We start from the raw sequence: 576,716 nt of genomic DNA, 5'->3' as shown, positions 1-576,716 counted from the left end.
ATCTTAAGATGACTGTAAGCTATTAACCTAATAAATTCCCATTATAAAAGCCAACACATTTCTGGAATATTTCATGGACAGCATTGAGCAAACTGAAACAGTGGGACCATTTTGAAAACTCTAATAAGGCCTGTGGATTAGTTAATAGTATTGTATCAAGGTTATTTTCCTGGTTTCAAAAACTGAACTATTTAAATATTAATGTTAACATTAGGGGATACAGGAGTTATCTACTATTTTGACAATTTGGGGAAGTCTAAAATTATTTCAATATAAAATTTTAAAAAAATTTCTAGTTAGTGAAAAAGTAAGCCATAAGGGAGAGAAGATATTTTGAAATACACGTAATGGACTATAGTCTCATATCTGTAATATATAAAGAGCTCCTACACATCAGTGAGTAAAAGATACACAGCTCAACTGAAAATAGAAAGTCCTTGAACAGATACTTTACAAAAGAGGATAGACAAATGGCCTATAAACAAATGAAACAGTAAAAGATCACTACACAGCTATGGGAATGGATTGAAATAAAAAAGAAATGGACAACACTAAAAGTTGGAAACAGCTGAAACACTCATGCAGGGCTTAGAAAACTGCTTGGTAGAATCTACCAAAATTTTATGTACACATAACCTATGAGTCAACATATATGTAACAAAATGCAGGTTTATAGCTCCAAATTAGAGACAGCCCAAATTTGTATAAATAGGAGGAGGAGGAAGAGAAAATAAATTGTGATAATATTCGTACACATGGAATACTATACAGCAATGAAAATGAACATATTCCTGCTGCATGCAACATGAATGGATCTAAAAAACATAATGCAGAGCCAAGGGAGATAGCCACAAAAGACTACACACAGTGTAATTATATTTATACAAAAGACAAAAACAGATAAACTGGTCTGCGTTGATTTGTCAGAATGGTAAGTACCTTAGGGAGGGATTAGTAATTGGAAGGTCGCATGAGTGTGGTGTCTAGAGTGCTAACTATGTTGTAATTTTCATTTGGTTGGTAGGTCCATGGGATTATCCACTAGGAAAAAAATTCATCAAGCGTCACATTTAAGATTTGTAAACTTTTCTTTGTGTTTACAAATTATATTTTGATGTAGAAGTTTACTTTAGGTAGTGAAAAACAAAACACCCAAAAAGGTGATAATGTGGGATGGCTGCCTTTTTAGTACACCTGAAGCATGATTGTTCAACATCTGGGCTTTACAGACACATACACATGCACACTCAGTGTCTCTGGATGCATGTAAAAAAACCTGTCTAGAATCGGATTTCCAAGAATTAATGCAACTCATAGTAATGGACTCAACGATGGGAGCAAGTCCCACTGGAGTCTCCCAGCTAAAGGTCTACAGGGAAAAAAATGTCTACAGGGGCTGTATCCATATTCATGGAGGGCCTGAAAGGGGGATGCCCTGAGAGCTGGGAACACCCACTGGGAACAAAGGGAAGACTGTCCCTGCTAGTTTGCAATCACCATCCTGGTTGAAATTTTCCTCCTCTGTAAACAAGGGATAAAAATGCCAAACATTTTTAAAAAGCTATATGTAACATAGAAGAGGGGATCATTATTTCTTCGTAGTAATGAAGAAAAAATGTGTAAAAGGCCATCATGATAGAAGAAGAAAATTTAGAATGAACCTATATAGTTTTTAAAAGACAAAAATTATATCTGTGAAAAAGTATTTGAAAGGGGAGTTGATAAGTCAAAAAGAGTCCCCACAGTTTAGAAATGAAGCCATAGAAATTTAAAAATCCATTGTGGAATTGAAATCTACATTGGGAATAGTTAGTGCAGAATCTTTTATATAATATAGGAAAAAAGAAATGATAAAAAAGAAAATAATAGATTTGGGGGATGGAATATGAAGTTGTGAATAACTGGCACTTTTGAGATTGAGCCAAAAAAATGCATGAGATTACAGATTATAAAGGAAAATGTTCTAGGCAAAAAGAATAAAGTGAAAAGTTCTGGGCATGTGCTGGTGAACTTTTTTATTGCCAGTATAAAAACAACTTAAAGTTTTCAAGCAAGAAAAATAAAGCAAGTTAATTTGTAAGGGCACAAAATTTACATTGGTGCTAAAGGACCATAGTGAAAGTCCTGATGCTCAAAATACCTATAAGGTGAAGCCTAAGTAATTGTTAAAAATTAATGCCAAAATGAAATATAAGAATGAAAAATAATTCAATGATATCTTAGGTGAATATTCCCGGGTTTTACTGGTGAGGATTGGGAAGTAAAATAATATTAAATTAATACTCATTTTATTGGACTTAATAATTAAGAAAAAAGAAGTTCAAATTTGATGTTGAAAGAAAAGGTTATATCCATTAAACACTGACTCTACATTGCCCAAATCACTAGATAAAATGAATATATAGATACAATTGAAGTCAATAGATATATGTATATATAACACTGAAAATAAATTCAGCAAAATGCTGAGGTTATCTCTAGTTAGACTATAGGTGACTTTCATTTTCTTTCTTGTGCTTTGGTATTCTTATAAACAAAAAAAATGGTATTAAAGATACAAATCAATCAAAGAAAAAGCAACTAATATTTTTTGTTCATAAATGGGAAAAAAGCAGAATCAGGTTGCTACCCAAATATTCAGCTTGGTTTGTTTTCTTATTGCACCTGTGAATAATTATGGATATCTAATAGGACTGTGGCAGAGAAATCTCTGAAACTGTTTCAAAGTTCTAAAAATATTGGTAATGTTGAAGGTTATCTCTTCTTTACATAGCCAGAAAATCATTTTAGGGCCATTAGAACTGTCTTATGTAATCCTAAAGGATGTGTCATCATCCACCTTTGAAAAGTTAGGCCAATTACCTTAAGTAGAGTATCACCTGTGATCACTTTCCTAACTGTATGCAAATGCAAGGGGAAAGATGGACTATAAATAGCTGAAGGTTTAATTCCAGATTTAGATTTAGTCTTCCTGTGAGCTAAGCTGTGCCACAGTACATAACAAACATGTTTTTACTCTAGAGTATTCAGATCAAATGTAGTAACAATAATACACACAATATCGTCCATAGCCATAACCACAAAATACCCAAGAGGCTTCTTTCATGTCTGTCCTCTAAGCCCACACCCTAATATTGCTGTCTGGATCTCACCACCCAGTTGTTGAGAAGAGGAAGGGAAAGACCATCCAAGCAAAACTGTACCAAGTCAGTGAAGAGATAGGTTTGGTCCCAGATCTAGAGAAGTACTTGTCTAAAGTACCCACTTCTGGGCCTTCCCAGGATGGGTGCTGTCTCCCCTTTGGAAGGCAACCTCAGGCCCATTTTATTGTAGTTGATTTGAAGGCAAGACAGGTCACTTTTGAGATAGACATTTGAAGAAAAAGATCAAAAGGTGGAAATCATTGGAAAAAAGAAGTTTGTCTTCACAAGACCCATTGTATTTATTGAAGAAGTTTCAGAAGGAGAAAGAGAATTGATGGAAGAGAGTCATTACTTAAATACTAAGAGAACTCAGAAGATTGAGGCAAGATGGTGTTGTGTTAAGTGGTCACTCACCACCTCTCTTGCAATAAAGGGCTGAGAAGGGACAAGACCCTGCTTGAGTGAGAGCTGTTTTGGGAACTCACAGAGCAGGAGACTTCAGGAAATCAATCTGGAGGGAACAGGACAAAGAGATAAATAGCCCAAGGGAAAACCATGAGTTTTTTGACAGATGGTTGGAAGTGGATGGTGGCTAAGCCCCACCCTCAAGGCAAAAATCCTCCCTGAACCCCCTGACTCCCACCAGCCACTTAGGAGCTTTCTCCAGGAGTAAGAGGGTTCTGGCAAAAGGTGGAGAGGGGTTTCCTTTCTATGGGTTTGTTTACCTGGACCCCCTTTAAACTTTAGGGAGCATACTAGTTGGCAAGAGGTGACCCTGGGAAGAAGGGAGAGGTGAATCTGCTTAGGCAGCCTGATTTACCAAGCCGACCTAGGAGAGAGGAACTTGGACTTGGAGAGGACCGAGTCAGGCAATTTGACAGTTCTGGTGCTGAAAACTATTAAAATCCCAACTCCCTTGAGGGAGGCAGGCAGTAGGAAGCACTTAATAAACTTCCAGGTGCCTATTTAGGCACCCCCCTGGGAAGAGGGAGAGGTCTGGAAAAGGGTTGAGAGTCATTTCTCTGCAGTGAGTTCAGATACCAATGTCCCACTTGAATTTCAGAAAAGAACCCAACCTGACCAGGAGAAGTGAGGAGGGATCTGATAAATACACAAGTTAATTATCCATTTTCCTAGGTCTTACATAGTTCCTCTCCTACCTTTTACTATTATTATTATCCTTTCTTTCTTCTTACCTCTTCTCTTTCTCTGGCCCTAATATTTTTCTTTCAAGGAAACATAGACAACTGCAAGGAAACAGTTTAGGAGGAATGAAGTATCAAAGAGAAAACTTACCACACAAACAAAAACAGCAACTAAATAAAACCCTAGAGAAGAGAGAGAAACTGATCAACTGAATAAACCCATCAAGATAAAGAGATGCCTAAATACCAACAAAAAATATAAACCATACTAAGAAACAGGAAGACATGGCCAAGTCCAATGAATAAACTAAAAACCAGGAGGAGATGCAGAACATTGGAGCAACTAATAGAGCTGTCCAAAAAATATCATGAACCAACTCGATGAAGCGAAGGAAGAGATTAGGGATATTAAGAAGACACTGGGAGGACATATTGGAGAGATTGTAAACCTACATAAAAAGATAATGGATATGATGGTGATGAAGGCACAATCCAAGAAGTCAAAAATACACTGGAAATACATAATAGCAGATTTGAACAGACAGAGGAAAGAATTAGTTATGTGAAAGACAGTAAGTACATCTGAAATCAAACAGGTAGCAGAACAGATAGATAAAAAGATAGAAAAATTTCAGCAGGGATTAGGGATGTGGAAAAGAACACAAAATGCTCAAACATACACATCATTGGCATCCCAGAGGGAGAAGAGAAAGGAAAGGGGACAGAAAGAGTGTCAGAGGAAATAATGGCTGAAAACTTCCCAATATTATTGAGGGAAATGGACGCATATGTCCAGGAAGTTCAGCACATCCCAAACAGTATAAATCCCAACAGGTCTACTCCAAGATATATACTTGTCAAATTGTCCAGTGCTCAAGTCAAAGAGAGTATACTGAAAGCAACAAGAGAAAAGAGAACCATCACATACAAAGGAAGCTCAATAAGATTAAGGGCTGGTCTCTCAACTGAAACCATGAAGGCAAGAAGGCACTGATATGACATAGTTAAGCTGTTAAAAGAAAAAAAAAAAACTTCTAGTCAAGAATTCTCTATCTGGCAAAGCTAGTATTCAAAAACGAATAGAGAATCAAAATATTCACAGATAAACATAAATTAAGAGAGTATGCCAGTAAGAAACCTACCATTCAAGAAATACTAAAGGGAGTGCTTCAGGTTGAAAGGAAAAAAACAGGAAAGAGAGAGTTGGAAGAGAGTATAAGAAAAAAAGACAAAAACAAAAAGAGAAATAAAAACAAAACATGACATGCATAAATCCAAAGAAAATATGACTAACGTAAGTAATTCCTTGGCAGCTCTAACACTGAATGTTAATGGATTAAACTCACCAATCAAGAGGCAAAGATTGGCAGAATGGATAAGGAAATAAGACATATCTATGCTGTCTATAAGCAACCTACCTTAGATCCAGGGATTCAAGGAGGCTGAAAGTGAATGGCTGGAAAACAATTTTACAAGCAAACAACAACAACAACAAAAAAAAGTGAGAGTAGCTATATTAATAGCAGACAAAATAGGCTTTAAATGCAAAACTAAGAGACAAAGAAGGACACTATATATTAGTAAAAGGGTAATCTTTCAAGAAGAAAGAATGATCATAAACATTTATGCATTTAAGCAGAGTGCCTCTTTATACGTGAGACAAAACTGGAAAAACCAAGTAAAGAAATAGATGCCTCTGCAATTACAGTGGCATATAGAACAACATTATCACCTTTAGACAGAACATCTTGACAGAATCAAAAAAGACTTTGAATAATATATTAGAGGATGTGGATCTAATAGATATATACAGAACACTACACCCAAATACAGCAGGATATACTTTCTTCTCAAGTGTACATGGATCATTCTCCAAGATAGAACACATGCTAAGCCACAGAGCAACACTTAATGAATTCAGAAAGATCAAAACTAAACAAAGTAGTTTCTCTGACCACAATGGAATGAAGCTGGAAATCAGTAAGGACCAGATAACCAGATTAGGCACAAATATATGAAAGTTAAACAACACACTCTTAGACAAACAGTGGGCCAAGGAGAAAATTACAAAAGAAAAAGGTAACTAACTTGAAACACATGAAAATGACAACACAACATATCAAAACCCATAGGATGCAGCAAAAGATGTACTGAGAGGGAAATTCATAGTCATAAACACATAATTCAAAAAAGAAGAGCTAAAATCAAAGACCTAACTGCACACCTAGAGGACTTAGAAAAAGAGTAACAAACTAACCAAATGAAGTAGAAAGAAGGAAATAACAAAGATTAGGGCAGAACTAAATGAAATAGAAAATTAAAAGCAATAGAAAAGATAAACAAAATTGAAAGTTGGTTCTTCAAGAAGATCAATAAAATTGACACACCCTTAGCTAGACTAACAAAGAAAAAAAGAGAGAAGAAACAAATACACAAAATAAGAAATGAGGAAGGGGATATCACCACTGACCTCACAGAAATAAAGAGTATCATAAGAGGATACTTTGAAAAATTATATGCCAATAAGAAGGGTAATTGAGAAGAAATGGAACAAATTCCTCAAAACACACAAGCAACCTACAGTGATGAAAGAAGAAGTTGATAAACTCAACAGACCAATCCCAAGTAAGGAGATTAAATTAGTCATTCAATCTCCCAAATAAGAAGAGTCCAGGACCAGATGGCTTCACGGGTGAATTCTACCAAACATTCCAGAAAGAACTAACATGAATCCTGTTTAAACTCTTCCAAAGAATAGATTTAGAAAGAACATTGTTTAACTCATTCTATGATGCCAACATTACCCTAATACCAAAGTCAAAGAATGATGCCTTAGGAAAGGAAAATTACAGTACAATCCCTCTAATGGACCTAGATGCTAAAATCCTCAACAAAATACTTACTAATTATATTCAACAACACATCAAACAAATTATATGCCATCACCAAGTGGGTTTCATTCCTGGTATGCAAGGACATATCAACATAAGAAAAGCAGTCAATGTAATACACCACATAAACAGATCAAAGGAAATAAATCAAATGATCATGTCTATAGATGCAGAAAGAACATTTAACAAAACACAGAAATGTTTCCTGATAAAAACATTACAAAAGATAGGAAGAGAAGGAGACTTCCTCAACATCATAAAGAATATATATAAAAAAACCACAACTAACATCATATACAATGGTGAAATCCTGAAAGCTTTCCCTCTAAGATTGGGAACAAGACAAGGATGCTTACTATCACTGCTCCTATTTAACATTGTGTTAGAAGTACTTGCTCAAGCACTTAGGCAAGAAAAAGATATAAAAGGCATTGAAATTGGAAAGGAAGTTGTCAAAATTTCAATATTTGCAGATGACATGATCCTATTCATAGAAAGCCCTGAGAAATCTATGACAGATTCTAGAGCTTATAAATGAGTTCAGTAAAGTTGCAGGTTATAAGATCAATGCATGAAAATTAGTAGCTTTTCTGTAACCAATAATGAGCAATCTGAGGAGGAAATCAAGAAAAAAATCCCATTTATAATAGCAACTAAAAGAATCAAAACCTAGGAATAAATTTAACTAAAATGTAAACAACTTATACACAGAAAATGACACAACACTGTTAAAGGAAATCAAAGAAGACTTAAATAAATGGAAGAATATTCCCTGTTCATGGTTGGGAAGACTGAACATCATTAAAATGCCTATCCTACCCAAACTGATCTACAGATTTAATGCAATCCTAATAAAAATCAACATAACATTTTTTTTTTTACCAAATTGGAAACACTAACTATAAAATTTATTTGGAAAGGCAAGAGGCCCCAAACAGCCAAAGACATATTGAAAAAGAAAAATGAAATAGAAGGGATCACACTACCTGGCTTCAAAACATATTACAAAGTTACAGTGGTCAAAACTGCATGATATTGGCACAAGGATAGACATACCAAGCAATGGAACTGAATTGAGAATTCTGAAATAGATTCTTCCATATACAGTCATCTGATATTTGACAAGGCCACCAAGCCCACTCAACTGGAAAAGAATGGCTTCTTCAACAACTGGATATCCATATCCAAAAGAATGAGAGAGGAACACCATCTCACATCTTATAAAAAATCATTCAAGATGGATCAAAGATCTAAATATAAGAACCAAGACCATAAACACCTTGGAAAATAATGTTGGGAGGCACCTACAGGACCTTGTAATAGGAAATGGCTTCGTGGACTTCACTCAAAGCACTAGCAGCAAAAGGAAACAATAGATAAATGGGATGTCTCAAAATTAAAAAGTTTTACACCTCAAAGGAGTTTGTCAGGAAAGTGAAAAGACAGCCTACCCAATGAGAGAAAATATTTGGTAACCATATATCTGATAGGGCCTAATACCCAGCATATATAAAGAAATCCTATATCTCGAAAATAAAAAGGTGAACAACACACTTAAAAAATGGACAAGTGATTTGAACAGACACTTCTCCAAAGAAAAAATACAAATGGATAAAATGCACATGAAAAGATGCCCAACATGATTAGCTGTTAGGAAAATGCAAATCAAAACTACAATGAGATACCATCTCACACCCATTAGACTGGAGGCCATTAAAAAAGCAGAGGACTACAAATATTGGAGAGGATGTGGAGGAATGGGAACCCTCATCCACTGCTGGTGGGACAATAGAATGATCCAGCTATTGTGGAGGACAGTTTGGCAGTTTCTCAAAATATTAACTATAGATCTGCCATATGATCCAGGAATTCCACTGCTGGGTATACATCCAGAAAAACTGAAAGCAAGGACATGAACAGATATATGCACACCAATGTTCATAGCAGCATTTTTCATTATTGCCAAAAGTTGGAATTAAACCAAATGACCATCAACAGATGAATGGATAAACAAAATGTGGCATATACATACAATGGAATATTACTCAGCTGTAAGAAGAAACCCAGTACTAACACGTGGGATATCATGGATCAATCTTGAGGACCTTATGTTGAGTGAAGCAAGCCAGTCATTGAAGAACAAATATTACATGATCTCAGAGATATGAATTAAGCAAATTGAACAGACTTGGAGAGCTAGAGTCTGGAAGACAGGTTTACAGGAAACAGAAAGTGAGGGAAAAGGTTGTGATCCAATACCCATATGGGCAAGATCTATGATAAGGTGGAAGTGAATAGTTGTGCAGTGAAGGGATATGACAGGGATGTAGTGATAATATTGGGTTGGGTGTTGACAGGGGGTAGGGTGGAGTGATGGTTAGGCTATTGTGTCAACTCAGCTAGGTAATTGTGTCCAGTTGTTTAGTCAAGTAAGCACTGGGCTAACTGTAATACAAGGGCATTTATGGACTTAAGTCACCCTTGACTTTGCTGCAGTTGTAAATCATAGATAGCTGGTTATAATGACATCAATCAGGGAGATTGCCATCAGCAATGAGTGATGCTTAATCCAATCAGTTAATCCCTTAAAAAGGAAGTGATTCCAGCATTGAGGGAAATTTTCCCATCTCATCTTTGGATAGCCAACATTTCCCAGAATTTGTCAAGAATCTTCATTGGACTTTCATCAGAGCTCCTGGTTGCAGCATGCCTGTGGAACATGGACTTGTGCATCCCCATGGCTGCATGAGAGACTCTGATAAGTCTCTTACTATGGACAGATATCCCTTATTGATTCTGTTTCCCTAGAGAATGCTAATACATCTTGGTACTGGGAGTGGTTCTTGAGGAACAAAGTCTTAAACATGGGGTGTCTGAGGTGGCTCTGGGAATTTTGCAATTATCCCTCTACACTAATTGGACTCAAGGGTACTGATGACTCCCTTTCCAATAATGAAGAGGTTGCTAACAGTCCATGGCATGAGTTGGCAATCGGGATACGCAAATTAGCATCATTGGATTCCCCTACTTCCATGCTTATAAGAAGCACAGATCTGGGTGAGAGTGTTTTCAACACCTCAACAGAGTTTTGTGGAGTCAAACAGTATAATGATGTTGGCTGGCTCCTCCTAGATACTCTGAATATTGTTACAAAAGAAAGAGATGAGTTAAAGCTTTCAAATTTGAAACTTAAACACTGAATGGATGATGCAAACATTTCTATGTGTGCTCTGAAAGAAAATCTTTTCTCCTGTAGCCATAGGCTCAAAATATCTGAGAACCAAACCCAGACTCTTAGTACGAGTAGTGGAGTTACAAAGGAAACTAAAATCTCAACTCCACAGGGTTTCTGCAATTAAAGTGAAGGTATTGATTGGAAAAGAGTAGAATCCAGAGAATTGGGATGGAGACATATGGGATGATGATAATATTGGTGGAGACATTGGAACCCTGACTTCTGCTGAGACTTTACCAGATAAGCCTGCCATGGCCTGCCCTGTCCAGACCACACCTTGTCAACCTTTTATCATCTAGAATCTGGCCTGCCCCAGGGAGTCTGAAACAACTTCCAGCCCTGAGGTGGGTACCAGCCAAACTGAAGCTTACCCTACCCAGCCTTTGGCCTGCCCCAAAGAGCGTGTACCTCCTTCCAAGGCACATACCAGCCAAACTCCAGAATGCCCTGAAGCCTCCAGTCTGCCTTGAGGAAACTGCCTTCAAACCCCTGCCTGGCAAGATTAATCCTGCCTCACCAGAAGAAAATGCAAGGGAATGCCCTGAGGTCAGTAGCTTGCAAGGCATTTCTAATCCTTCTCCTTACCCACCCCCACCACCTCTCTTGTCTTCGAGACCTATTACTAGACTAAAATCACAACAAGCCCCCAAAGATGAAATATAAAGTGTGACCCATGAAGAAGTAAGGTATACTCAAAAAGAACTGCATGTTGTTTTCCAACTTATATAGACAGAAATCAGGGGACTAAGTGTGGGAATAGATACTAAGGGTATGGGATAATGATGGAAGGAATATAAAGTTGGATCAGGCTGAATTTATTGATATGGACCCGGTATTAGTCAGCCAAAGGGGTGCTGATGCAAAATACCAGAAATCTGCTGGGAGTTATAAAGGGTATTTATTTGGGGTAGTAGCTTACAGTTATGAGGTCATAAAGCATAAGTTACTTCCCTCACCAAAGTCTATTTCCACATGTTGGAGCAAGATGGCTGCTGATGTCTGTGAGGGTTCAGGCTTTTTTGGTTCCTCTGGGCTCAGCTCCTCTATTTTCTCCACAAGGTCAGCTGTAGACTATGAGGTTCTCCAGGCTTTGCCTCTCTCCAAAAGGTCAGCATTAGACTATCAGGCAAATGGCTCTGTCTCTTTCCCCAGGGCTCCAGCTTAAGACTTCAGCATCAAACTCCAACATCGAAACTCCAACATCAGAAAACCCACAGCTCTGTCCTTTGCCATGCCTTTTATCTGTGAATGCCCACCCACCAAGGGGCAGGGACTCAATGCCCTAATGAAATGGCCCAATTAAAGCCCTATTATAATGTAATCAGGCCCAGGTACAGATTAGATTACAAACATAATCCAATATCTATTTTTGAAATTCATAACCATATGCAACTGCTACAGACCCACTAAACAGAAATTCTGGACTCAAGCTGTAGCTCAAGGGGCTAGAAAGGCTCTAACAGTTTGTTTGGGTGGCTGATTGAAACATGGGCCAAAAGATGGCCTAGCATCTCTGAGGCTGAGATGCCCAATTTGCCCTGGTACACAGTAGAAGAGGGAATTCCAAGTCTTAGGGAGATTGGAATGCTAGAATGGTTTACCATTTGAAAGCTGCCCACTCACCCCAGGAATGTCCAGTGGACACACCTTTAATCAGGAGTGTGAGGAATAAATTTGTAAGACTAAGTCCATTTTCCCTGAAGAGCTCTGTAGTTGCTCTTCTCTGTAGTCCAGATACTACTGTAGGGAGGGCTGTGATGGAATTAGAATCCTTAAACATTATTGGGATGATTGGAGATCAGTCTGGTAAAAATCAAGTATTGGCAGTTAATCACCAAAGACAAGGTGGGCGTGGCTACAGCAATGAAAGGCAGATTCAAAAAAGCACTCAGAACAGTCTGAGTTGTGTAGAGTTACAACATTGGCTAATACATCATGGGGTACCTAGCAATGAAATAGATGGGCAGTCTACTAAATTCTTCAGGATCTGTATAAACAGAGGAGTTCTGAGTCGAGTGAACAAAACCCTAACTCATATTACATGAGAATCATGGCCCCTTAATCAATTCCCAGACTTTAGACAGTTTACAGACCCAGAGTCCCTTGAATAATGAGGAGGCCAGGTCTCCTTGGAGAAGGATCCTGTTAACTGCCCAAAATTTATACTGTTAATCCTTCTCCCACCTCTCCCTAAGAAGATCTATGGCCTTTTACCAAAGTAACTGCATAGTGGAAAAGGAAATGATTAAACATTTTGGGGATTATTAGACACTGGATCAGAAGTGACATTAATTCCAGGAGACCCAAAATGTCACTGAGGTCCACAAGTCAGAGTAGGGACTTATGGAGGTGAGGTAATTAATGGAATTTTAGCTCCGGTCCTTCTCACAGTTGGTCCAATGGGTCCCCGGACTCATTCTGTGGTTATTTCCCCAGTTCCAGAATGCATAATTGGAATAGACATACTCAGTAACGGACAGAATCCCCACATTGGACCCCTTACTTGTGGAGTGAGGGCTATTTTGGTTGGAAAGGCCAAGTGAAAGCCCCTACCTAGCAAAATAGTAAAACAAAAGCAGTACTGGATTCCTGCAGGGATTGCAGAAATTAGTGCCACCATCAAGGATTTGAAGCATGCGGGGTAGTGATTCCCACCATGTCCCCATTCAACTCTTCTATTTGGCCTGTATAGAAAATTGATGGATCTTGGAGGATGACATTAGATTATCATAAACTTAACCAGGTGGTGACTCCAATTGCAGCTGCAGTCCCAGTGGTGTCATTGCTTGAGCAAATCAACATGTCCCCTTGTACATGTTATGCAGTTGTTGATTTGGCAAATGATTTTTTTCTCAATTGCTATTAGTAAGGACCACCAGAAACAATTTGCCTTCAGCTGGCAAGGCCAGCAATATACCTTCACAGTCCTCTTCATGCGTATATCAACTCTCGAGTCCTATGTCATAATATTGCCTATAGGGATCTTGATTATCTCTCCCTCCCACAAGACATCACACTGGTCCATTATATTGATGATATCATTTTGATAGGGTCTAGTGAACAAGAAGTAGCAAAGACTCTAGACTTATTAGTAAGGCATTTGCATGTGAGAGGATGGGAAATAAATCCAATGAAAATACAAGGTCCTTCCACCTCAGTGAAATACTAGGTGTCCAGTGGTGTGGGGCATGTCAAGATATTCTTTCTAAAGTGAAGGATAATCTGTTGCATCTGGCTCCTCCTACAATGAAAAATAAAAGGGACAATGCTTAGTTGGTTTCTTTGGATTTTGGAGACAATATATTCCTCATTTGGGTGTGCTACTCTGGCCCATTTACTGGGTATCCAGAAAAGCTGCCAGTTTTGATTGGGGACTGGAACAATAAGAGGCTCTGTGTCAGGTCCAGATGCTGTACAAACTATAATACCACTTGGGCCATATGATCCAACAGATCTAATGGTGATGGAAATTTCCTTGGTAAATAGAGATGCTGTCTGGAGCCTTTGGCAGGTCCCTATAAGAGAATCACAAAACAGACCCTTAGTATTTTGGAGCTGATATCTACTTCCCTTTTGAGAAAGAGCCTTTGACCTGCTTCTGGGCCTTAGTAGAGACTGAACGCTTAACCATGGGCCATCAAGTTACCATGAGACCTGAGTTGCTTATCATGAGCTGGGTATTGTCTGACCCACCAAACCATAAAGTTGGGCGTGCACAGCAGCACTCCACAATAATGTGGAAGTAGTATATATGAGATAGGGCTTGAGTAGGTCCTGAAGGCACGAATAAATTACATGTGGAAGTAGCCCAAATGCCCATGGTCGCTACCCTTGCCATGTTACCTTTTCTTGCCCAGTCAACAGCTTTGGCCTCTTGGGGAGTTCCTTACAATCAGTTGACTGAGGAAGAGAAAACTTAAGCCTGGTTTACAGATGGTTCTGCATGATATGCAAGTACCACCTGAAAGTGGACTGCTGCAGCACTGCAGTTCCTTTTTAGGATATTCCTGAAGGACAATAGTCAGGGCAAATCCTCCAGTGGGTAGAACTTCAAACAGTGTACCTGGTTGTTCATTTTGTTTGGAAGAAGAAATGGCCAGAGGTGTGTTTGCACACTGATTAATGGGCTATTGCCAATGGTTTGGCTGGATGGTCAGGAACTTGGAAGGAACATGATTGGAAAATTGGTGACAAAGAGGTCTAGGGAAGAGGTATGTGGATTGACCTTTCTGATTGGGCAAAAAACATGAAAATTTTTATGTTCCACATGAATGCTTACTAGAGGGTAATTTAAGCAGAGGAAGATTTTGATAATCAAGTAGAGAAGATGACCCCCTCTGTGGCTAATGCTCAGCATATTTCCTCAGTCACTCCTGTCATTGCCCAGGGAGCTCATGAAGAAAGTGGCCATGGAGGTAGGGATGGAGGTTAAGCATGGGCTCAGCAACACGAATTTCCCTTACCAAGGCTGATTTGGCTACAGCCACTGCTGAGTGCCCAATCTGCCAGCAGCAGAGACCCACACTCAGCCCCTGATATGGCACCATTCCTCGAGGTGACCAGCCTGCTACCTGGTGGCAGGTTGATTACATTGGATCACTTCTATCATGGAAGGTGCAGTAATTTATTTTAGCTGGAATAGACACATACTCTGGATATGGGTTTGCATTTCCTGCATACAATGCTTCTTCCAAAACTGCCACCCATGGACTTACCAAATATCTTATCTACCACCATGGCATTTCACACAGCATTGCTTCTGATCAAGGAACCCATTTCAGAGCACATGATGTGCAGAAATGGGCACATACCCATGGAATTCACTGGTCTTACCATGTTCCCCATCACCCTGAAGCAGTTGGATTGATAGAACGGTGGAATGGCCTTTTGAAGACTCAATTACTTACAATTACCAACTAGGTGGCAATACCTTGCAGGGCTGGGGCAATATTCTCCAGGAGGCTGTGTATGCTTTAAATCAGCATCCACAGTTTCTCCCATAACCAGGATCCATGGGTCCAGGAATCAAGGGGTGGCAATGGGAGTGGCACCACTCACTATTACCCCTAGTGACCCATTGGGAAAATTTTTGCTTCCTGTCCCTGCAACCTCAAACTCTGCTGGTCTAAAGGTTTTAGTCCCAAAGGAGGAGTGCTATCACCAGGGAACACAACAATGATTCCATTGAACTGGACATTAAAACTGCCATCTGGCCACTTTGGGCTCCTCTTACCTCTGAATCAACAGTCAAAGAAGAGAATTACTGTACTGGCTGGGGTGATTGATCCTGACTATCAAGGGGAAATAGGTCTGAATCTACAAAATGGGGGTAAAGAAGAATTTGCCTGGAATTCAGGAGATCCTTTAGGACATCTTCTAGTACTGTCATATCCTATGATTAAAGTCAATGGAAAATTGCAACAACTCTATCCAAGCAGGACTAACAATGGCCCAGAATCTTCAGGAATGAAAGTTTGGGTCATCCTTCTAAGCAAAGAACCATGGCCAGCTGAAGTGCTTGCTGAGGATAATGGAAACATGGAATGGGTAGTGGAAGAAGGTAGTGATAAATATGAACTTTGAACACATGACCAGTTACAGAAATGAGGGCTATAATGGTCATGAATCTTTCTTCCTTGTTTCATTATGATGATGATTTTATATGTACACAAAATGAATTTCTTTGTCTTCTTCCCCAAACTTTCCCCATGTCATGTAACAAGTCGTATCCATTTCATGTCATGGTATTTGAGGATGTCAAGTTTGAGAGTGAATATTACACAAGATCTTCTACCCTATTTTGTATGGAATTAATGCGTTTCTGGTTGTATGCAGGAGAGTTGAACATTGCTAAGTGGAAATATATATATGCATGTCTGTTATTGTTTTTACTTAGAGATTAAGTATGGTTTAAGGTAATGTGTATGGTTGCTGAGTTGACAAGGGGTGGACTGTGATGATTAGGCTATTGTGTCAACTTGGCCAGGTAATTGTGCCCCGTTGTTTGGTCAAGCAAGCACAGGGCTAACTGTAATACAAGGACATTTATGGACTTAGTCATCATTGACTTTACTGCAGTGGTAAATCATAGATAGCTGGTATAATTACATCAGTCAGGGAGATTGCCATCAGCAATGAGTAATGCTTAACCCCATCAGTTGAATCCCTTAAAAAGGAAAGTGATTCCAGCATTGAAAGAGAATTTCCCAGCTCATCTTTGGATAGCCAACATCTCCCAGAACTTTTCAAGAACCTTTATTGGACCTTCATTGCAGCCCCTGGTTGCAACCTGCCTGTGAAACCTGGACTTGCACATCCCCACAGCTATGAGAGAGACCCTGATAAGTCTCTTACTATTGACAGATATCCCTTGTTGATTCTGTTTCCCTAGAGAACCCTGACTAATGAAGGTGGTGATGGTGTGTTGGATGGTCCATGGAACTGGAGAAAGGGTTGGGGAACGGAGGAGGTGAACACTAGGAATTGGTGGGTATGTGGTTGAAACTACAATTTTGGGACAGCTCTTGACAATATGAGAAAGAAGGGATACTGGTTTAGGGTGTTGGATGGGGGGCATTCAGGACAGGGCACACCTGTGGCAGTCTTCTAGAGAATGTGCAAGTAAACATTTTGTCATAGCATGTTGCATCAGTGGGTGGAGATCCACATAATGAGCAGGAAGGAATTGGACTTCCTTCCTGGGGAGATATGTTCTCAAACAGAGGGGTGGGTGTTTCTTGAAAGCATGGGTTGTTCCTAATAGGGGAGGACAGACAAGTATGTCAAGCTCTCAGTGTTGTTGCAAGTAACTATGAATCTTGTCCTTCATGGAGTGTAACCTGGTGGTTGCTGTGGGCCCTGAGGGGAGGGGAAGGGAGGCATAGAGTAGATGGAAGAGGAGGTATATAGGGAGTAATGGAAGTGTTCTGCATGATCTTACAATGATGGGTACAGGCCATGTTGAATTTCATAAAAAAAATTATATAAATATATGGTCTAGAGTGTAGACCATAATGTAAACCATTGACCCATGGTTAGTGACTATGTTTTGGTATTTGTACATCAGTTGTGAAAAATGTACAATCCACATATAAAAATGGTATTGCTATGGGAAGGGGTAAAAAAGGGAAAGATGTAGGGTATATGAGTCCCCTGTGTTCTGCATGTGACTTTACTGTGACCCAAAACTTATTTGAAGACAAAATGAAAAAAAAAAGTAAGACACTGGGAAAGAAACAGAAGAAAATGAGGCAAAAAGTAAAAAAAATATTTAAAAAGTTTTCATTATTATTTTTTAAAGATTTATTTTATTTCTCTCCCCAACTCTACCCACTCCACAACCAAGTTGTCTGTTCTCTGTGTCTGTTTGCTGCATGTTCTTCTTTATCCGCTTCTGTTGTTGTCAGCAGCACAGGAATCCGTGTCTCTTTTTTGTTGCGTCATCTTGTTGAGTCAGCTCTCCATGTGTGCGGCGCCATTCCTGGGTAGGCTGCACTTTCTTTCGTGCTGGGCTGCTTTCCTTATGGGACACGCTCCTTGTGGGTGGGGCTCCCCTATGTGGGACACTCCTTGTGCGCATCAGCATTGTGCATGGGCCCACTCCACATGGGTCAAGGAGGCCCGGGGTTTGAACCGTGGACCTCCCATGTGGTAGATGGACGCCCTATCCACTGGGCCAAGTCCACTTCCCTTCATTATTTTTTAATATCCCACTTTTAAAATTTTATTTCTAAATTATAATGTATCTCATTACTTATGCTAAATCTAGCATTATTATTTAATTTTCCTATTAATTGTATTTGGCAATATTCTTAGCTTCATTTTTGAAGAAGGTTTCATCCATGGAAGAGTTAAAACTGTGGTGGGGAGGATCAGTGGTGTGGGGTGTCAGTGATGTGGGATACATGGGAGGAAATTCACCTGGGCATACATATAAGGTACATAAATGTGTTCAAATGTTCATGGGGCATTGTCACAGTGGATGGAGATTCCCACAATAACCGAAAGAATATTGAATTCCCGTCCTGGGGAGCTCTGCCACATTCTCTAATGGAACAACAGCAATCCCCCAAGTGCAAGGCAATGACTAGTGATGAAGGAATGTCCACTGATGGGCCCTTAATATTGATAATTATGCTTATTGGCCTTTGCTCTTAAAATAGCAACTTAGAACTAGTGCTGTAGTGTGCCTAGGAGTTATCTCCTGAGAGCCTCCATGTTGCTCAAATGTGGCCTCTCTCTAAGCCAAACTCAGCACATAAATGCATTACCTTCCCCCCCAGGGTGGGACATGACTCCTGGGGATAAGCCTCTCTGGCACTAAGGGATTACTGCCAAACACCAAGGAGCAATGCAACTGGCAAAGAGGTTAAATAAAAGGGGGAAAATGTAAAGACATATGAGTTTATATGGCTAAGAGACTTCAAAGTGAGCCAGGAGTCATCCCAGAGGTAACACTTATGCACATCTCAGCAGGATCTCATAGACTGCCGGAGTAGATGCTACCCCAAATAGTGGGGCTCCTGAGGGCTCTGGAGACACCCAGGTCTTATGGTCATGGCAGATAGCTCTGGAATGTGGTGTCTCGCCAGTGGGCCCTACTTTGGAGTTTGCATTCCTGAGTGTGAAAGAGTTGGACTTACATGTGACTTCTCTACACATGCTCTTCTGTCCCTTCTATTTGAACTTATAGCTGATGCTGGAGGTGGTAAGTGTATGTTCAAGAGACTAGAATCTTTGGGCTGTCCATGTGCCAGCTGGGGCCTGAGCCTCAGTGGAGTTGCAACACTACTCTCCAGTTCATTGGACAGACCCAGGACAGCTAACAAGGAGGTGAGGATGGACAACCATCACACCAAGGAACCAAGAGAGTCTACAACCGCAAGCCAGAGAGTCCCATCCATCAGCCATAAGGGATTGATGCCCCATCTCAATTAGAGGTGGAGTGGGCATTGCCATCCCAGAATCCTCAGGATTGGGGAATAAAATATGAACTAGAGTGGACTTACTGATATTCTACTATAGACTTACTGTGTGATTCTAGCAATGAAAGAAATTATATCATTGATGTGGAGACAGGCCACTGGAGTTGCTGAAGGCAGGGAGAGGGAAAAAGGGATTTAATATGAGGACATTTTTGGGACTTGGAATTTTCCTGAATGACATTGCAAAGACAGACACAGGATATTATATATCCTGCCATAACCTACCAAATTGAGTGGGAGAGAGTGTAAGATACAATGCAATGTAAAATATAATCCATGCTTAGTGGCAATTCTCCAGACGTGTTCATCAATTTCAATGAATGTACCACACTAATGAAAGAAGTTGTTAATGGCGGAAAGGATGGGAGGTGTGGGGAGTGGGGCATATGGGAATCTCATATTTTTTTTGGTAACAATTTGTATAATCTAAGTATCTTTAAAAAATAAATATATATATTAAAAAAATACTGACAGAAAATTTCCCTGATATGAAGAAAAATATCAATCTGCATACTGAAAGGCCTAACCAGTTTCCAGTAGGATGTGTGCAAAAGATATTGAGGGATGGTAAAAATTCTTGAGCTCTGTCAGGAAAATGATCTGAAACTTGGAAATAGGCAAAAGAGATTGCTGATTGTTCTTTCTGTGCCGAGCTGGTCTTGACATTTTACTGACTAAGTTATTTTGCAAGTTCTTAGTAGCAGAGGTTAATGTGTGGATTTTTGTCTGGTAGAGATGAAAATAATTTCTACTTTGTAGAACAGATACACCCAAAGGATATAATTTATTGCCCTGTAAAGTAGTTTGTATCTACCATAGCAACCGTAACATTCCTTTAAAATTACCTGTGTGTATCTACCTTCTTTAATGCCTTTTGAATAATTTTAACATCTTACTGGTCTTTCATTAATTAATGAGTTGAATAAAGTCATTCATATTGCTCACTTTATATTGCATGCTTTTGCCTTTTTGAAAATTATTCTTTAATCGTTTTGGAGATCATCTATTAAAATATTAAAGTAGACTCACCTGAAGAAGCAGCATTGCTGGAGAATTGCACCTCACAGCCTGCTTAAACTCAAGCATCTCTTTTATTGCCTCCTGGAATAAATTGTAAGCAGCAACAGAACTTTAACGTTGCTGACATTCTGTTTTTTCTAGTTTTCGCCCCTCCGGCCCCTTATTGATTTTTTGTTTTTGCTTTTTCTGGTTTCTGCATGGTCAATAATATTATTCCCTACTGGTGGCAGCAATGATTGGGGATTTGGTTTTATTGTCTGCCATTTGGTGATCTCTGTCAAATGGATGATGGATGTCTAGTCTCTGAAGGGGGAGAGATGACAGAATCCGATTCGTTCATATTTTTCTGTTTGTCTACTTGTGAGCTCAAATCAATGAAAAATATTTCATGTCTACTGGGAAGGGCAACAGCTCTTGAGATCTGAACAGGTGAGTTTTTGTATTTCTCAATTTACTTTTGAACTACACCTGTTGTAGAACTGAAGTTAAAAGCTGTGTGTCCATGTGTTTGTAATTCAGAAAAGCCTCTACATCTTGCATGTTAAAGTAAAATATTTTCTTTCTTCTGGAGGGTATTAATAGATTAGACTACAGTGTCTATTAAATTAAAAGAAGTCTATTCTGATTGGTTTATAGAGATAAACAACAGCTTATACAAATCAAATAATCCCATAATTCACAGAAAAGAAACTAATCTTTTAATACTTTAAATGTGCTAGATTTTTGAGAAAGGAATCCTTACAGAAATTGCTAGCACAGAAACAGTTTAAGAATCCAAGTTCATATAAGTAAGGGGAATCTTTATAATAAAAGTGAATCTTTGGATGAATTACACTGGTGTAATTATTTTCTTTGATTTATCAGTGTTCAGTATAATATAGCATCTTTTTTTTTTTGGCAAGATTTGGGTGCATTTTTCTCATGAGGAGACTTAATTTGAACTTACTAAACTTCATACAGTGGTTTACTAATTAAATAAACCAGCATCACAGATCATAATGCTTAAGATTATAAAAGTATGCTTGTTTTAATAATTCTTTCATAACTCTGACAAAAATTTTTATAGCAGTAATTATGTTTTGAAGTGTGTCAGTTTGGAAATGATTTTTAAGATCCTCTGTCAACTTAAAACCTTGGAATTTTAAAAACTGCATTGATCAAAGGATAGTGGATACCCAGAAAATTTATAAGTTGCATTGGTAGAGAAATATTGATTACTAAGCATAATTTCAAGTTCATATGATTTTACTTCTGATTTTGATATACTATATAGTGGCTACGTCTTTGGGATATTCTTGTTAACAAGTGTTTTATTTTTGACACTTTATGAAGGTATAAAGAGATGTGTGCATCTGGAGAACGTTTTTTCAGTATTCACATGTTTTGTTAGACTGATAAAATCCTTAAGTATGATGTATTTTTCAATTTTTATCTTCTTGTTTTCTCTGTGAAATGCAGTTGTTATTTTAGGTAAAATTTATAATTAATATGGATGTTTGAGACTATCCTAGGGGAAATAATGACAGGGAAATATAACTGTGTATGTGCCTTAGCTTTCATGAAAAAAGGAAAGCAATCTTGTTTAAAAATGTCAGTTTAACATTCTTTATCTAAGTTCTTTATCTAACTTTATCCAAGTTCTTTATCTATCCTTTAAACCCATCGCTATATGCCATTCCCTAGTAAGGGACCATGACATTATATTGGGCTTCAAATTTCGGGGAGTTCTGGATCACAGAGTGTTTCAACAATGGCAATGGAGGGATACTGGTATGGGATACCAATGACAGGTGATATATGGCTGACAGGGAGCTGTACAGAACATATGTCCAGGGTGCATGGTAATGATTGGATATACTCATAGTGGCAACAATTAAAAACCACAGCAGGGGGGGTACTGGGTTCCTGGCCAGTGGTGCTCTGTCGTGGTCCCTAGGGGAGCAGCGACAGTCTCCCAGGTACAGCGGCGGGGACCGGGAGGGAGTGAGGGTTCAACAGTGAGCCCCTGATGCTAATGACTATGCTTGTGAGCTGATAAACCTAAAATAAGAACAAGGCCTAGAGCAACATTGTGCCTGGGAATTTCCTCCTGTCAGCCTTCATGTTACTCAAATGTGGCCAGTCTCAAAGCCAAACTCAGCATGTAAATGCAATGCCTTCCCTCCAGCGTGGGACATGACACCCGGGGATGAGCCTCCCTGGCAACGAGGGACCACTATCAACTACCAACTGATGATGCAACTGGAAAAGGACCTTATACGGAAGGTTCAATGCGGATCAGCAGAATATCCATGTCTACATAAAATAACATGACTTTAAAATGCTGTTTGACCTAAAGTAAGGGGGAAATGGAAAGGAGAAATGAGTTTATATGGCTACAAGTTTCTAAAAAAGAGTCTGGAGGCTGGCAGAAGGATTGCCCTCATGCACAACTGAGCAGAGTCAGAGAGACAGATAAAGCAGATACAACCCCCAGATATTGGTTCCTTTGAAGGCTAAAGAGACCCATGAGAGTTATGGTCATGGCCGATGGGGTTAACTACCAGGGCAGATGGCCCCTCTTTGGAAATGGTGTTTATGTGTGATGAATCTGGACTCAGATGGGATCTTCCTTCATAAGACTTTCATGCTAATGTGCTGGAGGTGCAGTTAATGTTGGGGTTTAAGATATATTTAGGGGATTTGAATCTCTGGACTGACAATGTGATAGCCTGGTCCTGAGCCTCAACAGACTCCAGCACCTACAATCTGATTTATTGGACTTACCACACTCAGCTAAGATGGAGTTGAAGAAGGACAATCACCACACCATGGAGCCTAGAGTGATTACAACTGAAAATGGGAGGATTGCATCCAGCATCCATGTGGAATCTGAGCCTCCTCTTGACATAGAGGTGCAATGGACACAACCAATCCAATGTCCACATAGAAGAGGTGGCATTGGATTGGGAAAAGTGGACATGGTGGACGATGGGCATGGGGAAAGGCAGGAAGAGATGAGAGGTGGAGGCGTCTTTGGGACATGGAGCTGCCCTGGATGGTGCCTCAGAGGTAATCACCGGACATTGTAAATCCTCACAGGGCCCACTGGATGGAATGGAGGAGAGTATGGGCCATGATGTGGACCATTGTCTATGAGGTGCAGAGGTGCCCAAAGATGTACTTACCAAATCCAATGGATGTGTCATGATGATGGGAACGAGTGTTGTTGGGGGGGGATAGGGGGGGTGGGGGGGGTGGGGTTGAATGGGACCTCACATATATATATATTTTTAATGTAATATTATTACAAAGTCAATAAAAAAAAGAAGAAAAAAAATGTCAGTTTATTCCAGACTATGAGAAAGCATTTGAAGGACAAAACCAGAGCATGTATAACTAGTTGTAAAGGATCTGAGGGAAGTGAATTTTAGTTGACTTGAATTACAGTAACAAGAATCTCAAAAAAAACTATGAAATGAACTAAAATTTTGGCAAAGTTTAGTCTGTTTTGATGGGTTTATTCACCAGATAATTTAAGGAACAAAAAGGAGCCTGTGAATCTTTTGCTGCCAAATATTATATTAGTATAAAACTAGAATTTAGCTTTCTTTTTGTTAAAATGAGATATTGGTCACAGAATGCTTAAGAAGGGATAGTAAAAAGTTATTCTGCCTCCCCTGTGAAATCTATTCAGATAGCAGAAATTCCATATCTCAGAATAATTTTCTCTGTTTGTGTTTACTTTTGTGGGAAACTTAATTATTTTTTAAAGCAAAAATAAAGTTCAAAGATTCCTCACTTGTGAAAGTACTAAGGTTCCTTATAATCATGTTACCTTCTTTGACATTATTTTAAAATATTTTATTGCCACTTTGATTAAATAGATAATCAAGTACTTATTCTCAGCACCCATGGTGCTATAGCTTTAAAAAGTAACCAAATCTTCTCTAATAACTCCTTTGATTTTGCCTTCCCAAGTTCAGATGCTAGAATTAGAAAAAAAAAAACAAGATGCCTTTTCTACCTAAAACTATCTTTGTTCCCAGAGGGCTCCTGGACAATTTCAAAATTTTTTATTATTTTACCTTATAAAGAATAATGCTAGAAATAAGCATGTTTGTTTAGTGTGTGCCATATTTCACAATTAGCTTGACACTGTTGTACAAGTTATATGGGAGGAATTGTCAAATCAGAAGACATGTTCACTCTTCCCTTGGTTAAGTGTGTATAGGTAAAATGTTATTAATATCAACATTTCAGAAATTGTACATGTGATAGAAAGGCCCTGGAAATTTACCAATGCTGTCATTATTCTTACCCATTGATCAAATGCTTATCTGGCTATGATATAGTTTGTACTGTATCCCAATACAAAGACTTTTATTTTCCTCTATTCCAATACTTTGGGTCACTATAATAAATTAACCACAACCATTCAGTTTCATTATTAAGCAGGTTTCATCTTCCCTCTGAGTTTGCCTGAAGGCTTTTCTGCAAATTTCAGAATAATATATGTATCTTCAACAAAGAAGGACAATATCAGCACCACATGGGATGGATGACTGTACCAGCTACTCTAAACTATTAATACCTCAAAAAATAAATATTTCAGTATATACTTCCAACTTTTCATTGCTTAGACCACTTTCAGATTTTAACCAAAGGACAGATAATTTCCAGGACTCGTTTTACTCCTGAAGCAGCTGTCTTTTATGAAGCAGACTGTTTTGCCCAAGTTCCAGTGGAACAAGAATTAATTACATAGTACTAAATGAACTTATATGGGTAATTCAGTGGTGTTTATTTTTTGAAATATTGCTAGTATTATTTTAAAAATATTATTTATTTATTTATTTAATATTATTTTTAATGTTCCATTTTTTATTGGATGCATGAGAAAAGCTTTTTTCTTTCTCCATAAGGTATCACTAGCTAGTAGATGTTGCTTTTTGAAACTGAAATAAATATTAAATGAAATATGATTCTTATTGACCCTTCAAAATTCAGAAACACTTTTACTGAATTTTCTTCCTTCATTAGCAATAAAATTATGAGTAGGAGCAGTAAAACTTTGTCCTCTTTTTTTTTTTTAATCACTTTATAGTTGGACCAATTGATTGAGCAACTGAGTCCATACTTGGAATGTCACATCTGAAAATAAATCTCAATCAGGAATGACAAGTCTACCATTAAGAAACAAGGGTTGACTTAATTAAGGAGCCAATCTTATCCCTATGAGTCACTTCTCAGAAATTCATTTGTTAAAGGACTCTAATCGAACAAGAAATGAGCCATATCAGAAATTAAGAGAAATTGGAGAGAAAACAGTGAGTAGAAGTTTAATTTATCTATTAAATACCAAATGATAGGTTATCGGCAAATGCCTAAGAACTAAATTGGGACTCTTGAAATGGGAGGGACTTACTACGAGAGACATTCCAATAATAGTAATAATTGGAGGAGAAAGAGTAAAAGCATTCCAAAGTTCTCATGGGACAGGGAGAAGCATATGAAGTACTCTCAATGTTTTGGGATGGAGGGGGAGGCAAGCAGAATTATATGTTTGTGAAGGAAACAGTTGGTATCTTGTTTCTAATAGTAGTGGAGACAAATGCATCTGATTATGAGAGCAGGGAAATAGAAGAGAGTCCTTAAAGGAAAATATGGAATAAATTCCAAAGTAATAAAGGAAAAAGTGAAATGAATAGCAATTTAATTTTACCAGCAAAAAAAAAGAATGGGAAAAGGAGGCAACTGCAATGAAAAATTAGTAATAAACATAACGCAAGTTGGAAGGAATAACACAAAATATATTAGTCATTTTACTAAGTATAAATGGGTTATAGTCAGTCATTAAAAGAGAGACTAACAGATCAGATTAAAAACAAAACACAGCCACATGATTCTTAAAAGAAACATCCTTAAAGCAAAGTGATATGGAGTAGTAGAAAATAAGAGTAAACAAAGAAAGATCAGACAAATGTAAAGAAAAAAAGTAGACCTGCATGATTACTAACCAAAACATATGATTTAATGTTAATGGCATTAAATCTAAAAAATAGGAAAAATATGTGATAAAAGGCACAATTTGTGAGTAAGATGTAACTATCAAAAACTTTTATGCACCAAGTAACACATAAGTTGAATAAATAAAAATTGCTAGACGTGCAAGTAGAATAGTCAGTGGAAGACTTCACCATATCTATTTTAGAAATAAGGACATGGTGAATTTAATAATACAATTAATAAGAATCACTATTTCAGAGAAAATTATTTTTTTATTTATAGACTCATACATTTGGCTACAAAGAAAGTATTTAAAAATCAAAACATAATTTTTAGTTGTCTTATAGATGTTCTTTAGATGTTTTACAAGTTACATACTGATTGTAATCCTATAAAATTATAAAAAATAAAAAAGATATCCAATAAAATCTTAACAATGTGGAAATTAAGAAACATATTCATAGATAATCCCCCTGATCAAAAAGAAAATCACAAGGAAGCAATTAGAGATCACCTTATTCCTAAACCTAATGGGATACAGTTAAATTTGTGTTTCATTGTTAAAGATGAAATAACAATTAAGCCAAACAGTGTAACATTGGTCCAGGTACAGTTATGGAGATCAATGGAACAGACTAGACATTCTGACAACAGGCTCAAGAACAGATAAGATTTTACTATAGTGAAAGCAGCATTTCACAGCCATGGTGATAGGGTGAATTACTCAATAATTTTTAGGGTTCCATTGGTTATCTACTTGGAAGTAAGATGGTTAGCTCTCGTAACTTGCACTATACATCAGAACAATTTCTTGAGAAATTAAAGACTTAAATGTTCTGAGGGAAACATATAAACTCTAAAATAAAATATAAGTGAATATTTATAAAAATCCTGGCATATTGAAAGTCTTTCTAGCAGGATTCAACACAAAAATAAAAATGGCTAACAAGTTTGATAGATATCAACTCCTAAACATTTAATACTTTCATATTTCTAAGACTTCATGAACAAAATTGAGAGGTAGATAAACTATGAAAAAGTATTTTCAGGATAGCTGATAAGCAAGGGATTAAATTACTGAATACATAATATAATACTATATTTATATATTATCTTTATATATGATATTTACATAAATATGTAATAAATATAATAATATAAAAACAGACATCATTTTGACAAAATGTATAATGACCTGTATTCATCATTGCAATGTCATTCAGAACAATTCCAATGTCCCCAAAATATCCCATGTTACACCTATTTTTCCCTCTCTCTCCCCTCAGAATGTCTGGCAACCACTATCTTTATATCAGTGTTACAATATCTTCTATTACTAGAATAATAATAAGTGTACTTTAGTCCATAGTTGCACTCCCCCTTATGTTTGTTCATTCCTTAGTCTTGAAGATTTTAGGATGTTGATGCCCACTCTGCTTCTGATTGAAGTATATATATGAGGTAGGTGGATGGAACTGTCTTGCATTTTAAATTTGCTTAGCTGGACATTGCATATTTTATTAATTGTCAGATAGTCTAAGTTTAATTTTAAATTCATTGAAATATTTATTCCTAAGTTACTTAAAAGCTAACTTCAGGCCCTAAAAGCCCAAGAAGAACCTTTAAGAAGTGTTCTTTAATATTCCACAGAAAAAAATTTCAAACTGTTTAACTGCTTATTCAAACTCATTTTCCTAAAGTCAAAAATATGAGAGCATGAAACCTGAAAAAGGTTTCTCTTCTCCAAGTAACTCTGTGATGTAAAACCTTTTTTAAAATGTTCTTTTTTTTGGCCATGTTTTTAGGTATTGCTTCTATGCAGCCACTTACCTATTTTTAGTGCCAGGCCTGGGCAAGCCTGTGACGTACAGAAGGACATGGTGAGTCCTGGGTAGTATCTGGAAGGTGGTTCTTGAGGCCCTTGTGTTCCTAAGTACAGAGTGACCTAGGGGATTATAAACTCCCAATAGAGCTGTGAGTGAGAACCTTTAAAATCAAGAACACTTTCGCCTTCTTGGGAAACTTTACCTTAACTTGATCAGTTTTGATCTTCGCTCACCCCATCCCCCCCACCATCACCACCAAGATCAAGGAAGTATTCTAGGAAACTTCTTTTTAGCTAAACTATTTGCACTCAGAATCCTTGTCATTCTCTTTGATGTTGTACAGATTTAGAGAGGCCTTGAATCTATGGAACTTCCGTGTAACAGGATTTATTAGCAGGGTTCACCATGTTTACCTTTAATTTCTCAAACAAACTCCTAGCATCCCCCTGAATAAACATTTAAAGACATCACTGACACCAATGCTTTACCTATACACTCCCTCACACCCCAACCTCATGCCCCAACCTTGCCTCCTCCCATACCATTTTGTTAATCAATTTTCCTTTCTCTTCTTGATTATTGGTGATTCTCAGAACTTTTTCATAGGTTGCATGATTTACAGCTTTTCATCACAATCCTTTCTTTTGGTGAATGAATTAGCCCAAGTTTTAGTGTGATATTCTCCATTTTCTCATCCAGATATATGGGCAGGTGCTCGGCCACTGAGCTACATCCACCCCCTCTATTATAATTTAATGCTGTCTCTTACAAAGAGTTTAAAAATCACTCTCACTGTTTATGCATTTATAGAATATGATGGGGTAATACTTTTCTTAAATGCCTCAACATTAATATACCTAGCAAAAACCTTAGGCTAATGGATAATGCAGGGTCTTATATGAAAACGATTGCATATGACCACCTTTTGTGGGCAGGCATTTGACATGCTTTGGATTTTGTCATGTAGGCAAAAATGTTTCAAAATTGAAAGTCCATGAGTATTGAAGTTTCTGTAATCAACGGCAGTAATGTTCTACACTCTTTGTTTTTCTTTTGTAGTTGATGGCAAGTTGAATATATTTTTAAATATTTGCAGCCATCTGTGTGTCTGCATGCTTGCTACAGTTTGAAAATTATAATAAAAGGCACTTTATAGATAAATGATTTATGAATGATTGCTAGATTGAACCAATGGATGCATTAATGATCCATTCACAGCAACATATTAGAGACTAATTTTTAGTAAGCTCTGTTGAGAAATCTGTATTTAAGGGAAATTACAAAAATGGGAAAGGGCATTGGCAGATATTTTACAACATTTCTGTGGAAGGGCCATCTGTGAATCCTCTGGTTATACCAAGTAAGAAAATGCCTACTTTACCTATAGCCTGCTATTCTTTCTTTATCTAGGAGCTCTAGAATACTAGTTAGGCCTCCTCTGTATTTATCTTCTAATGTATATTAGCTGAATAGCTCCATAACATAAGAAGAAACAATTAATGACCTTTTCCAAACCTCAGAGAAAATTCACCAGCTGCATGCAAAGGAGCCTCTAGGTTCAAGGAACTTTGGTTCCAGGTACTGAAACTATCTCCATCTGCACAGAACTTTATTATTAGCTGTGCTTATTAAAATAATTTTCATTTCATTAACATGATTTTTAATATTCCAGGAAGTTCTTGCCCAGATTGATAAAATTGTAAATAACTTTATTGCTGGTTTCAGAAACTTTTCCGAAATCTATTGATCTGAATACTAGACTTTTCAACTTATTCTCAACAGAATAAATATCCTCTTCTCAGGGTAATAACATCAAACGACTCTTTACAAGACTATGTTTACCAATCCTAAACTATTATGTCAAAATTTATCAAGCCCCCTCACCTCACCTGCATTAAAAATCTGCTTAAACCAAAGCCCCCAAATTTCATAAATATTCTATCGCTGCCTTCTTCCTTCTGTAATGCTTCTAAGACAGTCAAAGGAGCATTATTCCTTACTGCATTAAGAAATAATAAGTGCAGCTTTGCTTTATTATCAGGTTATTTTGGTGGCATTTCAGGAAGCCAGTATTTCATAATTTAGACAGAAGAAATTATGAACTCACAATGGCTTATTCCAGTTGTTTAAATGATATAGTTTACTTTCTGAAGAGAAGTTCTTAGGTTGTTTAATCATGTAATGTAGTGATGTGGTGGAGCTGTCTTGGATAGGCTCGCACAGCTGGTTAAATATTTAGGGACTTCTCAAGCTGGTTGTTAAGCCTCTGGTAGCTTAAAACTGGCCATGGTAAGAGTATTTACAGCATGCAAATTGGCAAAAACTACAAATCGGGGTTTTTTTTTTTTTTAATTAAGAGAGGTGGTATACCAGCACAGCACTGGATTAATTTCATGTGGAATCTTCAAAGGATATTTTGCTTATATTGGGAAATAGAGATTTTTAAAAATCCCCTCTTTTGAGATAATGAAAACTTTAAAGCCCTATAATCAGAAATGCATTTATATTTTTTCTATTACATAAAATTTATTATGGAGGATGGTACATATACCCAGCGGACAATTTGCTAAATCTCATGCCCCTGTTAGATAATTTCACAGTGATGTTACTTTACTGTACTATTGATACAATTTCAAATAGGTAGATGGAATACAGTTAGGGACTTCAAGTTACTCAATATATGTCAGAAATTCTGCTTTTTAAGGAGCAAAAATATAAGGGAACACCCAGTTGGGAGGGGAATATTGATCCCAAATGTCCTTTAGCCCCATTTCAGGGGAATGGCTCCACTCACTGCTCCAATCTACTAGTTTTTAGCTCAGCTTCATGAGTCACTCCTACTGCTCCTGACTTCTGGGATTCTCTGCTGATCTTGGTTTTTCTGTGGTGGCAGAGAAGCTCTGTCAATTGAAAGAGTTTCTAACTTAAAAAAAAAAATGTTTTACTAATAACGTTAAGAAAGCCCAAAACTATAAAATACCATGGTGATCCAGTGCTCATAATTCCTGACCTCAAATGCAAAGTCATTCTTTGCTTTTCTTCCTTTCCACATTTCCCCTGACCTTTTTCCTATATCTTCCTTCCTCTGAGGTGGGGAAAGGACTGGAGTGGGAATTGGGTAGATTTCCCTTCCTTGGTGAATGCTGGGTAGCAAATAAGTGGATGGGGCATTCCTGACAAGATTTATCCTTTCTCTGGGAACAAACTGTCTAGAGGAATATGTGACAACAATGGCCAAGGGAACGATTGAACGCTCTGTCTTTCTTATTTTCTTTTGGTTGTTGTAAGATGCTGAATTATTGGAATGAAATCAACCCTAAACCCTGGGTGAATTTGATTGATAGAGGCCTTAAAATTCAAACATAGTTATTGTGCCCATAACTCTCCTTGAGCTTGGCAGCAGAATAGAGCATCTTCTTTTTCACTGGGTAAGTTCTAAAAAAATATCTCCCGAGATCCCTGGCTGGATGATCATCTGTAGTGTTTCTCTCCTGCACATGGACCTTTGGTTTTCTAATTGAGAGAAAAACAGAAAGAAAAGAAAAGAGGGATCATTGGAACTGATCTGTAGATGTTTATAAAATCAGAGAACATAAAGGAACCTTTGGGGTAAACTATACCAGCCACCTCCTCTGATCCCCAGCATTAGACAAGGTAACAAACGGTTGAAGTCATTTCCTTAATGTCACATTAATTACAGAAATAAGACCAGATAGAAATAAGAGAGTTTCATGTTATTAGAAGTTATGGACTCCAAAGTTACATTGGTTTTCAGAAGTAAGAACTGGTGTGATGTTGGGTATATAAATATGTATTTTTAAACTTTTTCCATTTCTCTTCTTCATATTGCTTTCTCCTTTTCCCTTTTTTCCTGTTTCTTCTATCTTTAAAATATGTACAGTTCTCACAAAAATGAACAAGGTTAAGAAAAGAATAAAATAACTTCTGCTTCCCTCCTCCTAATGTTCTGAGATCATTTGTGAGCAATTTGACAATCCATATTAGAGAAAAACATGAATTTCCTTGAATAGATCATCCAAGCCGCAAGTCAAGATAATGTGGGAGTGGAATTTCTTTATAATGGGTTTTCAAAAGAGGCTTCCAACAGGGGACACTGCATATCAATTTCTCTCTCTGAAAAGACACAGCACATTGAATTAATTTACTACTTCTTATCCTTAACAAATCCATTTTTCCCTCTCTTCCCCTCCCCCACTCCCACCCTACTGTTTTTGCTGTCTGTGTCCATTCACTATGGGATCTTCTGTATCTATTTCTCTTTTTGTCTTCTCTTCTGGTCTTTCTCCTCTAGGTTTCACCAGGATTCTATCCTGGTGATCTCTGAAATGGAGATAGGTTCCCTGTCAATTGCATCACCTCAGTTCCTGGTCTCTGCTGCTCTTCACCTTGACTCTACCCTTCTCTCTTTTGTTGTGTCATCATCTTGCTGTGTGACTCACTTGTGCAGACACTGGTTCACTGCACAGACACTTGGCTTGCTGCATGGGTACTCGGCTCATGGTGCAGGCACTGGCTTGCCATGCAGACACTAGCTCACCATGTGGGCACTAGCTCACCATGCTGGCACTTGGCTCACTGCGCGAGCACTTACGTGGGCACTAGGCTTGCCATTTGGGCACTCAGCTTGCCACACGGGCACCAGTTCATTGTATGAGCATGCTTTCTCTTCTTCTTTTTCACCAGTAGGCCCCAGGGATTGAACCTGAGTCTCCTCATATAGTAGGCAGAGGCCTTATCACTTAAGCCACATCCACTTCCCAACAAATCAATTTTAATGATGCATGTTAATAAAACTAAATCCACCCAAAGAGTACAGTCGATGGTATTTGATGTAATCGCATATTTGTGCATTCATCACTTCAATCATTCTTAGAGTGCTTTCATTATTCCAATAATAACAATAAACAAAAAAACAAACAAAAATCATTACCTCTCAATCTCTCCATGCTGTACACAGTTGCTATTTTTTTTCCTTCTCTCTAGTATATTTGTATTTAAATTTTGTAAAAATGGTCTTTTATATCCAATATCACCCATATTCATGTTTTACATGAGGTTTTACTGTCTTATAGAGTTCCATGTTACTGTTTTTAGCTTTCCTTCTAGTAATATATATGTCCTTAGACTTTCTTTTCAACCACTGTCAAACCCATATAATGGCTCTGCTAGTTGCAAACACCATGATATGCTTTCACCAGGAAATTACTTTGAAATTAGCCACATTTGTGACTTCTTTCTGGTCACGAGGGTGTCATTCCATAAATTGCTCCTTTAATGTTCCTTAGCGGCTGGAAAGAATTAATGAAGCTACTAGAGTAATTTGCACACTGTGAGAATCTGTCTATTTTTATTTTGTCAAAAGGAAGACAGTTTTGTATAGTAAACATTTCTGAGCAGTGATTCTGTTTTGTTTATTTATTCAGCAAACATTTATTGTGTGCCTCCTGCATGTAGGTTCTTAATGAGGCACTGGGGAAACAAGAGGAGCAAAAGCAGTCTCTGGCTCCAAAAAAATAATTCCAATGAGATAGTAGCAAGTTACAATTAAATATTGTTATGGATTTATCACGTACCCTCAAAAGACATATTCAGGTTCTAACCCATGGTCCTGAGTATGTGAACCGTTTACAAAAAGGAATTTTGAAGATGTTATTAATTAAGGTGAGGCCAAACTAAATCTGACTCAAATATGACTGCAAACCTTATATGCAGAGGAAATTTGGACACAATGGTTGGAGACAGAATGGAGATGAAGGGTCATGTGGTGGGTGTAGGGATTGCATTATGGATTCGTGGCAAGTCACCACCAGCATGCTACAGACTTCTGAGGAAGAATAGCTCTTCTGACACCTTGATTTTGGACTTCTGGCCTCTAAAACTTGAGGGCAATAAATTCCCGTTCTTTAAGCCAACCAGTTCATGGTACTTTGGTACAGCAGCTTGGAAAAGTAAGGCAAATATAATGTGATATTGGCTCCAAAGAGACAGATGCAGGGTTACCTAAATAGACTGGGCTACAATGGTGGTAGTGACGAAGGTGGCAGAGGCAGGGGTGGTGATGGAAGAAGAAGAGGTGGTGGAAGCTGTGTGGAGTGATAGGGACTTTTGATGGATCCATTGGGAGTCACAGAAAACTTCTTAAAGAAGGTAATTGCTAATTTGAGTTGGGAAGGATGAGTTGGAATTAGCAAAATGAAGGAGAAGCATGTTCCCCTATTCCTTCCCTTTATTACCCCTAACACATATGGAATGCATTTTAATTCAAAACTCCAAATAGGCCAGCATGAAGACAATTCTAAGGGTTTCTATAAATTCTCATTGAAGGCTCAGCTTGGCTCTCCTGATGTGTGGTGTGCATCTCATGCATGCGTCATCACAGCTCCCTGCACATTTGTAACCTATTACATTGGAGAATGTATTACATGCCACGATTTGGCCCCCTGTCAGTGCTTGATTCAAAGCAATACCTTCTCTATTGCCTTTGCTCTAGGAAGAAGTATGCCATGCATCATCCGACTGCCCGGTAACACTGACATTTTTATATATCCCTGAGAAATAATTTTTGTAGCTGAAAGGCCAAAAACTTTGTAGAGCAGGATTTTGGAGAAATAAGCAAAATAAAGACAACCTGTTAAATTCTCTGGTGTTGAGGCACTTTACAAAAAAACGGCATTCTGGGGTCTAAGACCATTGAGGTGAGAAAAATGATGCATGGGGCTGCCACATAAATCTCATTTGTGTCCTATAATTTTTCACCTGCTCCAGGTCAGGTGGGATTTAAAATGCCTGGTGCCTGGCTAACAGGAATGGGACGGTCAGGATATTTCTCATGGGAACTTCAGAAGAAATGTAGACCTTTTATTTCTCTCTTGACACAGGGACCAAGAAACCACGAGGTCATTCTTGATACCCTGGCATCTATTGGGCTCTGCTTAACAGGTCCACTTCTAATCTTCTGGACAGTTGTTTTTATTTTAGTTCTCACCAACATGTTCTCTGTTTCAATTCAAAATATTCTCTTCAACAGCCTTCCTAGACTTCCTAGACATCAAAGACTATCTATTAATAGGTATATATATATATACACACACACACACACACATATATATGTATATGTTTTCTTGCATGAAATTGACTGCTCATAAAAGGTACTGCAACTTTGTAGTACTTGAATTAAATTTAAATGATCAGGTAGTAGTGTTAAGTGTTTTCTGATATTGGTGGCTTTTATTTAGTGGGTACTTACTATGTGCCAAACATTGTACTGGTTGATCATCTTACATTACAGGAGACTTACACACTTACAGCAGCCTGGCCAGGTGAGTATTACTGTCATTTCACAAATACACATAAATGTTAGCAGAGGTAAAGGGATTTCCAGAGATCACATATTAGAAAGCAGGAACATTATGATTTGAACCAGAGCCAATGTTCTTCCTGTTAATCAGATTTCAATCTTTCATAGATGTGCATATCTGAAGTGGACTTGGCCCAGTGGTTAGGGCATCTGCCTACCACATGGGAGGTCTGTGGTTCAAACCCCGGGCCTCCTTGACCAGTGTGCAGCTGGCTCAAGCACAGTGCTTAAGTGTGCAAGGAGTGCCCTGTCAAGCGCTCAAGGGGATCCCCACGTGCAAAGAGTGCGCCCAGAAAGGAGAGCCACCCAGAGCGAAAGAAAGTGCAGCCTGCCCAGGAATGGCGCCGCCCACATGAAGAGCTGACACAACAAGATGACGCAACAGAAAGAAACACAGATTCCCAGTGCCGCTGATAAAGATAGAAGCCGTCACAGAAGAACACACAGCGAATGGACACAGAGAGCAGACAACTGGGAGGGGGGGAGAAGGGGTGAGGAAAAGAAAAGATATATTGGAAATAAAGGAAAAAGGGAGAGGAAAGGATACTTAGGAGGAGGGATATTAGTTTGAGCAAGATTGTGATTATCGTCTAAAACTTGGGTAGGACCAGGAAACCTGGGTAAGACTGGGAAGTCAGGGCTGGGAAATGAGAGAGTACATATGAGTAAGTGGGGGAAACGGTACAGGGATTGAGATGATGCTTAACCTTCTGCTGGGGGTGAGCTCTGGAAAAATGATTTTCCCTCACTTTGGAAAGAAAAGAATCACTGAATGCCCTTGTTAGGATTGTATTTCTATTGAATGTCCCAAAATCTATATATGTAAGAACACCAGTAGCAAGCAGTAGCAAAAGTAGGCAAAAATCCATGAATTTTGCCAGAAGTTGTGATATATGGACAAATTTGTAACTATTACCCCCTCCCCTTGCCCTTAGAAAAGCACCTGGTGTACCAAATTTCTTCAACCAGAAATCCTTCAAGGCACGGAAGGTAATAGGCCTGACCATTGATATGGACTCTATGGGATCTGGTAAATCAGCTAATGATTTCCATAACTTTTCCAAGGTTTTAGTAGCACTTTTCACTTTATGTTTTCTCTAGAAATAATATATTTTTACTTGTTTTTCAAGTCCAAACAAGGCCCTTTGTTTATTTACTAAAGGATGGTTCAATGCAGGATGTCAGCTTAGAGAGAGAGGTAAGCAGGAGGTAAGGAACAAGCCCTAGGTTGTTCAGCATGTGTCAAGGTTTCTCATAAAATACACGCGTCTGCAGGGACTATGCCAACTCAACAGTAAACAGCAAGGCCAAATGCAGGTGGCAGGCTGCGGTTCTACGTAATGATTGGTTCTCATTTCTGATTGGTTAAGCTTCTATTCCAATTTAGCGGGGCTCATGTGGCACTTGTTAAGCATTCTCCCTGGAAACTAGGCCAGCTATATTATTTGTGGGGCCCAGTGAAAAGTGAAAATGTGGGACCTCTTGTTCACAAAGCAGGAAAAGAATGCCTTTAAAGATACTAAAATATAAAGTTCTTTCCTTTATTTTGTGGTTTTTCAACTTCTCACGGTACTTTTTATTTGCTTTTTAATGTCATTCATATAAAGAAAAATTAAAAATTTTAATTACTGGAATGTATTCTACTATTCATTTTTATATTGTGCAATGTCAGTTTTAAATGCCAGTATAAGCACATTGAACTTGTATGCCAAAATTTAACAGCAGACTTACAATATTCTTATTTCATAGCTCATGTTTGCACATGTATGTTGTTCTGAGAAGAGCAGTGGAAACAAAATTAACTCACCTGTTTTTACTTCACTTCTCAACATGCACATTCTTTCAACACTCTCCACATTTGGTTTACTGATGAATAAAGAAATATTAAAGGGAAAAGGAGGGAAACGGACTTGGCCCAGTGGTTAGGGCGTCCGTCTACCACATGGGAGGTCCGTGGTTCAAACCCCGGGCCTCCTTGACCCGTGTGGAGTTGGCCCATGTACAGTGCTGATGCGCACAAGGAGTGCCCTGCCACGCAGGGGTGTCCCCCGCGTAGGGGAGCCCCACGCGCAAGGAGTGCGCCCCTAAGGAGAGCCGCCCAGCACGAAAGAAAGTGCAGCCTGCCCAAGAATGGCGCCGCCCACACTGCCCATGCTGCTGACGACAACAGAAGCGGACAAAGAGACAAGACGCAGAAAAAATAGACACAGAGAACAGAAAACGGAGGGAGTTAAATAAATAAATAAATCTTTAAAAAAAAAAAAAAAGGGAAAAGGAACTGTAGGTTTCCCAAAATCTTTCCCTATCCTTCCAAGCCATCATTTGCAGCATAAGTGGCTGGCTAATAATACTGGGAAGAAACACAAATAAGTAACACAAATAAGGGTAGGATCAGGTACGTCCTCATTTGGTTCTGTGGTAGTTTGAGATTATTTTATGAATCCCAGAAGGAGAAAGATTATGTTTTTAAACTAATCTGTTCTTATGAGTGTGATACACATCTTAAATTCAATTGAGGGGCCTCTGATTAGAATACGTCAGTGGGGCATGATTCATGTTGAGTCTCCACCTTCTTGCTGGGTCTGATAAAAACAAAGACACTCTGAGAGAGACACACAGACACAGGAAAAGGAAGCCACCACTTTTTTTAAACAAATCAATTTTATTGATACATATTAATAAAGCATAAATTCACCCAAAGTTGTACAATCAATGGTATTCAGTGTAATCACATATCTGTACATTTATCACTTCAATCTTAGAGCACTTTGATTATTCCAATAATACTAATAATAAACAAAAAACAAACAAACAAAACTCATCACCTCTCATTCTCTCTATGCGTCCCCTGCCGTACCTAGATGCTATTCTGTTTCCTTCTCTCTAGTATATTGGTATTTATATTTTGTAAAAACAGTTTTTATATCCAATATCATCCATATTAGTGTTTCATATAAGGTTTTACTATCTTATACAGTCCCATGTTACAGTTCTTAGGATTCCTTCTAGTAATATACATGACCTTAAACTTTCCCTTTCAACCATATGTAATAGCTATGCTAGTTATAAGCACCATGATAAGCTTTTGCCATTTCTACTCATTTCCAAAGATTTATAAAAAAATCTTTTTACCACAGAATAACCCTCAGCTTTCCATTCTCTACCTTAATTCTCTTTCTGGTAACCTCTATTCTAATTATTAACTCCATGAGTTTACACATATGTTTAGTCATAATAGCACAATCGTATAGTATTTGTCCCTCTATGTCTGGCTTGCTTCACTCAACGTAGTGTCCTTCAGGTTCATCCATGTTGTTATACGCTTCATGACTTCATTTCTTCTTCCCACTACATAATATTCCATTGTGTATATACACCACAGTTTATTTATCCATTCATCAGTTAATGGACAGCTGGGTTGTTTCCAACTTTTGGCAATCATGACTAATACCACTATGAACATTATTGAGCAGATGTCTGTTCATGTCTTTGCTCTTAGTTCTTCTTCATATATACCTAATAATGGTATTGCTGGGTCACATGGCAAGACTGCCAAACAGTCCTCCACAGTGGGGCTGTACCATTCTACATTTCCATCAACATGGAAGTCACCATTTTTCACCCTGCCATGTGAGAGAGGACTAGAGGATCATTTACTCATGATGCCCCCAAGAGTCTGGGTCCACAGAGAAGCCCAAGAGGAGATGAGCCCTGCTATATGCCTGATAACTGACAGTTGAGCTCCAGGAGTTGGGCTCCAAGAGATGGTAGATTCTGGAGAGGAAGGCAGAGACCTTGGCAGAGATGGGTGACCATCTTCACCACATGGTAGCTGACTTGGTGAGAAAGTATCTCTGATTGTTTGGATATTTTATAGCTTTGGAAGAATAAGGCTTCACCCCAAATAAATTCCCTTTATAAAAGTCAACCCATTCTTGGTACTTTGCATCAGCAGCCCTTTGGCAAACTAAAACAAGTTCATTGCTTTTTTTCTGCATTTGAAGCAAATTCTGGTTCAAAGAGATAACATGGCTTCTCAGACCTGTCAAAGTCTATACTTAGTCGTAAACATAACACACTTACCTCACACTCACTTTGAGTATTGTTGAACTTCCATATACCATGGATCCAATGGAAGTCTGTGGTCACGAGGCATAATAGTGCTATATGTGAATGGGACAGCAACAATAGCAGACGTACTTATTGTGCGTATCTTCTCAGTTCATACACATGCTCCACTGCTCCTTTACTTACAAAATACAAAGTCAAAGATAAAATAATGAAGAGTTTCAAGATGGCAACAGCACATTAAACCAAGGATGAAGCAGACCCATGAAGCTGGTCCTGCCGGGAAAGCAATAAAGCCTAGGATTTAAACAGCAACAAGATGAGTGTTTGGTGAAAGTGATTCCTTGAGGGTGAAGAAAGAAAACAATAAGAAAGAAACCAAAGCCCTTTGTATATCCTAAAATAAGACCACCAGAAGTACCAAGGTTGCCATATTGGGTGCGGTGGTTTGGAATTGTATGTATCCCAGAAAACCATGCTCTAATCCATTCCTGTGGATATGAACTTATTATTAAGACCTTTTGATTACATTACTTCAGTTAAGGCATGCCCATGGTGAGTCTTAATCCTTGTACTGGAGTCTTTTATAGACAAGATGAAGAAAGAGAGAGAGGGAGGGAGGAAAGGAGGGAGAGAGGAAAGGGGTGGGAGAGAGAGAGAGAGAGACAGAGAGAGACAGAGAGACAGTGAGAGACAGAGAGACAGAGACAGAGACAGGGACAGAGAGCCATAGAAGCAAGAAGGTGAAAGCAACAAAACCCAGAAGAGAAGGGAGAGACCACAAGTTGCTGCCATGTACCTGGCCATGTGACAGAGGAGTTCAGGATTGCCAGTCGCTGGCCATCACAGAGAAGACATTGTCTAATGATACCTTGATTTGGACATTTTTCTCAGCTTTAAAACTCTAAGATTGCAAGCTAATAAATTTCCATTGTTAAAATCCAAACCATTTCATGGTATCTGCTTTTGGTAGCCTTGGAGACTAAAACATTGGGGGTGTGGGACATACAGCAGACAGGAACCTCTGAATAGCAGCAAAGCATCTGTTAAGGTCTCTAGTAAAATCCTTGAGAGTAGCTGGAGGAATACATGGGCTTGACCCAAGTGATTCAATTGAACCTGCCTACAAGCTGCTAATGTGCAAATTGATATCAACACTAAAAGGAGTCTCCAGCTTGGGCAGCACGATCCCAACACTCTATTACCTTGCCTGTTTGGTCAATATTTTACTCAGTGACTTGGGAAGGCATGTATGTGGAGTGGAACTATGAAAGAGAGGGGGCACGTGAAATGAGCAGGACATAAATATTAATAATAAAAAAAAGACCTTGGCCCATCATCCTATCCTTTTCAACTAAACTTGGAAAAATGTAAAATACTACACTAAGTCATGTAAACTAAGCACAGGTATAAAGTGTGGGAAACATGGATTCATATTTGAGCTTGTAAAATAGACCCAGAGGCTTTATTATAATTATTGCAAACATTATGTGAGTCAGCAACATGAGGTAGATGGAATAAAATTGCTAATTTGCTATTGAGCCAAGTAAATAGACATATAATATCTGCGACCAGGATGGAAATAATGAAATTCAACCCTGTACTCTGCAAGTCACACCTGTGATATTCTATTTAGTTTTGTGTATCATATTTAAAAGTGATATAATCAAAGACTGATTATTGAAACTGAGTAGGAAAGGGTAGGGACTCAAAACCATGTAATTTAAAGAAATGGGACTATTTAGTTTTATAGAAGGACGTTCAATGGAGAGGGAGAAAGGCCAAATGGAAGGTGTTTTTGAATGCTGGAAGAGCTCTCATGCAGAAGAGGAATTAGATTAGCTAATTTAACTGAAGTATGAAACTAGAACCAATGGCGACTACTAGAATAGAATAGACTTCAGCTCAATGTTAGGAGAAACTCTGAATTCTAAGATCTTTTAAAGAGGATGTAAGATGCTTTGATGTTTTGGGAAGCAACAAACCCCAATTGCTAGAGAAGGAATGTGGTGTTATCAAAAAAGGTTAAAGTGTGAAGTTAGACAATCAGGTCTCACTTTCAGACCTTGACACTTACCAGTATGTTCTAGTAAGCTGCCTAACGTCTCCCAGCTTCAGTTTCTGATGGAGGATATCTAATTTTACTTAGAGGGATATTTGGAGTATTAGAGAAAATCTATGTAAATCCCTTGATACAGACTAAAAGCTATACTGTTGTTACAGGTTAATTTGATTACAGTAGTAGCTACATATAAGAGTGGTGACTAGTTAAACTCTGAGCAGTTGAAAAGATTGAATTTGCAGTTCCTATTTAATCCTGAATCCCCATGATACTGTATAGTTAGGATCCTAGAGCATTCATGAGAGAGAATGAACATTGTTCATTGGAAGTTGATTTCTATTTGCTTGTTCTTTAATTAAATATAAAACTTTTTATTAGAAAAGGTATAGGCTTACAGAAAAATCAGGCAGAAAATACAGAATTCCCATGTACCCTCCCATTATTAACGCCTTGTATTAGTGTGGAAACTTTGTCACAATTGATGAAAAAGTATTATTGGAATTGTACTATTAACTTGTCCTTTTTAGTCACTATTGATTTTTAAAAAGTCTATTCCATTTCAGAGGAGGCAATGAGGATGTTGTTCTCACAAGATATTGAGTGTGGATTTGCAGAAAGCATATATCATTGTTACATGTACATGAACCTAGACCTCAAGATATCTATCTGAAAGCCTTTAAAAAGCAAGAACTTGCTTATAATAGTTTTTATCAAACTTTTTCCTTTACTTCCTCTATCATGAAAGCTAAAATCATAAGAATCTGCCTACATAAATATTCTTAGAACTTTCCTAATGAAATATTAAATTTTATATGGAGGGTATAAATATGGTATTGCAGTTATTGATAGTCCAAACAACAACAACAAAAAAGATTTTTGAAAAGCAAATGGAACTTAATCTGTTGCAACCCTGAACCAAAACACCAAAATTCTCATCTTGTTCTCTGAAGTCTTGTTCTCTGCAGCATCTTTAAAAAACCAAGGTGTTCTCTAGCCTGGGTCAGATGCAGCCATAAAGGATTACAGAGACCAGTGCTCTTGCACCCAGCCAAGTAGGATAGGAGATTCCATTTTATAATTGGAATAACATTATATCAGCAGTAACATTTATTGAGCACTTTCCACATGCTGAGTGCTAGGTCAAGCGCTTTATATTCTTTCATACAGTCCTAGCAGCAACCCCAATGCAAGTATAAAGTATACCATTTTTAATTTATAGGTGAGATACCAAGTACTGTGAGGACTGAGACTGTGTGTCTCTTACTCAGTGCACTGACCCTAAGGGCTTAGCTGAATGCCTGGTCTGTTAGGTACACAAGAAATATTGGTTGAATTAATGGACAGATGAATGAACAGGTACCATGAAATGAGTTTACTTTATACAATGGGAATTTATTAGCTTACAGTTTGAGACTGTGAGAATGTCCAAATTAAGGCATCATCAAGATAATACTTTCTTCCAGAAGAATAGCTGTCAGCGATCCTTGGCTCCTTTGACACATGGCAAGGCACGTGGCGGCATCTGCTGGTCTCTCTCTTCTCTTCCTGGTTCTGTTTATTTCAGCTTCTTGCTCCTGTGGCTTTTCCCCGCTCCCTTTCTCTCTGTATTCATTCTGTTTATAAAGGACTCCAGTAAGAGGATTAAGACCCATCCTGAATGAAGTGCATCACACCTTAATTGAAGTAGCCTCCTTGAAAGGTCCTATTTACGATAGTTCCACACTTATAAGAATGGAAAAGATTTAAGAACATGTTTTTTGGTACATACAACTTCAAACCACCATGCAGATGAAAATGTGGAATTTCAGAAAGAACAAGTACCTGAATCTACCTGTTAGGAACTCTGAATTCCAGGCACTCTACAAGATAATATGGATGGTAATAGCACTTTCATACTGAAGAACCACTAAACATTTGGTAATTGACGTTGGGTAAATCTGAGAAAAAATATTTTTACTGATATTTATTTTCTCTAAATATATTGATTATTTTTATTTGCTTTTTAGGAAACTTGTTCCACACAAGTTAATTCCATGCCTTTTACTATCTCAGATACTATTTTGAGAATAGCCTTTAATTCCTCTGATTCTGTGAAAAATATATGGGAGACAGAATGAAATTATGTAGACCTGGGTTTGGATCCTGGCTCTACTATATATACACCAGCTAAGTGACCTTAGGCAAGTTACTTAGTAAAGGTAACGTTTCTTCTAGTTTCTTCTTTTTTTTTTTTTTTTTTTTTTTTTTAAATTTTTTTATTTTTTATTGACTTTGTAATAATATTACATTAAAAATATATATGTGAGGTCCCATTCAACCCCACCCTCTCCCCCCCCCCAACAACACTCGTTCCCATCATCATGACACATCCATTGGATTTGGTAAGTACATCTTTGGGCACCTCTGCACCTCATATACATTGGTTCACATCATGTCCCATACTCTCCTCTATTCCATCATGTAGGCCCTGTGAGGATTTACAATGTCCGGTGATTACCTCTGAAGCACCATCCAGGGCAGCTCCATGTCCCGAAGATGCCTCCACCTCTCATCTCTTCCTGCCTTTCCCCATACCCTTTGTCCATTATGTCCACTTTTCCCAATCCAATGCCACCTCTTCTATGTGGACACTGGATTGGTTGTGTCCATTGCACCTTTATGTCAAGAGGAGGCTCAGATTCCACCTGGATGCTGGATGCAATCCTCCCATTTTCAGTTGTAATCACTCTAGGCTCCATGGTGTGGTGGTTGTCCTTCTTCACCTCCATCTTAGCTGAGTGTGGTAAGTCCAATAAATCAGATTGTAGGTGCTGGAGTCTGTTGAGGCTCAGGATCTGGCTATCACATTGTCAGTCCAGAGATTCAAATCCCCTAAATATATCTTAAACCCCAACATTAACTGCACCTCCAGCACATTAGCATGAAAGTCTTATGAAGGGAGATCCCATCTGAGTCCAGATTCATCACACATAAACACCATTTCCAAAGAGGGGCCATCTGCCCTGGTAGTTAACCCCATCAGCCATGACCATAACTCCCATGGGTCTCTTTAGCTAGTTTCTTCTATAGTGTCTTTCTTTCTCTTTCCTTCCCTCCCTCCCTCCCTCCCTTCCTCCCTCCCTTCCTTCCTTCCTTCCTTCCTTCCTTCCTTCCTCCCTCTCTCCCTCCCCTCCTTGCTTCCTTCATTTTTCTTTCAAATTAAATGAGATAATATGTGAAATTTTCTTTGCATGTCATGGACATTATACTTATTCAACCATTAATGATTAAGTAGTAACATAACATATGCTAATTGTAGAAAAATTAGAAAATATGAAACTATTGAAAAAATAATGAAGCATGCATAATCCCATCCTCAAAAATTAGTATAGTCAGTAATTTGTGCTTTCTTCAGTTTTTCCCCCCTCCAGGTACATTTAAGAATAGCTAAGATAGTAGTGCATATATAATTTTATGAACAGGTTTTTTTTGTTTGTTTGTTTGTTTATGTCAGTAGGAGACTATTTTGATTAAGAGATAAAAGCTGAAAAAAGTCAGGAGTGTCTTCCACATTAGGGCATTTTGACTCTATATTCATAGACCCTAATTGGGCACTTCTTTGTGTCATAAATTACTTTCTGCTCAAGGATTAATGAGGTTGAAGTGTTCCTCCTTAGAATATCTGGAAGGCAGTAATCATTCTCTAATTGAAGAATAAATGTCTAGTTTTGCTCTTCACTTTTTCCAGGACTGTGCTAATCAGGAGACTGGATCTTTAGGCTTACAAATAATTAGTGATGGACATTGTGCTCTAGTTGTTCAATAACCTTCCCTTTTCCTTTTCATTGCTTTCTTATTAGTAATCAAAAGAGAAATTGCATCAAAGGAGTTGAATATACATTTACATGACTTGAATACCATTACCCGCTTGTGAGTTACTCAAGAACCTGGGAGTATTTAACTTGAAAACTGGGCTTGTAAAGATGACAGTGGGATTGTCTGTAACAAGGACCACACTCAGTTGCAAGGAACCAGTTGTGAAAATATGGCATGTGGCTGTTTCTTGCCGGCTGTGTTTCCCAGAGTGCCTGAAGTTAAGGTCAGGTTTGTGAGGGGTTGGTGAACTTGTGCTTTTGACTTTCACCATGTCTAAGGAAAGTGCTGTTTTGTCAAAATTACCCTTACTATTCTCAGGAAAGAGGGGAATAATCCATTATCAGTCACTGAATTCTCAGAGCAAAAGTCCTCTGACCTATAACAATTCAAGAAAGAAAAATAAAAAGCACAAAAGCACATATTCATAGAAGTTAGGAACCATTGACCATGGCTTTTCCAAATACCCTAACTGTGCTTTATTTCTGGGTAGAGTAGATTTTTCAAATCATCATCATCATCATATTTTGGTGTATATGTATGTGCGAGACAGCAACTACTTGACTTGCATTTCCTGTCAAGCTGGCGGATGTAGCATGTATGGGATTGACCTTCATCAATACTAAGAACCATTTTTCAGGAGGACTAAAACGCTTTTCTGTAGTTAGACTGAGTTTTATGCTGCTTCTTATTCTTTACTACCTAGCACAGTAGAAAATGGAAAAATAAAGTGTTTTTCTAGCTCAGAGGGACTCGTGAACCCACACATTGTCTTAGGATGGGTCCCTCAAAAATAAGGATTTGTGTGTAGAGTTTCTTTGGAGAGGAAACCAGGAAGCACTGATAAGGGAGTAGGGCAGTGAGACAGGGAAGGGAAGGAAGCCAATAAAGGGTGAGTTATGGATCAGTTTACTACTATAGACAACTGGAACTCAAGCTCACTGGGCAATTCTGAAAGAAAAGGTAGAATATGCCTAGATATTTCCACCCCCCTGAGGAAGAGTGTGTTGGGAGGTGGGGCAGTTTTTAGATAAGCACCTCTATCACCATAGATACTCCTTTATTTCTTCCAAGATTTCTGTCCTTGCTTACATCCTTAGAGTGTATGGCTTGGTTTTTTAGCTTACTTTTTATCTGTGTGAGAGCCATTTCTTAATTTTTGTATTTAAATTCCAAAATCATAATAGGAAGGAGTTGTCATGGATAAAAACAAGTTGAATCATTCATATTCTCTTATTTGATTTCATGAAAATGCTGGTCCTTCCAACCTGCTACTTTTTATGAATCATTCTGGAGGAAGCCCTCCTCCTAGACTTGCCTCTGCATGCCAGTACCCTATGTTAGAACCCTTAGTCCAGCTCTTTTCTATGTCCTTATGCTATACACAGTACCTGGAGAAGGCTGAGGGAATAGATCCTCAGAGGGTAACTTTGAGGTCAAATTTACACATACTCAATCTTCTTAAAGCAAGTGAGACTAACACCTTTGAGGATTTGAAATTGTAGAAAAATCTTTCCAATTGGAAACCTGCTTGGTTGATTTTATTAAAAATAAAAATTTCAATCTTAGTCTTAGCTGCAGATTCAGGATGACTGCTTTAGGGATGTACTTTTAAGCACTGGATTTGATTTGGCAAAGAAAATAATTGAAAAAGCAAAAATTATATAATTGTCTCTTTAACCAAAGAAGTGTTGAATGCACCCAAGGATTACAGTTTTTTTTTTTATTCACAAAATACTTGTCCTACAAGAACACACTGTCCCCCATTCAGAGAGCCTTTTGGATTCTGCAAACTTTGCAGAGAAATACAAGGCATGCGGGAGAGAAAAGTTTTATAGCATCTCAAACAATAGCAAGTGGCAATGGAACACCTGTCAAATGAATCTGGCTTTCATTTTAGCAGCAGTAGCAGCATCACAGAAACTTTCAAGGTGTGATGAATTATTATCCACCATCTGTTTTACAAAATGTTAATTCTTCTTGAACCAAAATTACAGTCCAGCAAATGAGCTCTTAGCAAAGCAACAAGTCATCATTCATATGAGACTATAGAGAGATGTTTAGCCGGAAATTATTAGCACAAAATGAGTTGCTGGAAATAGAGTGTAATCTTATTAAAGACCAGAGAAAATGGTCAATTAGATAATGAGACACAAAATAAGCAATCAGCTATAGGAAGTAGGGAAACTTGTGTCTCTAGAGGTTAAACTAGAGGATGCTTCTTATACTGCTTGATCTTTTAGGAAACAATTACTGGCGATCTTTATAATTTTTTTGTGTGACATTTGTCCAGCATGGCTATGAGTGGTGCCCCACAGTTGAGAAACATAGTCATCCTGGGTTTTTTTTCAGTCCCCTGTGATTGTAGTACCCTCATTGTACAGAGGATATGTATCTTCCTTTTCTTTTAAATCTTCCTCAACTCTGCACACAAGTGTTACATAATGAATACATAGCAAACATAAGAAAAGACAAATGGAGAGTTGTCTAGGGACTATACTGTAATACTTTTCCCTAAACATAAAATTAAGTTTCTGAAAACCTTTTGAATAGGGTCAGTTTTAGTAGAAGAACTTAGGTATAAACAGGAATGGGTCTAAAGTACAGCTCTGAAAGCCCTTGTTAAATCTATTCCTACATCTATGGTGATGCCTGTCTTATGTCTGTTTGTGCTTTTATATCTATATCCACATCTGTAGCTATCTATACCTATATATTTACAGTAATTCAAATGATTCAGAGCATGTTAAATGAACTTTATATTTTGCATATTTAAATTAAAAATCATCAATTCGATACAATTAATTTCAATTTCTTTCATCTTCAGGTGACTTTCTGAGATGGCGTTTGCTGATATTACTGATGATTTTGGTCATAAACAAAGAAGAGAAGTGAATTTTCATGAGAAGAGCAAGTCCCCAAATTTTTGGATTTCAGGTCCTTCAGTTTTCTTTATGATATTCTGAGCTTGAAATTGTGAGATTGTTTCTTGAGAAGGTATACCAACTCTTGGGTGCGTTTGAATGGCACTGTCCAAAGGTCAAAGCACATCTTTTTTTTTTAAGTAAAATTTTATTGAAGTATATCATTAGAACATGAACATACATAAATAGTAAGCATAGGGTAAAATTTTTGAATTTTACAAAGCACACATGTACATCATCATACAAGGCTCCCATACATCTCCCCACCACCAATACACAGTATTGCTGTGAAACATTTGTTTTAAACTATGAAAGAGCATCATCAAAATATTACTACTAACTATAACCCATATCTTATATTTGATGTATTTTCCCCAACCCACACAATTAATAGTACCCTATATTAGTATTATATATTTATTATTGTTCATGAGAAACCATTCTCATATTCGTTAACCACAGCCCATCGTCTACCACTGGATTCCCTGTGTTATACAGTCCCAAGCTTTGCACAATCCATTCAAAGTGTGCACCCAGTGGCTCTCATGTTTATCACAGACTTGTGCTGTCATCACCTCAGTCAATTTTAGAACATTTTTGTTACTCCAAAAGGAAAAATCCCATACTCCCTTAATATTGAAATAATATCTTCTTGCCATTGCTGCAAAATATTCCAATCTTACTATTAACTATCATCCATAAGTTATATTATTTGTAATTTTCCAGGGTACCACCATTTTCTTGGCTTTTGTAAAAGAAGAGAATGCTTATATTTATACTATTAACCACAGTCTTCATCCACTACTGACATCACTGTTCTACTTTCCCTAGACTATTCTCTAGTTTCCTTTCATTGGCTTTTATATCCACAGGCTACGCCTTTCAGCCACAATCACATTTATCCATCAGCAGTTAGTTATACTTACTATAATGTGTTCCTTTAAATTCTATTCATTTCTACACTTTCACAATTAGCCTTATTAATATTGCTACATTCCTTAAGAATCAGCTCTCATTCTCAACCCACATTCTATTTCTTAGTAACCTATACTCTAGAGTTTACCTCTGCAAAGCACGTCTATTTTAACAGCATGTTATTGTATGTTTGTTTGCCGCTCACAATTTAGTTAGAGAACATTTGGAAGAATTAATAAAGGTCAAAGAGTAAAATAAGTCATTTACAGTACTGCCATCCTAAAACAGCCATTAGCATTTTGATACACATCCTTCTAAATATGTATTTAAAATTTTCCAGACATCATTCTAATAGCATAAGTGAGGTTAAAGCAACAGTATTTATCTCAAACTTCACTGGCTTGTAGCCCAATGTAAGAGCCTGAGTGCTCCCTCAATACTTCACCAAGTTATTTTGGGCATGCCCAGGGGTGAATTCTGTGGGCCCCAGCAAGCATGTCTTCTGAAGTCCAAGTCCGCTCTCTGCAAAGTCACTTGGACCACTGCCCTTTAGCTTTCTTATTGTCTTTATCTTCCTTGAGAGCACTATGTTCATGCTAAGGGAACTGTCATTAGGTCCCACTTAAACTTCAAAACTTTGAGCTACCAAAATGGACTGAATGTGCTGCAGTCCTCACTGTAGCGGATACTGTGTTCCATGCCTGCCTGCTGTGCCACTGTTTGGCACCTGGGCTCTCAAGCAAAGGTGCTTGGCCTCATGCCTAATTGAGGGTTGACAAAACATCTTTTGCCAAAATCCTCATCTCTTTTCCTAGGGCTTAAACACAAAAGCATGGGGACTGAGGAACAAACATCTGCTGCTTTTTGTAGCTTTTTTTCTCTGCCTCTCTGTGCCCAAATCCTCTCCTAGTAGGATGCTTCAGTTTCTCAAAGACTGCCAATGTAAAAATGCCAGAAATGGGAGTTTATTTGGGGCAATTTATACAGTTGTGTGGCTGTGAAAATGTCCAAATCAAGGCATCATCAGAAATGTTTTCTCACAAAATGTTGTCTGCTAGCAGATCCTGGAGTCCTGCCCCATGGCAGGGCAAGATGGCAGAAGTGCTGGTTTCTCTCTGCTTTCTCCTGGAGCTCAGCTGTGGCTATCTGACATTTCTCCGTGGGACTCATTTCCTTGAGCCTCTCAGGGCTTCTCTGTCTTTCTTCAGTTATGGATGAACCTGGAATTCTCTCTCTCTCACACAGCAGGATTAAAATGGTAGAGCTCCCTTTTCTGTGTGCCTCTGCTTTCAGTTCTCAGTTTATATAAGACCTTGTCACACCAACTTGGGTCATGCCTCAGTGATGTGTTCCAGTCAAAAGCCCTAACTCCATCTAATCAAGTGATCTAATAAAAGGTAACTTAACTGAATTTAGTGCAATAAAAGGTCCTCAAACCCACAGGAAAGGATTAGTTAAAAAACATTTTTTTTTTCTGGGATTCACCAAATTCAAACTGCAACACAGGACATTTTCCTAATGCATATTAATAAATGCAAACAGATGCCTCTACTGGCCCAATGATATAATCAGATATCATTGAAATAGCCTTTAAATGTTTGTTTTAGCTAGAACTTTTATTCCTTTGCTGTAGAAGGAAACTTCAGTCAAAGGATGTCAAGTTAAAAAAAATTAAAAAGAGGTTATCAGGGTTCCCTCTTTCTCTCTAATTCTCATTTGGGTTCCCTTCAAGTAGTGGGTATGATGGCCACAAATAGCGTAAGATTCCCACCCTGAAAGTTTAACAGAAGGAGAGGTATTTATTTCTTTTGGCTCTGACAAAAGTGTCACTGAAGATTCTGATGTTCCTGGTTTAGGTACTGTGCTTACTATTTAACAAAGCACTATATTCAGGGGCTGTGCTACCCTGACTGACTACAGTTGGGTTGTCTTCCCACTTCAAGGGCTGTAGAGGGTTAGAGAAGTCAGGGCCAGGCCCATCAGTAAATACTCAAGGACTGCAGATAATTATTAGAATCAGAGTAGAGAAGAATTAGTTTCCAAAAAAGATACTAGACAGACAATGAACAAATATAGACTAATATACATATTTTTTGTGTTCATAGACTATAAACTCCATGGAGGCAGTGCTTTTATCTACTTTGTTCACTATTATATCCTTAGAGTCATGTTATATATTATAAAAACTGTTTTTCACTTAACACTACTATATCATGATCATTTTCCCATGTGATTCAATAATTTTCTATGATATGATTTTAATGGATCTATAGCATTCTATTGTTTAGATATGCCATGATTTATTTAACCAATACTGAATGAAGGTTATTTATTTTGTTTGAATCTTAAGTCTTCATAAAAGCAAAGCAATCACCAAGGACTGTTACATAACCTACCCGTTCTTTTTAAGATTTTCTTCTTCACCTTCATGGTGTTAGGCAAGACAGGTGGGGTAATTTAGGACACAAACATTTAGTTTATTTACACTGATCTTGATCTTTCAAAAGAGAAACAACAGGCCCTTCCCAACCCTATTACAAACCTAGTCTATAGCTCTATGATATCATTCTTTGTGTCCAGCATAAGCCCTTCCTAAATCATGCACTGGTCTTTTGCTAAAGTGGCATTTGTGACTCTGCCCTGACTACTAATTACTTCATTTGCATTTATACTTTCTAATTTTAATATATTAGCATGAGAAGGAGTGCTATTGTGTAGTTTGTTTCACCTGAATCTTTTGTTCCATTTGATCATCCTCCATCCAGTCCAAGACCACAAATGCTTTACGGTCTCCTCTTTTTATTGCATTACCTAATCCCCACAGTCTCACCAACTGTGCAAACCTACTGAATTTTTATTAATTAACCTTACTATCCCTACTTTAATGTAACTGACCAATGCTACCCAACCAAAAGAAAACATGCAATGTACATTGAAAGATTCTTTTTTGTAAAGTCTCTGCATCTCCTCATATAATTGTCTCGAATAATTTATACACCTTGTCCAAAAGCCCTGCTTTATTTATTTTATGTAGTTTATGGATTTAGTCATTATTTGTTTTTAATAACAACAAATTTCTATAGAACATTTGTTTTACTTCAATGTGTTTTGCAAAATGCTGGTTAATGTTTTTATGATCTTGAGCTCTTCTGTATCCTGACTCTTCTGTATTTGGATTCCTTTACAGGGCCAGCTCTATAAATAAACTTTGTATTCCGTTTTTCTAGTAAGGGCAAGGATATTTGAAAATCCTTCATGGGACTGCATGTTGGAAATGGATCCCTTATTGTGTGGCATCATGAAGTTTCCTGCGTTTCATCACTAAACTTTCCCCCTGAGAACTGGAACCGATGATCCTTACTGTCTAAACACTCTATGTTCAATATCATTTGGTCTTCTAAAGCACCACATAATAATGATATATTTTCACCAGATTTAGGAGCCTGTCACAGACTGTACAGGCAGCAGGAGGTAGAAGAACAAGCTTGGAAGTCAATGATCCAGAGTACCAACCCATCTTGTGAGGTAGTCAGCAAAACAAAGCAGTGGCCATTTGGAGTGTATGCAGTGTATGGAAAAGATGGAGGCAATTCCTTGTGTACTTAATGAAGAATTTGCAGTTGTGATACTAATACTGCAGATGCTCTCCTCCTCTCAAAGGTGAGCTCTTCCAAAGATGTCTTATACATCGTTGAATCTCCAGTGGCTATGTAACCATAGGTAAGATGCCTCCTGTGGCTGGATCTGTGGCCAGAGATTTATATAATCTCAGTGAATTTCCATCACATCCTCAGGGATCAGCACATTTAAAAGACCGAGGAAGAGAAGTTCTGCATGGTAAACAGATAGTGAAAGAAGGAGAATCTAGGTCCAGGTCTGCCTGGCAACACAGCCCACAACTGGGACGCCTTTAGAGTACGTGTCAGGATTGTGGGCTCTGGAGCCAGACTGCCTGATCTCAAACCCTGGCTCTGCTGCTCACTAGCTGTGTGACCTTGGGCAGTCACTTAATTTCCCTTGTCTCTATTCCTATGATGTAAAATGGGGATGATAATAAACTAACCTCATAAAACTATTATCAGTTTAAATGCTTTTACAAGACTACCTGGCACATACTAAGTTCTCAATAAATAACCACCCAGTAACCATTATTATTATTATTATTATTTTCCCATGCTGCCTTTCTGTAAAAGTTGGTTTTATGTCTTAGCATGAGAGCACTGAGCTCAATAAATGGGAGGGAAGTTGAAAACAGACTATGTAGGATATCAAAGATGAATTATTGCATGACTTCCCATAGTATCTCTTAGAATCTTTCCTTCCATTATGTTTAGATTTTGCTCTGGCTCAGTTTAAGCTATTCCCTGAAAGAGACAGACTGTACTAAAATTCTACCTGAGGAGAAGTTTCAACACTAAATAGTATGTCTATTCATAAGAAACTCATAAAAATTCATGAAAATTTTCAGTTTAAGATTATAATTGATACAACCACAACAACAAAACACAATAGTTATACAAATTTGCTAGCTCTAGTTGTTTCTATTTATCAAGCTAAATATATAATGCTGACTATTTTAATCTATTAAGATTTTCATTTTATAATATGCTTAATAAATGAAGTCTTTCTCTACAGACAAACTCATGGAATCTAATACATCTATTTTTATGTTTTCTTGATTAATAATTGGGTAAGTATTAAAATTAGAATGGTCTTTTCTTTTAAGCAAGAGAGAATTTATACTTATTGCACTTCTTGCTTGACTGAATTAATTTTGTGGAAACTTCTAGTGCACAACTCAACAGTAAATCTAGAGACACATGGTGTTGATCTTTTCTTTTAGGATTTGCAACTGTTCTGTGGGTGTGGTTGGGCATTAATAGGATGTGGGGGCATTGGGAGAGATTATTATGTTTTATATATTTTGTTTCTTTCATTAGAAAAACATTTTTGGAAGTGCACAGATTTTTTTTTTTTACCAACAACATGAAATTAATCTTTATATCTAGAAAAAAATTGGAAAAAAAATCATAGCCATCTATTGCTTCCTGAAACAAATTTTAAAAATGTCTTTGTGGATACTATGAATAATTATGTTGTGTGTAATTTTGTTTTTCTCACTCAGAAAACTTGAAGCTCTATTAGTTTTAACTGCATATTTTTTTATTATTCAGCTTTATACATATTTTCTATAACTGGCACATTTCCAATGTATAATTTGATAAATTTTGACATATGTATACACCTATGACACATCACCACAATCAAGATAGTGAATATATCTGTCATCCTGCAAATCATGCATGCTCCTTTGCAAACTGTTCCTCCTGATCCACCCTCAACCCAGGCAACAACTGATGTGTTTTCTGTTACTATGGATTCATTAAAGTTTTATATAAATATAGCCATATAGTACGACTTCTTTTTCATCTGTTTTTCACTCAGCAAAAGTATATATATATATATATATATATATATATATATATATATATATATATATATAAGATTTATTTATTTCTCTCCCCTACCTGCCCCACCCCAGTTGTCTGTTCTCTGTGTCTATTTGCTGCGTGTTCTTTGTCTGCTTCTGTTATTGTCAGTGGTACGGGAATCTGTGTTTCTTTTTGTTGGGTCACACAGCTCTTCATGTGTGTGGCGCCATTCCTGGGCAGGCTGAACTTCCTTTCGCGCTGGGCGGCTCTCCTTACGGGGCGCACTCCTTGCACGTGGGGCTCCCCTATGTGGGGACACCCCTGCGTGGCAGGGCACTCCTTGCACCGCATCAGCACTGTGTGTGGGCCAGCTCCACACGGGTCAAGGAGGCCTGGGGTTTGAACCGCGGACCTCCCATGTGGCAGATGGACGCCCTAACCACTGGGCCAAGTCCCCTTCCCGTCAGCAAATGTATATTGAGATTTATCCATGTTGTTCTGTGTATTAGTAGTTTGTTCCTTTTTAATAACAGTAATATTCCATTTATAAATATTACTACAATTTGTCCTTTCACCTATTGATGGGCATTTGAGTTCTTTCCAGTTTCTGGCTATTGCAAATAGAGTGTCTATGGACGTTTGTGTATATATCTCTATATGGACATAAGCTTTCTTTTATACTGGATAAGCACCTTGAAGTTGAAATGCTAGTTCAAATGGTAGTTGTACATTTGATGTTTTAAAGAATTGCCAAACAGTTTTCCAAAGGGGTTGCACCATTTTAGATTCTCATCAGCAGGGTATGATGTTCTAGTCGCTCCACATCCTCATCATCACTTGGAATGGTTAATCTTTTAAATTTTTCAATAGGTGGGAAGTAGTATGTCATAGTATTTTAGTTTGCATTTCCCTAGTGAGCAATGAGCCTGAATATCTTTTTTTCTGTTTTTTTTATTCTTTACTTTAAAAATAAACTTTTAATTTTAGCAGTGTTTTGGATTTACAGAAAAACTGCAAAATAGTAGAGAGTTCCCACATAACTGATCCCTAGACTCCTCTATTATTAACATCTAATAATTTAAACTTATTTAAATTAATGAACCAGTATTGCTATATTACTATTAACAAAAGTCCATACGTACTTTATCCAGACTTCCGTACTTTTAACCCAATATCCTTTTAAGTTCTAGGCTCCCATCTATGATATCATGTTATATTTAGTAGTGATGTCTCCTTTGGCTGCTCTCTTGGCTGTGATAATGTTTTAGTCTCCTGGCTTCTAAAGCAAATACCATGCAATGGATTGGATTAAACAATGTTAATTTTGGCTCATGGTGTTTGAGGCTAGGGGAACTCCAAAATCATGATGTCATCAAGGTGATGCTTTCTTCCATAAGATTGGTGTTCTGGGGCTGGCTGCCAGTGATTCTGGAACCTTGGTTTTTCTGTCATGTGGCAATGCACATGGTGGCCTCTCTGTCTTCCACATTCTCTTTCTGGCTACATTGACCTTAAACTTCTGGCTGTTCCATCTAACTTTCTCTCTCTCTCTCTGACCTTCCCTGTTAAGATTAGTCCCCTTTCTGATTCAGCTGGGCCATAGCTTAAACTTCTGGCTGTTTCCTCTAACTTTCTCTCTCTCTCTCTGACATTCCCTAATAAGATTAAGATCCATTCTGATTCAGCTGGGCCATAGCTAAACTGAAATAACCTGATCAAAAAGTCTGATTATCAAGAGTTAACATTCACAGGAATGGACTAAATTTAAGAACATGTGTTTTTGAGATACGTAATTCCAAATCACCACAGATGGTTTTTTAACATTTTCCTTATTTTTAATGACCTTGACAGTTTTGAAGAGTCCTGGGAGGTATTTTGAAGAATTTTCCTTAAATGCTATTTGCCTGATATTTTCCCCCTGAGTACATAGAGTTTTTGTGCTTTAGAGAGGAAAAATGTTGAAGTCAAGCACTATTTCATCACATCATATCAAGGATACATATTGTCAGTATGACTTATCATGATGTTACCCTTGAAAACCTGGATGAGATAGTGTTTGCCAGTTCTCTCCACTGTAAATATGCTTTTCACCCCCTTTCCTTACTGTGCTCTTTGGGAGGAAGTCATCGTGCATAGCCTACACTTAAAGAATGTGGAGTTATGCTTCACCAATTGTAAGTTGTTATATCTATATATATTATTTGGAATTCTTCTGCATGGGAAATTTGTCTATTCTTCCCCACTTATTTATATATTTTATCAGTTGTTTATATAAATATGCTCTAGGCTTATCTTGTATATTTCCTGCCCCAGTCCTAGAATCAGTCATTTTTCCAAGGACCTTTGGTTCTTTTTATTGGACAGTGGCATTATGTCTTAGTATGTTGAAAGATGCTGGGAGCAATATACCAGAAATGGGCTGACTCATATAATGGGAATTTATTAGATTAACAGCTTGGTTCTGAGGCTGTGAAAATATCCAAATCAAGGCATCATCAGAGGTGCTTTCTCACCAAAGGTTGGTTGTGGGTGATCAAGCATGTGGCTTTGTCAATTAAAGATGCCTTCTCTCCAAGCTCAATTGTTAGTGATTGGGCAAATGGCAGGGCATAATGGATGCTCTGCCCAAATTAAGGCAGGTGAAACTCTCCCTGAGCTCAGCTATTGGCAATTGAACATATGGATTCTCTCTGCTCTCCCCTCGAGACCTTGTCTCTTTCAGCCTCTTAGTGGCTTCTTTCTGTGCCTTTGTGCTCTGCTGATTCCAGCCTCTGGCCTCTGGGACCTCTCTTTCAGTCTCTCGGTGTTTTTCTGTCTCTCCACTTTTTCCCCGTGTCTCTGCTGATTTTAGTCCTCCATTTATAAAGGACTCAGCAAGATGAACAAGACCCATTCTGGGTCCCACAATCCAATCGAAGATCCTCACCTGAAGCAATCCAATCAAAAGGGTCCCATACTCACAGGAATGGGTTAACCCCAAAGTTATGATTTTCTGGGATCCACCCAGCTTCGAATGGTCGCATTCCACCCTCTGGATCCCAGAAAGACATGTTCTTTCCATGTGAAAACTGCATTTAGTCCATCACAATATTTCAAAAAGCCTTAAATCATTTCAGTAACAATGCTAAGAACAAAGTCTCATCAAAACCAGTTATAGGCATACAGTCTGTCTTGGGGCAGAATTCTCTTCCAGCTTTGGACCTGCAAAACTTAGAAAACAAGTTATCTGCTTCCAATACACAGAGGAGCGACAGTCATAGAATAAACATTGCCATTGCCATATACCCATAAGGAGAAACTGGAAGGTAAACGGGTCGTGGGTCCCAAACAGTTCTGTAAACCTGCAGGTTGTACTCCATTATATTTCAAAGTCTGAGAGTCATCCATAGAACAATGGTATCTTCTCCTTGGGGCCTCATAGAGCAGGAGTCCCACCCCTTCCAACAACTTGCCCAGTGGCCATTTCTTGGTTTCACCCTTGTGAAGCATATGGGTGGTGGCAGAGCTCTAGGCCTTATCTTCCAAGAGTCTGGGGTGACACCCAGACTCTCACCAATCTCCGGGGCATGTGTTCAATCCCCTCAGAACAGTGGAGTGAGTGTTCTAACTCTCCCTATGCCCGGGAAAGGTGCTCCACCCTCCCTAAAGCCTGTGGTGGCAGCACTCCCCCTGAACAATGGGGTGCAAAGACTGTCCTCTTCATATGCCTGGGCAAAGTCACCCTTTCTGCATACATGGGTAGGTCCCTCTCTTGGCCCGAGAAGATAGCTTAAGTCCAGACCCAGTTTCTATGGTTTTGACCTTGAAGTCTTTTTTCCTTCAATCTCTCCCTTTTCTGTTCCTTTAGCTCATGCTGACAATGGTTTCATTCATAAAGATCGCGCAAAAAGCTTATTGGTTTTGCGTGCAATTCACAGGGATCCCAGCCATCAGACATTGGGCCATTCCACAAATCCCTTCTGGATAACTACATTTCCAGTCCTGACTCATACTGAAATGACTGGCTGGTCCCATGTTCAGTTAATTCCTCACATAGTGTCCTATTCTCTGGGGACTTGTTTTCTGGAAACTCAGAATTTTCCAAAACCATCAATTTCTGGTTTTCTTCATATGCAGGAGTTCAGTCGTCAGCTTATTCCTTTCCTCTTGCATTTTGCTATAAGCTACAAGGAGAAGCCAGGTCACATTTTCTACATTTAGTTTGGAAATCTCCTCAGCTAAATATCCAAACTCATCACTTTCAAATTCTGCCCTCCATCTAACATCAGGAGTCAAATTTGCCAAATTCTCTGCCACTGTAAAGCAAGGGTCACTTTCCTTCCAGTTCTCTTCAAAGCATTCTAGGTCTTTTCTATCAAAATCTCACAATTTTTCCTGAATCTATACCTTGCCCTTTTATAAAACTGTTCCAACATTTTTGGTATTTTTGTAGCAGCAGCATTCCATTTTTCCAGTACAAATTTCTGTTTTAATTTGCTAAAAGCTGCTGGATGCAATATACCACAAATGGGTTGGCTTTTATAATGGGAATTTATTAGGCTAAAAGCTTACAGTTCCTAGGCTGTGAAAATGTCCAAAACAAGGCATTATCAGAGACACCTTATCAATGGTCAGCTGTGGGCAGTCAGGCATATGGTTTATCTCTCCCCTCTCCTCTAGGTCTCATCTCTTTTGGCCTCTTGAGGATCTCTTTCCATGCCTCTATGCTCTGGGTCCTCTTTCTCAGCCTCTTGGGGCTTCTTTGTCCCTGCTGCTTTTTTCCCTGTGAATCTGCTGCTTTTAATCCTTTATTTATAAGGATTCCACCAAGAAGACCTAGACCCACCCTAGATCCCACAATCCAATCACAGACCTTCAGCTGAAGCCGTCCAATCAAAAGGGTCCCATACCCACAAGAACAGATTAAGCTTAAGCACATAATTTTCTGGGATGCACAAAGCTTCAAACTGTCACATATTAAAAATCAATATCTGCATCCCCAAATCCTCAAGATTGAGAAGTGAACAAACATAAGGGGGGAATGCAACTATGGATAAAGTGGACATTATTATTATAGCAATGCAAGAAGTTGTATCATTGATATAAAAGGCACTGGCCACCAGAGGTTCTGAGTGGAGGGAGAGGAAGGAATAGGTGTAATATGAGAGCATTTTTGGGACATTAGAATTGTCCTGCATGACATTGCAATGACAGATACAGGCCATTGCACATTTTGGCAAAACCTATAAAATTGTGTGGGTTAAAGTGTAAACTATAATGTAAACTATAGTCCTTGGTTAGTAGCAATGTTTCAATATGTTTTCATCAATTGTAACAAATGTACCACACTAATTACAGATGTTGTTAATGGGGGAAAGTGTGGGAGGGGAAGAGAGTGAGGTATTTAGGAATCTTCTGTATTTTTGATGTAACAATTATATGATCCAAAGCTTCTTTAAAAATTAAAAAACAAAACAAAACAATATCTGGGTGCTATTGTGTCCTCAACTGATAGAACAAGGAGATATATGTGTGTGTTCTAACACATGTATACACATTTGTCTAAAAATAATTCTGTATGTAAAAACTGTATCTGTATTGAGGTAGACATGAGTTTATACTAATGTCTACAACTCTAATCCATTACCACATAGATCCTTCTAGCTTTCCACCCTTGTGTACCTATAATTTCCCATTCCAACAATAAGAAATCTGGTTTGCACTACCTGCCACCTATTTTGTTCATTGTTCAATTCCAGTGTACATGTATAGTGCTTTCAGAATTAACTGTCCTTCCATGGGAAACAACTTTTATTAGCTAGAATACAGTGCTTAAGCACAGTGCCTTTTGCCTTTACTCTTATAGACTCCACTTATTTCCAAAGTTACTTGGGTCAGCACCTTATACCCCGTCCTTCAATAAAGTTATTTCATATATTTGCAATATTTTTAGATTCTTTCATTCCATCCTGTATTTTCTGCTGTGATCTTCTGACCTCCTGAATGATTAAAAAAAATTTTTTTCATAACTGAAGTTTACTTCTTTTGCTGAAAAGCTCTATGGGTTTTTACTGTCTCGTATTCACCATTATTGTGAATATTGTACAGAATAGTTTTACCATGTTAAGAAAATCCCCTGTGATTCACTTACTTAACATCCTCTCCCCTGAATCCTTGGCAACCACTGAGCTTTTTACTATCTCTATAGTTTTGCCTTTCCCTAAATATCATATAATTGGAATCATATAATATATGGCTTAAAAAAAAGTTTTGTTCACACACCATACAATCAATTCAAAGTGTACAATCAATGCTCTCAGTGTAATCAGAGTTGTGTTTTCATCACCACAATCAATTTTAGAACATTTTCATTTGCTCCAAAAAGAAAAATCTCTTACCCCTTATCTACCCGTTACTGATCCTTAGTATTGGTGTGGTATCTTTGTTACAACTGATGAAAAAATATTACAATATTACTATTAACTATAGTCCATAGTTTGCATTAGATATTTTCCCCCATATATCACCTTATTACACCTTTGTAAGAATGTTCTTCCATGAACTAGAACAAATGTACATCACTCTTACAAGGTGTTAGTGTGTAGCTTTTTTAGGATTTGTTCTTTCACTTAGAAATATGCACTTAAGTTTCATCCATGTCTTTCTGTAGCTTGATAATTCCTTTTTTTATTACTTAATAATCCACTGCATGACTGTAGCATAGTTTGCTTACCCATTCCTGTATTGAAGGGCATCTTGATTGTTTCCAGTTTCGGGTGATTATGAATAAAAGCTGTTCTTAATATTCCCATGCAGGTCTATAGTTTTCAAATTAGTTGGGATAATGTTTTCTTTAAGAACATTTATAGGTTCACACTTTACATTTAGATCTATAATCCATTTCAAGTTAATATTTGTGTAAAATTTAAGGTCTTTTTTTTTGCCTAGGGATGTTCAATTTTTCTGGAAACATTTGATGAGAAGACTATCCTTTCTCTATTGAATTACCTGTATTCCTTTGGTAAAGTTCAATTGACTATATTTTTTTGAGGCTATTGTGGGTTTTTTATTCTGTCCCATTGAGCTATGTCTATTCTTTTGCCTTTATCATGCCATTTTGATTACTGTAGCCTTATAAGAAGTCTTGAAATAGGATAGCTTTAGTCTTCCAACATTATTCTTTTACTTTTTCAGAATTTTGTTGACCAGTCAAGCTTTTTACATTTCCTTATAACCTTTAGAATCAGTTTGTTGATATCTACAAAATAGCTTGCTAGTGGTTTGAGTGGGATTGAATCTATAGATCAAGTTGAATCTAAAGATCACGTTGGGAAGCATTGACATCTTAACCGACAATATTGAGTCTTCCAGTCCATAAACATGGAATATCACTTCATTTATTTAGATCTTTGATTTTTTTCATCAGTGTTCTGTAGTTTTTCTCATATAGGTAGGCCTTGTTCATATTTTCTTACATTTATATCTAAGTATTTTATTTTTAGGTGCTATTACAAATGATATTGTCTTTTTAATTTCACATTCCAGTTTTTCATCACTCATATATACATACAAATACAGGTATATCTATACATATACGTATATGTGTGTGTATCTATATATATATGAAAGCAATTGACTCTTGTATGTTAATTGTGTAACCTGCAACCTTTCTACATGTTCAAATGTTCATTAATTCCAGAAAGTGTTTTTGCATCAGTTCTTTGAGATTTCCTGGTAAAAAAGAATGTCACCTGTGAATAGAGACAATTTCTTTTCTTTCTTTCCAAACTTTTTTTAAATTATTTTTTTTATTTTTAAAGAAGTTTTAGATTAAATAAATGTTACATAAAAAAATAAGGGATTTCCATATGCTCCACTCCCTTCCCACACTTTCCCACATTAACAACATCCTTCATTAGTGTGTACATTTGTTACAATTGACGAACACATATTGAAGCATTGCTACTAACCATGGACTACAGTTTACATTATAGTTTGCATTCTGTCCCATACAATTTTGTAGGTTATGGCAAAATATACAATGGCCTGTATCTGTCACTGCAATATCATGTCTTTTCAATCTTTTATTCCTTTTTTGTCCTTTTCTTGTCATATTGTACTATCTAGGACAATAGTTAGTCTTATTAAATTTGAAGGGAGAGGAAATTTTTCTTTGCTTTCAAATTTAGTGGGAAAGTTAACTGAGGTTTTTGGTAGATGTACTTTATCAATTTGAGAAAACTGCCCTCTAGTCTTAGTTTGCTAAATGCTTTTTAAAAACCATGAATGGCTTTAGATTTTGCCAAATGCTTTTTTTGTGTCAACTGACATTATCCTATGATTTTTCTTCTGTTGTCTGTTGATGTGGTGGATTATATTGATTGATTTTCAATTTTAATTATTTTTACTTTCTTCTTGCTTGCATGGTTTCTGATGATAAATGTACTGTAATTCTTATCCTTGTTCTTCTATAGACAAGGTATTTAATTCTCCTCTGGCTTCTTTCAAGATTTTCCATTTGTCTTTGGTTTTCTGCAGTTTAAATATGATATGCTTAGTGAATTTCTTTTGGTATTTTCTCTGATTGATGTTCTCTGAGATTCCTGGTTCTGTGGTTGATGTCCATCATTAATTTGGAAAGTTCTCAGTCATTATTATTTCACTTTTTTCTTCTGCTCCATTCTCTAGTTTGCTCCTTCTGGCATTCCAATTATGGATGTTTCATCTTTTGAAATCTCACGGTACTTGTATATTTAGTTCTCTTTTCAGTTTTGCTTTTCATTCTTTTTTCCCTTTATATTTCAGTTTGGGGAGTTTCTATTGACCTATCTTTAAGCTCAATGATTCTTTTCTTGGTCATTTGTGTCTACTGATGAGACTATTAAAGGCCTTCTTCATTTCTATTGCAGTGTTTTTTATTTTTAGCATTTCACTTAGGTTCTCACATAGAATTCTAATCTCTCTGTTTATTTTATTCATCTGTTCTTTCATGTTTTCCACTTTTCCTGTTAGAGTTTATAACATATTAATCATAGTAATAGTTTTTCTAAATTCCCTATCTCTTACTTCCAATATCAGTGTTATATCTGTATGTGGTTCTGATGCTGGCTTTGTTGCTTCAAGTTATTTTTTTTTTTTCCTTTTAGTGTACTTTGCAACTTTTGTTGAAAGCTAAACATGTTGTATCAGGTAATGGATACTGATTAAAGGCTTATAATGTGAGAATTTATGTTAATCTGGATAAGAGTGGAACTGTGTTTGCAGTAGCTTTCGATGCTAGATATTTCCAATTCTTCTAGTACTTTTTTTTTTGTCTTGCCTTTTGATGTTGGGCTGTCCTAAGTGCTCTTCCTCAGAGAGAATGTGTCCTGTAGCTCTTTCAGCTGTAATCCATTATTATCATACTGGAGCCCCATTGATATGGTGGAAAGGTGTGGGTGGAGGGAGAGAATTCTATAATCTTTCTTTTTTTAATTTTTTAATTGTTTGTTTTGAAGATACATAGATCACATAAAATGTTACATTAAAAAATATAAGACGGTCCCATATACCCACCTCCCCACTCCCCCACTATTCCTCCTACATCAACAACTTCTTTCATCATTGTGGCACATTCATTGCATTTGGTGGATACATTTGGAACACTGCTGCACTGCATGGATTTTAGTTTCCATTGTAGTTTATACTCTCCCCGAGTACTTTCAGTGGGTTATGGCAGGATATATAATGTTCAACATCTGTCCCTGCAATATCATTTAGGATAACTCTAAGTCCCGAAAATGCCCCACATCACATCTCTTCTTCCCTCTTCCTGACCTCAGCAACTACCATGGTCACTTTCTCCACATCAGTGCTACAGTTTCTTCCATTACTAGTCACAATAGTTCTATAGTAGAATATCAGTAAGTCCACTCTAATCCATATTTTATTCCTCTATCTTGTGGACCCTGGGATGGTGATGTCCACTCCACTTCTATATTGAGAGGGCGCTTAGATCTGACATGGTTGATGGATGTGATTCACCTGCTTGGAGTTGTAGGCTGGTGTAGTGGTTAACCATCTTCTCCTCCTTGTTAGCTGACCTGGGTAAGTCCAGAGAACTGGAGAGTAGGAGTTGCAACTCTGCTGAGGTTCAGGGCCCAGTTGGCACATGGACAGTCCAGAGATTCAAGTCTCCTGAGTATATACCAACCCCAGCACCAATCACAGGTTCAGTAAAAGTGACAGAGGCATTTGTAGAAAGGTCACATCTGAGTCCAGCTTCATCACACTCAGGAACACAAATTACAAAGTCGGGCCCACTGACAAGGCACCGAACTCCAGAGCCAGCTTCCATCACCATAGAACTGTGTGTCTCTGTAGCCCTCAGAAGCACCAGTACCTGGGATTGCATCTACTTTGGTTGTCTCTGGGATCCTGCTGAGGTGTGAGTAAGCACAACCCCTCTGGTGACCTTCTGACTCTTTTTTGAAGACTCTTAGCCATATAAGTTCATTTGTCTTTACCATTTCCCCCTTTTATTCAAGGTCTTTTTCTAGTTGAATCACAAGTTAGTGATTGGTAGTAATCCCTTGGCACCAGGGAGGCTCATCCCTGGGAGTCATGTCCCATGCTGGGGGGAATGTAATGCACTTACGTGCTGAGATTGGCTTAGAGAGTGGCCACATTTGAGCAACATGGAGGCTCTCAGGAGATAACTCATAGGCACCCTGCATCTCTAGCCTAGTTCAAATTTCAGGTGCACAGGCTCATAAGCATAGTCATCAATATCGAGAGCTCCATTACTAGACCTTCTTAATTGGTCTTTGCCCTTGCACTTGGGGAATTGTTGCTGTTCCATTGGGGAATGTGACAGAGCTCCCCTGGCTAGGAACTCAGCACTCCCTCAGTTGTCATTTGTAATGGTAACTACTATGAAAATACCCAATGAATATCTGAACATTTTTATATACCCTATATACATGCTCTGGAGAACTTGCTCCCAACCATGTGTCCCCCATCAGTAACAGCCCACACCAGTGTTCTTCCCCTGCTATAGTTGAATCCCTCTGTGTTCCAAAACTTCTTCAAAAATGAAGCCTATCATAATGCCAAATTCAATTAAAAAGAAAATGAAATAGTAATGATAGGTTTAAAGATTAGAAATAGAATACGTATTAATTCAGAAAAACTAAAATAAAGTAAAAATAAATTGGGGTATTAAAAAGTAAAAAATAGCATAAACTTTGTTTTTGGCATTTTGCCTTTTATCACTGTATAGGTGTTGCCCTGTATGTACAGTGACAAGGCAATTTCTTTCATTTCTTCCTCATTGTCTATATCCTTTTGTTTTTTTATTTTTAATTTTGTCTTCAAAAGAGTTTTGCATCACAGTAAGTCACATATACAATATAGGGGACTCCCATATATCTAACATCAGACCCCTTTTCCCCTGTCCCAGGAATGATCTTTTTACATGTTCATGTTATATTTGGTGCAGCTGATGTACAGATATTGAAACATAGCTACTAAACATGGTTCCATTTTGGTTTATATTTTAGACTGTACAATTTTCTAAATTTTTAGTTATTTTATGGTTTACATTTTAGCCTATAGGCTTTCATACATTTTTGGTGAAAATTAACATGTCCTATATCCATCTTTGCATGAGCTTGTGGAACACTTCCATTGCCCCCTAGTTACCATGCTTTCATCTATTCTATTTCTCTCTCTCCCTCTCTTCAGGGTCCACAGTGACAACCAAGCTTCACTGCTTGAAGGTCCAGATTCACAGATACTTGCAACAATGTTGAGGGCTTGACATACTGGACTGACCTCCCCTATTGGGAGCTACCAATTCTCTCGAGAGACACAATTCCCTCCGTTGGAGAACATTAGGCCTCCCCAGGTGTGGTACACCTTTCCACTCATTGTATGGATCTCCACCCAATGATATAACACACTATGATAAGATGAGCACTCAATCAGTCTTTTAGTGGGCCCTTTTGGTATTGCTTCTCCTTTATCCTACCCTTCCCCACGTAGATGAGAGAAAAAAGGCTAAGGAAGCCTGGAGTCCCAGGGCTCTGGAACAAGATCTGGTAAAGGATATCCACCCCTTGCTTCCCCCCACCCCCACCCCCCACCCGGAATGTAAGCCTTTATCATGAAGAAGGCTCTGGGCATATTTCTTTTTTTTTTTTATTAATTTTTTTATTGACTTTGTAATAATATTACATTAAAAATATATATGTGAGGTCCCATTCAACCCCACCCCCCCACCCCCCCTCTCCCCCCCCCCCAACAACACTCGTTCCCATCATCATGACACATCCATTGGATTTGGTAAGTACATCTTTGGGCACCTCTGCACCTCATATACATTGGTTCACATCATGGCCCATACTCTCCTCTATTCCATCATGTAGGCCCTGTGAGGATTTACAATGTCCGGTGATTACCTCTGAAGCACCATCCAGGGCAGCTCCATGTCCCGAAGACGCCTCCACCTCTCATTTCTTCCTGCCTTTCCCCATACCCTTTGTCCATTATGTCCACTTTTCCCAATCCAATGCCACCTCTTCTATGTGGACACTGGATTGGTTGTGTCCATTGCACCTTTATGTCAAGAGGAGGCTCAGATTCCACCTGGATGCTGGATGCAATCCTCCCATTTTCAGTTGTAATCACTCTAGGCTCCATGGTGTGGTGGTTGTCCTTCTTCACCTCCATCTTAGCTGAGTGTGGTAAGTCCAATAAATCAGATTGTAGGTGCTGGAGTCTGTTGAGGCTCAGGATCTGGCTATCACATTGTCAGTCCAGAGATTCAAATCCCCTAAATATATCTTAAACCCCAACATTAACTGCACCTCCAGCACATTAGCATGAAAGTCTTATGAAGGGAGATCCCATCTGAGTCCAGATTCATCACACATAAACACCATTTCCAAAGAGGGGCCATCTGCCCTGGTAGTTAACCCCATCGGCCATGACCATAACTCCCATGGGTCTCTTTAGCCCTCAAAGGAACCAATATCTGGGGGTTGTATCTGCTTTATCTGTCTCTCTGACTCTGCTCAGTTGTGCATGAGGGCAAACCTTCTGCCAGCCTCCAGACTCTTTTTTAGAAACTCGTAGCCATATAAACTCATTTCTCCTTTCCATTTCCCCCTTACTTTAGGTCAAACAGCATTTTAAAGTCATGGTATTTTATGTAGACATGGATATTCTGCTGATCCGCATTGAACCTTCCGTATAAGGTCATTTTCCAGTTGCATCATCAGTTGGTAGTTGATAGTGGTCCCTCGTTGCCAGGGAGGCTCATCCCCGGGTGTCATGTCCCACGCTGGGGGGAAGGCATTGCATTTACATGCTGAGTTTGGCTTCGAGACTGGCCACATTTGAGTAACATGAAGGCTGACAGAAGGAAATTCCCAGGCACAAAGTTGCTCTAGGCCTTGTTGTTATTTTGGGTTTATCAGCTCACAAGCATAGTCATTAGTATCAGGGGCTCACTGTTGAACCCTCACTCCCTCCCGGTCCCCACCACTGTACCTGGGAGACTGTCGCTGCTCCCCTAGGGACCACGACAGAGCACCACTGGCCAGGAACCCAGTACCCCCCCTACTGTGGTTTTTAATTGTTGCCACTATGAGTATATCCAAACATTACCATGCACCCTGGACATATGTTCTGTACAGCTCCCTGTCAGTCATATATCATCTGTCATTGGTATCCCATACCAGTATCCCTCCATTGCCATTGTTGAAACACTCTGTGATCCAGAACTCCCCGAAATTTGAAGCCCAATATAATGTCATGGTCCCTTACTAGGGAATGGCATATAGCGATGAGTTTAAAGGATAGATAAAGAACTTGGATAAAGTTAGATAAAGAACTTAGATAAAGAATGTTGACTTGAAAAAATTCCACATCCTATTTTTTTTTTTTTTTCCCCCCCCTAATTATTCAGCTTTTCTTCACAGGAGTCCTAGACCACAGCAATGTATATATATAATATACAGCACTCCCACACATCCACCAGAAAACCTTTTCCCTTCCACAGTGATACTCTTACGTCCTATTCATATCATATTTACTTAAAGTGATGTACAGAGTCTGAGACATTAGCTTTCTAACAAGGTGACATCTGTATTTACATTATGGTGCATACTTTAGGATACACAGTTCTTTACATTTTTAGTTATCCTATGTTTTACATTATGGTTTACATTATCAGTCTGTCATCTCCTATATGTTATGGTGTAATATTACATGTTTTATATCCATCCTTGTGTACTCTCAAGAAACTCCTCTCTTACCCCCCATTTACTTTGGTTCCACACATTTAACGTCCATTTTCCCTTCCACCTTGGTGCCCTCAGTGATAGCCAACCTCCGTTTCCTGAGGAGCCACTTCCAGAGATAGATGGAATAGTGTTCAGGGCCTAACTTGCTCAACTGCCCCAATGCCCTGGGAGCCACCCTTTCTCTCGAGGGATACAGTTCCCTCTATTGGATGGCATTAGTCCTCCCCAGGATGTGGGTCCACCCCCACTCTCACTACTTGGGTTTCTACCCCATGGTGTCACCCACTCTGGCAGAATGAGCATTTAGACATTCCCCAGGAGCCCGTCCTGCATCAGACCCTCCCCTCCGAGCATTCTAAACAGGTAACCCTCTTTATTATATTTTGATATGATTTTCTCGGCATTTTACTCTCCACCAACACCTGACCCTCTCCTGGTTCGTATGCTACCCCTCCCTCCCCCCACTTTTGGGCAACGTTACCCACCCGTCCCTCCCCAGCCACCCTCAAACCCGCAAAGCCCCAAGCAAAGGCAACCCCTTGCCCCCCTTTTATCTCTTCTTTGTGTTCATACTTACCACCATCTCGTCTTAAATTCCACCCCTGCAGACATCGGCTCATATCCTTCCTCCACCCTCCGATTTCCTGCAAGCCTATCGTTCAGTCTCTTGCTATCTAGGGCAGCTTGTTTATTTCATATCATTGAGGTCATGTAGTATTTGTCCTTCAATGTCTGGGTTGCTTCACTCAACATAAGGTTCTCAAGATTCATCCATGTTATCACATGTGTTTGTAGTGTGTTTGTTCTTACAGCCGAGTAGTATTCCATTGTGTGTATATACCACATTTTATTGATCCACTCGTCTGTTGATGGGCATTTGGGTTGATTCCAACTTTTGGCAATAGTGAACAATGCTGCTATGAACATTGGTGTACATATATTGGTTTGTGTTCTTGTTTTCAGTTCTGCTGGGTATATTCCCAGCAGTGGTATTGCTGGGTCATATGGCAAATCTATGGCTAGTTTTTTGAGAAACCGCCATACTGTTCTCCAGAATGGTTGGATCCTTCTGCATTCCCACCAGCAGTGGATGAGTGTTCCCCTTCCTTCACATCCTCTCCAGCACTTGTATTCTTCTGTTTTTTTCATAGCTGCCAATCTTATGGGTGTAAGATGGTATCTCATTGTGGTTTTGATTTGCATTTCCCTGATAGCTAGAGATTTGGAACATTTTTTCATGTGCTTTCTTGCCATTTGTATTTCTTCTTCGGAGAAGTGTCTGTTTAAGTCTTTTTCCCATTTTTTAAATGGATTGTTTATCTTTTTATTTTCAAGATGTAGGAGTTCTTTATATATGCAAGTTATAAGTTTCTTATCAGATATATGATTGCCAAATATTTTCTCCCACTGTGTGGGCTCCCTTTTTACTTTCTTGACAAACTCTTTTGAGGTGCAGAAGGCTTTAATTTTGAGGAAGTCCCATTTATCTATTAGTTCTTTTGCTGCTCGTGCTTTTGGTGAGATATTCATAAATCCATTACCTATTACAAGGTCCTGTAGATGTTTCCCTACACTGCTTTCTAAGGTTTTTATGGTCTTGGCTTTTATATTTAGGTCTTTGATCCATCTTGAGTTGATCTTTGTATAAGGTGTGAGATGGTAATCCTCTTTCATTCTTCTACATATGGCTATCCAGTTCTCCAGACACCATTTGTTGAATAGGCCACTCTCTCCCAGTTGAGAGGGTTTGGTGGCTTTATCGAATATTATGTGGTTGTATATGTGAGGTTCTATATCAGAGCTTTCAATTCGATTCCATTGGTCTATATGTCTCTCCTTATGCCAATACCATGCTGTTTTCACCACCGTAGCTTTATAGTATGTTTTGAAGTCAGGTAGTGTGATTCCTCCAATTTCGTTTTTCTTTTTCAGTATGTCTTTGGCTATTCGGGGTCTCTTTCCTTTCCAAATAAATTTCATAGTTAGTTTTTCTAGTTCCTTAAAGAAGGCTGCATTGATTTTTATTGGGATTGCATTGAATGTGTAGATCAATTTTGGTAGGATAGACATCTTAATAATGTTCAGTCTTCCTATCCATGAACAAGGAATAGTCTTCCATTTATTTAGGTCTTCTTTGATTTCCTTGAACAATCTTGTATAGTTCTCAGTGTATAAGTTCTTTACCTCTTTAGTTAAATTTATTCCTAAGTATTTGATTTTTTTATTTACTATTGTGAATGGTATTTGTTTCTTGATTTCCTCCTGATCTTGCTCATTATTGGTGTACAGAAATGCTACTGATTTTTGCGCATTGATCTTATAACCTGCGACTTTACTAAACTCATTTATGAGTTCTAGAATCTTCGTTGTAGATCTCTCAGGGTTTTCTATGTATAGGATCATGTCATCTGCAAATAATGAAATTTTGACTTCTTCCTTTCCAATTTGAATGCCTTTTATTTCTGGTTCTTGCCTCAGTGCTCGAGCAAGTACTTCTAAGACAATGTTAAATAGGAGCGGCGACAGTGGGCATCCTTGTCTTGTTCCTGAGTTTAGAGGGAAGGAGTCTAGGATTTCTCCATTGTAAACAATATTGGCTTTAGGTTTTTCATATATACTCTTTATCATGTTCAAAAAATTTCCTTGTATTCCAATCATTTGGAGTGTTTTTATCAAGAAAGGGTGCTGTATTTTGTCAAATGCTTTTTCTGCATCAATAGATATAATCATGTGATTTTTTTCCTTCAATCTGTTTATATGGTGTATTACGTTGATTGATTTTCTTATGTTGAACCATCCTTGCATACCTGGGATGAATCCCACTTGGTCGTGGTGTATAATTCGTTTAATGTGTTGTTGAATACGATTAGCAAGTATTTTGTTAAGTATTTTTGCGTCTAGGTTCATTAGAGAAATTGGTCTGTAATTTTCCTTTCTTGTGATGTCTTTGTTTGGCTTTGGTACTAGGGTAATGTTGGCATCATAGAAGGAGTTGGGTAATGTTCTTTCTGTTTCGATGGTTTGGAATAGTTTCAGCAGGATTGGTGTCAGTTCTTTCCGGAATGTTTTATAGAATTCACCTGTGAAGCCATCTGGCCCTGGGCTCTTCTTAGTTGGGAGATTTTTAATAACTGATTCTATCTCTCTGCTTGTGATTGGTTTGTTAAGATCATCAATTTCTTCTTTTGTCAATATGGGCTGTTTATGTGTTTCTAGGAATTTGTCCATTTCCTCTAGATTGTCATTTTTGTTGGAATATAGTTTTTCAAAATGTCCTCTTATGATAGTCTTTATTTCTGTGGGGTCAGTGGTGATATCGCCTTTCTCATTTCTTATTTTGTGTATTTGCATCTTCTCTCTTTTTTTCTTTGTTAGTGTTGCTAAAGGTTTGTCAATTTTGTTAATCTTCTCAAAAAACCAGCTCTTGGTCTTGTTTATCTGTTCAAGTGCTTTCTTATTTTCTATTTCATTTAGTTCTGCTCTTATCTTTGTTATTTCCTTCCTTCTTCTTCCTGTTGGGTTACTTTGTTGTTGTTTTTCTAATTCCTTCAAATGTGCAGTTAGTTCTTCAATTTTTGCTCTTTCTTCTTTTTTGATATATGAATTTATGGCTATAAACTTCCCTCTCAGTACTGCTTTTGCTGCATCCCATAAATTTTGGTATGTTGTGTTATCATTATCATTTGTTTCAAGGTAGTCATTGATTTCTTTTGAGATTTCCTCTTTGACCCACTGTTTTTCTAAGAGTGTGTTGTTTAATTTCCAAATCGTGGTGTGAAATCTGGGCTTCTTTCCCTTGCAAATCTCCAGCTTGACTCCACTGTGGTCAGAGATAATGTTTTGTATGATTTCAATCTTTCTGAATTCGTTCAGCCTTTCTTTGTGGCCTAGCATATGATCTATCTTGGAGAATGATCCATGTGCGCTTGAGAAAAATGTATATCCTGCTGTGTTTGGGTGTAGCGATCTATATATGTCTATTAGATCGAGCTCCTCTAATATACTATTCAGATGTTTTGTGTCTTTGGTGATTCTCTTTTGAGATGTTCTGTCCAGAATTGATAGTGGTGTATTAAAATCCCCCACTATAATTGTAGATGTATCTATTCTTTCACTTAGTTTTTCCAGCGTTTGCCTGACGTATTTAGAGGCACCCTTGTTAGGGGCATAGATATTTATGATTGTTCGATCTTCTTGACAGATTTTCCCTTTGACTAAAATGTAGTATCCTTCTTTGTCTCTCACAATTGTTTCACATTTAAAGTCTATTTTGTCTGATATTAATATAGCTACTCCTGCCTTTTTTTGGTTATTGTTAGCTTGTATGATTGTTTTCCAGCCTTTCACTTTCAATCTCCATGCGTCTCTGGGTCTAAGATGTGTCTCTTGTAGACAGCATATGGATGGGTCATATTTCCTTATCCAGTGTCCCAGCCTGAATCTTTTGATAGGTGAGTTTAATCCATTGACATTCAGTGTTATTACTATCAAGGAATTATTTGTGTTAGCCATATTTTGATTGGATTTGTGTTTGTCATATTTTGTTTGTATATTTTTTTTGTCTTTTTTGTTGTTGTTGTTGGTCTTATACTCTCCTCCAACTTTGCCTTTCCTGTTTTTTCCTTTCTTCCTGCAGAACTCCCTTTAGAATTTCTTGAAGGGGAGGTTTCTTGTTGGTATACTCTTTCAGTTTCTGTTTGTCTGCAAATATTTTGAACTCTCCATCATGTTTGAATGCTAGTTTAGCTGGATAGAGTATTCTTGGTTGGAAATTTTTTTCCTTTAGTACCTTGACTATATCATACCACTGTCTTCTTGCCTCCATGGTTTCAGAAGAGAAATCAGCACTTAATCTAATTGAGCTTCCCTTGTATGTGATGGTTTTCTTTTCTCTTGCTGCTTTTAGGATTTTCTCTTTGTCTTGAGCATTGGATAATTTGACAAGTATATGTCTTGGGGTGGGCCTGTTGGGGTTTATGACTTGTGGAGTGCGCTGTGCTTCTTGGATATGTACATCTGTCTCTTTCAGTAGATTTGGGAAGTTTTCAGCCATTATTTCCTGCAACACTCTTTCTGACCCCTTTCCCTTCTCTTCACCTTCTGGAATGCCTATAATACGTATGTTTGAGCGTTTTGCATTGTCATTCAGGTCCCTAAATCCTAATTGGATTTTTTCTATCTTCTTATTGACCCCTTCTACTATCTGTTTGATTTCTGATGTACTGTCTTCCACATCACTAATTCTCTGCTCTGTCTCTTCTAGTCTGCTGATATTTGCTGCAAGTGTATTTTTGATTTCTTGAACTGTGGTGTTCATTCCCATCATATCTGTTATGTTTTTGCGTATGTCTGCAATTTCCCCTCCAAGTGATGTCTTCATGTTGTTAACCTCTTTCATTACTGCATCAAATTTGTCGGTGATAAATGTTCTGAGATCTTTCATTGCTTGTGCCAAGTTTTGCTCCCCTTCGTGATTATTGGTTTGTTGATTGGATTCAGCCATGTTTTCCTGATTATTGGTTTGGTTCGTAGATTTTTGTTGCTTTCTGGTCATCTCTTTATTTTGATGAATTTAATCAGTTCCTTAGCTTCTTTGTCTGCTCTTGGAGGTTAATTAGTTGTTATTTTTGCACAGGTGTTATATCTTCTCTTTGTCACTTTTTTCTTCTTATTCTAGTTACTTGTTGTTGGTTAAGTTCACTTTAGAGGAAAGTATTAGTGTTGGGGAAAGGCAATTGTGTAAGCAAGGGAAAAGTGTAAAGTTGTATTGGTGATGTATGTTAATAAAGCAGGAATATGAGATCTGGAAGGATGGAGGTTAGATTCATGTAGATTGTATAGAGTTATAGCTGTAGGTAGAGTACCTTTTATGAAGTTGATGACTGAATTTGGGAGGAATATGGTATGAACTACACAGCTATTGTTTTCATGAGAGAGGGAAAAAGAAAAGAAAGGTAATAGTTTCAAGAGTGGATAATAGACAGAAAACAGAACAAAGGTATTAGAAATTAAGAGTTAGACACTTTGTGGATCAAAGAACGGGAGGTGGGGGGTGGAATATAGGAGAGACAGTAGATGATAGTGGATATCAAGATGCAGGGGAAGGGGGATAGTGTAGGTAGCCTAAATCAGTTCACACAGAAATGAGGCAGTGGAGGATGGGAAAACCCAGCAAATGTGAGGTGTTCCCTGTAGCACCTATTGTATACTTGAATTAAAGTAAAAATAAGTGGAAGATGAGGGACAAGAGGGAAAGAGAAAACCGAAAAAAACAAAAAAAAAAAAACAAACTAATTATAATAAAGAAAAAAGAAAGGCAAGAAGAAAGGAAGAAAGAAAAAGAGGATGGGCAAACGGTGGGGAACGGATAGGGAGAAGAGAGATACAGGTACACACGTGTCACAATTGCAACACTATCTAAAACAACAACTTCCCCCCGCTTTGCCCTAAAACCCCCCGTCTGTCTGCCCAAATGGGTCTGCAAGCACCTCCCTTCCCACAAACCCCCAATAGGCCGCCCAGGGCCCACGAACTCCCCAGTACTGCAGATGCTCAAAAAAAAAAAAAAAAAAAAAAAAAATTAAGTAAAATTAAAAAAAAAAACAAACAAAACAAAAAACAAACAAACAAAAAAAAAAAAACAAAAAAAAACAGAAACCCCTCCGCAGGCCCGGCTCCGCCCGCCGCGGAGGCTTGGACCGGCTCTGCCGGCTCCTCACGCCCCCTTGGCCTGGCCTGGCCCCGCCCAGCTCCGCTCGCTACAGCGGCCCAGCCGGCTCCGGCATCCACCTCCCGCCACCGCGGCCTGGACCGGCCCTGCCCGGCTCCGTACCCGCCGCGGCCTGACCCGGGCCCGCCCGGCTCCAAACGCTACCGCGGCCCGCAGCCGGGGCCTACACCGGCCCCGCCCGGCTCCAAGCGCTACCGCGGCCCGCAGCCGGGGCCTGCACCGGCCCCGCCCGGCTCCAAGCGCTACCGCGGCCCGCAGCCGGGGCCTGCACCGGCCCCGCCCGGCTCCAAGCGCTACCGCGGCCCGCAGCCGGGGCCTGCACCGGCCCCGCCCGGCTCCAAGCGCTAGGCTCTGGGCATATTTCACTAGGTTTACTCCCAAACTCCCCTACCACCAGAGCCATGAGAGGATCTTTCTGTGATGACCTGCTGGGCTATCTGGAGGTAAAGTCCATGAAAGTGTAGCGTCCTTCTAGGCCTGTGGCTTCCAGGAGAATTTCTCACTCTTTTTCTAGTCAACACTCAGTCTTTATCGATTCTTTAAAGTGACCATTTAAACGTTCCTACAAGTTTATGGCCTCTGTGGCTTCTGCTATACGTATGCAAATTTTGGTTGCCACTCTGGATTCACCTGATTCTTCAGGTTTTGAGGTAGTGGTTTGCCTAGCGAATTCAGCTCTTTAGTGGGCCAAGAAAAGGCATTGCTTTTCATTTTGTTTAGCTTTTTCTTGTAAGGATGAGGTGAAGCATTCCAAGCATTTTACAATTGGCTGAAATCAGAAGCCCACACAATGTTTTTAGATCTAATTATTTTATCTTATAAACTTCTAACCTGGTGTTTCTTTTTTTTTTTTTTTTAATTTCCCCTCCCCCCTTGCAGCTTTTTGCTTGCTGTCTGCTCTCTGTGTCCATTCACTGTGCATTCTTCTGTTGTTGTTGTTTTTCTTGTCTCCCTTTTTTGTTGTTGTTGCATCACCTTGTTGAGTCGGCACTCTGTGACATTTGAGGGCCAGCGGCACCTGCAGCATGTGGGCAAGCCTGCCTTCACAAGGAGGCCCTGGAATGCAAACCCAGGACCTCCCATATGGTAGGTGAGAGACCAACTGACTGAGCCACAGCTGCTTCCCTAATTTGGTGTTTCTTAATGCTGCATGATATGTCTCTCTCATGTTTACCTATTCTTTCTCCCCTCACCTCCAACTCCCCACCACTATGTGTATACATACTTGTCCTTTTCCTCTGTGGACTCTTTGAGAATTTCTTATCCATCTTTGTTTTATAACTAGAAGTTTTATAGTTTTTTTTTCTTAATTTAAATGTATAATTCATCTTGAAATTATTTTCATGGATGTATTTTGTTCATTTCTGAGTGTGTGGTCATTTTTTGAATAATTCATCTTTTCCCCACTGATAAAAATATTGCTCTCTTTTTGCATACTAAATTAAAAAATATATTTGATCTACTGCTGAGGTCTCAAATTTGTTCCATTCATTTATCAACTTACTCCTGTTCCAGTACCTAATTTTCTTCATGTAAATTTTATAGTCTAGAGAGTTACTAAGAAATGTGGTATTTTAAAAATAATAATGCATTAATTGTATAGATTATTTTAAAGATAATTAATGTTTTTCAATATTTATTTTTCCTCTCAAAGAACAGACATGTCTTTCTATTTATTCATCTTGAATTGTATCTCCTAGTACATTTTAAAAAAGTCTTCACATAGATCCAAATTGCTTCTTAACTTTATTTTAATTATTTTATCTAATCATTATATTTTTTTTCAGTGTTATTTATATATAAGAAAACAATTGATTTTGGGAAATGATAATTTTGTAACCAGTGATTATACTGAACAATTTCTTTGTGTCTAAGAGACATTTATTTGTCTCTCTTGGTTTTCTTGTTATATAATCATATCATATTCAAATAATGACAATTTTGCCTTTTCCTGTCTACTTTTGCTCCATTTATTTCTCGTGTAATGTCAGCAACCAATAAATTTTAGAAAATTATTAAGTAATAGAGTTCCCTTTATTGTAATAGAGTATTTTTTTTTTACCATAATTTCACACTATCTTTAGTCTACAAAGTTTTTGGGGTAGAAATTTTATTCTGATACCCAGCACAGCATAGGCTTAAAATAGGTATTCAGTAGGTAGTTGTTGAATGATTCAGGCAGGGTAAGGTAGATTAAGCTGAGATGAGGTTACTAGGCAAATGCCCCATGCAAAAGCATTAGCCTGGCTAAGGTGAGTATTCTTGAATGTCACAGAGACAGCAAAAGTGCCTCCTCCCAAGACCCATGAAAGTCTCTTTGAGTCCCATAACTGGAAACTGATTTTTGACCACCATTGAGCCCTTGAAGATCACTATCTTTCAGGTCTGTTTCAAGTGAGTTAAAGTGAGGGGACATTCCTGTAATGGCCCATCCTTCAGGCACAGCTGCCCTGGAAGATGTAGTTTTAACTTTTCAAAGATGATATATACATGTAGAAGGTTGATATCATTTATGAGTTCCAAAAATAGATATTGGATTATATTTATAAACTGGTCTGTTCCTCTGGGCATATTAGATTGCATTAACTTCAGAGGTTTTACTTTTATTTGATTAAATTATGATTAAGGCTTTGATTGGGCCACTTCAGTAGAATGTTGAGCCCATGCGTCCTTGGTGGGTGAGGACTCACAGAGAAAACGACAAGGTAAAAGGGAGAGTTGGGGTTCTGATGCTGGAGCCCTGGGAAGTAAGCATACAGGAGAAAAACACAGAGGAATAGAGATGGCTCCTTAGATATAGCAGAGGCTTTGGGAAGAGAGAGAGCCTTATATTCTAAAGCTGACCTTGTGGAGAGAATAACTGTAGCTGAGCCCAGAAAGAAACTAACCCAGGGGAGAGAAAGAAGCCTTATGCTAACCTACATCTGAGAATGAAAGGAGTTGGGACAATGGAGCCTTTGGAGAAAGTAAGACTAAACTCTTGCAGAGACCAGCAGCCATCTGGCCAATAGACTTTGGTGACGGAAGTAACTTAAGTTTTATGGCCTTGTGATTGTAAGCTTCTACCCCAAATAAATACCCTTTATAAATGCCAACAGATTTCTGGTACTTTGCATCAGCACCCCTTTCACTAATATAATACAGAAGAGAAGTAGCAAGGGAGAAGTAGAAGTGCTTTGTGGAATTTATACAACCATCTTGCAGCATGTATCAGGACATCTTCCCAGAAGGAACAATCTTCCCCAGTATTGATGGACTGTAATGGTGGTCCTATAATGAGAGTGTGGATATGGAAGGCAGCAACTTGGCTTTCTCATGCAGCAGCATAAGGGCTCTTTGAAGCATGTGGAGTTCCAGCAACATATCAAAGGTAGTTCTGAACGCTCTCTCAATGGGTCTTCCTGGAATATGATCAGGATAATGGAGCATCAGCAATGGGCAGCATGAAAAAACAGCTGCAGATTAGAATGGGACCAGAGAGAGAACAACTGCAGCAAATAAACCAAAGACACTTGAATATTTGGATTTTGGGCTGGAGCTAAATAACCACAATTTAATGGGTTTTTGAACAAATGGGCAAAAAGATTTGTCCTATCAGAAATACCTAAGGGCCTTGCCCTGTGGCCCAACAGATACCCATCTGTTGTTTTGGGTCTAGCCTCAATAACCCAAACATGGTTGTCTAAGAACAGTGCTCTCTTTTTCAAGTCTATTCCAGTATGTCCTTTATCATGCATCCTTATTTCAGAGAAGATTGCTTCTAGCTTCTCCATTAGAAAAATGAATATTATGATGGATTTCATTTTTCCATTGAAGTTAATTGGCCATAGGCAATAATAATAAGCAATATATCTAGTAGGGAAAAAAAGCAGACCAAGGTTGTTCACAAATTGCTTTGGGGAAGCAGAAATCATGGTTCATTTAAGAAACTGAGGTTTCTGATTATCTATACTTCTTGAGGCAGGCAGGGTGCTTCACAGAGCCTGATGACTTATCCTCAAAAGGGGTTTGTGTATTCGTTCTTTCATTTATTCATTCACTCATTTATTTGTGGAACTCTTTTTAAGTATATGTCATATGGCAGGTATATCATGTGCAAGGAACTGTAGATTCAAAGCTGAAATACCAATCTTCTCTCTCAGGCTAATGTGAATAATACATCATTTTCCTTTCTTTATACAGTATATTAAGTGGATTTTAAAATTTTTGTTCTTAAACCTCTATGGAAATCTTAAAGAAGCAATGTACCCTCTCCCCAGGGAAAGGCACTAGTGCCTAAGTTTACATCCAGTTTCAGGGGAGGTGCAGTGACCTGCTGCCGACTTGTTCAGTTCTCAGTTTACGAACTCCCAGAAATGCAGTGGTCTCCTCTGGATTGGTGGCAGAAGACTGAGTTTCCAGCATCGGAATAGTGAATGTTATGTTCTCTGACCAAGATCTTTGACATCTCGTTCAGTTTTAGAGCCCATCTGTCTCTCTTTTAATTTGAATTCTAGGCCAGTGTAAAAATATTACTAAACAGTAGTGAGGGTTTGCTTGGGATGGAGTCTGAGCATTTTTTAATATTGCCTGTTGGTGGAATGTGTTTCTACAGCAGCATTCCATTTCCTGAAACCAGATTTGGTTGGATTAATGCAAGGTCTTGCCTAGGATCTCATGGCTTTGGTAATGGTAATGTTAAGGTCAGAATGCAGAAGTCCTGATTGCCAGTATTGTGCCTTTACCACCGACTGAATCTCATTCCAGACCCTGATTCAACCTCTAGTTCTTTCTTCCGGCCTGAAAACTTCATATAATGTTCAACGGATACCTTTTTTCAAATGAGTTATTCATTTGTTTACCAGAGTTGCTAGAGACAAATGCAGGTTTAGCAAGGTGTTTTCTTGATTAAAATGAGAAAATTACTCCCTCCCCCCCCCCTACAATTTTAGAGGCAAAAACAGAAAGAAAGCATTTTAAAAGAAGCACTAGAACACAAGTAGACGTATTCCTAATCCTGACTTTTTAGCAGTCTTCTTAAGAGAAATTGTCAGCATGCTCACACATAAATACTTTATCTGTTTAAGAGATAAAACAAAACTTTTGTGTGTGTGTGATCTACCAATAAATACAGATAAAAACAGTCTTTTTGTAAAAGACAGTTTTCTGGACAGAGTTTTCCTTTCCATGATGTAGGACTTCATTCCCACCCAAATAGAATTTAAAATGCAGAAGTAGGAATTGAAATGCTGACAACCTACAACCACTGAGCCACAAATGGGCATCATGATGAACTATCACATTTTTTAACTTTTAAAATCTTCAAAAGCCTGGTTTTATTGCATATCTGTATTTTACCAGAGATAGCGTATGTTCAAAGCCTTAAATAACATTTTCTTTGTGTCTAAGGACCAAAGGTTCACCCACTATAAGGTCCAGTAGTAAATTCACAAGGTTCACAATTGAAGGAAAAGTTTTAACACAGCTTTGGTGTCTGGTCCAATAGAAATACGGTGCATGTGCTGTTAAGGCAACTGCAATATTAGATAGCAATTCCTTTTAGATGTGGCTTCTTACCTAAACCAAGAATAATCAATGCCATGAATCATTTTAGGTGTCACAGCCTTTATAGGGTCCATTCACTGGATTTGATGACATGATATCATTTAAAAGTCATTATTATATTTAAATTAGACTCTATAAAGAGAAAGTCTTCCTTCAAATCCATGTTTTCTTCCAGAGGGTGTGAATGAGGGGTAGGCTATGAAGAACACTGCTTTGCTCCAGATATAAGGCTCAAAAAAGTTAACTATCAATGTAGGTGTATACCATGCAAGTTCAAGGATATCTGAAAACAAAATGCACAGGGCTTGATGTAGGGAAAGCATTCAATACATTCAATTGCTATCTACTCCTACTCCTATTCTTTTTAAAAATTTTTGAAAGTTTTAAATATATAATGGCCTGTATCCATCATTGCAATGTCATATAGGACAATTCCAATGTCCCCAGCATGCCTCCACATTATACTTATTTTTCCCTCTCTCTCCCCTCAGAACCTCCAGTGGCCACTGCCTCTACATCAATGATAAAAGTTCTTCCATTGCTAGAAAAAAAATAAATTTAGAGTAGAGTAATAGTAAGTCTACTCTAGTCCATTGCTCATTCCCCAGTCTTGAGGATTTGGGGATGGTGATGCCCATCTCCTCCTACTCTTACTGCTACTATAGCTTTTCCAATCAGCTTTGTAAAAAGTACTAATTATAATTCATATCCATCACAATGGAAATGAGCCTAAGGTCATTTTCACATTCAGTGTGAGAAATGCCTCAATCTCTAAAAGAATATATGCCTGCCAAGAAGAATGTAATAGTAGAGGAACTCCTGATTTTAAGTAAAGCTGCTAGCAACAATTTTCCAAAAATTTCTGAGCATGTTGACAGCGTCTCAGGGTTAGGAGTGCGCATCCTTGTTTCTCAGAAGTTGCTCTGGAGACTTAGGTTTGAAATAGCAAACAATCTATGTGCTGATGGTGCTTTTAGAGGAGGGTAATAGAGGTGGGGAGAGGGATAAGGAGCATTATCCTGGAAGATTAAGAGGCAAAACCCTTTCAAAAGTTTAGATCAGTAGTTCTCAAATGCGTGTGCTTGTTGAATATACAGATTTTTAGAACCCAGCAATTTTTACTGAGAAGGCACAGAGGAGGTACCAGGAAACTGCATTGTGAAGAAACCCCGCGTGATTCTGATGAATTGATTCAAGCTCCACACTGAGAAACACTAGAGAGCCTGTCCTACTGTGACCTGTGTGTTAATACTTTCAGCTTTCATCCTGAATAATAATTTATAAAATATATGCATCCTGTATCCATGGGTATTATTACTTTACTTTTCAAATCGTAGTACATGGACACTTTTGGTTTAAAGCCAAGCCAAAAAAAAAAAAAAAAAAAACCCAAGCAAAAGAATTATATTAAAACATTCAAATGATACAACTTCAGCATTACAATTCACATTACAACAAACATTTTAGTGTTGTGCAAACACAGAAGATATCTTAGTAAATTTTAATGGTGTATGAGCAACTAACTACCCCCGCCTCCATAAAAAAATCATCAAGTCCCAGAAACATAGATCATTAGTTTTCAAATGTTGATGATGCTCAGGATACTTTTCCTGCTTTGTTGTCATCAACTCCTCAACTACTTTGGTCAACAATTATTAGCTTCACAATTAACAGACTTTCAAAAGACACAAAAGTATAGTGCTTTTGATCAATAATAGGCTCACAGAAAACTTAAATGGTTGTTACACAGAAGTCACACTGGCAAAAAAAACCCACACAACTCTTTAGATTGATGGTACATTGCTTATACCATATAATGGTATAGTTAGGAATACCTTCCCTGTCACACTTAGGTAGACATCATTTATTGGTCATGTCACTCTTTCCATCTAAATTGGGTGCTGCCTCAGAATTCTTCTCAACAAAGGTAGTCACTATGGAGCTGTCAGAGTTGGCAGGAGAGTGAAAAGTATTTGCCATAACTGCCCCACCCTAACTGCAATGCACACAAACACACACACACTCAGATACTTTCAAAACAGCAGACCATATAATCCATAGTGAAGTATAGTCTTGGTAGGAGACCCTGTGTTTCCATAAATTATATCAAAGGCAGCATTTATTTGCTTTTGAAAGGAAGCATGGGTTTCATGTGTTTTCTTAACATTTTGGAGACACTGTATTTTCTACTAATATTGGCACATTTGTTCATAAACATTCATTAGATAGTTCACATCTGTATTAGTCAGGGTTTTCTAGGGAAACAGAATCAACAGAGATACCTGTTAACAGCAGCAATTTTTTAAGTCTAACATGACCGTGGGGATGTACAAGCCCAAGTTCCACAGGCAGGCTACAAACCAGGGTTCCGATGAAAGTGCAGTGAAGGTCCTTGATGAGTTTCTGGGTGATGTTGGCTGTCCAAAAACAAGCTGGGAAATTCTCTCTGAATGCTGAAATCTTTTCCCCTTTTAGGGCATTCAAATGATTGGATAAAGCTTTACTCATTGCTGATGGCAATCTCCCTGACTGATGTAGATGTAATCAGCTATCTATGCAGTAAAGTGAGTAAAGTCCATACATGCCCTTGTATTACAATTAGCCCAATGCTTTCTTGACCAAGCAACTGGGTACAATTACCTGGCCAGTGAACACATTAGCCTAATCATCACAATATCTACCCATTTTTCAAAAAGAAGGGAGTGATTCTGGTCTACATATTCACATCGTATCAAAGTGCTATGGAATCAGAAATCCCACTTCACTCTTTGAAGTTTCAATTTCAAACAAACTAACAAACAAAAAATCATAAACTATTTTATGAAAGCATCATGTATCTCAACCACTTTTATGCTTAGCTAAATTTTATTGTCTGTTTCCATAAAATTTTTATTTGTTAAATTATTTTTATAAAATGTTTTAAATTATAAAATAAAACAGTTTCAGTTTAGAAAACAGAATAGTCAGAAAATTACGTAAAAGGAAAATTACCTGTAAAATCACTACCCAATGATAACCACTTCTGACATTTTGGTATATTTCCATCCATTGTATTATAAACGTATCTTCATGAGAAAGTCCTTTTCTTTTCTTTCCGTGCAATATCTAGCAAGATAACAATATCTAGCTTATTCTGGCCATACTATTTGCCTCTTGCATTTTAAATGTGATTTTTCATGAGCATTTAATTTAATATTAGAGTATGAAATTAAATTACCGTTTCAAACTATATGGTTATATGTCTCAGTCTGGATCATCTAAAAAAAAGATGCTAAAATGGGATTAAACCTGTAAGGATATTATTAAGAGTGCCTGGTTCAGAGTAAATAAGGTGGTCAGGAAAGGTTGGCACAGTCATCATATTGCCATGTTAAGTTCCCCTTGGGTGAAAAAGAAAGGGAGAGAAGGTTGGATGGAAGTGTCCTAGATCTCTGTGATGCTAAAGGAGATTTGGCAAAGCTGAAAGGGAGTCCTCAAGCCAAAGTCAGCAATCAGAGGTGTCCCCTGTCTCCTAAGAATGGGTATTGTAATAACATATGTATATAATATAATATATTGCCACATTCATTCATTGGCTGGGAGCTGTCTGTGGGCAATGAGGCCTCAGTGTCAACCCAGTGATGGATTTCAAGTGCAACAGCTGGGCCTTTGGTCCATTCCTTTCCTTGTAGTTCAAGGTCAGCAAAGCACATTCTGATAATATACTACTTCTGTCACATAGATATATTTATTTACACAGGTTGGAAGAGCACCTCCTCCATGGTTCCTGCGAACCTTTCTTCCTTTGGGAAAAGTCAGAAGAAGGTTAGTGGGATGAATGATAGCCTCTGTTACTGCAGTTGGTCTCAGGGTCACAATGGCACTTGGGCTTTCCTTCAGTCATGATATTAATACATTCTAAGAGCACATAACTCTATCGCATAGGCAAATCTTGGTGGCTTACCTGAAAATTGGTACATTTTGAATAATGTTGACGCTTGCACATTGCAGAATATAGTGGAAATGCCTGAAGAGATGATTATTTAGTGTTCCATGTTCAAGAATATCATCTCTACCAGGGTCCAAGAACAGCCCCAAAACTGTTTTTTAAAGGGTTGATAATTCTCTACTCCAGTTAACATGGCCTTGCTATAGAATTCCAGGGGCCTGAGCTGTGATTTTCCTATTGTATCTGTTCTCCTGTTGGGTTTCCTGTTGGGTCACTGCAACTTTTTCCACTCCTGACATCTCCAGTCCCATAGGATCTGCCAAATTTTATGACTCAAAATGCTTTCAAAATAGCCTGAACCTGTCTCAGAGCCCTGTCCTACTCCTGGACTCATGGAAAGCTGGAAACCCTTCATATCCCCTGGTGAAAGGGCTGGGGCAACAGTCCTAGGTGGATGTGGACTGCATCACCTCCAGAACCCAAAGGGATAAACTAGTTCCTATGTTTCCTTCTTTGTGCTTGATGATGCAAGATGAAGAAATTTGTCTTTTACTTTGGAAGGGATATCTAGACATACCCTAAGCACCAACTCCCTAAAGACTTTACTAAAGTGATCTGTCCTAATATGTAAAATATGAGCAAATATAATCTACATATGTCACAAAATTTTTACTATAAAAAAATTAAGAATGTGTGTATTAATTTGTAATATACCATGGCATATGGTGGTATTCTTTAATATGCATACAGAATTACCTAATTATGGCTAACTATGTGTGTATTTTGATTTTGAATTTTATGTTAGCAACATCCCAGGGGAACAGAGCTATCTTTACTTTACTGAAACAGAATTTTCTCTAACATTATTTTGAACCAAGGCAACTTGGAGCTGATTTAATTATGCTGCAGCATTCTACTGTGAGTTGACCACCAAGAGATTTTTCCTTTCACCTATTAGTGAAACTGTCTACTGGGTAGGAAGGCTGTTTTCAATCAGCAGCATAGGATGGCATGATTGTTTTAATGAGGGTCAATTTCCATTTTTCCTGCCTTGTTGCTGCATAATGTTTCACAACAGATATATATGCTCTTTATTGTAATGTAATTCTCTTGGGCATGTCAGTGGTAAAATGCTGACTCCGTGTGGAAAATATAATTCCATAGCTATCCTTTTTTTGAATGGAGCAAGCTTTAATTGCCACATATGAAGGTATGAACAGCTGGAATAGATGGCAAAACTACAATGATCTGCATATGCTTTCAACATCGGAAAATTAAGTCCTTTGTGAAATGTAATTTTCTTACTTATCTACTGGCATTTTTATTCCTGTCAGGGAAATAGGTCTCACAGTGTCTACATCCAGAGTGCTAACCTGCAAAATAATAAAGAGGGATGGTGTGGGGAAGCTGGTGATGGGGTGATGGGAGATTAGTATCCTGCTGAAGGGATAACACAATTACCCTGTTCAATATTAACCACCCATAACACCATTTATTTGATAAAGCCCAGCCCTGTGAATATTTAACTTTTACAATGTTTGCTTTACTGATAGTGGGTCACTTTCATATGAAGTATAGCCTGTTGCTTACTGTTAATTAGACCTGAGTTGACCTTCAGAATTTAATATTCTTTCAACAATGATATGTATAATTTACTATGTGGTAACATACTTTCAAAATGTGAGAAAATTAGGATTTGAAATATCACAGGCATGGAAAGAATCTTGATAGGTCCTATAACTTATTCATTCAATTGTCTTTTGCAAATCTTGTGCATGCTAGGTGCTGAAGGACATTCAGCGAAATATTAGGCACCTTCTGTGCTCTTATGTACTTGAACTCTACTTTTAGAGAAAAATGAAAGGATTTCATAAGAATACAAGGCATTGCTGGTTGACAGACAATAAGTCCTTTCTTCATGCAGGAAGCAAAGACCTAGCCATAGTGGTAGCAGCTGGATTGACCACTGGAGGTAGGGGAGGGCTTTGGTAGGCAAGGAGCTTGGATATCCAGGAGGACAACACATGCTGGAGAATTTAAGGGCTCCATGGACAGGTTTGTAGGTCAGCCCTCCTCACAGCTGGTTAAGGTCATTCCTGACTGGTGTGAAGTTGAAAGTCCTCACAGTTTTTCAGAAATGATAATGGCTGAGACATTACCTTTCCCCCTTGGAGGAATACATGCTTTCTTTGATCTAGTGATTTATAGAAGGCTTCTGTGATATGAACATAGGCTTATCTTCTGCTACTCTCCTCAAAGCACCCCATGTTTAGTCACACACATTGCTTCCTGTTCCTGGTGGCTTAAGCTTATGAACTGGAATTACATGAGTAATTACACGAGCAGGTGGAGAAGGATAAGCTAGAAAGGGAATCTGAGGCCAGTTGCATGATGTGGTTTTGTGCTATGCTTAAAAGCTAAGATTTTAATCATTAGAGTGTTGAGAAACCACTGATGTAGTAGGCTTTTAATCAAAGGAATCATAAAATTGGGTTTGCATTCTGAAAAAGGCAAGTACAGTGGCAATATAGTATGGTTATTAAGCACCAGAGTTCTGGAGTTAGACTACCTGAATTTGAATTCCTTCTCTGACCTCATTAGCTCTGCAACCTTGAGCAAATTTATTAACTTCTCCAAACCTCAGGGACCTTATCTATAAAATGTGAATAAAAACCATTATCTACCTTATAGGTATGTTTTGAGGATTAAACAAGATAAGGCACGTAGTGTGCTTAGATCAGTGCCTGGTACAGAGAGAGCATTCAGTATGCCTTAGCAGTTAGTATTTTTATTAAAACTAGAGCAGTAGTATGAAAGATGGATGATGACTCTGTTGGCAGGAGCTGGAAGTCCACAGAACAGCTAGGAAACCATAGCTGTATTTTAGGAGAAGCATTGAAGAAGGAATTAAGGCAATGCATAAGAATTGAGAAGTGCAAAAAATTTAGTACCACGATCAGTGTAAAGTCACTAGGACTTGGTGTCTGAGTAAATGTGTGTATTAGGGGTGGTGATGGGAGGGCCTGAAGAAGAGGGAAAATTCATGGATGGATCTAAGTTTACTGGCTGTGGCCATTGGGGGATTCTGGTGTCATTGACCAAGATACACACTAAAGAGGCCAGCAGACTTGCTGATCTCCCCTCCATAACCCCTGCCTGCTGCTCTATCGATGACGTGCACTTCCCATGCCTGATAGCTTTCCCCAGTGGAAAGAGCAAAGGAGATGGAAGAGCTCAGGAATTAATGCCCCCAGCAATAGCCCTTGACCCTTGCTTGTCAGGAGTTGGTACGTAATGCCTCAGTGTCTTTGCGCCTCAGGTGAGAGTACGCTGAAGTTGTGCTCTACCCCCAGAGTTCTCCAGTAGGACTCAGCTCTTGGTTCCCATAGTGGTAACTTTGATAACTAAGTCTTTAGGGCTGCCTTCCCTTCATCTCACTGCTCCAATTCCTTAGTAGTGTCTCCTGGATCACTTTTAAAATAATTGTTTGCTCTAAAAGCCTTATCTCAGGGTTTGCTTCTGGAAGAAATCAAACCAAGATATTGAGGGAGGTGAAAGAGCCAGGGGGAAGAGGAAAATAATTCATATTTTACATATTTTGAGGGGAAGATGCCTTTGGGACATTCATGCAAACATGATTTAGAATGCAGTTAGAAATAAGGAACTGAAATTTAAAAAATAATTGGGGTCTGATATTCTCTATTGGGGAGTAAATTGCAAAAGAATGGTAGTTGAAATCTTGGGAGATGTTCCTTCAAGTGTAGTTTGTAATGTAGAAAGTTTGGAAAAGCTAGTGAAAGTGACTACAATGGTGTGCTTAGAATGAGAAGAGTAGAATAAGAGAGTGATGTTATGGAGGTCAGAAGATAAAATTTTTCAGGAAGGCGAGATAGAACTTTCTTATTAAAGTATAAATTCTTTTAGGAAAAGGCTATATTTCATCTTTGAAACTGCTGAGTTACCTTACTTATAATATTTACAAAAATATTTTGAATAAATATCACTTCTCTCCACCCCACTGTAAAGATACAGAAGATAGTAAGGTGAAGCAATTAAGGGGTTTAGTTGAGGTAATGAAATAACACAGTATTTTCTGTTTCCTGGTAGGTTAATTTACTGTCTTTTTTGTTCCAAAATGAATTCATATTATGAGAAAAGGAGTCTGTATTCTATGAGAGGCTAATCCCAATTCAACTAACATCAGTTCATTTGGGCCTGGGGTTAAGGTAAAAGGGGTGGAAGTTTTCAAGGAAGAGGAGGAAGAAGGAATAAAAGAACCTTAAGCTACACAGTTGCACAGTTCCAATCCATGCTCACCCTCTTCTTCCATTACTGGTTCTTTATTATTCTCCACCATTACTTTATTACTGATTCCTAGCTTAGAACAGGAAGTTGTAACATGGTATTACCATGTTTTTCTTTGTCTTTGAGTTTTTTTTTCTTTCTATCTAGTTGCATCATCATCTTTTCTTGGTGCATTGTTTTGCTATATATGGGGTGTACCTCTCCATGCCCCACAGTCTGGGACACCTTTTTTCTTTTTGTTTTTCACCAGGAGGTCCTGCGGGTAGAACCCAGACTCTTCATACGGTAAACAGGAGCTCAATTGCTTGAGCCATAGCTGCTTTCCCCTTTGAGTTTTAATGTCTTCTTTTTTTCTTTCTCTGTAATTTGGGATAGTACAAGAAACCAAAGCTTTCAGTTCCTCACATTGCAACAAATTGCTCTTCGTTATGAAATATCTCCAAACTATAGTCAATGACTTACTTATTACAGGTAGGTTTAGATGCAATGAAATTCCTGAACTTCCTAAAAAAGTTGCACTGTGCTTAGGAATCATAGGAGGATTTAATTTGTTGGGGAAAGTGTCATTTATATTTTTATGAAGAAAGAGTGCAAATAGTTGTCTTGGATGCAAACACTTGTCTTAGATGTAAGGAATTTCCTGATATCTTTTGTTTCTTTAATAATTTGTATCTGGCCCATGAATGTCTAGAAAAACTTGTTTCCAAATTTACTAGAATGTAGAAAAAGTGACTCCTTGTTGTAAATAAGAGAGGTGGACTTAGTTGTTTGTAATCAGGTCGGCCAATTTTATAACCTCTGAAAAAATTGTTTCCTTTTAAAAATATGTATTTATTATTTAAAGAATAATATCTGATCAACTCTATATGTTTTATTCAGGGTTCAGCACCCCTAAGACAAGAGTCAATGCTCTGCTGCCTCCAGACATATCTTTCCTACATTGTCTACTGTTATACTAAGCCAATTACCCAGTTGTCTTTTCTCATTTATATAAAACCATTAAAACAGTGTCCTGCCCTATGCAGATACAATAGGCAATCACTGACAGTTTTCCACTTAATTACATGCTTCACTGAAAGCTTCTTGATTGAAAATATTCCCTTATAATCTCCTTTGTTTTATGCTCATGATCTCACCTTCATAACATAAGGATGATAAAGAAAGATCTGACTCAACAAGATGGCTTTTTTTTGGGTGGTAGCTGTACCTGTCACTTCAGTGAAATATGTAACATCCCTGCCCTTTACCTGAAGTCTAAGGATGTTGAATCTGGGTTCTCCCCTGCGGCTCACTGAGTCTTTCATTTTCCAGAAAGTATTACTCAGCCCTTGGGTTATGGCTTCTCACGAAGCTATTATTCAGAGGCCAAACACCTGCTTTCATTGTCCTTTTTCGGTGATTGGAAGAAACAAAGTGACCATGACATTTCTGTTCAGCTTTTGTTTTCTCAGTATTCTGACCTCCTAGTCATTGGACCAGTAACTAGTGAGCTCCTGCAGCCCAAATGACATGGCAGGAATCCCTCAAACAGTTTATTGGTAAAGGATCACAGAAATGCTGTTCAAACAATAGTGCTATTTATTTGATCTACAAACAACTTTGAGCTCTAGTTGGGCCAGTAAGTGCTTTGAAATGAAACTTTTGTTTGAATTCTTGTTCTTATGTGACTGAACTTTTAATGCCTGAATTCTTTAGTTGATGTCATGTTATTACTATGGAGCAATAATCATGGGCCACTGTGTCACCTCATCAGAAAGAAGCTAGCTATTATGGTCAGCATTCATTTTTTTTCCCCCAATTTTTTCCTTCAGAAGAGCTGGCTAAAATAACAGAGTTAGATCCATTTCCTTTGCTTAAAATTTTAGGCCTGTTAAAATAAAATTACTCCAAGGGGAGAACCAGCAAGATGGTGGTGGAGCAAGGAGCTCCTAGAGTCAGCTCCTGCTACAGGGCACTTAGCAAACACCCAGAGCTCGCTGGAGTTAGATGAAGCAACTGTTTGGGAGCTCCAGGAGACCAGAAGAGCATTCTGCAACATCCTTGGGGCAGTGGAAGGAGGACACTGCCCATGAGCAGAGAAGACTTATAAGTAGAGCACTCCACATCACAGTGCCCATCCTCCGCTGGAGGCACAAGCCGCCTCAGGAGCTGTTCCGTGGCTGGAATTGAAAGTTCCACTTCCTCGAAACGGAGGAGGAAGAGACAGTTGGACATCAATTTCAGCTATGATGAGGAAATTCAGTGGGCTACAGCAGCTAAGGTTTGAGCCTGTCCAGGTCAGAAACAAGCTGGAAGCTGCCATCTTAACTCCCCACCTGGCATGAGGAGAACCGCAGTGGACTGAAAATCCCAGTGCTGGTGGGAACTGGCTTCTTTCCATCCAGATCATATTGCAGGTCTAGCTTAGGCCCCAGTGCCACCTCCAGCAGGGAGGAAGCTATGGGAACCTGCACCAGTCTATCTGGGAAATTACCAGCCAAGCCATGGAGGCCCGTGATTGTCCTATTCTGGTGGCACAAGCCACCCCAGGAGCTATTCTATGACAGGAATTGGAAACAGGGAAGGAGGAGACAGCTGTCTGCTGATTTCAGCTACCGACTGGGAGACTTGGCTGGCTAAGAGATAACTCTGGGAACAGCTGGGGTAAGAACCAGCCCAAGTCAGAAAGAGGCCAGTAGCTACCATTCTGACTCTGCCCTCAGCCTGAGGCGAAGCTGGACTGACAGTTTCTTTCACACAGAACAGTCTGCAGCCCGCCTAGGCTTCAGTCCCACCTCTGGCAGGGAGGAGGCCGAGGAGCCCTGCACTGGCCTATACAGGTAACTACAGGGAACTTTGCCTGGAATAGACTGAAAATCAGAAGTCTACCAGGGCAACTGCAGTCATCTTAGGCCCGCACTGCATAGATTGCTACCCACGTCTGCAGCTCCATCCCTGCCCCAGGTAGGGTAGAAAGGGATGTGAAGCTCCATCAGTCTCTCTGGGCAACTCAGCCTGGGCCTGCACGTGGATTTTTCCACATAGCTGTGACTCTGTCCCTACCCCTGGCAAAGGAGAAAATTGGAAGAAGCTTCATTGGTCCCTGGTGCAATGAGGGCAGCTTGAGTCTCCACAACTTATACTACCAACTACAGGCTTGGTTCGTACTGCATAACCAGCAAGTGAGACATAATAGGAAGCCCTAAACTAGAGAGAAAAACTGCACTCAGAAAAAATGCTCTAATAAGTCAGATGAGAAGACACCAACAAAAAATTACAATCCACACCAAGAAACAGGAAGCTATGGCCCAGTTAAAGGAGCAAGATAAGCCTCCAGATGACATAAAGGAGTTGAGACAACTAATTATAGATGTTAAAACATATCTCTTTAATAAATTCAATGAGATAGCTAAAGAGATTAAGGATATTAAGAAGACATTGGATGAGCACAAAGAAGAATTTGAAAGCATACATAGAAAAAAAATAGCAGATCTTGTGGGAATGAAAGGTACAATCAATGAAATTTTAAAAACATTGGAATCATATAATTGCAGATTTGAAGAGGCAGAAGAAAGGATTGGTGAGCTTGAGGAAATGGCCTTTGAAAGTGAACATACAAAAGAACAGATGAAGAAAAGAATGGAAAAATTTAACAAGGTCTCAGGGAAATAAATCACAGCAAAAGGCATGCAAACATACATATCATGGGTGTCCCAGAAGGAAAAGAGAAGAGAAAAGGGGCAGAAGGAATATTTAAAGAAATAATGGTAGAAAATTTCCCAACCCTGTTGAAGGACATGGAGATCCCTGTCCAAGAAGCACAATGTACTCCCATTCGAAAAAATCCAAATATACCAACTCTAAGACATACTCATCAGAATGTCAAAGGCCAAAGACAGAGAGAATTCTGAGAGTGGCAAGAGAAAAGCAACGCATAACATATAAGGGATATCCAATAAGTTTAAGTGCTGATTTCTCACCAGAAACCATGGATGCAAAAAGAAAGTGGTCTGATATATTTAAGATACTAAACTTCCAGTCAAGTATCTTATATCCAGCAAGACTGTCTTTCAAAAATGAGGGTGGAAATAGGATATTCACAGATAAACAAACTGAATTTCTAAGAAAGAGACCAGATTTTCAGGAAATACTAAAGGGTATGCTAGAGCCCGAAGAGAAAAGACAGGAAAGAGGGGCCTGGAAGAGAGTCTAGAAATGAAGATTATATCAACAAAAGTAACTAAAAGTATCAAAAGAGTGATGAAAATAAAATATGACAGATAAAACTCAAATAGTCAGGAATAAACTTAACCAATGATGTAATGCACTTGTATTCAGAAAACTGCAACTCAGTATTAAAACAAATCAAAAAAGCCTTTAGTAACTGGAAAAACATTCCATGCTCATCGATTGAAAGACTTAATATCATTAAGATGCCAATTCTACTCAAATTGATATACAGATTTTATGCAATCCCAATAAAAATTCTACCAGCATTAAAGAAAAAATTGAAAACATGATCATTTAATTTATTTGGAAAGGTAAAGAATCCTTAATAGCCGGAAACATCATAAAAAGGAAAAGTGAACCCTCATCACCAGACTTTAAATCATAATACCTACCTATAGTGGTAAAAGCAACATGGTACTGGCCTAAAGACAGACACAATATACCAAAGAAACCAAATTTATGGTTCAGAAACAGATCCTCACAGGTATGGCAAGTGATTTTTGACTATGCTGTCAAACTCACACAGCTTGGGTAGAACAATCCATTCAACAAATGGTGCTGAAAGAAGGAAAGAGGACCCCTATCTCACACCTTATCAAAAAACTAACTCAAAATGGATCAAAAAAACTAAAAATAAAAGCAAGAACCATAAAACTTCTAGAAGAAATTATTGGAAAATATCTTCAAGACCTGGTGGAAGGTTGTAGATTCTTAAAGGAGATAAGAGAAAGACTGAGTGGACTACTGATGTTTAATGTATGTAGAAGTTTTAATTAGCTTTTCTGTAAAAGTGTGGAAATGTATAGAGTGGATGGTAGCACACAGTGAGTAACAGCTAGTTTATAAATGGGGATGTGACTGAAAATGGTAGTCTAGTTATGTAAATGCCAATTGACAGAATGCTTGAGAATAATCTAGGAACTGAATAGCACAGTAAATCAAGAGGTAGGTGAGAATTGTGGTTGATGATACCATTGCAAGAATGTCCTTTGTTAGCTAGAACAAATGTATATCACTACTGCAGGGTTTTGGGAATGTGGAGAAGCATGGGGAAAATACAGCTGGAGTGACCTATGGACTGCGGTTAGTAGTAATAATATAATATTCTTGCATCTATGCAAAAGATGTACTGTTTGATACTGAGGCAGAATGGAAAATGTGAGCCAAATGTACACTATGGACATGGCAATAAACAGATGATATTATTCTATCTGTGGCAAATGACACACTGCATTGTGGTGTGTTGATGGAGGGGTGTTTGGAAATTCTGCATATGTGTGTGATTGTTTTATAAGTTTACAACTTCTGCCATAAAAAATATATTTAAAAAATAATAATAGGGTGGGTTGGGGGAAAATACACCAAATGTAAGATGAGGCCTATGGGTAGTAGTAAAATTTTGACCATATTCTTTCATAGTTTGTAACAAATGTTTCATGACAATGCAAGGTATTGTTGGAGGGTTGATGTATGGGACCTCTGTATGATGTTATGCATATTTGCTTTGTAAGTTCACAACTTTTACTATATACTTGTTTATGTATGTTCATATATAAATGATATAAAGATATATAGGAGAAAAATACTTGTTTAGTAGTGGATATTTTTTTTTTATTGATTTTGTGATAATATTACATTAAAAATATATATGTGAGGTCCCATTCAACCCCACCCCCCCACCCCACCTCTCCCCCCCCCCCCCCCCCCCCAGCAACACTCGTTCCCATCATCATGACACATCCATTGGATTTGGTAAGTACATCTTTGGGCACCTCTGCACCTCATAGTCAATGGTCCACATCATGGCCCATACTCTCCTCCATTCCATCCAGTGGGCCCTGTGACGATTTACAATGTCCAGTGATTGCCTCTGAAGCACCATCCAGGGCAGCTCCATGTCCCAAAGACGCCTCCACCTCTCATCTCTTCCTGCCTTTCCCCATACCCATCAGCCACCATGTCCACTTTCCCAATCCAATGCCACCTCTTCTATGTGGACATTGGATTGGTTGTGTCCATTGCACCTCTATGTCAAGAGGAGGCTCAGATTCCACATGGATGTTGGATGCAATCCTCCCACTTTCAGTTGTAATCACTCTAGGCTCCATGGTGCGGTGGTTGTCCTTCTTCAACTCCATCTTAGCTGAGTGTGATAAGTCCAATAAATCATATTGTAGGTGCTGGAGTCTGTTGAGGCTCAGGACCTGGCTATCACATTGTCAGTCCAGAGATTCAAATCCCCTAAATATATCTTAAACCCCAACATTAACTGCACCTCCATCACCTTAGCATGAAAGTCTTATGAAGGAAGATCCCATCTGAGTCCAGATTCATCACACATAAACATCAGTTCCAAAAAGGGGCCATCTGACCTGGTAGTTAACCCCATCAGCCATGACCATATCTCCCATGGGTCTCTTTAGCCCTCAAAGGAACCGATATCTGGGGGTTGTATCTGCTTTATCTGTCTTTCTGACTCTGCTCAGTTGTGCATGAGGGCAATCCTTCTGCCCGCCTCCAGACTCTTTTTTAGAAACTCGTAGCCATATAAACTCATTTCTCTTTTCCATTTCCCCCTTACTTTAGGTCAAACAGCATTTTAAAGTCATGTTATTTTATGTAGACAGGGATATTCTGCTGATCCACATTGAACCTTCCGTATAAGGTCATTTTCCAGTTGCATCATGAGTTGGTAGTTGATAGTGGTCCCTCGGTGCCAGGGAGGCTCATCCCCGGGTGTCATGTCCCACGCTGGGGGGAAGACATTGCATTTACATGCTGAGTTTGGCTTCGAGACTGGCCACATTTGAGTAACATGAAGGCTGACAGGAGGAAATTCCCAGGCACAATGTTGCTCTAGGCCTTGTTCTTATTTTAGGCTTATCAGCTCACAAGCATAGTCATTAGCATCAGGGGCTCACTGTTGAACCCTCACTCCCTCCCGGTCCCCACCGCTGTACCTGCGAGACTGTCGCTGCTCCGCTAGGGACCACGACAGAGCACCATTGGCCAGGAACCCAGTACCCCCCCTGCTGTGGTTTTTAATTGTTGCCAGTAGTGGATATTTTGACAATGCTCTTTTTTTTAAAGATTTATTTATTTATTTTATTTATTTATTTCTCTCCCCTTCCCCCCCACCCCAGTTGTCTGTTCTCTGTGTCTATTTGCTGAGTCTTCTTTGTCCGCTTCTGTTGGTGTCAGCAGCAGGGGAATTTTTATTTCTTTTTGTTGAGTCATCTTGTTGTATCAGCTCTTCGTGTGTGCGGCCCCATTCCTGGGCAGGCTGCACTTTCTTTCGCACTGGGTGGCTCTCCTTACAGGGCGCACTTCTTGCGCGTGGGACTCCCCTATGTGGGGGACACTCCTGTGTGGCAAGGCACTCCTTGCGTGCATCAGCACTGCGCATGGGCCAGTTCCACACGGGTCAAGGAGGCCTGGGGTTTGAACCGCAGACCTCCCATGTGGTAGACAGATGCTCTAAACACTGGGCCAAGTCCGCTGCCGACAATGCTCTTTAATCATTAGTTAAAAAGGTTTAAAACAATGCAAGTTATTGGTGGTAGGGTGAGATGTTATATATGTTTATTTGATGTTATATATATGTGTTTGTTTTGTAAGTTCACAACTATTATACATTTATTGGTTATGTATGTTTATGTATGAGTGATATATTTCAATAAATTTAAAAAAAAGAAAAAAGTTACTCCAAGGAGAAGAATTTAGAATTTATTTATTAATCATATATATAGTGTTATACATATGTGAAAATGTTAAAGCTGTGAGGAACCTGAGAGACAAAGGAAATGAGGCACAGAGGTGAAGTGACTCCTCTAGATATGAACTGTTTTTATTAGAACTAGTACCAGAACTAGGGTGACTCCGTCAGTACCCTGCTTATGAAGTCCTTTCATGAGAACAAGTTGTGATAGGAAAAAGAAAGAGCTTAAAGGTGCTAGAAAAGAAAGGCCATCCTGAGAGGGCAAAGGAAGCTGGGGAAGGGTAGGCTGAGATTATTACTACAATAGTTTTTCTGAGGGCTGGCCTAGTAGGGCAGAGTGCTCTTGCTTCCTTTGTTAGCCAGGGAGGCATCAGATACCTCAAGATCAAAAGTGTTTGGTTGTCTTTTAAGACTGAACTATTTCTAAACAAACTTTTTGGGTTTCTGCCTGAAGCTAGAGAAGGAACAATTTAGTTTAGTCACAGTTGGTGGAAACAAAGTGTTATTTGAGTTTTTACTTAAAGGCCAGGCAGAAACTGAACAGATTAAGAGAGCTGGCAAGGGTTAGGGTGTTGATTAAATGTGCCTTAGCTGTCTCTCCTGAGTGGAGTTTTGGAGATTAGTGGGAGACAAGTTTGGTAAGGTGGAGTGGGCCTTGATGGAGACCCCCTAAAGGCTCCCCATGGTGGATCTTGTCAAGTCCCTGGAAGGTTCCTAGATTGGGTAGTAAACTGGGAGGAAGATGCTAGAATTCCCATGACGGGGTGATACCTTGGCAACCTTATGAAGAGGAGAGATGAATCTGTGGGACGAAACCAAAGCACAACTGATCGTATTTGAGACAGATTTAATTCAGGAGAACAAGGGAAACACACCTTCAATATTTTCAAGCTGGGGATAAGAGTGGTGCCACTGATGAATCTTATAAATCTTGGATTAAAAAATATAACACCAACTGGTGAAAGTTCAATAGCAGGGATGAAAGGAAAGGAAAAGGAAACAATGATGATAGTATGGCCTTTTACATACTTTGGCTCCTGCCCTATTTGGTTTGTCACCTTCCCTGGTTGAGTTGGGAACAGACTGGGAGTGAAAATTATATCCCACCTCTCTCTTCCCAGCACATAATATAGGGGCATGTATGAGGTGCTTGGTAGAATGACTTGAACCTGAGTATCTGGGACAATGGTAATATTATAACCATGAAAAGAGGGAGTTTAGGTGAAGAAGGAATATAATTTAGAAAGGTTACATTTATGGAAGTAGCAGGAATCTCATATAAATATCCTATGGAAATACTGGCTCTTCAGTGAAAATGAGGCCCAATGATGGAGTTGGGAATTGGCAGGATGGGCTGGAGTTAAAGTTTTGCAATTGTATGAAGTCTGAGAACAGGAAATCAGACAGGGAAGAGTGGAAGGTTTAAACTTAAACCTTTAATTCCCACCTGAATGCTGTCTAATAAAAGAAACTACACATAAATCCATTGTTTAGCATTGAGTTTAGGTGCTTCTGTTTGCCTGGCAATTTTAAATGATTCCCTAGTTTACCTGATTTAGCTTTTCTCTTCATTTATATTCTCATACAACAAAGCATAGCATTGCAACCTGATCAAGAAGACGAGAAATGCCTAGAACCTCAATCACCTTGCTTTCCTCAGCAAGGCCCATTAACCTTGAGGCAACCACCCTAAGAGGAGGACTTAGAGATTAACTGAAAAATAAGAAAGAAATATTTTTTAAATAAGGAAATAAGACAATAGTGCAAAAGAAAACTTCTGAGCCAAAGTAATGTGGAGCTGAACATTATTATTTTTTCTTACTAACATCTGAAGAGTGAGTAAGCCAATAGAGAGCACAAGAGAGAAGATTATGGAAAAATGTGATTGGAATGTCTGGAAGATTAAATTATCTTTTCATTTTTTGCATTTTAAAATAGACAAACTTTCAGATTCTGAAATATGTTCTGTTTCTCTAGGGAATTATATTGTTAAAAGTCCATTACGGTTTCTTTCTTGATATTGATGTACTTGTTTGGTCTGGTGAATCATGGCTGAGGACTTTGCAGCACAAATCAAAAAGCACTTAGTGGAGATTAGAAGAGAGTTGTGCAACAAGGCAGGAGAGCATCTGTGCTACACAAGCATCTGTCAAAACCACGAGAGCCAGATTTACCTGGAACCCAGACACAAACACAGGGTCTGAATGAAAACTGAGTGAGGACAGAGTGGAGAGAAATGTGGCTAGGGAGGTAAGCAGTGGCCAAATTATATAGTCCTTGTCTGTAAACCCTGTTTAAAGAGTTTGGACTTTTTCTATGGAAGCAAAGCAATCCATTCTCTGTTTTAGAACATTCTGTCTGAGTGAAGTATGGTGACTGGATTGATACAAAAATTGGTGGAACATTGACAAGGAATGTAGGTGAGAGAAATAAGATTAAGGCAGTGTGGATGGAGAGAAGTGGGCAGATTCCGGAGCTATCCAGAATCACAGGACCAGGTGAGGGGCTGGGTGATTTTCAAGAATGACTCGTAGACTCCTCCCTGGCTTGAGCAGATGGGCAGATGGTGGTGTGGCCCTTTAAGAATGAGAACACAGGAGTGGATACCTACTCTGGGATATGTGTAGATATGTGGAGCTTGAGGGCTTGTAAAAGATGCAGGTGAATAAATTGGGCATTTTTCAGTCGTTCATGTGATGAGAAGGCAAGATGGTGATGCTGTAGTTTTTGAACCTTTCTGAACCCCCCCTCAAAACTGATCAAAAGATAGATAGGAACCACCACCACCAGCAATGACAACAAGAACGCATGGAAACATCGATAGAAAATGAAGGGGTGAGATAACTCATGAATCTCAAAATACAAGTAGGTGGGGCTAAAGCACCAACAGTCATGAGAATTGAGCTATATGAGCCACTATGTGGGGAAAAGTAGGAAAGGCGAAGGGAGAGCCAGAGAATTTAGCAACTGACAATGTGCTTCCTTTCAGTGTGGAATGTAACAGGCTTATCTGAGCAAAAACTAGGAAAAGGGCTCTTCATGTACAAGGCTCCAGAAAGTGTGAGGGGGCTGTTGGAAGGTTGGATGGTGCTGGGGAGTTCTGCACCCTATGAACTCTTGACATTAACAGACCAAATGAACAGAGATCTTCATTGAGGACAAAGTTGGGAGTAGAATCCAAATTGAGTGGGGCAGAAAGTCTAGTGGCAAAGGAAAGAGAAAGTCCAAATAATAGTGGGGGAAAGGGACAGAGGAGGAGCAAGTGTGAGGCCATATTTGCCAAATGTTTCTCTTTTTTTTTTTAAATTTTATTTTATTTATTCATTGTTTTAAAAATATTACATTAAAAAAATATGAGGTCCCCATTCACCCCCACTGCCTCCACCCCACCACTCCCCCCACAGTAACACTCTCCCCCATCATCATGACACATCCATTGCATCTGGTGAGTACATCTCTGGGCATCGCTGCACCCCATGGCCTGTGGTCCACACCATAGCCCACACTCTCCCACGTTCCATCCAGTGGGCCATGGGAGAACATACAATGTCTGGCAATTGTCCCTGCAGCACCACACAGGACAACTCCAAGTCCCGAAAATGCCTCCACATCTCATCTCTTCCTCCCATTCCCCACACCCAGCAGCCACCATGGCCACTTTTTCCACACCAATGCCACATTTTCTCGATTATTAACCACAATAGTTCATGAATAGAATATCATTGAGTCCACTCTAATCCTTACTGTATTCCTCCTTCCTGTGGACTTTGGCTTAGTTGTGTCCATTCCACATCTATGTCAAGAGGGGGCTTAGATTCCACATGGATACTGGATGCAATCCTTCTGCTTTCAGTTGTAAGCACTCTAGGCTCCATGGTGTGGTGGTTGACATTCTTCAACTCTATGTTAGCTGAGTGGGGTAAGTCCAATAAATCAGAGTGTAGGAGCTGAAGTCTGTTGAGGCTCAGGGCCTGGCTATCATATTGTCAGTTCAGAGATTCAAATCCCCTAGATATATCTTAAACCCCAGCACCAACTACAATTCCAGTAAAGTAGCATGAAAGGCTTGTGAAAAGAGATCCCATCTGAGTCCAGCTCCATCACACAGAAACACCAGCTCCAAAGAAGGGCCAACTGACATGGCAGTGAACTCCATCTTCCATGACCATAGAACCTGTGGGTCTCTTTAGCCCTCAAAAGAACCAATACCTGGGGTTGTATCTACTTTAACTGTTTCTAAGACTCTGCTCAGGTGTGCATAAGGGCAATCCTTCTGACAACCTTCAGACTCTTTTTTAGAGACTCATAGCCATATAAACTCATTTGTCCTTTCCATTTCACCCTTGATTTAGGTCAAATAGCATTATTAACTCCTGTTATTGTATGTAGACAGGGATATTCTGCTGGTCCACATTGAACCTTTAATTCAAGGTCATTTTCTAGTTACGTCATCAGCAGGTACTTGGCAGTGATCCCTCGGTACCAGGGAGGCTCATCCCTGGGTGTCATGTCCCATGCTGGGGGGAAGGCAGTGCATTTATATGCTGAGTTTGGCTTCGAGACTGGCCACATTTGAGTAACATGGAGGCTGTCAGGAGGGAACTCTTAGGCACCATGCTGCTCTAGGCCTTGTTTTTATTTCAGATGTATAGGCTCACAATCATAGTCATTAGTATCAGGGGCTCACTGTTGGACCCTCATTCCTTCCTGGTCCTTGCCGTTGCACCTGGGGGACTGCCGCTGCTCCCCTAGGGACCATGACAGAGTCCCCCCTGGCCAGGAACCCAGTACGCCCCCAGCTGTTGTTTTTAATTGTTTCCACTATGAGTATATCCAAACATTTCCATGCACCTTGGACACATGCCCTGTATAACTCCCTGCCAACCATATGTCCCCTGTCAATAACATCCCATACCAGTATTCCTCCGCTGTCATTGTTGAACCACTCTGTGATCCAAAACTTCCTGAAAAGTGAAGCCCAATATAATGCCAGGTTCCCTTACTAGTAAAATGGAATATAGTGATGAGTTTAAAGGTTAGATATAGAATACATATTGATTTGGAAAAATTCTACATCCTATCTTTTTCTTTTCTTTTTTCCTAATTATTGAGCTTCTCTTCACAAGAGCCCTAGATCACAGTAATTCATATATACAATATACAGTACTCCCACATATCCATTATAAAACATTTTTCCTTACACAGCAATAATCTTTTAACTTATTCATATCATATTTACTGAAACTGATATACAGATATTGAGACAATAGCTTTCAAACAAGGTAACATTTGTGTTTACATTGTGGTTTATACTTTAGGCTATACAGTTTTCTAAATTTTTTAGTTATCCTATGTTTTACATTAGGGTTTACATTATTAGTCTGTCGTCCCCTATATGTTTTTGGTGTAATATTACATGTTTTATATCCATCCTTGTGTACTCTTGTGAAACACTTCTTTTGCCCTCACATTTACTTTGGTTCCATCTATTCAATATCTATTTCCCCCTCCCCTTGGGCCCCACAGTGACAGTCAATCTTCATTTCTTGAGGAGCCATGTTCAGAGATACTTGCAACAGTGTTGAGGGCTTGACTTGCTCAACTGCCCTAATGCCCTGGGAGCCACCCGTTCTCTTGAGAGATACAGTTCCCTCTATTTGATGGCATTAGTCCTCCCCAGGATGTGGGTCTACCTTCACTCTCATTATATGGGTCTCTTCCCAATGGTATAACCCACTCTGGCAAAATGAGCATTCAGATATTCCCTAGGAGTCTGTCCTGCATCAGATTATCCCCTTCGAGTATCTTAAACAGGTGACTTTCCTAATTATATTTTGAAAAGGTTTTCTCAGCATTATACTCTCAACCAACACCTGATAATCTCCTATATTTGTATGTTGCCCCACCCTCCCCCCAATTTCTTGGGCAATATTATCCATCCGCCCATCCCTAGCCCCCTCAAACCCACAAAGCCCCACCCAAAGGTAACCCTATGCCCCCATTTTATCCCTTCCTTGTACACATACTTTCCTCCAGCTTATCATAGATTTCATCCATGTAGATGTCAGCTTACATCCTTCCTCTACCCCCCAATTTCCTGTAAGCCTATCTTCCAGTCTCTACCTCTCTGAGGCAGCTTGCTTATTTCATATCATTGAGATCATGTAGTATTTGTCCTTCAATGCCTCGGTTGCTTCACTCAACATAAGGTTCTCAAGATTCATCCATGTTATCATGTGTGTTTGTAGTGTATTTGTTCTTAAAGCCGAGTAGTATTTCATTGTATGTATATACCATATTTTATTGATCCACTCATCTGTTGATGGGCATTTGGGTTGATTCCAACTTTTGGCAATAGTGAACAATGCTGCTATGAACATTGGTGTGCATATATCAGATAGTGTCCTTGTTTTCAGTTCTGCTGCGCATATACCCAGCAGTGGTATTGCTGGGTCATATGGCAAGTCTCTGGTTAGTTTTTTGAGAAACTGCCAAACTGTCCTCCAGAATGGTTGGATCCTTCTGCATTCCCACCAGCAGTGGATGAGTATTCCCATTTCTTCACATCCTCTCCAGCATTTGTATTCTTCTGTTTTTTTCATAGCTGCCAATCTTTTGTGAGTAATATGGTATCTCATTGTAGTTTGGATTTGCATTTCCCTGATAGCTAAAGATTTGGAGCATTTTTTCATGTGCTTTTTAGCCATTTGTATTTCTTCTTTGGAGAAGTGTCTGTTTAAATCTTTTTCCCATTTTTTAAATGGCTTGTTTATCTTTTATTTTCAAGATATAGGAGTTCTTTATATATGCAAGTTATAAGTCTCTTATCAGATACATGGTTGCCAAATATTTTCTCCCATTGTGTAGGTTCCTTTTTACTTTCTTGGCAAACTCCTTTGAGGTGCAGAAGGGTTTAATTTTGAGGAAATCCCATTTATCTATTTGTTCTTTTGCTGCTCGTGCTTTTGGTGTGATGTTCATGAAGCCATTTCCTATTACAAGGTCTTGTAGATGTTTCCCTACACTGCTTTCCAAGGTCTTTATGGTCTTGGCTCTTGTATTTAGGTTTTTGATCCATCTTGAGTTGATCTTTGTATAAGGTGTGAGATGGTAGTCCTCTTTCATTCTTCTACATATGGATATCCAGTTCTCCAGGCACCATTTGTTGAATAGGCCATTCTCTCCCAGTTGAGAGGATTTGGTGGCTTTATCGAATATTATATGGCTATATATATGAGGTTCTATATCAGAACTTTGAATTCGATTCCATTGGTCTGTGTGTCTCTCCTTATGCCAATACCATGCTGTTTTCACTACTGTAGCTTTGTAGTATGTTTTGAAGTCAGGTAGTGTGATTCCTCCAATTTCATTTTTTCTTTTTCAATATGTCTTTGGCTATTTGGGGCCCCTTTCCTTTCCAAGTAAATTTCAAAGTTAGTTTTTCTAGTTCCTTAAAGAAGGTTGTGTTTATTTTTATTGGGATTGCATTGAATATGTAGATCAGTTTTGGTCGGATAGACAGCTTAATAATATTCAGTCTTCCTATCCATGAACAGGGAATATTCTTCCATTTATTTAGGTCTTCTTTTATTTCCTTGAACAGTCTTGTATAGTTCTCGGTGTATAAGTTTTTTACATCTTCAGTTAAATTTATTCCTAAATATTTGATTTTTTAATTTACTATTGTGAATGGTATTTGTTTCTTGATTTCCTCCTGATCTTGCTCATTATTGGTGTACAGAAATGCTACTGATTTTTGCACATTGATCTTATAACTTGTGACTTTACTAAACTCATTTATGAGTTCTAGAAGCTTTGTTGTAGACCTTTCAGGGTTTTCTATGTATAGGATCATGTCATCTGCAAATAATGAAATTTTGACTTCTTCCTTTCCAATTTGAATGCCTTTTATATCTGGTTCTTGCCTCAGTGCTCGAGCAAGTACTTCTAAGACAATGTTAAATAGAAGGGGAGACAATGGTCATCCTTGTCTTGTTCCTGAGTTTAGAGGGAAGGATTTTAGGATTTCTCCATTGTAAATGATGTTGGCTGTAGGTTTTTCATATATACTCTTTATCATGTTCAAAAAATTTCCTTGTATTCCAATCTTTTGGAGTGTTTTTATAAGGGTGCTGTATTTTGTCAAATGCTTTTTCTACATCTATAATCTAATTATGCAATTTTTTCCCTTCAATCTGTTTATATGGTGTATTACATTGATTGGTTTTCTTATGTTGAACCATCCTTGCATACCTGGAATGAATCCCACTTGGTCGTGGTGTATATTTCATTTAATGTGTTGTTGAATACGATTAGCAAGTATTTTGTTAAGTATTTTTGCATTTAGGTTCATTAGAGAAATCGGTCTATAATTTTCCTTTCTTGTGGGGTCTTTGTTTGGCTTTGGTAATAGGGTAATGTTGGCATCATAAAAGGAGTTAGGCAATGTTCCTTCTGTTTCGATTTTTTGGAAGAGTTTCAGCATGATTGGTGTTAGTTCTTTCCGGAATGTTTTGTAGAATTCACCTGTGAAGCCATCTGACCCTGGGCTCTTCTTAGTTGGGAAGTTTTTTAATGACTTATTCTATCTCTTTACTCGTGATTGGTTTGTTGAGATCTTCAATTTCTTCTTTCGTCAATATAGGCTGTTTATGTGTTTCTAGGAATTTGTCCATTTCTTCTGAATTGTCATTTTTGTTGGAATATAATTTTTCAAAGTATCCTCTTATGATAGTCTTTATTTCTGTGGGGTCAGTGGTGATATCTCCTTTCTCATTTCTTGTTTTGTGTATTTGCATCTTCTCTCTTTTTTTCTTTGTTAGTCTCGCTAAAGGTTTGTCAATTTTATTGATCTTCTCAAAAAACCAGCTCTTGGTCTTGTTTATCTTTTCAAGTTCTTTTGTATTTTCTACTTCATTTAGTTCTGCTCTTATTTTTGTTATTTCCTTCCTTCTTCTTCCTGTTGGATTACTTTGTTGTTTTTTTCCTAATTCCTCCAAATGTGCAGTTAGTTCTTCAATTTTTGCTATTTCTTCTTTTTTGATGTATGAATTTATGGCTATAAATTTCCTTCTCAGTACTGCTTTTGCTGCATCCCATAAATTTTGGTATGTTGTGTTATCATTATCATTTGTTTCAAGGTAGTCATTGATTTCTTTTGAGATTTCCTCTTTGACCCACTGTTTTTCTAAGAGTGTGCTTTTTAATTTCCAAATCATGGTGTGAAATCTGGGCCTCTGTCCCTTGCAAATTTCCAGCTTCACTCCACTGTGATCAGAGATATTATTTTGTATGATTTTGATCTTTCTGAATTCATTAAGCCTTTCTTTGTGGCCTAGCATATGGTCTATCTTGGAGAATGATCCATGTGCGCTTGAGAAAAATGTATATCCTGCTGTGTTTGGGTGTAATGATCTATATATGAGTATTAGATCCAGCTCCTCTAATATATTGTTCAAATATTGTTTCTTTAGTGATTTTCTTTTGAGAAGTTCTGTCGAGAGTTGATAGTGGTGTATTAAAATCCCCCACTACAATTGTAGATCCATCTATTCTTTCACTTAGTTTTTCCAGCGTTTGCCTCACGTATTTAGAGGCGCCCTTGTTAGGAGCATAAATATTTATGATTGTTCGTTCTTCTTGAAAGATTGTCCCTTTCACTAATATGTAGTATCCTTCTTTGTCTCTCACAATTGTTTCACATTTAAGTTCTGTTTGTCTGATATTAATATAGCTACTCCTTCCTTTTTTTGGTTATTATTTGCTTGTAAGATTGTTTTCCAACCATTCACTTTCAGCCTCCATGATCTCTGGGTCTAAGATGTGTTGTAGACAGCATATAGATGGGTCATATTTCCTTATCTAATGTCCCAGTCTGAATGTTTTGATAGGTGAGTTTAATCCAGTGACATTCAGTGTTATTACTTTCAAGGAATTATTTATGCTAGCCATATTTTGATTGGACTTGTGTTTGTCATATTTTGATTGTTTTTTTCTTCTCTTTTTGTCTTTTTTGTTGCTCTTACACTCTCTTCCAGCTCTGCCTGTCCTGTTTTTTCCTTTCTTCCTGCAGAACTCCCTTTAGAATTTCTTGAAGGAGAGGTTTCTTGTTGGCATACTCCTTCAATTTCTGTTTATCTGTGAATATTTTGAACTCTCCATCATTTTTGAATGCTAGTTTAGCTGGATAGAGTATTCTTGGTTGGAAAGTTTTTCTTTTAGTACCTTCACTATATCATACCATTGCCTTCTTGCCTCCATGGTTTCAGATGAGAAATCAGAACTTAATCTTATGGAGCTTTCCTTGTATGTGATAGTTTTCTTTTCTCTTGCTGCTTTTAGAATTTTCTCTTTGTCTTGAGTATTGGATAATTTGATAAGTATATGTCTTGGGGTGGGCCTGTTAGGGTTTATGATGTTTGGGGTGCATTGTGCTTCTTGGATATGTACATCTGTCTCTTTCATAGAATTGGGAAGTTTTCAGCCATTATTTCCTGCAACACTCCTTCTGACCCCTTTCCCTTCTCTTCTCCTTCTGGGATGCCTATAATATGTATGTTTGAGCGTTTTGCATTGTCATTCAGGTCCCTAAATTCTAGCTGGACTTTTTCTATCTTTTTATCGATCAATTCTACTATCTGTTTGATTTCCGATGTACTGTCTTCCACATCGCTAATTCTCTGCTCTGCCTCTTCTAATCTGCTGTTATTTCCTGCGAGTGTGTTTTTGATTTCTTGAACTGTGGTATTCATTTCCATCATATCTGTTATCTTTTTGCGTATGTCTGCAATTTCCCCTCCAAGTATTGTCTTCATATTGTTAACCTCTTCCTTTACTTCATTAAATTTGTCTGTGATATATGTTCTGAGATCTTTAATTACTTGTGTGAAGTTCTGCTCCCCTTCCTGGTTTTTAGTTTGTTCATTGGACTCAGCCATGTTTTCCTGATTACTGGTTTGGTTTGTAGATTTTTGTTGCTGTCTGGTCATCATTTTATCTTGATGGCTTTAATCAGTTCCTAAGCTTCTTTGTCTAGTCTTGGGGATTAATTAGCTGTTGTTTTTGTGTAAGTGTTATATCTTCTCTTTGTCACTTTGTTCTTCTTATTCTAATTTCTTATTGCTGGCTAAGTTCACTTTGAAGGAAAGTATTAGGGCCAGGGAAAGGCAATTGTGTAAGAAAGGAAAATGTGTAAAGTATTATTGGTAATAAATGTTAACAGAGCAACAATATGAGATCTGGGAGGATGGATATTAGATTCATGTAAGTTGTGTAGAGTTATAGCAGTAAGTAGCATACCTATAATGAGGTAGTCGACTGAATATGGGAGGAATATGGTATGAATTAAAAAGCTAGTGTTTTCATGAGAGAGGGAAAGTGAAAAGAAAGGCCATAGTTTCAAGAGTGGATAAAAGACAGAAAACAAAACAAAGGTATTAGAAATTGAGAGACAATTTGGGGTTCAAATAAAGGGAGGTGGAATATAGGAGAGACAGTAGATGATGGAGGATATCAAGATGTGGGGGAAGGGGGATAGTGTAGATAGCCAAAATCAATTCACACAAAAATGAGGCAATGGAGGATGAGGAAACCCAGCAAATGTGAGATTTTCCCTGCAGCACCTTTTGTATTATTAAGATAAAATAAAATAAGAAGAAATAGGGAGAAGAGAAAAAAAAAGAAAAGAAAGAGAGAAAGAAAAAGGGGGTGGGTGGGTAAAGGGAGGGGAACAAGTAAGGAAAAGAAAAAAAAGATATAGAACAACAACAACAGCAACAACAAAAAAACCCTTAATAAGTGAAAAAGAAAACAAAGACCTTGGGGGATACAATGGGAGAAAAGACTAGGAGATAATGCAATGTTAGCAATCAGGACAATAAAAAATAAAAAATAAAAATAAAACAAAACAAAACAAAATAAAACAAAAAAGAAAAAATGCAAATGTTGAGGGCTAGGACATTCAAGGACCTCAGATGGACCTCAGGGTGTGGTGGATTCAGGAATGGAAAGTCTGTGATATTGCAGACTCAAGAGGCGTGAGTCTCTGGGGTGTGGGCTACCAGGATTTAGGGGACACAGACCTGGCAACCTCAAATCTGGTTAACAGGGAGCCTGCGAGCACCACAGTGCAACACAGCCTTCAGTGATCCCCGCAGCTGGGTGCCAGCCCTATGGGGGAGGTCACATCCGCAAACTCTGACCTATGTGTCAGAAACCCGCAATTCACCCTCTCACTAGGGTCTCTTCTGTGGCTGTATCACCAATTCGACTTCAGGACACCTCCTGCCCTGCAAGCCCCTGAAACAGCCAGATGGGGGTGCCTCTACACTGCAGCCAATTTAATGACACTGCGGATCAGCAGCCAGGCCCAGGGGGCAGGGCTCCAGCCAGAAGTGCAGATATCAGTGTCTGAAACCGAAAATCCCACGCCTTCGCAAAAGATTCCCCTAATCGGCTTCCAGATGACTCCCACCCTGAAAGCCCCTGAAACAGCTTCCTGGTGATGTCTCTTTATTGTGAGTGATTTAAGACCGCTGCAGATTGGCAGCCGGCCTTGGGGGCGGGGCTCTAGCCAGAAGCGCTATTATTCGTGCCAGAAATCAAAAATTCCCTGCCTCGCAAAAAACTCCCGTTTGTCTCACCAAATTGGTTTGCGAAGGCCTCCTGCCCTGTCAGCCCCTGAATAGCCAGCTCAGGGTTTATGAATTCCCCAGTACCACAGAGCCTCCAGAAAAAGCCTCTGTGGTGCCAGTGCCCCGGTTCCACCCACCCCAGGATGGAGCTGTCAGGCACGCAGCCCCTAACTCCATTTAATAGAACCTCAATTTTATCTTTTGCATGAATTTTCTGTTACCTTCCCACCAAATCGATGTCCAGACACCTCCTGCCCTGCAAAATCCCAAAATAGCCTGGTCCTGAAGAATTTCTAATGCTGCCCAGCTGCTTCTTTGCAGGAGAGACTATCAGGTGCACTCACTCAACCATCATCTTGCCCCGCCCCCCCCAAATGTTTCTTGACAGAGACAAAAAAGGTAGCGCAAAAGCTCTAAAGCTATTAAAGTCACACTGGTCTCCATTGACTCAGCACACTGGAACTTTTCTTAAAAGTACAGGCAAATCAGAATCACTTAACATGATCAGTAGAAATGGACTTCCATCACATCCTGTACAATTTATTGGAAGGAAAATACTAAGCAGAAAAACATTTTTATAGGCAATCAGGTAAAAACTATTAAGTAATATTTCAAAACAATTTAAAAGAAATTTAAAATTTTTTGAAATGGTGAAAGAACAGCATAAATTGGAATTGGAAAATCTCAGAAATGAAATGATTGGATAAAAGGTAGATTTGAAAAAAGAACTGATCAAACAAAAATAAAAATAATTAGAAAAAAGAAGAAAAAAATAATTTTCTAAATGATGACTAATTAAAAGGAAAAATCAGATAACATCATGGATGATACCATAAACCAAAGATGTTAGGAAAGTCACAGACACCGTTGCCCAGACCTTACTGACCTTACTTCCTTCCCTGGGGAAGTCACAGACATATACTAAGTGACCATCCTCTGGCCTTTTGCTACCCCCACCTGCTACCCACACCTTCTTTTTTGTTGTGTGCCTTCCTACAACCTAGAGGAGATGTTAAACCTAAAGGAAAGGTCCTGCCAGGTCTTAAATGTGGAAACCAAGAACAAGCAGCCCCAGATGCTTATCCGAGCAGGGGTTCTCAGTGACAGGGCCTGCAACTCTCCGGGGTGGATAAAAGCCACCCTCACCGAGTATACATTTTTCTCTCTTCTCTGGGGTGAAGTGGGGTGAGTGGAGCTATCTATTGACCAAGAACTGGAGCAATTTTCAGCTATCCTGAGACCAACCATGGTGAGACTTCTTCCCCTGCTCTTTTGGATGATGTTAGTGACAAGAAGATATCTTTGGAGCAAGTTACTACAATGGTGTGTCACAGATATCTGTGACCTCTGTAATAGAAGCTGGAAAGAAAGAAAAAATGAAAAGATTAAAAAATTGAAGACAAAAGTAAAAAGACTTCACACTTCTACAAAGGTGTGTCTGTGGTTCCCTGTCCTTGGACATGCAAGAATTGGAGGCAAAGAGATAAAGACTTGGAGAAATCTGGAGCTAACTTGCTCCCCATAGGCTCAAGATTACCCTTTCCCACACATAAAATATAAAAGAAAAATGAATAAATAAAAGCACAATAAAAATACTTCAGAGATAGTTAAATATGTATATGTAGGCAAAAAGCATGCAATCTACATATGAATCCCCAAAAAACTAGCAAAGCAATATGGCACAAAATAAAAAATAAAATAAAATAAAATAAAATAAAAATTTCCTGGAATAAAAGAAGTCTTAAAACTTTACCATGTTTATGAGATAATTTTCTCAGAATAGCAAACACTAAGACATATTCTTTTTTTTTTTTTTTTAGCATGCATTTTTTTTGTCTTTATTTTTTTATGTTACATTAAAAAAATAGGAGGTCCCCATATACCCCCACCCCCCTCATCCCACTCCTCCCCCCATAACAACAACCTCCTCCATCATCATGAGACATTCATTGCACTTGGTGAATACATCTCTGAGCACCGCTGCACCTCATGGCTAAGACATATTCTAATAAAATTATTGGACTAATAAGGAAAGAACATTCTTTCATAGTTATCAGAAATAGTATTCAGATCAATTATAAAGGCAAAAAATTCATAATGAAATTATTTTTAAAAAATAATGATTTGTGGCAGAATAGTATCATAATTACTATATTCAAGGAAAGAAATGTAAGTCAAGAGTTTTATATTCTGCAAAATTGACTGCCAAGCCTAAAGGCACTAGATAACTTGTTTTAAGGTAGTACCAGGGAGTAAACACAGGACCACATACATGGGAGAAGATGCTCAACAACTGAACTACATCCACTCCCCAATGAGAGTTGTTGGGTTTTTTTTTCCATTTTTATGTTTGTTTGTCTTTTTTGCTTTTCAGATGTACCAGAGATCGAATCTGGGATCTTATACATGTGAAACAGGAACTCAGCAACTTGAGCTACATCCACTTCTAACAGGTAACTTTTATGAACATGTAAGGACTCAGGGAATATATTTCCAACAACCTTTCCTGAGAAACTTTAGACAACTAAAGTGATTGGAGTGCATTGCCTATATATTTACCTGTGAGCATTGAATATACGTTTACTTGTAGAACTGAGACTAAATGCTGGGCATAAAGGGGACAATGATGGCAATATTCTGACAATGTAGATGCAGCACGACTCTAAACAAAGGTGAACAAGAATGGGGCACATACATAAAAGGTAGCATAAACTCACTACTGGACTTAATAGTTATTAAATTGGTATAAAATGTTTTATTCCTAATCCAATGCTGGAGGAGGGGGAGCGGAGGAGAAACAAAAGGTAACTAGTTATTTTCAGTATTGGTCATAGTAGGGAGCTGATGTGACTCAGTAGTTGAGCACCAGCTTCCCAAATCAAGGTACCAGTTCCAATCCTTGGCCTTGGTACCTCAAAAAAAAAAAATTGTGTTGTTTTAAGTCACTAAATTTGTAATAATCGGTTATAGCGTCAATAGAAAATAGATACAGTTAGTCTAGATTTCAGTTCAGCTTCATAAGGTTTATGTTGGATATTTGTGAATTCGTATTCAAAATCTATTCTACCCTCTAGTGCAGTGGATATCAAACTTCATTGACTCTGATCCATACAGTCCATATGATCATTTTACAGCATAACATGATACACATATATATACTAACCTGAAATAAAAAGCTTTACAAAACAATCCTCCCTAAGTACAAAGGATACAATGATCTATCTTATTTCATTTCCTTAAAAAGCCATTGATTTTATGGCCCATTAAATAAATTGATTTTATGACCCATAAGTAATTTGCAATGTAGAATTTGAAAAATGCTTTTCTAACATGCCCTCTTGCCCAGCAAAATTATACTAGAATACTAAAAACTTTCATTTCTGGGATCCTCTTGATCTAAGGGTCCAGATGTGATTTTGTTGGGCCAATCAACTACATTTGCATGACATTAGAGGCCACATTTCAACTCTTGTTGTTTCTTTGGAAAGCAGAGCTATGGAAGCATTGGTGTTTTTCCACAGTGGAATTCTTGTGTCCAGACACTAGTTTTGTAGGGGTCATGTAGGGCTTAGAGCATAGCTAAGGCAGTGTGCTTCTGGGGTCAACATTTCCAGTAGCAGCTTCCTGATTCTCCAATTTCCTGATTTTAACAAAGGAAGCAGTTCCCTTGGCAGGTCAGTTCTGAAGTATATATTTTTATCAGTGTCATTCCTCAAAGCCCAGTCCAGAGCCTGAACCTCTAACTCTACCACCGATTTTTTAAAAAGCACTGAAAGCTCTTTATAAAGTATTCTTTCTTCTGAAAGTAGTTTCTGTCTTTTGCAAATTAACCCTCTTGGTACTGTATTATAAATCTAAAAAATAATCAAGTGAGAAGATAAAAGATGTCGACAGATCACATCTACAAGTCCTGGACGGGACTGGGTCTCAGGGTGATGGAGTAATATTCAAAGATGCAGAAACTTCCTCTTTGGAGCAACTCCAGCTTTGAATGACTATTGAGTTTGGAGGGGACACCAGACTCTTAATGGCCTTCATTCATTTGAGTACTTACTTCATTCCTTTGAGTTCCTTAAAAAAAATACTGTGTGTGATATAGTTGTTTGAAAATAGTTGGGATACATATTTTCAGTTTTAGGTGTTTTTTTGTTTGTTATTTGTTTTTGTTTTTGCGTTCTTTGGTCTTTCAGATCCCTTTGGGGTTATAAAAGCACAGATTGACTGTATGTGCAATTCATATGTGTACGTAATTTGAGAAAATATGAAAGATATTTAACTACTGGCATGATCCAGCACTGAGCTATTGGAATAGAGAGTATGGATGTTGGCCATGCAGGCTATGCAGCTGAGCTGGCACCCTGGGGACTGACAACCAATCCTGAGTATTAATAACTTGTTGCTTGTCCAGGAAGAAATAAGTTTATTGTTTACAAAAATAAAAAATGATGAAATAAATGTAAACATAAAAAGATAAGAAGTTGGGATAAAGGAAAGAAGAAAATGTGAAAGACAAGATGAAGCCTAGGGAGAAATGCATTTTAACATGCATATCATAAGGTCTTGTACACTCTTTAGGGAACAGCTGGAAAAAGAGAGTGCCTCTCAACACAGTCCACAAAGGGCCACTGAACCTGTGAGAGTTTACTGTTCTTTTTTTTTCTATGAGGCCAGTCACATCTATAATCCAGATTGACCATCTATATGTTAACCATGGGTTGGCTATATGATTACAAAAATTTCAGAGCATTTTTCATTTCTGGACACAAAATTTTCCCTGTGCCCTCTCTTTTTCCAGAGGACAGAGTGAAAAATAAACGAGAAACAGCTTCTGTGAATGCAGAAAGCAAATTTGAGTTCAGCTTCATTATGGCAGATTTGATCTGAGTTATGGCGACCACTTAGGTATCATGCCTTTATTAGCGATAAAAGCTAGGTCTGTTTTCCAGCTTTGGAGCCTTGCCTAGATATAAATGATCCCTAATAATCATCAGGCTGACTGCTTTGTGCTCTCGTTCTCTTGTTCGCCAAGTATACATGAAGCAGGATAGTTTAGGGAATGAAAGGACAAATCTGGGATCTGGCAGAAACATGTGGCCATGAAACATGTGGCCATGGAACCCACCTGAGCCAAAGAGTCCTCCCCCCTAAAAAAGCTGCTTGAAGAACCTTGAGGGAACCCCCCTTTAGAACTGGATTTTGTGCAGGATCTAGGCAAAGCACCAGATATTCTCAAGGGGACTTGTCATTGGCATGACCCCTTTAGGGGGGAAACTGACAGGTGGAGTAATTAAAATAGCAAACAATGGGGAGAAATAATTAATGGTTTAAAAAGCAAGCACACAATAAGAGGTAGCATGGACATCATCATCCCAGAATCCTCAGGATTGGGGAATAAAATATGGACTAGAGTGGACTTACTGGTATTCTACTATAGACTTATTGCGGTTCTAGCAATGGAAGAAATGATTTCATTGATGTGGAAACAGTGGCCACTGGAGCTGCTGAAGTCAGGGAGAGAGAAAAAGAGGTGCAATATGGGGGCATTTTCAGGACTTGGAAATGTCTTCAATGACATTGCAACAACAGATACAGGCAATTATATATCCTGCCATAACCCACAAAACTGAGTAGGAGAGAGTGTAATCTACAATGTAAACTATAATGCATGCTTAGTGGCAAAGCTCCAAAATGTGTTCATCAATTGCAATGAATGTACCACACTAATGAAAGAAGCTCTTAGTGGTGAAAAGTGGGAGGTGTGGGGAGTGGGGCATATGGGAAACCCTTATATATTTTTATGTAACATTTTATGTAACCTAAGTATCTTTAAAAAAAAAAAGCAAGTGCAAAAGTTAAATCATCCCTTCTTTCTCTCTCTGCCTGTACCAACCTTTAAGTATACCTGGGACCTATAATCTGTTATTTTCTCCCATTCCTATTCTATTCTCTTATTTCTTTAATAAACTATTGGCTTAACTAAACCCAGATGTTCTTAAATTCATTTATATAACATAGCCAAAAACCTAGAGGAAATCCAGCAACATACAAATTTGCTTTGTAGAGTTTAATCTAACCACTATATTCTTTGAAATGCTTAACTTGAAATACTTACTGAGGGAAAAAAACTCTAAGTGAATTAAGCCTTAGTGGCTTAATGTTGGCACCTTTAAATTGGAAGCTCTGAGCAATGCTTAAAGAGTTTAATGTCTGAAGAACAGTCCTGGCACACAGCAAGTGCTATAAAATTAACTGCTCTTATTCTGTACAAAAACAAGTATTAGAAACATTTCCCATTCCCCATATTAGTCCTCATATTCAAAGGACAATTGGTTATAGAGATATGATCACCAACAATCCCAGCAAAATCATTAAAGCTGTTTTTGCTCTTGAAACAAATGTCAAAAAACAGCAAGACTTCAGTCTAACTGCTCATCTCCCAAGTAGTTGAAATAAAAGGGTCTGCTGAGCCTTAGGGTTTAAGTCTAAAGCCAGAGATTAATGCTAAATGCCTTTTAAAGAGATATTTTTCCTCAGGCTTAATTAATCCTGGGGCTACTGGAAAATTATAACAAAATATAGGAAGATATATTTAGGAGTCTCCCAAATAGAGTACTTCATGGTAAAGTTTGACAAATAATCACCACACCTCCTTAAGAACATATGACTGGAATTGACATCCATAAACCCTCCTTGCTAATAGTAAAGTAATAACAATAATAAATAATAACAACAACAGTCAGCATTTATCGAATGCTTATTATGTGTCAGGTGCTGTGAAATACTGCTAATAAATCAGAAGTATGGATTACTGCATTATGCAACCCTCACAACTACCTGAAGAGTTAGAAACAGGCCTCAAAGTTGATGAACTGAATAAAGAAAAGTAAATTGCCTTAAGTTTCATATCATATCTCATACATGGGGGAGCATATTTCTAACCCAGGCCATCGGACTCCAGAGTCCCTTAAGATTTTTTTAAGTCGTATGCCCTGCTTTCCTACACCCGTACAGTTGAACACACATGAATAAACTTTCCACTTTGACTTCTTGGCTGATTCAATGGCTCATGATAATTATTTCATGTGTGAAATCTACTTACTGTAATTAGAATTTCTAGTTGGTAGGTTAATACAAAAAGGCCATGGGTAAAGGGGAATCATGACAAATGATATATACATTCACCTAATCAGATTCCTCTGGTGTCCTTGAGGGCAGCTTTTATGCACAACAAAGATTATTTGGAGATTACATTTGTATTAATTCCCCAGCTGCTTAAAAATACTATACAATGGATTGACTTAACCAATGGGAATTTATTGGTTTATACTTTTAAGGCTAGGAGAAGTCCAAAATCAAGGCATCAGCAAGGTGATGCTTTTTCTTAGAAGTCTGTGGCTGTTTGCCACAACCCTTAGACCTTGGTTTTTCTGTCACATGGCAGCACACTTGGCAGTGTCTTCTCCCTTCTCTTCTGGGTTCCTTTGAATTTCAACTTCCATCTTATCTAGACGTACAATAAACATTCCCATGCCATAAGGGAGAAGGAAAACTTGTCAGAGATTCCAAAGAAGTCTGAAACAGCAGGGTAAACTCCATTGGATTTCAAGGTCTGAGAGTCACCTGTGGCTTGATTCTTTGTCCTTCCAGCCTGATGGAGCGGCAGCCCAACCCTTCCCAAAGGCTTGCATTGTGCTCATGTTCCCCTCAAAAACCGGAGTAGAGGTCCAGCCCTCTCCAAGCACACTCTCTGTGAGCACCATCTCTGAAGACTGGGGTGGCGGTACTCTCCTTGAACAGCAGAGCACAAGGCCTGCCCCTCTAAGAGCAGGGTTGGATCCACCATTTCCATGCATGTGGGTGGGCCCACTTTCTTGACCCTGGAAGATCTTTTCAGTTTGGACCTTTGCTATTTCATTGGCTATACTAATTCTGGATGTAAAGACAGTGACAAAAATCTGAAGTCCTGTAACTAATTTGTTGTCTACCATTAACACAGAATTTTGACTTGAGAAATTTCTCTAAGGCACAAATATATTTTATAAAAGAATATTGGTTAGATTCACCCACATTTTGATAGAATAGGATACTGATTTGCATTATTTCACCTATTTTCAGAAGAGGGAGAAACACTTTCTTCTCAATATTTAAACATTTAACCTTGAATCTGCTATAACCAGAAGTAATATTTCCAGTAGCAACTGGAAGCAGATCACCTAGTCTTTAGAAGCGTACGTACTATTGAACATATCTTGCTCAAGATCCATAAAACACCTGCCCATTTTCTTTTATTTACATCAGTTTTCTTTGAAAAATTGAACAAAAATTTTACATAATTTTAATGATTGAAAGGTGATTAAATAAAATAATGTATGAGGCACTTAGAGAATTCCTTCCAACGGAATGTAAATAAAAGGTGCTGCTTGATTTTTTGTCTATCTTCAATCACCTTTTCAGCAAATACTTAATGAGTGCCAATTATGTGCCAGGATTTACAGGAATTAGGGAAACACTTCCTGATTTGTTCATCAAGAGTCAAATCGCCCAGCATGCACTCTGTGCCAGTGGCTGGGCTGGTGGCTAGGCCCACAGAATAGATAAGGTAAGGCTCCTTGTTTCAGCTCAGTATTTCAGAGCTGACCATGGACATCTGGCCGTGGCATTCCAGTCATCTGCAGGGTGGACGACCCAGATTCCTCTTGAAAAGGAATGTTGTGACGTTTTAGAATTGCAACCAAGAGCTGCTCCTTTTCAAGCCCTCCCCCTCCCCAAACCACAAAGGAAATACCATTCACTACAAGTGTTTAATAAGTGCTTTGAATCATGCTCTCCTTTTTGGGAGTCATTCCAGTCAGGATCTTTTTCCGGCTTTAACTGCAGTTTACTGGATTACAAGCTAATGTTGACTAGCTGGTAGAGATGGTATCTGTCTCACTCACCAGGGACCCCCCACATCTACCCTGTATCCTACTAACAAGAGCAACGAGACAATGGCTGAGGGAAGCTGCACTGCCCTTGCTTTCTCCTCAACACTGATTTGCTTTAGCAGAACACTCACTCATTTGCTTTTTTTTTTCCTTTTTTTAAATTGATTTTGTAAAAATATTACATTAAAAAAAAATATGAGGTCCCATTCAACCCCCCCACCCCCACCCCACCACTCCCCTGCCACCACGCCCCCCTAGCAACCCTCACTCTCATCATCATGACACATCCATTGCATTTGGTAAGCTCATCTCTGGGCATCTCTGCACCTCATGGTCAATGGTCCACATCATAGCCCATACTCTCCCCCATTCTATCCAGTGGGCCCTGGGAGGATTTACAATGTCCGGTGATTGCCCCGAAGCACCATCCAGGGCAACTCCAAGTCCCAAAGGCGCCTCCACCTCTCATCTCTTCCTGCCATTTTATTCAAAAATATTTACTGACCTCCTTATTGGCTGGCATTGTGGTAGGCGTTAGGGATTCGACATGGAATGAGAGGTGTGAGTGCCAACTTCCTGCAACTTTGTAGGGGAAGAGTGGCACTCACTAAGAGAATAAGCTAACAAATAAAACAGCTTCAAATTGTGATCCACGTTAAAAAGAAGCCAAGGGGCCAAGAGAGGGAGTCGTTCTTGGGGGGAGGGGGCAGGCTGGGAGTCATCACTACTCCTAATGTTTACTTCTCAGAGGTCTGTGAATAGATAGGAAATGATGTAAAAAGATTGCTTTAAAAAAACAAACAAAAGGGGCATGAAGCAGTGGTTCATGCACAACTAGTTTCTCTAGAAACCTTGACATGCTGGTTTCTGACTCCCAGACAGAGCCTTGGCTTTCCTGTATAGCACTGAAGTGCATTCTAGGCCCGATTGAGCTGACAGAAATCTTCTTCAATTAAAATGACCTATAGTACAGAGACAATGCTGCCTGTGGAAATGTTCCCAAAGGTTCAATGATTCAAAGAAAAATGGCTCTCAAATTAAAAAAAATATGCCAGTTATGTTTTCAGCTTTTAATATCATTTATATGAATTCCATACTGAACTAGTATTACCCAGAAAAGCACCTATGCTGACTATACAATAACATAGAATTCACATTACTGATTAATTCTTTCTTCCTGGAAGGTTAATGAGCATCTTGGTATAGGTGTAACTAACACAGTGCTACACATATAAAAGGCATTTCAAAATATTTGTTGGGTGCTATGGTATCTGAAGAACTATACCTACGAGCTATAGCCTGGATGTTTCGTTGTTGAATGAGCTGCTAGTAACCTGCATGTTTCACAAATTGTTCTATGAGAGATTTCATCAAACAAGGAGTGTATGTGCATTCACGTGCCACTTTTCAGGAATACTTGTATTATCTGCAGAAGTTAGAGCAAAATTGAAGACAGCTTTTAAAACATAAATGAGCTGGTTTTATGGCCACCTTCTTTTTAAGGGTGAATTTTAGCATTTACCTTATAATGACAGCCACTGGGTCATGTTGATGGCTGGTTGCCAGCTGTGTTGCCTGTTGAGGGTTCACCCACATACATCCAAGCTGACAGGTCAGAGCAGGGATGGGCCAGGCAATGGAAACAAAGCTATATACCAACACCCACAGTTATTTTCCTTGCCTGAACATAAAGCTGGAGATGGGCAACCTCATAAAATAAATAAACCTGCTCGCCTGCCTGGTGTAAACAAGGTGGAGGAATAAACTTGGCAGAATTTTCCTACATCTGAATTGGGTGTCCAGATCGTAAAGAAAGCCCTTTGTCTCTCCCCAACTCCCTCCAAAAGCTTCATTGATAGGATGCCACTCTTGCTTTATGATTAGCCCAGGGTGATTTATAGAAGCATGGATTTTCCATAGCAAGAAAAAAGAGGACAGAAATGGAAGAAGATGGTAAACATCCTGACAATTGTTTTTATTTCCTTCCTTCCTTCTTTCCTCTCTCGTTCCCTCCCTGCCTCCCTCCTGTTCTCCCTTCTTCCTTCCTCCTTTCCTTTCGTTCTTTACTTTTCTCATTTTTGTAAGAGATTGCTTCCTTTCCTTCTGCTGTCATCTCTGGGGAATGAGCAAGGCTGTCAGGGGTAAGATATTACCTGGCAGCATTGCCTGATTTTGTTGCAACACAAGAAAGCGATGTACTCATTCTTTACCCTTGAGGGAATGAGCAGCAGGTCCCAGCACCCAGTCTGACTGACACCAATGCATCTACCTAGGTCTCAGCTTTAAAAACTCCCAGCAAATTGGCCTGAATCCAGGACAATTTTATTATGTTTCTTTGGAATTTCGGAATCTTTAGACATCTATAATTACACAGATGCTGAGGGCGGGCTTTTGACATGTTTTACCCCTTGAGTGAACTATGGATTCATAAAAGCCTCCCCTATAACTTCTGAGGTGAATCCTTCTTCCTATCACTTTCCCTGATCATAAACGTCAGGTAATTGCAGTGATAAAGTGACTAGTAATTTTTCTCAAACTTTAATGTGCACAAAGCATCCAAGGATGATGATTCCCATTCATAGGTCTGGGATGAGTCCCAAGAGTCTGCATTTCTAACAACCTCCCAGATAATGCTGGTGCTGGCATCCCCAGACCACATTAAACACTTGTGTTTCAGAATGAATTCTGGAGTATTTTTCACGGATATTCACTATTCCTATTTTTCAAGGATATTTACTTTTGCCAGTTCCAATCTGAAAATGTGTCTCTAAGCAATGTTGAGTGGGTTGCGTTAGTGAAGTTCTGCAAAAGAGGTTGAAAGATGAATGAATACAAAGAATAATCTACCCAAAGCTAAAACTTCCTACAGGCTAAAGCCATTCACTGCCTTTATAAATCTAGTTTTTTTTTTTTTGACACAAGGAAAGTTTGGAAAATCACACAGAAAACTCAGTGACCTCAAAAAGGGCCACTGCAGTAAACAGGATACCCAAGGCTGAGAAAAGAACATGCTTCCCTTATCTGTCAGTTATTCCTTGTAACCTTGAATGACCAATTGACTTCTTTCGGCCTCAGTGCTACAGTCACAAATTGTGGAGCTAAGAGAGTGGTTCCTTCATAACACAGCTTGAAATACTGGTGAGGTTCTTTATTGAGCTTATACAATCAAAATTATGATGACTTGCATACTACATTTTTGTTACTATCATGTTGCATTCAGATGGAGCTAGGCAAATGTGTAAAGACTATAATTTTGAATACTTATAATAGTGCTTACTATGTGCTAGATATCTCAAATGTTTACCAGGTGTAACATATTTACCCCCACCCACCAAACAATTCTATGAGGAAGGTATTATTATTATCCCAGTTTGATGGATATAGAAACAGAGGTACCGAAAATATCAGTAACTCCATCCTGTATCAAATCAAGCACATGGACTTTTATGGTAAGAGGTTGCAAGTTGGGGGCCTGCAGATATGTTTCATTTGATCTGCCTGGAGTTTTTGAAAAACAGGAACATCTGACAGCTTGTGTTCCCACACAGCGGTCATCAGCCAGAGCTGAATACTGGTTCTGCTTTTAGATGGGCGTGAGCTCTCCAGTTCCTCATGGTTCTCACTTGGCACATTTCACAATGTTTATTGCTTCCTGGCTCCAGTGAACATTTGAGTTTGCAATCCTTGTGTGCACTGTACACAGATTTTTATCTCTATAACTAGGAATCACTATCCTTAACTAGTATTTGTTGAGCTTTCATAGGGATGGAAGTCATTCTTCTGGGTTCTAAGGTCATATCCAGGGACATATCACCTGACTGTCAAGATTTCTTTATGCTGCGATCATATACACATTTTCAGTTTTAGAAGTCAGTATATTTTCTGCAAGTACCATCAAGATGCATAGTTAAGTAACAGTAATTGTGAATGGGTGAGACTGCACACTGATTTAGCAGAAATTTTGGTTTGATTGTGACCCATCTTGGCATTCTCCACTTCTTCTTGGAGTTGCCATTTTGACGGCATCTTGTTGTTTGCAATAATTCATGCAGTAAGAAGCAGAAGGCGCCAGAAAGGAGAATAATTTCAAAGATTTGTAGGTTAAAGGCCCCCCTGCTATCCATATATAGGGCAAGTGAGGTATGTAGGGATTTATGCTATTCAGATGTCTTATCTTTTTAGGAAAGAACTGGGTTGTCCTCTTAAAGAGTTACTTGAAGAAAGACATTTTCAAATCTATTTGGAGATGGTTAACTCTTTATGTCCCTGGCCTTTGGTTATCAAAGATATGGTTCTTTTGGACAGAATGCCCACGCCTGGGAATAGTCAGATGGGAGGGGTGTGTGTTTGTGTGTGTGTGTGTGTGCGTGTGCACACAGGAAGGTCTATTCTGAGGAGATGGATCCCTTTTGACAGGAGCACTATCTTTTTTCAGTCCTGAGTGAGCAAAGAATGGTACAGTATATATGTATAAGGCAGGTGAACATCCCTTTAATTAGCCTGAAACACTAGCTGGCACAGAATTCTTCTGCTTCCAGGCAATCGTGTAAGGGTGGGAGATTAGGAGAGAGCTCATTCTTGTTCCTGAGGACTTCCAGGGTTGCTGGCCTCTGAGGAAGCAGAACCTACTATAGATCTCTGTGTTCTCTGACTTCTGCAACCCCTTAGCAAAACTCTCTTACTCTCCATTTGGAAGCAATTTTACAGGTTGCATTTTGAACTGTCAATCCCCAAAGAAGTGTCAGAGCCTCCACCAGCCCATTCATCTCCAAGGGCAGTGGGGGGCAAGAGCAGTAACACTGGGCTTGTCCTGGACACTGGAAGAGTGGAAGCATCTGCAGTGGCAAAGGCAGAACTCAGAGGTCATGGGAAGGGAAAGAGAAGAGTGCAGGCTGCTGCTGAGGGCAAGGCAGAGGAGCCTAATGAGGGTATAGGAAATGGAGCTACAGGTAAAGGGCTTGTGAAGTGTGTAATGTGGGGAAGGTATACAATAAGAATAATAGCAATAATAATAGCTAACTTTACTGAGGTCTTAGCAGGGGATGGGTCCTGCTTTAAATCCATTTGGTACAATTATTATGATTTTACAGAGGAGGAAGCAAAATCACAGCAAGTTTAATACTTTGCCCGGTGTCACATAGTAGGTGGTAGAGCTGGGATTTAAACCCAGGCCATCTGATTTTACCACCCAAGGTTTCAAAACACCCTGCTGTGGTGATTATAAGAGAATACAGGGGAAGGAAAGGAACAAGCAGAGGATGAGCTGGTTAGAAAAGGGGCAAAGTGAGAAGGGAAGTGAGAGTTCTGCACCCTCTTTGATCACAAGACAGATGAAGGCCACCTGAGACTTGAAATGAGCAGCCCTAGGCTTCTGTTTTTGTTGCACCACTTGCTAATGTGGCCTTGAGTCCTGATTTTCTTGTCTTCAAGATATGAGTTATAACCTAAGTAAATGCTTCTCAGGATTAAATGAAATAAGGTAGACAGAATGCACTTTGGGCATTACTGCATGCTTTGCTGTGGTGGGACTTAGATGTTGAGGTTCTGTTTTTGTTAACGCAACATGTAGGAACTTAAATTGAGCGTTGACCATTGTACCCTCATGCATGGCAAGTCGCTATCCTGTGAATGCAATTTCTTGGCTATATCTCTTTGTTCCTGTTGTTGGGTAGTGCTGTCATCTTCTTTATCTGGCTCTTGCCGCTCTGTTGATTTTTCCAAGTGTCTGAAAGAGCAGTGTGTTTTCTTCCTTTCACAGGATCAGGGATCTTGGCCTCTCAGGCCTCTTCTTATTGACCATCCTGTTAGAAATTGTCATTGCTAGAGATAAAGGTAATAATGCTACTGCTCTATGAACCCAGCAGCCACTTTGATTCCCAAGGACCACATTTTTTTGTGTCTTGCCACAGCAGGGTCATTTGTTCAATGTCAAACAGAATTGATTCTTCTTTTCAGTGACTGATACCATCTCAGAGTTTTCACTGTTCTTGGTGCTGTTTAGAGGATGCTCTCTAATTGAATGAACTGGGTAGAGGAGTGTGGTACATTGAATCATGTACCCCAACAAAGGACATGCTCTTAATCTTAAGAAATGTTCTTAATCACACCTACCTTCCTGTGGGTATGAACACCTTCTTAAATAGGACCCTTTGAAGTTAAGGGTCCTTGGTAATAATCTCATTAAATTAAGGCATAGATTCATTTGTGAATAGATCTTCTAAAACCCTATTTAGGTTTGGTCAAACAGAACAAGGTGGGTTTAATCTTAATCAACTATTGAAGGAATTACAGAGAGAAGCAGAAGGCAGAAAAAGCCACGGAGTAGCCAGAGGTTGGTGGAAGCTGGAAGAGCAGACACAAGGAGAAAGAGATTACCATGTGATGGGGAGCAGAGCTACTTATTATGACAAACCAGCACCGGAATGCTGTAGACTTTGGGTAGAAAGTATGGCCTAGCCAACACATTGATTTGGGACTCCATGGCCTCTAAAATGGAGTCAATAAATTCTTGTTTAAGTCAACTCATTGTATGTTATTTGTTGTAGCAGCTCTTGCAAACTAAGACAAGGGGGAAGGGTGTGCACGATTGAGAGAAGAGGAAGTAATGATGTCACATTGTTTCTCATTTCAACTTTTCATAGGTTAGTTCAATACATCAGTGAAGGCACAGCAGTGACAAAAGCAAAACTTAATGCCCTCTGGTCTCCCTTTTTGGGACCTGCTCTGAAATTCACATCACCTTCCTGCTCCTGTTTCATTCTCTGCAGGGTGTTAATTAATCCTTTCTTGAAATGTCACTGCTTCCACCAGTGTTTGATTTTTAATAGGAAAGTGGTGAAGAAAGTGGAGGCTTTAGGTCCCCAAAAGGTAAAATTTCAGGTTTTGGCATAAAATTCCTAGTACCTAAAGTTTCCAATTCTGGGCGTTTTCACTTTTGACTCCCTCTGCTTCCTTTGCGCTTCTTCCTGACCATCAATTGGCTCATTGCTTCTCTCCTTTCAGGACTCTGCTCAATTGTCATCTCCCCAGAGAAAGATTCACTTGTCTCCCTATGTACTCTGTCTCCCCTGCCACCCAACCCTGATCTTGCCTTAATTTTTTCATAACACTTATTACTTGCATTATATTCTATATTTGTTAATTATCTGTCTATCCTAAATAAAGGAATGTAAGATGAATGAGTTTAAGGGAATTATCTGTTTTAACAATCACTATATTCCATATAAGTGTTTTATGAGGGTTTATTAGATTTTTTTTCATATATAATTTTTAATTTTAAAGAAGCTTTAGGTTACATAAATGTTACATAAAAAATATAGGGGATTCCCATATGCTCCACCCCCTCCTCCTCCCATACTTTTCCACATCTTTCATTAGAGTGGTACATTTGTTACAATTGATGAACACATATTGAAGTATTGCTACTAACTGTGTACTATAGTTTACATTATAGTTTACACACTGTTCTGCACAATTTTATAGGTTATAACAAAATATATAATGGTCTGTATCCATCATTGCAATAACATGCAGTACAATTCCAATGTCCCGAAAGTGCCCCCAAGTTACACCTATTCTTCCCCCTCCTTCCCTTCAGTACTTCTATTGGCCATGGCCTTTCTATCAATGATAAAATTTCTTCCATTGATAGAATAATAATAAGTCTACTTTAGTTCATTGTTCATTCACCGATCTTGAGGATTTTGAGGTAGTGATGTCAACTCTTTTCCTAATTAGGAGAGGGCTTAGATCCCATGGGGCAGATGGATGAAACTATCTTGCTTGTAGTTGGAGACATTCTCTGTTCCTTGGGATAGGCTTTGTCCATCATCATCTCCTTGTTTGTTGTCCAGGGTGAGTCCAATGAACTGGAGAGTAGGAGTGACAACTCTGCTGAGATTCGGGGCTCAACTGGCACATGAACAGACCAAAGACTTAAGTCTCCAGGACATACATTTAACAAGTACAGTGCTAATTATGGGCTTAAATAAAAGGAGCAGAAGAGTCATGTTTAGGGAAACTATAAATGAGTCTAACTCTCTTACACTGGGGAGCATAAATTCCAAAGTAAAACCCATTGACATGGTGCTGAATTCCTGAACTTGTCTGTCCTGCTTATAGTGGTCTGGATATCTCTAAAGCCCTCAGAAGCCCCACTGTTTGAGGCACTGTTTACTGTGACAGTCAATGAGATCCTGCTGAGACATCCATAAGCGTAACCTCTGTAATGACCTCCCAACTCACTTTGAAAAATCTTAGCCATAAAAACTCATTTGTATTTAATATTTCCCCCTTTCGGTCAAGGTCATTTCTAGATGCATTGCTAGTTGGTGCTTGGTAATAATCCTTTGGTGCCCAGGAGTTTCATCCCTGGGGGTCATGTCCCATGCTGGGGAAGGATGTGGTAGTGCATTTGTATGCTGAATTTGACTTAGAGGCCACTTTTGAGCAACAAGGAGACTTTCAGGAGGTAACTCTTAGGAAATATATAATACTATTCTAAGTTTCAATTTCACAAAAAAAGAATCCTAAGTACAATGATCAACATCAAGGGCCTGGTGTCATGGTATGTCTTTTTTCATTAGGCACTGCCCATGTCCTTGGGGAATTCATGACCTTCTATAAGATTTTCTTTTTTATTCAAGTAAGCCATTGCAAAGTTTTCCTGGTGCTTCTTAATTATGTCAGATGTGATATGTCTTTTTCTTTTTCACTTTTTTAGGTTCATTATTTTCTTTTAAATGTTACATTCAAAAAACATGAGGTTCCCATATACCCCCCACCCCACCCACCCCACCTCCCACATCAACAACCTCTCCCATCATTGCGGCACATCCACTGCACCTGGCGAATACATTCTGGAGCACTGCTGCACCAAATGGACAGTGGTCCACATTGTAGTCCACACTCTCTCCCAGTCCACCTAGGTCAACTCCAAATCCTGAAAATGCCCCCACACCATATCTCTTCTTCCATCTCCCTACCATGAGCAGCCACCATGTCCACCTTCTCCACATCAGTATTACAATTTCTTCCCTTATTAATCACAATAGTTCCCCAGCATAACACCAGTAAGTCCACTCTAATCCATACTCTATTCCTCCATCCTGTGGACCCTAGGATGGTTATATTCAGTCACCCTCTATATCAAGAGGGAGCTTAGATTCCACATGGATGATGGTTGCAATTCTCCTGCTTGCAGCTGTAGGCACTCTTGGCTCCCTGGTGTGGTGGTTGACCCTCTTCACCTCCCTGCCAGTTGGCCAGGGTAAGTCCAAGAAACCAGAGGGTAGGAACTGCAAGTCTGCTGAGGCCCAGGACCTGGCCATCACATGGACAGTTCAGAGATTCAGGTCTCCTGAGTATATACCAACCCAAACTCCAACCACAGGTCTGTTAAAAGTAACAGAAGAGGCATGTGTAGAAAAGTCATATCTGAGTCCAACTCCATCACACTCAGGAACACAAACTCCAAAATAGGGCCAACTGACATGGCATTGAACTCCAGAGCCATCTGCCATGACCATAGAAACTGTGGGTCTCTGTAGCCCTCAGGAGAACCAGCACCTGGGTTTCCATCTACCTTGGCTCTCTCTGGTACCCTGCTGAGGCATGCAGAAGCATCACCCCTTTGATGACCTCCCAACTCTTTTTTGGAGACTCGTAACCATATAGACTCACTTGTCCTTTCCATTTCCTCCTTTTATCCAAAGTCAAAAAGCAGTTTTAACACTTTATATTACATGTAGGCTGAGATATTCTGTTGGTCTGAGTTGACCTCTTTATTCAAGGTCTTTTTCTAGTTACAACTTCAGCTGGTGCTTGGTAGTAATCCCTTGGTGCCAGGGAGGGTCATCCCTGGGAATCATGTCCCACATTCGGGGGAAGGCAATACATCTACATGCTGACTTTGGCTTAGAGAGTGGCCACATTTGAGCAACATGGAGGCTGTTGGGAGGTAACTTTTATACAACCTGCAGCTCTAGGCCTAGTTCATATTTCAGGCACACAGGCTCATAATTGGAGCCATCAATATCAAGGACTCATCATTGGACCATCTATCTTTGTTGGTCATTGCCATTGCACTTGGGGGATTATTGCTGTTGCATTGGGGAATGTGATAGAGCTCCCCGTCAGGAACTCAGCATTCTCTCATCAGTCATTTCCAAATGAAACCCACTATGAAAATATCCAAACATTTCTATGTACCCTGTATACATGCCTCCCAACCATGTGCAGGCCACCAATAACATCCCACACAAGTGCTCCTCCCCCACCTTAGTTGAACCTCTCTGTAGTCCAAAACTTCTTCAAAAAGGAAGCCCAATATATTGCCAGGTTCATTAATAGTAAAATGGAATATAGTGATGGGTTTAAAGGTTAGATATAGAATACATATTAATTTAGAAAAATTAAATAAAGGAAAAATAGATTGGGGTATCAAAAAATGAAAAAATGAAAAAGCTTTGTTTTTGACATTTTGCCTTTCATCACTGCTATAGGTGTTGCTCTGTATGTACAGTGGCAAGGCAATTTCTTCCATTTCTTCCTCAGTGTTTACCTCCTTTCTTTTTTTTTCCTAATCATTAAGTTTGTCTTCACATAAATTTTAGATCACAGTAATTCACATATACAATATATGGTACTCCCACCTATCCAACATCAAACCCTTTGTCCCTTCCGCAACAATGATCTTTTCACATGTTCATATATATTTGCTGCAGTTAATGTACAGATATTGAAACAATAGCTTTCAAGCATTTTTCCATTTGGGTTTACATTATGGTTTATATTTTAGACTATACAATTTTCTAAATTTTTAGTTATCTTATGTTTTACATTATGGTTTACATTTTAGCCTATAGAATTTTATACATTTTTGGTGTAATTTAATATATCCTATATCTATCATTGTATGATCTTTTGGAACACTTCCATTGTCCCACAGTTACACTGATTCCATCTATTCAACACCTCTTTCCCCCTCCCCCAGGGCCCGCCATGACAATCAATCCTGATTACTTGAAGGACCATTTTCAGAGATACTTGCAACAATGTTGAGGGCTTGACATACTTGACTGCCCTAACCCATTGGGAGCCACCAATTCTCTCAAGAGATACAATTCCATCTATTTGAGAACATCAGTCCTCAACAGGATGTGGCTATACCTTCACTCTCATTGTATGGGTCTCCACCCAATGATATAACCCACTGTGACAAAATGAGCACTCACACATGCCCTAGAAGTTTGCCTTGTGTCATATGCCCCTCCTTAAGCATCTTAAACAGGTAACCTTCCTTATTATATTCTCTAGAGAGTTTTCTCTGCATTATAATTTCAACCACATACCTGACATGTGATATGTCTTTATACTCATATAGAGGTGCCTATGTTTTTAGTATTTTGCTTACATTTATTAATTGATTAATTCAATACAATTTTAATCATTATACTGAGTATACGAAGATAAACAAGGCACAGTCTCAGCCTTCCAGCTGCTCACAGTCCAGTGGGGAAAGCATATGAGTAAGAGACAAGAACAAAATAATGTGAAGCTTTGCAAGACAATTATGCATTTTATCAGTACAGTGATACAGATGATGCATTAATGAGGAGCCCTAGGGGAATGTCGTACCAGGCAGAGAAGATAGTAAGTATAAGGTCAGGAAGGTATGAGACGTCATGGCAAATTCATTGTACTGCACATAGTTCAAAATGCCTATACTGGATCACTTGAGAAAATACTGAGTAAGATGAAAGATAAGCCAGAGAAGGGGGCCTCCCATGTGGGAAGCAGGTGTTCAACTGCTTGAGCCGATCCACTCCTCACCCAAAAAAGGCTACACTAAACAGAATTCTTTTTGTTGCTGGTGATAAACTCAACTCAAACCAGTTTCAGCTAATAGAATGTATGGCCCAGCTAGTCCACTGAGAGAAAGGATAGGAAATGGTCTTGCATCCAACTGCACCACAGATGGGAAGCCTTAGGACTCTTTCTGGTTCTCCTTTTTTCTGCATGCTGGCTTCATTTTCTCCTGATATGGATCATTAAGTCAGTGGGAGAGAAGACTAAAGACATCTCTTGGCCTAATATTGCACAGCTTTTCCAATAGAGAGTATCAGGTTTTCTTGTTCCTAACTTCCTCTTTGCTTCCAGGTAAAAAAAAAATCTCAGAAAGGGCTCCAGGTGGACCAGTTTAGGTCAGAAACACATTCTAACCTAATCCCAGTGTCTGAAGTGTAGTAGTTAAGAGCATAGACTCTGGACCTGCCTGCCTGCATTCAAATTTTTACCCTCTCATGTGCTAGCTATGTAAGGCAGTGGATCAGACACAACAGTCATTTTCCTTTGTGTGGATTGAAGGGCACCTGGAGAATCTGGCACTGAAAAAGTTAACAGTGACATCCAAAGCAATGGCAGACATGGAAACCAAACAGAGTTGCATCGTGGAGTGAATGGGAGATGGAGAAGTACACAGTGAGCAAAGATGGTTATAGAAGCTTGGTTGCAAAGAAGAAGGAGAGGGTAATGTGGTTATAGAGGGATTACTGCTTGCAAGTTTGAAAAACTGAGGGAAAAGATTTTACCATTATTTCTGTATTAATAGAGCCAGTACAAAAAAGAGGGTAATAATGAGGTGAAATCAGATGAGTAAGCACAGGACATGAGTGACAGAAGGATACAATTAAGTGTTCTATCTGGAAAGCTTAGTCTTAGACAAGCTCAGACTGAAAGAAAGAGGAAAGAAAGGTATGGATGTGGATAAATTTATAGGTGGAAGGAAGGGTAAGGGTGGAACGTAAATTTCTTAAACATCTTTGCATTTGTCAGTTGTTAACACAGTACTGGCATAAAATCAAGAGTAGGACTTTGATGTAATGAGAAGGATGTAGAGTAAAGAAAAGGAGAGAGGAGTAAAACATAGATTAGCTTTGGTGCAGAATGGAAAAGATGCCATTGGCCCACATGTAAAGATACTTCTTTTTCACACCTTGTCTAGGATATTAGTCAGTGTTCCATAGAGAAACAGAACGGAAAGACTTTATCTACCTATCTATCTATCAAGATTTATTATTATAGGAATTGGCCCTTGTGATATGGGGATTGGCATGTCTGAATTCCATAAAGTAGGTCTCAAGGGGAAATTTTATAAAATGGGATTCTGAAATCTGGCAGATTTGAAATCTGAGAGAAGACCTCAAGCTGGAAACTCCAATAAAGGTGAAATTGTATTATCTAGGAGAAGCTGGCTGGCAGAAGAAGAAGAGGCAGGAATTCTTCTTTCTGACCTCTGAAATCCTTGATTCAGCTGTTAGACCTGCAACTGATTGGATAAGGAGACTCCCCTCATTGCTAAGGGAGATGCCCTTTGTTGCCTATAGATGCACTCACCCATAGATGCAATCAACCAACTATAGATGCTAACCCATCTATGGAATACTCTCACAGTCAAAGCACTGAGAACCATAACCTAGGCAAGTTGATACCTGAAATTAACCATCACATAGGGTCTATGAAATCTTGAGAGAGTGTGTTTTCTTCCACAGAGTTTAAAAGAAAAGAGCAACTATTGATTTAAGAGATAGGCTTTTTTTTTTTTTTTTTTTTTTTTAGTTTCTTTGTTCTCAGTGCCTGAACCATTTGGAATTTAAATACAGACACAACTTCAGAGAGTCTCTTTTTTTCTCTTAATTTTGAAAAAAAAGTTACATTAAAAAACTATGAGGTCCCCATATATCCTCCACCCCCCTCACCCCACTCCTCCCACATCAACAACCTCTTTCATCATCGTGGTGCATTCATTGCACCTGGTGAATACATTTTGGAGCACTGCTGCACCACATGGATAATGGTTTACATTGTAGTTTACACTCTCCCTCAGTTCACCCAGTGGGCCATAGCAGGACATACAATGTCCAGCATCTTTCCCTGCAGTACCACCCAGGACAACTCCAAGTCCTGAAAATGCCTCCACAACATATCTCTTCTTCCCTCTCCCCAACCTCAGCAGCTACTGTGGCGACTTTCTCCACATCAATGCTACAATTTCTTCCATAAGTAATCACAATAGTTCCATAGTATAATATCAGTAAGTCCACTCTAATCCATACTCTAGTCCTCCATCCTGTGGACCCTGAGATGGTTATGTCCACTCCATGTCTGTATCGAGAGGGGGCTTAGATTCCACATGTATGATGGATGCAATTCTCCTGCTTGCAGCTATAGGCCTCCTCGGCCCCCTGGTGTAGTGGATGACCTTCTTCACTTCCCTGTTAGCTGGCCAGGAGGGTAGGAGTTGCAAGTCTGCTGAGGCTCAGGGCCTGGCTGTCACATGGACAGTCCAGGGAGTCAGGTCTCGTGAGTATACAACAACCCCAGTGCCAACCACAGGTCTGGTAAAAGTAACAGAAGAGAGATGTGTAGAAAGGTCATATCTGAGTCCAACTTCAACACACTCAGGAACACAAACTCCAAAATAGGGCCAACTGACATATTATTGAACTCTAGAGCCATCTGCCATGACCATAGAACCTGTGGGTCTCTGTAGCCCTCAGGAGAACCAGTACCTGGGTTTGTACCTACTTTGGCTGTCTCTGGGATCCTGCTGAGGTGTGTATAAGTGTGACCCCTCTGATGACCTCCTGGCTCTTTTTTGGAGACTCATAGCCATATAAACTCATTTGTCCTTTCCATCTCCTCCTTTTATTCAAGGTCAAAAAGCAGTTTTTAAATGTGATATTACATGTAGGCTGAGATATTCTGCTGGTCTGAGTTGACCCTTTTATTCAAGGTCTTTTTCTAGTTACATCATCACCCGGTGTTTGGTAGCAATCCCTTGGTGCCAGGGAAGCTCATCCCCGGGACTCATGTTCCACACTGAGGGGAAGGTAATGCATTTACATGCTGAGTTTGGCTTAGAGAGTGACCACATTTGAGCAACATGGAGGCTCTCAGGAGGTAACCCTTAGGCACCCTGCAGCTCTAGGCCTAGTTCACATTTCAGGTGCACATGCTCATAAGCATAGTCATCAGTATCAAGGGCTCATTGTTGGACCATCCTTCTTTATTGGCCTTTGCCATTACACTTGCGGGATTGTTACTGTTTCATTGGGGAATATAATAGAGCACCCCTGGCTAGGAACTCAGCACTCCCTCAGCTTTCATTTTTAACTGTAACCACTATGAAAATATCCAAGCATTTTTATGTACCCTATATACGTACCTTGGAGAACTCCCTCCCAACCATGTGCCCCCATCAATAACAGCCCATACCAGTGTTCCTCCCCTGCCATATTTGAACCTCTCTGTGGTCCAAAACTTCTTAAAAAATGAAGCCTAATATATTGTCAGGTTCTATTAATAGTAAAATGTAATATAGTGATGGGTTTAAAGGTTAGATATAGAATACATACTAATTTAGAAAAATTAAAAAAAGCAAAAATAAATTGAGGTATCAAAAAATGAAAAAGCTTTGTTTTTGACATTTTGCTTTTCATCACTGCAGTAGGTGTTGCCCTGCATGTACAGTGGCAAGGCAATTTCTTCCATTTCTTCCTTAGTGTCTACACCCTTTCTTTTTCTTTTTCTTTTCTAATTATTAAATTTGTCTTCACAAAAGTTTTAGATCATAGTACTTCATATATACAATATATGGTACTCCAACCTATCCAACATCAAACACTTTGTCCCTTCTGCAGCAATATCTTTTTACATGTTCATATTCTATTTGCTGCAGCTGATGTACAGACATTGAAACAATAGCTTGCAGACATGGTTCCACTTGGGTTTACATTATGGCTTATATTTTAGACCATACAATTTTCTAAATTTTTAGTTATCTTGCATTTTACATTATGGTTTACATTTTAGCCTATACACTTTTATACATTTTGGGTGTAATTTAAAATGTCCTATATCCATCATTGCATGATCTTGTGGAACACTTCCATTGCCCCACAGTTACACTGATTCCATCTATTCGATACCTCTTTCCCCCTCCCCTCAGAGCCCACAGTGACAATCAATCTTCATTACTTGAAGGATCATATTCAGAGATACTTGCAACAATGTTGAGGGCTTGACATACTCAACTGCCCTAACCCATTGGGAGCCACCAGTTCTCTCAAGAGATACAATTTCCTCTATTTGAGAACATCAGTCCTCCCCAGGATGTGGGTACATCTTCACTCTCATTTTATGGGATAAAATGAGCACTCAGACACTCCCTAGAAGCCTGCCCTGTGTCAGATGCTCCCCTTAAGCATCTTAAACAGGTAACCCTCCTTATTCAATTTTCTAAAGAGTTTTCTCAACATTATAGTTTCAACCACATACCTGACAATTTCCTATGTTCAAATGTTCCCCCCATTCTCCCCCCAATTTCTTGGGCCATCTGACCCATCCTTCAGAGAGTCTCTTGCATTCAAAAAGTGTGTAGAGAAGTTTTTTAACTTTAACTCTGATTTTTCCCTTTCTTTTCCTTTGTTTCTTATATCTCACTACATATCATCAGTGCAGCCAGTCCTTCTCCAGTCTAACCAATGTAACTTTTCCTAAAGGTGTCTGAAATGGCCAAGGGTGAGATTCAGTGAGTCAAAGATGATACTCTAAGTGCCTTCTCTGTTCATAAGACAGGACTACAGGAGAAAATAAGATAAAGCAGTGGATTTAGCTGGAAGCTTATAAAATGAGATTGAATAGAGGAAGTTTGTAATGATGCAGTTCTAAAGTTACAAAAGAGCTTTAATGGTCTTCTGCTAGATAGAGCAGCAGATTGGGTAAAATGCATGTTTCATGTAGCATATGTATAATTATTCATTTAAAAATGTTTCTGAAGCACAGTAACCTTTCAAATATATTAATTTGAATATCAAGAATAATGTACAGATGTTCCAGTTACTGGGCACTGTTATTTACTATAAAAGAAATTAGAGAACAAAAGGTCATGTAACTTTTTAAGGTGCTTTGCAAATGTTTCCATAATCATCATTCTGATAAAATATAAAATATTTAGGACTCAACTTTGTCATTTCACAAAATACTTGTTAATCCTTTCATGCTAGTAAATTTTATGATCATAAATTATCCTATCCTTCCTCCCCACTCCCTCCCACTTTTCCTCCCCTCCCCTCCCCTTCCCCTTCTGTGAGTGTTATTAAGCACTAATTAAATGCTAGAAACTTTATTAAATACCAGGGATCATCCATGAGAAAACATTGTCACTACCCTCAATGAACTCACAGACTGGTCAACAACATCTGACTCAAATGTCACTTAGTTCAGGAAGGCTTTCCCAGACTTAACCAGTAATTGTTTTCTTCCTTTCTATGTTCCTATAGCTTCTTATTTTTACCCCTATTGTAGAAATTCTCTTAGAGTTTTGTAATTATATTCTGGTTTTGTTTCTTCCCTTGAAAGAAAGAGAGCAGAGATTATGTCATTTTCCTCTTTGTATCTTTTGGGAAACAATTTTCCATGGCATTTCCGCATGTCTTATATCAACTTTTGTTATGGACTATCTTTTTAAGGATGTCTGTACAGTTAGCTTTGAAAAATAGAGAGATGGTCTCACCCTGAGGCAGAGAGTAGATTTATTTCTTGACCAGGATAATAAAAATACTATCTCCCTTGGCCCAAAGGTTGAGCAGTTTTTTAGCAATCCTCTTTAAAGTATTCAGGTTTCCTAAACTCCTATTCAGCTGTAACACAAACCCACTGTCTGTGTGGCATCCACTTGGGACTCTCTCTGGATTGTCTGCAAAGAACTTTGGGAGAAGGGCAGCCTGTGTGAGCATGAAGCTCATGCTGCCTGCAGTGCTCTGAGTAATTAAGACCGTTGTCCTGACCTCAAACTCTCAGTCTAGCACCTTCTGTCAGCATCCTCTAAACTGCGGCAGGTTAACTTGTTAGCTTGCACGTCAGTTTAAAATCTCAAACCCTTCACAGCACTAGATATTTGCTCCAACATCTAGCATATTGCCTGGCACAGGGGTTTGAACTAGATTTTCAGTCTTGACTATGTCTAGTTTAGCTGTAATCTGATTTTATTTTGGTTATGAACTGAATGTCTTCAATATTTTTCAGTTACTGGCCGTGTTATCTTGAGTTTCTTAATCATTCTATGCTTCAGTTTCCTTGTGTGTAAAATGGGAAGAATGAGAGTATCTACCTTCCAGTGTTTGTGACGGACGTGGAAAGGCTTTTCTCAGACTCACGTTCCCAGAAGGACTTGCTGCCAGCAAGAGGTCTCCAGTGGTCTAGCGTTAGCAGCAGCCTCACCTGCAGCCTGCTGACCTGAGTTTACACCCTTCCTTGGGCAGTCTGCATTCAGTGGCTGAGTGCTGTGGGGAGCTTGTATGAGAGGACCAGCCATTTTGGCTCCAGAAGGGACAACTCAGTTGTGCAATGTTTGCTTTAGAGTTCTTTGTCAGATTGACTGGGGTTTTGTCAGGTGTGTATGTTAATTAGGGTTCTCCCTCTGCCCAACTGTGCTTCCTTTTTCTTCTTTTTGCAGGTTTTGATCCCTAATAATCATATTACCAAACTCTGCCCCAGCATCTGCTTCTGGAGAGTTCAATATGCATCAGGGTTCTTGTCAATATACTAAGAGTACTAAGTATCAAGTTTGACTTGTGTCTTAGTTTCCTAGAGATGCTGTCACAGCACTCCATGAATAGGATGGCTTAAAATCAACAGAAATGTAGTGTCTCACAATCCGGAGGCCTGAAGTTCAAACTCAGGTGTCAGAAGGGTCATTCCCCTCTGATATCTGTAAGGAAGAATCTCTTCCTGGCTTCTAACAGTGGCTGGCAACCCTTGGTGTTCCTTGGCCTGTGGCATAATTCAATCTCTGCCTCTGTTGTCACATGGTTGTCTTTTCTCCCTGTGTCGTGTCTCCTCTCCTATTCTTATAAAGACAACAGTCATATCAGTTTAAGGGTCCACCCTACTGTAGTATGATCTCATTTTGACTTATTAACCTTATTTCCAAATCAAATCACATTCTGGGCTACTGTGGATTAGGACTTCAGGATGTCTTTTTGGAGACACAATTCAACCCATAACAGGTGTGTCAATCACTCAGTCCGGTCCTTGAACACAGTTGTTGCACATTAGATGTTAGTTTACTATTAGCTCTCCTTAATATTTTTATTATCATCAACTATTTGGAACACCCTGGAAACATGGTCCCTGATTCTAAGAATATTTGTGCTTCCAGGAAGTAAAGAGCAAAAAAAGATGGTGACGCCACTCAAAACCATATCATAAGATACCTAGTTGCGATAGTTAATCTGAAAAAGGAAAGCTTAGAAAGAACCTGGTAGTTATCTGTCAGTACCCAAATAACTGTGACCTTAAGGTGAGATTAAACTGATTCAGGTTGAACCCAAAGTATCAGAACAAGGGCAAATATAGAAGTTACAAAGAAGCAGATTAGGGTTCAACATAAGGAAATTTTCTGAACATGGCTGTTGAAAATGGTCCAGGCTTTCATAGGAGGGTCCCTTACCAGAAACATTGCTGAGGGGATGTGAGACCTGATGATAATGAGTGGGAGGGTTATAAAACAGATAGCCTCTAAGATTACTGATTGGAGAAAAATTTAGAAGTCCATTAGAATGCAGAAAGCTCATGTTTACTTTTTCAATGTTTCCAAAACAAATCTCTTGCAGTTGTTAGCTGTATACTGTTGACTCAGTGTGAGTGATGAGCCAACTCTTAGTGGCAAAGATATTGATTTCTGCCACTATTGGCTTAATTCATCTACACTGTAGTATATGTGTTCAAATAGATGACTAAATATCAACACAACTTAATTGTGTAATGGAATGCCTTGAGAGATGAAACTCAAAAAATAGGTATGTATTTATCAAAAGATACTGTCATAAAGTTTCTAGAGGGCACTTTTTGCTTTGGGAAGACTACCTGAGTGGCTCCTTTTGGTAATGGAGATGTAAGGTAATGATCCTACCCCTGAATGATCTGGACTCCCCACCACCTCCCCAACTCCTTTTAAAAGTCTCAGAGGAGGAGATGGTCAACTTTACCAAGGGATCAAAGGGCTTTCTGAGGGGACACATCTTTCCAGCTCCTGATGACTTTCCTTTCTCTTTGGAAGTTGTTGAACCATGTCTGATGTACTGGAATGGCCCTGCCTGTGACCAGCCTTGAGATGAAACTCGCTGGAAAGAAAGTTGAGCTCTGAACAATGGGCCAGGCTTATCAACATGGTCTAGAGAGTTAGTGCAAGCTCAGCATATGGCTGACTGAGAATTCCTGCCTCATATGGAGGTCTGAGGAAAGTGTGTGTGTGTGTATGTGTGTGTGTGTGTGTGTGGCTATGCATGTGTATGAATATGTTTGGGTCTCAGAGGAAGGCAAAAATAATATCCTTTTATCTTGTTCCTTACTCACATTTATTTATCCTCCTTTAAACCTTTTCTCTTTGCAGACCTGGGGGTGAGAGGATAAACTATTGCCAGATCTCTTGGTCATAGGCTCCTCCTTTTTAGCATTGGGCAGACAGTGGTCAGCAGGAGTGTAAGATGGTTTCATCACCTGCAGCCAGTTCTGGCTGATGTTAGGCCCAGCTGCATTGTTGCAGTTTGGATAATGCAAAGTTATACACAATAGACATGGATTTCTATACTTGTGTGCATGTATGTGTGTGTTTGAAAGTCCACTGTCAGACTAGATGTTTTCAGTCCATGTTGATGGAGAGAAGACAATGGCATAACAATTCAAAACCAATTTCTTTAGTCAACATAAGCACTTATCAAAAAAAGCCCTTTTGTAATTTTTCTGAGCAAGCTCATACGTGTTTTCAGCTTTAAGTATTGCAAAGTCTCCTGGTGTGCAAGCTCAGCAGGGTATCCTATTTCATGCTATACAAACTGGCCCACTTCCTTTTCTTTGGTTATGTTAACCTGAAAGACACACTTCACTTTTTTTTTCCTTACCTCTGCTTGATTTCTCTTGGGCAATCATTCTAAGATTTGAATATAAAGAGTCCAGTCTCCTGAGGGAGACTTTCTCCAGTTTCCTGTAATGCTTTGTGTGGGGAGATCACAGGTAGTTGTAATACTGGTGAGAGAAACTGTCTTTTTCTGCTCTCTTTTGAGAAAGTACCATAAGATGAACTGGTTTTGGAGGTAGCTCATACTTGGTTTTACCACATCACTGCCAGAATCCAAGAAGCCTGAGTGGATTTCAGACAAACCAAGCCATATTTTAGACTCGGATTAATGTTCAGTGCCATATCAGGAATTTGCCACGGTGTTTATTGCTCCTTTGTTAGTTTAGGATTCTTCTTCAGGTGGTGAGTGTTCCCTGTTAAATGTGAGACATTTAGTCATAAACTCAATAAATTTCAAACACAGAGATGTTTGTTCAAAAATCCCAGCCTAAAAGTCTCCTGGGATTATGGTGAATCAAGAACACAAGGAATTTAATTTTTTTAAGCCCTAGTGAAAATGGGAAATGAAGATCCTCTAGATAGTGATGGCATTATCAATGACCACTTCTGCTTTAAAGGAAGCAAACATGATTTAAGATTCCTAGGCCCATGGGCACTGAGCATGACACCATTTGTAGAGGATCTGGAACAGAAATTCCTGCCTAACTCTATTTGTTTTGCCAGACAATGTATAAAAAATTAATTCAAGGAAAAGGAAGAAATTTTGCTTACCATCCTCTGTGATAACACAGGAGCTGATGTTTTCCCAAATGCTTTGGAGTTTAGAGTCGTAACTACTCAATCCTTTGAAGTAGCTGATAGGAATGTCTTTGAGGTCTTTAAAGGCTAAAAGCTGATTCCCGAAACTCCTAGTATCTGGAACTCTTCTATTTACAAACACAACTAGCCAAGAAGACTCTCAGCAGAAGAAAGAAAGAAAGAGATGAAATTTAAAAAATTAAATTAAATTAAAAAAATAGAAAAAGCAGCATTTTACATTCAATTTCCATTCAGCTTTTTTGGAAGTGTTTCCCTTTATATGTAACCTTTGAGTTGGACAATTCTCCCCCATAGGGGTAAAATTTCTTGTCACTAATAGGAAAGAAATACAATAGTAGATTTGGGTCGGTGGAATTTTCAGTTAGCCACTATTAGGTAACATAGGAAATGGGCCTGATAAAAAAATAAAAGGATCCGCACAGAACATATCCATTTGTCCACAGAGAGACCTATAGCAGCACTGTTTAAATAGCTACAAACAGGAAATAACTTATGTCTCCACCAGTAGTTGACTGATTATATAAATCAGGGGCAGTAAACTATGACCTGTGGGCCAAAGCCAGCTTGCAGCCTGTTTCTATGAAGTTTTATTGGAATGTAGTCACACCTGTCAACTATGAATTGTCTTTGGCTGCCTTTGCTCTGAAATGGCAGAGTTGAGTAGTTGTAACAGAGACTATATAGCTCACAAAGCCTAAAATATTCACTATCTGACTGATTATAGAAAACAAATTACCACCTCCTGATATAAATTGTTGCACGTACATTCATTGGAACACTATGCTTCTATTAGGAAGAATGCAAAAGATTGGTACATGGTGATACGAAAATATATTTGATATCAAGAAAGAGTGATTCAAAATAGTGTATATATAAGTATCTGAGCATCTCATTAGCCTAAAAGCAAAAGATATACATATGGATTAAACTTTTCTGGAAGAGTATACTAGAAACTTTTAATAACAATTATCTTTGGGAAGTGCAACCAGGAGGTTGGAATGGAAAGAAGGAGGGTGAAAGGGAAGGAGGAAGAAATATTCACTTTATATGCTTCTAGGTTATTTAAAATTTAAAATACCCACCTATTATGTTTGTAATAGAAAATAACCTAAATTAGATTCACAGAAGTAATGGGTGTTTGTTAAAAACATTTTTATTTGTAGCATGAATTAATGGAATGTTTAAGGGCATACTCATAATGCCAGTTTTCTTATATATATTTTTGTTGAAAGTCTAGGTAATATCTGCTATTTCTTTTGATGAGTTAACAGAGAAAGTATTGTCTCACATTTAAATATCTCTCTGCAATTTTAGATTCACTATTTGCTTCAGATGATTAAAATTTACCTCTTCATTAATTTAGTGACAAAATCATTAAGGCATTTCATTCCAATTAAACAGTTTATATTTTTTCATATATTTTTACTGTGAAGAATTTCACGTAATAGCACTGTTTTCAATGTAATTTATAAAGCAGATTGAGCATGGAGGCAATTAAAAGAGGTACTGCTTTAGAAGACTTAGATCCAGAACTTTTAGATTCTTAGGTCACAACTGATCCTGGAAAAAGGCACACAATCTGTGAAAAACTAGAAAATATGGGCCTCAAACAAAAAAACATCAAGGTCGCTTTCAGCGTGAAAACCCTCTTCTTTGGACCTAGTGCCTGTTTTCTCATCTTTAAGATGGGGATAGCTATACTTCTTTTGCCAACTGCATAGGAGTTTTGAGAGAATTAAATGAATTAATTCATCCAAAGAAATCTTAAAATTATAAACCTCTATATCAGCATTTTAAAAAATGTGATATTCACCAGATGATTTTCAGGGGATACTCTTTAATGAACACTGCTTTGTATTTTAATGATTAAATATTGTATTTAATGGTTATATATAACTTTACAGAAGTAAGAATGTAAGTCAATTTAACAATATTAAATACCCAATGCTACAGGTGGAATGCAGAGATGGCAAAAATCATGATGATGGTATGTGAATAACAACTTCAGGAAACTGCCTTATAGATGTAAATTTGATTTGGATTTTCATAGTTTATCATATGGTTCTCAATTGGGTTTGGTTAATCTGCTGTGCCTGCAAACATACTGTGATAAAACAAGATATATGAGGCCCTTTTGCAACAAAGAAAGAAAGAAAGAAAAGAGGTAGAAACATTTAGGAAAGGATCCCCATTGAGGCTGAAATACCACCAATGCAGGGCCCATAGACCCAAGTTAGTGTATAAGTTGTGAGGAAGATGAGGAGGAGGAAGAGAAAGAGGAGGAGAAGAAGGAGACGGGGGAAAATCAACAGCCAGATGACTCAAGAGTGCCTCTCAAAAAGACCCACATTTCCTGTAAGTTAAACTTAGGCACATCATAGTAAAGAATGTTCTGGAGATGTATGATTCCCATGATGTGACTCCAACTGCATATCTATTCTGATGTCCTCAGACCCACTACTCCAGTGAGCCACCATCATTAAAGGTGTTAGCAAATAGGAGCGAAGCGTGGCCTCAGGAAACCCATCTCTGTTCACAACTGTCTTAGTTTCCTAGGGCTGCCATAACCTAGCACCATGTACTAGGTGGCTTAAAACAACAGAAATTTGTTGCTCTAGAGGCTAGAAATATGAAATCAGGGTGTTGAGAGGATCACGTTTCCTCTGAAGTCTGGAAGGTGGAATCTGGGCAATGCCTCTCTCCTGGCTTCTGGCACGGCTTGACATCAATTCATGTGTTTTCTGCCTTCGGTCATCACACAGTGTTTTAACCTCTTGTCTCTGTGTCCAAACTTTCACCTTCTTATAATGACAACAATAATTCTGGATTAGAGACCAACCAAATACAGTTTGGGTCATTTTAATTAATAACATTTTCAAGACCCTATTTCTAAATAAGGTGACATTTATAAGACTGGGAGATAGGACCAGAACATATCTTTTGGGGTGACACAACTCAACATATTTTTTTGGGTGACATAATTCTACTCGAATATGATTTCATGACTCTCAGTAACAGAAACACACCAAGCTCAGGCTGAGGGTAAGTGTTGGATCAAAGGTGCCGATGTTTCTTTGATGACATGGAAAGCAAAAATGTCAATACAGTGATGAAGTCACCACACTCATCCTTCCAAGCCTTTTCCATACTGCCTGGCAGACTGCTCCCCAGGAAGAGGGCGCTTCACCAAGATTCCTGTCCATTGTTACCTCTCTTCTCCCTAAACCCGGCTTCTGCCTGAGAACAGTTCATTATGTTGCCTTATCCAATGTTAAGCCCTTGACATAGGAGTACAAAAGCAAGCTACTGGATTAAAAGGTGAGGATTCAAAAAAAAAAAAAATAGAAAATAAAAAACAAAATAAAACGAAACTGGTTTATTGGACTTGCCCCAGCTAGCTAACAGGGAGGCGATGAGGGTTAACCACCATACCATGGAGCGGAGTGTGCCTACAGCTGTAAGCAGGAGAATTGCATCCATCATCCATGTGGAATCTAAGCCTCCTCTCGATATAGACATGGAGTGGACATAACTATCCCAGGGTCCACAGGATGGAGGAATAGAGTATGGACTGGAGTGAACTTGCTGATATTCTACTATGACACTACTGTGGTTAGTAATGGAAGAAATTGTAGCATTGATGTTGAGAAAGTGGCCATGGTGGCTATTGAGGGTAGGGAGAGGGAGGTAAAGATATGATGTGGGGGAATTTTCAGGACTTGGAGTTGTCCTGGGTGGTGCTGCAGGGACAGATGCTGGACATTGTATGTCCTGCCATGGCCCAGTGGGTGAACTGGGGGAGAGGGTAAACTACAATGTAAACCATTTGGAGCAGTGCTCCAAAATGCATTCACCAAAAGCAATAAATGTGCCATGATGATGAAAGAGGTTGTTGATGTGGGAGGAGTGGGGTGAGGGGGTGGAGGATATATGGGGACCTCTTATATTTTTTGAATGTAACATTAAAAAAAAAAATAAAGAGAGATAGAGAAAAAACTTGAGGATTCCCAGTCATGCTGCAGAGCAGCTCCAATCTGCCCTCTGCTTAGGAAATGATAACTTCTTGGTCTCAAGTAACTGCCTGTGTGACCACTATTTTTTTATGCCTCTGCAAATTTAGATGACTCAAGGAACAGCTTTTGCAGTGGTTTAGAGGCAAGTTGGAGTATCTATACTGATTATTTATTTTAAAATCTCTTTAAGTCTGCCATTTAATCCTAGCAGGGGAGTTGAGATTTTTCAGCCACACATAGTGATTTTACTCCTCTGGAAACTTATATAAATTACTAAGCTTTTTTGAAAAGAGAGCAAATCGAGTTCTACACTGTAATCAAAAGCAAATATGCCAATTTGGGTCTATAGAACAGTATTTTTATCAGAAAGAACATTAAGTTTAGATCAGTTATTCGTCTAAATTAAGGAAATCAGGAAAGGGAGTAAGACTAGCAAATTATCTTTTCTGATGGGAGAAACGAGTCCTATCTTGGATTTTTTCTTAATCGTCTTTCACAGAGTAAAACCTAGTTACTAGGATACGGTCATGTGGCAGCATCTTTATTAGAAATCGTGTGGGAGAAAAAAAGGTCAGAGGCTCATTTCCAATAAAGGTTTGACAAGTAACATGGAGAAAAGGGCAGGAAGGAATTGAAGTTTGTGGTGATTTTTTATACCAAGATTTTGAGATAATAGCACTGATGTGAAGGGGAAGTCTCCAGAAATATATTTTATTAATTGCAGGACTCAAAGAAAAAGAGATAAGGTATCATATTATCATCAAAATTAAAACCAGGAAGTCTAAAATGATACATAAATATCAGGTAAAGAACAAATATTCCATCATCTGTCACTGATGAAAATTTTCTTAGTTCAACCCTATCCAATTCCAAGAGCTCTATAATTATATACAGAAGTCACACTGCCTGTTATGATTATTATCACTATTTGAAAATACTCAGTAGCTGAAGGGCTAAAGCACTGTAGGAAACTTTTCAAGATCCAGCTGTCTTTCCTTCAACAAAAGTCCGTGGAGAGAGCATTTTCCCTCTGAACTGGTTCATCAGATTAGAGATATGGCTATATAATTTGTACTAGTGAAAATTTCTTTGAATTAAACCCTGTCTTACTATTGTCTTCTAACAGAATCAGAGATATGCTAATGAATTACCAAAACTCATATAAAGATGAAAAAACTCTACAGTAAAAAAGTCCAAATTATTAACAATACAATTTGCTGAGGGAAAAAGAAACTGAGAAAATAAAAAATTTTAATATCCCAGAGCGTCTTGCTTTATTTTGCTTTCCCTGCACTTCTCCGGCACCCTCAGCTGCCTCCACAGTCTCATAGAGAGGCTGAGTGGGGGTGGTATAAAGCCTGCACATTTTAGCTGTGAATAAACCTGGTATTGAAACTCAGTTCCATCTATTTCTTATCTGGGTGACTTTGGGCAGATCACATAGCTATTCTGAGGGTTCAGTTTCTTCAACTATCAAATGGACTTAATGCTAATTTTCAGGTCTATTATGATAATCAAATGAGATTATATATTAAAACTGTAGGTATTTTATAAGTCTCAGTTGCTATTGCCATTATTATTACTATTAGAGTTTCAAGGGGCAGCCAATGAAGCCCACTCCTCTTCCTTAAGTGTGGAATTAATTGAGAAATAAAGAAGTCAGGTAGACTGGCCTCAGATTTCTTATAACTGCTGGCCTGAAGTAAAGGACTAGGTGTGGAGCTCCAGGGGCTTGGTAATAATTCACCTAGGAATAAAATCTACCCACTCAATCACTACCTAGCTGGATATGGACAGGTCTCTAAAGTCACAGTAAAGGGTGGACCAGAAAGCATCCTCCTACTGGCAGGACTGCTTTAAAAGAGAAAGAGCACCCAGAGGACAGTCAGGCACTCCCAAATGCTTCTTCCAAATTTACGTGTCATACCTGCTTTCCCTGGAGGAGCAAGTGTAGGGGTGGAAAGAAGCTTGAAGTCCCTCCAGGCAGAAACATAAGAGGGAGGGGCCACAGAGAGTTCTCCTTAAATAGAATTTTGATGCCTATAATTCTAGAAAATTGATTTACCACCTATAATACTGTGATGGTTAAGTTCATGTGTCAGTTTGGCTAGGTTATGATGTGAAGTTGTTTTGAGAAATATTGAAATAAAATTTAAGGTTTCTTTGCTTTGTACAATGGAATTTGGCTTACAAACATTTTTCATTTTGGGACAGTACAGAATGACTAAGAGTGAAAGCTATCAATGAATTAATAGGACACATTTTAAAACCTCGCCATTCTGCATACTTTATATTCTTTATGTTCCTGGGAAAGCCATTTAATTGCTTTCTGTTTCACTTTTCCCATCTGCAAAAAAGGGATAATAACAAATTTATGTAACTAGGTTGTAATAAGAATTATGTGAGATTACATATTTAAAGCACTCAGTACACTGCTGGTGTATTGCAAACTATTGATATTTGTTAGGCATGTTTTTACTATCATCTTTGCCATAAATAATTATTTGTAAACACAAACAACATTTAATATTTTAAAAAATTTTAGCTGTTGATATTTCCAAATGACTAAAGTATGCATGAAATTTCATAAAAACCTGAAATCCTACTATCATAATCGAGGAGGAAGGAGAAAACATAAATTCTGTTTTGTTTGGACAAAAACAAGGCAATAATTTGCATAAATTTATTTCACTACTAACTTCAAGTATTTGAATATTTTAAAATGTCACAGTGCTTTGGTAATAATTATAACAGTTTACATTGTATGGCACTTGTTCTTTTCAAGACACTTTGCCAGCTGCTGTCTTTAATTCTCACAGCTACTTTATTATAAAAGTTATTTACATATATCACATTCATACAGTTCTTCTCTATCAGAGTCAACAACATTTGTACAAAAATGGAAATTTGAAAACTTTTATGCCAAATACTCTGAAGATTTAATGTTTTTTCTCTACATCTACTTAACTCCTTTTGTCTGGAAGTTTACTCCTTTGACAAGAACCAGCTCAGGTACACAGACCAGCTCATTTCTTTCTAAAACAATTTTCACTATAAATTATTTCAAAAGCACACAGAAAAAATACACAAATATTAATGAGTACTTATGTACCACAATTGGCTTTTTCAAACTTCATATTTTGTTCTGCTTTCTTTTAAGTTTTTGGTTTTTAAACAAAACATTAATGATAAAACTGAAGTTCTCTGTACATCCTTTTCTTTCCCTTGGCCCTCCCAGTGCACCTGCTTTTACTGAATTTGTTACAGTTTTGCATTCTTTAAACTTTATACAAATATTGTATAATGTAATTATTGATATAAATTTCATTTTTTCTCAATTTCACATATTGAAACAAATCCTTATTGACTAATGTAGAACTACATCATTCATTTGAGCTGTTGTATACTATACCTTTGTCTGAACATTCTCATGTTTCTAAACTTTTGCTATTTAGCAGATGCTGTCGGTTATTTGTCCTCAGGTCATTGGCATTCACCTGCCTAGGCTGAAGGCTGCTATTGCAGACAGCTGCTACTCTGTGGCGGGCTCTTGGTCTGGCCTTAGGAGCACACTCAGCCCTCATGCAGGACAGCTGAAATGGCAGAGTCAATACCTGAGGCAGCCTTCACTCAGTGACAGATAAAGCTGGTGACAAATACGCTGGCTCTCTCCACTCCTCATGAGAACCGACTCTGAGGTGTGTTTCCCACCAGATTCCCCTCAGTTGCCCACAGTGGTCATTTGCTAGTGAGGTACCCTTTGGCTTCGTGCCCTTCTATCTCTTACCTCTCACCTTCCCCACTCATTTTTCCTGGGCTCACCCAGGAAACTATATGCACTCAAATCCTTCAAGATCTATTCTTGGGAACTCAAACTAAGGCTCCTTTAATAACATTCTCTCAATGAACGTGCTGCAGTTGGACATTTCTCCTTAACCACACAAATTTCTCTAGGGCAGGGCCAGAAAAATACAGCCCTGGGATCCAAATTCAGCCCATCATCTGATTACATAGACAGTGAGGCAAGAATGGATTATATATTTGTTAAACAGTTAGAAAAAATCAAAGGACAAGTATTTTATCACATGTATTATTGTCTGAAATTCAAATTTCAGTGTCCATAGATAAGGTTTTGTTGGATCACAACCTTGCTCATTTGTTTACTTTTTACCTTCATCTGCTTTCACGCTATGATGGCAGAGTTGGGTAGTAGCTGTAGAGATGAGATGGACTGCAAAGCTTAAAGTATTTGCTATCTGGTCTATTACAGAAAATGTTCACTATCTCCTGCTCTAGGGTATGTCTTAAAGTGGAATATTTGTGTCCCAGATAATGTATATAAATATATATTTAAATATTTTAAAATATTTTATATGTTTATGTGTGTGTAAACATACATTGTGAACATTGCCAAATTGCTCTCTGAAGTGTTTCCATTTCTCCATATCCTCACCAACATGTTTTTTTTTTTTTAACACCCTTTTAATACTAATATCTACTTTTAGAAAAGAAATGTTCTTATCTTGGCTTATTCTACAGGCAATAGTAGCTAGAATTTTGCTTTGTTTTGTTTTGTTTTAAATACCTTTATTTTTATGGTTGACTTCAATTTGTGAGAGTGAGACTGATTTTCTGAAATTTATGGAAGTGATATAAGGTTTCCTTTTTAAAAAACCAAGGAAAATGATTAAGCTGATTTAAAGATAATTAAGTATTTAACAGAAAGCTAATATGTAGATGTGGCAGAAATCATGAAGGTTTATTGTGAATGATTGAAATTTGCGAATCAGCCATGCATGGAAATTTATGATTGTGATTTAATCCTTTAATCCACTCACTTGCTAATTGTGTGTTCTTGGACAAACTATTTATCCTCTCTTGGTTTCAGTAAAAGGAGATAATTGCTGAAGCTGCCACATCTCTCTCACAATTTTATTTTAGAAATCTACTGAGATTATAAATCAAAGAGTTTAGGCAGGAGAATAGATAAGTGCAAACAGAGATGAGGGTTCTGGCCTATCTGCCAAGGAACCAGAATATGAGTGAGAACACTGATGCAAACACCCATCCTATCCAGCTCACTGCAGACGAGTTGAAGCAAGGCCTGTGTGAAGCTAGACTCAAGGGGAAAAAAGGTCAGAGGCCTTGTGCTAATCGACCCATACACTCCTCTGGCGACATCACTTCCAGAGATTTATTAAAGAAATACCTGGAATATGCCAAGAGGTAGAAACTACACATGATTGTAGATGAGATTTACATGCTCTCTGTGTTTGATGAATCCACCAAATTCCAGTGATCTGAGCATGGAGCATTTGCCTGATGTCAACCGGACCCATATGATCTGGGGCACCAGTAAGAATTTTGGCATCTCTGTCTTCCACTTTGGCACTCTGTACACACCCATCAAAGGGGTAGCCTTTGCTGTGAGCTCCTCTGGCCACTTCACAGCATCTCTGGCATGGCCCAGCATAAGCTGTGTTGGTTGCTCCAAGATAGAGATTGGATTGACAAAGAGTACCTGCCCACCAATTGCTCCTGGCTCCAGGTAGCTCACAAGTACATCACAGACAAGCTGAAAGCTCTGAAGGTCCCCTCTCTCAATCATGGCTCTGGGTTCTATGTCTGGTTCAACTTGAAAAAGTACCAGGACACATGTACCTTTGAGGAAGAGTTGCTCCTTCCTAGCCACTTCCTAGATAACTAACAAGTTGATGATCACCTGTGGCAAGAACTACATGTGTGAGGAGCCTGGTTTTTTCCGCCTCAGCTTTGTGGATAAGTCTGGCCTGCTAAAAGTGACCATGCATCGGTTCTGTCAGGTGCTAGGGGAGCAGCAATGGAGTTGATTTTTAGTTCAGTGCCTGGAGGATGCAGTGAGGGAGTAGGCTGTCTGCCTCGGCCAGCTATGTGCTCTGGGAGCTCCTGATGTCAGCAGGTGGTCTGGAAGTTGGAGGTGTTGAACTGGTTCTCTGATTGACCAAACAGTGGGCTCCTCCAGAAATGGTCTCATCTGGCCTAGTTGATTCCCTTGGCTGAGCATCTGCCATTTTTGGAAGATTTTCACCTTTGCTAGCCATTGTATGTGAGCAAAATGAGTAATTTTACTAGGATGGAAAAGCTGAGAAGGCTCTTGGAGTAGGATAAAGGTGACTCCCTGGGTCCCTATTAAGATGGCTTATTTTTGTATTCAATACTTAATAAATTCCAATCCTCTTTAAAAAAGTAAAAGAAAAATAATACCTACCCTACCCCTCTATTTATACTTGTAGAAATTTTATTGACTGCTCATTGGCTTTATTTCACAAATATTTTACAGATTCCATTCTGTCCATCTTCCACAAGGTCTTCCTCCAATGAATCTTGATATGATTTTAAAATGTTCTTTTACAACATATGACCTCTTCCACCATCTATTAGCTGAAATACTCCTATATTATAGACAGAGACTGTTTTACACAATTGGCATCTTTTTCAGAATCTAGCATTGTTTCTTGCTCATAATACCAACAAATCAATATGTGTCAACTTTAATTTTTTTTGATAAGCATCCATAATCTTTTTAAGTGTTTGCCCTGTTTTTGTCTACCTGGCCAAAAATATGCAATCTTATTCTGGTGTGCAAAGCTCTGTAAGGGACCTCTTCCCACCTCTTCAGGCTCATCCTGTAACATCTTATGCCTCCTTCTTTTTGCTTTAGCTGCACTTGTGTGCTCCTTGTGGCAGCGGGTCTTTGCAACCTATTGTTCCAAGTGTGTCAAATAATCTCTCCTCTCCCTTCATTTATTCATTTTTCCTCATTTTCAGATTTTATTTCAATTGTCTTTACTCCAGAGAAACCCTTCCCTACCTTCTTGACTATGTCAAGTTTCGCTCTTGTATTCCTTATAGCAACATAGATTTTTTCATTGCCAGCATTTATCACAATAGCAATTTTACATTCATTTGTGCTATTATTTGACTGTTAGTGCTATTCATGAAGCCATAATCTTCATAATGACATAGGGATATTTGTTTTCCCTCACCATTGTATCTCTAGCACAGAATATAATGCTGGGTACATAGTAAGTGCTCAATAAATATTTGTTGAGTGGCTGACTGAATAAATAAAGCATTGTTTTGTCCCCTGCAAAATCAAATCAAATGTACTGCCCTGCTGTGCTCTCATCTTCCATGATCAGCAAGGAAATGCATATGAGCAGGGGCAGAAATTGAGCTTTGTCTGATTTAGCCGAACTGTCTGGGAAAATTTTCAGGGTGTCAAGACCCAAGTCATAGGATCCAAGAATCAGTGACTTCCTGCAGCAGTTCTTAGTGACCTGCTACCATGACCCCGGTCCTCTGAAACCTATATTTTTCCCAAGCAAATGCCAGGATGCCATCAGTGATAGTTGGATTCCAGCTGTGGGTCACTCTAAATATCTCCAGGTACAATTTTGTTTTAAATTTCTATCTAAAAATAATCAGGTTGTTGAACTGCAGAAGAATAATACACAATTTAAATTCCAATGCCAAGTGGCACATTTATGTTCAAGAACAAGCAATCTTGTACTTGGTTTCTGACATAAAAAAGACCGGTCTTTTGGTGAGACATAAATTACAGGCAGTCCTGTAACATCACTCATCTAACCAAGGGCAGCCTTCACATATATAAACATATGGATGTAATTATTATTTAACACTATATTTAAGAGCTTCTTTTATAGCTAACAACACTAGGCTTAATTACTACTTAATAGTCTCAATAGATTATGGCCATTTTTCACCACAAAGAGGATTTTCAAAAGTACTTATCTTTTTGCCACTGCAGTAAAGCAGTTGCTTGTAACATTCCCTAACCCCCTCTTTTAAAATTTTTCCATAAGGATCCAAGAGCTTGAGTCTGAGTGGAGAGAAAATCTATTGATTTCAGGAGTCCATATTTACAAGCCCTTACTTTAAATGCCCTCACAGTATAGCTTGGGCAAGGACACGGTCTGTGAACAGATGCTCAGAGTTGATAGGATGTATACACTGGCACTGCTTCTCTTCATTTGGCTGGGCCAGGGTCTCCTTCAGCTGCATTATCTGATGTCTTTCCACAACCCAATCAGCACATGTGACACTCAGGGCTACACAATTGGCCTATAGAACCAGTGCGACTGAGCATTACCTTCGTGATCTAAATTTACCTCTTCAACTCTTAGAACCTGAGAGTGAACTAACCAATGCTTGCTTTTAACCAGAGGAAGTGATCAAGCAAATGACCTGGATAATATGGCTATGGTATTTGTTTAGTCATTGACTTAATCAGAAAGAATCATTATTGCAGAAAATGTTGATACACAGTCCTGGATTTTCTAAATTAACGAAGCCTCTCGTTTCCATTTTCAAAGAGTGCCACTGGGTGTCATTCCTGTTTAATGTGACATTGTTGCTGGGTTGGTATTGGGTTGGCACAAAAAAGGTATAGGGGGAAGGTGCCAGTCAATACCAGAGTGGCCCAAGAAGCAAGAGTGCCAGAGGAACATCTGGCTTAGAGATACAGCTGCTGTGGGGAAGGCTCTTATTCTCACAGATTGGGTGATAAAATTCAGTGAGGCAGAACTTATATTACCATGTATTTCATAATAACTTTCTAGCGCAGTGTTAGAGCAGTGGTGCCAGGACTGCTATTTACAGCAGTACCATTGTGTTTCATTTTATTTTGCCTGATTGCTTCACATTGCGTTGTGATGAAATTTGTGCAGAAGTTTTAATCAATAAGACATTTTTAACATTTTTAATAGTGAACTTCAGGAATGGTTGAAAATTGAGACCATGACAGTAGAAAATCTCTGTTGTGAATAGATTTCATTTGGTGGAATAAACACCGATGTGGAAAGTTTTAAACTATAAAAAAGATATAATCCCATATCAACAGTGGTTATTTCTGCCCTTAGGGTTCTAGATGATTTGAAATTCTTCTTTTGGCTTAGCTTGATTTTTAAATACTTTGCTTGTAATATGAAAGTTTACACACATATACATACATGCATGCATGCATGTGTGTATACATACTTAGATACATACATTTAATTAGCTATTTTCTTAGAGAGAACTGTTTCAAAGAGCATCTATTTCATCTTCCAGGGTTTTGTCTCAAAAGTGTGTGTTTATGAGAAGAGGAAAAGGCATAATGGGAAAGGTTGAGAAAGATAAAAAAGGGAAGCTCCACTGATTCTCTTTCTGTCTGTCTGAAGTGACTTCCCACTTACCTTTTGATATCCCATTTTCCTCTTAGATCATACCTGGCTTTCTCATTGTAATGACACTTTCCCATAGCTTTATGGCTATGAAATTCAGCAAATGAGAAATTAATTATTTGGCACACTAATAACTTTCTTGAGACTGCAGTAAATGTCTTCTACTCATGTGCCTCATGAGTTTTCTTTAGAGGAATTTATGGTTTGGAGTTACATAACTGAGAACAACATGTGCTTAATCTTAATCCATTCCTGGGGGGTGTGAACACATTGTGAATAGGTTTTTTTTTTTTAAAGATCTATTTATTTATTTCTCTCCCTTTCCCCTCTGTCCCCTGCCCCGGTTGTCTGTTCTCTGTGTCTACTTGCTGCGTCTTCTTCTTTGTCGTCTTCTGTTGTTGTCAGTGGCACGGGAATCTGTGTTTCTTTTTGTTGTGTCATCTTGCTGCCCATCAACTCTCCGTGTGGGCAGCACCATTCTTAGGCAGGCTGCACTTTCTTTTGCGCTGGGCGGCTATCCTTATGGGGCTCACTCCTTGGGTGTGGGGCTCCCCTACTCAGGGGACACCCCTGCATGGCAGGGCACTCCTTGCACACATCAGCACTGCATATGGGCCAGCTCCACACGGGTCAAGGAGGTCCGGGGTTTGAACCGCAGACCTCCCATGTGGTAGATGGACGCCTTGACCACTGGGCCAAGTCCGCTTCCCTGTGAATAGGTTTTTGATGCTGTTACTTCAGTTAAGGTGTAACAACTGAATCAGGATGGGTCTTATTCCTATTATTGGAGTCTGTTATAAGCAGACTGAAATTCAGACACACACAGAGAAAGCCATGGAAGAAGCTAAAAGTCAAAAGAACCCAGAGAAGTCAGGAGAGGCTGTCATATGCATTGCCATGTGACAGAAACATTAAGGACCAAGGGTCACCTGGCAGCCAGGTCCAGAATGCCACAGTGTTCTGGGAGAAAATACCACCTTGATGATGCCTTGATTTTGGACTTTTCCTAGCCTCAAAACTGTGAGCAAATAAATTCCCATTATTTAAGACAACTCATTGCATAGTATTTACTTTAACAGCCAGGAAACTAAAACATTGGTGTTGTGGACATTGTTGTTTGCCTACCATATAGTTATTCCACCTCAACTCTTTCCTTGCTAACAAAGCCTAGTGTTTGTTCAGGTATTGGGTGAACATATCTTTAATGAGAGCCTCTCCAGCTGCAAAGGGTGGGGTAAGACATGCTTTCTAGCTTAAATTGTAATTCTTATTTCCTTGCTAGTGACTGGAGTAAACATGAATATGTGACACAATCCTGTCCAATTAGATGTAAGTGAAAATGTATGGGGAAGGGGCTGTTGGGAAATTTTTCTTGCCCTGCTTTTTCCCCCCTTGATTTCAATGTTGTTACATGATGATGACAACCTTAGAACTGCTGTAGCCATCTTGTTACCATGGCAGAATAAAGGGCAAAGTCACCATATTTAGGAAGGCAGGTGAGAGAGAGAGAAAGAATCTGGGTCCCTGTTATTGTTATGCTCCCAGAATCTTCTACTTCTGAATTTCGTGTTGTGAGGTAATAAATACCCTAATTGCTTAATCTGCTTTTGGTTGGATCTTTCTTACTTGCAGCTAAAATCATCCTATTTCGACCTGTAATCAGATTTCAAAATGAGTGTTTATATTTTTCTTTCCTATAGGAGATAAATAATTCAGAAAAGTGATAATTGCTACTTGAATGAACCCAGTCTTGATGTCATTCTCACCCACCATAAAACGCTTATTTTAAGGGGAAGGAATACACACATACACACAAGAACATCTCCCCCCACCCCTTACCAAGTACTTTAAAATAACTGGTGATTTGACACATTTGAATGAAGAATTTTGAGTCAATTAAAATATATATCAATAAAGTAAACATTAAATATGGTATATAACAGACAATAGAATACCATGCATATGCAACCATTAAAAACAAAAAAGTAGAATTAAATTGATTTACCTGGAAAGATCTTCATTGTATATTTTTAAGTGGCATTGCATATTTTTCCTTGTATATATTTAAAAGGCAAGCTGCTTACCTATATGTACAAAATATTATTTCACACATGTGCATATGTATGAATGTATGTATATGTATTATATTTTCATTTATATGGTTTTATAAAGAGAAAAGATTTCAGAAAATTATACAACAAATAGATGGCGGTATGTATTTGGGAAAGGGAGCAAGATTGGGGGATAGAAGGAGGGTTTTGATATTTACTCTCTGGCAGAGTGGGCATCCACATTCCCAAATCCTCAGGATTGGGGAATGAATAATTTACTAAAGTAGATTTACTATTATTCTACTATAGACTTATTTTTATTCTATCAATGGAAGAACTTATATCACTGATATAAAGGCAGTGGCCACGAGATGCTCTGAGGGGAGGGAAAGGGAAAAACAGGTGTAATATGGGGGCATTTTCGGGACATTGTAATTATTCTGCATGACGTTGCAATGACAGATACAGGCCATTATATATTTTGTCATAACTTAAAAAATTGAGTGACAGAGTATAAACTATAATGTATACTATAATCCACAGTTAGTGGCAATGTTTCAATAGGTGTTCATCAATTGCAACAAATGTACCAACTAATGAAGGATGTGGTTAATTTGGAAAAGTGTGGGGGAGGGAGTACAGAATATGGGAATCCCCTTTATTTTTCATGTAACATTACATAAATCTAAAGTTCCTTTAAAATAAATAAATAAATACATAAATATTTACTCTCTATATTTAGGTATGAATTTTATTGAAATAATTTATTCACACATTATCATGCAATTAAAATATAAAAATTTCACAAGCCTGGTTAAAATATTTACAATTTCTTTTAATCCTATGATTATCATTTTTCTCCTAATCCACTAAACAAAAAATAATCATACCTAGTTTGCTTTATTTATTAGTATTTTAAGTGACATAAATATGTGAAGTTTTTTCATGCTGTTGAGCACTACCCCCTACCCACACAACCCTATTAGGTTCACATCTCTCACATTTTGTGGGAATTTCCTATTGTGTGTAGTCTAGGAAGGATGGACATTCCCTGACCTCAGATTCTCACTTCTGGTCTTTACTATGGAATCTGAATGGCCAAATCCTTGGTTCAGCCAGGAGTAGGAGGTACCTGCTTTGGGGACTCTTACTTGAATGATTCAATATGGAAAGAATGTTTGGGGGCAGATTGATCACTGAGGAGTGCAAAGGACCAGATGTTTCCTGCAGCAGGACAAGTCCCCTGTGGGGCGGAGGCTGCACAGATTTCAGAGCCCTTTGGTTTCTGTCTGCTCTCCAAGCCTGGCCCTGAGACCCCCTCATATCTTTCCAAATCGTTCCCTTTCTGCTTATGATAGCTGAGCTGACTTCTCCTGCTGGCAGCCAAGAACTGACAGATACAATTAATGTTAACTAAAATGGATATGTCTCTTTTTCTGCGTGAGATGATCCATAATCACTAAGCATATCCTATGGGAAGAGATAATTCTTGGAATATGAATGTCTGCTTCACAGTTCTAATTTGTGATTTGCACAGCACCAAGTCAGCTGTGGGTCTTCCTCAATTTAATCATAGTAATGATGATGCATTGTTCTTTCATATCCCTCAGGCTGCTTTCACTTTTGATTACATGGAGAAGGAACAGAATTCTCACAAAGACAAAATGAATCAATATACTTTTCACCTGGACTCTGACTTTTCAAAAATTCCTTTTGAAACTTGCTTTATAGTTGTAAATTACGGCCTTGTAGAATGATTGTCATTGTATTAGTTCCTAACGGGACCTCAGTAATTATCTAGGTGCCTACCCTAATTTTACAGATAAGAAAACTAAAGTCCCTAGTAGTTAAGTGACTTACCCGAAATCACAAAGCTATTTAACTGCAAAACTGGGCTTAGAATTAAAGTCTTCTGAATCCCAGTCCAAAGTTCTTTCTCTGGAGGCCTCTCTCAAAGATTTCATGACAAAACAAAACATGAAAGAAAGATGAAGGAGCTAAATAAACTACTTTGCTTTCCAAATAAATAAATGCATAATGATGCTTTTTAGCCTATGGCTAAATAATAGAACACCTTGCATTTGTTTCTCTTACATCTGTGCTATATTAATTAACAAGTTTGAGGAAACTCTGCCTTTATATTAACAATCAGAAAAAATAAAATTTTTTTTAGATATTTCTTTTTTCCCCCTCTTTTCCTTAATTCTACATATCATATGTATTTTCCTCTGGTATATTCAATGTGGTTCATAAACTGAAAATCCACCTTCAGTATTTCCCCTTTCTTTCTAAAAAAATTCACTGTAACCTTGGGTCCCAGTTAACTGGGACAGCTTTCACTCTCTGGGACAGTCGACTTATCTCCAGGCTTTGCTTCTTCATATTATTTTTCCTTTGTTTGTGTGTCTTGCCTCCTCAATGAGATAGTCCTCTTAGAGGACCTTCAACAAATATGTTTTTCATTCAACAGACATGTACTGAACATCTCTAATATGACATGCACTTTGAAGGGAATTAGTGACACAAGGATGAGAAGAACTGAACCCTGCCCTTAGAGAACTCACACTCTACTTTGAGCAACTGAGTTTTGAAGTGGCAGGTCTTAAGAAATGACACATAATCAAACTAAGCAGGGTACTGACTCTTCTTAAACAAGTGCTATATCATAAAGAACCCTATATTAAACCCTATATTAAAGTGTTCCATTCAGAACTTCCAAGTATGTTTTACTTTGGGCAGTATACAGAGGACTTTATAGTAGTCTGTGAAGAAAATTATACCCATAATGAGGACAAAATTGCATTTATTCCTATAAGGAATGAAATCTCTAATATTACAAATTGGTCATTTGATTTCTAGTATGTCAAGACAGAAGGTGTACATATTTTTAGCAAGAGTTTAGAACAGATCTATGTGAGACAAATGGTGGCAAAAGGACTGAAATCTCTGTGAAGAGGAAGCATAAAGTCTATAGAGTAATAGGATGCCATGTTATGGGCTTAAAGTCACTGTTGTTCTGGCAATGTTATTGGAAGGATCCATGTTTTTGATGGCTATACAGATTCATTCATACATTCATTCAATATATATTTTGTGAGTATAGTTTTTTGCCAGACACTACTCTAAGCACTTAGACACATCAGGCAAAGATGCCTGGCCTTCTGGAGCTATATTCTTGGCAGAGGAATGCAGAAGATAACCAAAATGGGTGAAGAATATGAAAATGATATAGCATGTTGGAAGGATATAAGAAATAGAGAAAAAAGTAAAAAGGAAATTGAGCATAGTAAAAGGGATTAGCAATGCCTAGGGTGGAAAATTTTAAAAAGTGTTGAGAATAGTCCTCATGAAGAAAGTGACTTTTGAGCATAGACTTGAGGAAATTGAGTGAGCTAACTAACCACAGTGGTTCCTGGATGAAGGGCATTCTAGAGAGATTCAAGAAACTCTAAGATGGGAGTAAAAAATGCTGGAGTAGCTGGCATGGAGAGAAAGTGTGGTAGGAGATGAGATCAGATCAGAATCAGATCAATTAGACCTTGTTATTACCTTGGAAGGACTTTGGCTTTTACTGTGAGTGAAAAAAGGTGTCACTAGAGAGATTTGAATAGAGGAGTTACATGATCTCATTAACACTTTAAAAAGTATCACTCTGGTGACTCTGTACACCGGAGGAGCAAGGTGGAAGCAATGTTCAATTAGGAGGCTATTGCATCAACTGAGGATAGAGAAGATGACAGCCTGATCCTGGTGGTAGCAATTCAGATGTTGAGAATTATATTACTCTATTTTTATCTTGAGGGCATAACAAACAGGATATGCTGATGATGGATGCGGGATGTGAAAGTCAACGGTGAGCCCAAGGTTTTTGTCCTGAGTAACTGGAAGTTTACAGTTGCCATTAATTCAGATGAGAAAAACTTTGGATGGAGCAGTTATGAAGGGCATGATGAGGAGATCAGTTGTGGGCAGACTGAATTCCAGGTGTCAATTAGACATATAAATGGACATGTTGAGTAGGAAATTGGATATACACGTTTTGTATTGTATGAGTCCTCATCTACAAGTAGGCAATAATTTGTTATGGGGAGTAGGAAACAGCCATGCCAAGTTAGTGAGTCAGTGTTTCATTTCCCTAATGGGTGACTTGAGGGGAAGAAGTAACATTTTAAAAGGGATTTTATTTCATCTTGCTGAAAATGATCAACAAACACAAGAGGAATAGAAAGGAAAGTTGAAAGAACCCTTAATACCAAAATCTGGATGAAGGATGAGGAGTTGTTGAGGGAGTCAATGCCAGGTAAAGCTTGTATATTCTTGTCACTTTTTCTGATTTCCAGGCAGTCACTGAGAAGAAGGAAGTACAGACTCTCAGAGACAGCCCCCAAGTAAATGCACAATACAGTGATTATAGACATAGGGCATCACCAGGGGCAAGGTGGCATTTTCATGCCATTCTCAAAGGAATACTGGAGAAGTAGACAAAGATTTCCTGACGGGTTCCAGGAAATGGATCCAGGTAGGCTTATACAACAGAAAATGTTAGTCTGTGCCTGCCTGACCTCTGTAGACTTTTAAAATTCAGAACTGATAATCTTAAATTTTGAGATTGATTAGCACATTAGGATGGATACTCAGCTCCTTCCCTTACCTTTTTATCCCACACAAATTCCTAAACTTTGGCTTGACAACTGGTTTCTGAGGCTGTTTGGTTAAGTTTGGAAGGGTCATTTTATTCAACCAAAGAGTTAATCCAGTTAAATTTTTCAGTCCAGCCATATATTTCTAGAGGATTAACTCCAAATAAGCTATTTTATTTTCTTCTTTCCTTTTATTTCTCTGTAAGAAAAAGGAAAGGAAGGATGTGTAACCTATTGCAGAAGGTGGTATAACTAGAAATCCATATAGATTTTGTGTACATCTCCCAGAATAGGAACAGTATCTTGTAAAGGACACTACAGGATTTTGACATAACAGCTGCTGGGTAATCCTTATGGATATGAGATTTCCTTAATACTTACTTCCATTGCCAGGACTGCAGGTTGAAGAAGATGGATTCCAGTGTCAACACAGTTAGAAATAATGTAAAGTGCAGAAAGGTGGAGTCCTGGATATCAGAAGAGGCTTGTTTATCTGAAAATGGGGGTAGGAGTGGTAGTTCTTAGAGGGCAGAGGTTGATGTAGTACCAAATTATGTTTGTATACTAACTGACATACAGATGGGTTCCTGTCCTTAATATTGATGCCATTACCACTCTTTTGTTTACATGATTCAACAATCATTCAACTGAATCATAGCATTGTCCTCTAGGACAGGCTCCCTTTCCTCTGTCTTCTGCTTAATATATTTAGTAGGGTGGTTATATTATGGTTCTCAAGAGAAACAGAACCAACAGGATATATGTAAATATTAAGAGATTTATAAGAGGAACTGACTCATATGACCATATGACCATGGGAACTGACAAATGCAAATAATATAGGGCAGGTCACATTTGGAAACTTGATAAGGGAGACATTGAATTCCCTAGGAGAAGCTAACTTTCTGGAGTAGATATAAAAATTCTTTCTGACTGCTGAAAGGATAATTTCCCTCTTTAAGGTCTTCAACTGTTTGGATGAGGAGATTTCCATCATTGCTGAAGGCAATCTCCTTTGTTGATTATAGATAAAATTAGTCATAGACGAAATCAACTGACCAATGATTTATATTCATGAAATATCTTCACAATAACAATCAAACCAGTGCTTGCTTGATCAAACAACTGGATACCATAACCTAATCAAGTAGACACATAAAATTAACCACCACAAGTGGAAATAATTATTGCATACCAAAATCCACCGAAAGAAACTCTGGAGAAGATTTTCTTGGAAAATTACATCTATTAGAAAACTATGTATTTTGCAAGGTTGGATTTTGAAAATTTTCAACTCAATGGCAGAAGTGAGTGGAAAAATGAGATGAAAGGGAGCGGTGAACTATTTGAAAATACAGAAGCTTCCCTAAAACAGAATATTATAAAAATATATTCAACTTCTATTATATCAAAGTTTTCTTTGATAAGAAAATAATATTTTTAATGTCTTCCCAGCAAGTAAAATTAACTCTTCAGTAAGGTGTGGCTTTTAAAATCCGGACATATGGAGGCTTATCTTAGACCAAATAGCACACTTCTAACAAGGTAATTAATTACCTGAGTAGGGAAGGCAATGTTCACATAGCTGACCACCTCCTTCTTTTTGCCCTTTCCAGCAAGCCACATTGAATCATGCAGGCATCCTAGGAACAGGAAGAGGCAGATGTAAAATTAGGGGAAAGAGAAAGTAAGTTAATCAGGAGGAGGTGGGCATAAACAGGCTACTTCCTCTCTTTTCTCCACATTTCAGCCTAGGTGGGTGGCCCCTGCCTCTCTCTCCTTCACCATTTTGAGATTCTGCCAGTCATGTCCTAGAGGAGAGCACCAGGTATACTGATCTACTCAGTAGTTAGAAACCCATCTTCTTTTCATTCTCCTCTTGCCCCATTCTTTGACCAAGCTTCTGGATCCAAAGAATTATAAGGAAATTGGGAACAAAAAGGAGGAGTTGTTTTCAGGTTATTTATTTCCTATTTTACCATTAGAAGTAAAATACTTCCTTAAGCTCTTCATGTGTGTTATTTCATTTAAAACTTACAGCTTCCCCTGCTCTGCTAGGTTTTGTTACCAATATTACACACAAGAAGAAACAAAAGCACAGAAAGTTTTATAGTCTTGTTCAAGATCACACAAAGTAAGTAGTAGAAGCAGGTTTCTAGCCCATACTTGCTTGAACTCTCACTTCCTCTATCGAACACTTTATTGGGGATAAGGGCATCCAGGTTTTGAATTATGACACTGCTGTAAGCACCCACTCTATCAAGGAACATACTCAGGACTTCTGCTTCTACCCAGATTAGAGTAACTGGGTCCAGAGTTCACTATAAACAGCTAGAAAACTGAACAAATCTATGAAGAAAAAACTATTTTCAGACACTGGACTTGAAAATAGAAATAAATGAGGTGAACACTACAATTTTTTTTATTACTTTGAGGTATTTTATGACCCACAGTACAGAGGTGGAACCCAAACAAAGGTATTACTGAATTGAGAATAAAATGATTGGAGTTCAGGAAGATTGAGGTAGCTGGAATCTAGTGAGCAGATTACACTCGCAGAGAAACAACTCCAGAAATTTTCATTGAAATTCTCTCTTGATTATATTGCTGAATACTAAGCCAAAAATGAGGCTAGAAATGGAGCAAATATCAAGCTTTAAGCTGAACCAATTCCCATAGTTCATCCTAGGCTGGAAGACATTCAAATTCCAACCAGTCAGAGTAGAGAACCCTCACTGAGTAGCCAGAGCATACTTTAGAGACCCCAGAAGGGTTTAAACTTATTCCACCCTAGCAAGACTTAAAAATCTTTCATTCAAAAGCATAACAGTTAAAATGTCCAGCAAACAATTAAAAGTCATACATATGGAAGCTAATGTGGCTTAACCAGTTGAGCTACTGCCTCTCACAAGGGAGTTCCTGGGTTAAGTTCCCATGCCTCCTGAAAAAACAAAACCAAAACAACAAGCAAAACAATTGATAAAACCAACTCAGGGAAGCCAATGTGGCTCAGTGACTGAGCACTGGATTCCTGCATATGAGGTTCCAGGTTCAATCCCTGGTCCCTGTACCTAAAAAAAAATTACACATGAAGAACAAGAATATGTGACCAATAACAAAAATAATACAGATGGTGAAATCATAAAACTAAGACAAGATAGACTTCAGGCATTAAAGGAAGATAAGAAATTAATGATGAGAGAAATGGAAAAAAACTCATAGAAATTGTAGAGCTAAAAAATATATTTCCAAAGTGAAAAAATTCAATCGGTGGTAATAAAGCAGGTGAACACTGAAAAAAAAGATCAGTGAATTGATGACTTAGCAATAAATTATCTGAACACAAGCAAAGAGAGAAAAATATCTGAAAAAATGAACAGAGTCTCAATGACCTATGTGACAATATTAAGTAGTCTAAAACACAAGTCAATGGAGCCTCAGAGAGCATAAAAATATTTGAATAAATAATGGTTTAAAATTTCCAAATTTGACTGATCCAATAAGCTCAATATATTACAAGGAAAATGTAAATACAAAGAGAACCATGCTAAGGCAAATGAAATTCAAATTGCTAGCAAATCAGTGATAGAGAAAAATCTTTAAAAATCCATTGGGGATGAAAAACACAATAGGTACAGAAAAGCAAAGAATGACTTAGACCTTCCATCAAAAACAATGCAAGCCAGAAGACACTGGGATGGCATCTTTAAAGTTCTGAAAGTAAAAAAGTCTCATTCTAGAATTCTATATCCAATGAAATGATTAGTGGAAAATAAAAGCAAAACAAAGACATTTTTCAGACAAACAAAAATGGAAAGAATTTGTTATCAACAGACTTGCATGAAAAGATAGGTAAAAAGATTTTGATCTTTTGATGCCAACTGGAAACTTGGACCTAAACAAAAAATTAAGAGCACCACAAATGAGAAATATTTGTATTAATATAAGATATTTTAATTTTTAAACAATTCCTTTAAGAGATAATTGAAATTGAAAAGCAAAGATAATATCAATGTACTTAGGGGATTACAAAATTTATGGAAATAAATGCATGGCAGCAATAGGATAAAAGATGGGAAAGGAAAATGGCAGTATACATGGTTGTAAGATTCTAATATGTGGGATATGAGGGTGATCTGGCTGTGACATTTGCCAGATCTCCAGGGTTGATTTGGCTGATCCGGCCGGCTAGGCGGGTGTCCCCTTCCTCCCTCACTGCTCCATGTGCATCCCTCCTGAAGCTGCACACTCGGTCAAAGAGGATGACCCTCCCCACTAGAGGAGGACCGTTCTTTGGTCATGGGTATACAAGTAGCTGCGCTCCTGTTAGAACCTCTAAACAAGCTCTTAAGATTCTTATGTGTGAAGGGGTATAATATTATTTTATTTTTTATTTTAATTTTTTAAAATTTTATTTTATTTATTTTATTTATTTCTCTCCTCTCTCCCCCTCCCTGCCCCAGTTGTCTGTTCTCTGTGTCCATTTGTGGCGGGTTCTTCTGTGTCCATTTCTATTCTTGTCAGTGGCACCGGGCATCTGTATCTCTTTTTGTTGCATCATCTTGCCCCTTCAGCTCTCTGTGTGTGCGGCCGCCACCCTTAGTCAGACTGAACTTTCTTTCGTGCTGGGCTGCACTCCTCACAGGGCGCATTCCTTGAGCATGGAGCTCCCCTACAAGGGAGACACCCCTGCGTGGCACGGCACTCCTTGTGCACATCAGCACTGCATGTGGGCCAGCTCCACACAGGTCAAGGAGATCCTGGGTTTGAACTCTGGACCTCCCATGTGGTAGGCAGCCACTCTATCCATTGAACCAAATCTGCTTTCCATTAAGGCATGCTGTGGTAAATTCAATATGAATATTGTAAAGACTAGAGAAATTATTGGGAAAAATATAAAAGGGACAACTAATAACTTAATATAAAATATAAAATGAAATAATAAAAAATACTTGATCCAAAAAAAGCAAAAGAGGAAAAAGGGAACAAAGAAAAGATGGGTCAAATTAGAAAAAAATAGCAAGATGGTACATTTCATCCCAAGTATATTGATAATTACATTAAGTGTTGAAATCTAAACATGTCAATTAAAAGTAGAGGTTGTCAGACTGGATCTAAAAGTGAGGCCCAAGTATAAATTATACAAAAGAAACTCATTTTAAATATATAGTAATAGACAGGAGAGAAGTAAAAGCATGGAAAAAGATATATTGTGCTAATGAAAAAAACTTGATGTGGCCATGTTGGCACCAGACAAAGAATATTTCAGGACAAAGAATACTGACAGAGGTGAAGAGGTATTTTCATAATTACGAATGGATAAATATATAAAAAAGATAGAAGTATCCTAAATGTTTATGCAGATAACGACAGAGCTTCAAAACACATAAAGCAATAGAAAGCAGAAGTGAAAAAGAAATAGGTAAACCTATAATTACAGTTAAATATTTCAACACTACTTTTTCAGTAATTGATAGAACAAGTGTGCTGAAAATCAGTAAGACTATAGGAGATTTGAACAACACTATCAACCAACTTTACCTAATTGACATGCATAGAATACTCCACTAAATGACAACAGAATACACAAATTTTCTTTGAAATGTACAGAAACCATATACTGGATAAATAGAATGAACAGTATATATTCTAGGACATAAAACAAATCTCAATAAACTTAGAAGGTTTAAAAATCTTACAAAATATTCTTTCTAGCAGAAAAGATTAAACTATATATCAGCAAAATAAAGACATTTGAAAATCCCCACACATTAAAAAATGAACAAGATTTTTCTAGATAACCCATAGATCAAAGAAAAAATACAAGGGAAATTAAAAAATAAATGTAAATGAATGAAAATATAAACACATTATATGAAAATTTATGAGTTGTGGATTAAGAAGTGTGAGAAAATGATTTATTGAATTAAATGCTTATATTAGAAAAGAAGAAACGTCTTAGATTGATGATATGTTTTCTCATGAAAAGGCTAGGACAAAAGGATAAAGTAAACCAAAAATAAATGGCAGAAGGAAATAATGAAAATCAGAGCAAAAATCAATAAAATAGCAGGCACACATTCAGTGAAACTAAAAAGTGGTTCTTTGAAAAGATAAATAAAATGAATAAACCTCTAGAAGGAACAATGGTTAAATATAGAAAAAGGACACAATATCATATCAGAATGAAAGAAATGATATGACGAAATGATACAATAGATATTTAAATGACAATAAGGAAATATTGTGAACTTTGTACCAGTAAACTTGACAATTTCAAAGAAATGGATAAATTCCTTGAAACACAATAATTACTAAAACTGACATAAAAAACAACAGAAAATCTGCATATCTATACATTTACTAAAGAAATTGAGTTCCTAATTTAAAATAGTCCCACAAATAAAATACCAGGCCCAGATGGCTTCACTGGTGAATTCTATTACATTTAAGGAAGAAGTAATACAAATTCTACAATAATCATTCAGGAAATAGTGGAAGAGAAAATACTTCCCAACTCTTTTTATGAGGTCAGCATTACCCTAATATCAAGAACCAAACAAAAACATTGTAAGAAAAGAAACTAAAGATGAACATCTTTCATGAACATAGGTTTAAATGTTCTTAAAAATTATTAGCAATATGCAAAAAAGAATAACAACTCAGGATCAAGTGGAATTTATCTGAGAAGTGGAAAGTTGGTTTAACATTTGAAAATCAAAGTAATTTACCACATTACATTAAAGTGAATGAGTAGATAAAGGGAGGAAAGAAAGGAACCTGATAATCTCATTAGATGCAGAAAAATAATTTGAGTAAAACCAACACCTATTCTTGATAAAAAAAAAACTTTCAAAAAGCTAGGAGTTGAAGGAAAATAAGATCCAAATAAACTGAGGAACATAGCAGATTTATTAGTTTAAGATCCATTACTTGAATACCCTAAACTAATATTTGAATTCAATACACTCTAAATCAAAATCCCAAGACATCTTTTTTTTTTTTTTTATTTTATTTTATTTTATTTTATTTTTTATATTTATTTATTATTATTATTTTTTAATTACATTAAAAAATATATATGAGGTCCCATTCAACCCCACCGCCCCCACCCCCCACTCCCCCCACAGCAACACTCTCTCCCGTCATCGTGATACATCCATTGCACCTGGTAAGTTCATCTCTGAGCATCACTGCACCCCATAGTCAATGGTTGTAGCAATTGACAAGCTAATTCTAAAATTTATAGAGGAATATGAAGGACTTAAAATAGTCAAAAGGATTTTCCAAGAGAAGAACAAAGCTGGATGACTTAAATAACCTGAATTCCAGATTAACTATAAAGAAACGGTAAGTGATATTGGTGTAAGGATGGACCCATAGATCAATGGAAAAGAATAAAGAGTGTTCAAAAGTAAGCCTTTACACATATGGTCAAAAGGTTTCAATAAAGTGCTAAAGTAGCTCAACAGGCACAGGATAAGGTTATTTATTTTTGATAAATATTGCTGGAATAAATGGATATCCACATGGAAAAAGCAAACCTCCATATTTCACATCACTCACAGTTGGATTATAAACCAAAATGTAAAAGTGAAATTATAAAATTTCTAGATGAAAACATGGGGTAGGCAAAAATTCCTTAAACAAAAACAAATGAACCATAAAGAAATAAATGATTAATTTGTTTTCATTAAATTTAAAACTTTTTCTCTCAAATGATACCATTAAAAGAATGGAAAGAGAAGTCACAGACTGGGAGAAAATATTTACAATACATATATCTAACAAAGTTTTTCTATCTAGAACATATAAACAACGACTACAACTTAATAATAGTAAGATAGGCACCCTATAAAATGTTGGCACAAGATTTGAATAGACACTTTACAAAGGAGCGATACAAATGACTAATAAGCACATAAAAGAATGTCAAATAACATCATAAGTATAAGGTAAGTGAAACTCAGAGTCACAGGGAAATACCAAAACATATCCAATAAAATGCTTGAAACTCATAATTTATGACACCAAATGTTGGCGAGGGTGTGGAGCAACTGAACACTCATCCTTAGCTGTTCTGAGTATATCATGGTAAAACCTCTTTGGAAAGGTTTGGCAGATTCTTTTAAAGTTAAATAGAACCTTACCATAAAACCTAGCAATCCCCAATCTGGAAACAACTCAAATACTCATCTCAAGGATTGTTAATTAGCAATAGAAAAAAACAATCTGCTGATACACTACCATTATGGGTGACTTTCAAAACATTATGTTGTACAACAAACTATATACCGAAGATCACATACTGCATTTTTCCATTTATAGGAAATTCTAGAGAGGCAAAAATAATTTCTAGTGACAGAAAGCAGATCTGTTGTTGTAGGAGGCTTAGGATAGGGATATTGTCTTGCAATGGCACAAAGGGAATATTTTGAATGACAAAAGTGCACTATATCTTGATTGTGACGTTGGTTACATGGGTCAAATATATTTTAAGTACCATCTTAAAGGGGTCATTTTATTGTATATAAGTTGTATTGCAAACAGTATCAAGTTGATTTTTTTAAGGGCACACACCAGAAAAGGCTTACCACCTTTTGATTTGAATTAGTTCCATAGATGTTTCTCAAGAGATTTCTGGTGAGGATAAGAGTAATGAAAGTCTAGGAACTTCATTGGGGGACAAAAAGGAAAAAAAGACAGCACTGGAAATTATACAGTTTGCTTTCAACACCCTTCTACTTCTTGTATTAATTCTTTTTTTTTTTCTTCTAAGTTCTTATCTTCCTGCCTCTTCCTTTAGATGGCTAGCCAATGTTCCATTATTGCTCTTTAGCTGGTAGTTAATTAATCCAGCTAAGCAGAGGCAAATTTGCCTTGAGGCCAATTAAATTTAATTTCCAGAGCTCTTAACTTTTGTAAGACACTTGAAAGGCTTACATCTTCTCCTCCTGGGATGTGGGATTCAGGAAGGGTGCAAAATAATCTTGGTGGTGTTCCTGGAGCAGCAGGTGGGGAAGACAATTCTGCCAGAGCCATTTCAGCATCCTTCCATCCTTGGTGAACCTCACAGGGCATCTTTGATAAAGGAGAAGGATCAGAACAAAACACTGCTCAGTGCTCTGCTCAGCTGCCTCCAGGGCACAGGCTCCTTGTTAGGTGAATGGGCGGAGGAACTGGGTCATGGTGAAGACCTGGCTAAGCTGGACCATCTGCAGCAGTTGCCTCATCAACCACCTTTGAGGTAACAATGAGAGAGATCTAAAACAGCGCTCTCAGAAGGCTCATCCTCTGGCAGGTGGTGACACCTCTGAGCACAAAACTGTGTTTGGATGTAAAGCTTGAAGCACCTTTTCTAAACTACTGATTATAAAACTAAATTCAGTCAACCTTTCTATTTTAAAGACTAAATTATCTTGCTACTCTCTTTATAGAAAATAGTTAAATTTTTGCCACATGAAGAGGCAATTAAAGTGTATGTGGCAAAAGTGTGAAGGAGAAGAAAGGGATTGTTAGAGGTGGTTTGGGCAGCTAATAATTATATGATTTTTTTTCATGGGTAGTGTTTGTGGTATTTGTAAGCATTTAAAATGTGATGCATTAAAATATTCTTTTATTAAATTTTGTAGTTGTGACTTGTATTCATTTTTTGAAAGAAGTCCCTCAAATTATATAAGCTGCAGTGCTACGAAATCTTAGACTTACCCCTCTGAGTTATTCCCCTGTGTCCTACAACATTGAGTTCCATATTTAACAGTTGGAAGCAACAATAAAAAAATTCCTGAATTTATGAAGTGATAAAATTTCTATTAATCTGACTTATACACATTCAATATTGAGGGGAAGATGAGTAAACAGAATTTAAAAGCTCTGGTTTTTTGAGTTATATTTCCTGGAATACAATCTAACTTTACCAATTACTACTTCCATTTCTTTCTATTATAAAATGAGACACGTAATAGCAATGACAGCATCTATCCCTGAGAATATTGCTGCAAGATAACTTAGGTAGTGTGCTCAGCACATTTCCTGACTCAATAAATGTTTAAACATTCATTTGACAAATATATACTGAGTACTTACCTGATCAAGGTGGTTGGGATACTACAGTGAACAAAACCAAGAATCCTGTCTTCATAGAGGTTATATTCCAGCTGGTGTGAGTCAGACAATGTATATTAAACATAATGAAAAAGTAAACTGTAATAGTCATGTTAGAAAGTGATAAATTCTATAGGAAAAAGAAAAAAAAATGGCACACAATAGGAATGGGAGTGCATGAAGGTGGACAGGAAGGGTTACAATTTTAAAACACAAGGTAAATCTTATTAAGTAGAATATATATGGCAAAGACTAGCAAGATGAAGGAGATACCAAGGTGGAGATCTCGGGGAAGGATTTTTCTGGCAGGTGGAACAGCCATTGCAAAGGCATGTTTGAGAAACAGCAAGGAGGCCAGTGTGGGCTGGAGCAGAGAGAGTGTGGAATGAATAGAAGGAGATAAAGTCAGAGAGGTAATAAGGGAACACATAACATAGGGCCTTTCAGTACATTATAAGGACTTCGGGTTTCACTGTGAGTGAAATGGGGAGCCTTTGAAGTGTTCCAATAAGAAGAGTGGTAAGATCCAACTTATGTTTTAAAAAGATCAGTGTGGCTAATGGTTGGAAATTGGGTGGAAGTGGAGAGAGTGGTGAGCAGTCTACTACAGTGATCCAGGTAAGAAATGATAGTGGGTAGGAGCAAAGTACCAGCAGTGGAGGTGATGAATGATGGTTTGGTTCTTGATATTTTTAGAGAATAGAGTCACCAGAGTTTGCAGACATATTGCACATAGGTTGTGCAAGAGAGAGGTGTAATCAAGAAATGACTGTACAGTTTTGTGTCTGAACAACAGGAAGGAATCCTGTGCTCTTGGAATCATCATTGTCTCTTCTCTCATTTATACCCTACACAATTGGAAGGCTAACAGAGAAGTAGGTCTGGGTTTTTTTTTTAAAGACATTTAGTTTAGTCTGCGTAGAGTTTGAGAGGTTTGTTAGACATTCCAATGAAGATGTAGATAGTTATATATACATGTTTGAGGTTCTGGAGAGAGGACTTGAATAGAGATATAATTTGGGGCACTTATCATTTAGATGGTATTTAGAACTGCAAGAAGGGGTGAACCCTCAGCAAAGTGAGTGTAGATTGAGAAGAATATGAAGGACTGAGCCCTGAAATGCTCCACCATTAAAAACTGAGAAGCTACTAGCAAGCAAGTCTGAGAAGGAGTGGCCAGTGAAGGAGGAGAAAACCAGGAAATGATGATACCCTGACTGTGAAGAGAGCAGAGTGTGTCAAGGAGAAGATAGTGAACAACTGTGTAAAATGATGTTGATAGGTGAAGTAAGATGAGGACTGAGAATTGTCTATTGACTTTAGGAAATTGGAGGTCATTGGTTTCCTTGAAAATTCCAGTTTCAGTAATTGTGGGGTTTTTCTGTACTCACCCTGAGGGGAGAAAGTTTAAAAGGGAGCAAAAGGACTCAGTGAAAGTGAACATAGATAACTGTTTCAAAGGATTTCATTGCAAATGGAAATTGGCAACAGATGGGTAAGGTGGGGTCATGGGAGGTTTTAATTTTTCTAAAGTGAAAAAAATAACATTCATATATGTTGAGAGGTAAAATAAAATGATGTAGGACAGAGAAGGGAGAATTGTTGAAGTTATGTCCTGAGTAGGTGAGAGGATGGGATCAGTGCACAGATAGATTGATTATCATTGGGTAGGAAAAGGCAAAATTTATTTATGGTATCAGACAGGATGAGAGATAATGTAGGCAGGTGCTTGTCAGTGAGAAAATGTAATAGTGGAGTCAGATATTTCCCTTCTGATTGCCTCAATTCTCTCAGTTAGTAGTATACAAAGCTATCGCCTGATTCTAAGAATGGGGAGGAGTTACTGGAGTTTGGAAAGAAGGGAGACAGAGTTAAATAGTCATCTAGGGGAATGGGAATATGAATAAAATAGGGGAAATAAATGTATTACTAGCTGTACTAAGGACCCAGTTGTGATTAGTGAGTTTAAAGTGAAACCAGTTGACTTGGTTGGTTGTCTTACTTCATCCATGTTTAGCTTCATGGGTAACATGGAGAATTGTATTAAGTCAGACTGCAGCTTACCAAAGAAATAAGACAAAGAGAGAGGAGACAAAGGTGTTGGAAGTGCATGCAAGAAGATGATTATAATGGTTGGCCATGAAATTTAAGCTGAATTAAGAAAGGAGATGAAAAGGGGTGGGGAAAAGATTTGAGTGAATGGATTGGTTGTCTCAATGGTATCATAGGACTGTTGAAACTAAGGTTTCTGGAGGGAAAGATGTAGAAAATAAGGCTGTTAGAAAATAGAATTCATGGAGTTCAAAATATTGAAGGATTTGTAGTTATTGCTTATGATGAGATTCACAGTAAAGACTATGGGAATGGAATTTATGTTAAAAATGGATGCTTGCAGAAATAGTGCTTAACTAAGAGAGACAGATCCACAAAGCTGCGGTTTTAACCACCGTAGCAGAAAAGAGGGGGCCCTATAGCCTTCATATCTACATGATGACTGACTTTCCTTGCAGGTAAGTTTTGCTGGCCTTATTCTCTTACCCCACTTCTACTCTGCCTCAGGCTCAAGGACAATGGTAGGTTACCTTCCAAGTTTGATTTTTATTACAAACTCTTTTTCAGTGAATGGTGGACTTGAAAAATTAATACAAAAACAGAATTCAATATCATTAATTTAACTAAAAAATTGTTCAAATAAAAACTTTCAGAAAGAGGGAAGACAGAGATGGAAGCAGCCTTTAAAAGCTCTGAGGGGTAATTGCTTTCCCAATTAGACTCACAGGCTGTCACCCTAGCAAACTCATGGTCAACCCTTCAAACATCATGTCACGAGGGATCTGCTTGTCATTTTGACTAAGTGGTTCAGAGTGACTCCTCTTCAACTGCAGGTCACTGTGACTTTTCATCTGAGAAACTGATGGGTTGTCAATATTGGCTGAAACAGGCAAATGCTGTCCTCATGTACAACTCTGCCCAATGAAACTGACATTCTCCACATTCAGAAAAATTGTCCTTCACCTTCCCCAGGATTTGTGTATATTTTCTGCTCAGTGGAATAACAACAAAATGCAATAAGGATAAAGAAATCTATAAGATGCAAAGAAAACAAATAATCTAGTCAAGAATTTAAGCATGGATTTCAAATTAATTGAATTAATCCTTTTTCCAAAAATCATGATTCTAATGCTTCTAAAAAGGTTTTTTTAACCATCAAGTGGAATAAAATGACAGGCAGACCTTTTTCAATAGTGCACAGGTAGCTCCTCCTAAATGTGACCCCCGTCTAAGTGCTACCCATCCTTTAGGAGATTGCTCAAGGTTAACTTTCTCAATGAATTCTTCTATAATTATTCCAGTTTTCAGTGGTTTCTCTTTCCTTTGTGCATCAACCACAAGAATAAACTGCCACACATAATTTGGCACTTTAAACTTACCTTGTATTGCTTTTTCTCAAATTGTTTTATTATAAGCTTGCTCCCTAATTGTGTTAGTTTTGTCGCTCTAACTTGAAGCCAATCTCCCTAAAAGCACAGCAGGATATAATTTTAGCTGGGTATGTGGTTGTAATTCAAAACATATTTAACCATTGACTGAGAAACTTATGATTAGATTTAGTATTTGATTTCAGTAGCAGATACCTAAATGCTTTTGAATTCTTCAGGAGAAATTCCACATCTGGTATATTAGTTTGTCTAGTGATGTCTCACTGGTTCCTCATGTGCTGTCCATTTCCAACAAATATTTAGGTGTCAGGCATCATGTTAGACACTTGGGGTGTGATAGCCTATAAGAGACAGCCCTTGATCTTAAGGAGTCTTTGATCTAGAGGGAAAGACAAAAAGACAAAGAGGTGACTTTTGCGGAGTGTGTTGTGAGACAAACACAGGGTTTTATGGGAACACAGAGGAGAGTCACAGAGACCTGGTATGGAGGTCAGGGGAGGCTCCTGGATCAAATGACATTTAACTGGCTGAGACTTGAAGGTTGAGTAGAAGTTGAAAGGGTTGAGAAAATCATTCCAGCACAGGGAAGAGTATGTGCAAAAATCAAGTTTGGACAGAACTTTTCTTTTCTGAGTTTGGAAAGAAAATTAAGCTGGAGCTTAATGTAAGAGAAGAAAAAATATTTTGAAAAGATAAAGAACTCCCTTCCCCTCCAATTAGAGATATAGATACTAACAGAGAGTTTTATGTTGTGTTAATGTTGCTGGATTTTATCTTGAATGTATATAGAATAATTTAAAATGTCTTAGGCAAGAAAAACAGCAACATGATCAGAGTCACATTATAGAAAGGGTGTTCTAAATGCAATGTGAATTGACTGGAAGAGGGCAGGAATAGATGCAGGGAGACCAATTGGAGGTTGAAAGTACTGAATTTCATTGGTTTTAAGACATACATTTCTTTCATGTTTTAATATTTCTGAAATCTGGAAGCATTTTATCATTAATGGCAATGACAGTTTAACTGGCAGCCACATCCACTTCCCTAACTGGCAGTTTTTACTGTCTTTTTATGCAGCTGACCAACAACAGCAGCATAAAGTAAAGTAACCCAAGTCAGGAATAATTATATCTCTAAACAAAATAGTAGCAGTGGAGTTGAAAGAAAGTGGCTGTGAAGTGAAGATGTATTTTGGTGTTGAATCATCAGAATCTGATGACTTATTCCATTTGGGTATTCCATGAGGTTGAGGAAGAAAGTGATATCAACTCCTATTTTTTAAACTTTTGGGCAGCTGTGGAGGTGGTGGTTCCATTTATTGAGATAAAGAACTCAGTAGGGAGGAAGTGGATTTAGCTCAACTGATAGAGCATCCACCTACCACATGGGAGGTCCCAGGTTTAAACCCAGGGCCTCCTGGCCCATGTGATGAGCTTGCCCATGTGCAGTGCTGATGTGCATAAAGAGTGCCCTGCCACACAGGGTTGTCCCCTGTGTAGGAGAGCCCCACATGCAAGGAGTGCGCCCCATAAGGAAAGCTGCCTACCATGAAAGAAAGTCCAGCCTGCCCAGGAGTGGCACTGCACACACTGATTGCTGATGCAACAAGACGATGTAACAAAAGAGGCACAGATTCCAGGGCTGCTGACAAGAATGCAAGTGGATAAAGAAGAACACACAGCAAATGGACACAGAGAGCAGACAACGGGGCGGAGGTGGGGGTGGGGAGAGAAATAAAATTAAAAAAAATAACTCAGTAGGGCTGGGGGGAGTCAGGGAGGGGAAGAAAACCAATGGGAAAGAGGAAATAAAAAGTACAGTTCTGCACATAGTGAGTGTGAGAGTTCTGGGGATCATCCAAGTTAGAGCACTCCTTAGGTTTTTGTTTCTACTCCTCTATTTATGAAAGAAATCTGAATAAGAAATGTGAGCTTTTCTCAACTGTTCCTTAATTAGCACACCCAAGAAACACAGTTGTGTTGGACTGCCAGGGAAGTAGCTTCCATTCAAAGGCTACTATACCTCTTTCCATTCCAGTCCTAAGAATCCCTAAAGCATGAACTCTAATATTAAACCTTCATCCTCTGCATGAATGGTAGATTTCTCTTAAGAAAAGTCCAATCTTCTCTTTCCTAGATACTACACATCTTCTAGATGGTGTTTATTTTCAGAGTAACCTCATCATTTATGGAAAGGCAACAAAATTCCAGATCTGAGCACTGGCCACCTTGGAGCAGCAGTTCTTGGGGGCCAAATAGAAAGCCCCCTGTTCAAAATACTGTACACCCAAGGGAGTGGACCATTATTCTACTCCTTCCAGCTGGTTTTTTTCTGAGCCAAGGAAGAGAAGGAAAATTGGGTTCAACATCAAAATCAAAGGGACAATCACAGGGCATTTGTTGGCTTCTGAGAAAATGAATCCTCTCTGTGTGGCTCCCTGTCGGGCGGCGGTGAGGGGGAGAGACCCTAGGCAGGAGAGGGCTCTCGGGGGCTCTCGGGCGCGGAGGACGCCCGGCGCTGCAGGGAGACACCACGGAGACCAGGTCTGTGCGCAAGTCCATTTATTTGAGGAAGTGCTACAGGTTTTATACTGATAGGGGTTGGCGTGTAGCTGACGGATTGGCTAGAGAGGGGGTGAGAGGGCGGGGATAGCAGGGGGGGGCCGTTCCTGGCGGTCTGATGGCTACACAGGCGTATCAGCTAAGTTGGCCAGAAAAATAGCCGCCTGTGGGGACAGGGCTACAGCTCCCCGTCTTACAAGTGCTTCCACAGATTTATCTCAGAGATTTCCCTGTTATATTGTTCTGAATTCAAATAGTGGCAAAGATACCTTCGTTATCTTAGGTATATCTTCGTTATACCTAAGTCATCGTTAACTTAAGGGGTGTCAGTCAGTTTTTGCTTAAATGACCCTGGGAGACCCTTGGCAATTAGGCCTGGCTCAGAGACCTCTAATCCACACCAGCTGAAGTATCTTGAAACACCTTGAGAAACGTTTCCTTTTCTTCTCACTAGGATCAAATAAGATTATCTCAGAGACAACCTCTGATAAAATATGAACACCCTATAAGTATAAATGAAATAGGGACAGCCCCTTATAACCATATAAGAATTTCCAACCCTTACTCCAAAGCCCTATTCGACATCCACAGAGCCCTCAAATGCCCGGAGACCCAGACCAGAGTCTCCTCAGCATGAGCGTTCCAGGTATATGTGTGCACAACAGCAGCACCTGCAGAGGGTCGGAACTCCACTACACAGAAAGGAAGATGAATGCTTGGTAAAGTGCTTGGTATCTGATGCTAGGGGTTCAGGAGGAATTTTATAGGGAAAGATAAGGAAGACTCATGAACAGAATTTCTGTTTCCCTAATCTTTCCAATATTCCTTCAGACAATGATGTACCTCAATCTTGGTCTTTGAAGTTATGTACATAAGACTTTCCAGGAAATTTCTCTCAAACTTGGGTTGCTGAAATTTGGGTTCCTGAATTTTGCTGCTAAGGGTGTGTTAAACACTTTATGACAAGCAGTTTCTGTGGCATGAGATCATGAGTTCAACAACGGAATGTATCAGAAAGGGAAACAGTTTCTTGTGTGTAGAAACATGCCTTATAGCAAATTGGCTAACGTCATTTTAACCTGGATCCTTTTCTTGAAAGTAATAAGACCTCTGAAATGACTGCGCTTGACAAGAAATTCTCTTCTGTCATTTACAGCAGTGGAGAATTCACAGAATAAATGAGTTACTTTGGTTTTCAATAAAAATGTTAATATCTACCTTAGATGTGAACAAAGGACACTATATTTCAATAATGAGATGATCAAATCCAGAAAGGCTGACAAGGACTTGTGGAGCTTGGTGCTACTCAGTTCCAGAGAGAGGGAAGGGGGATGGGGTAAGCACAGGTGCACCGAGAAGACTTTAAGACATGAAAGCCTTTAGGGAAACTCAGACTATGCAAAATGAGATTAAGAAGACAGCAAATCAAACTGCTCTAATTCAACAATAGCAGACAATGCCATCTTGTAGGTTTTTCAGCAGGAGTAAGAGGTGGCTGCACCTGTCTTTTTTCCTGACTCAGATATGTGGCCCTTTGAAAATTCTCTTTAGCTCTTCTCTCAGAAGACATGAGCAAAACTTCAGAAAACAACTCTTTTCAATCACTTAAAATGCATGTAAGATATGTTAATATTTAAGTTATACTTATAAATAAATACAAATTATTATAATAATTATGATAATAAAATGAATTTAATCATTATTCTTTGAATCTTTTAAGCAAAACTGATATTTATTCTGGAAGGTGACTGATCAGGTCCTGCCGGGCTCGATTGATCTTGATAATTCTAAACTCTCCCAGATAAATCCCATGACTAGAGAAAAGGACATGTCTCTAGAGGTGACCACAAAGGAAATGAGGGAGGACAAGAGGACCTAGTGGCCTGTAAACAACTTTGCCCCTGGATTTTATCTCCCTGAACTGTTTTTGAGCAGGTGGTTGCCATCTTCTTGAATGTTGGGGTTTGAAGAAATGACAAAAAAAACCCCACAAAAATGACAAGCATTTCCCTGAGGAATTATATACAAATGTCAGATTTGAATTGCTGTAGAAAATAGGTAATTCTGGAAGCATGGCCTTGTTTGGTATGTGCTTGTTTTAGAAGTTTCTGTGGTATAGATTAGAAGGCAAAAATCAAATCAAAACAGTTTATGGAGTTCATTAGTTGGTTATCCAACTATTGTTTTTTATTATTATTACTTTTTTTAGGTAATGGGGTCAGAAATTGAACCCAGGACTTTGTATGTAGGAAGCCGGCATTTGACCACTGAGCCACGTCTGCTCCTCTGAGTTGGTATTCTCATTTGTTTGCTTGTTGTTTTTGTTTTTCAGGAGGCAGTGCTGAAAGAACCCAGGACCTCCCATGTGGGAAGCAGGCGCTCAACCACTTGAGCTACATTCACTCCTCCTACTATTTTTCTTTTTTTTTTTTTTTAGCAGGTTGAACTTAGACTGAAGTTTCTGTTTATTAATTACATTTTCCAACTTGTAGATTTAAACCAGTTTTCCACACTGAAATACTTCTAACAACGTACCTTAGAATTGGTATTTTCTATAAGTTGTCACAGTATGCATTATCTGAAAAATAGATACTTTTCTTTTTTCATTTAATGATGCAACACACAAATGTTGACTGTATATTCACATACAACTTTTTCATTTACATTTACAATGCAAAAGATTGGTGAACACAAAGGAACTGCTGTAATCATTACACGGAGCATACTATGTTAGTATTTCAAAGTTTATTCCAACCCATTTCTTCTTTTATACTCCAAAACATCTTCATTATGTTGGTTGATGAGATAGCCCCACAGAAAGATGGTGGTGCCGAAGGTCAAGCCAACTTTCAGCCAGTCAGGACTGCTGTGCGGCGGCTCCCGAATGTAGAACTTTGACCGCGCTGAAGAACCGCTAGGGAACCGGGCCAGGGCCAGCCACTTGGAGTAAGGACGCAGCAACGCGGACGGCGCCATCTTGCCGGACCGGGCTCTGCCTCCCTCCCCAACTATTTTTCATTTACAAAAATATTTTACTTGTGAAGTGGAATTGGCCCAATGGATACGGCACCTGCCTACCACATGGGAGGTCCACGGTTCAAACCCTGGGCCTCCTTGACCCGTGTGGAACGGGTCACACCGCAGCGCTGATGTGGGCAAGGAGTGCCCTGCCATGCAGGGGTGTCCCCGCATAGGGGAGCCCCATGTACAAGGAGTGTACCCCGTAAGGAGAGCTGTCCAGTGCAAAAGAAAGTGCAGCCTGCCCAGAAATGGCGCCGGACACACAGAGAGCTGACACAGCAAGATGACACAACAAAAAGAAACACAGATTCCCAGTGCCACCGGTAAGGATAGAAATGGTCACAGAAGAACACACAGCAAATGGACACAGAGAGCAGACAACTGGGGGGGGGGGCAGGGGAGAGAAATAAAAAATAAATAAATAAATAAATATATATATATATATATATATTTTACTCACCTTTCCCTACTACCAAATAGCATATCAACCTATATGCCTGATCTTGATATTGTCCTCAGCTATAAGTACATTATATCACATTATTTTATCTTAATCCTTACAGCTTCTTCAATAGGCAGTAATCCTCAAAGTTTCTTGTCTGATCTCTTGGGTGAGATACCATGGCAGATATAACCTTAGGTGACCCCAATAAGTCATGGCCTTATATAATTCCTTTCCCTTGAGGGCACATTACACCGGTACTTGCTTCTGGCCAGCAGGATATGGAAAAAGTAATGGAATGCCACTCCTTGATTAGATTTTATGGCAAAAGTGGTGAGATGGCACTCCAGTGATTGGGTTATGTTATATAAGATTCTTCCTCAGTAGACAAGGGTAAGAGATTCTCTTTCAGGCCTGGAATAATTAAGCTGTCATGTTGTGAAAGGGTCTAAAGAGGGGGCCATGTGGCAAGGACTGAGGACATCCTCCAGTTGCTGAAAGCACCCTACAGTCAAGTCCTAAGAGGAAAATGGGAACTCAGTTATACAACCACAGGGAAATACATTTTTGCCAACAACTTGAACGAGTTTGGAATAGGAACCCAAGTTTCAGATGAGAGCACAGCCCAGTTGACTCCTGGATTGCAGTCCTGTGAAATCCTGAGCAGAAGACCCAGCTAAACCATGCCAAGACCTGTGGGAACTGGAGATAATAAGTGTGCACTGTGGTAAGCTAATAAATTTGTCATCCTTTGTAACACAGCAATAGAAAACAGTTACAGACTGTATGGTCTGCCTATCTATTTTCATTTTCCTGTGAAAAAGAATTGGGTGATAACAAAGAATCATACAGTATTAAATAATTTAAAATGTTTTAACTTTTAGTAGCCTTTAGTGATCTACTTAAAGGTCCCTAGTAAGTAGCCAGCCCTTTAAATATATATAAGAATGAAAGGCTAAGGAAGGATCAGGTACAGAAATTGCATTGTGGTACCTGGTTAGGTGGGCTAAACACCAACTTGGGGAATCACTACTCTCTATTTCCATATCTGGCTTTCTATGGAAATCTCAGCTACTCCTAAACATTGGAACCATGAAATACAAAGGTCTTTGCACAATACCAGTTGCTCTTTTTCTGGAGTAATGATGGGTAATGTACTCAGAAGGGGCATTCTATAGAAGAGGACAGTTATGAATTGTGGCATTATTCCTGAATAAGCCTGAGAACCATAATTTAATACGAGAGCCTCTTTGATTAACTGCTTGTTTCAGTTCCTTAAAAACCTACCTAGATTGGTAAATTATAAAATTAATATATGCTCAAGATAAAAAAATATCAAGCCATACAAAAATATACAGTAAAATATCTGCTTTTGACCTCAAATCTCTGTCCCTTTTTCCCATGGGTAATAATATTGGCAGTTTCTTGTGTGATAGATTTATTTTTTATTTTTAAAGATTTATTTATTTATTTATTTTTCTCCCCTCCCCTCCCCACCCCCCATCCCCCACCTCCCGCCATGGTTGTCTGTTCTCTGTGTCTATTTGCTGCATCTTCTTCTTTGTCCACTTCTGTTGTCAGTGGCATGGGAATCTGTGCTTCTTTTTGTTGTGTCATCTTGTTGTGTCAGCTCTCCATGTGTGTGGCGCCTTTCTTAGGCAGGCTGCACTTTCTTTCACGCTGGGCAGCTCTCCTTACAGGGTACACTCCTTGCATAGGGGGGACACCCCTGCATGGTACGGCACTCCTTGCGTGCATCAGCACTGTGCACGGGCCACTCCACAGGGGTCAAGGAGGCCCGGGTTTGAACCGCAGACTTCCCATGTGGTAGACGGACTCCCTAACCACTGGGTCAAGTCCACTTCCCAGTGTGTGATAGATTTAGGTCTTACTCAACTCTGTGGAACTTACGTACTCGCATATCTTTTTGAACATACATGAGATCACAGAACCCACTCTGTCCTTTATTTTATTCATTGAATTGAATAATGTATCTTGGAGATCTTTTCATATAAAAATTAGCATTCAACGTTTAATTTTTAAATTTTTTGGTGTATTTTTTAAATTAAAATAATTTTTACCCTTTTTTATTAAAGTTAATAGATCACAAAGAACTTTACATAAAAAAAACATAAAAAATATAAGAGGTTTCCACATACCCCATTCGCCACCCCCCCCACCCCATCACTTTTGTAAATTGTATTTTTTTGAAGATATATACATCACAAAATAAATGTTACATTAAAAAATATAAGATGCTCCCGTATACCCCCTTAGGCCCCCATTCCACTCCTCATACACCAACAATCTCCTCCATCATTGTGGCACATTCATTGCACTCAGTGAACACATTTTGGGGTACTGCTGCTCGACACAGATAATAGTTTACCCTGTAGTTCACACTCTCCCCTAGTATATTCAGCGGGTTTGGGCAGGATATATAAAGTCCAGCATTTGACCCTGCAATATCATTTAAGACAACTCAAAGTCCCAAAAATGTTCCCACATCACACCTCTTCTTCCCTCTCCCTGTCTTCAGCAACTACTGTGGCCACTTTCTCCACTTCAATGCTACAATTTCTTCTATTACTAGTCATAATAGTTTTATAGTAGAATATCAGTAGGTTCACTCTAATCCATGTTTTATTCCTCCATTCTGTGGACCCTGGGATGGTAATGTCTGCTCTACCTCTGGATCAAGAGGGGGCTTAGATTCCATATGGATGATGGATGCAATTCCTCTGCTTGCAGTTGTTGGCACTCTGATTCCCTGATGTGGTGTTTGACCATCTTCACCTCCTTGTTAGCTGACCTGGGTAAGTCCAATGAACCAGAGAGTAGGAGTTGCAACTCTGCTGAGGCTCAGGGCCCAGCTGGCACATGGGCAGTCCAGAGATTCAAGTCCCCTGAGTATGCACCATCCTAGCACCAACCACAGGTTCAGTAAAAGTGACAGAAGAGGCATGTGTAGAAAGGTCACATCTGAGACCAGCTCCATCACACTCAGGAGCACAAATTCCAAAGTAGGGCCCTCTGACATGGTACAGAACTCCAAATCCATCTGCCATGACCATATACTGTGTGGATAATTGCATGATGGATATAGGACATGTTAACTTACACCAACAGTGTATAAAAGTCTGTAAACTAAAATGTAAACCATAATGTAAAACATAAGGAAGCTGAAAATTTAGAAATTTGTACAGTCTAAAATATAAACCATAATGTAAACCAAAATGGAACCACGTTTGATAGCTATGTTTCAAAATCTGTTCATCAGCTGCAGCAAATATAACATGAACATGTCAGTGTTTTACAATAATGAACTGTACATACGTTTATGATATATGGCATGTAAAATATTGCATCATAAGCACTTTAGATTTAATTCTTTTAGCCATCACAATGATCTTGATCCTATGGAATAGATAGTCCCTTTATCACCATCTCATAGTTGAGGACACTGAGGCACCAAGAGCTTAAGGAGTTTGTTCAGGGTCACAGAGCTTGCAGTGGTAGAACAGGCAGTAAAGTTCCAGGGCTCATGCACACTTAACCATCTTACTGTGTTTGTACATAGATTGTTCTCAATGTTTCATTATTTTTATATTGTAAACAATGCTTCAAACACATTTTTGTGCATTGATATTTGCACACATGTGTAAGTCTCTCTGTAGGATAAATTCCTCAAAATCAAATTTCTGAGTTGGAGAATAAAGACATTTTTAGTTTTGATAACCATTGTGACAAAAAAATTGTGACAATGTTTACACCCATTAAATGCATATATAGTGCCTTTTTTCACACAACTTTGCTGTATTTATCAATTATTTACCAACCTGGCAGCTAAAAACACTATTTGGACTTAATTTGCATTTATTCTTTAGGGGAGTTGGGCATTCTTCCTCCTTCTTATAAGACATATGTGTTTTTTTTTGGTGTGTGAAATGCCTAGTAATCTATATTTTTCTAAATGATTTTGAATATTTTTCTTCTTGATTTTTAGGAAATCTTTATATTTTAAGGAAAATCACCTTTTTCCCAAGTACTGCAAGTGTTTCCCCAATTTTTAAAAAAATTTTGTCTTTGTTAATACTATTTTGTTTACACTGCACAGAAGTTTTACATTTTCATGCAGGCTAATTTATCAATGTATTCTTTTCTGGTTTCTGCATTTTCTAGTAATGATTTAAAATGTTCAACATCACGATTATGAACAATTAGTATATATTCTTTATTGTATATATTCTATATGGCTTTGTTATTTTTCTTTCAAAATTTAATCAAGTTAAAATTTATTTTGGCATAAAGAGTAATGGAAGTATCCAGTTATACTTTTTAAGAAATTAATATTTTTATGAGAGAAATTGTGAGCTTACAAAACAATCATGAATAATGTGCAGAATTCCCATACATCACCCCTCCACCAATACCTTACATTGTTGTGGAATATTTGCTACAGATTACGGAAGACCATCATTAGCACATACCACTAACTATACGGTCCATACTTTATGTTTGGTATATTTTTTCCATACACCCCCATTATTAACACCATGCATTATTATTGTACATTTGTTATAGTTCATTAGAAAATACTCTCATATTTGTACTATTAATCACAGTTCATCTTCCATGGTGTTACAAAGTCCCATGCCTTGTACAATCCATCCAAAGTGTGTACTCAGTGGCTCTAACTTTCAGCACAGAGTTGTGCAGTCACCACCTCAGTAAAGTTTTGAAATTTTTCCCGAGGTTCAAAAGAAAAAATCCCATACCCCTGTAATATTGAGTACCTTCTTTGACGCTGATGCAAGAATAATACAATAGGGCTAACTATAGTTCATAAGTTATGTTAATTGTATTTGTCCCACACATTACCATATCCATACACCTTGTAATAGTGACATACATTTGTTCTAGTTCTAAAACATTCTTGTGTTTGTACTTTTAACCACAATTCTCATCCACTTCCAGGTTCACTATGTTATTCAGTCCCTAGATGATTCCCTTGCATTTTTTCAACTGACCTTTACATCTCTAGATTACCCTTTTCAACCACAATCCCATTTATAAACCAGCCATGTTCGTTATACTCACTATATATAATGTGTTACCATCAACTTTATTCACTTCCACACTTTCACAGTTAAGCTAACTGAAAATTCTCCATACATTAAGCATCAGTACCCCTTCTCAGCCTTCATCCTGTCTCCTAGAATCCTATACTCTAGATTTTAACTGCGTGTTTTTATTCTTTGTATTTAGTTTATGTTAGTGAAATAATAAAATATTTGTCCTTTTTGTGTCTGGCTTATTTCACTCAGCACAATGTCTTCAAGGTTTCTTCCATATTGTCACATGTATCCCAATTTCATTTCTTAAAACAGCATAGTATTACATCCTATGTATATATTACATTTTGTTTATACATTCATGGACATGTGGGTTGTTTCCATCTTTTGGCAATTGTAAATAATGCTGCTATGAACATAGGTGTGCAAATATCTGTTCACATCGCTGTTTTTAGTTCTTCTGGATATATTCCTAGTAGAGGAATTGCAGGATCATATAGTAGTTCTACGTGTAGCTTCCTGACAAATTGCCAAACTCTCTTCCACAGAGGCTACAACATTCTACATTCCCACCAACAGTGAAGGACTTTCCTATTTCTCTATACCCTCTCCAGCACTTACTGTTTTCTGTTTTGTTTTGTTTTTTAATATTGGCCATTATATGAGGTATGATATAATATCTCAATGTAGTTTTCTTAAAATTTATTTTCATTTTTAAAAAATATTACATTCAAAAAATATGAGGTCCCCATTCACCCCCACTGCCCCCACCCCACCACTCCCCCACAGCAACACTCTCCCCCATCATCATGAAACATCCATTGCATTTGGGCATCGCTGCACCTCATGGTCAATGGTCCACATCATAGCCCATACTCTCCCACGTTCCATCCAGTGGGCCATGGGAGGACATACAATGTCCAGTAATTGTCCCTGCAGCACCACTCAGGACAACTCCGAGGCCCGAAAATGCCTCCACATATCATCTCTTCCTCCTAGTCCCTGCACCCAGCAGCCACCATGGCCACTTTTTCCATACCAGTGCCACGTTTTCATGATTACTAACCACAGTAGTTCATGAATAGAATATCAGTAAGTCCACTCTAATCCTTACAGTATTCCTCCTTCCTGTGGACCTTGGATTGGTTGTGTCCATTCCACATCTATGTAAAGAGGGGGCTTAGATTCCACATGGATACTGGATGCAATCCTCCTGCTTTCAGTTGTAGGCACTCTTGGCTCCCTGGTGTGGTGGTTGACCTTCTTCACCTCCATGTTAGCTGAGTGGGGTAAGTCCAATAAACCAGAGTGTAGGAGCTGAAGTCTGTTGAGGCTCAGGGCCTGGCTATCATATTGTCAGTCCAGGGATTCAGATCCCCTACATATATCTTAAACCCCAGCATCAACTACAATTCCAGTAAAGTATCAGGGAAGGTTTGCGAAAAGAGATCACATCTGAGTCCAGCTCCATCACGCAGAGACACCAACTCCAAAGAAGGGCCAAATGACATGGCAGTGAACTCCATCTGCCATGACCATAAAACCTGTGGGTCTCTTTAGCCCTCAGAAGAACCAATACCTGGAGTTGTATCTACTTTATCTGTCTCTGAGACTCTGCTCAGGTGTGCATAAGGACAATCTTTCTGACCACCTCCAGACTCTTTTTTAGAGACTCATAGCCATATAAACTCATTTATCCTTTCCATTTCCCCTTTAATTTAGGTCAAAAAGCATTTTTAACTCCTGTTATTATATGTAGACAGGGATATTCTGCTGGTCCACATTGAACCTTTTATTCAAGGTCATTTTCTAGTTACATCATCAGCTGGTACTTGGTAGTGATCCCTCGGTGCCAGGGAGGCTCATCCCCGGATGTGATGTCCACGCTGAGGGGAAGGCAGTGCATTTACATGCTAAGTTTGGCTTTGACACTGGCCACATTTGAGTAACATGGAGGCTGTCAGGAGGAACCCTTAGGCACACTGATGCCCTAGGCCTTGTTCTTATTTCAGGTGTATAGGCTCACAAGCATAGTCATTAGTATCAGGGGCTCACTGTTGTACCCTCATTCCTTCCTGGCCTTTGCCATTGCACCTGGGGGACTGCTACTGCTCCCCTAAGGACCACGACAGAGCCCCCCCGGCCAGGAACCCAGCATCCCCCCAGCTGTAGTTTTTAATTGTTTCCACTATGCATATATCCAAACACTTCCATGCATCCCGGACACATGCCCTGTATAACTCCCTGTCAACCCTATGTCCCCTGTCAATAACATCCCATACCAGTATTCCTCCACTGCCATTGTTGAACCACTCTGTGATCCAAAACTTCCTGAAAAGTGAAGCCCAATATAATGTCAGGTTCCCTTACTAGTAAAATGGAATATAGCGATCAGTTTAAAGGATAGATATAGGCTACCTATTAAATTGGAAAAATTCTACATGCTATCTTTTTCTTTTCTTTTTTCCTAATTATTGAGCTTCTCTTCACAAGAGCCCTAGATCACAGTAATTCATATATACAATATACAGTACTCCCACATATCCAATGTAAAATCTTTTTCCTTCCACAGCAATAATCTTTTAACATATTCATACCATATTTATTGAAACTGATGTACAGATATTGAGACAATAGCTTTCAAACATGGTAACATTTGTGTTTACATTGTGGTTTATACTTTAGGCTATACAATTTTCTAAATTTTTAGTTATCCTATGTTTTACATTATGATTTACATTATTAGTCTGTTGGCCCCTATATGTTTTTGGTGTAATATTACATGTTTTATATCCATCTTTGTGTATTCTTGTGAAACACTTCTATTGCCCTCACAGTTACGTTGGTTCCATCTATTCAATATCTATTTCCCCCTCCTCTTGGGGCCCACAGTGACAGTCAATCTTCATTTCTTGAGGAACCATATTCAGAGATACTTGCAACAGTGTTGAGGGCTTGACTTACTCAACTGCCCTAATGCCTTGGGAGCCGCCATTTCTCTTGAGAGATACAGTTCTCTCTTTTGATGGCATTAGTACTCCCCAGGGTGTGGGTATACCTTCACGCTCATTATATGGGTCTCTACCTGATGGTTTAACCCACTCTTGGCAAAATGAGCATTCACATATTCCCTAGGAGTCTGTCTTGCACTAGATTATCCCCTTTAACTATCTTAAACAGGTAACTTTCCTAATTATATTTTGAAAAGGTTTTCTCAGCATTGTACTCTCAACCAACACCTGATATTCTCCTATGTTCATATGTTGCCCCACCCTCCCCCCAATTTCTTGGGCAATATTACCCATCCGCCCATCCCTAGCCCCCCTCAAGCCCACAAATCCCCACCCAAAGGTCACCCTATGCCCCCATTTTATCCCTTCCTTGTACACATACTTGCCTCCAGCAAGTAGATTTCCACCATGTAGATGACAGCTTATATCCTTCCTCTACCCCCCAATTTCCTGTAAGCCTATCATCCAGTCTCTAGCTCTCTGAGGCAGCTTGGTTTACTTATTTCATATCATTGAAGTCATGCAGTATATGTCCTTCAATGCCTGGGTTGCTTCACTCAACATAAGGTTCTCAAGATTCATCCATGTTATCACGTGTGTTTGTAGTGTATTTGTTCTTAAAGCTGAGTAGTATTCCATTGTATGTATATACCACATTTTATTGATCCACTCATCTGTTGATGGGCATTTGGATTGATTCCAACTTTTGGTGATAGTGAACAATGCTGCTATGAACATTGGTGTGCATATATCGGTTTGTGTCCTTGTTTTCAGTTCTGCTGGGTATATACCCAGCAGTGGAATTGCTGGGTCATATAGCAAATCTATGGTTAGTTTTTTGAGAAACTGCCAAACTGTCCTCCAGAATGGTTGGATCCTTCTGCACTCCCACCAGCAGTGGATGGCGTTCCCATTTCTCCACATCCTCTCCAGGATTTGTATTCTTCTGTTTTTTTCATAGCTGCCAATCTTTTGTGAGTAAGATGGTATCTCATTGTAGTTTGGATTTGCATTTCCGTGATAGCTAAAGATTTGGAACATTTTTTCATGTGCTTTTTAGCCATTTGTATTTCTTCTTTGGAGAAATGTCTGTTTAAATCTTTTTCCCATTTTTTAAATGGGTTGTTTATCTTTTTATTTTCAAGATATAGGAGTTCTTTATGTATGCAAGTTATAAGTCTCTTATCGGATATATGGTTGCCAAATATTTTCTCCCACTGTGCAGGTTCCTCTTTTACTTTGTTGACAAACTCCTTTGAGGTGCAGAAGGCTTTAATTTTGAGGAAGTCCCATTTATCTATTTGTTCTTTTGCTGCTCATGCTTTTGGTGTGATGTTCATGAAGCCATTTCCTATTACAAGGTCTTGTAGATGTTTCCCTATACTGCTTTCCAAGGTCTTTATGGTCTTGGCTCTTATATTTAGGTCTTTGATCCATCTTGAGTTGATCTTTGTATAAGGTGTGAGATGGTAATCCTCTTTCATTCTTCTACATATTGATATCCAGTTCTCCAGGCACCATTTGTTGAATAGGCCATTTTCTCCCAGTTGAGAGGGCTTGGTGGCTATATCGAATAATATGAAGTTCTATATCAGAACTTTCAGTTCGATTCCATTGGTCTGTGTGTCTCTCCTTATGCCAATACCATGCTGTTTTCACTACTGTAGCTTTGTAGTATGTTTTGAAGTCAGGTAGTGTGATTCCTCCAATTTCGTTTTTCTTTTTCAAAATATCTTTGGCTATTCGGGGCCTCTTTCCTTTCCAAATAAATTTCATAGTTAGTTTTTCTAGTTCCTTAAAGAATGCTGTGTTGATTTTTATTGGGATTGCATTGAATATGTAGATCAGTTTTGGTAGGACAGACATCTTAATAATATTTAGTCTTCCTATCCATGAACAGGGAATATTCTTACATTTATTCAGGTCTTTGATTTCCTTCAAGAGTCTTGTGTAGTTTTTGGTGTATAAGTTTTTTACATCTTTAGTTAAATTTATTCCTAAATACTTGATTTTTTAATTTACTATTGTAAATGGTATTTGTTTCTTGATTTTCTCCTGATCTTGCTCATTATTGATGTACAGAAATGCTACTGATTTTTGCGCATTGATCTTATAACCTGCGATTTTACTAAACTCATTTATGAGTTCTAGAAGCTTTGTTGTAGACTTCTCAGGGTTTTCTATGTATAGGATCATGTCATCTGCAAATAATGAAATTTTGACTTCTTCCTTTCCAATTTGAATGCCTTTTATATCTGGTTCTTGCCTCAGTGCTCAAGCAAGTACTTCTAAGACAATGTTAAATAGAAGGGGAGAGAGTGGGCATCCTTGCTTTGTTCCTGACTTTAGAGGGAAGGATTTTAGGATGTCTCCATTGTAAATGATGTTGGCTGTAGGTTTTTTATATATACTCTTTATCATGTTCAAAAAATTTCCTTGTATTCCGATCTTTTGGAGTGTTTTTATCAAGAAAGGGTGCTGTATTTTGTCAAATGCTTTTTCTGCACCTATAGATATAATCATGTGATTTTTTTCCTTCAATCTGTTTATATGGTGTATTACATTGATTGATTTTCTTATGTTGAACCATCCTTGCATACCTGGAATGAATCCCACTTGGTCGTGGTGTATAATTCATTTAATGTGTTGTTGAATACGATTAGCAAGTATTTTGTTAAGTATTTTTGCGTCTAGGTTCATTAGAGATATTGGTCTGTAATTTTCCTTTCTTGTGGTGTCTTTGTTTGGCTTTGGTACTAGGGTAATGTTAGCATCATAGAATGAATTAGGAAATGTTCCTTCTGTTTCAATTTTTTGGAAGAGTTTCAGCAGGATTGGTGTTAGTTCTTTCCAGAATGTTTTGTAGAATTCACCTGTGAAGCCGTCTGGCCCTGCGCTCTTCTTAGTTGGGAGGTTTTTAATGACTGATTCTATCCCTTTACTTGTGATTGGTTTGTTGAGATCATCAATTTCTTCTTTCGTCAATATAGGCTGCTTATGTGTTTTAGGAATTTGTCCATTTCCTCTGAATTATCATTTTTGTTGGAATATAGCTTTTCAAAGTATCCTCTTATGATAGTCTTCGTTTCTGTGGGGTCAGTGGTGATATCTCCTTTCTAATTTCTTATATTGTGTATTTGCATCTTCTCTCTTTTTTTCTTTGTTAGTTTCACTAAAGGTTTGTCAATTTTATTGACCTTCTCAAAAAACCAGCTCTTGGTCTTGTTTATCTTTTCAAGTGCTTTCTTATTTTCTATTTCATTTAGTTCTGCTCTTATCTTTGTTCTTTCTTTCTTCCTTCTTCCTGTGGGATTACTTTGTTGTTTTTTTTACTAATGTGTAGTTAGTTCTTCAATTTTTGCTCTTTCTTCTTTTTTGATGTATGAATTTATGGCTATGAATTTCCCTTTCAGTACTGCTTTTGCTGCATCCCATAAGTTTTGGTATGTTGTGTTATCATTATCATTTGTTTCAAGGTAGTTATTGATTTCTTTTGAGATTTTCTCTTTCACCCACAGTTTTTCTAAGAATGTGTTGTTTAATTTTCATATCTTGGTGTGAAATCTGGCCTCTGGCCCTTGCAGATTTCCAGCTTCACTCCACTGTGGTCAGAGATATTATTTTGTATGATTTCGATCTTTCTGAATTCATTAAGCCTTTCTTTGTGGCCTAGCATATGGTCTATCTTGGAGAATGATCCATGTGCACTTGAGAAAAATGTATATCCTGCTGTATTTGGGTGTAATGATCTGTATATGTCTATTAGATCCATCTCCTCTAATATGTTGTTCAAATGTTTTGTTTCTTTAGTGATTCTCTTTTGAGATGTTCTGTCCAGAGTTGATAGTGGTGTATTGAAATCTCCCAATATAATTGTAGATGCATCTATTCTTTCACTTAGTTTTTCCAGTGTTTGCATCATGTATTTAGAGGTGCCCTTGTTAGGAGCATAAATATTTATGATTGTTCGTTCTTCTTGAGAGATTGCCCCTTTCACTAATATGTAGTATCCTTCTTTGTCTCTCATAATTGTTTTGCATTTAAAGTCTATTTTGTCTGATATTAATATAGCAACTCTTGCCTTTTTTTTGTTATTGTTTGCTTGTATGATTGTTTTCCAACCATTCACTTTCAGCCTCCATGTATCTCTGGGTCTAAGATATGTCTCTTGTAGGCAGCATATAGATGGGTCATATTTCCTTATCCAATGCCCCAGTCTGAATCTTTTGATAGGTGAGTTTAATCCATTGACATTCAGTGTTATTACTTTCAAGGAATTATTTATGTTAGCCATATTTTGATTGGACTTGTGTTTGTCATATTTTGATTGTTTGTTTTTTCTTGTCTTTTTGTCTATTTTGTTGTTCTTACACTCTCCTCCAACTCTGCCTGTCCTGTTTTTTCCTTTCTTCCTGCAGAACTCCCTTTAGAATTTCTTGAAGGGGAGGTTTCTTGTTGACATACTCTTTCAATTTCTGTTTATCTGTGAATATTTTGAACCCTCCATCATTTTTGAAAGCTAGTTTAGCTGGATAGAGTATTCTTGGTTGGAAATTTTTTTCTTTCAGTACCTTGACTATATCATACCACTGCCTTCTTGCTTCCATGGTTTCAGAAGAGAAATCAGCACTTAATCTTATGGAGTCTCCCTTGTATGTGATGGTTTTCTTTTCTCTTGCTGCTTTTAGAATTTTCTCTTCGTCTTGAGCGTTGGATAATTTGACAAGTATATGTCTTGGGGTGGGCCTGTTGGGGTTTATGATGTTTGGGGTGCGTTGTGCTTCTTGGATATGTACGTTTGTCTCTCTCAGTAGATTTGGGAAGTTTTCAGCCATTATTTCCTGCAAACCCCTTCTGACCCCTTTCCCTTCTCTTCTCTTTCTGGGATGCCTATAATATGTATGTGTTTGCATTTTGCATTGTCATTCAGGTCCCTAAGTCCTAGCTGGATTTTTCTATCTTTTTATTGATCAATTCTACTATCTGTTTGATTTCCGATGTGCTGTCTTCCACATCGCTAATTCTCTCCTCTGCCTCTTCTAATCTGCTGCTATTTGCTGCGAGTGTATTTTTGATTTCTTGAACTGTGGTATTCATTCCCATCATATCTCTTATCTTTTTGCGTATGTCTGCAATTTCCTCTCCACGTGTTTTCTTCATGTTATTAACCTCTTCCTTTACTTCATTAAATTTGTCAGTGATAAATGTTCTGAGATCTTTACTTACTTGTGCAAAGTTCTGCTCCCCTTCCTGGTTTTTAGTTTGTTCATTGGATTCAGCCATGTTTTCCTGATTACTGGTTTGGTTTGTAGTTTTTTGTTGCTATCTGGTCATCATTTTATCTTGGTGGGTTTAATCAGTTCCTTAGCTTTTTTGTCTAGTCTTGGGGATTAATTAGCTGTTGTTCTTGCATAAGTGTTATATGTTCTCTTTGTCACTTTGTTCTTCTTATTTTAATTTCTTGTTTCTGGTTCAGTTCAATTTTGAAGGAAATATTAGGGCCAGGGAAAGGCAATTGTGTAAGAAAGGAAAATGTGTAAAGTAGTATTGGTAATAAATGTTAACAGAGCAACAATATGAGATCTTGGAGGATGAATATTAGATTTATGTAAGTTGTATAGAGTTATAGCAGTAAGTAGAGTACCTATAATGAGGTAGTCGACTGAATATGGGAGGAATATAGTGTGAATTAAAAAGCCAGTGTTTTCATGAGAGAGGGAAAGAGAAAAGAAAGACAATAGTATCAAGAGTGGATAAAAGACAGAAAACAAAACAAAGGTATTAGAAATTAAGAGTTAGACAATTTGGGGACCAAAGAAAGGGAGGTGGTATATAGGAGAGACAGTAGATGATGGAGGATATCAAGATTTGGGGGAAAAGGGATAGTGTAGGTGGCCAAAATCAATTCACACAGAAATGAGGCCATGGAGGATGAGGAAACCCAGCAAATGTGAGGTGTTCCCTGTAGCACCTATTATATAATTAAGATAAAATAAAATAAGAAGAAAAAGAGGGAAAAGAAAGAAGAGAAAAAAAGAGAAGAAAGAAGGAAAAAAAGGGGGGTGGGTAAAGAAAAGGGAGGGAAACAAGTAAGAAAAAGAAAAGAAGAAAGAGAACAAAAAAAAAACACAGCCTAAAGAAATGAAAAAAAGACCTTGGGGGATACAATGGGAAAAAAAAGACTAGGAGATAATGTAATATTAGCAATCAGGACAATAAAAAATTTAAACAATTTAAAAAAAGAAGAGAAAAAAAAGAAAAAAGAGAAAAAGAGGAAAAAAAATGCAAATGTCGAGGACTAGGACAATCAAGGACCACAGATGGACCTCAGGGCATGGTGGATTCAGGGATGGGAAGTCTGTGAGATTGCAGACTCAAGAGATGTGAGTCTCTGGGGTGTGGGCCACCAGGGTTTAGGGGACACAGGCCTGGTAACCTCAAATCCGGTTAACAGGGAGCCTGGGAGCACCGCAGTACAACACAGCCTTCAGGGATCCCCGCAGCTGGGTACCCACCCCTATGGGGGGGTCACATCCACAAACTCTGACCTCTGTGTCAGAAACCCAAAATACCCCCTCTCACTAGGGTCTCTGCTGTGTCACCAATTCAACTTCAGGACACCTCCCGCCCTGCAATCCCCCGAAACAGCCTGCTGGGGTTGCTTCTATATTGCAGCCATTTTAAGGACACTGTAGACCAACAGCCAGGCCTGGGGGGGGGGGGGCTCTAGCTGGAAGTACTGAACTCTGTGTCAGAAAAACAAAATTCCACGCCTCGCAAAAATCTCCATCTTTATCTCACCAAATCGGTTTCCACAGGCTCCTGCCCTGCAAGCCCCTGAATAGCCCACTTAGGGCTTATGAATTCCTCAGCAACGCAGAGTGTCCAGGACTCGCCGCTGCCACCCCACCCGCCCCAGGGGGGAGCATCCTGCATGCAGCCCCTATCTCTGTAAAAGAGAGCCTGATTTCTACCTTTTACATGAATCTTCTCCGTCACCGTCCCACCAAATCGATGTCCAGACACCTCCTGCCCTGCAAAATCCCAAAACAGCCTGGTCCTGAAGAATTTCGAATGCTGACCAGCTGCTTCTTTGCAGGAGAGACTATAAAGGGCACTCTTTCAGACACCATCTTGCCCCACCCCTCAATGTAGTTTTGATTTGCATTTTCCTAAAAGCTGGGGATACTGAATATTTTCTCATGGACATGTTCCACCATTTGTATTTCCTCTTTGGAGAAATGTCTGTTTCAGTCTTTTGCCCATTTTTAATTGGGTTGTTTGCTCTTGCATTGTTGAGTTGTATGATCTCTTTATATAGCATGGGAATCCAACCCTTATCAGATATTTGGTTTCCAAATATTTTTCCCATTGAGTGGGCTACCTTTTCACCTTCCTGACAAACTCCTTTGAAGCACAAAATTGCTTAAGTTTGAGGAAGTCCCATTTCTCCGTTTTTCTTTTGTTGCTCATGTTTTTGGTGTAAAGTTTAAGAACCACCACATGCCACAAGATCTTAAAGATGTTTCCCTACATTTTCTTCTAGGAATTTTATGGTTCCAGCTTTTATGTTTAGGTCTTTGATCCAATTTAGTTATTTTTTCTATAAGACGTGAGATAGGGGTCCTCTTTCTTTCATTTGGATATGGATATCCAGTTCTCTCAGTACCATTTATTGAAGAGACTGTTCTTCCCCAGCTGGGTCGGCTTGACAGCTTTGTCAAAAATCACTTGACCATAATTGTGAAGCTCTGTTTCTGAACCATCAATTTGGTTCCATTGGTCTAGTGTCTATCTTTATGCTCATATCATGGCATATGTACCTAGGTAATATGATTTAAAGTCCAGAAGTGAGAATCCTCCAACTTCATTCTTCCTTTTTAGGATGTTTCTGGCCATTCAATAAGGCCCCTTACCCTTCCAAATAAATTTGATAATTGTCTTTTCCATTTCTTTATAAATGGCTATTGGAGTTTTTATTGGAATTGCACTGAATCTGTATATCAATTTCGGAAGAATTGACATCTTAATAATATTTAGTCTTTCCACCCATGAACACAGAATGTTTTTCTATTTATTTAGGTTTTCTTTGATTTATTTTAGCAATGTAGTGTAGTTTTTTTTTAACACAAGTGTTTTACATCCCTGAGTAAGTTTATTCTTAAATATTATATTTTTTTGCCACTATTGTAAATAGAATTTTTTTCCTGACTTCCTCTACAGATTTCTTATTACTAGTATATAGAACCATACTGATTTTTGCATATTAATATTGTATCCTGCCACTCTGCTGAGTTCATTTATTTGCTCTAGTAGCTTTGTTGTAGATTTTTGGGGTAATTTCTAAGTATAGGATCATATCTGTGAATAAAGAAAAATTTTACTTCTTCTTTTACAATATGGACAGCTTTTATTTCATTTTCTTGCCTGATTGTTCTAATTAGGACCTTTAGCATGATATTGAACAATAGTGGGTGACAGTGGGAATCCTTGTCTTTTTTACAATCTCAACGAGAAAGCTCTCAGTCTTTCACAATTGAGTTCAATGTTATCTTTGAGTTTTCATATTTACCCTTCATCAATTTCAGAAAGTTTCCTTCAATTCCTATCTTTTGGAGTATTTTTATCAAGAACATTAGGGAAATGAGACTATAATTTTCTTTTTTTAGTAATATCTTTATTTATTTGGCTTGTTATTAGGGTATATTGACTCCTTCCTATTCAATTTTTTTGGAAGAATTTGTGTAAGATTGGTAAAAATCTTCTTTGAATGCTTAGTAGAATTCACCTGTAAAGTCATCAGGTACTGGGCTATTCATTTGGGCAGTTGTTTGGCCACTGTTTCAACCTCTTTACTTGTGATTGGATTGTTGAGGTCTTAGTTTCTTCTAGTGTCATTGCAGGTTGTTTGTATGTTCCTAGAAATTTGTCCATTTCATGCTTGTTGGCACACAGTTGTTCATAGTATCCTCTTATGATGTCTTTTATTCCTGTGGTGTCAGTAGTAATGTCTCCATTTTCATTTCTGACTTTATTTATCTGCATCTTCTTTCTTTTTTTCTTTGTCAGTCTAGCTAAGGTTTTTTCAATTTTGATAATTTTCTTGAAGAACCAACTTTTGACTTTGCTAATTCTATTGTTTTTGTTCTCAATTTCATTTATTTCTGCTCTGATTTTGTTAATTCATTTCTTCTGCTTGCTTTGGGAATAGTTTGCTGTTCTTTTTCTATTTCCTATAGTTTTGTAGTTAAGTCACTCATTTTAGCTATTTCTTCTTTATAATGTAAGCAAATTCCCTGTTTCTTTATTGATCCTGCCCAGATGTTCTATCCAATCATGAGAGTAGTGTATTGAAGTTTATGCTGGAATTTGACATTCTCATTATTATGTGACTTGGTGTAGACCTATTTGGATTTATTCAGATGGGAGTATGTTGAGTTTCTTGGACATGGATATATATGTCCTTCAACTGGGTTGGGAAACTTTCTACCATTATTTCTGCAAATATTCCTTCTGCCTCCTCTCCCTTCTGGGATAGCCATGACATGTGTGTTTGCATGTCTCTTGCCATCATTTAGTTCCCTGAGACACTGATTAATTTTTTTCATTCTTTTCTTTATCTGTTCTTTTGTATTTTTTTCCCCAGAGGAAATGACTTCGTGTTCACTAATCCTTTCTTCTGCTTTATCATATCTGCTGTTATATGCCTACAGTTTAATTTTAGTTTTATTTATTGTAACTTTCATTCCCATAAGTTCTGCTATTTTTCTATATATGCTTCCAAATTCTTATTTGTGCTTATCCAGTGTCTTATTAATACTTTTAATCTCTTTAGTCATCTCACTGACTTTATTAAGATTTGTTTGAACATCTATGATTAGTTGTCTCAAACTCCTTTATTCCATCTGGAGGCTTCCTATCACTGGGTACTATCTTCCCTTTTCTTGGTATGGATTGTGATTTTTTGTTGATGTCTCAGCATCTGATTTACTAGATGTATATTCTGGCTTCAGTTTCTCTCTTTAGTCTAGGGTTTCTATTTGATGGGAATTGTGCTACAGCCCCTCTGTGATACTTGGTTCAACTTAATTTGGAACTTTATAGTATCTCATGTTTAGCCAATCTGAGTGTTTCAGCTCTTTCTTTAAAAAAATCATTTTATTGGTATATATTAATAAAGCACAAAATTCGTATAATCACATACTTGTGCATTCATTATTTCAATTATTATTAGAGCATTTTTATTATTTTGATAATGATAATATTAAACAAAAAGGGGACAAACAAGCAAACAAGAAAATTCCTCACCTCTCAATCTTTCTGTTTCCCCTGCTGTACAGAGCTGCTATTTCTCACTATTCTTGCACAAATTATTTGTTTATTAAGCAGTTTTACTGAGACATTTTCACATACCATATGATCTATCCAAAGTATACAATTATTAGCCTTCAGCATAATCACAATGTTGTAAATTTGTCACCTCAAAAATATTTTGTTACTCCAAAAAGAAAGACTCCACATCCCAAGATTTCATTCCCTAGGCCTACACAACCACCAGTCTAATATCATCTCTATAAATTGATTTATACTTACACTCTACACAGGTGGAATCATACAATATGTAGCATTCTTTGTCTGGTGTTCTCCACTCAGTTCAACATTTCCTTTTTGTCTGATATTAACATTTTGTTGTATTAACCTACATTTGTTCAGCTTCAAAGAAAAAAAGTCTTACATATGCAATTTTATCCATATTCATATTTTACATAATATATATATTTAAATAATATATCTAGTTCATAATAGTGCAACCATACAATATTTGTCCTTTTGTGTCTGGCTTGCTTCATTTAAAATAATGTGCCCCAGTTTCTTCCATGTTTTCATATGTTACACAACTTCATTTCTTCTTAACACTGCATAATATTCCTTTGTGTGACTATACCACAGTTTGGTTTATCCATTCATCAGTTGATAGACTCCTGGGTTGTTTCCAGTTATTGGCTATTGTGAGTAATGGTGCAATGAACATTGGTGTGCAGATGTCTATTCGCTTCAAGGCTCTCAGTTCTTCTGGGTATTCACCTAGCAATGGTATTGCTGGGTCCCAGAGCAAGTCTATATTCAACTTCCTTAGGAGCTGCCAAACACTGAAGTGGCTGTCCCATTCTACATTCCCACCACTAGCAAATAACCATTCCTATCTCTCCACATCCTCTCCAACATTTACAGATTTCTGAATTTTAATACAACCATTCTAATAAATGTGTGAAATGATATCTCATTACAGTTTTGATTTGCATCTTCTTAAGCACTGGTGATGTTGGACATTTTTTCATGTGTTTCTTCATTTGTATTTGTAAAATGCATATATGTAAAACCTACAGCTAGCATCGTACTCAATGATGAAAGACTAAAGCTTTCCTGCTGAGATCAGAAACAAGACAAGGATGCCCACTGTCACCATTACTATTCAGTATTGTGCTAGAAGTTCTAGCTAGAGCAATTAGACTAGACAAAGAAAGGAAAAAGCAAAACTTTCACTATTCAGTGATGACATGATCCTATATTTAGAAAATCCTGAAAATTCCACAACAAAACTGCTAGAATTAATAGACAAGTTCTGCGAAGTGGCAGGATGCAACATAAATATGCAAAAATCAATAGCATTTCTATACACTACTGATATGCAATGTGAGGAGGAAATCAGAAAAAAAAATATTTGGAAGGGTGAGACACCCAAAATAGTAAAAAATGTCTTAAAAAAGAAGAATGAAGCTGGGGAACTGTCGCTTCCTGACTTTAAAGCATATTACTTAGCTACAGTGGTAAAAAACAGCATGGAACTGGAATAAGGCCAGACAGATTGACCAATGGAACCAAATAAAGAATTCAGAAATTGACCCTTGCCTCAATAGCCAAGTGATTTTTCACAAGGCTGTTAAACCCACCCAGCTGTGCCAAAGCAGTCTATTCAACAAATGGTGCTGGGAGAACTTTATATCCATATCTAAAAGAAAGAAAGAAAGAAGACCCCTATCTCACACCTTATACAAAAATTAACAAAAAAATGGATCAAAAAGCTAAATATAAAAACAAAACAAAACAAAAAAAACAACCATAAAACTCCTAGAAGAAAATGTAGGAAAACATTTTCAAGATCTTGTGGTAAGTGGTAGTTTCTTAAACTTTAAACCCAAAACATGAGCAACAAAATAAAAAAATTGATAAATGGGGCCTTCTCAAAATTCAACACAGTTATACCTAAGGACTTTGTCAAAAGGGTAAAAAGGCAGCTGACTCAATGGGAGAAAATATTTGACAATCATATATCTGAGAAGAGTTTAATATTCATGATATATAAGAAGATCATACAACTCAACAATAAAAAGACCAAATATCCAAATGAAAAATAGGCAAGACTTGAAAAGACAACTTTCACCTCTTATATCTGGTTCTTCTCTTTCTCTTTTGATGGTTGTGGAGTAGGAGCTGGGAATGTGGTTGGTACTGTAAGTCAAGGAGGCTGAAACTTTCTGCATTGCTCCAAGAATTGATGAAGCTTCTAACACCTTTCTCCGTTGTCAGGGGCAGGGGTGGAGCCACAGCTATGTGCAGTAATCCAAGCTGTGCAGGCCAGGACCAGCCACAGTTGCCAGGAGAGGCTGATGAAGCTCCATCCTCCTTCCTCCCCTGCTTGCAGTGGAGATGGAGCCACAGGTACGGGTAGTAAACTAAGCCATGCAGGTCAAAACTGACCACAGTTGCCCAGATGAACTGATGAAGCACCAGTTCCCCTCCTCCCCTTCCAGAGGTGGGGATGGACTGACAGGTGTGCACAACAATCTTATCAGTGCAGGCTGAAAATGACTGGAGAGGCTGAGGGAGACTGTCCTTCCTCCTCCCTTCCGGGGGCAGAGATGGAGCCGCAGATGTGCTCAAAAGTCTAGTCCATGCAGGCTGAAAGCAGCTGCAGTTGTCTGGAGAGGCTGGGGAAACATTGACCCCTTTTCTATCCTTTTGGGGATGGTGATGTAGCCCCATGGGTGACCAACAGTCTAGTCTGTGTGGGCCAAAAGTGAGTGCAGTTACTGGGAAAGGCTGGTGCAGATCCACCTAGCTTTCTCCCTACCACAGGCATGGCTGGAGCCTAGATTAGGGCAACTGTCTGACCTGGCTCCCTACTGTCACTGAAATTTTTAACCAGCCCTGCTTCCCTTCCTGCCAGGGGTGGAGTTAAAATGGAGGTTACCAGCCTCCTTCTGACTTTGACAGGTTCACATTTTAGCTCTCTTAAGACTGGACTTTAATCAACCATATTTACTAATCAGTAGTTGAAGTTGGTGCCCAACTCGCTCTTCCTCCTCTATTTTTGGGAAATGGGGCTTCCTGCTCTAGCCAGGGAATGGCTCCAGATGTGTCTTGTGCTGCCAGCAGGGGATGGGTACCAGCCTCCATGGCGTGGAGTGTTTTACTCACAAATCTTAACTGCAGATGGGCAGTCTCCTCCTTCCATTCTTCCAAAGATGTTGCAGGATGCTCTTCTGGACTCTCGGGTCCCCCAAATAGGTAATTTAGGTAGCGCTGGGTAATTACTAACTGCCCTGTAGGACAAGAAGACTCTTGGGGCTCCTTTCTCTGATGCCACCTTGCCCCTCCTTATCCAGCTTAACTTTTCATTTAAATGGGTAACTGATTGTCCTATCAAAATTTATTGAATAGCTTATCCTTTCCCCATCTTAATATATATACTTGTACTTATTTAGACATATTTCTGGAATATTTTTATCCATCTATAGACTTTCCATCACATATTCTTTTTCAGAATTTTCTGACTATTCTCACATATTTACTTTCTCCAGTTAAACTTTAAAAAGTTTGTCTCATTTTAAAAAACACAGCTCTTATTCTTAATGATAATCACTAAATATCAAGATTAAGTATCGAGTATTTTTATCTAAGAATAGGGTGTATATTTTCATTAGTTCATATTTTTCATTTCTCTCAAAGAATTTTGAGGATGTTTCCCCTCATTTCTTGTTTATTATTAGAATATATGTGAATGCCTGTGTGTATCTGAGTGATGACAGTGGTAAATAGGGTCTTACCTTAGAATGTTTTTGAATTAGTTGTGGCTCTTCGATAGGAAAGCTATTGGTTTTTCAGTACACAAATTTTATAACAGCTATCCAATTGAATTACTTTGTGGTTTCCTCCCTCCCTGCCTCCCTCCCTCCTCTCTTCCTCCCTCCCTCCCTTCCTTTCTTCCTCCCTCCCTCTCTCCCTGCCTTCCTTCCTCTGATTCTCTAGGGTTTTTCAGATATGCAACATATCATTTGTAGAAAAGTTTGTTAACTCCTTTCCTCTAAAACTCTTATTTCTTTCTCTTGGGTAATTAAATTGATTGGTACTTCCAGAACAGTGCTGAATAAAGTCTCTCTTAATTTTGTTCTTAACCTTGACCTTAGTGAGTACGGTTTTGAAGTTCAACAATTAAGTATTTGTTGTAGGTTGCTAATAAATACTTTTAATCAGATATATACCATTTGATAAAGTATGTATTCAGATTTAATCAGGAATGGGTGTTTTCCTAAATGACATTTTATTATCTACAGAAATGCTAATGTTTCTTTGCCTTTTACCTATTATTTTAATGAATTATATTTAGTTGGTTTCTACCAATCATGCTTATATTCCTGAATTAACCCCATCCACTTGGTCATTGTGTATTGATCTTGAGGCTTGCTACTGAAATGTACTTTGTAAATTTTATTTATAATTTTTTGTTGGTATTCATAATAAATGTGATTGGACTGTAGACTTTTTGTGGGCTGTCTATGTTAAATTTGGGTGTCAAATTAGGCTGCCCTAAGAAAAAGTACCTGGAGGATTTCTTTCTCTTGCTGTGCCCTGGAAAGATACATATATATAACACTGAAATTATGTTTCATCTGCTGATATAGTCAACCATTTTTAAAAAAGATTTATTTATTTATTTTTTCTCTCCCCTCCCCCCCCACCCCAGTTGTCTGTTCTCTGTGTCTATTTGCAGCGTGTTCTTTGTCTGCTTCTGTGGTTGTCAGCAGCATGGGAATCTATTTTTATTTTTGTTGCATCATCTTGTTGTGTCTGCTCTCCATGCATGTGGTGCCATTCCTGGGCAGGCTGAACTTTCTTTCATGCTGGGTGACTCTCCCCACAGGGCGCACTCCTTGCGCGTGGGGCTCCTCTACGTGGGGGACACCCCTGTGTGGCACAGCACTCTTTGTGTGCATCAGCACTGTGCATGGGCCAGCTCCACACGGGTCAAGGAGGCCCGGGGTTTGAACCATGGACCTCTCATGTGGTAGACGGATGCCCTAACCACTGGGCCAAGTCTGCTTCCCTAACCATTTTCTTTTGAAGCTCTGGACTTTTACATTAGAGTGCATATTATTCAATAAAGCTTTTCAGATTCTTAAATGTATTAATTGGTGAGTTTCTGTTTTCTGGATTCAATTTTAGCAAAATTTCCCTATAATTGTATTTTTTATTGAAACATTATATATTTCATTCAGTTATTTCAAGTTTATATGAAGATTTTTAGAAAATATTTTTGCTAATCTTCATTTTTCCATTTATTATGTCTATTTTTGCAAATTTGTGTTTCCTTTCTTTTTTCTTTATAAAGTAAGCTGGTAGTCTACTTTCTTGTTGTTTTTCCCACCACACAAAGAACTGCCTTTTATCTTTGTTAATTCTCGTTTATTTTCTTTATAGCAGCAATTTTTACTTCTATCATATTATATCTTTTTAAATTACTTTCCTTAGTATATTTTTGTCACAGTTCATTTTTTATCAATTTATTCACTTATTTTTATTTGTTATTGATAGCATGCTATAAAATTTTCTCTGATTATTGCTTTAGCTGTAGTTCATAGATTCTGATTAGTAGTGTTATAATTACTTCTACATTAATTTGGGGATATTTGTATTTCTTCTCTGATCCTCCTCCATATTTTGGTTGTCTTGATTTTCCTGGTAATTATGTTTCTATATTTAAATATCCCTAAGGTCCTATTGTTTTAACATTCTTAGATAGAAGCCACTGACTTTCTCTCTCCCTATAAAAGATGAGGTAATCTCATCCTTATGGATCTCTCCTCTCTTATGGAGCTCCACTTCCTAAATTTTGTTTGCTAAGTATATGCTATATTACTTCATTACACTGGTATTATCTTCTGAATCCATAATTTATTTAACATTATATCTGTTTTTGCAGTGAATCAGTGTTTACCATCACTTGTTTTAAAATAGTTTCTCCAACTATTACTTCTGTTATTAGATTTTTAATCTAATAGATTTTTAAGTTCTACTTTTCTTTCCAAAACATGTGGATATCTATTGCATTTGAAATCAAACTATTTGATTCATACAACTTCCTTGTGTTTTGTTTCCTTTCTTTGTTGAGTTCTTTCCACTGGTTTTTTTTTTTATGGTTTTGCTATTTTATTTTTATTCTACCCACAAAGATCACCACTAAAACACCACTGAAAGGATAAAGTGCAGATCTTCTTAGATACTTGCCACATATGTAGAAACACAATCACACACACATTCTCATGCACTATTTTCCTGACATCTAACCATGAAAGTTTGTGTCAATAATCCAAGGCCAACATGATTTTATTCCCTCTTTGGCAGTTTGATTTTTATATTGGATAGCAGTGAATTCTCAAACTTGAAGGCTAATAACCTTACCAAATTGTGTCATAGTAATAGTCATTCTATATATATTTTCCCACAAGGATATGTATGCTCTTTTAATTTGATGACTCAGAATTTCATTATTATGATATGGTCAGAAAACATAACAGTTTTTAGGTTGAAGTATCACTGAAAATAATTCTACAGTGTCTTGGACCCTGGGAGGGGAACATCCTGAGTACATGGTGATGTCATACTAAACCATAGGTAAAGACCATCCTCCAGGCCATTTTATTCATACATAGTATTATACTTTACTGGTAGCATGACTGCTACTTCATAGGTAAGAAGTACTATATCAAGTCTTTTTTCATTTCAGTTCATTTATGTAAAAAGACCTCACTTCCAGCTCTTTGATTCTCTTTGATACATAATTTCTACTGTAACCAGATTTTGTCTAGGTTCTTGACTATGCTGCAGAAATGAACTTCAAGAGCACATCGGGTGAGAGGTTAGTAATTTATTAAGATAGGGGAGGAAGAGAAATGGGCAAAAATAACAGATCATGAGTCCTAGGTAGAGAGGAAAGGGTTGAAAAGTGACAAAGCAGGCTGATTTACAGACTACACTTCCCATTATAGATTATAAATGCCCAGGTTTTACTTGCATGGTAACCATGACTGGGGAAAAATGGTGAGAGCAGGGCACAGAAAGCAGGAATAGGCTAAAGGATCCGCGCCAGGACTGGCACTGGGACTTGGTGAAGGCAAGAAAGCAAGAAGTCTTTGCGCTTGCTTTTTAAACCATTAATTATTCACTCCTTTGCTAATGGCAGGGGAGGAGTTCCAGCTGTTTGCTGCTTTGATTGATTAACCCACCCATCAATCCCCCAAAAGGGACCAATTATTAAATCCTTGGGGAACACCTGGGGCTTCTCCTGGCTTCCAGAGGAAATCGTGTTCTGAATGGCAGAATCTTGTGTGTGGGGGGGTCTTCCAGCAGCCATCTTGGGCTTTTTGATGTCCATGTGGACTTCTTGCCAGGTTCCAGATCAGTCTATTGATTCCCTATATTATTAGCTGGCTTCACTACCATGAATTTTTACTAATATTTTAACATACTAATTCATAGACTGATGGCAAGGATTTTTGTTGTTTTATTTTAGTTCAGATTATTTCTTCCTCCTGTCCCTCCTCTTCCTACTGCTTTTTCCCTCTATTTCTCTTCCCTCCTATCTGTCTTTCTCTATGAGCATTCACACACACACATATCCACATGCCTGCTCCTTACACAGACACAACTTTTTCTAACTTCCATGGTTTATGTCCTGAGTGAGGAGACAGTTTGAAAATGAATGCCATCATACAAGTACTGCATATAGTCTTAGCCAAAATGCATCTAAAGCAAACTGTTCTTTTCTTTTAAAAAATTTGGACTTGCAGATTTTTACTTGGGTTCTCTTAGACTCAAGACATGCATTCCATGACATTTTAACAGTATAACAAAAGTGAGTTTATTCGTTTGTGGAGTAAGTACCTGAGTGAAGGAGGGTAGGATTTTTGTAGAAACTGCCCAGGAAAAAGAAATGAAGGGTTGAATATAATCCATTCTGACTAAAGGTATTCAAAACAGTGCTTTGAGTTTCATTTTTGCCCCTTCTTATAAGATGTAAGACAATAATGGAACACCTGTAACAACATGGAGATATATGGCAGAGGGTGGAGGAAAAGAATTAAAATAAAGCAAATCGGTTTTATAGCTTCATTGTCCTTAGGAAATAAAGCTAATAAAATGCTTTTTCCTCTAATGGCTTTCATTTCAGGATACCGTGTAGTTTTCCCTGAAACTGTGATGAATTCTTGCTTTATAAATCATTTTTATTTCCTCTTGTCACGTTCTGTCTTAATTTTTCTGAGTTACTGGCAGTACATTGACTCCTGTGATAAGGATTTATCACTACCAGCATTACCAGGGATCAGAAAATATGACTGAACTCATATCTTTCACTAATAATCCCACGGCTTAATTTACCTGCCAGTTTAATTAATATGAAGAACAGGGAATACCATGTTCTTCATAGTCTCATAGACTTGGTGGTGAAATGCCTAGTATAGAATCTGCTTGGGGTAGGTACTGAGTTTGTTATTGGATAAATGACTGATAGGCAATAGAAGAAAGTGATTTATAGAAATAATCATAAGGTTTGGGCTCGTTAGAATGCAAAATTATGACTAGAGTAATTTAGTAATTTCTTCCCTGGTAATATTGGCCTAGGTTCACAATTCAGTCCAGACTGTGGAGACTTGCAAGCCCCTGCTTTGAGAGAACAGTGCTGTGCCCTTGGATGGAGAAAGTCTTTTTGTCCAAAGTTATTTGTCCACTTATACACACATAAGCACACCCAATGCAGAACATTGTGTGGTAAATGAGTGCTGCTCCTGGTATCATACTCTAATGGGGGTGAGAAGAGGGACTAGGGTATGGATCAACTTTCCATTTTATAATTTGTTATTGAATGACTCAAGTTCAAAGCAAAAAGATTAGTTTCTAGGCAGTCCCTTCAAAGTTTGGAGATTTATTCAGGATAAGCTTCTGGAAGATTCGATCCTTATCTGTCCTATTCAGTCCATCCAGCCTGAAATATGAGAAATTTAAAAAGATTAAGTCTTCCGTGTGAGAGAAAGTCAGACCTTTCTCTTGCCAGGAAAACCAGAATGGTCTGATCTTTGTTAAAAAAATTTGAGCAAATTCAGTTTCTCACAATCTAGCTGTGTCTAGGAAGAGACAGTTACAATCAAAGCATAATTCACAGGTTTTCTACTCTCTCCAAAGCCTTCTTTAGGAAATCAGGGAATGATACAGATTTATGTGTATTATTCATTCCTAATAAATTCAGATGAGATTAAATTGGTTTTGTGGGAAAGAGGATATTGAATACCTTGACTTTAAAATCATAGAAACACTCAGTAGAGTGCAAGCCAGTAATTCTTTTCAGGAGATACAGATGAATGATGTGAGTGATATATTCCAGAACTGAGATAATAGCTTTGTCCTGTTATAAAGGAACATACCTGTGGGTTGCCTGAAGGAGATTCCTGGGTCACAGGCAATCAGTGAGCCTTGTTCCAAGGATAGTAGCTATGGCGTGCACAAAATTCATCTTAGGAATTGCTAATATAGGTTAATTTTTAAAGATCCAGAATCACGTGAACCACTCACCATGATTTACAGATTACTCCTTCCCTCATTAGAATCACAGATCTTAAGACAGTAGGAAATTGAGATAATCTAATTCAGTAGTTTTTTTTAAAATAAAATTTTAGTATTTAACATTGAATTCTCCAAACATACTGAAAAGTATGGAGAATAACAACTTGCATTCATTACCACAATTAAACAGATGGTAACATTTTGTTATGTTTTCTTCAGATCTCCATTAAAAGAATGCTTGATGTAGCAAACCAGCCCTCCTCTATTCCCCAATCCGTTTGTCTATTTTTATCCTAGAAGTAAACTGAATCCTGAAATTTATACAGGTTTTCTTTCTTTTTCTATGTATTTAGGTATCTAATAACAACATAAGATATTGTTTTATGTTATGTTACAACATAAGATATGTTTTAAAATTTACATTAGTGGAATCATAACATGAATGTCATTTTGCAAATTGTTTTTTCACTAATTATTAATTTTTGAGATTTATCCATGTTGGTTAATGTAGATCTCCTTCTTTATTTTAACCTTTTCTTGAGTGTTAGCTGGACTATATTGACTCACTTCTAATGAATAGCATGGCAGAAGTGATGGCATGTGACTTTCAGGATGAAGTCATAAAATATTATGGCTTCCACCTTGCTTTCTTTTGGATCACCCATTCTGTGGGAAGCCAGCTGCTGTGTCATGAGGACATTCAAGGAGAGGAGCCCTGTGGTGAAATACATGTGGTGAAGAAGTGAACCCAATTTTCAACAGATAGGACTAATTTTCCAACCACATAAATTAGCCATCATGGAAGATCCAGTGAAGCTTGCAGATGCTTGTAGCCCTGGCCAACATTCTGACTGCAAACTGATCAGAACTCCGAGCCAGACCATTCAGATAAGATGTTCTTCAGTTTCCAAGTCATTGAAATTGGCTGAGATAATAAGAGCTTATTGTTGTTCTAAGCCACTAGGATTTGGAGTAATTTGTTAAAGGGCAATAGAGAATCAATATATTGAATTTCACCAAAGTTGAAGGTTATGCCTGATTAGTATAATTTAAAATATACAGTTCATGGCAAAAACCATATCTACTTTAGTGGTCTTATGAGATCACTCAAAGGAACTATCCATCAGAGATTAAACTGATGTTCAATGAAAGACATCTATGCCTATTAAGATGCTGTGGACAGAGAAAATAATACAAATAGGAACCTCAAAAAAGAAAGTTATAATTGTTGAGTGCTCCAAATTGTAGCTGCTTCTTACATGTAATCCATGGTAATTCCATGGATACATGGTTCAGGTTGAATAGGGATTTATTTCTTTGATGTCAAAGGATATTGGGAAACAAGAAAATGGTCCAGTTAGTCTCTAACATAGAAATATCAGGTCCATACTTCATGGGGTTTTGGGATGGCCAAAGGATATAATGTGAGAAAAGGATTCAGGAGCATAAAAGAACTATGAAATGTATTTACTGGGATTATATATCAGTCAGGAAACATTAGGTTTTGCATTGCTGTTGGAAACTCCAGAATCTTAAGGGCTCACAGTCTCTAAAGTTCATTTTTTTCTTATGTTATGTCCCATCAGAGGGCGTCCATGACTCTCCCTTATTGTTTTCACTCTGTTCAAGAAGGCACAGCAGCCTCTAGCAAGAGCAAGGACACTTGTCCTGAGAAAGGAGAAAGGGGGATGGAGAACTTTCTGGAAATGACACTGTGTTAAGGGTCCCCAAGAGCAGCCCCAAGTTTGGCGAATCACTAGAAGGACTCACTCAGCATATAGCTGTATCTACAACTATGACTTATTACAATGAAAGGATACAATAAAAAATCAGCAAAGGAAATTGTGCATGGGACAATATTTAGCAGAAATCAAGTTCAAGCTTCCAAGAGTCCCCTCCCAGTAGAGTTACAAATTATATGCTAAATTCTTCAAGGTTCACATTGTGATAACACAGGTGAAGTATCCTTAACAGAGAAGCATATTACAAATGTTGTACCTAGGATTTTTACTGGAGCTGGTCATATAGGCACCCTCTACCTGATAAGACTTCCAGAGGGAAAGCAGGTGTTCAGTATGTCAAATTTTTGCATAGGCAGTTTATGACAGTGAGCCATTCAGACCATGGAGTGGTGGGAACCCTCCCCAAATCCAAGTTCCCAGAAGCCAGCCAAGGCCTATCCTTGCAAGCAGGACTTTCCAAGGCTAACAATTCAGTCTCAGGCCTGCTATATTAACTCTTCTATGCACAGATACATATCACTTCTGCTGACATTTCATTAAACAGAACAGGTCACATGGCCAACAGTGATTATCGGTGTATTAGTGAGACAAAGGGGTGCTGATGCAAAACACCAGAAGTCTGTAGACTTTCCTAAAGGGTATTTATTTGGGGTAGGAGCTTACAAATACCAGGCCATAAAACATAAGTTACTTCCCTCACCAAAGTCTGTCACCATGTGTTAGAGCAAGATGACTGTGGATGTCTGCCAGGGTTCAGGCTTCCTGGGATTCTCTCTTCCTGGGCTTGCTTCTCTTTCCTGTGCACACTTACTTCCCAGGGCTCCAGCTCAAGACTCCAACATCAAACTCCAACATCAAAACTCCAACATCAAGATCTCCAACTCTGTCCTTTGCCATGTCTTTAATCTGTGTCCCTACCCACCAAGGGGTGGGGACTCAACACCCTACTGATATGGCCCAATCAAAGCCCTAATCATAAATCATGCCCAGGTACAGACCAGTTTACAAACATAATCCAATATCTACTTTTTTGAGTTCATAACTATATCAAACTGCTACAATGAGTGAGGTGAAAAATATAATCTTCCTGCAGGGAGTGGCAGTCAACATTTCTAAACTATAATACAATCTACTATAGATTATTACCTATAGATCCTTTAAATGAAGCAACAGAAGAAAAAGAAGGAATTGATACCTTCTATATATGTGTATGGTGTACCTTCCACATATTTTCATGATATGAATTCACATTATTTAACACGTTTTATTGAAATAAAATGAATTATATAATGGCATGAAGGAAAAATGTAGCAACTACTATTAGAGAGAGACACTGAGTACTGATTTTAGAAAGCAGTTGTTATTCTTTCTACATCATAATTCTTTTTCTTCTAGATTAAGTGGGTCTCTGATTTCATTTCAGAGGCAAGCTTTAATTTTGCTTTTGATTTTTGCTAAAGCAGTGCTGTATTTGTTAAAGCTAGAAGCCTCTCAGGCACTTGTGATTAGGCCACTGAAGAGCTGTTTTATGGCCTTTGCTATGTTTTCTTGTAACTGCACCTTTTAAGCTTTCAACTGTTTTTCAAATCCTGGCCTGTATATGGCCTTCAGCATAAATTCAACCAGCAAAGAAGTTTACTCCAATGCATTCCTCATTTCTATCAATTGGTTTTATGCTTCTATTTATTATCTTTCTTCAGTCCTTTGACCCCTTTATTCATTAGCCCAAACTATATGGAATGGACTTTTTGGCTAAGGGTTGAATCAAAAAAATAGAAAAGGTGGTTGGCTTTTGGGAAATATGTTTACAATATTTTACTTTTGGGGAGTATTTCTTGCGTAGTTATTATTATTTTTAAAATCTTGTTTCTTTTTTCTCTTAAAAGAAAAAATGTCCATTGTCTAGAATTTGAAAAAAAAAATCTTCTTGGTAAAAACAGCAGCTTTTAACTTTCCCATCCCCCACCAAAAATAGTGATCTAGTACAGGGGTTCTTAATATCTTCTGTTCCATGGACCCCTTTGCCAGTCAGGTGGAAAACACAAACTCCTTACTAAGTTCACACTACACTGTGTATTAGTTAATAAATACACGGCACCTGCACCAACATGTCCCCACAAGAATAATGTTTCCTTTGAATTTCAATTCAAGCTCATGGACCCCTTATTAAGTACCCCTGATCTAATAGGAACTCATATTTTATTGGGGCAAGGGGACAATATTGGCAGCATAGCTTTAGAAGGTAACAGTTCCCTTTTCAGTGGACATAGGACTTTAACTTTATATGAGTCTCTTCTTTATAGTTCGATGACAGAATGTTTTATTGCTATTTATGAAAGCCAGCATTAAAACAAAGGCAATATTGGTTCTCCCAGAGTGGGATCTATTTGGAAAACTAATTCTCTACAAATGGCTGCAAATTTTCAAGAATCTGTCAAGAAGACAAATCAGGAACACCATCTAAATGACTTATTGCAATAAGGAATAGTTTGGAGATCTTGGGACTTCCCAAACAGCTATTTAAAAGCCTAGTCACTGTCTTCAGCTCCCTTCCTACCCTCCCCCCCTTCCAAACTCTGCAGATGGCCTCAGCTCATATTTCATGAAGAAAATAAGGACTAACAGGGGAGAACTCCCTCACTCCTCTGCCGTGCCTGCAGAGTTATCAGCTTTCACTGCTTTCTCAGTCCTTTCTTTTTCCTCTGCGGAACAGCATGCTCCACCAAGGCTGATCCAGCCACTGCTCCTGCATTTTCACGGTTTTTGCTCCATCAAATCCCCTCCTTTGCCTGCATTTTTCCTTCACTCTTTCTTTTGGTTCTTTCCTTTTAGCCTGTAAATCTTCAATTTTAGCAACAACACACATATGCACTTGCTCCAGCTTCTCTCTCTTAATTAAAATGGCTGTAACTTCATCATTCAATCTCTTAAATATATCAGGTGAGGCATTGGCCTGTGCGAGGCATGCTGTTGCAATCTGAATGCAATTGTGTATCCATTAATAGATGACTGCTTCTACTGACATTTCATTAGCTATTTATAAAATGTTCCACTTACTTTGGTTGAAGTTTTTGGTGAATATTCAGAGAGTAAGTGCTTATAAGGCCATGGAATGATCTAATTACTTTCCCTCAATGGAGTGGTCAGATAACACGCTTTGAGGACTTACTATGGGCTAGGTACTGTGCTACCTCTTCTTCATGGATCATTTCATTTTATCCTAACAACAGATGAGATCGATACCTGCAGCTGAAGACAGTGAAACACTTCATGCTAAGTAAGTACATTTCTTCAGGTCACCCAACAAGCAGGCAGCAAAGCCAATTGTTTCCTTATCACGAATCTTTGGGGGGTAAAAGAGCATACACCTGGAATGTCAATCTTCATACTTGATTGAGTTAATACTTATGGTATTGTGAAATATTTTTCAAAACCCCAGTAATAACACTGGACACTAGAAAAAACATAGGTCAAATATCTTCAAGTTGTGTCCCATCAAAGTTTCACCCAAGTCTTAGAAACACTCAGTGAATCAATTTTACCTTTCAGTTCCTCTCCTAATAGCCATGGTTGCATATTACATATTCCACATATAGGAAGTTTCACAGAAAAGTGTTGAATTTAATACATTATTAACTGAGTGTAATTCCCTTTGCTATATTAACATATATTTTTAAATCACTTACTGGATGTGTTATGTTGCAGGCAGGAAAGAAAAGGGGGTTTGCAGTGATTGGTTTTTCTTCTTTGCCATTTTCAATTTAACTCTGATATTCTATGAAACTAAATGCTGAAACTAATTTTGAAAAAATAAAATAATACAAAAATCTTCATTACTTTGTAGAGGGAAAACAATTATTTTCAAGAAGCATCTCTCCTTTTGCAGTGTTGAGTATACTCTGTGGTTTTCCCCCGAGACTTTTTTTCTTCCCCTGATGGAGGTACTTGTCAGAAAACATTACTGTACTGCCCTCTGAATATCAGACTTCATCTTCAGAAAATGTATAGTATTTCTAAGATTTATGACACTAATGGGACTCTCCTGGCAGCAGTGTTATCCATTATGCTGATATACAGGAAGTCAACACAACTCTAATCTCCTGTCGCACATATCAAAAGACTGAAGAAACCAACATCTTAATTAGTATAGAAAGGAGAGATTCAGAAGTGTTCAGTCTGCAAATTAACCAAGTCTTGTAATAAAGTCAGATATAAAAGAATTAAGCTTGAACAAGTATAAAAAAATTGAAACAAACCCTGGCCATTATGTACTATATCACTTTCTCATAGGGCATCAGAAAATAAATCCAGTTGGGATTTTAAAGGGAAACTTCTCTTTTATAAGATAAAATTAGTGATCTGCAAAATAATGATATTTATAGACTTAGCCTTAGGAAGGAATAATTCATGTATTTTTTGAAATACATAACTCTAAGATAATGAGTGTGTCAAAATTAAAGAACACTGGGCTCAAGTCAAATTGAATTTTAATCCCATTTTATCCATTAACTAGCTATGTGATTGTGGGCCAATAACTTAACCTTTCAGGGTCTCACTTTCTTTGATGGCCTAGATAATCTCCAAAGTCTTTTCTAGTTCAATCATTTTATAACTTCATGAGATTTCCCATAGTAGAAGCTAATAAATGAGTAGGAACTGTAACAAATAAGACTACTCTTCTGTAATGAAAAGAAGCATCTGACTAAGATAAAAGAGCTGCGTTCTAGTCCCTGTATCACTATTTAAAAGTCATGAGATTGTGGGCAAGTTCTTAATGCCTTATTTTCCCTCCCTGATATTAGACATAGTAGTATCTCACTGTGTTGATAGGAATTTTGAATGAGATGCCATATGTGAAAATTCTTGATAAAGCATAATTTTCTACTAATGCCCCCAAAAGGATCAGTAACCTAAGTATATAGGGCACTCAGATGCAGTGAGAGTGGGAGTACCCAAAGCTACAATACTTTTGAAAGACTCTTTAATAATATTTATTAAAATGTAAAATGCCCATACCTTTTGAAACAGTATTTTCACTTTAAGGATGTATATTCCTGAATCGCTCTTTGAAACTTCTCTAATAAAAATTATAACAATAATATATATTTTTTAAATGTTCTACCTTGAAGACCTGCAAGATGCTTGCCAGTAGCTTAGAAAACAATCCCAGAGACTATAGTGAGGCAGTCCCTTAGGAAATGCTGCATGAGCGGCAGCTACGTGATGTAACAGGCCAAAATAGTGTGTGTAAATACCTGGAGTCTGAAAGTGATTCAGAACAATTTCAGTCCAGTGAAAACCAGCTTTAAGACTACCTTAACAAGTTTATTTAGTTTTTATTTTCCTTTTTTATGTATGTACAAGCAATATGTAATGAAAATCTATAGTTAAATAAACCTCAGATAGTCCTTTGAATATGCATAAAATAAAAACTTTAAGTGAGAAAAAAAAGAATTGCCCAAATATATATGTGTGGAATAGGAACTGCAATATTGTTGAAAAATTGAGAAAAATCAACAAAGAGGTCGTTGGTTAAATACATAACGGAACATCATGCAATGGAATATTATATATCCCATATGCATCCATAATAAAAAATATTAAACAGCCATTAATGAAAAGGAGGTAAATCTATACATACTGACCACAAAAGTACCTCTGACCACCTTTGGAGGAAAAAGAAGAGCAAGTTGCAAAGCAGTTTCTCTAGTATGGCTGCATTATATATATATATATAAGTGAGGCCTTTTATACTAAACTGTCTACCCTGCTTTTCTCTGGGTGCTAGAAATCTAGAAGGCATTCTTTTTTCAAGGTATGCATTTCTCAGATTTTGCTTTCATTCAGTGAACATGTAGTACATGTGTTTTCAGAAAATAAAAGATGAAGGGACTGCAAACTATAACTAAATTTCTAAATTTTTAAGTTGGTTTCCTAGTGGCTAAAACAAATACCAATTCTTCAATTTACATTTGAAATAATTTTAAGTTAATTTTTATTTCTATTGAAGGATAAATGTAAATAGTTTATTCGAATAATTGGAAAGCTTATTATGAGAAACAGAAATTCCTTGCCTTATGCTTCCCTACTTTGGTTATCAGAGATAATCTTATTCTACTCTTTTTTAGCAGTTTCACCTGATATTAACCTATACATTTTGCAATAATATACATATATCAGTATGCTTTATTCTTCTGTTCTAGATGTTATCTACTGACTTCCATCTGTACTAGGGTAAGAGATGGCTCCTCTCTTTGCTTCTTGCTATCCCTTCCCCATCATACAATTTTCAACCCGTCATTTTATTTGTATCACAACTTTTGGATAAATTAATATTCAGGGTCTACATAGTCTTACTATACAAATATTGTACATAGATAAGCTAAATACCTTTTATATTTCCTGTTTTATACAACTTTTTGTATTCCTATAGTTAATAATTACCTTATATTTATTTCATTTGTATAGTTTTCTATGCATCTATTATTCCCTCTGATGTTATAAAAGTCTTTTCAATTTGGTCAAACACAGCAGATAATCTATCAGTACTTTTTTATTTTTAATTAGAACAGTTGTAGTTTACAGAGAAATCATATAGAAAGTACAGAATTCTCAGACACCTCCTCAAACACACATAGTTTTCCCTATTAATGTTTTGCATTAGTGTGGCACTTTTGTTACAATCGATGAAATGATTATTATAATTATACTCTTAATTATAGTGCATAGTTTACATTAGTGTTCACTCTTTGTGATGTATAGTTATGCAGTTTCATGGTTTTAAAAAAATTATTCTGGTAATATATGCAACCTAAAATGTCCCATTTTATCTACTTTCACATATACAATTTGGTGGTGTTAATAACATATTTTTGTTCCTGGATTGGCATTCAGAAAATCAATTGTCTTGGTTTCCTAGCTGTGAAAACAAATACCATACAATGGCTTGGCTTAATAGGAATTTTTTAGTTCACAGTTTCAGAGGTTAGTTTTGCTTCCTCCCAGTTCGGTATCTTCTGGCTGGTTGGCAATCTTTGGGGTTTCTTGGTGTAGTAGCTTGATATAGTTATGAATTCCAAAAACAGATATTTGATTATGTTTATAATCTGGTCTGTGCCTGAGCATGATTAAGTTATGATTAGGGCTTTGATTGGGCCACGTCATTAGGGCATTGAATTCCCACCCATTGGTGGGTGGGGACTTTCAGATAAAAGGCATGGCAAAGGACAGAGTTGGGGCTTTTAATGTTGACAAATTTTGATGTTGGAGTTTGATGCTGAAGCTGGAGCCCCAGGGAGAGAGACAGAGCCATTCACCTGAAAGTCTATAGCTGACCTTATGGAGGAAGCAAACCTGAACCCCCACAGATATCAGCAGTCATCATGCTCCAACACGTGAAAATAGACTTTGGTGAGGGAAGTAACTTATGCTTTATGGCCTGGTATCTATAAGCTCCTTCCCCAGATAAATAACCTTTATAAAAATCAATCAATTTCTGGTATTTTGTATCAGCACCCCTTTGGCTGACTAATACACTTGGCTTTTTGGTCATATGGCTATATATATGGCAATGTCTTTTCCAGGTTCCATTGACTTCCAGCTTCCAGGTTTCCTACGGTTTTTCTCTTTGTGTCCAATTTCTTTTGTTTATAGGGATTCCAGCCATATTGGTTTAAGGCCAACCTTCATTCAGTTTAGGTGCACCTTATCCAGTGACATCTTCAGAGGTCCTATCTACAAATGGGTTTACACCCACAGGATCAGAGAGTGGAATCTGAATATACCTTTTGCGGGGGACATGATTCAATTCCCACCACCAATAGATAGTAGCGTTTGGAGATCTAATGGTTTTGAAATATTAGTCATTTCTCTCTCTCTCTCTCTCTCCCCCCCCCCCCCCCCACTTTTCTTCCACTTAGACAGCTAGGTCACTTTGTTCGCCTTTCCTCAGGTTAAAAAAAAAATGACAACAGAAGTCAAGAAGAGAGGAGGGTAACGGGGTGGGAAAGAATCTTTTCCTGGCTTTGAATTTCAAAGCTTATATACTTAGAGGAATTATGTCCCTGAAAGCTATGGCAAATCAAAATATTTGGGTAAAGCCCATAAGGAAGGGACAAATATGGGTAAAGCCCATAAGGAAGGGAAAAATACCCCTTGTCAGACTAGAAGTCAGAGGGGATGTGAAAAAAGAGGGGTCTGAGGTGACTGGAATTGAGGACATAGCAGGGACAATGTTGGCTGATGGCCAATTGCTCACTCCCATAAGCATTTCAGACTCTAGGACCTAAGGACTAAGTTAATGATTTCCTTATCAATTCCTGGTGAGAATTTCCTTTAACAATGCCCAGCACTTCTGTTTTAGTTTCCTGGGTGGCTCAAGCAAATACCATGCAATGGCTGAGCTTAAACAATGGCAATTTATTTGCTTACTGTTTTGAGGCTAAGCTAAAATCCAAATCATTGCATCATCAAGGAGATGCTTTCTTCCCAAAGACTGGCATTCTGGGGCTGGCTGCTGGAGGTCCTTGGTGCTTAGCTTGTCATATGGTTTGTTAGTCAGTGTTCTCTAGGGAAACAAAACTAACAGGAGATATCTGTAAGTATTATGAGATTTTACAGAATTGTCTCACATGACCATAGAGATGTATGAGTCCAAATTCTGTAGGGCAGGCTACTGAAGGCAATTTCCTCAGTTGATTATAGATGTAATCAGCCGTGGAAGCAATCAACTCATTGATGATTTAAGTCCACAAAATATCCTCACAGTGACAAGTAGACCAGAGCTTGCTTGACTAAACAACTGGGCACCACTACTTGGCCAAGTCAACACATGAGCCTAACCATCACACATAGCAAAGCACACAGCAGCCTCTTTTTTCTCTTCCAGGTTCCATTAAATTTCTTCATCTGGCTGCTCTCTGTAGCTTTCTCTCACTCTCTCTGAATTTCATTCCACGTATAAAGGATTCCAATAATAGGATTAAGACCCAACCTGACTGAGGTGGGCCACACCTCAATTGAAGTAACCTCACACCCACAAGAGTGGATTAAGTTTAAGAACATGTTTATCTGTGGGTACATTCAGCACTAAACCACCACAGCATTAGCCACCAAATTCCCTAGGTAAGAGATGCCTGAACCTATGTAAATGTGCCCCTTAGCGATGACCCACAACACTGGCAAATCCCAGAGAAAGCTTAGTGGTATTAAAAAATCCCTAGCACTTGGTGGTATTAAAAAAAACAAACTTGATATTCTTCATGACTTGGATCAGTGGTAAGGATCATTCCTATTAAAAGTGCAAATGTTTGAGGAGAAATTGAACTGCTATGTAGCCTTTCCATTAGAATTGTTGAATCAATGATTTAGTGAGAGAGAAAAAATAATGGGAAATTCACATAATGGTCTAATTAAAGGAATAAGCAGCTTAAGTTCAAGCAACTCTTAATTATTGTGGCTGATCTTACCTATAAAATGAGGACAGCAATAGTAGGTAATAGTAGGTAAATCCTACAGAATGGTTGTTTGGTGATGATGAAATTTTAAATGTGTTCAAGACTAGGTATCATTTTGTTTACAAATCTGATATTTGAACTTTTCATTGATTTCTTGATTCGACAAATATAAATAGGGTGTGGAGATCAAATATGAGCAGAAGAGCAAAACTTATTTTCACAAACCAGACCACTATTAGAGTATTACACCATAAGTGAAATTATATTATTTGTCTCTCGAAGTGATTACACCTGAGAAAGGTCACTGAAATGTTACATATTAATTGTAGATATTTCTCTGCTATTTAATTTGCATTTCAAGTTCAGTGCATACTTGTCAGAAATCATCTGTAAATACTCATTAAGCCTATGTGAGTACCACAGCATGTTTGTCACCCACAAAGCAATTTATAAGACCTCATTCTGTCACCTGAGGGCAATTAATTTGACCATGACTGATTTTAATAATAGAAGATCTCTAAGAATCCCAATTAATAATTATAGAAGGAATTAAGGAAATAAAAAATCTTCATTAGGCAAACATAACTGTTGTAGATAAGGTCCATTGATGGATGCTAAAATTAGTGGGTGGAAGTTTGAGGAGAAACAGGACAAATGCATAATCTGAAATAATGTGAAAGGAATATGGGAACTCTAAATATTTTGCAATTTTTCTTTAAGTTTGAAATTATTTTGAAACAAATTTTATAATATGAATGGTATTTATGTGTTAAAATTCCTTATCCAGAATATCTTCATTAGGTTTTTGAAAATATATGGGATTCCCACAAACCCAACCCCCTCCCCATCTCACATTTTCCTCTATTAATAACATCTTACATTAGTGTTGTACATTTGTTACAATTGATGAACAGATATTGAAGTATTGCTACTAATCATGGCCTATAGTTTACATTATGGTTTGCACTTTGCACCATACAATTTTATAAGTTTTGACAAAATGTATAATGACCTCTATCCATCATTGCAATATCATGCAGAACAATTCAAATGTCTAAAATGTCTCCATATTCCATGTATTCATCCCTTCCCTTCTGGTCAGAACCTCTGGTAACAACTAAGATTCAATTTCTACTTCAGATTGAGAGGAGGCTTAGATCTTGTGGCAGTCTGAGATTATTTTATGAATCCTAAAAAGAGAAAGATTATGTTTGTAAACTAATCTGTTCCTGTAGGTGTGATACCATTTGATTGCATTAAATTCAGCTGGGGGCGTTTGATTAGATTACCTGTTAAGATTGCTATAAGGCTTTTTATTGGACTAAGATTGAGTCCTGTCCCCTTGCTGGGTCTTATATAAATGGACACTCACTCAGACAGACACAGGAAAACATAGCTCTACCATTTGTGTTCCTGCCATGAAACTGAAAGAAGAGGCTCAAACAGCTGAGACCCCAGAGTTGAGCCATTTGCCTGATAGCTTGTAGCTGAAATTGGGAAGAGAGTGGAACAGGCAAGACTGATATAAGATGCCTGGAAAGAAACAAGCCTTATGCCAGGAAAGAGAGGACTACAGGATCACTTCACATGAAGTGCCAAGAGGGAAGACCCATGGAAGAGCTGAGCCTGAGAGGGGAAGTTCTGAGAGGAAGAAGAGAGCAGGCAAAGATTGCCTGCCATCTTGCTTCAATATGTTGAAGCTGATTAGGTGAGAAAGCACTTCTTATGGTGCCTTGAGTTGGATTTTTTATGACCTTGGAACAGTAAGGTTTTACCCCAAATAAATCCACATTATGAAAGCCAACAGACGGTTTGTGGGAAGATGGTGACAGACTAACAAGCGGAGATGAATGATCTCACAAAAACAACAGAGAAAAAGCCACAGCTGCATGAGGGACCACCTTTGGGGGTCAGCAGACCAGGACATTGCTATGAAACTCCCAGGAGGGTGAGCAACAGAGAGATGAAGATGCTGATGACAAACATGAATTACCAAGCCCCTGTGACAGCCAAGAAGGGCTCCTCTCCCCTACCCCCAAGATATTAAGCTGGGGCAAAATGCCATGCTCACTGCAACCTACTGAAAGGGGAGCAGACATCTTCCTCCATGTCAGCTGTTTCAAGCTAAAAGAGAAGGGAAGTCTGGGTGATTTTCTTCAGTGGATACAGCCAGCAGAACCCTCTTTGAATCTCAGATCTGGAGATTCAACAGGAACACAGGAAAGCTGAGACTGAAACACCTCTGTGGAAAGGTGCACTGACTTGTGCCATTTGATGGCCAGTCTGGAAATTGTATGGACAAAAACTGTTGGTGTTCTCTGTATCCAACCCCTGGGAGAAAGTCTGTCTCCCACTAGTGAATTCCTGGCCCAAGTTTGACAACTTAAGCTTGGCAATTTTAAAGACTGGGATTAAGTTGAACCAAATATCAAAGAAGAGCTATGGAAAAAAAAAATAACAAAGATGAGAGGGAAATTAGCCATCAGAGTAAATTCATCAGTATATTCAGATGCCTAGACAGCAAAAAATTATAAGCCATACTAGGAAACAGGAAGAGATGGCCCAGCCAACAGTGCAAACCAAATATTCTGAAGAGATACAGGATTTAATACAATTAATCAGTGATAATCATACAATTCTCTTAAATCCCTTCAAAGAATTTAAAGAAAATATGACTAAAGAAATAAAGGATATTTAAAAGACACTGGGAGAGCATAAAGAACAATTTAAAAGTCTGCAAAGAAACATAACAGACTGTATGAGAATGAAAGCCACGATGGATGAGATTAAAAATAGAGACACAAATGAATAAAAAAAAAAATAGAGACATATAAGAGCAGAACTGAATTGCTTGAAAACAGAATTAGTGATTTCCAAAACAGAACATCTGACGGAGAAGAGAATGGAAAAGGGGCAGAAAGAATATTTGAGGAAATAATGATTGAAAACTTTCCAACCCTTGTGAAGGACATAAATATCAATATCCAAGAAGGACAAAGCACCCTAAACAGAATAAAAATCTGTAGACCTACCCAGAGACACCTACTATTCAGAATAACAAATACCAGTGATAGAAGATTCTGAAAGCAGCAAAGGAAAAGCAAAACACCCATACAAGAGAAACTCAATAAGATTAAGTGCCAATCTCTCATCAGAAACCATGGAGGAGAGAAGAAAGTGGTATGATGTATTTAAGGTACATTTAAGGCAGAAAAACTGCCAACCAAGAATTCTGTATCTGGCAAAGCTGTCCTTCAAAAATGAGGGTCAGTTCAAAGTCTTCACAAACAAATCAAAACTAATAGAATGTTACCAAAAGACCAGATTTGCAAGAGACACTAAAGGGCCTGAGACACTGCAAGAGCTTGAAAGGAAAATATAAGGGCAAGAGATTTAGAGAAGATTTTAGAAGTGAAGATTATTAGAAAGGGTAAACTAAAGGGTAAGGGGACAGATAATAGAACAATATGACAACAGAGAGCCAAAGTACAAAATGGATGAAATAAGCAATGTCTTAACAGTAATAACACTGAATGTTAATGGATTGAACACCTCAATGAAAAGACATAGACTGATAGAATGGATAAAAAATATGAGCCATCTATATGTTGTCTACAAAAGACCCACCTCAGATGTAAGGACATAACCAGGTTAAAAGTGAAAGGTTGGGCTTCCCAGGGAATTCAGTATTCTTTCAGTTGTGTGAATCTCTACACACTGTGGCAATGCCCCATGAATATTTGAACGTATTTATATGCCTTATATGTATGCCCAGGTGAACTTCCTCTCAAATATCTCCCACCACTGACAACCCACTCCTGTGCTCCTCCCTTGCCATAGTTGAACCCTTCTGTGATCCAAAACGAATTAAAAAATGAAGCCAAATATATTGCCAAATTTTATTAATAGGAAAATGAGATAGTAATGATATGTTTAAACATAAGAAATAAAATACATAGTAATTTTGAAAAACTAAAAGTAAAAAAAATTGGGGTATTAAAAAAATGAAAAATATTAAATTTTTTTTTCCTTTTTCCTTTCATTGCTGTAATAACTGTTGTCCTGTATGTACAGTGATAATTTATTCCATTTCTTCCTCAGTGTCTTACTATTTTTCATTATTTCTTCAAAGAAGTTTTAGGTCACATACAGAATATAGAGGACTCCCCTCCACAACATCCTTTCCCTTTTCTCCTTTCCCTATTAATGATCTTATTACATGTGGATGGTACATTTGTTACAATTGATATACAAATATTGAAACATAGGTACAAATCATGGTCAGTAGTTTACACTGACCAGTGAAGAAGGATGGTCCACTGATGGGCCCTTGATACCAATGACTATGCTTATGAGACTTTTGTCCTTGAAATTTCAACTTAGCCTAGTGTTGCAGGGTGCCTAAGTGTTACCTCCTGAGAACCTCCACGTTGCTCAAATGTGGCCACTCTCCAAGCTTAACTCAGTATATAAATGCATTACCTTCCCCCCAGAGTGGGGCATGACTCCCAGGGATAAGCCTCCCAGGCACAAAGGGATTACTACCAAGCACTGACTGCAACTGGAAAAAGACCTTGAATAAAAGGGGGAAATGGTAAAGGTAAATGAGTTTATAGGGCTAAGAGACTTAAATGAGTTGGGAGGTCATCAGACAGGTAACACTTATGCATGTCTCAGCAGGATCTCATTAACAGCCAAAGTAGATACTATCCCAAATACTGGATCTCCTGAGGGCTGCAGAGACACCCAGGTCCTGTGGTCATGGCAGATAGCTCCAGAGTTTGGTGCCTTGCCAGTGGGCCCTACTTTGTGTGGGCAAAGTTGGACTCAGATATGACTTCTCTCCACATGCCTCTTCTGTTCCTTTTATTGAACTTATAGTTGGTGCTGGAGATGGTAGGTGGATGTCCAAGAGACTTGAATCTCTGGACTGTCCATGTGCCAGCTGGGCCCTGAGCCTCAGTGGAGTTGCAACACCTACTCTCTAGTTCATTGTACTCACAGAAGACAGCAAACAAGGAAGTAAGGATGGATAACCACCACACCAAGGAACTGAGCGAGTCTACTACTGCAAGCAAGAGAATCCCATCCATCAGCCATATGGGTTCAATGTCCCCTCTCAATTAGAGGTGGAGTGGGCATCTCCATCCCAGAATCCTCAGAATTGGGGAACAAAATATGGACTAGAGTGGACTTACTGGTATTCTACTATAGATTTATTGTGATTCTAGCAATGGAAGAAATTATATCATTGACATGGAGTCAGGCCCCTGGAGTTGCTGAAGGCAGGGAGAGAGAAAAAGAGCTGTAATATGGGGGCATTTTTGGGACTTGGAATTGTCCTGAATGAAAAACTTTGCAAAGACAGATACAGAACATCATATATCCTGCCATAAACTACCAAATGGAGTGGGGGAGAGTATAAACTACCATGTAAACTATAATTCATGCTGTGTGGCAATGATCCAAAATGTGTTCATCAATTTCAGTGAATGTACTATACTAATGAAAGAAGCGTTAATGTGGGAAAAGGGAAATGTGGGCAGTGGGGCATATGCGAATCCCCTATATTTTTTTAACATAACATTTTATGTAATCAATGTCTTTTAAAAATATGTATTTTTTAAAAAGTAAAAATTTGGAAAAGGTATTCTGTGCAAATAGAAACCAAAAAAGAGCTGGAATATACCAGATAAATGAAAAGTGACAACATTATAATATAGAACAACCTCCAACAGCATTCAACTTTTTCACATAAATCTTCCATTTTTTTCCCAAGTCTTCTACAATGACCTTCTAGAACCAGTAAAGGACTGTATGCATTCAATCAAGAAGTATGTCTTGGGTGACTATTTTATACCCAGTCATGTGCTAACAACTGAAAAGGACTGAAAAGCAACCAAGAACCATTGACTCTGCTGGGGAGGTAATAAGCCTGTTGGGAAGATAGGATGTATGTGTATGTAATTGCATGATAGAATGCAGTTGAAGATAGGATGTATATGTATGTAATTACATGATAGAATGCAATTGCAACAAGTGAAATTATGCAATGCCATGTATGGTAGATTGAATTAGGTACCCATAAAACAAAAACAAAAACCCATGTTCTTAATCTTAATCCCACTCATTTCTGTGGGTATGAACCCATGGCAAACAAGACTTTTGTAGATGTTATTTTTACTTAAGGTGTGGCCAAGTAAATCCTATTGCTGGAGGCCTTATAAAGAGAAAGCCAGGGGAAGGAGCCAGAGGCTAGAGGAACTGGAAGAGAAAGAAGAGGACATCTCTACATGATGGGAAAGCCAAGGGACCCAAAGATGCTTCAGGAAAATCAAGCCTTCAAGTTTCCGCAACTGTGAGATAATAAATTTCCATTGTTTAAACCTACCCATTGTGTGGTATTTGTTATCTTATCCAGGAAACTAAGATGTCATGTTTTATCTTATGGTATTAGTTACAGGAGATTTTACAGTCTGAGAAAAGTGAACCATAAATAAATAAGGGCAAGCTGGATCTAAAAAATGTGTGGTTCTTGGATAGAGAGTAGAACTACGAACAATCTTTGTGTGGAACCGGAGGGGCATGGGAGACAGTTGTGTGACACACCTGTGTAGGGTGAAGAATTTGAGGTGATGAGAAGGAGAATGAGTCTGAAAAGAGGTGGGCCAGATCATAGAAGGCTGTGAAAACCAGGTTGAGGAGTCCCAATTTGCTACATGTGAAAAAAAAAAAAAAATGAAGCTATTCACGGTCTTTGTTAGGGGAAACATTATTTTTTCGGCACCAATATAAACATACATGGTGGATCTCAAATACCAAAAGATGAACATTTGAGAGACCCTTTCTCAAATGCAAATCTGATTGTCTTTACCTTCTCCACCACACCCTCACACTCTTTCCCCTTAAAGCTCTCTAAAGGTTTTCTTATCTCTAAGGATAAAGACCAAAATCCTTAACATGACCTCAGAGCTCTCCAAGATTGGATCTCTCCCCATTTCTTCAGCATTCTCTATACCTTATTCTCCTGAATGCTGCCTTCTTATATTTCTTCAGTGCTCTCTTTTGTTACCTGTCCTTTTCATCTGCTTTTGCCTCTGATTAAAATGTTCTCATCATCCTTTGACTGGTTGACTAATTTTCATCCTTCAGAAGTTCAGTTCAATCCCTCTATTAGCTTATTCCCCTCTCTAACTATATCTAATTATAACACCAAGTACTTCAACTTAATAAAACCTTGCATAACTGTATATTTACATTGTGTGATTTTATTAATGTCTTTCTTCCTTATTAGACTGTAGACTTAAGAGGACAAAGACCATATCCACTTGTGCTACCCATTGTCTCTCTTGCCTCTAGCACACAGTAGGTAGTTAAAACAAGTTGTTGAATAAATAAATAAATGAAATATTAAAACCAATTCATTTCCCCCATTCCCAGGACATTATCCTATCCTAATTACATGATCTTTTAAATAATAAAAAATGTCTTATCTCAACTTTGAAATAAAAGTATATATGGCCCAGTATTCTATAACTTTTGGAATGTGAGTTGTGAAAGTATAATTTAGTTTACATTTTTAAAGTTTTGATACTTTTCTGGTAAATCAATTCACTTTGACTTTCTGCCTTTTTTTTTTTTTTTTTTTTTTTGTAGGTACTGAGCTGGGGATTAAACCCAGAACTTTGTTTGCAGAAGCTGGTGTTCAACCACTGTGCAACACTGGCCCTCCTGAGTTGTTTTTTTTTCATTTGTTTGCTCGTTGTTTGTTTTGTTTTTTTTTTTTAAGAGGTACCAGGAACCAAACCCGGGATCACCCATGTGGGAAGCAAGCCACATCTGCACCCTGAATTTTTAAAAAGGGCCAGGATATTATTCATAACATAAGCGATGGAATCTATTAGCATTTGGGGTGATAAACCTGGGTTTCTGAAAAACATAAAAAAGATTATTACATTGAACTGAATTACTAAAGCTTAAATAGAACTTGTCGATCAATAAATCAATATCTACATGCAGGGCACTTTACTTGGCACTGTGAATTATTCCTTGCTAAATAATAGATGGTTTCTGCCTCGCTTGCAATCAAGTAGAGGACCTAGAAGTACGCTCAACTACCTATGTTATGTGATAGACTATTCTCTCAGCACAAAAAAAAATATGGAAGAGAGATTTACTTTGACTGAAAGAATCTGGCAAGGCTACAGGGAAAAGTAACTTTTGAGCCAGGTCTTGAAGGATGGGTGTATTTTTGACAAACTTTGGGAAGACAAAAATTCCAGGCAGAAGGAAAATAATAAGAATACAAAGCATGAAAGGATAAAAAACATTACTAAACAGGCAAATGGCCCAGCAGGGCTGCAGCAGAGTGTTAGTGGGCTGCAAGTTTGTTGTGATAGGGAATAGGATTGAAAATTTAGGTTAGAACTAATATGTGAGGATGCTTACACCTTGGAAGCAGTTCAACGATAGTGAGCACCACTCAAATGATTGGGATCTTCTAATATAAGGGAATTGATTAGAAGAAAGTTCTAGAGATTAAAGAATATGGGAAGATCCGAGGCAAAGAGAAGGAAATTTTGCAGGAGTCAAGTACCTAGGGATAGCTAAGGAGGAACAGAATGGGTCAGTAGCAATGAAACATGGAGATGGTGGAGGAGAGAAGCATTGAGGAAGTGGAAATAACAAAATTCAGCAAAAATTTAATATGGGAATTGAAGAATAGAGAGCCTGAAAGTTGTGAGTGCATGAATTAAATGGTGATGACTTAAATAAGAGCAAAATTATGAGTGGGAACTGGTTAGTAACGATAAGCATTTTTTTCTCATTTTGATTTTTGTTTATTAGAAAAATTGTAGATTGACAAAATCATGCATAAAATACAGAATTGTCATACGTCCTCTTCCATTATTAACACTTTGTGTTGATGTGCATTTTTTTTACACTTGAAAGAACAATATTATAGTTGTACTATTAACTATAGTCCATGGTTTACAATAGAGTTCCCTGTTTGTGTTGTATGGTTCTATGTTAATTTTTAAATTTTATTCTAGTAACATATTTACAACCTAAAATTTCCCCTTTTGACCACCTTCAGATATATAATTCAATGCCGTTGATTACTTTCACTGCAGTGTTGAAAAACAGTAGTGGCAGTGGTCATCCTTGCTTTTTCCTAATCACATAAGGAAAGCTTGCAGTCTTTCACCATTGATTATGATATTAGCAATAGGTTTATCATATATGTCCTTTATCATCTTGAGGAAGTTTCCTTCTATTTCTAGTTTTTTAGTGTTTGTATGAAGAAGGGATGCTGGATTTTGTCAATTGCCTTTTCTGTATAAATTGAGATGATCATGTTTTTTCCTTCCTTTTTAAAGTTAATGTTATTATATTATTTTGTTTTCTTATGTTGAACTACCCTTGCATACCTGAAATGAATCCCACTTGATCATTGTGTATGATTCTTTTAATGTGCTCTTAAATTTGCTTTATTATTTTGCTGAGGTTTTCCATCTATATTCCTTTTTTTCTTGTGCTATTTTTATCTGGCTTTTGTATGAGAGAATGATAACCTCATAGAATGTATTAGGGAGTTTTCCCTGCTTTTCAATTTTTTTAGAGTTTGAGCAGAATTGGTGTTAATTCTTGGAGAGTTTGGTAAAATTTACCAGTGAAGCCTCTGGTCCTGGGCATTACTTTATTGGGAGATTTTGATGACTGATTCAGTCTCATTCCTAGTTATGGATCTGTTGAGATCTTCTATTTCTTCTTGAGTCAGTGTAGGTAGTTTGTGTGTTTCTAGTAATTTTTCCACTTCATCTAGGTTATCTAATTTGTTGCCATGCAGTTGTTCATACTATAGTCTTGCACTCTTTTTTATTTCTGCTGGGTTGGGGGTAATGTCTCCCCTTTTGTTGCTGACATCTATTTTTTCCTTCTCTCTTTTTTCCTTTGTTATTCTAGCTAAAGTTTTGTCAATTTTCTTGATCTTTTTTAAAGAATCAATTTATGATTTTGTCATTTCTCTTTTTTCTTTATTTCATTTATCTTTCTCTAATCTTTATTTCTTTCCTTCTTTTTGCTTTGGGTTTAGTTTATTCTTCTTTTCTAGATCCTCCAGATGTTAGGTTAGGTTTCTGATTTAAGATCTTTCCTCTTTTTTAATGTAACCCTTTAGAGCTATAAGTTTCCCTCTCTGCACTGCCTTTGTGGCATCTCAAGACTTTTGGTGTATTGTGTTTTCCTTTTCATTTGCCTCAAGATATTTCCTAATTTCCATATGATTTCCTCTTTGTCCCATAGGTTGTTTCAGAGGACGTTGTTTAATTTTTACATATTTTGAATTTTCCAGTTCTCTCTCTAATATTGATTTCTAGCTTTATTTCATCATGGACAAATAAGATACAGTGTACAATTAAAATCTTTTTTACTTTAAGAGACTTGTTTTATAACATAACATATGGTCTATCCTGGAGAATTATATTATCAATGTGTGCTAGAGAAGAATATGGAATCTGCTGTTGTTAGGTGAAATACCTTCTATTCAAATCTTCTATTTCCTTAGTGATCATTTGTCTCGATATTCTATCCATTATTGAACATGGTATTTTTTGTCTTCTACTATAATTCTAGAATTGTCTTTCCCCCCCTTACAATCTGTAATATTTAGTGGATCTGCCATTAAGTCCATATATATGTTTAATTATGTCTTTTTGCTGCATTTACCCATTTATCAGTGTATCATGACTTTCTTTGTCTCTTGTAACAGTTTCTGACTTAAAGTCTTCTTTGTATGATATTACTATCCAGCTTTTATTTTCTATTTGCATGATATCTATATCATGTATCTAAGATGTATGTGGGTATTCTTTTATTGGACAGTTTGATCGTTATATGTCTTGGCACGATTCTCTTTTAATTTATCCTGTTTAGGGTTTGTTGAGCTTTGTGAATGTGCATATTCTTGTCTTACACTAAATTTGGTAAATTTTCTGCCATCATTCCTTTGAATATTCCTTCTACCCCTTTTTCTCTTTCTTTTCCTTCTGGGAATAACATTATATATTTATTTTATGCTTGATGGTGTCCCACAGGTTTCTTAGGTTCTGTTTATTTTTTTTTAATTCTTTTTTCTTTCTGCTTTCATTTTGAATCATTTCTTTTTTTAAAAAAAGATTTATTTTTTATTTATTTCTCCCCCCCACCAGTTGTCTGCTCTGTGTCCTTTTGCTGCGTGTTCTTCTGTGACCACTTCTATCCTTATTATTTGAACTGTTGTGTTTTTGAGATCACTGATCCTTTCTTCTGCCAGCTCCACTCTGCTGTTGAAACCCTCTAGGAATTTTTTTCATTTCAGTTATTTTGGTCTTCAAATTCAGTATTTCTGTTTGGTTCCTATTGAGAATCTCAAAAGGATTATCATATTTTTCATTCATTGCTTTCCTCATATCTTTTAGTTCTTTTTCTCTATTTTCCTTCATCTCTTTGAGCACATGGAAGATCACTTTTTAAAATCTTTGTCTGGTATATTCAAAATCTTTGGGGATAGCAAGGGCACCATGAGGTTTACTGTGTCTCAGGCTGATTTTTCTTGATTCAGCACTTGCCCAGTTACTATAACCCTTTAACTATCCTCTGGAATTTTGAGGAAGATGTCTTTGTCAGTTTTTGCTAATTGTTCAAAGATTCTGTGGAGGAACAGCACTCTGGGGTGTCTTACACTGCTATGTTGGTCAAACAGGAGTCTTTTTTTTTATTGTTTTAAACTTCTGGGAATAATATGATCAATATTATCCAAATCTTTTAATGATGAAGAATTACATCATTTGCATTTTGTATGAGGTAAAGTATGTCTATAATGTTGTTCATATTTGCCAGCTATTACATCTTTTCTGATTTAAAATATTGACGGATTTATTGGTAACTATTCTTTGGAATATTTTCTTTTCACCTCCTCATTTTTATAGTTGTCTGATTTTATTTATAATAAAACACAGTTTAATGCTTTAAGTTAAGGTAAAAGTATTCTCCCTTTTTCCTATTGACTGTGAATCTCTTATTTCCATTATTATTTTAACAATTAAACAGGCACTGATTAAGTAACTATCTCACCAATACCCTGGGATTCTCATATGATTAAGGCACTACCTCCCTCTTCAGGTAGTGAAGGCATACTCTCAAACCCAGTTAAGTATAATATAATATGGAGAGTGCCATAATAACAACAGCAAAAATTACCACTTAAATCTCCTCTGTTTATTAATTTCTTCCTTTAGCAAATACTTTGAAAGCGTCTGCCCAAGTATTTGGACAAGAAGAAGATTTAGAATTTGAAACAAATCAGACTCAAAATGTGCTCTAATGGGGCTTAATGTAGCAAATGAAGCTTACACTAACAAGATAAAAAACAAATAAATATAATTAATATGCAAATACAAATTGAGAATATGTTATGAAGCACTGATAATAGTAATAAATAAGGTGATATTTAGTTAGAGTGTGCTATTATGTTCTAAGCTCAGATAGTCTGATTCCAGAGCTGATCTCTTGATATGACATTCTAGAAGCAAATTTTGTGTGGACATGTACCTATTTATATAGTGTGATAAAGACTTGCCTAAGAAGATATTGTTTTGGTGGTGATACAATAAATAAAAAGGCAAAGTCTACAAAAAGATTCAGGGCCAGAGCATTCCAGGCAGATAAAACACCACTTGTAAAGTTTCTAAGGCAGGAAAGCACTTGACATTTTCTAGGAATTAAAAATACATTAGTATGAGGTCATTACTAAGTGAACAAAATCATGATTTGAATCCAGATCGGTGCTACAAAGTCAAGGCTTCTAACCACCACGTTATCCTATGGCCTTCATTGTAACTGATTTGCAGCCTGATGGAGGGCATTGTCCTACCAAACCTCAGAGATCCATAAACTGTATCTTTTCTCATCCTCTCCCTGCCCTTGTGATACCCATTTCCTTTTTTTGTTAGATCTTGTGTCAGAGATACAATCAAAGATTTTCATAAGAAGAGTAGAAATAAGGATGTTATGGTTCTCATTATTTTTTTTAAAGATTTATTTATTCTCCCCTCCCCCTGTCCCCCATTGTCTGCTCTCTATGTCCTTTCACTATGTGTTCTGTATCTGCTTGCATTCTCGGTGGCACAGGGAATCTGTGTCTCTTTTTCTTGCATCATATTGCTGCATCAGCTCTGTGTGTGTGTGACACCACTCCCGGGTGGGCTGTGGTTTCGCGTAGGTGGGTGGCTATCCTTGCATAGGGGCCACTCCTTGCATGAGGGGCACTCTTACTCAGGGGCATCCCTGTGTGGGCCGGCACTCCTTGTGTGCAGCAGCACTGTGTGTGGGCCAGCTCACCACACGAGCCACGAGGCCCTGGGTATTGAACCCTTGGCTCTCCAAATGGTGGACAGATACTCTATCTGTTGAGTCACATCTGCTTCCCTCTCATTACTTTTTAGCTCATCTTTACTCTCTTCTCCTTTGAATATAACTCCCCATTTCGGCTACACTGGTGCTTTTTAAACTTTTATATTCATAATTAATTGCCTGGTGGTAGGGTTTGATCAAAATGCAAATATATTGGTGATGCAAATAGAAATTCTAATTCAATATACGTTAGTTGGGTCATTTTAAATAAATGCTGCAGGTAATTCTGAGGCAGTTGATCCAAAGAATATACTTTGCAAGACACCAGTTTGTGGTGTAAACCATTTAGATTTTATCATAAGCATGGTACAATGACTTGGACATATCTCTTCTATTAAAACTATCAGCTTTAGAAAACAGCCATTGCAAGTAACCCCAGAATTTAATAGCCTATATATTTTGGGTAGACTTCCCTCCAAGGGGAACAGAATACAATGCACAGATAATCAATTTTGCCTCTTTCTTCAGGCAAGCGACCAAAGAATTTATGTAAACAATTTCCTGACTGGTCAGACCCATTGTGGGCTAAATATATCATGCAGATTTATGGTAGGAGGGTTTTTCCAGCTGGATGGAAAAAGAATATTGTCTTTCCGATATTAATACAGGGTTACATATAAGACTCAAGTAATTATTGCCCAATAACTCTTTTGGAGGTGGTTTTGTAATATAGGAAACACTTATAGGGAAGTAAATAATAAATGAAAATGAATCAGACTTCTGTACTACAAGTCTTACACAAAATAATTACTAGCCTATGTAAGTGGTTATTTAAAAGGAAGTAATAATAACCAATAAGATAAGTCAAAATTATAAATCATTCTAGAAATCAACAGCCTAATTATATTTTGGAATCATATTCTGAAATATACTCTCCAATGTAGCAATCACCCAGCTGGATCCTTGTAGCTATAAACTTTGTAAGGATGACATATCATCAGTGATTTTCCTGTCCAGGTAAATTCTCCTTCTTTGTTTTTACCATGCATAATCAGAACTTTGTACATCTAATCCTTCTGGATGTATTGACGTTTCTCTTTAACTTTTACATTTGTCTAATTAGTCTGCATCCTCTATTTCCTGAATGAACCAGGTAAAGAATTAGAACACTTGCTGTGTCTGTTCAGGACCAGTTCTAAATTTGTGTCAGCTCCAGATGGCCTCTTGAAAAAAGCAGTTTAGCCCCCAAATCTTTATAATCTCAGATACAGAAAATATATAATAACCAAAATACAATTCAATATGTACTCTATTCAGAAAGGATTTTATTTATTCATCGTTTCCAAATTATTTCAAAATCATTTATTTCATGAAATAAGTGTTTTCTTTTTTCTTTTTATTTTTTTTCTTCTTTATGTACTTTTAATTGTTACATTCAAAAGATATGAGGTCCCCATATACCCCCCACCCCACCCACATTAACAACCTCTTCCATCATCACAGCACATCCACTGCACCTGGCGAATTTTCTGAGCACTTACTAAGTGCCAGGTATAATTTGAGACCCTGGGCTAGAGATGTCAATAAGAAATCATTCCTGTTCCTGGAACTTAGAATGTAGAGAGTGAGACATACAATATACAAAATCAAGTGTGGTAATTTGAAGTTGTAAGTACCCTAGAAAAACATGTTCTTAAAGTTGATCCATTCATATGGGTGTGACCCCATTATAAGTAGGATCTTTTTATGAGGCAATTTCAGTTAAGATGAGACTCACCTCATTCAGGATGGGTCTTAATTCTGTTACTGGCATCCTTTTTAAACAGAATGAATACAGAGAGAGACAGACAAAGCCACAGAAGAAAGAAGCTAAAATCAGTGAAATCTGGAAGAGAAGGGAGAAAACCGCAGGCACAGGTATGTGCCTTGCTATGTGGCAGAGGAGCCAAGGATCACTGGCAACCAGTCTTAAGGAAGCAAGCATCATCCTGATGCTTTGATCGGAACACTTGTTCAGGCTCAAAACTGTAAACTAATAAATTCCCATTGTTCTCACCAAAGTCATTTCATGATATATGCTTTAAGCAGCCTAGGAAAGTAAAACAGCAAGTATATTATGATAGGTAGAAAGTGCAATGCAGAAAAATTAAGAAGTGTAAGTGAATAAAGTATGACAAAATGGATACCCCTTCAAAGGTGATTACATTTATGCTGACACTTTAATGAAGTAATGAGTGAACTCTTCAAGTATCTGGGGGCAAAGAATTCCAGGCATAGGAAACAGCACATTAAAAGTCCTCAGATAGAAATATGTTTTGTATATTTGAGGAACAGAAAGAGGCTAACAAAGAGGAGATTAATAGAAGACGAGATAAAGAAAGAGCAGGGAACAAGTTGTACAGGGCTTTGAAGAGCCTTGAGAAGGAAGGAGTCTGAGGAGTATGAGGAATGCTGTAAATTAAAAATAACCAATTAGAATGAGTCTAAATTCCTTCCTGTTGAATTTGGGCTGGACTTAGTGACTTGTTTAACCAATAGAATGTGATAAAAATGACCTTCTGGGAGGGCAGGTCATAAGAAGTCTTATACCTCTGGAGTCCTTATTCTGGGGGAGACCAGTTGCCATATAAGATGTTCAACTACTCTGATACTACCATACTTTGAAGCAGTCCTAGCTAATTGTGCAGAGGGCCATGTGGTAATAGAGTCATAGGGAGGTGCCCAGCCAGCCTCAGCTGTTTCATCCATTCCAAACTTGTTGCCAGAGATAGAAGTAGGAAAGTCATCTTGGACATTCCAGCCTCAGGAGACATCAAATGAAGAAGAACTAAAGTCCCCAAAATGTAACTCTAGGAAAGATGTTCCAGTTCTTTCCAGCAATTCAAATTATGTCAGCTGAGTCTCATCAGGGAACAGAATGAGGAACCTTCATTGTGCCCTGAACAATTTCTTGACCTCCAAATTCATAAGCAAAATAAAATAGTTGTTATTTTAAACTTCTAAGTTGTGGGTGATTTGTTTGTGTAGTAATTGATAACCTGCAAAAAAAAAAAAAGATTGGAAAATAGAGAGCAGGAGACCATAAATTTGATCAATAGTTTAAGAGGATCCCTCCAACTTCTCAGTGGGACCTAGACTTGTAGAGGACAAGAAAGAAAGCAGGATGATCAGTTAATTAAGCTGAATGCCTGGGCAAGAGAAAGTAGTGGCTTGGACTAAAATAGTATGATGAGAAGTGAGGCATGGTTAGATTTGAGATATATTTTGAAGTTGAGATAATTTGCCCCAAATCACAATGTGTTTATTTCTTTTTAAATTGTGAAAATATTTTTTAAAAATATTTTATTCAGTACTACACTTACTCAGAAGTGTCTGGTACATATAAACAGCATAAGGTCTGTTAAAAAAATGATGGTGTAGTGAGTCATTCTTTGATTTAGAATCTGTATGAATGTTTGGTAAATCATAATGAGCATCAAATAAACGTTATGTTTCCATCGTAGAAATTTGTATTGTCCCAGGGCATGCCCTAGAAGCCATTAGTGTGCCTCTGTTTTTTCCATAGAAATCATTCATTAATTTATTAGTTCTTTCAACAAATATATATGAAGAACTTTTTTTGTGTACATTGCTAGGTGCTTGAAATACTAATGTGAGCAAAAGCAGGCATAATTCCTTTTGCTGGGACATAGAAAAAACTGCACACAAATAACTCTGACAAATACTATAGAGGGGAGTCATGCACAGCCAGGATGATAATAGAAGGATTTATTTTTAAGTGAAGTCAAAAAAGGTTTTCCTCAAGAAAGTGAAGAATAAATTGAAATTTGAAGTCAAACTTAATTACTATAAAGGGAAGTGAAAGAATATTCTAGACAGACAGAAAATCAAGTGCAAATACTCTGCAGTGTCTAGAGCAGTATATACTAGTGAAACTCAAAGAAGACAGGTCCCACTCTCTGCAATTTGGTCTCCATGCTGAAATTAGAATTGTCTTTTTGAAATCTAAATTTTATATCTCCTTCTTGCTTCTTAAAATCCTAGGATGACTTCTTTTCCTAAGGGTAAGCACAGATAGGATTCCATTCACTTTTTTCAGGAGCATTAGAAGAGAACTAAGCTTGGGGAGAAGAAAATGAGTTAGCTTTTGGACATATGGAGTTTAAGGTGCCTTTGAGGCATGCTGATGGAGATGTTGAGAAGGGAGTCAGATGTACTGGAAGGGAAATCTGGCTAGAGATGTGTAGCTGGCTGGTCTGTAGGGTGTAATCAAAGGCATGAGCATGGATGAGAACACCCAAAGAAAGGCTATAAAATGAGAAGAGAAAGGAACTGAGGCCAGGTCTTGAGAAACTTCAGCAGAGAAGAAAATACATCTATAAAAGAGACAAAGAAGTATAGCCAGGGAGGTAAAAGGAAAAAAAAGGAAAACCTGGAGACTGTGGTGCCATAAGCAAGGGAAGAAATGTGGTCAACCACATGGGATGCTGCTAAGAGTAAAGAGAGTTGAAAAGAGACAGTAATCCTGTGGGTTTAGTGCACATAGGGAATAATAAGTGAAATAAGTAAAAGAAATTTATCTCAAGGCACAAGAACTGAGATCTACTACTGACTCCACTACTAGGCATGTGGGTAAAAGCACTCAATTTCTCTATGCTTTGCATTTTCACTTAGGACCACTTCATCAATTTCTGTGGTGCCATTTAGGAATTCACAAGAAAGAAAGTGAAGACTAAATTGAAATTTGAAGTACATGGATTATCAAATATATGCTGAGCTCTTTCAGGATATAACTATAAATTCCTTAAGAAACTTAGTCAAGCAAATAAACATATGAAAAGATGTTCACCATTTTTAGTCATTAGGAAAATGAAACTTAAAACCACAATGAGATACCTCTACTAAACTATAGTACGCCTAAAATAAATTTTAAATGACAACCTCAAATGCTGGTAAGGATAAAGAGAACCTGGGTCATTTATACATTGCTGATGGGACTGTACAATGGTACAACCACTCTGAAAAACAATTTGGTAGTTTAATAAAACCCTAAACATGCAATAACTTATGCTCCAGCAATTACACTCTTGAGTATTTATCCCAGAGAAATGAAGACAATTTCATACAAAAACTGCATGTGAATATATAATTATCTCAAAATAAAAAGTTTAAAAGAGAAACATTCAGGAAAATTACAACATGTACAAAAATATCAATAAAAGAAAAATAAGTGAAACGTTATAGTTTAGAGAGGAATAACATATTTAGAGATGGGGAAATCAGGAACTATTTGATGCAATAGAAAGGCAGGATTTAGACATCCAAATTTAAGGGAGGGCATTCCAAGCAGAGAAAATAATGTAAGATATAAGTCTAGGGAAGCGGACTTGGCCCAGTGGTTAGGACATCCATCTACCACATGGTAGGTCCACAGTTCAAACCCCAGGCCTCCTTGACCTGTGTGGAGCTGGCCCCTGCGTAGGGGAGCCCCATGTGCAAGGAGTGGGCCCCGTAAGGAGAGCTGCCCAGCGTGAAAGAAAGTTCAGTCTGCCCAGGAATGGCACTGCACACTTGGAGAACTGACGCAACAAGACAACGTAACAAAAAGAAACACAGATTCCCGTGCCGCTGACAACAACAGAAGCGGACAAAGAAGAACACGCAGCAAATAGACGCAGAGAACAGACAACTGGAGCAGAGGGGGGGAAGGGGAGAAAAATAAATAAATTTTTTAAAAAAGATATAACTCTAGAAAACTTGTGTTGTATTTAGAAGCCATGTTTAATTTTACTGGAGTCCCAGGTTCTTGTAGGACAGTTATGAAGTAAAAATGTAGGTTGGGGAGAGACTGCGGAGGGTTTTAAACATTGTACTAGGGAGTTTGCAGGTTATTTTTTTTTATTAAAAATTTTTTTTTGGCAGGGAAGCCACTTAAGAGGTGTGAGCTGAGGAGTGACATAACTAGAATTTTGTTTTAAAAAGATAACTAGAATCAGAATGTAGGAAATGGTTGGAGAGAGAGGTAAAAGTTTTGGAAGAATGGTAATAAATTAGGAGTTTAGGAAAGGAGTGAAATGGCAGTGGGAAAGAAGGGATGATTCAGACTCAAGGCTTATTTCATAGTTAAATTTTTACCTCTGCTGAGCACAGCACCTGACACACAATAGGTTTTTAAAAAATATTTATTAAACCCAAGCATGTGTGGGTGAGTGATTAGACAAGCATATATTGAGAGTTTACTATAAATATATTTAATCTTCCCAACATCATTGTGAGGTAGAGACTATCTGTATTTAAAGATGAGAAGTTTTAGGGATTTAAAGAGAAGAATAGCTAATGCTGTTATTTGTTTGGGGAACTGCTTCTGTGTGCATCTATTCTCACTGCCCTCCACTTCCCCCTTTCCCCACCTCTCCACCTCTCCCCTCTCTTTCCCTTCCCCTACCGTCCCCTCATCTCCAATCCCTCTCCTGTTCTTTATGTTCTTAATACTAACTTACAAGCTAGTTCCAAGCAATGCATAATTCGGTTCTCCTCCCCATTGGTAAGTTAACTAAATCACTTGCCTGTAGTACTCTCAGCAGTCACAGGGGCTCTTGTCCACACTGGTCCTCTAATAGTGTTGCTCGTACTTCCAGAACTACTTCCTGCTTGAGGCCACCAGTGTAGGTGTTTTACCTTTTCCAAAACTCTCCCATCTGCTGTTCAGAAATTTACTAATATCTCAGATGTGGTCCCAGACCCTGTTGAAGTCCATGGTGTATGATTTATTCTTCTCAAATTGTTGCCAAAGTACTCTGTTGTTCCTTTTATACCTTAAGGGCACATGGTGAAGTTCTGTTCAGTCTCATAATTCCTCACCTTCATTGACTCTAATTAATACTTTTCTGGACCCCACACATTTACTCACCAGTGGGAGGTACCACTGGCAGGACCACAGTCCAGGTATAAATACATAAAATTCTGCCTCAATTCCACGATTGAATTTAAATATTTCTCTCATTTCTAGATTTAATTATTAGTTCACAGGAAATGTAAGGGCAGAGGGACATATTCAATGACACCATAGGGATCTAAACAGCAAAATATAGATTTGGGAAATACCACAGGACAAGCAGCCCCACATTCTTTAGTAAATTGCAAAAGAAAATGGGGCCAGAAGGAAGCATGGCCATTCATATTAGCCAGCATAAGGGAAGGTGTTTCACTATTTTGTGGCTCAGACAACGTTCATGTTTTATCTCTTTTCAGACGATTGCAGAATGACCTTATTTCTGTCTTGCCCCATCACAGCCATTGAGTGGCCTTGCCCGATATTAATATTCGAGGAAATTGTTTATGTTTAACAGGAGAGACCCAAGTCCCTGCTGTGAATGCCAGTCAGCTTGTGGCAACACTAAAGCCTAACTGATAGTACCAGGCCAGTTGCTAAATGTCAGGGGATATTTTTCTCTTTCTCACACCAAATACCCATTAATTTTCTTCTCTAAATTACTGTAGCACTTAATAATATTACTTCCTACCATGATGGTTAATTAAATGCAGCTATCTTGGTTACTGGACTGTAGGTTCTCTCAAAGTGGCATTAAGTATCTATTGAGCAGGATCCAAGGCTTATAACTTTTTGGCCTTCCCTTGGTGTTTAAAATCTTCACGATCCAATTCATGTAGTAGATATTTAATGTTAAGTTTTTAAATGAATGCGTGAGCAAATGAATGTAGACTTTAAGCCCAAATGAGGCTCATTTCAAATAATTCTAAATAATTAAAGGAAAATAAATCTATTCTTTTTTTTTTTTTTTTTATTGACTTTGTAATAATATTACATTAAAAATATATATGTGAGGTCCCATTCAACCCCACCCCCCCACCCCCCCTCTCCCCCCCCCCAACAACACTCGTTCCCATCATCATGACACATCCATTGGATTTGGTAAGTACATCTTTGGGCACCTCTGCACCTCATATACATTGGTTCACATCATGGCCCATACTCTCCTCTATTCCATCAAGTGGGCCCTGTGAGGATTTACAATGTCCGGTGATTACCTCTGAAGCACCATCCAGGGCAGCTCCATGTCCCGAAGACGCCTCCACCTCTCATCTCTTCCTGCCTTTCCCCATACCCTTTGTCCATTATGTCCCCTTTTCCCAATCCAATGCCACCTCTTCTATGTGGACATTGGATTGGTTGTGTCCATTGCACCTCTATGTCAAGAGGAGGGTCAGATTCCACCTGGATGCTGGATGCAATCCTCCCATTTTCAGTTGTAATCACTCTAGGCTCCATGGTGTGGTGGTTGTCCTTCTTCAACTCCATCTTAGCTGAGTGTGGTAAGTCCAATAAATCAGATTGTAGGTGCTGGAGTCTGTTGAGGCTCAGGATCTGGCTATCACATTGTCAGTCCAGAGATTCAAATCCCCTAAATATATCTTAAACCCCAACATTAACTGCACCTCCAGCACATTAGCATGAAAGTCTTATGAAGGGAGATCCCATCTGAGTCCAGATTCATCACACATAAACACCATTTCCAAAGAGGGGCCATCTGCCCTGGTAGTTAACCCCATCGGCCATGACCATAACTCCCATGGGTCTCTTTAGCCCTCAAAGGAACCAATATCTGGGGGTTGTATCTGCTTTATCTGTCTCTCTGACTCTGCTCAGTTGTGCATGAGGGCAAACCTTCTGCCAGCCTCCAGACTCTTTTTTAGAAACTCGTAGCCATATAAACTCATTTCTCCTTTCCATTTCCCCCTTACTTTAGGTCAAACAGCATTTTAAAGTCATGGTATTTTATGTAGACATGGATATTCTGCTGATCCGCATTGAACCTTCCGTATAAGGTCATTTTCCAGTTGCATCATCAGTTGGTAGTTGATAGTGGTCCCTCGTTGCCAGGGAGGCTCATCCCCGGGTGTCATGTCCCGCGCTGGGGGGAAGGCATTGCATTTACATGCTGAGTTTGGCTTTGAGACTGGCCACATTTGAGTAACATGAAGGCTGACAGAAGGAAATTCCCAGGCACAAAGTTGCTCTAGGCCTTGTTCTTATTTTGGGTTTATCAGCTCACAAGCATAGTCATTAGCATCTGGGGCTCACTGTTGAACCCTCACTCCCTCCCGGTCCCCACCACTGTACCTGGGAGACTGTCGCTGCTCCCCTAGGGACCACGACAGAGCACCACTGGCCAGGAACCCAGTACCCCCCCTACTGTGGTTTTTAATTGTTGCCACTATGAGTATATCCAAACATTACCATGCACCCTGGACATATGTTCTGTACAGTTCCCTGTCAGTCATATATCACCTGTCATTGGTATAAATCTATTCTTGTTCAAATAAAATAAAATGATGTTTTCCCTTTATACATCAAATCAAAGAAAAATTGAGCTCAAAGTAAAGTTGATGTAAATATTTGAGTAAGGAAAAAGTTTTCTGATGCATTTGAAATACCACTAATTTAAATCTTCAGCATTATTCAATAGAAAATGGAAATTTATTTTTATTTCAAAACTTTAAGGAATATTTTACTTGCAAAAAGAAAGAATATTTATTAATCATTTGCATATTATCTTCTAATATATGAAAGAATCTTTTCTCTTTATAATTGATAAAGTGGGCACTTTTTCAATAAGCTTCTGTGGATTTCAATTTTGATTAGGGCACAGGTGTATAAATATTGATGTTCCATTTTTCACATATTCCTATTTTCTTTCTTCTGAACTAGACATAGTACTAACAATCACAGAAATAAATATCATAAGTAGAACATGTAATAGAGTGAAGCAAAAAAGACATTTACATTTTTAGAGTACTGTAGACTAAAAATATTTCTCTACAAAGAGCTCTAAATATGAGGTTTGAGATGAGGGGTTACTTTTAGTGGTGAATTTTAAGAAAACATTTTAAATGATGTATTCTTTTTCCATTGACTTTTTTATTTTTTATTGTATTTTTTTAGAAGATACAGAGATCACAAAAAATATTACATTAAAAAATATGAAAGTTTCCCACATACTCCACACCCCACACTCCCCACTCCTCCCACAACAACAACCTCTTCTGTCATTGTGGCACATTCATTGCATTTGGTGAATACATTTTGGGCACGGGTGCATTGCATGGATTATAGTTCACACTGTAGTTTACACTCTCCCCCAGTATCTTCAGTGGGTTATGGCAGAACATACAATGTCCAGCATCTGTTCCTGCAGTACCACCCAGGACAACTCCAAGTCCTGAAAATGACCCCACATCACATCTCTTCTTCCCTCTCCCTGACTCAGCAACTACCATGGCCACTTTCTCCAGATCAATGCTACAGTTTCTTCCCTTACTAGTCACAATAGTTCTATAGTAGAATAAAAGTACGTCCACTCTAATCCATATTTTATTCCTCTATCCTGTGGATCCTGAGATGGTGATATCCACTCCACCTCTATATTGAAAGGGAGTTTAAATCCACTTGATTGAGGGATGCTATTCTTCTGCTTGGAGTTGTAGGCACTCTTGGTTCCCTAGTATGGTGGTTGACCATCTTCATCAATGATATATTTTTTATTAGAATCATTGCCCTGAAACAAAAAGTCTCACACTGTAAGTTTCCTTCCATATTAATGTCCCATAACTGATTTTAAAAGTCAACTTTTCAATGAGATATTGGTGCCAGAAATAATCATTCTAAAGTATAGATGAGGACATGATACTTTGGGATTTAGATGATTTGCCTGAGGTCGTTAGCTGTGATGCAGCTTGTGAATAAATTACCCAACCTTTTGTTCCCAATCTAATGTATCAAGGTAAACTTCTTTCTGTGAGATTTTGGCATGCATGACTATTTCTTGGGTGAGAATTATCTCACTTACAAGGTCACCTTCTGTGACGTTAATGCCAGGCATCCAAAGGTGCCTTTATAATTGTCCCATTAAATGGCAGCTTCTTTCTACCTAAATACATTCCTACTTCTACATTATGTGAAAGTAATCCCCTATTTCCAACTCATTAGAACATTGAACTCTCATTGTTGCTTCTTATCACTTCACCTTCTGATTTTAAAAAGAGAGTTACATTGGAGGTTGAGGCAAGGGTGCCACAACTTTCCTCTTCAACTTCTGCCTACTTGAATCTAGTTTCTGATTTAAGCATTGTACTCTCCAAGGTTTGGAGTCAGACTTCCAATGCTGTCACATCCCATGCCCCTCAGTCTATGGAATTTTTTCATTCACTCAATGTTTCCATTGGGTTTGAATCTTGTATTGGCCATTTCATAGCCCAGTGAATTTCTGAGATTCAATTTTTATCTTTCTATTAAAATATAGATAGACAAGCATTCTACATTCACAAGATTTTTTAATATAATGTATTTCATATATATATATACACACACACACCTGACATAGTGCCTGTCACCTGTTTGTTGTAAATAAATGTTATTTTACAATCCACTTATGATGCTCTAAATCTGCTTAATGTGGTTCTTAATCTGCTTCTAGCCTCCTATTCTCTTATCCCTGATCAAATTGAAGAATGTCATTTTCTACAGTTGTTAGTATCATTGTAATGGAAGGCAACTGGGAGAGCACTGAAACATTATTTTAACCCGTTGAAAAAGCTTCCAAGCTAATCCTGAGTGTTGTTGATCATCTCTGAATGCAGCCCCAAATTCTACCACATGGATTTACAGCAGTAGGTTGCTGTTGGAATGTGGGGTTGACTTGTAAGAAAAGTGAAAGAATGACCAATCCAAGAACGAATTTTGAAAAGATTTTTGGGGCAAACTGGAATCACACTTGCTCCAAGGCAATTATTTGTACTTTTAAAGCTTCAGTTGTTAGAAATATAGTATCTGGAAGTGACTGGTGAATATTTTATGTACTCTCTCCAAAGTATAACTTGGAATGAAGATTGGTCACTATTTTTCAGTTCATGGGCCTGAATATTCTATAAAATGGTGATTTATTTAGTTACATGGCATTTGCCTTCATGAGACTAAAGAATTAAGTGATGTCCTAGTCATCTAACTTGTTAACCATTTTCATAACAATTAGAGCAACAAAAGTCATTCCTTAAGAGGTACATGAAAGAGTTTCAGTGCTGTATAAAGTAATCCACATTGATGTGTTTGAACATGCATGCAGACTTTCATATTATTAGTACTGGAAAAGTTAGAAAGTTAAATTCCAGTCTTATACTACTTAGGACAATTTTTCTTTCCAAATGTAGTGATGGTGGTAGTGATGATGATGATAATGATGATGATGATGATGATGACAGAGTCCATTGCTAGCTTACCTGGGTACCTACAGCACATTATACTTTCTTCTTTTAGAGCACGCACCGCATTATTTTATTTGTAGTTTGTTTATGAGCCTGTCTCCATTAAATTGTGAACACTTTGACGGCAGAATCTGTCACAATTTTAAGTTGGTACTTGGCATCTGCCTGACACATGGTAAGCACTCAGCAAACATTTACTGGATTGAATTTTATTAAATGATAAGATGAAAGAACTCTGTCATGCTATGATTTCAGTGTTTGTTGGGCTCAAGGCACTATACAATATCATGTTTAGCTAAAGCAGTTTAGACATAGGCCTCATCCTCATGTTTTGTTTGTTTGTTTGTTTGTTTGTTTGTAGTTGGTTGATTTAGAGAATTTGAGTGTTTGCTAACCTCCCTTGTTCTAGAAGTCTGGGTGTTTGAGGGCTGTTTCCCCCTGGGTGTGTTGCTGAAGCCTCGCCCAGGACTGATCCCAGGAGAAATGATTGCAACCTAGTGAGCAAACCAGCTATGTTATCCAGATTGCATTTAAAACACATATCAGATTGTGTATGGTCTCATGAGAATTTCGTTTCTAGGCAAGCTTTTATAGACCAAATGTCCACTGTGCTAAAAAACTTAATCACCCAATTTGATAATCCCGGGGGTTAGGGAACATCACTAAATCATGTAGTTGTTTTACATTTTAATTGAACATACAAAGAAAAAGTGAAATTAAAAGCTATCCTTTATTCTAGAATATGTGTAAATTCATGGTCATTAAATGTTAGAAACTAATGTGATACACTAGAGAGGACTCTCAAATCATCATCGTCGTTTCTGTGATTTGCTTTTAAAAATCACAAGTCAATTAAATGACAGATTGCTAGGATTTTAAAAGGACATATGCTTTAGTTTTTATGGCATTTGAAATCTCAGACATCAAAAGTGACTTTAAAATATCATGAACTATAGAAAAGTAAATTGATTTTACTCAATTCCAAGTGTCGAATTATGGACAGTGCTAAGATATTCATGAATTGTGGACATTCTGCAGCAGATTTGTATAAGCCAGTGACATTTCCGACAAAAATGGTTCAGCTAAAGGCCTCTGTATTAACAGAAATCTATTTGAAGTGTTGTAAGGATCTTTTGGAAGTATTTTTGCATTTAAAAATTTTAATAACTTAGATTATACATATTAGAGGAAAATAATCTATAAAGGACACCTGAAAGCAAATTTTGTAAAGTTCAGGAACAGTATATTATGTATCTTTGCACAATATATTCTCATTTCCCACCTGGAGACTAACAATAACAACAAAATGGCTGACACATCCCCTAAGGCTACCAGAAAATCAATGATGAGAGAGACAAAAAAACAAAAACTACAAAATCAAATAAAATATTTTACTAGAATTTTAAAGTTAAAAATATTAAACTGCTCTCAGATTTTAGTATGTAAAGTAAGATTTACCAGAGGTAAAGTCAAATAAAGCACTGGTGGTAGGTATAAAAGTGGAAAAAACAACAACTGACCAATGGAAATCACAGCGCTGTCTTTAGTCATAATTGTTTAACACATTATTGTTTAAACACAGACAAGTCTCTTATGAAATGTATGGCTTCTTATTTCCCTCCATCCCAGTTTAGACCATAACCTCTTCAAAGGCAGGGCTTGCTGTCTACATTTTTTCCTCAGATCTCCAAAGCTGTTTTAGTACATTCTAGGACTATTTGTTAAACTTTTAGCTACAGGAAGAGCAAGCCTTCTGCAGTTTTGATTAAAAGGAAAAAAATTCTGACCACAAATTAACATCTTCAGTCTCTTCCATACATTGAAAGTAAGCTACTTCAGTTATGTTACATTTGTAAGTGGTCAGTGATAAAAGAGACAGGCTGCTTAAAACCATTTGTGAAATGTGTGAAGGAAAGGTGATTCTGTTATTCAACAGTATTTTCTTCATTAACATACTAGTCTTCATTCATTCATTTATTCCATATTTTATGAACCTTTTCTATTGTGCCAGGTTCTGTATTTCCTGGAAGGTCCTTAATATGAGAGAGCTGCTTTTCAGTGGTAATGAATCAATCATTTTACTTATATAAAAGCAAACAAGCAAGCAAACCATCAATAGGGTAGTGGATAAAATAAAGATTTTTGAATCACATAGAGTTCCTCAGAAGCAAGGGTTCCACAATAGGAAATGAAAAGGCAATGCATTGCTCAGACTCTGCCTTTTATCAGTGCAAAAGAAGGCATCACACTGAAAGACAATATTTCACAGGTTTTGCTTGGAACATCAGGATTGTCAATTTACATACAAAAGCACAATTGTACTGTGTATACTGTAATGCTGAAGAAGAAAAAGAGAAACCAAAAGGAGTTTTATTATTTCCCTCCTATTTTAGTTGCACACAATTTTCAGAGCTCTTACATATTCCCATGAGAAATGGCTTTTAAATTTATAAATTTACATCTACACTCCTCGTGCAGACTATTTTAAGAAACCAATCAAAGCTGTTGCTATCTAAGAAGTAAAAAAAAAAAAAGACAGGTACCACCAGGAGAGTTTTCCCAAAGAGAGGAAACTGGCTCTTATTGAAGCCATAAGTTATGCCCATAAACCAGAACACAGCTAGAAATCTTTGGTAGCAAAACCATGGGCAGGCCAAAACCATTTGTGAGGGGATGTCCTCTGTTCCTGTAACCTTTTCTTCTGAGCTTATTTAGCTGCAGGACATATAACCTGAGCATGCACAGGAGACACTGACTCTTGTCCTTTAGACGGCCTTTCAGATGTCAGGAACAAAGGCCATCTCCCTTGGAACCAAGATTATGAGGACAGTGAAATATCAGAATCAGACGAAATACAAGAGGTCCTTCATTAAGGAAGATCCAGCCTAAAATTCACTCTACCACATATGGACAACTCTATAATTAACCAGTGGACCACACCAAGTCAAACTTTTTCCTCCACCTCTCACCTCTCATTCCCATATAATCTCCCTTAGCACTCAGATCAGGGAGACAGATTTGAGCCTTGACTCCTGTCTCCATACTGGTTGACCTTGCACTAAAACTCTTTTTATTCTCAAAATCCCAATGTCATAGTATTGGCTTCTGTGAGTATTAGCAAACCCTTGCTCGATAACATTAATATTGTGGTCAATCACTGATGACTAATTATCTAACCTGTGAATTCAGAGGTAACTTAATTAAACAGAATAGAATGCTTGTGTGGTACATTTTATGGAATTAGATACTAATAAATCCTTGAAACCCTGCCTGGATAGTCCATCCCACTTCTGCAGAGATATAAAGACAACTGAAAAAAGTCTATTAGTACAAATAGCTTTTCTAAGCAGCCTAGCACTGAGCTGGAAGGTGAAAAGAGCTTTGCCTGAAATGAGGGCAGGGACAGCCTTTCCTAAGGACAAGGTTTTGGAGTCTATCTTTCTGGACCAATACATCATTGCTTTACCGGCCAATCCAAGTGTGTCTTCCTCCCGCTTGGAATATCACTGTTGCTACTCTTGGGAGAATATATCATAAGAAAGACAAATTAAGTTTTTCCTCTTATCTTTGATTTTTACTTTGATTAGATGTTGCATAATTTCATGTGGATATGTATTTGTTTTACTCTTTATTTTCTCCCTGTTATTCCTAGCTTTTCTTTTTTTAAATTAAATTGCGTAATGGGTAGGAAGGAGAAAAAATGTCTTTTGCAAAATATATAGTGCCCTGTGCATTAGGGAGGTAGAAAAAGAGGTGCTGTAGTTATACAGATACTTTATTAACATATTTTGGGGGAGAAAATTTCCCTTTTTCTAAACAATAATGTGCCCACAAAGTTCTTAAATCCTGATGAAATAATATACCAGTTTTGAGAATTAATCTTTATATTTTGGGAAGAAATTTACAACATACATCACTACCTCTCATTTAGAAAAGAGCTTTTCAATTTTTCTTAATGTATCAGAATCTCCTAGGGAGCTTGAAAAATCTCTGTCCTGGTCCCACCCTAAATATGAATCAGCGTCTATGGATCCCTGACAAAGTAACTCTGACACATAGGAAAGCTTTAGAATTAGTGTTGACACTCTGAAAGACAAGCAGCTAACATTGTTGTGCCATTTCCCCACTGTAAGGGCAGGTAGAATTTTTCTTCTGCCATTGCTTCTATTGATGTGAGCATTAGTTAGTTTACCTATATTTACCAAAAATCATGAATATGTAAAAACACCAACTAATGAGCTGTTGAAACTACCCAAACACATTATAATGGCATTTTATACTTTTAATTAAAAGTTGTGGACCTCTCTGTAATTAAGTAATAAGAGCAAAGAAACAGATACAACTATTGGTAACATTAATGGAGAAATCCACTACATGATATAATAAATGAAGAACCAATTTCCATATGTACATTTGTTCAAAAAGGCTTTTTGAAAATAACTAAGCAAAGAAGGAACCTTTTGCTTATAAATATTTTCTTAAAGCAAGTTGAAAATTTATGGCAACATCCACACTATTGACTTTCCTGAGCTTAATTAGAACTTTTGAGGTCATCTGAAAGCATAGATTCTAAACTATCTTACGTTACCTGTCATGAAGACATAGCTTTCGCTTTATCTTAACAGCATTTCTAACTGAGCACATATGAAATTAAATTGTTCCTAATTTCATTCTATCTATTCACCTAAGTCCTGCTTTTTAAAATATTTACCAAGTTGCATGGTTATTTTTGGATCAACAGTTATCTTCATAATTACAGATTTATAATAGGGAGGGAAATAACTTGCTAGCACATAAAATAAAAAAAAAGACATCTATTTACCATTTTGCAAGCAAGACTTACAGTAAAGTTTTTTTTTTTTTTTTTAAAGATTTATTTATTTATGTAATTTCCCCCCCTCCCCTGGTTGTCCGTTCTTGGTGTCTATTTGCTGCATCTTGTTTCTTTGTCCGCTTCTGTTGTCATCAGCGGCATGGGAAGTGTGGGCGGCACCATTCCTGGGCAGGCTGCTCTTTCTTTTCACGCTGGGCGGCTTTCCTCACGGGTGCACTCCTTGCGTGTGGGGCTCCCTCACGCGGGGGACACCCTTGCGTGGCACGGCACTCCTTGCGCGCATCAGCACTGTGCATGGCCAACTCCACACGGGTCAAGGAGGCCCGGGGTTTGAACCGCGGACCTCCCATATGGTAGACGGACGCCCTAACCACTGGGCCAAAGTCCGTTTCCCTAAAGTCTTGATATAAGCATAAAAAAACTAAAAAGCTTTTTCAGAGACAGAATTATTTTATTTTTCCAAAATTTAAACCCACAAGATCCAATCTATTGCATTTTTTCATTTCACATCTCTGGTTATGAAACGTTTGCAAAATGCCACATTTGGGCTCTTGTTTTCAGAGGAGATTTTTACATAGTGCATGAGCTAACTCCAACCATCATTGTGGTACTATCGGAGAAAAATGTATTAATTTTGCAGGGGTGATAACAGCCCCCGGGGCATCTAGAAACTTCATTTAGCTTTAATCCCTTCTTTCCCATTTCACATAGTATTCTGAGTCTGTCTTTAATGTATCCAGGTCCAACAATGGGAGAGCCAGCACACACTGCTACTCCACCCAAAAGCTATAAATCTCTGGGAATAAACTGCTTGCAGACATTCATTGGTTAGAAATTGACTCTGTTGTAATTACAGATATGCAAGCATTCTAAATTCCTTTATGCTCTAGAGAATCACGCATAGGTCTGAGAGGCATTGTCACTCTAGTTTAACATCCACTTCCTATCAAGTCTTAAAAGAGTAATAATGAATTCTTCAGCTCTTTACTAGAGAATCATGGAATGCGTGACACTGGAGTCCACACGTCCTTCCAGTAAAGAACATGTAAACAGGAGGCAGGAAGTCCAGAGGGGTTTCCTAATATGACTGTCTACTTGAGTGAAATTGATGATATAATAACATTACCTCTAACTTTTTGCTACAGGTAAACATAGATTAGAAATTTCTTTTTTTTAGCAGTGAGTTATCTTATTCTATGTATATGGAAGTAATTTTTTTATTGAGCTATTTTATATTATGTTAGGCTACTTCTTTTAAAATATTTGTTCTTATACTTTTCTTACATTTCTTGTTTCACATTTTAACTTCGAATTCTCTGGCTTTGTGTGTGTGTAGGTGTTTGTGTATTTGCCTCTGATTTTCAGAGTTAGTGGAGAGATGTTTCCTCCAATTTAGGTTGGCAGCAGGGTCAACATATTAATTCACATTAAAAGTCAAGTTCAAATATACATAGTTAATGAAAATGGTTGAGTAAGCAGAAACATTCCTAAGTGTATGAAGCAGGATATGCATATTTTCAATATTACTATACTTTTAATATGGATTACTTAGTCCTTTACTCAAAATATTACCTAGTTTCAACTTTCTTCCAAAATTGGAAAATTTATCATCATCCATGGTGTGTGGCTAAAAACGTGTCACAGATATTATGAGTGAAAGGCACAGGCTAGCCTTAAGCAAAATAGGAACACACTACAGATGTAGAACTGAGATGGCACCATAATCTCAGTTTTTCAGGCTAGAAAAATAAGTCCTGGGGTAGATAGGCAAAGGTCCCAGTGGACAGATACTGAAGCACTTCCCACAGAAGATCATGTCAGAGGCAAGGTTTATAGAATTGAACCATGAATCAAGTGGTCGGTAGGGAATAATCTCAGAACAGCATTAAAAAGGATTTCACAAGTGTCCATGCTCTATCCATTTAACAGGTTTGCCTGGCAACCGAACCCCGCCAGACACTGGTGCCTCTTGCCAAAATAAATGTTTGGAGCTTTTGTGCTTTATTTAAACCTATTTGTGTTTCTTTGTGAGCCATAATGAATCCCAAGCTGGAAAGGACAGGTAACTTGAAAATTATGTTCTCTAAACCTTCACCACCAGACTGAAAAGGAAACGAATGTCAAGATCTGTTGTCCGGGGTAATAAATTTGATTACCAGAAAACGCTCCTGGGTAAGAACACTGGGACAGGAAGCAGCAGTAGACTGTGGCTGGTGAGGCAAAGCTGAATGTCAGCGCTTAATTGCAAAGCAGGAGGCCATTATCCACTGGCATCAATTTCCCTGGTGACTTTGTTTGTTTTAAAACAAATTATTAAAGCAGTGGGAGAGCAGTGTGCTAGGTAGAAAAGAGCTGTCTCTGAGAGGGAGAGCTCTCCTGCCCCCCAGGGCAAGACAGCTTCAGCACGGTGGCTGCCCTGCCGCTGGGGAGCCTGAAGTAAGGCCCACACAGTGCCAGGGGCCTTCCCACACTTAGGCACTGCCAGCCTTCTCATCACACGTTCATTCATGGATGTCTGGGGATAAGGACTGGACAGAAAGTCTCATCCTTTGCCACTAGCTAACTGTGTATCCAGAGCAAATTAAATTGGCAGCGCCTGGGGCAGTAATGAGAATAAACCTAGCAGACTTCCTTCTTCCCGGAACATAACTGACCTAAGACCTCAGCTATTGCTCTGAAATCCATCACCCCACCCTACCCGCCTCCAGTCACTGAGTGCAGTGGGGTACTAAGGCAGATCCATCTGCGAGATGAGGGACACTTTGCTTGTCCAACCTTAGCTGAAGAACTCTGTGGTCGACTGTGGCTGCTACTATGAGGACCCAAACTAAAACAGCCTCATTTTCCTCATTTGTGAAATAGGAATATTCCTTCATGATTTCCTTTGCAGATCTTTTATAATGATCAAATAAGACCATGCTTGAGGAATGCTAGAAACAATGCCTGGCAAATAGCAGGTGATCGTATAAATAGTAGCTATTCCCTGTTCTTGTTCTGTTGAGCCATATGTGAGCTGGACCCCAGTCCAGAAATTTACTGGAAACTGCGTTGCCACCAGGTGTAAGGGCTGAAGCAGTGGTGGAAGGCATATTCTCCCAGCATGTCTTGGGCTCTGACATATCTAAACATTAAATACACATCTGATACATTTCTAGTATTCTGGGAAATTTGTTTTTGTTTTTTTTTCTTTTCTTTTTTTCTTTTCAGGATGATATAGAAATCTTTAGGAAAGGAAGCCTATGCAGTATGGAAGAGATTAGTTCTACCCCTTTGAACCTTTGAATTCCAGGTGACATTTTCCTCTCCCAATGAAACTTGACTTTAAGTCACACTTATAACTTGCCAAGGGGCACACTTGTGTTTCTAATTAAAAGAATCAGTGAGCAAGTGGAGGAAATTGGAGAAGTTAGGGATAGACGCTAAGTGTGTGGTAGCTTAGTCCATCATCCAAGTGATTGTTCTGCTAACAAGCAATGCAAAATGGTACACTCTCAGCCTGGCACAGAGAGTGGAAATGTTGCTTTTATCAGATTTATTCCAGACACCCAGGAGCCATAGAAGTTTGTATTTAATTAAGGCAAAGTAATCAAACTTAAAGATGTGAGTTATCTTTGAAGCACAAATATATGATGAATAAATATCAAAGGCTACATTTTTCTGGCAAACAGACATTTTAGAAAGTCCAGCTGGCAAGAATGGAATCAGGTGACAGATGACCAGCAGTGTTAACATGATAAAACCAGGGACCAGGAACATTTGCAAAATCAGCTCTGACAATAATGAGGGAGGATGGATTTTTAAAAGGACAATTAAGGGGGAAGCGGACTTGGCCCAGTGGATAGGGCATCCATCTACCACATGGGAGGTCCGTGGTTCAAACCCCGGGCCTCCTTCACCCATGTAGAGCTGGCCCACATGCAGTGCTGATGTGTGCAAGCAGTGCCGTGCCACGCAGGGGTGTCCCTGCATAAGGGAGCCCCACTCAAGGAGTACACCCTGTAAAGAGAGCTACCCAGTGCAAAAGAAAGTGCAGCCTGCCCAGGAATGGCACCGCCCACACGGAGAGCTGACACACAAGGTGACGCAACAAAAAGAAACACAGATTCCTGTGCTGCTGACAACAACAGAAGTGGACAAAGAACATGCAGCAAATGGACACAGAGAGTAGACAATGGGGGGGGGGCTGGGGAGGGAAGGAGAGAGAAATAAAAATAAAAAATAAAAGGACAGTTAAGCCTTCAACATGGTTATGTTTTTAAAGTTTAAGTTAAAGGCTTTCTTTGTTGAAGTCTTATGATCCTTCCTCCTTCAGCCATTTAGCTTTTCTTTTCCTCAACCTTACTGCTTTACAGATGAAATTTTCACTGGAAATAAATTTTATTCTGTTGGTCGCACCATCCAAGGGTCTTGCAAATCTCTGGCTTTTGACCTTGGGCAGGTTGCTTACTCTGTTTATGCATGAGCCTGACTAGCAGGATGTTAATATAAATACTTTCTTTTGCTTGAGTGTTCTAGAGCCAGATGGTCGGGTGACTTAGCATTCAGTCTGAATGTGTCAACCCAGTTATACATCCATTAGGAAAAGATTCACAGATGCTGGTTCTTAATATTCATTTTTATTCTAATTTGGCATTTCCAAATGGAGCCTAACTGCAATTATTCCAAAGGCAAGAATTTTAGCCCATCTGGGGTAGAAATGCAGGACTCATGGAGGCTCTGGAAGGGAATGATGTGCAGCCTCTTCACTTTACAAGCAAGCAAGCCAACGTGCAGGTGGCACTAAGACTGGCTGATTTCCTCAGGGCTCATTCTGGTTGTTCTAGAACCTGGTTTGCGGCTTTGTATAATACCTACAAGGACAATTTTACATTAGGAACTGTGCAGTGCAGACAGTGTTAGAGCTGCCTAGAACTAACACCTTCTAAACCACTCTGCCCAATTCTCAAAGGTGGAGTCCAGGGGCATAGGAACTAACTTGCCTGGGATCTCACAGGCTTGGAAAGGTGAAACCAAGAATGAACTTCACTGCTTCCAGTTAAAGTGTTCACCCAGTATACCAGGTGGTCTTCTGTCATACTTTTGTGAAATTAATTGTAGTAGGTCGAATTATGTATTAATTCTACTCCAGGTCTTGTGGGTGTAAACTCATTGAAAATTGTATCTATTGACGATGTTATTTTTAGTTAAATTGTGGCCAATTGAATCAGGATTGGTCTTAATCCTATTTCTGGAGGCTTTATGAGAGAAAGCCATGGGGTGAGCTGGAAGCTGGAAGTCCAATCTGGCAGAATTAGGAGAGGACATGGCCAAGTGATAGGAAAGCTAGGAATCCCAGGAATTACTAGCCAGTCAGAATGTCACTGACCCGGGAGGGGAGCCAACCTTCCAGCCTCGGACAGTGCGAAACAATAGACTCCTATTGTTTAAGCCAAACCATTGAGAGATATTTATCACAGCAGCCAGGAAACAAGACATTAATTTGGGATTTATTTTTGATAGATTCTTTTTATTAATTTAAATATGATAATATTAGACTTTTTTTGGAGGGTGGGGAGTCAGACTATTCGCATTATTTTCTTCCCCCTTTCTGTGTGCTCTTTCTCAGAGCAAAGATTTGCAATTACTTTATAAGCCAGAAAAAATGTCATATCCTCCAATGAGGAAGACCTCTGGACTGTAAAGGTGACTTTCTCCTGGGGAGGACATGCCCTTTGGTAAATTTTTCTAACAAGAACCATTTCCCTGACTTTAGCTGGATTTTACTATCCATTTTGTGGCCCAGGACCAGGAGGCTCAGCAGAACATTCCTAGTTGTTTCTTGAAGCTATGAAAATATTTGATAATGTAAGCATGTATGGATATGTACATGTGTTTAGCCAACATTTATTGAGTGCTGTACTATGTACCAGGCACTGAATTAAGCACTTTACATCACTCGCTCAGTCTTTTTAAGCACCCTATGAGGAATGTACCCCATTTTATGGATGAGGAGCAGTTAAGTGGTTTATCTAAAGTTCATAGGCAGCTAGATGCAGAACTGGTTTCCTGAGTCCTAAACCCATATATAAGCCCAAATGCTATACTGCTCTATTTGTGATGGAGGTGTGCCTGGTAGCCTCTTACATCCAGGTCTGGAGTTCTTTGGCATACACTTCTAACTTGCAAATCATTAAAAATCACTTAATCTTCCGTTAAGAAAGCAAGCATCCTTCTGCTCCCCACTATGTCAGGCTCTGTCAAATATAAAAGGAAAAGAGAAAAATTCAGTTCCTTGTCCAAAACTATTTGTTTCAGGGTTTCTCTCATCTATTTTCCAGAGGGTTATGGGCAAAGAGATCCTTAGGGAAGGATTTAATTTCACAGAAAGTATACCTTTGAACTGAGGAGAAACTTAGTTTTCCCCATTACTCTATCCTCTCTTAATATGAAGAGCCTGTAATTAAGAGCTGCCCTTTCTCACAGCTTGAATCCTTCCACTCAAAAAGGCAACCTTCAAATCTGAAGTTACTATTGACTAGTACCTCTGAGAGCAAAATTCTCATAGAGTAAGTCTGCTTCATTTTATGTTGTGGATTCAGATATTGTTAGTGATTAGGGAATTATATACTAAGAAAGTAAACTTTGACAGACAAAAGAAAAAAGGGGTGAATGCATGTATCCCTTTTATGGATGGTCTTAAAATCACTTTAGTGATTTCACTATATTATAGGTTAACATAACTGTTTTAGTAGGATTAAGCTGAATTTGTTTTGTGTTTATAAAATTCTAATAATACTATTAAGTGTATATATTAAAATATCCCAATATATCCTGTCCTAGAATATATGTATGGATTAATAATAGGAATATTCATTAAATATTAACATTAAAGAAACAAAACAAAAAAGATATGATGATACTGATAACCAGCAAAAGAAGTTTTTCATAAAATTCAACAAGCATTCCTAGTAGAAATAGTAGCTAAAGAGGAAGGGAAATATATACCCATAATATTAAAGACTTGCATTTCAGAAATGGACATCAAATATATTTAACAGTGAAATGTGAAAAGAATTCTGTCAAAGAATAATACTAGATAGATTTTTATCAATGCTGTTATTTAACTTAGCCTGAAGTTTTGGGAAAAATAGGTAAAACAAAAGTTAACATAGACATTCTATGTGTTTGGTTCATAAATCAGAGCGACAGCATTTTGGGTGGTTTTGTCATTGTTTACAAATGTAGCCGTTTATTAAGGCTCTGTGGCCAAGGGTTTATGGAATTGGAGGTATCATCAGATTTGGAGGTTGAATCTACCCTTCACTGTCCACAGCCTTGCTGGGTCCCTGACAGATGTTTGGCAGCAATGTGATTGTGCCTGGTGTGACTACTATTTTGGTTTCTGCAACTGACTTGGCACTCCCGTCTCTCTGGGTAATATTAGAAACCCTGGTTTATCTTCTCAATAAAGACCTTGATCCCATATCAATGTCTCAGCCAATCCCAGACTCAATATATTTACAACGTCGCTTTACAACAAGATTTAAGTACATTTGTCACACAATCTAGTAGCGAAGTTATACAGCATAGTGGTTAAGCATGAACCTCTTAGCCTGGACCCCACTTCTAGTCCTGCCAGTTGCTAGCTGGGTGACTTGGGGCTCGTGACTTAAACTCTCTGTACTTTGGAGTCCCCATCTGTAAAACAGGAGTAATGATATTAATAGTATCTACTTTGTAATGTTGTGAGGATTGAATGAGTTAGTGTAAGTAAAGTACTCTGAAGTTTTTGCCACTCCTACTAAAACTTTTGTGTGATGTGACCTAGCCGGGTAATGCATTTTTGTGTATGAGGCAGCAACTCTTCTCTCATACCAGTTCTATAAACAATTTTCACTGCTACGCATCTTGGCTGTCTCAGGAATCAGGGCAGGCTATTCATGCACACCATGTTAGAGCCACAAGAGAGATTGCTGATGATTTAATCCAATTGTCTTCACAGATGAGAAAGTTGTCTCTAGAGTGGTAAAGTCACTCACTCAAGCTTACAAAGGTTATTGGTGGCTGAATTTATTTTATTCCCACTCTTTTAATGAAATTTATATTCATAAAACAAGAGCAAAAATAATGAACAATAAAACGACCTAATCTTACTAGGCTATTTCCCTTCTGGGAAAGTAGAATGTGGCAAGTTTTCTAATTCTAAGGTACTTGGAATAAGTAAGCAAATGAAATAATTATGTGATATTTTCAGAATTTCTTTACCATTTGCTTTTTCACACTCTGGATACCGTGAATCCAAAGTGGAAAAGTCTTCTCATCCATAGCTCCCTGGGTCTCACCCAAGGTCAAACTCATTTACTATTACATGAATGCTGAAGCTAAAGTAACTCCATAGCCTAAAGATCATGACATAAAGGTTAAATTCAAAGTCCAAAGCTCAGAACAGGAAATAAGCCAAAATTCTCTAGTAATAATCCTTCTCAACCATTATTTCCCAAGAGACTTTAAATTGTTCCTGTGTCACACTTAATTTGCTTCCATAATCATCGTTTTTTATTTCTATCCTTATTGTCCATTTTGAAAATTAAGTTAGAGACTTACAGCACAGGTTCCTTTTTAAGTGTCTTATTAAACACAAGGGACTAGCTTCTGATATGTAAAGGATCTTAAATAGAAGTTGCTTTAATGTTCACAGCTACATTTAATTATAAGAGGTAGAGATATCAACTCTCAGTGAGAGGTCCATAATTTTTTATACATGGATTAAAAAGCCAGGTAAAGTAGGAAATGGAATGCTAAATCCTGATAATGATCAATTGCAACTGTTTTGTAGCAAAACTGAAAAATTTACCTGATACCCTGGAATAAACAATTAAATATTTAATACCATTTCCATAACCTTGTGTTAGTCAGGTCATAAAGAATCTGACATTCATTGATGCCTGAAATCAGTAATTAAAGAGTTATTCTTTAGCTCACTGTTTCCCAAATTTAGTTAATCCTCAGAGTCACCTGGACCCTAACTGAGACCTGCTGAATCATAAGCTGTAGGAGAGGAAATTAGTAATATTCCCTTTTTATAAGGCTTCCAAGAGTTACTGGGATTTTACCCTGTTCAAGAAGCTCTGCTTTGGTTTAAGATTTGTGGTTTCTTGTTAAGGGATACTTATCTCTGACAACTGAAGAAGTTTAAGCTTCCTAGAGAGTTACTTCTGAAGCTTTGTGATTCTATTCTGAGGATAATTTAAAGCAAAGACTGTGAGTAACACCCCTGAGAAAGAAAGGAGAGAGTGCATAAAGGGTAGACAAATTTCTACACTATAGCCCAAGAATGGGTTTTCACCTACTCCAGATGTTAGCAGGACAGAGGAAAATGAATATCTACTATGGGAAACATACATTTGATTCCTCCTTGGGTACATAGCCTCCTAATATTTCCTAGAATTAGAAACAATGATTGCTTAATCTTGATATTATTGTAATAGTTTATATTTAAATAGGTGCTCCTCTTTTGGGAAAGGATAAGCAGGATAAACTATTTTTATCTATGTTTTTAATGCACTGAGGATGTAACAACAAAACTGTTTAGGTAAATTATACTCTAAAAGTCTTTTTTCCTAGTTTCATTTTTATAGTATCATAATACAAAATAGCTTCTGGGAATTGTTTCCTAAATTCATGCTGCATTATGCATTGAAATCCAAAGCATTTGATTCCCTTTAGCAATTGTGGCCATCTAGGGTCTTGGCTTCCTTTAGACTAGGTCTACAATACATAAGTAAATCTCTGTATACTGGAATGAGAAGATAAATATCATACAACAAAATTCAGTACCTCTTTTCCAGTAACAATCAAATGCATGGACAAACATCAGACATCTGTGCCCACATCTGTGCTGCTTTAAGAGCCTCTCCATCATAGTTGGACTTTTTATAATGTGATAAAATCAAAATTACTTGTACATGTGTGTACGAGGTTCATTTTGAAATGACTTATTGGGCTCTATTTTTTAAAATTATGATGCAGGCATGGTTTATTTAATTCTAGCTAATTATATGCAAATCTATGTACTTAAACAGACCACAAAATGATGAATGTAGGTGCAAGCCTCATAGTCCAACAAAACTTCCCTTTAAATGATAAGGAATGAAAGATGTCTTTTTATTTTTAATTCTCTCTTTATTTTCTATTACTACCCTCTGAATCATGAAAGATATTAAATAATATCAAATTACATAACTAAATTATAAATCAATCCATTGAAATGACCCAAGAAAATATGATAGAGATTAAATAGATAAATGAATGGATAGATTGATGGATAGATTTTGAGCAGGATTTTACATTTGGTAAATATCACTATATCAGAAAGAAGTGAAGAGATCAATTAAAAGAACTTGGCAAAAAGTGACCAGTGTCCCCTAAAATGCATGGTACAAAAAGACTTCCAAGAAAAAGGACCTTGTGGTGAACTCACTGATAGGCAACCTCACTCTGTGTTTTCCAGATCTTATTTTATAGCACTGACTAGATTCTGCAAGTTCATGCAGCTAATTAGTGGTGTATATAGGATTTTCATAGAGGTTTGTTTGATTTTAAAATCACAGCACTATATGTGAGTGTATTTAACATCCTATGTACCTCACAGTTGATAAAACTGTCAATATTAGTAACTAATAAATTATTATATGAACCCATTCCAAACAAGGAAAATGGTATGTCTACATATCATAAAATTTTACTGAAAATTAGTAGTACTCTTTAATATAAACAATGAAAATGATAATATCTAACTCTAATATTAATCTGAGCTTGGCAATTACTTGTATTAAGCATATACTGCTACATAAAAAGATCTATGAATGCAGAATAAATAATACATATGAAGAGATTTTTCTCTTGGAGCAAAATTAAAAGTGAAAGAATAGGTAAGAATTTTTTAATGCTCATGTTATTTAAGAAAAATAATATTCCTGTTCTGAAGGAATAACTGAGAACCATCTATTGTACCACTGATTTCTTTGTTCTACAAAATTATGTGAGTCCATCCTTTAATGAGCAGATTTGCATTATGGAAAAATCATTATTTTTATCATGAGTGTAATTATTCAAAGCTAGTCTTTCAGTTATGACTAATTTTGTATTACAGTGACTCATATGTCTCACTATTAAATAAGGAAACATGTACTTTTGTAGATTTTTTAAAGATAACTGAAGCTAAAGATTTTTATAGTTAACTTTTAGTTACATTTCTGTTAACTTCGGTATGTTGAGCTAAATAAGTATGGTGTATGAACTGTTTTGACATTATTTAAAAAGGAAAAGTGTTACAATTAACAGTGCCCTAGGTCTTAATGCTATGTTTAAGATTGGGTTTATTTTCACTAATTTGAAGCCTCATCTCTGCTGTTACATTGCTGACATCATGACTCAGAATCACACACTGACCTCAAAACCAAATCATGTTTTGTACTTCTAATATAAGAGAGTGCTCATGGGTGGGTCTTTCTTGCCCTAAGAGACAAGGGTATACCAGAAGTCTCCAAACAAAATGTGGTGGAAAGTCCCTCAAAAGGAAGAGGTTTCCTGTGATACTGTGAGGATGAAAGGGTTTCAGTTTCTCACAGCCTTTTTGAAGAAGTAGAACAAATTTATTGAGATAGTCATATCTCAAGAGGTAAGGAAGAGAATGGAGACAGATTATCAAAGAATTCACACTAGTTAATGGTTCCCTGTCATTTGCGTCTTCTCGAACTTGTAGGCAGAGGATATGCTGGATGTCCCCCAAGTCAGGCTCCAGAGCTCTGAGGGCTATAGAGGCCTGGTTGATACGGAACATCAGTGGGAAAACTAAGACTTTAAGCCACAGAAAATAGCTAGCATTCCTTCTTTCTTTTGAATGATTCCATTTAAACAGATGGTCCTCCATAAGATTTTAGCTCTGCTACTTACCAGATATTTGCACTACAATAAATAACTAAAAGGTTCATGTATTAAATAGTGGTAATAATAATACCTGCCTGCCTCACTGAGTCTACTAGGTTTTGACTGGCATTGTACCTATGCAAAGCAATGCTCAATAAATGTTAGCTTCCATTTTGACACTGATAACATTTTGCAAAAAAAAACAAGTCAATGGACACAACCAATCCAGTGTCCACATAGAAGAGGTGGCATTGGATTGGGAAAAGTGGACATAATGGACAAAGGGTATGGGGAAAGGCAGGAAGAGATGAGAGGTGGAGGCGTCTTCGGGACATGGAGCTGCCCTGGATGGTGCTTCAGAGGTAATCACCGGACATTGTAAATCCTCACAGGGCCTACATGATGGAATAGAGGAGAGTATGGGCCATGATGTGAACCAATGTATATGAGGTGCAGAGGTGCCCAAAGATGTACTTACCAAATCCAATGGATGTGTCATGATGATGGGAACGAGTGTTGTTGGGGGGGGGGAGAGGGGGGGTGGGGGGGTGGGGTTGAATGAGACCTCACATATATATTTTTAATGTAATATTATTACAAAGTCAATAAAAAAAAAATAAATAAATAAAAAGCAAAAAAAAAAAAACAAAAAAAAACAAAAAAAAAAAAACAAGTCATTCTCATGTCTCATTTTGGTTTAAATTTCAGGAGGATTGTGTGGCTTATGAAAAGTGATGAAATTATGAGAAAGATTTTTGAATGTACCTTGTAATGGATAAAAGTCACTTTGATAATATTAGAGTTGTATAACTTCCACAGTAAGAAAATTTTTCTGAGAATGAGAATGAGACAGACAGCAAACTGACTTTTGCTGGTCCAGTGAATAACTCTATCAGTAAAACTAGGAGTATTTTGACTATTTGCTTAAATCTATTTTGAATATTATACCAGATATTTAGAACAGGGATTAGACTTTAAATGTGGATATTATTAAATATGGAAATATTAATTTTACATCTGCAGGTGGCTCTGTGGTTTCAGGTAAGGATTTTCCTTACAAGACAGACTCATCAAAGTTGACCTCTTGTTCAGTGGCTCAGTCTATTCCATTCCATCTTGAAATCATTACCTATGGTCTGTTTGCTAAGCCAGCAAAACTCTGATGGCTCAGCCAAGAAATATGAACCTGCTTGCAAAAGAGCGGTGAGGGTCATTAGAGATGCTGTAATTTTGTCCAATTGTCCAGCTGATAGTGAAGTACAGAGATTTACCACAAATTATGCAGTGAGTTAGTGAGTCATGACTGAGGCTAACTTTCAGGTTTCCTGAAACATTGGTTCTGCAAATATCTACCACAGAGGCCCCACAGCTTTTTATTGAATGTGTCCAGGTGACCCCAAGGTCACCACCCTCATGTCCAATACTGCATGGTCATTCCTTAATTTAAATGCTGAGTATATGGACCTCTATTCTAACCCTTTCAGAGTAGAGGGAGAGGTACTCTATCAGTACGTGTACACATTTATAACTCACACACACTTTAACTTACCCTCCCCTCACCTACACATTACCCAGGAACTTCATTTTCTTCTGACAGAGAAGATTCCCTTTCCCTCCTGCTGCAACTTGTTGCTCTCAGTAAGACCCTACCCTCACTTCCAACTTCAGCTCCTTTCCTCCCTCTGCCTGCTGCCCCTTCTTCTCCAGGTGTGGGAAAATGTTTCTCGACCTTGCCTTGTTGCCTGTTGGTGTCTGGGGTAAATATGTGATTTGAGGTGACATTGAAATGATTAGTGGAGAGATAAAGGAGAAAGCCTCTCTAAGGTGCCACCTTTGGAAAATACCCGAAGAGCATCAGATGGTTCATTCAGTCCTATGTGGAATCAATGACCTCCCCCATCAGCCTTCGCGTTTTCTTTTTCCCTGCCCAGTATCACCGGCACCTCAGTGTTTCTTCCCTTCTCCCCCTCAAATCCCACCAGAGCTCTGCACTCCCTGTAGGTGCCCTGTCCCAAGTCAGCAGAGCATAGTCAGCGACTGTGCCTTCAGAGAGGTGCAAGGTTGCTGTCGCCAGCAGGACCTTGTCTCACAGTGTGAAGTAGATACACTTTAGCATTCCAATGAGGACCTGCAGATCCATTTTTTTTTTTCCTAAAGCATTCTTATGTATGAGTGTTCAGCACATGATCATGCAATAGGTTGATTAAGCCCCCACTGAGGGCACCAGCACAGTTGTGGCCCAAGAAATGAAAAAAATCACCTTTTCTTTGGATGAACTTAACCAAAATATCTGCACTCAGAATCAAAGTGTTATTCTGAGTTTTGGATGTAAGTCAGTTATGTATCATTTTGGAAAAGCATTATATTGTCTTGAAACATGTAAGGGGATCATGACTTTTTGCAGATCTTATATGCTAAAACAACTTAGTGGCATTTTATGTGCATTACAGCTTAAAAACATTTCTGTGGGTAGACCTGGGGCTAATTCCATGTAAAACATTACCAGCTCAGGTGAAAACCTGGACCTCCAAACAACCAATTCACAAATTTGCTTGAATTATTAAAAAATGAAAGGCTACCTCTAATCAAAAAGATATTTTATATTTTTAATTCAAATGACTTGAAATTAATCAAGGAAGCTACTTAGAACACAATTTTTAAAATCCTAAATAAAAATTTAGTCATAATGAGCAACATTTATTAAGACAAATTGTTAAGAAATCCTATCCTTTCTTATATAAAATTATGTTGTATGTCTTTAGAGTATATTGTTTTCATCCTGAAGTCATTATTCCATCTTTAAATAGTGTTTTAAAAGTTCAATTTTAAAACTGCAACAGATTGAATTTAAAGAATGTTTGGTTTGAAAACTATTCTAAGATAAAATTTGAAATGTCTTGTTTTGCTGTAAATCCATGGTTAGAAATTAGTAGAATATATGACTAAGAGAAAAGTAGAAAATTCAGATTTTTTCCTGCCATATTCTTTCATTGGTCTAGGTGACATGGAAATGAGCATTTAATCACTGGTGTCCTCAAATAGTGCAACAAAGGTCATGGGAAGAACTCTTTTGGCCCAGAAAAACTGCAGAAGTAATGTAGAGGTGAGCCAGGTAGGCCCGATGATAGTGAAAAACTATCTTTACCTATTCCTCCAGCCTACAGAGAGGAAATTGCAAACAATATTTAGGTGCCAAAAATTCTTACAAATTACCAGCAGTGAATCAGTAAGGCTGGAAAATAGTAGAATCAGGGAGTCACACTTATTATGTGAAAACTGATTAATTAATTATCAGAACTAAGTTTTTTTAAGGTTTGGGCTGCAAGCTCATCTTACATCGTCTTAACATAGTTCAGGTATGCTGACTTAAACTAATTGTTTTTCACTAATTGAGACTTAAAATGTTTTTGGAGAATAATATTTCAAAAGGTTTGATAAGAAAAGACAATGTGAAGAGGCACCATTTGCATCATTGATTGCTGTGCAAATGGTAGCCCACATCCAATGTTTTTGTATATAATGGTTCCAATAACTTATTATATCATGTATAAATCTCTGTAGTTGAACATTCTTTCAAATTTAGAGCACAAAGCTCTCTGCTAGTATGTGCCTTGTCAGCTTAAATCTAATAAGAGAATTGTCTTTATTGTAACACATTTACTTCATAGAATACATGATCCTTAAAGTAAGAACACATGTTTTTTCCTCAAAATTTATAAAACTAGAAAAGAATTAAAATTTAAAAGGGGCGTTTGAAAGGATATGTGCGTGTATGTTACCAGTAAACCCCTGTGTAATACAATATGACCTACTTATTCACATGTCAGATATTGGATCTAGAACAATGTTGATAATTAGAAAGCACAGAAAAATGTTCCCTGAGATAACTGTTGTAAAGCCATGTGCTTTCCTCTGTCAGAGGGAAGTCCATTAATTTGCCTCACTCAGTCATTAGCTACCCAATGTAGACTGAGCACCTATTATATGTCAGTCATTCTATTGCACTAGGGGTAGAGGATTCTTGTCCTCAAGAATCACAGAGTTAACCAGGGAAATGAATGGGAACAAATAATTATGATAAAACTTTATGGTTATCCAGTAGACATACATATAAAAAGCTAAGAGAACAGAAGAGAATTAGTTAACTATGCCCAAGGAAGGCTTCACACAGGACATAATATTTAAATAGGGCTTAACTGAAGAGTAGGCGTTCAGGAGGTAGGGAAAAGATAGTTGAAATGTCCTCACATAAGGTGTTAGGCTCTGTGAAGCTCTTGGGCTTTCGGTGAATGGGTGGGACAAGGATCCTTTCATTCATCAAATATTCACTGAATGCCACATTTATAGAATTCTTAGGTCAAAACCCTCTTCTCTATATACTGAAAGTAAATGTGCCTGCTTGCCATCAAGGAATTTTGGTTCTGATGAGACAATATGTAGTGTGTTAGTTGGTTCGCCTGGGTTGCAGGGGGATCAGGATTGGGGAGAGAAGGATACAAACTAACAACAAAAGTCACTTTTGCTTCCAGCAATGTATTATAGGAAAATGCAGCTGAACTCAACTCATAGGTCCTGAGGACATCACTGGATAGTATAATCATTCAAATTCATCATGTTCCTCTGAGTCATCAAGAAAAAGTTACATCATAGAATTCTATAATCAGACTAGGAACTTAGAGGTCATCGATTCCTCTCCATCCCAAATCACCTCTAAAACTCAAAATCCTGGTTTTCCTCTTCTACTTAAAATGAATTTCATTATTTAAGAGGCAGTTTACTCTCATTTTAGGCAGCTCTGAGGGTGGTAAAAATCTTCCACATGCTGCACTAAAAACTGTCTCCCTGCTAACTTCTTCCCACAGAAAGTTCTTAAGAGGATGGGATAAACTATTATCTTCTCTTCAGACTTTGAAGTTAAGTCTGATTTTGCAGAAGTGAAGAGGAAATTGTGTTTTGGGGAGCCTTCAGCCCTCTAAGATCTCTAAGGTACTATGAATTAAAAAAAACAACTGAACACCATAGAGTTATCTCCCCCATTCCCCCCACACACATGTCCTCTATCACTTGATTTAAATCTGGCTGTCCATATGCCAAGCTGTGGCCATGCCAGCTTTCATAGTGATGTGTCTAATGGCATATTGATGAAAACAATTTAGAGGTTGATATTTCCCTCTCTGAGGATTCAAGATAATTGTACCAAAGCAACACACAACCATGCCCAGGCCCATCCTAAAATTCATCTCTTATAATTAGAAAAGGTAAACAAAAAAAGGTACAATTTCATTTTAGGACAGGAATGGAGATTATGTAGACAGGAATCTGTTTCCAAGATGGGGAGAAGCTTAAACTACGCTTGAGTTCTAATCTCAGTAAGAGATCTGGGGTCACCTAAACAAAATTGGTTGAGATTTCTTATTAAACTCAAATAACATTTCCTAATTTTTCCTAATTCTAATTTGCTTCAATATAAGGTTACTTACTTTCATTTACCCATACTCATAGAATACCTACTAAAGTTTGTGAAGTGGATGTTTTCCACTCTTGGGAAACCTGTCACTGTTCTTCTATATATTTAGAGGGACTCAGGGCCCTTCTGCTGCTTTCTGGCAGCTCAGGGATGTGCCTCCTCCTCCCCAGTATCGTAACTACATCAGTAGGCCAGGCAGGTACTCAAGTCAGTGATGCTAGAGTCTTTATAATGTTTCCAGCACTGAGCTAGGATACAAAGAGAAACAAGAAAACTTAAATCTGAGTTCTCACAGGACTTAAGAATCTAGCCATAGCAGCAGATAAATAAGCAAGCAATTTCAAGGGTGCACAAAGGATGTTGTCATTAAGGAAGTACATGAGGTGCTATAAGGATCTATAGAAGGAGCAGTCACCTTAGAAGGCTTTCTGGAGGAAAAAAGCTGAGACCTGAGGATTGGCAGACATTAACTAATGAGAGATGTGGCATGCAGAGGGAGCAGCACATGCTGTAATTGGGTTTACAAGGCCCTCAGGTGAGAGAGTAGAACATTTTCAGAAAACTGAAAGAAGTTCCTCATGATTGGAATATGAATGGGAGGGGTCAAGAAGTAAGAGGTAAGCAGGAGTAGGCTCACAACAGGCTTCATAAACCATATAAAGGAACATGGGTTCTGTATTAAAGTCAATGAGATTTCATTAAGGGGTTTTAAGTAAGTGGTAACATAATCAGGTATGGTTAATGTAACCCTGCTTGCATTGAGATGAAAGCATTAAAAGGGCAAGATTGGGAACTGGAAGACTAGTGAAGACGCTGTGGCAGTGCCCTGGGAGAAATAGGCACTTGCACCAGGGCTGAGAGAGTAAAGATAGTGAGAAGTGGTTGGATCAGAGATGCATGTAAGGGATGTAATCAACAGGGCCTCATGATTAATGTAATGTGGAGAGTGGTGTAGAAGCAGGAATTAAGGGTGACTGCCAGGTTTATGGCTTAGGCAACTGAGATTGAGATTGACAATACGGGGGAAAAAGCACACTTGAGGGAAGGTCAGGAATTGAGGTTGTTTCATTTTGCCATTGTTAAATGTGAAGTGACTGGGATATCCAAGAAAAAAATATGCAGTAGACATTTGGAGTGATTTAGGCTTGAGATGAAGATTTCATAATCATAGTTATAAACTGAAGCTATGGGACTGAATAGATCACTAGTGATAAAAAAAAAAAGAGTGAAAAGAGAGCCAAGTGTGAAAACAACACAGCAATAAGAAAAAACTTGTCGAAGGAGATTAAGATAGAATAGCTGATGATGTAGGAGAAAACTAGGTGAGTAATGTTTTGGAAGTCAAAGGCAGAGAGTATTTCAAGAAGAAAGCATCCAACAGCCTCTACTCTTAGAAGAAAAGACAAATGTGGTAAAAGTTAGAAGGATCATTTTGATTTGTTTCATGTGCTGGTGGGGACGGATGCCAGAATAAAAGAAGGATGAGTAAAGTGATAGGGTAGTAATTATAAAGGGATATAGGGTTGAAGAGGAGCTATTTGTTTGTTTTAATGGGAGCATATTTAATTTGAACATATTTAAATGCTCAGTAAGAAATAGCCAGGAAAAGATTATTAACTAATAAATTGACATTCTGACTATAATTTTATTTCCTATCTAATTCTGCTTCCAGGAAAGAATAAACTTGTCTTGCAAATATAAGTGTTCTGGGTTCAGACAATCATCTTGGAAACTTGGTGGTTGTCAGTTCACTTCTGAGTACTTGTGTGTACAAAATTTAGTTTCTCATCCTTCAAGCCAGAGTGCTAGATTATGGACTATGGTTGAACAAAACAAAACCAACAACAAAAAAAGAAGACACTAAAGGGATCTTTTAAGAAACAGCTAGCTCACCTTTCCCTGGTGAACCAGTTTAACTTCCCTCGAAGGTCAGATATATCACTGAGTAGCCACGCATGCCAACTATGACTTTAACTTATTTTATTTTCTACATTGATAAAATAGAACAAATAAAAGAGATAATATTGTGTTAGTAAAATCAGTATAAGTCACTATTTGACAACAAAAGCAAGGATAGGGTTTGGCCTGATTTTCTGAGCTGCATGTTGTTATTTTCAGCACCTTTCAGTGATTTTTAGCTTCTTTTTTCCCCTTGACTTATTTCTTAACTCTTCCTCTTAGGTAGCTTATTGAGTAGGCTACCAGAGGAAGGGAGAAGTTATTTTTGTCAATTTTTAGTTATAATAAAGTAGTGTGCTTTGTATGGCAATAAAAGATGGGCAGTAGCTGGCAGTATAAATTCATTTTCCAATAGTTTTGGCAAAACAACTAAACCCAACCTCTGCAATAAAACTTGAGCAGACCTCAGATGGCTGTTTTGGGGGACCCCTGAAAATTTTGATCTTCTAAATTGCTATTTTAAAGGATTCACATGCTGAGAGACTTTCATTTTATTTCACAGTGAAACAATATAGATAGGTGTATTGAAGTGTGTGGTGTTATTGACTGCGCAGGGGCCTACACATAAAGGCAAACTAAGGTCACTCCCTACTGTTATTATACCTTACAACAAGACTTTTGATGAAATTACTGCATTACTGAAGAAGCCCCATCAGTCACTATTCAGATGTTTAAATATTACAAATGGAGATGTTTCAGCTTACATTGTATAGTTTACCATCTGTCTCAACAAAGAACACTGGGAATTTTTTAGATGCTGTGTAATCTTCTATTATGTAGAGTTTTCCACAAAGGACTCTTATTTTCCTCTCAATTGAACTATTTGATAATTTTAATGATCCAGGAAAAGGATCTAGCAAACGAAATTGCATGGCTAATTTTCTCAAATCAAAGGAGTGGTTTTTAATATATAGAAATGCTCTTAGACCATTGAATAGGCAAAGCAGAGGTGGTTCCCATTTCAGAAAAGCAACATTTTGTTCAGACACATGAAAGCCTGATCTTTTGGAGAAAATTATGTTGGTTCTGTTTGAAGAGTCAAGGAAGTAGAATACAGACACTTGAGAATCTGCCATTCAAAATCCAGTTGAAGGAATAACAGTGCCTAAAATTCCGTAGTTATTATTAGAATTATAATAAGTAACAAAATAACAACTGATCTTCTTAAGAGGCTTCAGTGTTCTGCAACAATTTCCAATGATGTCTGGGAACTCTGGACCTGAAATAAACTATCCATCTATCCATCATTGACTGAGATAGCTTTTATGATCTTGTTTTCAAAGAGCTACATTATTCAGTTGTTAAAAACAATATTTTTCTTTAAGATTAAAATCTTAAGAAGGTTGTTGCTGAGAGCTGCAGTATGAGCATACAATATGTTTCCTTCACAAGGAAGTTCAGCTTGTGAAAATAAAGCTATAACAAAAAGATTTTGGACACTGAGAATGTACCTGATATTTATGTAAACCAACCAATTGGAAGTTGTCAATATATTTTCCAAGAGTTTCTTTGAAGAATTAGAAATGTTATAAAAGTGAACCTGTATCATTGTGGTCATCTAAGTCCAGTCGTTCTACAAATTTGAATGCTAGAAATTGATTTTTGTTTAAAATAAGCACATAAATACTGTGTACAAACAAAGCATACTTAAACAACTTATTGGTGGATTGTACTAATAGTTTTGGAATTAAAGTTCTCTGAATGAAGAGGTGAAAAAAAAAGTTCAAGTAAGCAGAAATTTACTGATTTTCCCACTTTCAAGAAAAGAAAACCAAAACTTCTCTACAAACAATCAAAATTCAGATGGCTTCTAAAGTGTGATTTCCTGCCAAAAAACAGAAGGCTTACATGTATCAAAGCAAGAAAGGCTGAAACTATATGCCTGCTATATGCCAGACAATGTGCTAAATAAATACTTTACATAATTATTACATTTAATTCTCACAACAATCCTATGAGGCAGAAATAATTATTCTCATTTTGCAAATGAGGAAATGGAGATTTAGAGAGTGTATGTAATTTTGAAGGTGGCAAACTCATAAAAATCAGAACCAGGACTTAAAACCAAGTCTAGATTGTTCCAAAGTCCATTATTGTATACTGTATTGTAAAGTGAATGTCAGTATATATTAACTAGCCAGTAAAAATGAATTAATATGTTTTTATTTTAAAAACTAACATAGCAGAACTCTAAACAATCATCCATTTGAAGAAAGCTGGAGGTTAAAACCCATATTAATGCTGAATTTGCAGCTACATTCTTTGAGTTGTTTTTAGTCTCCAATTCCTACTTCATTTCCCACTGTAACTCAGGTGATCTGATCACCTGTCAGTTCAGATGCACACTCATCTCTGTGGCCAGTCTTGGCCTTTGTTGGAATAGGTTTCAGGAATGTAGCCATGAATTTTAGACTAATGACCTCCCAAAGAAGTCCAAGTCCTAATTTCTAGAACCTGTGACTATGTTACCTTAAATGGCAAAAGGGACTTTGCAGATGTGATTAAGGATCTTGAGATGGGGAGGTTATCCTATACTATTCAGGTGGACCCAATCTTAGCACAGGGGTCCTTATAAGAAAAAGGCAGGAAGGCAAGAGTCAGAGAAGATGTGATGACAGCAGCAGAGGTCAGAGAGAGAGAGATTTGACAATGTTACTCTGCTGACTTCGAAGATGAAGTCTAGGAAAATGATTTTCCTGTAGTCTATAGAAGGAATACAGTACTACCAACATGTTAATTTTAGAATTTCTGACCTCCAAATCTATAAGGTCATATTTTGTGTTGTTGTAAGCTATCAAGTTTGTGACAATTTGCTACAGCAGCAAGAGGAAACTAATATACCCATTCTCGCTAATCTTGACTCTGATTTCATGCTCCAGGTCTAGTAACTAGATCTTTATTTGGGTCCCAGTCTCTAAATCTCTGTCTACCTTGCTGACTCATGAGAACTTAGTTTTTCTAAAGATCTCTTTTTGCTTAAGTGGTTTCACAAAAAAGTCTGGCTGGACGAAGGCAGTTGCCTATAGTTATTATTACTCACCATTCAATAAATGAGTTGTAAGAACAAAAATAAATCATTGGTCTATATAATTTGTAGAGTACCATCTTGTAAGCTTAAAAAAGTTATTATTTATTGTCATGATCACTATTATATTGATAAAAGCATAGTGTGTATAAAATGGTTATGGAGTAAAAGCTGAAATAAAGAATCTCACCTGATACCTAACTCTTTAGAATTGGGGTTCTTTCTCTTTTTTTTTTTTAACACTCCCCTTCTGTAGGGAAGAGACTGGAAAATGAGCTAAAGTTTTATCCTCCTAAAAGATTTCCCAGACCAATTGACTGACTCAGATTCTTGTAATTTTTGTGTTTTAGTTATGTTGTTCTTATTTTAGGATATTTTAAAATCGATGGCAAAGTGTTGTATGAGATAGTTTGAATTTTGCCTTGCTATTATTTTCCCAAATGTAAACAATTTCCACTCCACAAGGTTTGCCTCCCTTCCCCCTACCTGAATCTGTACCAATTTCCTTTTTATTTTACGGAAATAGTGGAAACATACTCTCCTTTACTGCTCTGTAAATTACAATCTTGCTCTAAATGAGGACGAGAGGAAGTATGAGTTTTCTGTGATTTTTCTAGAGCCATTATTGTTGTACAGTTTTGCATGTAAAATGAATATTTTTTTCAATAACTATCTCAAAGCAGAATACATTGCAATTTAGTTTTCTGACTTGGCTGTTTGAGAAGAGCGGTAGATGCCCCCTTGAGATTTATCTTTGTCATAGGAACAAGATGATTTCAAGCTCAAGCAGAAAATACACTTTATTAACTCACTTACCTGGGGAGTTCGGGGGCTTCACTTAAATGAATCCCAGGGCTGAAACCATATTATTGGAGTTCCTGCTCCCTCTTTCCAAGTATACCTACTTCCTCTTGTGTGTTGCTCTTATCCTTTTTTCCTGCAAATAAGCATCTTCTGGGGAAGATGGCTGCTGACCGTTTCTCATTCACAAATTCCCTCTGCATTTAGCAGCCCAAAGGGAAGGGAACTTCTTTCTACCAACATCCATATATCAATTGAAAAGAACTCTGGTTGGTCCCACTGGTCTACATTCTCACCCCTGGATCAACTACTGGTTCTAGAAGAATGGGATATTGTGATAGACCTTTTTTTAAATGCCTATGCCTTCGCTAGAGTGGAGTGAAAAGCTACTAAAACCAACATGTCCATTAATGGGGGGAAGAGAGGGATGGTAAGTCCCCAAAAGAACGTATGATGCCAGTCTTAAGAAAAGACTTATTTCTGTTTATTTGCATATCCTTAGAATCAAACACAGTAACTGATCAAAAGCTGTGTGCAATAAATGTTTGGTGAACTGAATTAAGTTGAATTGCCTTACGTTTTAGCTTTCATTATTTTATTAGCATCACTATAGTGTAGTATAGTGGCCAAGGGTACTGTTCTGGAGCAGCTTCACTGGGTTCACATCCTGGCTCTGCCTCAGTTTCCTCATTTGTAGAATGGTAATAATAATAGTATATGTACCTTATTGTTGTTTTCCTATAGGACTCAGTACAAGAAAAGAATTTACAATAGTCCCTTGTATATAAGAAGCACTCAAAAGAATGTTAGCTAATATATTTGTATGCTTTTATTGTGTGTGCATATGTGTGTGTTCATATATATGTGTACATGCACACATAATGAACACACACACATACACAGTCTACTTACACATATATCCGTGTTAGTGAAAAGAATATACATATGTTATTTGTAATCATTCAAGATATCATATTTATTTCCTAGTGTCAGGCTCTTTCCTAGATTTTATGGATACAAAGATGAGAGAGATATGGCCTTTGCCTTCAAGTAGTTCACTAATATATGCGTTATTAATGTGTTTTTGCACACACACACACTCACAGACCCATATACACATTCTAATTAAATTGGAAATCATTCTTAAGAAATGTTTGTTTGTTCTATGCTAAAACTCAATGATGGAAAACTAGATTATAGTGCAAAGTCTTCAATATTTCCTCAAGCCTCACATTTTATGTTCTATGACTTTTCTGGCTCTTCAATAACACTACCTGAACTTAATTGTATAAGAAAATACACCCATGTGGAACAAACCTGTGCTTTAATATAGACATTAAGAGTCCTCAGGACTGTTAGGGAGACTACCCAAAGCCATGCATTTAAACACTTAGTAGATCCCTGCCACTGCCAACTGCATACCCTAGAGAGGAATTTTCTTAATTAAAAGGCTGTTTACTTATTTTTCCAAAACCTGCAGAAAATGAGATACCATATATTAGAATAAAAGTATCATGTTTTCCATTTATAAAGGTATGTTACACCTGTATACAGGTGTACAGTTTACTAAAGAGAGCACCTGTGTTCTCTATCCGGGATAAGCTAGAGAGCACTACAGTACCTCAGACGTCCCGTGTGCCCCTCCCCATCTCATTCCCTCCTGGTCCTCCATTGCACTGTCATTAGTAATAAACATTCTCTAAGACTTTTTAAAAATAATCACATATACCTGTTTGTGAACATTGTGTAAATTGAATTATCCTGAATACATTCTTTCATGACTTGTACTTTTGGTTCAGAGGTTCTTTTTTTTTCATTCAGGTTGGTACAGTTCATTCATTTTCACTGCCATTCCGTTGTGTGAATAGACCTTAATTTATTTATCTGTTGAACTGCTGATGAATATTTGGGTTCTTTCCAGTTGGGTGCCATTACAAAAATTGTTCCTGAATATTCTTTAACCTGTCTCTTGGCGCACATGCATAATATTTCTCTACATAAGATGTTAAGAGTGGAATTGCTTTGTCAGAGGGTATATTTGCATTTTCACCTTTATAAGGGCCAGCAAAAGTATTTTCCAAAGTGGCTCTACAATTTTAATGAGATAAGAGAGTCTACATCTTCTGCCAACATTTGATAGGGTAAGACTTTTTGATTTTGCTGATCTTATGGTTATAAAATATTGTCTCTTTGATTTTAATTTGCATTTCTTTCATTAATAATGAGGTTCATGCCTTTTCATATGTTTGCATTATTGACTTTTATGAAACACCTTTCGAGACTACTGCTTAGGGAAGCGGACTTGACCGAATGGATAGGGCGTCTATCTACCACATGGGAGGTGCCCGGTTCAAACGCTGGGCCTCCTTGACCTGTGTGGAGCTGGCCCATGTGCAGTGCTGATGTGCACAAGGAGTGCCCTGCCAACGCAGGGGTGCCCCCCTCGTAGGGGAGCCCCACGCGCAAGATTGCGCTATGTGGGGAGAGCCGCCCAGCACAAAAGAGAGTTCAGGCTGCCCAGGAATGACGCTGCACACACAGAGAGTTGATGTGGCAAGATGACGCAACAAAGAGAAGCACAGATTCCCCTGCCGCTGACAACAACAGAAGCAAACAAAAAGAAGAACACGCAGCACATGGACACAGAGAGCAGATGGCTGGGGGGGGGGGGGGGGGCGGGGGGAGTAGAGAGAGAAATAAATAAAAATAAAATCTTTTTTAAAAAAAGACTACTACCTATTTTTCATTGAGTTGTCTTTCTTATTCTTAGTATTTGCTGGGAATGGGGGTGGTAGGAGGTAGGAGTTGCTAGGGAAACCAGAAGCATGACTTTTATCAGTTATACTTTCTGAAAACATGTTCTCATACTCTTGATTCTTGCATTTTCATTAACTTTACAATTTTTCTCATGAACAGATATTCTTAATTTTAATGCAGTTGAATTAACCAATATTTTGCCTATGGTTTGAGCATTTTGTGGGTTGTTAAAATTTCCTTGCTTACCCCCAAAGTTTTGTAGATATTTCTCTTATATTTTCTTCTAAAACTGTTCTATGTTTGCTGACATGTCTATTAGGCTATGTTTGTTAATTGCATTGTTGAAGCCATCTACTTCTATATCGATTTTTTTGTCTATTTTTTTCTCTCATTCCCTGAGAGGGATGTTAAAATGTTATACTATTTTTAGGTATCTGTCTATTCTCCTTATAGAATTTGCTTTCTATATTTTTAGGCTACATTATTAAATGCTTGCAAATTTAAAATCATATATTTCTGATCATTTTATCATTTTAAAATTATGAAGTGACTATTTCTAGTACAGCTTTATTTCATATGGTCTATATTATATTAATATCTCTACCAACTTTCTCTTGATTAATACCAACCTTATTTGTCCTTTTTATCCTTTTACTTTCATCCTTGTTGTTTTCTTATGCTTTCAGATGCTTGTAAACAAAACATAGGAAGGTTTTGTTTTATCACTAAGTTTAAAAATTCTTGTCTTTTAACTGGAACAGTTAGTCCATTTGTAGTTATTAAAATAAAACTGATATATATGAGTTTAAATATTTTGCCTGTTGTACTGTTTTGCTATGGATTTTTATTTTTGCATTTTTTATTATCTTTTTTTTAAGACACATAGATCACACAAAATGTTACATTAAAAAATATGATGTTTCCATATACCTTCACTCCCCACTCCCCCCACTCCTCCTACATCAACAACCTTTTTCATCAGTGTGGCACATTCATTGCATTTGATGAATACATTTTGGAGCACTGCTACACAGCATGGATTACAGTTTACATTGTAGTTTATACTGTTTCCCAGTCCATTCAGTGGTTACAGCAGGGTATATAATGTCCTGCATCTGTTGCTGCATTATCATTCAGGACAACTCCAAGCCCCGAAAATGCCCCCATATCTCACCTCTTCTTCCCTCTCCCTGTCCTTAGCAACTCCCGTAGCCTCTGTCTCCACATCAATGATAAAGTTTCTTTCATTGCTAGAGCCACAATACTTCTATAGTAGAATACCAGTAAGTCCTCTCTAATCAATAATTTATTCCTCCATCCTGAGGACCCTGGAATGGTGATGTACACTCCACCTCTAAATTGAGAAGGGCCTTAGATCCCACATGGCTGATGGATGGGATTCTCCTGCTTGTAGCTATAACTCACCTCCCTGTTAGCTGACCTGGGTAAGTGCAACGAACCAGGGAGGAGTTGTTTAAACTCTGCTGAGGCTCTGGGTCCAGTTGTCACATGGACAGTCCAGAGATTCAAGTCTCCTGAGCATACACCAACCCCAGAGCCAACCACAGGTTAGTAAAAGTGACAGAAGAGGCATGCATAGAGAGGTCACATCTGAGTCCAACTGCATCCCACTCAGGAGTACAAAGTACAAACTCTAAAGTAGGGCCCACTGGCAAGGCACTGAACTCCAGAGTCATCTGTCATGATCGTAGGACCTGGGCATCTCTGCAGCCCTCAGGAGCACCACCACCCGGGGTTGTATCTATCTTGGCCGCCTCTGAGATCCCAAAAAATGTTCTTATTTTTTCATAAGATAATGTTTGCTTAGATTGATTCATGCAGTTACTACTTTCTTTTGTTCTTCATTCTCCTTGCATCACCTATTTTCATCTGGGATACTTTTCTTCTATATTAGAGTCTTCTTCTGTGAGGTTGGAAGACTCTTCTGCTGTTGGAAGACTCTTGGTTTTTGTTTATCCAAAAATGCCTTTATTTTACTTCATTTTTAAATTATATTTTCACTAGTCACAGAATTCTAGGGTGATGATTGCTTTCCTTCAGTATATTGAGTAGATCATACCACTGTTTTTTGGCTTCTGTTGTTGCTATTGAGAAGTCAACTCAGTCTAACTGTCACCATTTGAAGTAAATCTCTCTTTTCTCTCTGGCTACTTTTACAATTTTTACTTTGTCACTAAAAGTTTCAGTTGCATTTTTATGTATGGATTCATTTTTACTTATCTTTCAAGAGAGTAACTTGGATTATTGAATCTGTATATGATAGGCAGAATTCTAAGATGGTCTCAAATTCTTGACTTCTGGTTTACATGCCCTGTATAATACTATCCTCTTGAATGTGGGTACAACTTATGAATCTGATGGGATTTCACTCTGATATGAGGTTTTAGTATTTGGCAAAGATGAAATTATTTAGAAGATGCGCTTAAGGACTCTAATCAGCTCAATCTGATATAATCAAAGGAAGATTATCCTCAGTGGGCCTGATGTAATCAGGTGAGCCCTTTAAAAGTGGGCCCAGGCCTACTCTGAGAGATTCAAAGTGAGAAAGATTTTCCTGCTGGCCCTCATAAAGCAAACAATCATCTTATGAACTGCCAAAGGAGAACGTCTATCTAAGAGTGGCCCCTAGCCATCAACCAGCAAGATGGGGCTTTAGTCCTACAACTACAAGGAGATAATTTCTGTCAACAGCGAGCTCACAGAGAGGTCAGAAGAGGGCCTTGAGCCTCCTAATTTGCAGGTGTGCTCCCCCCTTTGATTGCTACCTTGTGAGACCCTGAGCAGAGGACCCAGTTAAGATATGCCCAGATTCCTGAACCCCAGCAACTGTGAAAGAATGAATTTGTATTGTTGTAAGCTGCTAAATTTGGAGAGATAATTACAGAGTGATAGCTCACTAGTACTGTGGATTGGTAATTTTCATCATTTCTGGAAAGCTCTCGGCTATTCTCTAAAGTATTGTCTCTGCCTCATGTTCACGTTAGGCTCCTGGACAAACGAGGGTCCTCACGATGGTGAAGGTCAAGGGAGTGTCAGACATCCAAAAAGAAGAATCTGAAACAACCATAGGTTTGTGTAAAATTCTAGGTCATAAAAGGTGTGGGTGCCTGCATCCCCTAAGGCTGCTGGTGTTGCTTGAACCACTACGGTGGAACTTCAGGCTTTGACAATATAGAGCTCTGTCCCTGGGCCAGGGCACCTTTCTCCTTTGCATGTTCTTGTCTTTCCTTCACCTTCCAGCTTCTATGGTGCATTTCTCTAGTCTTTTATGCATTCATTTATGAATAAGCTTTATAGCATTTCATAGACAAGAAATTGGAAAAATGACTTCTAACAATGAAAGTCAATGCTTTCACAGTAAGAGAATCAATTGGAAAATGCTATTTATAGAAACTGATATTGACTGGACTGTTAAAAAATTAATGCCTGGATCTGTGGGAAAAACTACCAGTTAATCTTTTACACCTTCATACCCTCCAACCCACAGTTTCAGGTCCCTTATGGTAGATGGTGCCTATTCCTTAAGAATTTTCACCAGGACAAAATTCTGCCAGGCTAAACAAACTAACAAGAGAAGGAGGAATGGCATGTGGGGAAAAGAGCAGCAGCCTGGGAATCCAGTCACCATCCCTCCACTAATGTGAAGACATTTGTTGATCTCACCCCTACTCTAGTTTTAGTTTCTTTATCTAAAATTTTTTAAATGATTTGAGCAGTCTAAATTCTATGATTATAGATACTGCTGTGAAATTTCGACAGATACAGAAAAGAAATATTCCTTACAACTTCCTTCATGGCTGATATTTTCTTCCCTTATTTTTTGCCTCACAAACACTTTTTGATTAATATTTAAAGTATGGGGTTAGAACTATTTTAGGCATCTTGATGTTTTATTTTCTCTTGTCTTTCTTGCCTGTCTTTCTACTCTTGTCAACCAGTGTAAATTTTTAATACCTGTTGTATAATTATGGGCCTAGCCTATAAATGTACTGTTACTATTTTTTGTTTGACACTGTCAAAATACATTTCAATCACAGATACAAGACCTGAGCTTTGTGTTTTAAAATTTCACAAACACAGACATGTTGTGTCCTCCTGAGGTTATCAAGTTTATTTTAATAATTATTTTCTTATTAGTGTTAATTATTTTCTTGTTAGTGGTACTAAGTGACCAATAATTTCCTTGTTTCAAAATGGAAAAAAAAAAAGAAAGAAACAACAATATCAAGCCAGATTCAAGGAGTGGAACAAAAAAATTTATATATATTAACATTTTTAGGCAGGTAGATCCTCATTAAATGAATTATTACTCTACTGTGAGAAATGTTAGCTTATTGGTCTGAAAGAGTTCCTATAACTCTGAAAGAACCACAACTTATACCATATATACTCGCACAAGAAAGCAAATACAACTTGAAATAAGGGCAAATATAAGTTCTCACTTGTGTAAAAAAATGGAAAACAAATGAATGAGAGATTCCAAAACAACCTAAATAAAAGTAAATGAGGGCGTGTGCTTGCCTAAAGGCAGAGCTAACCTAGCCACCTGCCATAAAACTGATTCTATGTTTTTCTACATAAAATCTAACTATAATTTCTAATGATCCCTTAGTTATCTTAAAACATTAACATAGCTTCCAAAAGTTCCTGACCTATTCCCGGGAGTTAAGAAACTGATTCAGTAAGTCTAACATTTCTGTTTGAGTCTATGAAGCTTATCTTCCATGAGCTATTTATATACACAAACACAAGTAGTGAAATTATCTAAGTAGTTATTGATCAATTAAAATATACTGCAATAACTCCTCATCTCAAAGCTAAAGGTCATTAAAGACTTTGGTTAGTAAATATTTTCACTATAAAATTGAATTTTATTTTTGCATACTCCATTTAATAACAATACTTCTAAATTAAGCCTACATATTGTAGTACCAATAACGGAACCACAGAAACTAATTCTCCATTTACTATTACCATGTTAAAAAAAGAAACCAAGAATTCTGGGGCAAGATGTGCTCTGAATGAATGAGTCCTGTTCATTTCCCTTTGTGCAGATGCACGTCAACAACTAAATGATTTGGCAACCTTTCCTGCGGTTTCCTTCTTGCTCAATACCAGCTATTACAGTAGGTTATTCCTCAGCTTTGTTCACTTTTCATTCACAGCTTGATTTAATGAAATCTTTAAAAAGGGTAGTTAGTTTTCGAATGTAATCCAAAAGAAAATGCTAGTGTAATTATTACCACTTTCAAATTTGTTCTGACTTCAACTTTCTTCATCTTTATAATTTGGTCCTTTCGAATGAAATTTTAATTATGCATAAAATTAATAATGGTAATTCTTATTACCATTGTGTGTCTACTGGTTGGTGATAAATAGAAGGCTGGATTCTTGATGGATTTTTTAATAATAAGAAAAATAATTAAATGGCCATATCACCATTATCAAGAAGGAATAATTGAAATATTGCTTCTTACACGAAAGCATTTTGCTTAGCTATTTGAAAATGAAAAGTGGAGAGTGCATAAGGAAATGAGGTGGATGATCCATCCCTAGTCTTTTTACACCAAATATCCAGTTAGTTAAGCAGTCTTTGTATGGATGTAGCTTTTAAAAGATGACGCAAAATATTGTACAAGAAAGAATTAGAAATACAGAGTCTTTTACCCATCAGGACACTGAGTATTAAAATGAAATCCATATATACATCGTAAGGGAGAAACCTGTTAGAGTCTATTAGGCAAAAAGGAAAAAAAAGAAACATCTCTGCTTTCTCTTTGATTTCTGGACTGTGATGAAAAATTGATTGTGTCCATAGGGATGTTATTTGGTGTACTGCAATATCACCACATCTGTAATAGAGTCAATCTTTGCATTTTATTCAAATACAGAGGATAATACTACTTTTCTCTTTCCTTTCTTGTTATGGTTCTTCTGTGCATAGAAGACCAAACTTAAAAATCACAAACGTGAATAATACAATTCCAAATTTCAAACATTTTGCTATATGTCCTAGCATATGTATTAGTCATCTTGCTTTAACCTCTTTAAAAAAAAAGATACTATGAGAAACACAATATTAAGCCAGATTTCTATCAGTTGTTTTACATCTTGGTACCTAGTCCAGTGTGTCATTTATGTATTCATTCATGTTCTAAATACATGCTGAGCACTTGCTAAATATGCCAGGCACACATAGTAGGTTTAGATCTATTTACTTCATTTGATTTAAAGAACAATGAGCCAGCTAGCTAGCAGGGAACTTGTAGTAGAGCAGTAACAGAGTATGGAAAGTATTAGCCCATCTGTGACAGCACATATCCTTGAAAGCACACTTGGCATTTATTTTTTACTTGGAGGAGAGAATTAAGAAGTTCATGAGAATTCCACCCCACCTCAGTTTTTGAAATATGTCAAAGAAAATACACCTTAATGAAAACACCTACAATATTTATGAAGGAGTCAAATATAAAAGTATTTGATAAAAAAGCATTCTCCAGCAGATTACAGAGTCTGCTGAACCATTGTTTCTCCAAGTAGCTAATTCTGTTGCTGCCTCTACTGGGTCATTTTTATGCTGTGTCTACTCCTACCCATCTTATTGGTCATCCCAGGCAGATTTTACATGGTCACAGGCATGGCACCTAGACAGAGATTCTCTCTCAAGGTGGCTAGAGGAGGAGGAAGGGTTTGTTCCACTGGTTGCTCCAAGAGTACATCCGAGGTTCTCACTCAGACATTCCTTTTCGTGACCTTTGTCTAAATCTCCTCATCCTGCCACACACCCTTCATCCCTTTCATGAGTTGAATGAAAATATAGATGAGATCAGGAGAGGAGATGTAGGCTTTCAAACACTGTTCCAAGGAATTTCTAAATCCTTCTTCATACTCAGAGTGGCCTGTGTATACATCAGAGTAACCAGGTAGAAGCATCACCCCTTTTGTTTTGTTTTGTTCATCTTTAAGCTTTTCTGATCTAGGCAGAAAATTAGTTTAACTTCATATTTTAGTTTGCTAAAAGCTGCCAAGGCAATATACCAGAAATGGGTTGGTGTTTATGATGGGGTTTTATTAACTTATAAGCTTACAGTTCCGATGCTGAAAAAAAAATGTCCAAATCAAAGCCTCAGGTCAAAGTTCCCCCTCAAAAAAAACTGGCACATGGAGGCATCTACTTCTCTTCTGTGTTTCATTGCTTCAGTTTCTAAATTCTGCTCTCCTGGGTTCCACTGATTTCAGCTTCTGTCTCTCATGGCTTTCTCTTTTAGCTTCTGTGGGTTCCTCTCTGAGCTCCTGGGTCTTTTCTCTCTGAGTCTCTCTGTGTTTCTCCTAGTAAGAGGATTAAGACCTACCCTTGGTCATGCCCTACTAAAGCAATCTAATCAAAGGTTCTTACTTGAATAATTTAATCAAAAGATCCACCTCCAATAGATTCACACCCACAAGAATGGATTAACTTCAGAACATAATTTTCTGGAGTCCACAAAACCCTCAAACTACCAAATTCACTAAGCCAGAGGAATGTTTAAGAGAAGTTTCAGTCTCTGAATAGATTTAGAACGCTTCACTTTGGCTGTGAGGACTGGACTGACTCAATTCATGCTTGTAGATCTTTTACAAATGCATTGATTAGTGAATCTTAAAGAAAAGCCAGGGAAATCAGTACAAACACATACAGCATGGAGTGGGGAGTAGATGTAATAAAATAGAAAAGAAAAAATTCAAAGAGAGCAAGAAATTCTAGGAAAAAAGGAGAAGCATGTTTCATGGATACATACAGGAGCCAATAGCTCTCTTCTTGGAGTGGGAATAAAGATTTTGGGAGAAGAGAAGTCTGAGAAGCATATACCTATTAGTGGTGAGTTCATTATCAGCAGTCTGCTTGAATCAGCTGCATATCCTTGGAGAAATCACTGCTCTAGCCTGAATTTCTTGTTTATGAAAACATCACTGATCTTTAGATTGCTGCTGGCCTTAGTAAAATGATGATAATAACAATAATTCATAATAGCAGCCATTATTGATTATCTCAGGCAGCAATCTGTATACTGATTAACAGATCAAGACATTATGCCTCAAAGACTTCCAGTGTTTTATCCACAAGGCTAATTTTTATGTACAAAATATTTTAACAAGATGCAAAGGTTGATAGAAGTATATATAACTAATAATTAGCAACACATAAATTATTTCCATATTTGAAATTATTTGCTTTCTCTTCTTTTGATCATTTTTCATTTGTAAGCCTATTATTTAGCCAATGGTGAAGTGTGAAGCTCTAGACCGGGAACAAGGAGACCTGTCCAGGAATGATGGGAAGGTCACTCTACCTCTGTAGGCCATTGCCTCAACTCTAAACTAGACCTGAGGATCTGAATAAAAATGTCAAAGTTGTGGCCTGTGAAACTCCAGACATTATATGAAAAATTATAAAAGTCTGTACAAATTTGTGTAGATGTAGTTAGTGTTCTGGGGAAACAACCCAAAATACTCATCAATGTATAGAAGAATGATTCTTAGGGAAGAACATTTGTAATCATATCTCTCTACATGACAAAACTCTTCTTTTTTTAAAAAATTTTAATCATGTATAAGTTTACAATTCTGTGACATAAAGTACTTTGGCAATTTTGTGTAACATTTATAACTATGTTATTCCAAAAACTCGTCATCCCAAACAGAAACTATTATACATTAAGCAATAACCCTCCATTCTCCCCACTCTCCACCCCATCGTCACCACTCATCTGCTTGCAGTTTTTATTCTAAGTATTTCATATGAGAAAAACCATGTAATATTTGTCTTTTCACACCTGGCTTATTTTACTTAGCATGGTGTCTTCAAACTGCATCCATGCTGCAGTATGTGTGTGTGTATATATATATATATTTTATATACTTTTTATATACTTTTTAAATTTTATATACTTTTTAAAAAAGATACTTAGATTACATATAGATGTTACATAAAAAATATAGGGGAATCTCATATGCCTTACTCCTTACTCCTCCCACATTTTTCCACTTTAACTACAATGTAAACTATAATCCACCCTTAGTGGCAATGTTCTAAAATGTGTTTCTCAGTTGTAACAAATGTACCACACTAATGAAGGATGTTGCTAATGTGGATTAATTATTTTCAATAATAATCATAAAATGAAACCAATCATAATAATAATGGCCAGAAAAGAAAAATATATATATACATTCATTACTTAAGGAAAATAATTAATTAAATGTGAAGTATAAAAAAGAAAAAAGTGATGGATTAATACTATCTAATTACATTAATGGCTCTTTTATTAAAAAAGAAAAGATGGGAGTGGAGAAGAGAAATGTTTCTGAAAGAGTGAGATCCTCAAGGTGTGGAAAATATTTGCACATGGAATGATATAATTGAAAAAAAAACATCCTGTTTCTTTGGCTTTACAATCACTGTGTTATCCTTGTTTATTTCCAATATAATTCTTAAACTCAGAAATATGTAGTGCCACAAGGACTGGGGACACGAACTAAGACCGCAGAAAGCTTGGATGATTCTGACCCGTGACAAACTTATTCTTGAAGTAAACACGTGCATCTGAGTCCATGTGGCTTGGGAGAAAAGTGTATAATTAGGAGTCTTGTGAATTAACTTCCCTGTAGAATGCAGTTTTTATTAAAAATAAGTAATAAAATATACCGTTTTGAAGTTTACAGTCACAACAACAAACTCAATTGTAAATTTAATAATTGCTTGAGCCTAAACCAACAAAATATCCTTTGATTGTAGCATATTTTATCACTGTCAATGTTTAGCATTGCTAGTGCTAACAAAAGGCAGACCAAATTTAGCTGGCTTTATTATAGTTTTTAATTCACTGCAGTTAATGTACCCCCCTTTAATGCCTAAACCCTTTATGGACTGCTGAATTCCCTTAATACACCACTGGGATAGGATGAAGGAATTACTCTTAATTAATTAAAATAAATTTTCTTTTACTTTAAAAAAAAACATATTATCAGTTATGTCACCAGACTGTCTTTAGTGCTGCCCAGGAAACTGGTTTTTGGAAGGCTTTTCCAAGAAAATGATGTATAGAAAACATTTGACTTGTTTCCAGTGAATGTATGCAGAATGTTCTCCAAGATGTAGGAATGGCTTATTATGTAACAGACAGTCATTTTCATCTGTTTAGGGAAGGCATCAGACAAAAGTCACAACCATGCCAGACACTGGTCCTGCAGCTTCTCTAAGCCATGACATCTCCAGCAATGGATAGAAAATGATGTTATTATCTTTTGGGGGCAAAGTTAAAATGAGAATGTACCCTGTATTGACTACTCTCTTCTGGTTCATTGAGTTAGCAAAATGAAGGAGATGGAGCAAGAACATGTGGGAGGTTGAAAAATTCAGGAGGTAGAATTTTAAAACAGCAGAGAATAGCTGCATTAATGGAAGCTGTGCAAGCTGATATTAGTTATGTTTTCATTATATTTGTGGTAAGTAATTTAGTGTTGCTCCAACATTTAAGCCAAGAGATATTACCCTGATTTGGGCTATAATAGTTTTGCCTCTGCCCCTACCAAAATCTCCCCTGCAAAAACAGATTTTCTGCCTAGGAGAACATTAGCTCTTCTTCTGAAACTTTGAAAAAAGACTTTTTTTTAAAGCTTTCACTTGAAGTAGGATAGTAACTGAAGATTTTGTGGCCTTGGGGAGTCTAAAATATGCAGAGGCTTATTCACTTTTTGTAAGGGACACTGTAGCAGTTTGATATGGTTATGAATTCCAAAAATAGATATGGGATTATTTTTGTAATCTGGTCTGTAGCTGGGTGTGATTGATTTATGATTGGGGTTTTGATTGGGCCACATCATTAGGGCATTAAATCCCTATTCTTTGGTGGGTGAAGACTCACGGATAAAAGGCATGGCAAAAGACAGAGTTGGAGGGTTTTTGATGTTGGAGTTTTGATGTTGGAATTTGATGCTGAAACCTTAAGCTGGAGCCCCAGGAGTTAAGCACACAGAGGAAAGAGAAGCAAGCCCCAGAAAGGGAGGAACCCAGGAAGCCTGAACCCTCACGGACATTAGCAGCCATCTTGCTCCAACACGTGAATATAGATTTTGGTGAGGGAAGTAACATATGCTTTATGGCCTGGTATCTGTAAGCTCCTACCCCCCAAAAATACCCTTTATAAAAACCAACCAATTTCTGGTATTTTGCACCAGCTCCCCCCTGACTGACTAATACAGATACCTTGCCAAAATAAATAAATGTTCTAAAATATTTAGTGCATTTTAATAATTTCAATTAATTAGACTCTGCATAGTCAAGGAGTTATTAGTGTAAATAATTTATACATGTGAATTTGAAACAGAATGTATCAGTCCTTTCTCTTTGCAAGAGGTTTTATTGTAGAATAGTCTATTTTGTCTGCAGAAAATATGAGTTACATGCAAAAGGGGTTCTAAGAGCATTAGATAGCTTAGGAAATACTGTGATTGTTTTTTCATTTTTAAGGCTAACAGATTTTTTTTCCCTTTTAATGCTACTCAGAATCTTCAGCATGCTAATTTGCATTGTGAATCTCCAGGAAGGAGATATGGAATGAAGTATTTCCAAATTAACTAGAATTATTTCTTTTCTTAGATTATTTTTCCATAGGATGTACTTTGCAAAATCCCACTTTCTCCTCTCTAGGTCTTAGATAAAATCCAGGGAGAAGGGCTTGTTTCTGCCCCTGCAATCTGTCATTATCTATCACATTCCAAATCTTCTGCTTAGAAACTCAGGCCCCACATTTCCTGCTACCACCAAGAGCCATCAGACATAATCTGTCCAGTTGGATCAGAAAGTCTCTTATGATGTTCCCAGGGAAACATCATAGGAAGAACATGGGCTTCAAATAACATTTGAAAGCTTTAATTTGTACTTACCACATCACAGATGCATTATGAATGTCAGTTCCATCCCTCTTCAATTATCTGTTTGCAAAAGATTTCTTTATGTTGAATTTGCTTCAAACAGAGTAGATATTGAATATATTTCTAGAACTTCACTAAGGGCTATTTGTTTTTCTGTAATATAGTGAGCAGCCAATGTGAAATCCACTTTAGATAAAGAAATATTAAAATATTTTGGTAATAAGGTACTCTTGTCTACGAGGCAAAAGCAGTCAATAGACACACATTAGTCAGATATCCATGGAATCTGCTAGTCCTAGCTAGAGAGAATAAATTCCCAGAGAGATATTGAAATAATAGATGACAGTTTGATTTAGTCCTTATTTTCTTGCATTGCGCAATTATGCAAAGTCAATTTGAAGTTAAGACATTTATAAGAAAAATCATGTTATTTAAAAGTTACGGGTGACTTACTTGATTTGATGCAAGTACATTATGTTTCTAGCATCCACTCAAAATCTAAGCTGAGGAAATTTGATTTGCGTGACATTTGAATTTGTTCCAAACTTTAAGATGGATGCCCTGTCATTACTAGCATAAGACCAAAGGGAGGGGGCTGTTGAGAGTGAATGAACTTTCATTCATTGTATATCTACCTTATAAGAGGCATTAAATTAAGTATTTTATATATTTCTCTCATTTAACCCTAACAACAACACTATGGAGGGTATATTGTTATCCCAACTTTGCAATAAACTTAGACACTCATATGTTACGTAAAATGCCCAAGATTACATGGTTATTAAGTCTGGGCAGAGTTCAGGATTGTGAACTCAGACCTCTTAGGCTCCTAAGTCCACACCCTTTCCATTAGTAAGTGGTTTTGAAGCAAAAATAGGATTTTATTTAACAAAGTATTTTTCACAGTATTTCTTTGTAAAATAGTTGTAAGTTTCCAAGCAGATTTAAAACAAGTCAATTAGTAAAATTGCAATTTCCCATATAACCTTTAACTAACACTACAATACTAAAGAATATACTCACTAGTCCTTCTTGAGTGAGGTAATTGCTATGGGAAAAATTTTTTTAAGTATCATTTTATGTTGCTGGCAACTTAGGGTTATTCCTGTGTAACAATTTAAAATTATTTTCATTATGATGCATCTCATAGAGAAGTTTCATATGATATCCTGTTGGGGAATTGCTCATTTCCAGGGTATGTCCAAGTCCTGTCACTATTTGGGATATATGTGGGGATGAGGGAAGGGCAGAGTTCAGAGTTCCTGGAAGAGATGTATCTGGCCTCCACTGGCAACTAGAAGTGGCTTTAAAGTAGTGGTTCTAAACTTTTGAAGTCCCATTCTGTTGACAGCTCAGGATCCTTTACCCATTGCTACCCCTACACACATGCACACACTCGTGCATGTGGGCACACCCACATACTTTTGCATTAATTTTAGTTTTAAAATCCTTATTCTGGAGTCTCTATCTAGTTTTCTGGTGTTTTCTCCAGGAAACGATTGAAAAAATTTGCTACAGTTAGAGAAAAGCAGGCTCAGAAATAAGTGCTTGTGAAAAATAAATTTAAAATAAAATAAGTAAAATAAAAAAAAATAAAATGAGAAGTGAATTAAGACCAAGGGTAGACCTGATGGGAGAACATTTTCTATCATGCATTCATCATTTCACTCAACAAATACGTAAGAAGCACTAAATTTCTGGAAGACACTTTGGATTACACAGAGATAAATCAGACCTAGGTTTTACTTTCATAGATTTTACAATCAGCAAGGGAAAAAACAATATGTGTGTACATGACTATGAAAATTAATAGAGGTTTGGGTAAAATGATATAAGGCTAGGAAAAAATATTGCCTTCTGCGGAGGATCAAGAAAACCTTTATGGAAGTGTGGCATTAAAAGATGATCTTGAGGAAGCGGACTTGGCCCAGTGGATAGGGCGTCTGTCTACCACATGGGAGGTCTGTGGTTCAAACCCCGGGCCTCCTTGACCATGTGGAGCTGCCCATGTGCAGTGCTGATGCACGCAGGGAGTGCCGTGCCATGCAGGGGTGTCTCCTGCGTAGGGGAGCCCCACGCGCAGGGAGTGTGCCCTGTAAGGAAAGCTGCCCAGAGCGAAAGAAAGTGCAGCCTGCCCAGGAATGGCTCCGCACCTACGGAGAGCTGACTCAGCAAGAAGACGCAACAAAATGAAACACACATTCCCGTGCCGCTGATAACAACAGAAGTGGACAAAAAAAACAAGAACATGCAGCAAATGGACACAGAGAACAGAAAACTGGAGGGGGGGGGGGGGTGGAGAGAAATAAACAAAATAAATCTTAAAAAAAAAAAAAGATCCTGAAGGACAAATAGGCCTTGATATTTGGAAATATAAGATAAGGGAGCCCCAGGTAGAGGGAAAAGGATAAACAAAGGTTTGGTGTAGAAAAGTGTGGGAACATGTGTGACAGCCTGGACGGACTAGTGGTCAGACATGGGAATCCTTGGAGATTATTGTAGGGTGCATGGGTAAGATAAGGAGGACCTTTTCCACCACTTTAGTCTCCTTGAGCCTTAGAAAGGCTAAAGACAGGGAAGTTACCTGAGGAGACCTGCCTTTAGTAAAATAATCTGACAGTTGGTGTAAACTGGTTTGAAACAAAGAGAGACTTGGCAAAGAGAAGTGGGAAACATCTGCAAGGAAGTTATCTTGATAACAAACGGAATCAAAGAGAAAAGAAGAGGATGGGTTCAGAGGTATGTTGTTTCCATAATGAAACATAAAGGCTATAATGAAACATAAAGGCTATTTTGAAGTGAACTTGGCTAATGTGTCACTGGCAAAACCACCGATGGTATAGATCTCTGACAGTATTGCCACTTTCTGGGGCGACTGAAAATTATGAGGCCTTCAGTCATGAACTCATGACAGCATGAGCACGATCAAGATGCAGAATGGGAAAGATTGAAATTTACAGACGTAGAACAAACTTGGTTACAGGAAACTTTTCAATATTCTTTAACCAGAAGAATTCTGGATCAGAAACGTGTAGACTTGGGGTTAAAACATCAACTAACCAGAAGTGAGATATGCATACTATGTTCTTGGGACCTGAGGCTTTAGATAGCAGAAACATGTTTCTTTTGATTTTTTTTAATAGCCTCACATTATGGGCCTTCAAAGAATATTTCAAAAGGTAATCCCTGATGCCCACAAAGACTGGACCCAAGTGCTTTGTTTGAGCATTCTTTCTCTCTCGTTGGTTTTTTACTTCATTATCTCACATACTATGTGCTTGTTGATTGAAGGTGACTAAAATGCCAGGTATTTTCAGTGTGTTATATAAAACACTTGTTAATGAAGAGTCACTAATTGCAGCAGGTTTAAATTTGTTTAATGTTTATTCTCACTTTTGTCCTGGCCTTCACATGGCATTTTCCTTTCTTTCATCATATTTTTAAATCTCAGTAAAAATAGATTTCTTAGAATTTAAAGATCTACTTATAGTAACCTGAAAGTTTTATTATATGAACTTAAAATGAGACACAAGAATTATGTACAGGAACAAAAAAGAATGTTTGGTGAATCTGGTAGTAAAGGTAAATAAAGAATATGGGAAATAAATCAGGATTTTTGTAATATGAACAATGTTGCACATATTTCTGCCACTTTGACAAATGGCTTTTTCAATTTGCTAATAGTGTTCTCAAATTACTAAATTGATTGTAATTAAGTAAGCAAGTAACAAAAAATTTTTTTCTCATCTTTTAATGCTTACTTGAAGGAAAAAAATAGAAGAGAAAAGAAAAGGCTATGTAGATCAGAGCAATTCCAGCATGGAAGTTATGACCAAGGGGAGAAAATAATATATTGTGTCTATCTATATTCACCTGACCTGATAAGAATTTGTTTACAATTTCTTTGAACAAAAAATGAAAGCTGAAAAGCTTGTTGTATTAGTCAGGGTTCTCTAGGGAAACAGAACCGACAGGATATGTCTGTAAATAGTATGAGATTTGATGAAATTGTCTCATGCAACTGTGTGGATGCACAAGTCCAAATTCTGCAGGGCTGGCTGTAGACCAGGAGCTCTGATGAAGTTACTTGATGAGTTCAGGAGATGCTGGCTCTCTGAAGTAGAGATGGGAATTCTCTCTCTCTGCTGAAATCATTTTCCCTTTTAAGGTCTTCAACTGATTGGGTGAGATGTCACTCTTTTCTGATAGCAATCTCCTCAGTTAATTGTAGATGTAACCAGTCCTCTATGCAATCAACTCACTGATGATTAAAGTCCATGAAATGACCTGTATTACAATTAGCCCAGAGCTTGCTTGACCAAACAACTGGCCATCATTATCTGGATGAGTTGACACATTAGCCTAACCATCACAATTATGTTCTTTTATTCATACACAAATGCTAAATTAATCATCCCTATGTGAAGTTACAAAATGTATATAATTTACAGAGAAGAAAATATAATGAGTGATTGAATTAGAATGGGAATATAATCCTGTCATATTCAATTGTAAATTACACATTTTTTACATTTTAATATATCTGAAATCCAGTTTTACTTGCAAATAATTATGTGTTATAATTTATATGGCATCATTTATATATTTTCCTTTCTTCCTTGTTGTGAACACAGTACTGCAGCTTATAATCAGTGGCATCTTAGATTCAATAATGTACAGAACTTCCACGATTTTCCCAGGCTTAAAATATCAAAACCTGTCTGAAAATATCAGATATAGAGTAAATTCTGAATGACCTTAGTACAAGGAACTAAGATAGGCCAAATATGAAATAGACAAAAAATGCAGACACTTCATTTCAGTCAAGATTTTCAGCTTTCTCCAGTAAAACATTTCACCAGTAGAGGCAGCAAATTTTAGAGATGTCAATTTTATTTTTGCCTTTGAATTTCTTTTAGTGAAGATGCCAATGTTCTTGAAGCTCCAGAGTCCTGGATTTATTTGTCCCTACTCTCTACATCTGTCCAAGCCTCAGTTTGGATAGGTCTTCATCTTCAAGATGAAACTCAGGGGCTTATATAACCCCTCCTATATGATCATCACAGATGTCAGCACTTGGCTAAGTTTTCATTTTTGCCCCACTCATCCTCACTTTCAGTGACTCTATAAATGAATCACCATACATCTCTCTCTGATCCATTTCCCCTTTTAATTTCAGTAGATTGTTGTTTCTACTTCACATACAAAACAGTAGTCATCAACAAGAAACTCAGAGTTTGGCATGCCACTGACATATTTCTTTTCATCCACAGCCACACAAAGCTATTCCCATCATCTGTATTCTGGCTCCCATAGTCATTAGAAACCTTTCTCTATTCCTTCTGGTTCCTCTCTTCAGCATTTAAGTACAGTCAGTTCCCAAGGAACAGAGAGCCTGCAACTGCAAGCAAGATAGTTCCACCCATTTTGCCCCATGGGATCTCAGCCCTTTCTCGATTAGAGGCAGAGTAGGCATCACTATTCCCAAATCCTCAAGACTGGGGAATGAACAATGGACTAAAGTAGACTTACTATCATTCTACTATAGACTTATTGTTATTCCAGCAATGGAAGGACATTACCACTGATGTGGAGGCAGTGGCCACTGGAGATTCTGAGGAGAGGGAGAGGGAAAAATACAGGTAATATGCGAGCATTTTTGAGACATTGAAATTGTTCTGCATGACACTGCAATGACAAATATAGGCCATTATGTATTTTGTCATAACTTACAAAATGACATGGGACAGAGTGTAAAGTATAATATAAACTACAATTCATGCTTAGTGGCAATGCTCTAATATGTGTTCATCAATTGTAACAAATATACCACACTAATAAGGGATGTTGTTGATGTGGGAAAGTGAAGAGGGGGAGGAAGTGGGGCATATGGTACTCCCCTCTATTTTTTATGTGATTTTTATGTAAGTTAAAGTTTCTTTAAGATAAATAATAATGATAAAAAGTACAGTCAGTTCACTCCACAATACATCTCCTGTCAAGTTCTTTGAAACCCTGGGCCACATGTATGATCTCTACTCCTTTACCCTCCATTCACTCTTCAACTCAGCTAAAATGTTGTTTTCTGCCTATCCCACTTCAGGAAAACATGTTTTGTTCATTTCCTTGACAATGCCATTGAATTTATTAATAACCCTTTTCTCAATTGATTTAGCACTACTTTAAAATGCTACCATTCTTTGAAGATCTATTCTTGCCCTAAATCTCTTCTCACTCTGTCTACTTTCCCTAGATGAACTTATTGACTCCAATAGCTTCAATTGCTGGCTGTTTGCTGGTAATTTCCACATATATATCTCCCTTCTTTTGAGTTACATATCTATATATCAATCTATCTATAACATGTCTATTGACAGCTATTCTTGAATGTATGTCCAGTGTCCAAAATGAAACTTACCATCTTCTCTATAAATTGTTTAATATTCCCTTTATTTAAGTGACTGGTTAATGATTGACTGGATTAAGGAAATCCTTTTTCCTACAGTATATTAGTTTGCCCTTGACAACTGGAGCCCAAACTACTCTCTGTTCTTTGAACTCTTCCTATACTTAGCCTCAGTTTTCTTCAAGGTATAGTGACTACCATTTAATCCAACATTTGATCATTTATTGTCTTATATTATTTTCTAAATGGTTCATGTGCTGAAGTCTTGACTCTCCAATAAAGCACCAAATTCCTTAAGGCTAATAACAAACTCTTAATTTTCCCCTGTAGAACTAAGTATTTAGTAGGTTCATAATAAATATTTTCTTATAAGAAATGAAATGATGTAGTAATGCCTCAAGAAAGACAAATAATGAGGTTGGCTAAATCAAATAGATCTGTTCTTGGACAACTGACAGTCTGATATTGAGATTGTTTTATGGTGTTTGTAGCATATTTTACCCGAAATAGTTTTACAATTTCTAATAAAAAATACATGCCATCCACAAAGAAAATGAGTAGAGATTTAGTTCATTCATTCATTCATACATACATTCTTTATTTGTTCATTAGAAACAAAAAAATTCTGAGGTGTAACAAATTGAGACCGCCAAAAGGTTTTCGCTTACCTGTGTTCTCTCATTGGCAGCTGTCATGAAAAGGCCTTTTCACCCTTGGTCCTTTCCAAAACACCAGGAAATTTAAGGCAAAGGATATTGGCCTTTATTGCAATTTACTCTACAGCCTGCCTTGAAATATTTAGGGGATGACAAAAGATACAGGGAGTCATTCAATCTCTCTTATATCAAGGGTTTTTAAAACTTAATGTGTACTGGCTACTCCCCCCAAGTGTGTGCAGAAGAGAACTGCAGTTCTTTGCATTCATTTACTTGCTAACACTGCCAAATGATGTGGGAGAACTTGGTGGTGAAAGGATACAATCGGATGAAACATTTTAGTAGCAAATATGTAACTTCAATTTATTTGAATTGGGATGACTCTAGGGAAGATATTAAAAATATTTAATCAAGCTATTCATTGGGTTGGGCATAAATAGCTATTATATATTTTAAGGACTTTATAATTTCCTTTGTTATGCTCTCTTTGAGTTGTGATAAAATCTTTATTAGTTTAGATATTGCTCCAAAATATTCTCTTTTCTATTAGAAACCATTTATCTTCTATTTGTTGCACTGAATTTTGTGATGTTCTCTTTATTTCTCAGTAATTACTCTTTAACCTTTCTAGCCTCACTGATTCATTTCTTAAGGCACACTAGTAGCATTTTCAAGACCTTAGAATAGAGAAAACTTGGAGCTAAGAGTTTGAGAGACAGGAGTTAGTAGTGGCCTGTGTCTCTTCAATGTGGAGTAAGTGCATATAGATCAAAGCTATGCATTTTAGAAATTTTCAAATCTGTAATATTCACTTGTCAAACTTCTCTTTCAAGCCACATTCCTCTCCACTATTACCCACCTGAAATAAATTATGGTCTAAATAGTTAAGGGCTAACATAATTATGATGACTATATATCATGATATATTATAAAACCACAATCTTCATAATAAATGTATTTATTATTTTATTAGTAATACAAAATGTATTAATTTACTCAGATGATTGCATATTATTAGTAATAGAAATTGCTTATCATAATCTCTATTCTAGATTTTAAGCTCTTTGAGGAAAAGGGTTTGCTTTATTTATATTTATAACTAATATAATGCCTATTCTCAATCACTTCCAGCTTGGAAGAAAGGGCTTAGCAGGAAAAGTGGAAAAAGAGCAAATCACAACTAAGAGAAAACTGTGTGGGCCAGACTAGTGAGAAACTTTGCAGAAAAGGACCCATATTTAGAGAGGTCTTCTAGGCACTTTATTGTTGGACTCCCTGGACCACCATCTATAAGAACAGCTTCAGGAAAGACGTGCATTATGGTTCAGAACATCCACTGTTGAATAATTCTGTGGATCCCCAAGATTTAAGGAAGCTGTTACTTTTCTCTGACATGCATATACTCCCTCTGGACTATAGGCTTCTTCTAGATAATAACTTTTACTAGATAATAATCTCCTCATCTATTCACCCCTGTACCGACTCCAAATGTCTGCAATCCAGTGCCTTTTTAACAGGCCAAGTAAAATCTCAAAATGCCTAGTCATTATTTGAATCTTTTCCTCACAAAAACCAGGTCATATTGCCATTGTTATGTTGATGTGAATATGGGCATGTGAGCATTACAACAATTTGAAAACATCTAATGAAATGCCAAAAATGTGTACAATCTTTTACCCCCCTGATGTTACGAACTTTTCACTCTCCTTCGTCCTCTTTGTGGCCTCTTGTCCCTCCTTTCCATGCTTGAATTCCGTAGTTAATCATCATAATTGCATCCTTTCAAACTCCTTCAATTCTATTACCTTCTCTTATTTTTGCTTGATTTAACAAAAAACTGGTTTAACCCATCTCTTTGCCTACTCCATACCTCCACCTATGCAGTTAAACGTTGGAGTAAAACACATGAACAGACAAATGAATTTCTTTTGAAATTAACCTCAAGGGGTCCTTTACACTACTGGACACCCATACTCTCCTTTCACATGGCATTCACTTTCCCACTTTTCTCAGTAACTATTTTACCTTTTCTCCTCTTTCTTAAAACTCCAAACACATTTGAACCCATTCTTGCTCTCAGATGAGGACCATATTACCAACTTCCTGAGAAAACTGAAGCTACCAGAAAAGAATTTAATAAACTCCTTCAGATCTATTTTCATCCAACATCTGTGACCATTTACTCTTCCTCCAGTTACTTCCTTGCTGTTCCAGGATCATGACAGACTTCGGTCTCAGGGTCATTGTACTTACAGTTAATATCTCCAAGAACACACTTCTCCATGAATGTGTGAATTGCTCATCCCCTCATTTCTTCCAGGTCACCTACTCAGTGAGGTCTTATCTGACTCTCTTGTATAGATTGCAATCTGCACACTCTCTATACCACTTCCCTTTACATGATTTATCACTTTCTAGTATACCATATAATTTTCTTATTTATTTTGCTTTTGTTTATTTTCCCCTAAAATATAAACTCCAAAAGGGCAAGAGATTGATATCAGTTTGCTTACTAAGTCCCACAAATAGTGATTGGCTTATAATAGTTGCTAAATAAATATTTGTTGAATGAAAAATTAAAGAAAAAGATGGTAAGCAACAACAACAATGAAGAGAAGAAAGCAGGCAAATTCTCTGAGCACTTGAGGACATAAGAAAAGAGTGAATAGGAAAAAACTTGTGGTAGAGAATTGATCTTAACCAGTAGGAAGTTAATTTTGGGTGGAGAAGTGAAAAACAATCAATTTGTAATTTTGCCTTTAAGTAGACAAGTTTTAGCAAATGGAGTTAATTATAAGTCTAGAGCTATCCCCAAACATTAGGTACTTACCTATTAAATCATTCTTATAATTGCTTTAAAGTAGGGAAAAAATTGAACTATATCTGAATTATATAATAAGTACTCAATAAATGTTTGTAGACTGAGCAAAAATGAATGAATTATCTGTAAGAACATCTGGTAGTACTTTGAGCTCTCAAGGAGAAATACAGTAAATAACTAAAATACTAAGATAATCTTTTATATGTAGGTGAATTTTTAGGCACTACTTTACTTGAATTCCTTGATTTTTAATTTTTTTAAAAGAAAAATGAACAATCGAAATACAATCTCAAACAGCAGATTTTAGAGACAATTTCTTTTGCATAGCCCTTACTCTAGGATTTGATACCGTAAATCTTCACTTTCTGACTTGAAAACTTATTCTGATATAAAGCTAAGCTAAAACAACAACCAAAAACTATTCTGGAAGCATCCATTATAAGGCTTATGAAAGTAACATTTTAACAAAACCCAAATATTTATTGTAATGCTTCATACCAGATCAATGGAAATGTTATCAAGTCCTCAGTAACCTCTGATTACATAAAAGCATGGATGACTTCAGTGCTCATTTTTATTCAACAACTAATGCTGGTATTAGTGACAGATTTTCCCAAGACTGCTCCTTTATGAACAAAAATATCCCTTTTGAGCATGATCTATTCATGGAAGTCTTTTAGCTTTCACAACTTTCATGAGGCTTATGCATAAGTTTTTTCTATGTGAATAAAAAGAAATAAATATATACTTGGTATTAGATATTTGGGGCATTGAGAAGACTGAACGTTACTTTTTTTTTTTAAGATTTATTTATTTATTTATTTATTTCCCCCCCCCCCCCCCCCCCCCGTTGTCTGTTCTCTGTGTCTCTTTGGTGCGTCTTCTTTGTCCGCTTCTGTTGTCAGCAGCACAGGAATCTGTGTTTCTTTTTGTTGTCATCTTGTTGTGTCAGCTCTCCATGTGTGCGGCACCATTCCTGGGCAGGCTGCACTTTCTTTCACGCTGGGCGTCTCTCCTTATAGGCGCACTCCTTGCGCGTGGGGCTCCCCTATGTGGGGGACACCCCTGCGTGGCAGGGCACTCCTTGGGCGCATCAGCACCGCGCATGAGCCAGCTCCACACGGGTCAAGGAGGCCCGGGGTTTGAACAGACGCCCTATCCACTGGGCCAAGCCCGCCGCCTGAATGTTACTTAAACAATTAAATTTTTATGTTTCATCCATAAATGTTGATGATTTAAAAACTTAGCCTAAGAACTGTTGAGATGGTAATGAGGTTTCACTTTTAATTGACTTCTATATAATATTTATTCTTGTGAAATAAATGCATTTTAACCCCAATACCATACTCTGTATATCTAGCAGGGAGGAACAGAGGTTTTTATAGATTTTAGCAATAGAAAACCAAGTCCTATTTCAAATAAAACTCCAGTTCCGCTTAATGCGATATACTCTATTTATATCCATTGAGAAATGATTACCTACTAAATATGTTGTCAGTGAGCCAAGAAGAAGTCTCCAATATTTTGGAGCTTACAGTTTTTCCTGACCTATGTCTGAACAAATAAAAGAAAGTCAGAATTCTGCCATGATGATGTGCAGGTGCAGAGAGAGACTCCATGAGGTCTAAAAAAGGGTGTCTGTTGTCTAGCTGAGAACAGCCCTACAACCATCCATGAAGACTTACAATGCTGGGAGATGTTCAAATGATGTTCCAGCCTCTCTAAATACCTCAATCACTTATTTGAGACCTCAGATAGGCCCTACATAAAGAAAAAGGACCACTCAAGAGGAAGGAACAAGTCCTTAGGAATAAGGGGCAAAAAATACAACTAAATAGAGCAATTCTAACAAAAAATAAAACTAAGCCTGAAAGAAACAAAAGCATCTGCCAGTAATTTAACTCTCTGACAGAACAAAATTCAACACTTTTTAAAATAAGACACATAATGATGACAAGATAATCATCACAATGTTCAGCATGCAATAAAAAAGTTACTAAATATATGAAGCAACAGGAAAATGTGAATTAAAAATCAAGAAAAATGCAGGCCAGAGGAAAACAGAGTAACATCTTTAAGGAGATTTAAAAAAAAAAAAAAGCTAACAGAATTCTCTACGCAGCTAAAATGTCCTTCACAGTGAGTAAAATATAGACATTTTCAGATCAGTGAAAGTAGTGGAAATTCATCTCTTGCACACCTGCATTACAAGAAATGCTGAAGCTAATGGGAAGTGATACTATAATGCAACCTTAAATCAACAAGAAGGAATGTAGAGCATGAAATATGGCAAATATGCAGACAAATAAAAACAATTATCTCTCTTTTTCCTTTTAATTCCGTTAGAAGGTTACTGAAGGCTTAAAATAAAAATGAAGATATGATTTTTCAGGTGTATAATGTATGAATAAATAAAATATGGTAAAAACTTTTTAAAAACTATGGAGTAAATGGAATTATGCTGTTGTATGACTCTTATATATTAAGTGAAGAGGGACAATATTTGTTCTAAGAACATTTTAATGAGTTAAAAATGCATAATTCCTAGTGGAATGCTGAGAAATAATAATACAAAAAGCTCCATTAAGTGCCCTGTCTCAGGCCTAACAAAATTTTCTCAAGATTGTCTTGAACAAACTATGTGGCAGGTTAAGTCAGTGGGCCTCTGTGAAGTCATGAGGTTGAACCAGGTACCTCCCTGCAAGTGCTTATCAAGAAATAATTGATTTGGATTCCTGACCTCAAATTCTGCATGTCTTTCTTCCATACAAAAAAAAAAAAAGGTTGTATTTTTCATAATTATTTCTACCAACTGCTCTTGTTCTTTCTTCCTGAGAGTGAAAATCATCACCAAGATACATTAGAATGAAAGCTAAAGATGAACTTTCTTTGGAAAAAAGAAGACACACTGACAAACTATGTCTTTAATCCCTACACCGTATTCTGAAGACATGTTCTAGGTAATTTGTAAGACTTGGAGGGATTACATAAGCGGCCATCTTATTCTTTTCTATAGTGTTTTTTTCTAACTCCTTGAAATATTTTGTACTTTGGTGGCATAATGGTGTTTTATAGTCCTTAGCTGTTTTTAATAAAGCAAGGTAACCCTTCCGAAGTACTGTGCTTGTTGACACATTTCAAGCCTGGGGACTTATAATACCAAAAGAAGTTCTGATAAACCTATTTAACCCTGGCCTTTTATTCATATTCTTTTATGCTTTCATTTTCTAGCTATTCTTTCATTTTTCCAGTGCAAATGAGAAAGATGAGTGGTTAGAATAAGTCTGTTAGTCAAACAAATAAACCGACATCTGCCTTTGAGAGCAATTTTAATCCTTTGTGCTGAGGTAAATCAGAAGCCTGTCAAACCATGAAATCTTTTATGAATTTATTCATTCTCTTCTCTAGTGAATATGCATTGGTTTGGGCAACAAGCCCTCACTTTGAAAACTATGCCATTCTGAAGTCCAGTGAATTCTTGGATGCATCTGTTACCCAGGACATAGAGCAGGGATGCTTCATAGCCTTATTCTTCCAGGGATTTTCACACTGATAAAATGCAAACTTCTGCCTATTATAGCAACAAGAGAATTTGAAAGACTCATATTCCTCAAAAACCACATTTCTCAGACCAAGGCATTTGGGGGAACTGTCTGTGCAGAACCATGCCAATCACAGAGGGATTCCTTCGCTCCTTTGTTTATTCCACTTGCAAACATTGCATGTTGTCTGGACTCTGATCTCAAGGATCTCACTTTCATTGTACCAACACTCACATGAACAAATAGCTACAATACAATGTGAAAAGTCAGTCATCAGTATAATCCCCTGTATAGTAAAGATTTTAATCTTGCCTGAAGAAAGGTCTGGCTTTTGCCCTGGGCTTCTGGAAGGTGAGTTCTAAGTGCTTGGAATGCCATGCCTGATAAGAATGTCTTCATTTTCCTGGAAGCGTAGTGCCAGCCAGTTAATAACAGTGTGATATAAGATGGGGACATTGGATCATGAAATATGAGCTGAACTTCTTGAGAAGCTGGGGACTTAGATTAGTCATGCTTATGAGATGAAGCCCCAGTAAAAAAGTTCTGGGAACCAAGTCTTGGCTGAGCTCCTGGTTGGCAATACTGTGTACTTATTGTCACACACCAATTCTGGAAAAGTTACACTCTCCAGGACTCCACAGAGAGAAGATAACTAGAAGTTCCAGGTTTGATATTTTCCTGGACTATCACCTATGTGCTTCTTATTGTGGCTGACTTAAGCTGTATCCTTCAGCTGGAATAAACTGTAACCATGAATATGACAGTTTTAAGTGAGTTCTCTGTTTAGTGAATTATCAAATATGAGGGTAGTTTTAGGAAACCTGAAAACTTGCGATTGGTCTCCAAAGTGACTACCTGTGCAGTGTTTCCCTCTAATCATATCCCCTATATCTTCAATGTGTTCTAATTTTTATTTTAAGCAGTATGTACCTTTGAATAAAATTAAGAAAAAAAAAGAGATAACTTTTTATTTGTCCACATATTTACCACATTTCGTGCTCTACATTCCTTCTTGTTCATTTAAGGTTGCATATAGTATCATTCCCCATTAGCTTCAGCATTTCTTGTATTGCAGATGTTCAGGAGGTGAATTTCTACTACTTTCACTAATTGGAAAATGTAGTTCTTATTACACCCGGGTAGCAAAACCTGGCCACTTTCAAAAGCACTGGATTTCAGATCAGGTGAGGAATTTGTATCTCAATTAGAACAACCTAAAATGCAATGGCAACTTTAGGAGGTAAATGAGTCCTTTGTCACAGGAAAGGTTCACAGTTTGGACATGTATTTCCAGAAATGTTAGAAAGAGTATTAAATAATTATTTAGTGATTGGACTATATGATTTTTCTAAAAGAGTGTCTCATTCCGAGGGCCAATACTGGTATGACTCTCTGGTTCTCTGTCAGTTGGCACAACCCAGGAAATAAATGAGGGTGGGGAATATTGCTATTCCAGAGGTGACATACTTAGTTTGCATGGCCTTTCCTGTTTGTCTTTCCTTGGTGGCATTTCTTGCCTAATCTACACAGAACATATGTAATCAGCAAATTTCAAATGTAGAGTTATTTTAGTACAGTGGAAGAAAATGTCAGCATAAGTAAGATAAAGTAGGTAGCTTTTAAGTTCATAGTCTAACATTATTTAATTAGCATGGCAGAGATTTGAAGAATTCAACAGCTTCTTGCAGACAATCCCTTTTCATTCTCTTCTATTCACTACTGGGCTCCTTTTCTGTATCACCAGAGTTCTGGGTGCTGACAACAGAATCCTCTTTACCTAGTCTAAGCAGAGCATGGATTTATTAAAAATATAGAAGCAGATATTTTATATAAAAAAGAAAAATTTTTTAAAGGTTTTGTTTTGTTTAAAAATCTCACCCTCTTCCCAGAAATGCAGTGCTTTTGCAGGATATTTTTACTTGCTGTAACTGAAATTTGGCTCTGCTCTGAGGACCCTGAATCTCTCTCAAGGGCATCTCATTCTGCCACTCTGCCACTCTTAAACCATTTTCCTTCATCTCTTTTGAGATGTGTCTTTTGGATATCTCACCCTCTCTCCTTCAACTATTAAGTGACAGAGATTCTCAGAGTAGTGAATCAGGCTAGTAAGATAGGGAATCAATTGACACATCTGGAACCCGGCAAGAAGCCACGTGCCATTTGGTACTCCCCCAAGATGGCTGCTGGAAGACCCTCACAAGAATCTGCCATTCAGAATGAGATTCCTCTGGAAGCTAGGAGAAGCCCCAGATATTCCCCAAGGACTTTATCACTGGGCCCTCCTGGGGGATTAATGGAAGGGGTAATCAATCAAAGCAGCAAACAGCTGGGACTCCCATGTCAATAGGAAAGGAGCAGAATGATTAATGGTTCAAAAAGCAAGGGCAAAGGCTAAATCTCTCTCCTGCTCTCTCTTGCCTTGGGACCCTATACTGGCCTACTTTGCCCCTGTTCGGATCACTATGCAAGTAAAACCTGGGCATTTATAATCCATAATGGGAAATCGTAGTCTATAAGTCAGACTGCTTTATCACTTTTCAGTTTCTTCCTCTCTGTCTGGAGCCCATGGTCTGTTATTTTCTCCCATTTCTCTTCCCTCCCTACCTTAATCAATTACTGGCCTAACTAACCCAACATGATCTTGAAATTAATTTCTGTTGCATAGTCAAGAACCTAGACAAAATCAGGTTACAGATGATTTAAAACACCAGTGGCAAAATTAGCTATATGTTATTTACGAGAGGGTGGTGGTTTTGTACTGTATCTATTTGGGTAGGCTGGAACATTTACTGTATGTTCTCAGTTAAAGTGGGAGGAAGCGAAGCAGTAGGTCTTGCTCTCTGAAGATCAGGGAGATTAAATGCAGGAAGCTACAAACACAGAGATATCAGTAGATTCTAGCTTGTCCTTGTTCTCTCCCCCTCTCTGTCCACTCCTTTCTGTCTGCTGGTCCAACTTCAAGAAATAGTCAACAACCTCTCTGCATTTTTCCACCCATTCTCCTTAAGTTCCGACTCTGGGAGCGAGATGGGCCTAATTTCAAAAGACCTGCTTGGCAACTTTTCTCTGATCCTCCTATTATTTCTCCCTCACCCTTTTATTCCCAGCTTCTGGGAATAAAAGATCTTACTCCTTGTTTTAATTTGCCACAGGGCTGCCAATGCAAAATACCAGAAATGGCTTGGTTTTTATAATGGGGATTTTATTTAGGGTAAATCTTATATTCCAAGGCTGTGAAATGTCCAAATCAAGGCATCAACAGAGATTCTTTCTCAGTGTTCTGGCATGGGGCACAGGTGGCCACTGATTTCTGCCTTCCCTTCCAGAATCTACCATTTCTTACTCAGCCATGGGCAACCAAGCATAGAGTTTATCTCTTTCCCAGCTTCGTCAGTTTGAGTTGCTCTGCTTTCTTCCCGAGTTTAGCTGTGAGCTATCAGGCTTATGGCTCATCTCTCCTGGACTTCGGCTCTTAGAGCCTTTCAGGGCTTCTGTTTTCCTGTAGTGCTCTCTCTCACATGGCAGAGGACTGCAGGAAATATAATATGGCAGCTCCTGTGTATCCGTGTGTTTGCTCTCTCTCTGTCTCTGTTTCTATCAGACCCAGCAAAAGGGCAGAGACCCAGCTGGCTCACACCTCACCGATGTAGTCCAATCAAAAGCGTCTCACAACCACAGGAATGGATTTGTTCAAAAACATAATCTTTCTCTTTTTTGGTTTCATGAAAGAACTTCAAACTGTACATTCCTATAATAAATCTTAGTCCAAAATACTTATTAGCAATTCTATTCCCCTAATTAAATCATGACTGATTAAGATAGAAACACAACATTTCCCATTAGAATGTGGATTCTATAAGGCAGATGTTTTAGTCTTTTTCATTTACAGCTCTGTCCCTAGAACAGTACCCAGTATATGACATATACTGGGTGATCGATATTAGTTGAACAAATGAATAAAGAAAAGCAGACTTGAGAGGTTGGTGATGGAAATATGAAAATGTCAAGTTGGAAGTGCAACGACTTCATCTAAGGGAAAGTGTCTGGGATTTGCTGTCCCAGGAGAGGCCCAGGTAGAGATACAGATACGTGAGTCATCAGCCTAAAGGCGGGAGTGCGGCTGTGATCATGCATGAGATTGCTCTTGGAGAATGGATGGGATGAGAGAGATGGTTAACAGTGGACCCTGGGGAACCTTAACACTTATGGGATGTGCAGAGAGATAAGAGGACATTAGGTAAGAAAATGTCAAGGAAACAAAGGTAGGAGAGACAATTAAAAAGGGGAGAGCATCAACATTGTCAAATGCTACTGAAAAGTACATAATATGAAGTCTTTAAAATGTTTTTATTGTATTTTGCAACAAAGAGAACAGTGATAACCTGAGAAAGAGCAGTTTGATGATGAAAAATGAGATAGCAAGTGTGGTGTGGACTGAAGCCTGTATATCAGGGTTGGTCCTGCACAGAAGAAAGGAGAGAAGGTGTTCAGGAAAGAGGAATGCAGGGTCAGTGGAGTTTCTTTTTAGATGTTAAGGACAACTTTTACAAAAATCATGTGTGTGTGTGTTTGTGGCTGCATATTGCAGCTAATGAAACCTAGACAACTGAATTGAAATCTGTCATTTACTTGCTATCAGATCTTGGGCAAGTTACAAAAAACAATCTTTCTATGCATGGGTTTCCTCCTCTGTTAAATGGAGATATAACTAGTACTGACTCATATGCTTATAAGAATTAAACAAGATAATATATGAAATTCTTAGCACTGTGCCCAACATAAAAGTTTGATAAATGTTAGTTTATAAGGTAATTGTTGCTGCTAAGGAGACATAGAGCAGGTATAGAGGAAAAGTTGACTGTGGGAGAAAGAAGGGGAAAGCTTGTAAGGAAGATCCCTGAGAAGGTTGGAGATCAAAGAAGCCAGAGCAAACTGTGAGGAAATTTGCCTTAGAAAGAAATGTTTCCCACCAAGATGAAAGGGAAGAAGGAACAGATGAGTTTGAATGCTAATAAGACTTGGTAGTAAAGAAAATTAAAGGAAGTTTCTGTCAGATAGATGAACTCTATCTGTAATATAATGTCAGAGACTCAACCACTGAGAGTTAAGGAAAGAGTCAGAATGAAGATGGATTCTTGGATAGAGTGGCATTCATTTGAAATAGCAGTTGTGGAAAATAGGAAAGAAAATTGTCTAGGGATAAATCAAAGACTTGTCAGGCAAGATCCTGGGCCCAGTTGGAGGGGAAAAATGATAATTTGGAATAGTAACAATCCTATACTATTGTGGAATTTCCCCAGCTGCCACTCACTCAGTAACCTGAGTTTTGAGATGGAGAACGCAAATGGTGGTTTGCTCAGTGGTTAGGATTTTGCTGGACAATTGCAGAAGATGAACACGGTGGTGAAGACGTTGAGGGCACTAGCAAGAACGTATCTGAAATGATAAATCCTGAGTCTAGTCAGAATATGGAAAAGTGTGAAGCTATAAAGGAGCTGATGCTTGAGAGTTATGAAGGGTCAAAAGCTCTAAACCTGAGGAACATGTGTGATAGAATAAGGAAATGAGCTATTTGGAAGAATGAATGGTTGTATTCCAGATATGGATTTCCTAGAATTGATGAGAAATTCCTCCTGTATTCTTGGGGCTCTCTTCCTGCCAGGGCTGTGCCAAGCTCCCATGGTATTTCTTACCCAGAGCCAAAGTTTTGACAGATGCTTCTGGATATTGGTCATTCATCCATATTGGTTACAATTCAGTCATTCATGTACCAGGTTTCATGATCCACCCCTCTGCGGCTTCCACACCTTGTTTCAAGAGCTCCTGGATCTAAAATCAAGCCTACCCCCATCATCGTGTGGCCATTATTTTCAAGGTCCTGCCATATACTTAGAATGCGTCCAGGGCACAATGCACAGATGCATCTTTCTTTGGTGGCCCACAAACCTCCCCCCTTGCCCTAAGCCCATCACATCTCCAGGGTTCTCTTTTTATTCTGGGAGAAATATTTCTTCCCAAACCATATTCTCTCATGGGTTTATGCCCCACAGAACAAAAGACAGGAAGTCTGCCACATACCACACTGAAGCAAGTAACCAAATTGTCTGTGTCTTACTTGTGCTAGGGAAGAAAAAGGGGAAAATAAAGGAAGAAAACATGAGTTCAAATCTCAAAAAAAAAATTATTCTCATACAATGTCTTAAAGGATGACCTTAGTTTGTATATTACATTGCATGTGATATAGGATATATATCACTGGAGATTATGAAAAAAATGTCATCTATTGGTAGAAAGGACTGCATCATTTGTATGCAGAAAATGACCTCTCAAAATTGCAGAAAGGAAAGTGGCTGTGCAAGAACAAGTGCAATCCTGTTTCTCAGTTTTAGGGGAAAAAATCCACAAAACTGCAGGAGTTTTGCTGGGTATTATGAAACCTTCGATGTAGTAATAGGGATTAATCAAACTTTGGAGAAGACATACCTCAGATCCTATTATAGGACCCTTTCTAGTAATTATCTCTTTTTTAAATGCTACAGGAATGTCTATGGCATTAGGTTCTTACTGCTTGATGCAAACAGGTAATGGGATGGACCACAGTCATGTTGGTTATTCAAAGATTTCTGTAATAATGGCATGTTTTCCAAAATGAAGCAAGTCACATTAGAAATATCCCTTATATACTTTTTTATTATTCTTCCATCACTCCCACAGAGAATTTCAGAGTTATTCTAAATCTTGAAGCCTACCCTGAGAAACCAAATCAAAGTATTATGTAAGCCATGCATAAGTAGGAAACAGAAATTACTGACAGTGTACATAGTGGCAATGGCCTGAGATTAATCTTTCATCTGTTTCTCTCTCTAGAGATGTAAGGTCTCATTCCATGCACACCCAACTCCCTCCTCCTCCAGACACACACAATCACCAAATGCATTTTCTGACAAGACTGAACAATATTTCATTAGTTTCCCTATCCACTCAGTCCTGGTTTTAATATAACTGGAATATCTTGGGTAGATTTATCAAGATGTAAACCTTATCATCAAGGCTTAGTTCAAAATTTAAGTTGTTCCAGCTGTCAACTGAAATACAACTATATAAAATCTAAAACTTTCTCCATTGAAGTTACCAATGTTAAAATCTCCCCCTGGTGGATTTGAAGAGCATGTATTTTCACAAATAGAACTGGATAAAATTTTCCAAGAAAACAAATAAATACTAAAATTTGGAGTGAAAATCAGTGTGATCTATTAATCTCTAGGTTTGAAGGGAAAATCAATTATAATTATTAAAATTCTTATAGTCAAAAAAATTAATACTGAAGTAGAATAGTTTGTTTTACTCTAGTCATTTGCGCAATTGTGAATATTGATTTTTACAATTGTTTCTCTTATGTAAGTACACTCTGGCAAGTTAAAACACTTTTATGGACTAATTATGCTAATTTCTCACTTAATTGTTCAGAGATAAGAGGAAGAAGATTTCATTTAGGAAAAAATGTGTCCCCATCTGGATGAATCTGCCATCTGCATATTCTCATCTCTGTTACAGCTGTCAGTCAAATCAAGGAAAGTCCAAGTTCAAAGCCCCTAGACCACTTGGAATACACAAAAACTTGCTGGAGGGGGGCGGGATTTATCATACATCTTTTTAGTTGATTTTTTTAGCATCAATCCTTTCATTTTCCTGGGATTGTATTTTAGCTGTAATTTTGTTGAGTCACTTCAAATTATTTCAAAGCAGCTCTTGTAAATTTACCTTCTATTTTGTGGCACTGCTGACCCACCACTTCAATACATACTTGCCTGAGGTGGGGCCGAGGGTGTGGTATAATAAGAACATGGGAATAGATCAGAAAAATCTACATAGAAATACTCAAGCACAAGGAAGTGTTAAGCTGTCTGTAATGCTGACGATCACATATTTAGAACTGAGAAATAGTAGTCAATGGTTAATGGGAAGAAGATGGGGGGGCACAGGTGTACCAACAGCTCATCAGTCTTAAATTCCTTGTAACAATATTTTTTAAGGTTAAATTTTTTAAAAAATTATTCTAAATTTCTAATTGAGGGATAATAATTCATAATTTTTTTAAATGATTAGGTAGCATAGGTAAAGGAGAGAATTGAGACAATTGCTGGCTTCCTTGAGAAAAAGCATAAAACACAAAAAAGACTTAGATTTATTGTCTATGCAATTTTTTATGTCAAAACCACCATTTAATAGAGGGATTGTGGAAAGGAGATTTCTTTCTCAAGTAGTAGTTTTTAATAAAATCACAGTACTTTGTGTAAAAAAAAAAATTTGAGTAAGATCCTTGAGAGATAAGACCAAAGCTGTATAGCAGGGTGGTTAAAAGTTCAGTCCTGGAGTCAAGTCATAGTTCTGACTTATTTTAGCTGTGTCACTGGGCAAGTTATTTAAACTCTCTGCCTAGGTAAAGAGAACCTTCCTTATGGTGTGGTTGGAAGGATTAAATAAACCAAAACTGTAGGTCAAATGTACTTAATACACACAGATCCCATAACTTCCTGGGTCACTTTCAGATATTAACAGTCTCACTTTCAGACATTCTAAAAAACAACCCTCTTAAAATTGATTGCATTCTATTTAAAGCTCCCTGTTCTATACCAGCTCCAGTCTGACCCATGCTTGGATCCTGCAGCAGGGAAGAGGAAAGTGTTTGGAATCTTTAATATTTCTCTACATTCTTCTACTTCTCCCTCACTCCTTTCTCTGCCAATTGTCTCCTACAGGAGAAAGCAAAGAGCGTTAGAGGAACGGAAAGTTCTTCCTTGCAGGTGCAGTCATAACCAAGCATTGGGCTCTCCAGGTGTGGCTCTTTTACAGAGTTCTCTAGAAGGTTCTTCAGCATCACTGTACTCCCTCATGCCCTGGATGGAGCACTGTCGCAGTGCTCGTTCATGACTTGGCCAATATCTTCCCCACATATTCCTCACTCAGCTCTGACTTCTAGCCTACAAACACTGCCTGCTGAGGTCATTTCACTCCATTGGGTAGAGTAGGTGCTATGAAGGTGCTTGCACCTGCCTGGCTGCTGCACTGTGCATTACCGCCCCTGGGAAGCAGATGCCTCGACCCCACTCTCAGTGGGAATCGGCTTTCTCCAGCTGTAGCCCTTTCTCTTCACTCTATTATCTGACGCAGTTCCAGCAGGCCTCTTGCTCAACTTTCCAGGTAAGAACTGGGCACCTGTCTGTGTCGTACTAAACCCCAGGGAACACCTGTCAAGCTCTCCAAGTGGTTTTAGAGAACCCCACCCCCCTCGTTGACTGATTTCAGGGGAAGCACCCACTTTCCATATTCCTTGGGAGGCAAAATGTGCAGCACTCTGAACACTCTCTCTGAGGAAATAATCTCTGTCATTTTTCCTTTCTATTCTAACATATAGACTGGAAGTGGGTGATGGGCTGTGAGGGATGGACCATCACCTCTCTTTAGAAAGCAGATGCATCTGCTAACTATAGTTATCGGTGTGGGAGCTTGGGGATCTCAGTGGAAACTGAGACAACAAGAAAAGTTATATCAAATTCAGGCCATGCCCAGGCAACATTCAAACATTTGAAAGCATCCATTAGTTCAAATCCTTATGTGAATAGAGTGGATTGACTTTGGTATGATGTTGATAGAAATGATTAACATTTTAGAGCTGCATGTGTGATAAGCACTGAAAACCTGTGAATGGAACAACAGTGCTGCACTATGGGACTCAATTGTATAGGCAGGAGGACAATGAAAGAATAAATAACATGTGTGAAACAACCACTCAGTAAATATTTAGACTGAATAAATAAATCAGAATTACTGTATTAAGTTCTTGAGCAAGAGGCAAAAATTTTTTTTCAAATTCTTTTGACTGATTTAAATATAGTGTTACATTGTAATTTATAGTTTAGAAATTCTTTTATAATATCTAAGTACTTATATCATGCTTACTATATGCCAGACATTGTTCTAAGCACTTTTAACATATTTAATCCTTCTAACAACCCTATAAGGTTGATGCACTATTATCCTCATTTTATGAATTAGGAAACTGAGGCACAGAGAGATCAAACAATCTGCCCAAGGTTAAATACATGAAAGATAAGGGATTTAAACCCCAAAATTTGGTACCAGACTTCTACGCTATGCTTTCACAAAGCTCATCTTGTGATGTCCATTGCCATAACAATTCCAAGAGGTTGAAATAGCAGACTCAAACACATGCCAGGAACCACTCGGCCATAGGGGCCGCATGGGGGATGATAGCCCACTACAGCTTCTGCTTCACTTCCATCTTCCACCTTCTCCTGGAAACATTTTCTTTGGTATTTAATTTGCATCATAGTATTCTAATTTCTAGAGTAAATTTATTAATGTTTTTCTGGAAGTAAACATAATTAAGGAGGAAATAAATCAGTGAATGCCCCATTAAATTGAGCAGACAATTTATGGCCTGGAGTCTTTACTTTTTTAAATGAAAAAGAATAGCTTTTATTACTTTATCTTATTTGTAAAGTAAGATATAATGATAGTTGAAAAATCAGAAAATTTTTATTAAAAAAAGGAGAAGAAAGTATCCATAATCCAACTACCTCCATGATAACCATCATCAATATCTTAGTAACTGATTGTTCAGGACAGTGCATATAGATGCTTCTGTTTTTGATATGTGTGTATGTGTTTGTGTGTGTACACCTGTGTACACACACAAAGTATGTGTATAGGATCACATACTTTGAAATAAACTTTTTGTATGTAGCAATGTGTCAATAAAATTCCTGTATAATGTCATATTTACTATTTAATTATGATTCTATCCTAGAAATATAGCATAATGAATTTAATGCTTCTTCTACCCCATCAAATATTTCACTGTTAAAGGTGTAACTGATTGTTGGAGATACGCAGATGTTTTACAGGCTTCCACACTTCTATAATACCCCTCCCCAACAATTCCTCCAAGGACCTTAACCACATTTTGTGCTGTTACTTATTTGTGTCAACTGTTAATTTTGGAAGATTTCACTTTTTCTTGGAGGAGGAGTAGCAAAATTTTATTTTTGCAAGTGTAGGGACCAAGGACGAGGGCAGAAAATGATGCAGCAGCCGGTGTGACATCTTCTCTCCATCTCCCTGGTCTGGGCTGATCATCTGTGCTTCAACTATTTTGTTTGTTTTGTTTTGTTTCTTTACCTTAAGAATTATAAGTCAATCTTATAATGCTCCCTTCATTATGACCTGGAAGGAAAGATTCAAATTTAGACTTCTACAACTTACTAAAGTTTTGTGCTGGGATCTGCCCCACCAGCAGCCCATCCCACTTCTCTTTCCACTCCTTGCTCTGTCCTACAAAGTGAGCCTGCTCATGTTCATAAGGATAGATACGCCAGTCCCCATGGCTAAGCCCCTCCTCTTCTGCCTCATTCTTCCTCTTCCTCTTGACCTCCCTTTGAACCTGCATGTGTTCATACCTGCTATATACTCTACTCACATTGGTCTTGGAAGTAGGCTTGGGATCTCTAGGCAAGGAGTTATGGGGTCTAGATAGGGGCCTGCAGACTCGGAGTAGACACCCGCCATTGGCCTTGGGAACCCCCCACCTTGTGTGGAAGAATGTGGCTGGAGGGCCAGGCCTTTACGTGAGCTCTATGGGAGGTGCTAATTAAAATGTATCATTAATTAATTGCATCTGGAGTCCTTAATAATTCATGTGTGAATTTTGCACTACCACCAAATGAGAAACATATGAGGATTAAAAACCAGAATATGGATATATTTTCTAAACTAGAACTATCAAGATAGATAGTTGCATAGACAGGGTGATTATGGAAGGCAAGGACAAGTATATTGTCCTAGAGTGTGCCTGAAGCCCCCTTCCTTCAATTAGCCTGCTTTCTTCCCTGTAGTTTCTACTATCAAACTGACTAATTTGCACACATTCCTGGCCCGAAGCAGATTATTGTGTTTATTTCTTTTTATTTTGGTAGTGGGCAAAACAGAAATCAATTATCACTCATTCTCATGGATAAACTCTACATTCACCAACTCATCCTGATGGATAATCCAGAGTAAAAGTGGAAGTGCCTTGCCACTAAAGAAGACACCAAGAGTTTTGCCCCAAATCACTGAGAAAAAGAATAAGGACACTGTTTTCTCAGTTTTAGGGTCAGCCTTTGCACAATTGAACTTCTGGCCTTTTCTTCTCCCTTGTCTGGTAACAGATGCCAGTGTAACATAAAACCACACACAGCCCAAGAGGCAAAAACTTGCAAGGACAGCACTCTCCAGAATCCACTGCTTACTTAATCTAGTTACCTAGGGCCTTTAAATCATGACTGAACTAGCCAGTGGAGTCTACTCAGTGCAAAGAGTAATCTAGATGAGACCGAGAGATATTCTCTAAATGATGACTCTAGGAAATTAGAAAAAAAAAAAGTGACTGAAGTGTGCCTGACATGTACATCTGCAGGATCATAACAGCTTAACATAATTTTTTGCCTGTGGCTGGAATGATCCTCCCCAGATCTGTGCTGCTCTACCTTCACATTATTCAGGGTTGCTTAAACACCTCCTTAACATTCAATCTACCCTGTGTAAAATGTGCCCACCTCTCCAGCCCTCTCTTGCCCCTTACTCCTACTTTTCTCCTTAGAATATAGTATTAAATGAAATTACATTACTTGTGTCTACTTATTTTCTCTCTTTGTGCCTCCTTAGAGTGAGGCAAATTTGATAAATCTTCATTACCACTGATTTTCCTGTGACTAGAACAGTGCTTGCCACACAGTGGACACTCAGTGAGATTTTTGTTGAATGAAAAAAAGTTATTCAGTTATGATAAAACACACAATGTTATTCACACACAGTGAAATTCTTGGGACAAAAACATAACCATATATAATACAACTATGGAAGTAAGTCTGTTTGAGTATAGCCTGGATTTTATTTCAATGAAAAATTAACAAAAAAAAACCCCACCAAAATAAGGATATTGTTATTAGAAACCAGTGCCTGGCAGGAAAGGAGAGTTTAGACTGTCACACAGTTTGCTTTTGCAAGGACAAAGTAGTATCATTCCATGCTCCACTGGGAAAGCAAAGTAGAGGCAGAGCCTGATGTTGGTCAGTGTGAGGCAACCCACCCTGCCTGTGAGGTGAGGGACAGGAGGAGGGAGAAGAAGGGGTGATCCAGGTGTTGTCTTCCTGGACCACTCTCTGTGGATTCTGAGCCTACCTTCTGAAAGCTCACTGATACCTTCCCCCATTCTTCCTGCCCACAGCAGAAGATGGAGACGCTTTCAACACAGATCCAATACTGATCAATTCCCACTTAGTTACTAAGAAGAAGATAATTCATTGAAGTTGCTTCATGCCATCTGTTGAGGATTGAATCATGTCCCCCACAGAAGGCATGTTTAGGTCCCAACCCCTGATCCTGTGGATATGAGCCCATTTGTAAATAGGACCTCAGGATGTTATTAGTCAAGGTGCACCCAAACTGAATAAAGGTGGACCTTAATCCAATATGACTAAAGTCCTTCTAGCAAAGGAAATTAGACATGGAAGGAGAAGCTTCTGGGAGCATCCAGAAACTGGAAGTCCATGGAACTTGGATGAGAAATGAGAAGACACTGCCGTGTGCATTGCCATGTGACATAAAAGGCAAGGTACCCCAAAGATTGAAGACCATTCAGAAGATATCCACCCAGGGAGGAAACAAGCCTTCGAGTGTCTATAATCTCAAGCCAATACATTCCTGTTGTTAAGCCAACCCATTGTGTGGTATTTTTTTTCGCAACCAGGAAACTAAAACATCATCTAAACAAAATAGTTTTGGCCCATGAAGCATGTGCCTAGGTAAGAGCCTCCTATATACTTAAAATGGGAACAAAGGGGCTATACCAAGATTTGGCAGGTGTTAAGTTGCCTACACAGTTTTCATCTTCAAAACTGGATTTAGCCATAATTTGGCTTTCCTTCTCATGAACAGTTCTTTGCTGGGATTTGTGCTATTCCTTAGTTGGTGAAACCGATGGAAAGATACAGCATACTACAAAGGAGCATTTCTTTCTCAAGGAATGGGTGATTTGGCTATTGCCACTTGTTGTAGGGCCTTAAATGTTCTATTCAAAAGCAATGATAAATAGAGTTATTAAAAAATAGAGGTAAAAATGGTTTTATAACTGAGAATTCTTTTTGTGACTTTTACTAAAAAGACAAATGGCAAAAAAAAATTTGGACAAAATTGTTTGAAACTAATGCAATCAATTCATCTTGAAATTCTTGACTGGGACTACAATACAGAAAAATGTATAATTTGTAGTTCCTATTCAAAATGATACCGGTAACATGTGGCTGCCTCTGTCTTATTTTTATTTATCCATTAATAATAATGAATACATTCCTGTATATGTTGAATTGTTGTTCTTAGAAATATTTAGTAGTAGAGAATCCTTAGGGAAGAATGTGAGTTGTTACACCATATGTGTCTTTTCTGAAAGCACAACAAACACTCAGCGTGCTGTTTCACGGAAGAGGCAATAGGAAAGTCAGCAGGCTCGGGCGAGTTTGCTGAGATTGGTGATGAACGGAACCCCAGGCTACCAAGGCTGCTGTGAAGCAAGTGGGCATCCCTGGGATGCGGTCCGGGTTGTTACTTAGCCACGTAGCACTTTTGTACTCTGGTAACTTTCTCATTAGACTGTCATCATGTAAACTGCTTAGTGGCAGATGGCCCTTAAATGACACATAACTCGGTTGTGGACCATATTGCTGAGTGGTGTTCACACCTTATCCAGCTTGGTCCCATCTGCACAGACAGGTGTTTGTAAACTCAGCTCTGATGATGCCAATGCAGACTGTGTTCCGAGAAGTGTTCACTTTAATCCTTGGCCCTGGCCACCCATTTACCCCTGGCATGGATTAGAGGAGCTCATTTGAGGACCATCATAGGCTCTGATCAGAAAGAGCACATTAGTAATGATTTTGAGAGAAGCAGAGTTTGAGCTCCTGATAATTACTATTCCACCAAACCAACCGAGACTCTGGACTGCAATTAAAAAGAAACGATCTTCCATATATAATGACTTTTACACTGCATGATACTATTAAATAACCATCATTAGCTACTAAAGCATGCACTACCCATTTTCCAGAGGCCTTTTTCTGCCAAGAAATTTAAGACCAAAAATGATCAATGAATGAGTCATCTGCATGATAATTGTTGATATAGGACATGCAAATTGAAATTATTCAGAATGATTTAAATGCATGAGGAATTATTGCCGATGATGATATTACCCAGCTTAAGGCTTTTCTAGCAAGAGACTCAAAGTTCATTTCTTTGCATATAAATCTTATGGGTTAGTAAAGAGGAAGATACTATCCGTATTTGAAAAACAAAACCAAGAAGTGAACAGATATTTTCCAGGTACTGTGCAGGGTGCTGGGGCATAACGACAAGTGAAATAAAGCCCCTGTTCTCAACAGGCTTACTGACTTAGAAAGGGGACAAACAAACAATGAAGGGAAAAAAATCAGCACAGTGTGATGAATACAATAATCTAAGTGTGCACCTGGAACACAATAAAGCACTGGAGAGTGTAGCTGGTAGGAGAGGGTTGGGATAGAAGAAGAAAATTAGTCTGCTTGAAGTATCTATAAATTGCCAGTATGACTTTTCATTCTCTTCCTTGGAACCATGTCCTTCTCTCATATCTAAAATATCTACACCACAAAGGCATATGAAATGCAGTAAACCACAAAGGCATATGAAATGCAGTAACTGCCGAAGTGAGGACTGGAGGACAAGTAATTCCTACCAGGAAGATGGGCTAATCCTAATGTTCTTGAGGATTTAGACAGGTGAATTTTGAAAAAAAAGTTTAAACAAGACAAGAAGATTGTTGAGTTCTGACTTCTCAGAGGCCATGGGCTTTGAGCATTTACAGCAAATCCCATGCCTCCATCAGTTTTTCTGTTTCATTAGTAAAATTTTACTTTAAATGAGACAGATTCCTAAAAGAGCTAATGCTTGTAATGTAATTTAAAAATGGCTAGACCCCATTCCACTTGTTGCTTAGCCTAGAAATGCCATCTTTTGTTTTTGTTTGTTCATTGTTCAATGCTCGGAGGAAGAAATCTGACAATGCCTTTCAAGAGCACTACATGACTTATATTCATCTCAATCTTTTTAATCAAGGTAAAATTTACATAACAAAATTCACCATTTTAACCATTTTGAAGTGTACAGTTCAGTGGTTTTTAATATGGTGTGCCACCATCACCACTGTCTAATTCCAGAATATTTCCATCACCCTCAAAAGAAATCCTGCAGTCATTAAGCAGTTATTCCCCATTCCCTTCCCCATCCCCTAGCAACCACTAATCTGTTCTCTGTCTCTATAGATTTGCCTATTCTGAATAATTAATATTAATTGAATTTTATAAGATGTAACCTTTTGGTTCTGGCTTCTTCCACTTAGCATAATGTTTCAAGGTCCGTACATATTTTAGCATGTACTAGTATGCTATTCATTTTTATGACTGAATAATATTCCATAGTATGAGTTTCTAAACCACATTTTGTTTATTCATTAATCAGTTGATAGATATTTGGGTTGTTTTCACTTTTGGGCTATTATGAATAGTATTGCAAAACATTCATGTACAAGTTTTATTTGAATACCTGTTTTCTATTCTTTGGGGTATATACCTACCAATGGAATTGCTGGGTCATATTGTAATTCTGTAGGAATTAACTCTGTGGAATCACCAACTGCTTCTCAAGGCAACTGAACCCTTTAACATTCCTACCAGCAATGTATGAGGGCACCAATTTCTCTACATTCTTGCCAACATTTGCTTTTTTTTAAAAAAACTTTGCCATCCTAGTAGGTGTATTGTAAATCTCTTTTTATGGATTAATAATCCATCAAAGAAATCACTTCAATAGTGAAAAAAAGGTGTGCTTTATCAGGTCTTAAGTTTCTTCTTTTTATATGAGGTCACCACTAAATTGAGAAGAGATTTTTTTAAGATGGCCTGCAAAGTAAATATGAGACTCTGAACAACAGACCTGTCATTACTAACTCCCACCGTCCATCCCCCCCCACGAGCCAATATGATCAATGCCAAGATTTCTAAACGATGACTTGAAATGCCAGGCCCCTGAGGAATAGCCAGGTGTCTCTAGTCGTGATCAGCAAAGAGACATCTATACCATTGTAAGGTTTCACTAGTATTTTTTCTTCTGGGGCAATATCCACTCTTTTTTTTTTTTTCCTAACCAAATGAGCATCGATTTTTTTTTGCCACGAGTACTATACTTTTTAGGAAAAATGAAATATAGCTAACCACGAATGCCACACCCCACTTTGATTTAGATATATCAATGTTTTAAGCAGCTGAAGCGTTACAAAATTTCAAATTTCTTTTTAGCTCTTTTCTTATAATAATATAGTATCCATTGCACAAATTCCTTAGTGTGTAGTCACTTATTTTATCTCTGGTTGCTATTACCAACACATTATGCAAGTTATTCTTTCTCTTTTAGGAACACTTACGTTTGAGAACTAAAACATATGCAAATGATTACCTGGATAAAGTAATGGGGCATTAGGAACTTTGCTACTTTTTTTTTTTTAATTTTCTGCATCCACTTCTGCATTCTGACTGACTGGTACAAATAGCCTCTATGAATTAAGTTTCTATTAAAGTTTACCTTTCCTTGACGTAAATAGAATCTAATGGGAGAGAAAGCTGAGACTTACACCCCAGTGGTGCCATCTGGTTAAGAAGGAAGAACTGAAGGAGAACTCAAGAAAGAACACAGCTGAAGCAGGTCAGTTTTCCCGGGAACCAGCACCTTTCAGATAAAGACTTGAAGGACCCTTGTGGAGCAGGGCAGCATTTGTTGGATGGAATGTAATTCTTCCTTCCCTGATAGCAATTGGAAAGCCAAAGAAGCTTTGGCTAGGGATGCTGGAAGGTCCAGAGGTCATTATAAATCATGGTAATTGAACGTATACTCTTTTTTTTTACTGGGAAATCGTTCAAATCTTAAATTAAGTCAGCAAGCTTTAGGAATGCCTAAATTACTATTCTGCGTCTTAATGGTTTAGGCACATGTTCTAGAGCTGGGTCACAAAACAGGGAGCCTCAGAAAAGGTGGAGGACATCCTAGCAGTTCATGAAAAGACCCTGATGTCATCTTGCCGTTTCCGGAGTTGGTGACTGGTGCAGCCACCTGCACGGCTGGCCTTGCGTGGATTTAGAGGAGCTGTCGCTCCCGCCCGCTCAGGCCTTTTACACATTTCAGGTTCGGGCCCGTCAACTCTTCCAGGTCCAACGTACAGCAGGAGTGCGGGCGGGGCGGTTCCGAGAGGCGCAGCTTTATCCTTTCGGAGGGAACAACTAGATGGATTTCTAATACCGCGTCTGGCACGTTTCTGAGGGAGCCTCAGGCTCCTCCCGTGCTCCCAGCCGCGTCCGCGGTGCATATTCTTCTGGGAGACGCAGGGAGCTCTGGGCACTACAGGCTTAAGAGATTCGTATTGGTTTACTCGGGTCCCTGAACACTCTCGCCTGCAAAGAGCTGCTTGGGCTGTTAAAACGCAGAAGCCCCTAACGCGGGGTCGTTGTCCTTCCTCTTCATAACGCTCGCGTCTTAGGGTCAATTTCTGCGACTCTTAAGAGTATTTGCTTGGGCGACTGTGTGGGGTCGGGCCCAAAGAGAAATCTGGACAGCGCGAAGAACGTCCACGCTCTGCCAGACTACACATGCACTTCGCACGGGCGGTCTCCGCGTCTGTCTGGAGGTAGCGCGTCCTGGGTAAGCATGGCAGGGAGCTTGCGCGGCGGGTTCCGAGGGGTAGGGTGAGTCTGGGCGGGAGATGGGGACTTATGGTCCCGGGCGCCCGAGCGGGAAGTGGTTTGCCTGGGGTTTGCTTCAGTCTTTGCTTTCAACAGGAGCTGGGTTGGGTCGGACAAATCTACTTTGCTATCACCCACCTCCAGAAAGGGGGAAAACTCCCCAGGTTCATTCAGCGGATGGGTAAAGGGTGCTACCGGGAGATCTCAGAAGCAGCCGCTCGAGTTGAGCCCAGAGCAGGACTGGGAAGAAAAGAAATTGGAAGTGTTGTGGAGGGGGGAACAAGCCACCTGTGTCGCCTTCCTCCCCCACACCCCCCTCAGCCCTTTTCGTAGCTGCTGACGTGCTGGTGGTGCCTATTAATCATTCACCAGCCCAGAGCCGCGCCAGCTAATGGCTGTGCCGCTCGGTCTCCAGCCTCCAGGTTCCCTTTCTCCACTCTTGCGAGTTCCTAGGCGCCTGGGAGCGGCAAGCGGCAGCGCGCAGTCAGCCGCGGGGCTATGCGCCCCGCCGGCGCTGGTCGGAGCCTAGCTCCCCGCCGCCACTGCCCGCTACCCCGAGCGAGGGGCAGGCAGTGAGCTGCGGGCCCCCGTCCGGCGTGCCGAGGGAGGGCGCAGGCTGCGGGGCAGCCGGGGAGAGTGCCCTAGTCCCAGCCGCCCCTCCGGACTTCCCCCACCGTTAGCTAAGATGTTCCCCAATGGCACCACATCCTCTCCTTCCTCCTCTCCTAGCCCTAGCCCCGGCAGCTGCGGCGAAGGCGGTGGCAGCAGGGGCCCTGGGGCCGGCGCTACGGACGGCATGGAGGAGCCGGGACGCAACGCGTCCCAGAACGGGACCTTGAGCGAGGGCCAGAGCAGTGCCATCCTAATCTCTTTCATCTACTCCGTGGTGTGCCTAGTGGGGCTGTGTGGGAACTCCATGGTCATCTACGTGATTCTACGCTACGCCAAGATGAAGACCGCCACCAACATCTACATCCTCAACCTGGCCATCGCGGACGAGCTGCTCATGCTCAGCGTGCCCTTCCTGGTTACCTCCACGCTGCTGCGCCACTGGCCCTTCGGCGCGCTGCTCTGCCGCGTCGTGCTCAGCGTGGATGCAGTCAACATGTTCACCAGCATCTACTGCCTGACTGTGCTCAGCGTGGACCGCTACGTGGCCGTGGTGCACCCCATCAAGGCGGCCCGCTACCGGCGGCCCACTGTGGCCAAGGTGGTGAACCTGGGCGTGTGGGTGCTGTCGCTGCTCGTCATCCTGCCCATCGTGGTCTTCTCACGCACCGCCGCCAACAGCGACGGCACCGTAGCCTGCAACATGCTCATGCCCGAGCCCGCCCAGCGCTGGCTGGTGGGCTTCGTGCTGTACACGTTCCTCATGGGCTTCCTGCTGCCCGTCGGGGCCATCTGCCTGTGCTACGTGCTCATCATCGCCAAGATGCGCATGGTGGCCCTCAAGGCCGGCTGGCAGCAGCGTAAGCGCTCGGAGCGCAAGATCACCCTGATGGTGATGATGGTGGTGATGGTGTTCGTCGTCTGCTGGATGCCTTTCTACGTGGTGCAGCTGGTCAACGTGTTCGCTGAGCAGGACGACGCCACGGTCAGCCAGCTCTCTGTCATCCTCGGCTATGCCAACAGCTGCGCCAACCCCATCCTCTATGGCTTCCTCTCGGACAACTTCAAGCGCTCTTTCCAGCGCATCCTGTGCCTCAGCTGGATGGATAACGCTGCCGAGGAGCCGGTCGATTACTATGCCACCGCGCTCAAGAGCCGCGCCTACAGCGTGGAGGACTTCCAGCCCGAGAACCTGGAGTCGGGGGGCGTTTTCCGTAACGGCACCTGCACGTCCCGGATCACCACGCTCTAAGCCCTGGCCACACACACGCGCGGCACCAGAGCGGCGGGGAAGGGTGCGGAAAAGGGGAGGTGGCCTCTCGAGACCCGAATGTATCCCGAAAGGCGCGGTGGTGACTTGGGACTGAGGTCTCCTTGAGCTTTGGGTGGAGGGGCTCAGGAAAAGGTGGAGTTGGGAGCTTTGCTGATAAACGGGGAAGACTTTCAGCCATATTCTCCCTCGTCTCCCACTTTGGGTTCCTTTCCCCACTGCGGTCCCTCCTCGGGCATCTCACTAGGTAGCCGGGCAACTTCGCTCCTTCTTTCTTCCCAAAGCAGATCACGAACTCGGTTAACTTCGCCAACTGGGCGTGAGCCTCAGGCCCTCCAGCCGCAATCTCTGCTTGTTTAAGCTCAAACACAGAGATATATAATTAAAGTATGTTACCGCCATGGGTTTCCCTAAGGGTGAGTCCCCAGCTCGCGCTCAGCCTTTACAAACAGGCCGCGTCCCTCCTCCCTCCAGAAGACCGGCCAGATTCTGCTTTGTGCCCCTAGGGAGTCTCTTTGCGCAGCCCTACTTTAAAGGAAGTCGAACTTGAGAATGACCTAGGCAGCTGATCTTTTCTCCTACCCTCGAGTAGGGATGCGCTCTTTAACGACCCCTCCGCCATTCCCATTCCACCCAGAGCGGAGCCTGGTGCTTGGTAAAATCGGTCCCGCGCCTTGAAACTTAGGCATTCAGCAGTCCCCATCCCAGCTCCGCTTTGGAGCACAGAAAGGAGCAGAGAACAAGGCGACCGAGGAGTTTTTAGAAGATTCCGGTGTTTGGGGGAGTTGTAATGGAAATCACCCTTCCGTCAGGCTCGGAACCGGCGATCACTGTTTCAAATGCCGAGTGCTTGGTACTCCGGGTCCGGGCGAGGTTGGGTAGTCTTTCCCCAGGGACCGCCGGGACGAGCGGCTGCTCTTCTCTTGGCTTTGTCTCTCTCCCAAGCTTGTGAAGGAGCAGACCTGAGCCTAACAACACATTCGGCTTGGTTTCCTGCTCAGGTTGATCTTGATGACCCAGCATCTGAGCCGAGACTTAGGGATACGCCTTTGGAGACCTAGCCAATCCGGGTGGCGTCACTGCAGCCCGTTAGCTTCAGATTTGTGGCCAGCTGGGCCCTAGAGGGTTGCTACCTTTTAAGCGGTGCCTAATGAGTAATTTTCTTGTTTAACGTTTTTATTTATTTGTCAGCTCGGTTTGCAAAAGAGTCCCTGATTTCCTTTTCTCTACCTGCGTTGACCTGGCCTATTCCCCAGGACCCTGGGAGTGGGGGTGGAGGTGGCTGCCAGGACCCTGGGAGTGGGGGTGGAGGTGGCTGTCAGGACCCTGGGAGTGGGGGTGGAGGTGGCTGTCAGGACCCTGGGAGTGGGGGTGGAGGTGGCTGTCAGGACCCTGGGAGTGGGGGTGGAGGTGGCTGTCAGGACCCTGGGAGTGGGGGTGGAGGTGGCTGTCAGGACCCTGGGAGTGGGGGTGGAGGTGGCTGTCAGGACCCTGGGAGTGGGGGTGGAGGTGGCTGTCAGGACCCTGGGAGTGGGGGTGGAGGTGGCTGTCAGGAGAAGCTCTTGCCCAAGGCCACCTCAAAACCTCTCCTCTTTGCTGGGCTCTCTTTTCTTATCCTTTCCTCTAACTTTTCAATTTTTGCTTGTGTCCAGTGAATATGGGGGATGTTTTTTCCTGTACTTTCCTTAAAGAAGTCTCTGTTTGTCTTACTGTAATAATGAAATAATGTGTTAGCCTCCTACCCATGCAGTGTGGAAAGTCCTGAAATCCAGGCTTTAAATATCACCCTCTGTATGATTTGAGCAGAGGCTTTTAAAAAAATCCATAACACACACACGTATTTATTTATCTTGCTCCTTGTCATGAGTCCTTGAAACAATTGCCAACTATAGCCACTAACAGTGACACCTGTGGGACTGACTGGAACATTTCAGATTCAGGAGTTCAAACAGCACTCAAACTTGGAACTGGTAAATCGAATTCAGATTTTAAACTCTGCTAAGGATGTCCCCGTTTATGTCCCTGCTTCCTCTAGGTTTTAGCAAAAGTGATTCTAACATGCAATCCAGTTAACATAGTTACATCTTTGAAAGTGGAGTAATTTGTGTCTAATTTTAATCTCACCAACTACATTGGAACCTGAGCAGGGCAAGAACCAATAATTTGGCTTCTTTGTATTTCCTCTATTGCTCTAATATGCTTGCTGGCTTGTACATAGTAGGCACTAAATACATGTTTGTTGGTTGATTTTTTAAGAAGGCAGAGTGTATTACAAAGATCAGGAGACACTAAATCTGGAATTCCTGGGTTTTCTCAATGACATAATACACAATGGTTGAAATCACTATGGAAAAGATATTTTATGTATATTTGCCCCAAAACATTTCGCTTTCCTGAAAGCTGTAACCGAGAGTTAAGATGTCCCAAATGTTTTGTTTAAACAACAAACATGCTTTTGGTCATAAGTGGGAAAGTTTAGATCTGTCCCTAAATAAATATAATGCATTACTACTCTTTTGAAAAATAGGTTTTTAATGGTTATGAACAGTGAAATTTACAAATCAAAATCTTGATCATTAATCTCAAACAGGGAAACCAATATAGTGCTCTTAACCTGTTACCATTGTAATAACAGCTAAATAAACAGATGTATTATGTTGTTGCAAGTTTTCTTTGTGATTTGAATTTTACTGTTTCAATAGATTACTTGAAAACACATTCTTACATTGACTAATTACTTTGTGTTGCACTTAGGTTTTAAGAAGAAAGTTTTCAGGTTACCTTTAGAATTTTTACCAAGATTGCATTATACTTTGAATTATTTTGTAAAAGCCTATTAGTTTATATATATAGAGAGAAGCTGAATTAACTTGAATAGAAAGCAAGGCACTGGGTTTCATTATCTATGGCTTTCTGCTGTTACCAAACCAGCTAGATGATATCTCAATCTTTCACAAATTAAATTACTGTCTGCCCTCATTTATGACCTCAGTTTCTGTTGTTGGAGCTAAGTAATTGATTTACATCATGAGGAAAGATAACGGGGAAAATATAAGAAAAATAAGATTGCCTAAAGGTGTTTCAGAAGGCAAAGGGTAAAAGAAATAGAAAATCAGAGTTCAGCGTAAGAGAAGATAGACATATTTTATAGTTTGTTCAATAACAGTCATTTCCATTCCTGGAAGGAGTTAAGAAGGCACTAGAGTAGTGTTTTTCAAGCACGCAATAGCAGTGTTTCCAGAACTAGAGTAGGAATTGTGGCTTCAAATGCCTTCAAAAGTGCTGTAGCTCTAAGATTTGTAGTTCTATATATTACCTCAATATGAATGAGCATAGTTGTACTTCTGGCCTTTTTGCTATTTTTTAAAAACTGTGGCAGGGTGGTAAATTAGAAATTTTACCAAGATTGCATTATAACTTGAATTATTTTTTAAAGCCTGTTAATTTAGAGAGAGAAAGAGAGATGTGCAGAGAAAACACATTTCGTTATTTTGGTTTTTACTAATTCCAGGCCCCTCCCAACAATTAGCTGGGGAAAAAATTTAAAGAAATATCCAAACATCCAATTGAGTTGATAATTTAAATTGCCATTTTCAGAAAATCTCAAAATTTCATTTAAATAAATTTGGACAGTTGCTCTGCTGGATTCCTCTTCCCTCTTATCATCCCTCCCTAAAATGCTCTTATTTATTGTTGGGAAGGGGCTTTATGCTTTCTAGAGGAGGAGGGAAAGGGATTGGATCTTTGGGAAAGGGGCCCTCTTGACCCTTTGCTCTCTTGGTCCAGGTTGTTTGTCTACCTGCATGCTTCCTGACTCTAGTCTGTTGAAATCTGCAGCTATTTGAGCCTATGAGCTTATCTCTCAGTTTGGTGAAAGCTGTAGCCTTCTCAGAGTTGTCTTTTGACCTTGCATAGATCACCAGTTTGCTGGTTTACCCCATCTGCTTCTGAGAAGTGACTTCACCCTGCATTTCCCATGGAGAGCCTCTTGGCCCAGTGACTAAAGGGGACTGAGGATAGCAATAGACTGGTTACTCTCAGGATCTCCTAAGCCTGATCATGTCCCCTCGTTTTCTGTGGCTATGTTCTAGGTCTTTCACATCCCTCTTTACTCTAGGTAACTTCCCTTATTAAAGTGTTCCACAGTCCCCACAGTCCTTTTACTCTAGAGGAAAAACAAGAGTTGAATCCTTCAGTCTTAGCCCTTGATATACTAAGATAGGGAAAGAATATTTAGCAAATCTCTGCCTCCCAATATCCCTCTACCCCCAATATTTCCAAGCCTCTTTGTTCTGCCAAGAAGTTGAAGACAAGCCCTACCCTATCATAATGCTATGAGCCTCACCTCAGGATGAGAGATGGAAATGAAACATGATTTAAGGAGGAAATTAAAATGTCAATTGAGTGCCTATGAATTATTATCTCTCTTTCATGTGACCTCTTTGTTTCCAGGAGAGTATTTTCCAAATCATCTCCTTACATGATACTCTCAAAAAAAGGATCATATTTGAAAACCTTTGATACCTCATCTAATTTATCTCTAACCGTTGCATAAAATGCTAAATGTATAATTTTGGCTTAAGAAAAAAGGGAAGGAGTATTTTATAGAAGACATGTTTTTAAAGTTGTGATATATATCGAAGTTATTTTTAAAGAAATAATAGAGGTGTCATATTAATACTCAAGTAACATTTTTGGTTGTCAGGTTATGTTTTGGAAATTTTGATCATTACTTTTTTTCTTCCAACGTGCCACACATCAGAGAGGTCTGATACTTAACTGAAATTCTTGATAGATGTTCACACAATTGTCACAGTGGTGTTTTCTTAAAAAGAAAAATATGATATTTCAAAGGTTATGGTTCTCTTTTGTTGCACCACACACCTTTGGGCTAATGAGAACCTGTTCCATTAGGTGGATATCTTGCTTTTCATTCCAGATTTCAGTTTGTTGGCTTTAAAAGAGGCAAGCAGATTCAAAATTGTGACGTGGTTTCCCTAGAGGAAGGCAGGTGTAGAGATAACACTGGAATTTACCATTTATTATTTTGTCAAGTATCTGGAGAAGGATATTATAGTGTGCACAGTCATGAAATGACTATATTTGGGGATCATCAGATACTGCTCAGTTTCTGATTTCAATGATAAAGAAAAGGGAGGTGTTTCATTGAAGTTGTTTAGGAATTCTCTACTGCAACAGTGACAATGCTGAGGATGCCTGTGAATAGAAGAAGTAACTAGTGCAAGATAAAATATTAAAATACCTGTTTGTTATTGTTGGAGAGAGAGGAAAAATCATCTGAAAAGGAGATGTAATTTTAAAATAAATGTCCCTTGGTAAAATGTTGACTTTGATAATAAATGCAATAATTTTCAAAACATTTATTAAATTCACTCTTTATTTTATTATCTTTTTTTTAAGATACATAAATCACACAAAATGTTACAATAAAAAACACAAGAGGTTTCCATATACCCCACTCCCAACACCCCCACTCCTCCCACATCGACAACTTCTTTCATTAGTGTGTGGTACATTCATTGCATTTGATGAGTACATTTTGGAGCATTGCCACAAAGCATGGGTTATACTTTATGTTGTAGTTTATACTCTCCCAGTCTATTCAGTGGGCTATGGCAGGATATATAATGTCCTGCATCTGTCTCTGTAATATCATTCAGGACCATGTCAAGTTCCAAAAAATGCCCCAATATCACACCTCTTTTTCCCTCTCCCTTCCTTCAGCAAGTCCCATGGCCACTGTCTCCACATCAATGATATGATTTCTTCCATTGACAGAGTCACAATAATTCTATAGTAGAATACCAGTAAGTCCACTCTAATCCATATTTTATTCCTCCATCCTTAGGACCCTGGAATGGCAATGTCCACTCCACCTCTAAATTGGAGGGGGCTTAGATCCCACATGGCTGATCCCCCAAGTACAAGGGCAAAGACAAGAGAAGAAGGATGGTCTGATGATGGGCCCTTGATACTGATGACTATGCTTATGAGTCTGTGTGCTTGAAATTTCAACTTGACCTAGAGCTGCAGGGTACCTAAGAGTTACCTTCTGAGAACCTCCATGTTGCTCAAATGTGGCTATTCTGTAAGCCAAACTCAGCATGTAAATCCATTACCTTCCCTCCCCTCCCCAGCATAGGACATAACTCCTGGGGATGAGACTCCCTGGTGCCAAAGGATTACTGCTGAACACCAGCTTGTGAAGCAACTAGAAAAAGACCTTGAATAAAAGCAGGAATGGTAAAGACAAATGAGTTTATATGGCTAAGAGACTTCAAAATGAGTCGAGAGGTCATCAGAGGGGTTGCACTTATGCATATCTCAGCAAGATCTCAGAGACAGCCAAAATAGATACAACCCCAGGTAGTGGTGCTCCTGAGGGTTACGGAGACACCCCGGCCCTATGGTCATGACAGATAGCTCTGGAATTCAGTGCCTTGCCATTGAGCCCTACTTTGGAATTTATGCTCCTGAGTGTGATGGAGTTGGACTCAGAGTGACCTCTCTATGCATGCCTCTACTGTCACTTTTCCTGAAATAGTGGTTGGTGCTGAGGTTATTGTATGCTCAGGAGACTTGAATCTCTGGACTGTCTATGTGCCAGCTGGGTCCTGAGCCTCAGAAGAGTTTAAACGCCTACTCTCTGGTTTGTTGGCCTTACCCAGATTAGCTAACAGGGAGGTGATGATGGTCAAGCACCACACTAAGGAACTGAGAGAGTCTAAATTCACTCTTATTGCTCCAAAATGTGTTCACCAAGTGCAATGAGTGTGCCACAATGATGGGGGATGTTGTTAGTGTGGGAGGAGTGGCGTGGGGGGATGGGGGTATATGGGAACCTCTTACATTATAAAATGTAGCCTTTTTTGTGATGCATGTATCTTCAAAAAATACAATTTACAAAAATGATGGGGATGGGGGTGTGGGGTGTGGATTATATGAGAACCTCATGTTTTTTTAATGTAACATTCTATGTGATCTATTAACTTTAATAAAAATTCTAAAAAATTAAAAGAAAAAAAAAGAACTTCACTCTTAGTAGCCAAAAGCTGGAAATAGTACAAATATTTAAGACTGATTACAGGAATGCTACCCAAAATCTTTGGAATAATTATCTTAAAATTAAAATATAAATATCGCTTTAAGCAAGATTGACCCAAGGCTTAAGTTTTGAGTGGACACGAATTATAAAAAGAAATGAGCAGTGGGGAATGCTATCAACTAACATACATTTCTGCAGTGAAAGCTGACTCTAGCCCCTGTTTAGTGTCTACACTTCATCTTGTAGATGAAGACTTCAACTGCTTCTGGTTTTGAAAAATCTATTATATATTAGATTCCACTTTGAGAAGGACATGTTATGGAAACTTTGGAGAATCTTATGCAGAGAAATAGTTCTGATTTTTGCAACAATATGTACCTCAAAAGACAACTAATTCTTCACTTAAATTTTGTTAAAAGAGGAAAAAAGATCTGATAGGTAAGCAGAGACATACAATTAAAGAAAATATTTTATGATATCACATGTGACTTACATGACTATTTTGGGAAAGGGTGCCCAAATATTGATGAAAAATAACTTTCACAGTGTTTTTTTAAAAAATATAATCCTTGAACAATACATTAATCTGGCTAATATTATTAGCAGTGGCAAAATTTCTATGCAAAGTCAAAAATTAATTTGAACATAGTGCTTTGTCTCCAATGAGCCACTACAGCAATCAAGCAGATGTCTCCATGCCTTTGTTAAGACTCTCAAGTCTCCCTTTAGACAAACTCTGACTAATTATTTAGTCAAACAAAAGAACTTCTTACGCAATGACTGGTGAAATAAAACCTCAGGACTGTTTTCTCCTTTCCTTGTTTTCGCCCCATTTCCCATTCCTTCTTATTCCCCATACATCTTCAATCCTACATTTTCTGACTTTTCCAACTTCTCCCATTAACGCTCTTCTAAGTATTTACTTTGATTTGCAGTTTACATAACTGACAAGATCTTGAGTGTTATTCTTCCAGAAGCAAAAATTTTAATAAAGCCATAGTACCAGACATTAGGCAGCAGTACTCATGAAAACACATCTTCTTCTAAGGCAAATATTTCCCAATGAATGGGAGCTTGTAAAAATGCATATTCTCTATCTCTCACTATAGACATTATTAATCGTTGGGTCTGGAGTAGGTCCCAGGTGATTCTAAAGTAGCTAAAGTTTGCGAACTAATGGTTTAAGTGTTAAGATCAGGAAGTTTTCTGTCAGACAGCCTTGGCTCTTCTTCATTCGTTCTGTGATACTGGACAAGTTAATCTTTATGATGCACATTTTTCTCATCTATAAGATTGAGGTAATACAGCTCTTTTGATAGGCCTGTTGTTATGATTAAATGGGAATGAGGCAATGCATGTCAAATGCCAAATTAGTCAGAACTTTTTTGTTGTGAGTATATGAACAACCACTGGCTTATATAACTGAAGAGTCTTGAGAAAAATCTGGCTTCATGATATTTTTAATTCAGAATTCACATTGTGTCACTAAGACTTTTTTCAGTCTTCATTTTTTATCTCAGACTTCTGCTATGTTGGTTCCATTCTGAGACTAGCTGCTGAAACTGAAACATGACATTTTTCCAGGTTCACATTTCAGAAGAAAGAGAAAATTTTCTTCTCTAATTGGACTTTCAGAGCTCAGTAACCTTTCAGGTAACACTCCTCTGTGGCTCACTCACCCTTTCATACATCTCACTGGATATGACAAGGAATTGAGGTCCTAACCACCTTCACTTGGATCATTCTCAGGTTTATGTCTGTGTAAGTAATCTTAGGAATGAGGTAATGGCTCCTTCACGAACAAACAGCAGGCTTACTGCCTGCTATAATGTGGTGGTTTCCCCAATATCAATCTTCTCAGCTGCAACACAAACCCACTGATGCATGGGATCCACCTGGGCTCATATTATATCCAGACTTGGGGGAAAGGGAAATTAATGCAAATCCTGTTGCTTGCTGTGCCATGAGTAATAAAGTCGTTTGTCTCTGACCCAGAAATCTTGTGTCTTCCAGCACACAGAACACAGTATCAAACTATACTGTTACTTTGTAAGTAGGATAAAATCAAATTCCAGACCTTGACAAAAAGCTATCACTAAACCCTTTAGCAAGGCCTAGGGAAGATGATTCACTGGGTCTGGATGGCATATGTGATTGTTAAATTCATGTGTCAACTTGGCTAGGTTATGGTGTCCAGTTGTTTGGATCAGCAAAAACTGGTCTGATTGTTAATGTAAGCATATTTCGTGGATTTAAATCATAAGTAAATTCATTGTATCTAAGGTTGATTATATCTACAATCAGTTTAGGAGATTGCCTGTAACAATAAGAAAAGTCTCACTGAAACAGCTGAAGGTCTTAAAGCAGAGGTTCTTAACGAGGAGTCCATGAGCTTGAATTGAAATAAAAAAAAAAATTATTGTGGGGATGTGTTTGTGTGGCTGTGATATATTTATTAAGTAATACACAGTATGGTGTGGACTTAGTAGGAGTCCATGGTTTTCACCTGACTGGCAAATGGGTCCATGGAGCAAAAACTGTTAAGAACTCCTGCCTTAAATGATTTCAGCAGTGGGAAGAATTTCCATCTCTATTTAAGCCAGCCAGGTTCTTTTGGTGAATTCACGGAAAGCTGTCACTGGTGTTCCCAGCTTGCAGACTGCCTTACAGAATTAGGACTTGCCCATCCCCACATTTGTGTGAGCCAATTCCTGTAATAAATCTCATAATATTTAACTTATATGTATGCATTATATACATATTCTTTTCCGTTCTGTTTTCCTGGACAACCTTGACTAATACAACTAATAGACCTGGAAACGAGTGTCAACTCCACCCACAAGTGGGAGAGCAGTGAGTGGATCCCTAGAGAAAAAGTGAGGTCAAATTACCCAAAGTAGGTAATGAATGCTATGTTGCATGGCAAAAATAAAATAAAAGAAGACCCGTCTATAATCGTTTAGTACAGAGACAGGCATATATACAAAAAGAGTTCAGTAAATAGCATATTATGTTATTTGTTTTTATTGTTGCTTTAATCATTATTGTTACATTTGCAAGAGGAAGGAGAGAAGTGATTTAGGTTTTAAAATTCTTCTTTGAGCTAGTCATAATTAAGTGGATAGTGTTAGATTCATTTAAAATATACAAAACTTGCTTCATTTTTGCATGTGAGCACTTCTGAAAGTTGAGCAAAATACATTTTAATGTAGGTCAAATATATTTCTATTAAAAAGAATACTAGTGGAGTGTTTTATTTGAGAAATTCAAAATACCTCACAAGTGTTAAAGAATTTTAATCTAGAACCTGACAGATTCCATATACCCTCAAGTAAATTAATCTCTCAGATTCCACATCTTTAAAATAAGAATAATTAGACATTAATCCAAATAAGTATAATTTATTACATTCCAATAAGATAATGACATTGTTTAAATATTTATTTTAAAATAAAGTGATGAAGGCATTTTAAAGTTATACACAGCATACAGTTAAATATATTGAAGCTGGCAATGAGATTAGAAACACATAAAACAAAGAATTATATGAAATGAAAGTTTGACTGAGCCAGGTAAGGTGCTTATACTTAATCACAAGGAATTGGTGAAAAGTTTCCCTTAAATACTTAAATAATATTTAAATAATATAAATAATGTAGCACATCACAGCCAGAAATATCACTCCTTTTGTTTTACTATGGCTTATACATATATATATGAGTCACATATTTGGGAATCTGAAATATCATTGTGAAGACAATCAACTCCCATGAATTAGACTGACAGTTTCAGTTTCTCTCAGATTTAATAGTAGTTACATTAAACTATCAGTACCAAGTGTTTAAATTAGAGCAACAGGATAGTAAAAGAATGAGAGAGAAGTAGCATTTATTCAGTAGCTACCTACACTGTAAGTGGCAGACACTGCCAGGTGCCTCACCTGAAATCTCATTTAGTTTTCTCTAAGAGCCCTATGAACTAGAAATATTTATTTCTGTTACACACAAAAGCAAAGAAAGAGTACGAGCAAGAGAAAGAGATAAAGAGAGAGATATTTCTCTAACATGTTAAAGCTGGTACATGGGGAGGTGATGAACCAGGATTGGAAATCAGATCTGCTTGACGCCAAAACCCGTGATCATGCAATGAAGTCAAAGTCCTTTAAAATGGCACAACACATTCCATTCTACAAACTACATAAAAATGGGAAAACTTTCACTAGTGCCTCCAGATTTATAAATCATGTGACCAAGAACAAAGTATCCTGCTGTACTCACGGCCTGTTCCTAAAAGAGAAAAATTATATAATTATTGGGAAATGCTAAGGAATTCATGGCATTTCCTTCAAAGACGAATTAGATTGCCTAAGAAAAACATCAGTTTTGCTTCTAAGTTAAATGTTCCTGTGGTGATTTGACTCTGTATGTACACCAGAAAACATGTCCTCAAATTTAATCCATTCCCATGAGTATGAATCCATTGTAAGTGGGCTCTTTTGATGAGTTTACTTCAGTTAAGAAGGTATGGCCCACCTCAATCAGGAACCATCTTAATTCTATTATATTACTGGAGTCCTTTACCAGCAGAGTGAAAGTAAGACAGATAGATAGAGAAAGCCACAGGAAGCAATAGGTTGGACATCAGAAACCCAGAGAGAAGGGAGAAGCCAAGAGATGCTCCCATTTGTCTTGCTTGCCATGTGACAGAGGAGCCAAGGATCACTGGCAGCCAGCCCCAGAACTCTGGTCTTTGGAAGAAAGATTTGCCTTGATGATGTCTTGATTTAAACTTTCTGTTCACTTCAGAACCATGAGCTAATAAATTTCCATTGTTTAATCTGACCCACTTCATATTATTTGCTTGGGCAGCCCAGGAAACTAAAACAGTGCCCATGTCAAGAACTCCACATAGTGAGCTATACCACGCATGCCCCTCCCTCCAAAGAGGGTGGTGTCATAGAGCTGTGTTTAAGTAGGTGGGATCAGGAATCAGAATGCCCGATTTAGAATCCTGGCTTTGAAAAATCAGTGGCTATATCACCATGGGTATGTTATTTTCCTCTCTGTGCTTCACATCCATTAACTGAAAAATGATAATAAACCTATTTTTGCCCCATAATATTAGTAATTCCTTTCAGTATTTTATAGACACTTTAATTTAAAAATCCTTTGCATTTACATAATTATCATAGAGCTAGTAATAGTTCAAGAACACCAAAAATCACAAACATAATTTCCATTTCACCTGTAAAGAAACAGTAAATATGTTCTACTTATTAGGAATTAAATAACTAAGAAACAATAATGGACATTAGGATATAGCAAAACCCTGAAGTTTAGAAAGGCAAGATTCTACATGAGTAACATTAATCCATTCGTATAAACTACTCTAAACCGATTTAGGACATTAGTAGCAATTTGGGATATTTTCCCCTCTATTTAAACTAGTAAGTTGTTCTGTTGTAACAATAGTTTAGAGTAATTGAAAAGCATTAAACTAAATCTTTTTATCTGGCAGTCTTCCCAATTAAGAGATCATGCCATTTATCAGGATGCCAATTAATAGAATTCTCTAGATTTTTCAAGTAAATAGAATATAGATAAGGACATAGGAGAAACCCAGAAAAGAAATCATCCTTTTAAAACACTGAAAACTGATATTGCAAAACTGTAAAACAACGTATTTCTTTGTAAATCCCTCTTGTAATTGTCTTATTGAATCTGCAGGCAGTAGGAAGAGCTTGCAAAACAGAGGTAGATATGCAAAACACAATTTCAAACAGCTGCTGACACTTTAAAGCTGGGGTCTGCCACATAGTTTTCTTGAATGAGTGTTGTCTCACCTGCAGCTGTTTCCCTCGTCTCATTTGCAAAGCAAGGATGGATTTATAAGAATAAAATTGATGACTGCATTGATTTCTCTGAGAGTTTTACTTCTTTTCCAGCAACAGTATCTTCTCCAAAGTGAGAATCTCTAGAATCATCAGAACCAACATCTGGTTACATCCAACTTCAAAATGAAATAAAACTGACTCAACTATAAATTGAGAATATTTTATCTGACAGGAGCACAGAAAAGATTAAGGAGAAGGTTTTGGTAAACCAAGCGATGTGTTCTTGCAAAGATGTGAGCAAGACGGAAGGTCAACCAAGATGTGCTTGGGCAAGACCCAGTTCTTGCTGTCACTTTTGAAAGCACAGATGGCAGTTATTTTCCTTCAGTCTATGTATTCCCTGGGAGTCATTTGTCTTTGATTCTTTAGTGCCTAGGTACCATCTAACCCAACTGAGTGGTAGCAGTACAGGGTAGTTAGGAGGAAAAACTATGTAGCTCAGCCAGTTACTAGCTGTGTGACCTCAGGCAAATGGCTTCACTTCTCCTGGTTTTAGTTTTCTCATCTGTGCCCACATTATTTGTTGTAAAGACTAAATAAATGAATATTTGCAAAACTCTTAGAGCAATAGTTGGCACAGGGTAAGGTTTTTAAGCACTCAGTAAAATATTGTTATGTTAAATTGATTAGGATAAGCCTGAGGCAAACTCAGGAGCTCATTGACGTTGGTGTACATGTATAATAGAATATTATGGAATATTACTCAGCCTTAAAAAGAAATGAAGCTCTAATTCATGCTACTTCATGGATGAACTTTGAAGACCTCAGATTGAATGAAATGTCAGACATGAAGGGACAGATTTCACTTATATTAAATAGATAGAATATGCAAACTTAGACAGAGAGTACAATACGGGACACCAGGGGCAAGGAGGAGAAAGGATGGGGAGGCAATGCATAAGTTTGGGGTGATGGTAAAGTTCTGGTAATGGATGGTAGTGAGGGTAGCATAACATCACGAAGACCATTAATCCCATGAATGTTATGCTTGGGAGTGGTTGAGATGAGAAATTTTATGTTTTCACAATGAAAGAAAAGAGCAACTAAAGAGACAATGACAAGTAAATGCAGTGCATGATCCTGGATTGAATCTAATAATAAGGGGGAAAAAGCTAAAAGGGACATAATTGGGACGTATGAAAAATTCAGAATATAGACTGTAAGGCTTGTTTTAATAGTAAATTTCTTGAATTTGATAGCTGTAATTAAGGTGGTTACATAAGTGAATATCCTTGTTCTTAGGAAATGTACATGGAAGTGTTTGTTCATAGAACATGGACACATAAATACATAGACAGATATATAGAGAGATGGATAGAGAGAATGATATGGCAAATGTGGCAAAATGTTAAAATTGGTGGATCTTGGTATTGGAGTAAGGGGTTATGCTGAAGTTCTCTGTATGGGTTTTACATTATTTTTGCAACTGTCCTGATGTTTGAAATTATTTCAAGATAAAACGTTTATCAAAAAAATCAGGCACAGGCATCCATTTTTAAACAAAAGTTTCCATGTGTTTTTGACACAAGCAGTTCCACTGACTTGTATTTGGGGAGCCTCTACTCTAGAATATTTATAAGGTATCATGAAGGAAAGTACTGCATTTCTAACAAAGAAATGTTGGGTGCCAAGGTTAGCATATTGGTGGTGGATATATTTTTTGCAGTATGGGATCTCCTTTAGCCCTTCAAATTGTACCATTTCATCCTCAGCATTGTTCATGTCCCTAATGGTTCTTAAATCTGTTCTGTAATTCTCCCAAGCATAAATGTATTGTTACTGATCCCTCTTTTACCAATACCATTTTCAAGGGAAATAGAAAACATTCATTCTGATATCTTCCTTCTTAATATTCTTCCTGTAAATTCGTCTCTTCCAGGTAATCAAACTTGTCAAATGGGAAATTTTCTGTAACTTTCCTCTCCAAATCCTTCAATAATACTCCTTGGGTCTTGGTTCATAATCCATCAATTATTTAAAATCAAATAAAGAGTGTGTAACTTAACCATAACGTCTTCCTCTGCAATTTTTTTCTAGACATCTCACGTGATTATCAATGCAATATAAAAGTCAAGGTTATAAAGTACTTTGAGAACCCTGGGGAAAAGAAAAGAGGACTTTGCTTCTTGGATGTTTTAGTTTATTAACCATTAGAAGGGAATGAGAATATGCTGAGACCTGAGGAAGTTGTGGCTGTGACCAGTGGGAATAGGATGAAGGTGATAATAATGACTATAATTATCTCTATTATTCTTATTATGACCTCCTAGCTATGCAGCTGTAGTTGAAGAAGCTTCAAAGGGTATGGTTTATTAGCATTCAGATGAGAATCCATAGGTCTCAGTGGATATTTAAGGCCATGATAAAAAGAAGGACATGAAGAACTAATGACTTGGAAAAATATGAAATGACAGGTATGATTATAAAGGAAGTGTGTTGGGACTATATTTAATATATCAGAACAATATTTAGCCAAGGCATGAAAGTATAATAACTGAACATCAAGAAATAGATCAAGTAAATGAAGTATTCCTTTTGTTTCCCCAAGCTACATAAAATTAGAAAAATAAACATTGACCAATTATGTTAGATATAAGCTATTTTCCAAAGAACTCTTTAGGAGTAGAAAAACCATATTTTTCTCAAAAGTATTAGAGAAGGAAAACCAATGCATCTGAGTCCAATTTCACTTAATATATTTCTCATAGGCTTTAGTAATATGTAATAAAATATTTTTAGTACAGGGAACAATTTTTTTTTTATAAGTCACACTTCTTTACTCCCACTTAGTATCTCATTTTATAACCACTCAATGGTTACTTCTCAGTTAGAAAATGTATATTCTAATATTATATCCAATAAGTTAAAAATCAAATATTAGTCTTAACATCCAAATATTAGGTTTCTGCTCAGACATGTAAAGTGTGGAAGTCATCACTCCTACCCAATCAACAAAAAAAAGCTGAACATATTGAAAGTCAACAACTCTTCTTAGATCTATTACAGAATTGAGGACACAGGGTAAACTGACATCCTGAAATCTGGAAGTTATTAGACATTGGGTAAATATGCTGGAGCCAGAAGCTGGAGCCAGGAACAAGTTGGAAAATTTAAACTGTAATTGATGAGCTACTGGAAGCTGCATGTAGAATAGCTTGAGAGTTAAAAACACTCGTGGGCCCAGATTAGGGGGCTCAAACACTTTCATGAATATTACCACTACTGCAGGAACTTTGTCGTAGTTTGCCAAAGGGGTGCTGATGCAAAGTACTGGAAATGGGTTGGTTTTTATAATTAGAGTTTTACTAGGAGAAAAATCTTACAGTTCTGAGGCCATGAAATGCCCAAATCAAAGCATAGTCAGAGATGCTTTCTCACCAAAGTCAGCTACTGGCGATCTGGGCATGCTATCATGTGGTAAGGCACGATGGCTGCTGATCTCTCCCAAGGTCCTTGCCTTCCCCTCCAGACTCACCGCCTCCCAGAACCTAGGTATGAGTGATCAGTTATATAGTTTGTCTCCTTCTGGACTACCTGCTCCACTTTCTTCCTGAGCCCAGCTGTGGACAATTAAGCATATGACTGGCCTCTTCTGTCTTGAGATGCTCTGTGGGCCCAGCCCCTCAGGGACTGCTTTCCATGCCTCTGTGCTTTGCTGATTACAGACTCCAAGACTTTTCTCAGCCTCTTGGAGCTTCTCTGTCTTCCTGAAGTACTCTCTCTCATGTGGCTGAATCAAAATGGCAGCTTCCTTTCTCTGTGTGTGTCTTTCTTTGTCTCTGTTTATATAAGGCTTCAGTATGAGGGCAGAGACCCAACCTAAGTCACACTTCACTGACATAGTTGAATAAAAATGATCTAATCAAGTGATTGATCAAGGTCCTTTAACCAAATCTAATGCCATCAAAATGTCTCACATGCACAGGAATGAATTAGTTCAAAAATATAATCTTTTCTTGGGATTCACCAAATTCAAACTGTTGAAAGCCTCATCAGGTTCTCAAGGTAAAGTTCAGAGAAAAACTCCCTCCAGCCCCCATCAGTGTTGTGGTGGTGGGAGTAACCATTTTGACATATACCCAAGGGGAAACTAACCATCTCGAAATACACATAGATCGTTCTGTTCTCTACATGCCATCAAGATAAACTACTTTACCAGAGCTCAATCAGTGCCTGAAGCCTAACTGAAAACTGACTTCAAGAAAGGGAAATATCCAACTCCAGGCCCCTCTAGCCTTCCTGTTTCATTTGGTAGGGGTATAGGGAAAGATGAGACACACTAGTGAAGGTCACAGCAGAGTATCATAGATCCACTAAAACACTGAGACCTAGTCCTATTATTATAGAACAATTCTACACCCCCCACTACTTACCATCATATGAACAAGGCTCTTGTGAAATACAGAGGAGTACAGCTGAAAGAACTACAAGCCTCAAAGTCTATTTAAGAAATAATTTTTAGGAAACCACAAAGACAACAGGAAAGACAAAAACAAAGATATTAAAGAAAATAACCCAACAACCTGAGCATAAAATTTCTGGTTGGCCAAGATAGTGTTATGAGATGCTCCATGTTTCTTTTCCCCCACAGAATCTTGAACAACTAGTAAAAACTGGCAATGTGTTAGTTGTCAGAGGTCTGTTATATGAAGGGAAAAAAAGATCATTTGAATTTCATTAAAACTATAAACTTCTGCTTCCAGAAAGACACTGGCAAGAGAATGAAAAGACAAGCCATGGACTGGTAAATATTTTCAAAACACATATCTGATAGGAATTTGTATCCAAAATAGGCAGAGAATTCTTAAAACTCAAAACAAACAACAAAATTGAAAAAAATAACAACTTGAGCATAAGATTTCTGCTTGACCAAGATGGTAGCATGAGATGGTCTGGAGTTCTTTTCCCCCACAGAATCTTGAACTAGTGAAAACTGGCAGAGTGATAGTCCTCAAAGGTCTCTTAAATAATTTAAGTGTCACAGTAACAAGAAAGCACTGGATCAAGAAAATGCAACCTAAAAATTCTCCTGGCAGTCAAGAAAATCTCTATCATATGGTTAGTGAAATACAAACTTAACGAGCACACAGTCCAGGGACTAAATTCCAGAGATAACAATTAAAATATTAAAATATACAATGTACAACAAGATACTCCAAGACAAACAAAGAAGTAGGAAATAAAGGCCCATTTAAAGGATGAATATAAAACTTCAGAAACCATCAATTAAGAAAACCAGACTTAGGACACACAAGACAAAGATTTTTGAAAAAAGAAAATCTTCACTATTTTCAAAGAATTAAAGGAAAACACACAGAAAGAACTAAAGCATTTCAGGAGAATGAAAAATGAACATAATGAAACTATCAATTAAGAGACAAAAATTATAAAAAGGAACCAGACAGAGCTGAAGAGCACAATAACTGAGACTAAAAATTATTTTAAATTTTGTTCTTGTAAGGCATAATAGCAGATTGGAGCAGGGAGAAGAAATAATCAGTGAAGTAAAAGATAAGACAATTGAAATGATTCAGGCTGAGGAGCAGAAAGTTAAAAAAAAAAAAAAAGAAAAAATGGAACAGAGCTTAAGAGACCTGTGGGACATCAAGCATGTCAGTAAACACATTATGGGAGTTCCAGAAGGTGGAAAATGTGAGAAGGGGGCAGAAAGAGTATTTAAAGAAATAATGGTAAAAAAAAAACATTTCCCAAAGTAAACAAAAAACATGAACCCACACATTCAAGATTCCCAATGAATGCCAAATAGGATAGCCTGAAGAGATCCATGCCCACACACATTATAATCAAGTTATTGAATGCCAGAGACTAAGAGAGAATATTGAAACCTGCAATATAGAAGTAACATGTCATGAACAAGGGAGCCCGAATAAGATTACATGACAACATTGCATTAGAAACCATGAAGGCAAGAAGGCAATAGGATGAAAATGCTAAAGGAAGTTTTATATTCAATGCAACTCTCTTTCAATAATGAGGGAGAGATTAAAAAGTTTCCAGATAAATAAAAGCTGAGAAGTTTGTCACCACTAGACTTTCCCTATAAGCAATGGCAAAAGGAATTCTTCAGACTGGAAAGAAAGGACACTAGACAGTGGCTCAAAGCGGCATGAAGAAATAGACTTCTGGTAAAGGTAATCATATGGGTAATTTTAAATTCCAGTACTATGCATTTACCTTTTTTGCTATGTAACACCACTTTTTAGTTCTTAAAGATTCTAAAAATGCAAATGCATAATGAATAATGATAAATTTATTGTCTAGGACATACAATGTAAAAGATATATTTGTAATAAGTGCAACAGAAAGGTGGAGGGACAGAGAATATAGCATATAAAATATATGCAATTTGTTTATGCTATTGGCATTAAGTGGGTATCAAATGAAGCAAGACACAGAAGGCAAAGAGAAGGTACTCAAAATGGTTTTCTACAAGAGGTCAAATAAATATAAAAGTAGACAATAATGGAGAATTGAAGGATAAAAACAATATGACATATAAAAACCAAATAGAAAAATGGCAGAAGAAAGTTCTGCATTATCAGTAGTTACTTGAAATGAAATTGGATTAAATTCCCCAGTCAAAAAGCAGAGATTGACAGAATATTTAAAAAGTATCATCCAATTATGTGCTGTTTATGAGAGACCCACCTTAAATTCAAAGTCACAAGTAGGTTAAACATGATGGAAAAAATACTCCAGGCAAAAATAAAAGAGAGCTAAGGTAGCTATACTTGACAAAATGGACATTAAGTAAAAAATTGTTACATAAGTTGTTAACAATTGTAACAAAGGACATTATATACTGATAAAGGAGCCATTCAACAAGAAGATACAACAATTTCATATATATAGGCACATAACAGCAGAGACCCAAAATACATAAAGCAAATATTAATGAATTTTAAGAAAGAAATAGACAGTAAGAGTAGGGAACTTCAATACACCACTGTTTTAGGTTGCTAAAAGCTGCTGGGAACAATACATTAGAAATGGGTTGGCTCTTATGATGTGAATTTATTAGGTTAAAGGCTTATAGTTCTGACGCCATGCAAGTGTCCAAATCAAGGCATCATCAAGAGATACTGTCTCACCAAGTTGCAGCTATGGGCAATTAGGCACATGGTGGCATCATCTAAAGATGCTTTCTCACTGTACTCAGCTGTGGGTGATCTGAACTCAGCTGTGGGTGATAAGACACATGGCAAGGCATAATGGTGTCTCTGCTGGTCTCTGCCTTCTCCAGGCTCAATTTCTCCCTGAGCTCACCTATGGGTTATCAGACATATGGCTCATCTCCTCCCTCTAAAGTGGGCCACATCTCTTTCAGTCTCTCAAGAGTCTCTTTCTGTGCCTCTGTACTCTACTGATTATAGATATCCTCTTCATTCCAGGACCTCTCTTTCAGTCTTTCAGGGTTTCTCTGTTTCTGCAGCTTTTGTCTGTGTGCTTGCAGCTTTTATTCCTCCATTTATAAAGGACACCCATAGGAGGATTAAAATGTGTTCACTGAGTGCGTAAGTGTGCCGCAATGATGAAGGAAGTTGTTGGTGTGGGAGAGTGGGGTGGGGGGTGGCAGTATACAGGAACCTCTTATATTTTTTAGTGTAACATTATTTTGTGTGATGTATATATCTTCAAAAAAATACAATTTACAAAAATGATGTGGTGGGGGACGGGGAGTGGGTTATATGGGAACCTTTTATGTTTCTTGTTTTTTTTATGTTTTTTAATGTAACATTCCTTGTGATCTATTAACTTTAATTAAAAAAAAAAACACCCATCCTGGCATTGAAATTGTTCTGCATGATCTTGAAATGACAGACACAGGCCATTTAAATTTTGTCTAAACCTATGAATGTGTATAGGCAAAATGTAAACAATAATGTAAACCATTGTCCATGGTTAGTAGCTATTTGTACATCAATTTTAACAAAAGTACCAAACACAGGTAAAGTGTTATTAATAGGGGAGAGTGGGTAAGTGGGAGGGGTTTGGGTATGTGGGAAACCCCTATATTTTCTATGAGACTTTTTTGTAGCCTAAAACTTCTTTGAAGATAAAGAAGAAGAAAAAAAAGACCCTTGAGGAACATACATAAGAAATTGTCACTGTACATAAAAGATAACAGATCTTACAGTAATGTAAGACAATGAAATTTTTTTATTATTTTATTTATTTTTAAAATATTTTTTATTTTTAAAGAAGTTTTAGATTACATAAATATTGCATAAAAAATATAGGGATTCCCATTTACCTCCTTTCTTCCCCCTTCCATGCTTTCCCAACTTAATAACATCTTTCATCAGTGTGGTACATTTGTTACAATAGATGACATACGTTGAAACCTTTTACCAGCCAAGGACTGTAGTTTGCATTATAGTTTACACTTTGCCCCACATAATTGCATAGGTTTGACAAAATGTATAATGATCTGTATCCATTATTGTAATGCCATGCAGGACAATTCCAATGTCCCAAAAATGTCCCCATGTTGCACCTATTCTTCCCTATCCCTCCCTTCAGGGTCTGGTGGACACTGCCTTTATATCAATGATACAAGTTCTTCCATTGCTAGAATAATCATATGTCTACATTAATCATAGTTGCTTTCCACCATTATGTTTGCTCATTCCTCAATCTTGAGGATTTGGGGATGGTGATTCCCACCCTATCTCTGATTGAGAGGGGCCTTAGAACCCATGGGACAGATGGATGGAACTGTATTGAGTCCAGCAGTTGCAGACACTCTCTGCTTCTCTGGGATGGGTATTGTCCATTATCATCCTTTTGTTAGTTGCCCTGGGTGAGTCCAATGAACTGGTGAGTAACTGTTGCAACTCTGCTGAGATTTGGGGCTCAATGGACACATGAACAGACCAAAGATTTAAGTCCCTGGGATGTATATTTAACAAGTATAGTGTTAACTATAGGTTTAAATAAAAGGGACAGAAGAGACACGTGTAAGGAAATTATACATGAGTTTAACTCTGTTACATTTGGGAGCATATATTCCAAAGTAAGGTCCATTGACCGGGTGCCAAATTCCTGAGGTTGTCTGCTTTGCCTACAGTGTTTAGATGTCTCTAAAGCCCTCAGGAACTCTGCTGTGTGAGGCACTGTTTACTGTGGCAGTTGATGAGTCCTGCTGAGATGTGCGTAAGTGCAACCTCTGGAATAACCTCAACACTCTTTGAAGTCTCTGAGCTATAAGAACTCATTTGTATTTCCTATTTCCTCCTTTTGGTCAAAGTCTTTTTCCAGATTCATCACTAGTCAGTGCTTGATAATCATTTCTTGGTGCCAGGGAGGCTCATCCCCAAGAGTCCTAAAAATACCTACTCACCACTTCATTGGACTCACTCAGGACAAATAACAAAAGGATGATGTTGGACAACACCCACCCCAGGGAAGCAAAGAGTGCCTGCAACTGCAAGCAATTCAGTTCCATCCATCGGCCTCATGGATTCTAAGCCCCTTCTTGATCCGAGATAGGGTGGGTATCACCATCCCCAAATCCTCAAGACAGGAATGAACAAACATAAGGGTGGAAAGCAACTATGGACTAATGTAGACTTAAGATTATTCTAGCAATGGAAGAACTTGTATCACTGATATAAAGGCAGTGTCCCCCAGAGGTTCTGAGGGGAGGAACAGGGAAGAATAGGTGCAACATGGAGACATTTTGGGGTCATTGAAACTGTCTCTTTGGCATTGCAATGATGGATACAGGCCATTATACATTTTGTCAAATCTATAAAATTGTGCAGAGCAAACTATAATGTAAACTATACTAGTTGGCTAGTACAATCCTTCAATATGTGTTCAGCAATTGTCACAAATCTTCTATAGTAAAGAAATATGTTAATGTGGGAAAGTGTGGGAGGAGGAGGGGTTGGATTGTTATATTTTTATGTAACAATTATGTAATCAAAAGCTTCTTTAAAAATAAAAAATAAAAATAAAAAACCCTGAGTCCTGCAACCTAATCAAAGGTCCTTAATGGAAGTGACTAAATCAAAAGTCATTTAATCAAAATGTACCTTACCTGAATCTAATTAAAAGATCCCATTCTACAATGGGTTTACAGGCACAGGAATGAGTTTGCTTTAAGAACAGGAATTTCTGGGTCCACAAAAGAGTGAAACCAGCATAACCATTTTCAATCATGGATAGAATACCCAGAAAAATAATCAGTAAGAAAATAGAAGAATTGAATGATGCTGTAAACCAAGTAGACCTATAGACATATATTCGACACTTCATCAAACAACAGCAGAATCCACTTTCTTCTCTTGTGCACATGGATATTTCTCCAGAATAAACCATATGTTAAGACTGAAATTATTCAGCATATCTTTACTGACCAAAATGGCATGAAGTTAGAAATCAGTAATAGAGGGAACTGGAAAGTTAACAAATATGTGGAAATTTTAAAAATGTACTTTTGAACAACCAATAGGTCAAAGGAGAAATTGCAAGGGAAATTAGGAAATATCGTGAATCAAATGAAATAAAAATACAACTTACTAAAAGCAATAAGATCTAGCAAAGGCAATGAGGAAAAGGGGATTATAGCTATAAATGCTTACATTAAAAAAGAAGAAACATATTGAATCAGTGACCTAACCGTACACCTAGAGGAACTAGAAAAAGAAGAACAAACTAAATGCAAAGTGAGCAGAAGGAAAAAAATAACAAAAATTAGAATACAGAGAAATAAAATGGAAAATCTAAAAAAAAAATAGAATTGAGGAAATCAAAAGTTGTTTATTTTTTAAAAAAAGATGAATAAAATGAACAAATATTTAGCTAGAATGACAAAAAGAAGAGAGGGCACAAGTAACTAAAATCAAAACGAAATGTTTGCATTGCTACTGACCCCACAGAAACAAAAAGATTATAAGACAATACTATGAACAGTTGTGTGCCAACAAATTAGATATCCTAGATGAATTGTACAAATTCCTAGAGGCACAATAATACCTACACAGAATCCAGAAGAAATAGATCTCAACAGACCTAGAAAAATTAAAGAGATTGAATCAGTAATCAAATACCTCCACTCCCCCCCGAAAAAAGCTCAGAAACAGATAGCTTCACTGATGAATTTTACAACACATTTAAAGAAGAATTAAGACCAATCCTATTTAAGTTCTTCCAAAAAAATTGAAGAGGAAGAAGCACTTCTTAACTCATTCTATGAGGCCAGTATTACCCAAATCCTAAAGCCAGATAGAGATATTACAAGAAAAGACGATGACAGGCTATATTCTTTATGAATATAAGTGAAAAAATACTCAACAAAATACTACCCAACTGAACCCAACAGCACATTAAAAGAAGTATACACCATGATCAAGTGGGATTTATCCAGGAATGCAATGGAGGTTCAACATTAGAAAAATCAGTTAATGGAATGAAAGGGAAAATAACACATGATGATCTCAATTGATGCAGAAAAGGCATTTGATAAAGTCTAGCACACTTCTTTATTAAAAAAACTCAGAGTACTAGGAATACAAGGAAACTACCTCAATGTGATAAAGGGCATATATGAAAACAACAACAACAACAACACATATTCATATTCAATGGTGAAGACTGAAAGCTTTTCCACTAAGAGCTGGGACAAGACGTGAATGCCCACTGTCAGCACTGTTATTCAACATTATACTGGAAGTTCTAGCCAGAACAGTTATTTCATTTCAATATTGTACTATTTGTGGATTAATATCTCAAGATAAGTAATAATGATTTGGATACTTTCCACAAGAAAAACACTATTAAATAAAGTCCTTAAAATGTATTTTTCTTTTATTTTGACATGCCTTTTTGTGAATACTACATGAGACATCATCCATATCAGCCAGAAAAAGCCTGTCTTTTTCTCAGCAGTTAGATATAGTTATCGTGTTTATAATATAAATAAATGATCTTGCATGGCATGAAAATAAGAAGACGCCAAGAAATATAATTTTTTTTTTGTCCACAGATTTAGAGATTTATGGCAGCACTGGGTGCTACATTTATTAGGCTAATTCCCTACAGAATCTGATTTTTCACAAGGGCACAATAAACGAGTCTTCAGGTAATTGTGGTGAAAAATTATTATAAAGTTCATGAATTGCATAATTAATGATTGAGAGATTTTTCAGTTGATTTACCTTTTAGTAGCAAAATACATTAATGAAAATCTACTCAGTTTTCCACATTTCCATTTCCAGAATTTATTTTCCACTTCAGTGTTCAAAATTAAAAGGAATTCATCAAAGATATAAATGAATAACAGATACATATAATCATCATTTGGAAGAAAGTATTAGCATACATAGAAAAACAATTTAACAAATATATAATTCTTTCTGCATTGAAAATACCATAGTAATATAGAGCTATATTTAGATAAATCTTAAATATTTAAGTTTAGGTCTTAACATATTTAAGTTTTTATTTGAGACAGACAAAAATTATTCTTGTGGTATATTTGTCTATGATTTAATTAGAAGCCCCTTTGTATTATAGTTAGCCACTATCACAGCCTTTGAAAAGGTTTTTATTTTTATAAGACCTTAACTTACAAAGGATAAAGTCCTATACTTCCTAGGTTAGTATTTGAAATTAGAGTTTGAAGATGTAGTAGTTTCCAAAAATTTAGTGAATTCTAGATCCTTTTTGAGTTTAAATTAAAGTGGAAAGGAAAATGGTAGCACAACATTGTGAATGTAATTAACACTCCTGAATTATACATCTGAATGTGGTTAAAGAGGGAAATTTTATGTTGTTTATATGTTATTAGAATAAAAATTAAAACAAAAATAACATAGGACTGCACAACACAAATAGTTGTGCCCTAAAGTAAAGCATGGACTATAGTTAAAGGTATAATTATAATAATATTATTTCATCAATTGTAACAAAGTTCGCACAGTAATGCAATGTGTTAATAATAAGGAAAAAAACTGCATTTTTGAGGGCAAGGATATAAGTTGTCATTTTCTGCATGATTTTTTTGTATACCCATAACTTTTCTCATTTAAAAAAAAGGAAAAGAAAATCAATCTTATTTTGTGGCAGGATGGAGAAAATTCCATCTATATGGCATCAAATGTAGTGATAAACATGGAAATGCAAAGAAGATTGTATCACAGTTGTTAGGGAAGAAATAATGGTTCTTACTGTTTAAACCAATATTAATTCTCTCATTCATTCAACAAGTATTTTTAAATTGCCTGCAACTTATAATAAGACAGACAAGGCCTCTACATTTATGGAATTTACATTCTAGTAAGGCAAGACTGGCAACAAAATTATAGACACAAATATATTGAGAGCTACCATGAAGATAAAACCAGGTAGTGTGTGACAGTGTTTCTGGAGACTAAGATGAAATTTGAGAAAATGCCCTTCCGAGGGGATAATATTTAAGGTAAACCTTCAATTATGTGAAGGAGATTGCTCTGGGACTAGCTAGGGTAAAAGTCAGTCCCAGCAGAGTACCTAGTACAAGATTGGTGTATTCCAGAACAAAAAGTCGAGTGAGCAGAAGAGGATGAGCTACGAAAGAAGTGATCACTGAAGAGCAAGGAAAAACAAGAGAGTACTGTTTCTATAAAAAAGCAGGGGTCAACTGTGTCAAATCCTTATGAGAAGTCTAGTAAGCTAAGGACAATACAGGGACCATTGAATATGACGTCGTGTAGGTATTTGCTGGCAAGGTAGCAAAGTTTCAGAGGAGTAGAGGGCATAAGGAGAAATTGGCAGGCACAATGAGAAAGGGATGGGGTGGAAATGGAGATAGCAATGTTAGCCAACTCTTCTGGAAAGTTTTTCTTCAAAAGGGAACCAAGAAATATGGCAGGAACTGGAGGGAGAAACCAAGGAACCAAGTTTATTCTAACAGGAATAAATCAGAACAGGGAGAAATTGAAGATCAGAAGGAATGGCTCAGAGGTAGCATCCTGGAGGAGGAACAGCACGGATTTGAGAGCATGCATATAGGTGCTGAGTTTGGTAGAAGAGGTGTGTTTTCTCTTGTAAGGGAAGAGAGAACATGGGTGCATAGAGGGCAATTTGCATCTTGTGGTGGAGGTTGGTAGTGTGAGAAGATAGGAGAGGTGAGTCATAATCTCATTATGGAGAATGGGAAATAAATATATAAAAAGGTATAAGAAAAACCAGGTAATATTGAATTCTCAGGATTTATGGTCATGAGTTTAAATTGGCATTACTCAGTATGACTGCATGCTATTTTTCAGGATTATTCGGCTGACATTGTGAAATAAGAGGTAGTGGAATAACCAGAGTTTTTTGGGGGTGAGTAAAATGGAAGAAAAGTAGGATAAGACAGTTAAATGTTTTTGTAAGTGAGTAGCTACAATAATGTAATATGAAATGTCAACTGCGTAATTATGGAAAAAAAGAGAAAATAAGAGATAATGAATAATGAACAAAAGTAGAGAAAATGAGTAGAGATTATGATCTGAAGAACATGATAAGATCAATACAGAGCTGGAGTGGGAGTAGAGAAAGTTGAGTGGTGAGGTTGGAGAATGGGATGCAGGAAATTGGGGTCCAGTCCATTATTAGTAATAACAAGATCAAAAGTATACCTATGGGAGTAAGTAACTGCTGTAAGATGAATGGAAAGGACACTGAAGATGAGGGGGGCCAAGGAACTGGGGGACCAGGAAGTTAGATAAGTTCTTCACAAGAATATTAAAGTTGTTAAAAAAAAAAAAAGATGAAACAGAAGTGGAGAAGATGAATAAGGAGATGGGAACAGAAGGTTAGTAGATGCCAACTACAAGAAAGGTGGGATAGCCTGATGCGAACTTCAAAAGGGACTGAGCTTTTCAAAGAGAAAAGAGAAGTGATATGGAAGCATGAAGAGGACAAAGAAGATACCAACCTCACCATCAATCCCCAAGTTTAGCTGCATTAGTGACCAAATCACCTCTTTTCATCCAAATACTTGGTATCGTGTAGAAAACACAAAATCTGTTCCATCAACTGTCCTGGCTAGAAAGGGAAAGGATTTCATTTGAGTTTAACCCTCCTGTTTCATTTTTAGTCTATTACATAACAATATTTAACCTCACCAGCTCACAGTAGTACTCTAGAAAATAATTAGCTATTATTACATAAAATGTTTGAAATTAGAATACATTCTAATTTTTCATTTTAAGATTTTCCTTGTATGAAATAACTTTGACATCTTAAGAGTATTGCATTGGGGGATGGAAACTTCTTATACAGTAACTAAGATAACACTAGGAAGAAGCTAGATTATCATAGGTAATAAGAATGCATGCTTATACTTTCCTTTTCCCTTTCAAACTGCAGGCTTATAACATTAAAGAACTAACCTTCCCTTTAGTTGAGTGAAGTTAAAAATGCAAAACAATCAGCTTTCCTGGGGTAAAATTTACAGGAGCAACTTAAAATAAACACTTATTCCTGTTCTTTTGACAAATGTGTTGCCTTTCTTGACAACTGATGATAGATCCATTTCTATCTGTCTTTTAAAATAGTGTATCTTACAGGGAGGATAAGCAGAAAACATATAAATACAACACAACTGTTTGTTTTTTCATTCCACGTTCATGATTATTTCAGTCAAAAATGACATATGATCCAAGCAAGTAATAGATGCCTGGGTCTGACAGAAGAGATTTTTCATCTTGTAAGTCTGGGTTACAGCTTCAGCAGCAGGTGTTGTGAATCTTAGTGAAGTGAAATATGCTTCTAAGTTCAATTCTCAGGTTGGACTTACTTCAGAGTATTTCATGGAACTAGAAAAAAGGGAAAATGTTTGCCTCTTTTCTAAAATTTCTCTAAAATCACAGAAGTCTTTGACTTGCTCCTAGACCACATAAGCTTGTCTCAATCATTTTAATGTGACGTTTCTTCTTTTGATGACAGCCTGGTTACCTGGCCCATCCTTCCTGCATGTTGTCTTACCCCTTCCCCTACACACCTGTGATCCAGTTGGTTCACAGCAATGTGGGTACAATTCCTGAACACTTCATGAAGGTTCACACCCCAGCCCCATTCCTGCTGCTTGGAATGTTCTTACCTAGAAAACCTCATCGCATCTTTCAGCATTCAGCTAAAGCATGGCCTTTTTGTGAAGCCTTTCCAGACTACCCTATTCTCCCTTCCCACAGTAAGTCATTTCCTCTCCTTTCTTTCTATTTGCATTTTAACATATGTCAATTATTGTTGCAGAGGCCACATAACATATTTTCGAACCAGTCTGCTTTTGAGAATGAAAGAGTGCCCTGTTAATAATTATGCTGGGACATCAGGCATAAACTGTACTGTCCTGGCTAACCAGGATGCCTGGTTACCCTAATTACAGCACTTATGGCATTATATTGTGATTCTGTCCTTAACCCAGCAACCAAACCATGAGGCCAAGGCTGAAATTTGTCCCTTGTTGAATAGTCAGTGGTATTTAAATAGTGGGTATTTATTGCTTTGTAATCATACACCCAAATTTTTCTTTAGGAACTCACCCTTTCCCCACTCTTCATATGATTTCACTCCACATCCCCGTGGTTTGGATGGAGCTGAAACCACCCCCTGTTGCCTCATACCAGTAGGCACATGACTCAGATTCTGAGGGTCAGAGCACCCCAAGTCGCAGACCAGTTCCCAGTTAGTGACTGGCTCAGAGCCACACATTACCCCTATTGATCCAATCTGATCTATGCTGTGGATTTTATTCAAATTATGGAGAAGATGAAGTCCAATTTCCTCTATAGATGCTATACTATGAGCTAGGGGACTCTTCACCCCCTAAGGAGAGATTATGGGAATAAAACCAAACTTGAAGAAAAGAGAGCCAAGACACAGATCCACAATGGTTCCAAATGGATGTTTGTAATTGTTTCATCAAAATGGCTTTCTTCATGCTCCAATTTCCTTCCCCAGCCCCCATAAAGATAATTTTGAATTCTAGATTCTCATTAGTTAATTTCCCCCAGAACCCAGAAATACTGATTCACAAGTAAGCTAATTTGTGTTCACTATGTTGCTAAGCACCAAAAATTACCAAAACTTTTTCATCACCCCAAACAGAAACACTGAACCAATTAAGTAATAGCTCCCCACTCGCCCCTCCCCAGTCCTTAATAACTTTTAATCAACACTCTGATTCTTTCTCTATGAATTTGCTTATTCTAGATATTTCATGTAAGTTGAACCATACAATATTAGTCCCTTTGCGCCTGGCTTATTTCACTTAATATAATGTTTTCAAGGTTCATTCATTTTTATGGCTTAATAGTATTCCATTGCATGGATATACCATATTTTGTTTACCCCTTCCTCTGTTGAAGGGCGTACGGGTTGCTTCCAGCTTTTGGCTGTTGTGAATAATGCTGCTATGAACAATGGCGCACAAGTGTCTGTATGTATCCCTGTTTTCAATTCTTTTGGATATATACTTAGAAGTGGAAGTGCCAGGTCATATGGTAGTTCTGTTTAACTTTTTAAGGCCCCACCAAACTGTTTTCCAAAGGCTGAACCATTTTATATTCCCACCAGCAATGAACAAGAGTGCCAGTTTCTCCACATGCTTGCCAACACTTGTGTTTGTGATTTTAATGTTTCTCCTCATTCGAGTAAAAACTCTAGGAAGGCAGGGAGGAGCAGATCTGATGTTTACCACTCTGTTTCCTGGCACATATAAGGCGCTCAATAAATATTCATCTGAAACATGATAAAATAACATCACGTAGATGGCAGAGAAGTCACAGATCACTTAGCTCCGGGTCCTCTTCCCAATTCCAGATAACTGATAAGTGACTCCTCAGGACATTGCTCTCTTCTCACCAGTTCTGGGACTGGCCTACCCCAAAAGACTTTTTAAAAATCATTAATATTAGAGCTGAAAGGTATTCTGGAGACATCAGTTTTGCAGATGGGAAAATCAGAGGCAGGTGATCTGCCTTCCCCTTTGGAGGAACTGCTTCTTCTCCACCCCTCTAAGTTTCCTGAGGAGGGAATTTTCCCCAACACCCCTGGTCTCTTACTTCATCCCTTGCGCTTCCTCTTGGAGAGAGAGAATGTTAGATGATTACTTAGTTTGGGAGAGGAATTGGGTATGTGGGTTCAAACCCTCAGCCCCTCTTTCTCCTTTGGATATTCCAGCTGCCCACAGGTTTTACCACTCTGCACTGTTCCTCTTTCCCGAAGTTTTTCAGAGTTGGGCTCTACCAACTCTCCCTATGGGGAGGCCTGCCACTGCCTAGCTGTGCTTCTGACTGGAGAGGGGCTTGGTCTATCTAATTCTGGGTTCAGTGTTTAGGTCCATAGAGGCTGCACACTTAAGTTCTGTTCTCAAATCAAACCTTTTTCAGTTTTAAAGGAAACAATTTGCTGATCCCTCTGTCTGTCTCAGTTGGCTCAGAACACGCACAGGTTTGGTTCCCTTATATCTGAACACCAAGCCCCACAGATGGTCAGATCAGAGACAGGGATTATCTTCCCGATCTTCTGCTCAAATTTTCAGTGTGTGAAGGTCAGATCTCAGCCAGGTTCATAACTACTTCCTTCTCAGCCACCCCTGAATGTTCTCCACTACCATCAGAAACCCCACTGATCCCACACTAAGGTACAGGACTGTCCAGTAAGCCATGTGCTCCTCCAGCTGGTTTTGATAAACAACATATTTATCATGATATCACAGAGAACATGTTTTGAGGCTAATGAAATACATCTTTATAGCACCAGCTTAGGAAAATTTGGTAATGACCAGATTATCAGATAAATGTAATACCTTATCATGGGTTAGTTAGGTTATAAATACTTTTATTCAACATGTTTACTTTCATTTTTCCCCAAATTAATTTAATTATCTATTATTTTATTTCACATTATCCTGTGCACTTTCTATAAAGCTATCATTTCAATCTGACATTTATCTGGACATGAGATCAGAGTATTAACCCTTCTTTTTGTTGATGCATATTTCAGTTAATCATTGACTAAGAAGATAATTTAATTCTGCTCTATTATTATTGTAACTTAATAACTGTAATATATCTCTAATGGACAACAGATGGACCTTTTATATGTTTAAATAGGCATGAAAAAATATATTGGTGGTGACTTGATTGTTGAAAAAATACCCTCCCTGGTCATCCTAGAAACAGGGAAAGAGAAAATAATGAATAAACAAAATGAATATAATGAATGAACAAAAGGAACATAATTTCTTTACCAAAAATCCTTAACCAATCTCCAGTGGTACAACCCAAATAAAAAGCAAATGATAAAAATAAAAGTTAAAGAACAAACAAGCCTTTTATGCTAGTGGTATTCAAAAGAGTAGAGTTATTTCATGTTGAGCCTTTGTAAGAACAAAGGATTAACAGATTTTTTTCTAGGTATCATATCCTTTTCATTTGGGGGACTTACTTTCTAAACGTTTTTTTTGTGTTAAGGAAGTACATGTCCTTCTCAGTTAGAAGCCTATGTACTGTATTTCAGATATATAGCTAGGCACAGAGGTTTGATTTTTCAAATTGTTTTTCTTATTATTATCTCCCAGCCATCAACTATCTACAGTGAGTACTCTCTGTGTATAGCTGTGTGCTGTATCTTGAAGAGACCACAAAAAAATAATTTCTGTATATTTAGCTAAAAGTCTATAATTGAGCTGGAGTGATGAGACAAACAGGTATGTATTGGATTTTGTACCCCTTGATTCTCCTGATATTAGTTAGGATATGGGCTTAGCTGCTGAAACAGAGAGACCTCAAGACACAGAGACTCAAACCCGAGAAAAGTTTATTTCTCTCATACACAAGAGTCTGGAGATGGGAGTCCCAGGCTGGTGTGGTGTTTCTGCCCCACAAAATCTTTCAGACTCAGGTCCCATTTATCTTGTACTTCTACCATCTCCTAAGGTGTTGTCCTCATTTTTATGGTCAAAGATCCATGCCACATAAATGCTTCAATATTCAGAAAGTAGTCTATGTTATGCATCTTGTTTTAAGTGAGTATAACAGACACAATATGTACCTATTTCTAGCTTTTCTCTATTTGTGATCACACAAGGGATTATTCTTCCTCACACCTTGGACTTCAGCATGGCTCTGTAATTAATTTGTTCTATATAAAATGAGTCAGTGTGGCATGAGTCTCTGCTGTGCTGAAGTTTTGATTGCTGGCACTTGTTTCTTCCTCCCTGACTTCCCTGGCCAAGGTGACCACAAAATACATGTTGATGTGGAGGTACTATAAGATGGAATCTAACAGGAATCCTGAGCCAACGCATAGAAAATAGTTGCCTCCTGAGAGTTGTCTGGGCTTGTAGCATATTTTTGTGAGCGAGAAATAAACTTTTACTGTTTATTCTACAACATTACCTATCATTTTCTACCTATTACAGCAGATGATGTGGAATTCATATATGTTACTTCTACTCATTTTTAATCTCTTGGAACATAGTCCCATGAGTGTGTAAGTATATGATATATTCCATTACTATGGAAACAAGAGATCAGATGGTGGTGGGTAATTAGGCAGTCGCCTCACTTACTTGCTTAGTGGTGCATAGCTTGGAATGCCTTCCTCCCACCTCTCAGTCTGTGCATATCCTGCCCATCTTCCAAACAAAGCCTTCAGCAAATGTCTGGATCCTCATTTATTTTTCTCTTTTCTATATTCCAATGGTTCAATATTTATAGCCCTCTATTATTTGATTCACCCATTTGGAAGGATTAATGGACTGCCAACATCTTTTCAGACATTGTGCTAGACACTGGGTTTATCATGATGACATAATCTCTGACTTCCAGAGCCACAGCTAGAGCTTGCAGGCTTCTACCCACCTTGCACAGTACCCTACCCAAATTACATGGTGGATAAATAATCCTCGATTGAAGATATGAACTAGTCAGCAATACACTGGCACGTAGTGAAGAGCTAAGTGACAGAGAACTATAGGCAGGTAAAAGAAGGGAGAAAAAAAAAAAACAAGGAAGATTGTAGGATGTATGAGACACAACTTAAACAAAAGGCAGGATCATGTCTGCCTCAGCTCTACTTTATTGCCAATGTCCATCATGGGACCTGGCACAGAATGGGCGCTTAGAAAATATTTGTTGTTGGGCTGAGGAAGGTCAGATGAGTCAGGGAAGACCTCATGAAGGATTTAAATTGGCAGGGGAGAAAGGGAGACATTCCCACATGGAGAACTGAAGCAAGTAGCCTGACAGGGGCAGCAGTGTGTCTTGAGGGTTCTTGGGAAATAAAGATGGCAAGACACAGGGTGAGACCAGATTTTGAGAAGTCAGTACTGGAGGTAGGGGATTTCATGTATTAGAAAATGGGAAGCAAAAGCAGTTTTTTTTAAAAAAGGAGTTTTAGACAGAAAGAGGTTAATTGGTTTGCCAAATATATTTGGATATAACTATTAGTGTCAAGAGGATGACTAAATGAAGACTAGGCTGATAAAAGCCTAGATTGGTCTGGTGATGGTGGATAGTAAAGGGCAAAACTAATAGTCATTTCAAAGGAAAGATCAATAGGAATTGGTGACATAGAATTTAAGCGTTAAGGGGGAAAAAATGGGTTTTAAAAGAGCACCTGAAGATCCCAGCCTGGAACTCTGATGTGAGACTTATGCCATTAAAGAGATAGATATATTTTATAAAAGGAAACTGGGATGAGTTTAATTTGAGGCATGTTGTATTTGCTGTGGAGATGTTCAGCAGGCTGCCAAGATCTGGACAGCAGGCATTGAAGACATAGCCTTGGGAACCACATTCTATGAACATGCAAGATCTGAGCAGACCTCTGTTCAGCTTTTATGTTTTCCAGCATATGCAAATGTAAACAGGACTAGTCCCCCAAACAGTTATGATGTGGGTCTTTCCCTCTCGTGGCCTCTTCCATCAGTGGAGCCATTGGCCCATCAGTTCATGCCAGTGCATAATAAGGGAGAGGAAGGTGCCAGATCATCTGGAGGAAGGGTAGGGCAGAGGATGACTGGAGAGGTAGAGAGTGGTGGAAGGAACACGTCCTGCAAAGGATGGCATGACTGGGAAGCACATAGCCCTGGAGCTGAGGGACACAGGTAACTTCGAAAGAGCTATAGAGGCGAAACATGTGTATCTGTGTGAATAGCTATGTGTGTGCATTTATATACATGTTCATGTGCATGTGTATAGACATGCATATAATTTTATATATTGATTTGGCTAAGTTATGGTTGTCTGGTCAAAAACTAACATAGTTGTTACTATAAAGGCATTGTAGATGTGATTAGCATCTACAAGCAGTTGATTTTAAGTAAAGGAGATAACCCTCACTGATGTGGATGGCCATCATATAATCAGTTGAAGGCCTTCAGAGCAAAAAAACTAATATTTTCTAGAGAAGAAATCTACGTCAAGACTACAGCATCCCCTCTTACTGGGATTTCCAGGCTGCTGACCTCCCCTATGAATTTCAGACTTGCTAGGCTCCACAATTACATGAAATGATTTCTTTGAATAAACAAGTAAGCAAACAAAAAAACAAACGTGCACACACACATGCATGCATACTGTTGCTTGTTTCTGTGGAGAACTCAGAAATACTTGGATGCATATTTACTCAGAAAAGAGCAGCAAATATCTCTCTCTCCTGCTACCAGCCATGCCCCTCAGCTATGTTTCAAATGACATACCTTTTCATCCATTTAATCAGTAAATAATTACTGAATACCATTTACATGCTAGGCACTGTTGGAGATGCTGGGACATGGAAAAGAATGGGGCAGACATGGTCTATATCTTTACAGGCAATTTGCTAAAATTGTTTTAAGTGCAGAGGAGAGAAATGTGTGCATGAAGTTCTATCAATATTGCTTCCTCAAATTGAAAGAGTTTATTTAGGTAGTGAGCTGCTGAAGCAAGACGCAGTTTACATCAGTTAATGCTTTGAAAATAACTCATTTGGGAAGATAATAGTCTCACAGCCTGCAAAATATGGCCCAAACCTGGCCACTCAGAGCCATTCCCACTTCAATCAGCACCCACATTCCTGACACCCTAGTCCAAAAGGCAAACTAGATGATACTAGAGGCCTGACTTCAGCTTTGAAGACTTGGAAATACTTTTTCAGAATTCTCCTCGTTTGCTTCCAGTTCCAGCCTAGGTTTGTCTTTGTTCCCAGAAACAAGAGAGGTAAGGATGGTGGAAAGATGATACACATGCGGTGTCAAGAAGAGAACAGTAATATTGAAAATTTGAGGTGAGAGGAAACAAACCATAGCGTATGTAAATAATCTTTAGTTTAATTTGTATTTTTTCTCTTTTTTGTCCACCCATTGGACCAGAGATTTATTGGATAGTATGTCAGGTTTGTGATCCTTGTTCCACAGACTCTTGAAGCAGAGAAGCCAGAGTTCCCAAGGACCCTTGTTCTTCTCAAGTCACAGCCTTGGCTGAAGATCACAATTTCATCCACGGGGACAAAGTACATTGCCATGTTTCCTTCAGTTTAGGGCTTGCTGCCTGCCTCAGATTTGCCCCCACTCTTATTACCCCAAATCCATCTTCCCATTCCAGAATTCCTTCTGATTTGAATTGCCAGAACATCTGGCACTGGTATTCTGAGGTGGGCAGAGGTGGCAGCTTTGGAGGAGTATTGGGAGAAATGGATTCTATCTGGATGTATTATTTATGGATGTCTTTGCAAGAAAAGAGAGATGGTTTGGGGAGGAAGACTGTCTCAGTTCTTAAGCATGTGGGAGTATGTGTGGGTGCACAAAAAGTTAGACTTTTTGGAGTGCAGATCAAAGATCTTTATTTATTTAAGTCTGGGTGTCAATGTGTGTCTATCATGAAGCACAAAAAAAATTACAGAATTGTAGTTGGTGCTGGGGTTTAAGATATATCTAGGAGATTTGAATCTCTGGACTGACAATATGATAGCCAGGCCCCTGAGCCTCAACAGACTTCAACTCTTACACTCTGATTTATTGGACTTACCCCACTCAGCTAACATGGAGTTGAAGAATGTCAACCACCACACCATGGGGCCTAGAGTGCCTACAACTGAAAGCAGGAGGATTGCATCCAGTATCCATGTGGAATCTAAGCCCCCTCTTGACATAGATGTGGAATGGACACAACCAATCCAAGGTCCACAGAGAAAATGTGGCATTGGTGTGGGAAAAGTGGCCATGGTGGCTGCTGGGTGCGGGGAATGGGAGGAAGAGATGAGATGTGGAGGCGTTTTCAGGACTGGAGTTGTCCTGGGTGGTACTTCACAGACAATTACGGGACATTGTAGATTCCCCCAGGGCCCACTGGATGGAACGTGGGAGAGTATGGGCTATGATGTGGACCATTGACCATGAGGTGCAGCGATGCCCAGAGATGTACTTACCAAGTGCAATGGATGTGTCATGATGATGGGAGAGAGTGTTGCTGTGGAGGGTGTGGGGGGTGGGGGCGGTGGGGTTGAATGGGACCTCATATTTTTTGAATGTAATGTTTTTAAAAAATGAATTAAAAAAAAGCAGAAACATATGTAGCAAATAAAAAAAAAATTGCATAAAAAATCCAGGAGAGTCTTTAAGGGTTATAAAACTCTGGAAACTCGATTTTTTATTATAAAATTTAATAGTCATTTAAACAAATTTCTTACCATTTCTGTTTAATTATAATTTAATTAGCAAACATCTATTAAAAGCTTGCAATGTGAAGGCAATTTGATTTTTACAAATGTGAACAGCATAGTCCCTAATTTCAATAGCATTCAGTGTAGTAGTGGAGATGAAAAAAATATACAGCAGGAACTGTAAAAACAGAGAATCAAATATATCAGTAATGGATTTCAGAGAACTGGTTTGGGATTGGGGTAACTGAGGAAGATATCTTAGAGGTAACATTTATACTGGAATTTGTTATATGGATAGATTTCAGCATGCCAGCTGGTAACGACTGGCATTTAAGGTAGAAGGAATGTGTGTTAAGTGCATGGAGCTACAGTAAAGCAAAATGGTGAGTAATTCCATTTGGTAAAAGCACAGGTGAGAGGAGTATGGACTAATCTGATAAGGTCTTGGTGGGCCCTGAGTCAGGCTAGAGAGTGTGAACTTCAGGTAGTGGAGGATGCCTAGGATCCTTTGAACTGCTGATATAAATGATGGTGTGGTACACAAGAAAGGCAAGTGGCACAGTAGAAAGGTAAGTCTGAGGGAGATTACAAGGAGGAGAGCAATGAAGAGGAAAGGGGCTGTCTGGGTAGTAAGATTTCTGTTGTAGTGGTGGTAATTTAGGGTTCAGTATTTGAACGTGTAATAGAATGTGTAGCACTGAGGGGAGACCAGTGCAGAGAAGAACATTGGGACAATCTCAAATGATGATTGGGAATGTCCAGACCACAAATATAAGGATTTGTCTTAGAAGGGTAGGAAGTCTACCTCCCTAATTCTACACCCACCTACTGTGAGACCTGAAAAGGAGGAAAAAGATGAAACTTTAAGCATGGAGTGACGTGAAGAGTTGACGGTACTAAAATCTGAGGGTGAACATTTCCCAAGCATTAATCCATATCTCTTGAGTCACCCTCCACAAATAACAGAAGCGTGAACAAGAACTTTTAATTCTCACTTGGGTTTCACATAAACCTGAAAAGTTCAGTGAAATGTGACTCAGCCTTAGGAATATAGAAATTTTAATCCATTAAAAAAACTCCCTAGTTTCTTCCTTTTGAAGAAGGACCACTTGTTAAAATGAAAAACCTTGCTGATTTGCATATGATAACAGTTTCAATAATTCTTCAGGTCCCAGCTCGCTAAGAACTGTCATTGATATTATAGATTTCTACCCATATATCCCTCCCCCAGTTTCACAGGGATTTTGTGAGGGTAAATAATACAAGATGGTTTATGTAAAATATTTGCCTATAAAAAGTTGCTATGTAGATATTATTAGTCTATAAAAAAAGTACTAAGTTGATATTACAACACATCAGAATAATCTGTGATGGTTTTGCTTTGTTCTTTTTAATTTATACTCAATCTTCTTACAAAAAGAGTTTAAAGTAGTTTTATATGGTTAATCTTTTGAGTTTTCTGCATAGGTTGATGAAAGGAATAGTGGGGAAGATTTTTGTGTTTTTTTCTTTTCCTTTTTTTTTTTTAACAAACCAATTTTATTGTACACCGAAGTGTAAAATCACATAGTTGTACAAAGAAGGTATGTTAAATGAGGCCCAGGGCACTGGTATTAATGCTGCCTGCTAACCTGACACTTTTAGTGCTGTTGACAGTCTCACAATTACAGTATTTGAGAGTCTGGTCATCTGGGACTTGTCCAAGGAATAAACCACAAGCTATAATGTCCTTCTGGGACATATTAATTTCAGGAGAAATTCTCTATCAAAGTAGACCATTTAGAGGGCATGTTCCTATCTGAAGCCCTGAGGATGATGGACAAGCAATTTTTACAGGTCAAATACCCCCAACCCCTCAATATATAAATTGTAAGAAAAAGAATGGATGGAAGGATCAGGTATCTGTAGATTAAAAGAAACTTGCTGACATCAGGTGTAAAAATATGGGCAATATACATAGCACATTGTATATCCTCTGATAGAATACCAGGGAGCTATGAAAAAGAATGAGAATCACATCTATGAATTGATGATATGAAGTCATTTCCAAGATATATTTTCAAGTGAAATAAGCAAAGCACACACACACAAAAAAAACTATAGTAAAATAGCTTTAACGTAAAAAAAAAAAAAAAAAGCAGGGGAAATAGGAAAAAATCATGTTGTTCTCATTTGAGAAAAAAAAATCCCACATTAATGTTAAACTAGGAATCCATGAGATTGTTTATCTACAAGTGGTGAGTGGAATGGAATGATATAGGAAGCATGGGGGAAGGGGAATGTGTAGAAGAGATAAGAGGGAATGGCACTTCTCTGAATAAACTTTTTGGAATAATTCTGACATTTAAAGCCATGTTACCATTTCACATGAGTGAATAATAAATTTAAACCAATAACAATTGGAGGGTGGTATGGGAGGACTAAAATGGAATATAAAGAAGTAAATCTAACCGTATTACAAAGGAGTACCATGGAAACAATGAAGACGTGAAGGGAAAGAATTACCTAACAAACTCTGGAATGCAGTTTGTAATTGACTATATATTCTCAGGCTAAAATTCAAAAGAATTGTATAAAAATATTGTACTCTAAATATTAGATTTGTTTTTCACAGGGATATGAATTAGGAATTCTGAAACTACTTTCTGTGCATTCCAGGATTGAGCAAATAAGTAACTATATGATACATATTTGCCATGTTTTACATAGTTGGAGAAAGGAGTTACAAGTAAGGAATGAGGGGAAGTTGGAATGAACTCTGGGGGTAGGAATGAAATTGTAAATATTAATATGAATTAATGACAGATTAGAAATTGAGATAAATGTGTGCCTGTATCCATATATTGAAGTTTTCCTCACTGTCCGCTGAAAATGCCTAGAAACAGTGCACCCCAGTGCCAATGAACACATCTAGAACCTGTATATTAATTTTTGAATACAATTTTATAATAAAAATAATCAGGGCTCTTTTGAGAAATGGCTTATGTTAGCTTGGTTTGGGGCAGGGAAAGTGCAAGATGAGCCTGGAATACCTTGTTGCACCAGAAAGTAAGAATGCTAAAAAAAAATGATATGGACATTTCAGAAGGATATGTGAGACAGCTTAAAGGAACTCCTTGATTGAATGAATCTGGGACAATTTGAACAAGAAAATAAATAATAATTATAATGTATTACAATCCACAAAATAAAATATGAACCAATGAATCCATTTTGATATGAATGAATGGGGAAGAAGGGAAAGATTTTCCTTACATAGAACTCCAAATAATATATGTGGAAGTATGATGAAAATAGAAAATTGCCATTAGTGCAAAAATTGAAGAAATTTGAAAGCTAGCAATATTTTATAATAGTATTGGATCAATGTTAATTTCTTGATTTTGATAATAGTACTGTGGTGATGTAAAGTGTTAACATTTGCAGACTCTTGGTAAAGGGTAATCAAGAATTCTATTTTTATAACATTTTTTATAATCCTGACATTATTTCAAATGAAAAAATTTTTTAATTTAAAAACTAAATTAAAAGGAAGTATAAATTGAGTAATACTAAACTACACTATCAAGGAATGCACACTGGGATGATAAAACAAATGCAAGTAGATAATTAATACAAATATCAAGATAGAGGCTGCTTTTGCAGTGAGGAAGGGGCTGTAATTGGAATGGGACACAGGGAAAGGCTCCTGGAAAGATTCTGTTTCTTGACCTGGGTAGTGGTTGTAAGAGTGTTCACTGAATTATATGTTTATTCTGTGTGGCTTCTGTATCTGTGTTTTATTTCATGGGGATAAAAGGCCTGAAAAAATGTGCCTTGGTCATACTATGGATATATAATAACATGGGCATTGTTGATAAGATTATAGACTTGATATAGATGGCCAAATGTATTGTGAAATTGAATTAAAAGCCTCCTATCCCTATTTACACTGGCTCCTCCAAATGTTCAGTATTTTAGTTTCCTTGACTGCTCAAGCAAATACCATGAAAAATGGGTGGACTTAAACTATGGTAATTTATTAGGATTTGATGCTAAAAGAAAGTCCAAATCAATGTATCCTCATGGCAATGGTTTCTCCACAAAGACTACGGTGTTTGGGGGCTGGCTGCTAGTGACCTTTGGTCCTTAGTTTGTCACATGGCAAGGCACATGGTGGCATTTCCTGGTCTCTTCCTTTTCTTCCGGGTTCCATTGATGTTCAGTTTCTAGCTGCTCCCTCTGGATTTTTCTTTCTCTGTCTGAATTTCAATCTCTTGTAAAGGACTTTGGTAATAGGATTAAGATCCATCCTGATTGAGGCGGTTTACACTTTAACTGAAGTAAGCCCACCAAAAAGTCCTATTTTTGGAATGGATTAAGTTTAAGGACCTGTTTTTCAGGGGCACATACTGTTCAAAACTATGTTAAGCAAATGATTACTTTGCTATAAAAACACCAGGCCAAATGCCAGGGAAATGGCCTCTATAGTAAGGAATTTGGCTCCCCCAAATTATCTGCCTTTGTCCTGGCTCCTGGGGGGAACCTCTGTATCCTTAGAATTTCCTGAGTGATAAGAGTGTCATTATTATTTTTGGTGCCCCCCCCCCAACACACCTGACAGTTTCTTATAAGAAGATTCAGGGTAGGAACAGCCACCCACCCCATTATCTTAGGGTGGGAGGATGGCCATGTCAGAAAGATCAACAACATGGTTAGAGGGATGGGGCTTGGAGCCAGTCATTTGAGTCTGACCTCAGGAGAGACGAGGAGGGCTGGACAATGAGCTCAACCATATGGATTGAAACCCCAGGAAAAACTCTCACACAGGAGTTCGGGTGAGCCTCCCTGATTGTTGATACGCATTGATATGGTGGGAAAGTGTCCTGACTCCACAGGGTGAGAACCCAGAAGTTTTATGTTTGAGACCCTCCCAGATCTTGTCCTATATGCTGGTCATGATTTTTTGCTATAATAGAATGGTAATCATAAGTATACAGCACTTAGCTTAGTTCTGTAAGTCCTTCCAGCAAATTATCAAGCCTGAAAAAGTTGTTGGAATTCTTAAATTTGAAGCCAACTGGCCTGAAATGTGAATGGTTTGTGAATCAACAATCTTGAAGCTGGTATCTGAACTGAGGGCAGGTTTGTGGGGACTGTGCCATTAATCTGTGAACTTGGCCTAACTCTGGGTATTTAGAGTCAGAAATACATTGCAGTTAGTGTCAGAAATTATTGCAACGTAATTATACCAAGGACAATTCAGCACCTCTTCTGGTCTTACTGAAATAAACTATACTTTCACATATTGATTAGGTATACAATGTGCTCCAAACAATGCCAGACATAAGGAAAAGAAAGAGAATATTAAGTTTTGTCTTGAGGCACATACTATTGCTTGAAGTGGTTCATAAACTTTGCTTATGATCAGAATCATCTGTGGGTGGTTAAAATATATCTAGAGAGAGGTATTTCTAAGCACAACTCCTAAAGACTGATTTAGTAAGTCTAGCGTTAAATTCTCTCTCTTTCTCTTCACACACACACACACACACATATATATATATATATGAGGAGGTAGGTTTGGGAGTGACAGGTGAAATTGATTGTAGGTGAAAACCACAGTGGAAACACTGTGATCTTTACTTTCCAGGCTTTTAAGAGTGCCCATTTAAAATTCAAACAGTCCTGTGGAAGAGAAAAGGTTTTATGGTGGATGTGTGGGAGTACTGTATATTGTATATATGAATTACTGTGATCTAGGGCTCTTGCGAAGAGAAGCTCAATAATTAGGAAAAAAGAAAAGAAAAAGATAGGAAGTAGAATTTTTCCAAATCAATATGTATTCTATATCTAAACTTTAAACTCATTGCTATATTCCATTTTACTAGTAAGGGAACTTGACATTATATTGGGCTTCACTTTTCAGGAAGTTTTGGATCACAGAGTGGTTCAACAATGACAGCGGAGGAATACTGGTATGGGATGTTATTGACAGGCTATATATGGTTGACAGGGAGTTATACAGGGCATGTGTCCAGGGTGCATGGAAATGTTTGGATATACTCATAGTAGAAACAATAAAAATAACAGCTGGGGGGTACTGGGTTCCTGGCCGGGGGTGGGGGGGGGGACTCTGTCGTGGTCCCTAGGGGAGCAGCAGCAGTCCCCCAGGTGCAACGGTAAGGACCAGGAAGGAATGAGGGTCCAACAGTGAGCCCCTGATACTAATGACTATGCTTGTGAGCCTATATGCCTGAAATAAGAACAAGGCCTAGAGCAGCACTGTGCCTAAGAGTTCCCTCCTGACAGCCTCCGTGCTACTCAAATGTGGCCAGTCTCGAAGCCAAACTCAGCATGTAAATGCAATGCCTTCCCCCCAGCATGGGACATGACACCCGGAGATGAGCCTCCCTAGCACCGAGGGATCACTACCAAGTACCAACTGATGACATAACTAGAAAATGACCTTGAATTAAAGGTTCAGTGCGGACCAGCAGAATATCCCTGTCTACATATAATAACAGGAGTTAAAAATGCTGTTTGACCTAAAGTAAGGGGGAAATGGAAAAGAAAAATGAGTTCATATGGCTATGAGTTTCTAAAAAAAGAGTCTGGAGGTTGTCAGAAGGATTGCCCTTATGCACACGTGAGCAGAGGCTCAGAGACAGATAAAGTAGATACAACCCCAGATATTGGTCCTTTTGAGGGCTAAAGAGACCCACAGGTCCTATGGTCATGACAGATGGGGTTCACTGCCATGCCAGTTGGCCCTTCTTTGGTGCTGGTGTTTCTGCGTGATGGAGCTGGACTCAGATGGGATCTCTTTTCACAAGACTTTCATGCTACTTTACTGGAATTGTAGTTGGTGCTGGGGCTTAAGATATATCTAGGGGATTTGAATCTCTGGACTGACAATATGATAGCCAGGCCCTGAGCCTCAACAGACTTCAGTTCCTACACTCTGATTTATTGGACTTACTCCACTCAGCTAACATGGAGTCGAAGAATGTCAACCACCACACCATGGAGCCTAGAGTGCCTACAAGTGAAAGCAGGAGGATTGCATCCAGTATCCATGTGGAATCTAAGCCCCCTCTTGACATAGATGTGGAATGGACACAACCAAGCCAAGGTCCACAGGAAGGAGGAATACACTAAGGATCAGAGTGGACTTAATGATATTCTATTCATGAACTATTATGGTTAATAATTGAGAAAATGTGGCATTAATGTGGAAAAAGTGGCCATGGTGGCTGCTGGGTGCGGGGAATGGGAGGAAGAAAAGAGATGTGGAAGCATTCTCGGGACTTGGAGTTGTCCTGGGTGGTGCCCCAGGGACAGTTGCCGGATGTTGTATGTCCTTCATGGCCCACTGGATGAAACGTGGAAAAGTGTGGGCTATGGTGTGGAACACGGGACATGGGGTGCAGCGATGCCAGGAGATGTATATACCAGATGCAATGGATGTGACATGATGATGGGGAAGAGTGTTACTGTGAGGGGAGTGGTGGGGTGGGGGTGGTGGGGGTGAATGGGGACTTCATATATATATATTTTTTAATGTAATAGCTTTTAAAAAAATGAATCAATTGAGTAGAATTTGGAAAAAAAAAACATATTGTTAAATTGTTTGTGGAAAATAAAAACAAAACAGTCCTAATAAGAGTAAAACCTTAACACTTACTGGCTTACATTTAAGTAGAACATTTATCCACTCTATGGTGTTAGAAGTGAGGTCTAAAATTCATTTTGGTAAAATTGCCTTATCAAGTTGTAGAAGGAATAAGAGAATTAGAAAAATCACTATTTTACAAACTTTTTAAAAGTACTGGTACAGACAAGGACCTCAATGGGTGCCAAGCCTTTTTTTTTTGTATAAAAGTTTGTTAGAGATTAGAATATACACAGGTTCTGAATGTATTACTCCACCAAATAACTTTAATACAAAATGAAAATGTCCCTTTATAATAGCGATATTAGGTGGTTACCAGCTTAACCAAGTGATCAAACTTGTATTACCACTGGTGGGAAAACCTGACATCATACAACTGCTGATATAATACCCTACAATATACTCAGGATTGCCTATGAAACATCCTTGCCAAAAATGGTGAAACTGAATCTAAACATGAAGTAACAATCAGACATATCCAGAATATGACATTCTCCCAGACAACTGGCCTGGACTCTTCTTAAAAGAGACTAAAGAGACTTGATAACCAGATAAAAATGCATGAAACTTGATTGCATGTTGGGTTGGGGAAAAAAATTTACAAAATATTTTGGGGAGAATATAGAGGAAATTTGAATGTGAACTATATATTAGATGATATTAAAGAAATATTGTTAATTTTCTAAAGTGTGATAATGGTATTGTGGTTATTTAGTAGAATGGTTTTATTATTCAGAAGTGTATTCTGAAGTATTTAAGGGTGAGGTGTCTTGACGTCTGCAATACACTTCAGAGAGAGCAAGAAAAAGAGAGAGAGACAAAGGTCTAGAAAGAGGGAGAGTAAAAGCAAAATGGCAAAACGCTGCAAATTGGTAAATGTAGATGATGATTCTTTTAAAATTTTTGACGATTTTAAATTTTTCACAACAAAGTCTTGGAGAGCAATCTGTGCCAGGATCAAGAATAGGACTAAATATGATTGTGGATAAGGCTGGACCAGGGATTCATCCAAATTACTCCTGTTTACAGGTGATTTTATAATGCCCAAATGCAGCAAATTAGACATGCATCCTTCCTATTATACTTTCAATATAATTTAAAATGGTTATTTCTCCAGTAAATGAAAAGAATCCCTTAATAGATACTTGGGATGCCAGTGAAAGACTCTTTAGTAAACACACAAGTAAGCCTAAAATAGACTTTATTTTAGTCAGGGTTGTCAAAGGAGACAGAACCAAAAAGTGATATCTGTAAATATTATGAGATTTTATAAAACTGTCTCACGCGATAGTGGGGATGCACAAGTCTAAATTCCTCAGGCAGGCTGCAAACCAGGGGCTCCAATGAAGGTCCTTGATGAGTTCCCAGAAGACTTTGCCTGTCTGAAGTAGAGCTGAACATTCTGTCTCTGAATGCTGAAATCACTTTCCTTTTAAAGCTTTCAAATGATTGGATAAGATGTCTCTTGTTGCTGTTGGCAGTCTCCTTGATTGACTGTAGATGTAATCAGCTATCTATGCAATCAACTCACTGATGATTCAAGTCCATGGTATGTTCTTGTATTACGATTAGCCCAGTGCTTGCTTGACCAAACAACTGGGCACCATTACCTGGCCAAATTGACACATTAACCTAACCATCACAGACTTTAACACTCAGTATCTTTCATCTTTAAAATTATTAATTTGTTAAGGTTGTTCATGTTTTCATTTATACAAAACTCAATCAGGAAATAATTAATGAGCAGCCATTATTGACCAGGCATGATTCTAGACATTAAAGATAGAAAAGCAAATAATATAGATATGTTTCATGTTCCTAGGGAATGGCCAGTCAGGGGAGAGACAGAGACTAAATAAGTAACCACATAAACAGCTACATTATTACAAATTATGATGCATGTTATAAGGAGAAAGAAAAGCTTATCTTAAAAAAGTATATAGGAACTTTATTTAGATTATGGGATCAAGTTTTGAACTGAACCCTGAGGAATAAAGGAGTAGAGGAATGAACAAAAGAAATGAATACACAAGGGCTCAGAGGCAAGAAAAATCTTGACAAGTTCAGAGAACAAAAAAAAGTTCACTGAGGCAGGAGTCTAACATGTGAGAGCAACGCTAGTAAGAAATGGGGCTCTACAAAATTTTGAGGTTTGATAGAGGAGAAGAAACCATAAAGGACCTGAGAAAAGTAGGAGGAAACCCAGGAGAATGTGACATAATGGAAGTCAGGTTCCAGAAAGAGGAAGCAACTGTGTGAAACATTGCTGTGTGGGTCAGTAAGGAGAGGATTGGGATAAATGGAAGCCATGGGTAACTTAGTGAGTCTGTCATTTCTCTGAGTTCACCTTATTCAGGAAAGGTCTTCTTTATAGAAACATGTAGATGCAACCCCCTAATCCTTACCAATAGCACTGGTAGCATAAAAAATTTGTCTTCTGAAGCCTGTAACAAGTTTTCTTATTATATTTTATTATTATTGAAAATGTAACGAAGCAAATTTCCACTGGTCTGCTGAGATGAAGTAACAGGGACCCAATTTCCCCTCTCACGAGGAAGAAATAAAATATTGGAAATGTGGAACCATGACTCGCAATACATTGAATATCAGGCAACAGTGGATGGTAATCTCTGAGAATGGAAACAAAAGCATGAACTCCATGAGTATTCATTTGTTTATTGATTAGTGCAGTTTTGAGGCCAAGGACCAGGGACACTTACAGAGAATTAGAAGTAACAGTGCTCAGACCTCATGTAGGGCCAGGAATTGTGTCTTTTTCCTCAATTAAAAGTCAGATATAGTGAGACTGGACAAAAAGCAAGACCAACTCTATGCTGCCTACAAGATATCTATTTTATTTTATTTTATTTTATTTTATTTATTTATTTTCTAAAGATTTATTTATTTCTCTCCCCTCTCCTCCCCACCCCCACCCCCACCCCCACCCCGGTTGTCTGTTCTCTGTGTCTATTTGTTGCGTCTTCTTCGTCCACTTCTGTTGTTGTCAGCGGCACGGGAATCTGTGTTTCTTTTTGCTGTGTCATCTTGTTGTGTCAGCTCTCCGTGTGTGCGGCACCATTCCTGGGCAGGCTGCACTTTCTTTCGTGCTGGGCGGCTCTCTCCTTACGGGGCGCACTCCTTGCGCGTGGGACTCCCCTACACGGGGACACCCCTGCGTGGCAGGGCACTCCTTGCACACATCAGCACTGCGCATGGGCCAACTGCACACGGGTCAAGGAGGCCCGGGGTTTGAACCACGGACCTCCCATATGGTAGACGGATGCCCTAACCACTGGGCCAAGTCCGCCGCCAAGATATCCATTTTAAATATAAAGATACAGATAGGTTAAATGTAAAAGGGTGGAAAAAGATATACTATGCAAATGCTAATTTTTAAAAAATTGGTTCAGAGCAAAGGATATTACCAGGGATAAAAAAGATTTTTTTCTCAATGATATAGGTGTCAAAACATCAAAAGACCAATCTTAATTGTTTATTGACTTAATAACAAAGCTCCAAAATGAATGAAGAAATAATCTGATAGAACTGCAAGAAGAAACAAAGAAGCCCATAATTGTATTCAATACCCCTCTCTCAGTAATGAACAAAACAAATATACAAATAGACAAATAGACAAAAAATCAGTTAGGATATAAAAAACTTGAGCAACACTATCAATAACTTGATCTAATTGACATTTATAGAACACTCCAACCAACCATAGTAGAATATACATTATTTTCAAGTCCACCCAAAACATATACAAGATAGACATATTCTGGGCCACAAAACATGTCTCAATAAGTTTAGAAGAATTCAAGTCATATTCTATATGTTCTCTGACCACAGTGGAATTAAAATGATTAGACCCAAACAAAACAAAAGCCTGAGTGGTTTTTTAACTTCTTTGTCTATCTTCTCATTTCAACATTTTTTTAAGATTGTCAGTTGGCTTTCTGCTTCTCAGCACTGCGTATTAAACCAGCAGCTACAAAGACAAAGACCTTATCTGTTAAAACATGGGTCAAAGTAAATTGGTTTTAGTCTGTCTAAGATGATCTATTTTAAGTGGAAACTCTAAAATTCCTAAACATCTGCACTGATCTGCCTTAAGCTCCAAATGCTGACTCGGCAACAAGAACCAGCTGCCTTGGCTGCTACCCAAACCCAAAGTGCTGGCAGAAGACTGTGAACCAATTAAGCACCACCAAGCCTTTATTCTACAAACTTCCCCCCACTTTGTACCCTAGTCATCTTGGTTACAAGCCAAGAAGGTCTAAGGAATACAAAAGCAAGACCCGGATTCCTTTCTTATGTCTGTGAATTGCCCAGGCCATTACAAGTTGAGGTAGAGGATAAAGGGAAAGGGGAGAGAAAATATACCATTTCCCACTAATGTAAAAACTCAGATATTTATTTTTTTAAATGATGAAAAATTGATTGCTGCAACTAATGCTCTCTGCGTAAAGTTTCTTTAGAATATTTTTAGGCTGTTACCTCATGAATGAGAAGATCAAGAAGCCAACTGAGATCTCCCAGATTTTCAAAGATATTCAAGGCCCAAAACAGATTTTAAAAAACCTTTCCAGGAGAAATTTCTTTATCTTTAAATTACTGTCATAAAGACTTAGTGAAAAAAATTATATGCAAAATTGGGTGAAATCAAGCCAAGGGACCTGATTTTATAGGTTAACAGGAGAAATAAATTAAATGATCTGTAATGCACCTGTGCCACATGTTGCATAATAAGTTAATGATGCATGTTCTATTGTATTGGCTCAATAATACAGGGACACTCTAAGAAAAAGTGTATACACACATACACATATATACACTATAAACACACATGCTTGTATCTTACAATCAGTTATAGGGGAGCCTATTTTTTAAGTTAGGGAAGAAAGCATCATACATTTTACTTAAATAGTCACCTTGTCTACTGAGAGATAATGTAGCAAATGCTTAAGACATTATACCAAGATTGATGTGAACTGAAACATTCTGACAAGTTGGGGAACTTTGGGTAAGTCATTTCACTTACCTGATTTTTACTTTCACTTGTGAAATGATATTTAAAATTCCTTAGAATATTTTAATTCATTTGTGCTTTTATATAAATGCAACTATTTAGAATCATATTTAGTATATGGAACAAATTCTTATGACTTTATTGATTTAATATTACACTAACAAAAATATAATGGGTTCTATTAAAATATGGTGTAGGCTGTTTACATTCTTCTCAGTTACTATCTCTCTCCATGTACCCACCTCCCCTCAGCACATACTTTCAAAATCTTAGCTTACTAACAAAATGTATTACAGAAGAGGGATGTTGGCTAGGGACCTTGATTCTAATGGATAATGATTTTATTATACCTTAATGATTTTTCAGAGGAATGCTTTATGTAGATTACCTTCATTTGGATTACCTTTATTATACCAAGTTATACCAAGTTATAACAAGATGATAGATATTTTCATTTGTCATTTATTTCTTGTAACTTTAATTTTTATGTAAAGCTATTTACCATGACTTTGGCATGTAGACTTCTTAAATTGTAATCCTCCCAAAATGGGCATTTGACACTGTGTAAAATTTTATTGAGGGGAAGAGGAAATTGTTTGGTACTCAAGTTTTTCCACAGATGAAAAAGTATACAAAAGCCTAGAAACTTTGGAGGAAACTCAGTTTACTTATGCTTTAAAGCTCCCAGGAGATTTCCAATCAATACTTAGCATTAATGATTTTTTTTTTACACATACTAGTTTCGTTTATTTAATTTACATTGTACTGTAAATATTTATAAGGTGCTATTTTTAGTACATTTTATACTTCTTTTAAAGTGTCTTTGTTTTTTAAAAATATATATACATTTTACTTTTAAAGAAGCTTTAGATTACATAAATGTTACATCAAACATATAGGGGATTCAGTGGCCATCAGAGGTTCTGAGTGGAGGGAGAGGGAAGAACAAGTGCAACATGGGGGCATTTTGGGGACCTTGGAATTGTCCAGCATGAATGTTTTAGTTGAGAATGAACATCACCATAATTGGAAGTGAGGATCAGCATTCTGAGGTTTAGGAGAGAACTTTAGTTAGGGAGGTCATTACACTGGAGAACATAAACACTGGATAGGGGAAAACACAAATCATTTGTTTCCTTGGTCGAGAACACAGTAAATGCTTGAACTGGTGGTCAGCTAAAGTTTGCTTCTAAAGCCAGCAACTCCAGCAGAGAATAAAGTAGCAGGGACGTTGAAAGCAAAGGATAAAAGCGCCCAGGAAAAAGTTACTGTTTCTTAAAAAATCTGTTCCTCATTACAAGGACTTAAAGATTTCCCCCTCAATCTATAAGCAGACTGTACTCTGGTTGCTATGCTCAGCATGCTCCTTAGCTGCTCTTCTTGAGTAATTTCTCCTGGAGGAAGCCAATGACATTTGAGACTGGGTTACCAATAATCCTTTATTTTTTTGCCTCGGAATTTCAAACCAATATCCAAGTCTGAATAGTGTAGACAGGTTTGCTTTCTATTTTGGAAAAAAAATTTTTAAATATTGTATTCTGTTTTCAACTTGCTTGCAATGTTTTGAAAATCTCAATAAAATTCTCCAGAACAAAGAAAAAGAAAAGCCTCTCCCTGATACCCCCTACCCCACGCCAGTACACCCTAAGGCACTTCCACTTCTGGCCTACCTCTCCAGAAAGGAGTGTCCAGGCCAGAAGTAGCTCCTCAGTGGAGTACAGCGAATTTCGGGCAAAGGGAATTTCTGTGTGAATCCCTGGATCCACAAAGGAGTTCCCCTTTCTCTTTCCCCTTTCACTGAAAGCAGAAAGCTCTGCTTAAAAATAGTACCCACTGTGCCCTGTTGCTCTACAGGTCTCCAGAGCCAAGAGAGGACCCCACCAGCGAGGCGCCCTCTGCCCTGTCCCGCAGATCACTGTCCCCGACCTTCACGCCAATGTCTGTGCAAAGCGCAGAACTGGAGCTCAAAGCTGTGTTCTCAGCATCGTTCTCGACGCCCGGTGGCACCATCGGCTCCTTCCTGGGGCTGGAGGAATGGCTCTTGTGGAAGCAGAGTTTGAAAAGTCCTAGCACTGTAGTGGTCAAAATCACCAACACTACTACTGCTATGCTCACAAGTATGAACACCACGGTGGAGGAGTCGAAGGTCTGGGAAACGGCAGTAGAAGACGTGGAGTTAAACTTGGGAATCACGTTCCCTGAAGGGGTGGTGTCGGTCTTTGACTCGGCTTGACGGGACATTGGAAGGGTAGACGTTGTGCTCTGGGCGCCCCACCCGGGAACCTTGGGAATAGCTGGTGCTGAACTGCCTTGTCCAAAGACATGAGGTATGTCTCCTGACTTCTTGGGTACACTCTCCGGCAGGGGGCTGGCTGCAGTGGTTGGTGTGCTGGTGGCCACCTTCGTAGCCCCAGGGGCCGGCAGTCCTTTCCCATTGGTTACACAAGAACGTCCGTCCTTCCCAAGCTCAAAACCCACCACACATTCACAGACAAAGCTTCCCAAGTCGTCCAGGCAGGTAGGGAGCTCAGTGCATTTGCCAGCACGGAGGTACCTGCCAGGGCAGGGGCAGAGCACGCCTCCGGAGGGGATCCCGTCCCAGTGCGCGCCAACCTCGTCCGCGATGCAGGTGGCGGAGATGGAAAGCTGCCCAGGGCAAAGCGCACTCACCTTGGTCCCCGGCGGACTGAAGTCCAGCGCGGCGCTGTACAGCTGGAAAGGCGCACGATAGCTCAAGTTGGAGGCGGCCCCAGGGCGCGGCGCGGGGCACAAGCCCTCGTACTGGTACTTGCACAGGTAGCCGTCGGCGCGCTGGTGGCATTTCTTTTCCTTCCAGCCTGTGGGCTCTATCCCCTCGGAGACCAGGAGACCCGCGCAGCTCCTGGAGGTGCAGGAGCGTTGGGGCTCCTGCGCCCACTGCAGGGTGTCGCTTTCCGACCCGCCGCCGTCGGGGGACAACCAGGAGAAACCTCGCAGCAGTTCGTTCTTCTGGGTACAGTGGGACTTCCTGCGCTCCAGCGCGACCCAGAACAGAAGGTCTTTGGAGCCCCCTCCGGGCCCCGGGCCGGCCCGCAGGAGAGCGAGCACTGCGCGGAGCTCAGCGCCCCCGCGCACGGGGCTGAGCGCCCCGCCGCGCAGATTGCAGGCCTCCTGGGCCGCCATCCGCTTGATGGTAGCGTGGTGCAGGCTGTAGCAGGCTCCCGAGGCCAAGCAGCCGGCGCGGTCGGCGGTGGGGTGCTCGCTACGGCCCGGCTCAGGGCAGAGTGCCTGCCAGAGGAGGCACAGGGCGAGGGCCGGCCTCATCTTGGAGGCCCTGCGCTCACAGCTACTCCCCGCCCGGGTCTATCCCGCCAGAAGGCGTGTAGCTGTCTCCAGAGTGCGGTCACCGCCCCCTACAGCTGGCTTCACCCCGCCCTCGCTCCTGCGGGGCCCCTCCTGACTCCAAGAATCGCCCCTGGTTTCGGGCAGCCAACAGCTTCCCTTAGGCCGCTACAGGAAATGTGTCCGGAGCTCTGCCAGGCCCTGCGCAACCCTGATTTATTCTGGGGTCTGGAACACAGCTGGCGCCCGGGGCACAGGCAACACATTGGGCCAGAGGGTCAAACACCCGGCTTCGAGGAGGAGAAAAAAAAAAAAAGAGATAAACTCGCCACGTGGATGAAGTGTATCACTTTCCTTGCTCCTGGTTTCAAAGAGGAGAGTTTCAGGATCTCAGATCCCAGAAAACTTTGGTGAACACTGACAGGAAGGAATAGGAGAAAACGACGTGTTTATAGTCGAGCGACAGCCAACGCCCATCCATTGTGTTTCTGTCCCGAACCATGGAGTTGGCATCAGAACATTGTGTAGACGGCTCCAGTCTTCAGCTGGTCTGCTACAGTGGGACAAACATAGGAGACTAAGCCTCTCCTTCCCCACCAGAGGCAGTACTATTTAAACACTGATGTCTTTCTCGGTTCTGTTTCTCTCTTCTGTCAAGAAACTGGCTAGCTAATTACTAGTCAAACACTTTTAGAGTTCCCTGGAGTATTTTAAATAGGAATTCTGCTCTTAGGCCAGCTCTTGCCTTGAAAGTCTATCCCTCTCAATCCTAGAGGAGAAAGATGAAAAGAGAAGACAAAAAGGAGAAATAGACACAGAAGTTCACACAGTGAATGGACAAAGACAGCAAAAAACAGAAGGGGGTGGGGGCAGGAACAAAAAAAAATCTTAAAAATATAAACTTTATTTCTCACTTCCATTTTTTTCTCTTTGAAATGGCCCATATTGGTTCACTGAGGAAAGGAAATGTTTTCTCTACAGAATATTCCTGTTAGAATTGTTGAGTGTTAGGTTTCCTTTGCCACTATATTGGCTCATAATGCCTTTAGGCTTATAGGTCATGTATGAATGAGTATGTAGCCTGATTTATGTTTGAAAACAGTTTCCCTGTGAGTGATTTTTACCTTTGAACCGTTTTAATATCGTTTTCCCCTTAATGATTAAGTGCCTAAATTTATAGCAGTAAGTTATAAAATTTGCCTTCAAAGAACGCTAGAGTTCAACATCCTTAAGTAATTAAAATATCTATTACATTGTAATGCATAATGTATACTGTAAAAAATGTAATTTGAAAAATGGGTGAGTCAGTTTCTTCCAAGTTCCAATGGGCATTTTGTTTTAATATAAGCCTGTCAACTCGTGGCTGTGGGAAGGAATTAAAGATGAGGTTAAGATGGGAAGGTTAAAATCTGCACTGTCTGTGAAAGGATTTTCTTGTTAGCAATTTAATTCTACATCAGTTTGGGAAATATACTATGTATATATTTTGCTCACAATGACCAAATATGTTGCAACCAGAAATACATAGTTTCACTAAGCCCTCTTAAAGATGCATGGTGCTTTAAATATCTATAATCAGAATGAAAGTTGTCATCCATGAATAATGCATAACGCATTTTCCTTTTTATTTATTTTTATATACTTTTTAGTTTTTTTAAAGAAACTTAGATTACATAAATGTTACACACAAAATATAAGGGATACCCATATGCCCCACTGCCTAGGCCTCCCACATTTTCCTGCATCAGCAACATCCTTCGTTAATGTGGTACATTTGTCACAATTGATGAACACATCTTGGGATATTGTCACTAAGTAATGATTATAGTTTACATTGTACTTGACACTCTCTTCCACACATTTTTGCGATTTTTTACATGGTGTAGAATGGCCTGTATCTGTCATTGAAATGTCATTCAGGATAATTCCCAAATCCCAAAAATACCCCCAAATTACATCTATTTTTCCCTCTCCCTCCCCTCAGAACTTCCAGTGGTCACTGCTTCCACATCCATGATAAAAGTCTTCCATTGCTAGGATCACAACAAGTCTACAGTAGAAAAACTGTAAGTCTACTCTGGTCCAACTTCCATTCCCCACTCCTGAGGATTCTGTGATGGTGATGCCCACTCCACCTCTAATTGAGAGAGAGTTTACATCCTGTGGGGCAGATGGATGGGACTTTCTTGCTTGCAGTTGCAGACTCTCTCTGTTCCTTGAGATGGTCATTGCCAGTCATCTTCTCCTTGTTAGTTGTCCTGGGTGAGTCCAATGACCTGGAGAGTAGGTATTGCAACTTTGTTGCGATTCAGGGCCCAGCTGGCACATGGACAGCCCAAAGATTTAAGTCTCTTGGACATAACACTTATAAACTTTAGTACTAACTATAGGTTCAAATAGAGGGGCTGCGGGACATTTGTAGGGAAAACACAACTGAGTCTAACTCTTTCAAACTGAGGAGTATAAATTCCAAAGTAGGGTCCACTGGCAGGGTGCCAAACTCCTGAGCTGTCTGTCCTGCCCACAGTGTCTGGATGTCTCCAGAGTCCTCAGGAACCCCACTATTTGAGGTAGTATTTACTTTGGCAGTCTATGAGTTCCTGCTGAGATGTGCATAAGCATAACCTCTGAAATGACCCCCCAATTCACTTTGAAGTCTCTGAGCCATATAAACTCATTTGTCTTTACCCTTTCCCCCTTTTGGTCAAGGTCTTTTTCCAGTTGCATTGGTAATTGGTTCTCGGTAGGTATCCCTCAGTGCCAGGGAGGCTTATCCCTGGGAGTCATGTTCCATGCTGGGGGGAAGGTAATGCATTTATATGCTGCATTTTGGCTTAGAGATAGGCCATATTTGGGCAACAAGGAGGCTCTCAGGAGGTAATGCTTAGGTACCCTATAATACTATGTTAAGTTTCAATTTCAGAAGTAAAGGTTCGTAAGTACAGTCATCACAATCAAGGGCCTGTCAATGGTCCATCCTCCTTCACTAGTGTCTACCCCTGTACTCAGACAATTCTTGCTATCCATTAGAGAATGTGACAGAGCTCCCCAGGATGGGAGTTCAATGTTTTTTTGGTTATTGTGTGGCTCTCCACCCACTGATAGCATACTTTTAAACTCACTTTGTTGTTCTGAATTGAACTGTTCAAGCTAAGGAAAGTTTCAGGGTTACATCTGTATGTTCCCACCTCTTATTTTATTTTATTTTTAAAATTTTTAACCATTATGTTCACTCTTCTTTTTCTTCTGGAAATTCCATGAAGATAAACAAAAGACAGTAAACACATGAATCTTTCCCATACTTATCTTGCTTTTGCTGACTGTGGAGTTTTGCAGTAGGGTCTCTCTCCTACCAATGCTGTTTCCCAATTTAAAGGACATTCATTAGTCCTTCATTTCCAATGCCTGAGAATCACCTTAAACATGACTTTACTTTTAAATTAAATAAATTAAGTCTTGTAAGAAAGGAACATGAAAATCCAGAAATCTAATTGAATGGATTCTGTAGCAGTTTGTTATTTCTGATGAATTCCAAAAAGAAATATTGGATTATGTTTATAAACTGGTCTTTCCCTCTGGGCATATTAGAGTATATTGTATTCAGAGGTTTTACTTTTACTTTGATTAAAAAATGATTAAGGCTTTGATTGGGTCATGTCAGTAGGACATTGAGTCCCCACCTCTTGGTGGGCAGGGACTCAAAGGCAAACTGCATCTCTAAGAAGAAAGGTTGGAGTCTTGAGCTGGAGCCCTGGTAAGTAAGCACACAGAGGAGGTTAGTTATGAGAAAAGAGAAGCAAGCCTTGGGAAGAGAGGAACCCTGAGCCTGGAAAGAAGCAAGTCCCAGGAAGAGAGGAACCCAGAAAGCCTGAACCCTGGCAAATATCCACAGTCATCCTGATCTAATACATGGAAACAGACATTGGTGAGGGAAGTAACTTATGCTTTATGGCCTGGTATCTGTAAGCTCCTACCCCAAATAAATACCCTTCCTAAAAGTCAACAGATTTCTGGTATTTTGCTTCAGTATCCTTCTGGCTAACTAACATAGATTCTAAAATTACTTAACTACTTGGGCCAACTCCATTTATCTTTGCAATCTTATGACTGTGTATTTGTAAAACTGTTTATGTAGCACTATATATACATATATATGTATGTATATGTGTGTGTATATATGTATTGATTGATTGATTGATCGATTGATTGATTTTTAGGAGGTACTGGTTATTGAACCCAGGACCTCATACATGGGAAGCAGGCACTCAAACATTTGAGGTATATCTGCTCCCAGCACTAAATACTTTAATAAAATATTTTAAAAACTTAAGTAGTTAATGGAAATCTATTAGATACTTTTAACTTCATTTGGGATGTGGCAAGGATTCTAGAACAAAAAGAATGAGTAACTGGAAAACTTAGAGTGAATATTTGAGCTCACAGCTTGGCATTCTGTCTAGGGTGGGATATTAGCCAAGAAACTATAAGGGATCTATTGATTACAGATCATACACCTTGCCATGCCTGGAATGATGTGAGGGAAGAAGAGTTTGAAAACCAAATTAACTCAAAGTAAGATGTATCATTTTGTAATTAATTACTTTGATTTGATATACATATTAATAACATACTTTAAAATTATTGATATCTGAAAAAAACTGGAATAGAAGGAAAGTTTTTATTAGTAAATAATATGTTTACAACGTCACAGTGGGATACCATTTTACATACATCCACTGGGTTGCAAATATTTAAAAATCTGACATTACGAAATGTAACTCTATAGCCTTTTTCTTTTTTTTTTTGAGGAACTAGGATCTGGGATTGAACCCAGGACCTAATACATGGGAAGCAGGCACTCAACCACTTAAGCTACACCCACTTCCTTAAGCCATATCTGCTCCCCTGAGCTACATCTACTCCTCCACAAGCTCTTTTATATGTTATGGATGAGAACAGCCACTCTGGGAGAGTTTACCTTTTATTCCCTAAAATTGAACATTTACATACCGAATAACTCAATACTTCCATTACTGGATATATACTCAAGAGAAACTCTTGCACATGTATAAAAGGAGAGATGTAAAGGGATGTTTATAGAAGCACTAATATCTTACAGACGAAACACCCAGAATCAAATAAAAAGCTCAACAGCAGGTGATAGATGAAAGAAATACATTATAGTCAGACTCAGTGTAATATCATATATCAATCAAAATGTATGAAATACAGTTGTAAGTAAAAATATGCATGAATCTGAGCAATACAATATGTTAAGTGAAAAAAGTCCCTAAAGATTTTACAGAGCCATTCTTTTTATAAAGCTAAAAAAGCTACTAAATATATATTTATGTACTTTTAAGGAAAATAACTAGTTAAAATAAAACAATATAAAAGGAACAATGAACAAATGATTCTGGGTAAAGAGTCCCTTGAGTGGGAGGGAGGAGGAAATGGAAGTTTGGGGGAAGCTAAGGGTTTGGTGTGGGATATTTGTTATAGTCCTAGCTTTTGTTTTGGTTAGTGAGTTTGTGGGTGATTGCTCCACTGTTAAAAATAACTAATTAACCAAATAAATAAAAATAGTCATGTTTGGATAAATGATGAGAAAATAACGTGAACCAAGGACCATTATTTATCTAATTCTGAGCATCTGAGTTCTAAAAGATAAAATAAAAATAAAACCAAGATGTTAAGTAAGTTTTCAAAATATGTTTTCAATATATTTTCCTTTAATGCCCATGTAATTTAAGCCAATTATTTTGAAGAAAAAAGCAGACTAAATATTTCTCTATGTTTCTAGACTTTTCAGGTAATCTGTGTGTTATTGGCAAGAATCATGTATAATATTCATTTGTTAATTCATTTACACAAGGCCACCCAAGGAACGATAGTGAACCAGAAAGGAAAGTAAGTTTAGTCCAAAATTTTCAATTTGATTTTAATTTAAAATATCAGGAACAAGTAAAGATGGGGTGTAAAGCCAGTTGCTACATGGTACATCTTGGGAACACAGGCTCAGGCACCACAGAAATTTTCAGCAAATGACCACCTTGCTTCTTACACAGCACAAAGGGTCCAAAAGAGCAGGGGACAAGATCCCATCATGGCCTGTCTCCTGGAAAGGTCAACTACTCACGGGTCAAGGTTGGTGGATGATGGCACCAAATGCTCTACTTCAGTCGGAGGGAAGAGCGCGATCTGTGCTACTAAGGGTGGGGTATTTGTATGACTCAGGGGGTGGGAGCCCTGCCACTAAGATTTTCCACCCTGAAAAGCAACTGGGCTGCTTGTTCCAGGTTTCTAGGATCAAAGCATGGTCAGGCCCTTTCATTAGACCTAGAATCTCCCCTAGGCTACAGAATGGAAACAGTCTGAGACAATAGAAGAGGAGGCAGGTTGGCAAGTGACCCCTGGAAGAGGGCTGCTGACAGTGCTGAGAGTATGTCTGGGAATTTCCCAGGATGAGGAAAGATAAGCTTTTTTTCTAATCATGTCCCAAATAATCTCATACATTTATAAAATTGATCATCACTGAATAAATCCTGTCATTGTTGAACAAAAACAGTATCCGGTCTTAGCATACTTCTGAATTTATATAAGATATAAAAAAATTCTCAGAGGAAATTGAAAAGGCAGAGAGTGTTCCATTAGGAGAACATGGTCTTGTCTTCAGAAGCTAATTTACAGAGTAGAGAAAATAAGAATTATGAAGATCCATAGCTTTTTAGAACTGGGTTGGACTTAGGAAAAATGAGCAATATTTTTATATTTTTACTGAGAAATTTTAAAATTCTATGTCACAGGTGTCCATGAAGTGTTTAATGAATGTTAAAATCTGGTATCTTCAATTGCTGAAAACACAGCTTCTAATCTTCATGGCATGCGTGTTCTAATCAGAATATATAGTTTTACTACCAGATTTTGTCTAGGTTCTTGACTACCCTGCAGAAATGAATTTCAAGAGCACATTGGATGAGGTAGGTCAGTACTTTATTCAGGCAGGGAGGGATGAGAAATGGGAGAAAAGAACAGATCATGGGTCCTGGGTAAAGAGGAAGGGACTGAAAAGTGATAAAGCAGGCTGATTCACAGACTACAATTCCCCTTTATAGATTACAAATGCCCAGGTTTTACTTGCATGGAAACCATGGCAGGGGAAAAATGGTGAGAGCAGGGCACAGAAGGTAGGAACAGGGGTCCAAAGGCAAGAGAGAGCAAATTCAGGCCTTGTGCCTGCTTTTTAAACTGTTAATTATTCCACCACTTTGCAGGGGAAGAATTCCAGCTGTTTGCTGTTTTGATTGATTATCCCACCCATCAATCCCCCAGGAGGGCCCAGTGATAAAGTCCTTGGGGAATAACTGGGGCTTCTCCTGACTTCAGGAGGAAATCTTGTACTGAATGGCAGAATCTTGGGTAGGGTCTTGCCGCAGCCATCTTGGGTGTTAATGATGTCCATGTGGACTTCTTGCCAAGTTCCAGATCCAGCTATTGATTCCCTATCTTTAGCCTGCTTCAGTTTGACTCTTAACCAAGTAGATCACATAGGCACATAGCCTTGCACATTCATATATACCATATAAATCAACAAATACTTCTTTTACTGGCATTGTATTTAAGATATCTACATATATTTATATAAATCAGTCATTTCAGAAATATGTCACAATGATAAGTACTTTTCTGGTTTAGCAAACAGCATGATTAAGTACATAAAATAAGAAACTTCAGAAGATCACACTCTCAGCTCCTTGATTTAAACTGCTCTCTCAGCAGAAACAGGGTTGATCATATTCTGTGTACTTTGGAAGTAATATAAAATATTATTTCCTGGTGGCCATTACAGAATAACCACCCTTCCCTATTACACTACCCAAACCACAGCAGCCAAGAAATTATATCAAATGAGGATTTGTCTCAATCCCTCTCCCCTTCTGTTCTCCCAGCATGGCTGCATTCTCTCCTGCTTCCTGTGGGTTTATTCCAAATGCTCTTGAACAAGGTCACTGGCAGTCCTCACGTCAAACCCTCAAAACATTCTTCTAAGGAACGAAAGCCTTCTCTTCTAGTTCTAAGGAGAAAATACCAGGTCATTTGCCAATCATTGCCCAATTACTCCAGCCAAAGAGTGGACCCAGCAATGAACTAAACCTAGGCAAGGTCTGTACCTGAAAAATATGTAAGGTGTATTTAATTCTAACTCTACTGTATAGCTTAAACAGATCCAGTTTTATGCTCTCACTTTGATCATCCTCATAGCCACCATCATATTTCACCAATGTCTTTCCTACTGGTCTGCCTACATCATTCTGGGCTCTATGGAATCCATTCTTCACAGACATCAGGGCAATCTTTAAAAATCTTGGGCTGAGCATGTCTCTCTTCTGTGCAAATCCCTTTAATCATTTTGCACTATTTCCAAAATCAAGCTCAAAATCCTTAATGAGACCTATAAGGCCCTGGCTCCTATGCCCCTTTCCTGCTTTATCTTCCTTTCTCTCCTGTCTCAGCCCAATTGTCAGTGCCTCAGTGAGCTCCTCCCAGGTGACCCAATCTGCCTTATCCCACCAACCACACCTCCATCCCCAGTCTCTTTCTGTAATATCAAGTGTTTTAGTTTGTCAAGGGCTACCAATGCAAAGTACCAGAAATGGGTTGGCTTTTTATAAAGGGGATTCATTTGGGGTAAAAGCTTACAATTCCAAGGCTGTGAAAAGTCCAAACCAAGGCACCACCAGAAATGTTTCTCACCAAAGTCAGCTGGCATGTGGCAAAGATGGCCACAGATCTCTGCAGAGGTCTCTGCCTTCCTCTACAGAATCTACTGTCCCACAGAGCCCAGCTCCTGGAGCTCAGCTGTTAGCTATCAGGCATAGAGTGTGTCTCTTCTGGAGTCTGCTATATCAGTTTTGGCTGCTCTCTTCCTGAGGTCACCTGCAAGCAATCAGGAATATACCAGGGCTCATCTCCTCCTGAGCTGCTCCATGGCCCAGTCTTGTGGGTTTCATGCTTGAGCAATACTCTAGTTCTCTCTCACATGACCAGATCAAATATGGCAGAGATTTCTTTTCCTGTGACTGTCTCTCTCTGTTTCCATTCTTATTAGACCCAGCAAGAGAGCAGAGACTCAACCTGAGACACACCTCACTGATGTAATCCAGTCAAAATGGTCTTATACCCACAGGAATGGATTAGTTCTCTTTTGGGGATTCATAAAACAATTTCAGACTACCACATCAACCTATTTTGTCTTCTTCATAGTAGTTATTCTTCTACAAATTCTTCTTGTTCATTTATTTTTGTGATTGTCCCACTCAATGTAAGCATCATAAAAACAGGGAGTACTTGCCAAATGACTAAATGTCACTCTTCCCCTTGTTAATTATGCTTCAGTCACACTGACCTCTTCTTTGTTCCTACCAAAGCATCTACTTTCTTACACGATGTCTCTACCAAAACATTCTCTTGTCCATTAGATTTTTTTTGTTAATTACATTTTTAAAATTGTGAAGTATAGCACAAATAGACAAAAATGCCTAAAATACCTATGTACAGCTTACCAAACATCCATACAGCCACCATAAAGCCAGTTTATAGTTACACCTTCTTTGGGGCATCCCCTTCCTGCTTTGTTCAACTTCAAAGCAATTTCCCTTGAAACCATTTCCTGGAATTGGTAGGGGTTCATTTTCTTTTACCAGTTTTTAGTTCATCCTGACCTTGAGGATGTAACTCAGTATAATGTCAGGAGGGTCTCCTTGGGTGCAACTGTGTTTAAACACTTGTTTCTCTCTTCCCTTGAGGACATCAAAAAAAAAGTTCACAATCCCTAGAAGTGGAGAATGCTCAAGGGTGAGAGCAGCCTCAGTGCTCAGCTCAAGTCTCTTTCCTACCCTTAGATTTTGACCTGCTTATATATACATGTACATACACACACACACACACACACACAGAGTTGACCTTCATTATTCTCAGATTCATGTTTGTGAGCTTGCCTACTTGTTAAAATTTATTTCCAACCCCCAAATCAATACTCACATCACTTTTGTGGTTATTTTTGGACATGGGCAGAGTGGAAAAAATTTGATGCACATGCTTCCAGTTGAGGTCAAACAAGATGATGCTGTCCCTTCTTGTTTCAGCTCTCATACAGTATATGAGACCCTTGTGCAGTATATTTAGTGTCATGTTTTCCACATTTGTGCTTTTTGTTGGCAATTTGTCTGTTTGAATGGGTCCCCAAGCGTAGTGATGAAATGCTGTCTAGTGTTCTTAAGTGCAAGAAGACTGTGATGTGCGTAATGGAGAAAACACATGTGTTAGGTGAGCTTCGCTCAAGAATGAATTATAGTGCTGTTGGCCATGAGTTCAGTGTTAATAAATCAATAATATATATTAAATAAGGTGTCTTTAAACAGAACCACATAAAACAAGGTTATGCATTGATGAAAGCTGATGACAATCTTGTGACGAGGGACTCACAGGAACCAAATCCTGTGTTTCCCTTTCAGGAATGGTTCAATATTCACTAACTCAATGTTCTTGGTGATTTTATAGAACAAAACTATCACAAATAAGAACTGATTCTCGCTATATGTATGCACACACACATACATGTGCATGGATATGAACCCATATACATCCATTTTGTGTACATCTGTATAGACATGTGTGTGTATATGTATATTTCATCATTCTTTGTTGTCCTTACCTAGAGGTTCTTTATTAATTTGGGTTCCCCAAAAGCAGATCCTAAGACAAAGATTTGAGTACAAGTAATTTATTTGGAGATGAGCCCAGTAATCAGGGGGAAGGAGGAAGCATGTGAGACAGAAAGGAGAGGAAAGCAAAAGCTAATATAAAAGTACAGCTGTGGGCGATTAGGGCCCTAGTCTTCTGGGGACTCTCTGAAAGACCATGAAACATGACTCAGTGCATCCCAGTAGGGAGTGGTGAAGCTAGAGTATATATGAACAAATTCCTGTCCCATACCTAGGTAGCTCCAGTGTATTTAGCCAAAGGCAATTCCATCAGTCCCTGAGCACAGCCGAAGCACTCTCTGGTGTCTGAAGGCAGAGAAACACTGAAGGTGTATGTGGCATTCACTAAAGGTGGTCTCAACTTATTCTGCCAGATTTCCATCATCTTTCAGCTTTTAGCTTAAGTACCCTCTCCATTAACCCTGAAGTACATATCAGGCCTCTCTACTTTATTTGATCTCATGATTCCTTGTATTTTATCTTCTTTTTTTTTTTTTTTTTAAAGATTTATTTATTTATTTAATTCCCCCCCTCCCCTGGTTGTCTGTTCTTGGTGTTTATTTGCTGCGTCTTGTTTCTTTGTCCGCTTCTGTTGTCGTCAGCGGCTCGGGAAGTGTGGGCGGCACCATTCCTGGGCAGGCTGCTCTCTCTTTTCACGCTGGGCGGCTTTTCTCATGGGCGCACTCCTTGCGCGTGGGGCTCCCCCACGGGGGGGACACCCTTGCGTGGCACGGCACTCCTTGCGCGCGCATCAGCGCTGCGCATGGCCAGCTCCACACGGGTCAAGGAGGCCCGGGGTTTGAACCGTGGACCTCCCATGTGGTAGACGGATGCCCTAACCACTGGGCCAAAGTCCGTTTCCCTATTTTATCTTCTTAACACTCACCACAAGAATATAAGAACATACATAGTTACTTGTGTGATTTAAGATATGTGTCCTTGATACCTTGCTATTTAAATAGCCACAGCATTGACATTACATATTTGTTTTGTAAGTTTATTATACACTTATTGTTTATGTATGTTCCTGTATGGATGATATACTTCAATATTTATTTTTTTAAAAGGGAGTGTATTAGAAACGCAGAATCTCAGCCCTACCTCAGACACACTGAGTCAGAATCTGTGTATTAACAAGATCGCAAGGTGATCCGCATGCACCTTAGAAGTCTGAGAAGCACGGCTTTACTAATCTGTATTTTCTTGAGAACAGCTCTTGTGTTTGTCTTCCACATTTATCTCAGGTCCCTAAGTAATATAGCTGGTATATAATAAATACTAAAGAAATAACAACTGACTGAATACACAGGCATGTGCACAGTATACATGTGTGCTTACACAAACACACACACACGAATACACAAATATGATAGAGTACCGGGGGTTAGCAAAAGTGCTATATGTTAGCAATTGAACATAGGAGATGTTTTAGCTTTTTGTCAAGCATCAGAGCAGTTATCCATGGGGCCAGTAGTGTTCTCCCTCCTAATACTCCAGGATCTGTTTTTGAAAAACTCCTGTAAGAAGGTGGGCAATATTTTGGTTTTATTTTTTCATTTTTTGATGACTTACCATGCCTGATCCAGCTGTGGATTCATGCAATGACCTGGTCTTGGAGGATTTGTACGGTGAGTGGGCTTTGATCATCAGGGCATGCCTTAATTCCACAGGTATGTCTTTTCTACTGGTGCCTGCAGAATTTCCACTTCACAGAGCTGGAAGAGAGAGGAAAAAAAATCGTAGCTACTTAAATTCAAATCCTACTAGGCTTATCTGTTATCATTTTGTAAGTACTAGGGATAATCAGTGGTTACCTTAGCATTTACATTGTAGAGGCAATTGAAACTGAAATTTTCATTAGCCTGACTTAATATCTTGCTCATTAAAAGGCCTATTTATCTGAAAAATGCACACACTCCTGCACGGCAGACTCATATTGGCTTGTCTATTCCAGATAAATTCTTACTATTATTCTTACTATTATAGGGCTTTTCAAATCTGATCCATTCAGGGAAGTTATGCTTGACCTTCAGATTTAGCATCAAGAATTTAGGGTTGAAAACAGGACTGATTTAAGCCAAGGTATTCAATAAAATTGAATGCCATCTATCTTTTTGCTATAATAATGTCTCTCTGTTTTGTTACTGAATTCACATAACATGATATGGTTTATTATGGTGAGGATAGACAGGAAAGTGCTGCTTGCTAAATGTACTGTAATTATCATATATATGTGTCTATCGAAGACAAGGTTTTTATTCTTGTTAAACTACATCTTTTGTGAATAGGTTTACTTTGAGTTTGGACTTTATAGTTTACTGACAGATTTGAATACTTTGGACTAACTTGTTTTAATATCTTATACTAAGAATTCACAATTTTAAACAGTATTTGTGCATGTCTTTATTTTGTAACTGTTTCCCACCCACTCTATGTGACTGAATAGTAGTAAATGGAAATGGAGTTTTACTAGGGAATCCTTTTGAGAAGTTAAGCTTTCCTAGTCTTCTAATAACATGGTCACCCTGGAGGTGGAGTACAAGAGGTGGAGGTATCTTGAATGAGTGCAGCCTTCTTGGATGGTATCAAAATCTGCATTCATTATGTAGTAGGTTGAGATACGAGGATGGTGTAGCGTGTCTCTTATGTGCTTTGGGTCCTCTGCTCCAAGTCATGGAAAACCACCAGAACTGCCATTTTGCACAAATATTCTCAGCCTGGGAAAGGACTATAAAAATCTCTGCTCACTCACTCCTGGGGCATCCTTGAGGAATAAAGGATGGTTGAGAAAGCTTGATTTTAGTGCATACAAGCCTTTACTAACAGAGCAGGAAATCCTCTTTCACACTCTGTATTGTGAGAACTCAGAAAAGGCTCTACTTTTGCTCCTTTGTTAAAGGACAGATGCACGGTGACTTTACTATACCTGGGAATCTCACCCCAGCCGTGTTGAATCCTTCTTTGACTCCTCTTCTTATTGCAGAATAAGCTCTGTCTTTTAGGATGATAAAGTTGAAATAAAAGGACTTGACTTGCTAGCCTCTTGGAATAAATGACCTCTATTTATGCTATTTCTCAGCCTCAAATGAACTCTCCCAGTCTTCTCTCCCCAAATCTTCTCTACCTGGGAAATTCTATTAATTTTTAAAGCTGATACTCCTAGGCTTTATTGTACAATAAGAATATTTTAATCCATCAGGAAGGAAAGTCAGGGTAGTGATAAAGTAAGAATAGATTTTTTTTTAAATCCAACTTTCACCTTCTTCCCTCCCACTCCTCACTGAAATACCTGGCTTTAGACATGCCATTATCATCCAAGGAATCTGCTGGCTGGGAGGCCAACACGTGCCTAGCAGAACCCAGTAGGTGCCCAATGAGCACTTTGCAATTTGAATCTGACAACTCTAAATTAATGCCAAGAAAAAAGCATATCCCTAAGGCCAGTAGTGTAGCAGTCCCCAGGGAGGTGAGCTTGGAGGAAGATTCTAGTCACCCATGTCGGAGTCACTGACATCTCCCTCCTCCATCTCCTATATCTAGTTAGTCGTTAAATTCAGCTAGATTTTCCCATCAAATTTTTCTTTTATCTTTGACTTACACCCCAAAATATTGACGATTGATGACTATCTTGCCCATGGAGACAGTTTCTACGATATATCCAAAGCATTAAGGGCAATGGAACCAAAAAGGAGAATTCATTCCTTCATTCATTCAACAAATATTGCTTTTTTTCCCACTTGGAACTGAGCTGTATTGGAGATAGACTGATAGATAAAATGAAAACCTCTACCTTTTTTTAAAGGAATTTGTGGTTTAATGAAAAACAATAAGTAAATTAATACATGAATAGTCAAAAAGTGTGATAAATTCCATGAAGGAAAGCAACAGAGAACTATGAAAGGAGAATTACAAAGACCAAGACGCCTTGGTCAGGGAATGGTGAGGATGTGTTACTTAAGCTGAGGTCCAAGGGTGGGCAAGTATCCTAAGGATACAAACAGTATCAAGGCTATAGTCCAAGGAAATGTTAGAGGCCCCTTTTCAGGAGTATTGGATATGGATTGTGAGAATACTGCAGGTGGCACTGCTTTCCACTTACCTCCAGTTAATTGAGCCTGAGAGATCTGATATCTAACCGACAGACACAGCATTTACATAAGCTCTCTAGTGGGGTTTTATAACACGAAAGCATGCTGCCCTCAGACTGAAGTTCCATCATTTCATGCCAAGATTAGACTACTAGAATAGGCCAATTTCACATTAAGGCCTATCCTAGGTTGCCAGAGCTACTATGACAAATGCCACACGCTGGTTCACTTAAGCAATAAAACTTTATGTTTAACAGGTTTGGAGACTAGAAGTTCAAAATCAAGGTACTGACAGGCCATACTTTCTCCTAGAGTCTGTATGGTTCTGGTGTTGATCTGTCACGATCCTTGGGGTCCCTCGGCTTGCATATCCATTCATATCTGCCTCATTCTCTGACTTCTTCTAAATTCTGGCTTCTACTGAAAGACTGCATCTGAATTCCCTCTGCCTGATAAGGACTGCAGACATATGGATTAAGACACACCTACCCCATCCCACCCCCCACCCACCCCTCTGATTCAATTAGGAATCATCTACATAGAATCTTTGAAAATCGTGTTTGCAGTGAATTTACCCCGTCACTCACAATAATATCTGTAAAAGTACTATTTACAAATGATTATCCCCTAAAGGCCCCTCTCTGAGGGAGAAACCACAGATATACCTGAATCTTCCTCCTCCTTTCTTACATGAGCTATTACCCACTACAACATTGGGTCTAACGCATACCTGCTATTGAATGTATCTTTTGTACTCTTCCTCAGCCCTAAGTCACCTAGACTCATAACATCCTCTAAACTGGGATCTTTGGCTCTGCTCCTGCTGCCTCCTGCTCCAGTACACTTCTTCCTCTAAACAACCTCCAGGGCTATTGTACAGCACCCATCCCCTTAGGTAACTCTCCCCTCCATACCTGGCCCTCCTGCAATTTCACTTAAAAAAAAAAAAAAAAAAAAGCAAAACTCTCCAAGGCTTATTTCCCTCTAAAAGAACTAGGAGCCCTTACTACATGAACATATTGCCTTGTATTATTTGCTATTGTTTCTGGCTTTCTAACCCTATTTCTTCAAGTCATTGCTACTTTGTTATGGGACTGTGTTCGGATTCTTCTGAGAAACTAGAACAGTAGTAAGCACACTGATCAATATCACCAACTATTAAATTAAGCCCATGAGTGCCCTGTTTTATTACTAGAGGCTGGTCAGAACTGCCATTTGCCTTTTCATAATTAAAATAATAAACACTTCCTTTACGTGGACAATTGGAATGTTAGGTTGCCGTGAGGACTAGCTTTCTGCATTTATAAGCTCACGGTCTGTAGGCTCCAGAGGTCAGTTTTGTTAGGAAGAGTGATAACCCCTCAACAAACCATTCTCTCAGTTATATTAGGCAATTAGACCCTGCTCACAGAGTTCAGTGCTCCAATGAACTCCTTTCAAAGCAGTTGGACTGAAAATGGCCTCAAGGTGCAAATCTTTTAATTCTTAAAATATAAAGAGAACAAAGTAAACAAATTAAATATAACCTCAGGTTTAAACTGTGGATGCTGCCAAAGCAATTCAGGTGGAGGTGCCTCTTATTAGTAATGGACACAAGACTTGTCTGTTATACACATCCCCCATTGACATGTTGAGAGAGAGAATTGCTTGCTTTCTACTTTTAACTGACAAATTCCGAGGGCTTCATTCCAAGCTTGGAAAGTTCTTGGTGAGTTTTACTCTGTATTCTGAATAGTTACCAGGTGATACTATAAATTTCAAATATTCCAGGGTCTTAAACCAAGAAAACCAAGTACAAGAAACTACTGAATTTGGCAACAATTGTCTCTACCTGAGACCGGTCAGGAAAACAATCAAGATGTTTTTTAGAAAAGAATCTGGTTTGGATGACTTGGTTTGGATTTTACCATCAAGGAATTCCCTTTAATTTGTAGATATACAATTTCATCCCAGGAAATTGCTTCAGTTTCTTCCCATCCTGAACACAAGGAAGTAATATTTTTTTTCTTTATACCATATTTAAATCTTTTCTCTTAACTGCTGTTTACTTTCTTAAAATTATATTTATCAAGGGTTATAATAGAAAAAGAAGGAGTTTACTAAAGGTCGAAAACTATATTCATGTAGTATTTTAAAAATCCACTTGCAACAACTTTTAATTGGATAAATATTTTGTTTCCTTCCAATTATAGTGAAACCACCTATAATTTCTATAACTGGAAGGCTAGACTCTCCACAGTCAGGAATTATCTCATTCCATGTACTTGCTTCCATTGAGCCTCTTGCAGCCTACTGGGATTCAATTTTCCTGATAGATCTGCATCATCTCTCTCCCTACCCATGTCACTTCTCCAAAAGGAATTACTGCATTGATTTTTGGCTGTAATATTTACTCACTGTAATAGAAAATGTCAGTATGGTAGGAAGGACTTGTCTGATGATTAGAATTTCTATATGAATCCCTAAATCATTTTCCTGAAGTAAAAAAAAAAAAAAATGCATGTTCCTTTGAAATTTCAGAGTATGTGTTTCTCAACTCAGACTAAGGCTACATTAGCATGTTTCTTCTTATATAACATATTCATAATCTCTAATGGCTAGGTATTACAATGCTTTCTGGAATACCTACTCTTCAGCTCACTGGACTCACCTAGGACAACTAACAAGAGCATGATGATGGACAACACCCATCCCAAGGAACAGAGAGTGTCTGCAACTATGAGCAAGACAATTCCATCCATCTGCCCCATGGGATCTAAGCCCCTCTCAACTAGAAGTAGAGTTGGCATCACCATCCCAAAATCCTTAAGATTTGAGAGTGAACAATAAATTAAAGTAGACTTATTATTATTCTACTATAGACTTATTATTCTTCTAGCAATGGAAGAACTTTTATCACTGATATAAAGACAGAGGTTCTGAGGGGAGAGAGAGGAAAGAAAAGGTATAATATGGGGGCATTTTTGGGACATTAGAATTGTCCTGCATGACATTGCAAGGACAGATACAGGCCATTATCTTACAAAATTGTGCAAGACAGAATGTAAACTAAAATGTAAACTATAGTCCACAGTTAGTAACAATGCTTCAATATGTGCTCTTCAATTGTAACAAACATATCACTCTAATGAAAGATGGTGTTAATGTGGGAAAGTGTCCTAGGCAGAGGGAGTGGGGCATATGGGAATCCCCTATATTTTTTATGTAAAATTTATGTAATCTAAAGCTTCTCTAAAAATTAAAAAATAATTTAAAAATTAAAAAAAAATGCTTTCTAGTTTGTATGCTCCTGCAAGTAATATTTTTCTCCTCTGTTCACATACACAAATGAGTCTTTATTGTTTTAAATGAATCAACTGAGATTTTCTTATCAGTTTAAAAACACAGGAAAAGAGGCCTATTGGTTTGGTGAAATGGAAAACCACTTATTATATTTACATCAATTTATTTTTATAGCATGTGATCAAAATTCTTGAAGGAATTATTCTCAAAAGTTCTTATGAGAACATTGCCTAAATCTTTCTTAGCTTCTCTTCTTTATTAAAGGTAAGAGTGTTATTATATTCATATTATTTCTTGTTAAATGTTGTTTTGAGTCTGAATGATAATTGTCAGTATAGTAAGGGGATTTTCAGAGCTGGGGGAAGGGGTGGGGACAGGCTTGGGATGGAGGGGTGGGTTGTTAATCTCCATCTCTCAGTGGGGTGGAGAGATAGAGTAGAGGAAGCAGGGCTGCTATCTTACCTCTGCTCCCAGCTGCCACTCTTGGGAAAACTCAAATGTGTGCACGACTTGTTAAGGAATCACTAGGAAAAGGCTGGGAGGTGGGCATGGGAAGGAATGAACTTGACCACTGCAAACACATGCTGTACAAAGTTGGTCTTGGACAAGAGCCTCCCTGACCACCTATCAGAGAATGAGCCCAGAAATGTGTACTGATGCCAGGCATTATTACTTTGTCATAGATTGGGACAATAAGGATGGGTTTGTGGGGGAGGTATTGAAGAGAGGTAGAAATTCTCCTTCCTCTACTTGTTTTTGAAAAAGTTGAATAAATCATTTTAAATCTTGGGTGTAAAAATAAAAGAGAAAAAATTCATTTTGGCAAATAATATGCTGCAATTCATGTTCCTATTGCAAAATAAGAAACAGTTTTACTAAGCAAAATCTGGGACTGACGTACTTTATGACTGTGCTTTTTCTTTACCCTGTATTGACAGAAAACCATTTTAAAAACGTTAAGAACCTGAGTAGCATTTTTGTCTGAATTAACAAATTACTTTCCAAATGTTTAAAATGACATTTTTATTACATTTACCAATGCCTCAAACAGGTAGGAGATTTTGCAAATGAACAGTGAAACAAACAATGTTACATGCATCATTTATTTTCTAATAGTTGTTATCTGAGAAATGAAATTTGACTCTCGACTGTGGGTGGCAAGTGTTGCCATAGCAACTTATTCCTTAGGTACAACTTCAGGGTGATCATGGTGACAAGGGTAAAAGTCAGAAAACAGATTTGTCACGATATATTTTGGGCAATGTGAGATCATGGATATTTTCATTTAAGATCTTTGAGGGAAAGCAGCTCTGGAAGAGTCCAAGATCTTCAGTGAGAGGTGCTTGGTTTAAGCATTTGTTCATTATAGGGCCGGATGGTTTTGGTTCCTGCAGTGACAGGTTTTGCATTAGCCAGCTGTAGCAAAATGAGTCAGAGTGAGACAGAATTAAGACTATTTCTTCATACATAGTAATACCAACAGGAGCACACATCTATTTCATCAAGTGCTCTTTTGAATACTTGACAACTTATTATTTTTTTCAGTCTTCTCAATAACTGTGTGAGGCAGGTGTGATGGTTAAGTTCATGTGTCATCGTGGCCAGGTAATGGTGCCCAGTTGTTTGATCAAGCTAGCACTGGCCTGATTGTTACTGTGAGGACATTTTTTATGGACAAACATTATCAGTAAGTTGATTGCATCTATGGCTGATCATCTACATTCAACTGAGGAGTTGCCTTCAATACCGAGAGAAGTCTCATCCAACCAATTGAACGCTTTAAAGGAGAAATGATTATTTCAGGAGTCAGAAGAGAGAATTCCCATCTCTACTGCAGCCAGTCACCTTTTCCAGGGAAATAAATCGAAAAGCTTCATTGGAGTTCCCAGCTTGCCGCCTGCCCTACAGAATCTAGACTTGCGTATTCCCATGTTTGTGTGAGACAATTTAATAAAATCTCATAATATATAAAGGTATCTACTCTTGATTCGGTTTCTCTAGAGAACCCCGACTAATACTTTAGATATACTGTTATCTCCATTTCCAGATGGGAGAACCAAGGCACAGGAAGTTAAACAATTTTCTTAAGGTCATTACAATTGCTAAGGAACAAATAGAATTTAAATTAAGACAATGCATCTCTGCACTGGTGTTGCTCTAACACCTACTTGTGTCGCCACTCCATGTGACCCAAACTGCATGGTATGAATGAAGGAAACACAAGTGTTCTCATGAGGAGTTCTACTTTTCATCTCCTCAGAACCTAAGGATCATCCTGAATGAAGGGAAGGTCATGGCAGCAAGGTCCTTAAGCGGAATAAACAGTAAGGTACTTATCCCAAGGGAAATTTGAAAGGAAAAAGTGGGCTGGAGCAGGAGTGGGACTGCAAGTCAGATACTATTGACTTCTTGCTCTATGGCTTATAATAGTTGTCAGCAAAACCTGCTCTGCCAATATTGAGTAAAAAGGCTATGGCTTGGAGTTGCAATTCCCTGAGTTCACGGCCATTCTTCATAGTAGTAAGACCAGTCTTTTGAACCCTTTTGGGCCTTCATTCCCTAATATATAAAAAATCAGAAACAATAGCTGGTCACTTATGTTGCAGAGGTATTGTGAAATCAAATGATGCAATGAATTTGAAAATGGTTAATAAATTCGACAGGGTAAACAGACAAAGGAGCATTATTAGAGTTAATGGCCATCAGCATTAACTGAAGTTTTTCTGGGGCTTGATAATGAGTAGGTATGTATTTACTTGCTTATCTAGGGAGGATGTGGTACTAGAAATTGGTTTTGAAAGGCAAATGGTTCTGGCTGAAAGGTTATTCAGAAAGAGTATAGAGAAGGAAATCTGTTTAAAATGGATTTGTACGACCATAGTAAGAACTAACATGTATTGTTAGCTTACCATGTGTCAGGCACTGTTTTAAGGAATTTTGCTTTAGCTCATATAATCCACATAACAACCCTATGTGCTAGGTACTATTTCTATTCTCCCAATGTTTGTATCTGAGGAAATTGGGGATTGTAGATATAAAATATACTTGCCCACAAAATCAGAGGTAGTGAGCTGCAGATCCAGGGCTCAAACCTTGAAACTTGACTCTAAGTCAATGATTTCAACTACTAGTCTGTACTGCTCTGTAGCATAAATTATTACATTCAAATGTGTAAATGTAATACATTGGCATTTGTGTGCATAAATTGCTTTTATTGATTTGCTTGTTTGATTTTGGTAAAAGGAGAAGAAACTCTCTGTTCTAAACTTCCTGGCAATAAACATGTTTACTGAGAGAACTGATGAACATTAACTCTTGATAAAATTGCTACATTTTTAATATCTGTTATTTCACAGATGGACAGTTTTATGAAAGTGACAATAAAAGAGAATCAGTAAGCTACTAACCAAATGCCCAGGTGATGCCATCATCCGTTCAAATGTATTAGGCAGTAGATCTGGATGCCAAATGTTCCCAGGAATAAAGGATGTATATGCCAGAATGTCTGCTTTCTGGGAGCTTTCAGTCTAGATATGGAGATAGGATATGTACGTGATCCCAAAAGATAATAAACAAGAAATTCAAATAATATGCTAAGAGTCTTCAAAGTAATATGAATAATTCTAATGAATGGAGAGTGAGAGGAGCATGATCAAGATTTGGTTTTCCCATTCCTTTTTATCTATAAGAAATGTTTTTATTTGTTATATTATCTAGTCTGTTTATTCTGCCTTTCATGTCTTATAGGTTACCTCTTGCTTACTATCCTGGGCATTCTGCCTATTCTCATAAGTTACTTGTTTTCTCATTATCTATACTTAGAATATGCCATGACTTTTGCCTGTATCACATAAGCTACCAACATACTATACTTAATTCTTAATGCTTCTTATGAGTTTCATCTATCCTATTTGTATTAGTCAGCCAAAAGGGATGCTGATGCACAGTACCAGAAATCTGTTGGCTTTTATAAAGGGTATTTATTTGGAGTAGAAGCTTACAGTTACTAGGCCATAAAGAGACAATTGCAGGTTCCATAAAAGGTACTGCCTCACCAAAATCTGTTGTCACATGTTGAAGCAAGATGGTGGGCAATGTCTGTGAGGGTTCAGCCTTCCTCTTTCCTCCTAAGGTTCTGTGGGTTGAGCTTTTTCTTTTTTCTTTTTTGTCTTTATTTATTTTTTTTAATGTTACATTCAAAAAAATATGAGGTCCCCATATACCCCCCACCCCCCTCACTTCACTCCTGCCCCCATAACAACAACCTCCTCCATCGTCATGAGACATTCATTGTACTTGGTGAATACATCTCTGAGCACTGCTGGGCTGAGCTTTTTCTGATCTCAGCTCTAGAATGGAGGGCTCATTTCTTTTCAGCTCAGATACTCTGTTCTCTTCAAAAGGTCAGTTGTAAACTATCAGGCAAATGGCTCATGTGTCTCCCCCTCCCCAGTGCCACGGAACTGAAGCTCTCTCCTCTGCTGTGTCTATGGAGCTCTCTTACCCTGTGTATTTCTTCCATGTTCTTGATTGAGCATCCATTTATATAGCCCACCAAGGGATTGGGGACTCAACCCTGCACAACTTAATTGACATTGTTGAATCAAAGCCCTAATCTTAATATAATCAAGTAAATGTAAAGCCTTTGTATTTAATATAATCAAAGGGTGTCATACCCAGAGGAACAGACCAGTTTACAAACATAATCAACATCTCTTTTTGGAATTCATAAATAATATCAAACTGCCACACTCCACCCTCTGAATTCCAAAAAGACATTACAATATTCAAAAGACCTTATTTCAATAGCAATGTTATGCAAAATCACATTGCAATTAGTTGATAGAAATACAGTTTGTCTTGGGGCAAAATCCCTTCTGGCTGAAAACCTGTGAAACTCACAAACCAATTTATCTGATTCCAATATACAAAGGGGCAGACAAAGGCTAAACATCTGCATTATCATAGGAGAATTTTGCAGAAAATGAGTCACTGGTCCCCTATAGCTCTGTAAACCTGCAGGGCATACTTCATTAGATTTCAAAGTTTGAGAGTCATTCTTAAGATGATGATTTCTTCTCATGGAGACCCAACCTTTCCACAAGCTTACCCAATGGTCATTTTCTTGGTTCCACCCTCATCAAGCATCTGGGTGGTAACCAAGCTCCAAACCTCACCCCCCAAGAACATTGGGGAGATGGTCACACTTTACCCAATCTCTGGGGTAGAGTCTCAACACCCTTAGTACAATATGGAAGTCATTCAAATCCCTTGTGGTTTCATATTTGTTGGCTTTTATGCATTAGTAAACATTTTAATAGGTGTGGGTGGTGGAGGCAATGTTGTCTTTAATCTCTGGCATACAGAGCAATGATTTGGAAACCCAGCCTCACCTAATCTATGGGGGACAGGCCTATCCCTCTCAGATTGATGGGGAGTCCACCTCACTCTTCCTTACCCTTGGGGAATGTGCTTCACCCTCTCTGTAGCCTGGGGTAGCAAAATTCTCCCTGAACAGCAGCCTGGCACATCTACCTTCTTCAACAGCAGAGGCAAATTCACCCTCTCTGTACCCATGGGTGTGGTTCCTGTCTTGGCCCAAGGAGAGGTCTTAATTCCAGATCACAGCTTCCATGATTTTCCTCCTAAAGTCATTTTCCCTTTCATCTTCTCCCTCCATGTCCCTTTTAGTCCAGGCTGACAGAGGTTTTGTTCAAACAGGTCTCTCAAAAAGGTTGTTGGTTTAACATTCAGGAAGCAGGGGGTTCAAGCCATCAGTTGTAAAACTTTTCACAAGTCTTTCCTGGATAACTGTATTTTACAAGTTCCAAATTTAGTTAATTCCTCAAATGCAGTACTATCATCTGGGGGCTTGAATTTCACAGGCTTGGAATTTCCAGAATCACTTTCTGTTTTCTTTGTACCCACAATTCAGTTATCAACTTATCTCATTCATCTAATACTTTTGCTATAAGCTGGAAGGAGAAGCCGGGCTGCATTTTCCACATTTAGTTAGGAAATCTCCTTGGCTAAATATCCAAGCACATCATCTTCAAATTCTGCCTTCCATACAACATCAGGAGTCAATCTTGTTAAGTTCTCTGCAACTTTAAAACATGGATCACTTTTTCTCCAGTTTCCAATAACAGTTTCATAATTTTTTTCTAAGGCCTTATCAGTACTAACTTCAGGCTCCATATTCTTACCAATAATCTCTTCAAAGCAATGTAGGCCTTTTTTATCAAGCATCTCACAATTCCTCTAAAAATACCCCTTACTCATTTATAAAACTGTTCCAGCATTTTGGTAATTGCAAAAGCATGACTCCACTTCTTGGTACCAAATTCAGTATTAGTCACCCAAAAGGGTTGCTGATGCAAAGAACAAGAAATCTTTTGGCTTTTATAAAGGGTGTTTATTTAGGATAGAAGTTTACAGGTACAAGGTCCTAAAGAGTCCAATTCAAGATACCATGAGAGGTACTTCCTCACCAAATTCTGTTGCCAGGTGTTGAGGCAAGACTGTGAGTGATGTCTGCGAGGGTTCAGCTTTCCTCTTTCCTCTTAAGACTCCATGGGTCCTACTGCTTCTGATCTCAGCTGTATGCTGGAGGGCTCATTTCTTTCTGTACTCTGCTGCTCTGGATGTCTTTACAAGGTAAGCTGTAAATTATCAGGCAAATGTCTCATCTCTCTTCCACAGGGCTACAGGATCAAAGTTCTATCCTCTGCTGTGTCTATGGATCTCTCTTATTCTCTTTATTTCTTCCATGTTCTTGACTGAGTGTCCATTAATATAGACCACCAAGGGCATGGGGACTCAACCCTGCATGCCCTAATGACCTGGTCAAATCAAAGCCCTAATTTTGATTTAATCAAGTAAAAGTAAAGCCTTTGAATTTTAGTCAGTCAGCAGGTAGCATGCCCAGAAGAACAAACCAGATTACAAATATAATCAATATCTCTTTTTGGAATTCGTAAATAATGTCAAACTTCCACACTATTTGTTTTATAGTTCTTTATAACAGATTGAATCTTCTAAAAAAATATAGCAAACACATATTACAAGCTGTGATGTGGTATGATCTGTCTTGCGCTTATTTAAATTATATCTGGAAGTAACAAAATCTAGAGACTGAAGAGAAGGGAACTAAAGATAAAACCTAGAGGAAGGTTACATATAGTAAAAGAGAAAAAAGACATTATCCAGGCAATTAAAAAGTCAGACAGATAGGAAAACCAAGATTAAAACAAAAAAGTATCATGGAAGCCAAGTGTTGGAGATTGAGTTATATACCCCAAAAATAACATGATCAAGTCAAGCCAACATTCCTGTGGTTATGAACCTATTTGGATGTAGGACCTTTGAAAGTGTTACCATCAGTTAAGGTGTGGACTCAACTGTGAACAGGATCTTTGAAGATCCTGTTCAGGTGTGGCCAAATTGAATAAGAGAAGGCCTTGCTCTTTATGACTTGAGGTCTTAGAAAGAGAGGAATCCTGATGCAATCAGTTAGAGAAAGTCATCAGAAGAAGCCAGACGTCAGTAGAAACTGGAAGAAATACAGGGAGGAGACCAAGGGCATTGCTTTGTGCTGGAAGACTGAGGGGATGTTACTGACTCTCAGAGAAAGTATGGCCTTGCTGAAATCTTGACATTGGAATTGTAGCCTTTAAAATCATGAAACAATAAATGCTTGTTGTTTAAGCCATCTTACTGTGTGGTGTGATATGCATTACAACAGCTCTAGAAGAGATGCAGAAAATGTGAGATTAAGGAATCAATCCAAAATTGTCCCTGAAGATACTGGTAGGGGCAAAGTCTTTCCTAGGCAATAAAATTCCTGCAGAAGCTTTGATTATATCCTGGGTCTCAGAGAATAATGGCAATAAGAAGAGAGTAGAATATGTTAGGGGTTGGGACTAGAGATGATCAGAGACCTATAACATGGAGGTTAAAGGTACAGGTGTTGATATCTATTTGAACGGTCCCCATCTGGTTGTAATCTTTGGGCATGTTATTTAACCTCTCAAGATCCAATTTCCTTACCAGTAAAATAGGATAATAATGGCACCTATAGGGCTGTAATAAAATGAGGTAATATATTTGAGTAAGGACCCAATAAATTGTAGCAATTATTTTTATTTCCCTTTTAATGAATATTGATGAAAAATGTTAAGAATATGGAAAAAATTTGTTTAGGAGAAAAATGAGGGTTTCTCTGCAGGACACAGCAAATAAGTTATTGGATTGTAATACAAGAGTGAGGATGTGCTTGTCTGAAGGTCAGAAATGCAGTTGGTACAGGGTTGACAGGCTCATTACTAGAGTGGGCTCCTCTAGCCCTCTCCCAATTTGGTTTCATTAATCTGCAGACCTAGAACAAGATGCCTTAAATTAAATGCCTTTATTTTTCCCACCAATAACTGTACTTCTGGGGCAGTGCCAAGGGTGGCTTTTCATATTATCCAGATCCATAACAAATCTTTTCTTGAATAATAAAGGGAATAGGAAAGGGGAGTTACAAGAATTTGGGTACTATTTTATTATTGGGAGATCTGATAAAGTGTTTAGATGCAGTCCTTTTCAGGTATTATGAACAGTTTTATTAAGGAGAAAAATCTAAATAAATAAATTAATTCACAATATCCTTTTGTTAATTATAATTTGAATAAAAGTATATCTTAAAAATATCCACAAGGTTAAACTCATAATTTATTCATTTTGTGGATGCTTGAAAAAAGCTTAAGGTCTCAGACACATTGATTCTTTTGGAAAGCCAGAATGAATTTTGACCTTGACTTAAAATTCTTTTGCATTCTCTCCCACCAAGTTTCTATCCATCCATTACAGTTCAGTTTTGCTGGTTTAGTCATGAGAGGATGATGGGTGACAAGAGGATATCAAGGCAGAGGCAGTGCAGTGTATACTGAAGGAGGACATATTTTAAAGATAACTCAAACCACTCCAAGGGCACAGTTACTGAAACACATTTGAATCAATGTAAGAAATCTGCATAATATTACCAAATTCACTGAACAGCCAAGAAACTATCTACATAGAGGAACATGTCCTTCAACAAGGACATTTTTCTTTCTGGGACAAAAGTGACAGTGGCACAAGTTACCAACTAGAGAAAAAGCTTTAAATGCAATTTATATAGATGAAGACTTAATTCTTCCTAGAGGAATCATAGATAAGATAATTTAAGGATGGATAAGATCTTTCTCACTGCTTGCCTGGTGCTTATGAGGGAGAAATGGCACGTGTCGATCCCCACTTTTACCAATATGCTAATAATCTAAGGATAGTCAAAAGATTATTCAAAATACACATAAAGAAAGTTCCTACAGTAAACCTTTCCTTTGTCTCTCTCTCTCTCTATATATAAAAGGAGGTATTGGGGATTGAACCCAGGACCTCACACACAGGAAGCAGGTACTCAACCACTGAACTGTATCTGTTCCCCAATGAGAATTGATGGTCTTTGTTTGTTTTTTGTTTTTTAGGAGGTACTGGGGATCAAACTCAGGACTTTGTACATGGGAAGTCAATGCTCAACCACTTGAACTACATCTGTTCCCCAAAGGCAATATTTTTAGACATCATTTTAATAGTGAGATTTACATCCAAACATTAATATGTAAATCATGTAAACCTACTACTGTTAGTTTACTCTTTTCTTAGAGTGGTTGGATGTCCCAAACAAAATTATATCTAGAAGCATTATAGATATGGTTTGAAAGGGGCAATGGGAAAGATTATCTGACATTAAAATTTCCCTGGGAAATCTGGATAATACATGGTGATCAAATCTTTTCCTTTTAAATTTAGTTTCTATTTTTGTCAAGTTATACATGCACACGATTTGGAGTCAAAAAGTGTAACAAGGCTTGTTACTAAAACTGCACTTCTCTGAACACTGCTCCCATTCCCCACTCCACACTCACCCACAGCTTGGTATTTTAAGACTTACCTCCATATTGTTAAATAACATATTTACATTTTAGCCTCTTGATTTTCCAATTTTAGTGTCAAGGAAAAGGAAAGCTAAACATTTTTCTGGCCAACACCCACTGTATATATGCATATATCCTTGATTCTCATATCCCAATATATTTTTATTTTTTTAAAGGAGATTTTTATCTTAGTTTTGGATTTATAGAAAAGTTGCAAGGATAGTACAGAGAATTCACATATATCCTGCACCCAATTTCCCATATTATTACATCTCCTTTCAGTTCATTAAACATAGTGGTATATTATCTTTTTGCTCTTGAAGAGGGATCCAGAGCCTAATGACCTGCTCTCATGTAGTTGGACTCAACTGGGTCCACTGGGGCACTGCAGTCTGGGACCTGCTTTCACATTTGGCTTTTCCTTTATGTTGCTTCCTTGCTTCCTAGACCCAAAGTCTTTCTGTCTTGAGTACCTCTTTCTGTCTCTCTCTTTTTTGTTTACTCCCTCATTTTTGTGGAGGTCAACCTCCAGGGAGACCTTGCTTATCTGAAAACTGACTTTATTCTACTCGCATATTTAGTTGGTATTTGTTGGGTATGGAATTTTACATAGAAAACCATTTTTCCTTAGAGCTGGGAGACATTAGCCTAGCTCCCAATGTTGTCCTTCTAATATCCAAGTCATTCTGCTTCATGATTGTTCTTAGGAAAACTGCTTTTTCTCTCTTCATGCTTTTAGCATCTTCTTTGCCTCCAACTTACTTTCCAACCCTCTATGGAGCTAAGACCTCTCCTGTTTCTCTGAACATTACAGGAATGTTGGGTGCTTTCTCAAGTTTAAGAGCAATGAACTCAACAGTTTATTGGAAACCCTGTGTGCAAGTATGAGGCTTGTCAAACGGCTTCACGGAGAGTGATTTGGCTGGACTGCTTTATCATAGGACCTCCAGTGTCAGTACTTACTGACCTTTTTTCTTAACTAATCAGAGTCCTCAGAGAAGATGATTCTAATCTCCTGCTTAGAGAGCTAAGCCTCGTCACTCACCCGTATTTTCATAAATCATCCTTCAGTCTAAAGAGAGTGCATTTTATATTCTACAGAGATTAAAACTCCCAGGAAGTGAGGAAGAAGCTGTCTTCCAGCAGCACAGAGAAGGGAGAAGATGTGTGGATGCAACTCCTTCTTTAAAGGGCTTTCAGCTGTAATTTTATTTTTAGTCTCAGTCTTCACCTCCATCTGCAGAGGTTACTGGTATCATTAATTTGAATCTTTTGAGAATTCTGCAGTATAAAATTGAGTTGTTCCTAAACTGTGACTGCTGGTTTAGGGTTTAGCTTTCTAGTGGATCTGCTTTCTAGTTTCCAAAATGTTGTTACCATTATGTTCTCTCCTATTTTCTTTGCTCTCATAAGTTATGCCATAAAATACAAATCCTTTTTTTGTATGTTATAGGGCTTTGTGTTATTGGTCAAGGAATGGAAACTAATGCAGTCCTCTTTCCTTTGATATGAAATCAAGGCTGAAATTAGAGGGAATAAATGTACAATGTTTAATAATTTTAGATTTGTCTAAGATATCTAGCTGGAAAATTCAAAATGAATAAAATCTCTAACTATAAACTGTTTAAATTCTAGCTTAGTGGAGTTATGAGCCATTGGAGCAAAGTTTGTGGGAGAGGAAGGCAGTTGCAATCATGCTCCAAAACAATTCTTACTCTTTACTGGAAAATTTTTTTTCCTTGGGAAGAGAAGTTTAGGACTTCAGGAAGCTTATCTTGGTACCCTTAGAACAAATCAATTCAAGAAATGACTGAAAAAACATTTGTTGATGACGACAAAGATTCTGGTATGTTACTAAGGAAAATACTAACATTGGAACAAGATAGCTTTGGAAAGAATTACGGATATCCTGAGGATATAAACTTTTTTACTGCATGGTCAGGAGTGTAGTACCTTGTCAATCTGAATGAATGCTGGTGTGAATTGTATAACTGCAAGTCTTTTCAACAGTTGTTCCTTAAACAATCATTCTGAAACATCCTCTTGGACTATCATATCAACTTTAAAAATTACTTATATTGAAAAATATTAGATTACATATCTATTTATGGTACAAGACCCAAATTGAGTCGAGTATTAAATTAAGTGGTATCTGGCCTGTTCTTTCAGATTCTTTATATCAAAACAATAGGTAAGAATGGAATGAAAGATTAGCTTTCAGATTCTGAATTGGAGATTTCTCTGTGTGGGGCTTTTAATGTTTTTATTCTCCTTGAAAAAAACTGGACACATAGCCCATCTTAAAGTAATTATGCTGTGTTCTAAGCACCTGTCCTTGGGAAAGTCAGAGCTATAGACTAAAATTGAAATAGAAACAGGTTTTCAGAAGGGCAATGTTACAACTGCTTCAAAAGTGTTCATAACCTCTGACTTTCATTTCAAGGAATTTTTCTGTCTCAGAAGAGAACCCTCTTAAGTGCATCCTAAATGAAAGATAACATTTTTCTTTTAGGAAACTAAAATCAAAACTTCTGAAGTAGACACCTGATTTTGACATTCTTTTACAGATTAGAAACAAAAAGGGGATAATTAAAGTAACTTTCATTACATTTTAAGAGAAACATTAGGTGCAAGTTCTCGTCTTAGAAATCATGAACTGATTTGGATTGAGAAAGCAGAAAGGGAACCACTGTGCCTTGGCAGGTGACACTAGGGCTAGGAAACTTTGAATCCATCATTTTGGGTACCATTCTGTGACTCTTGCTGCAAGCATATTGATAAATCAAGTATTGGATTGACCTAAATCTTGAATCCCACATGACTTATTTCTATTATCCAATATTTAAAGGTATTGAAGTGCAATATTAAACTGACATTAAGATTGGGTATTGGGGTGGGAGCTCTAAATACAAAGAAGAGAGCAACCAAGTTTGGGGGACACATCTACTAAAGAAAATCCTTTGAGGAAACATTCAGATGACTAAAGCTTCTGTCCACAAGTCACCCTAGTAATTATGTCTTCCAAGTTGAGACTTCAGACACTGTAAAACTGAGATAAGCCATCCCTACCATCCTCATCCTAATTCCCAAACTATAAAATCTCTAAAAGTGATATAATTATTGTTTTAAGCCATTAAGTGTCCTCAAAGGATTCTTATAGCAGTGATAGGGATATTAGAGGGGAAAATAAAAAGAGAGCTGTTCCAGTTAATGACTATGTAAGATAGTACCCAAAACTTAATGTCTTTATTCATATGCATGAAGGTTGATTTTGGCTTTCAGCTGAGATCATGGCAGGGGTGGTTGACACTTCTCTATGTGGCTTGAGCTTCCTCTCAGCATGACAGCCTCAGGGTAATCAGATTTTACAGGGTAATACAGAACTCCAAAAGCCACTGTACCAACAAACAAGGCTGAAGCTACATTGCATTTATTTGACCTCAGCTAGGAAGTCCACAGAATTTTTCTGCTGCCTTCTATTGGACATCTATGAGTCAAAAGCCCATCTACTTTCAAAGTGTGTATGGTGGAGTATATAGACCTTGTGGTGGTTTGAGGCTTTTTGTGGACCCCAGAAAAGTACGGTCTTAAATTAATCCATTCCTGTTGGTGTGAACCTATTGCAGGTGAGACCTTTTGGTTAAATTACCTCAGGTAAGGCTCTTTGATTAGATTACTTCATTGAGGCATGATCCAGGGTGGATCTTGGTCCTCTTACTGGAGTCCTTTATAAACGGAATGAATTCAAAGACAAGGCAGAGACAAAAGACCCAGGAGCTCGAAGAATAACTCAGGAGCAGAGAGAGAAAGCCATGAGAACAAACTGAAATCAATGGAATCCAGGAGAGAGAGAGTCACAAAAGAAATGGAAAGCACAAGAGCCTGGAGGAGAAGGCAGAGAATGGCAGAAAACACCATTGTGCTCTGCCATGTGACAGGAGGAGTCTAGGATCATTGGTATCCATGTGTTCTGGGAGAAAGCTTCACCTGATGTCTTGACTTGGACATTTTCCTCAGCCTTGGAACTGTGAGGTTATATGTTAATAAATCCCCATTGTAAAAGCCAACTCATTTCTGATATATTGCCTTGGCAGCTTTTAACTGCTTTATCTCTAAAAGGGACAAGTTCCCAGGTCACATTACTAGAAGATAATGTGGGATGGGATATATATTGTGGCCATGATTGGGAAATATGATCTGCCACAGTAATGGGTAAATAAATCATGGCATAACCAATAATGGAATATAAGAAACTTAAAAAAAACTTGCAAAGCATTTAATGATAAGGGTTATTCATCTTGCAATTACTAGTAAAACATGGGGTACAAATATAACAGAATTTATAAAGTAGAATTAAATAAAATAAGAGAATATTATGAAGTGCTGTTCCTCAGTAAATATGAACAAATAGATGAAGTAAAAAATTTCTGCAAAAATATTAAGTTCCAAAATGAGCATGAGACTATATATCAAAGTCTAATAGATCAATACTCATTAAAGGTATGGAAATGATATTTAAAGACCTCATCAAACCCTATCAATCTCATTTACAATTTATATTTCAATAAGTGCAGTAAATGCATTTGATAATGTTCAACACGGTTAAAAGAAAGAACTCTCGTAAAAAAAGGAGTTGAAGGAAACATTCTTAATTCAACAAAACCTGTAAACTAAAGTTTGTAACAAATTTTACAACTAAGAAAAAAATTAGACACATTTCCTTTAACTCAGTAAGAAAATAAAGAGGTATAAAAATTTTAAAGGAAATTAAAGATTATCATCCTTTGCAAATGTTATCCACATAGTAAACCAATAAATCAATAGAAAAAAACATTATAGTTAATAATAGTTTAGCAAGTGTACTGAATGAAATATTAGCATGTAAATATCTATGTTATTCCTTTCTACTAACAACCAATTACACATTAAAATAGAAAATGAGATGTTATTCACAGTAGCAACAAAACTCTAAAGATTTAAAAGTTAACATAAAGAATATATAACACCTTTATATAGAAGATTTAAAATTCTATTAAAGAACAGAAAAACAAGATGTGAATAAGTAGAGAGAGAAATTATGCTTTTAAATGAGATAACAATATTTTAAATATAAATCTATAATTTCAATGTGATTTTAAGTAAAATTTTATAAGGGATTTCGGGGAAGCCTGAAAACAATTAAAAACAATATTTACAAGAATGAACATTGATGACTGAGAAAAAAAATGTAATGCAAAGCAAAGAAGAAAGTAAAATATACCTCATAGTTGTGGTAATAAAAATTATGTGGAGATGGCTCAAGAAACAATGGCATAAATAAATAAAAGAATGGCCCAGGACAGGTAAGTGACACAACTCTGGCATGATTTGTGTAGTACCATTAAATCTGAATACCTTAAATATAAGAAAATAACAAAGATAAATACACAAAACATTCATATATATATATATATTTTTAAGTGTTTTTTATTTATTATCCACCCCCCCAATTGTTTGTGCTTGCTATTGCTCTCTGTGTACATTCACTGTGTGCTCTCTGTGTCTGCTTGTCTTCTCTTTAGGAGGCACCAGGAACTGAACCTGGGACCTCCTATGTGAGAGAGAGACGCTCAATCACTTGAGCCACCTCAGTTCCCTGCTTTGTTGTGTCTCTCATTGTCTTTCCTCTTTGTATCTCCTTGTTGTGTCATCTTGTTGCATCAGTTCACTGCACCTGCCAGTCCCACCAGCTCACTATCTTGCTTGTTGCTTTGGGAACTGAACCCAATGGTAGGCAGGAGCTCAATCACTTGAGCCACATCTGCATCCCCATTCATATATTTTGATGCTAAAGAAACAAAGGAGGGGATACAAAGAAAAATGCTTGCTTTTTTCATTGAAAATAAAAACCAGCATTCTTTTTATGTTTTTTTTTTTTAATTGAAAGGAATGACAAAATGTTAGTAGTTATTACCTTTAGTTGTTGGAGTTATGGGTGGGTTTTATCATACTTCTCACCAATTTCTGTTTTCCAAATGTTATTTTTAGGTTGACCATTTATCATTGTTCTATTAAATAGTGTTCATTTTAGAAAAGGCAGTGACATCTGAGCTGAGTCTCAGAAGATGGTCAGGACTTCTGACCAAGTTGTCCAGGTCACTGCGCATAAAGGCAAGGTCAGGAGAAAGATCATGGTATGTTTAGGGTACTGCCAGCAATTCCTCCCATGTGCTGGTGCATGTGAGCAGTAAAGGTGAGGTTGAAGAAGTCTACAGGCTCAGATCAAGAACAGCTTGTGTTTCATACCAAGACGTTTAAAAGAATAGAAGACATTGAAACCTTTGAATAAGGAAACTAACAGGCAGTACTTGTCATTGACACCAGTATTGAGATTGGTTTTGGAAAAGATGAAACAAAGAGGATGTTGGGCAGCTGTTGCAGGTGTTAGATTTGATATGGAAGCCAAGGAGTAGAGGAAATCAAAAGGTTGACTAAGATTATGAGAAACTGGGTGCACAGTGATTCCATTAATCAAGATTGAGAATACTGGCATGTAGATAGGGCTCCCCCAAAACCAGTGAACTAATCTGTAATATTACACTTAAAGGATAGGATTAGTTATATAAATGCTAAATGGAATGTTTTCTTAACCAGAGACTGGAAGTACAGCAAAGTCAAGTTATATTAGCATATATATAACTGCTGTGGGATAATTAATCTAACAACTATTTGTGTCAATCTGAAACACGATAAATTTTTAAGATAATTGGTCAAAAGTAGAGTTGGTGGTATGTGTTCAGCAGTTTTCATTGAAAAAAACGACTGAATCTAGGGACAGGAGCTGTTGTATCATCAGAGATGTAATCTCTCACACAGGCAGAGATGTTGAACATTGTTTCTTTTTAGTCTAGATATGATCTGTCCAGTGAGTTCATAGCCCTGCTTCAATATCCACCTTTCTGTTCCAGTCTACTTAACATTTAACTTCTATTGATATGTTGAGAAAGAGAGATAGCTGTTTTTGTAGATGTACTGATCCACATGACAGTTGCATTTTTATTGAAAAAAATTTAAATGGCAATTTAATTAAACACCTTAGGATCATTTGGTTTCCTTATATGTTGTTTACAAAGTAGACTGGCATTGGAACACTGGCAAGATCAAGGTCCAGGCTTGGTCCTGAATTTTGGTAAATTCACCAAATTCAATACTGTGAGGCCTGTTGGCAGCCAGTCAATTGGCTTTTAGACATATAGATGGAAATCTTTAAAATCACTTGGAATTAGAGTGAGTCTAGGTTAAAGAGAGAGGATTTGCATTGCCAGACATCATAGGTGTTAGATGCTGTTTTAGGAGTAAGATCTTACATGGAGAGTGCGTAAAGGGAGAAAAATTGCAGGCTAGGAGTTGAACTGGAGCAATAACACAAAGAGATAAGAGTCAAAGCATTGAACAGATTTCCAATTTTTGAGGCTTATTTATGAGGCAGTCAACAATCTAGACAAAACTTAGTTAAAGACCTAAATGACCTCCTGAATATTTTTGGAGACTCATAGCCATATAAACTCATTTGTCCTTTCCATTTCCCCTTTTTATCCAAAGTCATAAAGCAGTTTTTAACTCCTGATATTAAATGTAGGCTGAGATATTTTGCTGGTCTGAATTGAACCTTTTATTCAAGGTCTTTTTCTAGCTACATCATCAGCTGGTGCTTGGTAGTAATCCCTGTAGCGATGAGTCTCCAAAATAGAGTCAGGAGATCATCAGAGGGGTAATGCTTATGTACATCTCAGCAGGGTCCCAGAGACAGCCAAAGTAGATAGAAGACCAGGTATTGGTTCTCCTGAAGGCTATAGAGACCCTCAGGTTCTACAGTCATGGCAGAAGGCTCGAGCTCAGTGCCATGTCAGTTGGCCCTACTTTGGAGTTTGTGTTCCTGAGTGTGATGGAGTTGAACTCAGATATGACCTTTCTACACATGTCTCTTCTGTTACTTTTACCGGAGGTGGTTGGTGCTGGGGTTGGTGTATACTCAAGAGACCTAAATCTCTGGACTGTCTATGTGACAGTCAGGCCCTGAACTTCAACAGACTTGCAACTTCTACCATCTGGTTTATTAGACTTACCCTAGCAAGCTAATAGGGAGGTGAAGAAGGTCAACCACCACATCAGGGAACCAAGAGTGCCTACAACTGCAAGCAGGAGAAATGCATCCATTATTCATGTGGAATCTAAGCACCCTCTTGATATAGACATGGAGTGGACATAACCATCCCAGAGTCCACAGGATGGAGGAATGAGTATGGATTAGAGTGGACTTACTGATATTCTACTCTGGAACTATTGTGATTAGTAATGGAAGAAATTGTTGCATTGATGTGGAGAAAGTGGCCACAGTAGCTGCTGAGGGTAGGGAGAGGGAAGAAGAGATATAATGTGGGGGCATTTTCAGGACTTGGAATTGTCCTGGGTGGTACTGAAGTGACAGATGCTGGACATTGTATGTCCTACCATGGCCCACTGGTGGACTGGGGGAGAATGTAAACTACAATGTAAACCACTATCCATGTGGTGCAGCAGTGCTTCAAAATGTATTCACCCAATGCAACGAATGTGCCACAATGATGAAAGAGGTTGTTGATATGGAAGGAGTGGGGTGAGGGGTGGGGGATATATGGGGACCTCAGATTTTTTTTTAAATTTATTGAAATATACCACTCATACATAAACACACATAAACAATAAATCTATAATAGTTGTGAACTTACAATACAAACATATATAACATTAAACAAACATATATAACATCTCACCCTACCACCAATAACTTGCATTGTTTTTAAACCTTTTTAACTAATGATGAAAGAGCATTGTCAAAGTATTACTACTAAACATTTTTCCCCTAACCAATCCAATTATTATCTTTATATCATTTATATATGAACATATATAAACAATTAAGTTTATAGCAAAAGTTGTGAACTTACAAAACAAACATGCATAATGTAATACAGGGGTCCCATACATCAACCTTCCACCAACACCTTGCATTGTCATGAGATGTATGTTATAAACTATGAAAGAATATGGTCAAAATCTTACTATTATCCATAGTCCTTATCTTACATTTGGTGTGTTTTTCCCCCAACCCACCCTATTATTATTTTTAAATATATTTTTTTATGGCAGAACTTGTAAACTTATAAAACCATCATGCACATGTGCAGAATTCCCAAACAATACCCCTCCATCAACACACAGCAATGTGGTGTGTCATTTGCTACAGATAAAATAATATCATCTGATTATTGCCATGTCCACAGTATACATTTATATCACATTTTCCATACTGCCTCAGTATTAGCATAGTACATCTTTTGCACAGATGCAAGAATATTATATTATTACTACTAACCACAGTCCATAGGTCATTCCAGCTGTATTTTTCCCATGCTTCTCCACATTCCCAACACCCTGCAGTAGTGATATACATTTGTTCAAGCTAACAAAGGACATTCTTGCATTTGTACCATCAACCACAATTTTCATCCACCTTTTGGTTTACTGTGCTATCCAGTTCTTAGAATATTCTCAAGCATTCTGTCAATTGGCATTTACATAATTAGACTACCATTTTCAGTCACATCCCCGTTTATAAATTAGTTGTTACTCACTGTGTGTTACCATCCACTCTATACATTTCCTCAATTTTACAGTAAAGCTAATTAAAACTTCTGCATACATTAAACATCAGTAGTCCACTCAGTCCGTCTCTTATCTCCTTTAAGAATCCACAACCTATCACCAGGTCTTGAAGATATTTTCCAATAATTTCTTCTAGAAGTTTTATGGTTCTTGCTTTTATTTTCAGGTTTTTGATCCATTTTGAGTTAATTATTGGATAAGGTGTGAGATAGGGGTTTTCTTTCCTTCTTTCAGCTGTGGATGTCCAATTTTTTCAGCACCATTTGTTGAATGGATTGTTCTGCCCAAGCTACATGAGTTTGACAGGCTAGTCAAAAATCACTTGACCATACCTGTGAGGGTCTGTTTCTTAACTATCAATTTGGTTCCATGGGTCTATTGTGTCTGTCTTTAGGCCTGTACCATGTTGTTTTTACCACTATAGGTAGGTATTATGATTTAAAGTCTGGAGATGAGGGTTCACTTTTTCTTTTTATGATGTTTCTGGCTATTCAGGACTCCTTACCCTTCCAAATAAATTTAATGATGGTGTTTTCAATTTTTTCTTTAATGCTGGTGGAATTTTTTATCAGGATTGCATTAAACCTGTATATCAATTTGAGTAGAAATGACATCTTAATGATATTTAGTCTTCCAATCCATGAGCATGGAATGTTCTTCCAGCTATTTAGTGCTTTTTTTATTTGTTTTAACATTGAGTTGTAATTTTCTGACTACAAGTGCTTAACATCATTGGTTAAGTTTATTCCTGACTATTTGAGTTTTATCAGTCATATATTATTTTCACCACTCTGTTGACACTTTTATTTACTTTTCTTGATATTATCTTCATTTCTAGACTCTCTTCCAAACCCCTCTTTCCTGTCTTTTCTTTTCAGGCTCTAGCACACCCTTTAGTATTTCCTGAAAATCTGGTCTCTTGCTTAGAAATTCTCTCAGTTTCTGTTAATCTGTTCTCTCAGTTTATCTGTTTATCTGTTAATATTCTAATCTCGTCCTCATTTCAGAAAGACAGTCTTGCTGGATATAAGATTCTTGGCTGGAAGTTTTTCTCTTGTAGTATCTTTAATATATCAGACCAATGTCTTCTTGCCTCCATGGTTTCTGGTGAGAAATAAGCACTTAATCTTATTGGATATCCCTTATGTGTTATTCACTGCTTTTCTCTTGCTGCTCTCAGAATTCTTTCTTTGTCTTTGGCCTTTGACATTCTGATGAGTATGTGTCTTGGGGTTGGTCTATTCAGATTTTTTTGGATGGGAGTACATTGTGCTTCTTGGACAGGGATATCTATGTCCTTCAATAGGGTTGGGAAATTTTCTACCATTATATCTTTAAATATTCCTTCTGCTCCTTTTCCCTTCTCTTCACTTTCTGGGATGCCCATGACACATATGTTTACCTGCCTTTTGCTGTTATTTAGTTCCCTGAGACCTTGTTCAATTTTTTCCATTCTTTCCTTCATCTCTTCTTTCATATGTTCACCTTCAGAGGCCATTTCTTCAAGCTCACCAATCCTTTCTTCTGCCCCCTCAAATCTGCTCTTCTATGATTCCAGTGTTTTTTTAAAATTTCATTGATTGCACCTTTTATTCCCTTAAGCTCTGCTATTTTTCTATGTCTGCTTTCAAATTCTTCTTTGTGCTCATCCAATATTTTCTTAATATCCTTAATCTCTTTAGCCATCTCATTGAATTTATTAAGGAGATTTGTTTGAACATCTATAATTAGTTGTCTCAACTCCTTTATGTCATCTGGAGGCTTATCTTGTTCCTTTAACTGAGCCACAGCTTCCTGTTTCTTGGTGTGGATTGTCATTTTTTGTTGATGTCTTCACATCTGGCTTACTAGAATATTTTTTCTGGGTGCAGTTTTTCTATCTAGTTTAGGGTCTCCTATTGTTTCTCCCTTGCTGGTTATGCAGTAGGAGCCAAGCATGTAGTTGGTGCTGTAAACTGTGGAGGCTCAAGCTGCCCTCATTGCACCAGGGACCAATGAAGCTTCCTCCAACTTTCTTCTTTGCCAGGAGTAGGGACAGAGTCACAGCTATGTGGAATAACCCATATGCAGGCCTAGACTGTAGTTGCTGAGAGAGACCGATGAAGCTTCACACCCCTTTCTCCTCTACCTGGGGCAGGGATGGAGCTGCAGACGTGGGCAGCAATCTATGCAGTACAGGTTCTAGGATGACTGCAGTTGCCCTGGTAGCCTTCTGATTTTCAGTCTATGCCAGTTGAAGTTCCCTGCAGTAACCTGTATAGGCTGATGCAGGGATCCTCAGGCTCCTTCTCACCAGAGGTGGTGCTGAAGCCTAGGCAGGCTGCAGGCTGATCTGCATGAAAGAAACTCTCAGCCCGGCTTCCCCTCAGGCTGGGGGTGGAGTCAGAATGGTGGCTACTGGGCTCTTTCTGACTTAAGGTTGTTCCCAGGGTTATCTCTTAGCCAGCCAAGTCTCCCTATCAGTAGCTGAAATCGACAGCCAACCATCTCCTCCTCCCCTGTTTCTGGGAAATGGAGTTTCTAATTCCTGTCACAGAACAGCTCCTAAGGCGGCTTGTGCCACCAGAGTAGGATAATCACCAGTCTCCACGGCTTGGCCTGGGGGAGAGGCTGGCACAGGTCCCTGCAACTTCCTCCCTGCTGGAGGTGGCACTGGGGCCTAGGCTAGACCTGCAATATGATCTGGATGGGAAGAAGCCAGTCCCCACCAGCACTGGGACTTTTGGTCCACCCTGCATCCCTTCATGCCATGTGTGGAGTTAAGATGGCAGCTCCCCACTTCTTTCTGACTTGGGCAAACTCAAACTTTAGCTCTTCTCAGGATCATCCTGTAGTCCACTGAATTTCCTCATCATAGCTGAAATTGGTGCCCAATCGTCTCTTCCTCCCCCATTTTGGGGAAATGGAGCTTTTAATTTCAGCCATGGAATAGCTCCTGAGGCAGCTTGTGCCTCCAGTGGAGAATGGGCACTGGTCTCTGGGGTGTGGAGTGCTCTATTTACAAGTCTTCTCTGCAAATGGGTAGTCTCCTCCTTCTACTCTCCCAGGGACATTGCAGGATGTTCTTCTGGTCTCCTGGAGCCCCCAAACAGGTGTTTCAGCTAGCTGCAGGGAGCTCTAGGTGTTTGCTAATTGCGCTGTAGCAGGAGCTTACTCTAGGAGCTCCTTATTCCCCTGCCATCTTGCTGGTTTTCTCGGGTCCTCATATTTTTTTAATGTAACATTAAAAAAAAAGTAAAGAAGGAAAAAAAAAGATCTAAATGAGGACAGGAATAACTATAAGAGAGATGACAGGGAGATATTGTGAAAAAGAAAGACATCAAATCTTATTAAATGATGAGGAGGATGGCAAAAAAGACATAGCTGAGATTTTTGAGAAAATGGGACACTAATGTAAGGGACATAGGAGAATGTTATGAAAGATTTAGTTTTGGTTGAAGAGCAAGAACTGGTTTGGAGTCATAACAAACAGAAACTTACGGAACATCAAGGTGAGATTTTGTGCAGCACCTCATTCTGTATTCACATACTTATTCATTGATTGTTTTCTTACACTGAGTTAGAATGCAACACCAGAGTTTGTGTTTGAGGTTTGTTCTAGAGAGGTATATCAGTTTGATAGGGTTATGAATTCCAAAAATAGATATTGGATTATGTTTGTAATCTGGTCTGTTCCTGGGCATGATTAAGTTATGATTAGGGCTTTGATTGGGCCACGTCTTTAAGGTGTTGAGTCCCCACCCACCAAGGGGTGGGGACTGACAGATAAAAGGTGTAGCAAAGAATACGTGTTGACTTGGAAAAATTCTACATCCTATCTTTTTCTTTTCCTTTTTTTTTTCCCCCTAATTATTGAACTTCTCTTCACAAGAGCCCTAGACCACAGCATTCCCACACATCCACCACAAAACCTTTTCCCTTCCACAGTGATACTCTAACAGCCTATTCACAACATATTTACTTAAAGTGATGTACAGAGTCTGAGACAATAGCTTTCAAACCAGGTGATATCTGTGCTTACATTGTGGTGCATACTTTAGAACACGCAGTTTTCTAACATTTTTAGTTATCCTATGTTTTACATTATCATTCTGTCATCCCCTATATGTTTATGATGTAATATTACATATTTTATATCCATTCTTGTGTACTCTCACAAAACTCCTCTCTTACCCCACATTTACCTTGGTTACACACATTTAACATCCGTTTTCCCATCCCCTTGGTGCCCACAGTGTCAGCCAATGTTTGGATATACTCATAGTGGCAACAATTAAAAACTAAAGCTGGGGGGGTACTGGGTCCCTGGCCGGGGGTGCTGTGCCGTGGTCCCTAGGGGAGCAGTGGCAGTCCCCCAAGTACAGCGGCAAGGACCGAGAAGGAATGAGGGTCCAACAGTGAGCCCCTGATACTAATGACTATGCTTGTGAGCCTATATGCCTGAAATAAGAACAAGGCCTAGAGTAGCACTGTGCCTGGGAATTTCCTCCTGACAGCCTTCATGTTACTCAAATGTGGCCAGTCTCGAAGCCTAACTCAGCATCTAAATGCAATGCCTTCCCCCCAGCGTGGGACATGACACCCGGGGATGAGCCTCCCTGGCACGGAGGGATCACTATCAACTAACAACTGATAATGCAACTGGAAAATGACCTTGAATTGAAGGTTCGATGCGGATCAGTAGAATATCCCTGTCTACATAGAATAATATGACTTTAAAATGCTGTTTGATTTAATGTAAGGGGGGAATAGAAAGGAGAAATGAGTTTATATGGCTATGAGTCTCTAAAATAAAAGAGTCTGGAGGCTGTCAGAAGGATTGCCCTTATGCACAACTGAGCAGAGTCTAAGAGACAGATAAAGTAGATACAATCCCCAGGTTTTGGTTCCTTTGAGGGCTAAAGGGACCCACGGGTTCTATGGTCATGGCAGATAGGGTTCACTGCCATGTCAGATGACCCTTCTTTGGAGCTGGTGTTTCTGCATGATGAAACTGGACCCAGAGGGGATCTCTTTTCATAAGACTATCATGCTACTTTACTGGAATTGTAGTTGGTATTGGGGTTTCAGATATATTTAGGGGATTGAATCTTTTTACTGACAATATGATAACCAGGCCCTGAGCTGCAACAGACTCCAGCTCCTACAATCTGATTTATTGGACTCACCTCACTCAGCTAAGATGGAGTTGAAGAAGGACAACCACCACACCATGGAGCCTAGAGTGCCTACAACTGAAAGCAGGAGGATTGCATCCAGTAACCATGTGGAATCTGAGCCTCCTCTTGACATAGAGGTGCAATGGACACAACCAATCCAAGGACCTCAGAGAAAAGGTGGCATTGGAGTGGGAAAAGTGGACATGGTGGCTGATGGGTATGGGGAATGGCAGGAAGAGATGAGATGTGGAGGCGCCTTTGGGACTTGGAGTTGCCCTGGATGATGCTTCAGGGGCAAACACTGGACATTGTTAATCCTCCCAGGGCTCACTGGATGGAATGGGGGAGAGTGTGGGCCATGATGTGGACCAATGACCATGAGGTACAGAGATACCCAGAAATGTACTTACCAAATGCAATGGATGTGTCATGATGATGGGAGTGAGTGTTGCTGGGGGGGGAGGGGTGCAGTGGGGGAGGTGGGGTTGAATGGGACCTCATATTTTTTTAATGTAATATTTTTACAAAATCAAAAAAATAAATAAATAAATGTAAGTAACATCTAAAAAAAAAAAAAGGTGTAGCAAAGGACAGAGTTGAGGGTTTCTGATGTTGGAGTTTTGATGTTGGAATTTGGTGCTGAAGTCTTAAGCTGGAGCCCCAGGAAATCAGCACACAGAGGAAAGAGAAGCAAGCCCCAGGAAGAGAGGACCGAGCCAGGAGAAGAACACAGAGGAATAGAGATGGCTCCTGAGACATGGCAGAAATCCCAGGGAGAGAGACAAAGCCATTCACCTGATAGTTTACAGCTGATCTTGTGGAGAGAGGCAAAGCCTAGGGAGCCTCATAGTCTACAGCTGACCTTGTAGAGAAAACAGAGGAGCTGAGCCCAGAGGATCGCAGAGAGCATGAACCCTCACAGACATCAGCAACCATCTTGCTCCAACACGTGAAAATAGACTATGGTGAGGGAAGTAACTTATGCTTTATGGCCTGGTAACTGTAAACTCCTACCCCAAATAAATACCCTTTATAAAAGCCAACCAATTTCTGGTATTTTGCATCAGCACCCCTTTGGCTGACTAATACAAGAGGATTTGGGTAGCCTTTACATAGAAGCATTATCCAATACAATATGAGTAAACGGGGAGTATATAAGAAAAGGGCAAAGAGCTAAGTGCAGGACTTAGGGGAAAATGTGGAGACTGTGGTTAGAGAAATCTGAGAAGGACCCCATATAATACAGGGTCCTAGAAACCAGAAGAGGAGAGTTTCAAGTTGAAAATGTGGTAATTTGTGAATTTGTGGTAGGCAGGGAAAAGAGAACTAACAAAAGACCATTTTATCTCTCAGACAGGGATGGGTGATAGAGGCAGGGAATCCCAAAGATCCCCACTCCCCAAGGAGAAGAAATACACCTCTCTAGGGAGAGGAGGTATCTTAGCTTGCCAGGGCTGCTGTAACTAATTAATTACCACAGACCAGTTGGCTTAAACAACAGAAATATATTGTGTCATGGTCTGGAGACCAGAAGTCTGAAATCAGGATATGTCCAGGGCTCTGCACCCTTTAAAAGGGGAGACTGTTCCTCTCTCCTGGTGTCTGGTGGGTAGCGCTCTCTCTCTTTCTCTCTCTCGCTCTCTCTCTCTCTCTCACTCTCTCTCTCTCTCTCTCTCTCTTCTCCCTTTCTCTCTCTCTTTCTATGTCTGTGGACATATTTCCTCTCCTTATCTCCATGTAAAGTCACCAGTTATACTGGCCTAACCCAGTTTGGTCTCATCCTAACTAACAACATCTTCAAAGATTCTGTTTACAAATGACTTCACATTCACAGAACTGTGGGTTAGGACTTGAACATGTCTTTTTTAGGTACATACTTCAAACCATAATCGGAAGCCCCAGCTCTCATCTAATAATCCTTGTTAAATCCATAGAGCTCTCATTTCTCTGAGGGGATTCTTCCATGAAAGTATTAGAATCTACACTTGTTCCTTACCTATAATCACCTGAGCTGGATCCAGGGACATCTGCAGAGCCTGAGGAAGGCTTCAGTGGTGAGTTGCTCTATCAGGTAACCTGAAAGATGGATAACAATAATTACATGACAGACTGATTACTCCCCAATCTCAGCAGGAGAAAGCTAGACAGTTCTCATTTGGAAGGAACAACTGAATTTATGTTTTTAAAAATATATAATTTGGCCAAAGTTACATATTTTTTTTTTCAACAGAGCAAATAAATACCTCAGCTAATTAAAACAAAATCTAAATAACTCATCCATTGTAACCTAGACTCGTCTTCTCAAAGTCTGATCCCTAGATCAAGGGTATTAGTACAACCTGGGAGCTGGTTAGAAGAGCACATTCTCAGGTCCTACCCCGGACCTAATAAACCCATAGGGTAGAGATCCAGCAAGTGCTTTAACAAGCTCTCTAGGTGATTCTGAAGCATGCTAAATTTTAGTGACCTAGACAGTGGTTTGCTAATTATAGTGTACATAAGGATCACCTAAGAGAGTTGTTAAACATGCAGATCCCAAAACTCTCTCATTTGAGAAGATCCTGAAGTGGGAGTGTTAAATAAGAATTCCAGGTATTTCTGATGCAGATTGCCCATTGATTAATTTTGAAAAAATTTAGATTAACATGCTGAAGAACATGCAGATTATTTAGTTATTGTGTTAGCTACAGTAAATTCTGAATTCTAGACTGATTTCCTCATATAATCTAATTGATTTAGAACCATCTTTCCTTACTACCTAGACATTGTATACACAGAATGAAAATTATTGTAATAATAAACTAATCAATATATAATTAGAAAGATAAGTCTATAGTAAAAAAGGAGCATATGTGTATTACAAAGCCAAAATGACATATTTTAATAGCTATTTATTTTCAATGATCCTCGCATGCTACTATTTTCTCCATTAGCATCAATAATTGAGAAGAACTGATTATCATCAAGAAGTGATTCTTTCATAGATACAGATATAAATATACATATAGCTATATAGGCACAGCTGTATATATATACATATATAATCTTTTAGTTCTTAGTAAAGCATGCATTTTTTAAATTGTGGTATACCGTCTCTACAGCAAAGTGGGCAAAATGTAAGTATGCACATGGATGGCTTTTTACATATATGTAATTACTACCCAGATCAAAATATTGAACATTTCCCGAACACCAGGAGGTTCCCTCAGTCCCCTTCTCAAACATTAACAGCATCTTTTCCCTGGATCCAAGGTATCTATCTATTCTGACTTCTATTATTATAGAACTACCAGAATAGTTTTGCCTTATTTTGAACTTCATATAAATGGACTCATGGAGTATATAGTCTTTACACACAAAAAAATTACAATTCCCTCTTTTACTCATAATTATGTTTTCGAGATTCATCCATGTTGCATGTAGTTCATTCCTTCCCCTCCTCTTTCTTATCCTTTTCTTTTTTTCTGAGTAATAATATATTTTACCAATATACCATGATTTGTTTAGCTAGTCTCCTGCTCAGAAACCTTTGGAATGTTCCAGATTTTTTATTATTAGGAATAAAATGTCTCTGAACATTTTTGTACAGATTTTTAACAGACATGTGCATTCATTTCTCTTGAGTATTTACTTAGAAGTGAAATTGCTGGATCATAGAGTAAACATATGTTTAGCAGTAGTAGTTATTGTCAAAAAGTTTCCCAAAGTGGCAGTACCATTTTACATTACTATTAGCAATATATGGATTCCAGTTACTTTGCATCTTTATCGATACTTAGTCTTGTCAGTCTTTTTAATTTTAGTCATTCATATGAAGATATAGTGTTATCTTATTGTGGTTATAATTTGCATTTCCCACAAAGAAAGCAATGTTAAGCAACTTTTCATTTGTATATTGAATTTTTGGATATCTTTTTTGTGAAATGCGTATTCAGGTCTTTTGCCCATTTTAAGATTGGTTGATTTGAGTTTTTCTCATTGCTTTGTGGGCATACTTTATAAATTCTCATTAGGAGTACTTCGTTGGATACATGTATTCACAATCAAAACACTATATAAACTATATATTCTTGCAGTCGGTAGTTTGCCTTTTCTTTCCCTTATGGGTGTGTTTTTATGAGCAGAAGTTCTGACTTTTAATGAAGCCAATTTATCAATATTTTATTTTATGTCTAGCATTTTTGCATCCAGTTTAAGAAAAGTTACCTATATCCCAAGGTTGTGAAGATCTCTGTTTTCTTCTAAAGGCTGTGTTACTTTAACTTTCATAGCTAACTCTATGAAACATTTCAAAGTAATTTTGCATATATTGTGAGATAGGTTAAGATTAATTTTTTCCATTCAGATATTCTGATTTATTCAGCATATTTATTGAAAAGACTCTCTCTTCTTACACTGACTTTCAGTGGTATATTTCTCATAAATCAGGGAATCATATGTATTTGGATCTGTTTCTGGACTCTGTTTTATTCCACTGATGTATTTGCCTATTGTTTCATCATTAACACTATGTCTTGATTGCTGTACCCTTATAGTGACTCTTAGTATCTGGTATTATAAGTATCCAATTTTGTTATTCCTCTTCAAGATTGTTAAGGCTAATTAGTTATTTTACATTATGCATTTTGGAATCAGCTTGTCAATTTTCACAAAAGTGCCTTTTAGGCATGGTTTTCTATGAGATAAGAGTCATAATTTTTCTGGTGTTAAAGTTAAGTTTTTATTCTGTCATTCACTCAACCAGCATTTATTGAGCAGCTCATTAAGGTTTGTTGGATGGATTAATAAGTGGATGAATCAGAACCTACTTTTCCCTAGGTCCTAGAAAGAAAGAAAAATAAAACACAGTTCCTACTTTCCAGGATCTGTTAAGGTAATTTAACTTGAACCTTCTCAGTTAAGTTGGGAAAGCATAACCCCAGTTCTTTATCTATTGTGCAACAAATCTGCACTTGTAGGATATACTAACCCTGGACTTTTTATTTTGCCTAATCATACCTCAATCTCTAGATAACTTCAAAAAACACTGGTTTCAAAATGTCTTAGTCATTTTGAAATATAATTTCATACTCTAATATTGTTCAGACAGTTCTAACTTGCCATGCCCCAATATTTTCTAGAATAAAACAAAATAAAAAACAAAGCTAGATATTTACATTTTTCAGTTCTTTTAGTATTTTGGCCCTGAAATAATGTTGACAATAATTCCTGATGCCAGGATAAGAAATTTTGTAAAAAATAAATAAATTTTCTCAGTAGATATATGCGGCGGCTTGCTCGGTTGGTAGAGGTGGGGTCTGGCTGCGGACGAGGGGTCGGTCCAGCTCTGGATGAGGGGTCGGTCCCGCTTGGGACGAGGGGTCGGTCCCACTTGGGACGAGGGGTCGGTCCGGCAGCAGACGAGAGGTCGGTCTCACAGGGGTTGCGCGGTTCGGCTGACGGGGTCGCCCCGCGAAGCCGGCCACGAAGGGGTTGCCCAGAGAAGCAGGCGACGAACTGGGGACAAGGGAGGCCAGGCCCTTGTCGGGGGCTCTCAGGACTGGAGGGCGCACAGCAGAAGAACTACCGTGGAGACAAGGTAAACACACAAGTCCACTTTATTGAGGGAGAGGCAACAGTTTTATAGGGGCTGAGGAAGGCTGATTGGTCGAAGCCATGCCCTGTTCTGATTGGTTGCCGGCAAAAGGTCAGTGGGAGGTACTGGACGGGGGAGGGGTGGTGATTAGGGATTGGCTGTCGCTGTTGCTGGGGGAAGGGGCAGGGTTTAGGGATTGGTGGCTGCTGTTGCTAGGGTGGAGGGCAGACTTGAGTTTCCCGCCCACGCCTGGCTGTTGCTGCTGTCGGGGGGAGGGAAAAGGGCAGACTGGATTTTTCCGCCCACGCCTGGCTGTTGCTGCTGTCGGGGGAGGGGAAAAGGGCAGACTGGAATTTTCCGCCCTGCGCCTGCGCAGGGAGAAAGAAGAAGAAGGGTGCCGCCCCACAGGCATTGTGTGGCACCATCCGGGAGGAGGGGCGGCTGCGGAAGCATGGCTGCCGAGAAGGGGAGACCCGAGGGCACTCTGCGCCCATGCCGAGCTCCCTTCAGGGGTGGCGGTGAGTCCGACCAGCCACCCTATTATGGGGGCAGCGGCTTGGCCTGCCGCGGCTGCTCCCCCGCCAGGCCAGCAAACCACACTTCAGCCCGAGGGGTGACCGCAGATATAAAACAATCCTTGACCAGGAATAAAGATTTTAGAAAAGAATTAGAGACAGACTGTGCTCCTGAACTATATTAACTTGATTAACTAACTCTCCAGCATTGGTTCCTTCTGACATTCTTCAGCTCCCCCATCTTTCTGAGCATTTACTTTTGTATTATTTTCTTTTGTCCCATATATCCTTCTACCACTTCACTTAGAACACTTTCTGCTCCACTTGGAGGGGAAATAGTTTTCCTTAGGAACCTAACCTTTGCATGAAATGACTGTGGAGAAGAATGCTTAATATACTTTTTCTTTGTCTCCTCTCTCCTATTCCACAGAGTCTGCAAGATATTAAGAGTCCCAGGTGCCTCTGCATGAGCAGGTTAAACTTTGCGATAGTAAACAGAAAGAAGTTACTGTCTTTGACCAGTATCAAGGGACGGAATATCTAATCTCTGTTCTAAGTTTGTGGAGGAGGTTGTCGAGGAGCTGGGAGGCAGAGTTGGGAATGGAGAGGAGTTGAGGATGTAGAGAAGAAAGTGAGCAAATTGAGCAGTACCCTACTGCTCACCAGCTTAGCAGCAGGACATCTGGAAAATATATCTAACCTGCAAGGAAGATAGGTTTAGAGACCCAATGGCAGGACAAATAATGTTCTTGTAATCCAAACTGGTAAGGTAGAAAATTACAATTCTCAAAAACTTCAGTTCATAGCATGCAAAGACACTCAGTGATCTGAAGATATAGTGCATTAGCAAGTAACCATATACCAAATCTTGAGGAATAATTAGGCATTGTAAAATGGCTTGATTAAAAACAAGCTCTCAAATTGTTCTGTTGTTTAAAGTCTTTAATTGGGTATTGAAATGCAGTTTCATTTTCCTTAGATTTGAAGCTAAATTTTATCTTCAGGAAGTAACCTGGAAGGCCATTCTTCTTCATTTCCTGCTTTGAATTTATCAAATTTAAATCAGGGAAATGAAAAGGGAGAAAAAGAATGAGGTATAAAGTCAATTGAAAGATTGGACTAAAATAACCCTCCTTCTAAAATGAAAACTTTATATGTAAAAATCAGGTAGATTGTACTGAGAAATTAGATAAGGAAAAAATCAAAGCAGAAGATTCAGTACTATGTTCATTTAATATGGAAAGTTTTTCAGACTTTGGGTGTGTAAATGGGCAGGCCTTAGTGCTTTCCAATTAAGACTCTAAGAATAATGCATTTTTGTAACTCATCTTTTTATAATATTGCTATACCACTGCATGATTTTCTTTTTCCCATTTGGCATTAGATATGAAGATTATTTTTCCATACAACTAAGAATATCACTAAGAAAGAATGCTAGAAGTAAACATTGGACATCTGTACTCAGGAATGTCTATTGCATGTCAAATGTTGGTTTGGTTATCTCTTTTATAAACAAGGCTGTTTTGTTGGCACTGGATATGACAGCAAAACAAGTAGAATAGGGAGGGAAAATGAGTATTTCTAGCACCTAACAAAAGGGCACAATGCAGAATAAATTGAACTGAGCAAAAATGAAGATATCAGTGCTTAAAAAGCATCAAGATAAAAGCTATAAAGCAAACAGGACCAAAAAGAGTAAAGCTGATTGGATGGAATTGTACAGTCCCCATACTAATTTACATTAAATATCTAAATGAGTCACTTTGCCACAGTTCTGTAATCTGTTCCATTAAGGGAATTTGACTTTTCCCAGGGAACTGGGCTATCTGTGCTTCAAAAAGAATCCATCACAGATTTTGTTTTTCTTTTTTTAATGATGCATTGCATGAGATTTGTCTTTACAGATAAAAATCAAAGGAAATGGGATTATTACCATGTTCTCTTCAACAATTACTGCTCTATGAAAAGAAAAGCAAAAAATAGAAAAAGAAAAAGAAAACTTCTGCTTTCACATAATCTCCCAGCATTTGGTGCAATATCTACTTTTAGTAGACGTCTCCTTATTTCTTCACACAAAATGTGTGATCCAACTATTCTCCTCAGTGAGTACTCCCAGGAGTTCTGGTCCCATGAAATACATTTCTGAAGGTTGCTAGTCCCTCAACCACTGTGAAAACCTGCTGAATACTCTAAGTAATGGAGTAAACACCTTTTTGAGGCTAACTGATTTTACTGCTCACAGTACTCAAATCCTTTCCATTGCCAAAACAAATAATCCCAACACAATCGTAAATGCTGAAAATTTCATGAACATATTAAAAGTGACTCATGTATTATAAATGTTTTTTTCTTATGGTTCAGCTTGACTTCTGTGGTGCTAATTATCCCCAGAATATTTCTGAATTTGTTTTTTTAACTTACTTTTGAAAGCAATGGACTATAACCACATTCTAATTACTTAGAATATTCCACTTATATATCTCAATTGTGGGTATCCAATTTTTTCAACATTGGTGATTATTGTCTTCTTATAATCAGTTCAACAGAAGGAGACAAAAAATCTGGACTCTGCAACCACATACAGAATTTGGAAGAATACATTTTTTTTTCCCATTGGGAAGTTTTATAGTTTTTTTTTTTTTTTTTTGGAATCTCAGTGTCTTCTATTTTACCTTTAGAATATTGGGTTTGGGGACATCCTTATTATTTCTCACAAACTTTTGGCAATATCTGAGCTAATGGTATTCAGCATCCCAAATACCTCCCAGGGAGAAGGATTTCAGGGAAGGCCTCACTCTTCATCCATTGGCAGATGTTCTGCCCTGCCTGGGTTTCATTTATTTAACAAATATTTATGGAAGTCACCAATTTTTCAGGAATTATTCCAGGATACAGCACTATGAATAACAACAACAACAAATCCTAGTCCTCATGGAGTTTACATTCTAGGAAGGGAGATAGACAATAAACCAAGAAATCAATTTGATGCACAGTATCAGGTAATTGCGAATGCCAAGAAAAAAATAAAACACAATAAGGAACTGGAAAGTGACTATGAAAGAGTTATTTCAGACAAGCATCCTGGGAATGTACCTCAAGATAGGTGGTATTTGAACAGACACCTGTTTGCACTTCAATTAACTGTGGCTCCAGCAGTAGGATTTAGGGTGGCTTCTTTTGTTCAGGCTAATATTCCTGAGCCCTGCCAATGGTTCTTGTGCTCTGTAGAATAGCGAACGTAAGCCCTATATTTTTATAGGAGTCTATCGAACTACTAAATAAAAGGCTTTCTTTCTGTTACTGAGACCTAAATCATATTTGCAGCACTAGAGATGAATTGAGAGAGTGACATTGGGTTCTATGATAAAAATTATTATAATAGTTTATGATGCTAATGATATATAAAAAATCACCTTGAAAATAAAATTTTTGAAAGGTATCGAAAGTACACAATTTGTTTTTCTTTTGGATATTTTAATAGGTCCTAAACTTCCACATATTTTCCCATAGGTATTGATTTTATGAAGATAAATATTGGTGGTTTCTTCAGAGTTTGAAACATGTTGCTTCTAACAGAACCTAGTAGAACACTGCTTGGTGACAGCCTGCGATTCATGTGGTGGATAATTATAAATTTGAGTCATTTTAGGACAACCTTAACCTTACTGCTTTTTAATGAATATATATTTTTCTATTGGTTCCTTTGGAAGAAGCATATAGATTGCAATTGTTGCCAGATAGTATAATAACTTAACAGTTTTGACTGTGAAAAAGAAATGGCCAGGTGTAATGTAGAGGTCAACTGTGCTCCTATATTTCCAAGTTTCTTGTGAAGGCATTGGTGAAATAGTAGGGTAAATCCGGGTTTACCAAGATATTAGACAAAACAGATGAATGCAACTATAAATACTGTGACAATACTTTCATCTTTTACCTCTCACCACATTTTGCAATGGTTGCATCAAGCTGAAGTTACAATTACATTTGTCTTTTTACTCGACATAATTATCGATTCCTTGTTTTGGCTTTCTGCTTTACCCTTTCCTGTGACTATTCGTGACATTTAAATAACTTGGAAGTTTTTCCCCCTTTCAATTTTGGTGATTATACTGAAGAATAAATAAATCTCATAGAAACAATAATGTTAAATCTAAATTTGTTAATTCTATTTTTTGCTATTTTATAAGATGAAGCTTGAATAAAACTAAGTGTTCATTAAAGTCACTGTCTCTTTTGCTATTAAGCATTTTTTTCCAAATTCTACTCAATTTATTCATTTTTTAAAAAATATTACATTCAAAAAAATGAGGTCCCCATTCACCCCCACCGCCACCACCCCACCACTCCCCCCACAGTAACACTCTCCCCCATATCATGACACATCCATTGCATCTGGTGAGCACATCTCTGGGCATCGCTGCACCCCATGTCCTGTGGTCTACACCATAGCCCACACTCTCCCACGTTCCATCCAGTGGGCCATGGGAGGACATACAATGTCCGGCAGTTGTCCCTGGAGCACCACCCAGGACAACTCCAAGTTCCAAAAATGCCTCCACATCTCATCTCTTCCTCCCATTCCCCGCAACCAGCAGCCACCATGGCCACTTTTTTCCACACCAGTGCCACATTTTCTCGATTATTAACCACAATAGTTCATGAATAGAATATCATTAAGTACACTCTAATCCTTACTGTATTCCTCCTTCCTGTGGACCTTGGCTTGGTTGTGTCCATTCCACATCTATGTCAAAAGGGGGCTTAGATTCCACATGGATACTGGATGCAATCCTCCTGCTTTCAGTTGTAGGCACTCTAGGCCCCACGGTGTGGTGGCTGACATTCTTCAACTCCATGTTAGCTGAGTGGGGTAAGTCCATTAAATCAGAATGTAGGAGCTGAAGTCTGTTGAGGCTCAGGGCCTGGCTATCATATTGTCAGTCGAGAGATTCAAATCCCCTAGATATATCTTAAACCCCAGCACCAACTACAATTCCAGTAAAGAAGCATGAAAGGCTTGTGAAAAGAGATCCTATCTGAGTCCAGCTCCAACACTCAGAAACACCAGCTCCAAAGAAGGGCTAACTGACCTGGCAGTGAACCCCATCTGCCATGACCATAGAACCTGTGGGTCTCTTTAGCCCTCAAAAGAACCAATACCTGGGGTTGTATCTACTTTATCTGTCTCTGAGACTCTGCTCAGGTGTGCATAAGGGCAATCCTTCTGACAACCTCCAGACTCTTTTTTAGAGACACATAGCCATATGAACTCATTTGTCCTTTCCATTTCCCCCTTACTTTATGTCAAACAGCATTTTTAACTCCTGTTATTATATGTAGACAGGGATATTCTGCTGGTCCACGTTGAACCTTCAATTCAAGGTCGTTTTCTAGTTACGTCGTCAGCTGGTGCTTGGTAGTGATCCCTCAGTGCCAGGTAGGCTCATCCCCAGGTGTCATGTCCCACGCTGGGGGGAAGGCATTGCATTTACATGCTGAGTTTGGCTTCAAGACTGGCCACATTTGAGTAACATGGAGGCTGTCAGGAGGAAACTCCTAGGCACAGTACTGCTCTAGGCCTTGTTCTTATTTCAGGTGTATAGTCTCACAAGCATAGTCATTAGTATCAGGGGCTCACTGTTGGACCCTCATTCCTTCCTGGTCCTTACCGTTGGACCTGGGGGACTGCCGCTGCTCCCCTAGGGACCACAACAAACCCCCCCCCCCCCCCCCGGCCAGGAACCCAGTACCCCCCCAGTGTTGTTTTTAATTGTTTCCACTATGAGTATATCCAAACATTTCCATGCACCCTGGACACATGCCCTGTATAACTCCCTGTCAACCATATGTCCCCTATCAATAACATCCCATACCAGTATTCCTCCGCTGCCATTGTTGAACCACTCTGTGATCCAAAATTTCCTGAAAAGTGAAGCCCAATATAATGTCAGGTTCCTTTACTAGTAAAATGGAATATAGCGATGAGTTTAAAGGTTAGATATAGAATACATATTGATTTGGAAAAATTCTACATCCTATCTTTTTCTTTTCTTTTTTCCTAATTATTGAGCTTCTCTTCACAAGAGCCCTAGATTACAGTAATTCATATATACAATATACAGTACTCCCACATATCCATTATAAAACCTTTTCCCTTCCATAGCGATAATCTTTTAACTTATTCATATCATATCTACTGAAACTGATATACAGATATTGAGACAATAGCTTTCAAACAAGGTAATATTTGTGTTTACATTGTGGTTTATACTTTAGGCTATAGAGTTTTCTAAATTTTTTAGTTATCCTATGTTTTACATTATGGTTTACATTATTAGTCTGTCGTCCCCTATATGTTTTTGGTGTAATATTACATGTTTTATATCCATCCTTGTGTACTCTTGTGAAACACTTCTTTTGCCCTCACATTTACTTTGGTTCCATCTATTCAATATCTATTTCCCCCTCCCCTTGGGCCCCACAGTGACAGTCAATCTTCATTTCTTGAGGAGCCATGTTCAGAGATACTTGCAACAGTGTTGAGGGCTTGACTTGCTCAACTGCCCTAATGCCCTGGGAGCCACCCTTTCTCTTGAGAGATACAGTTCCCTCTATTTGATGGCATTAGTCCTCCCCAGGATGTGGGTCTACCTTCACTCTCATTGTATAGGTCTCTACCCAATGGTGTAACCTACTCTGGCAAAATGAGCATTCAGATATTCCCTAGGAGTCTGTCCTGCGTCAGATTATCCTCTTTGAGTATCTTAAACAGGTAACTTTCCTAATTGTATTTTGAAAAGGTTTTCTCAGCATTTTACTTTCAACCAACACCTGACTATCCCCTATGTTCATATGTTGCCCCTCCCTCCCCCCAATTTCTTGGGCAATATTACCCATCCGCCCATCCCTAGCCCCCCTCAAACCCACAAAGCCCCACCCAAAGGTAACCCTATGCCCCCATTTTATCTCTTCCTTGTGCACATACTTACCGCCAGCTTATCATAGATTTCGCCCATGTAGATGTCAGCTTACATCCTTCCTCTACCCCCCAATTTCCTGTAAGCCTATCTTCCAGTCTCTAGCTCTCTGAGGCAGCTTGCTTATTTCATATCATTGAGGTCATGTAGTATTTGTCCTTCAATGCCTGGGTTGCTTCACTCAACATAAGGTTCTCAAGATTCATCCATGTTATCACGTGTGTTTGTAGTGTATTTATTCTTAAAGCCGAGTAGTATTCCATTGTATGTATATACCACATTTTATTGATCCACTCATCTGTTGATAGGCATTTGGGTTGATTCCAATGCTATTAAGCATTTTTTATTCATTGATCTTTAGAGATATAATTAGGTATTACTAGCCCATATAATACAAGCATCCATTTTTTTTACTGTGAAAATTTGGATTATGTATCAAATAGATAAACCTTTAAAATGTTTCTTAATATAACTCTTTGGGCAAAAGATAGTTAAACTTAAAATTTGTTAATGCCCACTGAATAGTGACTTGGCTGAGAACTTTGGGGAGCATGGCTATATGGTCTTTTTCAAGAAAACCTAAGCTGAAAAATCTAGAAGGATCAGGTTGCAGTTTATAAAATGAATTTGTCTTTCATTTGGGCTTCCTTACATCATCTTTGTTTTGTGAAGAGGAATTCTTTAACCCCTTTAAATGAAAATGCCAGAAATTACATTTTCTCAAGTATTATTGTAAGTAAATAAACTTTTTTGCTTGAACAGGAGAATAAACAGTAGATGAATTTTCAATAAGAATTTCTCTTTTGGACCCATGAAATAAGCACATAAAGGAACATGGTTTGGATTGCTGACAATTCAGTTAGGAGTTAAAAAAAAAGAACATCTCAGAAGTTGTTGGACCAACAACTTGCAGGTGAAATAAAAATTATCAAGAAGTTATAGAGTCATAGAATCTTGAAAACTCTGAATTAAAAAGATCCTAAAGTCCTTGAAAATAAGCAACCACCATATCCTTTAATATCTCCTACAAAATGTGTGCAAAGTGGTTATCTTCCAGCCTATCCTTGAATACATACAACAGGAAGCAACTCACTGCCATGCTTAGCAGAGAATTTCATCTTTTGTATTTCTATTATATGGCAATCAAATCAAACCTGCTAATATTGATCTGAACTTTATTCTTGGGGGATTAAATAGAATCAGTTATATTAAATAGCACATAAAAAACATCCCAATGTTCCTTGTGGTTACTATAGGGTTAAAATTTAACATCTTAAATATGTAATAATCATACTTAGTTTGATTTCAATAGCATGCACATGTACTTTTTCTATACCTCTCTATCCCTCCACCATTTTTTTTGTTCCTGTTACCACTTAAATCTTTGTTTATTGTATGCTCCAAACCATAGATTCATCATTACTTTTTATTCATTTGCATTTTAGAACCTGTAGGAAGAATAATATGTTACAATAATACTGGCATTTATAATTACCAAATTATAATTACCTTTACCAGAAATCTTTATTTCTTTATGCCACTTTGAACCACCATCTAGTGTCCTTTCCTCTCAGTATGGAGAACTCTCTTTAGCATTGCTTATAGGGCAGGTCTAGTGATGAACTCTTTGAGATTTTCATTTGTTTATCTGAGAATGTCTTAATCTACCCCTAGTTTTTGTCTTTTTTAATGCATTGAAGTATATCACTCATGCATAAACATGCATAAACAATAAGTGTATAGTAATAGTTGTGAACTTACAAAATAAACATATATAACATCACAAAGGACTCTTGTACCTCACCCTACCACCAATACCTTACATTGTTGATAAAACTTTTTAACTAATGATTAAAGAGCATTGTCAAAATATTACTACCAATCAAAGTGTTTTCCCCCAACCCTCCCTATTATTATTATCTTTATGTCATTTATATATGAACATACATAAACAATTAAAGTGTGTAGTAAAAGTTGTGAACCTACAAAACAACCATGCATAACATCATACAGGGATCCCATACATCAACCCTCCACCAACACCTTGCATCGTCATGAGATGTTTGTTACAAATAATAAAAGAATATTGTCAAAATCTTACTAATAAAAAAAATCTTACTAATAATTATTGTCTTAAATTTGGTGTATTTCCCCCCAACCCACCTATTATTTTTTAAATATATTTTGGTGACAGAAGCTGTAAACTTATCAAACAATCATGCACATGTGCAGAATTCCCAAACAATACCCCTCTATCAACACAACATACTGTGATGGAACATTTGTTGCAAATAAGATAACATCATATGATTGTTACCATATCCACAGTGAACATTTGGCACACATTTTCCAAACTGCTCCGTTATCAACACAGTACATCTTTGGCATAGATGCAAGAATATTATATTATTACTGCTAACCACAGTCCATAGGTCACTCCAGCTGTATTTTTTCCCATGCTTCTCCACATTTCCACCACCCTGCAGTAGTGATGTACATTTGCTCTAGCTCACAAAGGACACTCTTGCATCTGTTTTTGGGAAGTGGAGGTTTCAATTCCAGCCATGGAACAGTTCCAGAGGTGACTTGTGCCTCCAGTGGAGGATTGGCACCGGCCTCCATGGCATGGAGCACTCTACTTATGAATCTTTTCTGCAGATGGGCAGTCTCCTCCTTCCATTTCTTCAAGGATGTTGCAAGTTGTCCTTCTGGCCTCCTGGAGGCCCCAAACAGGTGCTTCAGCCTAGCTCCAGATATCTCTGGGTGTTTACTAACTGCCCTGTAGCAGGAGCTGATTCTAGGAGCTCCTTACTCCACCACCATCTTTCTTGTTGTCCTGGTCAAGTGATTTTTTACTAGCTTGTCAAACCCACGCATATATGGCAGAACATTCCATTAAGCGAATGGTGCTGAAAGAACTGGATATCCATAGTTAAAAGAAGGAAAGAGAGCCCCTATCTCACACCTTATCTAAAAATTAACTCAAAATGATCAAAAACCTAAAAATAAAAGCAAGAACCATAGAGCTTCTAGAAGAAATTGTAGGAAAATATCTTCAAGACCTGGTGGTAGGTGGTGGGTTCTTAAAGGAGATAACAGTAGGACTGAGATGGACTAGTGATGTTTAATGTATGTAGAAGTTTTAACTAGCTTTACTGTAAAAGTGTGGAAATGTATAGAGTGGATGGTAACACATAGTGAGTAATAAGCCAGTTTACAAATGGGGATGTAGCTGAAAGTGGTAGTCTAGGTATGTAAATGCCAATTGACAGAATCCTAGAGAATAATCTAGGAACTGAATAGCACAGTAAACCAAGAGGTGGATGAGAATTGTGGTTGATGGTACAGATGCAAGAGTGTCCTTTGTGAGCTAGAGCAAATGTACATCACTACTGCAGGGTGGTGGGAATGTGGAGAAGCATGGGAAAAGAACAGCTGGAGTGACCTATGGACTGTGGTTAGCAGTAATAATATAATATTCTTGCATCTATGCCAAAGATGTACTGTGTTGATAATGGGGCAGTTTGGAAAATGTGTGCCAAATATTCACTATGGATATGGTAGCAATCATATGATGTTATCTTATCTGCAACAAATGTTCCATCACAGTATGTTGTGTTGATAGAGGGGTATTGTTTGAGAATTCTGCACATGTGCATGATTGTTTGATAAGTTTACAGCTTCTGTCACCAAAATATATTTAAAAAATAATAGGTGGGTTGGGGGGAAATACACCAAATTTAAGACAATAATTATTAGTAAGATTTTTTTTATTAGTAAGATTTTGACAATATTCTTTTATTATTTGTAACAAATGTCTCATGACAATGCAAGGTGTTGGTGGATGGTTGATGTAAGGGCCCCCAGGATGATGTTATACATGGTTGCTTTGTAAGTGCACAACTTTAACTATACACTTATTGTTTATGTATGTTCATATATAAATGATATAAAGACAATAGTAATAGGGTAGGTTGGGGGAAAATACTTTGATTGGTAATAATGTTTTGACAATGCTCTTTAATCATTAGTTAAAAATGTTTAACAACAATATAAGGTATTGGTGGTAGGATGAGTTATGAGAGTCCTCTATGATGTTATGTATGTTTGCTTTGTAAGTTCACAACTATTACTATACCCTATTTGTTTATGTATATTTGTGTGTGTGTGATATTTCAATAAATTAATTTTTAAAAATCTCTTGACCATACATGTGAGGGTCTATTTCTGAACCATCAATTTGTTCCATTCATCTATGTATCTGTCTTTATGCCAGGATCATGTTGTTTTTACTACTATAGCAAGTTTTACCACTATAGCATATTACCATTAGGTAATATGATTTCAAGTCTGGGAATGAGAGTTCACTTTTCCATTTTAAGATGCTTCTGGCTGTTCAGGACCCCTTACCCTTCCAAATAAATTTGATGATTATGTTTTCAATTGTGGAGCACTCTACTTACAAATCTTCTCTGCAGATGGGCAGTCTCCTCCTTCCATTCCTTCAAAGATGTTGCAGGATGCTCTTCTGGTCTCCTGGAGCCCCCAAGCAGGTGCTTCAGATAGCTCTGGGTGTTTACTAACTGCCCTGTAGCAGGAGCTGATGGAGCTCCTTACCCTGCCACCCTCTGCTGGTTGTTGTCTCCCCATAGCTTTTTGTTTTAATCCCTGCCCTCTTGTGGCTTTTTTGCATGCTGTTTGCTTTCTGTGTCCCTTTGCTGTGCATTCTTCTGTGTCTGTATTTATTTATTTCCCCTACCCCCTTGTGGCTTGCTTGCTGTCTGCTCTCTGTGCTGTCTGCTCTCTGTGACTCTTATGTGTTTTTTTGCTTGTCTCCCTTTTTTTGTTGCATCACCTTGCTGAGTTAATTCTCCATGGCACTTGTGGGCCAGGTGGTGCTACATGGTGTCTGCAGGCCTGGCAGTGCTCCACAGTTTGCGGGCCAGCCTGCCTTCACAAGGAGACCCCAGGATGTGAATCCAGGGCCTCCCATATGGTAGACTGGATCCCAACTGATTGGGGAGCCACTTCCCTCTCCCCATAGTTTTTTAAAAGAAAGTCTGGATATAATATTTGTGGCTTTTTAAAAAATTTCAGTTGTTTTCTTCCAGTACTTTAAGTGCTTCAAGTCATTGTCTTCTTGCCACCATGGTCTCTGATGAGAAATCAGCACTCAGTCTCATTGGAACTTCCTTGTACATAACATGTTGCTTTTCTCTTGCAGTTTTCAAAACTGTCTCCCTGTTGTTTGCATTTGATAGTGTTATCAGTATAAGATGGGGTGTATTTTTCTTCCTGTTTATTCTGTTTGGTGTTATCTGAGCTTCTTGGATGTGCATATTAACGTCTTTTGCTAAGTTGGGAGGTTCTTTGTCATAATTTCTTTGAATATTCCTTCTCTCCCTGTCTCTTTTCTCCTTCTAGGACTCCTATAATGTGTATATTGTGCTTGATGGTGTCTAATAAGAGTGTTAGGCTATTTTCACTTTTAATATTTCTTTTTTCTTTCTGCCCCTCAGCCTAACTCATTTCACATGCCTTGTCTTCAAGTTCATTGATTTTTTCTTCCACCAACTCCAATATGCTCTTAAAACCCTCCTGGGAATTTTTCATTTCAGTTATTGTGGTCTTCAACTCCGGTACTATAATTCTGGTTGGTTCCTTTTTAAAATTTACATCTCTTTACTAAGACTCTCATATTGCTCATTCATTATTTTCCTGATATCCTTTAATTTTTTCTCTTTAATTCCCTTCAACTCCTTGAGCATTTTTTAATGGCTTTTTTTGGTATGTCCATCTTCTTGTCTTCTTCCTTGGTATTTTCTGGATTTTCACTGTCTTTCTTTGGGAGGGCTATCATTTCCTTTTTCTTTGTTTTGTAGTCTTCTGTTACATATTGTGCATTTTAATATTTTTAAATGTTAACTCTGGGATTTATTTCCTGTGATGTCTATTTCTTTATTTTGTAACCAGCTGTGTTAAGACAGAGATTTTCTTGAGTTCCAGCCCTCCTTTCAAGAAGGTCTACCCAAGGTGAATGCAGTATACAGTGCTTTCCCTGTCTTTCTGGACCTCTATCTTGTCCTGGCCTTTTGGTTTATACTTGTTTTGGAGTTTCCCTGTTCACAGGAGTTTGGTTGCCCCATCTGTTTCCCAGGAGACAGACCTCCCTCTCCTGGGTTTTTGAAGAGGATTTTTATGTCCCTTTCTGTCACTAGCAAACTAGCCAGGGATGGACCCCATGGCAGCCTGCTGTGAGAGTGGACGATGGTAGCTGTTCCTGTGAGGCCAATTTACAGTTCTTTATAGTAATTTATCATCCTCTTCCTCCCACTTTTCCCTGAATGTGTATGGTGTTCTGGCCTCTAGAGTTTCAAAATAATTGTTTCAGAAAGCTCCTGCTGTGTAATAGTCATTTCGGGGGAAGGCCTGAGTTCTGGAACTCCCTACTCTGACATCTTCCTACAAACCTCTCTACAGATGACTTTATATTTGAACTTATTAATGCCATCGAAGAAAGAAATAAGATTGTTCACTTTTTATTCCAGTTTCTCCTCATTGCACAATCTAGTCAATCATCAAGTATGGCTGATTTTCTTTAAACATATCGACTTAATATTTTCCCTTTTCATTCTCCTGTTAGCACCTTTGTCCTAGCCTATTTGTCTCAATTTGTTTCCTCTAACCAGAGGCAGTGATCCATATTTGGTGAGATCTATAGCTTGTATAATTTGGGAGTACTTTTTAAGAAAAAGAATCGAAATGTCAAAAACAAAATTATGTATACTGAAAGGGGCCAATGTAAGCCTCCAGTAGAGTGGCCTCTGTGCTTACCTGATTTATCAGGTGTTTAAAGTGCTAACAAAATTGACAAGTTTCTGCTCCCATGGAGCTTACATTATAACAACAGGAAATAATGCTCCTAATTTAAGGGCAGTATCAGTGATTCCTAGGGACCCATGTAATACCAGCATAACACTGCCACAAAAGAGGGAAAATAAGCTCTTAAAACAGATAGTGATTGCCAATTTCATTCTTTCTCCCTTCCCCTTCCTTCCTTCCTTCCTTTTTTATCTTACTTTTGTACTCAAATTCAGATCCCTCTTCCTCATCACCTGACCCACACTCCAACCAAAGCTCTCCTTTCCAACTTGATCTTGAGTTCTGCCTTAATTTTTAGGTTTGAGGCATCTTTTCTTGGAGCTAACTTCTATACTTCTGGTTCCATCTCCAATTCCTTCTTCCCAGAACCACAAGCACCATAGGATGAGCAGGCAAGTAAAAAGTGAGTTTGTGAAAACAGGGTCTGGAACTTACTGCTTTGTGTTCTTGACAATGGTCGAGCTCCTTACTATGCATGTGAAGAGGCACTGTGGGATTATCTTTGTGATTTTACTATTGTTGGGTTTTTTTTATTGTTATTCTTTTTAAATTATTTTTATTTTATTTTTTAATTATCTTTTTTTAAAGTAAATGGATCACAAAAAAATGTTACATTAAAAAATATAAAGGAAGCGGACTTGGTCCAGTGGATAGAGCATCTGTCTACCACATGGGAGGTCCGCGGTTTAAACCCCGGGCCTCCTTGACTCATATGGAGCTGGCCCACGCGCAGTGCTGATGCGCACAAGGAGTGTCCTGCCACGCAGCGGTGCCCCCTGCGTAGAGGAGCCCCTCATGGACGGAGTGTGCCCCGTAAGGAGAGCCGTCCAGCGCGGAAGAAAGTGCAGCCTGCCCGGGAATGGCGCCGCACACATGGAGAGCTGATACACAAGATGACACAGCAAAAGGAAACACAGATTCCCGTGCTGCTGACAACAGGGAAGTGGACAGGGAAGAACACACAGTGAATGGACACAGACAGCAGACAATGGGGGGGGGGGGAGGGTGGAAGAGGAGAGAAATAAATAAAAAATAAATCTTTAAAAAAATATGTATATACAAGAGGTTCCCATATACCCCATACCCCCCACACCCCATATTCTTCGTACATCAACAACCTCTTTCATCATTGTGACACATTCATTGCATTTGGTGAATACATTTTGGAGCACTGCTGCACCACATGGATAATAGTTTACATTGTAGTTTACACTCTCCCCCAGTAAATTTAGTGGGTTATGGTAGGATATATAAAGTCCAGCATCTGTCCCTGCCATATCGTTTAGGACCCCTTCAAGTCCCAAAAATGCCCCCACATCACATCTCTTTTTCCCTCTCCCTGCTCTCAGCAACTATCATGGCCACTTTCTCCACATCAATGCTACAATTTCTTCCATTACTAGTCACAACAGTTCTATAGTAGAATATCAGTAAGTCTACTCTAATACATATTTTATTCTCCATCCTGTGGACCTTGGGATGATGATGTCCACTCCACCTCTATATCGAGAGGGGTCTTAGGTCCCACAATGTTGATGGATGCAATCTCCTGCTTACAGTTGTAGGCACTCTCGGTTCCCTGGTATGGTGGTTGACCCTCTTCTCCTCCATGTTAGCCAACCTGGGTAAGTCCAACGAACAGAGAGTAGGAGTTGCAACTCTGCTGAGGCTCAGGGCCCAGCTGGCACGTGGACAGTTCAGAGATCCAAGTCTCCTGAGTATACACCAAACCTAGTGAAAACCACAGGTTCAGTAAAAGTAACAGAAGAAGCATGTGTAGTAAGGTCACATCCAAGTCAACTCCATCACACTTAGGAACACAAATTCCAAAGTAGGACCCACTGACATGGCACTGAACTCCAGAGCCATCTGCCTGTTTTTCAAAAGCCAATATTCATTATGATAAAGATCATTTGAATATTCATTTATTACCTTAAATTGCATGTACTCGGGACCCTTGACATTTGCTGTATACCATACTCTTTCTGAATGCCCACTTGTATATTATGAAAGTCATATTCTGAAAAACACTATTATAGTGTCTTTTAAATTGTAAGCCAGTGAAAAGGAACCACCTGTTTATGAAATAATAAGGAAGCTTTTTAAAATGCAGTCTCTAGCTCATGTTTCATTAAATGTTGAAGAAATCAGTCAATGCCTTCATGGACAGTGACAAGACCAGTGTTTAACAAATGCTAGTGAGCCCCAGAATCACCACAGTGCTGGTTACAACACAGATTACTGGGGCCCAACCCAAAAGTTTCTGATTCAATTGGTTTGGAATGAAGCCCAAGAATTTGCCTTTCTGACAGTGTCCCAAGTGATACTGATGCTGCTTGTCCAGATATTTTGCTTTGGGAAGTACTATACCAGGTCTTCCCACGAGCTCAGTGCCATATTCACTGGCAAACTCCCATCACAGACTCACCAAGTATACCATTCAAATAGTTGCATCAACAAAATTACAAATCACCACATGTCACAGATTTAGCAATTACTTGTAAGTAGTCAATTTTAAATCCATAAATGCCAGGAGTCTTCTGGATTTTGTTTGCTTTTTCCCTGATAGTTGCTAAACCTCTGTCACTTTTGTAAGAGACACATATTCTTTTATTCAAATACCTGAACAATACTTTAATAGAGATGATTCAAATCCTACGAAAATGAACCAAATGCAAATATGAAACCTTTTTTTAAATTTATAGCTGAACACCTGCTTCTATGCATTAGAATTAAAATTGCTATTTATTTTAACCCATCACAATTTTGTAATTTCTGTATATTAGCAAGTTTTGCTAGGTTATTTGCAGTTGGAAACAACTCCACAAGCTCAGTAGCATACAATAATAAAGATGTATTTCTTACTCATTTTACAATGTTTTTGTAAATCAGCTGTGGCTCCTGTTCTATGTGTTTTTTGATTCTGCCCAAAAGAAGCAGTCTCATTCTGGACCTGCCATTATCATGGCAGAGGAAGGGAGAAATGGTAGAACCTTATCATGGCTCATAAAGCTTCTGCTAGTATGTAACATATGTCACTTCAGCTTAGATTCTATTGGGCAAATAAAGTCACATGGCCACATCTGACATCAATATGTCATATCACTGTAAGTGGGAATGTATAAGTCTCTTACAGATTGAACATAAGTGATTGGAAATCAAAGTACAATATCGCATACTGGAAACTAAACTTTTCATTTAGTTCTAAAAAGTCTGGAAAGCATGCCTAGGGACTTTAATAATTGAATTATGACCCCAAATAAAGAACAAATTAGTTCTCATCTACTCTCTCTGTATTAGAAGAAAAGACAAGGCTAAGTGATGGACAAACTGAAAAGGGAAGACCATTAAAAAATCCTGGTCAGTCCACCCTGACAACAAAAATCTATTGGTCAGCTCTTTGGCCTCCCACCTGCAACACAGAATTAGAAAGCATCCCATAACACGTTAGGGACATTAAAGGGATTCATTAAGTTCCTTCAAGGCTAAGTAATTTTCTCCAAGGTATTTTCGAGGTTCTGGGTTCTCTCAGAAAAAAAAAAGTCACTCAAAATTTTTAATTTATATTTGTTATTAAAGTTATGACATTGTACTTACTCTAGAAAGAATACCAGAAAACTTAATTTCTGACCTTGTTAAAATGATTTTAAATTGCTTTGAACTTATTTTTTTACTTTGATAAATGATTCACCTTCTACTATTAAATGAATAGGGCCAAGGGCACTTAGTAATAAAGTTAACCTTGATCGCTTTCTTAAACTTAATAGAATTAGGTTACATACTAGTTAATATATATAATTAATGAACAGAACAGCTCATTTTACTCCTCTGACATAGTTTTCTACTAACTCATTTTCTACACTTAAGAAAAAAAAATGTTTACTTACTGATTTTTTTTTCCTCTAGGGAAGAAATTCTAATTGCTCTTTTATGAGGGGCAGTAGCTGAGGAAGCAAGAATATAACCACTTTTATTCCAAATCACTCAGAGGTTCCTGAGGTGATGAGCATGGCTCCCTGGAACATTTACTGGTAGGGTGCTATTAAGAAAATGCAGAAATGATACTATTGAATATTTTAATCTGGCAATTCCCAAGTACCAAGGGCAATGGTATACATTTGAGGGTGCTGTTTACCAGCTGCTATACCGAACAGGACTACTTGTAATTGTCATGACTACTGGGATCCAACACCAATGGAGGGGGGCCCAGATGAATCTGAGTGACAATTTAGAACCACTCTCTGGAGTCTGAAACAAGAACCACAACCACGACTGCAGAATGTGATAGGCATCAGCCAGAAATGGACCATTTCTTTGAGAGGTGCAATGCAGAAAACAATAATGTAACATGGGCTTGATTTACTGAAACTTTATATATGTTTTCCTTTTTCCTTAAATTATGGTGTGTTTTTTTTGCCACCTTGTTATTAATAGTTTAAATGTATATTACACTTATCACATCAAAGATCTTCCCATGTACTCTCTTCATTCTCTCCTTATAGTCTTTCTGGGTCATATCTACTTTGCAGACATGGAGTTATATTTCAGAGAACTTCACCAAGTCACAGATTCAGTTAAGGGAAGGGAATTGGAACTTGTCCTCCAACTCATATTCTGATGGCATACTCTTATATGGCTGCCCATTACTGATTTCTGATCAAAGTAATCATTTTGGCCTTACAGTCAGTTAATTCAGTTCACTCATTAAAATTGCTAAGAGCAATTTCTTGATCTCATGTTCTTTCTTACATAGAAATGATCTGCATGTCTACTACTTATCCGTTTATTAGCAGAATTTAAAATTAGTCAAGTCTGGTTCCTAGGTACAAGTTACTTATCAAAGCAGACTTGGTAAATTTCTAGAGTGAGAGAAAGTGCTTCTTACATGTACCTTTATGTTTGAGTATACCAGAAGGTTCTACCAGATATCTGAACCATATCCCCCACAACTGGGACACCTACTTTGAACACAGATGATGTATACTTTGTTACTCTCCCACAACTCTCAGAAATACCTAAATCAGTGATAAATCAATCAGGATAGGAAAAGTGATACATTTTAGGAAAGGCAGGAGTTACTATTTTTTAGTCTATTATTTTCTCTACTAGAGAATTCTTTTTGGGTTTAGAAAATTATCTATATTTTGATCTGGGTGGTGATTATACAAGCATATACATATACAAAATGTCACTAAACTGAACACTTAATATTTGCTACTTACTGAATTTAAGTTATACTTTGATTTAAAGAAAACAAAACAAAACAGGGAGCACATGGGGCTCAAGCAGATGAGCTGAGCACCTGGTTCCCACATGGGAGGTCCCAGGTTTGGTTCAAGGTGCCTCCTTAAAAAAAAAATAAAAACAAACAACAAGCAAAAGAAATGAAAAAACCAACTCAAGGGAGTAGATGTGGCTTAGTGGTTGAGTGCCGTCTTCAGACATATGAGGTCCTGGATTCAATCCTGGACCCCAGTACCTCAAAAACAAACAAACAAACAAAAAAGCAAATAGAAGAAGACTAAAGGGTATTTGTATTTGCATGTGTGTGTGTGGGAGGGGTCGAGATTGTTTTATGTCTTTCCCTCATCCCTCTTATTCAATACATCTGTGAATATAAGTGATTCATCTCCAAAGTGCTTCTCTCCATCTACATTACTTCCTTCCTAGGTCAAACCAATGACAGCTCTCACATGGAATATTGCAGTGCTTTCCTAACTCTTTCACTGCTTCCATTCCTATCCCACCCCTTCAGTTTTCTTTTGGTATGGGGACCAAAGTCAGATCTTTAGATCGGGTCAGTTCACTCAAGCTGAAAGTCCTCCAAAGTATAATCCAACTTCCTAAATCTGATTTACCAAACCTCGGGTGCCCTCGACTTACTCTGCCTCATTTTCTTTCCTTACTATTCTACCAATTGTCTGTTATGCTTTAGATACTTCCTGTTTTTTTACCCTCAAACATGCCAAACTCATTCTCAATGTTCTGCTTTTGAATTAGCTATACTCTCTAGCTGGAATGCTTCCTTCTGCCCCCACCCTGATGATATTTATGATATTTCCCAAACTTTTCTTAACATTTAAATGTCATAGTTAATGTCTATTTAAATTTAAATATTTAAATTTGTATTTAAATGTCATCCAGAAAGTAGCCACCCTTTCACATTTTAATAAAGGGGCACAGAAAACAAATAAGCTAATTTATTAATTAAATAAGAAAAATATCAGCAGGAAAAATGCTATGGAGAGATTGATGTAGCATGCTGTGATGGTGTGCCTGGGAGGTTTGTCCAAGGACCTGTTACATGATCCTTTTGTCCCTCATATTAATCATAGCCCTCGTTGGGAAATAGTGTGACAGCACAGAGAAAACAAGGCTTTGGAGTTAAATCTGGTTTTAATTCCACTTTTTACCATTTCTCTGTTTTAAAACCATTTTCATATCAATTAGCTTCCAAGAATTTCAGTTTCTTCCTCTTTAAAATAGAAATAATGATAGTTCCTCCTCCACAAAGTTGTGGGGTTTGCACAGGATATCCATGAAAAGTATATAGCATAAGGCCTTGCGCTGAATAGCAGTTATTATTACCCTAAGTGAAATGTATTAAATTATTGTGATGTTGTTCTTATTAAAATGATTAATGGATTAATGGATGAATGTAAAGTATCAATGTTTTTAGGTTACCAAAGACCTTCAACTCACATAGGTAATGAATGAGCATTTTGTCCATATCAAAGGCAACATATATCCAGATATATATGGTATTGCATGACCAACCTAATTGTTTCATCTCAGAGATGTTAGGTAAAACATCTCAGAGTCTTAGATATAATACTACTTCTTTCCAAAATGACAGCTTTTTAAAAATCTTTCCTGAAGAAGTTTGTTATATCACAACCTTGAAGGAGGTTTCATTTAACACAACTTGTATTCATTCATAGGAGTCTGAGAGATTGTACTCTATATAAATCACTCAAGTGATTCTGTTAGACAAATCACAAACCTTTCTATCTTTCCTAAGACAGTTAAAAGGCAAACAAATAACTCCTTCCTCCTTTTGTCTATTTGTGAAATGAGGTTAATGAGAAGTTGCAACATACCACAAAATAGTTTTAGTAAAATAATTTTGGATATAAATAGAAAGATTGTAACATTTCATCTTAAATGTGTGTCACATTTATGCATTTATGCTTTTTGAATTATCAAAGGGTTTATGGATTGTCTGAGAAAGTTCTATAAGTTTGCCATGACTCAAAATAAAGAAATGTCTGCCATTGGCTAATTTCTAGAGACCAAGGTACCAAAATTCCAGACATTTTCCATAGCATCACCCAGAGTCATCTGGATTGTTTGTAATGAGTTGAAATATTTTAAACAAATCTAAACTCATGTAAAGAAAATTAAAAACATCTTTAAGAAAAGTATTATTTGGAAATCAAAAGGAGCAGCATGTAGAAATAGAAAATTTCAGTTTCTTATGATCTGTTTTCTGTATTAGTTTGCACCCTATCTTCCTATGTATCCAACTGAAGTATAGACAAACAAAGCCACAGCATTTTAAAGAAACATCTTACCACTGAAAACAGTACAGGTCTAATTTCAGAAGGTCACAACCTATCTCAACCAAAAACTTATTGCCTGATATTTATTAATATTATAATGAACTTTTTTCCTGAATTCATGTTGATTTTTCTTGCTGTGTGTGTGTTGCATGTTTTTTTACTGCATTACACTTGGAATGTTCCAATCTTTAGGGAAAATGGTACAATTTTTTTTTTCTTTTCATTTCTTGTTTGGTAATGCTACTAAATTCATGACTTTTCTAACTATGATTTACTTTCTGGTCTTATAGTTGCATTAAGGGCTTATTTACATAATAAAGTATATTTTATTGCACTTTTGAGAATTTTAATACAAAGTAAGACACTTACTATTAAAAGCGTCAAACTGTTTTAGAAAGGAAACTCTAGCTAATCCTACATGTTGTCAGGTATCTGCAGTTTCTAAAAATCAAAAGGAAATCGAATACCTGATTTTCAAACTAATCTCATTTGCAGCAAATTTGAAAACATTACTTAAAAGATTGAGGCACTTTTTAAAAATTGAAAACTGTATTGCTAAGTTTCACTTTTTTAAAACATCTTAAAATATTTCACAGAATGTTTTTCAGCAAATGTGTGCCTTTTCCCAGGAAAGAGAAAATATCCTTGAGATGAGATATCAACATCATTAAAAAATGAAAAAAAAAGCAGCAGTAATGGAACTAATATTTAAATTTTGGAAATTATGCAAGGATAAATTTAATATTCACACTAGAACATTTTTGTGAAAATCAGGATATCAACAGTCAGAATAGTGACATTTTAAAACTGATTCTTGAAACATTTTGTCATGTTTTGACTTAGAGCATATCAATCTAAATCCCTGATCTTTATAATATTCATCACAGCAGTGGCAAATGATGATTAAACTAAACTCTATTTAAAGCATTACCATTTGCCCTAATTTAAATTAAGCATAATCTGTATCTTACATAGTCTTATGTGCCAAATGTTTTACAACAACTCTGTGAAGTGAATACAAACTCTATGAGGGTAAGGAGTTCTTCTGTTCTGTTCACAGATATACCCCTAGTATTTAGAACTGTGTCTGGAACAGAGAAGGGGCTCTTTTCAATATTTATTAATCGAATGAATTTTACAAATGAGGCAAGTGAAAGTGCTATGTATAGAAATGAAAATCATATTCTTCTTTGGCTAGTCTTATCTTCCTGTGACTCTATATAGCCAGAACTTTCCAGAAAAACTCTACTTCTGGGTGGGGAAAAAAACAATTCAATAATTCTGCATAACTTTTTTTTTAAAGACATTTTTTTTCTATCCCCTTCCCCCTCCATACCCCCCACTGTCTGCTCTCTGTGTCCATTCACTGTGTGTTCTTCTGTGTTTGCTTGCATTCTTGTCGGTGGCACCGGGAATCTGTGTCTCTTTTTGTTGCTTCATCTTGCTGCATCAGCTCTCCGTGTATGTGGTGCCACTCCTGGGTAGGCTGTGCTTTCTTTGCACTGGGTGGCTCTCATTGCAGGGTGCACTCCTTGCTCATGGGACTCCCCTATGCGGGGGCCACCCCTGTGTGACACAGCACTCCTTGTGTGCATCAACACAGTGCATGGGCCAGCTCACCACATGGGTCAGAAGGCCCTGGGTTTGAACCCTGGACCCCCTCTATGGTAGGCAGACGCTCTACCAGTTGAGCCAAATCCACTTCCCTCTGCATAACTTTTTGAGTTTTCCTCTGTGGGTTTACAATAGCCAGTCTTCCAAACTGCCGATCAGATATTAGAACTGATGACTAGAGGACAAATGGCACTAATGACTGGGAGTTGTAATGATATTCTAAAACACATAGTTTTAGAAGGCTTTGGATTTAGGAAACAGATATCCCCTGGGGACTCTCACTGGTAAGGGACCTAGTCTGGATTCTGAAGATTCTGATGGTGTTCCTGACTTGAGGAAGCTGTGGCAACATCAGCAATCAAACCCTGGGGACATCAGAAACTTCTGTTTCTAAACATCTTATTCTATTATACAGCTTCAACTTTTTGAGGTTGACCCCAAATGATCAGGAAAGATGTATGAGAGACTTCTTGAATGGACCCCATGTAGCCAACATAACTCACAGATCACCAAGTCACCTTTACTTCTTACATTATAGTCAAGTTGTTGCTCTATCCACAGTCTAGGACAGAAGAGACTCTGAAAATCTGTGGAACCAAAATTTGGGATGCAGTGTGGTCCAGAGACCAGGGAAGTCCATGTTTAAGACTTTAACTAGGGACTTAGAGGTTATTGGACAGCTCAAGAGCCTTCTTTTAAAACACAGGTGCATATGGAGTTAGCAGGTAACATTGGTGATACTAGAAAGTGAGGATCCAAAGAACATGGTAACCTAAGCTTCTCTGCAGCCTGTCTCTATATCCCTCTTTTCACCCCAAAGAATCTGATGCCTTTTATTTAGTACAGATGTCATATATTGCTGAGCCATATTCCAAAAGCTGGGTAGCTGATTTCTAACAGAATAATATCAGCAAATGTTAAGGGAAACAACTTGAACTAGTTAAATGCCTTAATAGCAAAAGCTGCATCCCTGAAAATATGATCTCACACACTAGTGCTAGTTTTTGGCTTAAATTTTCTGTTAATAATCCCTAGCTCTTAATAAGCTTGTTATCCTATTTTGAACACACTGAAAATGTACAAGAAATTTCCAAGGAAGCATAAAGACAAAGGCTATGACTTGAAAAGATTGTATCTAAATGTTGTTGGGTGCCAAAAGAGAAAGGCAGAAAGCATCAGATGTTGGTAATGACCATTAAAAATTTTTTCAAAAAAGTCTTGAATGAAAATATCAAGCAGTTCTCCAAATTTATACTTGCAGCTATTTAATAAGATTTATTGTAAGTACCTTACCTTCTTGTTTGCTGTCAATTAGCTAATGCCAGACTATAAATACTATTGAACCACTGGTATTCTTTCAGGTCACTTAAAACAACCACATGCTGCCTCTCAAACCTAGTGATCTCTTCCCAAGACTGGTGACAAATAGCAATTGCTGCTGACACAAAGGTAAAGAGAAATTTTGAAAATTATTACATGACCTTAGGGTCAATCAATGGTCTGAAAAACATGCTGTGAAACGAATCACTACCTTTTTAATGTTTTGGCTGTAAGCGCTGAATGAGAACCTTCTGTCCTGAGCTTCCTATTCTACCCGAGTCTGGGGGGAGTAACTGCCACTTCCTCATTTATAAAATAGGCTCCTTTACTTCCCTTGTAGGGATTTCCTGAGTCAGTAAACTGCTATTCTACCAAAAATAATGTTGGAGTAGTTTCAAGAAGAGGCATTTCATGTACTTATTGCAAATAAGATTACAAATATATTTATGAATCCCATTGTGGTTGTTGCACAAAATAGAAGAAGCAAAACAGGAATTTTCTTTAAAGCAGTAGAGACTTTTTTGACATTTAAAGTGGAAAACCATGTCTATATCCAATAGCTATTAGTGATATTTTACAGGTAGTGAACATCCACAGATGATTTTAAAACATGTTTTGAGACCAATAGCAGAAGCAGAGTTAGTATTAAATAGGATTTTCTAATGGAAACAGGCATCTATAAATATGACACTTAAAGTGCAATGTAGTTTCTAGAACCTAAAACTGTTAATGGCATGTTGTAGGTGCTCAAAAATATTTGTAGAATTGAATGACTTTTACACATGCAGAACATCCTATGCATAGTAAGTGAAAAATAGCATTTCTGTTAGACCAAGTACTTACCTTTCATCCCTACTAGATTGAATGGTGGGACCTTCCAGAAAAACTATCTTATCTAATAAACGATTATGATTCTTTTATTTACTTCTAACATTACAATAATTTAAGTTTATATAAGTGAGCAAGCAGTCTAAAAGATTATATAATATTCCTACAAACTGAAAGCTTCATTTGAAGTTTTTAAAAGTGGACCTGAGCAGAAAGTCAAATAGGATAAAACTGAAATACAAGTTTAAAAATCCAAGATGCCCACTTAGGAAAGCTGTTTAAAAAAATTTTTTTTTTTGGACAGTATGTAAGGCTTCTCCTATTTTTATTGCTTTTTAAGTAAGTTAAAAGCTTGAGACAAGTATTGGCTCTAAGTTTCACACTGACCCCAATGCTAAAGTAATCTTAACACTAAGATTTACCTGCTACCTAATTTATTTCAATAGATTTTTCAGATTGCTAATATGTAGGAATGGAAGTCAAGCACATCCCATGCTTTTCTGTTTTTTAGTAATGTTATTTACATTTTGGTACTGGATGGATGATTGCTTTTTGCCATAAAAACCAATAGGATGCAGTATAATAAGGGTAATTCAGAAATAATGTGTCATTTCCAAATTATGAAAGCACTTTATTTCTCCTCTGGCTACTGTATTTTTTCTTTAGCCACTTCATTTTTTATTTGCACCCCTATCTTAGGGGAAAAAAGAAGATGGGAAAGAAGGTAAAATTAAGAGAAATAATTACAAGTAATTGCTTAAAACTCATGAAAGGTTAAAACAGGAGAATGAAGCCAATCCTGAAACAAGATGATGCATTGTGGAATCTGAATTTTAGCCAAAGATGATGAATTATGTGAATTCTCTGACATTTTAGCATGTTGCATAATATTGCTTTTAGCACAGGGTCTCTCTCTACAGTCATTGACAGAGATGACATGGTACCAGATTTGGAGAAAGTAGAGGTGGTGAGGGCTGATGTTGGAACTTCTCACAACGACAATTAATATGTATACACTTTAAGAACTGTGCAGTTAAAATTGCCCAACATTTGGATTTTCTTGTCCTGTTTATATTACTTTCATTAAACAAAAAACAATGCGCTTGTTTGCATTGAAAATGAGTGTAAATGTAGGACTTAATACCCAGGGAATTTTTGTCCATATATGGCTTCAAGCCCTTCTTGTAAGTAAACATTTTCTCGTGTTAGTATTATTCCTTGGTTGCAATCAAGAAGCAATTGCTCTGCGATTCAACTTTCTGGTTAAAGTGTGGCATATGTGAGATTTATTAAAAAGGCATTAACCCAAAATATGATTGTTTAAGTACTTAACCTAGACTCCTAGGGCAAACAAGCCCATAAAATTTAATAAAGTACTAGGGTTCAATGCAAGTCAAGTGGAAAACTCTCAAAATGTACTGACTTAAGTACATTTGTATTAATATATTAATATATTAAGTATATTAAGCTGAATTTTTTGTCATTGATTTTCAAATCATGGTTATACCAATAGATAGGTATAAATAATAGATATGTCTTGGTATCTTTCAGATATTTAAGCTCTATCTGGAAAGTTACTTTCATAGCACATAAAACACACTAAGACAACTGAGATCATAGTGTTCATATAAATTTTATAGGATGTGTATAGTGTGTGTATTTAAGTCTGAGAATTTATGGGTCAGTTAGTGCCATTGGTTAAAATTAAATGATAATGCTAATGTGTACAATGCCATGGGTCAGAATCTCACAAGGTAGAAATTCCAATGAATTATCTATCATCTTTTCCATGGCTTACCAACTAACTGCATGATTTAACTTGACTATTTCCAGATCACAAAGAATGTCATAAGAAAGTGGTGATAATTTTCAACTGTTTAAATACAAGTTATGAGTATGGTACCTAGCAAAGAGTAAGTATTCCATAAATATTAGCTATTACTAGAACTATCACTATAGCACTATTTTAAAGATAACCAGAGGATCAGTTCATGCTAATAGCAAATCATTAATAACTACTTCATAAGAGAAAGTTCACACAAAATTATAATGAATAGCTACGATTTTGTAGGTGTGATAGATGTTGCCAGGTAAATACATGTGTTCTTTATTTCCATTAAAATATTGACCTCTTTTTTACACCTATAAGAAAGATCATCCTATTGGATGATGCTTTCTGAAGTGATGTATTCTATGGATAGTTTTCTTATGGAAGTATTTACAATAACAGAGAGGAAATCATGTACGGTTTCCTATTTTCAGGTTTTCTAGTATCTGCAACCAATACCAGCCAAGAGTTGATGGTACTTACAATGCGAATTCCACAATTTTCAATATGCTTGTCTTTTTGTAAAGTTAGTGTGATTACAGTAAAATCAACAATGTTTAAGTTAAAATCTTATGAGAGAAACTATGCTTCAATTAGTTTACACTCTTTTAGACAATTAATCAAGAGTATGTCTATTTAGAAGAAGAAATAAAGATGGCACTATTGCATACAGATTGTCAGGTTTGATAACATAACTCACATAATCCTTTTATTAGAATGAACATAGAACAGTGAGAATTGGGGCTTTAAGGTTAAGGTTGCAAAAATCAAAAGTTAAAAAGGCCTTCTGGCAAAGCATTGTGGATTATTAGTTTATAAATTTCACCCAACAAAAGCTATCTTTCATATTTTATGTAATAATTGTCATAAGATTCATAGTCTTCATAGGCAACCTTGAGTAACATCAAATTTTATTGGAATTCTTTGGAAAATTCTATAAAGCATGACTTCCTGTTTATTTCAATTACCTTTTTTCCTATCATGCTCATCTGTTTATCCAGTGGCACTAACTATCAAAAAACTACTTTTCTAAATTTACTAAAATTAAGAAATATTAATTAATACCTTTTTGTGGTGTCTCTTACACAAATACATACTTCTTGTTTCTTCAGGAAACTTGTAAAGTGAATCTCAGAAGAGTAACACTACCATTAAAATAATATATAACCTGGAAGAAATGTGCTTTAATAATACTTAACAGGTAAAAATGTATCATTATGTTAAGGTAGGAGGATACTCTAATAAAAAGAACAAAAGTTGATTTTTAAGAAAATTCACTTTAAATAGTCTTAAAGCTATATAATCTAAAATTCTTGGCAAAAGGGTACAAGTGCCAACAGTGTGAAGAGCAAATAAAATGAAGTAAAGCAAGTTTTCTAGGATACCATGTGTGTCATTTTAATGGGTGGCACTTTAGCAGCAGCATCACAAAATGTCTCCCTAACAGTTGATGCAATTCATTCAAAGATTAATAAATCTCAGCATGAAATGTTAAGAAAAAATTGGAGCTATTATTTGGACAGCTATGTGGTCTCTATGTAAATTTACCAGGAAAATGAAATGGCCCATTAACACTAATGGAAATGAGAGCAAGGTGACTGTGGAATGGTGCTTTAATTCTCCAGACTTTAAAGGTAATTACTTATGTGAAAAGAAATAAAATAAAATAGAGTTACTATGACTAAGAGATTTAAAATGGAGTTGGGAAGCCATTCAGGAAGTTACTCTTATGCATATCTCAGCTAGATATCACAAGCTGCCAAAGTATGCAAAACAGCAAGCAATGATGTTTCTCAAAACCTTGAGGACATCTGGACACCATAAACAAACCACAAGATAAAGAAATCAGTAAACTACCTACTTTGAAGGATATTTGGAATGCCCCAAATAGTAACCTATCATAACCAACTTATGTAATCTTTTTCTTTAAAAACTCTTTCTTGGATGTCCCAAGATGAGGCACACTTTGAGTTGCTACCTAAATCTAAACTCCCCAAATTGTAATTCAAGATCCCAAATGAAAGCTTTTGTTGCCTTGCAGCTCAGTTTATTTCTTGGTTGACACTTCAAACATGTGATTGAATCACCTAGTGACTTAAATTGCATGATTCAGACATTTTGTTAAGCAGGACACCCTGACTTTCTGTCTCTGAACACATAGATAGGAGAATCTAAATCTGTTGTAGTTACTGCCTGATAGAGTGTATTTTGCACTTTATTTATTATGGTGATATTTGTGAAAGCATTCTGTCAGTACACAATACTGTACAGTGGTACTTAATTGTACCCTTAAGTAAGCTGGCCCAATTACACTCTAAAACATAAAAACAAAATCTAAAGGTTAACTTGCCTCTAACAAGGGCCATAGTTGGGCAATTGATCTAATTGAGCTTTGAGTGCTGATCCTATTTCTGAGCCCTAATTTCTTTTATTGAACATATAAGGACTTCTTTAAGTGTATGTCCTGAAATTTGTAACTGGTTACCTTAATACCCGCTTGGAAGTACTGGGTTGCATCTACTTAATGTCAGGTTGGATGAAAAAAAATCTACCTCTGGATAAGGCACTAAAGGAATATTGTACATATCAAATGAATTCCAAATATAGTATTTACAGATATATATATATTTGATCTATGCTTATGAAAAATTTACAAATAATATTTCTTTAATTCTTACATCTCTAGGATTTAATGGACTCTAACTACTATGAGGGCAGGGACTGTATGGATTTTGCTCATTACTGTAATCTAGTATATAGTACAGAGCCTGATATGGAAACAGCATCAATTAATACTTATCAAATGAATCAATAAATGTTGACTGTAAGATTAAGGATATTTAAACATTGGATACCATATTTTAATGAAAGTGAGGAAACTAATTGTATTTAACTTGAGTCTAGGGTTGGAGTGCAAACCTCTGATCATGGCAGCCATTTACTAAGGGGAAGTAGCCTGAGGCCAGTCTCCCTAGGAGAGGGCCTTTAGCAGGGCCATTCTGCTCATATAGTCAGCCAATCAATCTGGATGAAAAACCCACTTTTTTATTTTACTCAAATTAAGTGATCCTCATGTTATATTACAGCTCGTTGGTGAAAAGTCCAATTTTATATTTTCTCCTAACATCAAATTTTGCTTTCTTTGGCCCTATTAGCCTGAGGCAGAGTATGGAAGCAGAGGGACAGCCCAAGCATTATAAAACCGTTAGTGGTCCTGTGCAAGCGAGGCACTGTCAGCATAAGGGCACTGGACTCATTTTAGTCTCATTAAAATAACATGACAACAACACACTTCACAGTAAAATTCTGTTATATCTCTCATAATATAAAACTAATGAAGAACATTAGAGAATGGAAGGAGACTAACACTTACTGAGCATCTTTATTAACATTATATTAGGGGATTTGAATCTCTGGACTGATAATATGACACCCAGGCCCAGAGCCTCAACAGACTTCAGCTCCTACACTTTGATTTATTGGACTTACCCCACTCAGCTAACATCGAGTTGAAGAAGGTCAACCACCACACCATGGAGCCTAGAGTGTCTACAACTGAAAGCAGGAGGAGTGCATCCAGTATCCATGTGGAATCTAAGCCCCCACTTGACATAGATGTGCAATGGACATAACCAACCCAATGTTCACAGAGAAAATGTGGAACGGGTGTGGGAAGGGTAGCCATGGTGGCTGCTGGGTTTGGGGAATGGGAGGAAGAGACGAGATGTGGAGGCGTTTTCGGGGTGAGGAGATGTCCTGGGCGGTGCTTCATGGACAATTACAGGACATTGTAGATCCCCCCAGGGCCCACTGGACGGAACGTGGGAGAGTGTGGGCTATGATGTGGACCACTGACTAGGGGTGAAGTGATACTCAGAGATGTGCTTACCAGGTGCAATGGATGAATCATGAAGATGGGAGAGAGTGTTGCTGTGGGGGGAGTGGGGGGTGGGGGCGGTGGGGTTGAATGGGACTTCATATTTTTTGAATGTAATTTTAAAAAATAAATAAATAATCTATTAAAAAAAAACAACAACATTATATTCTAAGGGTACTTAACAAAATAGCACTCCTCCCCATCCAAACTGGGTCTCATTTATCTAGGAAGTACAACTTCATTCTTTTAGTTGCTCAGCACAACAACCTTGTAAATATCCCTGATGTTTTTCTTCCACACTCACACTCAGCCAATCAGGTATTGGTTGGTTCTTCATTCAGAATACATCCAGAATCTGTTTGCCTCTATTCATCTCTTTTCCTATTTCTTTGGTTCATGCCATTATCTTTTCTCTCCTTGATAAATTGCAACTGCCTCCTGGTCCCACTCTAGTGTTCGTCTCTAAGAGCAGCCAGAGTAATATTGCAAAATGAAATAATGAACACATTTAAAAATTGACTGGCGTGATGACAGCACAACTCTGTGATGAATAAGAGAGTCACTGAGTGTACAATTTGAATGGATTGTAGAAAGCCTGGGTCTATATAATATAATGAATCCTGTGGTGGAAGATGGACTTTAGTTTACCAAACCAATATGAGAACATGCTCTTATGAACTTTAACAAATAAATAAACTAATACAGGGTGTCAATAACTGGGTGGGTTGAGAGAAAAATACACCAAATATAAGATTTTGGCTATAGGATTGTCCTTTTTTTAAAAAAAAATTTATTTTTTACTTGTTTCTCTCCCCTTCCCCCCCACCCCAGTTGTCTGTTCGCTGTGTCCATTTTGCTGTGTGTTCTTTTGTCCACTTCTGTTGTCAGCAGCATGGGAATCTGTGTCTCTTTTTGTTGTGTCATCTTGCTGCATCAGTTTTCCGTGTGTGCGGCACTTTCTTTCGCGCTGGGCGGCTCTCCTTATAGGGCGCATTCCTTGAGTGTGGGGCTCCCCTACGCGGGGGCACTCCTGCATGGCAGGGCACTCCTTGCACGCATCAGCACTGCGCATGGGCCAGCTCCACACGGGTCAAGGAGGCCCGGGGTTTGAACCGTGGACCTCCCATGTGGTAGATGGACACCCTAACCGCTGGGCCAAGTCCGTTTCCCAGTAGTAATGTCTTGATGATGCGCTTTCATAGCTTGTAACGATTGTTTCACAACAATGCAAGGTGGTGTTAGTGGGGTAATGTATGGGAGGTCTGTATGATGATATTCATGTGTGTTTTGTGAGTTCACAACTTTTACTATACACTTATTGGTTTATGGATATTCACGTATGAATTATAGCTTCAATTTTAAAAAGTTAAAAAAAAAGATCAGGTCATGTTGATCCTTTGCTCAAAATCCTACACTTCTGAATACAATGTGGTATCCTGGATTAGATCTGGGAACAGATAAAGAACATTAGTAGAAAAACCGGTGTTTTAGTTTGCTAAGGACTGTCAAGATTATGTACCAGAAATGGGTTGGTTCTTACAATGAGGGTTTATTAACTTATAAACTTACAGTTCTGAGGCTGTGAAAATGTCAAAATCAAGGCTTCATCAGGCGATGCATTCCTCCCCAAGGACTGGCTGCTGGTGGGCCTGGGCACATGGTGGGGCACATGATGGCATCTGCTCATCTCTCCCCCATCCTCCAGGCCTCATTTGCTTTCAGCTTCTGGCTTCAGTGGCTTTCTCTCAGCTTCTGTGTTCCTTTATTTCAGCTTCTGGCTCCTGGGACCTTCTTTCTCAGCCTTTGGGGGGTTTCTCTGTCTCTGTGACCTTTTTCTCTATGTATTCATTCCATTTATAAAGGATACCAGTAAGAGGATTAAGATGCACCCTAGGCTATGCCATACTGGAGTAATCTAATAAAATGGCCCTTAACTGAATCTAATCTAATCAAATGTTCACAAGTTTCATACCAACAGGAATGGACCAATTTAAGAACATCATTTTCTGGGGTCCATAAAAGATTTAAACTACTGCAACTGGGAATCCAAACGGTATGTAATTTATTTAGTTGTGTTGAACAAGTGTTAATTTCTTAATTTATACAACCATACTATGGTTATATAAAATTGTTAAAATTAAGGGAAACAGGCTGAAGGGTATATGGGACTCTTATATGATCTTGCCATCATCTCCATATATTTCAAATTATTTCAAAAGGAAAAGTTTGGGTTTTTTTAAAGCCTCCATTTGCTTCTCATATCAGACCCAACAAAAGCCAAAGGCCGTACAATGGCCTATGAGGTCCTCCATGATCTGGCACCCGAGTGGTCTCAACTCCTGTTACTCTCTCAGTGCTCAGTCCTTTCCAGTCACACCGGGCTCCTTGCTGTTTCTTCACATTGCCAGCCAGTTCCCATTTCAGGGACTTTGTCGATGCTTCTCCTCTCCTTGAAACATTCTTCCTTCAGATAAGCACAAGTCTCACACTCTCACTTCCTTCTGGACTTTATAAAGACCTTCTTAGGGAGGCCATCCCTGAACTTATCTGCTAGCCCTGCTAGAAAGTAAACTCCAAGGGGCAAGGATTTTTGCATAGTTTTGTATATTTTCTTTTGCCCTATGCCTATGACAATGCTGGATTTATAGTGAGCACCTGATGAATAAACTTTGAATAAATGAAAGAACAAAAAGACAATAGTATACAGATGTACCTAATAGTGGCTAGAGAATACTAGGCTCTCAAAATACCTTTATAATCATTCAATACCATGGTATTGAATTATTTAATTCAAAATTAAATAGTTTTTGAGTAAGAAGGACCCCTCATTTGACTGTGCCATCAACCAACATATTATTTCTGCAATGATTTATACTTATCATTATTGAAATTAAAAACTAGAAATAGATTTTAGCTTGATTTCTAGATCTTGGACAAAGTTGCCTGTGAAAACAATTTATATTTTTACTCCAATACTAATTTATTAATATGACAGCCTATTTGCAGAGATGCTCTATTCCATCCCTGCTAATTTACTAGAGAAACATTTCAACTTTTTTTACACTTTCATTTGTTCTTTCCATACTTACATTGCTTTCTCCTTTTGTCCCCTCCTGCTATGTCCACCATTACCCGCTGCTCCTGTTTGTAGTTATGTGACTTGACAAGCAGAGGTTCAGATGGATTCACAGTTCAGGCAAACATTTTAACACATAATGACTGAAGAATGAAATCCCAGAAGGATAAAGGAAAACTAAATATTTTCACTTAGTCTCTTCCCCCACCACCTGCCTGATTATACAGACCTCAACACAATTGACACCCCTAGTTTCTATAAAGATAAGGCTATTTTTAAAACTAAACTTCTACTTTTAATATATGTTTATATCAGAAGGACATTTATTATCTACATAAAGCTATATATTCATGATGAAAATCAAACATTTTAACCAGATTCAATAGAAGCAAACATGAATATGTTATAATGATGATAATAGACAAAATTTGTCAAACTGAAGGACAGGGTATTATCACCTCCAGTCTTTCAAAAAATAAACAAAAAAAACAACAAATAAATGTCCAAACACAAATGTATTATAATAGCATTCTATTCTACTGTATTCTATAAAAAAATATTTTATTTTCTTATCATTATCCTTGGTCAGGGTCACTTATTATACTTATATTTTTTTGTGAAAACTTACAGCTTGTATGCAAAGTTTTTTCTCTGCAGAGGTATTTTCGAAATTCTATCCCCAGCACAGGAGTGGAACACTGTTGTTTTAAGTCCCTGTAATATCACAGGGTCAACTGAGACTTTCAATCACATAGTGAACTCCCTGCTCCACACCTCAAATTTTCCATTCTTTAACTTTATCTTCTGTTTTGGCAATTCCTCTGCAATCACTCATGGAGGTCTCATTTGCATGTACTTGCCACTCTCTAGGATGTGACTCATCCTGGCCAGGAAACTTGGAACACATTTAGAGCTTCCAGGTGTTTTCTTACATTGTTTTACCCCATCTTGGACTTCCTTTGCTTCTTAACAATATTTTTCATGACAGAGAAGGAAATTCACGGTCCTACCTAAAAAGACATTTCAGAAGTAAAAAGCATCAGTTTTAGAGCCAAACTGTGTGTGAAGATACAGGGAAGCAGAGGGCTGGGGACAGTTTCCAGGATTTTAGTGTGCGCTCTTGTGAATAGTTGAATTGTGATATTTTCATTAACAGGAGGAGAAGAAATATTTGACTTCTTTACCTGCATGGTGTGAGGGAGTCAAGGAATATCCGATTGGAAATATTGTTTGGGGCCTGTATTAGTCAGGGTTCTCAAGGAAACTGAACCAACAGGAGATATCTGTAAACATTATCAGGTTTTATAAAAATATGTCTCAAGCAACTGTGGAGATACACAAGTCCAGATTCTGTAGAGCAGGCTGAAAGCTGGAAACTCTGATGAAGGTTTTTGATGCACTCTCAAGGAGAAGCTGGCTGGCTGAAGTAAAGATGGAAATGCTCTCTTCTGACTGCTGAAATCATCACTTCTACTTTTAAGGCCTTAACCTGATTAGATGAAACTTCTCTCATGGTCAAAGGCAATCTCCTTAGTTAATTGTAGATGTAATTAGTCATAGATGCATCAACTTACTGATAATTTCAAGTCCACAAAATGTCCTCACAGTAACAATCAGGCCAGTGTTTGCTTGATCAAACAACTGGGAACCACTAACTTGTTGAACTGACACATAGCCCTACCATCACTGTCCACCCCTTGTCAACATGGCAGCCATACACATCACCTTACGCCATACTTAATCTCTAAATAAAGACAAAACATATATTTTCCTCTAACAATACTCAACTGTCCTTGTACAACTGGAAATGCATGAAATCTCTCAAGAATAAGGTAAAAATCCTTGGGTAATATTCACTCTTAAATTTGATACCCTATAATTTAAATACTATGAAATGAAACTAATACAATTTATGTCATATGATAAGGGGATAAGATAGGAAAGAAAGCAGAAATATTTGCTTTGTGCACATAGACAGACATACTCACAGTAAAACAAGGAAAAACTATTCATGACCATTACAGTCTTTGTTTCTGTAACTGGTCACCTGGTTGGAGTATGTATTTATAACTACCTTCTTCCACTGCCCATTCCATATTCCTTTTACCCCAGCAAGCACCTCAGCTAGTAGTGATAGTTCCTGGTAGGGTAACCCAAACCTTTATTCCTGAAGTCTCTGGGCCATTGGTAGTCCTACCTGGATTGGGATGTTGCAATTTTCCATTGACTTTAATCTTTAACTAAAAGACACCTTAGGATATATCCTGATTCCAGGCAAACTTTTCTTCCCCTCCATTGTGTAGATGCAATCATATTTCCTCTTGATAGTCAGGATCAATTACCCAAGCCAGTACAATAATTCCCTTCTTTATCTGTTTATTCAGAGGCACAAGTTGCCCAAAGTTGCCAGGTGGCAGTCTTAAATTCCCGTTCAGTGGAATCATTGTTGTGTCTCCTGGTGAAAGGACTCCTCCTTTTGGAACGAAGATCTGTAGCCCAGTACAAGTTAACTTTTCAGGGACAGAAAACACAAATTTTTCTAGGGGATCTCTAGGGGTAATAGAGAATGGTGCCACTCCAAATTCCACCCCTTGAGTCCTGAATCCATGCATCCAGGCTATGGGAGAGATAGCACCATACAGTGGGCACTGATTTAAAACATACACAGCCTTCTGGGGAACATTGCCCTGCAAGGTATTGCCACCTAGTTGGCATGATAATTGAGTTTTCAAATGGTCATTCAGGGAAGTGGCCGTGGCTCAATCAGTTGGGCTCCCATCTACCATATAGGAGGCCCAGGGCCTCCTTGTGAAGGTAGGCTCTCCTGCACGCCTCAGAGTGCTGCCCGGCCCACAGGTGCCACAGAGAGCCGGCTCAGCAAGGTGACGCAACAAAAAGGGAGACAGGTAAAAACACAGAAGAGTGCACAGTAAATGGACACAGAGAGCAGACAACAACCAAGCCACAAGGGGCGGGGGGGGGGGGGGGGGGCGGATAAAAAAAAGGTCAGTCAACTGTTCTATCAATCCAGCTCCTTCAGGATGATGGCAAACATGATAAAACAAGTGAATTCCATGAGAATGTGCCCATTCCCATTCATCATTTGTTATTAAGTATGTTCCTTTATCAGAAGCAATGCTGTGTGAAATAGCATTACCGTGGTTATGGGATTCTGTAAGTATACAGATGGTAGTTTTGGCAGAAGCACTTAGTGCAGGGAAGGCAACCCATCTCTGGAGTGTGTGTTTATTCCAGTTAGAACAAATTGCTTCCCTTTCCATGATGGAAGTGGTCCAATCTAATCAACCTGCCACCAGGTAGCAAGCTGATCTCTCCAGGGAAAGGTGTCTTATCAGGGACTGAGTGTTGATCTCTGCTGCTGGCAGATTGGACACTCAGCAGTGGCTGTAGCCAGACTGGCCTTGAGGAGGGGAAGTCTGTGTGGCTGAGCCCATGTAAAACCTCTACCCGTACCACATGGCCAATTTGTCCCTGAACCAATTGGTCAAGGGCAGGAGTGGCTTTGGAAGTACGGTGACTGGTATCCACAGAATGGGTCATCTCAACCACTTAAATATTAAAATCTTCCTCTGTTGAAGTCACACTTTGGTGCACGTTCACATGGGGCACAAATATCTTCATGCTTCTTGCCCACTCAGAATGCCCTGTCCATACACTTCTGATATACCACTTCCATTTTATGATGAAGTGCTGCTGTACATGCCCAATTTTGTGACTTGGCAAGTCAGACAACACCCAGCTCATGATAGGTAATTCAGGTCTCATGGTAACTTGATGGCCCATGGTTAAGTGTTCGGTATGTACTAAGGCCCAGTATTAGGTAAACAGCTTTTGGCTGTTTCTCAAAAAGAGAATAGTTATCTACAGAGGATGGCAAGGCTTTGTTCAAAATCCTAAGGGTCTGTGTTGTGATTCTCATATAGGGCCCTGCTAGGGCTCAAGACAGCATTTCTATTTGCCACAGATACTTCCGAGACAATTGGATCTGCTGGATATGACTCAAGTGGCAGATCAGCTTGCACAGCAGCCTGGACTTGATGCAGAGCCTCCTCTTGTTCTGGTCCCCAAATAAATCTAACATCTTTTTGGGTCATTTGGAAAATGGGCTGGAGGAGCATACCCAAATGAAGACTATGCTGTCTCCAATATTCAAAGAGACCAACTAGGCACTTTGACTCTCTTTTGGTTGCAGGGGAGTCCAGATTATTTACTTTAGAAGGGATTTTTCAACATGCCCCACACCACTGGACACCTAGAAATCTCACTGAGGTGGCAGGCCCCTGTATTTTTGTTGGATTTATCTCCTTCTTCTGACAAGTAAATGCCTTACCAATAAGTCTAGAGTAATAGCTACTTCTTGCTCACTAGCTCTAACCAACATGATATCATCAATATAATGGACCAGTGTGATGTCTTATAGGAGGGAGAAATTATCAAGGTCCCTGCAGACTGGATTATGACATACAGCAGAGAGTTGATATATCCCTGAGGTGGGACAGTGAAGGTGTATTTCTGGCCTTGCCAGCTTAAAGTAAACCATTTCTGGTGATCCTTACAGGAATTGAGAAAAAAGCATTTTCCAGATCAATAGCAGCATATCAGGTACCAGAAGATGTGTTGATTTGCTGAAGCAATGATATCACATCTAGAACAGCAGCTGCAATTGGAGTCTCCACCTGATTAAGTGTACAATATTCTACAGAATCCTCCAAGATCCATCTGTTTTATGCACAGGCTGAATAGGAGAGTTGAATGGGGATGTACGCTAACTATTTTGCTAGGTAGGAGCAGTTCTACTGGCTTCCACTTGCCCTTTCCTACCATAAGAGCCCTCACTCCACAAGTCAGGGAACCAATGTGCAGATTATGCCAGTTGCTGAGTATGTCTATTACAATTATGCAACTGGACACCATCACCTGGTCCAGTTGACACATTAACCTAGCCATCACAGAGCCCAAGAAATATTTCAGAAATGAAATGAAATTGCCAAACAAGAGCATATAGGTTCATTATCATCTTCATTTATTAAAATTTTTTTATATCATCTGTCAATAAGAGGTACTAGGAATACAATAGTTAACAAAATAAATTCTTACTTTAATGGAATGCACACTCTAGGCAGGAAAAAAGATATTAAATACATGCATACACATCGAAATAGTTATTCCATCATAAGCACAGTGAGTGCAAAAATTCAGAACTGTAGCAATCTATAAGAAAATGTAACAAGGGAATCAGACTTCATCTGGAGTGATTCAGAACACTTCCCTGAAAGAGTGACATTTGTTCTAAGACTTGAAGATTGTGTAGGCTAAGCAAAAAGACTATGGCATTAGAGGAACTGAAAGGCATTTCTTGCGTCTGACATTTTGTTACAAAGAGGAAAAGTGTCAAAATCAGGACTATAGAGGTCAGATCATGTAGGTCTTTCTTGGTAATGAGTGGTTTATTGATCATAATCATTAACCACAATTCTTCACTCATCTGAGGCAGTAATAAGTGCTCACCTTGTTAGGGCTTTATGACAATCACAGAATACATCTTCTACCCTTAACTTCAGGTCTGATCATATGTTTTGCTATGGGAGATGGGATATTAGCAGACCTAGCATAGGCAGAAGCTAGAAATGTACATTTATGGTTGAGCTTATATTTTGGCTCTTCTTCCACTGCCATGAAAAAAATATGCCCTACTTAGGCTACTAGTCGAAGAAGGATGAGAGACCCTTGGAGTAGACCTGAAGCCAACTCATTTTTTTATTTAAACACAGTACATCTCTGTCTAGGTCACCAGACCTTCAGCCAACTTGCAACCACAAAAGTAGAGTAAAGCATTGTTGTTCTATAGCACTGTTTTGTAGTGGTTTGTTATGCAGTAAAACCTGACTACTTCAGAATCCTTGAGGAAAAAGTATGTTTAAAGGATGAGTTAAAAGAAAAGAAGCAGGAAAAAAAAAAAACAAGAAGAAATCAGAGTGTTAAGAGGAGAATAATAAAGGAAGAGTTGAGAAAATCAGAACTGGGGAAATTTTCAAGACAGAAGTAGTCAAATTTGACAGTGAGATCACACAGAATGCAAAGTAAAAATATACCACTGGATTTGTAAATTAAGTCCATTTTTTTTTTACCTTTGTCAAAGCAGCATTGGTTAGTTGGAAGGCAGGAAAAATTGTATTGGAGTAAGTTGAAGAGTAATTAGAAAGGAAGTAGAGGCAGAACTTGTAGAACATTCTTGAGTATTGCAATAAAATGTAGGAAGGCAGATAGAATAACACAAAGACCACCAGAAAGATGAAGGATTTTTTACAGAGCCCAAAGAGGGGGTTCATTCCATATAAGAAATGATTCTTTGCATTTAATTCTAATCTGTTTGGGGGGGAATTATAAATTATCTCTTGGAATTGATTATTGGTCTGTTTTATGTCACAAAAGCATGAAAAGGTTTACAAGAAGGCCAGAGGTTTTCTGTCAGGTTTAGGAGTAAGTAGTGGAGATTTTTATATGCCCGTTCATATGCTTTGGGTTGGGCCAACTTTTCTTTTGCATTGAATCAAGACTTGATAAGAAGGCACAGTCAAAAGAACTGCTTTTAGAATGAAGATAATTTGAACAGGTTTCTAGGTTGAAAGGAAGCATTTTATTGAGTGAGGAAGTAACAAATTTATGAAAAGCTTCAGACAGAAATGGAGACACATCTTCCTCTGATACAGTAGGTAACCCTGAATTCAGGGTGTGAAGCTGAAAGTGGATATCTGCACAGAATGGAGGGACAGTGGATGTTTCCTTCTGTGATCTTTTTGTTGCAAATACAATTATTTTAAGAGTGGTCATTCCCATGGCAAAATTTGTATGCCTCAACTCATTTTATATTTTAATTTGCTTTTCAGTTCTTCTAAATTAATTTAAAAGTCATGAATATACATGAGAGTATAAGCTGGTAAACTTTGGAAGGCAATGTGGCATTGGTATCAAAATGTTAAATCTGCATACACCTTGAGTCAGTAATCCTACCTCTAGGAATTCACCCTGAAATGATAAGTACAAAAATGGAAAATCATGCACAATATTTGTAATTGAAGAATTATTTGTAATAGTGAAAAAATGGATGAAACTTAAACATGCATGCAAAGGAATATTTAAAGTTAATTGGATTGTGTGCCTACTTACAGTGAAATTCTATGTGAAAAGCAAAATTATCATATAGATCTGAATCTATGTCTACAACAATGCTGTTGGATGAAGAAAAGTCAAGAATAGTTTGGTTTGCTACTATGGTATGATCTTACTTAAATAAAATTGTTTATATTGGGGCATGTGTGCATATGTGAAACATCAATGAAGACCAAAATGTTGCAGTGCTTATCTATGGGTTAAAGGATATGGAGTGATTTTAATTTTCTTCTTTCTAACTTTTGTGTTGTTTGAATTTTTTATAATAAGCATTTAACATAGGCATCTATAATAAGCACATATAAACAATGACACCATCAGAGGGTATCAGTATTGGTAGCCAAGTGTAGGCAGAAATTATGCTGCCAAGTTTCACTCATAACTACACAATCACCTTGTCCTGTGTTTCTTACCAAACTCTTTGGTTGTAACATTGCCTGGGCTCTGTGATTGCTTTGTAAGCATTAGTTATTATAGGTGTTATTTTAGGCCAGTTTTTCTGTTCTTTATTCATGAGAGTCAGGGACCTTCCACAACTTCCTCCTCTTGTGATACTTGTTCCTTCTATTGAAGTTGGTTTCATAAAGTCAGCTGTGTGGTATTCTCCCTTTTTCCCCAGTCAAATTTCAGACCACCAAGTCTCTATGCTTCCCCTCTTATGAGGCTTTTGGAAAGGATCCTCATCTCAATATCTTTACCTAAGATTCAGAATCCTACATGCAGCTTGGTGACACCATTTGCCTCTTTTAGGTTTCTCTCTCCCCATTTGCAGGGAAGAGAGTTGCTATTTAAGTCTTCACCAAACTCCCTAAACAATCTTCACTTCACTGATCAAACTGTGAAGCATATGATATACTGGAAAAAACACATACATAAATTCCCTAGTGTATTGCATATATATTTATATTTATGTGTATGTATATATATATATATATATATATATATATATGCATGTATATTCCTGTCTTCCAGATGCTGCTGCAAATTCAGCAGACTGTTGTTAATTTGATGTGCAAAAGAATTGTACAGCTACTATGTATTGAACCTGTGTGACTCACATAGATGAGATAGGTGGTGAAAATATTTTGCATGTTTCCACTGGAGAACTTGAATCATCTTTGCAAAAGGACAGAAACTTGGCCACATAATGACAGGGAAGGCAGTTAGTCATGGAGAAGGCAAGGTAACTTCCTGAATGTCAGTTCCATGGTCCTTGAAGTTCTTCCCTGATTGTCCTTTGCTTCCTTTCTCCCCAACTAAAATGTGCTTAGGCTTAGAATTCCTCCCATGAAACACTTTGTGACTTAACCAACAATGAGAAATGGAAAATCAGACCCAGAGATTATTCTACTTCCAAACGATCTACAGATAAAAATCCAAAGAGAGGCCTTTAGTGCTGTAGTGAATTTCAGTCTATGTCAACTCTGCAATTTCTCTGTCCTAGACCTTCTACCAAAAAAAAAAAAAAAAAGAAAGGAATAAAAAAGATTACCTGGTTAATGGGTCTTTGTAGCATGTCATTGTAAACCATTCTGAGAGAATTATACATTACTTTTTTCACCTAAAATTCTTTTTCCCTTTACCTTTTGTTCCTATTCTTGCTTCTAATTCTCACTGTTCACTGAAAGTGATTTACTCAGGATACAGGAAATCGCTTTGCTAGTTTCCAAATGTCATTCCTCAGAAGTTTCTCACACACCCGTAGAGTCAAATCAGGGAGAAAATGACTCCCAAATTGAGGCATTAATTACAACCATGATCGAGAGCAAATCAGACTTTCAATAATGACTAAGTTAACAGTGTTCAAAATACGGTTCTGCTAGCAAGGCAGAATTTTCAGCCACTGAGAGGTTTCATCATTTCTTTAATTTCGTATTTTTTAAAAAGCTAGAAATATGTTTCAAAGAATAAACTTCGATACTTCAGTTTTTACACTTGGTTCATTGTTGCATATAATTAACACATTTTACTTCTCTTTTTTACTTAATTTAGAACAACATTAAATTTCCATGCAGCTCACAAAAGTGTCTGTGGATTATTGGAATGCAGTTAAGAAACCCAGTCAGTTAGGCAAAAGCTTCATCCAGAGATATCTGAAACCCAATTTACCAGCAATGGGCCAATGCAAACTTGTGAAGTGGGCAAAGTGTAGCCCATCTCCCTCCTGGTTTGGTGTCTTGGTTCTTCTCTAAGTGCTCTCCCAGTCATTCCATCATCATCCTTGGCTCAGAGGGGCCCCAGAGGAGTGTGAAACCTCCCTCACACTGTAAGAGACCGCTTGAACCAACCAGGTGGCCTGACAAACCTCTATATTGTAGCAGTCATTTGAACAGAGGCTTCCTGAGCATAACGCCTCTTCCTTGCTCTTTCAGACCCATTAGTGATTCTCCCAGGAGGAATTTCAGTCCTGTTGACAATATTCCACAGTATAAAAGAAGCCATGTGGTAGTAATAAAACAATAATAAAAAGTATAGTAACAATAATAAACACTCATAGGGCACCTTATTTTATGCCCAAACACTGTTCTAAGTGCTTTGATTTATGTTATCTCAGTTCAACATCACAAAAGTATTTCGAGGTAGGTACTGTTATTATCCCCATTATAGAGGTGATCTTTTGATCAGTTAAAGAAACAGGCTCGCCACTGACTTAGTCTGTTTCCTCATACTTAGGATTCTATGGCACGCAAACTCCTTTTAACAGTAGGAGGACATATCTGGGGTGTGCTTTTTAGTATTACTGGGCCATAAGTATGGCAGCAAAGTCTCCATCAGGAAAAGATAAGGAAGCAGTGGTAGTGGGTGAAGACCAGAATTAGGCAGCTCAGACAGAGATTAAGGGGCTTTAATTGAAAAAGGAGATGATTCAGGAAAGATTTCTCTGGCACTTGCAGTTTAGGGTGTCATCTAATGATGGGGTTATTCTGAGATATCCACTAAAGAAATTCTTTAAGGAAGAATTGGTGATCAAAATTCTAGTAAGTCTAGGAAAACTAGATTTCTAGTTGCCCTCCCAAATCAATTCACCTTTTCTTTCTTAATATGGCAGGAATATGTTCAGCTAAATGAATGCATTTCCCAGTGTCCCTTTAACTGAGCTATGACAAATGAAATATAAGCAAAAGCTATTCGGTGGGACTTCCTTCAAAGAAGACAGTGAGATGAGCCACTTCCCCTTTTCCCTTCCTATACCCTACTGCCTGGAATGCAGATTTGATGACTGGGAGCTTCAAAACCCTACATTGGACTACTGAGGTCACCTAATGGATGAAGACGCAGAAATAGAGAGGGAGGGTGGATCTCTGATGACTATGGAGCCACCACATTAGCCCTGGACTGCACATCTACAAGCTTATTTTATGTGGGATGATAATTCAATAAAATTTTCATACATTTAAGCCTTTGTTTTATTTCTGGTTACATAAGTTCAGCCAAAGATTTTTATGGGAAGCAGAAATTTCAACCTTTTCTAAGGGGAGAAGACTTAGAAGACCTCCTCATCAACAGATAAGACCCATAGGGAGAGGCCAAGTAAAATGTTCTCAATTCCTTGAACAAGGGAAGTAACCCTTTCCTTCTCAGTTCCCCCATTTGCAGAACAAGGAGGTTGGAATTTGATCATTATTTCCCCCTGTGTTGAAAAGTCTGAAATGTTAAAATGCAGAGAGAATAAGACCATAGACAGTGGTACTTCCCAAGCATTACTGAAATGGTATCAGTCAGAATAAATATGTGATTCTCTTCTGGAAAGGAGGCATAAATCAATCCTATTCAACCAAACCCCTCCTGAGTCCGCAAGGCTATTGGGAGATATCCTTGGCACAGAGTTTCTACAACTTCTGAGTCAGGTTCATAATCAGGCACCATTTGATTGGATCAAATAGAAGCTCATTTAAGTAGGTTTAAGTATTTTTTTCAGGTTAGAAATAAATTTTTAGTTGTCTAGTCTACAAGATTCCTTATCCATATGTAAGTATTACAAGATTTATTATAGGAATTGGCTCGTGCAACCATGGGGATTGCAGGTCCAAATTCCATAAGGCAGACCTCAAATTAGAAACTCTGATGAAGGTTTCTGGTGAATTTTCCAGGGGAAGCTGGCTGGCTGAAGTAGAAATAGAAAGTTATCTTGCTGACTTCTGAAATCATCAGTTCTCCTTTTAAAGCAGAGTTTCTTAATCTTTTTTGTTCCATGGACCCCTTTGCCAGTCAGGTGAAATGAATACTACTGTAATTTATTTATTTCATACATTCATGAGTGAAGGAAATGCTAGATTTCAATTAGAAGTCAGAGAAAATAAAGATAATAAGTTGATTTTTTAAAAAATTCAAACCCCCTGAAAGCTTTTCAGGGCTTAGTGACCAGTTTCCTAAGGAAAAGTGTGACTTAAAAAGGATAATTCCCATCTTCAGAGTGATATCAAGGAAATCTTTACTTCCAGCATCCCTTTTTAGGAGGAGGCACATTTCTTTATGATCTAAAAGCTCCCCCACTGGATTTTGTTGAAGTGTAGCAGACAAATGTCCATGCATCATGTCAAGTTGTCCTTCCTAGTCTATCTGGAGTAGTAAAAAAATATATGACTGTTTTGAGTTTGTAACATTTATCACAGATGAACTACAGGATATGTGTGTATAGGTGTAATTGGTATGATTATAGCAAATTAAAATAAACTGTTCTAAAATTTCTGTTGAGAATCTAGTAACATCCCTTCATATAATTAGTGTCAGGGGAAATGGCAAAGACAAAAGTGTTGATATGGCTAAGAGTCTTCCAAACAGAGTTGGGAGGTCATCAGAGGGCTCACATTTACCCACGCCTCAGCAGGACCCCAGAAAAAGCCAAAGTAGATACAACCCCAGGTACTGGATATCCTGAAGGCTACAGAGATCCACAGGGTATAAAGTCATGGCAGATGGATTTGGAGTTCTGTGCCATGTCAGAGGACCCTACTTTGGAATTTGTGCTCCTGAGTGTGACAGAGCTGGACTCAGATGTGACTTCTCTACACATTCCTCTTCTGTCAATTTTACTGAAACTGTGTTTGGTGCTAGGGATGGTTCATACTCAGGAGACTTGAATCTCTGGACTGCCCATGTGCCAGCTGGGCCCTGAGCCTCAGCAGAATGGTGACTCCTACTCTCTGGTTCATTGGTCTTAACCAGGTCAGCTAACAGGGAGGTGAAGGTGGTCAACCACCACACCAGGGAATCAAGAGTGCCTACAACTGCAAGCAGAGGAATTGCATCCATCATCCATGTGGAATCTAAGCCCCCTCTTGATCTAGAGGTGGAGGGACATCGCCATCCCAGGGTCGACAGAATGGAGGAATAAAGTATGGACTAGAGTGGACTTATTGATATTCTACTATAAAACTATTGTGACGAGTAATAGAAGAAATTTTAGCATCAAGGTGGAGAAAGTGGTCACAGTAGTTGCTGAGGGCAGGGAGAAGGTAGAAGAGATGTGATATGGGGGAATTTTTGGGATTTTGAGTTGTCCTTAATGATATTGCAGGGTCAGATGCTGGAACTTACATATATCCTGCCACAACCCACTGAATGTACTGGGGGAGAGTGCAAACTACAGGGTAAACTACTATCTGTGTAGTGCAGCAGTGCCCCAAAATGTGTTCACCGAGTGCGATGAGTACACCACAATGATGAGGGCAGTAGTTGGTATGGGAGGAGTGGGATGGGGGATGGGGGGTATGCAGGAACCTCTTACATTTTTTAGTGTAACATTTTTTGTGTGTGCTGTATGTCTCTTCAAAAAAATACAATTTACATAAATGATGTGGTGGGGGGTAGGAGTGGGTTATATGGGGAAACTCTTATGTTTCTTGTTTTTTTATGTTTTTTAATGTAACATTCCTTGTGATCTATTAACTTTAATTTAAAAAAATTAAAAAAACAGGTCTGGAAACTGCTAATTTAATCTCTAATCTATCTGTTGTTCTAGCTCCTATCACAACCCTCTCTATTCATATAGACCTTGTCTGTGTTATTCAGGCCTTTCCAATTACTACCTTGACCAGTTCCAAACTCCAATACTTGTGGATCATCATGATAATCAACTGAATGTTTCTATATTTTAATTGGATAAGAATTCATTATTTTACAGCATATTTACAATTTGTTTTGGTGTGAATGTCATTTTGGTAATAGATTTTTGCTTTTTTAAAAAGATAATTTTACAGTAAACTCCTAGTTTTATTGTTTATTTTATGATTTGGCTGAAAATAATAGTATCTACAACATCCTCCATATCCTATATTAATAATTATCTTACATTGAGAAAATAAGATATTTCTTCACTTGGCAAAATTTTTTGTTTTTTCAAAATTTAATTTTTTCTTAGTTTTCGGTCTCTTAATCACAAAATGATGAAATATAATACAGAAAGAGCACACTAACATAGAAGTGATAAGATTTGAATGGAAAACTAGTTATAATAGCTTGGACAGATCACTTAATCCTTCTAAACTTCAATTTTCATTTTGCAAAGTGGCCAAACTGAGTCTCCGACCCTGTGTGATGATTAAATGTGTCAAATAAAATAATGGTTGTGAACATAATTTATAAGTTAAAGAGTTACATATCATCACAAGATAGCATCAACAGGAAACTTACTCATCCCATAATTTGCAAGATGATGAATTGCCATTGCCAAAAGTAAAAATAAATGCAACATAAATAAGTCAGGTCACCTGAGTTTGTTTTGGTGAATGGCACAGGAGGCAGGAGGAGTAAATATAACTCTCTATGTTAAATATGATTGAAATGTCATGACTAGGGGCAAATTGAAATACTAGCTCAGTGAGGAAGTATGTTCATACAATATAACAGAAGGGCTTTTAGGTGAGACTCTCTATATTAAAATTTGATGCTAATCAATCAACTTTTTTTTTTAATAAGTTAAACTGCCAGACCTCTCCTTTGACAAGAATCTCATGAATTTGTTTAAAGGTATTTCTGATGTATAATCAATATATCCAGCAGACTTTAAGAATGCACTTCAGTGTGTTACAACCTTATTAGGCATATCACAATGACACTTAGTTGAAACTGATATTATCAAATCATTCAAGAACTTACTTTTGGCTCAGTAATGGACTTTTATAAAATCACCACTGTAGACACTAAAGGGACAGACTAATAGATTATAAAATTGCAAGTTTCTCTTCTTCAAAAGTGTAGTACTTTTCAAAGTGTAGTAGAGTAGATATAATTATATCATGAAAATACCTTAACTCACACAGGTATTATATGCCTTCTCTAAATGACTTTAATGATACATTGTTATTAGGAAAGAAAGAGGTTGCAAAATAACATACAAATACATAGGAAAAAGACTGGAGAGACACACACTGAAAAAATTACCAATGACTATCTCTGCATGCTAGAAAGGAGGAATTTATTTATTTTAATTAATTAATTTAATAGTTGTTCGTTACTTATAAGTTCAGAGTTCTCTATGGTGAACATGATTATATTTATAATAAGAAAAAAATTTACAAAAAGAAATACCTTCACTATAGTCATAGCATAACAAAAAAAAAAAAAAGGTCTCTGCTCAGTATGTTCACTCAGTTAAATCTTAAGGTCATTTTTATGTCAAAGGCAAGAAACAGATATGATGGAGTAAGATGCTGAATTTTAGGACTCCACGTCAGTATTGTTTTATCCTTTCAGAACATGATACTCTCTTAAAATCACTATATATTAAGACTATCCTTTCAGGGATCATTTCTATAGTTCAGTCCTAGAGAAGGTTCTCTGAATGTGTAGGGCATGGAAAACCACAAGGAGGAGGCACAGTATTCTCCCGAGCGTGGAGTTGGCTCTAGGTGTTGCTTTCTTGTAACTGCCTGCGGCCAGGCAGCCATTGATTGCTCTCTCTCACTTTGGGGGAATAAGAGGGAGAGAATGCAGTCTGAGTGGTTTTGGCTTTAACTTGGCTTAAGAAGGCAGACTTTAATACAAAACCCATTTTCAATATTTATTTATGCAAGGGTTTTAAGTTGGTTCTTGTATGTTTATTTTTCTTTGATTTCTACCATTCCAAATTTTCTTTGTATTTTTATTATGTCATGGATATTAAAGTTTGTACACCTAAAAAATAATTATTATATATTTACCATTTACCATTAACATTCTTAAGACAACTTTTCTTTGCATTTGAATAAGCCTGGTGAGAGAATGAGTAGGTAGTGAGCCTCAGCAGAGCAAGGCTTTGTCTTGGCCCCATCCTTATTGGATGATGCTTCTATATAGGTCTACATTAAGTAATAAAAGTAAGAAGCTGTGATGATCTTTACACGAAAGTAACTTTATTTAATTTTCCAAACTTTATTTTTAAGAATGGTGTGGTTGTAGACTATACACAAACACACGCAGGTTTTAATGTTACTCTTTGGTGAAAAGCTAAGTCAGTAATGCTGTATTCATCCTCTCAAATTCCTGTTTTAAACACCATTACTCCATAAAATTTCAAAGTCTGGGAACAAATCACATTCAATCAAAAAATAGTTACTGAGAGAAGCAGATGTGGCTCTGGAGATTGGACTCCTGCCTACCACATGGGAGGTCGCTGGTTTGGATTCCGGTGCCTCCAAAAGAAGACAGCAAGTTGGCATGATGGGCAGGCATGGTAAGCTAACACAACAAGAGACATAAGAAGAAAAAGCATAATGAGAGACACAACAAAGCAGGAAGCAGAAGTTCCTGGTGCCTCCTAAAGAAGTAGCAAGGTGATGCAACAGGCAGGTGTGGTGAGCTGATGCAACAAGATTATGCAACAAGAGATGCAGAGAGGAAAAACATAATGAGAGATACAACAAAGCAGGAAGCAGAGGTGGCTCAAGGGATTAGGCACTTCTCGCCCACCTCAGAGGTCCCAGGTTCAGCTCCCAGTGCCTCCTAAAGAAACAAGGAAGACGAACAGACACAGCAAGTGAAAAACAAGAGGGTAGAGAGAAATAAATAAATAAAATAAATCTTTTTTAAAAAAACATAAAATTTGCTATTGAATATCTATTATTCTCTACTGAGTTTAGCTAGGGAACATTTTGGAATACATATTTTAGTGGAAGACATGTCCAAAAAATAAGCATATGAATAATATGACTTTACATGGTAATTTATGTTATGAAAGAAGAAATGAGAATGGGGGAACTCACTTCAGATAGTTTGGTCAGAGCCAGTTTCTATGGGGAGCTAATATTTAAGACTAGGATATAAAGGGTCAGAAGGAATTAGCCAAGTGACAGTGCAGAGAAGAGCACTGCATTCAGTGCTAAGACTTGTGCTAAGACGATGAGGTGGGACTGTGCTTGGCACATTCAAGGAACTCAAAGACCTGTGTGCCGAGAAGATGGTGGGCAACAAGCAAGCAGTGAAGTAAGGAGACCCCATGAGAAGTGTGTTCCAATAACGGTAGCCTAATGAAGCTGGAGAAAAGAGGCTGAAGTCAAGAAATCCATTGGAGATAGCATCCCTAGGACTTGGCAATGAATTGCCTGCAAGGTAAGGAAGAGTGGTATTCAGAAATACTCGATTTCATTGATTTCTGATTTGAGTCACTGGGTAAATGGTGTTGTCCTTCAGTAAGCTGGGAAAATCTTTACATCTTACCCCTATAAGACTCAGTTTCTGGGGAAACAGATTTGGCTCAACTGCTAGAGTGTCCGCCTACCATATAGGAGGTTCAGGATTCAAACCCAGGGTCTCCTGACCCATTTGGTGAGCTGGTCCATGTGCAGTGCTAAAGCGCGCAAGGAGTGCCATGCCATGTAGGGGTGTCCCCCACATAGACGAGCCCCATGTGCAAGGAGTGCACCCTGCAAGGAGAGCTATCCCATGCAAAGAAAGCACAACCTGTCAAGAAGGGGCACCACACACACGGAGAGCTGATGCAGCAAGATGATGCAACAAAAAAAGACATAACATTCCTAGTGCCAAAGATAAGAATACAGGCGGACACAGAAGAACACACAGCAAATGGACACAGAGAGCAGACAATGGGGGGGGGGGGTGTGGAAGGGGAGAGAAATAAATAAAAAATAAGTCTTAAAAAAAAGACTCAGTTTCCTCACCTAAAAATAGGAATAATACTGTTGACTTCATAGGATTGTTTTGAGGAATAAATAAGGTATTCCATGTAAAATACTTACAGAGTCTGGCATTTTATAAGTACTACATAAATGTTATCTATTACTATTAGATATGGTAGAGAAATAATGTTATCATATGTTTAAAAACAACATTTCTCAAATAGTTAAGTATCCCTCTGGTTTTGTTTTATAGGGAATGATGGTGAATTCGAGGTGAAACTAGAATACTATTTGGCCAAAGGGTTGAGATTATTGAAATCCTGGTTTAGCCCAATAATGTTTTCCTCAGTGTTTTCCAAATTAAAGTAACACATTGTTTACAACTAGAATTTTGGTCCCAAAGCCCAATGCAATTTAGGCTGCATCATGGGTATGGTCTTTTTTACTGTTTAACACAGCTTACTTGTTCACTTATTCCTTGACGCCTCTGCCCTAAAAAGGAGTTTTCATCCAAGGCTGGGTTGCCTGAAATGGAGTCATATTCAACCCCTTTGAAAGTTTTACCCACTCTAATGAAATGCCATCAAAGACCTGGACTCCTCTGAGGGATAGCAAAGGGGCTGGGGTGAGGCGGTACAGGAAAGCAGAGTGCCAGAGCACCACTCAGAAGATAAAACTTAAACTTTGAATTGACTTAGAAATTTATTTTTCTCAGGTTCAAGCTAATATGGACTTAATGACACTCCCTGATCAAAGTAGTGTATATCCTAAAACCATTAGGGAGTAATATGATATTTTATAAGATTTCCTATAGAAAAGAACCGCCTTTACAGAAGAATATAATGAAGTCAAGGACATGTGACTTTGGCACTTCGTGGACCACCCAAGGACGGTGGCTGAACAAGCCTGATGGTGGCAAGCGTTCTTCCATCCATTCCTCAAGCATATATTGAGGACCTTTTGTTAGGTTCCCAATATATAACCCTATTATTCTGAGTTTCCATGTTTTTATCATAAAGATAACTGGAGGATATTATTCTTTCCTGGTAAATGTGAGCTTGCTATGTTTTCAGAAAATCAATCCAATTCAGCTTCATCAAATACAGCTAAATCTCTGATTTTCTTTTTTTGAGAAAAGTGTAGCAGAACAGATCATCTTTTTTCCTTTCTAAAAATGGAAGGTTGTATTTATCTAATCTCATCAACACGAAATACTCATTTGCCATTCAAGATGAAGTTGTTGAATGAATAATCAATTTTTTGCTGCCTAGGCCTGGTTAGCATGGCAGTTTCCCATTATAAAAAGCACTTTTTACTCACACTATTTACCATTTATTCATTAGATTTATGAAATTGTGTCTGTGTTTTAAGATTAGTCATATAACAGGAAGAATTTTTAAAAGGACTACTTATCACATTGGGACCCTGCCCTCCCCACACACAGACACACACATACTCACATACTCACACACACACACATGCAAATATATATAACCTTGGAATTCTACCTTGCCACTCCAAGATGGTAGATATTTAAAAGAAGAAAAAGGGTTTTCTCCTTGAAGAAACATGCAAACATGCTGACAACAGTGGTTAGAGAGGTCTGAAGATGTGGGCCTGTCCTACAGAGCTAGCTAATTTCAGCTGCTTATAACTGCACAGCAATACCAGTTAGCCATCAGAAAGTACCAGAGACTAACCATCTGTGGGTAAAAGTAAAGAAAACAAAGTATCTGGTCATATATTGTAGCTATGGGAAATTTCCCTTCTAAGAACCAATTAATGCAATGTCAGTGTCCAACTATTTTAATCAATTTAGTTCATATTTACCTGACCTTAAAATATATAGTAACAGTAATGATTGTTACAGTTCTTATGGCCCAAATGTATAATAAACTGAAACTCAGTCTAGGTGCCACTTGCTATAGTACAAAATTCAGTGAATATAGGTTGTCTTTAGATTCCTTCAAATTGAAGACATATTCATTATAGCAAACCAGTCTGTCCTCAACGATTGAGAGGTAAACTTATCTCATTATTTAAGAATTAGTAAATAAAATACAATATATGTATGTGTATATTTAAATACAATGTATGATTCTAAATACTTGAATGTAATAACATAATCTTTAAAAATTTCATGAAAAATAGTTTAATCTGTCTTAGTTTCCTAGCTGTTAAATAAAATGAATAACAATTTAGCATGTTGGCTTAGCAACAGGAATTTATTGGCTCACAGTTTCCAAAAACTAGAAGGCTTGCTTTCCCTGCAGGATCAGTGTCTTCTGCCTGGCCAGCAACCTCTGAGGTCCCTTGGCTTCTCTGTCACATGGCAATGCACACGGTGGCATAGTCTCCCTTCACTTCCAGGTTCCATGGATTTCTAGCTTCTGGCTGCTGCCTGTGGCTTTCTTTTCCATCTGACTTTCACTCTGCTTATTAAAGATTCAAGTAATCTGGATTAAAGTCTGACCTGATTCAGTTATCCACACCTTAAACTGAAGTAACCTCTTGAAGAGATCTGATTTTCCCACACACACCAGAGTTTGAACCAAGACCAAGAATATATGCAAACTCAAGTGTCTCAAGGTTGTTGTTTCAAACACCAATTATCTATGCTCAATATAGCATATCAGAAGTTCTTCACTGGCTGTGATGATTAGGCTACTGTGTCAACCTGGCCAGGTAATTGTGTCCAGTTGTTTGGTCAAGAAGCACTGGGCATTTAATGGACTTTAGTCACCATTGACTTTACTGCAGTGGTAAATCATAGATAGCTGATTACAATTACATCAGTCAGGGAGATTGCCACCAGCAATGAGTGATGCTTTATCCAATCAGTTGAATGCCTTAAAGGGGGATGTGATTCCAGCATTGAGTGAGAATTTCCCAGCTCGTCTTTGGACAGCCAACATCTCCCAAAATTCGTCAAGAACCTTCACTGGACTTGCACTGGAGACCCTGGTTGCAGCCTGCCTGTGAAACCTGGACTTGTGCATCCCCATGGTCACATAAGAAACTCTTAAAAAACTGCATACTATTGACGGATATCTCTCATTGATTGTTTCCCTAGAGAACCCTGACTAATACACTGGCTTTGTTAATATCAGATAACTGGATCTTTTCCATATTCACATAACCTAGTCCCATAACCTAGACCTTGAAGACTCTTCTATTACTAAGCTCTCTTGTATGACAATTAAATTTTTGATTCCCCTGACATCTCACAAGTTAATTGACCAGCTGTCTCAGAATTCCAGAACAGCTTTTTCTTCATGGTAGAACAGCTTCTATCTAGTAATTTCAACCCCTTAAGAAAAAAAAAAAAAAAAGGAAAAGAAAAGTAACATTACAAGTTACATTAAAATGTAATCTTTAGACTGTAAAATAACCAAGAATACAATTTCCACCCAATTAAGTAGCACAGAATACATTCTAATGACTGTGTTTGCAGAAGATACCAGCAATCTTTAGTAAACAAACTGCATGCTAACTCACCAGGTAACTGAGAACACCAGGATAATAAAGTTTCCTTTAAATGCACTGAAAGTAAAAGCAAGCAACAAAAAATTACACCAACAACAAAAGTATACAGCAATGAAACAAAGTCTGTCTTCTTTGTAATGAACCATATGATTACAAAAAGGGCTAATATGAGTGGAGAGAAAACAGAAGTCTTCTGTAATCTTTAGCTAGAATCTTCTTGGAGTTGAAATTTAATCAAGTTTTGTTAAAACAAAAACACTCTGAAAATCAAGCAGAAATGCAAAAGAATAAAATTTTCTACATCCTGGGAGGAAAATACAGAAGAATGTGCTGACAGGAGATGAGAGGGTAGTTTACTTGGGAGAAAAAAGCAACAAAAGACAGTCATTGAGTCAACTAACTAACATTCTAATTGTTGAATACCAATTCCATTTAATCTAATTGAAGAACTAATGACAATGGAAAGATACTTTGAAATGTACTACCCATTTCCCCTGCTGTAATAAAAATGCTGTGGTATTTATAAAAAAGGAGAACCTGAGACTTACACTTTCATACTGATAGACATTTTCTTGTCAAAATGTTCTCATTTAACAGCTTCAATCCATAAAATAATTAAACAAAAACAAGCAGCAGGCAAGCTCATCAGCTGGCCATCTATATACTTATTTCAACATTTGTGCAGAAATAATCATGTCAGCATCATACTTAATGAAGTGGTCTTCCTTGAGCTGGACCCCTGTCAGTAATGGTGGGCTATGTATAATTTCAGTGTGTCATAAAAACCTTCCTAGCAAAGTGGATTTGGCTCAATGGATACAGCATCCTCCTACCACATGGGAGGTCCGAGGTTCAAATCCAGGGCCTCCTGACCTGTGTGGTGAAGCTGGCCCATGCGCAGTGCTGATGTGCATAAGGAGTGCCGTGCCATGTAGGCATGTCTCCCGCATAGGGGAGCCCCACACATAAGGAGTGAGCCCCATAAGGAGAGCCGCCTCACGCAAAAAGAAAAAAGTGCAACCTGCCTAGAAGTGGCACCGCACACACGCAGAGCTGCTGCAACAAGATGACACAATAAAAAGACACACAGATTCCTGGTGCCGCTGACAAGAATCCAAGCGGACACAGAAGAACACACAGCGAATGGACACAGAAAGCAGACAACTGGGGGTGGGGAAGGGGAGAGAAATAAACAAAAAATAAAATTTTTTTTAAAAAAGAAAAAAATCCACATATATTAAAAAAAAAAACCTTCCTACCTAGTTCTTTTTAAAATATTCTTTATACACTAGATCAGCAATATGCAGAGTTGGATCTAAGTTTTGTGTATAATGTGATTTAGAATATTAGGATATTAGATGTCTTCACATAGACTTTTCTGTAAGAACAAGTATATTTGAACAGGCAGGATGCTCTTATTCCATCCTCCACTAAAGATGAACTATGACAGGAAAGAAAAAATGACTGAGTTTGGGTCCTACCTCTGTTAAAACAATTTGAAAAGGAGCATGCTGCAAACTCAACTCTAATTTCTCAAATCTTCCTTTCATCTGCCCTCCTGAAAAGGAAGGGCTTCACTAAGACAGGGGGGGAGGCCTGGTTGCTCTTCATTACTGAGACATGAAGAAGAGAGTTGCCAGGCAGGAGGAGAGCGAGAGAAAGACCGCTGGAGGCTGGGTGTTGTAGACTCCTTGGGGTTTTCATACGTAAGATGCTCTGAAGGGCCCTCTGTGTTCATGAAAATTTGACCAGTGCTAAGACAGGTTGTGAGGTGAATCTTTCTTAGTTGTCAGTAAGAAATGCCATGCCTTTTAAGATACCTTTGACTGTTGAACTGAATCTCTTTAAACAAATCTCCACCAGAACTAAGGAACCTTAAGGATGCATTTGGGTTTTCTATGCCATGGCTGTATCACCTGAACTGAATTCAATATAAAAGAAAGTCTGTGGGGAGTTGGGTATATGGGAACCTCTTATATTTTTAATGTAACCTTTTGTGTGATTTATGTATCTTTTTTTTAAAAAAGATAATAAAATAAAAGAGAAAAAAAAGAGAAACCATAAGAAGGTTATATGTTTGGTTTACTAATGTTCTCAAATTTTATGTGAAGCAATACATAGCTATTGCTGTCATTGGTAGAACACTAGTTTGTATGTACATTATTCACATTCTTCTGTTGTGTTTGCAAAAATAAAAGACATTTTACCCTAAAAGGAAAGAAAGAAAGAAAGAAAGAAAGAAAGAAAGAAAGAAAGAAAGAAAGAAAGAAAGAAAGAAAGAAAGAAAGAAAGAAAGAAAGAAAGAGAAAGTCTGCACACCCATGGATTTGTCTGATAGACTGTAAAGCCATGTAGACAAAATTGGGACATTTAAAAATTACTGGCATTACCACCTAAATAGAAGGAGGAAAGTTTGAAATACTGCTCTTAATTTTAAGGAATTATTTAATGATATAACTGAGTGACATTAATGGGGGGGGTGTTTTTTCTGGTTTAAGTTGTGAGAACTGTAAAGAAATTATTAAGACAATTATTAAGAAAGCATATAATTACTTGGTTTAACTCCCATAAAACTTTATTTAACTGAATATGCAAGTACATCTTACAGATTAAAAGAATTGTATTTTAACCATGGTTTAAGAATAGTCATGAGTGGTTTCTTCATGTTAATACTTTTCACATTTAGAAAATCTGTGAAAATCAATAGGTATTTTAGAAACATATAGCAGCCTTATACATCTTGTAATTTCTGAATAGAACCATGGGAATCTTTTTTACTCTCCTATGGAAGTGATCACAAATTGCAATTTCTGCTTACCAGACTTTTTTATTTAAATTCATTTGAAGATTCTAAACAAAGTCCTTAGATACTTTAGGTACGGCTCACACTTTCTCATTTTGTATCTCCTCAAGTGGACCATGGCAATTCAGGTATCTCACAAAATGAGACATGTGAATGAGTCTGTGAAAGTACCATCTTCTTTAAACAAAGGAGAAGTAATTTCTTATATTAAAAAGCATCAATATTTAGTCACGTAGTTACTTCTACTAAGGAAAGCATAACCTTTTCGAATAAAGGTAAGGAAAGAAAGACTATGAAATCCAATTACTTGCTAAATTATTTTACAATCAATTTTGAATATTTTGAGGGATATAGCAAGGTAGGCTTAAATTAGACCAATAGGTGGTCCTTGTCTATTGGCCTATACTTTAATTAGTCAAGAAACAGTTAACAGTTTACAAATATAAATGCAAAGCTTTCTATTGAACAAGCTCTTACTATAAAATTCTTACTTCCTAAGAATTTTATTTCAAATAGTGATTTAGCCAAGTGCATGGTACACCATAGTAATTAGGAACCAGGTTTCCGAGTTAGACAGTCCTAGTTATGAATCCCAAATCTATATATGGATCCCAAAGCTTTTACATGGGAAATAAATTTTTGTAATGATCAAAGAAGATAAAGCATGCCTTAAATATATTAAGCATTCAGTAAGTAAATTCTATATTTATCATTACTAGTTATATATATGAGAATCATAGCGAGTCCTGAAAAAGAAAGTTCCTGGGAGAAATTAATTATCTTTTTGAACCCCCAAAATTTTATACACTGACATTCAGGTATAAATCATCCAAATCCATTGGAATTATTGATGGATTGAAATGTGTGTAATATTCAAACCCACATCCTAAGTTTGCAAGCTCCTTAAAATTCCTAAAACTCTCCTCTTGTCTCTTCTGTTATGTTCACACACTTGTTCATTCACCTTATTGGTACTCAACATCAAAAGATGGCATCTTATTTAAGACGATCTCTCCATTCATTCATTAAACAAATGATTATGGAGCACATATTATGTGCTCAGCACTGGAGATGTTCCAAACTCTGGGAATGCATCAGTTAACACAAGATACAAGTCCCTTAACCTCAAGGAGCTTACATTCAAATGAGGAAATATAGATCATTAATAAGATAAATAATGAAATAGCTATGTTTTAGATAATAAATCTGTAAAAAAATAATCTAGGAAGATGAAAATAAAGACAGTTGAGTGAAGGTTGCAAATTTAAATAAGGTAGTCAGGAAAATTCCAACCTGAGGGTGGTAAAGAAGAGAAGCATAAAGTTGTCTGTGAGAAGAATATTCCAGGCCAAGAAAACAGCTAGTGAGATGGTCGTAAGGCAAGAGTTTGTCTGGTGTGTTCAAAAAGCAGCAACTGAGGCCAGTGTGGTCTAAGTGGAGTGAGCAAGAAAGAAGAAGCAGAAATGGTGTCAGATAGTTAATGTCAGGGTATGGGGCATGCAAATTATATAGAGCCTAGTAGGTTGTTATAAGTTCATTTCTTACTTTGGGGAGCCATTGAAAGATTTTGAGCAGAGGAGTGACTTACATTTTCAAAGGGTTCTTGCTGCTGTGTTCAGAATAAAGTAAAGCGGAGAGAGGGAAAAATTGGTGCAACCAAGCAGGATGCTATTAAAATAAGCCAGGTGAGAGATGAGAGTGGTTTGGACAACGGTGGTAGCAATGGATGGGGAGAAAAGTGGCCAGTTTTTTGATACATTTGGAAGGTAGAATCAACAGAATTTGATGACAGAAGGAGGAATCAAGGATGATTCTAAGGCTTTTAGCTTAAGGAACAGAAAGAATGAAGTTTCCAGTGACTGAGATGGGAAGAGTGTGCAAGAAGCAGACAGGTAGGTGTAGGGAAAGATGAAGGAAGAGGTAGCAGAATTCTAATCTAGACTTGGCTGATTACAAAGCTAGTATTCTTATCTAGAACAAGTCAGCATACCGCTTTCTATTTATTGGATGCCTGCAATGTTTCAAGGGCTATGTTTGACATACTTTACCTTATAAATTTTTTCAAGAAGTCTATGATGAAAATAAAAATAATGACGTTGCAATGACAGATACAAGCCATTATATATCTTGTCATAACTTACAAAATTGTGCAGGAGAGAGATTAAACTATAATGTAAACTATAATCCATTTCAGTGGCAATGCTCTAATACATGTTCATCAATTGCAACAAATGTACCACACTAATGAAGGATGTTGTTAGTGTAGGAAAGTGTAGGAGGGGTAGGGAGTGGGGCATATGGGAATCCCCTAAATTTTTTATGTAACATTAATCTTTATGTAACATTAATCTTTAAATCTTTAAATCTTTAAAGTCTTTAAATCTTTAAATCTTTAAAATCTTTAAAAATCTTTAAATCTTTAAAAAATTTTTAAGTATATTAAAAAATAAAAATAAGCTAAACAAGCTTTGCTTACTTTGTGTTTTGCACTGTTATCTGTGGCATTTATAAGAGTATATATCATACGTTTAGGTGTATATCAATATGTTTCTGTGTATGTACACATACACAATCATAAAATCCTCACAATAATCACTTGGGTAGGTACTATTATTATCCACATTTCGTTGATGGGAAAAGAAAGATTAAGTAACTTGTCCACAGTTATATAGAGAGTAAAGTAACAGAGGAGATTCGAACCCAGACTTTCTAGCTCCCAAGTCTGTTGTGTTGTCATCCTAGTTTTGTAGGAGGAAAGACTGAGAATCAAAAGCTTGTATCTGCTGGAGATGACGTGGTGAAAGCTGGCATTTGAGCCTTTGTTCTTTCCACAGCCCTTTGACCAATGGTTTATAGAGAGCAGCAACTTTTAACTGTTGCTGGGGCAAGGGTAATAATTGAATCAGTGGCAGTGGCCTTCTATTTCTGGAAACTCAGCTCAGGAACTCTAAAACAGCCTAAATGTGTGTGTGTGTGTGTGTGTGTGTACATAGCATCATTTAAAGTCCCTTATTATAGAAGTTAGCAAATCTTCCCACTTAACCTGAAAGGTAAAGTTTAAACTACATCAGCTGAGGGATGTACAGAAGCAGCAGGGTGAGGGTACCTGGCTCTCTCCTACTCAGGTGACCTTTTCACTGCCACCTTTGCTCTATGTCTCAGACAGGAGAAGAGAGAGAAGATAGCAACAGCACCCAGTTCACTCTTGGGCATTGCAATAGAGTATGGTGTGAATAAAGTTTAGGCAGAGGGTAATCAATTGGTCAGGCTCTGTCAGCAATTCTGGAAAACCTCTACCATCCACCCTCTATTACATGAGAGAAGAAAGAGAAAAATATGCCTGCCTTTTAAACCAAAGAGAAAATTCCCTCCTGAATTTTTGAAGCTAAGATTAATTTAAGTGAACAGACATCTCTTAGTGTTGCACTTTCATGTCTTTAAGTTGGTTTCATAAGATATTTTTATACTGATCTGGAAAAATGATTTAGTATAGTTATGCTCACACTGAGTATTGAGCCCAAGTGGTAGGGCCAAGCAACTGGAACATGATTCAGAAATCAGACACAGTGAAAGACACATTTTGACATGATCAAGAGGCATTTCACTGTCACAAAACAGAGGAGGAACTCTCCACCTAACAGTAGAAGGAGAGATTCTAAAATACACAGCAGGGTGAACTTCTCCTACTCCTTAGAAGTCAAGGAACTTATCCCACTGTGGTGTAAGGGATGACTTATTTTCTGATGACCACATGGGGACTATTATTTCAATTGCCACTAGAAACCCCAGAGGGTTTTTGTTTTATTTATATACATTTTGTAAAAGTAAATTTAACACTTAAACATTCAGGGTTAATTCCAACCTTCTGAACCCAGATCTCTGGGTTAGGGAAGAAATAAGTCATTAGTGGTTTTTTGTTTTTTGTTTTTCTTTTAATCACCATGCTTGACAACACCCCCAAGGCTATTGCCATGCAATCAATGCCTGTTTCCCCTCCTTGATCTGGGGAACTATTTCTTCATTCCAAAACGGCAGGGCTCTGACAATAGTGTCCTTCAGACTTACAGGAGGGGAGCTGATCTTCAGTGAGGTCTGCATATCTGCGATGCTTCCTGATGTTGCTGTAGAAGGGACAGTCCAATTGCTCTCTTCTACCCTGAAGCAAAGCAGATGTCAAACTTAGCCAGCATCTCACAGCACCTGTCCGATGCGCTTCGCCTCCTCATGCTCCACTGAGCTCCGGTGGGCATTGTACCAGCCACTGAAGCAATTCACCAGGGTCCGGGCGCTCTTGCCATCCCGGATCAGCACCAGCTTGTAGGCGGCCAAGGCTACGGCTTTGAGATGCGGGGCTCCCTGGAGCTCGCTGAGATTCTTCATTAAAATATTTTAAAAGTTGGATACCTCAATTTTGTCTGTAGATAATACATCAATAATTTTTCAGAAAGTCTATTGATGGTAAGATACTCGATATTTTTATTTAAAATCTATATCTAAATATATTCCTCCAAGATTGTAGTTTTCATTTCTGAAACACAAAGGTGATTAAGCCCACTCAGAAATAATCAAAATTCTTTCCATAATTGAAACAAGCACACTTTCAGTTAAAGGAGGAACAGGCATTGTTTAGTTTCCAGGAATTCTATAGAAACAGGAGATTCACAAAAGTTCACAGACATTAAAACAACAATGAGAAACAGACATGAATTGCTTCCAGAAATACTTTAGTGTTGAATAGTTGCTGGTGGCGTAACCTTGGAGATGGAACTTTGGGACAATCTGTATAGTGGGAGAATAATGGCTATGTCGAAGATGCATCAACACGGTTGGAGGAGCACAGCTATTTGCAGCTGTACAGACATTTTCATAACTGAGAGTTTCTTGGGTTATATTGGCCTTTTGTTTGCAAAGTTTTTATCTGATTCCTACTGGGACCTGGTCCTGAATAAAACCCTTCCCCATGGCATCCAGAGAAGGTCTTGAAGCCTGCCTGTCATCTAAGCCGCATCTTCATTACACAGGCCTAGAAGAAAGGCAGCTCCTAGTGTAGAATCAGAACCAAGACTAAGTTTGTTTGAGGAAAGCCCAACATTCTGAAGCCCTTAGTTGTGGAATTAGATGCTTGGGTTTGAACTAGAAACTTCCAAGTGGTAGGTTTCAAGTTCAAGGATTTCACAATGCAGTATAGCTGTTTTAGCTTTTTATATTCACTGTTTCTTCTAATTAATTGTGTACAATTTAGAGTAAAAAGCCTAGGATTCAGATCCCAAAGGCCTTTTTGTATATGTCTTTGAATTTTTTTTTCCTCACCCATGCTGGAGATAATCACACAAACTTGACTTACTTCAAGGAACAGTTGTGTGTCAAAGGACACAGTGTACTGTGAAAACAATTTCAATTCCATTGTTAGGTATTGTTTCTACTACAAATTCTATTAAACCACAACATCTGAATTAATCATTTATCTTTTTTGTGTATGGTGACTGAAGGCATTGTCTTCACACTAAAACTGTTAACGCCTTTAAAAACAATGAGGTAATTATTTTATTGAGTTGAGGAATAAAGTTCCTACAGTCATTTTACCTATCAAGATTTAAGAATTTAATTCATTTAATGATTGTCTTGGAATTTATCTATCCATAAGTGTTGTAAAAAATTAAAAAAAAAAAACTGCCAGTAGAAAAACACAGTTACTTCCTCGTTCTAGAGATGTGAAAATAACACTACAATTGCCATATGCTGCATATCTACATTAGTGTCAGACACTGTTCTAGAGGTGTTTTATACTCCATCTTTTGATCCTTACATAATGAAGTGGATATTATTAATTCCATTTTGGAGGCGAGAGTGTGGGGGAGTGTGTTAGGAAGGAGAAGCTCAGAGAGGCTACGCAACATGCTAGATACTTACTTAGGAAGTAGTGGAGCTAAGATTTGCATCCAGGTATATTCTACTCTAATGTCTCTTGCTCTTTCTAATAGAAATATTAGAGAGGATGATGACATTATAAGTATCAGAAAAAGAGGAAGAATCACACTGACAACCCTTATTTGAATGGAACAGCCTCTCACTGAGGCCAGGGAAAGAGTCTACATTGTGAGTAGTCCTACAGATCAGTTCTTTTTTTTTTTTTTTTTAAAGATTTATTTATTTTATTTAATTTCCCCCCCTCCCCTGGTTGTCTGTTCTTGGTGTCTATTTGCTGCGTCTTGTTTCTTTGTCCGCTTCTGTTGTCGTCAGCGGCACGGGAAGTGTGGGCGGCGCCATTCCTGGGCAGGCTGCTCTTTCTTTTCACGCTGGGCGGCTCTCCTCACGGGCGCACTCCTTGCGCGTGGGGCTCCCCCACGCGGGGGACACCCTTGCGTGGCACGGCACTCCTTGCGCGCATCAGCGCTGCACATGGCCAGCTCCACACGGGTCAAGGAGGCCCGGGGTTTGAACCGCGGACCTCCCATATGGTAGACGGATGCCCTAACCACTGGGCCAAAGTCCGTTTCCCAAGATCAGTTCTTAATTATCTTGGAAGAAGAGGCTAAAAGAATCTAGTTATATACACAGCCCTGTGGCACAAGCCCTTCCCCCAAACCTCCTCAACTACACTCCTTAAAATTTCTGCTCCAAGAAGAAGCTGCCTGTAGTAGATTGAATTACATGCTCCAACATAGACTTGTCCTTAATCTTAATCCCACATTCCTGTGGGTGTGCAGCCATTGTAAATAGGATCTCTTGAAGATGTTATTTTTAGTTAAGGTGTGGCCCAAGTAAATGAAGATAGATTGCAATCACAATACTGGAGGCCTTATGAAGAGAAGAAACTGGAAGCCAGAAATCAGAGAAGGTAAGGGGGGAAAGCTGGAAGTTAGTGGAAACTGGAAGAGCAGAGCAAATGAGAGGAAATTACCACATGAAGAAAGGCAGAGATACAAGCCAGGAACCCAAGGACTGCTGGCAGCCAGCACCAGAATGCTACAGGTTTCAGAGGAAAGTAAGTCTTGCCTAATAGCTTTTATATGTACCAATATATACTGAAATATATTACACTTACAAATATAAACAAAAATAAGAGGGGATGAGAAACACAGCCTTTGCATTCTCTTTAGCCTCTGCAGAGAGATCCTAAGCAGCAAAATCTTCGTGTTTAGATGTACAGAAATGGAGAAGAGTATTAAACCATAGTTGAGAGTACAAAGAAATATCTGAAGAACAAAAAGATTTCAACAAGTGGAAAATGTATCACTAATTCAAATAAGAAGTTTCAACATCTTGCTGAGTTAATGAATAAATTTAATATAATTTAAATCATAATGCTAATAGAATTTGTTTTGGAGTTATGCAAGAAAAAGTTAAAATATAAATAAACACTTAACAAGAATAACAAGAAATTTCTGAAACAGAAAAGTAATAAGCTGAGGCAGCAGGAAGAAGATTAGTTTTGTAAGAGATTAAGATTTGTTACAGACTGAAATGTCAAAAGAGTTTGGCTTCAGTGCATGAAGTGCAAAACAGATTGATGGAACAAATAGAATAGGCCAGGTCAAAATAAGCTGCAATACATTTGAAAACGTAATATATGATAGAGGAGGCATTTCAAATTAGTGTAGAAAAGGTAGATTAGACAATAAGTGATGATGGAATAATGGCTAAAATATTGAAAGCAATTAATTTGGATCATTGCCTCATACTTTACACAAAAATAGATTCTTGGTGGATCAAATACTTAAATTTTAAAAAGAAAATATCAAAAATAATGTTTAAATAATATCAGAGAGAGAAAGTCCTTTCTAACCAGGACACGAAACACAGAAGCCATAAAAAATGAAAAAATTGGTTTCAACAATAAAAATTTTTTACACAGAATCGAGCACAATAACCAAAGCCAAAAGATAAACAGTAAATCAGGAGAAATATTTGCAACTTGTATCACAAGGAGCTAATTTTCTTAATATAAAAAAATATGGAATAATAATACAATCCGCATAGAAAAATGGGAAAAGATATATATGTTGGAGTTTCCCAAGACCACTCTCAGGCTTAATGACTCACTATAAGGACACATAGGACTAAGAAAAGTTGTTATACTCACGATTACAATTCATTGCAGTGAAAGGATGCAGATTAAAATCAGCAAATGGAAAAAGCACATGGAGCAAAGTCTAGGAGAAACCAGGACAAGCTTCCAGGTATCCTATCCTGACAGAGTTACACATACAGAGTATTTAACTCTCCCTGCAAGGACATGTGACAACAGGATCAGTGTTGCCTTCATGCTAAAACAGGGAGAGCTAAACTGAGCCTTGGTGTCCAAAGTTTTAATTGGGGGCCTTCCATAAAGGCATGCAGCGCATGTTTCAGTGACCAAGTCATATAGACTCCAGCTTCCCAGAGCAAAAACAGGTGTTCAACACGAATCACATTGTTAGCCTAAACCATCTGATCAAACTGGTGGCCCAAGTCCTCAGACATACGAAACACTCTTATCTGATAGAGTATTCGAAAAGCTCAGCACTCATGCCAGGGAGCTAGCCAAGAGTCAATCTGGGGAAGTGGGTGCAGCTCAGTGGTTGAGCACCTGCTTCCCACGTATGAGGTCTCATGCTATAAAAAAAAAGTCAGACTGGAAGTCAGGCCTTTCTTGGGAAAGTACAGGGTTTGAGAAACCTAAACCTGCTGAGTTAACCCTGTCCTGCATAATATGAATATATAATTCTGGGGAAAGTTTGGTTTAAATATATGACAATTTTTTTTAACATTTTGGAAAAGATGTATTTTGGGCAGGTCTTGGGATGCATGCACGCTTACATATTGTTGATACAGGTATAAACAGGAAAAAATTTACACTCTATAGAAAGCAATTTGTCAATATTTATCAAAACTAAAATGAATATATTCTTTGACTTGGCATTTGCTTTCCTAAGAATGTATTATACATATATGCCTGCATATGTATGACATGATGCATGCACAAATATATCCATCCCAACAAAGATTATAAGAGTCAATGACTGGAACAATTTAAATATTCATCAAAAAAGGCTATAAACAAATTATTACATGCTATTCAAAAGAATACTATGTGGTCATTGCAAAGATTGAGAAAGCTCTCTATTTACTAATACAGAATAATCTCTAAGATCATGTTAAGAAAAAAAATACATCTCACAACACACACAAAATTAACTTAAAATTGATCATAGAACTAAACCTAAGAGTAAACATTATACTGCTTTTAGAGGAAATCATAAGAGAAAAATCTTAATGCCTGTGTAAAATAATTATTCTTTAGAAATCAAAAGTATGATTGATGAAAGAAAAAAATGATAAATTGGATTTCATCAAAAATTTTTAAAAATGTATATTTCAAAAGATAGTACAGGTGAAAAAATAAGGTAAAGACTGGAAGAAAAAAATTTCAAATATATATTTGATAAAGGACTTGTATCCAGAATCTATAGAGAACTCTTAAAACCCAATAAAAAAGACAAATAACCCACTTGAAAAATGGGGAATTGATTTGAATAGACATTTCACCAGAAGTATACAAATGGCTAATAACTATATAGGTCTTTTTAAAGTTTCTTTCGTTTTCCATATATAAGTCCTGTACATTCTTGGTTAAATTTTTCCTAAATATTTTATTCTCTTACTTTTTGTTGTAAATAAAATATTTTTCTTGAAAAAAAAAACAAAATAAAAAACAAACAAACAAAAAAACCAAATGGCTAATAAGCACATAAAACTGCTAAGCATCATTAGTGGATGCAAATTAAAACTATGAGATACTACTTAACATACACAAGCACAGCTATAACCAAAAAGATAGGCAATAACAAGTATTAATGAGGATTTGGAGGAACTAGAACCCTCATGCATTGCTTTGGGGAATGCAAAATGGTACAATCACTTTGCAAATCCACTTGGCAATTTCTTAAAATTTTAGACATAAATTTGCCATGCAACCAGGAAGTCCAGTCCTGGGAGTCTAGTTAAGGGAAGTGAAATCATTTGAATGCCCCAAGATTTGTGTGTGAACATTCAGAGCAATATTATTCATAGCAGTCAAAAAGTGAAAAAAAATCTAAATGTCTATTAACTGATGAAGGATAAACCACATGTAGTACATGCATATAAGGGAATACTACTCAGCAATGAAAGACGTGAAGTACAACATGGATGAATCTCAAAAATGCTACACTAAGTGAAAGAAGCTAGTCATGAAAATTCGCATATTGTATAATTCCATTTACGTGAAATGTCCAGAAAAGGAAAATCTATAGAGTCAGAAAGCAGATTAGTAAAGAAAGTAGAAAATAGGAATGGTTTCTTGGAGTTGGGAAAGGAACAGGAATGACTGCAAATGGACATTTGGGATCTCTCTGGAGTAATGGAAATGTTCTAAAATTGAAACTCATGGTCACGTGACTGCAAATTTATTAACAACCATTGAATTTACATTTAAAAGTGGGTCAATTGTGTAGTATGTAAATTATGGCTCAATAAATCTGTTAATTTTTTAAAAGGTGCTGCACAGCAGTATGCATGCAATACTGCCATTTGTGGGAAAAAAGCAGACTAGAGCTGGAAGAACACACAAGAAACTATCACCAGTGGTAGCTTCTATGGAGGTAAACGGGGTGAGTAGGAAGGGCCTGAGAAGGGAAGAACAGTTTTTTTTGTGGTGTATAATATTTTGTACTCCTTGAGTTGTGCACCACATATACGTAATCACTATTCAGAACTGTAACATAAAATCTCTTGCTTCCTGGGAGGTTGTTATAGTGATGGGGTCAGTAATTTTAAGGGTCATTGGAAAGATAGTCTAAGAGAGAAAGGCTGCATTATTTACTTTTAGAAATAGTCATTTTCACATCATGGCCCAGTGTTTGAGTGGTAATATTTTAATATCAAGGGACCACTCCGAGCCTAAGAGGTAGATACCTGCATATTTCATTTTGATGGGAGAACCGAAATCTGAGAGTGGGAAGTCTGTAACCAGAAGTAATAATTCGGAATGGTTTTTGGAGAGCAGTGTACTGTCTACACTTTTCAGTCATTTTGCTATCATCCTTTTTTCTAGGAGATGCCATGAATGTAGCTATTCAGAGCAAACTGTTAGAAACATGGACAACTTACCTTCTGCAACTCTTTTTCTTTCAAATTCTCTAATTCACTGTACATTTATGGAATGTAAGTGGATTTATTTATTTTTTACATGAGATGGTTTTCCATTCAACTTAAGTTGTTAAATAATTGTCAAGCTTCTGCTCTACCTAGAAAAGTTGTACTAATTACCTATGATAAGTTAAATTCCCATTATGAACAATACCCTAATGATGTCTCTATAATCTAAAAATTTTTTAAGCCCTGATCCTTGCTTCACTTATTATGCCTGGTGTTGAATGCAGTAATATTACAAGCAAATGAAAGTATTTGATCATTCCATTAAGATTTGCGATAATGAAATTTGAAAATATTCGACAATAGAAAGAATCCTGTAAATTACCAATACGTGGAAATTTGTAAGAATATGTTGCTTTGAAATGAATCTGTAGTGTTTAAAGTGAATACCTATTAAGGAACATGTGAATTGAAACAGAATGCAAATCTCTCTCTTCTTTTGTGAGGAACACCTGTTTAAACTCTTAATGTTCCATGATGACTAACTCTCCTCAATGGCCTAGAGATGAGTATATCATTCTGAGAATATGTCAAATGATGGTTTTCTAAATGAAATGTTTCATTTAACCTTCGAGACTCACTCTAAATTTCATTTCCCTTACAATAATTATTATTTAAGGTTAAGAATGAAAGTAAAGCAGACAGATAATATATGTATAGGCAACTGAAGGGAAGCAATATGAGATAGGATTAGTCCCTAGAAACATGGTGATGTGTAGGGAGTTAGTTAAGAGAATGAACTCCAATTTAGGTAACCCGAGTTCTAATTCCAGTTTGACTACTAACTAGTTTGTGTAATTAGGTTGAGCAGGTTAATAAAATTCTTTAAAATTCAATTTCTTATGTTTTATGGGAGTAACAATGGTATCTACAACATAGGGTTCTTAGGAGGATTACACAAGACCACCCATGTAAAGGATATAGTAAATCCTTCGCTCAATTATTGTTCAAGGTCATGGTTTTTATGGAAGCTTCAAAATTTATAGTAAGAGGAGAACAGGTTTACCCACACACCATGGTGCTTTTCATTTAAACAAGATCACGAATTAAATCCCAAAGACGGGCTCAAGATTTATCTGAATAATGATCTGAAGAACTCAGAATTACATTGTGGGGGAAAATAGCTTTGGAATTTTAAAATCAACTGTGTGAACATGGACAAGTAATTTAAGCTTCTGAGTCTTAGTTTCCCACCTATAAAATAGATATAATAACAGTATCTTGTGAGGATTCAAAAAGCCTATGAATATAAAATAGAGAGCAGTGCCTGCCACATTTTGGTCACCCAATAAATGATAGTAACATTTATCAAGAGACTTACAGTAATTATTGTTTATACTGAGGAAAAAATGTTTATGTGTACTCAGGAAGGCAAGACGATAACTGTCAAACAAAGTAAGCTGTGTGGAAAAAGAGCTGTATTTGAAAGCCTTAAAACAAAGTAAGTTAAGAGGAAGGCAAATAGTGCTGCACGTAGACCAGGTCTTCATGAGGGAAGAGGAAATCAAACAATTGAGCAGGCAACATCTGCCCAAATGAATTCCAGGAGACCCCTTCAGTCAGGAAGAAAAGAGGAAGGAGGATACAATAAAGACATTGATTTCCAGATGGAAGCATGGGTGGAAAAGGGAAGAAACAGAGGAGTTAGAGGTAAACAACAGTTGTAGCAGAAAAACCAGCATGAAGGTGTTAGGTAAGCTTGGTAAGAAGAGACTATTCTGTTTGGGAATGACATCCTCAAATTAAGGGCAATGATGCAAGAGTACTTTTTTATGGAGGTGAAGAGAAAGCAGAGTACAGCCTCACTGAAGATGGAGACAGCATCAAATGAATTGGAGCATAGGCTATCTGACTGGGGCCTGAGACTAGGAGAAAAGATGAGTCACAAGGGAAGAAAACAGAGTTCCACAGAAAATGTGAAGCACAAGTTAAAAACACACATGGAGTAAGTACAATTGACACAAAGAAAAAAATACAAATAAGAACACGAAATGCTGAAAATGCGGCCAGAGGGACTCTCAGAAGAGAAATTAGATGTGTCCTTAGTGCAAAAACAAGGGCTGATGCTGAAGAGGAAGGCACATTTTTTAATAAAAGGATTTCAAATAATATATGTAGATTTTACCTCCTCTAGGTAATGGGCCCTAATTCCTATTTCTCTCGCCCTCCTATTCTGAGGGTAGGATCAATTTAGTGACTTGTTTCCATGGAATAGAATAGGGAAACCTTGACAAATGTCAACAAAACCAAGTGATAAGAGTAAGATCTCTTGTTAATTCCCCTGGCCTTCATGCACTCCTATATATGATGTGATGAGAAGGGTATTCACCTCCAGGGTATTCTTTCAAAAAACCTACAACAGTACTCCATTCATGAGGAAAACCCCAGACAAGTGCAGATTGGGGAAAGTTGTACAGGATACCTTGCCAGTCCTGCTCAAGACTGTCACGGTCATGACTAAAACACCCAAAAGGAACAGATGTGTCATAATCTTGAGCAGACAGACGAGAGTTGACGGTGGATGCTGTGGCAGCAAAATTGACCTCAGTTAACAACTGCGGGAAAATACAAGTGTTTTTACAGAACTATTTCAAGAAAAAGAAAAGCTTAGAGAGAAGTGTTTCCAAAATAAGTCTGAAAAAGAAAATCATGTGATTACCTGCAGACATCACAGTTCATCTAGTGAACACAGTTAATTTGTGGATCTGAAGAAGAAACATAGGCATGTGTTGAATGAGCTCAGAACTGATTTCAACAAAGCTCCTGAGCATTGCCTGGGCAGACCCTGGGTGGTCTTTAGTAACTGGCGGAAAGGTAAAGTGACCTGTGCTATGACATAAAACTTGTTATTCATGATGTGCTGAGAAAGGACGTTAGAAGGAAGTGGAGGACACTATCGATGCTTACACTGACCAAAATTGCAGAAATATTACAGCACAGGCTAAGCAATGAGGGCTGGCCATGAGGCACTCACTGAACCACAAAGAAGCAGGAATTAGCTATGGGATGGAGAAAGAGGATGGAATGTTTCCTATAATTAGATTAAGAAAGCAAGCTTTCAAAGGGCAATGACGCTTTAAACACACAAAATTATAATATTCCAAAGGATCTTTGAGGCCATCATATATTAAGGTGGCTGGCAGAGAGATAAAGAAATTAAAGTGAATGGGTTATTCAGTAAATGTGACCTGATCTGTCCATCAGAGAAAGACCATCTCCAATATAATGAGAAGTTCAGTACAGAGATGAAAGCAGGGGTAGTGATATGGTAGCAGAGGTAGTTCTAAAGAAGGGAGATCCTAGTGAAAATTATGCATGAGGCAAGGTGATTTTTTCTGGTCATTAATTTTTATCATTTTGCAAAATCTGAATCACAGTCTCTTCTTTTTTCACTTTCTCTCCCACTCTATTTTTGGTATGGTTGTAAACTAACTAATTTATTACTAATTAATAACAATTATCCAATGACCATGGGTAAATTGTCATATTAATTAATTAATGTCCCTATAAAGTGTCTCGTCAATGATTACTATACCATATTTGAGGTTTCCATAGTAAGCAAGGACAATCAAACTACATGTGTATATACTTAGAGCAATCAGGACTTCACAGAATTATTATTGGCTTAATTTTTCTTCTGACCTACTTGTCCCAAATGTGACTTATTAACCTTCAGTCACAAGAGTGCATGGCATAGTGAATAATGCTGTAGTGAAGAGATAATAAAAGCTAATAGTTTTGAGCACTTGCTGTGGGCGAGGGATTGTGTTAAGTTCCAAATGTATCATGTAATTGTCTTCTCACTGCATTGCCATTTTACAACGAAAAAAAAAACAACTAAGATTCAGAGAAGTTAAACAATCTGCTGAAGGTGATATATTTAATAAGAGAAGGAGTAAGACGTCAACCAAGAAATCTAGTCCCAGATCCTGTCCTACTGGATTCTTCTACCTCTGCATGTCACATAGATTGAGAGCATATACTTATAGATAATTGTTTTGGTTAATTTTTTTTTTTTTTAATTTTTTTATTTTTTATTGACTTTGTAATAATATTACATTAAAAATATATATGTGAGGTCCCATTCAACCCCACCCCCCCACCCCCCCTCTCCCCCCCCCCAACAACACTCGTTCCCATCATCATGACACATCCATTGGATTTGGTAAGTACATCTTTGGGCACCTCTGCACCTCATATACATTGGTTCACATCATGGCCCATACTCTCCTCTATTCCATCATGTAGGCCCTGTGAGGATTTACAATGTCCGGTGATTACCTCTGAAGCACCATCCAGGGCAGCTCCATGTCCCGAAGATGCCTCCACCTCTCATCTCTTCCTGCCTTTCCCCATACCCTTTGTCCATTATGTCCCCTTTTCCCAATCCAATGCCACCTCTTCTATGTGGACACTGGATTGGTTGTGTCCATTGCACCTTTATGTCAAGAGGAGGCTCAGATTCCACCTGGATGCTGGATGCAATCCTCCCATTTTCAGTTGTAATCACTCTAGGCTCCATGGTGTGGTGGTTGTCCTTCTTCACCTCCATCTTAGCTGAGTGTGGTAAGTCCAATAAATCAGATTGTAGGTGCTGGAGTCTGTTGAGGCTCAGGATCTGGCTATCACATTGTCAGTCCAGAGATTCAAATCCCCTAAATATATCTTAAACCCCAACATTAACTGCACCTCCAGCACATTAGCATGAAAGTCTTATGAAGGGAGATCCCATCTGAGTCCAGATTCATCACACATAAACACCATTTCCAAAGAGGGGCCATCTGCCCTGGTAGTTAACCCCATCGGCCATGACCATAACTCCCATGGGTCTCTTTAGCCCTCAAAGGAACCAATATCTGGGGGTTGTATCTGCTTTATCTGTCTCTCTGACTCTGCTCAGTTGTGCATGAGGGCAAACCTTCTGCCAGCCTCCAGACTCTTTTTTAGAAACTCGTAGCCATATAAACTCATTTCTCCTTTCCATTTCCCCCTTACTTTAGGTCAAACAGCATTTTAAAGTCATGTTATTTTATGTAGACAGGGATATTCTGCTGATCCGCATTGAACCTTCCGTATAAGGTCATTTTCCAGTTGCATCATCAGTTGGTAGTTGATAGTGGTCCCTCGTTGCCAGGAAGGCTCATCCCCGGGTGTCATGTCCCACGCTGGGGGGAAGGCATTGCATTTAGATGCTGAGTTAGGCTTCGAGACTGGCCACATTTGAGTAACATGAAGGCTGACAGAAGGAAATTCCCAGGCACAAAGTTGCTCTAGGCCTTGTTATTATTTTGGGTTTATCAGCTCACAAGCATAGTCATTAGTATCAGGGACTCACTGTTGAACCCTCACTCCCTCCCGGTCCCCACCACTGTACCTGGGAGACTGTCGCTGCTCCCCTAGGGACCACGACAGAGCACCACTGGCCGGGAACCCAGTACCCCCCCTACTGTGGTTTTTAATTATTGCCACTATGAGTATATCCAAACATTACCATGCACCCTGGACATATGTTCTGTACAGCTCCCTGTCAGTCATATATCATCTGTCATTGGTATCCCATACCAGTATCCCTCCATTGCCATTGTTGAAACACTCTGTGATCCAGAACTCCCCGAAATTTGAAGCCCAATATAATGTCATGGTCCCTTACTAGGGAATGGCATATAGCGATGAGTTTAAAGGATAGATAAAGAACTTGGATAAAGTTAGATAAAGAACTTAGATAAAGAATGTTGACTTGAAAAAATTCCACATCCTATTTTTTTCTTTTTCCCCCCCTCCCCCCCCCCCCTAATTATTCAGCTTTTCTTCACAGGAGTCCTAGACCACAGCAATGTATATATATAATATACAGCACTCCCACACATCCACCAGAAAACCTTTTCCCTTCCACAGTGATACTCTTACGCCCTATTCATATCATATTTACTTAAAGTGATGTACAGAGTCTGAGACATTAGCTTTCTAACAAGGTGACATCTGTGTTTACATTATGGTGCATACTTTAGGATACACAGTTCTTTACATTTTTAGTTATCCTATGTTTTACATTATGGTTTACATTATCAGTCTGTCATCTCCTATATGTTATGGTGTAATATTACATGTTTTATATCCATCCTTGTGTACTCTCAAGAAACTCCTCTCTTACCCCCCATTTACTTTGGTTCCACACATTTAACGTCCATTTTCCCTTCCACCTTGGTGCCCTCAGTGATAGCCAACCTCCGTTTCCTGAGGAGCCACTTCCAGAGATAGATGGAATATTGTTCAGGGCCTAACTTGCTCAACTGCCCCAATGCCCTGGGAGCCACCCTTTCTCTCGAGGGATACAGTTCCCTCTATTGGATGGCATTAGTCCTCCCCAGGATGTGGGTCCACCCCCACTCTCACTACTTGGGTTTCTACCCCATGGTGTCACCCACTCTGGCAGAATGAGCATTTAGACATTCCCCAGGAGCCCGTCCTGCATCAGACCCTCCCCTCCGAGCATTCTAAACAGGTAACCCTCTTTATTATATTTTGATATGATTTTCTCGGCATTTTACTCTCCACCAACACCTGACCCTCTCCTGGTTCGTATGCTACCCCTCCCTCCCCCCACTTTTGGGCAACGTTACCCACCCGTCCCTCCCCAGCCACCCTCAAACCCGCAAAGCCCCAAGCAAAGGCAACCCCTTGCCCCCCTTTTATCTCTTCTTTGTGTTCATACTTACCACCATCTCGTCTTAAATTCCACCCCTGCAGACATCGGCTCATATCCTTCCTCCACCCTCCGATTTCCTGCAAGCCTATCGTTCAGTCTCTTGCTATCTAGGGCAGCTTGTTTATTTCATATCATTGAGGTCATGTAGTATTTGTCCTTCAATGTCTGGGTTGCTTCACTCAACATAAGGTTCTCAAGATTCATCCATGTTATCACATGTGTTTGTAGTGTGTTTGTTCTTACAGCCGAGTAGTATTCCATTGTGTGTATATACCACATTTTATTGATCCACTCGTCTGTTGATGGGCATTTGGGTTGATTCCAACTTTTGGCAATAGTGAACAATGCTGCTATGAACATTGGTGTACATATATTGGTTTGTGTTCTTGTTTTCAGTTCTGCTGGGTATATTCCCAGCAGTGGTATTGCTGGGTCATATGGCAAATCTATGGCTAGTTTTTTGAGAAACCGCCATACTGTTCTCCAGAATGGTTGGATCCTTCTGCATTCCCACCAGCAGTGGATGAGTGTTCCCCTTCCTTCACATCCTCTCCAGCACTTGTATTCTTCTGTTTTTTTCATAGCTGCCAATCTTATGGGTGTAAGATGGTATCTCATTGTGGTTTTGATTTGCATTTCCCTGATAGCTAGAGATTTGGAACATTTTTTCATGTGCTTTCTTGCCATTTGTATTTCTTCTTCGGAGAAGTGTCTGTTTAAGTCTTTTTCCCATTTTTTAAATGGATTGTTTATCTTTTTATTTTCAAGATGTAGGAGTTCTTTATATATGCAAGTTATAAGTTTCTTATCAGATATCTGATTGCCAAATATTTTCTCCCACTGTGTGGGCTCCCTTTTTACTTTCTTGACAAACTCCTTTGAGGTACAGAAGGCTTTAATTTTGAGGAAGTCCCATTTATCTATTAGTTCTTTTGCTGCTCGTGCTTTTGGTGAGATATTCATAAATCCATTACCTATTACAAGGTCCTGTAGATGTTTCCCTACACTGCTTTCTAAGGTTTTTATGGTCTTGGCTCTTATATTTAGGTCTTTGATCCATCTTGAGTTGATCTTTGTATAAGGTGTGAGATGGTAATCCTCTTTCATTCTTCTACATATGGCTATCCAGTTCTCCAGACACCATTTGTTGAATAGGCCACTCTCTCCCAGTTGAGAGGGTTTGGTGGCTTTATCGAATATTATGTGGTTGTATATGTGAGGTTCTATATCAGAGCTTTCAATTCGATTCCATTGGTCTATATGTCTCTCCTTATGCCAATACCATGCTGTTTTCACCACCGTAGCTTTATAGTATGTTTTGAAGTCAGGTAGTGTGATTCCTCCAATTTCGTTTTTCTTTTTCAGTATGTCTTTGGCTATTCGGGGTCTCTTTCCTTTCCAAATAAATTTCATAGTTAGTTTTTCTAGTTCCTTAAAGAAGGCTGCATTGATTTTTATTGGGATTGCATTGAATGTGTAGATCAATTTTGGTAGGATAGACATCTTAATAATGTTCAGTCTTCCTATCCATGAACAAGGAATAGTCTTCCATTTATTTAGGTCTTCTTTGATTTCCTTGAACAATCTTGTATAGTTCTCAGTGTATAAGTTCTTTACCTCTTTAGTTAAATTTATTCCTAAGTATTTGATTTTTTTATTTACTATTGTGAATGGTATTTGTTTCTTGATTTCCTCCTGATCTTGCTCATTATTGGTGTACAGAAATGCTACTGATTTTTGCGCATTGATCTTATAACCTGCGACTTTACTAAACTCATTTATGAGTTCTAGAATCTTCGTTGTAGATCTCTCAGGGTTTTCTATGTATAGGATCATGTCATCTGCAAATAATGAAATTTTGACTTCTTCCTTTCCAATTTGAATGCCTTTTATTTCTGGTTCTTGCCTCAGTGCTCGAGCAAGTACTTCTAAGACAATGTTAAATAGGAGCGGCGACAGTGGGCATCCTTGTCTTGTTCCTGAGTTTAGAGGGAAGGAGTCTAGGATTTCTCCATTGTAAACAATATTGGCTTTAGGTTTTTCATATATACTCTTTATCATGTTCAAAAAATTTCCTTGTATTCCAATCATTTGGAGTGTTTTTATCAAGAAAGGGTGCTGTATTTTGTCAAATGCTTTTTCTGCATCAATAGATATAATCATGTGATTTTTTTCCTTCAATCTGTTTATATGGTGTATTACGTTGATTGATTTTCTTATGTTGAACCATCCTTGCATACCTGGGATGAATCCCACTTGGTCGTGGTGTATAATTCGTTTAATGTGTTGTTGAATACGATTAGCAAGTATTTTGTTAAGTATTTTTGCGTCTAGGTTCATTAGAGAAATTGGTCTGTAATTTTCCTTTCTTGTGATGTCTTTGTTTGGCTTTGGTACTAGGGTAATGTTGGCATCATAGAAGGAGTTGGGTAATGTTCTTTCTGTTTCGATGGTTTGGAATAGTTTCAGCAGGATTGGTGTCAGTTCTTTCCGGAATGTTTTATAGAATTCACCTGTGAAGCCATCTGGCCCTGGGCTCTTCTTAGTTGGGAGATTTTTAATAACTGATTCTATCTCTCTGCTTGTGATTGGTTTGTTAAGATCATCAATTTCTTCTTTTGTCAATATGGGCTGTTTATGTGTTTCTAGGAATTTGTCCATTTCCTCTAGATTGTCATTTTTGTTGGAATATAGTTTTTCAAAATATCCTCTTATGATAGTCTTTATTTCTGTGGGGTCAGTGGTGATATCGCCTTTCTCATTTCTTATTTTGTGTATTTGCATCTTCTCTCTTTTTTTCTTTGTTAGTGTTGCTAAAGGTTTGTCAATTTTGTTAATCTTCTCAAAAAACCAGCTCTTGGTCTTGTTTATCTGTTCAAGTGCTTTCTTATTTTCTATTTCATTTAGTTCTGCTCTTATCTTTGTTATTTCCTTCCTTCTTCTTCCTGTTGGGTTACTTTGTTGTTGTTTTTCTAATTCCTTCAAATGTGCAGTTAGTTCTTCAATTTTTGCTCTTTCTTCTTTTTTGATATATGAATTTATGGCTATAAACTTCCCTCTCAGTACTGCTTTTGCTGCATCCCATACATTTTGGTATGTTGTGTTATCATTATCATTTGTTTCAAGGTAGTCATTGATTTCTTTTGAGATTTCCTCTTTGACCCACTGTTTTTCTAAGAGTGTGTTGTTTAATTTCCAAATCGTGGTTTGAAATCTGGGCTTCTTTCCCTTGCAAATCTCCAGCTTGACTCCACTGTGGTCAGAGATAATGTTTTGTATGATTTCAATCTTTCTGAATTCGTTCAGCCTTTCTTTGTGGCCTAGCATATGATCTATCTTGGAGAATGATCCATGTGCGCTTGAGAAAAATGTATATCCTGCTGTGTTTGGGTGTAGCGATCTATATATGTCTATTAGATCGAGCTCCTCTAATATACTATTCAGATGTTTTGTTTCTTTGGTGATTCTCTTTTGAGATGTTCTGTCCAGAATTGATAGTGGTGTATTAAAATCCCCCACTATAATTGTAGATGTATCTATTCTTTCACTTAGTTTTTCCAGTGTTTGCCTGACGTATTTAGAGGCACCCTTGTTAGGGGCATAGATATTTATGATTGTTCGATCTTCTTGACAGATTTTCCCTTTGACTAAAATGTAGTATCCTTCTTTGTCTCTCACAATTGTTTCACATTTAAAGTCTATTTTGTCTGATATTAATATAGCTACTCCTGCCTTTTTTTGGTTATTGTTAGCTTGTATGATTGTTTTCCAGCCTTTCACTTTCAATCTCCATGCGTCTCTGGGTCTAAGATGTGTCTCTTGTAGACAGCATATGGATGGGTCATATTTCCTTATCCAGTGTCCCAGTCTGAATCTTTTGATAGGTGAGTTTAATCCATTGACATTCAGTGTTATTACTATCAAGGAATTATTTGTGTTAGCCATATTTTGATTGGATTTGTGTTTGTCATATTTTGTTTGTATTTTTTTTTTGTCTTTTTTGTTGTTGTTGTTGGTCTTATACTCTCCTCCAACTTTGCCTTTCCTGTTTTTTCCTTTCTTCCTGCAGAACTCCCTTTAGAATTTCTTGAAGGGGAGGTTTCTTGTTGGTATACTCTTTCAGTTTCTGTTTGTCTGCGAATATTTTGAACTCTCCATCATGTTTGAATGCTAGTTTAGCTGGATAGAGTATTCTTGGTTGGAAATTTTTTTCCTTTAGTACCTTGACTATATCATACCACTGTCTTCTTGCCTCCATGGTTTCAGAAGAGAAATCAGCACTTAATCTAATTGAGCTTCCCTTGTATGTGATGGTTTTCTTTTCTCTTGCTGCTTTTAGGATCTTCTCTTTGTCTTGAGCATTGGATAATTTGACAAGTATATGTCTTGGGGTGGGCCTGTTGGGGTTTATGACTTGTGGAGTGCGCTGTGCTTCTTGGATATGTACATCTGTCTCTTTCAGTAGATTTGGGAAGTTTTCAGTCATTATTTCCTGCAACACTCTTTCTGACCCCTTTCCCTTCTCTTCACCTTCTGGAATGCCTATAATACGTATGTTTGAGCGTTTTGCATTGTCATTCAGGTCCCTAAATCCTAATTGGATTTTTTCTATCTTCTTATTGACCCCTTCTACTATCTGTTTGATTTCTGATGTACTGTCTTCCACATCACTAATTCTCTGCTCTGTCTCTTCTAGTCTGCTGATATTTGCTGCAAGTGTATTTTTGATTTCTTGAACTGTGGTGTTCATTCCCATCATATCTGTTATGTTTTTGCGTATGTCTGCAATTTCCCCTCCAAGTGATGTCTTCATGTTTTTAACCTCTTTCATTACTGCATCAAATTTGTCGGTGATAAATGTTCTGAGATCTTTCATTGCTTGTGCCAAGTTTTGCTCCCCTTCGTGATTATTGGTTTGTTGATTGGATTCAGCCATGTTTTCCTGATTATTGGTTTGGTTCGTAGATTTTTGTTGCTTTCTGGTCATCTCTTTATTTTGACGAATTTAATCAGTTCCTTAGCTTCTTTGTCTGCTCTTGGAGGTTAATTAGTTGTTATTTTTGCACAGGTGTTATATCTTCTCTTTGTCACTTTTTTCTTCTTATTCTAGTTACTTGTTGTTGGTTAAGTTCACTTTAGAGGAAAGTATTAGTGTTGGGGAAAGGCAATTGTGTAAGCAAGGGAAAAGTGTAAAGTTGTATTGGTGATGTATGTTAATAAAGCAGGAATATGAGATCTGGAAGGATGGAGGTTAGATTCATGTAGATTGTATAGAGTTATAGCTGTAGGTAGAGTACCTTTTATGAAGTTGATGACTGAATTTGGGAGGAATATGGTATGAACTACACAGCTATTGTTTTCATGAGAGAGGGAAAAAGAAAAGAAAGGTAATAGTTTCAAGAGTGGATAATAGACAGAAAACAGAACAAAGGTATTAGAAATTAAGAGTTAGACACTTTGTGGATCAAAGAACGGGAGGTGGGGGGTGGAATATAGGAGAGACAGTAGATGATAGTGGATATCAAGATGCAGGGGAAGGGGGATAGTGTAGGTAGCCTAAATCAGTTCACACAGAAATGAGGCAGTGGAGGATGGGAAAACCCAGCAAATGTGAGGTGTTCCCTGTAGCACCTATTGTATACTTGAATTAAAGTAAAAATAAGTGGAAGATGAGGGACAAGAGGGAAAGAGAAAACCGAAAAAAAAACAAACAAAAAAAAAACTAATTATAATAGAGAAAAAAGAAAGGCAAGAAGAAAGGAAGAAAGAAAAAGAGGATGGGCAAACGGTGGGGAACGGATAGGGAGAAGAGAGATACAGGTACACACGTGTCACAATTGCAACACTATCTAAAACAACAACTTCCCCCCGCTTTGCCCTAAAACCCCCCCGTCTGTCTGCCCAAATGGGTCTGCAAGTACCTCCCTTCCCACAAACCCCCAATAGGCCGCCCAGGGCCCACGAACTCCCCAGTACTGCAGATGCTCAAAAAAGAAAAAAAAAAAATTTAAGTAAAATTAAAAAAAACAAACAAACAAACAAACTAACAAAAAAAAACAAAAAAAAAAACAGAAACCCCTCCGCAGGCCCGGCTCCGCCCGCCGCGGAGGCTTGGACCGGCTCTGCCCGGCTCCTCACGCCGCCTTGGCCTGGCCTGGCTCCGCCCAGCTCCGCTCGCTACAGCGGCCCAGCCGGCTCCGGCATCCACCTCCCGCCACCGCGGCCTGGACCGGCCCTGCCCGGCTCCGTACCCGCCGCGGCCTGACCCGGGCCCGCCCGGCTCCAAACGCTACCGCGGCCCGCAGCCGGGGCCTGAACCGGCCCCGCCCGGCTCCAGGCGCTTCCGCGGCCCGCAGGCGGGGCCTGCACCGGCCCCGCCCGGCTCCAGGCGCTACCGCGGCCCGCAGCCGGGGCCTGCACCGGCCCCGCCCGGCTCCAGGCGCTACCGCGGCCCGCAGCCGGGGCCTGCACCGGCCCCGCCCGGCTCCAAACGCTACCGCGGCCCGGCCCGGCCTGGCTCAGCCCCACCGAGCGGGGCTAGATGCCTCGTCTCCGCCTACCCAAGAAGGGAATCCTCTGCAGGTAGCTGGGATCTCCGTGTATATTTCACAGACGAATCCTCTCTGTTACCTTCCCTCCAAATCGATGTCCAGACACCTCCGGACCAGCAAAAATCCCGAAACAATCCGGTCCCAAAGAGTCTCCAACGCCGCCCAGCCGATTCCCTGCAGAAGACTCTAACAGGGATGTTCACTCAGCCGCCATCTTGCCCCCTCTCTGTTTTGGTTAATTTTATATGAAATACCTGACCATCCATTTTAATATGAAATATCCAAAACCTGTCTCTCATTAAAAAAAAAACTGAATATATGTGAAAATTCATATTTCATAGTTAGTGGAAGCTGAACTGGTATGAGTGAAGGGTAACATGATTATCATCTGCCCTAAAATGGAACCCTCTGCCAGATGGCATTTGCTGAGATTTAACACACAGAGGGTTGGATAGGAAAGTATTAGCTATTTGCATGAACTGTCTTATGGTAAATTTAAATCTATATGAACGCTGAGCCCCGCTGAGGATGAGAACATTTATTCATCCATTTAGTAAGCATGCATTACACTCTCATTATGTGCTAGCTATTGTACCATTAGGTAGGCCATTAGGATAGAAAGGCGAATAAGCACAATGCTTGCTTTTTGTATAAGAAAGCATAATAGATGCTGGATTATCTGTACAGTGTGCAATGGGGACATAAAAGAGAGTTTGGTAATTTAGGTATAACACGAATATCTACAGGGAATACAGACAAGAGGCAATAAAATAAAATGTAAACCCAGAAGAATGAAAAACAAAGAAGAATTCAATTGTACTGATAAGTTTAAAATAGAAGATGAAGTATGAGATTTCTTTGGTATCCTTTGATAGGAAAGAAGGTAAAATTAGGATAATGGAAAATGACCTCCCCCCAAATTACTCATTAAGTTAGCGTTGTTTGTTTCCAGTATTTCTTATATATCTCAATTAGAAGGATATGTGTAAGTATGAAGTGCTCCTATGCATAAAAATCAAAGCAGCAAAAGAAAATTTATCAATGGAATGTGCTTAAGAAGATGACAATGTGGATGATAAAAGCTCAAAAAGAAATACAAGAAAGCAAGATTTAATCAACTTGAGTTGAAAGGTTTTTGTTTTTAATGCCAGTTCTAAAGAGGCCACTGGAAATAGAAGCAGCAAGTCAAAGCAGTTGTGACATGTATAATCGTCATAACAAAAAGCCAATTAAAATGAATATAAATTTTCAACTCCAGTGTGAGGGTACCAGCACCAGAGAAGAGAAGAGAAAACAATGGGTCTGTGACCTGCTGTTAAGAAGACAAAGACGCATAAAACATATTCCCACTTGTTTCAGGGATAAAATTGATAGAAAAGGATGTGATTCATATCTGACTATCGTTTGTGAGCTAATTACAGAAAGAGAACTTTAAATTCAACATTTAAACAATTTGTACATTTTCTTCTTCTGTCACATGCTTAGTCAGGAGAAAAGAGGTCCAGGAGTTTTTCCCAATTTCCTTGTAATTTAGAATCTACATCAGGAGATAAACCACATATACCCATGTACAAGATGAATGACACTTATTCAAGTGCCAAGTATACAACAAATAGTCATTAAGAGAAGGATGAAATTGCAGGGAATTCTTGAAAGTGGTAAGTGCCCTTGGAAAGAATCAAATAAGCAAAAAGAATAAGGAAATCCTGAAGCCTTTTTAAAATTTCTGTATTTCATTTGACTAAAACTCTTGGGTAGTTCCATATGTTATGAGAGAGTAAAAGAAAGGTTCATTGTGAATATATTAAAGTAGTTAAAACACCATTCAAGTAATTTTATTTCTACTTAATGATCACAATACCTGTAAAACTTACATAAACCAAGATGTCTTGTGATCATTTATTATTAGAAACACATGCACTTGATGAACTTCGGATAAAAGGACAATGTTAAAATTGTTCCTAGCTTTCTTCATCATGCTTTCTAAAGATTTCCCCATCATTTCTTAACAAATTTAAGGAGGCCTGGCTATTCTTTAATCTTACCAACTGAGCAAGATTAACTACAAGAGACTATGCCTGTAGAATTTATTTTTATTATTTAGGGTGGATCAGTTGCCATAGTGGATCTATTTCAAGTTTCTTACCTAATTTTAAATGAACATACACAATCTGTAAGGTTTTTTTATATGCTGAACTCAACTGTTGCTTCAAGATTGAGATTTTGGCATACTTCCAGGTAATTCTCCCAGTTTTTTATATTTAAGTTACTCTCCTATCTCAAATGCTTCCCTTGCAGTCATATTTCTAGCCCTTGGAGTCAGAAGTCATGTTTCTTTTCCTTATTCTTCTTTTCTTCTTCATTTTTTTTCCTTGTCTGTCATTTCTTCTTGAACCACAGAACAGCACTGAGGATGAGAAAAAGGATGGTATTGCCCTTTGACTTAAGGAGCAGACCTCCTAACCCACAAAGGGGCTGATTGATACAAATTTAGAATGGGTTCTCAGTGGCATTCAATAGCTCTTGAAAGAATTGTCCAGCATTATTCTCAATATCTCTCCCTTGCATCCAATACTATGGCTCATTGAACTAACAATTCACACTCCACTACATATTCCTCACTGCACAGGTTACTTCTCTGTCTGGAGCACCCATGTCCCTACTTACACTGTGTCTCATGAGGAAGTCAAGAAATCTTCCCTCATTTGTCCCACCTCTAGCCTGTAGCCTTGTTTAGGCACCATCTCCTCTGTGCTCCCTTAGATTCCTGAGAGTCTTTCATTCCTGGCATTGACCATGATGCTTTATGTCCGAGAATCCCTCTCCTACCTGCATTGTACCATGTCCAGAGCAAATGCTTAATAAATATTGTTGGGTGGTTGAGGGCAAAGGGAGTGTGCAGATAATATTTACAGAGGACCCCATGATGTTGGACATGAGAGCTGCCAAGCTGGATGATAAAAGCAGTTTCTGAAAGAACAGAGAACCACATCTGACAAGAAGGAATATCATAAGGGAAAAATGTCAAATTTTTCACTTAGCTTCTAAACAATCAACTGCTAATGTGTAGGGCTATAGAATATTAGTTTAGGTAAATACGACTTCAGGATTCATTTGACACTAGCTCAAGCTCATAGAATCCCACAATTTGAAAGCATGTTTTTACTCACCTTATTTAACCCTCTCCAAGATTCTCAAGCCCCCTCAAGAGTAAGCCTGATAGGAATAGTCTGTCTTAGGCATGAACACTTCCATGATTTTGTTAGCCAGGTGCTGGTTGGTAGGAGAAAAAAATAATAAAATAAAAGAATAAATAAAATCAAGGCAAACAAAAATCTTAAGCTGTATCATCAGAATGCCCAGAATAGGGATATGCTCTCATATCTGTTTTATATTTACCACATTGCATTTTTTTAACAATCATTTGTTTCCTTGGCTAACTGTTCTATTATGCTCTGAGGTCTTTGAAGACAAAATCTTTGCCCAATTACCCTTTGTATCCCCAGAATCTAGCACTAAGTGCTCAATTAACAAATGCTGAACAAAAGAATAAATGATGACAACGTGCCTTGGCATGCTCAGGTTAATACACTGGTTTGAAGGTGCAGGCTCTCAAGTCAGGCTTAAGTTATAATACCAGCCCTAGGACTTAATAGCTGTGTGACCTATGCCATGTTATATATCCTCTCTAAGCCTCCATTTCTCTATCTGAGATAATAATAGATGTTTTGAACATTAAATGAGAAAATAAACATAAGCAGCACTGTCATCCTGGAAACCATATTAATCAAGACACTGGCAAATCAGAAAAAGTTTAGAATGGTGAGGAAAAATAAACCTTTACATACAGTGAATAGTTAAGGGTACTTACGTTTGCCCTAAAGAAGGGACGACTTAGAGGGAAACATGGTATTGAAGGACTATTAATGTGAAGACCAAATAACCTATTTGATTGGCATTTTATATTTCAGAAAAATCTGCCATGTTATTTTCTTTGATTTTCACAATAGCTGTGTAACTTTGTCAGGGAAAGTAGACATGCATCATTATTCCTTGTCTGTAGATGAGGAAACTGAGGCACAGAGTTGTGACTTACCTAATGTCCCACAGTGGAACATAGTGGAATTGGAGCTGACCCCAGGGGCACTGTCTCATCCATTCTCTTTCCACGAGAGCACATAGCCTCAAGATGTGTGTGTGGGGGTGTTAACACTATTTGTGTAATCCCAGAAAGTTAAAATTAATAAAGATCACAAAGAGGTAGATAATGTTTCAATATAGAAAGGAGTTCTTTTAATAATTACAATTGCCCCAAAACTGAATGAGCCCGGCGAAGAAGTAAGTTTCCTTGTCATTCTTTTTATTTAAGCAGAGGATGAATGTTCCACACATTGGAGAAATTGGAGGGGGATTCTTATACCAAACAGAACACTGGAATGATTATGTCTAGCTTCCTTTAAACATTAGTTCTGACTCTAACTCACTTATTGTTTTGGATGCTATGTGGAAGTTCTTTGGGTGATACGCAAGCACAGATAGCCAGCCAGTCAACCCCAACCGAGAATGAATGAAAGGACAGCTTTGATAGATCAAAGCTCTTGGAGAGGGAGAAAGGAGAATGGGGGGAATGGAGGGTCCATGGGGGAGGGAGGAGAAGAAGCACAAGTGGGTCTGGGCTCTTTATTGTGACTCAGAGGGGAGGTGTAGGACTTATCCACGGATACTGGGAGTTGGAAGTTTCAAACTATGTGGTGCAAAAAGCAGAAGTTGTGAGAGTTTCTTATCCAAGCCCTTTGTAGGTACCTGTCCTGCTAGGAAATTACACAGCACGGAAGGGCAAAGGGACTTTAGGAGAATAAGTGGCAGGGTCTGTTATTAGAAGAAGAAACAACAGAGGCCATTAAGAGAAGCTGGGGCTATCTCTTACAAATCCAAACGAAATAGAAGTACAGGCCTTGCTAATTGCAGTTATATACCCTGGGGAGGCCTAACTGGGGTGCTCACTCAAAAGAGAAACTTATGGCTGGGCCAAGCAGGATAATGAAGCACCAGATATAATTTCTTTTATGCTATTACACAAATTATTCATTTCAATGCACTTAAAATTTTCCTGTCTATTCCTCACATTTGTATTGTTAAAATGACAAAAAAGGAGAGTCTTTTCCATTTTTGAAAAGTAAAATGCCATGTTCAAGATGGTTTTACATATATCTTTGAGAAAAGGAAAAAAAGAAATATCTTTCACATCAGTATACCTAAGAGGTGATTCTTTGCTGAAGATCCAGGACAATTTCTTAACTCTTACATTTTTCATTGATATTCTAATAGAGCTCCTTTCTAAACAAGGCTAGTTAGTAAACATGGTCTATGTAACAAGGACAATTACAGCCTAAAGTTTCTGAAATTATGATATTACTTTAAATATGTATTACTGTAATCTAATCCAGTTCATCTCAACAGTGTTTAGAGGCAACATACAATTTAGACATAATTAAAGATGATATATTCACATGCTTTAATTACTGCTCTTTTATGCAGTAGTTTGACTAAATGTGAAAATTATTTTTAGGGCACATTATTCCAAGATATGCACAACAATCAAACAAGTTCTGCAATTTTAATTTGCTCCATGATTCAACTATGTGAATGTAATTTATTTCTTTCTGAAATGTTTTAAATATAATTAATTATATTTTCCAAAAATCTATTTCATTCAAAGTTATCAGAATGAAAATTCATAAGGGAGATGATAGATAGATAGACAGATAGATAGATAGATAGATAGATATAAATAGGTAGGTAAGTTTGGATTCCTAGTAGAGTGAAATGTCACTTAACCTACAATACAAGAAGATCATGATCATTTCTTTCTAAGGAATTTTAAAAATGATCCTCTAATCTATCTTTAATTCAGCATTTAAATTAAAAAATGACATCAATAAATAAAATATATTAACTTAATAAAATATAATAGCACAACTATAGTAAGTAATAAAATAGGCTTCCAAACACTTTTTGTATCTTTGAACACAAAGTTGCAGAACTAATAAGAAAGGACCAAGTGTCTTCCTAAAATAGTTCACAAAAAGATATTTAAACTCAATGTAAGTCCCACATCACTTAATTTTTTAAAAAATATATGCATATACATTTAGAATATGGAAAAACACAGTTACTGGTGGAAATGATCATTAAATAGTTAAATAGGTAAAGCTGTCATTTGTGTATGGTAAGTTAAATGTTTTTTAACTTTTATTTAATCTTTAATATGGGTTGTTCTCATAAAAGGGAACAGATTTCATTTTAAGCTACATTTCATTCAATTAAGTGCTTAATGTAGAATAAAAAGTTGAAGTAATAAACATTCTGACAAATGAAAAAAAAAGGTAGCAGTTTCTATAGCATTTCTATAGCAGTTTCACTGATTATCTGGCAAACTTCATCACAGATTTTGTACTTTCAAGATGGGGCAGCTATTTAAAAGGTAATTATTGTATCAATGGATTTCCATAATGCTTTGAAGGCACCAAAGCAAATAATAAGGACCTTCTTCCTGAATTACATTAGCTCCAATATGAGATCAAGAGCTGTTTTTCTGATATTTTATTGATCACACCACTTAATGTATTCTGTAATTGCCTTTTGTAAAATTTAACATTTGTTGGCTTACTGTTTGCTGATCTGGAGCATAATTTAGAAAGCAAGTGATTTAACACATTTTAAAAATGATGATTTAAAAATTCTGCAGCCTGATGAACCAAGAGTTTGTGGTGATCATGGGAAAATTTCAAGGGAAAAAAAAAAGCATATTTAACTATCAAGAGCATAATGGAGGCAGTGGCAATTGACTGTCGGTTGACATTAATAAATTTGGGGAAATACTTTTGATTTTATAAAATCAGCTGAATTATAGCCTCAAAAGTCAGAATCTGTTCTACATTGAACCTGGCTGTATTGTGCAACATTATCTATGGATTCTAGAAATTGGCAGAAAATTTTGTTCAGTTTGTGCCATTGTAATAGTAGTGGGATATCTAGAATATGTCCCATATTTAACATTTGCCTTCATATTGCACTAATGTGAAGTTTCAATGACTCTGCTTCTATCAAAAAACAATGGTTCAAAAGTTCCATATCTCTAAGAGCTTCTTTTTTTCAATTAAATTCTTTCTGATGATATCGAACCAAAAAAAGTATTTTGGTTAACTTTTAAGAGTTTACTAGATTAGACATTCTTGAAGTTTTGTAACATAAGATCATTTAGTCAGAGCAGCGTCTTTTATTCCTGATATGAATATATAAGGAATTATTATTATAAATCTTGGATTTAAAAAAAACTTTCATAAACTTTGTACAATTTGATCCTTTCCAAAGAAAACACTGATTTTTGTTCATCACATTCTGTGTTCTGGGATGAAGATGAGGTTGCCCTCCATGTTGGGCAAGAAGTAACAGATAAATATGGGGACACACATTGTAACTTTTAGAGATCTAATATGAACTCTTACTTTAACAACAATACATTATATTGACTGTATTATGTACAATTTTACTTCTTCTTTAAATACAGTGATTTGATCATTTCATTATTTGTGAAGTCCTGGAAAAAATGTATTTGGGTCTATCCTAGGCGAAGACACATTGTAAACAAAAGATAAATTATTTTATTTTTCTCAAGAAACCTTGACATTGCACAGAGTAGGTAGCATTGTATGATTAAGAAGTGGAAAATTGACTTACAATAAAATAGATTCAATTTTCTTTCTCCTTTTTTTTCTTTCTTTTTCCATTTTGTGTTTGTGTGTGTTTGCCACAGTTGTTAAGGAAGTTCTTTCCATCTCTACATTGTATTGTTTTCAAATGTTAAATGACTATTACATTTCTAGTCATTTAATATATTTTAAAACAGTTTTAAGTCCCAGAAGGTAAAAATAATGGTGACAATACACATATCTATTAATCTTATAAAGTAAATGTAGATGCATCAGGCACAAACAAAGGAGCTATGAATTTTCTTGTATTTATATACATAACTAGAAAAACATTGCAGGAAGTAATAAAATATTTTATTTCCATTAATTATCCTATTTAACAAACAGATCTCATCTTGGTTTGGTTATGAAATATTTTGACCCCTAAAGTGACTTTCCATAAGTGATGCTGAGGGATGGACTCTCATCTGGAGCATTGAACACTGTCAATTAGATCACCTAGAGTGTGAATTCCTCTTGTATTAAGGTAAGTAGGACAGCCATGATAATATACCATGACTGGTATTTAAGGGTTGGGGGGGGGAATTAAAAGACCACAGGCAAGTGACTAGTTAGGAATGTAAAAATCCTGAATTGACTCATTCTTGGATTTTATTCTTTCCTGATGCTATGAAGGAGAGAAGGGAAGAAGGAACAAAGGAAGGAGGGAGGGAGGGAGGAAGACAAGATTTGGAATGTATCCAATTCAACCTGGTAAGGAAATTCTAGAACTTTGAAACCACATTAGAAACATATTGTTCAAAGAAGTAATGTGAAAATTCAAAATAAAAGTGTCCTGTGGAAGGAAGTCAGGGGGAAGGGAGAAGGAAACAGCACATTGGTACATGCATAATTATTGATAATGTTCTGGTCCTTTGGGCTGGGTGGTGTGACTTTGAGTATTCATCTTATTATTGTACTTTTAAATTCATATGTGTATGTGTGCAGTTATATCCAACTTCATGTGAGTGTAACAATTATTACATTTCAAAAGATAATGTGAAAAATGAGTAAAAAAATACAAATGCAATTTTCACTTTGCAAAAGTATCGTGCATGTTCAACAAAAATCCAAGAACTCAGTTTCTTTCTGGGGAAAAATACAGATCAGACTTTCTACAATTTTTGAGTTTTCATTACTTCTATTGATAACAAAGTTATGTGTTTTAGGTTCATTTGTTTTTGCTTTTCTCTTTTTTCCTTCAACTTTTTTTTCAGTTCTGTATTATTAGGTTTTGAACATCCATTTGCATCTTGCCTGCTCTCCTTGACACTGACTTACCTCAGTCCACTAAAATTGTCTCCCTCTGCCTTGCCTATAGGGCTCCCTAATCTCTCTTTCTCTTATAAACACTACAGAATGACTGTCTGTTCTACAAAGAGAAACACGACTTGACATCCTCAATCTTTCCCTTCACTCCTCCCCTCCCTGCCTAGTAAATGTTCTTGTCTGTGCTGCTCAAAAATCTCTGCCTCTACTACACTTCAGCTTACTGTTCAAGTGGATATCAGAGGACATTTTGACCCTTTTTATGTTTTCCTTTTGCACCACGGATAAGTTGTTTTGCTGCCTGCCTTTGGTCTTGAGAGAATGAAAGCATTTCCTCTCTCCTGGCAGTCAGGTACTTGCATCATCACCAGTTCTTTCTTTCCTGTCTACATATTGTTGACTGTCAATAGTTTCTTTTCATAGTTTTACGTTCCTCTTTGCCTCTGCAACCAGTGTTCTACTCGCCCTGTCCCTGGGCCCTTTCTTAGATTTCACTTATGTACATCCTTCTGTTAAAAAGCAGTCTCTCACCTCTCTCTCGTACATACGTATTTTTCTACACTTGATCTTAGCCAAAAGGCTGGAAAGTGATCATATTTTTCCACAATGCCTGAAGATAGAAAAGTCCTTTTAGGTTTTATTCATTGCACTTGAATGTGTCTCCTTTGAAGACTGTCTTCCTTGCAGTTGGAATGGTCATATCAATCATGGAGATTTCTCTGGGCCTGAGACTTGATTTTTCAGTCTAAAAAGTTGTACTGTATCATGCTGTATTTTCATAGTGAATACAATAGAATGTGTTGTCTTAAATAGAAACACACTAAAAAAAACACAGAGCAAAGGTTGCTGCTTTTAAGTGAACTAATCTCTTAATTAGGAGATCTTAGAGGTGTCATACAACTACTTACTCAAATAAAAATGAAGACTTCACACCATAGTATGGCAAAAATGCCTTTAGCATATGTTCTTCAACTGCTTGACCCAAGAGGGATTTTTTTTTAAAATGATCTGGTTTTCTGTGTTCCTGCCTGAGTCAGTCTTCTATTGTCACAATGATACTGCCTCAAAACAGCAGCAGACAGCAATAAGCATATGTAGTAATATTTGCAGGTCTACCAGTTGACAGATGTGAATCTGCTTTAAACCATGGGTCTGTGCTCACTGGGACTGAGATGCTCCATTTTCTCTCATTGTTGTGTGACCAGCAGACTGTCTGAAGCATATTATTCTCATGGCTGTGACTAAAGTGCCAGAGGGGTGAGTGGAAACATGTTTTGCCTCTTAAGACCAGCTCAGAACTGGCACACTTCAAAGGAAGATACAACTTCAATGAGTCAAGAAAATGTACTCCATCTCTAGGGGAGAAACCTCAGTCATTCAGCAAAGGTGAAGAATAGGGAACAACTTATAATCTATTTTTATTACTCTCCAAACTTGAGGAGGCGTTGACTCTAATTACTTCAGATCCTTGCTCTATATCCTTACTTAAGGAAAATACTTATATTCTCCTTATTTTGAAAAAGTCCTAGAAAGATACTCTGGTGGTTTGGATCTGTATGTACCAAATAAAAACATGTTCTTAAACTTAATCGATTCTTGTGAGCTCATTTTAAGTAGGACCTTTTGAAGAGGTAATTGCAGTTGAAGTGTGTTCCATCCCAATAATAGTGGGTCTTAATCTTATTACTGGAGTCCTTTATATGTGGGGGGAAATTCAGAGAGAGCCACAGGAAGCAAGAAGCTGAAGGTCGACGGAACCTGGAAGAGAACTGAGAAGCAATAGAGGCTGTCATGTGCATTGCCACAGAGACAAGGAGCCATGGACATGGCAGCCAGCCTCAGAATGTCTTTGGGGAGAATGCATCACCTTGATGATGTCTTGATTTGGAATTTTTCCTAGCCTCAAAACCATAAGCTATTAAATTCCTACTGTTTAAGCCATCCCTTTGAAAGAAATTTGCTTGAGGAGCCTAGGAAACTAAAACAGATGCTAAGTGAAGGCTTTTTTTTTTTTGGTATGAGAGAAAACACAATGTTTAGCAGGAAATGTCAGTCAACCACAATATTTATTTATTAATTTTATTCAATGGTCTTCTTTTTTTAAAGATACATAAATCACAGAAAAATGTTACATTAAAAAATATAAGAGGTTCCCACATACCCCACACCCCACTGCCCCATTCCTCCCATATCAACAACCTCTTTCATCATTGTGACACATTCATTGCATTTGGTGAATACATTTTGGAGCACTGCTGCACTGCATGGATTATAGTTTACATTATAGCTTACACTCTCTCCCAGTACATTCAGTGGGCTAAGGCAGGATATATAATGTCCACCATCTGTCCCTGCAATATCATTTAGGACAAATCCAAGTCCTGAAAATGCCCCCACATATCTCTTCTTCCCTCTCCCTGCCCTCAGCAACTACCATGGCCACTTTCTCCAGATCAATGCTACAGTTTCTTCCATTACTAGTCACAATAGTTCTATAGTAGAATACCAGTAAGTTTACTCTAGTCCATATTTTATTCCTCCATCCTGTGGACCCTGGGTTGGTGATTTCCACTCCACCTCTATATTGAGAGGGAGCTTAGATCCCACATAGTTGATAGATGTGATTCTTCTGCTTGGAGTTTAATAGCCACTTATGATGCAAGCCACGTGGGGAGGATTCAGGGTAAAAGAGGGTAGGAAGAGGTCCTTGTGAAACACCCTGCCTGTCGGAAGACACACTCAGAGGAGGAGATACAATTCCACATGAGTAAAATAAGTGATCCTGCCTATGGCCAAAACTTCCGAGCAAGTCTCTGTATGCTACAGAAGGTACTTCTAATGAGAAAGCAGCTCTCCACCTTTTGAATTGTTTGTGAAAGATATAGAGGCCAGTCTTAAGAAATTCTTTCTCTGCAGGAATAGAAAAACGTTGCTCCTCTCATTTTATCTCACATATGCCTTTACTAGGAATAAAGGCAGCTGTTCTGAAACCCACAAAAATTTTTATAAATGTAGTCTTAATGATCAGAATAAAGACTTCAGATCTGAAGAAAACTCCTGAACTGGAGAGATGATGATTGCTATTTGTCACCTGGTGTGACGTATAACTTTTAGAATCTAACAAACACAGAGCATTGAGATTGATATTCTCAATACACCTAGCAGTGAGAACACTAAGGTGTTACTGTATCTCTTAAATCTTGAAGAGCACAATAAGCAGCACTAAAACCCAGGTTCTTTTAGACCCACTGGGCCACAGTGGAATGGTGATGGAACCAAGCAGATTACCTTTAGAAAGTAAATAGACTTTTCTAAGTAGGCATGATCTATCTTCAAATTACAGCTTTAACGAACATTTTGTATATAGACTGTAAATCATTTATATCCTTAGGGGTATTTGCTACTTCATTTTTTTCTCATTCTTTCCTCTAAGGGCTACATCCTGCACAAAGCCCAATTTCTTTTTCAACAGAAACCTTAACTGCAGAAAGTAAAATTGATCATGTGGAGACAATATATTGATTGGGGAATAGTTTAAGTTAATTCATGAAGAGTAGACACCTTTCACATCTATCTTGTCTTACTAAAAAAGAATCAGATCTAATAAAGCCAATTTCCAAACCAATAATAAAGCAGATTTACGGGCCTGTATATGTTCCAAGGTGTACATTTAATAAGTACTTGTTGAATTACTAACTAAATATGAAAAAAGCTTAGCTATTATTAGAGAGGAAGATGAAATGAATAATATGAAATGTGTAATGATATAGATAGATGAACTTGATTTAACTTTATCTGATTCACAACAGTTCTGTACCACTCATTATTAGGTTATGTATCAATTCTGCCAGATGCTTAAGAGCCATTGTGTTAAACCCGGACAGCATTAGGGATTTTAACTCATACATTGTGTGTGATGGAAGACTTGATTAATGTTTCTTCATATGAACTTCAAAATTCATAACTAAGCTCCTGCAGGCTACAAATGACTAAAATCTCTGGAATTTGAAACTGCAAAAAAAGCTGAAAACAGTTTCATCTAATCCTTTCCTTTTACATAGGATGAAAGTAAAAATCCAAAAATATTTTGAGTTTCACACAGTACATTCCTAGTTGGCTGTGGGAAGACATCAAAATCTACATTTGACCACTCTTATATCTGCCTTTTATTTGCTTGATATATTATCTGTGAAATCCTTCTATATTGATGTGTTTATCAGTGGTTTATGCCTTTTAACTGTTGTGTAGTATTCCCTTACATGAATACACTGTGATTTGTTCAGCCACTCTCCTGTCCATATGCATTTGGTTTGATACCAGTCTTCTGCTATTGTGGAGAGGGTATCTATGAACACTCATATCCAAGTCTTTTTGTAAACCTGTGTTTACATTTCTCTGGGGTAAACATCTATGAGTGGAACTTCTGGACCAATTGTTGGGTAACTATATGCTTGAATTTATAAGAATCTGTCAAGAGTTCCCAAAAGACAGCACAGCAATGACCATAAAATCCCAAAGAGAGTAAACTGAGATGTATGTATTCAGTCAAAATGTAGATCAGCTACAAAGACAGATGACAAACTTTTTAAAACATGTAACGAATACATATCTGCTGAACTACTTCTTGAAACATTGAAAGAGTACAAGCTTTAGCTTTCCATGATAAAAGGTATGGCTATGACCATTAAATCCATTTAACCCTAGGACTTAAAAAACAAATATGAAACTTAGCTGCAGACTGTAATGTAAATGTCTTATTCCCTAACAATATAGAAATGATAAAAATCACAACTGTTGGTAAGAGAAGGGAAAGGTAAGGGCAGTTAGTATAAGTAGACTAATCTTCAATAGCCAAAGGGCCAAAAGGTATTTAAAATGGATAAAGCAATAAAAGTATAAATCGATTTAAGATATAAGGGTAAGAGAGCAGCTGTGGCTCAAACAATTAAGCTCCCATTTACCATGTGGAAGACCCAGGTTCGATCCCCAGGACCTCCTGGTGAAAATAGAAAAAAGGCGTCCCAGACTGCACGGTGAGGAGCAGGCCCCTGCAGGGTGAAGCGACGTACCAAAAAGGTGATGACTCAACCAGATAGAAAAATTTTTAAAAAAGCTATAAGGATAAACACTAATAAATTTTAAAATGGACTTAAATTCAGGAAGTAGAGGAAAGGAGGACAGGAGGGCTAAAATGTAAATATCTTAAATTCATAATTGCTCAAAATGGGAAATCAGTATATGAGTCTAAACAGCAGAGGATTCATTAGATTGGACAAAGTTAATTATTAGGGAAAAAACCACAGAGTAAAAGATTTTTTACATGATAAAAACATTAGAAAACATAACATAAGAAAGCATAAGGTAAAATGTGGTGGTAGAACCAAGAAAAAAATTATTCTGAAATAGGGTCATTACAGATGAAACTAGGCAAGTTAACGAGGTCCTACCGGAGTAGGTGGGTCTTTAATTCAATGTGATTGATCTCCTTAAAAGAAGAGGATACAGGCACACAGGGCACCATGTGATGACTGAGACACAGAATGCCAGATTGCCATCAAGTCACTGCCAGAAGCCAGGAGAAAGACATAGCAAGGATTCTTCCCTGCAGACTTCAGAGGAAGCTTGGCCCTGCCCACACCTTGACTTCAGATTTCTGTGACACAATCAATTTCTGTTGTTTTAAGTAACCCAGTTGATGGTTCTTTGTTATAACAGGTTCAGAATACTAATAAAGAACCACAAAGCCAAACCTAATCACACACTCTTTCAAAAGGGCACTCTTAGAACGAAACAATGATATCCACAGAGAACCATTCCACACCCTCCAAACCTGACCAAAGCAAGGCCAAGGACCAGGTCAGATTATCCACACGTGAACTGGGCTTGCCTGGCTGCATATTCTATAAACTGTTCACTCTGAGGCTAGGCTAGCCAAACGTTAATCAGTAAGCTGTATTCTGCAAATAAAGCGATTAAAGCTTGTGTTCTGTTTCCTTTCTTCTCTAAGAATCCCTCCTAAAATTTAGACTTCCTTTTCACCCTCACTAGGGCCAGCGGAGAGGCCGAGCAATGAGATCCTCTCTGCTGTGTGCTGTGCCCCATCATTCTATGCCTTTCTGCTCACTCGGACTCTGAGCTGCCTCTACATTAAAGAGATACATTATGCTTTGGTTCACCTTTGAAAAATAGGAAGAGGAATGGTGAGCTGACACGAAGGCAGTGGATTTCCCCCTTCTCCAGGGCCCAGTCTCGCACCATTTTTCTTAAGGTCTTTCCAAGTGAGCTACCTCTGCTCCTGTTCATAAGAACAAGGCTGGGCAGGGAAAGCCAAGGTGAGCAGCGGTGCAAATTGGCCTCTCGTGGAAGGGTGTGACTTAAAGAAGAGTGGCCTTAATGTGAATAAAATATTTGAAGTTTAATTTGCTTGATTGTATCTTTCATTAAGTACATGATGAACTCAAGCAGAGAATTCCACCCCCAGGGCAGCATTAGTAATATGACTCTGCATCTATCTTCGTAGTACTATGGGGAGTATTTATGTGTTACAGCCTCATGGCTATTAGATTTATTCTCAGTTACAGGTATTAGAAAACTGATGACACTTTCAGCAGTATTCAAGGACACTGTAAGTAGAAAGAGGTGCTTTACTGCAATCACATTTTAGATATTTGGATTATCCTTGAAATGCAGAGCATAAGGGCATAAAATGCAAAATATCTAAGCTCATTTTAAATATTCCAAGGCCAGGAAAAGAGTTGCATAAGATTAAGTGTAGAATCTCTACCTCCTCAAGGTGAGCATATATTCTAAGGCAATTGAAGGACTTTGGGAAGAGTGAACCATCTGAAAAAAACAAAAACAAAAACCCTTGGGAACTGATGAAGTGTTAATTTAAAAATAAAATTGGTCTCAGTGCCTGCCTCTTTTGGTACAGATAGATAATCATGTCTTGGTGGCTATACATTATTATTATACAAAGACACACAAAATAACATATAAATTAGAAATATTAGAATATTTCAGAACTTCAGTGTCTGATTTCAGTATCATTCCAGCCTGTTTCCTTATCAAACTCTTCAATCTCAACCTTGTTGCCACCTCTGCTCTAAGTAGCAGAGAGCCACACATCGATGCCATGCAACACCTAAGCCTCCAGGAGTCCTCTAATCCTAAGCAATTCCCCCAAAAGGCCCTGAATTCTCAAGAAGAAAGAACACAGCAGATTCTTGTTCTGTTCCATCTCTCATCACAGACATAACCCTGGAATAAAGTGACTATTTTGGTTTGCCAAAGGGGTGCCGATGCAAAGTACCAGAAGTGGGATGACTTTTAAAAAGGGGATTTTGGGGAGGTAAAAGATTACAGTCTCAAGGCCATGAAAAGTCCAAACTGGGGTACCAACAGAGATGTCTTTTCACCAATGTCAGCTACTATTGATCCTGGTGTGCTGCCACATGGTGAAGCAAGATAGCCACAGATCTCTGCCAAGGTTTCAGCCTTCTCCTCTGGGCTCAAGTCTCCTTTTGAGCTGCTGTGTGGGTCCAACCTTTAGGGTCTTTGTGCTTAAGTGATCCTATTGTCCTCTCTCTTACATGACAGGATCAAACACGGTGGCTTCCTTTCCCTGTGTCTGTCTGAGAGAGTCTCTCTGTGTTTCCATTTATATCATACCCAGCAAGGAGGTGGGGACTCAACCTGACACGTGCGTCACTGACATAGTCCAACCAAAAGCCCGAAATCGATTCTTACCAACTGAATTTAATGCAATCAATGGGTATCACACCCACAGTAATAAATTAGTTTACAAACACAATCTTTCACTTTTTGGGATTCATAAAAAAATAATCTCAAACTGCTAGAGTGATCACTTAATTTTTAAAATTGTAAGAATTAGTGTTTACTTTTGTGAACAAAATAAATGACAATAGTTAGATAAATTTTTGTAGAATCCGTTTGATCTTTAGTGTTCCCCATTTCAATGAGCACAATAAGGTTTTAATAGTTACCATGTGTGAGATAACATGGAGAGGAAATAAAGTAAAAATTCATCAATCCCTTCTAATCCTCTTAAGGATGCCACAAGCAACTTGCCAGAACTCAGGCAATGAACTTCACCTAGCTGACAATTAAAAATTTTAGCTTGAATGACTTGTGGTCCAGGATCTCATAGTTCTGAAGATGTCACAACCTGCCTCCTGGCTGCCAACCTGTATCAGAGGCCAATCCTGTGTCCTTGAGGCTCACCCCAAAGAAGATTAATTATTCTCTGACAGAGCACACAGTGACCCATAGTAGTCCTTTAAACTGCAGAAAACATTTCCCTGACATTGGAATCTGCTGCCTGCTGGGGGCCCTAGGAATCCCATGGATCCTGAGTGGTCTTGATTTCACTCTTAATTTCAGTCAATTATTGATTTTCACTCTGAGCCATGGGAACTTCAGTGTGTGTCTCAGTATCACTCCAGCCTGTTCCCTTAGCAAACTCTTCACTCCCAACCTTGTCAACACCTCTGCTCTGAGTAGCAGAGAACAGACATCAATCTCATGCAACACACAGGCTTCCAAGACTGCTCTGATCCAAAGCAACTGCCTGCATTCTCAAAAAGAAAGAACAGAGCATGAAGATTTGCACCTGATGTACTCAGCTCAGTATGCACAGGGGACAAGCTGCAGATAAACATCTCTTCTCCATTTCTGCAAAATAGCAGCCTTTGTGATGGTACAGAGGAGAATCATAGAAAAAGGAACAAGAGGGAGAAAAAGCAAGAAAGAAGTCAATTTGAGAAAGAAAGAAAAAAGTGAAGATTAGAGATGAGAGAACCAGACAGGGAATAAAAGGAACAGTGGTGGTAGTGCTTAAAACAAATGGAAAAAAAGTCTTCCTCTAGTACTAGGTCAATTAATAGAAGGATGGAAAAGCAGTGATCAACTAAAGAGAGAATGGATGTCTATTTACAACTGAAAAGCGGTGGCCACAGGAAAATACTAGTAGATAATCACAATATTCTTCCACATAGCAAATCAAATATCAGGGAGCAGAACAACTGATATTTAAATGCTTAATAGATTTTCAGTCTTTCAGAGCATGGAGGCAGCAGAGCCTCATGATGCACTCATATAAATAAATTAGGGAAACTATACAATGTTGTGAGTGAGTGAGTCTCAGTGTAAAGTTAGAAAGGCACCCTTGTTTCCGACCCAGTGCTCTTTGCAAAGGCAAAAGAGTTTTATGAGGAAATGCAAATGACTGATTCATGTGTATTTTTGGAGGAGTATCTTTGGCATTTTAAAAAGAGCCATGGTATTAAGAGTGATAGCTACGATGTGAAAAACAGTCAGCAAATGATCAGGCAGGAGTAGAATGTTGTGACATTTTCAGAGAGCTCATTTCTTAGAACAATCTCTCCTCTGTGCTCTTCTACGGAGCTGCTAACACTGCTGAAATCAAGCCCCTCTGGGATTCAATAGAAGAAGCACTATTTTCACATGTGCAAATCCTACAGGCTCCCTGAAATAAAATTGCTGGGCTAGGAACTCCATTATCTTACAACTTCCAGAACTAAAATGCATCTTCACTCGTTATTCACAGATTGCCAGCCATTGTTGGAGTGAACAAATATGTTTGTTTTGCTTTGATTTCCAGAGCAGTTCAAATACACATTTATTGTTCTAGGAAGAAAAATATTTCAGAGTCGTTGGTTGTACAGGATTTTGAAGTAACTCTACCTTACTCTGAGGCAGTAGGATTCGTGTAGGGAATATTTTTTACACATTCTTTCAAAATGTATATCATTGACTTGACTCATTGTTTTTGGGATCATTCAGAATATCAAATAAAGCTAACATTTATTTAGTGCAAGTACAGCTTTAAGCATTTTACATGTATTCACTCACATAATCCTCACTAGAGTAATTCCACCTGGCAGCATCAAAGTGAGTTTTTCAACTGTGCCAACTAATTGGAATTTTGACAGTCATGGCTTCCTGCTATGATAATCAGAATTAAAGCAGTAGTGAGAAACCACGTTCATCTGTCAAGTCAGAAGGTCAGAGTATGAGACTTGAAGAGCCCATAAGGGTGAACAATTACAAGGCTTGAAGTTGGCAAGTGACTCCTTTTGAGCTTGGTCTCCCTGGGAAGAGTAGTATTTACTCTAACAGTTTTAATCTTTCACGGAATGCAGGGATTTCTTATAATAAGATCTAAACATGAAGGAATGGAAAGTGTAGGTGTTTTCAGTAACTAAGTAGGTAGATATGTTTTATTCCCTTATTATAGTGGAATTCTAATAAATCACCAAATCTGCAACTAGTCTGCTTTCTGGGGGAGGGAGAAAGAGGGGGTATGACAGCCCAGAACAGTTTGAAACCTCCCCTATACCTAGATATAATCTAGGAAAACACAGATGTAATCACCAAGAGCATTTTATTTCCCGTAACAACTAAAATCTAAAAACCACAGTTAATTCAGTAATTAATTATCCAAAGAGAGAGGAAATTTGCCTGTTGGTGTCTCAATGTAAGTGGAACCATAAGCAAAGTCACTCCTTCCTTTCTTACAATTTGTTTCACACCATGGGTTTCCCTTGCTCCCATGTGCATCACATAAGTGCATCACAGCTTACAGTATATCTTTCCGTATGGCAGAAGTGATTTCATTTAACTAAAAGTTTCCCTTTAAAATAATCATATTTTTCCAGATTGGATAGAGGTCATTGATGTCATTTACATAACCATTTACTTGAAGGATACAATTCTCTCTCTTCTTAAAATTACTTTCTGAATCACAGAAGAAAGGATTGACATATTCAGCAGAGCCACAGGACAACGAATGGTCATTGGAGTTAACTTCAAATTGAATGGTGAGTCAATTATTTCCTTCAAATCACCTCTCCTGTCATCCACTCAGAGACCAGATTATGGAGAGAAATATTCATCTATAGCTCACGCTTTGGATTGCTGGCAGCTCTACTTCATTTAAGCTTTCACAATAGCTATTGAGAGGCTTGTGGGAATATGCAGCACTAGCCCACTGACATCTCTGGACCAGGTGCTTTTGAAGTCTAGATAGCTATTCTTCCTGCATCTCCATCCACCTTGAGTTTCTAGCAGCCCTTCTCACACCAGCACTTGCCTGCCAGTGTGATGGTCAGATTGAACACATTGTTCTAATGCTCTAATTTATGAGAATGTACTTGATTTGAAGACACTTTAATTTTATCCAGTGGGAAACTATTTGGTTAGGTTAATTTTATTCTTGTTAATATTATCCATCATGATGAAATTGTATAAAATCACCTCAAGCTAATTTATCTTCTGAACCCTTTAAAGACCTTTACTAGCAAATAGCTTTCTCTCTTTTAAATAAATCATATAGCTCCTTTGCTGTATCACAGATCTTAAGAAATGAGAACAAATTGAACTAACATAGTAGAAAATTACAACCAAATTAGAAAACAGGTTTTCCTCTCTCTTTTCAACCTACAGTTAAAAACTAAGGTAAATGAAATAAAAATATGTAAAAATAAAAGCAGTAAACAACTTAGTAGGAGATACCTTTCCATTACCACACAGGATTAACTTTTAGAAAAGTCATTTTTCATAGTTATTCTAATTGCTTAAATATAGCACTTAATTAAATTAAGTCTATGGTCCTTATCTTAAGCAGACAAAAGTTTAATATGAACACAAGTAACCAAGAAATCCACAGGATGACATTAAAATAGGAGATTCACACAAAAGCAGGTGTGCATAGAATTGTGCTTTGATTACCCCAGCAGAAATTCCCTAGTCTTGATGTGATATTCCCTATTCCAGACATGAGCAAAGCTATTTACTGCAGTATGGAAAATTACATTAAAAAAGGAAGTTAGATAACCCATCTTTTTTTTTTCTTTTCTCTTTTTTTTAATTCATTTTTTAAAAAAATATTACATTCAAAAAATATCAAGTCCCATTCAACCCCACCGCTACCACCCCCCACTCCCCCCATCTTTAGTAGAGTGGATACACTAAGTTTATTCACATCTTGGAATACTATATGGTAGTTAAAATGTGTCAGTATGGACAAACTTAATATCAAGTGAAAAATTTCAAGAAAAATTTCAAGAGATGCATAGAGAATACTACCACATATCTGTGTGTATACTGTATATATTTAAAACAGAACAATTGCATACACTGTTTATGAATATAGACATAAATAGAAAAGACATTAAATATAGATATGAGCATGGCACACTGCAACTTCAGGATAAAGATTCTTTAGGGAAGAAGAAAGGTCATGAAAGAATAAGATTCAGTTGTAGGTCTAAAATTTTATTTTGAGAAACAGAGATAAATTAGATGCAAACATGTAAGAAAAGGAAAAAATCTATTAATCTGTGAAATAGATACATGGGTGGATATTATTTTTTGCATGTTTGAAATATTTTATTAAAGGTTAACTATAAAAAGAAAGTGCTTCTAACTTACATATATTTCACTATGATTATCTGCATATATTAGCCTATTATGATTAAAATCAAGCTATATCTTGTCTTTAGCACATTAACCACTTAGTTGGTTATAAAATTATATGTTATTAGGCGCACATGTTCTCTTATTTCTCCCTTTCTAACCAAGGGAAGGCATAGTTTTCAGCCTTCCCTTACAATGCCCTCCCCATAAGATTACTCTCAAACATGGCTGCCTTACCGTAAGTCATTTGTGACATTCTCAATCCCATCTAAAAGAGTAAGAAGCAAATTCCTATTGAATAGTAGATTTTCCTGGTGTCTAAAATTTTTTAGGGTTCAATTTAGTAATTGACAGCATAAGAGTCATGAATTATACTTTCACAGTCTAAAATAAACTTTAAAAGATGTTTAATATTCAAACAGAAAGAAACATCACAAAAATATGACATAAATAATGATAGCAATTTAATATAGGGAAATGCATAATTAAATTATCTTATGCAAAAGAGTTTAAAACTGGCCATATACTGATATGATGCATTTATATTGATAAAGCTGTAGCTTATCCAACAAGATTATCAACTATAACAATAATTGAAAATTAGATTAGTGTATAGAAGGAGCAAGATGGTCATTATTACACTAATATTTTGTGGCAATATCATACATATCACATCCATCTGATATTAAATTATACAATGTTAAAATACATACATTTAGAATATTATTTGGCCATAAAGTAAAATGAAAGATTGATACATGCTACAAAGTAATGAACTTCCAAAGCATTATTCTAAGTATGACATGAGGTCACATACTATATGATTCCATTTATATGAAATGTTTGAGAATAGAAAAATCCTTAGAGACTGAATACTGTTTGGTGGTTACCAGGTGTTAGAGGGAAGGGCAGTGGGGAGAAACTAGTTAGTGGGTTAAGAGAAACTGGTTAGTGGGCTAAGAGTGATAGAAATATTTTGGGACTAGATTAGAGGAAGTGGTCATACAGCTTTTTAAATATATTAAATCACTGAATTGTTCACTTTAAAATGGTTAGTTTTATGCTTTGTGAATTGTAGCTAAATATGTAATTTTTAAATTCTCACATTTAAAATGGGAAGATAAGTTATATTTGTCATTGTTTCACAGGATTTGACAAACCTGCAAAGGATATTATCTTGTTATTCTGAGAATATTATTAAATTGTGATCCATTTATCATGGAAATACTAAGAAATAAACCTTTGTTTCCAAACAGAGTAGAAGTGAGAGTCATGGCATATGGAGTAAGAGTTTGTGATGTTTATGATTCAAAGTCCCCTAAACAGGCTACAGAGAATAAAAAAATAAATAAAGGGGAAAAATAGGATGGATTATCATTTCAATTCTTTGCTCTGAGAAAGAAAAATGCCAAACATATGACATGAATCCTTAAGTGCCTGATTATATGACTTGAACCTACAGAATATACTGAACGTTTGAGGGCTAACAAACATATTCTCTGCTTTCTGTTTAGTTGTGCCATTTCCAAAATATAAATGGAATAAAGAATGCTTAATACAATCTACATTTTAAAAGATTCAGCCTTGCAGAGGTGTTAAGTACTGAAATTCCTCAGGAAACTCAACCATGTGTTTTGTGCCTGATCAGCTCTGCATAAATAATGCAGTCTGCCTGCCAAATTAAGATTCTTATAATAAGTTGTTCAGATCATGTTATTAGCAAGACTTGGACTGAGCTGTGTTCTTCTAAAGGAAATGGGTAGATGACATTGGTGGATAAGGAAACTGCACATTAGCAGCAAGAACACAAAATTAAAAATGACAGAGTAACTGTAAAATAGGAAAGAAACCAGTGAAAGGATTTTAGAGGGTTCTCTTAATTAAATGTGACTATGCATCTGTTATTTTTTAACAAAAGAGTAAATCATTTTTCTGACTTTTGTGATTAAGCAATATGATCTCCCCCTTCATTTCTTTAAAACTTTCATTTCTGGTGGGTGAATACTAAAGCAGGTTTCAGACACAAGTAATTTTAGTCTATGCTATCAGAATAAAGAGAAGTTTGGAATGAAGGTTGTGAAGTCAATAACGGGCCCTTCTCCAAGTAATAACAGCACCTAGTTTTATTAAATATTGATAGATTCCTCTTCTAGAGTTTTTAAATCACCATATATAACACTCATAAAGACAGCATCCTTACAGAATTGGGGAAAAAAAAGTCTAAATAGCCTTTTCATTAATGTCAAAAATACAGAAGAGCATTTCAATCTCCAGGGAACCCCTAGAGATTTTTTTGTGTATTGCAGTTGCTACTCTAAAGATAACAATGTATTTTCAGAGTTGCTTTAATACTTTAATGCTTTAATCTGGATATTTTTAGCATTGCAATTCTTTAAAGAACTCTTCAAAGGGTTGCTTTAAATTGAGCACCTAGGTTTCTCATAGCCATTGTCACTGCCAAATAATTAATTCAAAGAACATTTACTGAACAATTAATATATATGTGATAATATGGTAGATATGGAGGTGGGAAATGCAAAGAACTGTACAGCACAGCCTTCATCCTCCAGGAGCTTAAAATCTAGTAAGAAAGCACAGGGAATGTAAGATCAGAAAGCTGTGGAGAAGGTGGAATTTGATCTGGGCTTTGAAGATTTCTTCACTTTTGAGAGTCTTGCTGAAAGATAAATGGAAAATAGACTCTGGAAAGAGAAATAGAACTTCTGAGCCTAAATAAGAAGAAACAGCTCAGTTTCCAGTCCAGTAAAGTAAATGTTTGCTTTAAATAAGAGACACCTTCATGCCAAAAATGAATTTATAGTTAAGAGATATTTACAAATGAGTTAAACCAATATACTTGAAATAACCACAGAAAGTTCTAAAATAAGTTAGTGGTTCCCAACCTGAGAACCTCAAACACCTGGAGGGATCATTGAATTATTGCAAGCAGGCCAAGAATAAAATCTGAGACCTGGCAATAGAATTAGTAGATAATATCACTTGCAAATATGAACCACTATTTTCCAAATGCTGTTGTGCTTGATAAATAAAATATTCACTTAATAACCATTTCTCAATCAGTCACATTTCAGTGGAATAACTACTGACATTTCATATTATTTTCATTGTTTTGTTAAAGACAAGAAACAGTATCTATCCACACATATCTGTATGTATGAATTATACTATCTGTACCATTTTAGTCTTCTTTTTAGCTAATATATTATGAGCATATTTGAAGTGAACAAATATTCAGCTTATAAATCATTTAAAATATTGACTACTATTTTGTTCTATTCCATACTTTAACATTCCCTTATATTGAAGATTTAAGTTGTTCTAATATTTCACTATTATAAATAATGCTCTGAAATTCATGTCACAGCTAAACATTATGTGAATCCTTAATTATTTGTTTAGGGTAAATTCCTACACAGGAAATTTCTGAATCTTTTAAGGATTTTGATGGATTGCTAAATTGCCTTCTCAAAGCTTCTATTATTTTTTGCTCCTTCCAGTAAGCTATAAGACCACTCATTTTCCTACTAATCTGAAACAAAAGTATAAATTAAAAAGAGCACTTACAGTAAAAAAAATTAGACATTTCCAAGCTACAGCTAAATGTCATGTGAATACACAGATAATCGGAACATACTTAAGTGTCCTTTGCATGTGTCTTAGATCACCAGATTTACTAAGAATGTTCAGAACTGCAGTGGTTCCTTTCATTGAAGACTCATACACATTTCTGAGGGATATATACTACATTGAAAGTCTTTTTCTTCTTTGTAACCTCAAAGAATACTTCCCAAGGTGCACTGAAAGAGGAATTGATACAGTGTGGAATATCCTAGTCTTCCAGTATGCAAAAACTTGAGGAAGCCTGATTTCCTTTAAGAAGAGCTGTGACTTCAAAGAAAGTTAAGAGAACAGTGAGAAGGTGGGCTATGAGAATTCAGTACCATTCCTCCAACTCATCTAGAAAGAGGAAAGCAATAGAATTGGAATTTTTATCAGTGTGAGGAGCCTGGGAAAGTTCCTTCTCAACACATATTCACTATTCTCTGTATATGACAAGAAAAACAATTCATCTATTGAATCTGATCATAGTGGTTTAAAAACCAAAAAGCTTTACCTCTATTTGATTCCATTGCTGGAGGACTGGAAACTATCCTTTAAAAGAACATGTAGATGGGATCTAAGCTCCCTCTCAATGAGAAGCAGAGTGGGCATCACCATCTCAAAATCCTCAAGATTGGGTCATGAAAAAAGGACTAAAGTCAACTTATAATTATTCTACTATATACTTATCATTATTCTACTAATGGAAGAACCTGTAACATTGATATAAAGGCAGTGGCTACCAGAGGTTCTGAGGGAAGGGAGAGGGAGGAATAGTTGTAATATGGGGGCATTTTGGGGACATTGGAATTGTCCTCCATGATATTACAATAATAGATACAGACCAGTATAAATTTTGTCATAATCTACAACATTTGCAAACTATGGTATTTGTAAACTATGGTCCACAGTTAGTAGCAATGCTTATATATGTGTTCATCAATAGTAACAAAGGTACCACACTTTTGAAGGATGTTGTTAATATGGGAAAGTGTGTGTGGGCGGGGGGAGGGAGTGGGGCATATGGAAATCTCCTATATTTTTTATGTAATATTTATGTACTCTAAAGCATCTTTAAAAATAAAAAAATTAATTTAAAAGTGAAATTGTAGGACTTAGGAGCTTATAGGAATAACTTCTACTATTAAAATTTGGAATTTCTGACTACCCACACATTCAATGACATTCTTTATGCCTGTAGGATGAAAATAAGGAACACTCCTCAGAGAGAGAAGGATAAGGTAAACAACCAAAGAAATTGAGATTTTAAAAACTTGAAATCCTTCAGCACTGTTTTCATTCTACATTTAATAGGTATGCTTCTCTAATTTGGTCATCTATTAGTTCTCTTTTCTCTCAGAAATATGGGGTCACCTTATCTTGATGCCACTTCTTCAGCAGAACTCCAGTTACCCCTCCAAATTTCCAATGTCTAATTAATGATTATTCCATCTGTGTCTGTTGTGTTGTTGGACCATAGAGAAACGAAACTAAGACCTCCAGGCAAGAATCCAAAGTCACTTTGTCCAAATAAACTTCCAAGTAAATCAACCATGTAAAGGGTATGCTTTTGTGGACCATCACTGAAATCAGTCAAGGGCACAGGCAAATCAGCAGAGTAAGAACAGGACTGAGATCCACAGAAGAAGAGGTGAAATTGTTAAAATTCACAATCTGTTATTTGGTCTTGAAAGTTAGAGAGTGGCTAAAGAGATTTATGGAAATTCAAAACTGAATGGAATGTAGGAAAGAGAAATATCAGTAAAATTTCCCTAGACAGATAATAGAAGTTGTCCTAAAATACTGGTTACCAATAGGTATAGTCAAAGTCATAAACATTCATTGATCAAAAGTTTTCCTGCAGAATGAAGCTGATACCAAACTCTTGCATTGCAGAGATGTTGACCACTGATCTATATTGGATCTGATTTTTTTCAGAATTTATTGAAAAGTTGAAAAAACAGTACAGAGAATTCTTATATGCTTCTTACCCAGTTTCCCCTGTTGTTAATATCTTACATTATTATGGTACATTTGCCACAACTACTTGTACAAATACTTGTACAATGCTATCAACTAAGCACAAATTGATTCAGATTTCACAAGTTTTCCCAATGTTCTTTTCTGTTCTGGGATCCCATCCAGGACACCACATTACATTTAGTTGTCATGTCTCCTTTAGGTGTCTCTTGGTTACGACAGATTCTCAGACTTTTCTTGTCCTTGCTAACTTTGACAGTTTTGAGGAGTACTAGTCAGGTTTGTTGTTTTTTTTTAATGTCCTTCGATTTGGGTAAGTATCCACTGATGTCATAGATAACATCCTATGACAAGATGAACACTGTCATATTCCATAGATGCATGCCCCAGACATGGCCTATTCTGCATATCCTCTCACCCCTGGTGCCCTGTACCAGTAACCCGCCCCTGACTTATTTGCCTAAAGAACATTCCCATCATTGTAATTTTAACCACAGAGTTCACCTGTTCCTTCCTCCAGCCATCCCCCAATTTTCATGAATAGTCCAACCCAACATCCTGCTTCCCCTCATATTCCTGCACTGTCACCCCCACTCACATCCTGCACAACTATAGTAGTACAGTGTTTTTTAAAATGCAGTTATTCACTCTTTTAAATTCATTGATTTCACAGGGAAAAAAGACAGATTTCTTACTTCTTTTGAAAAATTAGAAAATCTGGCAACACTACCTGCCAAAAGTTATCTAGACCTGGGTAGTAGCTGTGAGTTTTAAATGGGACCCATGCTCTGCTCTTCAATTCACCACAATCCCCACCTGTTCTGCTTCATACATTTTTATTACCTAAACTCTTAATAATTGGGCTTTCCTAAAGGCAAGGATCCCTGTGTGATGACTTTAAGCCCAGCATAGCCAACAGCCCACCCCAGAAAGCCATAGCCTTCAGGAAGAAAGATTACCTTGACAATGTTTAGATTTGAACTTCCTTTTAGCCTCAAAACCATAAACTAATACATTCCTATCATTTAATCCAACCCATTTCATGGTATTTGCTAGAGCAGCCCAGGAAACTAAAATACAATGGATGCCCCTTTTGCCTCATTTTTCCAATTTTGCACAAGAGGAGTGGCCCTTAATTTTGGAAAACTATTCCCAATGAAAATCATTCAAGGATGGCCTTGTGATAGCACATCCATCTCATCTCTCACTCTCCTCCCCTCTGGCTTTCGAGAGCTTTGGAGTTAAAAGTCATTACATTAAGATTAACTATCCATCTAAAATTTCCCAGTTGTTTCATTTAATGTGGAGGCCTGCCAGGAAAATATTCAACATCTTCCTAAATCCACTTGCGTCCCACAGAGACTCACTGAATCTATACTCGCAACTTTGGATGAAGCCTAGCAAAAGTTATCAGTGCCATATTTGGAGTTTACAGTTTAAAATTCCTATCTAAAGTAGTGTAATGCATGCTGTCTCAGTTTGCAATGCAAAGTATCAGAAATGGGTTTGCTTTTATAATGATGATTTTATTAGGGGAAAATATTACAGTTCCAAGACTGTGAAATGTCCAAATCAAGGCACCAACAGACATACTTTCTCACTGAGTTTGGCTACTGATCATACTGGTGTCCTGCCTAACGGCAAAACCAGATGGTGGCCAATCTCTGCTGAGGTCTCTGCTTTTCCTTACAGTCTCACTGTCTCCCAGAATTCAGTTGTGAGCAATCAGACATATAGCTTGTCTCTTTCTGGGTCTTCTCTCTCAGCCTCAGCTACTCTGCTTTCTTCCTGAGCTCAGCTGTGTGTAATCAGGCATCTCTCCCTAGGTCTCATCTCCTCTTAGGTTTTCTCTGTCTTCCTAAAGCTCTAGTTGAACCTGGAGTCCTCTTTCTGATAAGGCAAGGTCAAATTAACAGAGCTCCCTTTCTCTGTGTCGCTCCATTCTCTCTGCATTTTCTCAGTTTATATAAGACCTGGCAAGAGGGTAGTGACCCAACCTGAGACATGCCTCACTGATGTAGTCCAATCAAAAACCCTAAAGTGATCTAATCAAGTGATTTAATCAAAGTTCCCTTAACTGAATTTAATGCAATCATTGGGTCCCATCTTATACTGCCTTTAATGGCACAGGAATGGGTTAGCTTAAGAACATAATTTTCTGGAATTCATAGAATTCAAACATCACACATGCCCTGTAAAGTATATTCCAATACTGGTTGTCAATGTATGACCCATGGATTAACCTTATCTCTGGCTACAAAAGGAAAGACAGAGGACTCTTTCCAGCAAATTATATGGGGCATGTATGAAGCTTAATGATAAGAAGAGCAAATATGATAAGTCACTACTGATAAGGCAACTTGACAGAAGGAAGACAAAGTTTGTTATTGCTTCCACAAAGATGAACATAAGACTTTTATGGAGACAAACTTTTGAGAATTGCCTAAGATTTCAGAGCCACCATCTTCAAGGTCATCCTATGCCCTTACTGACAATCGCATTGTAGCATATCCAGGAGCAAAAAGCCCTTCCATGAATCACCCACAGAGGTCACAAATACAATGCCACACAAAATGTGAACAATTCAGAGCTTCTGCCAACTTTTTGTGGGTGGGGAAACTAACGTACATGAACACAGTCTTTGTCCAAAGGGGACATTGCCAGTCAGCTGTTGCCTAAAGTGGCATGCAGGATTGTGGGGGTAGTTTAGGATTACTGTCACCAATCTATAGTTCACATAATTCTCTGATTTTTGCCATATAATCTAATGTTTAGTATATTATAAGAAATAGAGATGGATATAGGCAGGACTTTCACACAAAATTTTCTCTACTATGTAACTTTGTTACTTCCAACAGTGACTACCATGAAACAGATTGTTTCCATTTTTTTGTCTCAAATGCCTGCACTCAATGTGTTTTAAACCATTTCTTATTTAATATTTATCTCTTTTTAATTACTAATATTTCAACAACATTGCTTTCTACTCTTATTGCAAATTCTCTTCAGAAGGGTCACATATTTTCAAGCTAGTGTTTATCTAGAAATCACAACATTAATCAAGTTACCCTGAAGGAGGTCATTTGTTTCCTTAAAATTGTTATAATGGGGAAGACGATGTGCCATCTAGTAAATCATGATAATAACAAAAATTCATAATTATAAAAATGGCAACAAAAATACTACTATAAGATCATTTTCATAGTCATATACAATGGGCATAATGGAATTAGACAATGGTTATAGATAGATAATGTATCTACAATAAATATTAATCAATAATTCAATAAATTCATTTGACCTCTTAGCAGTTTGAAGAACTTTAGGATATATATAATTTGTATAACTTCCAACTTGTCTCAAGAAATATCTGTCCAAGAGATTTGAATTGATGTATTGCTTTTCTTTTGAAGATTTTCTTTTAAGAAGCAGAAACATTTTTCATTTTCCTTGACTTTTTGCTTCCCTAAAGGATTGCAGAGATGTCCAGTTCCAATTTATTATCCTTATCATTGTATTTGTTGTTGTTGATGATGATGATGATGATGATGATAATGATGATGACAATGATGGAAATGACAATGACAATAACTTGTCTTTATTCTATCTCCTTGGTTTAGGTTTTCAGGAGAGTTTCAGAAGAAATTTAAAATGAAATTTTATGAGTAATCCTTACATTAAAAAATATACACCCAAATCTTTTTACACTTTTTAAATTAATATTAATACATCACAAAGAATGTTACATAAAAACATGAGTTTCCCATATAGCCCACTCCCCACCCGCACCCCATCATTTTTGTAAATTGCATTTTTTGGAGATATATACATCACACCAAAAAATGTTACATTTAAAAATATGAGGTTCCCATATACCTCCCACCACCCCTCACCCCACTTCCACACAGACAACCTCCTCCTTCATTGTGGTACACTCATCGCACTTGGTGAACACATTTTGGGGCACTGCTGCACCACATGGATAATAGTTTACCCTGTAGTTCACACTCTCCCCCAGTACATTCAGTGGATTATATGGCAGGATATATAAAGTCCAGCATCTGACCCTGCAATATCATTTAGGACAACTCAAATTCCCAAAAATGCCCTCACATCACATCTCTTCTACCCTCTTCCTGCCCTCAGCAAGTACTGTGGTCACTTTCTCAACCTCAATGCTGCAATTTATTTTATTGCTAGCAATTTATTTTATTGCTAGTCAATTTATTTTATTGCTAGTCATTATATTATAGCTATATATAATATATATATTAGTATATATATATATATACTAATATATATAATAGTATATTATATTTCTTATAATATACTAAGTTTTATAATAGAATATCAGTAAGCCCACTCTAATCCATATTTTATTCCTCCATCCTGTGGACCCTGGGATGGTGATTCTTTTTTATTTTTGGTTATTATTTTCTTTTTTTTTCTTTTTTTTTCCTTTTTTTCTTTTTTGGTCTTTATTTTTTTAATCTTACATTAAAAAAATATGAAGTCCCCATATACCCCCCATCCCCCTCACCCCACTCCTCTGATAACAACCTCCTCCATCATCATCATGGGACATTTATTGCACTTGGTTAATATATCTCTGAGCACTGCTACATCACATGGTCAAAAGTCCACATTATAGTTTACACTCTCCCCCAGTCCACCCAATGGGCCATGGGAGGACATAAAATATCCAATAACTGTCCCTGAAGTACCTCCCAGGACAACTCCAAGTCCTGAAAATACCCCCACATCACATCTCTTCTTCCCACTCCCTACCCTCAGCAGTTACCATGGGCACTTTCTCCACATCACTGTTACATTTATTTCCATTACTAATTGCAATAGTTCCATAGTAGAATATCAGTAAGTTCACTCTAGTCCGTACCCTATTGCTCCATCCTGTGGATCCTGGGATGGTTATGTCCACTTCACCTCTATATTGAGAGGGTGCTTAGATTCCACTTGGATGATGGGTGCAATTCTCCTGCTTGCAGCTGTAGGCACTCTTGACTCCCTGGTGTGGTGGTTGACTTTCTTCACCTCCCTGTTAGTTGGCTGGGGTAAGTCCAATAAACCAGAGGGTAGGAGTTGCAAGTCTGTTGAGGCTCAGGGCCTGGCTATCACATGGACAGTCCAGAGATTCAGGTCCCCTGAGTATACACTAAACTCCAGCACCAACCACAAGTCTGGTAAAAGTGACAGGAGAGGCTTGTGAACAAAGATCACAGCTGAGTCCAACTTCATCACACTCAGGAATATAAACTCCAAAGTAGGGCCAACTGACATGGCACTGAATTCCATCTGCCATGATCATAAAACCTGTGGGTCTCTGTAGCCCTCAGAAGAACCAATACCTTGGGTTGTATCTACTTTAGCTGTCTCTGGGACTCTGCTGAGGTGTGCATAAGGGCAATCCCTCTGATGACCTCCTGGCTCTTTTTAGGAGACTCACAGCTATATAAACTATTTGTCCTTTCCATTTTCCCCTTTTATTCAAGTAAGCATGCATTTTTATAAACTCAAATTATTTTTTCTTTGTTAAAGAAGTTGCAGGTTTACAGAACAATCATTCACAAAATACAGGATTCCCAAACGTTGCCCCATCAACAAAGCCTTGTATTGGTATGGAATATTTGTTACAATTGATGATAGCACCTTTATATAATTGTATTCTTAATTAAGGTCCATGGTTTAATTTAGGATCCACTGTTTATGTAATTCTATTGACTTTTTTTGGTAAATGTTTATTCTGTTACCATATATACAATCTAACATTTCCTCTTTTAATCATATTCTAATACATATTTCAGTGCTGCTAAGTTCATTCACAATGTAGTGCTACCATCACCACCATCCATTACCAAAATATTTAAGTTATTCCAAGGTATTCTATACACATTAAGCCTTAATATCCCATTCTCTATCCCCACCCCATCCCTTTGTTACCTATATTCTAGATTCTGCCCTTATGACTTTGCTAATTATAATTATTTCAATTCAGTGAGATAATACTAACTTTGTCCTTTTGTGTCTGCCTTATCTCACTCAACATGATGACTTCATGGTTCACGCCACATGTATCAGGACTTCATTCCTTATCATAGCTGAATAATACTCCACTGTATATATAAAACACATTTTATTTATCCTTTCACCAGTTGATGGACACTTGGGTTTTTTTTAACCTTTTGAAAATTGTGAATAATGCCACTATGAACATCAGTAGGCAAATACCTGTTTGAGTCCCTGTTTTTAATTCTTTTGGGTATATACTTAGTAGTAGGATCACTGGGTCATATAGCTTTCTGGGAATTGTCAAACTGTCTTTCACAGCAGCTAAACCATTTTACATTGCCACCAGTGATGAATGAGTGTTCCTATTTCTTCACAGTCTCTTCAACACTTCTTACTTTCCTTTTTTTTAAATAGCAGCCTTTCTAAAGGGTATGAAATGGTACCTCACTGTGGTTTTCATTTGTGTTTCCCTGATGACTAATGATGCTGAGCATCTTTTTGTGTCCTTTCTGACCCTTCACATATCTTCTTTGGAGAGATACCTGTTCAAGTCTTTTGCTCATTTTTAAATTGGGTTGTTTGTTTTTTTTGCTAAGTGGAAGAATTTCTTTATAAGTTGTGCATATTAATCTTTTATTGATATTTGGCCTCCAAATACAAACTCAAATTTTAAAGAATTACTTATTACAGATTCAATTTGAGAATGCTTATTTATTTTTATTTGAACACAAAATGTGAAAACAGGATTAGTTAACAGTTTCAATTATATCAACTTCAGCATCCAATTTATTTGTTATTTTTCTGGCTGCAAAATATTTTGAAAATACTAATAAACAGAGATGCCAGCAGTTAAATAAAGTAATACTTTGTAATCTCAGTATATTTTTACTGAATTTATCCAAAAGTTTAAAGGAAAACTAGTAAGGAAATTTTTGTTAAAATATATGGATAATAGGCGGCGGACTTGGCCCAGTGGTTAGGGCATCCGTCTACCACATGGGAGGTCCTCTGTTCAAACCCCGGGCCTCCTTGACCCGTGTGGAGTTGGCCCATGTGCAGTGCTGATTTGCGCAAGGAGTGCCATGCCACGCGGGGGTGTCCCCCGGTGTAGGGGAGCCCCACGCACAAGGAGTGCACCCCATAAGGAGAGCCGCCCAGCGCAAAAGAAAGTGCAGCCTGACCAGGAATGGCACCACATACATGGAGAGTTGACACAACAAGATGACACAATGAAAAGAAACACAGATTCCCGTGCCGCTGATGACAACAGAAGCGAACAAAGAAGACGCAGCAAATAGACACAGAACAGACAACGGGGTGGGGGGTGGGGGAAGGGGAGAGAAATAAATAAATAAATCTTTAAAAATATATATATATGGATAATAAAGCATATTTAAGTTACAATAACCATTTATAGTATATTTACACTATATACATAAAGTATTATGTACTATACATTGTATGTAATACTGCACACATATATACCCTTATATATGTATAACTCCATGTACAGCGATGTATTATTACCATACCTCATGCTTGCTAGCATGCTGTGAACATCAGACAAAGAGAGGTTGTTGTTTTGTCCAGCACTGAGTAGAGCACATGCCTACTGTGGCAGTATATTTTCTTTGTAGCTTTACAGGAATTGCAGAGCTAGATAGTGCTTTTATTTATTAGTCATATATACCTCTTATCTAGCATAAAGCTAGATCTTAGTGGGCATATTTGTTGAATTAAATGAATAAAAGTTATTTAAGGCTCTGCTAAGAGAAACCAGAACATTTCAGAACTAAATTATTTGACATCTGTTTTGTCTTTAAATTTCACTATTAATAATTTTATATGGTAATGATATAAAAATGTAATTAATAGTAACGAATGTTTATGGATTCAAAGCATTTATTAAATGCCAGAAACTATATCAACACATTAAATGTTGTCTCATTTAACCTTACAATTACCTATTATTATTGTCATTTTATGAATAAGGAGACATAGGTCCAAAGAAATGTAGTCATTTTTCCATGTCACAATTGGATACTGAGGGGACAGGCTGCAATTCAGACCCAAGACTGACTTGTGCAGCTTCTCCATGAGTATACCTTTTCTGCAAAAATTGATCATGAAATGAAAATATTGTGACATTTGCATCTTATAATTCCTTCTAGGTAAAGTCCTGAGGGTCATTAAAAATGACTTGGAAGTGGTGGGCACTATGGCAAGGTAGATCTCTGTAGCAAGGGGGTTTGCATGTTTTGTTCATCCTCCAATCAGAAAAGATCCCCTTGGAATTATCCCCTCCTTGTGCTCCCCAATTTTTCTGAATTTAATTTTAAGACTTTTTCTTTTTCTTTGTTATCTTTTTTTTAAAAGATGCATAAATCACACAAAATGTTATAACAAAAAATATAAGAGGTTCCCATATACCCCACTCCCCATGCCCCCACTCATCCCACAGCAACAACTTTTTTCATTAGTGTGGTACACTCTGGAGACAGGGTTCTGGACCAAGTCTAACTTTATTACGTAGGAACAGCAATTTATAGTTCAGGGCAATAGGGAAGGGGGGCTAAGCGGTATTAGATTGGCGGGGGTGAATATATGTCCAAACAAGGAGAGGGGTAAGCTATGGGGGATGGTTAGGTTGATTACGTATGCTGAGCTTTTTCACGCCATACTGCCTGATTGGTGGGGATTAAACAAAGGGAGAGGGGTCGGAGAGGAGGAAGAAGACGTGGTGTAGCTGGACAGGGCTTGGTTGCTATTCTTTCTGACCTCGTAGTCAGAGGCCATTCCGTTCAGCTGTGTGGTTGCCTTAGAGACAGCATGTCAGCAACTGACAAGCTATGCCTTGTCAGCTGTGCAGAGGGTGCTCTTGGGCTCCTTTATTCTCCTACAAGTTGTGGTTTCCCTACACATGCTCTTCTGTCCTTCTATTTGAAGCTATAATTAGTACTAGGGTTGGTAGGTGTATGTCCAAGAGACTTAAATCTTTGGGCTCTCCAAGTGCCAGCTAGGCCCTGAAATTCAATGGAGTTACAACACTTACTCTTTAGTTCATTGGTCTCACCCAGGACAACCAACATGGAGGTGATGATGGACAGCAACAATACCAAGAAACTGAGAAAGTCTACAACTGCAAGCAAGAGAGTCCCATCCATCAATCCCAAGGGATCACAGCTCCCTCTCAATTAAAGGTGGAATGGACATCACCATTCCATGATCCTCAGGAATGGGGAATGAACTATGGACTAAAGTAGACTTACTGGTGTTCTACTATAGACTTACTGTGATTCTAGCAATGGAAGAAATTGTATCATTGATGTGGAGGCAGTGACCACTGGAGGTTCTGAAGACAGGGAAAGGGAAAAACAGGTGTAATATAGGGGCATTTTTGGGACTTGGGAATTGTCCTGAATGACATTGCAATGACAGATATAGGACATTATATATTTTGGAATAACTTATGAAAGTGTGCAGAAGAGAGTGTTAACCACACTGTAAACTTTAAACATGCTTAGTGGCAATGTTCCAAAATGTGTCCATCAGTTGCAGTGAATGTACTTCACTAACAAAGAACATTGATAATGTGGGAAAATGTGGGAGGTGTGGGGAACAGGATATATGGGAATTCCCTAAATTTTTATGTGACATTTGTATAATCTAAGTATCTTTAAAGAAAAAAAAAAGACTTTGAAAGAAGTAGTTTACTGTTGAAATACTGTAAGTGAAAAGCAAACAAAAAATAAAATCTCAAAACTGTAAGGTGTAATTATTATAAATGGACTAAGCAATTTCCTAAGATGTCTTGTGGTGGAGTTATGACCTGTTAGCTGTACTAGGAGGAATGCTGATGCCTTGACAGGCCTGTGGAGGTGTTTCCTGGATTACCAAGGGGAGAATTTTATGAGATCCTCAGACTTTGCTTATTTAAATTTATATTTGACTTTGGATTTTGTAGCAGTTTGGTATTCATGAATTCCAAAATAGATATTGGTTTATGTTTGTAAACTGGTCTGTTCCTTTGGGTGTATTAGATTGTATTAAATTCAGAGGTTTCACATTACTAGATTAAATAATTATTAAGGCTTTGATTGGGCCATGTCAGTAGGACACTGAGTCCTCACACCTTTGGTGGACGGGAACTCACAAACAAAACTATATGGCAGAGGAGTTGGAGTTTTGAGCTGAAGCCCCAGGAAATAAACACACAGGAGAAGAACACAGAGATGCAGATAGGTGAGGAAAGAGGAAAGGCTTCATTAGACTTGGCAGAGACTCCAGGAAGAGAGATGAGCCATTCACCTGATAGTTTACAACTGACCTTGTGGAGAGAGCAGAGCAGCTGAGCCTGGAGAGAAACAATCCCTGGGAGAGAGATGAGACTTATCTCAGCCTACAGCTGATATTGGAAGAAGCTGGGACCATGGAGCCTTAAAGGATGAAGAAGCCTGAACCCTTGCAGATGTTGGCAGTCATCTCACTCCAATACATGGCAGCAGATTTTGGTGAGGGAAGTAACTTATGCTTTATGGCCTTGTGCCTGCAAGCTTCTACCCCAAATAAATATTCTTTATAAATGCTAAAAAAAAAAGTACAATAATTAAAATTTTAAAAAGTCGGTAGAAACACTCAACTGTAGATTTGAGCAGGCAGAAGAAAGGATCAGTGAACTTGAAGATAAGACAATTGAAATTTTTTCAGTGTCAGAAGAAAAATAAAAAGAATGAATAAAAATGAACAGTCTTTGAGGAGTGTGGAATGTCATCAAGCATTTCAGCATATTCATCATAGGAGTCCCAGAAGGAAAAGAGAAATGGACAGAAAAATATTTGAAGAAATAATGGCTGAAAACTTCCCAAATCTGATGAAAAACATGAATATGCATATCCAAGAAACTCAAAGAACTCCAAGCAAACAAAACAAAACAAAACTCAGGGAGATTCACACTGAAAAATTATGGTCAAATTGTCAAATCCAAAGACAAAGAGAGAATTTTGAAAGCAGCAAAAGATATGTCACATACAATCCTCAATCATAGTAACAACCAGCTTATTTCTCAACAGAAACTGTGCAGGCCCGAAGACAGTGGAATGACATATATAAAGTCCTGAAAGAAAAAAAAATGTCAACTAAGAATTCTATATATTGGCATAATTATCTTTTAAGAATGAAGGAAAAATTAGGACATTTCTAGATTAACAAAAACTGTGAGAATTAATTACCAGAAGATCTGCCCTAAAAGAAATGCTAAAAGAAGTCCTTCAGGCCAAATAAAAGAACACTGGGCACTATCACTTGGTCATAAGAAGAAATAAAAGAAAACTGGTAAAGGTAATGCCTTTGGTTTGTAATGCCTCTTTTTTCCTACATGACTCACAAGGCAAATGCATAAAACAATAATTTAAATCTATATTAAAGGTCACTCTATACAAAGATGTAATCGAGACAAGAATATTTAAAGGAGGATGGGCAGAGATGTATAAGAGCAGAATCCTTGTATACAATTGAAATTAAATTGATATTATTCAAACTAGGTTGTTATAAGAATAAGGTGTTATTGTAATACCCAAGGTAACCACTAGGAAAATAAAAGTATACTGAAAAGAAAATAAGAAGGAATCAAAATGGTACACTATAAAATATCAACTGAATACAATAAAAGGCAGTAATAGGGAAGCGGCTGTGGCTCAATCAGTTGGGTTCCTGTCTACCATATGGGAGGCCCTGATTTCACATCCTGGGGCCTCTTTGTGAAGGCAGGCTCACCCGCATGCCATGGAGAGCCACCGGACTGCAAACACCACAGAGTGCCACCTGGCCCACAAGTGCCATGGAGTGCCGCCCAGCCCACAAGCACTGTGGCGAGCCAACTCAGCAAGGTGATGCAACAAAAGAGGAGATAAGTAAAAACACAGAAGCACATGCAGCAAATGGACACAGAGAGCAAAACAAGCAAGACACAATGGGGAGGGGGAATAAATACAAATAAATACAGGCACACAGAAGAATGCACAGTGAATGGACAGAGAGAGCAGACAACAGGCAAGCTGCAAAATAAAAAAATTAAAAAGGCAGTAATAGAGGACTTGAGGGATGAAAACTATATAGGCATACAGAAAATAAATAGCTGAATGGCAGAAATACTTCCTTATCAGTACTTGCCTTCAATGTAAATGGATTAAATTTGCCTTTAGAAGAGTGGAAACTTGCAGATTGGACAAGGCAATATCATGATACATCTCTATGAGGTCTACAAGAAACTAACTTTAGATACAAAGACACAAAGGTTGAAAGCAAAAGGATGAAAATTATGTTCCCTGTAATTAATAACAAAAGAGAGCTGTGTGGCTATATTATTTTCACACAAAATGGACAAGAAGTCAGAAAAGATTACAAGAGAAAAGAAGGACATTATATACTGGTAAAAGTTTCAAACAAGCAATACAATGTAAAGATTAGAAGCATATATTCTACTAAGAACAGATACCTAAAATATATGAAGCAAAAATTGAATAAAGAAACACACAATTCTACAACAATAGTTTTTTACTGAAATAAGCCAATTTTAATAACAAATAGAAATCTAGCCTGAATATCAATAAGGCAATACAAGACAGGAAAAATAATCTATAATCCAATTAGACCAACAGATATAAATAGAACACTCCACCCAACAACAGAGTACACATTCTTCTCAAGTGCACTTAAATCATATGAAAGAAACAAAAGCCACATAACCATTTCAATTGATGAATAAAAGGCATCTTACAAAATTTAGTATCATTTAGTGATAAAAATATTGAAAAATAGGAATAGAGGGGAACTTTTTCAAATGATAATCAGCATTTCTGCAAAACCCATATATAACTTTATACTCAATGGTGAAAAACAGCAAGTTTTCCCCCTAAGATAAAGTCAAAGATAACTGCTTTCACCACTGCTATTAAACATTGTACCGAAAGTTCTAGCAAGAGTAATTAGACAAGAAAAAGAAATAAAAGGCATCTAAATTGGAAAGTAAAAAGTCATTTGTCTCTCTTCAGAGATGACATAACCCTATATATAGAAAACTCCAGAGAATCTACAGAAAAGCAACAAGAATTAATAAACAAGTTCAGTAAAGTTGCATTGCTAATACTCAACATGCAAACATCAGTAGTGCTGCCATACACTAGTAAAGAACAATCTGAAAGGAAATTAAAATTAAGAAAACAGTTTTATTGATGATACAATAGCATTTAAATTTCGTAAAGTCTTCAAAAAATTACTCCTTGATCCATGGGCTGCAGAATGAATGTTCTGTTAGCAGGCATGAGTACATTAATCTCATTGTATATCTTCATCAGAGCTCTTGGGTGACAAGGTACATTGCAATCAAGCAGTAATATTTTGAAAGGAATCATTTTCTTCTGAGCAGCAGGTCTCAATAGCAGGCCTAATATATTCAGTAAACCATTTATAAACAGATGTGCTATCATCCAAGCTTTGTTTTCCAGAGCACAGACAGAGTAAATTCAGGATGATTCTTAAGGACCATAAGATTTTTGAGACTAGTAAGTGAGAATTAGCTTCAATTTAGTCACCAGCTGCATTATCCCCTAACAAGAGAATCAGTCTATCCTTTGACACTTTGAAGCCAGGCTTCGATTTCTCCTCTCTTGCTAGGAAAGTCCTAGATGTCATCTTCTTCCAACATAAGCTGTTTTGTCCATCTTGAAAATCTGTTTTTCAGTGTAGCCCCCTTCAATTATCTTAGCTAGATCTTCTGGATAACTTACTGCAGCTTCTACATTAGCACTTGCTGCTTCACCTTGTTCTATTGTGTTATGGAGATGGCTTCTTTACTTTAAACTTCATGAACCAAACTCTACTAGCTTCAGACTTTTTTCTGCAGCTTTCTCATCTCTCTCAGATTTCACAAAATTGAGAATTAGGACCTTGCTCTGGATTAGGCTTTGTCCTAATGACCTGGATGCTGAAGATATAGTGCCATGAGCTCTTGGGGCTGCCTTCCCCACTAGCCAATGACCCACAGCATTGGGGGATGGGGAGGACTGAGAAAGGGTCTAAGGGCTGTCATCCTTCTACAGAAATCACCTCTGGAATGTTCCTACATCCAGGTCACAGGCTGGGTGCTGACATGTATGGACCATGGATATTGCTGGGATAACCGCTCTCCACTGCTTGGCGATGGCTCCTGGCCCTGCCACTCCTCCAGTGCACCTCTGCCTGCTCCTCTGCCACCTCCTGGGACTCAAGTTGATAACATGCCTCATTTCATTCCAGTCCTGAGCAAAAAGCATTGGGTTTATGTCTTAACTGGATGAAAACAAGCTGTTGCACAGCCTTTGGTACCTGTATTGAGGAAATAAAGCATACAGGTGAGATACTTATAGTCTAAGTGGCAAAAATTTTTCATGCCAGAGACTGAGAACTCTTACAGTTGTTTATGTCCACCCTTCTTATCCAGACAGAAGATACCAAAAAGTTGCAACCCAAGGTCTCTTCATCCTATTGATAAAGCCACCAAGAAGCCAAAATGTTTGTTAATGTATCAGCATATCAGTCCAGTTTATTGCTACAAGATGCCCCACCTGTTTGCCAAGGTTGAGGGCAAAGGAAATGGAATCAAGACGATTATAGTCAATATGGTTGATATTACAAAGCACTTTATCAGCCTTCTACATATCCCACCAAATATTTTAGTTGTGAGCTAGGAGCACAGATCCAATTTGATGTTAAGAATGACTTACATTGTCAGTGGATCTCATGAAGTGAATAAGCTGCAAGACACATTGGATGGAGTCATTAAAAAATTTGTTCTCTGTCCTGAAGGTGAGAATCCTGAAACAGATCTGCATGTCAAACCAAAGAAGCAAACAAAAGGTAATTCTTGTAAAGCCTGTGGCTATCGAGGCATTCTTGACATACATCATAAATTCTGTACTCTCATCCTCAAAAACCCACCTAAGTATAGTGACAGTGGTACAGGAAAGAAAGAAAAAAAATTGGATGGGCTGCCAATGCAAAGTACTGGAGATGAGTTGGCTTTTATAAAGAGGATTTTTTGGGGTAAAAGCTTACAGTCCAAGGCTATAAAATGTCCAAATTAAGGCATCACCAGAGATGCCTTCTCACCAAAGTCAGCTACTACGTGGTGAAGCAAGATGGCCACTAATCTCTGCCAAGTTCTCTGCTTTCTCCTTCAGAATCTATAGTCTCCCAGAGCACAGCTCAAAGGCTACCAGCCATAGGGCTTGTCTCTTTCTGGCCTCCTCTAGGAGTCTTGGCTGATTCACTTTTGTCCCAAGTCAGCTGCATGCTATCAGGCATATGGCTCATCTCTCTCTGGGCCTCAGCTCTTTGAGCCTCTTTGAGCTGCAAGAGAACTCCTTGCCGCTCAGCTGTGGGTGAACCTAGAGTCCCTTCTCTCATATTGCAGGATCAAATACATCAGCTCTCTTTTTCTGTGTCTGTGTGAGTGTCTGTCTGTGTCCTCATTTATATCAGACTCAGCAAGGGGGCGGAGACTCAACCTGAATTACACCTCACTGATGCAGCCCAGTTGAAAAGGTCTCTCACCCACAGGAATGAATTAGTTCACAAACATAATCTTTCTCTTTTTGAGATTCATAAATTATTTTAAACTGCCACAGATAGGAAACTATAATATTTTTACTACTAAAAACATAAATTAAAACAACAGTGTAACAGAATTTTATTATATCAAATTGGTAAATACGGAAAATCGAGAATACTTAGCTTTGACCTTGGTGTAGAAAAATGGGAACTTTGATATGCTGCTTCCCTTCTGGAAGTCAACACATATAACGTGTGCACATATAACATGTGTGCACAATTTTAACAGCCAAATTTGTTTGTAAGAATTCATTGTAAGGGAATTATTAGCAATAAATGCAAAGATTATTTACATGCATACTGATTACACCACTGTCTAAAGCACACTTTGGAAAATATCAAAGTGACCAACAGTCACCAAAAGTGACTGATTTAATCAATTGTCATAATTGATAAATACTCCACAGGCATTAAAAATGATGGAAGGCCTATTTATTGACTAGGAAAGTGGAACATTATGCTTTTAAGTGGCAAAAAAAGGTTAAAAATTGCATACGATAAGATCAATTTTTTGTTAAAACTACATACATAGAAAAATGTTTGTAAGTATGTACACATCATCTATTATTGCTCATTTCTGACTGATAGAATTATAGGTGATTTTCTTTTCTTTTTTTTTACCTGTACTTCTGTACTTCCTAATCATTATTTTTAAAACGTGAAATAAATGTGTAATAAAATATCTTTGAAATTCACTTTGATGCACTGTTTTACTATTCTGTAAATCTAACCAACAAAATTGGTTAAGTATTGTGTTTGTTTAGTTTTGCATCTTGAATTGCTCTTCTTAATACATTACAATTTGCTATGTCATATAAACTATTTAAAAGCATAATTTTAAATGTCTGTATGATGCTTCACTATTTGTGTGAACCATAATCCATTTAATCATTTTCTATTGTTTAACAATAGACATATTTTTAACAGTGAAAAACTGGAACTACTTGAATAAAATAAATTTTTAAATTTTTTGATATGGGCATATCACATCATAATTAAGTATGTTTTAAAGAAACAAATAAAAAACATTGCCAATTTCAGTGGTTAATATGGTATTACATTAATTTTTCATAATGTGTATGCCTCTGTTCAAGTTGTCTGCTAATTAAGGTTGAATATTGCCCACATTTATAAGCCATTTGTATATTCTCTCTTCATATTTTTCTTTATATATAAGGGGAAGAAAGGAAACCCTCATTCAGCTGTAGGAATTGTTACACTGAAAAAACTTAATCCTTTCACTTATTTCTAGTTAATGTTTGCTCCCAGTTTGAGGTTTATAGGTTTCTCCAATAATAATTAACACCTATTTAGATATTAATATATGCCAAGCATTAAGTGCTTTAAATATATTTTCCCATAAGGTCATAATAACTAAATGCCTACATGTTATCTCCATTTTACAGATGGGCAAACTGAGCTACATAGATTATTTTGCCTGATGCCACAGACTCTGATATCAAGCTGCCTAGGTCTAATCTTGGCTCCACAAATTGAAGATCTGATGGTTTCCTATTGTTCCTGGATCTGGGAATGTTGCAAGGACAAGAAGGTGGCTGCATTCAGGAGTATCTGGACACATGAAAATGCTAGCAAAACTAGCACTTCCATAGTTTGAAGTGAATCACCCTGTGGAATTTAATGTGCCTCAAAGACCTGCATCTCCATCCAGTTTGCTATATCTCTGTGCTAAAATAACTAAAACAAACATCAGTTGATGATATTTTCATGTTTTTTACTCATTACACATTTGAGGAAGGTCATGAATATTTATACATCTCTAAGTTAGCCCTACACCGAATGAATCCCCAGGCCCTCCTCACTCTCATTTGTCTAAGTTTTGAATTTCTAAAAATGTATTTGTAGTTCATTTTGTGGCTTTAATGCATGACATGCATTAGTGATTTATCTCCATCATAAAAGGGTGTAAATTTGCCTGCATACCCACCATAGAGAATTAACAAATGTTAATATTTGGTCATATTTGCCTCAAATGCATATATATATATATATTTTTTTTCAGTACAGAATTGAAATCCACTTTACTCTTTCTTTCCATGCCTATTATCCTGTCTTCCTCTCCACAAGCAGCTAATAGCAAGAATTTTGTGTATATTTCTAGCCAATTTTTTTATTCCTATTACATTTGACTACAGCTCTCTTTGAAAAAATATAGCATTTCCATTAAAAAAAAATTAAATCAATGCCAAAGCAATGGCAATGCACTTTATTAAATGCAGAATATGTTTTGAGATGTACGCATGTTTTATATAAAATGCTGCTTATTCATTTCAACAACTCTTTACTATTCATCATATGAATTTAATTTATCACCATGATGAAAAATTAGTTTTTCTCCATATTTTCCTTATTACAAAAAGATGATGTAAGTGTAGTAATTCTCAAACTTATTGGTCTCAAGATCCCTTTATACTTTTAAATAATATTGGGAATCTCCACATAGCTTTTGCTCATGAGGTTTATATCTACTGATACTTACAGTATGCCAATATTTATAGTTATTCAATAGGGTGATGGTGACCTCTGATCCCTTGGGGGGGTACATAAAGCATTCAGGTTTCTTTCCATAAAAGTCTATGCTACAGGGTGCCATGGGAATTTTTCACCTATAACCTTTGAGGATCAGGATTTTTGTTGTCATAGAGGCGTGGTCTGCAGCAGCAGCAGCAGCAGCCTATTTAAGGCCTAATTGGGACCTAGTGAGCCATCTGAGTTTAGAAATGCAGATCTTGTCCTGCAAAATGGTGACAACTCTCTTCACATGAGTGACCAACGAATGGGCCCATACACAGCATGCAGGGTTAATGTCTGGTTCAGATATACAACCATGGTCATAGGGTAAGAGTTGTTCCCCTGAGTCTAGAGTCAGTCATGACATATGCTGAAATTGAGACACATGGACAGATCCAGACCAAAACATGTGATCCAGGGCCACTTTAAGGAAGATCTCAAATCCCATTCTTCTGTCCCTAAATGCCTATTATCAAAACTTCTAACTTGGTTAAATCCAAAACAGAAGCTCTGTAGGACTCAGCAAATGCATCACAGTGTAGTACAACTCAAAGTGAAAGCTAACTAGCAGGCAGCAAGGCAGTTCAAAGCGCATGGCAGCCAGTAGGCAGCAGCTCAGAGTGCATGCTCACCAGCAGCAGTGGAGTCAGTAGCAAGAGAAGAAAGACTGCCAGGTGATGGCAGTGACTACTAGACCATCCTGTTCACAGAACAAATGGCTTTATGACTGTCCTGCAGAGGGTAGGACAAACTCCCTCCCAAAATTGGTTCAGATTTTGAGAATGATGATGTCACACATGCACCAAGAGGTTATGAAAAGGTTTATTCCTCACATAAAGGTGGTTTCTAGGAAGGACAAAAGCCAGCCTGAAATGCCTTGAGTGAAGGGGGGCATGAATGGCTTTGGTTTTTGCTTGTTTGTTTGTTTTCTAATTTGTCAAGTCTAAATAGTAATAAGTGACTTGCTCTTTTTATTGGGACTTTCTGTTTTATGGTAGGCTATATATTTTACATACAGTATCTCATTCTGCTCTCTTTTTTAATATACTTTTTTAAAAAGATAAGTATATTACACAAATGTAACATAAAAAATATAGGGGATTCCTGTATGCCCCACTCCCTACCCCTCCCACATTTTCCCACATTAACAACTTCCTTCATTAGTGTGGTACATTTGTTACAACTGATGAACTCATTTTGAAGTCTTGCCACTAAGCATGGATAATAGCTTATATTATAGTTTAAGCTCTCTCCCGCAACAATTTTGTAAGTTATGAAAAGGTATATATATATATAGCGGCCTGTATCTGTTATTGCAGTGTCCTTCAAGACAATTCCCAATTTTCAAAAATACCCCCATATTACACCTGTTTTTCCCTATCCCTCCCCTCAGAACCTCCAGTGACCACTGCCTCCACATCAATGATAAAAGTTCTTCCATTGTTAGAATCTCAATAAGTCTATAGTAGAATAACAGTAAATCTACTCTACTCCATCATTCATTCCCCAATCCAGATGATTCTAGGATAGTGAGGCCCACTCCACCTCTATTTGAGAGGGGGCTGCAATCCCATGGGGCAGATGGATAGGACTATCTCGCTTGCAGTTGCATACTCTCTTGTTCCTTGGGATGGTTGTTGTCCATCATCTCCTTCTTAGTTGTCCTGGATGAGTCCAGTGAATTGGAAAGTATGTGTTGTCTGTCGAGATTCAGGGCCCAGCCAGCACATGGAAAGCCCAAGGATTTAAGTGTCTTGGACATAAACCTATCATCTCTAGTACTAACTATAGGTTCAAATAGAAGGGGCAGAAGAGCCATGTGTAGGGAAACCACAACTGAGTCCAACTCTATCACACTGGTGAGCACAAATTCCCAAGCATAAAAGCCAAGGGCCCACTGACAGGGCACCAAACTCCTGAGGTGTCTGCCCTTCCTACAGTGTCTGGATGTCTCCAGTGCTCTCAGTAGTCCCACTGTTTGAGGCATTATTTACACATTGGCAGTCAATGAGATCCTACTGAGGTATGTTTGTGGCTACAGGGGGGGGGATTAGGAGAAGATTCTTGCACAGACTGGGATTTGCATGGTGTGAACTTCTCTATCTCCACTAAGGGAAAGAATGGGCAGACATTTACATAAACTTGCCCAGACGTGGGGCAAAAGTGGAAGGGAAAAGGACCAAGCCTGAAAATGCAGCAAATAGTAAATTTGGGTCTCTAATTGGGTTGATCCCAACTCAATTGAAAATGGTTGTTAGTGATGGTAGTTCAATATTGTGAATGTAATTAATAGCACTGAATTATATATTTGAATGGGACTAAAAGAAGAAATTTTCAGCTTTATGTATGTTAGTAGAATAAAAAATTTTTTAAAAAAACAGGACGGTACAACATAAGCAGTGAACCCTTTTGTAAATGATGGAGTATAGTTAATAGTACAATTATAAAAAAGTTCTTTAACTGATTGTAATGAATGTACCACACTAATGCAAGATGTTAATACTAGGGTGGTATATGGGAACTCTTTATTTCATGCATGATTTTTCTTTAAACCTATAACTTCTCTAATAAAAAAATGGAGACAGTCTCTTTATTACAATGTGTATATTTCCCTTTGTTCCATCATTGTTAGATTTTACTATCAGTGTTTTACATCAAGAGAATAAAATAGATTTAGGAAGCTTTCAGCAGTCTATTTATCTATAGAATAATTTAATTAGTATGTGGATTAACTGTTCCCTAAAGATTTCCTAGAACTTACACATAAAACCTTATGGATCTTGTATCATTTTTATAGTTAATTCTATGACAACTTAATTTTTTTCCCCATGGTTATTGGTATTCTGGAATTCTATTTCCTATTAAGGCAATTTTTATTATTTTATATATTCCAGAGTTTTCTATTTAGATGATCTATATTTTCGAAGAACAATGTAAAGTTTCCTTTATATTTCTATTTTCTAAGTTGCTTTTAATATTTGTGGAGTGGAGGTACCTCAGGCTCAGAATATTACTTTAATCATAATCCTCATTTCATAGTGACTACAATTCCTGGTACATTCCTCTAATTTTATTTATTTATTTAATCCTTTGAATGTACTCACCTCCTTCCTATTTCCATATTCCAATAAAATACTGGAATATTCCTATTCCAATAGAATATTTTCTTATGAATATAAGAAACAAATATTTCTATATGTTTGGTATTTATCCTTTTTATATATTCATGTGAGTCTTGTTTTGTACATGTATTTTAATTTAAATAAATAGTATGGTTCTGTAGATACCATTCTGAGTCTTGTTTTTTTAACTCAGCACTGTATTTTAAAATATATGTATTCATATTTCTGGTCATATATCTATTGCTTCTGAATGCTGTGTGCTGATTTATGAAGTATATCAATATTATTTTATATATTCATTCCGCTAGTGAGAGACAACTACTGCCCCCAATTCAATTCATCCTTATAACACTGATAAAGATTCTCATACATGACCTCTCATGGAACTGTGTGAGAATTTCTCTGTGATTTGTTCTGTGCAGAGATGCCACTGAAGTACAAGGTACACATATACTCATTTGACTAAATTTCTCCTGATTTCTGTCCAGAATGGTGAGGGTAGAGCATTAGGAAACAAAAAATGGATAGCTTTGTATGTGCTTAAGATTTTGAGTATGAGCAGATTTATGCTAAAGTGATATCTCCCTGTATTACCAGAGAATCTAGATTAAGGTACCCAAGGATATGAGTCATGTAAAGAGTTATATCTTTAAGATTAGAGCTCAGGAAAGAGTTCTGAGATAGAAAAAGGAATTTGGGCGTCATTGCCATAAACAGAATCTGTAGCCATGGGATTCAATAAAATTATTTCTCATATAAAATTAAAACAAATTATAGTCATATACAAAAGATAAAATGTAGTAGCAATAATTCTGTTGAATCAGAGGACTCAGTAAAAAAGATAAAATTACCTTTTAACTTTTATTTCTATCATAAACTCTGTCCCATCAACCCACATCACTCAATACGCACTATACTCTTTAGTATTTGTTCACATGTAGCTTTGAAAGCATCTTTAAGTCTTGTTCAAATGTTTTACTGTGCTAATTAGACTGTCATTCCTGAAGAAGGTTACAATAGTCATAAATTAGCTCCTAATAATAAAAGTGCAAGTACATGTATAAAGAAACCCCAGCAATCTTATTTCTTTGTTTCATGTCCATAAATATCTAGATGGAGAAAAAGAATAAGATACTATTAAATAATATTATTAATAAGGCATTGAGATTTTGGCCAATGGACCCAAGGGACCTCCAATACTCAAAGCAAACTAAATTAGTTTTGTATTGCTCTATAACAGTTTACCACAAACTTAGAGGCTTAAAACATTTATGACCTCATAGTTTGCCTCTGTCAAAAGTCTGGACATGGATTGGCCGGGTGCTTTGCTCAGGGTCTCACAAGCCTGCAATGAAAATGTTAATCTGGCCTGCATTTTCATCTGGGGTTTAGGGATCCTCTTCCAAGTTTACATGGTTGTTGGCACAGTTCGTTTCACTATAGACGTAGAACATATGATGGGTGTCTTCCATACTCTATTGACTACGATCAAATCCCAAGTTCTGTCTGAACTCAAAGAGAGGAGAAATATAAGGTATATCTCATTGGCGACCACCTAAGGGTATGTTCGCTACACATGCCCTTGTTCAATGAACATTTTTTGACTCCGTTCTAAATGATCAAGGCAGAGCAAAATCCCTGATCTCACAGATTATGTGGAAAGAGGTAAATTTAAAAATAAAATGTGTATTTATATTTATTATGTATATAAAATATAATTTCAAGAAATTTATATATTATTATAAATTACATATATATTATTTCAAGAATTACAGAAAGGTAAGGAGATAGGGAGAAAGTGTAGTGGGCTATTTTAAGTAAGGTAGTCAGGAAAACTCATTCCATCCATGAGGGAATATATGCATTAGATATTATCCAGTGGTGCAAGACAAATAGCATTAGATGATCAATTGGAGCTCAGGCCTCAAATTCCAATGACAAATGCTATGATTGAGTTCAGAACAAGAGGAAGACTTACTTTTTCCTATCACAATTACACTTAAAGCATAATGAAGCTGTATGTCTCCTCCATTTAGTAACACCCCTAGTTTGTGGCTTATGACTCCAAACCAAGTAAAGGCCAATAGAAAAGATCTGAAAAGAAACAACTGAGCAACTAAAATTTGTTCCAGTTTCTAGAACTCTGCTGCACTAGACTGACCACTCTATTTTTGGTAGGGGTTACGGGACACAAGGATACTCTACTCCTTGAGAGTAGAGGAAGAAAATGAACATAATCACAAATTGTGCTGATACTTAATTAGAACTAATTTCATCCTTAGAAAATAAGGTCCAATCAGAGTAACTTCTACATTCTTGCCTTCTTTGAGGAGATGATAGGAACAAAGAGGAGACTTGCATTCACCCTAGAGGTCAGCAAACCAAAATAACAACAGAAAAACATCATCGAAAATAAAAATTATTTATTTAACTCAGATTATTGAGTTATATATTATCATAATTCTATAATTCATATTAAAATTACTATAATAACAGTCATTGTTAATCTTTCAATATTCAGTAGTACTGGTAAGGAACTTCAAGTTCCAGGAGTTGAAATAGTATCTTTATGGAAAGAGTGAATATCAATCAAAATAAGTTAAGCTCCACTACCCTTAGAAGTTACTTAAATATGTACATGTTTTAAAATACTGCCTTGATCTGACTGGCTGGTAAACATTTCATGGACCCTTAGAGATTAATTAGTAAAGTTATGGAACTTTAGATATGTAATCTTACCCTGGTTCAATCCACTTTATTGGAATGAAAAAAAAAATTAGTATACATTGCTAGACATTCCTGAGGAATAAAAAACTTCCGTACAGGTTTTTAAACTAAATTTTTTTTCTCTTTCATCTGCAAAGAACTGAGCATTTAAATAATTTCATAAAGTTTATGAGGAGAATTATACAATCTAGTAATGAAATGCAAATATCTCTGTTCATTAAGGCTCAACTATTTCATCAAGTTTGCATATATAACTCATTGGGGACTGATAATTATATTGCAATGTGAAAAATTGTCTATTAAGTATCAATAGAAGCAGCTAGGTGTATCCAATTACACGCATATAAAGTGATTTCACAAAATGATTTTATTTGTATTTATTATTTCATGGTCTTCATACTACTGGATTTAATGGAGTTTGGCACATATTCAAAGTGAATTATAAGTGATAAAAACACTTAAACTTTCAACGCCCTTAAAATTAGAAGTCTGATTTTGATGACATTGAATGTAACATAATCCTCTTTTAGATTATGTAAAAAGAATCACTGATTTTTTAAGGATGTTTTATATACATATATACTAAATAACTATATATTTTCTCATTTGATTAAAAACTTCTGTAAATTTAAGCCAGTTTAGAGTTTTTTAAAATATTTGAATGATATTTATCAAAGGTCTTTATTTTTTTATACAGTTTTAATCCACTATCTATTGTCCTTTCCTTTCAATTTGTAGAACTTCTTACAACATTGCTTACAGGGCAAGTCTAGAGATGAAAAACACTCTCAGCTTTCATTTATTTGGGAATGTCTTGATCTCTCCCCCATTTGTGGAAGAAAGTTGTGCCAAATACAGATATCTTCTTTGGTAATTATTTTCTTTTAGCACTTTAGATACTTTTTATCACTCCTTTTTTGACTCCATGGTTTCTGATAAGAAATTGGCACTTAAGACTATTAAGGTTCCCTTGTACTTAACTCATTGCTTTTGTTTTGCAGCTTTCAAAACTCTCCTCTCATCTTGGCATTGGACAGTTTGATTACTATGTGTCTGGACATGGTTCTGACTTCATACTGTTTGGGGTTCATTGGGTTTTTGGGTGTACATATTCATGTCTTTTGTTAAATTTGGGGAGTTTTCTGTCATTATTCCTTTGAATATTCCTTCTATACCCTTCTCTCTTTCTTCTCCCTCTGGGACTCCTATAATGTGTATTTTGGTGTGCTTGATGGTGCCTTTCTTGATGGAGACTTTCTCAGTCTCTGTTCACTCTTACTCTTTTTTCTCTTCAGCCTGGATAATTTCAATTGTCTCATCTTTGAGATCACTGATTCTTTCTTCTGCCATCTCCAATCTTCTGTTGAAATTGCCTAGGGAATTTTTCATTTCAGTTACTAAGTCCTGCAAGAGGAGTATTTCTGTTTGGTTCCTACCGAGAATCTCAAATACATTATAATATTGTTCATTCATTGCTTTCCTAATTCCTTTAGTTTTTCTCCATGTTTTCCTTTATCTCCTTGAGCATATTGAGGATAATTTTTAAAAATATTTGTCCAGTAATTCCAAAGTCTGGTTCTATTGATGGTTTCTGGATTTTTGTCTTGTTCCTTTGGATGGGTCATCATTTTCTGCTTCTTTGTTTGTCTTATAATCTTGTGTTGCATACTGTACATTTCAATATTTTAAAATGTTAACTCTGGGATGCAGTCCCTGAGCTGTTTGTATACAGGGGTTGAAACAACAGAGATTCTCTTGAATGCCAGAAGCTAATAAAAACAAGCCAAACGAAAAAGCACCATTCACAGTCTTTGCAAGTTGGCTCTGTTTGGCTGGTGGTTTCCTTCAAGACTCAGTTTCCTATCAAGAAGATGCTGGATATATGTAGAATGCTTAATAAGGTCAAATGTAAATATGTGGTAATGGATGGGCTTGATGGTAACACATGAGTGTAACAAACACTGTTGATTTATAAATGTGATTGTGGCTAAAATGAGGAGTCTAGAGAGGTTAATATTAGTTGTAGGACAGTTGGAGAAAAATATAGGGAATGGAAAACAATGATTTTGGTGGTAGATGAGGATAGGGGCTAATAATATAAATACAGGAGCGTTCTACTATGGGATGTTAAGAACATGATGACACATGAAGAAATTATAACTAATGTAATTTATAGACTATAGCTAAAGGTGATATTGTAGTGGGTTTTTTTGTAGCAAAAACAAAGAAGGTATTATATCAAAGCTAAAGGTAAAAAAAAAGAATATTGGGTTTGGTTTTGTGAAATATGAATATGATTAAGCATTTTGTCTATTTTTTTCCATTAATAAGGAGATCTTGACTATTTCATTTAACTAATCTGTGTTTATCTATGTATTGTTCTGATCACTAGAGAATAATTGAGTTGGTTGTTGGAATTAGATAAGATAAAGTGCATGGACAGAAATTTTGGGGAGTAATGCTTCATAACTTGTTGAGCTTCCATTTTCTGTTATTTTATTTTTTGAATTTTAAATAAAATTAGAATACAAAATCAAAAAAAAAAATCAGCCTGAGGTGAATGCCAAATGCAGGGTCCTCCTCTCTGTCTAATCTGATCCTGCTTGGTGAGCTTGTGCTCCTGGTTTTAGGAATTTCCCCTAATTACACTTTATAGGCTGTCCAGTAAATGCCCCCTCTAGTTCCTTTGAAATAGACTTTCACACCCTCTGGGTGCCCTCTTATGTGCAGGGGTAATCTTTTGCCCCAGAACACTTCACTTAATTGTTTCTTACACTGACCCAGCTATCTGCAAGCTGTTTGTCTTCAGGACAAACACTGTGAGGGCAAGCCTTGGACAAATTCCCTAGCTCCATCCTTCAGACTTCCACCAGATGGACTGGGCACTGACCAACGTACAGCCCAGTATGAGCACAGGGACACTACTCCCTCTGGAAAAGGGCCAGGGACCCACAAGTGGAGTGCAAGCTGGCCCCACCCTGCCTTGAGGAGGGGCTAGGGGAGGGGCCAAGTAAGGGCACCAGGAATTTCTTCTATGGCTTTTGAAGCTGTGTTTCTTGATTCAGCACTGGTCCTAGTTAATTGGTTAAACAGTTTAACAATTTTCTTTTGTTTGGGGAAGATTACTGTCTTGAAGATTCCTCAGCTACTTTTGTCTTCAGAGAGTTGGAATAATGGCTGCCCTCAGAGCCAGCCCCAGTGATGTGAAGTAGCTAATCAAATGCAGTGATCAGGGATCAGACTATAACCCCTGGAGTTTGGAGAACTAGGTCTTTATGTCCTACCCTGTAACCGTCAAGCTGTGCCAGGAGCCTGAGCTGCAATGCCATTGCTGCCTGCCATGAGGCTGGGGCCGGGAGTCATAGCTGCTGCAGGGAGAGTGGAAGTCATCCATATTTACTGAATTCAAGATCCTCTTTATCCTGCTCTTCCCTGGATGCTGCAGAGTTCCACTAGACTTTGGAGTTTCAAAATAGTTGATTCAGACAGTTGCTATCCGTTGTTTAAGCCATCCTATTGTGTGGTAATTTTCATAAAATCCTTGAAACTAAGATGGAATCAAACTCCTTTTCCAGGCAATCAATTCCTCTATTACAATAACAAAAAAATTAAGAAATGCATGTATTAAAGGAATAGTGGAATACAACTTTTCAGTCACACACCACTACCTTCTTCAATGCCTTCACTTCTCATTTTTTCCCCATACTTTAATGCCCTTCACACATGCCTTATTCACAGCACTTTCCCACTGCTACTAAGGTTCTCCTCTCCATTCCCAGTATGAATTTCCCACCTCCATTCCATACTTTTCACAGTTGACTCAAGTTTACCTCTTCCTCAGACAACTCCAAATCTTATGATCCCCCTTTTCTGGCATCCCATAAAACTTGTAAGTTGTAACAGAGAACCTATTTCTTAATTATTTATCGTTTTAAATTGTTTTCTCATTGACTTGAAGACCTTCTCCCTCAAAGACAGAGCACGTTTCCACAACCCACTGGCCACCTGGGGAAAATTTAATAAATACTGGTAGCTTTGACTTCTAGGATTCATGAGTAAATTATTGGAAGTGGTCAGAATCCCTGTTCAAGACATTTTGCCATAGTCTGTTGTCATAACAGGCTCTAGAAACTACATTTTTTTTTTGTTATGTCCCAAAACTTTAGCTTGGATTTGAATGTAGAAATTCAGGTGACTGAATAAAATTGGAGAATAAGAATATTCTACAGAAGGTTGTAACTCAAAAAGCCTTCACTTTCATAGCTTAAATCACCTCCAATTTGTCATTCTGGGTGCAGTAATTTAGAAATGGCATATTTCACATTTAATAAGTTTTCATCATTGGCAGAATATTCATTCTTAATACTTATTCAGTATGTCTTAATACTCATTCAATATGTCTTAAAAATCACAGCCAGAGTTTTAAAATATTTTTTCTTGTCTCCAAATCTAAAAAAAAAAACCTCTATTGCAAACAACCACAGAAGTAATTTAGAAGGCCTTGAATTCAAATGAAGTATAAAATCCCAAAGCAATATTCATACATACACACACAGAAATATTTTTCCAAGAAAATAGGTAAGAGTTAGAAGTCGGGAAACTGTTAAAAATACCAGAGGATGAAAATTTTCATATGCACTGTCTTCCACGGAAAGGACACTGTAAACAACGTTCCAAGCTCCTTCATCTCATTAACAAGAAGGAATCTCACTTGTAGTGAGTCTAGATGCTTGGTTCGAAGTTCTTAAGACTCTGAATTGCATGGTCACCCTACATACAAAAATCAAATCTGCTATGCCAGTTTAAGAATAGATAGTCAAAGCAGAAGAAATAGAAGGTTACAGGATGTAGATTAGGCAATTAACCTAAGATTGAGAGGCTCAAGGAAATATTTTGTAAGTTTCATTGTGACCCAAAAATATTTGGCTGAAGCCCAGTAGCATTACCATCTGTAAATCCAAAAAAATAATAATAATAACAAGACCAACAACAACTGAGGATCCAGGAGAGTGGGCAGAGCTTCCGGCAACCATGTGATGAGAGACCTTTTTAGCCCACACTTCTTCCAGCTATAGCAACAATAAAAGATGCCATCAAAACAATCCTAAGTTACAAATAAACATTTATTTCCCAAGGCCTGTTTCTTCTTTCCTGCCATCTCAAATTTTCTTTTGGAGTTTTCTGGAATAGGAAACTACAGGCCCTACATAAAACTCAGAGTCTTTAGAGTATAGTGATTAAGATAAAGTAAAGGTTTATAAATGGCCTCTGAGACAGCCCAGTTCTTTGATTTGCTTTTGTTGATGGCAGAGTACTGCAATTTGTTTTTTGCTCCACGATTACTTTAGGAGGCTCTGCCTAATCTCCTCCTTGCACTCTCTAAATCTCAAGAGTGACTCTTCTTCAAGGGCTCTGTGGGCATCCATTCACGGACTGGGAGAGGAAGCAAACCCCCAAGGTGAAGGCCCCAGAGCAAATGTAAATTTTACCAGGTTTCTGTTCTGGCAGACCTCTTGTCATTTAGTAGTGCTCTGAATTATAATATGATTCTTATTGCAACACTGTGGCTAACTTTTAATCTTTAATCTTTGCAAGGTATTGATCATACTAATCAGTTCATAGAGGTGCCCTTGCTGCAGCATTAAGGCTTTTTAGAGTTGCATGTTCAGTTTGTACTTAAATTCCTAGTTATTTCACTCTTCTGTCTGAAAAGTATTTCTGATTTTGCTTTTCAGCTGTTTCTTTTCATCCTTTTACAAACATTAAATTAACTTTCAAAATACTTTTAACCTATTATAACCAAAATCTTATCATTTTATGTATCCAATATACTATAGACTGCATAGAATATGCAAAATTTTGTTCAGAAGCATTCATTCATCATTCTTTTAAACCACTTGTACCATTTAACTATTAGTACACACAGGCACTGAGCTCAGATTTTAGAATACCATGATAAATAAAATGAGCGTCTATCTCTGTAGAGCTCAGCGCTTAGTGGGGGTTAGAGGAGAAGAGATGAGTATAGGCACTAATCAAATAATCATAAAACAAATGTTAAATTGTTGTTTCAAGTGTTATGCAAATGAGGCATACCATGCTACCAGAACCCATAATAAGACATTGAAGAAGTAAGGTCTGAACTTATATTTGAAGGAGTTAGAGTTAAACTAGGCAAAGAGTGGAGAGGTGAGTATTACAGGTATCAAAGACAGCATGTTGCAGACCCTGTGGTAGAAGGGTATTTGCTGAGTACAAGGGATTGAAGGGAAGTCAGTGTGATTGAAAAAGAGAGGGCAGGAGAGATTTTAGTGTTAAGAAGACACAAAGTCCTCTGATTCTCTCTTCAAGATACCCCTTGATTGTGTTCATTTCGGTAGCCATTCCTACCACTCTACTTGAGAGCAAGATCTAAATACTGGTCTCTCCTAGAATACTGTGGAATATTTAAATAAATATATGTCACTGAGATTTTTGTAATTGTCTGATACACAGCAATAACTGACTGATACAACAGTATGTAACAGCTGTGAATTGTTGTAAAGTGGCAAAATCCAGCATGTCACATTATTTGTCTAAATCAATAAGGTATAGTACAGATAATTTTGAATAAATTTTCTAGATGATGATTTTAGCTACCTAGAAAAGTTAATGATAACAGGAAATACAGCTTGATGTCACAGATACCTGGATACTCATAAGCAAGTCACTTACCTCTGGACCTGCATTCCCTTATATTTAAAACAAGAGAAATGGACTCAGAAGGAGTTGTAAACATGTTTGTTTTGAGTATGACTCCTATTTATTGTTGTGACTTTCTGGACTGTTATGCTGACAATGACTCTAAGGCCAGATTTGGGTTCATCAGGACAGAATGTCATGATCAATTAGTAATATCTTCCCTGGACATCACAGGAGGATTTTTGTGGCACCACTACCACATATTTGATACCCCTGAATTAGAGAATCTCTAATATTCCTTCCTGATTTACCATCCCATAACTCTATGAGTCAATAAATCAACATTGATACTACAAATGAGATCCAACTACAGTCTTGGGCAGGCGAGAATTATCTACTTTTTTTTATTTTCTCCATGTTGCTCAACAAAGTGGTAGGTACACAGAATAGTTTAATGAAGAATTGTGATTATTTTTATTGTTTGTTGGAGCACCACAGCTCAGAGATTCACTCAATGGATTTATAAACCAGAAAATTCTTGGATGTAAGTGACAAGGACTCACCTCAAACTAACTCGATAAATAAAAACTAAAATTTCTTGATGCATGGCTGAAAAATGCAGGCATAGTTAACTTCTTGCATGATTGAGCCCAGGGGATAAAAATCATGTCATGAGGACTTAGAACTTTTCTCCCCATCATTCAGATAAGCTCTCCCTGAGGAAACACAGATTCCCAAGCCGCTGACAACACAGAAGCTGACTATACAGGTGGCCCTGACAGTTCTGTACTCCATTAATAGTTATAGAAAAGTCCAAACACTGAATCTCATTGGCTTTAATTCACCGATTTAGACCATATACTTATTCCTGAACCAACAACTACTTCCAGGGGGAACATGGTATTGCATCAGCCTTGTCAAGGTCATATTTGTGCCTGAGGGTAAGATTATAGTTGATTTTTATTTTCTTCTTTGTATTTTTCTACATATTCCAAAATTTCTACAGTGAATATTTGATAATCAGAATCAGAAAAATATAGACGTTATTCATTTAAAGGGAATTAAAAATGAGGGAGGAAAATGTTTGGCTCACTCTTCTTTCGGACAGTAGAGGATTTTGCCATCTTTGAACCTGTCTGTTACACACCATTCTAGCGATATAGATCTTAAATCTACTTCAGGGAAAGTGGACTTGGCCCAGTGGTTAAGGCATCCATCTACCATATGAGAGGTCCGCAGTTCAAACTCGGGCCTCCTTGACCCATGTGGAGCTGGCCCATGCGCAGTGCTGATGTGCACAAAGAGTGCCAAGCCATGCAGGGGTGTCCCCCGCATGGGGGAGTCCCACGCTCAAGGAGTGCGCTCCATAAGGAAAGCTGCCCAGCACGAAAGAATGTGCAGCCTGCCCAGGAATGGCGGGGCACACATGGAGAGCTGACGGAACAAGATGATGCAACAAAGAGAAACACAGATTCCCCGAGCCGCTGACAACACAGAAGCTGACAAAGAAGAACACACACCGAATGGACACAGAGAGCAGACAACTAGGGCGGGGGGCGGGAGAGAAATAAATAAATAAATAAATCTTTAAAAAAAAAATCTACTTCAGTTTTCCAATAAAGTTGCTAAAAATTAAGACTTGTACTGGTCTAGGCCAGTCTACATTCTGCTAAAAATAATTTTTGCATGAAAGCTAGTAGACAATTAGACAAGAGACAACTTGCTTTAAAATGTGCTTGATGCGGTAACAAAAGGATCCTAGGCAAATTGGGAAAATTCTTTTCTCTACAAAGAAGACTAGTTATTCCTCGTGTTTTATATACCACTATTGTTTGCAGGATTAAAAGATGCTTCTTAGTATAGACCTTCCGTATAAACTTTGAGACACACAAAAGGATAAAGTTAATTATATATTAAGGAATAATCTGGTGCAACCAAAGTTATCTATGGTATCTTGAGCAGTCTTAATAATATTAAACTTTAAAATGCTTTGTTGATAAAATGCCAGCTACTGTACTACCATATGAGATTTCCTCCAGTACTAAAAGAACATTGCTCACCTCCTAAAACAAAATGAATGCTTAAGAAAGTCTCTCATTATATAAAAGGCATGGAATAAAACTCTAGTTGATGTGAGATAGACTTGCAACTAATAGTGTGGTCAACAGTGTGAATTATTTTTAGGCCATATTGTACTACATGAACCCATTTTGTATATCATCTTGAATACATAGGTAGAAAGATACTACAATATAAGCAAACCTTAACTGTAACCATGACTTTCCTTGACTAAGAAAAGTACCCACAAAATACTGAAAATAACACATTCTAGTAATTTTAAAAGAAGTTATTAGCAAATTTTTTTAAAATAAAGAGAATGAAGAGTTGATCATAGAACAGCTACAGTTAGGGTTTGGGCATTTGAGGGTTCAGGATATGAAAGGCCGTATGCAGGAATAGGTACAGAAATGTGACTAACTGGCATTTCCCACATTTTTCACTTACCACACTTGTACATTGACCCATACATGGTCTGGGATACTAGGATATCAATTTCTTGACTGCTTTTCTTCAGTCAAATGCTATACTGCACCTCCTACTCTTTTCACCTTGCCTTCAGCATTGGTCCCTCCTGTTTTGTTTCTTCAGATCCTACTTTCTGGAAGGGGTAAAATATAATAACCTATGCTAATGTTATTATTTCAAATCTCTCTCTCTTTTTTTTTTTAATTTATATCTTCTCCCCCCCCTCACTGTTTGTGCTTGCTGTCTGCTCTGTGTTCATTCACTGTGTTTCTATGTCTGCTTGTCTTCTCTTTAGGCAGCACTGGAAACCAACCCTGGACCTTCCAAAGTGGGAGAAAGGGGCTCAATTGCTTGCACCACCTCAGCTCTCTGGTCTGCTGCATCTCTTATTGTCTCTCCTCTGTGTCTCTTTTTGTTGTGACATCTTGCTGCACCAGCTCTTTGTGCAGGCCAACTTGCCACATGGGCCAGCACTCCTGCATGGGCCAGCATTCCATGCTGGCCAGCACTTCACATGGGCCAGCTTGCCACGCAGACCAGCATTCTGCATGCACCAGCTCTCTGTTCTGGCCAGCACTCCCACGCAGGCCAGCACTCCTGCATAGACCAGCATTCCATGAGGGCCAGCACTCCCACATGGGCCAGCACTCCATGCTCAGACCAGCTCTCTGCTCAGGCCAGCTTGCCCAGCTGGCCAGCTTGCTTTCACCAGGAGGCCCCAGGAATTGAACCCTGGACCCCCAATATGGTAGTTGGGAGCCCAATCACTTGAGCCACATCCACTTCCCATCTCTTATGTTCTTTTCTCTTTTTCTTTCTCTCTGGTATTCTTTTTATGTATATGCTACACATTTGTAATTGTCCCGCAGTTCATAGATACTTTTTCCAGTCTTTTTTCTATTTGCTTTTCAGTTTGGGAGGCTTCTGTTGACATATCTTTAAGCTCAATGATTCTTTCCTAGGTTGTCCAGACTACTGGTGAGCCCATCAAAGTCATTCCTTATTTCTGTTAGTGTTACTGATTTGTAGTATTTCCCTTTTTTTTTTTAAGATTTATTTATTTATTTCTCTCCCCTTCGCCCCCCCACCCTGGTTGTCTGTTCTCTGTGTCTATTTGCTGCGTCTTCTTTGTCTGCTTCTGTTGTTGTCAGCAGCATGGGAATTTGTATTTCTTTTTGTTGCATCATCTTGTTGTGTCAGCTCTCCATGTGTGCAGCGCCATTCCTGGGCAGGCTGCACTTTCTTTTGTGCTGGGCGGCTCTCCTTACGGGGTGCACTCCTTGTGCGTGGGGCTCCCCTACGCGGGGAACACCCCTGCGTGGCTCGGCACTCCTTGCGCACATCAGCACTGCGCGTGGGCCATCTCCACACGGGTCAAGGAGGCCCAGGGTTTGAACTGCAGACCTCCCATGTGGTAGATGGACACCCTAACCATTGGGCCAAGTCCATCGCCTCTAGTATTTCCTTTTGATTCTTTCTTAGAGTTTCCACCTCTCTGCTTCCATTATCCATCTGTTCTTGCATGTAGCCCACTTTTCCATTGGAACCCTTAGCATATTAATCACAGTTATTTTAAATTCTCAGAATGATAGTTCCCAAATATCTGAGTCTGGTTCTGATGGTTGTTCTGTCTTTTCAGACAATGTTTATTGCCTTTATGCCCTTGTAATTTTTTGTTAAAATATGAACATGATGAATTAAATAAAAGGAACCAAGGTAAATAGGCCTATAGTATGAGGTTTTATGTTTTTCTTGTTAGAAATTAGACTGTGTATACTAACAGCTGTAGCTGTTTGAATCAGAGGCTAAAATTTCCTCTAGTATTCTTGTTTCCATCACTTCTGTTGTCTTTGGGTTTTCCCAGAGAGATCTTCTTAAATAGGGTTTAAGTCTGGCAGTGCTTAACAAATAACAGTGTAGGTCCCAGTTATTAAACAGGAATCCTATTGACATGGTATTAATGGTGGGGTGAGGAAGTACTGGAGAGCATATGATTAGGTTTCAGTCTTTTAGTGAGCCTATGTCCCTGCACTGTAACATTCACTAGCGATTCTCAGTTTTTTGTTTGTTTGTTTGGTTGGTTGGTTTTCACCCTTCAGGTGAGACAAGAGAGATAAAGGAGGCTGGGGTTGGGTATGTCCTTTCTCCCACACTGGTTAGGCTCTGCAAAAATAGAAAGGCCTTTGTTAATGAGAAAAGAACATTAAAGGCATATTTCAAAATAATTACTTTTCTCCTCCCCTTGCCAGAAAGATGAGAGGGTTTTTCTCTGATAATTACAGTGAGAACTTGGTAGGGTTCCTGGAGGTAAAACTTACCAAAGTTTGTGGGCCCCTTTCTACCTTTCAAGCTAGTCTACCCTCAGTCTCAACTATTAGTCATTTATTAAGTATTCCTACCTGATGATGCTGGGTCCAGATACAGTTTCTTTTCCTGAAAAGCTGTGATTCTCTGTGTCTATCTTCCCATTTTGGAATGGTAGTTTATCCTGAGACCATAATTCTTTGATGGATATAAGGGTTGTTGATCTTCAGTTTTTCTACTTTTTTCTTATTGTGAATATGGGAGCAGTGACTTCTAAGCTCTTTATATTTAAGACCAGAAGCCAGAAGTCATGTGCTAATGTTAAAATGGATAAGGTGAAAAGGTTGTTGATGTTTACTATTAAAATATTATTTTAATTGTTTTAATTAAAGAAGCTATATGTTTACAGAAAAATCATGTATAATATACAGTGTTCCATATACTGCTAAGTATTACTACCACTTTGCATTAGTGTGCTACTTTTGTTACAATTGATGAAAGAATATTATAATTGTACTATTAACTATAGTCCTTAGTTTATGTTAGGGTGTATTTTTCCCATTTACCACCCTATTACTAATACCTTGCATTAATATGGTATTACTATACTCATAAAAGAACATTTTTATAATTCTATTTACTATAGTCTATGGTTCACAGTAGAATTCACTGGGTTGTACGATCTTCTGCTTTATCTTTTAATTTTTAATTTTTATCCTAGTAGGATATAAATGACCTAAAATTTCCCTTTTTAACTACATTCACATATATAATTTTGTGCTATTAGTTACACTCACAATGTTTTGTTACCATATTCATCATCCATTGCCAAAACTTTACAATCAACCCAAATAGAAATTCTATACAATTTAACATTACCCTCCTATTCTCTACTTCCAACCCAGCCTCTAGTAGTCTATATCTAGATTTTAACTCTATAAGTTTCTTTATTCTAATTATTTCATATCAGTGAGATCATACAATATTTGTCCTTTTGTGTCTGGCTTATTCCACTCAACATAATATCTTCAAGTTTCATCTATATTATCTCATGAATCAGGATTTCATTCCTTTTTATGGCTGAATAATATATCACTGTATGTTGTGACAGTTTAAAGTTCTTTTATGAGCCCTAAAAAGAAAATGATTATGCTTTGAACTAATCCTTTTTAATTGGACTACATCAGTGAGGCATGACTCAGGTTAAGTCTCTGCCTTCTCTCTGGGTCTTATATAAATGGAGACACAGAGATGCGTAGGAAAAGGGAGCTCTGTCATTTTTGATCCTGCTATGTGAGAGAGGATTCAAGGGTGGCTAGCAGCCAAAGTTTAAGCTTGAAGCCCCCAAGAGGCTGGGCCCACAAAGCAGCTCAAGGCTGAAGAGATGAGCCATATGCCTGATAGCCAACAGCTGAACTCCAGAAGAAAGTGGAACAGCTGAAAATGAGAGAGGAGGCCTTGAAAGAGACAATCCCTATGCCAGGTTGCCCATAGCTGAGCCCTAGGAGACAGTAAATTCTGGAGGGGAAGGCAGGGACCTCAGCTGAGATTAGCAACCATCTTGTTTTTCCATGTGGCAGAACCCCAGAATCATCACTAGCTGATTTTAGTGAGAAAGCATTTCTGTTAATGCCTTGATTTGGATAGTTCATGGTCTCTGAACTGTAAGGTTTTATCCCAAATAAATCCATTTTATAGAAGCCAACTCATTTCTGGTTGTTCACATCAGCAGCCCTTTGGCAAACTAATACATATATATATATGCCACATTTTATTTATCCATTCATCCATTGATGGACACGAGTTGCTTCCGTCTTTTGACAATTGTGAATAATGCTGCTATTAACAGAGGTGTGAAAATATCTGTTGGAGTTCCTGCTTTCAAATCTTTGGGGTAAATACCTAATAGAGGGATTGCCAGATCACATGGTAATTTTATACTTAGTTTTTTGAGAAACTGACAAACTGTCTTCCACAGCGGCTGCACCACTTTATATTCCGACCAGCAAAGGATGTGTTCTTATTTCTCCACATCCTCTCCATCAAATTTTCATTTTTTAAAAAATAGTAGCTATTCTAGTGGGTAGGAAATGATATCTCACTGTGGTTTAGATTTGCATTTCCCTAATAACTAATGATGTTGAGCATCTTTTCATGTGCTTTTTAGTCATTTGTTTATCCTCATTGGAGAAATGTTTTTTCAAGTCTTTTGCCCATTTTTTAATTGGGTTGTTTGCCTTTTTGTTTTTAGTATTTCTTTATATATACTGGATATTAAACCCTTATCAGATATGTGGTTTCCAAATATTTTCTCCCATTGAGTAGTCTGTCTTTTCACTTTCATGATAACATCCTTTGATGCACAAAAGTTTTTAATTTTGAGGAAGTTCCATTTATCTATGTTTTCTTTTGTTGTTTGCACTATGGATATGAAGTCTAAGAAATCATTGCCTACTACAAGATACTTAAGATGTTTCTCTACATTTTCTTCTAGGAATTTTATTGGTAGAATTCATCTGTGACCCCTGTCAGGTAGGGATCCTCCTTCCTTCTTTTGCATTTGAATATCCAGTTTTCCCAGCACCATTTGTTGAAAAGACAATTATTTCCCAGTTGAATGGACTTGCAGCCTTGCAAAGATCAATTGATCATAAATGTGAGGGTCTATTCCTGAACTCTCAGTTTGATTCCATTGGTCTATATATCAGTCTTTGTGCCAGTCTTTAGTTTTGAACACAGTAACTTTGTAATAAGCTTTAAAATCAGGGAAGTGTGAGCCTTCCAACTTGGCCCTTCTTTTTCAAGATGTTTTGGCTATTGGGTCCCCTTACTCTTTCAAATAAATTTTATAATTGGCTTTTCCATTTCTTCAAAGTAGGCTTTTGGAAATTTGATTGGGATTAGTTGAATCTGTAAATCATTTTGGGAAGAATTGAAATATTGATGATATCTAGTCTTCCAATCCATGAGCATGGAATTTCCTTCTGTCCTTCCATTTATTTACTTTTTTGTTTTTAGGAGATACCTGGGATTAAACTTGGGACCTCATATGTGCAAAGCAGACCCTCAACCACTGAGCACCATCCACTTCACCCTTTATTTAGATCTTCTTTTATTTCTTCTAGGAAATTTTGTAATTTTCTGAGTATACATCATTTACATCCTTCGTAAAATTTACTCCTAAATATTTTATTCTTTTTGTTGCTATTGGAAATGGATTTTTTAAAATTTCCTCCTCAAATTGCACATTACTAGTGTATAGAAACACTACTAATTTTTAGATGTTGACCTGGTACCCCAGCACGTTGCTGAATTAGTTTACTAGCTCTTGTAGCTTTGTTGTTGATTTTTCCAGGCTATCTATATACAAGATCATGTCTTCTGCAAATAGTGAATCTTATACTCCTTTTCCAATTTGGATGTCTTTTACTTATTTTTCTTGCTTAATTGCTCTGGCTAGAACTTCCAATACAATGTTGAATTACAGAGGGGCAGAACAGTCTTTTTCAGATCTTAGAGGGAAAGTTTTAAAACTTTCACCATTAAGTAGGATGTTAGCTGTGGCTTTTCATATCTGCCCCTAATCATGTTGAGGAAGTTTCTTTCTATTCCTACTATTCTAAGTGTTTTTATCAAGAAGCAGTTCTAGATCTTGTCAAACTCCTTTTCTGTATCAACTGAGATCATGTGTTTTTTTTTTCCTTTCATTTTGTTAATGTGTTGCATTACATTAATTGATTTTATTATGTTGAACCACCCTCGCATGCCTAGGATAAAAACTACTTGGTCATGGTGTGTAATTCTTTTATTGTGCCATTGACTTTGATTTGCTAGCATTTTTTGAAGATTGTTGCATCTATATTCATAAAGGAAATTGTTCTGTAATTTTCTTTTCTTGTTAGTATCTTCATCTGAATTTGGTATTAGGATGATGTTCTCATAGAATGAGTTAGGTAGTGTTTCTTTCTGTTCAGTTTTTTGGAAGAATTTGAGCAGGATTGGCATTAATTGTCATTGGAATGATGGGTAGGATTCACCTGTGAAATCTTCTGGTTCTGGGCTTTTTTTTTTGTTGAGATGATTTTGATGTTCTCTTGATATCTTCCAATTCTTCTATAGTCAGTGTAGGTTGTGTGTTTTTAGGAATTTATCCATTTTATCTAGGTTGTCTAATTTGTTTGCATATATTTATTCATAGGCTTTTCTGCCTCTAGTTTCTTCCCTGTTGAGGTATCCCACCCCAGAGACCCAGATGGGGTCAAACCAGAAATGTAAGTTAATTCAGAAAGGACTGTTTTATGTTTAGGTGGTTGGGCAAATAGACACTGGATTGAATGTGTGCACCTCTTGCTAACAGCTCTGCTGAAGTCTCCCTTAGTCTCTATTCCCTCCTGAGGGGGGCTTTTGTATGTGAGACTCCTCTGTCACTTGTGTTCTGCTGTGGGTCTCTATGACTAGAAATGCATGGGCTCAAACCCCTGCTGTGAGTGGCTCTATAGTCTGCATCTGTGTAAGGAGTGATCTGGGCTGTGCTGCTTCTGTGGGACTCCTAATTGAGGAGCGATGGGCAGGTGTCCTGACTGGCACTCTGGGGACAAAAATCTCCTACCTAATTTTGGTGATACTTTTTCTTTTTCCTTGATTCAGCATTTTTGGAGTCCTTCTCTGTTCTTTAATGTCTTCCAGAGATTGAAGTAAGTGAGATTTGTCCTTTCATTAGTTGATTTCATGGTATGTCTTGTGTTACCATGTTGATAACATCACTTCCTTAATATACACATTTTAATTTTTGCAAAAGTTCTTTTCTTTGGGAAAGAGGGTGTTTATTTTTATCTCCAAGTCAACACCCTAACTAAAATAAATAGATGAAAAATTTTAGCACATTATCAGCTAGTAAGTAAAATCCTTTATTTAATATATATATATATAATGCAGATTTTGTTATGTTAAAATTACACAACAGAGCAACAGCTTTAGATACATATGGAAAACTGCTCTCTCTGTACAAATTTGAGTCATATATCTAGACAGATATATATTTAGATTTCATTCTGGAGAAACACAATGGAAATTGAACCAAGTGAGTAAGTCAAGATGTAACCAAGAAGTTCAGTCTTTCAAATATAACTAAACAAATAAAAATTGAACATGGACACTCACCTCCAGTGTCAATTCCTTTTATAACAAAATGAACAAAACAATTTCCATGGCACACACAAGAGGAAATAAAGGGGGAATGAACACATAGGGATTAATTCTGTCTAGCCACTTATCCAATGTTCTGTTTTATCTGTTTATATCTTCAATTTAAAAGTGCTACATTTTTGTTGTACTTTAAAAGTCACTTTACTCTGTCATACTGAAATAATGATACTGTGAATCTTGCAATATTGTTCAAAACCTAGGATTGCTGCATTTGTGTAGTTTAAAAATAGAATTTTAAAATTAATTTAAAATAGCATGTCATTTGGACATAACAGTTATTATGCAACCATTAAAAATTATATTTAAAGTGCTATGCAAAAAATGAAAGTTGTGATTGAGTAATGGGATTAGGGGTGATATTTTCTTGAATATTGGTAATAATTTTTAAAAATAAAGTTAATGTCTTCATATTAAGCTGCGACCTTTTTCAGTGTTAGCAGATCTTCATGGATATCTCTCAATCAACTTATGGAAGATCATATGTCAACTATTTTTCTTTTCTTAAATACCCATTTGTGAAACATCAATCCATTTTTTAAAGGATCCCATGTCTAAGATTTCCCATCTGATTTCCCCCTTTCTTCTTAGTCTGAAAGTGCTGTCTGCTGATGAGATTATTTATTTTCCTTCAGTTCACAGTAAATATTTTCCTCACTCAAATTGTGCTCTCACATCATGATACTAATTAAATACAAAGCATGGTTCTTTCATGATCTTTCATGACATTACCAATAGAAAGCAAGCATATGCCTATCTCTGCCCAAGAATTTCAAGTTCATTCAACTTGAAAAACATCAAGGTTTATGTACATGCTGAGTTTTCTTTAGATTTTGTGACTAGAAAGGAAAGTTAAAGGGCAGTCAGAGAAGTTAATGAGCAGCTTACATAAAACATGTAATTGGTTATAAGACTTATGGAATCAAAGATATGAAAATATACAGGGATGATTAAGATTTGAATATTCATCTAGTGCTTAGTGCCATTGAAAAGGGAAAAAGTAATTATCCTGCAACCATGAAGGAGAATTTCTCATATCAGCCATGGTCTGAAAAGTTAACACTCAAACAAAGGCAGCTCCAGGAATGCCGGACCTTGTGTGTCAGGAAAGCACAAAATCCACCTGCCAGATAACTCCCCGTGTCATTTTCATGGTCACAGGAAAGCTCCCGAGAGGTCCTTCTCTTTCTTTTGTGTCACCTACCCACCTGCTCCATGACCACCTTTATAAAACCACTACCACCTACTCAGTATTGAGGGATATCTTGTCTCCCCTTGAATTCTTAAAATTGAAGGTCACGATGCAGATAAATATGGGTGAGTTTGATTTTTTCCTCTGGTTTAGCACCACAGGCAGATTTCTGCATATAAAAATTAAAATTAAACAAAAATTTAGAGCCCACAGAACCATATCCTCCTCCCACTACAATATCTGAATTTCTGAAACATTTCAAAAGGACGAACACTCCAGCCCATAACACACAGAATTACTGTTTGGTCTAGCTACTTCCTCTCTTAAGAGAGAAAGCCTTTTGATGTTTGTCTTTTGTCTCAGCCTCACTCATCTTCCTGTCTAGATGCCATTAAGGTCAATATATGACCACTTACACCTCCTTCAGATAATTAAGGCTCCAACCCAGTTTAGCAGCATGAGCAACACTTGAAAATTGATTTTAGAACCTGTCCTAAATGAGAGATGATAAATGGGTTGGATTTGTTGTGCTATTATTTAAAGTACCACCATATCCTGAGCATTTAGATCACAAGCATTTTGCTAAACACTTTAAATCTCATTTAATCCACACAAAAAGGCATTTGACAGATAGGAACCCTGAGGAATATTCAAATCCAGGTCTGATTGACTCCAAAATACTCTTCCTCACTGATATTCAATACCTCTACAAATACATCTATAACTCAACGCCAACTCATAAATTGCCCTCCCCATCATCTCTATGCTCAGGACATTGACCCTGTACTATTTATTAGGGATCTACATACAAACCCCAACATTGCTATTATCAATCGCTGCACAACAAATTAATCCGAAATTTAGCAGCATAAAACCACAAACATTTATCCCATTATTTCTGTGGGTCCAGACTCTGGGCATGGCCTCCCCAGGGTCAAGTTCTCTCATAAGGATATAGTCAAGCTTTTGACCAAGGCTGCAGGGGTGAGAGCGGGAGAATATACTTTCAAGCTTACTCACATGGTTGTTGGCAAGCCTCA

General features: G+C 37.9%; 2 protein-coding genes, 1 long non-coding RNA gene, 2 other non-coding genes and 1 pseudogene across 6 annotated transcripts; 4 read left to right on the top strand and 2 right to left on the bottom strand.

Moving 5' to 3' along the window:
* Positions 1-111,615: 111,615 nt before the first annotated feature.
* LOC111763061 (small nucleolar RNA SNORA38) lies at positions 111,616-111,747 on the top strand. Its single transcript, XR_002796017.1, has one exon. It is a non-coding gene; the product is annotated as a small nucleolar RNA SNORA38 (small nucleolar RNA).
* Positions 111,748-149,874: 38,127 nt separating this feature from the next.
* On the top strand, positions 149,875-150,760 carry LOC131276265 (probable inactive 1-aminocyclopropane-1-carboxylate synthase-like protein 2 pseudogene; annotated as a pseudogene).
* Positions 150,761-156,884: 6,124 nt separating this feature from the next.
* Positions 156,885-397,342, bottom strand: LOC131277942 (uncharacterized). The gene is made up of 5 exons (XR_009185012.1): positions 397,223-397,342; positions 388,018-388,160; positions 162,345-162,430; positions 161,169-161,280; positions 156,885-160,494 (listed from the first exon to the last, which is right to left on the bottom strand). It is a non-coding gene; the product is annotated as an uncharacterized lncRNA (long non-coding RNA).
* Positions 319,654-327,454, top strand: SSTR1 (somatostatin receptor 1). Of its 2 annotated transcripts, XM_004453837.5 has the most exons (2): positions 319,654-320,154; positions 320,925-327,454. In XM_004453837.5, the coding sequence occupies exon 2, from the start codon at positions 320,992-320,994 to the stop codon at positions 322,054-322,056; it is 1,065 nt and encodes a 354-aa protein (XP_004453894.1). In that variant the 5' UTR covers positions 319,654-320,154; positions 320,925-320,991; the 3' UTR covers positions 322,057-327,454. The 2 variants fall into 2 exon arrangements, with proteins under 2 accessions (XP_004453894.1, XP_004453893.1); XM_004453836.5 differs by lacking the exon at positions 319,654-320,154 and having other exon boundaries at positions 320,657-327,454.
* CLEC14A (C-type lectin domain containing 14A) lies at positions 370,806-379,683 on the bottom strand. Its single transcript, XM_058293539.1, has one exon. It carries the CDS (start codon positions 375,662-375,664, stop codon positions 374,210-374,212), a length of 1,455 nt encoding a protein of 484 aa, XP_058149522.1. The 5' UTR covers positions 375,665-379,683; the 3' UTR covers positions 370,806-374,209.
* A 76,247-nt stretch (positions 397,343-473,589) lies between the features above and the next one.
* On the top strand, positions 473,590-473,807 carry LOC111763062 (small nucleolar RNA U3). Its single transcript, XR_002796018.1, has one exon. It is a non-coding gene; the product is annotated as a small nucleolar RNA U3 (small nucleolar RNA).
* Positions 473,808-576,716: the final 102,909 nt, after the last annotated feature.

The sequence above is a fragment of the Dasypus novemcinctus genome, chromosome 3 (assembly GCF_030445035.2).
Source record: "Dasypus novemcinctus isolate mDasNov1 chromosome 3, mDasNov1.1.hap2, whole genome shotgun sequence".
In the NCBI taxonomy this organism is placed as follows: domain Eukaryota; kingdom Metazoa; phylum Chordata; class Mammalia; order Cingulata; family Dasypodidae; genus Dasypus; species Dasypus novemcinctus.
The sequence above is the reverse complement of the archived record's forward strand: the minus strand, read 5'-3'. Positions and strand labels throughout refer to the sequence as shown.

Coding starts and splice junctions, on each gene's coding strand:
- SSTR1 (XM_004453836.5), top strand. CDS start 320,881: ATGTTCCCCAATGGCACCACATCCTCTCCTTCCTCCTCTCCTAGCCCT.
- CLEC14A (XM_058293539.1), bottom strand. CDS start 375,664: ATGAGGCCGGCCCTCGCCCTGTGCCTCCTCTGGCAGGCACTCTGCCCT.